This window comes from Malaclemys terrapin, chromosome 6 (assembly GCF_027887155.1).
Source record: "Malaclemys terrapin pileata isolate rMalTer1 chromosome 6, rMalTer1.hap1, whole genome shotgun sequence".
In the NCBI taxonomy this organism is placed as follows: domain Eukaryota; kingdom Metazoa; phylum Chordata; order Testudines; family Emydidae; genus Malaclemys; species Malaclemys terrapin.
In genome coordinates this window covers 107,794,946-108,371,661 of record NC_071510.1, presented here as the reverse complement: position 1 = coordinate 108,371,661, position 576,716 = coordinate 107,794,946, and the positions used below count along the sequence as shown (strand labels likewise).

Sequence of the window (576,716 nt, the reverse complement as noted above, 5' to 3'; positions counted from 1 at the left end):
CATTTCAAGGCACTTACTGCACTTTTCAGGTTGTTAAAGGACAGTCATTGGTAGAACATGTCAAAACATTTAAAAATTCAAAAATTTTCAGTAAAAAAAAAAGGGGGGGTTTTAGTCTTGAGTACTGTGCCATGTAAAAATACCACCTGAAATGTGCAACAATAATTCAGAAATGCAATAATTTTGTCTTATTGTTTAAATAGTTACTTACATGGGAGTTTTTTAGGTCTTTTAAAACACGGCACTATTAAACTTTTAGCTGAAAAGCACCATTTCCTTGTTCTGTATAGCTTACCTTGCCTAGAGTTAACAGGATAATGTCTTGCATTTCTAATCCTCCCTTTGGATATATTCTTCTGTAATACCACAGTGGCAGTTCCTAAAAAAACACATACAAACCAATTTTACTGCAAGCAGTTTTAGTATTGTGTGTAATACAGATGGGTTCTCAAAAAGGAAGAGAGAGAGTCAAGTAAGTGCCTGCTGGCTGAGTTCCACACTACCCTTTATTATGGGCTCTGGACAAATTGCACAATCAAGATCTTCACGAATACAGAAAGGAATGGTGAAGCAGTCAAATAACTGACATCCTATCTGAGAGGCTGAAGTCATCATAACAGTGACATTCTCATCTTCAAAGAACAATCCAGATCTTGCGGCTGGAGCCTGCATTATACCATAAGCTTGTTAGCTTCCATGTACAAATGGGAGGGAGGGAGGGTGGAAGCAGAATTACAATTCTTACCCCCAGATTGAGCTAAACCCTGAGGTGGAGTGGAATGGGATCTTGCTTGACCAAAGTCAGGTTTGGCAGCAGTTCTGCTTCTTTCAGCTTGACTTGCTGATAGACTTCGACTACCAGGACGACTTATAAAGCAAGAAGAAAAAAATACATATTTACCACTGCTAGCAACATACAATTATATTAATACAAATGTATTGCAATAAAAACAGACTATGTTTGAAACAATAATATTTAGGGGAGGATATTTAATAATTTGTAACATTAAATGAAATACCATTATTTCCTACAAGGCAATAAGCAGTGAAGTACAAAACAAAGAGGAGTTATCTCAGTGATGTAAGCCACTTCTGTGGAAGTATTTCTTTCTAGAAAAGGAAAAGGGGTATACATTCAGTTGGCTCTGCTGAAAACCAATACATGTGTAAGCAGGGTCTGCATGAGCTCTCCCCTGACAGCTACAGATGAGCTGGGGAAGAAAACTTCAGGAACCGACCTTGTTTGCATAGACACACCCACTCAGCCTATGTGCGCAGCATCATGGGGCTGCTTTGCCCAAAAGATCACTTTTGGCTGGTGTTGGATCACAAGTCATTCTATTATTGAGTGCAGTGGTAATAAAGTGGTATTATCCTTGTTGTGTGAATCAAGGGTAGCGGAACTGTGCTTGGCATACCCTGATTGAGGGACTCACCCTCAACTGAACTGCACTCGCTATGCAAGGGACTAGGGGGCCAAAGCCCAGTGGAGTTGAGAGATGGTGGGGGACAGGTGTTTGTACCTGGTGGTGTGGGTGCCATCTAAGAATTCTAGCCATCATTTGACTGGTCTCCCTCTCCACTGTGTATCAGTAGAGCTGAAAACACTAATAACCAGGCCTAAACATTTGACCTGTGATGAGACAGCATCTTTGGTGAAAGCAATTGCCTAGCCTGCACTGGCACTGAGGCTCCCCTACTGAGAACAGAAAGCTGTGTTAAGTGGTGGGACCTCAAGACATCCTAGAGGGAGCGGCGGAGCAATGAGCTGCTGGCAGCACCAGTGGAGCGGCCAGTGCAGCTAGTGGAGTGGCCAGCTGAGCAGCCAAGGAGCAAGCAAAATGCCTTCTCCCCCCACGCCCCTGGTGGGAGGTGAACTCATGTGAATGCAACTCTGAACTCTGGGTATTCATTGACCAAGGACAACAACTGTGAGTGGGGTGCAGTGGAGGGAGAAGTGAGGGGCATGTTAAAGGAATATTTAGTAGTTGGACTTAAGAACCTGAGGCAAAAGACACTGCCCAACCTACACAGGGGAAGGTGTTTTACTCATGTTTTTTTGCTTATGAATCCTGCTTGCAGCATTTTCCTAAGTTAATGCCGGGTTTCTTTTCCCCTTTTTATTAAAATTTTCTTTTCTAACTCAGACTCTGTGCTTGCAAGAGGGGAAGTATTGCCTCTTAGAGGCATCCAGGGGGTGATATGTAATTTTCCCAGATTACTGGATGGAGGCTCAAGCCAGTTCTGTGTTGTATTGCTGAAAAGGAACCCCTAGATATTGAATCTTGTTGCCGCCAATTCCACATGGCAGAAGTGTTACACATGCAACTACAAGTAGGATCAGGTAAGTTGTTCAGCTTTTACTAGTCTAGGACTTGTTTTTTAAAAAAAATTGGTGATTGTTACCAGATGTTACGGGGCTCATGGACTCTCATAAGCCACCAGATTCTCAGATGTGCTCAGTATCTCCTGGATGCAGGTAAGTGGGGTGGATTTGAAGGAGCTGATTGCAGTTCTGATTCTGGGACTGGTTATCTGGCTATGGTCTCCAAGCGGTAATCCACAAGCTGTGCCAGAACAACAGCATTCAATGCCCTGTTCGCTGGTGCTTGCCGGGGGATGGTGTAGGAGCTAGCTATACTAGCTGTGTGCTAGCTGGAGACTTCCACACACCAGGTGAAGCATCAGCTAGAGAGATCCAGCCCTTTTGCCCACTGCCATTATATTTAACTCATTTGAATTTAATCCATGTCACACAGGATTCAAGGTGGTCATCTCAGCTAGCAAATCTGATGTACATTTGGGAGTCCTGTACACCAAAGTATGTTTGAATTGTAAATATGTTACCCTCTCGCAGATGTGAGCTGCTGCTTTCTGAAATCTCGAGGGAATCTCATTGTTTTGGACAATGGTCTAAGTTCACTTGCAGGAAGCTGCACTGTCTCAGATAACATCTCGTTCATTAGGGAAAGCGCTTGTGAGACTCTAAGATTATGATGCTCAGACAACAGGGCTCTTTGGAAAAAAAGAGTAAGGCAAAAGTTACACATTAGTTCATTATATCATTCAGTGAAAGTTATTTATTTTAACTTGAGCTGTTTTATGGATTCCTCAGTCCACTTTTGTAACATCCTTTTACGATGGTTACTGAAAAACTTTCTGCAATCACTGAACTCAGTTGCACAATTCTAAGGTATTTGTTACAATAAACAGCTTCAATAGAATGAATCAAAACATTACATTAAAAATAGTTAATAGAATACAAAAATATAGACCAGAAAAAGTTAAATATTTAACTTTCTCTCAAAGACAATTTAATGAGAATTCTGACACAAACTATTGGTGATTTTTACATCAAAAGTTATTCATATCTGAAACTCCAGAGTTAAGACAGACATAATTAGCTAGGCACTGAGACTGGCAGAATGGTTAAATTTAAAAGTACATAAGAACTCCCAAAATGACACTCTCTGTAACTTACTTATCTTTTTCATCTTTCTTTTTCTGGCTCAATTTGATTTCCTTTGCAGAGAGACCAAATTGCTATAAAAGAAAATGAAAACAAGCATTTAACTTGCTATACATTTTAGTTCACCTCCTAAAAATCTTTGAATATACCTATGAACATAAGAGCCATACTGGGTGAGACCAATGATCCATCTAGCACAGAGGTTCCCAAAGGGGGCAATACCGCCCCCTGGGGGGCGCTGGAATGATCCAGGGGGGCAGTAGTAGCCTCGGGTGCAATTGGGGGGGCGTTGAATAAAAATAAGGGGGCGGAAGCATAAAGAAAGAAAAGAATATAAGAAAATTTTGAAAAACCGTTCGTACATGTTTCATCTGTTGTGTAACATAGAGTTAAAGTTGTAGTGATTACTTTATTTTCCAAATAAATTCATAAATTATAACAGATCAGGTGTCAAGTCCGCCAACAGCTCTTAACAAGCAAGTGTTGGCAGGCGAGCGTGTCGCGCATTGTCGGGAAGTCCAGCATACATCGGCAGGAATATGTACGTGTAATGACTTGCTTACAATACGATACTAGAAATAGGCGACATGTATGAAATCTAATTTAGATTGTTTCTGAATTGTGTAAAAAGCAGTTAACAATAGTGCAATAAGTATTTAAAAATTTTGATTCATGTTCGATACCTTCGATCTTTACGGATTACGGATCACATACAAAGCAAATTGTATTATTGTTGTTTCAATAAAACAGCAATTTACACGTGAGTATTTTTATACATTTTCTTACATATCTACCGTACGTTTGTGTCTCTAGTGCTTACTACTAATAAAATCGTAGCAGGCTTGTGTCGGTACAGTACTATTTGAAGTGTACAGTCAATATATTTGTCATATTTTTTATTACAATATTAACGAAAATGGGAATGAAATCGTAAAAAAACCTTAACTATTAACATTTATATCTATTGAATCATCTGTGTTAATTGGTAAATAAGGCATGTGTTAATAAGGAACAATTATTTAAATAAGGGCAAACTAAATTAAAACTATTAACTGATTTTAATTGCATATTGATTATTTTTTAAATTAATTATTTCTTGATAAATTTAGTTTGATATTTGACAATTTAATATCAAATACATATATCTAATGCTGAGCAAAGAACAAAACCCAGTTTATTAGATTCATTAGTATTTTAGTTTGGTTGTCTTTTGCCGTCTTACGCAAAAACCACTGTATACCTGCTGTTGTGGGCGATAATCTAATAACACATCTTTCTTTACTATATTGTAGTACGTAGGTAGAAATATAGATACATAAAAGAATGCAAATTTGTCACTGCATCTTTCTGTTTGTTCGCTTAAAGAAGGTAGATTTCCAGGGGGGCGCTGAGTAATTTTTTTTCTGAAAAGGGGGAGGTAGGCCAAATACGTTTGGGAACCTCTGATCTAGCACATGACAGTGGCCAATGCCAGAAGCTTCAGAGGGAATGAACGGGGCAATTTGGAGTGATCCATCCCCTGTTGTCCAGTCCCATTTTCTAGCAGTTGAAAGTTTACAGACACCTGGTGCATGGTGTTACATCTCTGACCATCTTGGCTAATAGCCATTGATGGACCTATCCTTCATGAACTTATCCAATTCTTTTTTGAACCTAGTTATATTTTTGACCTTCAGAACATGTGTTGTGTAAAGAAGTACTTCCTTTTGTTTGTTTTACACCTGCTGCCTATTAATAGCTAATAGCTTTTGTTTTAAAAATTATTTAATATTCCAAATATACCCACAAACATTGTGAACAGAATTAAATGTAAATCCTTCTTTGAGTATGTGCTCATGTCCATTCCATGCTGGTCTCTGATGTCGAGACTCCGGTCTCCATCTGCCCAGTACCGGTATCCTGGCGTCAGTCTCCAGTGAAAGGACGCCAGTCACCGTACCCTCGACGTTGTTCCCCAGCACCTCAGGACTGCTCCCCGGCCTTACCACAGCCAGCAGGAGAAAGAGACAATGGCTCCTCCTTGGCATTTGGACATGGAGTCATCTTCTTCGAGCTCTGGAGGTGAATTGACTCCCCCACAAAAGAGGCAACGTCATCCTGCTTATGCACCGGATTTCAGTGCAGGACTCTCTATGGGAGTTTGGCCTCCAGGGCAGTGGGCACTTCAATGGCAATATTGGAACCCGGGGCGGTGCGGGAGTTCACAGCATTACCCGGGCCATTCTCTCAGCCACTGTCTTCTGCGGTCTCCCAAAGATGGGCTGCAGCCCTACCTAAGCAGGTTCAATCAGGCTCCGACCATGACTCTGAATCCTCGGCAGTACCCCCGGTAGAGACCACCCCCAGAGAGGCGGAAGATCCAGTCCCTCCAGTAGTGGTGGCATTCTCCTCATCATCCCCAAATGAGGTGGTTATGGGCCCCACGATCCCACTGCCTCCAGGTGACTTTAGTGCTCATCAGGAGCTACTTAAAAGATTTGCTGCCATCCTGGGACTGGAGGCAGAGAAATTGAAGGAGCCCATGAACAGCCAATTTGATATTTTGAATGCAGTGGGCCCCTCCAAAGTGGCCTTGCCAGTACATGATGGGGTGGTAAGGCTGGTGAAGGCACTCTGGCAGACCCCATCGTATCTGCCCCCAATATCCAACAGAGCGGAGAAAAAGTACTATGTTCCCACCAAGGGATTTGAGTACATGTATTCTCACCCTCCCCTGAGGTCCTTGGTGGTTTCCGCAGCTAATGAGTGGCACATACAGGGCCAGACGAGCGCCACACCCAAAAATAAAGATGTTAAGCAGCTCGATGCTAAGCTGCTAGGGAGATATGAATTTAATATCTGGGACTCAATGACAAAATTTAAGAACTCCCTGTCTCAGGAGTCAAGGCAAGAATTTCTGGTCATCATAGACAAAGAGAAGGCGGGGGTCAGGACCTCTCTCCAGGCTGCCTTAGATGTGACAGACTCAGCAGCCAGGACAATGGTGTCAGCAGTGGCGATGAGACTCAGCTCATGGTTGCAATCTTTGGGGCTCTCTCATGAGATTCAACAGTTGGTACAAGATCTCCCTTTTGAGGGAGCTGCACTGTTTTCTGAGCAAACAGACCACAAACTGCATGACCTCAAGGACTCTAGGGCTATACTATGATTCTTAGGCCTTTATATACCATCAGCCTTCAGGAAACACTTCATACCAGAGCTGCTGCCCAGGTTCTCGGGGGGGCCCCCCAACATGAGCCCGACAGGAGGAAAGGAAAAGGTTATAGACACCGTCAGGGCCAACCTTCTTCCTCCACGTCCCAGCATGACACTAGCCAGTTCACAAGTGGGAACAGGCAGGCCTTCTGAAGGCATGGTCAGGGATGACTTATCAGTCATTATTCCAGATCCATTGTCCCTTTTATTTTCAGACCAGCTTTCGCCCTACCTTCCTGCATAGTCATCAATCACATCGGACCTGTGGGTACTCAGTACCATAGCAAAGGGGTATACCCTTTGGTTTCTGTCTATCCCTCCACCTCACCCCCACTCCCCGTCCCTTTTCAGGGACCCTTCTCACAAGCAACTTCTCATCCAAGAGGTGCAAACCCTCCTGCGGGCAGGGGCTGAGGGAAATAGTTCCTCCAGAACTGAGAGGGAAGGGGTTTTCCTTTAATTCCCAAAGCAAAGGGGGGCCTCTGGCCCATCTTAGACTTGCAACGCCTCAACAAATATCTCCAGAAGCTGAGGTTCCAAATGGTCTCCATGGTCTACATCAACCCCTCCCTGACCCAGGGAACTGGTACACCTTGCCCTTGATTTGAAGGATGCGTATTTCCACATCTTCATTTTCTGTGGAAACAGGAGATTACTCAGATTCGTGATGGGCCAGAGTCATTACCAATTTACAGTGCTTCCCTTGGGCCTGTTGAGTTTTCACGAAGTGCATGGTGGTAGTTGCAGCCTCTCTCAGATACTGAGGTATACAGATTTACCCGCACCTAGGTGATTGGTTGATAAAAGACCGATCGCGGGCTCAGGTTCAGCACAGTATCAACGTCATACAAGCCACCTGTCAGGCTTTGGGACTCTTAATAAAGGAACAAAAGTCAACGTTAGTCTGGGTGCAGAAAATAGAATTTATAGGCAGTATTCAATGCATCTCAGGCCCAGGCCTTCCTTCCGGAGACCAGGTTCACAGCTATGGCGGACATAATCACTCAGGTTTCAGCTAGCCCATTGACGACCGCCCATGTGTCTCTACAGCTTCTAGGTCAGTGGTCTCCAAAGTGGGGTGTGCGTAAGAGGATCCTTCGGGGTGCGCAGCAGGAGCAGCGCCACTTCAGCAGTTCGGGCAGGAGTCTGAGCGGCTTTTTTTCCCCCTTCTTCTTCTTCTTGCTTGGGGCGGCCCTGCGGCGCAGCAGGAGGTGCGTGCTCAAAATGTTTTTACTGATGGCATGCGCGATCAAAAAAGTTTGGAGACCACTGTTCTAGGTCACATGATGGCATGTACCTATGTCGTGCAGTACGCTTGACTACACCTCAGGTCACTTCAGATGTGGCTTACGTCGGTCTACTCCCTGAGCAGACATCATTTAGACTTGATTCTAACCATTCCATCACCAGTTCTGGCATCCCTGATGTGGTGGTTAGAGTCAGACTACGTGCTGAACCGGGTACTTTTTGCAACCTCACAGCTCACGATGAATTTGGCGTCGGATCAGGGGTGGGGTGCCCACATTGGCAACATCAAGATCCAAGGTCTCTGGTCACAGGGAGAGCTATCAAGGAATATAAATGTAAAAGAACTCAGGGCGATACGCTTGGCCTGTGAGGTGTTCCTTCCACAACTCTCAGGCAAGTCAGTGTAGATCTTGACAAACAACACAGTGGCAGTTTTTTATGTCAAAAAGCAAGGAGGCGCTCGCTCCAGGATCTTTTTCCAGGAAGCCCTCAGATTCTGGGAGTTTGGCATGAAGCAGTCCATTCACCTGGAAGCATCGCATCTCCTTGGGCTCTTAGAATGGGTTATCAGATCACCTCAGCAGGTCCTTTTCCTCTAACCACGAGTAGTCTCTTCACCTGGAGGTCGCTGGCCTTATCTTCCAGAGGTGGGTGACTCCCGAGGTGGACCTGTTCGCCACTGCAGAGAGCAGGAAATGCCATTGGTTTTGTTTGAGGCTCGGTCAAAGCAAGGGCTCCCTGTCTGATGCCTTCCTGCTATCACGGAACAACAACCTGCTATACTCCTTCCCTCTGAATCTCCTGATTCACAAGGTACTCCTGAAGATCAAAGGAGACAAGGCAAGAGTTATTGTAATTGCTCCAGCATGGCCACGTCAACATTGGTTCTGCATGCTTCTAGAACTTGCAGTTGAAGCCCCATGGATGCGTCCACTCAGGTTGGACCTAATCTCACAAGATTGTGGACAGCTTCTTTAGCCAAACCTCGCCTCCTTGCACCTGACAGCATGGTGCTGCATGGCTACATCTGGACAAGAGGGCCTGCTCGGAATAAATCCAACCTGTCTTGCTAGGTAGCAGGAAACCCTCTACCAGAGCTACGTACCTGGCCAAGTAGAAACGTTTCTCTTGCTGGGCAGCTGAGCGGAGCCTTTGCCTGACTCAAGCTTCTCTGCAGTCAATCTTAGACTATTTACTTGGTCTGAAGCACCAAAATCTATCATCATCATCACTCAAGGTCCACTTGGCAGCCACCTCAGCATTCCACGCTCCTATCCAAGGCAGATCAGTCTTCGCCCATTGGGTATCAAGAAAGTTCTTCAAAGGGTTGGAAAGGCTCTACCCATAAGTTCGCAACCCAATTCTTCCTTGGAACTTAAACCTGGTCTTATCCAGACTCACGGGCCTCCCTTTTGAATCCATGGCGTCTTGCTCCCTGCTGACCCTCTCATAGAAGGTCACCTTCCTAGTGGCAATTACTTCTGCCAGAAGGGTTTCAGAACTCCAAGCCTTGACTTCAGATCCTCCTTATCCTTCTCCCCACCCCGCAAAGATAAGGTTCAGCTGCGCCCTCACCAGCCTTCCTACCAAAGATGGCGTCGCAGTTTCATATCAACCAAGACATCTTTCTGCCCGTGTTCTTCCCGAAGCCACACAGTACGGAGGAAGAGAGTGTCTGCATTCTTTGGATGTTAGAAGGGCCCTGGTCTTTTATACTGACAGGACTAAGTCCTTCCACAAGTTGAACTTTTCAGGCTATAGCAGATAGAATGAAAGGGCTCCTTATGTCATCCCAGAGAATCTCATCCTGGATCACAGCCTGCATCCTGACTTGCTACAAGCAGGCGAAAGTACCACCCCCAGCCGCAGTAAAGGCCCATTCTACAAGAGCACAAGCATTCTCGGCAGCATTCCTTGCTCAGGTACTGACAAGACTGCAACGTGGTCGTCAATTCATACCTTCCTGACCCACTGTGCAATTACCCAACGGGCTTGGGACAATGCCAGTTTTGGAAGAGCTGTGTTGCAACTGGCACATCTGTGAACTCCTGGCCCACCTCCAAAGGCACTGGTTGTGAGTCACCAGACAAGTAATGGACATGAGCAAGCAGTCGAAGAAGAAAAAACAGTTACTAACCTTCTGTAACCGTTGTTCTTCAATAATGTGTTGCTCATGTCCATTCCATGACCTGCCCTCCTACTCCATTGTCGGAGATGATGATAAGAAGGAACTGGAAGGGCACGGGGCTGGCGGCATGATGGCGCATGAGCACAGGCCTCCAGAGGGCACTAGAACCGGCCCTACAGATACCATCGGGGGAAAAAAATCTCTGTCAACAATACACGTGCGGTGCACATGCCTGACATGAAATGGGTGAGCAACACATCTCGAAGAACAACAGTTATGGAAGGTTAGTAACTGTTTTCTTTTACTAAGCAATTGTGTTGTACTCTCTCTTTGAAGATGACTGGAATCTGTTACTACTATTTACATTCAGGTTTTTGCATTTAATAGTCATGGGTTTAACTCTGTGTAATGGTTTCCAAAAAGCCCTGAGAAGACAACTCTGGCCTGGTCTTCAGCAAAGAGTTAAACTGAGGTGCAGAAATGGAGAATTAATAGTAGTCATATGTAATCACTCACTATACCTGTTCACTAGTTTAATTGTTTTTCCACTCCTTTCTTCCTCTTGCTACCCACAGTGCTGGGCAGATGAAGTGAACATTAGGCCATAACTGTTCTAATAATTTAAAGATTAAAAATCTTGGGCCAGATTCTAAAATGGTAGAAAATAAAGTAAATGGAGCTATGACTATTTAAACCAGTTCACCTTTGTTTTTAGAAGAACAAGTTCCTCTTCCTATGTTAGAAGCCCCCTTAGATTATTAAAACTGAAAGAACTAACAATTTGTTTTATTTTTTATTATTTATGCTGTTTATTTGTTTGCTGCATTTCATTCAACTTAGACAAGGGCAGACTACTTAAGTCTCTATTTCTATTTCTCATGCAGCAGCACAATGCTGCAATGATTGAGTTATAAACTCCAGGAGAAAATATTTTAATTTTGAGTAAATTCTAGGTTTTGTTAAAAAATAAATGTTTTAAATATAAATCCTAAATCTGGGGCCTAATCTCATGAGTACTTCTAAAAGACATATTTTCTACCTCTTATAAGGAAAAAATACATGTGTAAATTGTTAGCCTAAAAAAAAAAAAAATCACTTAAGTATTGCCACCATAATCTCTTAGGACCTTACGCTCATGTTTTTAAATGACTGTGGATTTAATGGTACATATAATGCGCAGAAAGCAGATTATATAAATTATAAAAAGCTTAATAAAAAACTGACTTCATGGGCTTGATCACTGGGTTATAAATACCTATTAGGTGAGACAATGATGTTGTCCCCAAAGTCTGGTTGACTCTTAGTGAAAAATATATTTCAGAGGGAAAGAAAATAGATAAAAATTGACAAATTTGTAAGCTCTATATTGGTTTGTAAGCATAAGGGGATATTTACAATACCAGGTGCATCTATTTATTTTAAAACTGTGATTCTGAGTCAACAAGTTAGTACTAAACTGAAATGCATTAACTGGGAATACAGAAGCCTGCTGTGAGTAGCTGCATAAAATAAACAAAGACTAAGTGACAGCATGTGACATGGCAGATAGGGGATGGTGGGTCCTATGTCCTTTTAACACACTGTATCTTAAAATAGCACCCTGTAACCCCCATACTCATTTGTATACGATTATGATATTTCATACAAGGCATGGAAGGTCATGATCTGCTGAAACTCATTGTTCTTCCAAAATATATGTATCATAATTGTATATGGACTTATGATAGTCTGCCATTTGGTTATTATTGAAATATATTGTGTGTCCAGGAAACACCCACAGCTAGTTCTCCAGTGGCAACAAAGGGGTGGCTCACAACCAAATGGGTGTTAAGTGACGATCATGAACCATTGACCAGAAGGGGAATTATAAAAAAGATATTTACAATTCTGTAAGAAAGCAGTTCTCAACAGGGGCTCTGCGGCCCCCTGGCTAAAACCCAGAGCCTGAGCCCCAACACCCTCCCCTGGGGCTGAAACCAGTAGCCATGGGGTTGAAGCCCCAATCCCCAGCGCAGAGCCCCAGTGCTCGCCATGGGGTTGAAGCCCCAATCCCCAACGCAAAGCCACAGGGCTCTCCACAGGGGAGAAGTCCTGAGCTCATGGGCAGAGGTGGGAGGACATGGGAGTGCTGCCCCTCCCAAACTATAGTGCAAGAGCAGGGCAGTCCCGGGACAGCTCCACCACCACCCTGTTCCATCTCCTTCTCTCCTCGCCCCCCGGCCATGTCAGAGGTGGGAAGCCAGAGCAGTACAGGGCAGCTGGTGCCATGAAGTAGGAAGCCATGGCGTTCCCTGGTCTCCTGGTGCGGGGAGGGGTGTTGAAGTTGCTCCTCAGCTCCCAGCCCCCTTTACTCACACAGCCTGTAAGAGCTGCCTGGGTGGGGGCCCCGGCTCCGTGCCTGGCAGAGCCCTCAGGGAACAGGAACTGTAAGGAAGCCCTCCCGGCATGCAGCTCCTAGCTACCCCTCTGCCTGCACCCTGAGCTACTTCCTACCCACACACAGCTCCTAGCTATCCCCCTCCCTGCTCCTGAGCTACTTCCTACCCACACACAGCCCCTAGCTATCCCCCTCCCTGCTCCTGAGCTACTTCCTACCCACACACAGCCCCTAGCTACCCCCTCTGTGCACCCAGAGCTACCCTCTCCCTGCCCGCACACAGCCCCCGAGCTACCCACCCCTCCCTGAGCTACCACCCCACAGCCTGCACACAGCCCCTAGCTACCCACCCCTGCCTGCACCCTGAGCTGTTTTCAAAATTTTTGAGCTGAGCCCCCTACCTTTCAGCTATAATTTTTGGTTGTGCCCCCCCCCCCCCATAACCCAGACAGGCAGGTGGCCTGCTGAGGTGAGTCAGGAGTTAGAGGTGCTACTTCCGCACTGGACCCCGACGTGCGGAGCTGGCTTGAGCCCCACTGGCCCCTGCCCACCCAAAATAGAAGTCTAACTGCACCTATGCCTGAGCCCATCCCTGGAGTTTTTATAGCATGTTGTGTGGGGCCTCAGAAAGAAAAAGGTTGAGAACGCCTGCTGTAAGAGACAGTTGCACACTCACCACACAATGAGGACTGCTTAACTCTATGACTCAGTTGTGCAAGCACCATACAATGAGGGCTGCTCAACTCTGTATCTCAACAAGGCCCACGAGGACATGTTTGGGTCAGTATCTTCCATGGGACATGAATTGAGAGTACAAGGGACAGTGGCATCATGAGACCACCTCTCTCCTCCCCTACCTACGCTGAAGGAAAAAAGAATGCTGGGAAGATAAAGACTTTGAATTGAAGAAACTGGTCCCAAGCTGAGAAGGAAATTCAGCCTGTGTATTAACAACTGTAACCTACCTTCAACATCCAGTGGGATGAGAAAAGCTGTTTGATTCAAATCTTGCTTAGTCTGAAAGTTTAGGATTTAGAATGCGTTTACTTTTTATTTTCTTAGGTAACTATCTCTGACCTTTATGCCTACCACTTACAATTTATCCTTCTGTAGTTAATAAACTTACTGTGATGTTTTATCCTTACCAATGAGTTTGTCCAAAGTGCTGGGGGAATCTGCTCAGATTACAAGAGCTGCTGCGTGTCCACTATCCTTTGACGAAGTGGCGAACTAATTAAAATGAGCTTGCATTGTTCAAGAGAAGGTCTTGAGCAGTGTAAGACAGTACATTTCTGGGGTGCAAGGGTGGGGGGGAATTGCTGGTGTTTGGTTCCTAAGTGGCTTAGAGAGCATTCATGTATTTTTGCTGAGTGTGTCCTTGCATGCAGTGGACTGAGTGATCACGGCCCGTGGAGAGATTTACTGCTTGTCACTAGCAAAGCATCATGAAAGACAACCCAAGCTGGAGAGTTAAAGGGGCACAGCAGTCCTGCAGTTTCAGGTTGCACCCTGGGAATCCTGTTACAGTCTTCCAACAGTAAACAAATTCATATGAAAGTATCTTAGTAGTGGCTGTAATGCCAAAATTCTCCCTCTGCCTTACAAGATCAGAGGGTGCTGGCCAGACAGTGGTGGGGCTTGTAAAAGCCACTGAAACGGAGATTGGCGATCCAGAGAAAAGCCCTGATCCTAACTCTTAGATCCCCACCCAGCTGAGCTGAAGGACTCTCCCTCTTCTGTCGTCTCTGGCTACTAGTAGTTTCCAGGGTAATTTCTCTAAAGTGAATGCTGAAGCCCCTGTGAGTAATGCCTAATACCCTTGTATCTGACCCCTCTCTTGTAACCGGCCCTTATAACCAGGGGCCATAAGGGATACAGGCCTCATTTCCTTTTGATAGAAACGATCTTTGAAGCTAGCTCTTCATTCTGAAGTAAATTTTGTAGGTCTTATACTGCTTGTGGTTGGGGACTTGGAATCTTTAGGTTTCTGCCAGTAGGGAAGACAAGAACCTGGATTCTGAATGTACCGAGCACTTATGATTTCAAACTGAACAGTGAGTTGTCTGAGTCTAGGTTCCTTCTAACACATGCCAGTCATCCAGTTTCTATTGAACTTCTGTGTAAAACTGAAGGTAGCCATGCATGTCTGAATGCATCACTGTCAAGGACAGTTTCCATTATTGCCATATCACCACCATTTAAAGGATGTCAACATCTGACTGGCCTCACACATAAAAGCTCAGATTTTTAAATCAGTCTTGCTTCCCTTTGATGGCAGAATTAATAAAGGTTCAGGCCTTCTTAACAACAAACGTTTACTGCTCTTGAAAGACAGGTATCTTCTAATGAAAGATGAAAGAAACTTTTCATCTAAAGGTATCAGAGCCTCTTCCATTGTAGTCAGGGGGTGACATATCGTGAGAATAGCCCATTTGCCTCTGACCTTAGTCACCTCCAACAACAAGGAAGAGTGAGAGGAACAGTTACAAATATCCTATTATTTACTAGTTCCAACTACCTACCTACCTACCACCCTTGACACAACTAGGGTGGTATTCATCTTTCTCAAATCATCATCATCCTTCTCAAAATTCAACAGTCCAACAACCTAAATGTAGGAAATTTTGTAAACACACAGTTATCCAATGAGTTTTCCAAATAATCACTGATTATTAACCATCACTCCAGACTTACACTACCCAACTCAGACTTAGTTTATACCAATCCATGAAAAGAAATTCATATTTTTTTGCCACACTAACTCATATTAAAGCAACAGTGACTATTCCGGACACCCAGTAATCTTACCATATTATTTCTCAAATTAAATGGATTATATTCTCTCTCTCTTTGTTCATCCAGTTTTTTAAGATATTCTGCCAGTCTTTCCTTTCTTTTTCTTTTCATCCATGCTTGTATCTCTTTTCTCTCTCTTTCTGTTTTTGGAGACTGTCCAGCTGCAGTATCATGGATTCTAAGGACAGGTATAAGCGTGAAACAATTCAGTATGTGTCCTTTAAACTATAGTGATGAGGGTCACATGAAAACACCGATATATAGTGATATACTAAAATTCAGACACAAAAAGCCTAAATAATGATCAGCTAGAATAGTAATTTATTATATAAAAAGTGTAACTTACTAGAAATCCTGGCATGCAAATATTTTTCAAGGGGTTTTCTAAAGGTTTTTTTTTTTTTTTTGGTTGTGTGTTTAGGCTACATACAAATAATGCTCTGGAAGCAAAGCTTTAAATACAAATTGTTCTTGGCACAAAGGTGGAAAAAGATAAAAAGAAGAATTTTTAATTTTTCTTAAATATATAGTAATGGCATAGAGAACTAGATTAGATAGATATCATCATCTATCTTTTCACATGCCACTACATAGGGTCACATAAACAAGAACATTTGGCTAAGATTGAAAAGTTGTTTTAAATAGAGGAAAAGGTTTTTTATTTTTAACAATATAATCTTAATGGGACCCTTTGCAGAACAACTGGAAATGGTAATTTAAGATGCTCATCATAAAATTTAACCAAGACTCTCTTTAATAAGTCAATACCTTTTTGAGTCTTTTAACGATAGTGTAATAGCCAATAATAAATATTATTAACATTACTTAGGATTTATATAGAAGTTTGTCTTCCAAGTGCTTTAGAAATAGACGAAATAAATAATCCTTGAAGTACCTTTTTAAGGTAAGTAAGTAGATAAGTATTATCTCCATTTTATAAATGGAAAAACTGACAAAGAGAAACTAAGGGCTTGTCTACATGAGGACATCCAGGAAAATAAATCCAGATTAACTAAAGGTGTCAATTTGAAGTGGATTAGTTAAATAGCATTAAACCCCTGTGTGAAAACTGTTATTCTGAATTGAAGTGGCCTTAATTTGATTTAGGTTTATTCACTCTGGAAGTGAATAAATATAAACTGAGTTAAGGTCACTTTATTTCTGAATGGGGATGTACACACAATCTTTAATTAAAAATGAATCTTTAATTCCTAGAGACTCCAGGAGAATCTTGGGGGGGTTGGCAACCCTACTGGGTTTCCTGGCAGGGCCCATGAGTTGCGGCATCATAGCCCAGCTGGCACCACCGTCTCCAGGGAAACCAGAAAAGAGTTTGAATTAGGGCCCCAGAGCTGCCCTCTCTTGGCGGGGGGGCAGGGGGGGCGGGGGAGGAGAGACAATCAGCTGGCCGGGGATATCTGCAGCCCCACCACTCGCCCCTAAGCGGTTCCTGAAAGAACGGTTACTCACCTTCTTGTAACTATTCTTCGAGATGTGTTGTTCATGTCCATTCCAATCAGGGGTGTGTGCGCGCATACACAGTAGCCGGAAGATTTCTTCCCTAGCAGTATCTGTCAGGTCGGCCTGGGCACCCCCTGGAATCTCGCCTTCATGACGCTCAATATAGAGCCCTGCCGACCCACCACTCCCTCAGTTCCTTCTTGCCAGCTACTCCAACAGAGGAGTAAAAGGGTGGGTATCAGAATGGACATGAACAACACATCTCGAAGAACAACTGTTATGAGAAGGTGAGTAACCATTCTTTCTTCTTCAAGTGCTTGTTCATGTCAATTCCAATCAGGTGACTCCCACGCACAAGTTCCGGAAGCGGGGTCAGAGTTCAGATGTCCACTGACTGGAGCACCGCTCTACCAAAGGCCAGGTCGTCTCTGGCCTGCTGGGTGATAGCATAATGTGATCTAAAGGTATGTATTGAGGACCACATCACTGCTCTGCATATTTCCTGGATGGGAACCTGCGCCAGGAACGCTGCTGAAGAAGCTCGCACCCTCGTGGAATGCGCTGTGAGTGAAGGGGCAGGCACCTCTGCCAGGTTGTAGCATTCTCGGATGCAGGACGTGACCCATGATGAAATTCGTTGAGAGGAGAGTGGAAGCCCTTTCATCCTGTCTGCCACAGCCACGAACAGTTGGATTGACTTCTGGAACGGTTTAATTCCCTCAGTGTAAAAGGCTAGCATTCGGAGAATGTCCAATGAGTGAGGTCTCTGTTCCTTGCCGCTTGAGTGCAGCTTAGGATAGAACACTGGGAGGGAGATGTCCTGGTTGATGTGAAATTGGGAGACAGCCCTCGGAGGAAAGCTAGGTGTGGCGTGAGCTGAACCTTGTCCTTATAGAACACCCTTGTATGGGGGCTCTGATGTTTGCTTTGAGCTCAGACACCCTCCTGGCTGAGGTTATTGCTACCAGAAACACCACCTTGTATGAGAGACAGAGCAAAGAGCAAGTCGCCAGCAATTTGAAGGGTGGCCCGATCAGTTTGGAAAGGACCAGATTAAGGTCCCAGGCCAGGACCGGTTGTCAAACGTGTGAGTATAGCCTGTCAAGACCTTTCAAGAAATGGCTGACCATAGGGTTGGCAAAGACTGACCGGCCCTTCGCGCCTGGATGGAAGGCAGAAATGGCGGCCAAGTGAACCTTTATTTACAACACGAACAGCCCCGGCTGCTTAAGATGGAGAAGATAGTCCAGGATAAGTGGTATAGAGGCAAGCATCAGAAGCGGACAGTGTTGCTCCGACCAGACTGAAAATCTCTTCCATTTGGCCTGGTAGGTAGCCCTAGTGGGGAGTTTCCTACTGCCAAGGAGAACTTGTCTAACCGAGTCCAACCAGGAGAGCTCCATCGGGTTCAGCCATGGAGCTTCCATGCCATGCGGTGCAATAACTCGAGGCTCAGGTACTGGAGATGGCCATGATCCTGAGTTATTAAGTCCAGGAAGAGAGGCAAGGTGACTGGGGTTTCCACGGACATCTCCAGGAGAGATGTGTACTATCAATATCACTGAAGCTTCTTCCCTCCGTACCTTGAGGAGCACCTTGTGAACGTGAGGGATGGGTGGGAATGCATATAGGAGATAGCCTCCCCACGGAAGGAGGAATGCATCTACAATAGAGCCTGGGCTGTGATTCAGGAAAGAGCAAAACTACTGGCACTTCCTGTTGTGTCGTGTGGTGAGCAGGTCTATCTGGGGAAAACCCCACCAGTGGAAGATGAAGTTTGAATCATCCAGGCATAGGGACCACTCATGGCCGTAGAATGACCTGCTGAGATAGTCCGCCAACTCGTTCTGTACTCCAGGGAGGTACGATGCTTGCAGGTGTACTGAATGCTCTACACAAAAGTCCCAAAGCCTGATGGCTTCCTGGCACAGAGAAAAGGTGCATGCACTCCCGTTTGTGGATATAAAACATCGCCGTGGTGTTGTCTGTCATACCTGATACACATCTCACGGTCAAGTGGGCTCAGAAAGTCTGGCATGCTAGGCGGACCATGCTCAGCTCTCTGATGAGTTGGAGCGCGAGTTCCGCCTGAGACCAGAGGCCTTGAGTCCTGAGGTCTCCCAGATGTGCTCCCCAGCCTAAGGCCCCCACTAGTGAGAGGGATGGCTGAGGACTGTTGAAGGGGACCCCTGCACACACTACCTGCAGGTCGAGCAACCACAGGAGTGAGTCGAGGACCAGGAGAGGCAAAGTCACGCCGCTGTCCAAACTGTCCCAAACCGGCCGATACACTGAGGCTAGCCACGATTGAAGCGGCTGGAGTCTGAGCCTGGCATGTTGTTCCACATAGGTACAAGCGGCCATGTGTCCCACGAGTTTCAGACAATTCGTTTATGTGGTGATGGGGAACTGCCTGAGACTTTGAATGATATCACCCAGGGCCTGAAACATGGCTTCTCGGAGGTATGCTCTAGCCTGTGTCGAATCCAGTACCACCTCTATAAACTCTATCCGCTGAACCAAGCACAGCGTAGATTTCCCTATGTTCAGGAGAAGGCCCAGCTCATCAAACGTCGTTTTTATGAAGTTGACTTTTACCTCCACTTGGGCCAGGGAGCAGCCCTTGATCAGCCAGTCATCGAGGTACGGGAACATCTGTACCTGTTGCTGAGCAGGAACGCGACTACGATTGCCATGCACTTGGTAAATACTCGAGGCGCCGCTGACAGGCCAAATGGGAGGACTGTGAACTGGTAGTGGTTGTTGTTCACCACAAACCTGAGGTACCTTCTGTGGGACGGTGTAATTGCTATATGAAAATATGCGTCCTTCAAGTTGAGGTAGGGTGACCAGTTGTCCTGATTTTATAGGGACAGTCCCGATTTTTGGGTCTTTTTCTTATATAGGCTCCTATTACCCCCCACCTCCTGTCCTGACTTTTCACATTTGCTGTCTGGTCACTCTAAGTTGAGGGCAGCATACCAGTCCCCTGGATGCAGGGAAAGGATAATGGAGGCCAAAGAGACCATGCGGAACTTGAGTTTCTTCATGAACCTGTTGAGTTCTCGCAGGTCTAGGATGGACCTGAGCCCACCTTTGGCTTTCAGTACTAGGAAATACCAGGAGTAGAAGCCCTTGCCCTTCAACTCCTGAGGAACCTCTTTCACTGCTCCCAGTGATAGGAACGAGTGCACCTCCTGCATAAGGAATTGCTCGTGAGGAGGCTCTCTGAAGAGGGACAGAAAAGGGTGGTGGAAGGATGGGAGGGCCAAGAATTGGAGGGAGTATCCCCTTTCTACCATCGGTCCGATGTGATACGGGACCAAGTAGGGTAGAAAGGGGATAGTCGGGACAAGAAGGTAAGGCAGGTTGGATCCAGCCTATGTACTGGTGTGCTGTCCTCGAGCGTGCCTTCAAAAGGCCTGCTTCTGGCCTGAAGACGGCTTAGATTGGCCAGAGCCCTGGCCTGAGGACGGGTGCAGTCTCTTTCTGCCACTCCTGCTCCTCCTCTGGGAACTGTCCTGTCAGTTCTGCAGTTGGTAGAACCGCTGAGGAGGTTGCAGCCTGAAGTGCTTCCGCTGCATGGAAGGAGTGTGGAAGCCTAGCGACTTGAGGGTGGCTCTTGAGTCTTTTAGGCTACGCAGCCTTTTTTTTGTTTTCTCCTAAAAGAGAGCCGAGCCCTCAAAGGGGAGGTCTTGGATAGTCTGCTGGACTTCATATGACAGACCAGAGACCTGTAGCCAGGAGCTCCTGAGGCCCTAACCCGAGTAGCCGCAACCACCCGGCTGCAGTGAGGCTCGGGAAATAAGCTTGCTCTCCTTCACCAGAGCTGAAAACTCGGCGCGGGTGTCCTGCAACAGCTCCGCAAACGTAGTCATTGCTCTATAGGTATTAGAGGAGTATCTGCTTACAATGGCCTGCTGGTTCGAAATGCGGAGCTGCAAGCCACCAGTCAAGTAGACCTTTCTCCCGAAGAGGTCAAGTCTTTTTGCCTCCCAGTTCTTTGGGGAGGGTCCCTGGTAGCCCTGGCATTCACACTGTTTGGCAGCATCCACCACCAGGGAATCTGGTGGAGGATGGGTATATAAGTGCTTGTGGCCCGTCGATGGCACAAAATAGCATCTTTCATTTCGCTTAGCCGGCGGGGGGAGGGAGGGGGAAGGGGGAGGGAGGAATGAGGTTGGGGTCTGCCACAAAGTCTTTGTGGTGTCAGAAACGTTTTTTATGAGGGTCAGGGAAATGTGTGCAGGCCCAGAGGGGGCGAGAATATCCACTATGGGATCAACATCCTCCACAAGATCCTCAGCCTGGATGCCCAGGCCCTTGGAAACCTGCCGCAGCAATTGCTGCAGAACCCTGTTGTCCTCTAGGGCCGGGGCTATGGAAGTGCCCGGCACAGCCTCTTCTGGCGAGGAAGAGGAAGAAAGCCCTGGAAGGAGTGGCTGCTCCCTTCCCTCTGTGCCCAGGGAGTCTCGCAGTGCCTGGGGTTCCCGGGCATTGATGTCCAGCTGGACAGTGCCGTGATAGATATTGGGTGCTGTGACTGCAGAAGACTGTTGATGCCAGAAGAGTCGGTGCCGGTGTCAGGATCGCTGGTGCCAATGCCAATGTTGACGGAATCATTGTAATAGGCGGCGGTACAGGGAGAGCCGATATCAATGCCATGAGTGGTGGTAACCCGGCATCGAAAAGTGCTGGAGCCGCTCCTGATACAGCTGGCGCCAACAGAGCTGGAGGTGGTATAAAGTTAGCCAAAGCTATTGATGCCACTCTGGAATGGGACCTCTGGCTTTGCCCTTCGATTTGGTGGAAGGCCCAGGGCATCCAGAAGGCCATTGCGTCAGGTTTTGCCATTGCGCCAGCCACGGTGCTAAGTTTGCTTCTCCTGGTCCTGCCATGACCTCGATCTCCTACTCCTGTCAGAGTGAATGTAGTCAGACTCCGATGTCTCCAAGAAGGAGAACCACGGAGGTGCAGTACTGCGAGGCACCGACAGTTCATGGCGTGGGCTAGGGGACCCACATGGCTCCCACACCTTGGCCGGGGGTGTGTGCTCTGGGGTTGGTGAGCACCACGACATCATAGTTGGCTTTCCCCTTGACGGTACCAAGGGACAGGACAGTGCTGGTGATTCATCTCTCCTGGGAGCAGAAAATGGCACCGTAAGGCACAACAAGTCCTGGGCCGCCCAGAATGCCTCCAGAGTCTATGGGAGCTGCAGCTGTTGACTCCATGGGCCTGGCAAGGAGGCAGGGTCCGGACTTGACTGCACCGCCACTGGGGCAGGAGTCGATGCGACCCTAGCAGGTGAAGGGGCAGAAGTGGTGTGGCCCGACTGGGATCTCTCAGTGGCTGGCTCCTTGGTCTTGGATGAGGGAGAGCGGCCCTTCTCCGGCCTCCTTTTCTTTTGTGGCACTAGCGATTGTGACCAGTGCCTTCCCGCAGCCTGTACACGGAAGGAGCTGTGACGGTGCAGAGAGGCTCACGAGTCCCTTTTCAGCACCGGTTCCCCTGTAGATGGTGCTGGGGCACTCTGCACCAAGAAAGAGGAGGTGATAGGCATGGGATCCCCCCGATCTGGTGTCTGACTGGGGCCAGAGCGTGGACTCCATAAAAAGGACTTTAAGACATTGGTCTCTGTCTTTCAAAGTCCTAGGGCAAAACCCGTGACAGATCCTGCACTGGTCTTTCTGGTGACTCTCCCCTAAGCACCTTAAGCACAAGGAGTGCGCGTCATTTTTAGGCATGCACTTGCCACAGGCCTCACAAGTTTTAAAGCCCGGGGACCATGGCATTCCACGAGGGGAATCCCCAAATTAAACCTAACCGCTAAAAATAACTACACTACCAGTACTAATAACTAACGGTATGAAGAACTATATACAATGGACACTGTGAACGGCGCTTGCCAAGGCAAGAGCTATGAGATGTTCCAGCTAACCCTCACTGGCAATAAGGAGGAACTGAGGGGTGGCGGGTCAGCAGGGCTCTATATGGAGCGCCATGAAGGTGTGACTCCATGGGGCACCCTGGCCGACCCGACAGATGCTGCTATGGGAAAAATCTTCCGTCTGCCACGCACGTACGCACTTGATTGGAATGGACATGAACAAGCACCTGAAGAAGTCATCCTCCACCCCAGCCTCATTTCCCCTGAGTGGGCTCTGCAGTGGGGAGTGGGCATGACTCCAGTACTGGCTTGGGTTCAGCCCGTTTTTACCTTTGCGATCCATTGAAAAGCGTCTGCCTGTCTAGATTTGGCCCACAGTCTGCCTATTGACTACCCCTGGTTTAACTAATCCACTTCAAATTCACACTTCTGGTTAATTCAGATTAATTTTCCTGGAAGTCCCCTTACAGACAAGTCCTAAAGCTAATTTTTTTCAAACGTGTCCTCTAATTTGTGTACCTCATTTTTCAAGTCCCTCATTCTAAGACATTTAGGACCTGATTTTCAGAGGCATAAAGCACTTGCAACTCCAAATGCAGTCAACAGAAGCTATGGATATTCAGCTCCTGTAAAAATAAGGCCTCAAGTTGAGCACTTCCAAACTGAACCAAATAAAACTGATACCTTCAAATCAAGATTAGATTTCTTTCTAAAAGATTTGCTCTAGTTTAAACACAAATGATTGGATTTGATTACTGAATTATTGAAAAAAATGACGGGGTGAAGTTCTATGGCCTGTATTATGCAAGAGGTCAGACAAATAGATCATAATGGTCCCTTCTGGCCTGAGAATCTCTTAAAGAGTTAGTGGACACTTATGAAATTTTTCACCAAAATAATGTGTTCATATGGAAATTTATACCTCCCCTGTTAAACACACATTTTGTGGAAGCTAAGTAGATTGTATTCACTGTTCGAATACTAGTGCCACTGAAGTCAATGGAAGTGCACTCATGCTTAAAGTTAAGCATGTGTGGAAGCGTTTGTAGGATTATATTTAAGAGACAACGACATTTTATAAAGCATTTATTTAATCATGCTAGTTTTAACCAACAAGCTGCTTGTTTTATTAAAGTTTTAAACACTAGTGACTTTAAACAATTTAATTTACATTAATTAATATTATAGCTGCTGTAACTCAGTACAAAGCAGAAGTGAAGACGACTGCTATATTATTACCTGGAGATACTTCTAGCCTGTGTTTTTGTAATGCCCAGTTCTGTAGTGGAAATGCCACCCTCTGTTACAAGATCATCAATAACATCAGTAATACCACTTAGTCCAGTAATTTGCAGGGGATTGTCTATAAAACTCAAATTAAGGAAAAAACAATGTTGTTACTAAAACAGGAATATATTTCCAAGAAAAACTAAAATTAAAATATCTTAAAATCTTCACTTTTGAGCTCAGGTGGGCAAGAATATTCTCCTTATTCAAGAGCAAGTTACCCATACTCTTGTCTACCAAGTTGCCCATATTTCTACATGTGTATTGTTAGAGTTACACAGAACAATATTCTAGCTGTGACACACATGAATCCATTTTCATTCAATGGTTAAATACCTCTTCAATACAGAACTACAGCCTGCTGGGTTGCATTTTTATTCAATAACTTTATAATGGTTTCATTGTGTTAATTCTGCCTTTTTATATGAGTATTTCAATGGAAGCTGTGTGTGCTTGTCCAAAAGCAAAAATTAGCCCATAAAAATAACATAAAAAAACATGCATAAAAACTAGTAATGTCTTTCTTAAATACTCCAAATGTGCAAAAGAAACATAATTTTTAGTGGACTGCATGGTGTCTTATATAAAACATGTTTATTCATATCATATTAGTGCATGTTAAGGTTATTCTGATCCAGGTTACGTATATAAAACTGCCTGACTAGAAAAGCATGACATATATGCCTAGATTTCTGTATAGATAAGATTTCCAGTTTGATACTCCATTTTCCAGTAGGCTTTTTAGAAATACAATGTTGGCAATGCAGTTTAACAAAATCTGCGATTATTTCAAAACACTTACCTATCACCTAAATCTTCATTTATATGAATGTCTGAAATAGAAATAGCTTTAATCAATTAAAACACATGCATTAACATCTAATTTCTATGCAAATATAACAAGACATACAGATTTGTTAGATGAAATATAAACTTTCAAAATTGATATGTTTATATTATAATGAATATATGTACTATTGTATAGTCTTAACTACCTTGTGCTCATGGCAGGATTTTGGAATACACTATCTATAGAGCCCTACCAAATTCAGGGCCATGTAAAAATGCGTCATGGCCCATGAAATCTGGTCTTCTCCCATGAAATTTGGTCTTTTTTGTGCTTTTACCTATATTATACAGCTTTCATGGGGGAGACCAGCGTTTATCAAATTGGGGGTCCTCACCCAAAAGGGAGTTGCAGGGGGGGTCACAAGGTTATTTTAGGGGGGTCATGGTATTGCCACCCTTACTTCTGCGCTGCCTTCAGAGCTGAACAGCTGGGGAGCGGTGGCTGGTGGCCAGGCGCCCAGCTCTAAAGCCAGCGTCCCACCAGCAGCAGTGCAGAAGGAAGGACAAAAATACCATCCCATCCCACCTTCAGAGCTGGGCAGCAAGAGAGCGGCAGCTGCTGCCTGAGGGCCCAGTTCTGCAGGCAGCAGTGCAGACGTAAGGGTGGTAATACCATACCATGCCATCCTTAATTCTGCACTGTTGCTGGCAGCGGCTCTGTCTTCAGAGCTGCTGGCCAGGAGCCCAGCCTCTGTTCTCCAGTTGCCCAGCTCTGAAGGCAGTGCCTCTACCAGAACAGTACAGAAGTAAGGATAGCAGTACTGTGACCCCCCTACAATAACCTTGCGACCCCCGCACAACTGCTTTTGAATCAAGACCCCTACAATTACAATACAGTGACATTTCAGATTTAAATAGCTGAAATAATGAAATTTATTATTTTAAAAATCCTATGACCATGAATGTGGTAGGGCCCTAATCATCTAGCATCACTATTACTACTTAGTGGTCAGAGACATTCAGCGTAACAAAGATCAATCTTGGCCCTTAGTTTGGAAGGTACAGCTCTACTTTTAAATACAATTTAGTAACTGGTATAAAACCAGTCTGGCTTTTTATATCATTTGATGTTCACTGCTTATAAGCAAACCTCACTTGGGAGCTGAGATTTTAAAACAGTGGTGCCAACACTTTTCTCGTCGTGCCCCGCTTTATCAGTATTGGAATCTGTCCGCGCCTCCCTCCATTACTGAACAATTGGCTCAGCAGAGGAGCTTGGGCTGAAGGTAGGGCTCGGGGCAGAACTGGGGATGAGGGAGGAGCTGGGGCTCGAGGTGGAGCTGGCCCAGGGAGAGAGAGTGATAATGAGGGCAGAGCTGGGCTGGGGCTGGAGCCGGGAGTGGAGCCAGAACAGTAAGAGGAGCCGTGGCCAGGAGTGGAGCTGGGAGGGGAGGCAGGACTGGGGCCAGGAGCTGAGCTAGGGCCAAGAGCTGGGTCCAACCCGTGGCTGGGGTTGGAGCTGGGAGTGGAGCAGTGGCCGGAGGAAGAGCTGCAGCTGGGGCTATGGACGGAAGCAGAGCTGCAGTTGGGGCCAGAGAAGAGCTGGGGGCAGAGCAGTGCTGGGTGGCACTCCCTCCCCGCCCTCCATGGGGGCTGGCCAGGGCCCCATCGCACCCTTCCAGGGGGGCACGCCCCACAGTTTGGGGATCACTGTTTTAAAACCATTAGGTAGGCTGCTACAGCTTGAGAGCTAGATTCATAGTCACTCACCAAAAGTACACCTCTACCTCAATATAACGCTGTCCTCGGGAGCCAAAACATCTTACTGCGTTATAGGTGAAACTGTGTTATACTGAACTTGGTTTGATCCGCTGGAGTGCGCAGGCCTCCCTCCCCCCCCGGAGCGCTGCTTTACCACGTTATATCCGAATTCGTGTTATATCGGGGTAGAGGTGTGCATATAATAACTAAGAATGTGAAAGAAGAGAACGGCAAGAGAATTGTCATGTCAGTACAAATATTTACTTTGCACATTGAAATGAGGCTAGATGAAATAAAATGAGCATTCAGGCTAGGATACAGCTAAGGGAACTGGTAGTACTGACATATGGCAACACATTTCATCGCCATGTGGTGGACTGGAGTTAAATTCTCAACTCAAGTCACTGGGCAGATAAAAAGGAAGGGATACTGGCTTCAGAATCAGACCCAAAATTATTTACTTTCCTTCAACAACATTCTAATGGAGGCATCCTTGGACATAACACAGGATATAATACCCCTCTGGACTGTCATCAAACATTAACATACATCTGTACATTAAACGTGTGTGCATGGGTTACAAAAACAGTGCTTCTACACTCCTGAATGCATAAATCAAGTAACCGAGAAAACTTGCAAACTGATCTTTATGAACATATTACCACCATGATACTTCACATAATGCTAATGATCTCATCGCACACTAAGCCATGAGGACCTTTGTTGGGCTTGGCAGAGAGATTGTGTTGCTCCTTTAAGGGTGGTTAGAGAGCCAGAGAGTTATCTGCAATACGGAGGAAGCTCCATCCCAGGTTAGCATGGGGATGCTGACCTATTACCCCCTCCTTGAGGTGATTGGAAGAGAGGGGGACTGTTTATGCTCATATCTGAGCCGTGAAAGCCCTCTTTTTGCCTGGACAGGCAGAGCACCACCCACCTTTCCAACAATATAAGTAGCTGAAATACCAGGTTTTCGTTATGATCCACTTTGGGCATTATGCTAGTTTTTCCTTTTGGGGGTCTGGGAAGGAGTTTTTCCTCACTGCCAGTTTGGCAAAGGCAAGGTGTTTTTTTTTTTTTTTTTTTTGCATTTCCCACAGTGGACTGGAGTTTTGGGGAGGAGGGAAGAACGAAAGGGGGGATTAGGCTATGATGTCACAACTCATTATGTAAGTGCAGATACTCTGTAGGAAATGGATACAGTGATCAGATAAAATGGACTCGGGAAAGATTTAAAGGAGGTATTCATTGAAAGAGGGGAAACTGTGGGAGGGCAGGTTGCTGTGAGGTCGGGACTCCTATGACTGGGTATGGCAGGGAGTCAACCCCTCCGCCCTTTAGCCCCATTAACCCTTATTCAAGGGGGGTGGAGGAGGTCCCAGCAGCCTCCCTGGGTAAATGATTATGAAATTACCTGCACTGTACAATTTTATATGCTGGGTACTTCCAGACATTTAGTAATAAATTTGCAGCCTAATTAAACCACAAGCAGTGTCTCCTCTCCTCCTTCCAGCATAGCCAGACAATGAGAAAGATTGCAGCAACACAAAGAAATGTGTCTACTTGCTTTTTAACAAGTAAACGGGAAAAAGGGTATATTAAAGAATGATACCGGATGATGACTTTATACGACTCAGAAGGTTAGCAGATGAAGTTGCAGGGGAAAGAGAGTGAGCTTGCAAGGCTGTATAACTGGTTACAGAATATTCAGGTCTTGAACCCTCCTCTTCTTCATCCACAGAGCTCACATAACGTGCTGATGCAATGGAAGAATTAATAGACACAGTAAGTAAAACATAGTAAAAAAAATCCAGACAAAAACCAGAAAATGCAGTGAAATAATATATTTATGAATTTGTGTTATGGATTGATTAATATACCCTTCTAACCAAAATAAACCCCAAACCCAATGTATTCAGATCACTATGCTGCTGAAAGTTAACCAGTTGAAGTATGGAGCCATACTGCTCCAGTCTGAGCTCCAGAAGTCGTTGTGGCTCCTGGAGTTGCCATGTACATGGTAGCCTGCCCATGTGAAGGACTAAATTATGGCTCATCCGTGCAGTGGGTCGTGGATCAATTTTGTGTATCAATACAGAATGTAGCCATGATCTGGCCATATATCTGATATGAAATCATAATATGTTCCCTCTTGGCCTCAATTAATCAGTACAGTGCAGCAGAGATACCCATATAAGTATTTTCAATCCATTTTCTAGACAAAAATAATCAATTACATAATCAATACCTCACCACTAAGAAACCAATTTAACTGATGTGACCTTTTATTAAATCAGGCCAAAGGGTAGTAATATATCCTTTTAGCCACCAAAACGGCATGAATAATGAAATTTTATTACAACGTAGGGAAAACATTCAGAGGCCAAATTATCATGTCTTACAAAATTAGTGTGGAAGCCAATGCAAGCCCTGCAGTTAATTTTACAAAACAACTGCAATAAGAACCATTACCTCTAAAACCCAAGATCAGGTCCTGCATCTTAGTCATGGAAACAATTAGAAGTATATAAATAATTTCTAGTCCAATGTGGTTGAGTAAATTCCGCTTATATCAGTACTCTAATTTTCTACCTTTCATTTTACCTCTTCTTGATTGGTAATCTGATCTTTCCCCAATTTTATAATTGAGGTAACATTACTTTAAGTGGTAATAAATTTGCAAAATTCCATGATTCAGCACAGGGCCCATCACTCCCCATTTAGCAGGACACATACCTTCATCAATAACTCCCACACCTTCAGAGAACAAGGAAGCTACACCCAAGTTCGGACTGGCAGCCATTCCTAAATCTTCTATTGTTTTTACTATCTAAGAAAAGAACCCACATACTTGATAAAAGTATTTTTGATTAATGTTTTGTTTAAATGAAACAATTATATATGAAATATTCATGAAAGGATTGTTTTAAACAGAAATATCTATTTAATATATTTAATAAATATATTCTTATTCAAAACATTTTCAACTAAATAAATAATTTGGTTGTGAGAAGAGCCAAAGGAGCCCTAATTGAGTCTTGTTCAATCGGTTCATGTAAACAGCAAATCTTTAAAAACCTTACCCTGCTAATGTTTACAATACTATTCACATGAGAAGTCCCATTAAGCTAATGCTACTCATATGCCTAAGGGCTTGTCTACATGGTGAGTTAGTGCGTAGCAAGTCAGGGTGTGAAAAAAAAATGTAACTGTTGTTCTTTGAGATGTGTTGCTCATGTCCATTCCATTCTAGGTGCGTACGCGCCCATGTGCACAGTCGTTGGGGACTTTTCTCTTTACGTTATCCATAGAGTTGGCTGTGGTGCACCCTTGAGTGCCGCACTCATGCATCGGTATATCAGGTAACACTGATCTTACGTCTTCTCAGTTCCTTTTCGCCGGCAATTTTGACAGAGGGGCAGGAGGGCGGGTAATGGAATGGACATGAGCAACACATCTCGAAGAATAATAGTTACAGAAGGCAGGTAGCTGTTTTTTCTTCTTCGAGTGCTTGCTCATGTTGATTCCATTCTAGGTGACTCAGAAGCAGTATCCTCGGAGGTGGGCTCAGAGTTCACAGTCTACAGCTGTGGTCACCAACTGGTCGATTGTGATCTCCGCCAGCACAGCGGGGCTGCTGCTAAGACAGGCTCCCTGCCAGCTCCGGCCCCACACCGCTCCCGAAAGTGGCCAGCGCAGCCTCATGGCAAGGGAACAGGGATCTCCCTCCGCACGCTGCTCCTGCCTGCAAGCACTGCCCCTGCAGCTCCCATAGGCTGGGAACAAGGAGCTATGGCCAATGGGAGCTGCGGGGGCAGTGCTTGCAGAGAGGGACAGCGCGCAGAGCCACATGCCACCCGCCTGCCCCCAGGGGCACTTTGGCCCCTTTTGGAGCAGTGTAGGGCTGGCGTAGGCAGGGAGCCTGCCTTAGCGGCAGCCATGCTACACCACCAACCAGGAGCTGCCAGAGGTAAGTGCTGCCCGGCAGGAGGCCGCACTCCAACCCCCAGCCCTGAGCCCCCTCCCAGAGCCATCACCCCAAACCAGCCCTGAGCCTACTCCCGGAGCCACCACCCCGTGCCCCCTCCTGCACCCCAACCCCCTGCCCCAGCCCTGACCCCCCTCCCAGAGCCAGCATCCTGTACCCTCTCCTGCACCTGAGCCCGGAGCCCCCTCCTGCACCTTGGTTGTTGATATAGAACATAGCTGCTATACTGTCCATCAGGACTTGGACCACCCTGCTCTTTAGGTGAGGTAAGAAGGTGTGGCAGGTGAAGCGGACCTTCCTGATATTGATGTGTAGTGAACAACTGAGGTGGGACCAATGACCTTGTGTGCTGAGATTGCCTAGGTGGCTTTCCCACCCCAGGTCCAAAGCATCGGAGATGAGGGTAATCAACAGCGGGGGCAGGGGAAGAGGGGGCGCATGAACGGGGCTCCCTCCAGCAGTGATGCAGGGTTTTGCCACCATGCAAGTGACAACAGAACATTGTCCGGGACCTTGACTACACGGTCCATGCTGTGTCTGTTGGGGATGTAGACCAACACCAGCCACGCCTGCAGAGACCTGAAGTGGAATCACACATGCCGAACCACGTAAGTTATGGCTGCCACATGGCCCAACAGCCACAGGCTTGTATGAGCGGTGGTGAGAGGGTGAGCTTGTGTACACAAGATCAGGTCCACCACGGCCTGGAACTGGGTCTAGGGGAGGAAAACCCTGGCCCAGGTAGAGTAAAGGATCGCTCCAATGAACTCTATGCGCTGCGTCAGGACTAAGGTTGACTTTGTCTCATTTATTAACAGCCCCAGGTCGCAACACGTGGAGCAAACCAGGTCGAGATGATGATGTACCTGATCCCGGGATTGGCCTTTTATTAACCAGTCGTCGAGGTACAGGTAAATCTGTACACCTTTTTGCCTCAGGTAAGCGGCCACTGGCACTATACACTTTGTAAACACTGTCAGTGCCGACAACAGGCCAAAGGACAGTGCCGTGAATTGAAAATGGCAGTGGCCCAACAAAAACCGGAGGAAACACCTGTGCCCAGGGAAAATAGAAATAGGCGTCCTTTAAGTCGAGGGTGGCACACCAGTCTCCTGGATCCAGGGAGGGGATAATGGAGGCTAGAGAGACCATGCAGAACTTTAACTTTCTGAGAGACTTGTTGAGCTGTTGCAGGTCTAGAATCGGTCTGAGGCCTCCATTTGCTTTTGGGATTAGGAAATAACGGGAGTAGAACTCTTTCCTTCTCATGTCTGGAGACACCTCCTCCACTGCCCCCAGGAGCAGGAGGCTCTCGACCTCTTGCATGAGTAGTTACGCATGAGAAGGGTCTCTGAAGAGGGACTGGGAAGGGGGATGGGAGGGAGGGTCAGCCACAAATTGCAGGATGCAGCCCAAAGAAATTGTGTCGAACACCCAACGGTCCAAGGTCAGCCACGGCCAGGCCGAATGGAAGGAGCGTAGACAGTCGAGGAGAAAGCAGGGGGGGTAGATCCTGGGCAGTAGCTGGGCACCATCCTCAGGCACATACTCAAAATGCCCATTTCTGGCTGCCCTGGTCTTTCTAGCCTATTGAGTGGTGTGCAGGTCCAAGGACCAGAGGCTGGCATGGGAGTTTTTAATGCTGTGGAGCTGTGCGTCTGTCAGCTCCGAGAAGAGCCCTGCTCCCTCAAACAGGAAGTCCTGAAGGCTAGCCTGAATCTCCTGGGATAGCCTGGAGGACTGTAACCAGGAGCTGCGCCTTGTGACCACCACAGAGGTGACCACCCTGGCCGCTGAGTCCATAGCATCGCTGGCCATCTAGAGGGTGCCTCTCGCCACTGCTTTGCCCTCTTCCACCAAGGTGGCAAACCTGGGCTTGGTCCTGTGGAAAGCCCTCCTTGAACTTGCTGATGGAGTCCCACCCGTGAAGTTGTACCTGCCTAGCAGGGCCTGATGGTTAGACACCCGAAATTGCAGGCTGACTGTTGAATAAATTTTCCTGCCAAACAAGTCCAATCTCTTGGCATCTTTATTTTGGGGTATGCCACTGGCCTGACCCTGCCTGTGCCTTTTGTTGATGACAGACACTACCAGGGACCTTGCTGGAGGGTGGGTGTACAAATATTCAAATCCCTTTGCTGGAATATAATATTTCTTTTCCGCTTTTTTGGAGGCAGGCGGAATGGAAAAGGCAATTTTCAGGACTCCTGGGAGAACAGGCATCACAACCCGGGCCGGGATGGAGGAGGGTATGACGTTGAAGAGGTCGTTGGACTCTTCTGCTAGCTCCTTGACCTCCAAGTTCAGGTTAGCAGCCACCCTTTTGAGCAGGGCCTCATGCTCTTTGAAGTCATCGGGGGGGCTGCTTGCTTGTGAGGGATTCGCTACTGCCTCATCCAGAAACAACAAAGATGACGGTACCGCAGGGTGGCTTCCCTTTGCCTGCCCGAGGACGGCTCCTTGGGCGTTGGGGCCCATTGTGACACTCCTGTGACAGACTCGGCACCATGCACTGATACCGGTGCCTGCTGGTCCAGAGGCAGTTTGTCTGGTGTGGCCTGAGAGGAACGCTGGGAGTACGGGACCAGTATGATGGGTACACCCCATGGGCTCCAGTATTGCCACTGCGGGCCTCTGCCCCTGCTGCTGCCGGAGCTGTGCCTGTCTCGCGGGCCACTGGCGATTCGCCTCTCCTAGTTGAGGGGTTGAACTCTCCCACAGACTTGGATCACTGCCCTTCTGGTGACCAGGGCAGAACCACAGATGCCTGAGTCTGTCAGCTGACCCTCGTCGGCGACCGGTAAGGAAAGGGCAAGGAACGGTGCCTGCCCGAAGAGCGGTATCGGGGAGTCAGAGACGGTGACACGACCAGGAATGATCTCACACCGTGAGGGATCAATGCCGGAGGGACTGCTTAGGCAATGGGGATCTGTGCCATGGCAATCTCTGGTGGGAGGCATGGCAGTATCGTGGGTAAGGTGACTGCCATTGTGACTTGGCTGTCTCGTGCCTTGTAGGTGGCGACCTTGGTGTTAGGGACCTGGTTCTTCTAACCAGAGACTGAGGCTGTGGCACTGGGGTCCTAGGTCGCGATGACGGAGATTGACACCTGCGGTCCATTGCTTTAAAGAGAGGTCCGATAACCAGCTTCCCCTTAGAGGTCTGGGCCTTAACTGAGTACATCGCCTGGCTTGGTATCTGCAGTGCTGGCCAGCCTACTTGTTCCTTGGCCGGCAGGGGCACATCAGGCACAGGTGGCCCTACAAGGGACAAGGATCCCCTGCTGCCCCCAGAGTGGATATCCCAACTCCTTTTGAGTTCGAGGGCAAAAGTTTTTGTAGATCTTGCACTTGCCTTTTCTGTGTGATTTCCCCAGACACTTTAAACAGCTATCGTGGGGGTCATTAATGGGCATCGGCTGGGTACATGATGAATATGGCTTAAAGCCTGGGTAACAGGGCATGCCCCACTCCGCAGTGAAATCCCAGCCAGGGCTTTAACAACTAAAACTACTAGCTAACATTTAACTTAATGGCCAAACTAAGTACCTAACAATTAACTACAAAGGAGACAGAACAATGGGCTGAAAGAACTGCTAATGTTCCTGCGATGCAAGACAAGGCGCTCCAACCAACCGTCACAGGCGGCAAGAAGGAACAGAGTGCGTAGGGTTAGCGCATGAGTGCGGCACTCAAGGGGTTGCCACAGCCGACCCTACAGATACCACTAAGGCAAAAGTCTCCAACAATTGTTCATTTGGACATGTGCACACCTAGAATAGAATTGAAGAAGAACTATAGTGCACCCTGCTACCATACACTAGATGTTCACAATGCACTTAGACATACATCCATTTCAAACAGCAGGACTTCAAAGTACACTACAGAATTTTTAGAGTGTGATAGCCAAGTCCAAACAACCAATTAATGCACTGCAAGCTAGTGTGCAGGAGACTAATAACCTGGCTTGCTGCTCAACTAACACACTACATAGACAAGCCTTTGTGTTTTCAGGAATGCACCCTTATAACACGGTTGTTTTTATACATATTTTTATACAGCTGAACTATTCTCAGAATGTTAATTTAAAATAGGTAGCAAGGTGCACTACAGTTTCACACCCTGACTTGCTACGCACTAACTCTCCATGTAAACGTTCTAAGTCAGATATTTCAAAATCCTAGCAACGAATGAGTTTCCAGAAGGTGTGAAATGTACCTGTGCAAACCAAACCAAAATTGATAAAGCTAAAATTTGATCCATCATTTGTCACTGTCCCTAAAAAATATTTTTTAAATGCTTTCAACTTCTTCTCCTACTCCAGCTAGTTTATGCTTTACTGACTCATCTTTTTGGATGTGCTAACAGCTTGCATGATAATGTACAAAGTAGACAGCTGTGAAACATCACTTGAAGTGATTCCAGATTATATGCTGGGCCAGATTCTTAGTTGATATAAATCGGCATAGCTCTGTTGAAGTAAAGCTATGCTGATTAAACTCCAGTTGGGTATCCGGCCAGCTGAAAGCAGAATTCATTGGCTCAGGTTAATAAAGTTACTTCCATTTTGTAGTAAACTGCAGTTATACTTTTAAATTGACTGAAATAATAAATAAATACTTAGTAGTATTCATCAGATGTTCTAAAGCAGCATTTTCCACGTTTTATAGATGATTAAACTTGGACACATTTTAGATGGAAAATTCGTAAGAAAATTAAACTAGATGTACCATAAAGAGGCAAAACTCTGTTGCTGGTTTCTCAGTTCTAATGTTTTGTCATGGCATATAGAAAATTGCATTTCCTAGGATTTATACACTGCAATCCAAATATACTATATAATCAAATGGTATTTATTTTATTTATATATTTAGATTTATAAAAATGCTAAAATGGGCATCTCTAAGGTACCCTTGATAAAACATTTTTATTTATAAAAATAAACAAACGCTCAATAAATGACTCAATAAATGTCATGGTGAAAGGTTTCCAGAAATCCAGTCACTCAGTTAATCTGCAGAACTAAAACTGCAGTTATAATTTCCAAGAATTTTCTAAAACTTGCCAAAACGAGGTCTCCTTCCCAGTCTGTAGCAATTGGCCTTTAAAATTCACAGAATTTTAGGATACCTAAACATGCTGGGCCAGCTCCTTAGCTGACCTCAACAGAGCTCTGCCAATTTATACCAACTGAAGATTTGGTCCCCTGACAGTAACAATGGAAACCAAGAGATCCAGCACAAGAAAGAGAGAATAATGGACTGTCCATTCACCCTTAAAGTATACAAAAACATCATTCCAAAATATAAATTCCAATTTTAATTGAAAGAAGGAAAAAAATACAGAGCAATCTGAACATACCAATTTAGTATTGCTGAAATCCTTCTCCATATTTTCTGCTATGTTCTGTAATGCCTGCAGTTGTATATCCATTTCCTGCAGCTTTGTATTAAAGTGTTCTTTGCTAATGATTTTGGCTGATAGTCCTGTAGAGTGAATGATGCTGACATCCTCATGCAATAGGTTCCAGGTTAGATTGTCTCTAGCAGCATCTGATTTTACATCCCTTTCTTGCACTGGGAACAGACCATTTTGATGGTCATCTCAAAATAATAATAAAAAAGAACAAACATAATACAGTGAACTATAAATATTTAAATAATGGGTATGCATGTATCAGTTATGCTGATGTTTTTGGTGTGGGTTGGAGGAGTGCAGGCACCATCCCTATAGGAGTCATATTGTAAATGGTCCTTCTGTGAATAAATCTCCCCCATCCTACATGGAGAATGGGATCAGTCACCGCTTCCTGCATCCCAGGACCTGCAAAAGGTCTGGCGATTTGTGTTAGAAGGGAGGGCTGCGAGATGCACAGTGTACCCATCACCCTGGCAAGCAGTGGTAATTCTGCTAAAACATAATGCAGGTTGTAACTGCATGAACCTTCTGATAGAGTCCACCTTCCCCTCTATACTACTGAATACCATGGCAGTGTGGCTCTACTGCAGGAGGTTGGCATTAGGGAGAATGATGAAGAATCATAGAATCTCTCAGGAAGAGACATGACCTTGAAGAGAAAGAGAAAGCACAGGGGAATTCTGCAGAATTTCTTAGGCGGGATGGCCTCTAGGGTGGGGGAAGGACAGAAGGTCTCGTGTGTGGAAGTGCAACAGTGCTATAATGAAGGATTTTTGTGAGCAATTATTTTCAACTAAAAAAAATAAAAATAAAAGAGTAAATAAGTGATTGTTACCTTTTCCCTGAAATTCATTAGGTGGAATTGCATTGGTAACAGAAGCTGCCATGTGATGCAGCTTTGCAGAAGATGGAACTTCAAAGTTCTCATGTTGTTGTGTGGTAACCATCTCTTCTGTAGACTCGGCTATAGTAGGCAAATCCTTGAAGAGATCACTGTCTTCAATGTCAATCACATTGATATATTTGTGTCCAATCTGAACCATAGCAGGAAAAATTAAAAGGAATTATACAGTACGTATTTTGGGTAGTACTGTGACTAACTGTCCCCTTTTCTAATCCATTGTCTTTGGTTTTTGAGTTGAAATAGATACTTGTTTATTTCAAACACTGGATAACAGTCATTTTTCTATAAAGTTTCATGCAATCGACTCATGCTGATGAGACAAACCCAAAATAACACAACTGGTTACATACAGCATATTATAACTGTATTATCAGAAAATATTTCTGAGTACTAACCAAATCAGGTGCAGTATCAGACACAGAGGATGGTAAAAGGCTCTCCCCTACTTCTGTGTGGAACTTGAAGTTTAAGTACATGTCTGGTGGCAACATCTGAGGAACTCTTGAAGCCAGATGTTCTATGAGGATGAAATAATGGTTAGGAATACAACATACAGTAAACATCCCTGGTATATTAGAAAAACAATTTCACTAACTCAGAATAAAGGAAAGCTTGTGTATCAGAGCCCTTTGACCAGAATAAAGTGACATGCTATGCTATATTGTTGTTTAATACTTATTCACAATAAAGCTGATTATTACATGATTATTACCAAAACAAAAAATAAACAAAAAAATTAAAAAATTAAAAATCAATATAAAAATCAAAGAAACTGTGAACTTCTATTAGTTTCCAGAAACAGTTCTTCAATTAAATAGTTAAAAAACCCTGACACTTGCTCTAAAACACACTAGAACACATTGTTAGCAAAAACTGTAGCACACATCTTTGTAATGCATTGAACTATTACATGGTGGAATGGTCTTGCAAGAGAAGTGGCACCATCAAAATCTAAGCACTTGTGGGGAACTATCATGCACTGGAAGAGGGAAGTACCTAGGTGATTTAATGGATCTTTTCCACCTCTAATTTCTATGGGTGTAGGCTAGATTAATAAAATTATAGTAATAATCCTTTTGTTGTCTGTAAATTAAATTAAATACATATTTTTTTTAAATTAATGGAGATATCCTATCTCCTAGAACTGGAAGGGACCTTGAAAGGTCATTGAGTCCAGCCCCCTACCTTCACTAACAGGGCCAAGTACTGATTTTGCCCCAGATCCCTAAGTAGCCCCCTCAAGGACTGAACTCACAACCCTGGATTTAGCAGGCCAATACTCAAACCACTGAGCTATCCCCCCCAATTCTAACTGGAAGCTGTAGCACAGCTTTGGGGTTAAAAGGATATTCCCATTACAATCCACATTTTCAAGGTCTTATATTTGGCAAAAAAAGTCTCCTGCAGCGTCAATTTACACAAAAGAGAAGTGTTTTTATTACAAAGAACAAATCAGATTCTATTCTGCAAAAAAAACTCGATTGAAAAATCAAAGCCAGATCAGGGGGAAAATAGTTCCTGACAGTAAGTGGAAAAACTGAGTAAGGCAGCCTGCTCAGATATGGAGCGACTGGAAAATGACAGAGATGTATAAAAACACAAAAGTATCTGCTAATGCAGGAGAACAACAATGTGGACTATAGAGTCAGGAAATGCAGTCACAATCAACATTTTCATATTTCAAATCACTGTTATTTATTTAGATTTTAAAAACAATTGGACTAAAATTAATGTCTTCTTCATGATATTCTCCACTTAGCTACTGAAAACATCATATAATGCAAAAGTGTATACAGAAAACCCATGCAATCCACAGAATGACAAAGAAAGGCAGAAGGCACACCTGTTGAAGGAACAGAGGCGATAGGTTGGTGTTTACTTAGTTCAGAAACTGTCTTGTCTTCAGAGCCAGTTTCTATATCCTGATATGACTTGAGGACTTGATTGGTATGAAAAAATAAAATCAAAATGGATACAGTTGGGAGAGCAGAAACCCATAAAGAAAACATTTGCTTACTATCCATTAACAGAAATTATATAAGAAAAAGGAAGTAACCAGATTCTAATGCCTAAGATCTAAATCTTAGCTCTAAACTGCTAAATCTAAACCATAATGTGGACAAAATGCCAAGTGAAATCAACAGGAGTATTTCTAGAGAAAAGACTTCGGAATCTGGCCCTCAGGAAAAAACTGACAATCGCTTTATGTCAAGAAGAAATTTTGCATTTTTATTTGAATATCTGTTGGAACAAGAACAACTGTTTTATTATTTATTTGAAATAAGAAATACCAAAAAATATAACAAGTTAGTCAATATTTTTAAGCTTTTTCTATTATTTAAAAGAGCCAATACTGCAATACACAAAAGCAGATCTGGAAAACAAGTGGTTGCAAAGTGTAAAACCAATAGCGCAAACAGATTATAGGTGGCATTTTACCTGGATCTGTATTTGTGCTTGCATCTTGAGTTTCTGCGGGTTTTTTCCTTGTGGAAGCCATGCAGTGTAGACCTGCTGTAGTAGTAATAGTCTCTCCCACTGTGTCTAAAATGGGGAAACACATAATCATTGTCCACTATTAGAACAAGAATTATTTTATTTATCTGTTCTACAGTTTTTAAATTAGAAAATATTCAATTATTTCAGTAAGCATGCTTTATAAAAATATTGGTGGAAATATGTGCCCAACTTAAGACCTTCTGTAAGAGGATCCAACTCCACTGAAATCTATATGGTTGTGCCTACTTAAACCAACCCCGAATTTGGCCAAGTAACTTTTAAATGAGATATCTTTTTATATAATAAAATGTTGTACGTGTCTCATGTTTTAAAGAAAAAGAGTGTGTGTGTGTGTATATATATATTTGTTTTATTTTTCCTATTTTTGGCTTGTATTTTGACAAGGCAATCACCTATTTCTCTAATACCTAAAGTCAGGGAATGGATTTTCCTCTCTTTTTTCTCCTAGCAATGCTAAATCTGATATTGAATTAGTGAGTTGTAAGGAAGGATATCAGCCACATTTTCCCCACACATGGACTTTTGCTCCTGGACAGGTTGGAGAAGAGATCATTTTCAGAATAACCTGGGCAATTTGCTCCCAGAGTCACCTTATAATCCATGTAATCAAAATTTTCATTTAAATAAAAGTAGAGTAATATCTATTTTATTTAAACTACAGAAATTTGTTATAAACCTTGAAAAATATTTTTTCTAACTATTTTTACCCCAACAAGTCCAGGTTGTATAATCACTGCAATGAACACCTAACTTTCCATTGTTTTCTTTTTCTCTCTTTTGCAGTATTCTAGGACAGAAACAATATAGGGACATTATACAATTATAAACAATACAGTGATCTCGTTTACTCTCATGTAAACTTGGAGTAATTCCATTCACTTCAGTGGAGTTATTCTGAGTGCACATTTATGTGTAACTGAGGTCAGAATCCAGCCCACAGACCCTGAATCTGTGAGGCGTTTTTGGTTTGGTTGTTTTGGGAGTACCCTTCAAAATTTTAGTGCCATGAAAGACGACTAGCCTTACGTTTCGACTCATCATGCATTAATAGAGATCTTCATGATTTTATTGGGGAGATTTTGCAAGCCATGATGGATTTCCCTGCTCTACATTGCACGATTTGAGATGTTGCATTTTGATGTTGTTGTGTCTTCATTATGCTCAGCAAGGCAAACAGTTAAACATATCAACCTAGGAACTCAGAATTTAACCAAAGATTTAGGTCTTTCTGTGACATCAGACAACCATTTTGAAAAAAAAGATAGAGTTCATGACTTTAGACATGATTTTTTTTTAAAAAAACATGAATGTACATACCAAGTGAAATGACAAAATCATCTTCAAGATAACGGCTGGATTCTGCTTGCTGATCCTAATATGAGAAAAATGTAATCAAACCAGTGATACAGGATTTCTTGATGCTGTCAACTTTTAAATAAAGTTATGCTTCCTTTGAGCAATAATTTTAAAACTCATTAGAAAACATACTTTTCCCCACTTAGTGGCACAAACAGCTCCCTGGCAGAAGGATTTCCTATCTAGGTTGTACTGAGCATGCTCACCCAAACTGAGCAGGCTCAGTAGATGATTGCTATTGGTGGGAAAATGTGCCGTCTGCTGTTTGTGCCGTTACACTGGGCCGTGCGTGGCAGCTGCTGATCTTGTTGGTGCTATGGAGCAGGCAGTCACAGCGTTCCCTCCTCTCCTGCTGGTGCCCTGGGTTGAAGCTGCTCCTCAGCTCCCAGCCCCCTTTGCTCCCACAGAGGCAGAAGGTAAGAGCCGCCCGTGTGGGGAGACCTGGCTCTGTGGCTGGCAAACCCCTCCGGGAACAGGGACCACAGGGGAGCCCTCCCAGCACACAACCCCTAATACCCCTCTCCCTACACCCTGAGCTACCGCCCTCCCTGCACAAAGCCCCAGGTATGCCTCTCCCTGTACCTGAGCTACCCCCCCCTACCCGCACACAGACCCAGCTACCCCCTCTCTGCACCTTGAGCTACCCCATCTGCACACAGTCCCTAGCTACCCCCTTCCTGCACCCTGTGCTATCCCCATGCCGGCACAGATCTACCCCCTCTAAGCTGGTTTCAAACTTTTTTTTATAATTTTTGGTTGCACCTCTTGGCCCCCAACCCAGACAGGCGGGGTGGCCTGCTGAGGTGAGTCAGGAGTGGAGGTGGCACTCCCTCCCTGGATCCCGCCATGCGGACGTGCCTTGAGCCCTGCTGGCCCCTTCCCCCCCAAAATAAAAGTCAAACTATGCCTATGCCCAAGGCCTCTGCCCTGAGGGCCAACCCACTGCTGGGCCCTGGAGTTTTTATAGCTTGTTGGAGGGGGCCTCCAAGAGAAAAAGTTTGAGACCCCCTGCTCATGGACTAGATCGCTTTTTAAATAAATTGTGGAGAAGAGCCTTGCTATCCCCCATTCTTTGTGAGGAAGTGCTGAATTTCTAAATTATATAAAGGAAACACACACAGCAGTACAGTGGCGGGTGTCTTAAAAATGTGCATAATAAAATAGCAAATGGTACCACCACACTTAAGCAAGATCTACAGTTTGTACAGTTTTAAATAAAAATGACCTAGAAAACATTAGTGGATTTCTGGACAAATTATTATAAATGTCATAGAAATGCTATGGAATAAATAACCAGCTAAATCAGAATTATAATCACTATGGGGATTTTCATCAATACAAGCCAACAAAGAATTTTTTTATGGATTGCAACTCCCCTTGATCGTGCAAAAAAACCCTCATCCTCAGAAAGAAGAATAGCTCATGTCCCAATTTTATAGGATTGTTATGTCAACATGGCAGAACTTATTTCATGTGAGCACCTGACAGGAGTAATGAAAATACCCTGAAGAATTTCTTTTGGTAAAGGAGGGCTTTATCTCTGGCTTAAAGGAAAATGCAAGTGTGCAAGTAAAAAAGGTACATGAGATCACTACAGAGGTGCTGAAAAGAGTGGAGGAGGTATTTAGCAGGGTTTTGTTTATATTGTGATTACTTGTTGCTTCACTTGTATAATTATTTTAAAAATCAATAAGAAAGGAAGAAAATATTAATTATTTTCTTATACCTGTATTTCAGTTTCAAAAACTCTCTCTATATCATCAGTACTAATAATGAAGTCATCTGGGTGGAACGTCACACTTGGTTTTTTCTTGTCTTCCTTCTCTTTTATCTGTTTCTCAGCACGTCTCTTTTGCCTGTCAACATATCAATGAGAAATAACAATTTAACTTCACTCTGATATTAGAAAGAATGATTGATGTTTCTATTAAGCAAGAAATAACAACAATAACCTTCTTCTTAAGAAATATATTAGGTGTTTGAGTAAAGACAGAGTTAACTGCTGTTCCATTGAAACTAATTAAAAATCTATGTATCCAAGTTATTTAAGGTGTTCCTAAAATATTTAATAGTAACACTTAAATTTATTCACATATTCTAATCAAAATAATATACTGGTTATCTAAGACCCCATTTAACTAAATTATTGTAAACCTGATATTTTGTATCTTTTACAACATGATTACTACTGCTATCTTTTGTATACAATGAAAAATAAAATATTACACAAGTCAGAAGGGCCTACACAGAAATGTTGCAGCAAGAAATAAATCTGTGTTGCTATGAATGAAACTGTCTCCCTAACCGGTAACTTGTTTTCCTAAAAAGACTGCAGATTTCTTTTAAAAATATTTACCATCAGTTTAGTAAAACACTATGAATTGCCTTAAACATTACAATTTATAACATTTTAAAGCAAGATATCTGAAAATCAAATCAGTTACTCTTACTTGCCTGTCAAGAGCTAAGTTCAGGATTCTGTGTTTCTACCCACAAGTGAAAGCATCAGAATCACAAGTGGGGGTGCTCTACTTTAGGTGCTTTGATGTCATTAACTCTTTCAAGGGAAACACAGAACTATGAACTGTCATGACAGTAATCTACTGATGCTGCAGAAGAACTGCAGGGGCAAGGTAGGTGCAGGTCAAGGGCTAACCTAGGAATTGCTTTGGTTTGTACTGACCATGTAATGAAAATAATTCTAGATTAATGTGCAATAACAAAGATCAGTTTAAAAGTAATGAAATATACAGCCAGTAAAATAGAATTAGCTAAGTAAAGAACTCAGTCGTGTACTCATTCAGATCAGTGGGAGTTTTGCCATTCACTCCACTGGGTTCACAATCAGGCTCAATGACTTTACAAGGAAATGTTCATCATCCTGTCAATGAGCCTAGAACCCAGACTTAAATTAAACTCCTCCAGAGGTCAGAGAGCATGCTCTCTTGAGGAATACATGCACTAGCAATGTGACTATTTTGTGATGTGGACAGCTGATCACTAAGAACTAAACTGTGACTATCAAATCATTTCACAGAGTAGGCAATGAATACGATACATGGTAACAATTCACACCAGAGATTTAGAAGTGAAAGGCTCTGTATCCTATTATCAGCCTCCTCAAATTATTTGGCATCCAATCCTGTTTTCAATGAAGCTGGTACAAAAACTCCCATTGTAATCAGTCGGAGAAGGCTCAGGTTACTAGTAAGCCTCTCCAAATGAAGACCAATTTTGAAAATTTGTCCTTACCTTTTTGTATTGTTCTTTGTGTGTCTTGCGTCAAATGGCTCAGTGTTAACTTTTAACAACTCAATCTGACCAGAATGGTCTTGTCCAATGAAGTCGTGTGGTGCACTGGTACACTGGCGGCTTTGCTCAAATGCAATGAGATTTTGAATTGGGATGAGTTTTGGTGGTTGGAACTGTTTGAAAGAGAAGCAGAATGAGACATTTATAGAAGAGGAAACCAAACATTTTATAGACTCTATTAAACAGAGTAGGTCCAACTCTTACCTCAGTTACACAGGTATAACTCCTAATGCAGTCAATGCAGAAGGCAACTATCTAGTAGTAGAATCAGACCTAATTACTGAACACATTTATAAATTATCACCCAGAGACAACATAAGAGACACAAGAGCAGGTGGTTACACCGTAAAGAAAAGATGCAGTACAAAACAGAAGAGGATATAGAAATATTGTTGTTGGTTTATTACTAGAGCTCAACAAAACCACTTCATCAATTTATTTGTCCAAATCTTAAGAAAAATCCATTTTTTCTTGCAAAATCCTTTCCCATTTGTTATTCTCCAACATATTAAAATTCCTATAGCATGTTCCTGTGGATGAAGTTAGGAAATGGGCAACATGCATATGGGTCGGAGGACCTCCAGCTCCCAGGAATTATTTATCTTTTGATATACATTTGCCTTAACAAAGGGGAAATTTACAAAATTTTATATTCTAAAGTAAAATGTCATTTTCCTTTAAAAATAAGGTATTTAGCAAGGAATGAGAAATTTCTTACCTGATCATTTTCCTTGTTGTTAGCAGCTTCTCTCCCAATTCAACACTAATAAATTAATGCCTCACCCCAGCTTTGAAATTTCTGAGGCAGTCCATTATTACTGCTGGAGGCTGCACAACTAAGCCCCTTGCCCTTCAGCTCAGGCCACCAGGATTCTTCCAAAGCTACAGAAACACTCCAGCAACTGACTATTAGCATTAAGACCACTTGACATAATGTGGTAATTAGCCTTAACTCAGTTATATATTTAAGTCTCCCTTTAGAGGAAAACTTCCATTTGCATTCCAATCACTTACCAGACTACCAGGATGTGTTGAATGAGGAGAGAAGTTGCTAATAAAAAGAAAATTATCATGAAAGAAATCTCTTTCTGTTGCACAGCTTCTCTCCTCATTCATCTCTAATGGGAAATGGCAAGAAGTGAATCATAGAGGTAGGGCGGGGGAAGATAAGCAGAGTTTTAATTATTTTTATAGTAGAATAATAGGCAGGAATGGAAGTTCTTCCCATATAAAGCAAGGAATTGTGTGGAAACCAGCCCAGTTGCACCCTTCTATCAATGGATGACTGCAGAGAAATGGAAACTTACTTTGCAAATCTTCAATAGATGAGGCTCATACACTTGTCCCCAATACTCTAGGGCAGGGGTAGGCAACCTATGGCATGGGTGCTGAAGGCAGCACGCGAGCTGATTTTCAGTGGCACTCACACTGCCCGTGTCCTGGCCACCGGTCCAGGGGGCTCTGCATTTTAATTGAATTTTAAATGAAGCTTCTTAAACATTTTAAAAACCTTATTTACTTTACATACAACAATAGTTTCGTTATACATTATAGACTTATAGAAAAAGAGACCTTCTAAAAATGTTAAAATGTATTACTGGCACGTGAAACCTTAAATTAGAGTTAATAAACGAAGATTCGGCACACCACTTCTGAAAGGTTGCTGACCCCTGCCCTAGGGACTTCTGTTAATTGTTTCCCAAATCCTAGCATGATAACTGGTGCAGGATTTAACACCTTGCTTGCAGCAACTTTGAGGACCTATGGCCTTGACTTTTTGGATAGAATGAGATGGAGAGTATAATTAGTATATGTATTCAATATGCTTGAGACAGACCTTCAGACTGGTAGGAATGCCCATTTCTGCCACAATCTTCCAAAGGAGTGCTAGGGATTAGCACAAAATAACAGAACTATTTCCCAGGAATTGTGGAACGAGGAACTTACCTTGAACAGAAAGGTTTCCTGGAGCTATAAGAATAACCTTTTCCTCATGACAACAGCTGTGTGATTCTTGTCTATATAGGAGATATAATTCCAATTCCAAATAGTAACTAGAAAGGCCAGTCATAGGCTTGTGTAATCTGATTAATATTGCTGATGTGTCTACCTACAGGACACCAATAGGGAAGGTACATATGTTTCTATGGTGCTTGATTGTAGAACTCCTCCAATCTACCATTCTGGTGAAACTCTAATGTAGCGGAGATCACCAGACCTTTGTGACTACATCTGTATCACAACAGCATCCAGAGGTCAGGGACTCATTGCACTGGGCACCATACAAAGGGGCAGTCCCTGCCCCAAAGAGCTTTCTGTGTCCTCTTGCACCGGAAACATAAATTGATCAGATCAATGAATGAAATAGACTGACAGACTTTAAAGTCAGAAGGGACCATCATGATCACCTAGTCTGACCTCCTGCATATTGCAGCCCACAGAATCTCAACCTCCCATTCCTGTAGTAGACCCATAACCTCTGCCTGAGCTACTGAGGTCCTCAAATCAGTTTAAAGACTTCAAGTTACAGAGAATTCACCATTAATACCAATTTAAACCTGCGCATGAGGAAGGCGAAAAATCCCCAGGGTCTCTGCCAATCTGATCCAAGGGAAAAATCCTCCTGTTCCCAAATATGGCAATCAGTTAGACCATGAACATGTGAGCAAGACCCACCAGGCAGATACCTGGGAAAGAATTCTCTGTAATAACCCAGAGTCCTTCATCTAGTGTCCCATCTCCAGGTGTTGGGAATTTTTGCTACTGGCAGTTGCCAATGGACCATGTGCTACTGTAGGCAGTCCCATTAGACCATACCCTACATAAATGTAACAAGCTCAGTCTTGAAGCCAGTTAGGTTTTTTGCTCCCATTAGAAGGCTGTTCCAGAACGTCACCCCTCCGATGGTTAGAAACCTTCAAGCCTAAACTTGTTGATGGCCAGTTTGTATCCATTTGCTGTTCTGTCCACATTGGCACTTAACTTACTTCCTCTCTCTCCCTGATATTTATCCCTCTGATGTATTTATAGAGAGCAATCATATCTCCCCTCAGCCGTCTTTTGGTTAGGCTAAACAAGCCAAGCTCTTTGAGTCTCCTTTCATAAGGCAGGTTTTTCATCCCTTGGATCATCCTAGTAACCCTTCTCTGCACCTGTTCCAGTTTGAGTTCATCTTTCTTAAACATGGGGACCAGAACTGCACACAGAATTCCAGATGAGATTTCACCAGTGCCTTGTATAATGGTACTAACACTTCCCTGTGTCTACTGGAAATACCTCACCTGATGCATCCTAGGATTGCGCTAGCCTTTTTCATGGCTGCATCACACCGACAGCTCATAGTCATCCTGTGATCAACCAATACACCCAGGTCTTTCTGCTCCTGTCGCTTCCAACAGAGAAGTCCACAGCTTATAGCAAAAAATTCTTGCATGTAGGGACTAACAACATGATCTTGCACTTTGCACTATTGAATTTCATCCCATTTCTATTACTCCCATTTATAAGGTCATCCAGCTCTTCTTGTATGATATTCCGGTCCTTTTCTGTATTGGCAATACCTCCCAAGTTTGTGTCAGCCGCAAAGTTTATTAGCTCTCTCACTTTTTGTGCCAAAGTCAGTAATAAAAATGTTAAATAAGATTGGTCCCAAGACTCTTCCTGAGGAACTCGACTAGTAACCTCCCCTCCAGCCTGAGAGTTCACCTTTCAGTATGCTGTAGTCTCCCCTTTAACAAGTTCCTTATTTACTTTCAATTATCATATTAATCCCTATCTTCTTCAATATAACTAATAATTTCCCATGTGGAACTGTATCAAATGCCTTACTGAAATCCAGGTAGATGAGATCTACTGCATTTCCTTTGTCTACAAAATCAGTTATCTTCTCAAAGAAGGAAATCAGGTTGGTCTGGCATGATCCACCTTTTGTAAAATCTTGTTGCATTTTATTCCAATTACCATTCACCCCTATGTCCTTAACTACTTTTTCTTTCAGAATTTGTTCCAAGGAACAAGTATACTTGCATATACTTGAGAACAAACTAACAAGCCTGCAGTTTCCTGGATACCTTTTTTTCTCTTTCTTAAAAATAGGAATTATATTAGCAATTCTTCAATCATAGGGTATGACCCCTGAGTTTACAGATTCATTAAAAAACCTTGCTATTGGACTTGCGATTTCATGTGCCAGTTTCTTAAATATTCTTGAATGGAGATTCTCCTGGTCCCCTGATTTAGTCCCATTAAGCTGTTTGAGTTTGATTTGTACATCAGATATGGTAATTTCTACCTCCATATTCTCATTGCCATTAGCCCCCCTGCCACTGCCGCTAAGCTTTCCATTAGCCTTACTAAAAACGGAGGCAAAATATTTATTTAGGTGTTGGGTCATGCCTACATAATCTTTAATCTCCACCCCCTCATCCTCAGTGCTTATCAGTCCCACTTCTTCTTTCCTTGATTTCTGCTTATTTATATGGCTATAAAACCTTTTATTATTGGTTTTAATTCCCTTTCCAAGATCCAACTCTGTTTGGCTTTTGGCAGTTTGCACTTTATTACTACACTTTCTGACCTTCAGGAGGTAGCCTTTCTTGCTGATCCGTCCCATCTTCCATTCCTTGTAGGCTTTCTGCTTTCACTTAATCACCTGTTTGAGATGCTTACTGATCTAGGTTGGTCTGGAACCCTTCCCTACGAATTCACCGCCCCCCTCCCTTGGTGGGGATGCAGGGTTCAGATATCTTATGCAACTTTGACTTAAAGTAATTCCAAGCCTCCTCCACATTCAGATCCTTGAGTTCTTCAGCCCGGTCCACTTCCCTAACTAATTCCCTTAATTTGGTGGTTCTCAACCTATTTACCATTGTGGGCCGCATATGCAGCTATGAGTTATGTGCAGGGCCGACGGGAGGGGGGGAAGCCAGTACAAATTACCAGGGCCTGGCAGTCCGGAAGGGGGCCCAGGGCCTAGCTTCCCCCCGTCTCGTTGGCCCTGTTTAGCCAGTCCGCCCTGGCTGGGGGGCCCGAAAAAAAAATTTTCACCGGGGCCTGAACCCGCTCTCGTCGGCCCTGGTTATGTGGACCACATCCACACAATATATATATTGTACCTATATGGCCCTGAGGATGTCACATGTGCTGATTGGGCTGCAAGCGACCTGTGGACCACAGGTTGAAAATTACTGCCTTAATTTTTTGAAATTAGCGCTTTTGAAATCAAGGAAAGCAACTATTTGGTAAAGAAATCTGTCAGCTATCACATCCAGGAAAATCTGGGCCTTATTATTATTAGTAGCATGTGGCCTCCAATCTCTATTTGGGAAGTTAAAGTCTCCCATAAACATACAATTCTCCGCAGAATTTATTTCATTAAAAACATTAAAGAGGTCTCTATCCAAATCCAAATCAGATCCTTGTATTCTGTAGCACACCCCAAGCTCTATAAGGGAACTTCTAGTAGCTTTCTTCCTCAAAGTGATTTTGGCCCAAACAGACTTTTTCTTATCCATTCCATCACTTCTCATTTCTTTATAGTCTACCTCATCATTAATATACAATGCTGCTCTGCGCCTTTGCTTTTATTTCTGTCTTTCCTGAACAGCACATACCCTTCAATACCTATATTCCAGTCATGACTACTATTCCACTATGTTTCTGTTATCCCTATAATATCTGGTTTCACTTTCTGCATTAGTAGTTCTAGTTCCTCCATTTTGTTACCCAGGCTCCTTGCACTGGTGTGTAAACATCTTAATTGTTGCTGCTTGGCTTCACCCACATTCCTTGCCCAACTGGGTACAGGCATTCTACTGCCAGTATCACCTATCTGACTGGTATCAGCACAATCCTTCCTCTTAATATCCATTATGCTACCCATTGCTGTATCCTTTCTTACTTGATTTTCCTCCCTCTCAATGTTAAAATCAGGCATGGAGATTATATGAACATCTCCCAACCATCTCCCCCAAGTTCTTAGTTTAAAGATCTTTTAATGAGTTGCGCCAACCTCCATCCCAGAGGTCTATTTCCCTCCCTACTCAGGTGGAGTCCATCCCATGAGAACTATCCTCTGTCCATGAATGCCTCCCAGTGGTCAAACATCCCAAAGCCCGCCTTATAACACGACTGACTAAGCCATCTTTGATCATCATAATCTTGTCTCACCTTCGTTCTCCTCCTCTAGGAACAGGCAGAATCCCACTGAAGATCACCTGAGCCTCCATTTCCTTAAGCATCTTTCCCAGGCTGGCATAGTCTCCCGATATGTTCCATTGAGAATCTAGTTGTTTCATTTGTTCCCACATGAAGAACAATCAATGGATTCTTTCCTGCTCCCATTAGGATCCTCTTCAGCCTCAGGTCCACATCCCATTCTGAGCACCTGACAGAAAGCAAACCCTTCTATTTTGCTCAGGTGACAGGCCTGCTCTTCTTAGTAGGGAGTCCTCAATCACATACATCTGCCTTTTCCTGGTGATGGTGTTTCATGTTCATTTCGGCTGCAAGTCCTCTTGTCTTTTATTCTCCCTTGCAATCTTCTGCAAGTCATCCTGCATCTTCCTGGGGTTGTGAACTCTGGCTATCTCCATTGATTCTTCACCTCTTCTTACAGAATTAACTGCTCTTCTCTTCTTCCTTGCCCTCCCTCCTTCAGTTACAGCCTGCTGTGCCCCTTCTTCATTTTCCAATCCAGCAAACCTGTTCCTGGGCTCTATTTCTCCTTCATTAGCCAGTCTTCTTCTCTGCCTGGTTCTTGTAGTCACATGCTTTCACTGACCATTTTCCTCACTAGCAGTCTCCCCTATCAGTTCTTCAGTCCAGCTTGCATCTGTAAGTCTTGAATTTTCCCTTCAGCCTTCTCTTGCCTTTGCTCCATCATCTGCTTCAACCTCCTTCAAAACTCAACTATAGCTTCCACCTGCATCTCCAAGCCTCGGCTCTTCTCTTCCATCAGTTCTATCAGGCAGCACTTCATACAAATGAAACTCTTTTCAGGTACCCATGCTAGGATCATGTATATTCCGCAGCTTCCACATCCGATCATCTTCATTGTCTCTTCCATTGCTTGGGTCACTATCACTGGTGCCACTGTAGCTGTCATTTCCTTCCTGCCTAACCTCCTGTGAAGGAAAAAGAAACAAAACAAAAACCAAACAAAAAAACAAGAAGAAAATATCCAAAAACACAACCAAACATCACACTCCTTCCTCCAACGCCCCCTAACACTTCCGTTTACAGCTCTGTTTGCCGGCTCCTGTGCGCTGGATACCAAAATGTGTCAGAGGCTAATAGAGAATCCATGCTGAACTACACTTTTCTTTCAGTGCCTAGGTTAACTGAGAATATTCCCAATCCAGGTGAAGGAATCCCTGCTTCAAGAGATCTTGTCTTTTCTGCAGGTGCAATGTGGGTTCCTGGGCAATCTAGCAAAGCCAGAGGAGGACTTAAACTTTCCCTTTTCTTCTTTTCTAGAAATAATGGACCTATCATCCAGGAACTTATTCAATTCTTTTTTTGAACCCAGTTTATACTTTTGGCTATCACAACATCCTTTGGCAAGGTGTTCCACCGATAGACTGTGCATTGTGTGAAGAAGTACTTCCTTATATTGTTTTAAAAGTGCTGCCCATTAATTTCGTTGGGTGATCCCTGGTTCTAGTGTTACATGAAGGGGTGTGACGGGGTGGACTAGGTCCAGAGGCCACCTGCTTGACGCCTTGCAGCACTGCCTCACCCCGCCCCAGAAAATAGCAGAGGAGAAAGTCCTCCAGGCAACCTAGAGTGGCTGCAGAGGAGCAGCCAATCAGAGAGGCTGTTGGAACAATCAATCAGGGGCCAGGAGGGCCATATATAAAGGGACCAGCAGAGGAAATGCAGTCAGTTACTGTCTGGAACTTGAAGAGGAAGAATGAGGTGCCTGGCTGGCTGGAAGAGCAGTAGGACCATGGACAGGTCAGTGCAGGCAGGCTGAGCCCAGGATGGTAATGGGCCCAGCTGGTCTAATTGAAGGATGAGCCCAAGTGAGGGCTGGCAAAAGGACACCAACTGAGGGTACTGAGATGGGCCCCTGTTGGGCTGTTAAAGGAGGCAGTGTCTCCAGGAAGGAAGCCTTGGTGCTATGGCCCCATACCAAGGCCATGAGAGAGAAGTAGAAACTGTATACCCCAGAAGGGGGGGGGGACACTGTGTGTGTGAGACTCAGCCAGGGGGCCGAGTCACTGAAGACCCACTGAAAGAACTATCGGCTGGAGGGGAGGGGGGCACTCACGAGAAGTGGGTCCAACCCTGTTGTAAGAACTAGAGGGGAAAAAAAGCAGGCTCACACTCGACCAGAAAGGGAGCACCCATGAGAGGTGGGTGCCACCCCATTCAAAAATGAGTGATTGCAGGCACTATCAGCCAGAGTTGGGGGTGCTTGTGAGGGGCAGGTGCCAATGCCATTACAAGGGGTAAATAATACTTCCTTATTCACTTCCTCCACACCATTCATGATTTTATAGACGTCTATCATATCCCCTCTTAATTGTTTTTTTTGCCTAAAATGAACAATCCCAATCTTCTTAATCTCTCCTCCTATGCAAGCTGATTCATATCCCAATACATTAGTTTGCTTTTCTGCGTAGTTTTTCCAATTCTAATATCTTTTCTGAGATGGGGCCACCAGAACTGCATGTAGTATTCAAAGTGTGGGTGTACCCTGGATTTATATAGAAGGAATATTTTTTTTTCTCTTATTGTCTATCCCTTTCCTAATGGCTCCTAACAATGCTAGTGTTTTGGCTGCCGCTGCCGATTGAGCAGATATTTTTAAAGAACTATCCATGCTGACTCCAAAATCTCCTTCTTGGGGTCCAAATTGGCTGTTACCACTCATATATATATAGTTGGGATTATGTTTTCCAATGTGCATTGCTTTGCAGTTATCAAAACTGAATTTCATCTGCCATTTTGTTGCCCAGTTACACAGTCTTGTGAGATCCCTTTGTAACTCTTTGCAGTCAGCTTTGGACCTAACTGTCTGGAGTAATTTTGTATTGTCCCCAAACTTTACCACCTTGTGAGACTTGCATTCATAGTGAGTGTGCAAGGATCTGGGCTGAAAATTGGGTCAGTTTTCTGCATGTTATTTGTACTTAACTGCCAACAAAGGGACATTCAGATATGACCTGAGAATAATACCTCATTTTGCATTGTATCGGGTGCATGGTTCCATAGCCTCCGAAGAAATTTCTCCAGGTGCATTTTAATAAACCTATCCAGGGAATGAAGTCAATCATGGCATCAGCAATCCAATCATGGCACCAGCAAACCACTGGAGATAGTTACCTATAGCTGACCATTGCCAGGAAATTACTGATGCAATGAAGTTTTGGCTCTTGGCAAATCTTTACCATAATAGCAAAAGTGTGACCGGAGCCATGCTTGTTTTGGCCCTTGGGTGAGCAAGTCTGCGCATTAAGTTCAAAAGATATTATTGATTTTGAACAACTGGTGGATATGAGTCCTTTCCCACATATGAATAGGTCTGTTTCTCTGGATAGGGCACTGGACTGACTTTTTGTGTAGGTGCATAATATACATTCTGCACTTTGCTGTGACTACCACCAGCTGTATCTTAAGATTCTAGGTCTTAAGAAGGGTGGACCAGAAGGGAGAGTCTTTACAAGAATTGTGAACCCTGATACGTATATGCTTTTTTTGGTCTTTATCACACTGAGGATTCTGCTGATTTGGAGGAAAATGTATCTAGATTTTCTTGGCAACTTTTGTTCTAGATTTTTCCCTCTGCTAGGAAAAGAGTCTCTTTTTGGATATCTTGATTGCTGTCAATGGATTTTGATGCTGGCTTTGATAGTGAAGGTTGAGGCATTTCTGCTATCTCGTTTATTAATTTCTCTAATGTTTTACCAAACAGCTCCTTACCTGTAAGTTTGCATGCACAAGATAGCTACTTAGGATGACTGATATTCATAGGTATTACACAGCATCTGATATTCATGGCTGTAAAACAGCTTCTTTGTAGCCACTGTTAGAAGCCATTGCTTTTGTGGCAAATAACATCAAGAGTTAACCAGGACAGAACCCAAGACATCTCAGTCCAAGCAAGGATCATACCCATAGATGTTGAGCCATTTGCTTGTCACTGAGAAGGCTTTTTTATAAGGGTATGTCAATACAAAGAGTAAGTGTGCAGTAAACCGGGTTGTAAATCTACAGTGCTCTAGCCTGCTTTGGACTAATAGGTTATGTGGACCCTGCTACCACACACTAACATTCCGTAGTGTGCTGTAATCTATCTTTCCTCAGAGGTCATGTTTTCTAGATCTTTAATCATTTTTGTTGCTCTCTGGATTTTCTCCAATTTGTTCACATCTTTCCCAAACTGGAAAAAGTACTCTAGCTAAGGCTTTATCAGTGCTGAGTAGAGTGATTACTTCTCGTGTCTTGCTTACAGCACTCTGGTAATACATCCCCGAATGAGGTTCTTTTTTCTGCAACACTATTATACTGTTGACTCATATTTAGTTTTGTGATCCATTATAACCCTGAGATCCTTTTCTGCAATATTCCTTCCTAAGCAGACATTTCCCATTTTGTATTTGTGCAACTGAGTATTCCTTCCTAAGTACTTTGCATTTGTCCTTATTGAATTTTGTCCTATTTATTTCCGACCATTTCTCCAGTTTGTCAAGATCATTTTGAATTCTAATCCTGTTCTTCAAGCACTTGCAATCTCTCCCAGCTTGGTATCATTCATGGGGAGTGAATCCTCATGTGACTCTGATCTGGTCACAGACTGCCTGAAGTGCTCCTTATGCTTTAATATGGAGCCAGCCTGTGGAGCAAGAGTGGAGTGGAGAGAGACTCTCTCTTGTGCCTTTCAGACTCTGAGCCCTTTTCTTTGACAGACCAAGGGTTTGTTGCTGACATATAGAAGGCACAAATCACATTCCGTTGGTGCTTGAAATCGGAGCCCCTTTTCTTAGCAGAGTGAGGATCCTTGGGCTGTATACCACTGTATAATGGCACAATGTATAACGGCACAATTCCCATTAACTGCAGCCTGAGGGAGTGCTTCACAGAATAGATGGGTTCTCTACATGCCTGGAGTGACGTGCCATAGGGCAAGAAGGGACAGAGCACTGTGTACAGAGCACTGTGAGAGCCTCTGTATAAGAGAATGACCCCACCAAACACTCCCTTATAGTGGGGTGTTAGGAATTGCTGCCTTGCAAATATGATGTTTGCTTTTGCATTTTGGGACCGAGTCTTTGGGGTTTACCTAACTCACTCCTGAGCATCATGACAATCCCCAGATTTACAGTGAGAGGAAGGAGAGATGTTTAGAAGCCCTGCTTTTTTTCCCTAGGGAGCTGAGGACCCACTTCAATATCCAGGGAGTGATCTTTGGATCATTCAGGAAATTTTCCCCCTCCAGCCTGAGTCTGTTGTGGGTCTTACCCCAAGCTGGCTGGATAGGATCCTTCTCATCCTTAGACTTTCTCCCTGAAATGTTTAGATGCTCCTGAGCTTTTTTGTAATGGACTTATGGCTCTTCGGAGAAGAAGGGACCCAACATGCTGGTCCAATCCTCTGTCCTTTCACTGCGAGAGTTGACTGTAATTCGCCCTCTGTAGAGCCTGTAAATACTGCCTCACACAGGCAACACTTTATCCCAGTGTTTGCAGAACAGCTCTACCATCCCAGAGTGGGGGCAGAGAAATCCTGGAGGAGGCACTGCAGTGGCGGGTCCAAGTGGTTGAAACAAACATGCTGTCAAATACCTGATCCTGGGGGGGGGAGGGGTTGCAGTGAGGAGGAGGAAAGATTATAAGTCTTTACCATATGGAAATGAATAAAAATTAAAGTTAGAAAACAAAATGATGGGGAGAAACCAAACCACCAACTTGTTCCTCTGCTGGAGACAGAAAATCTGGTGGCCTGAGCTGAAGGCAGGGCTTAGTGCTGGAGCCTCAAGCAACAACTCTGGACCTCCTCCAAATTACACAGGTGAGGGCATTATCCCATTAGTGAGGACTGAAGCTATGCAACAGCAAATATGCTTATTTAATTGCAACATAGAAAAATATATTCCTAAAATCCATTACCTTGTTTTTTGGAGGTAAATTAGTGTGAAGAATTGATATTCCTGTGTGCTGTAATGTGTCTCTGGAGTTGGTCTCCTCAGTTATAGGTCTAACAGGTATTAAAGAAGCAGGGACTGATGGTCTTATAATTGGTGGAAATCTAGGTGCTGGGTCAAACTGCAGGTGCAGTAAAGGAATTCCAGTTGAATGCGGGTAAGTTCCATAGAAAGAAGCATTCTCAGCACTCAGTGGCTTCTCTGCACTCACATTTGTACGAAGGTGCTGCAGAGGTGCAAGATTTTGCTCTCCTTCATACTGATCCAGATTAAGTAGTTTAGGAGGCCTCTTGCTTTCAGCTTCTGCCCACCTCTTCTTTTCCTCATATACTTGCCTTATCATTTCAGGATCATATTTATTCAAATTCAAGTGTGTCGTTGAAATAGTCTTGTCTCCTAGCATACGTGACAGTGGAGGGTTCTGTAAAGAATTACATGGATCCCAAACTACTCTTGGTTGGGGGAGTGACCCGATGAAAGCTTGTGAAACTTTTAATGGATATAAATTGAGTGGTTTTAAATGATCAGATTCAAGTTTAAGCAAAGGAAAACCATTTTCATAATTTAAGGTTTTTGCAACTGGGATAAGTTTGGGTGTCTTCTGGATATCTAGGGAACGAGATAACAGATGAAGTGGTTTGGCTGGAGCTGAACGAAGCAAGTCTTGAGATGCTGGAATAAATCCTGTTCCATTGGACTGGCTCTCTGATAGGCTTAAAGAAATATTCACATCTGGATAATTCTAAATGAAAAAAGAACACACAATAGTACTTTAAACTATGTATAAGATTGCAATAAATCGTTACTAGATGTAGTCTCTATTACATGGTAATTCTGTCTAATGCAATTACTACAAGAAAGTTCTCTAATTTTTCAAATGGAATAACATCTGATATGCTTCTTCTTAAAAAGTAATGCTTGGTTTTACCTACATGTATACTTTCTTTGCTGCTTTGATCATTTAGGATATTTCTTTCCTGAGAATGAGAGCTGCTCTTTTTATTAGACTTTCCAGCATTTTCTTTAGTGGGCAACTGAGTCTCCGGAGAAATGTCTGCAGACTGTATAGGAAGGGATGTGTCAGCCCCACTGCCTCTTACAGTGTGTAAAGCCTGGCTTCCTCCCAACTGAATAGACTGAGACTGCTGCAGAAGATGCTGCATATTTGGCAGGCTGGCAAAGGATGACCCCACCATTTGCATTAAGTTCAGAAAGTTGATTTGCTGCAGCTAGAATATAAACAAAAATAAAGCTAACATTATAAAAGTCGCTAAAATGGGTCTTGGCCAAAATCCCTGGTTAAAACCTTTTAAAGATCTAAAAATTATCCTAAAATTTACAGATTATCCTATTAAAATAGATAGCAACAGAAATAACATCCCAATGTCTCCATGACAAGTGCATACTTATGCACTAAATCGATATTTCTTTCATGATACAATAAGCTATGTGGAATAATAAAGTTATGCTACAACAACGTATAGTCCTTTGCATTCCTTTATTTCAAAACAAAGAAATCTAAACCTGAATAATACCAGGATGGAATAGTTTCAAATGTACCAGCATTAACTCATTACCATTTTAACTATACAGTTACTGTTGGTTCATAATCTCTCCTAATTTATATGGATAGAAGACATTAAGAGAATGTTAACAGTTAGTCCTCCTAAAAATACAATTGTTCAAACTGTACTGCTCCTCAAATTCACAAACCTTCAGATGAAGAAGTCAAAAGGATACGAATTATGCCTAAAATAATTAGTTCTTCTTCGAGTGCTTGCTCATATCCATTCCATTAGGTGTGTGCGCGCCGCGTGCACGATCGTCGGAAGATTTTCTACCCTAGCAACACCGGCGGGTCGGCTGTGGAGCCCCCTAGAGTGGCGCCTTCATGGCGCTGAATATATACCCCAGCCGACCCGGCGCCCCCTCAGTTCCTTCTTACCGCCCCTGACGGTCGTTGGAACTGTGGAGCGCTGCTTAGCTGTTCTCCACTCTCCCTAGCTTTGTTGGTTATTAGTAGTTATAGTTATAGTGTTTATAGTTAAATAGTTAAATAGTTTTAAAAAAGTTGTTATAGTTGTTCTAAGTAGCTCAGGGGATTAAGGGGGTCGTCTCCCCCTTTCTTCCCCGGCCGCGGGGCCGGGCTCATGCCCAACGCTCCCGGCTTCAAGCAGTGCGCCTCCTGCGCGAAGCCTATGCCCACGAGCGACCCGCACGACTCCTGTCTGAAGTGCCTGGGAGAGTCCCACCAAACAGATAAGTGCAAGATCTGTAAGGCCTTCAGACCAAGGACCAAGAAGGAGCGGGACTTTCGACGCAGGCAACTCCTGATGGAGGCGGCACTTAGCCCGGACACTCCCTCTACGGGCCAGACCCCGGCGCCTAGCACCTCGGTGCGCAGTGCACCGGCAGCACCGGCTTTGACGACCACGCGAGTGGCGTCAGACAAGCCTCCCCGGCACCGGACCTCGTCGGCACCGCAAGCAGTGCCTCGGCGCCGATCATTATCCCCGGGGCATAAAAAAGCCCATAAGACGGGGACGTCCGTGCCGAAGACGCCGGCTCCCCCAGTGCCGGGGGTAGAGCCGTGTCCGCCGGTGGAGCAAAGGAAACAGGTGCCTCCAGCACCGTCGACTCCGGCACCGAAGCCGTTGAGTCCGGTGCAGATAGCGTCTCCACCGAGGCCGGCGGTGATACAGTGCCTACCGTCGACTCCAGAGACCTTCGCGGCGGCGAGAGACTTAATAGCTCTCACGGAGCCGGCACCGCCTCAACCACCGGCACCGACTGCACCGCTGACTCGCCCGGTCCAGTCGAGGGGGAAACCTGCCTTGATGCGCCCTCCACAAGGACTGGAACCTCGACACCGCTCCAGGTCCCGAAGCAGGTCCCCACGCCGCTCGCAGTCCCGGCACCGAATATCGTCTCGGCACCGGTCGTACTCGCGGCCAAGATCATCTTCGCGGCACCGCTCTACGTCTCGGCACCGATATGATCGTCGGCACCGATCAACGTCGAGACGTAGCTCTCGGCACCGCTACGGTCGACGCTCGACAGGCCGCTCCCGGCACCGGGCATACTCCAGGTCCTCGTCGAGGTCCAGATCCGACTCCCGGCACCGACGAGGTCATCGGCACCGGTCGCGGTCCCGGCACCGATCGCCGGCACCGCGTGGAGATAGAACATCCCCGGACCGGCACCGTGCGGCACCGCATCCCACGGGATTCGTCTCGACGCACTCGGCACCGCCATGGCCATCGAGATCGGTGTCCCGCTCCTCTGAGGAAGTATCGAGATCGGCATACCCCCCTCAGGGTCAAGCCGAGGAGCAGGACATAGGCCATTGGCAGGAGGTAGCAGAGGACCCTGCTCATGGCCCATCTCACTGGTCGTTCTGGACCCCGTGGGCGTACCATCAGGCGCAAGGGGCTCCAATTGCGTCGACCTCTCGCTCCGGTCACTCCGTCAGAGGGGCCCCGGAGTCCACCATCTCTCGGCCTCCGCCAGGGGGCATGGAGGCCTCTGGGTCCGCACCACCTGACACCCTGGACCCAGGCACAGGTGATGCTTCAGCCCAGGAACAGGGAGACCAGGACCAGCCCTTGGATCCTGTTCCACCGGAGGCATCTTCCTCTTCTTCTCCCGATGAGGCAGTGGCGGGCACATCGTGCACAGGCCCGCCTCCAATAGATCTTCGGGCTCACCAGGATCTTCTGCGCAGGATGGCCCGTAATATGGACCTGCAGGCGGAGGAGATAGTGGAGGTTCACGACCCGATCGTGAATATCCTTGGAGCGGATGCCCCATCGAGGGTAGCGTTACCCCTGATCCGCACGATTCAAATGAATGCGGATACGATATGGCAAACTCCTGCCTCTATCCCACCCACAGCGAGAGGGGTGGAAAGGAAATACTTTGTCCCGTCTAAGGACTATGGGTACTTGTATACCCACCCCCAACCGTGTTCACTGGTGGTGGAATCAGTGAACGCACGAGAGCGCCACGGCCAGCAGGCTGCAGCGCCTAAATCAAAAGAGGCTAAGCGGCTCGATTTGTTTGGCCGTAAGGTTTACTCAGCCGGAGGGCTACAACTTAGAGCAGCGAACCAACAGGCGCTGCTGAGCCGCTACAGTTTCAACTCCTGGAACTCTATGGGGAAGTTTAAGGAGCTGATTCCCCAAGAGTCCAGGGAAGAGTTTGGAGCCATGGTAGAGGAGGGCAAGAAGGTGGCTCGGACCTCCTTGCAGGCCTCCTTGGACATAGCAGACTCAGCTGCGAGGACCCTGGCTTCGGGTATCGCTATGCGTAGGATCTCCTGGCTTCAGGTCTCGGGTTTGCCTCCGGAGCTGCAGCAAACCCTACAGGATCTCCCCTTTGAGGGACACGGATTGTTCTCAGACAAAACGGACTCTCGCCTGCAGAGCCTAAAGGACTCGAGAACAATCATGCGCTCCCTGGGGATGCATGTTGTGGGACCTCAGCGCAGGCCATTTAGGCCGCAGCCTCAGCGCTTCTACCCCCCCCCCACCTCGTCAGAGACAGGACTCGGCCAGGAGGCGAGGGCGAGGTGGTAGAAGAAGGTGGACCGGCCCTCAACCCGGCCAGAACCAGGGGCCACCTAGACCACCTTCAGGCCCCAGGCAGAACTTTTGAAGGTGCGGTCGAGGACGGCGCCCCAGTCATCCCCCAGGATCCAACCCCCTCCTTTCGGGATCGCCTCTCCCACTTCCACCGTGCTTGGTCCCTTATAACTTCGGACCGTTGGGTCCTCCGCACGGTGGAGAGGGGATACGCTATCCAATTTTCTTCTATCCCCCCCTCCCACCCCCCTTCCCCGTCCCTCTTCAGGGACCCTTCTCACGAGCAACTTTTTATTCAGGAGGTTTCTACGCTCCTGGCCATGGGGGCCATAGAGGAGGTTCCGATAGAGTTAAGGGGCAGGGGATTTTATTCCCGTTATTTCCTGATCCCCAAGTCCAAGGGAGGTCTGCGGCCCATCTTGGACTTGCGCGGACTCAACAAATTCGTAGTAAAGTTGAAGTTCCGCATGGTCTCTTTGGGGGCCATTATCCCTTCCCTCGATCCTGGAGACTGGTTCGCCGCCCTCGACATGAAAGACGCATACTTTCACATCTCAATTTACCCACCTCACAGACGCTTCCTGCGATTCGTGGTAAACACAGTGCACTACCAATTTGCAGTCCTTCCCTTCGGCCTATCCTCGGCCCCAAGAGTGTTCACGAAATGTATGGCTGTCGTGGCAGCATACCTTCGTCGGCAAGGGATACAGGTGTTCCCGTACCTAGACGACTGGCTGGTACGCAGTCGCACCAAGGAGCAAGTTCAAGCTCACGTCCACATAATAGTGCACACATTCAACGAGTTGGGCATCCTACTCAACAAGGACAAATCCACTCTAGAACCTACCCAGAGAATAGAATTCATCGGCGCAGTTCTAGACTCCAGACGTGCACAAGCCATCCTGCCAGACAACAGATTCGGCACCATCACGAGCCTCATTCAAGGGCTCCAGGCCTTCCCAACGATCACGGTGAGGTCGTGCCTTACCCTGCTGGGTCACATGGCTTCCTGCACGTACGTAACCAGGCATGCCAGACTTCGGCTTCGCCCACTTCAAACCTGGGTGTCATCAATATACCGTCCACATCGGGACAGTCTGAACATGGTGGTCACGGTCCCGAACTCGGTCCTGGCCTCCCTCACCTGGTGGCTAGATCGCAATGTGGTCTGCGAGGGGATACCATTTCACGCCCCACAACCCTCTCTGCACCTGGTCACAGACGCTTCATCTCTGGGTTGGGGCGCCCATCTCAACGAACACCATACCCAGGGCCTGTGGACTGCATCCCAGCTAGCCCTGCACATCAATGTTCGGGAACTGATGGCGGTACGACTGGCGTGCCAGGCATTTCTCAACCTCCTACGTGGCCGATGTGTGTTAGTTCTCATCGACAACACCACGGCCATGTTTTACATCAACAAGCAAGGAGGAGCACGTTCGTCAATCCTATGCCAAGAGGCCATTCGCCTGTGGGACTTCTGCATCGCCCACTCAATCCACCTCACGGCATCGTTCCTCCCTGGAGTCCAGAACACTCTAGCGGACCGACTCAGCAGGTCCTTCCAGACGCACGAGTGGTCTATCCGTCCGGACATCATACATTCCATCTTCCAGAGGTGGGGGTTTCCCCAGATAGACCTGTTTGCATCCCGAGACAACAGGAAGTGCCACGTGTTCTGCTCCCTACAAGGTCGAGCTCCGGGCTCCCTCTCGGATGCGTTTCTCCTTCCCTGGAAAGACCACCTGTTTTACGCCTTCCCTCCGTTTCCTCTGGTCCACAAGGTACTGCTCAAATTGCGCAGAGACCAGGCACAGGTAATTCTGGTCGCTCCAGCGTGGCCGAGACAACATTGGTACACCACACTGTTGGAACTCTCGGTTCAGACACCGATCCCGCTTCCGTTGTATCCGGATCTCATCACGCAGGACCACGGCCGGCTGCGTCACCCCGACCTGCAATCACTCCACCTCACGGCGTGGCTGCTCCATGGTTCACCCAGGCAGAGCAGCAATGCTCGCACTCTGTCCAACAGATTCTGCTGAGCAGTAGGAAGCCCTCAACACGCACCACGTACCTGGCCAAGTGGAAGCGGTTCTCCTGTTGGTGCGAACAACGAGCCACGTCCCCGTTGCAGGCACCCATTCCTCTCATTTTGGAGTATCTCCTCTCCCTAAAACATCAGGGGTTGGCGATATCTTCAATTAGGGTTCACCTGGCCGCTATATCGGCCTTTCACCCAGGGGAACTCGCGTCCTCGGTATTCTCTAACCCGATGGTCGTTAGATTCCTCAAGGGCTTAGACCGGATGTACCCACAACAACGTCAGCCCGTCCCGACGTGGGACCTCAACCTGGTTCTCTCCAAGCTCACAGGTCCTCCATTCGAGCCACTGGCCACCTGTTCACTTCTGTACCTATCCTGGAAGACAGCCTTCCTCGTAGCCATCACCTCAGCAAGGCGCGTTTCTGAACTCAGGGCGCTGACATCTGAGCCCCCTTACACAGTTTTTCATAAGGATAAAGTGCAACTTCGTCCACATCCTGCCTTTCTCCCTAAGGTGGTTTCGCCATTTCATATCAACCAGGACATATTTCTCCCGGTCTTTTATCCCAAACCGCATGCCACTCGCCAGGACCAACGTCTGCATTCCCTGGACGTAAGAAGGGCCCTGGCCTCCTATATTGACCGCACAAAGCACTTTAGAAAGACGACGCAGCTCTTCGTTGCAGTGGCCGACCGAATGAAAGGCTCACCGGTCTCCTCACAGCGCCTATCCTCCTGGATTACGTCTTGCATCCGGACTTGCTATGACCTGGCAGGTGTCTCAGCACCGCACCTCACCGCTCACTCCACGAGGGCCCAAGCCTCCTCGACTGCTTTCCTGGCACATGTTCCGATACAGGACATTTGTAGAGCGGCGGTTTGGTCATCAGTCCACACGTTTACAGCTCACTATGCACTAGTGCAGCAGTCCAGGGACGATGCTGCCTTCGGATCAGCGGTTTTGCACACGGCAATGTCTCACTCCGACCCCACCACCTAAGTTGGGCTTGGGAGTCACCTAATGGAATGGATATGAGCAAGCACTCGAAGAAGAAAAGACGGTTACTCACCGTTGTAACTGTTGTTCTTCGAGATGTGTTGCTCATATCCATTCCAAACCCGCCCCCCGTCCCCACTGTCGGAGTAGCCGGCAAGAAGGAACTGAGTGGGCGCCGGGTCGGCTGGGGTATATATTCAGCGCCATGAAGGCGCCACTCTAGGGGGCTCCACAGCCGACCCGCCGGTGTTGCTAGGGTAGAAAATCTTCCGACGATCGTGCACGCGGCGCGCACACACCTAATGGAATGGATATGAGCAACACATCTCGAAGAACAACAGTTACAACGGTGAGTAACCGTCTTTTTCTACCTTTAGTTACCTTTAACCCAGACATTTGCATAAAAGCATCGAAAGCAATAATTTTTCATATTGCTTGTTTCTTAAAACTGAACAGTTTAATCTGTGTTTGATTATTTTTAATACTGAGATTATTCTTACCTGAACTAATTTAAACATTTCATCTTGGAGCATCTGTCTGACAGCTTCTGAAACGTTCAATGGCTCTGATATCTGCTCTCCTTCCTGGACCACTTGCTTCTTTGAACACACCGGACCATTATAGGGAACACTTGATACACCAGTGAAAGAAGATTGATCATCACATACACAACTTTCTATTATTACTTGAAGTATTGGGAATAAAAATAATAATTTTAGACACTTTCCAAAAGATATAGATTCTGAACACTGAACCTGATGATGACGATCTGAGTGAAGTAAATGTATCAACTTTACAACTGGTAAGTTAAAATGCTAAATGAAAAATGATACCCATTAGCAAAAATAAGAGATCCTTTGTTTTAGGTTTTCAGTATGCACTCACCCCCTCTGGAGATTTTTATTTTTATTTTATTTTTTTAAACAAAAACCATTTTCTAGGGGAAAAAAGTAAAAATACATTTTTAAAAATTAGAACCATTTTTTCCCCTCTCTAATGGGTAGCAGATATCTGGCCAGACCTGCTTAGTTTCTGTGATCTCACAGGATCGCAGCACAAAGTGGTGTGGCTGTAGGTCTTATACCACAATGTACAGTAAATGAAAACAGTATACATTTACTGCAAAGGAATACTGAACTTAATATTAAGACTGCAAATTTAATAGTAATAATCCATAATTTACTACATAATGCATTACAGTTTCTCTTACCTAGGAGCATCTGCATTCATTTCTAAACAGAATGAATGAGGAATGGTGCCGGAAACAGCCTCAGTCATACTGTAAAGAAAGACAAAAAGATAAGTTTATTATAAATGTTTCAACCTTTTATTATGTTTTTTTTTTAAGGAATAGAACATTTTTGAAAGATTTTGTATGTAAAATTCTGGCATACTGAATTGAGTACCTTCTATCACTGTATAACACTGCAGCTGAGTACATAATTGTTGATTGTTTATGCTTGGTCTCCATAGCAATCAGTAACTGACTCAAACAAAATGGTTGAATAGATTTTGATTATTCACACAAAAACTAGGCAACAGAAAGGCTGAGGACTGATTTGACTTGGCAAAACAAAAGGAAAATCCCACATTTAGGGGACACTGTGAACATGATTGAACTGTGCATTTCAAAAAGGAAAAGTTAATGTCATGCAGCAACTCCTGAGGATAGTTATATGCACTATTTTACAAAAAGGAAAAACCATACTACCCTAAAATGGTCATGAAATACTAATGAAGACTTTATAAAGCTATGTAGTTTTTACAGACTACAACAAACTGTATTCATATTGAGGACATTTTATCTATATGCATAATCCTAATATTATTATTATAATATAATTACATAGAATGATAGAACTGGAAGGGAATTCAAGAGGTCATCTAGTACCTGCATACATGGAGTCCCCTGCACTCAAGGCAGGATTAAGTATTATCTGTACCATCCCTGACAGGTGTTTGTCCAACCTGCTCTTAAAACTCCCCAATGATGGAGATTCCACAACCTCCCTAGGAAATTTATTCCAGTGCTTAACCACCCTAACAGTTAGGATGTTTTTCCTAATGCCCAACCTAAACCTCGCTTGCTGCAATTTAAACCCATTGCTTCTTGTCCTATCCTCAGAAGTTAAGAAGAACAATTCTTCTTCCTCCTCCTTGTAACAACCTTTTATGTACTTGAAAACTGTTATGTCCCCTCTTGTCTTCTCTTTTCCAGACTAAACAAACCCAATTTTTTCAACCTTCCCTCACAGGTCATGTTTTCTAGACCCTTAATCATTTTTGTTGCTCTTCTCTGGCCTTTTCTCCAATTTGTTCACATCTTTCCTGAAATGCGGCACCCAGAACTGAACACAATAGTCCAGTTGAGGCCTAATCAGCACCGAGAGTGGAAGAATTAAATTACTTCTCGTGTCTTGCTTACAATACTCCTGCTAATACATCACAGAATTAGGTTTGCCCTTTTTTTTTTTTTTTTTTTGCGCAACAGTGTGACACTGTTGACTCATATTTAGCTTGTGATCCACTATGACCTCCAGATCCCTTTCCGCAGTACTCCTTCCTAGGCAGTCATTTCCCATTTTATGTGTGTGCAACTGATTTTTCCTTCCTAAGTGGAGTATTTTGCATTTGCCTTATTGAATTTCATCCTATTTACTTCAGACCATTTCTCCAGTTTGTCCAGATCATTTTGAATTTTAATCCTATTCTATCCTCCAAAGCACTTGCAATCCCTCCCAGTTTGATATCACCCACAAACTTTATAAGTTTACTCTCTATGCCATTATCTAAATCATTGATGTAAGAGAGCAGTATACTGCTCAGAGCTCCAATATCAAACTGGAGAAAAGCCTGTTGAGAGTCTTTGGGTTAATTTTAGAAGAGACAGCAACAAGGGTGATGTCGTGGTGGGCATCTGCTATGGACCAGGAGGATGAGGTAGACGAGGCTTTCTTCAGACAATTAACTGAAGTTTCCAGAACACAGCCTGGTTCTAATGGGGGACTTCAATCACCCTGACATCTGCTGGGAGAGCAATACAGCAGTGCACAGACAATCCAGAAAGTTTTTGGAGAGTGTTGGGAACAACTTCCTGGTGCAACAACTGGAGGAACCAACCAGGGGCTGTTCTCCTCTAGACCTGCTGCATACAAACAGGGAATAATTGGTAGGGGAAGTAGAAGTGGTTGAGTTCAGGATCCTCACAAAAGGAGAAAGGAGAGTAGCAAAATATGGACCCTGGACTTCAAAAAGCAGACTGACTCCCTGAGGGAACTGATACGATTCCTTAAGGAGGCTAATATGAGGCGGAAAGAAGTCCAGGAAAGCTGGCTTATTTTAAAGAAGCCTTATTGAGGGCGCAGGAATAAATCCCATTGTACAGAAAGAATAGCAAATATGGCAGGCGACCAGCTTGGCTTAACAGTGAAATCTTCTGTGATCTTAAACACAAAAAGGAAGCTTACAAGAAGTGGAAACTTGGATCGATGACTAGGGAGGAGTATAAAAATATTTCTCAAACATGCAGGGGTGTAATCAGGAAGGCCAAAACACAACTAGAGTTGCAGCAAGCAAGGGATGTGAAGGGTAACAAGAAGGGTTTCTACAGGTTTGTTAGCAACAAGAAAAGGGTCAGGGAAACTGTGGGGCCCTTAATGAATGGGGGAGGCAACCTAGTGACAGATGATGTAGAAAAAGCTGAAGTACTCAATGCTTTTTTTTGCCTCGGTCTTCACAGACAAGGTCAGCTCCCACACTGCTGTCCTGGGCAACACAGTATGGGGAGGAGGTGAGCAGGCCTCAATGGTGAAAGAACAGGTTAAGGACTATTTGGAAAAGCTGGACATGCACAAGTCCATGGGTACAGATTTAATGCATCCAAGGGTGCTTCGGTAATTGGCTGATGTTATTGCAGAGCCATTGGCCATTATCTTCGAAAACTCGTGGCGCTTGGGGGAAGGTCCCGGATGATTGGAAAAAGGCAAATATAGTGCCCATATTTTAAAAAGGGAAGAAGGAGAACCTGAGGAACTACAGACCAGTCAGCCTCACCTCAGTCCCTGGAAAAATCATGGAGCAAGTCCTCAAGGAAACCATTTTGAAGCACTTGGAGGAGAGGAAGGTGATCAGGAACAGTCAACATGGAATCACCAAGGGCAAATCATGCCTGACCAACCTGATTGCCTTTTATGATGAGATAACTGGCTCTGTGGATATGGGGAAAGCAGTGGACATGATATATCTTGACTTTAGCAAAGCTTTTGATACGGTCTCCCACAGTATTCTTCACAGCAAGTTAAAAAAGTATGAATTGGATGAATGGACTATACAGTGGATAGAAAGCTGGCTAAATTGTTGGACTCAATGGGTAGTGATCAACAGCTCAATGTCTAGTTGGCAGCCGGAATCAAGCGGAGTACCCAGGGGTCGGTTTTGATCAACATCTTTATTAATGATCTGGATGATGGGATGGATTGCACCCCCAGCAAGTTCGCAGATGATACTAAACTGGGGGGAAAGGTAGATATGCTGGAGGGTAGGGACAGGGTCCAGAGTGACCTAGACAAATTGGAGAATACGGCCAAAACAAATCTGATGAGGTTTCTACAGGAAGGGGGTTTCCAAAGAGGATGGAACTCAGCTATTCTCAATGGTGGCAGATGACCGAATAAGGAGCAATGGTCTCAAGTTGCAGTGGGGGAGGTCTAGGCTCAAAGCAGGACCAATTCCCAACTAAATCATCCCAGCCAGGGCTTTGTCAAGCCGGGCCTTAAAAACCTCCAAGGAAGGAGACTCCACCACCTACCTAGGTAACGCATTCCAGTGCTTCACCACCCTCCTAGTGAAATAGTGTTTCCCAATATCCAACCTGGACCTCCCCCGCTGCAACTTGAGACCATTGCTCCTTGTTCTGTCATCTGCCACCACTGAGAACAGCCGAGCTCCATCCTCTTTGGAACCCCCCTCCAGGGAGTTGAAGGCTACTATCAAATCCCGCCTCATTCTTCTCTTCTGGAGACTAAACAATCCCAGTTCCCTCTGCCTCTCCTCATAAGTCATGTGCTCCAGACCCCTAATCATTTTTGTTGCCCTCCGCTGGACTCTTTCCAATTTTTCCACATCCTTCTTGTAGTGTGGGGCCCAAAACTGGACACAGTATTTCAGATGAGGCCTCACCAATGTCGAATAAAGGGGAACGATCACATTCCTCGATCTGCTGGCAATGCCCCTACTTATACAGCCCAAAATGCCGTTAGCCTTCTTGGCAACAAGAGCACACTGTTGACTCATATCCAGCTTCTCATCCACTGTGACCCCTAGGTCCTTTTCTGCAGAACTGCTACCTAGCTAGTCTGTAGCAGTACATGGGATTCTTCCGTCCTAAGTGCAGGACACTGCACTTGTCCTTGTTGAACCTCATCAGGTTTTTTTTTGGCCCAATCCTCTAATTTGTCTAGGTCCCTCTGTATCCGATCCGTACCCTCTAGTGTATCTACCACGCCTCCTAGTTTAGTGTCATCTGCAAACTTGATGAGAGTGCAGTCCACACCATCCTCCAGATCATTAATAAAGATATTAAACAAAACCGGCCCCAGGACCGACCCTTGGGGCACTCCGCTTGAAACCGGCTGCCAACTAGACATGGAGCCATTGATCACTACCCGTTGAGCCTGACGAACTAGCCAGCTTTCTCTCCACCTTACAGTCCATTCATCCAGCCCATACTTCTTTAACTTGGCGGCAAGAATACTGTGGGAGACCGTATCAAAAGCTTTGCTAAAGTCAAGGAATAACACATCCACTGCTTACACCTCATCCACAGAGCCAGTTATCTCATCATAGAAGGCAATTAGGTTAGTCAGGCATGACTTCCCCTTGGTGAATCCATGCTGACTGTTCCTGATCACTATCCTCTCCTCTAAGTGTTTCATAATTGTTTCCTTGAGGACCTCCTCCATGATTTTTCCAGGGACTGAGGTGAGGCTGACTGGCCTGTAGTTCCCTGGATCCTCCTTCTTCCCTTTTTTAAAGATGGGCACTACATTAGCCTTTTTCCAGTCATGTAATATCATGTAATAAAATCCTGAAATAATGTAATGAAGTGAGTTGGCTGTATTCTTCAAAAGAATACAGTCTGCTGTATTCTGCAGAACATATTTGTTTTGTTCTTAAAATAAGCATTCAGTTGTAGATACCTTGCTACTCAGGGCCAACCCTGCAATAATACATTAGCATGCACTAGAAATGGAAGGGTGGGGAGGGGGTGGAATTTAGCTTGAAACTGTAAGTTTGTTGTTACGAACAAGAACAAATCTTTTTTTAATTAAGAAAATACACTCTCTCTTTATAAATTTAACAAGGTAGTAATAAACTAATTCTTTTGAAATGCTAATGATATCTGTTTCTCTTACCCATTTTGTTTGGCTTTTTTTTCTTCTAACTTTTCCATCATGGGTTCTTCCCATGGAGATTCTACATCTAGAGTGGAGATATGCTGCAATTTAAAAAGATGCATATGAATATGTTTATATTTGCTTCAGCATACTTCTGCCTAAATAGATTATTATGAAAATCCTAGACTTTTGACACATTTCTGATTAATCATCCATGTGGTCAAATTCAGATTTTTTTTTTAATAATTAGAACATCCTAGTTTTTGCATAGCTATAGAACTATAGAAAATGCAAGGAGGTGTCCTAATGACTTCTTTAACTAAATTTAATAATATCTATCATGAGTTTTCAACATTTCCAAAATTCAGTTCACTAGATTGCCACAAAATCAGGCCTGTGCATCAGTATCACCTTGCTAATCAGACATCCACCTATTACTACTCCAGTTGGTAACATGGAAACAGAACAATTACAAACAAGCAAAAAAAACAAACAAAAAAATGATTACCAGTTAAAAGGACTAACCCTATGAATAATTATTTCTGGATTTTGCCCAAGATTTTGCACCAGAGTCCAACACTAGTAAGCCACATTGCAGAATTGAGGGCAATAGTACATTTTTAATATTTTTTAATTCTGTTCATTGCATTGGTTTTACAGTGTTATATGAAAATAAACCAGATTCTATTCTGATTCACACATCAGCAAAAGAATTCTTGACCAATTTCCTAGTACTGAATCTTTGAAACTGGTGGTGATCAGTGTTCCCTCTAATTTTTCCCACCCATGGGTGGAATGAATTTTGTTATGTGCACCAATATGGAGGTGATATGTGACACATCACCTTCATATTGGTGCACATAACAAAATTCATGTGGTGGGGGTGGGGCCGATGAGTTCGGAGTGTGGGAGGGGGCTCAGGGCTGGGGCAGAGATTTGGGGTGCAGAGGTGTGAGGGCCAGCTGGGGGTGTGGGCTCTGGGGTGGAGCTAGGGATGAGGAGTTTAGGGTGCAGGAGGGTGCTCCGGGGCTACGGTGAGAAAAGAGAGGACTTCCCCCCAGCTCTCTCTCCCCGCAGCAGCTCTGGGGCTGGGGCTGCAGGATAGGACCCAGCAGGTCCAGGCCGGGGCTGGTTTCGGCCAGGGGAGGAGCGCCCCAGCCGCGCCCAGGTCCGCGCAGCGCCACCCTGGGTGCACCTGCAACTGGGCTGGGCTGCACCTAGGGCTGGGTCGCGCTGCTCCGGCCGCGCCACTCTGCTCCGGCTGCGCCTGGAGCCACACCCGGCCTGGCCACCCCAGCCGCGGCTGGGTTTGGGCCGGGCCGCCACAGCAGAGCCAGGCTGCAGCAGAGTTGGGGCCAGCTGAGAGCTGCGCCACCCCAGCCACAGCAGGTTGGGGACTGGGCTAGCTTGGGGCTGAGGGAGGGGCGGGGTCCCTAAGAACCTGCGTGGCATGAAATAGGCTGCTGTGCGGCTGTGCAGCTTACAGTGAACTTAGGTGGTGATACATGAGCCAGAAAAAAATAGAGCTTATTTGCAGATTCCAAGTTAAGTTTTCAAAATGGAAGTAAGAGACATATCTGTGTACTTGTAAACTAAATAAAACTGATTTGGAGTCATTATATAATCACTTGTGCTACATAAAAGACAGAGAGCATAAACAGGTGGGTGTGTATATATATCTCCTCATTATATGTTCCATTCTATATGCATCCGAAGAAGTGGGCTGTAGTCCACGAAAGCTTATGCTCTAATAAATTTGTTAGTCTCTAAGGTGCCACAAGTACTCCTGTTCTTTTTGCGGATACAGACTAACACGGCTGTTACTCTGAAACTTGTCATAAAAGACAGCACCATGTATTATAAGAACGTAAGAATGGTCATACTGAATCAGACCAATGGTCCGTCTAACCCAGTAATCTGTCTTCCAACAGTGACTGGTGCCAGATGCTTCGAAGGGAATTAAAAGAACAGGGAAATTACTGAGTAATCCATCCTCTGTTGTCCAGTCCCAGTTTCTGGCAGTCAGAGGCTTAGGGACACTCAGAGCATGGGATTGTGTCCCTAGCCATCCTGACTAATAGCCATTGATGGACATATCCTCCATGAATTTAGCCAATTCTTTTTTGAACCCACTTACACCTTTGGCTTTCACAACATCTCCTGGAAACAAGTTTGAGGTGATTGTGCATTGACAGAAGTAGTAGTTATTTATGTTTGTTTTAAACCTGCTGCCTATTGATTTCATTGGGTGACGCCTGGTTCTCGTGTTATATGGAGGGATAAATAACACTTCCTTATTCACTTTCTCCACACCAGTCATGATTTTATAGGCCTCTACCATAGTCCCCTTTAGTCATCTCTCTTCTAAAATGAATAGTCCCAATTTTTTAAATCTCTTCTCATAAGGAAGCTATTCCATACCCCTAATCATTTTTGTTGCCTCTCTCTATACTTTTTTCCAATTCATCTTTTTTGAGATGGGACCATCAGAACTGTACGCAGTATTTAAAGTATGGGCATACCATGGATTTACAGTGGCATTATGATATTTTCTGTTTTATTATTTATCCCTTTCCTAATGATTCCTAATATTGTCAGCTTTTTTGACTGTCACTGCACTTGAGCAGATGTTTTCAGAGAATTACCATGATGACTCTAGGATCTCTTTCTTGAGTGGTAACAGCTACTTTAGACCCCATAATTTTGTATGTGTAGTTGGGTTTATGTTTTCCAATGTGCATTACTTTGCATTATAATGAAGATAAATACTAGATTACTGTTAGTCACAAAGAGCTAAATGTACTGAATACTGTGTATTTTTACGAGCAGCATGTTAAACTAGAATCCCCCCCCTGTAGTTCTTTTTATAAACATTGGGTAAGATTTTCAAAAGTGCACAGTGTTGGCCTAACTTTACTATTGTTAAAAATCAATGGGCATTGTACCATTGACTTAAATGGGAGCAGTTTGGCAAACACTGAGTGCTTTAAGCCTCCACCCATTATATATAACAAGGAATTATGCATTTTGAATATAATATTTAAAAGTAATTGTTTCATTCATCTGAGAGAGTAACTTGCCTCCTCTTTTTGTTGTTGTACAGGTTTAATGCTGACAGAAATACTGGGGCTTTTTGGAACTCCAAATGGTTCTTCAAAGAGCTCTATGAAATAAAGAGATGTAATTCATAAAGAAAATAAAGTGCATACAATCAGTAAACTACTTGGTTGACAACTTTATGAAGATAAAGGGATATGGTATACAAAACAGAAGATTTTTGCTAAAGGAGCAAACCTTCATTTTCTGAAGTTGCATCTACTTCCTCCTGCAGGAATGCTCCCACTTCTTCATCAAAACCTATTACTCCTTCCTCTGTACTGTGAGTTACAGAATGACTCTCATTCATTTCATTCTTTTCAGAATGTTTTGTTTTTGTAGGTATTCTGTAAAGTAGTACAACGGATCAAATTACAAAAAATAATGAATAATGCATTTATGTATGACATATAAGTATATAGGGAGGCTATATGCTGTGTGCATTCATTATTTAATAAGTTGTGCTTATTTTACCTATAACTATTGGTTTTTTTGTTAGTTTGACCAGTAAGTCTCATCCATTTTTTTCTATATTTGAGTTTCGACATTGAAGTGCACACAAATGATTAAAAATATCTGACATTTCCTATACATTGGTAAGATTTTTTACATGAACTAATCTTTTTATAATGTACTAAAAGTATGCAGTTTTGCTGTGATCATAAATGCCAAATTCCAGATTAGTGTATATTTACACAGTCAAGTTCTAAAGCTCTGAAAATCAAGGTTTATAACAAAACTACAAGACAACCTTGGCTACAGTCATGCAAACCAAGGGCGTGCACGGCGGGAGGGTGGGGGGGAGGAGGAGAGGGGAAGCATGGGCATGGGCCAACCCAATAATCAGCAGGATAACAGAGCTCCTCCGGGCCCAGATCTGCGGCGAGAGCTAACAGCTCCTTCGGCCCCGGGGCCACAGACTTGGGACAGGGGCACAGAACTCCTCTAGTCCCAGAGGAACTCTGTGCCCCCGCCAATCCCCAGGGGCTTGTTATAGTGAGGGTGTCCTGTATTTCCTCCTAATATGTTTTTAATGTGCCCCTCCAAAAGTGGTCAAATTTAAATTCCTGCCCATACCCCTGGTGCAAACAATGTTCAAGTCTAATATTTTTGTTGTTTGGATTTTTTTATAAACAAAAAATTAGGAATATTCATTGTACTTTATATTTTTCAATGTAGTTTTGAGCTTCCTCAAAATTAATTATATGGTACAGCCTGTCATATGGAATATGTCCAGGCAGAAGTACATCAACACAAAGAATAGATATAAATAACAAAAAGGAATGTGTAAACTGCACAATGGATCTGGTTACAAAACGGATACATATTAGCATAATATAGAAAAGAACAAGTTCAGTTATGCCTCAGTGGAATTATTTATTTATATATGCACAGAAATCTTTGCTGAGTAAAGACTATAATTAACAAATAAGGATCAAATTCTGCTCCCACTACACTCCCTTGCAACCTACCTACAACTCCAATTGCCTTAAACAACTTTGAATATATATATGAAAGCAGAATATGGCTGTAAATCAAGAAGATACGATTTATATGTAGTATGCCAATGTTTCCTGCTTAGCTGAGCAATTACATCAACTTGAGTGTTCTAATTAAAATATTACCCTAAAACATTTTCACAAAGTTCATCGTAAGCATTTACATCCTGGACAGCATGTGGCATTTCTGTTGCTGGAGAACGGCCTGTATCCATACTGCTTTCTTTCTGTATCTTGGGTCTAGTTTCTGGTAGGGATGCAGAGTTCATTAGGTACTGATAATCTGGACTCTAATAAAACAAAACCCAAAACACACATTCAAAAGTCTTTCTAGTTAAAAACACCACCTATTTCATATGTTGCATTTTTGCTTAACTACACATCCTTTTCTCCAGATGTAATTTTACAGGCTGAAGTTATTACAGATTTCATATAGTTAAAAAAAAATGCCAGATTTATGGTTGCCTCTGCCATCTGAGTTTTGCCTCCTTTCCCATCCAACCTGAGCACTGAATGAGGCAAGGACTCCTGTGCAAAACAGTATGTGACCAGTAAATAGTCAGTATATGGTCACTATAGTTATTATATAGTCACTATCATTAATACTATGTAATAATTAAAAATTGTTTCATACTACATGCACCTGAATGGGCAGAAAAAATACATTTGGTTTTGTGCATCAGCAATAAAATCTTGTGCTAAATTCAAACTGTTAGTTATTACTGGAAATAATGTCAGAAGTAGAAAAAACAGCTCCAACATTGTGTATAACCACAAGCATTCAGAAACATCTTTGGTGTCTGGAACATTTTGGTGATACTTTAGTCATCTGTGCATTTGTGTTAGAGGAAAAGAGATGACGCAAATAAAACAATCTACTTTATCTAGAAGGGGAAAGAATGCTAAACAAAAAGAAAAAAAACCCTGATTGAATCACATTTTGGATTTGTTACTCCTAACTTCAAAAATGACTAATACATCCTTAATCTAGTTATTTGATAAATTCCACAGACATTCAACTTTGCTTAAAAATGTTCATACTTGATTCAAACTATGAAAGAATTTGGGAACAAGAATTCACTATACCTATTTACCATTTATAATTACAGTAACTCCTCGCTTAAAGTCGTCCCGGTTAACGTTGGTACGTTGCTGATCAATTAGAGAACATGCTCGTTTAAAGTTGTGCAATGCTCCCTTATAACTTTGTTTGGTAGCCGACTGCTTTGTCCACTGCTTGCAGGAAAAGCAGCCCATTGGAGCTAGCTGGTGGGGGCTTGGAACCAGGATGGACCAGCAGCCCCCCATCAGCTCCCCGTTCCCCTAAGTTCCCTGTGCGGCAGCCGCCCAGCAGGCTATCAATTGCCAGCAGTTCAGCTGTCCCTCCCCCACTGCCATGTACTCAGGGCCGGCTCCAGGGTTTTGGCTGCCCCAAGCAGCCAAAAAAAAAAAAAGCCGCAATCGCGATCTGCAGCTGCAATTCGGCGGGAGGTCGTTCGCTCCGAGCCGGAGTGAGGGACCATCCACCGAATTGCCGCCGAATTGCTGGACGTGCCGCCCCTCTCTGGAGTGGCCGCCCCAAGCACCTGCTTGACAAGCTGGTGCCTGGAGCCGGCCCTGCATGTACTGCTCCTGCCCTCTGCCTTGGAGCTGCTCCCAGGAGCCTCCTGCTTGCTGTGTGTGTGTGTGGGGGGGGGGGGGGGGAGTGTTAATGTCAGGGTGTCCCCCTCCCCCGCACTTACCCCATCTCCATAGATCGGGGGGGCGGGGAGGGGAGACACACGACAGGGCTCAGGACAGAGGGAGCTTGCCGGCAGCAGCTGCTGTCTCAACTTGCTGATCTACTTAAAAAGGCAGTGTACTTAGAGTGAGGTCAGCATACTTAAAGGGGCAATGCGCATCTCTCTCTCTTACACATGGTGTGAGTGTCTGTCTCTGTCTTCCATGCTGTCTCCCCTCCCGTCATTCGTGCTGCCTTGTAGAATGTGAGGCTACATTAACAACAATGGGTTAACCCTTGAGGACTCAGCCGATTGCTAGTTCATCATTTAGCAGTAAGGCATTCCCTGGGAAATACCCCACCCTCTGACTTCACCACCTCAACCAAGCTTCACAATCATCATCGCTGTGTACCAGTATTAAATTGTTTGTTTAAAACTGAGAAAGAGTGAGTGAGTGTGTGTGTGTGTGTGTATATATATATATATATATATATATATATATATACACACACACACACACACACACACACATAGCGCGAGCGAGAGAGAGAGAGACTTTTGTCTGGTGAAAAAAGTTTCCCTGGAAGCTAAAACCCCACCATTTACATTAATTCTTGTGGGGAAATTGGATTTGCTTAACATCGTTTCGCTTAAAGTCGCATTTTTCAGGAAGATAACTACAACATTAAGCGAGGAGTTACTGTATATCAAATTATTCTTATATATATATTTCCTTTTATTTTAAACCTAGAATGTCTGGTTCTGACCTATCCAGTAACATCATGGAGAAATTCAAAATTAACTTTATAATAGCACTTAGCTAGTTTAAATATGTAAAATCTTAATAATCTCTTTCAAAGCTAAATAAGCCTCATATGAGCCTTTTCCCTTGATTATCCATCTAGTTGCTCTCTGCTGTACTCTTTTCAAACTTATTATCATAGAATCATAGAATATCAGGGTTGGAAGGGACCTCAGGAGATCATCTAGTCCAACCTCCTGCTCAAAGCAGGATCAATCCCCAATTAAATCATCCCAGCCAGTGCTTTGTCAAGCCAGACCTTAAAAACCTTTCAGGAAGAAAACATTATACATTTCTTCAAACAACATAACCAAAACTGGACACTAAAGCCAACATTTTCAAGTGTCTACTCAAATACAGTAATATCTAGATAAATTACATAGATCTCACAACAGACAATAGAGCTGTATCTACAACACAAGTCTTCTCACCCATAAAAATGCCTCACAGAAGGAACTCCAGCACTCTTGGAATGTTTATCTCTTCCTAGCAACTCTTTATAGAGAGGTTGATACTCAGTATTCTAATCTTTACCTGGAATGCAGCTAGAAGGTAAAAGTCTCAAGCATTCACATTGCGTTCAGTAAATCTGTTGGTTTAAAGACTATGTGATGCTGTTTTTTGCTATTACTAGTCATCACTTTGACATGGCAAATCTTTTCACTGAGATAAAATATAACCTGGTTGTCAACATTTATCTAAAATTTGTTCCTCAACAAGGTCAAATATATGGTATTTAATGCTTTCTGGTGAGTCAATTCACTATCCCCTAGGATTCTGGCCCCCTCAGTCTTGTTATGATTTTAGCAGGTAATATGTTTAAGTTACAGGCATTCCTGTTGTAATTTAGGAAATTACAGAAACATATATATGAAATCTTTTACATGGATTTCAGTTATCTAAAATTGCTGTCAATCTTCTCAAGTAATGGAAATTACTCACACTTCTTTCCTATTTGTTTTACCATATTCATAGCTCTGCTCATTGTGCACCCATTTTTGCAAGGTGCTGACTACTTATGTGACACTGAACATCAATTAACATCCTTAATATTTTGAGCATATTTAAAATACTCTTAAGCAAAACAGAACAAAACAAAACACCTGTGTTTAGGTGACAGAATGGGGTGCAATATTAGGAAAAAAGATTTAAAATATTCAATGTCAGTAGAGAATTATTTTTCAACGGCCAAAAAAATAAACAAATACCCAATCAAAATTAAGCGATGATCCTGCAAACCACTGCTGCTACTCAGAGCTCCTCTAATTTAAATAGGGTTTTGCACAGATGCATGGGATAACTTGCAGGATTAGTGTCTACATTAGATGAATATTTTTTTAAAAGGCATGGGAAAAAGTAAAATTATATACTGCATTTTAAAATCTCTACTTTTAAATTCATGCATGTAAAAAGGAATTAAAAATACACAAATGCATAATATTTTAAGTTTAATTACAATCCTAGCTCTCTCTGCTAAATACTTATTCAATCCCCTTACCTTAAAACTAGTGATCCTAGCTTGCGATTCATCACAGTAGGGTCGTCCTAAAAGCCATAATGATGTAAGTATAGCAGCTGCTGATGTTTTCACATGAATCATTGGGCGGCTCTCTTGAAATGGCTCTATTTTGTTGGTATCACATAGCAATCTCCTATCAGACCATCTGATCATCCATTCAAGCAGTCTTGCAATATTGCTAAATTTGTTCTTCAGTTCAAGAGCAAGTTCCTCTCTTGGTAGAACATCATTCACATGAATTGTTTTGTACACATATTTACAAGTCACTGAAGTTTGTATATTAGAACAAGCATGGTCAGACAAGGTCTGGGTTATGGGTGTAATAGTTATTTCTTGCTTTTTATCTTGTGCTCTGTAAACCGACAGGTGGTTTAGACCAAATAAACCTTCCTTTCCCATGTATTTCTTTACTCCATTCACTGAGTCACACACCGAGGAGTCTGCTGGTTGTAGAACTGAAACAGACATTTGGTTTTCCAAATGTTTTTGCTTTTCATTACACAAGGAAGCTGGTTTGGAATCACAAGATGCAAGAGTAACAGCATAGCAGCAACCAGCTCTAAACACATTCTGACTATTTGTTTTACCCTGTCGACGTTTCAGTGTTGTATGAACATCAAAAAGGAGAGAGTGTAGTTCATGTTCTCTAAGGAGTTCAGAAAAGCTGGTCAGAAAAGGAATCCCAGGATCACTGCAATTAACAAAGTCTCTTTCAAGCATGTAACTCAAAAAGAGATCTAAGAACTTAACATATTCATCATCATCACGTTCAAATTCCCATGCACCTACCACAGGCAAAGTATGTTGATTAGGCAAAACTTTACTGTGTTCTTTATGTTTTGCTTTCCAATTAAGATATTTTATCTTATGTGCAGTTTTCTTACTACCAGTTTGTTCTTCTGCGGGAGGCCGTGTCTCCCTACAATACAGCAAAACATGAAAATAGAAAAAATCAGAAGGCTAACTCTAATCCTTTTTTTAAAAAAAATCTTAAATTCAATAAAGTACGTTAATGCAACAGTTTTTCTCTTTTGTTAAATAAAAATAGGAAATTAATTGCAAAAACTTACATTAATGCAATGTTAAGATGACAAAATAGACATAAAATGTAGTAGTCATAATTCACAAACCAATATTGACTTAGAAGTATCACACAGTAAATTTTATTGCTAATAATAATTTACAATCTAAGAACAGAAAAAAATGAAAAAATAAATGGTAGGGTAGCAGGGTGGGCGTAGCTAAGATTGTATGGTTACTTTGGTAAATTATACAGGATAATGATTACATTTTTGGGGTGGGAGAATGGGAGTATAAGGGGAAAGAAGAAATTGTGCAGAGGGGATAAGGTCACGGGAACAACAAAGGGCATAATGGAGGATTAAAGAATTTATGGACGGAGGATAGAGCGGGGATGAGGGACTGATGAATGATGAACACTTAGGTAGTGGGGATCATGAATAGTGACAGAAACTGATGTGGGAGTCCAAAAAGCAGAGGTTGCATACCTGTACAGTAACTTGAGTTCTTCAAGATATTTTGTCACTATGGGTACTCCACTGTAGGACATGCCTGTGCCCGTGCACTCTTGATCAGAGACTAAAAAGCAGTATTTGCAGGCTCATGACTCCGCAAAGAAGCTCCTTATGCTCCTCTATGAGAGCATACAGGGAGACATGAATCCACCGCCATATAGAGGGGAAGGAGGACGGTAGATGAAGCACCCAGTGGCGGTGATCCCTCGGGGTCGAAGATGATCTCTTCCACAGGTTGTTTTTTTTTGTATGGGTCCTTTGGTAACTGAGGAGTCCAATCCTTGAGCCGCAAACACATTGGCAAACACTGGAAGTAGGTAAGATGGTGTAATGCTTGACGAACATGTGAACAGAGGACTAAGCTGCAGTCCTGCAGATTTCTGCGATGGGCACATTTTTCAGTAAAGTGTCCTGACCGGGTTGTGGGCAGTCTGACATAGTGGTTGGAGCGGGGTTCCGGAATCAGGAGGCAGGCCGGATGTGGGTATCAGGAGGCTGGCATCTGAGAGCCCATAGGGCGAACCAAGAGTCAGAAGTTAGGCAGAGTAAGATTACCAGGAGATCAGAGGGCAGAGAGTGGGAGTCAGGGTCAAGAAGCAGGCCAGGTCAGGATACCGGTAGGCAGTCAGAGTCAGGTAGAAGGTAGTGCAGCAAAGGCAGTCTTAAGCATATAAAAACCCAGCTGCAGAGACAACTTCCTGTTCCTCTGCTTGGTTTAAATAGAAACAGGGAACCAATTAGAACCCTTGGAGTTTTGCCAATCAGATCCCAGGACTGAAGTTAATCTTCAAGTTCTAGTGACTTAACAGGTCACTGAGTGGTGGGTTGGAATATACTGGCTCCTAAAAGCCAGCCCTCGATATACGGCTATCAATGTAGACTGAGCCCTAGTGGAGTGTGATGACACACTTTGAGGTGGTTGTATTCCCTCAATCTCATAGAACGTTAACATACAACCCGAAACCCACTTGGACAGTCTGCATGGAAATAGGGTGACCCGTCATCCTTTCAGTAAAGGATACAATCTGGGGAGGTCCTAAAGGTTTTGGTTCTGTCTAGGAAGAAGGCAAGAGCTCTTCAGACATCTAGTGTGTGTAGGCTAGCCTCCACTCTAGAAGTATGAAGCTTTCAGTAGAACAATGGTAGATGGATTTCCTGATTAATATGGTATTCCGAAGACACCTTAAGGAGGAAGCAAGGATGGGGACGTAGTGTGAGCTTGTCTCTACAGAAGGTCACGAATGATGGGTCTGCCGTGAGTGCACTTAGTTCTCTCATTTTCCTAGCCAAAGTGATCACTATAAGGAATGATGTCTTCAGGGAGAGGTGGAGAAGAGAACAAGTAGCTGTTGGTTCAAAGGGTGTTTCTTTAAGGCATTGGGCTCCAAATTAAAGTTCCACAGCAGAGCAGGATTCACAGTGGGGGAAACAAATTGTGTAAACCCCTTAAGGAATCTGACCACAGTAGAATGGGCAAAAAAAATGGAGAAGCTTTCAAAGGGTGAGTAGACCGCTGTGATAGCAGCCAATTGAACTCTGACTTAGCTTATTGACAGATCTTGTGTCTTTAAGTCCAACAGGTAATCTAGGATTTTGGTAAACAGAACTTCTGAGCATTGAGGGAGTGAAGAGAACACCAGGAATTCAAATGTTTCCACTTCTGCAGATAAGTTTTGCAAGTAATAGCTTTCCTGCTAAATAAGAGAGCTGACTGGACCCTATCTGAACAGGTCATTTGTATGCCTGAGAGCCACCTGGAAGCCATGACCTGAAGTTCAAAGGGGTTGAGATGGTTCAGGGTGCCTAAGTTCTGAGAAAGGAGATACTTCTTGAGAGGAAAGCAGACAGGTGTCAACACTGAGTGGTGAAGAAGGTTCAAATACCAAACGTGTCTCAGCCATGATGGTGCTACGAGAATGACCCTTGTTTTTTCCTGTCCCAATCTAAGTAAGGTCTTGAGAATGAGAGGTAGAGGTGGTTAAGCATACAGCAGGAGATGAGGTTGTGATGCTATCAGAGCATCTCCCAAGAAGTTGTGACCACATTGTCCCTTGGAGTAGAAATGGTGACAACTTCACATTTGTTGGTGGGTAGCAAAGAGGTCCACTGATGGCAGACATAAGCTTTGACAGATGTGAAAGAATTGTTTTGCTTGAATTCATGGTCCTGACAGAAGTTTCTGCTCATGGAGACCACAACTGTATTCTGGAGGCCTGGTAGATAAACCAACAAGATTTTTATCCGGTGGGAAATGAATCAGTTCCACAGTTTTGGTGATAGTACATATAAGGACTGGGATCTTGCTCCCATTTGGCAGCTTATATAACATTGCTGCCCTGTTATCCAGCATTACCCTGACAGAGCAGCCCTGCATTTTATGCAGAAAGTGTTGATAGACTGCTCTCAGCTCCAGGACATTAATGAAGAGCATAATCTCTTGTGGGAACTGCTTGCCTTCCAATCCGAGAGGCATCCATTGTTAGGATATTTGACCGTGCAGGATGTGAGAATGGGTTTCCCATGCAGACCTTCAATGGGTCTGTCCACCACCTTAGCAACTCTACAACTTCCAGAGGTAATATTTGTTTGGAGAGACTGTGTCTGTCTGGGACACTGAAGTGCAGTCTCGCACATAGTGCAATGCACACAGAGCCTGACTTATGGCTGAGGAGTTAGACAGGTCCTTTCAATTGTTTGCAGACTGTGCTGTATAGTAGATATGAGATTAGACATAGTAGAAAATTTTTAGTTATGGAGTCTACAATGGCCCCAATGAAGTTGGACAAAGGTTAACAGACTTTTTCAGGTTGACGCAAAGGACCAGAGACTGAAACAGGGCTAGCACTTCGGAGGTTGCTGACTGGACCTCTAGAGCCAAGTGACCTCTGAGGAGCCAGTCATCCAGGTATGGAACTATTGTAATGCCCAACTGATACATGTGGGCCACCACCACTGAAGACCTTTGTAAAGACCCTTGGAGCTATGTAAAGCCCAAAGGATAGGACTTGACATTGGTAATGATTTGAGCTTATTACAAAACATAGGAAATGCTTGTGGGAAGGATGGATACCTACATGATAGTAGTAGGCATCCCAGAGGTCAAGGGCGACGAACCACTCCCCCAGATTTAGGGCTGGTATTATGGTAGCTAGTGTAAAAATCCTGAAGTGTGGCAAAAGTACACAGAAGTTCAAGTCTGAGGATCGGTCTCCATCCTTTTGGGGACTAGAAAATAGTTGGAACAGAATCCCCTTCCAATGAACTCTTGGGGAACCAGTTCCATCTCCCCCAAGAGCAGGAGAGATTTAAAGCAAGAGGTCCAGAGCTCCTCATAAGAAGGGTCCCTGAAGAGGGATGGGAAAGGGAAGTGGGAATAAAGTGGAAGTGGATGGTGATCACCACCAAGTTCCATTTGTCTGAAGTAACATGTTCCCAGGACGGGAGGAAGTGAGACAGTGGTCTGCAAAGGGGTGAGGATGGTAGAATCGAGCAGCAAAGAATCTGGAGAAATAGGTTGCTTTAGGTCTTTGATCAAGATGTCAAAACTGTTTCTTAGAGGGTGAAGTGGTAAAAGGAGGCAATTCCATTTTCTGAAGTCTGCCTCTCCTCCATTTTCTGAAGGTCTGGGAAAAGTCTGTTGTGGATGGTAGTGGAATGATATGGAGTGCTGTGCCATTTGGGATCTGCTAAACCACCCCTTTGTTGCAGGGATGTAAATTCCCAATTACTTTAGCATTACCATAGGAGGAGAGACTCCAGTTATTCCGGTATGAGAAGTTCTCTGGGGAAAAAATCCGGATAGTGTTGGAAGACTCTAGATTTGTGTCCATTAATTCTTTTACGTAGAGACACAAATCTGTCATCAAGAATCATAACACTCAAAAACCAGTAGGAGAACACTTTAACCTGTCTGGTCATTCAATGAAGCTTCAAAAACAGACTCCAACGAGAAACTGCTGAGCTGGAATTGATATGCAAACTAGATACAATCAACTTAGGCTTGAATAAGGCCTGGAATGGCTGAGCCGTTACAAACATTGAATCTATCTCCCCTTGTAAGTATTCTCACACTTCTTATCAAGCTGTCTGTACTGGGCTAACTTGATTATCACTTCAAAAGTTTTTTTTTTTCCTCTTACTTAATTGGCCTCTCAGAGTTGGTAAGACAACTCCCACCTTTTCATGCTTTTTGTATGTGTTGTGACAGACCAAGACCAGTGGGGTACAGGAGTCTGGTAGAGGGCAAATATACTGGTCACTGGATGAGTAGTTTTCTGTTTCCTGAGTGACCAGAGAAGGGGCTGCACTAGAGTAATCAGGAACCTGCTAGAACCAGTTAAGGCAGGCAGGCTAATTAGGACACCTGGAGCCAATTAAGAAGAAGCTGCTAGAATCAGTTAAGGCAGGCTAATCAGGGCATCTGGGTTTTAAAAGGAGCTCACTTCAGTTTGTGGTGTGAGTGTGAGGAGCTGGGAGCAAGAGGCGCAAGGAGCTGAGAGTGAGAGGGTGTGCTGCTGGAGGACTTATAGACTCTGGGGAAGTAGCCCAGGGAGTTGCAGCTGTTACAGGAGGCACTATAGACAGCTGCAGTCCACAGGGCCCTGGGCTGGAACCTGGAGTAGAGGGCGTGCCTGGGTTCCCCCCAAAGCTCCCAATTGGCCTGGACTGTGGGTTCTTCCAGAGGGGAAGGTCTCTGGGCTGTTCCCCAACCCACATGGTGAATCTCTGAGGCAAGAAAATCCACCAATAAGCGCAGGCCCCACCAAGATAGAGGAGGAACTTTGTCACACTGTATATATATCTTCAATATATGTTCCATTCTATGCATCCGAAGAAGTGGGCTGTAGCCCACGAAAGCTTATGCTCAAATAAATTTGTTAGTCTCTAAGGTGCCACAAGTATTCCTGTTCTTTTTGCAGATACTAACACGACTAACACGGCTGCTACTCTGAAACCTGAAATTGACAATAGTCATCTGGGGGAGAGGAGGGTGTCGACAACACAGCCATGCCCAAGGATGAAAAGGGGAACCTCTCTGGATCCATCAGTAATGTCAGAGCCAGGCTGACCAGTGCATTGTCCAGCCCCAGTTCCGAACGTCTACTCTGTGAAGGACGGGACGATGAGACAGGGGATTCGTCCTGAGTTGACTGAGATGGTTCTCATGGCAACTATTAGTGCCATGAGCTCCAATATAGGCAACCTGGTCGATCCCACTGTTGCTGTAGTGGTGTCCATGGAGCCAGGTACCAGTAGCTTCTCGGCTTAGGCAAAGGAGGGTACTGCCACATTACTGCCAGAACCCTCTGGTAGTCATGCATAGTATCCAAATCCTCACAGGAACTGGAGTCCTATACGAACGGGGCCGTCGACAGAAAGGAGCGTGCTATAGGAACACAACCAGAGGGTGGCAGATCCGATGTAGAAGGAGCCATCTTAACAGGTGAATGTACCGGAACATGTGGAGACCTCATCCGTTCCAGAGCACACAGTTCATAAGGCCTAGGAGCACATCTGATTCTCCTCGGTGTCTATGGCACTGGTCCATGGACTGAACTGGGGATGGTAAGAGGGCCTGCCTTGGGATCGACTATTCATGCTGCGCCGGCAGAGCTGATGCAGGAGGAACAGGGACTGGCAGATCCAGTGAACAATGTGATTTCTCCTTGCTCTTGTGGGCCAGAACTAATGGATGGTGCAGCGTCTTTCTTGGATATGGAGGAAGACTCACTGCCATGCTTATGCGCATGCTCCCGTGCTAGGTGTGGTGAGGGGTACTCAGCCTTGGTACTGGCAGAACCAGACTGGAATTTCACGGTAGGAGGCGCACTCCTGGACTGCTCAGGATGACGTAAAGGGGGTTCCCCAGCTACGATTCAACCACAGTCCCATGGTGACCTCCAGGGGGTGCTGCTTAAGGCACAGGGCCCAGCCTTCCCAGGGATGGGCAGGGAAGAAGAGACAGACACTGCACCTGGACGCAATGTGGACTTCCCAAAGCAGTACAGACAGGGTTGGTGCTTGTTGCTGAGCAAAAACGAGTGAAGGCAGGAAGCACAGACCTTGAATACCAGCGTGGACCGATAGACACTACTACTTCGAAAAGCTCTGTCTCAGGCGGAATACCATAGGGACCATCACTCAAAGAGGGTGGCAATGGTACCGGAGACTGAGTAGAAGCCCTGTATGCTTCTCTGTGCTGTCTATTATTGGAGGACTTTTCCGCACACTGCTTCATGTGCAGTACTGATGGCTCAGAACTATGGGGAAAAGACCTGTGGCAGGTCAGGTGGGCTTTAAGCCTGGGGTCTTTGGCATAATTCAGAGTGCTAAAGGACCAAAATTCAGAGGGATGGCAGGAATCCTCTTTGAAGCACAACTGTCCCAGAAAATAAAATAAAAATAACCAAACAACTACATAAAGAAAAGGGCTAATAAAATTAGCTAGATCAGAAGAGTGGGAAGCTGAGAACAGTAAAGACACAAATGCTCAGATGTGAGCCACAGGAACTGAATGGCAATGGGTCCATGCCTCCCTATATGCCCTCGTTTGGGAGCACAAGGAGCTGCTCTGCACAGGTGTGGGCCCACGAACACTGCTTTTTGGTCTCTGGTTGAGTGTGCATGGGGATGCGCACATGCTACAGTGGAGCACCCATAGGGACATATACTTGAAAAGAAGTCCAATATTGTTGATTTTCACTGACATTAGGAAGACACAAGATCCTACATGGAGAAATCTCAGGGGACAGGGCAATATTTAGGCTACCTGGAATCTGCTATCAGTTGAGTTCTAAACCATGGGACTGGGAAGACAGTGGGAGCTACTGGGGCCTAGTGCCCTTGAGCAGCTGCCAGTAGGTCTGATGGATGAGCAAGAGAGGAGCTTATAAACCAATATTCATCTGTGATTCCCTGCTAACAATAAAACTGGCTGCTGACTGGAGTGGTATGCGTGCATGCATAAAATGGATTATGGATTAACAGCTTAATCTAATTATCACACAAAACAATTGTGTATGTGTCAGAGACAAGAAAGATTCAGGTTCAAAAGTAGTAGTCAGACAAATCCTCTTCACTTTTTAAAAAGTTCTCTCCCCTTCCAGAGTTCCTTGCACAGGCCCACCATCACTCCCTGCCAGCACACTGCCTGCCTGCCTCTGCCGTCTACATTTGTTGACTGTAACAAATGCATTAATAAAAAGAGACAATGAAAAGGAAAAAAAATAGTTTTAGTTGAGTATTAAGCAGCTGGGCGGCAGGTGAAAGGTGTGGTGAAACTGTACTGAAAAACAATCTGACAGTAGCTTTATGTTTTGTTTTACTGCGCTCCCAATTTGTTACTTTCTTAATACCTCTGAGGTGAAGGTGCTTGATTTCTTGTTTCTTCTGTAAGCAAAGCTTCAGAGAGTGTATCTGCTGTTTCAGCATCACTATATACTTGAGGATTTCCACAATCTGAGAGTGTACTTCTGCTTAGACTGGTCCCTAATGAGAACCTATCATAGCAATGTGCCTCATCATCTGGTGTCTCCTCTTCCGATGGCTCCCAGATGCTCATTTCAATGGGACCTATGTTCCTTATTACACGTTTCAGCACTTTCAGCCTCACTTTGTGGGTGGCTTGGATAACAACAGACATCATTTCTTCACTTTTGGATCCTAACCAAAGAAAAAAAGAGAGAGGAGAGAAAGAGATGGGATTTTGAGTGTATAGTCCATATATTTCACATTCTCTAAGATTAGCAGAACATAAATTAATCATATAAAGTATATTCCAATTTATATCCAGAAGAATAAAGATGAAATTATTTAGTATTTGGGACTCAATTTATGCAGTAAGTCTTTAGAATAATTTATACTTAATTTCAACTTGTAAGTTTATATTGCTATAAAGAAATTTTGACTGTTTTGATTCATGTAGTTACTATTTATTTTCTAACTGAAGAAACACTATCACTTTCAAAATTGCACATCTGCTAGAAAAACTTCTATCTACTATTGTTACAAGTCACAATTAAGATTACTAGAACCTTAAGAGATGAGAAGAAAAATCTCTGTTCTTCCCCATTCTCAAGTTTGCTTATGCTATGACAGCAGTCAGTTTAACTATTTCGTCTATAGAAGTAGTCCATCAGACAGTTTTCCTGGTCGTGTTTCATATATTTGAGACAAATACTGTAAATTACTGTTCAAAATACACTCTCAAGAACACAGAACCCAAAATTGTACATGCAGAAAATGAGTGACAGACACAAACAGGTAACTGTTTATGCAAAACAGGTAATATTCAAAATGATAAATGCATACAAAATATACAATGCATACCAAAAATGAGTAATTGCGTTTGAACTCCCTTTCATTCTTGATAAGCTTAGATTTTACAAAAATTGTAAATTCATTATGAATGTTAGCTATCAATGATGCAGTGAATTAGAGGTTAAGCATGCCACAAGGAACCAATTCTAGTCCCAATTCTGATGCTGACTCACTGTGCGGTTTTAAATGAGAAAGTCACTTAACATTTCTGAATTCCTGTAAAATAGAAACAAAATAAATAACAACAACAAACAACAACAGTTACCTACCATCTCTTAGGGACATTTTTAAATGTACAACCATTAACTAATGTAAAGCAACGGTTAAGTGCCATCAAAGGAATCTTTTATGGCTTTGTAATTAAATTTATTTAGTATGCTGCCCTAAAAATCACTGAATAATCAAATTTTAGGGATGGAATATGGCTCTGGAAGGCTCAGGGGACTGGTATTAGAATAGACACCAAAAGATATCATCACCTATTAACTTATACAAAATTAGCAGATGGTCTCAGTCCAGTTCCTAGTACACTGGATCCACATCAAAAACAAAAGGTTGAGTAGTCTCAACTATAGAGACCAAGACTCAAATAATCATATTTAATTAATCTTTCAGCCGTAGTGGGCATGCATGAGCACTATGCATGTGAGTTCGGAAATATTTAGTAAGCAATGTCCATTGGTCTGTGCATCCGCAGTTGTTCTCCTCATGCTCTGAAATGACGGTGTAAGGGGCATTGTGGACCAACGACTCTTCAGTTCCTTCTACTATGAATAAGTCATGATCCACAGCAATGGGAACAGAGGGTGGGTAGTGGCATGGGCAGCAGGTGAAGCTTCCCCTGGGGGAGACTAGCTCCCTGTCCTGCCTCTTCCGCCTGCAGCCCCGCCCACACCTTACCCCTGCTCCATGTCCCACGCCACCACTCTCCCCACCTTAGTCCTCTCCTCCACCCCCTGCCCTGCGAGGCCCCCACCACTCCCCACATCCCTCCTCTCCTCCACCCCCACACCCCACCACATGCGAGACCCGGGCGGGGGGGGGGGGGGCGTAGAGTGGAGGAAAGGAGGGACTCGCCAGGCAACGGCGAGAACCTCGGGGAAGGGGCAGAGTAGGGATGGGAAGACGCAAAGCACAGACAAGGCCACCACGACCTAGGTGTCCAGCGGTGGGGCGGCGGTTGTGCCAGGGGAGGCTTAACTTCCCCTGGCCTATTATACCTGCCACCTATGGGTAGTGGAATAAAGACAATGACCACACATCTCAAATAACCTCAAGATACAAAAAAGTAATCTTCATTTCTTCTTCGAGTGAGGGTCCTTCCCTATGTGTATTCCACACATGAGAGATTAGTAAGCAACAGTCAATCAGGAGGTGATGTGAGGGGATGGATGGTATGGATACAGGAATGCCTCACTTAAAGTCCTCCCGGTTAACATTGTTTCGATGTGAAGTTGCTGATCAATTAGGGAACATGCTCGTTTAAAGTTGTGCAATGCTCCCTTCTAATGTCGTTTGGCAGCTGCCTGTTTTGTCCACTGTTTGCAGAAAGAGCAGCCCGTTGCAGCTAGCTAGTGGGGGCTTGGAACCAGGTGGACCAGCAGCCCCTCTATCAGCTCCCCCTAAGTTCCCTATGCAGCAGCTGTCCCTCCCCCAACTGCCATGGCTGCTCCTGCCTTCTGCCTTGGAGCTGCTCCCAGAGACTCCTGCTTGCTGTACAGGGGGAGGGGGGAAGAGGGGGGCTAATGTCAGGGTGTCTCCCCCTCCCCCCTGCTCCTGCACCCCACTTACCCCATCTTCCATAGAGCAGGCGGGACACAGCTTCTAGGCAGTAGCTGCGGGTCTCAGGCCTCAGCAAGTTGATTTAATTAACAGGGCAGTGTACTTAAGCCTGGGGTCAGCTACTTAAAGGGGAAATGCACATTTTCTCTCTCACACACAGGGTGTGCGTCTCTGTCTGCCCTCCCTCCTTTCCTGCTGCCTTGTAGAGTGTTGTGAGAGTTAATCCTTGAGGGCTCAGTCAATTGCTAGTTCATTTAGCAGTAAGGTATTCCTTGGGAAATATCCCACCCTCTGACTCCTCCACTCAACCAAGTTTCACAATCATCATCACTGTGTGCCAGTATTATATTGTTTGTTTAAAACGTATACTGCATGTGTGTTCGCATGCGTGCGTGTGCATGGAATTATTTTCCGAGGTCCTCTATTTTAAGAAAAAATTGTTTGGGAACCAAAAGATGTGGATGGTCCTTTGATTTGGGGATACATTGGGAACAATGGGAAAAACTGACTGATGAAAGTGAAAAAAAAAAAATCAGGCAATATGCAAAAGATGTATCTAAGTCTGCTCAGCTGGGAAAAATAAACATTTTGATCCACAATGGTCAAATATTAAAATTGGGGAAAAGAGGAGAAAAACTGGCAATTTCTCATTGGTGTGATGTTTTTAAAGGATGGTCTCCCAGTGTCACAGCTCTTCTAAATGTAATGCTACATCCTATTGTTATATTATTTGCATTAATTATTTTGTTAACCTTTATTATGCTATGTTTATACTGCCAAATAAGAAAGCAAAAAAAAGTTTTGGAGCAAATGATATATGAAATTGAATTGCTTGCAGAATTATAAAGTGATACAATAATTAATGGCATTAATCATGAATCAAGAGGGAGGAATGTTATAGAGGCCTGGTATGAATGACGTGTGATTGACATGAATACATGCGTTGCAAGTTGGCAACCGAAGCAAGAACTTAAGATCAAGAACTATTAGAACTGTTTGTGCAAAAACCATCTTGTTATGTTCCAAGAAAAATACAGAGAATCAGCAGAAAAGGAAACACCCCCAGCCGGACTGACATAAAATTGTATAAGAATTGGAGGAAATGGCACGCCTTGGATCTTGGCAGCCCACCCAGGATTGTCTCTTTAGAATTGTGTGGGTAGAAGACCTAGTAAACAAAGGCAAAGAACTGATGATGCAACAGAATGGACTATGATTTCTGCAAATCAGAGTTGTTTATTTATCCAGAGTCCTGTTTGGATATAGATGTGGTTTTCGCCAGCTCCCTGCATCTTATGACCTGAAGGAATCTCGACTGGCCATTGAGACCATTCTGACCTTTGGACTCTGGTATAATATGTTTGGGGTGTAAATGTGGAGTGATTAAGGTTTGTTTTGTAATCAATAAAGAGCATTTAGAAGAGTATTATATACACCTCTACCCCGATATAAGGCGACCTGATATAACACGAATTATGATATAACACAGTAAAGCAGTGCTCCGGGGGGGAGGGGGAGGGGGCGGAAGGGAGGGAGGCTGTGCACTCCGGCGGATCAAAGCAAGTTCGATATAATGTGGTTTTCACCTATAATGCGGTAAGATTTTTTGACTCTGAGGACAGCGTTATATCGAGGTAGAGGTGTACCTACATTGTGTCTGGTATCTGCCTGCTCCCCATCCCGTAGGGAAACCTCTACTGCGAGTCTAACACTGGTAACAGCGCAGGGTCTGATCTGGATGTTGATGGTAACAGTAGGGGATGCCTGTTTTTTTGTTTATGTCAGAACCAAGATGGGAACCAACGGATCCTTACTCCTGCATGCCATACTCTCCTGCAGGGGCCTATGTTCTTAGCGCTCATGTGCTAGGACATACCTGACTTGGAAGGAGTCTGAGATGGATATTCTATCTTCAGGACAGATTTAGAGGATGATCCGTGTCTATGATTGTGAGAGTGCCCCTTATTCTCAGAAAAAAAACTTGAAAATTGTAGCTTCAGCTCCTGAGTTTGAGCATAGAGTTGCGCTGCCGTCTGATTGAGACCAATGTACAGGGGAGTCTCCCCAACCTGGATCTGACTGGAGTCTTATGGCTTTCTTCATTAGGTATTTTCTAAGTCTGAGTTCTCGACCCTTACATGTTCAGGGAGCGAAAGAGTGGCCGACGCTACATTTAGCAGAGACATAAGCTTCGCCAAGACAGTAAAGGCAACACTGGTGTGCGCTGCTCAATCAAAAGGAGCAGGGGCATGAAACACAATTCTTAATACCCAAGACTCTGAGCACAGTCCCTGTCCTCAGGAGAGAATTTCCCCAAGACGGGAAGAGAACTAACTAAGCTACACTATGCTAAGTTCTAAAGGCTATAAATCTAAGAGTGAAATACTAAAATACTAATAATTATTTAAAATTTATATATTTAAAGACTGAAGCAATGATAGAAGAAGTTGTGGACAGAAGATTCCAACTTAGGCCATGAGGCACCAAGAAGGAACTGGAGAGGCATCGGTCAGCACTGCTTATACTTGTGCTCTGAAATTAGAATATGAGCAACACAACTGCATATGTGCAGAGCAATGAACACTGCTTACTACAATTCTCTGAACTAAGGTGCATGCTTCACATGTGTACCCACGTGTGGAATACACATAGGGACCATCACTCAAAGAAAAACATTAAGTTTAAATTAGATACTTTTAAAGGATGGATATTGAACTTGAGTTCAAATATGAAATAAGGCAAGCATGTGGTCCTTCATCTGGAGTAATATCTTTTGCTGTTATTTGTAAGGATGATTCTTAAAAACAACCAACAAATACATTTGAAAGTGGTAGTGTTTATATGCAGTACTGTAAAAACTGATTTAACTATTCTGCCATCATACCAAAAAGGTTTTGTGTTGTTTTTTTTTAAACATCACAGAATAATGGAATAGTACTTTTCTTCTACTGTTCTTATGCAGCACTTTTCAATATCTGAAAGTGTTTATAAATATAAAACAAGGAGATGAAAACTGATAGCGTACACAAAACAAGCAACCATTAACTCAAACAACCTTGGTAGAATTTTCAAAAGAGTGCAGTGTTTGGCTAACACTGCTCCCACTGAAGTTGATAGGAGTTTTACTATTGACTTCAGTGGGAGAAAAGTTAAACCAACACTGAGCTCTTTTGAAAAATCCCACCCTTGAACTCGATTTGTTGGCAAGAACACTACAGTTCTCATTTCAAAAGCACCATATTGGTAGCTACTACCTAGACAAAAGGCAATAATTCAATGTCTCATCTAAAGGATAGAAATGTTACCAGTATTATTGTTCATAAGAAAAACCAAAAAGCAATGAAGTCATTAAGCCCATTTTATATTCCCTGAGGAAGAATGTGCATTACCTCTGACAATACAGTGTCTAAGTCGCTGCTGAAGAGCATGATATTTATCCCTTAATGGAACTCTTACATCTTCAGAATTAGGAAATGCTTTCACCAAAATTTCTGCCACCTGTACAAAATATATCAGTTTCAGGGTTAATTTTGATGGAAAAATAAGTTATAGCAAAACTCCCAACAAAACTTGTATTATTCAGAGTTCTACAAATAACATTTGCAAGGAAGCTAAAACCCTATCATTCTCAAATTTTTTTGCGGTTTTAGCTTCTTTTACCTTTCTGATTGGTGGTAATTCTCCAACAAGGCTCAGAATTATATCTTGAACAAGTTCTTCAACATTCATAAATCTAGCAAAAGGGAGCATTCGACAAGCCCATTCCACTGCATTGAGACAATGCTCAACTATACAGGCATCATACTCAGCCTTCTTGCAGTCCTAAAAAAGAAATGGTCAGATAAATATTGAGATATATATGAAAAATTCCAGCTAGACTGTATACTTATTGGAAATTTTCATGATGTACACTGAGAAGACTAGAAGCAGCTAGCTTAATGGCCTAAAGATAGCGGTTAGTGCTAGCAAGCTAAAAACCACTGTCTTGCATTCAAAATCCAAAAATCTGTTATAGCTTTAGAGATAACTTTTTGGCTGTCTGCTGGAGAGAGCCTTGAGTCACTGCAGCAAATCCTGCAGGATGAGTTGGATTGGTATTAACCAGTTCAAAAATATAGTATATGATTCATACACAATTGGTAGTACCAGAATAGAAAATACTTCGGCAAACTTTCCTAGGTGCTTGTAACTTCTACTTTCTGAGACAAGATATTATAGTAAATAACTGGAAGGCAACTAAAATGGATCAGTTTTGTTTTGAAGCAGCCAGTATCTTCTGCCTCACTAGGGCCCCTTGCACAAAGAGATATTCTGGTTATATTTACATTTTATATAAATTATCTTTTTAACTTTAACTTTTGTTTTCTTGTGCACAGAACATCTTGGCCTCATTTCTAATAAGGAAATGACCTACTCCTGCTAACAGTTGTCAGCAACAGGTCTCCCCACAACCTACTGCAACTGTTATTCAATACGGGTTAGTTGCTAGAGTAGACAGGATAAAAACAATCTCAACACTTTTACAGATGACATGATAAATGCCATGTCATCAGGTCTCTTTCTTCTTTCAACTTCTCTTGAATCATGATGCTGGTGGATGACGACAGAGGAAGAGGAAGTTACAAACCTTGATTTAAATTAAAGCAGTCTTTTATCCTAGTTCAGGGGTGGGCAAACCACGGTCCACAGGCCACACCCATCTCACCAGACCATTTAATCCGGCCCTCAGCTCTAGCCAGGGGGCTTACCCTGCTCCGCGCGACTCCCAGGAAGCAGCCAGCATGACCCCCCCTCCGGCTCCTACGTAGTAAGTGGAGGCGTGGCCAGGCAACTCTGTGCGCTGCCCCATCGACAGGCGACATCCCCGCAGCTACCATTGGCCACGATTCCCAGCCAATGGGAGCTGCAGGGGTGGTGCCTGCAGATAAGGCAGCACACAGAGCCGCCTGGCCATGCCTCCGAGCCAGAGGGGGGACATGCTTCCGGGAGCCAGAGGGGGGACATGCTTCCGGGACATGCTTCCGCCACCTGGAGCCTGCACCCTTGAGCCCCCCATCCCCCAATCCCCTGCCACAGCCCTTGTTCCCCTCCCACCCTTCAAACCCCTCGATCCCTGCCCAGAGCCCCCTCTTGTACCCCAAGCCTCTCATCCCCAGTCCCACCCCAGAGCTTGCACCCCTAGTCAGAGCTCTCACACCACTCCCCTGTACTCCAACCCCCTGCCCCAGCCCCGAACCCCCTCCCGCCCTCCGAACCCCTTGGTCCCTGCCTGGAGCCCCCTCCTGCATCCCAAGCCCCTCATTTCCTCATTTCTGGCCCCATTCCAGAACCCACACCCTCAGCCGAAGCACTCACCCTCACCCCCAATTTCGTGAGCATTCATGGCCCGCCATACAATTTCCATACCCCAATGTGGCCATCAGGCCAAACAGTTTGCCCACCCTGTCCTAGTTGCTTTGACCATTAAGACCTAACCTAATTTTTATGTACCAGATTAGCTTAATGGACTGGTAAAACAAGGAAGTTTGGATATTTTTTAACCCATCTGTGATATACAATGTTTAATGACTTCATTAAATATAGGTAATGAAAAAGCATGCAATATATTAATTATGGTAATTGCTACAAAAATGTAGAAAATGCTATATTTCTTGTGATTTATGTCTTTAATTTTCCAAATTAAAAATAAACTAAGGTCCCAGGAAAAATAGCATTACTAACATTTTTAAAGATGTACAACATAATAGACATGGACAGCATTATTCTTTGGTAACATATATTAATAGTGTAATTACAGCAAGATGTCTCATGAGATTACAGTATCTTAGAGTAACATAGTTTTGTACTACTGAGTGAAATGGAGTTCTTTCAAGAGGTCATAAAAGTGTACTACAAATCTCCATAGATCATTTTATGGGAGAAAGGTTACATATTTTAGAGTAACGGGAGTTTTTTCAGATGAGTGGGCCCTGTCTGTAGTCCACTGTGGATGCACCTGCACTTTATGAACCTGACACTGAAAGATTCTTGGTAGCAGGGTCTGTTGGTCCATGGTCCTCTCCTCCTCATGCTCCAAACAAAGGGCATAAGGGGTGGCATGAACCGATTGCTTCTCCAGTTACCTTTCTACCATGAACAGCTCTAGGACAAGGCTCCACCGCAGAGGGGAAGGAGGGAGGGTGGGTAGAAGAGCATAGTTTGGGACCACAGATCTCAAAGAACTCCAGTTACTGTAAGGTAAGTAACCTTCCTTTCTTTGAGTGATGGTCCCTGTGAGTATTCCACTGTGAGTGACTCGCAAGCAGGATTCATTGAAAAGGATGACGCAAGAACCCTGGCTAATCATTGACTAGAGGACTGCTCTGCCAAAGTATGCATCAGCTGAAGAAGCTTGCATCAGAGCATAATGGCTCACGAAAGTTTGAACAGAATCTACAGATTTACAGGAGAACATCTCATAGTGAGGCTACCAATGCTGACTGGGCTCTAGTCAATTGGACCCCAATATCTTATGTGATAGGAGTCACCATTAATTCATAACACAGCAAGATGCAGCCCAAAATTTGGAAAGTCGCTACTCCAGGAGGCGCCAAAGCCGGTCCCCTATGGATACTGCTGAGGGAAAAACTTCCAGAACCAGTTCATGTGGTGAGGACACGCACCTAATATGGAATGGACATGAGCAAGCACTTGAAGAATCTCCTGTGTGCAGGATGCACAGCTACATGCAAATAAGTGTGCTTCAAATGGAGAGATGTGTACCAATTGCCTTTGTTAAAAAAAAAAAAAAAAAAGAGGGAATTACGGAGGTCAGGGCAATCATCCTGAACATTAAGCTTAGGATGAAGATGTTCATCCATCTGAGATCCAGAATGGGTCTTCATCCTCCTTTTTGGGGAGCAGTGAGGAAGCTTTTCAAGTAAAGTCATTTTCCCTTCTATTGAGGAGGTATGGGTTCTATTGCCCGCAGATGCAACAATGAATCTACCTCTTGACAGAGCATTCTTTTGTGAGGGGATCCCTAAAGAGGGACGGGGGGGGGGGGTAGGGCACGGGTTGAAGGGGCAGGGAAAATAATTCCATGGTGTAACCACTAGTGATAATTTCCAGAACCTATTTGTCTGTTAAGATGTCAGGCTTGTGAAAAGTAGGCTAGGCAGCCACCAAATTGGGTATGTTGGATATGGCAGAGGAATTGATTCACAGTTCTCTAAGGTCCTATCAAATGTGTTTTCTGGTGGGATGCTGGGGTTGGAAGGATGATGGGATGGGGGAGAGGGGGGAGATGTTATGCTTGCTACTCTGCACCCTCTGTTGCTTCCTGGGTGGCTCATAACCCCTCTAATGATAAAAGGACTGAGGAGCTGATCATTGCTTGTGGGGCTGAGATCTGTGGTGTTTCATCATTGGCACTGGAGTGTAGATGCTCAGCAAGCAGAGGGTGGCCCTTGAGTCCTATAAGTAATGTAATGACTCTTTCGTCTTTTAAGTAAAAGAATTGTTTCCTTCAAAGCGCAGATCCTTCGCCATGGATTAGATTTCTCTGGGGAAATCCAGAGGACTGGAGCCAGAAGGCCAGACATACAATCATAGAAGTTGCCACCAAGTGGAAGGCTGTCCCCACTGCATTGACTAATGCCTAGAGGGACAATCTGGCTAGCAATTTACCCTCCTCAATTAGTGCTTTGAATTGGAGCCTATCCTCTTCTTAGAATTTTAGTGTGAATTCCACTAACTTAGTACAATGAATAAAATCATATTTTGACATTAATACCTGATAGTTTGCAATGCAGAATGGTTAGCTGTAACATTTTTTCTCTCCTGAAGAGATCTAAACATTTAGTTTCCTTATTGGAGGTGGTGGATCTAGGCTGTCGTCTGCTTCTTTCAGTGACAGTTTGAACTACTAATGAATTAAGAGCAAGATGTGTAAATAAACATTCTGTTCCTTTAGTTGGCATGAAATATTTCTTCTCCATTCTTTTCGGAATGGGGGCATAAGTGACTGGTGTCTGCCAGACAGTCTCGGCCAGTTTTAAGATGGCTTCATTAATGGGAAGTGCCACCTTACTGGGACCAATGCTCTGGAGAATGTCCATAGGTTTAATGAGGGGTGTCCTGTACCTCCTTCAGGGAGCGTGTCAGCAATCCTCCTGTGCGGGTCTTGAAACTGCCCAGAGCCACCAGAAAGTAAAGGTGAGGCTGGTATGACCACCTTATCTGCGGATAACGATGGACCATTGGAGCTGGTGGTTCTGCCTGATCTAGTTCTTCCTATTCCCTCATTAGTTCTTAAGGAAGTTCAGAATCCTCTTTGCAAGGGGAGGCTTGTCTGAATTACCCGTGGGACTGTGTAGATTCAGGATATTGTATGTATGGGTCCCCTGGACCCCCAGTAAGGCCCTAGTGGAAATTAAGGCAGGTCTCATGGAGTAATAAGGTACTATTGATCCCAAGTTGCATAATCTCTTTTAGGAGATTTGGACAGTGCCCAAGAGACTCTGCATGTTCTGTCTGGGGTGACCCCTTGTCTTGATGGGCGTGGTGACACTTTCCCACTAACATCTGACTCAGAAGAGGTGGCGGCTTCAAATTCCATGAACAGTGCTGTCTGTACATGGGGGCCTTGTTATTCCCTGGCTGATATATGATATCGGTGAGCAACTCTCCTTTTTTACAAGCTCTGGACCAATGGTGGGGGAGAGGGGAGAGAATATGTTTGGGTAGGAGGAGACCCCTCCCCGCCACTACTAAAAACTACATAAGTATAAAAATGGCCTAAAACAATTATCTAAAACCTATTTACATAAAATTACAGTTAAATCTAGAAGAAGCTAGATAATGTTGCAAATACTGAAGAGGCTCCATCTCAGACTATAGAGGCAGTTGGTCTGCACCACCCCTTATGCCCTCGGTTCAGATCATGATGAGGAAAGGGTTGCAGGTGTTGGCCAATGGACACTGCTATCAAGAACCTTCTGATCTCAGGGACATGGAGAAAAGACGGTTACTCACCGTTGTAACTGTTGTTCTTCGCGATGTGTTGCTCATATCCATTCCAATTAGGTGTGCGCGCGCCGCGTGCACGATCGTCGGAGAATTTTCTACCCTAGCAACACCGGCGGGTCGGCTGTGGAGCCCCCTAGAGTGGCGCCTTCATGGCGCTGAATATATACCCCAGCCGACCCGGCGCCCCCTCAGTTCCTTCTTGCCGGCTACTCCGACAGTGGGGAAGGGGGGCGGGTTTGGAATGGATATGAGCAACACATCTCGAAGAACAACAGTTACAACGGTGAGTAACCGTCTTTTCTTCTTCGAGTGCTTGCTCATATCGATTCCAATTAGGTGACTCCCAAGCCCAACTTAGGTGGTGGGGTCGGAGTGAGACATTGCTGTGTGCAAAACCGCTGATCCGAAAGCAGCATCGTCCCTGGACTGCTGCACTAGTGCATAGTGAGCTGTAAATGTGTGGACTGATGACCAAACTGCCGCTCTACAGATGTCCTGGATCGGCACTTGAGCCAGGAAAGCAGTCGAGGAAGCTTGGGCCCTCGTGGAGTGAGCGGTGAGGTGCGGTGTTGAGACACCTGCCAGGTCATAGTAAGTCCGGATGCAAGACGTAATCCAGGAGGATAGGCGTTGTGAGGAGACCGGTAAGCCTTTCATTCGGTCGGCCACTGCAACGAAGAGTTGCGTCGTCTTTCTAAAGTGCCTTGTGCGGTCAATATAGAAAGCCAGGGCCCTGCGTACGTCCAGAGAATGCAAACGTTGATCCTGGTGAGTAGCATGTGGTTTAGGATGAAAGACCGGGAGAAATATATCCTGATTGATATGAAATGGAGAAACCACCTTAGGGAGAAAGGCAGGATGTGGTCGAAGCTGCACTTTATCCTTGTGGAAAACTGTGTAAGGGGGCTCGGATGTAAGCGCCCTGAGTTCAGAAACGCGCCTTGCTGAGGTGATGGCTACGAGGAAGGCTGTCTTCCAGGATAGGTACAGAAGTGAACAGGTGGCCAGTGGCTCGAATGGAGGACCTGTGAGCTTGGAGAGAACCAGGTTGAGGTCCCACGTCGGAACGGGCTGACGTTGTTGTGGGTACATCCGGTCTAAGCCCTTGAGAAATCTAACGACCATCGGGTTAGAGAATACCGAGGACGCGAGTTCCCCTGGGTGAAAGGCTAATATAGCGGCCAGGTGAACTCTAATTGAAGATATCGCCAACCCCTGCTGTTTTAGGGAGAGGAGATATTCCAATATGAGAGGAATAGGTGCCTGTAACGGGGACGTGGCTCGTTGTTCGCACCAACAGGAGAACCGCTTCCACTTGGCCAAATACGTGGCTCGTGTTGAGGGCTTCCTACTGCTCAACAGAATCTGTTGGACCGAGAGTGAGCATTGTTGCTCTGCCTGGGTGAACCATGGAGCAGCCACGCCGTGAGGTGAAGAGATTGCAGGTCGGGGTGACGCATCCAGCCGTGGTCCTGGGAGATGAGATCTGGACATAATGGAAGCGGGATTGGTGTCTGAACCGAGAGTTCCAGCAGTGTGGTGTACCAATGTTGTCTCGGCCACGCTGGAGCGACCAGAATTACCTGTGCCTGGTCTCTGCGCAATTTGAGCAGTACCTTGTGGACCAGAGGAAACGGAGGGAAGGCATAAAACAGGTGGTCTTTCCAGGGAAGGAGAAACGCATCCGAGAGGGAGCCCGGAGCTCGACCTTGCAGGGAGCAGAACACGTGGCACTTCCTGTTGTCTCGAGATGCAAACAGGTCTATCTGGGGAAACCCCCACTTCTGGAAAACAGAATGTATGATGTCCGGACAGATAGACCACTCGTGCGTCTGAAAGGACCTGCTGAGTCGGTCCGCTAAAGTGTTCTGGACTCCAGGGAGGAACGATGCCGTGAGATGGATTGAGTGGGCAATGCAGAAGTCCCATAGGCGAATCGCCTCTTGGCATAGAGTCGACGAACGTGCTCCTCCTTGCCTGTTGATGTAAAACATGGCCGTGGTGTTGTCGATGAGAACTAACACACAGCGGCCACGTAGGAGATTGAGAAATGCCTGACACGCCAGGCGCACCGCCATCAGTTCCCGAACATTGATGTGCAGGGCTAGCTGGGGTGCAGTCCACAGGCCCTGGGTATGGTGTTCGTTGAGATGGGCGCCCCAACCCAGAGATGAAGCGTCTGTGACCAGGTGCAGAGAGGGTTGTGGGGTGTGAAACGGCATCCCCTCGCAAACCACACTGCGATCTAGCCACCAGGTGAGGGAGGTCAAGACCGAGTTCGGGACCGTGACCACCAAGTTCAGGCTGTCCCGATGTGGGCGGTATACCGATGACACCCAGGTCTGGAGTGGGCGAAGTCGAAGTCTGGCATGTCTGGTTACGTACGTGCAGGAAGCCATGTGACCCAGCAGGGTGAGGCACGACCTCACCGTGGTAGTTGGGAAGGCCCTGAGCCCTTGAATGAGGCTCGTGATGGTACAAAAGCGGTTGTCCGGTAGGATGGCTTGTGCACGTCTGGAGTCTAGGACTGCGCCGATGAATTCTATTCTCTGGGTAGGTTCTAGAGTGGATTTGTCCTTGTTGAGTAGAATGCCCAACTTGTTGAATGTGTGCACTATCATGTGGACGTGAGCTCGAACTTGCTCTTTGGTGCGGCTGCGTACCAGCTAGTCGTCTAAGTACGGAAACACCTGTATCCCTTGTCGCCGAAGGTATGCTGCCACGACAGCCATACATTTCGTGAACACTCTTGGGGCCGAGGATAGGCCGAAGGGAAGGACTGCAAATTGATAGTGCACCTTGCTTACCACGAATCACAGGAAGCGTCTGTGGGGCGGGTAAATTGCAATATGAAAGTATGCGTCTTTCATGTCGAGGGCGGCGAACCAGTCTCCAGGATCGAGGGAAGGGATAATGGCTCCTAAGGAGACCATGCGGAACTTCAACTTTACTATAAATTTGTTGAGTCCGCGCAAGTCCAAGATGGGTCTCAGACCCCCTTTGGACTTGGGGATCAGGAAGTAACGGGAATAAAATCCCCTGCCCCTTAACTCTACTGGAACCTCCTCTATGGCCCCCATAGCAAGGAGCGTGGAAACCTCCTGTATAAGAAGTTGCTCGTGAGAAGGGTCCCTGAAGAGGGACGGGGAAGGGGGATGGGAGGGAGGGATTGAAGAAAACTGGATAGCGTATCCCCTCTCCACCGTGCGAAGGACCCAACGGTCCGAAGTTATAAGGGACCAAGCACGGTGGAAGTGGGAGAGGCGATCCCGAAAGGAGGGGGCTGGATCCTGGGGGATGACTGGGGCGCCGTCCTCGACCGCACCTTCAAAAGTTCTGCCTGGGGCCTGCGGGTGGCCTTGGAGGCCCTTGGTTCTGACCAGGTTGAGGGCCGGTCCACCTTCTTCTACTACCTCGCCCCCGCCTCCGGGCAGAGTCCTGTCTCTGACGAGGTGGGGGGGGGGTAGAAGCGCTGAGGCTGAGGCCTAAATGGCCTGCGCTGAGGACCCACAACATGCATCCCCAGGGAGCGCATGATTGTCCTGGAGTCCTTGAGGCTCTGCAGGCAAGAGTCCGTCTTCTCCGAGAACAACCCCTGTCCTTCAAAGGGCAAATCCTGCAGGGTTTGTTGCAACTCCGGGGGCAAACCCGAAACTTGGAGCCAAGAGGTCCTTCGCATAGCGATACCTGACGCCAGGGTTCTCGCAGCCGAGTCCGCTATATCTAATGAGGCCTGTAAGGAAGTCCGAGCCACCTTCTTACCTTCCTCAACTAGGGCCCCGAACTCTTCCCTGGACTCTTGGGGAATCAACTCCTTGAACTTCCCCATAGAGTTCCAGGAGTTAAAACTATAATGGCTCAGTAGCGCCTGTTGGTTAGCCGCTCTGAGTTGTAGCCCTCCGGCTGAATAAACTTTACGGCCAAACAAATCGAGGCGCTTAGCCTCCTTAGATTTTGGCGCTGCGGCCTGTTGACCGTGGCGCTCCCTTGCATTCACCGATGACACCACCAGTGAACACGGCTGTGGATGAGTATACAGGTACTCATAGTCCTTTGAGGGGACAAAGTACTTTCTCTCCACCCCTCTGGCTGTGGGTGGAATAGAGGCAGGAGTTTGCCATATCGTAGTGGCGTTAGCCTGGATCGTGCGGATCAGGGGCAACGCCACTCTTGATGGGGCATCCGCCGAGAGGATATTTACAATGGGGTCCTGCACCTCCACTATCTCCTCCGCCTGTAGGTCCATATTACGGGACATCCTACGTAAGAGGTCCTGATGAGCCCGAAGATCTATCGGGGGTGGACCTGTGCACGACGTGCCCGCCACTGCCTCATCTGGAGAGGAAGAGGAAGATGCCTCAGGTGGTAAAGGATCCAATGGGGGGTCCTGGTCTCCCTGTTCCTGGGACGGAGCATCACCTGCCCTTGGGTCCCGGACGTCAGGTGGTGCAGGCACGGAAGCCTCCATGCCACCTGGAGGAGGGCGAGAGATGGTGGACTCTGGGGCCCTTCTATCAGAGTGTCCCGAGCGAGAGGCTGAAGTTAGTGGAGCCCCTTGCGCTTGATGGTACGCCCACGGGGTCCAGAAAGACCAGTGAGAAGGGCCGTGAGCAGGGTCCTCTGCTAACTCCTGCCAGTGGCCTATATCTTGCTCCTCGGCTTGCCCCTGAGGGGGGTATGCCGATCTCGATACGTCCTCAGAGGAGCGAGACACCGATCTCGATGGCCATGGCGGTGCCGACTGCGCCGAGACGATCCCCGTTGGATACGGTGCCGCACAGTGCCGGTCCGGAGATGTTCTATCTCTGTGCGGTGCCGGCGATCGGTGCCGAGATCGCGATCGGTGCCGATGACCGCGCCGGTGCCGGGAGTCGGACCTGGACCTGGACGGTGACCTGGAGTAGGCCCGGTGCCGGGAGCGACCCCTCGACGTTGAGCGTCGATCGTAGCGGTGCCGAGAACTACGTCTCGATGTTGACCGGTACCGACGATCATAGTGGTGCCGGGACGTAGAACGGTGCCACGACGATGATCTTAGCCGCGAGTACGACCGGTGCCGAGGTGATATCCGGCGCCGGGACTGCGAGCGGCATGGGGACCTGCTTCGGGACCTGGAACGGTGCCGTGGTTCCAGCCCCTGCGATGGAGGGCGCATCAAGGCAGGTTTCCCCCTGGACTGGACCGGACGAGTCAACGGTGCCGACGGTGCCGGTGGTTGGGGCGGTGCCGGCTCCGTGAGAGCGATCAAGTCTCTCGCCGTTGCGAAGGTCTCTGGGGTCGACAGGAGGCACTGTATCACCGCCGGTCGCGGTGGTGACCCTGTCTGCACCGGAGTCGACGGCCTCGGAGCCGGAGTCGACAGTGCTGGAGGCACCTGTTTTTGGTGCTCCACAGGCGGACGCGGCTCTACCCCCGGCACCGGGGGAGCCAGCGTCTTCAGTACGGCAGTCACCGTCTTATGGGATTTTTTATGTCCCGGGGATGATGAACGGCGCCGAGGCACTTGCTGTGAGTGCGGTGCCGATGGGGTCCGGTGCCGTGGAGGCTTGTTCGACGCGGTCGGAATGGTCGGTGCCGCCGGGGCACTGCGCACCGAGGCGCTAGGTGCCGGGGCTTGACGCGCCGATGGAGCGTCCGGGCTAAGTGCCGCCTCCATAAGGAGTTGCCGAAGCCGAAAGTCCCGCTCCTTCTTGGTCCTCGGTCTGAAGGCCTTACAGATCTTGCACTTATCTGTCTGATGGGACTCCCCCAGGCACTTCAGACACGAGTCGTGCGGGTCACTCGTTGGCATAGGCTTAGCGCAGGACGCGCACTGTTTGAAGCCGGGAGCCTTGGGCATGAGCCCGGCCACGCGCCGGGGAAAAAAGGGGGAGACAACCCCCTTAATCACCTTTAACTGTATAACAACTATTAACAAGTGAATAAACAACTATCTAACTATATACAACTATAACTATAACTATAACTATCAGTAAACGGAATAAGCTAGGGAGAGTGGAGAACAGCTACGCCGCGCTCCACAGTTCCAACGACCGTCAGGGGCGGTAAGAAGGAACTGAGGGGGCGCCGGGTCGGCTGGGGTATATATTCAGTGCCATGAAGGCGCCACTCTAGGGGGCTCCACAGCCGACCCGCCGGTGTTGCTAGGGTAGAAAATTCTCCGACGATCGTGCACGCGGCGCGCGCACACCTAATTGGAATCGATATGAGCAAGCACTCGAAGAAGAACATGTGCAGCCACCGTGGAATACACATAGGGACCATTACTCAAAGAACTGTACGCTGTTACAGTAAACCTTTACTGTAATGTCACTATAATTACCTTTTGATTACCCATACTTTCTCTTGCAGTTTGGTAGTGTCTGCAACTGTCAGACAACCTTTCACGAACATGAAGCATCCAACACAATGCACATAATTCTCTGAAGCAACCTACAAGAGAAACAACACAATACAAGTTACTTAAAGGTGAAATAAAGGAGCAACTTGTTAATTAAAATGTTCAACTACAGGTAGCAGTAACTTAGAAAAAAGGTTGTAATTCTTGATTTTTCAAAAATGATCAGTAGTCGGATTTCTGTAGTCCCTCTTTGTATCAATGAGTTTCAATATCTCAGTTAGAGCTATAAAAACATATGTTCAACATCTTGGAATAGGACTTTCGGACAGATTTCCTTCTGTACTTAGACAGATTCAGGACAGGGGAGCATGAGGAGGACCATCAGGGTGCAATTACATTTACCTGATCCTCAAGCTATTACAATCACACCCCTGACTCTGATTCAGGTTAAGGCAGCCTAGTGGATGCTCTAATTTAAAACTGCTGGTTATAGTCAGTCACTAATGGAAGACATTAGTTGTATATTATCACTCTGCTCCCCTTCCCCACCCTCTCCACTCCCCCTTAATGCCCCACAGGAGATTTATTTCTAGCATGAATGTGTCCCATGTGCTTGAGCTCAGACTTTTTTGACTGGCAGCATCTGTTGGGTACGTGCCTATGCCCTAAGTGTCCTCACAAACCCACAAATGAGGGTATAAAGGGCAGAACAGGCCCAAGTGTCCCTCAGTTCCTTTACCAATACAAATTGCAGGAGTTATAGTACTCCGCAGTACCAGGGAAGGAGGACGGGTTGTAGAATACATACAAACAATGCATTTCAAAGAACCACAGTTACTGCAGAGTAAATTACAGTTTGAGTGATTGTCCATATGTATTCCACTTCTGGTGACCTGGAGTACAAGAGGAGGGTGCTTGGTGTTTATTTGAACAGTGACTTTAGGACAGGTCTGCCAAATCAGACATCAGATCTTGATGCCTCTACAAGGGGGTAATGTTGTGTAAACTTATGTGCTGAACCCCACATAGTTGCCCTACAGATCCCAGAAATTGACACGTTTCTTAAAGAAGCCACAGTAGCTGGCTAGGTACTGATGGTGCTGGCTCTAATCTTTACCAGTGGATCTAAATTTGTTAATTCGTAGCATATTCTGATGCAATTGCAAATCAAGTTAGATAACTTCTCAGTTGATACTGCCTGACTCATCATAGTATCTGCAAAAGTTCCAAATAATCGTGGGAAATTCCTGAAAGTTTTAGTCCTCTCTAGATAGAATGATAGTGACCTGAGCATATCCAGGGTGTGCAGTCTGGCTTTCACTTCATTGGAGTTGGATTTAGGAAAAAGGAAAATTACTTGATTTAGATAGAAGTCAATATTATTTTTGTCAAGAATTTGGGGCAAGGCCTAAGGAGCACCTTGCCCTTACGAAATACAGCATGCAGTGGATCAGCCTTAATGGCCTGTATTTCTCTCCTCTCTCTTGGGCAGATGGGGTATAGTCTGTCACGTTCTGACAATTCTAAACTGTCAGTCCTCTCAGTATTGGAAGGAATCTCAGGTATGTCCTGTGAGACGGATGGATTGTTCTGTGAAAATTAAAAACTTGGAGATTGAGAGCCGTAAACTAGTTATGGGAAGCCAACGAGAGGATTAGAGAGGCCAGTGCTTTACCATCCTGAACTTGAAGTGGTAGATGAAGGCATTTAGCAGCCTCAAGTCTAAAACTGGTGCCAGCCCCCCCATATTCTTTAGATTTAGACAATGACAGCAGTAAGGAACCTTTGGATCTAAGAAAATCATGAGTACTAGAATCATTATCTAAAACATAAAGGATCATGAGATCGCGACCTTTGAGAGCAGCTAGGTGATGCTCCAAGGCTGAAGAAGAGAATGAGTATTTCTCTTCTATGGAACTATGTTAACTGGGGTTTCAGGAAGAGTCACAGTGAATGAAGTACTGAGTGTTATACATTACCTGCAATCAGTACCATGGAGAATAATTTCACCACACAGCACAGTGATGATTTGGGTTGAGTTGAAATCATAAGATTGCTCAGAACCATAGAAATTTTCAGTACTAGGAATGATGGTACTGTGGGAGGACTAATTGAGGCCATCATTACTGGTAATTAGAACTTTAGTACCAAGGGAATGGTATTGTGCAAGCACGATGACTGGTACTTCTGAGGGTGTCAGTGGGACCCATTCTGGGCCTTGAACTACCTTTTAAAGAGGCAGGATAAGATTTCTGCCTTTTCACAGTGGGACCCAGAAAGGGTGATTTAGGCTTATGCTCCTTAGAGTAGCAGTACTCTTTCTTCTTTCTAACCCTCTTGGTCTTACTAGTCTCAGTCTCTTAGGGTTATATCTACACAGCAGCTGGGAGATGTGATTCCCAGCTCAGGTAGATGTACAGGCGCTAGATCTGCTCAAGCCACTGCTCTAAAAATAGCAGTGTAGTTGCAGTGGCATAGATAGCAGCATGGGTTAGTCACCGGAGTATAATCCTGCCAAGTTCCTAGGTGTGTACTCAGGTGGCTACCCTGAGCTGCTGCAGCCACACTGCTATTTTTAGCATGCTAGTTCAAGCAGAGTTTGCGTGTGTACATTTACCAGAGCTGGGAATCACACCTTACATGCATAAACTGAGGGCTGTGCCTGAGTTCACATTCAATAAATGAATACCCTGCAAATGGCACCTTTATCAGGAATGTGCCATTAAACAGCATCACCACATCACAAGAAAGGCAGGTCTTGAAACTAGGAGATTTCAGTTCAGTCTTAAGGGCTAGAAAAAAACCCCCTAATTATTAACCAACACTAAACTAACACTAACTACCAACTAATATTTATATTCAAGGGAGAAATTTGATGCTCGGTGTGTAAGAGGTGTGGAAGCCGCTAGGGCTTACTTGCCCTTGGCAGTAAGAAGGAACTGAGGGATGGTTGGGCCTGCTCCATTTTTTTATGTCCTCAGGTTGGGAGCAGGTGGACATTTTGGGCACAGCGTGGCCCCAACAGACACTACTGGCCAAAAAAATTTGAACTTGAGTGCATGTGCACCAGAAGTGGAATACATATGGACAAGCACTTGCAGAAGAATTGGGGTTGAGAATTTAGCCTTTCCATTTTGCCAGAAGAATATGTCAAAAAGTATTCACAAGTTAATAAAGATTCTTCTTTATAGGATCAGATTCTCATTTCTCTTGTCTCATAGCAAAATGTAGAACAAGGAAAACAAAAATCTTGGCATCTTTGTATTCAAGTAGTAAAATTTCCTAATCTGTTAGAATCTTTGAGGAGAGATATTGTAAGCGTTAAAGAATTGGGAGAGCTCTAACATAGTTCAGCTTGCTTCGAAGGAATCAATATCACCACCAATTCTGATTATTTTCACATTAATTTGCCCCAATTTATTGTCTATGGATTTCTTTATACTATAGTACATTTGGTGTTCAGTAGCACAGATGGCTTTGACCAAATTTTCTCCCATCACATTTCTATACACTTAAAGAAGTCTCTAACATAAGATCTGTTCTAGTAATTTGACATTATGAATTTTTTTAATCTTCAAGTTAGTACATTCTCTGAATAATATGAGAAAAACGCCATCTCTCTGGTCCCCAAAATTAATCACAACGAAACACAGAAGTTGGAATAAGAGCTGCAAAGCAGTGTGGCCCAGTATATGCCTCAGTCTCTATAATTTTAGTTAAAAAATTGAAAATAAATGGACATTACTAATTAATTTTAGTCTATAAAAAACAAGGATGATTAACTCATTTTCTATTAAATTGGAAAAAATATATAGTTACAATTTATATTTTATTAATATACTAATATTTTAAAATTATAGCAAAATATAAATATCCTTCTGAGTTATCAAAAACTGCAAAAATTTTGAAAGATTTACAACAGACAGCACTGCAGAAGACACTGTATCATGACATATTTTCAACCAAATGCAAAAATCAATCAATCAATCAAGCCTAGAGTGTTCCCTTGCACATGCAGCTTCTCATCTCTTGTTCTATTTTCCAACCATAAGTTACTTATTCGATTTTATTATAAACAAACCTATTGTTTTACAAGAAACATCATCAAAGCGATGGTCTCCAGAAGATGCAGGTCTAAAGAATATTGTACTAAATTTAGAATAATGAAGCAAAGTTTCAGGAAATGAACTCAATGAAGGAAGAGTGCCTTTCATTCGAATCTATAGGCAGGAAAAGAAAAGAAAAGTGTTATGAACTTAGAACAATTTTATTTGTGACAATTTAGAAATTAGCAAATTACCTTTATAAGTGCTTACTAATTAAAATTTTTATTCTTCAGTTTGTCTGTATGTGAAAATCCTAATGAAATCAACTGAAGTGTTTCATATCAGGATTGAATGGCCCCTTTAACTTACTGACCGAATGTTGACATAATCAACTATATTTCCATAGGCCTGGCTTTCTATTTCCTGTAATGCAATGGATCTGAAACCCAGGTTATTTTTTTTTAAAGGAACACATTTTCATCTAATAAATGTATAAGCTATGACAACTACAATGCTTTATTTAATATGATGATAGAGTGAATTAGCAGGGTGATGGAACTTTAGTATAACTACTGAATAAAACAGCTAAGAAAAACCTGAGTTGTTCTGTTTCAAAACCTTTATCATTATATTATAAGGCTTAATTTTAAGTAAACTAAATTTAAATAGTTGACATTAAAAGTCTTATTACATGTGTACTTTGTGCTCTAGATAGCTAAAAATTTGCAGCCAGTTGCCAATCAATTATCATGGGAAACTTCTATGGCCTGTTATTCTGGAAATCAGATTAGAGGATCATAAAGGTCCTTTCTGGCCTTGAAATCTATCTGAATCCATAAGGTGTTAATAAATATTTCTAAAGCCCCAAGTGGTCTGGAACCCAATGGTCACTTCTTTCCCACCTCTAGTAATAGCACTAGTAATTTTTGAGGCAAAAACCTTGGAACCCCTATTTTTTAGGCTCCAATTTCCTCTGGAGATTAAACTAATATAGACAGTAGCTATCTGAGACTGAGACTCTTATCAGACTAGGAAGGCCGCAGAGTGGATGAGAGGATCTCCCTCAAAAGAGTCACCCTCTGTAATATTTACTACAGATAATGGAGTTAAAAGTAAACAAGTTTATATTTTACCTTTTGCATTACTTTTCTTGCCCATTTCAGTTGTACAATATACCACTGTGCTACAGGGCAGGAACAACGAGCAGCCCGGAAGAGCAGCAGAATTCGCTGAAGGACCCCAGACACCTTCTGACGATAATCTCTCTCAATTTTTAAAGGAGAGTCATTGTAGTCTTTCTGCGAAATGCAAAGTTTAAGTACATGACAATAAGGGCAATAGTTTGGAAATCATAGAATCATAGAATATCAGGGTTGGAAGGGACCTCAGGAGGTCATCTAATCCAACCCCCTGCTCAAAGCAGTGCCAATCCCCAACTAAATCATCCCAGCCAGGGCTTTGTCAAGCCGGGCCTTAAAAACCTCCAAGGAAGGAGACTCCACCACCTACCTAGGTAATGCATTCCAGTGCTTCACCACTCTCCTAGTGAAATAGTGTTTCCTAATATCCAACCTGGACCTCCCCCACTGCAACTTGAGACCATTGCTCCTTGTTCTGTCATCTGCCACCACTGAGAACAGCCGAGCTCCATCCTCTTTGGAACCCCCCTCCAGGGAGTTGAAGGCTGCTATCAAATCCCCCCTCATTCTTCTCTTCTGGAGACTAAACAATCCCAGTTCCCTCTGCCTCTCCTCAAAAGTCATGTGCTCCAGACCCCTAATCATTTTTGTTGCCCTCCGCTGGACTCTTTCCAATTTTTCCACATCCTTCTTCTAGTGTGGGGCCCAAAACTGGACACAGTATTCCAGATGAGGCCTCACCAATGTCGAATAAAGGGGAACGATCACATTCCTCGATCTGCTGGCAATGCCCCTACTTATACAGCCCAAAATGCCGTTAGCCTTTTTGGCAACAAGAGCACACTGTTGACTCATATCCAGCTTCTCGTCCACTGTGACCTCTAGGTCCTTTTCTGCAGAATTGCTAGCTAGCCATTCAGTCCCTAGTCTGTAGCAGTGCATGGGATTCTTCCGTCTTAAGTGCAGGACTCTGCACTTGTCCTTGTTGAACCTCATCAGGTTTTTTTTGGCCCAATCCTCTAATTTGTCTAGGTCCCTCTGTATCCGATCCCTACCCTCTAGTGTATCTACCACGCCTCCTAGTTTAGTGTCATCTGCAAACTTGCTGAGAGTACAGTCCACACCATCCTCCAGATCATTAATAAAGATATTAAACAAAACCGGCCCCAGGACGAACCCTTGGGGCACTCCGCTTGAAACCGGCTGCCAACTAGACATGGAGCCGTTGATCACTACCCGTTGAGCCCGACGATCTAGCCAGCTTTCTATCCACCTTACAGTCCATTCATCCAGCCCATACTTCTTTAACTTGGCGGCAAGAATACTGTGGGAGACTGTCTCAAAAGCTTTGCTAAAGTCAAGGAATAACACATCCACTGCTTTCCTCTCATCCACAGAGCCAGTTATCTCATCATAGACGGCAATTAGGTTAGTCAGGCACGACTTCCCCTTGGTGAATCCATGCTGACTGTTCCTGATCACTTTCCTCTCCTCTAAGTGTTTCATAATTGATTCCTTGACAACCTGCTCCATGATTTTTCCAGGGACTGAGGTGAGGCTGACTGGCCTGTAGTTCCCCGGATCCTCCTTCTTCCCTTTTTTAAAGGGAGGATATAAAGAATAAAGGAATTGAGCCACACATGGAATTTCTGCTCTTCAGAACATTTCTCTTCTTCATCTTAAGAGCAGAGATTCCACAAATTAGAAAGAAAAATTGAAAGGAGCTTTTCAAAGAGGCTTCTTGCTATTACGATGCCACACAAGTAATTGGTTGAAGTTTTTTTGAAAGAAAAACTGAATTAGAAAGTTCAAACTAACATTCATGCAACTTCTACTAAATATGCTTACTTCACTGAGAGAAGCTGGTTGTGGACAGTATAATGGTGGTGCAGGAAGATATAGACCATCAGGCACTAAACCACACAATTTTCTGGTGAGGTCCTTGGCAGAGTCTATCAAAAGTTGAAATGTCTCTGAGAGAATGTCTGCATCTGCCATAACAGCTGCTTTCAGTATTTCTTGCACTGAACCAAACAGGACATTTGCGTCTTCCTCTTCAATGGGATCTAAAAAATACCAAGAATTGAAACAGATACGGTAAATGCATCACTTGATGCAATGTTTTCTTCTGAAATTAATAAGCAGCATTACAGTATTTTACATTCATTTTTCCAGAATTTATGAATAACTCACATATTTACTTTCTTTAATATAAGATTTGAAAATGTGAATAAATGTAGAGTTAAAAAAACTGCTTCTAATGCTTAATTATTAACTCTGGTTGTTTTTTGCTACTCAACATCTCTCACAAATCTGGATGTCTGGACTGCAGTCCTTTTCTCTGCAGCTCATGGAGGTGGATCAGTGTTTTAGTGCTTAAATACTGCTAGACCAGGTGCCAGGTCTTGCCAAGGCTGTAGGCATCAGTTAAGCACTGAAATTCATAGCTGGAAACCAGACCAGCTCATCTGTATGCTAGTAGTGTTTAAGATAGATGTTAGACTTGTAAGGATGTGTTTAGACTCTATAAGATGCTTGTAAGTTGCTGCATGCATTAATCTTAACTTGGAATGGCTGTATCCCATGTTATAAGGTAACATGTAAGTTCTGCTTTACAATTATAAAAATGCATGGTCTGAACTTCTGAATTGGCAGGAAGAGTGGTATCCCTGCCCACTAAGGAGGACCATCAAAACTAAGTGAGCGATGGTGAAGCAACAAGATTTTAAAAAATGGGTTAATAGACCTCTCACACCCAGAAAGGTGCAAGGAAGCTTGTCCCATCAACTTGAGTTCTGGAAGAGGAAAATACAGATTACATGAAAATTTTTCATCTCTTTGCTGTTTGGACTCTCACAGGGCTGGAGCTAGGAAACAAAAGCAGAGATCCCTAGGGTCAACCTGGGTTAGCCCTAAAAGATATTCAGTGCTGACAATTTACTACAGCTCTGTCCCCTTTTCGAACAATAGACTAACTCGTGTGTGTGTATATGTTGCCTGTTTTAACCTTAATTTAACTCTCTCATTTCTTTTTCCTAGCTAACAAATACTTAGTTTACTACAGGATTGGCTACAAGTGTTGTCTTTGTTGTGAGATCTGGGGTACAAATTGACATGGGGTAAGTGACTGGTCTCTCGGGACTGGGAGCAATCTGAACATTTTGTGATCTTTGGTGTAAATAACCATTTATCATTAAGCTTGCCTGGGTGGCAAGAAAGACTAGAGTGTCCAAGAGAACAGTCTGTGACTTCATGTTAAGACTATATAGTACTTCAGGAGTTCACATTTGTTACTGAGTTGATGAAATCTAATGACAGAACATGACACCCGTTTGGGATGTCCGCCCTGCTTTTCAACAGTCTGCCCTAAGGTTGGCACTCACAGTCATGAACCACTCCAAACAGCGTGAAAATGGTTAAGACAAAGAATACCGTAAATCACATATGCAAACAAGGCCTTGAAATATGGACTTCACAAACCAGAGCAGAATAAGGGATATGGATAATTTTACTACAATGAGACTTTCTGGGACATTGAGTCAAGGGCAGTCTGATCTGGCTATGGGAGCCAACTTTTGGAGCAGTGCAGAAAGACGACATTTTTTGTCTTGCTATAGGCTTAAGTAATACTTCAGTGTTCTGTAACTTTAGTGCCAATGCAATGATGCTTTCCAAACTGTTCATACATCCACATTTATTTCAATGTGTCTTATTTTTATTATACTCTAAAAATGTACACTTGCCAATAAAGTATTTTATAGTCAAACAAAACTTAAGTGAATATCTGATATGTCTAGATCGTCCTCCCCAAACAAGAAGGAAGATACGAGCCATCTTGGGCATGGGAAAAGCCAAAAGACCAACGGGACACTATGCAGTGTTGTTGTAGCCTTGTTGGTCCCAGGATATTAGAGAGACAAGTGGGTGAGGCAGTATCTTTTATTGGACCATCTGTTGGAGAGAGAGAGAGAGAGAGAGAGAGAGAGAGAGAGAGAGAGAGACTGACTTTTGAGAGCTTACAGAGACCTGAAAAAGAACTCTGTGTAAGCTCAAAAGCTTGTCTCTCTCACCAACAGACCTTGGTCCAATAAAAGCTATTACCTCACACACCTTGTCTCTCTACAGGATTCTAGGCACTTACAGTAGCTATCTGCATATATGGTGATAATAACTGTATCTTCATAATGCTAAAGACAAAACACTTAAAGTGAATGCCTAGGATTTATGGAATCAATTAGAACAAAGTTGACAGTAAATAGGATGAAACTATATTTTTAATATACCTGTAAATTGTTTATATTTAGTTCTTTCTTCATTTGATGTTTCAAAACTGACTGGCTGGCCCAAGAAAGACTGTAGTTTTTCCTGAAAAATTTGTGTTGGAGTCAAGTTCAAAGGCAGATGTAATTCCGTTTTCTCTGACCTGAAAGCATATCAAGAAACTATTAATTAATGACAAAATAAAAAAATGTGTGGAGAAACCAAGGAAATTCTGTGGAAACATCTTTTCCTTTTTCTGGAAAAAAAAAAAAACAAAAAAAAACCAAAAAACCTTCCACAGATAAAATTATTCATCTGAGGCACTGGCTAAAATGCACATCTATTTAAATCTTGTATCTATTAACCTGGAAGTGTCTTAGAGGAAGGACACTACCTTCTCTGCTCAGTAAAATACTTGATAATACATAATCATGCATGATGATAATTCTGAGTTCCCTTATTTGAACAAGCATAACTCACCGTAAGTCACCACCACTTTGACAGTACAGATTATAGGCCACACCTATTGAAACAGACATTTTCCAGTCTCCAAGTTTGTGTGCTAGCCACACAGCCTCTGGAATCAGTCCACCCACAAAGAGCAAGTCAAGAGCATATTCAGCTGTCCATACAGAAGAAAGGTTCTGGTCTCTAACAGCACTGGTGACCACAGAGTGCTGTAGTGGAACAACTCGAGGAAACCGGTCTATGAAAGGAAAATATGTTTTTAATAACGTTAATTACATACCCTGCAGGTTAGTTAAAATAAACTCAGAGTTTATACTGTGGCATTTGATCACACCACCTTGTTGCATAACTGATTTTTTTTATTACCTTTATAACACTGTATATGATTTTTAAAGGATAATATGGGGCAGATACTCATCTGGGGAAAGTTGTCATAGCTCCATTAAACTCAGAACTATGACAATTTTCACAAGCTGAGGATCTGCCCCATAGGCTTTCCTCTACTATCAAGTATGTTCTCCCTGTCTAGCACTTACAGATGGACAGAACAAGTTGCCTCTTAACCTTCTCTTTGCTGAGCTAAATTCAATGCCCAAAATCATCATTAACATAGAGTTCAGGTTGACCAACAATGCCTTGTATCCTTCCAAAATGTCGAGTACACCTATACTTAAGCCTCTAAAAACAAGAAAATAACTTAAGATACACACCAGCCCTACCCCTGCAACTTTAACCCCTGAAGTAGACAAGAGCCATTGGGGACATACGGTAAGTACATTTCAGCCAGGGCTGCCCTATAATGAGCAGACATAAGGAATGACTATGTTAAAACATTTTATTTGGTGCAAAGTGTCCCATCGAAGTGTATTCTCTCATTCATTTCCATAGACTCAAACTGCCCAAAAGTGGCCGGAGGAGCGAGGGAGGGGTGGGGGCGCGCAGGCTGGCAGCCCACAGTGCGGCCAGCAGCCATGGGGGAGGCGGCGGGCATGGCCGGAGGAGCAGGGGGGGGCGGCATGGCGTCCGGCAGCCGCGGCCGGAGGAACAAGGGGAGGGAGCCACGGGGGTGGCACAGCAGGGCTGGAGGAGCCATGGGGGGGAGGGGCGGAGCGGCCGGAGGAGGAGCCAAGGGGGACGCCTTTTTTATGTTTGTTCCCCCTCCTCTTAGAAGCTGGCTACGCCACTGTTTGCCATAGCTTACTCTGTGACATGAAGAGAGCTACATCTGCACCCAAATAGACTGCTCATTTCTATGCTGAGTTAGGTAGGTTGTGCAAGCCACAAGTCTAGCCTTGCCATGGAGATTTGTAGCATAAGGGAAAGGGGCTCTGCACAACCTGCAGCAGCATGGAAAGATTGCAGAAGTAGAAAGTTGCCCATTAATCTTAATTGGGTGTTTTCAGTCGAGATGTTCAGAACACCATGTGGAGGTGAATACAGACTGACTCAACCTGACAGGTGTGAAGTGATCCCATTCACCTCGTGGGGGTGCTCTTCTCCCCACTCTCCCAAAGTCTACCCCAGCCTCTGTTGTGAAGTACCTATTTTTGAGACAAGGCATGTGAGCTTTACAGCAATGTGAATATAAACATCAGCTCCTTATTGTGAGGGATGTGTCTGAAGAACTAATCCCCTGACCAAATGACTCCAAAGTAGCACCAAGAAGCATACCCCTGCAAATGTCATGGCATACCAATACTCTAAATAATCTCACTATGCACATGACTTTTAGAGCATTTTTAAAATTACAAGCTCATAATATAAGGAGCACGTGGTATGATTACATTACCCTAATGTTGCTTACTAGAGCTTTTCATCTTCCCTTTAGTTAATTAAAACTATTTTCCTTGACAATACTTCCAAAGTAAAAACAGAGAATACGTGCGGATGTTAGGACACTTTGAAATATCAGCTCTTAAACCAGAAACTCTGCTCTCAGGGCAAAACTTCCAAAAGGAACCCTTGCAGAATGCAGGCAGAGAGCACCTAATGTGCAAACACACATTCCCAGAAAGCTGCCATGGGCAGGACCAAAACACACACTAGAAGATGCATTTTGGATTTAACAGCATGTCAGCTTGAGTCACCCAGTTACTCTAATGTCAGGCTGCTTGAAACATCACAGCTCACAACAGAGCCCCAGTCCTTTTGCACATGCACAAATGATTTTCTCAAGATACACTGCAGATTCAACTTATATCCTGAATAAATTTTAACATACTGCTTCTTTCCCCGAAAGGGTAGTGTGTATCAGACAATAGCTGAGATTTATCCTGAGTGGGTGATATCAATTTGAGGACGGGCAGCACCAAAGTTTGAGCCCCAGATGTGTGTAAAAAAAGGCATTGTAAGAACCGTACAATTTTGATGTCACATTATTATAGTTTTTAGGGAGAGCTGTATCTTGGGAATCCCTTGTTCAAACAACCTCAAATTTGGATCGCTAACTACTCTGGATCCTCATGAGGCACAGCAATTTGCAAAACAATCCAAGTAAGTATGTGGATTATAGAATAAACTGAGAACACTTTGTACTATACTTTTTAACTATGACATGAAAGCTTAAATATTTAAACATGAAAATATTCTCAGCAATTACCACAGCTACAAAATATTTGTTTTGCTGGCACAAAAAATATTTGCAAAAAATATAATAAAACCAAGTATAATTTTATCCTTAATACTATAATTATAAAAAATAAAAATCACACATCTAAAAACAGAGGACTTACCCCTTTAAGGTAAGGTAAGGCAACACTGACACACAAATCATAACACTGAATCAGAGCCAGTTAAAATATTTTTTGTTTAACAGAATACCTTGGTTGATGTGAAGTGGAGGCAGAATATCGACTTTATGTGGGGGAAGTATATAAAGCAGTTGATTAGTGAAGTAGGCAGCCATGAATCGTGCCATGGACTGTATTACTGCCATTGCAGCTTCAGGATGAACATCTCTTATCATCCACAATTCATATTGCGAATATTCAGCATCTAAGAGAGAGATATCTAATTAAAATGTTTTTGACAATAACAAAAAATTGCTATAAAAATTGGGCGCCAGAACTGTTTAATTATACCCAACACAACTGTTTGCACAGAACAAACAAACTGCGGCCCTACTCATTTCCCCTGACAACATTCCTGAGCCTTTTAAAACAGAAAACATAGAAACCTCTTTCTATTAATTACTAGTTAGTAACAATTCCCTTTGAAGATTTCTTACAACTATAAACTAGAGATGGGCCCAAACCACTAAGTTTAGATCCAGGACTGACTCTGAACTTTCCCAAAGTTTTGGTTATTCAGATCTAGGGCTTTGATTCAGCCCTTTATAAAGCAAGGGGCTCAGTCACAAAATGTGCATCCGTATAAGAATACAAATGTTTCCAAAGTTTGTGTGTTTGGATTTAGGATTGTGACCAACTGTGTCTCAACAGAAGTCTTTCCACAGACTTCAGTGATTTTGGACCAGGCTCTAAAAAAGGGTACTTAACTCACACACAAACTATAAACTATACAATTAAAGCTGTCTTCCAAACACTCACTCTAATTATTACAGACTAGAAAGAAGTTCTTCAGTCAAATTTTTTTGAGACACAGAAATACTGATGATTCAGAAGTGGGGCATTAAGGAATTACAGGCTGAAGAATGGAAATAATTAAGGAACTCTCAGCTTCTGTGTCAGAGTTACACAGAAAACCTATTTTCCATCCCTTAAGAAAAGGATGTATTCAGTCTGCAGGGAGCTCTAAGAATTTTTAGAAGGGAATCATGGAGTTAAGTTCTTACAGGGGCATAAAAGTTAGACACCAGGTTATCTAAAGAATAACAACATACATTAGTAAACGGAGTGGATTTTTATTTTTTTTTACAAGATAAACATACCAGAAAAATCTTCTATCTGCCTTACAGACAGCTGAGATCGTCTTAGTATCTCTCTCACAAGATGATCGCTCAGCCCCTGAGCCTCAGTTAAGTTGTAGTGATAGAGGTGGCAATATAATATAGCAAGGTAATACCTAGTTTGAAGAAACTGTGTCCTCTTTTCTCCTACATTACAAAAGGAAACAAATGCAGAATTGAATATTCAAAGCAAAGGAAGATAAACATAGGTTAAGAGGGACACACACACACACACACACAATCCAGGATGCAGAAAAACAAATGAGCATAAAAAAAGATTCAGAAAGGCTAAACATAGCAGATGCCCCTCACCTGAAATTGCCTCTATGTAACCATGATACCCCTAAGGATCCATAAGTTATAGAGGGAGCAGAACTGGAGAGCAGACATTCTAGAAGATGAGATCCTATTGCAAGCCAGTGCATTATCAGTCAGAAACCTGCATGGGAGTTAATTCTCCTCCTCCAAGTTCCACTTCTGCAGCTTATACACATTTCAAAAAGGGGGTTAGTGAGCAGTTGTGATGTTACAAAGGCAGCACAGCTCAAGTCAGACATGATGCCAGGAGAGGGTGCATAGAAAGCAGGAAGTAGAATGCAGCCACATTGTGCCTCAAGATCCACAAGGCTAAGGCCTGATTTGTCTAGGTATCCTTAAATACCAACAAGGTTTCAAACATATCTCTCTTAGTGAAGATACATTTAGATCCTGTACTCTCTGAAATAACTAGTGATACAATCAGGTGGCACCCTTTCTCCCTGAGCCTGTGTGGAAGGGCTAATGCAATAAAAATGAATATTCTGTGTCAGCTCCTCTATATTCTAAGCAGCCTACCTGTATGTATCCCTCCATCTTATTTCAGAAAATTTAACAACATTATTAGAGCCATTGTGTACAGTTTTGGTCAATGCCCGTGACTATCACTTAAAAAATTCCAGCTCCCTGTAGCCAAGGGAGGGTTTGGGCTCCCAGACCTACAAAATTACTTTTATGCTTTTAATATGTCACAGATGTTAAATTGGTTCCAGCATGATAAGGCCCTTATACGAACATGGGTGGAAACTGAATGAGTATTAATGTATCCAACTCCCTCTGTGGGCCTGCTTGGTTCCTCTTTCTTGTCCGATGGACAAAAATAAGGTGCCTACATTGGTGGCAGCATAAAGAGTATTGGTTATCCTAGCTAAGAGGTACCAACTTCATCCTTGCCATCACGTAAAAGCACATATCAGGGTAACCCAGACTTGCAAACTGGGGGGAAAAAAACACCTATAATTTGGAAGAACTGGCTGAGCATGGGTATCATATGTATTTCCCAATTGGTCAGTGATGAAGGCTTTTTCCCTTTTCTAACACTAAAACAACAATATGACCTGCCACACTCTGGTGAGTGGCAGTGCTTACACCTAAAACATTTGCAATGTATCAGTTTGGTCTGTATACCGTAAGACTGCCGATAGCTCAGTGGTTTGAGCATTGACCTGTTAAACCCAAGGTTGAGAGTTCAATCCTTGAGGGGGCCACTTAGGGATCTGGGGCAAAATCAGTACTTGGTGCTGCTAGTGAAGGCAGGGGGCTGGACTATATGACCTTTCGGGGTCCCTTCCACTTCTATGAGATAGGTATATCTCCATATTAAAGCTACTGGAAACCTTCGAAATACTTCATAAACTCCCCAGGCCCATGTCCTCTATGTATGCCTTACTAATGAAGAGGAATTTGATTGGTCTGGAGTTCTCTGCAAAATCATGGGGAGTTATCACAGCCTTTCAAAGAACCCCAATGGCAGAGCATATTATAGAATGTTAAAAGTGCTTCTGTGGATCTCAGGCTATGCCTGATAGAGCAAAAGATTCTATTCAAAACATATTGGACGCCATAAAGGTTGCGCAAAATGGGGGCCTTTTCTTTGATATTTGTTGGCACTGTAATAAAAAGAAAAAGGAATCCTGATGCATATACTGCGAGATTGTCCTATACAGAGCTATGGAAAAAGGTGGATATGTGAGTGAAAACAGTGCTTGGCTTCAGCAACCAAACCTCAGCTGAAAATTATATCCTAGGTTATGTACTGGGTTTAAGTCCACTACAAAGATTTTGGTTCTTGAGAGCTGCAATGACTACCAAGCTCATGATTTTACAAAAATAGAGGAGTAAACTTACGCTCAAAATAGAGCAGTGGAATTCAGACTGTCTGAGTTAGCAGAGAAAGAAAGAATGACTTATTGACACAAAGATCAATTATATGAATTAAAAGAAACGTGGGCACCATTTATTGATATATTTGGATAAAGAATGCTGAGATATTGAATTTTAACCCAAGGACAAACACAAATTGCTGCACTGGAGAGTTTAAAGCAGCACAGCTGCACTGGTGCAGCTGCACTGCTGTAGACTCTCTAGCATAGCCGCTCTAAGCCAACAGGAGAGAGTTCTCCTGTCTGCTTAATTACTCCAGCCCCAGCGAGTGGCAGAAGCTATGTCGGTGGGAGAAGCTCTCCTGCTCACATGGCCCTGTCCACACCGGTGCTTGTGTCAATATAACTTATGTCACTTAGGGTGGTGATTTATTCATGCCCCTGTGCAACATGGGTTATTTCAACATAAGCTGTAGTGTAGGCATAGCCTTAGAAAGGAATAATCAATTATACAAATACAAAATTGGAAATGACTGCCCAGGAAGGAGTACTGCAGAAAAGAATCTGGGGGGTTATAGTGGATCACAAACAAAATGTAATACTGTTGCAAAAAAAAAAAAAAAAAAAAAAAAAAAAAAAAAGTGAACATCATTCTGGGGTATATTAGGAGTGTTGTAAACAAGACATGAAAAGTAATTCTTCCACTCTACTCAGCACTGATAAGGCATTAGTTAGAGTAATGTATCCAGTTCTGGGCACCACACTTTGAGAAATATGTGGGCAAATTGGAGAAATCCCAGAAGAGAGCAACAAAAATGATTAAAGGTCTAGAAAACATGACCTACAAAGAAAGGGTGAGAAAAAAAAAAAAGTGGGGGGGGTTGTTTAGCCTGGAGAAGACAAGACGGAAGGGGAACATGATGATAGTCTTTATCAAGAAGAGGCTCATTACTCTCTTGATAAATTGGAGGAGTGAAATTGTTCTCCTTATTCAGCAAGGACGGGACATGAAGTAATGAGCTTAAATTGCAGCAAGGGAGATTTAGGTTAAACATCAAGGAAAAATTTTTAACTGTAGTTAAGCACTGGAACAAATTAGCTAGGCAAATTGAGGCATCTCTATCATTGGAGGTTTTTAAGAACAGGTTAGACAAATACCTGTCAGGGATGGTTTAGATAATACTTAGTGCTGCCTCAGTGCAGAGGACTGGACTAGTTGACCTACTGATGTCCCCTTCCAGTCCTAACTTTCTATGATTCTATCATAGCTCAAATCATGTCAGACTTCCATTCCACCTGACCTCTCTGCTTTTTTCCCTCCCTCATCCAACCCTGCCCTCTCCTTTCCATTTTTGCCTATTTGTGTATGTCTTTTTACTATTATTATTATTATTATTTTACTTTTATATTTACCCCCACTCTAACATGTTATATCTCTGTAATACTGTCTGCCTTTGTATTATCTGGTCTTGAAGCTTTGACAAGTTGTAAAGTTGTGTAGCTGCATAATTTTATCGGATATCCTGTGAAATGTGCAGTATTTGGTGACAAATACAAGCTGTAAGTAGTTTACCTTTTTGCATTTTTATTGTTTTTTTAGGAAAATTTAAAAAAATCATAAAACCTCCCATATAACCCCTGTCCACTCAGCATACCTGAGAACTACTCCTTCTCCTAAGACATGAGTGGCTGTCCTCAAAAGGTAGCCATGTAAAGATTCTGGAGTACTTCTTTCCTCCTTCCTAACTCTCTATAAATACACCAGGAGTGAACACCAGGGGAGGAGAAGAGCTATTTAATCTAGAGGATAGTGCTGTTACAAGAACAAGTGGGTATAAATGGGCCATACATAAGTTTAAGCTGGAAATTAGAAGGAGGTTTCCAACCATCCGAAGAATGTGTTTTGGAACAGCCTTCCAATAGGATTAGTAGGGGCAACCTAACTAGTTTTAAGCTGGAGCTTGATAAGTTTATGAATAGTATTATCCAAGAGGGTTATCTGCAATTCTGGGAACTGGACTCAATGAACCAGGAAGTCCATTCCAGATAGTCTACTTGCTCACCAAATGGATTTTCAGCTAGAATTTATTTAAAACAAAACAAATTCCTCCTTTAACTTTACAACTTCTGTAATAATTGTCCTTTGGTTTTTCAAATGTATTTAAAAAGTCTTCTGGACTCAATTTTTATTCCTGAGCAAATTTTGATTTCAAAATAGCAGCTCTGAAAAATAGGTGTCTTTTACAAATATGCTAACAGCATGTTAACTACAGCAGAGAAGTATGAACAGCCTTGCCAGAATATTGTGCAAACATCTGAAAACTGAAAAGATGAACACTGCACCATTTTTCCCTTGCCTTTTGCTTTGGTTTCTTGAAGAGCCCTCTTCCACAGATCCACAGATTCTTCGTATGAGCCTAAAAGAAACTGCTCCTCACCTTTAAAAAAAATACATCAACAAAATTACAAGGTATTCACATCTTTTCACACATACAAACACATAAATCTATATCTGTTTCTATTTCAGTTCAAATCTTTGCCTGTTATTAAATACATGATTTTTAAACACCATATCAGAGAAGCTGTCATAAATGGTAGCACAATTCCACAGCAGCTACTACATGTGCAAATTTCTCAATCTCTGGAAAATCACTCTTATTCCAGCCAAATGACACTTTGGTGGCAGGGGCGAAAATAATAATTCTGAACTACAGACTTTTCTGGGTAAACATTTTTGACTGCTAATTCACTATTAAAGTGGAATTAAAATTGGTTACAACCTCTTGCCACAAAGCTTTTATAAACTGTCACTTTTTAGCAGACTAACAGTAAATTCAGAAATACTAAGTGTAATCAAAAACTTTATGGTTCAAAAACATATCATTTTATTCATGGTGATAAGCATTTCCCGTTACTTTTTCAACTTTCACATCACCTTCTTTGTTGTTTTAGTAATAAATAATAATAGCTCAAATTTATATAATAGTCCCTTTCATTCCAAAAGGCAAATCTCCCAATGAAATCAACTGGATTTTGCCTGCATGAGAACGATAGCGCCCTATTTACACATCATTGAAATGTTGTGGGGTAATTGGTGGAAGCCAAGTGAACAACCAGCATAACAACAGGAGGATGGAACCTTTTTGCCAAAGACACCATCATCAGCAAACTCCTACTCTGGGGAAAAGCGGCATGGAACTTTGAAAACAAATCGATGTTTGTAAGGTCTCAGCTGAGAAACAAATATACAGTGAAGTGCCCAGAACTCCATTTATCTACCTCAGAAAAGACAAAGCTGTCTCAACCTTGTCAGGATTCAGATTTGTGATACCAGGATGCCTATATATTTCAAACTTGATTCAGCAAACTGAAGTCAATGGAGTTTTTCCATTGAGTTCAACGGGTTCTGGATGAAGCCTGTAATGTTTAAGCCACTAAACCATACGCAGAAATACGGTTAGCCATAAAATATTAAGATGCTTTAGTTGTGAGTCCTCAGAAGTTTGATGAATTCCTACTATAACTATCTCAGCAAATACATTACAGATCAAGTCAGTTATTAATTACAAATAAGTTGTACCTAATCTAATATTCAGTCCATACAACTGTCATCTGATTACAGTTCCTTCCAATGTACTAACCAATCACAGAATTGAGCTTCCGGGTTTGTTCCAAGGTCTCTCCTGAAGACTGCAGGACTGCCTGTATATGACCTAGAAGTTGTGCAACAATGGATTCTTCATGTGCAATCTTCATTTCAGTTAATGACTTGCCATCCTTAGATATTTTTCTGTTTAGCTGAGTCTGATACTGAAGCACTTGTTTATATAATAACCGCCACAATATCATCAACCTGCAGATCAAAAAGTAGTATACTATCACTGACCAAAAAATACAGGTTAGTTGAAACAGAGGGATAATTCTGTCTTATTCCTCAAACTTACTTGTTACTTTGTATATTATATTACAGCTAAAGTAATATTTTCTTCAATATTTCCACCATAATTTGATTTTCAGCTCTATATTTCACCAATTATATTTATAATTTTTTCATTAATATCTTCATCTATTTTCTTGGATAGTCTTAAGAACCATATTTTATGCTATTGTTTTCCTTTTGTCTACTAAATTTATTATTGTACAGAATGTTTATTAATAATTTACAGCTTTTAGTGTTTAGAAGAATCACCCTAACTCATGTACCCAGGTGTTGCTCCCACACTGTTATTTGTTTTATTGAACTTAGTACAAACATAACAGTACCTTTGTCAAATAAACAAATATGACACTGTATTTCACTCTAATAGCATGGAATTACTATGCCTGCTTCAATAAATTACCACAATTTTTTCAGAGTACAAAGTGGAGATGATATAAAATGCTGCTGTAATTCTTCTCTAACAAAACAATGAGAAAGTAATTAAATCCAGTTTTTAAAAAGTTTTTAATGCACATTAACAATCATACCTGTTTTCTGGCTTTTCACCAAGTTTTACTGCCTGAGGAGGTATCTTAACCAGAGAATTCAGTGAGCGAAATTTCTGAGCACTGCTCCCATCAAGAACTTGAAAAATAGGCACAATCAGGGAGTCAAGCTCTACAGCACTGTTAACATCAGAGGATGCAGACATTATTTCATAACAAGGTGTGAACTTCCCATTTAGACTATGTGCAACCATCTTCAGTAAACAGAAGCACCCCAAAAGGTATTCTGAGAACAACTGATCTTGGTGCTGAATAAGCATCAGTTTTACAGTCTGTGATGTCAGCTTTACCAAATGCCCAACTGTCTGTCTGTCTCTCACATCCCAGTACAGGACAGTTAAACACTGCTGAAAATGTTTTAAGATAGCATGCATCCATAGCTTATATTTTTCAGACTTGTTTAAAAATGCATCATGGGTTAGTAAAGGGCTTTTAATGAACTGGAGAATGTTGAAAAGGTGGGTAATGCAACCTATTGTGTAATTCAACAGCATATCTTTTTCTTGCACATTTTTTGAAATCCCTATCCCCCAGGCTGCAAGAAGGTTTTTCTGAATTGAATTTAGTTCCGTAGATAGATCATCTTTTGCATCAGTATCATCTTTTGCATGAACAGTGTCAAACATTGATGCAAATTCCAACCGGCCTTGATCAGCTTTACTGAAAAATGAATTTGGTCCCTGGCTGCAGAAAGTAGAAGAGTTATTTTGAAACTGCTTGTCATCATCAGATTTGTCTTCATAATCCTAAATCAAAGGGAAAAAACATATGTAATCTGATTTGTATCTATTTTCCTGAAAGCAAGTCTAGTGAAAGAGGCACAGTGAAGATTAACAGGCCTTATATATGAAACCTCTATCCATTCTAAATCATCTAACATTCAAAAAGCAATTAGCATAGAGTGTGTATCTGTGTCTGTGGACTCTACTCCCCACCCCATTTGCTGCCCCAAATAGTAAGGCTCAGAATGCGGGTAAAGGGGAATTTGCTTCTACAGAAGAGATCTTCAAAAGCAAAGTACACAGCAGATTTGAAAGGCTGCATGGCGAGTTTGACATACAGCCATTCTTCCTAAAAAGATGTTAAGATTTATGAGGTAGACAAATAGCAATACATGTCAAAGCTTAAAACTCAGGATTTTGAATAGCAACAGAAAGTGACTTAACAACCTGTATATTATTAGCATGCATTTTTGGAAAAGTAATTAATTTCTGAAAAAATCATTTATTTTAAGATGATGTTTGAAAACCATTAACATCCTGCTAAAATGACTGATAAGAAAATCAGTGCATTTTCTAGAACCTATAAGCCAAAATAAAATTAAAATTCTTCCTAAGAATGTAAAATCATTTAAGCAAATTTAGTAAGAGTATAATATTCAGAATATGACTTAAAATTAGAGCGCAGGATAATTAGATTTTTTTTTCCATATTCAGAATTGCCTAAATTAGATCAGATGCATTAATTATACAGTAAATAGAAAAGTGCTGTTAAATACCTGTAAATCTGCTGCTTTCTCACTCAGTTCTGCTGTTTCTTCTTCTTGCAGAAGAAGAAATTTTGGAATGGTAGAAAGGGTAGAATTTTGGTTTCGATGTTGTTTCAATAGGCTAGCTTTTAAAGAAGACAAGGATCGCAACTGCAGCCTTTTCCCTTTAGACTGTAAAACACAAAAGTAAGAAAAACTACTTTCATATTATTACGTATTTGTCTGTCTCTGGTAACACCCAAAACATGATAGATACTTTCCAAACATAAAAGAAATTATTCCTGACCTAACGAATTTACAATCCGAGAACCAAACAGGCAAATACACAAAGGACTAGGGGAAAGGGGCATATCCTAAATAGACTGGAGACGGTATCTGGTAACGTCTTCACAATGCAATGTTGTAACAACACCAGCCAATTGGTTTTTTCCCCTACATATCATGGCAGAAGTGGATCTTCAGGAGGGATTTGAATGCATGGAAGTAACAGACTATCCATTACTAAGTCTGTCAGTCTATGCATACAAGGCAGTGGGGAAGAAGGTGCAGAAATGATTGTGGGAGAAGTGGACCATCACAGATCATTGTGCGGGCTATGCCTTGTACCCCTCCACAATCCCTCATTCCTAGTGATAGAACTGTGGCTCCGCTTCACTCAAAGGAGACTCCTGCAATTCTGTCACTCAGACTGCATACCTAGGCTTCAGCAGGGCCTATTTTGCTTGGCTTCTTGTACAAGTCTTCTCTCAGGAGCTCTAACAAGAAAATATATGCAATGACTCAGCTCAAGCTCTTCAAAATGAAGTATTATTTATTAGCCAACAGGAACACAGTATTCAGAGAAATGGATTACAATAACCAAGAAGGCTTAAACATATGACTATTAACCAAACTTCATTCTTTCCTTGTAAGTTGTGGGTGAGATCCACTCAGCCTAGATGTTCCTACTCTTGGGCTGAGACAGATAGTCAGCCAGTGCAGCATTCTCTCAGTCAGAGACTAACCTCCACCGCTTCCTCTCTAGGCAGGGGTCTTTAATGGATTAGAGTCTCTTTGATCCTAAGTATCAGAGGGGTAGCAGTGTTAGTCTGAACCTGTAAAAAGCAACAGAGGGTCCTGTGGCACCTTTAAGACTAACAGAAGTATTGGGAGCATAAGCTTTCGTAGGTAAGAATTTGGTAATTCTACAGGCCACTTTCCTCAGATCCCACTGAGGAATACACTAAGAAACTGCACCATCTACTCAGGACACTCTCTACACTAACACAGGAACAAATCAACATACCCTTAGAGCCCTGACCGGGGTTATTCTATCTACTACCCAAGATCCACAAACCTGGAAATCCTGGACGCCCCATCATCTCGGGCATTGGCACTCTCACTGAAGGACTGTCTGGATATGTGGACTCCCTACTCAGACCCTACGACACCAGCACTCCCAGCTATCTCCGTGACACCACAGATTTCCTGAGAAAACTACAATGCATTGGTGACCTCCCAGAAAACACCATCCTAGCCACCATGGATGTAGAGGCTCTCTACACAAACATCCCACACACAGATGGAATACAAGCTGTCAGGAACAGTATCCCTGATGATGACACAACACAACTTGTTGCTGAGCTCTGTGACTTTATCCTCATGCACAATTATTTCAAATTTGGTGACAATATATACCTCCAGACCAGTGGCACCGCTATGGGCACCCACATGGCCCCACAATATGCCAACATTTTTATGGCTGACCTGGAACAACGCTTCCTCAGCTCTCGTCCACTCATGCCCCTTCTCTATCTACGCTCCATTGATGACATCTTCATCATCTGGACCAATGGGAAGGAGACCCTGGAAGAATTCCACCATGATTTCAACAGCTTCCACCTCACCATCAACCTCAGCCTGGACCAATCTACACGGGAGGTCCACTTCCTAGACACCACAGTACAAATAAGCGATGGCCACATTAACACCACCCTATACCGAAAACCCACCGACCGCTACGCCTACCTTCATGCCTCCAGCTTCCACCCTGGACACACCACACGATCCATCATCTACAGCCAAGCGCTGAGGTACAACCGCATCTGCTCCAACCCCTCAGGCAGAGGACTAACACCTACAAGATCTTCACCAAACATTCTCAAAACTATGATACCCACACAAGGAAATAAAGAAACAAATCAACAGAGCCAGACATGTACCCAGAAGCCTCCTGCAACAAGACAGGCCCAAAAAAGAAACCAACAGAACTCCACTGGCCATCACCTACAGTCCTCAGCTTAAACCTCTCCAACGCATCATCAGTGATCTACATCCCATCCTGGACAATGATCCCTCACTTTCACAGACCTTGGGAGGCAGGCCAGTCCTCGCCCACAGACAACCCGCCAACCTTACGCATATTCTCACCAGCAACCACCAACCGCACCATAACAACTCTAACTCAGGAACCAACCCATGCAACAAACCTCGATGCCAACTCTGCGCACATATCTACACCAGCAACACCATTACAGGACCTAACCAGATCAGCTACAACATCACCGGCTCATTCACCTGCACGTCCACCAATGTTATATATGCCGTTATGTGCCAGCAATACCCCTCTGCTATGTACATTGGCCAAACTGGACAGTCACTACGCAAGAGGATAAATGGACACAAGTCAGATATCAGGAATGGCAATATACAAAAACCTGTAAGAGAACACTTCAACCTCCCTGGCCACACAATAGCAGATGTAAAGGTAGCCATCTTACAGCAAAAAAAACTTCAGGACCAGACTCCAAAGAGAAACTGCTGAGCTCCAGTTCATTTGCAAATTTGACACCATCAGATCAGGATTAAACAAAGACTGTGAATGGCTATCCAACTACAGAAGCAGTTTCTCCTCCCTTGGTGTTCACACCTCAGCTGCTAGCAGAGCACCTCACCCTCCCTGACTGAACTAACCTCGTTATCTCCATACTGATTTATACCTGCCTCTGGAAATTTCCATTACTTGCATCTGAAGAAGTGAGATTCTTACCCACGAAAGCTTATGCTCCCAATACTTCTGTTAGTCTTAAAGATGCCACAGGACCCTCTGTTGCGTCTTTGATCCTAGACTCAAGCCTGGGAAAATAAACCCGCTCGTCTGCCTTGGGCCAGGCAGATGAGGATTTCCCATTTAATAGCTCCCCCCACAGTTCTGTTGAAGACCCTTGATATTCCCTCTGGAGGGATCCCATCTCTGTCATTGTTTCATTTCCTGTTTTGATTAAATCCATGCAGTCATACAGAATAATATCAAATAGATAAACTGAGACACATGTAATTCTCCTAGAAATAATACAGAAGTCTCCCGCATTCTCCACATAGACAAACACCTGTGGGAGAAGTAGTGTGTCAAGGCTGCCATCCCTGGCAGTGCGGATGAGACAGGGGGCAATGAAAAAAAAGAGACAAGGACTAGTATTCTGGGAAGGTCAAGGTTATGTAGGCACCTGGATGGCATGGGGGAAAAAAGTTTGAATTTCATGTAATATAGGAGGAGCTGCCAGTGGAGGAATTCAAAGAGATGGACAACATGGTTAGAATAACAAGTAAAGAAACCAATCTGGTAATTGTATTTTCTAAATACTGGAGGTATCACGAAGTCTGAGGGGAGGAAGATGTTACAATAATCAAGATGGAAGATCATCAGATAGCCTGAACAGATGTTTTAGTTGTAGGGATAGAAGGAAGAGATCAGATCACTGGAACAGCTCGCATAAGTGGGAAAATGGAGAATAAGTGGTCAAAGTTGATCTTTAGATTCCAGGCCTTACCCTGCATCTATGATGTAGGGTGTTTTTGATATATATATATTTTTTTTAAGTTTTTAAGATCTCAAATAAGGGCTCTACTTCTGATTCACTTCTTTTAATATGTGTTTTCCTATTCAACAAATGTAAACTGAAATACAAAAAAAAAAAAAAAGAAACTTGACAATTATAAGGTCACAGTAATGTAATACTTTTCTTTCTATGCCTCTATATGGTTTTGTGTGCGGTGTGTTAATAAATCTGGACATATCTATACCCTGACTGATATGTTCTTGCTCATTAGCACTGGGAAATTTTACATCCAGGCTGACTGCGCTTCCAACTAGCTTGCTTATAACTTCATCTCCCTGCTAGATATTCTCAGTTTATCAAACCACAATGAACCTATACCACCACATATTCAACCTAAATTTAATTTCAAACTCCTCTTCTCTTCCCACGCCCAAATCCGTCAGTAATCATTCTCTCATCCTATTTGATTTTGTTCTTCCTAAACTGGTAACAACTGTCCTCTTCATTCACTAACATACATGGTGCCCTTAGTCCTCTTTCAAATAATCTTTCTCCTCTTGATCTCTTAGTTGATCCCATACATAGTTTTACTGATACCTATAATTCCATCCCTTCTTAGGCTCTTAACAAAATTGCACCCCTAAATTCTCACATCCTCTCCCACTGTTCCAATTTATCCCAGTAAATAGATCATCTCCATAAACTCAAGTATACTTGCTGGCACCTGCAAACGGATTTCAGTTTCCATTGGGATATATGGAAATCCCATCTTACGCTTAACATCGAATGAGTCTTTGTGGGGGGCTGGAAATAGGGATGAAAGGTCTGTCAGTTCTAAGTTTTTCGTTCAAACTTAGCCCCAGTTGCTAGTGACTGAAAACTATTACCCTCCAATAGCTGTTGATCTATGTGAAATGAGTTGAGGGTTTCAATCCAGTTGCTATGGAGTTCGATGGAGTGATGATGTTCACAGTACAACTAGAAACTTCGTTGACTGTCTTGACAGAGACCAAAGACTGAAAATGATAAGGAAGCAAAATTACCTTTTTACTCACTAGAGATGGCCTATCCAGAACAGGGTTGAGGTATAACAACTCACTGTACTGCCATTTTTTGTTCTCCATGGGCACATAAGAAAATTCAGTTTCACTTAAATTCAGAGCCTGTTTTTCAAGTCACTGCCATTCTAAGTCTGTCTCAAAACCTTCCTCCACAGAGCACTGAAAGGAATATATCATGATTGTCCTTTCAAAGACTAAAAAGGCACATGACTCCACTGTTGCCTTTGAAAGCATTTTGTAATACTCTGTTTGAAAGAGATTATAGTGTTTACTATGTTCTCCTTTTGACTAAAAATTCATCATTTAAAAAAAATCTCTAATGTAAAAAAACAAAGAAAACAACAACCACCCAACCCAACAGTACCTTAGGTGTCATCAGACTCTGATGTATCTTTTCAAGCCTCTGGGCTGAATCAAGTAGAAGTGACCTCATAACTCCAGATGGTAAAAGATTATCAGAAAACCTAAGTACTGTAACCATATACCCATCAGAGACAATAAGGTAGGGTAATCTTGAGTGTGACGTTACAGAAAATCTCTGTCTCATTAGATCACTTTCAGAGGCGGATGAACCAAGAGAATGACTAGAATCTTGAGACACAGACTGTTGCAGTCTAGCAAATAAAATAAAAATATATCAGAAAAAATAAACAAGCAAATATCATATGCAAAATTATTAAATGAAAGTATCAAACATACATATTTGGTTTAAAAAATATTTTTTTTTTTGTAATTTATACAATTTTTCTCGAAGGGTAAAGTTTAAACAAGAAGTGCACAAATGCAAGATGACAAAATAATAATGTAAGCAATTTAACACCAAGTTGGAAGTTATAATAATATAACATGACATAATACAGAAGTTAAGCTTAACAGAAAAATGTGAAAATACGAACTGGTCTTTTTTAACCTTAATTAGCTACTATTACAGCAAAATATTGACATCTTGAATTTTGTTATGTAGACCTATCATATAGTAACATATCAATTTATGGTCCTCTATATGGTTCCAATTCTGCAAAGATTTATGCAAATACTTAACTTTATGCATTATCAGTAGACCCACTGAGACTAATCAGAAGTTAAGTCCATGATAAATCTTTGCAGGAGGGGGTTTTAAATGACTACTAATAAAATCATGTATGTTAAGTAATGAAGAACATTAGTATTTTGTATCTATTTTAAAAATAAACTCCTCAGCCATTCTACAACAATAATTTTTAAATACAGCACACAGGACCTAGTCCTGTAGAAAAGATTCCCATTGAAGTCCATGGACCCTGTACTTGCACATGCATTGTAAGATTGGATCCATAGCATTTCCAAATTATAAATGAAACATTTGGTTATTCCCAATTCTTGACAGTTAAAATGTTAGGAAGTCCTCTAAAATTTAAATAGCTAAATGTATGAATAAACAGTTGTATTGCAATTAAAAATAGTCTTTCACATATCATATCACCTAGCTCCTATATAGGTCTTCATCAGCTGATCTTAAAGTACTTCAACAAAGGAGACCAGTATCACTATTCCCATCCTAGAGATGGGAAACTGAGGCAGAGAGATGAAGTGACCTGTGCAAGGTCATCCAGTAGTCTAGTAGCAGAGTCTGGAATAGAACCCAGGTGTACTCTACTCAGTAGGCCACTCTGCCTCCCCTATATAAAAGGCAAAAATCTGATTTTTAAATCAGCCAACGAAAGTGTGCACTGCAATATCATTTGCAAGTATGGAACTTCAAATTCTTTTAAGTTATTGGCCAGCAATGTTTTTCCTACATCTATATGTAGAAAGTTACAAGATGTTTTTAAAGCCAGTAGCAAGATAGTAACGGACTTAGCATTAGGGAGCTTGGTAATGTGGTGGATTAATGTGCTATCTTTTCATCTGTAGAGATGTGGGTTCAAAGTTAAGGTCACAAGAGAAAAGAAGTTCCTTGGTTTCAAACAAATCACTAAAAATGCTTCACATCCTACCACAACAGACACACTGCTCAAACTACGACAAAACCTGGAATAACACAGTTGATCTGCCTTAGATATGACGATGGTAGGCATCTTAGAAACACTATATATAGATTAAAGTAGAAAAGGATTTAAATGCACCAGTACAGTAGTGTGCGACAATACCTGGCTATAATCCATCAGTGCTTACAGTCAGGATCTTTCATTAAATTAATCAGATTCACAGAAAAAGTATTTTAAAGATTCTTATATGCATTGATATTTTGTAACTACCTGTAACTTGTAATTAAGGTTAAATAAAATTTTATATTGCACGTGTGATTTCTTGTTATAACATGTTAGAAGTGCCTTTTGTTCATTTTCAAGAAGCAATTTTCAATAGCGATATACACTACTTAACATAAATGCATGCACAAGTGCACTTCTTATATGAGTGAGAAACTGCATGTGAAAAATAAGGTTCTGGGCTTGCAAAAGGCTGTTTAAATATAACTAGCTGCTTTGTTTAGATACCCTACTTCCACATACAATTGCTGTAATTTCATATTCAATCTTGGAACTCTCACAATTTGAAAGTTACAGTAAATTAAATTCTTGAGCCGCCAAAGTTATCCTTGAATTAAAAATTAATCCAAGTTTTTAACATTTACAAAAAGTGAATTTCTTCCATCACCATAAAACAACATGCAGGTTTTAGGTAATGTTAATCTCTGAAATATTTAAAAATTTAACCAGTCCTAAAAGTCACAAATAATTTATACTTACAGTGCCACATGCCAATTTTTTCAGCAGGACAAAGCCATTATAAGAAATAGAAGAGAACTATGAATGAGAAACAGATATTGAGAAAAAAAAGACAGAGAAACCAAAAGACTTAATTTGAAAGATGAAATTTATTTTAAATAGTAGAAAACATGTAAGAAAGGAAGATATGATAAAATGATAAAGAACAAAAAATCTAAACTTTCAGGTTGTCTCACCTGTATGTTATTAGTGGATGAAAGGGAATAAACTCTGCTGGTCCAAATTCTATAGAGCAACCAGAAGTAACCAAGGTCAGCAATTCACCCATACAAGTCAATAATATCAAGGAGCCACGTTTTAACATGCAAGCCAGAAAAAGACTATCAAGAGTCCAGCTCATGTCACCTACCCAGTATGACCTAACAAAGATAGAAAAAAATAATAGCTTTACAAGTCTATTTTCCTATCAAATCAAGGTATCAATGATGTTACTTCTTAGAATAACTTAAATTCTACTCTTCAGATACTGACCTGACAAATTTGGATGGAACCACATGATTCTTGCTACTACAACCTTTAAGGCTACCAGAAACAGTAACAAAATTCAATGTATTTATAAACAAAATCTGAGTTGCCTATGAAGAAAAAAATAAAGCACAAAAAAAATTAATTGACCATAATAAAGCCTTTTAATACCAAGTTACGCCTTAGATTTGTTGTACTGAAAACATTACTACATGCAGAAATCTTGTCTGCATTACTACATGCAGAAATAAGTCATGCTTATTGATACTCAAAGTACATTTTTACCTTTGAAACTTTACAAATCATAAATTGATTTAAATTATGTCTTTATATAGGCATATATCATCAATATTCATTAAACAGAGAAATTAATCATAGGCAGAGCTGGTAGTGCAGCCTATACTTAGGCTGCCTAAATTTTCCATTACAAGACCTTTTTTTCAGTTGCTTGTAAGTCTGGCAAACTTTAATCATTTGGGTTGAAATCGTCTGGTGTCTGCCTCAGACTGAATTTTTCTGGAAAGTTTCAGATAAAACAATATAGCCACATCCAGGAAAAATATTTGAGAATCTTTTGCTGACAATAAAAATATTCTCACATTCAAAAGCTTTAGCACCACCAACCTTTATAGCAAGGTTTTGAAATTTGGCAGCAGCTTGCCTGTGTGTCACGATGTGCCTTTTGCTAGTCTCATGAAAAAAGTACTTAAATTTGGCCAAATTAGAAGCCTTTAAAAAACTCATTCTCAGCATTGATTTGTTAGTTTGACAGCTAAGTTCTCCAAAGATTTCACCTGAATTGAGCATGTTCCGTCTCAGGGCTATAGGGGCTGAGCTGGACTTCCCTCTAATTGCTGCTCCCAGGTGCTGCCATTCTCTCTGGTTCCAGACACCAAAACTAAGAGCAGAGAGACAGTCTCTCCCTATTGGCTACCATGGGTCACGAAAAAGGAAGACTGACTTGAATAGAGAAGAATGGATGGTGGGAGGCTTGGACTTAAACAAGAGCCAAGGAGGGGGGAAAAAGACAGGACTGAAACAGGAACAGGCTGGAAGGGATAAAGGCACAATGGATGAGGCTTGGAAGGGAACAGGGACAGAAGAGTCTGTGACCAATACAGCACACTCCCCTCAAGAACTTGGAATGGAAGGAGTGGTTCCTTATCTCAGAATAATTCAGTTCTTCGAAATGGTTTGTCCCTTTCGGTGCTCCACTGTAGGATGTGTGCGCATGTGTGTGCTCTCAAATGGAGAATGCAAAGAGGTGTCCACGGGCTCATGGCTGCGCAGAACAGCAACTCATACTTCCAAACAAAGGCATGTAGGGAGCCACGGCCTTCCACCACTCAGTTCCTTCTCAAACATGGAGCAGAGTCTCCACAGCCAACGGGAAGGAGGGTAGAAGCACCCACAGAAACAAAACATCTCAAAGAACTCAAGTTACTGTAAAGTAAGTAATCTCAACTCCTTCTTCAAGTATAGTACAGACCTGTTTACGCGCGAATCCGCTTAACACGCAGTAGCACCATGCCTCCCAGTGCTACGTATTTAACACGCGAGACTCGTTAACACGTGGTACAGGAACTTGCTATGTAGCGCTACAGATTTGCTCACTAACTCAGAAATCGACAAAGTGCAGAGCTGAAATGTGTTGTACGTCTTTACCGCCGATGGGGGTGGGTGGGTAGCAACGTTAAAGCATTGCCACAGCAAAGGACCCTGCAGCGCTTTAAGGACCCTGCCCCTTTTGCCCTCCATTGGCTACCAACGGGCGGGGGGGGGGAGGGAGCAGCTGCCCCAGGGCCGGCGATTTAAAAGGTCCCAGAGCTCTGGACACCGCTGCTGCGGTAGCAGGGTGCGGAGCCCAGGGCCCTTTAAATCGCCACAGGAACCCTGGGCGGCGCGGACCAGGTGGCCTAGAAGGGATGGCTGGGGGATGCTGACCCCTAGCCCCGCCCCTTCCGCCCAAGGCCCCACCCCTTCCGGGGGCCAGAGCTGCCCCCGCCCCGTACCAGTAAGTGCCCTGAGTTACTGTCACCCCTGTGCTGTAATAATAATGTTTTTATTAAATTACACATTTGAATTTATATTCTTGCGAAGCACCATTAACAGATAGGCCTGCAGTATTTGGGACGCTGTGAATACGTATGAAATCCTAGATAATTATACATGTATATATAGATATCTTAAGATATTTCAGCATGGCCCTCTTAACCCGTTAACACGCATTCATGACGGCTTGACTCCCGACATCCGCGCGTAAATGGGTCTGTACTGGATGACTCTATGGATGCTCCACCACATGAGACTCCCAACCAGTACCTCAACGAGAGGGTAGCAGATTTTCCAGGCTTGTCCTGTCAATATAGGTGAGGGCCCTTCTGATGTCTAGTGTATGCAGGCTGGTCTCTCTGGAGACATGAGGTTTTGGGTAGAACACGGTCAGGCGAATCTCTTGATTAATGTGGTGTTCCAAATAGACCTTTTGGAGAAAGTGAGGATGAGGATGCAGTATAACCTTTATTTATAGAAGGTAGTATATGGCAGGTCAGCCATAAAAGCACCGAGTTCTCCCTCTGTCTAGCTGAAGTGATGGCTATGAGGAACGAAGTCTTGGGTGAGAAGTGGAAGAGAGAACAGGTGGCCATTGGTTCAAAGGGAGGTTTCCTCAGGGCATTGAGAACCGAATTTAGGTCCCATTAGGGTCCGGCTTCCATACGGGTGAAAACAAGATGTGCAAGTTCTTGAGGAATCTAACTATTGTTGGGTAGCCAAAGACTGAGAAAGCATTGATGGATGAATGGAAGGTTGTGATAGTGGTCAAATGTACTCTGAGTTCAACTGAAAGGCCTTGCATCTTTGAATCCAACAGATAATCCAAGATTTTGGAGACCAGAACCTCTAAGGCTTGGGAAGAGTGAATAGAACAGTAGGAGTGGAAGGATTTCCACTTTTGAAGGTAAGTTTTGCAAGTACTAAGTTTCCTGCTAAATAAGAGAACTGATTGGACCTTACCCAATCAGGTTAGTGCCATGCATGAGAACCATTTCAGAACCATGGTCTCAGGTTCAAGGAGGAAGGGTTGGGATGAATCAGGGTCCCAGAGTTCTGTAATAGGAGATGATTCCTGAGAGGAAGTCAGAGAGGTGTTGACATAGACAGGTAGAGGAGATTTAAGTATACACTTGTCTTGGCCAGGACGGTGCTATGAGAATAACCTTCACTCTTTCCTGATGAAGTTTGAGTAAGGTCTTGAGGTAGAGACAGATAAGCAAACAGAGTATGGAGCCATGGTATTATCAGGACAACTCACGAGTTGCGGCCATATCTTCCATTGGAACAGAAAAGGTGCCATGTTTGGACTGGCAGAGGTCTGCTTTTATGAGACCATAGATTTGACAAATGCTATGGAAGACAGAATTGTTGAGCTACTGTTTATGGTCCTAAAGAAAGCATGAGCTTAGGGAGTCTGCAACTGTATTCTGGAGGCCTGGGAGATAGAAATCTCAGCAGTCTATCTGATGGGAGATGCACCAGTCCCATACCCTTAGCAACTATGCGCATAAGACAGGGATCTTGCTCTGCCCTGTTGGTTGACAGAATATATTGCTGCCCTGTTGTAGAGCATTAACCTGATGGAGTGACCCTGTATGGGTGAAGGAAATGTTGGCAAGTATAATGAACTGCTCTCAGCTCTAGAATATGGATGTGATGTGGACTGTGATCTCTTGTACAGACCACTTGCTCTGGGCTGTGGCCCTTGGAGGCGAGTTTCCCATCCCAGAAGAGAAACATCTGTTATAAGGATCTCAGAGTGGGGGATGCGAGAATGGGGTTCCCACACATATCTTCCAACGCCACCACCTGAGAGAGTTCAGAACTTACTGAGGTACTGTGGAAAAACTGTATCTGTTTGGAGTGTATATAGACTTTAGCCATGTCTGAAAGCACCTAAGGTGCAGCCTCGCCTGAAGTGTGATGAACGTTGAGTCTGTCATGTGGCCCACAAGGTGTAGTCAGGTCCTTGCAGTTGTTTGCAGGCTGTGTTTCTGGAAGGGTGGATAGCTATATGAAATTGGGCATCCTTGAGGTCGAGGGTGACGAAGCAATCTCCCAGATCTAGAGATGGAATTATAGTGGCTAGTGTCACCATCCTGTAGTGCTGGAAAAGGATACAGGTGTTCAGGTTTCTTAGGTTGAGGATCAGTCTCCAACCTCCACCCCTTTTGGGAAGGTGGAAATAGTTGGAATAGAATTCCCTTCTGACGAACTCTGGGGGAAATGGCTTGATTGCCCCCAAAAGTACGAGAGACTGGACCTCTTGTTTCAAGAGATCTTCGTCAGTGGAAGAAGATGGAATACCCCACATTGATCACCTCCCAAATCCATCTAAGGTAATCTGTTCCAAGGCAGTGAGGAAGTGGGATGTCTGATCTCCAAAAGGGGGTGGATGGAATGATTCAGCACAGGATCTGGGAAGGTAAGTAGATTGAGGCCCTTGTCCAGGACATAAAAACAGTTTCTTAGAGGGAGGTGTAGATAAAGTTGCTGTAGAAGGGACTGGGGTCCCGTTTTCTGGGGTCTAGATCTCCTCTGAAAGCCCAAAAGGTCTGTGAAGGCTGTGGCTAGGGATCTAGAAGCCATGTCCGTAGAATCTAGGGTACCTTGGAGGGAGACTTTAGCTAGCAATTTCCCCTCCAAAGTGAGGGCATGAAATTGTTCCTTCTGGTCCTGTGGCAGATGTTCAACAAAATGAGTGAACTTAGAATATGGTTAGAGTCATACTTCACCAACAGGGCTTGGTAGTTTGCCACAAGGAACTTGAGGGCCATCAAGGAGTAGTTCTTCCTTCCCAAGAGGTCTAAAAACATTTGGACTCCTTTATCATAAGGTTTGGCATGGGATGCATCCACCACTAGGGAATTGGAAGAGGGGTGGGAAAATTCCATTCCTATGTCCGGAATATGGTACTTGTACCAGCCTGCTTACAGGTGAGCTCGATAGTGGCAAGTGTTTGCCAGACTGTGTGACCAGGCAATAACAGAGCCTTATTTATTGGGATGGCAATCTTTCCCCGAGAGGTAATATTTAAAATGTCCAGCAAGGAGTGTTGAGACTCCTGGACCTCTTCTAATGGGATCTGGAGGGATTCTGCCAGATGTTTCATGCAGTATTGATAGGTCCGAAAGTCATCTGAGTGAAAAGGGTGGTGGAGATATTACAGCCTCATCTGGGGATGAAGAGAACTTAGCTGATGTGGGTCAGATTCTCTCCATCTTGGGGTCCTACTGCTCTTGCGTGTCTCCTGCCACCAATGGGGCATATGGTACCAGACAGCAATAATGCGGTGCCAACTGGTGAGCCTGTGGTACTGAAGGTTGGTCAGTCGGTGCCTGTGACGGATGTGCTACCAGAGCCTTTCTGGTTGGAACCCTATAAAATTGTTCTTTAAGTCCAATAAGGGGACAGATAAGGAAAGGGTCCCCATGGAGAGTCATAATTAGCATCTAGGTCTTCTGGTGTGGTCTGAAAGAGCTTCTTCCAAATACTTGTTCAGCAGAGTGTGGTGGTAAAGTGGGGGAAGAGCCTGTAGTGAGAACTCAGAGTCTGAAGAAGAAACATTCCCTGGGCTGAATTGGGGAGCCTCAAAACAATCGCCGGTACCACAGACTGGCGGTTCGACCAAGGTTCAATCCACCTGGGCATTTCCAGGGAAGGGGCACTGGTAGAGGATCGTAGCAGGGGAGACTCTGGTATCTCTAGTATAAACAGGTCTTCCAGGGAAAGAAATCTGGAAGATGCTGGAGGACTATGGCATTGAGAAGACTGAGTCAGTACCAAGGTTTGAAGGTGCAGGGATGGTAAGCATGGTACCCACAAGGCTTGTGGAGGAATTTCTCTGACCTCAGAGCCCTGATGCAAGGGAGATGATGGTACTGAGGCAAGGGAGGGCTGTGCATCTCTCAGTGCCTGGATGTGTCAATTCGTAACGAGGTAGGCTGCTCCTTGTGTTGTCCGCCAGAAGACTTGTCTGCATGCTGTGATATTGGTGGCTTGCTACTGGATTCAGAAAGAGCCTCAGCAGTACCCCTAGAAGGATGTGAGATCTCCTTAGTGTGGAATTTATGGGGTGACCTACTCCTCTTCTTTGGCTTTCTGGAAGGAGAAAGGAGGCTTCTTCTTCTACTTAGAAGGTGCTGCTGCCACCAGGGTGGGCTGGGTTGAGGCTGATGTACTGCTGGGGCTAATGAATGCTCCATTAGATGGAGCTTCAGTCTAGCCTCTGTCTTCCAAGCCTTGCTTTTAGATCCCATACAGACCTTGCACTTAGACTGGATGTGGGTGTCTCTGTGGCCACGGAGACAATGCAAATGCCCATCACCATGGGGAAAAAGACCTGTAGCAGGTCTGGCAGGGCTTAAACTCCAGAGTCTTAAGCATAACCTGGAGTACTGGTGAACCAAAGAAGGAGAAAAAACAGTGGAGTAACCTCCCTTCTAAAACACAATTGTATAAAATTAAAGAAATAAAGAAAACCTTAAGAATAAATAGTATATTAAGAAAGGGGAAAGCTGTAAAAATCAATGAACATGCAATCACTCTGTCTCAAGCCGTAGGCTGTCAAGAAACTGAATGGTAACAGGCCTACACCTCCCTCTATGCCCTCACCTGGAGGCACAAGAGGCTGCTCTGTACAGGTGCAGGCCTGTGGACACCTGCATTCTCCAGTTGAGAGTGCACACGCATGCATGCATCCTATGGTGGAGTATTCATAGAAACATATACTCAAGATTCCGGAGTCTCACCATTCCTCTGCTGTCTACAAATATCTGTGAAACTCACTGGCATCTGATGAAATGGGCTTTAGCCCACGAAAGCTTATGCTCAAATAAATTTGTTAGTCTCTAAGGTGCCATAAGTACTCCTCGTTCTTTTTGCTGATACAGACTAACGTGGCTACCACTCTGAAACCTGTCACTGGCAGACTGTGTGTTTCCTTCCTCTCTAGTGGCTGCTCCACATAGAGAATGACAACATACTATTTGTATCAATTATTCTGTTAAGTGTCAGAGACTATGATTTGGATCTAAAAGGGTCCAACCCTACTGATGACCCATGCAGGTGTCAATATGTTTCCACATATTCTATGGTTTCAGGTTTGTTTGTTTTTTCCAAATATGTAGGACCTTACACACACACACACACACACACACACACATTTGAAGAATGTTAATATTAACAAAGTCAAGCAGACAATAATTAGGAAATGCCAAAATTAAGATTGCCTGTACAAACTTAATTAAGTCCCTTTGTGCATATTAATTACGACATTCTTTAACTGCATACTATTTATTTCTACATGATCCCTGCCTCATTCAGTCCAACCCATTGATCAAAGAGGATAAAACAAAATACTGAACAGCTGTTCATTCAGTGAGCTCTGTCCATCCTGTGCACTGAATGTGGCAGGGATTGTGTAGAAAAAAATAATATGTAATCATGTAATTACACTGTGATCATACACACAAGGAAAGAAAATTAAGTCTACGGGGCAACCTTAACACTGGCATTTTTTAATTTTTGAGTGCCTGACTTTTTTAAATGTAGTTTGTGTGCAGCACTATGAACATGCAGAAAAGAGGCCATTGTAAGTGACTGCTCTCTGGATCCTGTTTGTGAAGAGTGATTTGAACATTGCAGTGTTGCAAGGTGCACTCCAGCTATGCCACACGTGAGCTAGTCAACATTACTTATGGTCCAATGCACGGAAAGCTGCAGAGAGGTCAAGCAGAATTATCACGGAGATGTGTCCTCTATCCATTGGCATGAGGAGCTAATGAGAAGTTACTGAAGTGTAACGGGAGGCTCATCAAGTTGTATGGTCCCTATCTGTATTCCACTGGGGGGGGCTTATGCATACACACCATGCGCCCAGAGCTGAAAAATTTGAAAGCAGTGTCCACTGGTCCACACATGCACCCTGGCACATCTTATGGGTATGGCCTCTCTACTACACGGATGGAGGAACAGCCACGACCGCCCCCTTGTGGGCAGAGCCAGGACACCCATACCTGTCCCACTGGAAGAAGAGAGATGGAACCAGAACTGGAAATATAGAAGGCTGGCATCTGTCCTTGGGAAGATACGCTCTTTTGGGGACATAATTCAAGGTTGCCTCAATGAAGTCAAGATTATGTGGGGGTGAGAACAGATTTTTCAGAGTTTACTCTGACTCCCAGTGAAGAGAGAAGGTGCAACATCATAAAAGTTGATGCACAGGCTTCCTGGTGGCAAGGAGAAAGTCAGCAAGATAGGAGAAGACAATGAGACCATGACTTCTGATGTGAGCTGCTATTACTACTGAGAACATCTTGATCAAGACTCTGGGGACGACAGATATTCCAACATGACCATGAGAAAGGGGGAGGGATAGCTCAGTGGTTTGAGCATTGGCCTGCTAAACCCAGGGTTATGAGTTCAATCCTTGAGGGGGCCATTTAGGAATCTGGGGCAAAAAATCGGTACTTGGTCCTGCTAGTGAAGGCAGGTGGCTGGACTTGATCCAGTTCTATGAGATAGGTATATCTCCATATATTATATTATATTATGAAATCTGAATTTGTGAATGAAGCAGTTGAGATGGCGGAGGTTGAGGATAGGTCTCCAAACAGCCTTTCTTTTTGAGTAACAGGAAGTAAGGAGAGGAAAAACCCACTCCCTTGGTATTGAGTAGGGAAGAATTCTATCAATCCTCACTACAATAGGGAGTTCACCTTGTTTGAGAATATTCTCATGAAAGTGGTCCCTGAACAGGGGTAGAGAGGGTTTTTTGGAGAAGATAGGGATGCAAACTCTATCATTTAGCCAGACTGGATGATGTTCAGCACCCACTTGTCCATTGTTATTGCACTTCAGGTGTTGAAAAGAATGCTAAACAACCCCCAAACAGTGTGTGTGTGTGGGGGGGGGGGGGGTCAGGAAGTGTTGGGCTTAGTGTTTTGCGGCTCTCAAGCACCCATCAAAAATAACATCAAGGCAGAGGCTGAGATGTATGACTGTTAAAACTATTTACAAAACTAAAACTAATTCTTGCTTTGTAGGACAAAGCTGAAGCTATGGACACTGGTGGCTCCAAAAACGAGTACGTGGGGGGGAATTGAGAGGCGGTCTGCCCCGCCCTTTATCCTGTCAGATGGAGGCATGAGGTGAGCCAGGTCGCACACGCAGACCAACAGACACTAGCTGCGTGCACACGGTACACATGCATAACCTCCCACAGTGGAATACAATAGGGACCATTACTCAAAGAACCTTTCATGCCAGGGCTGTGTCTATTCTGTGCTTCAGGCTATAGCCTGACTTTGAAGCGTTCAGGATAATGGCAGATGCAATATGTTGCTTGAGCTTAGTTGTCACTACTTTCTCAATCACTTTTCCTAGTAATGGGAGGTCAGATATAGTGTGTTAGTGGGAGAGAATTTCTATATCAAGTTTTGATGTTTTGAGAATCAAGCAGATGATCCATCTTCCTGAGAGCCATGCTTTTCTGAAGAACTTCCTAGCTATAAATATGGTTATGATTAAATAGAAAGCCTATCTGAGAGGCAATTTTAAAACAATTTAATAAGGTCACTTTTAACAAACTGTATTCTATTTGCAAGATTAGCTTTAGTGATCTACTTTCTACAGTCATACCTTTGGATCATTTTGATTAATGGCTACTGCCAGTAAGAGTCCATCCCTTGAAAATGCAGTAAGCAAAGCTCCTCTCGACTTTACTGACACACACACTGGAACCAGAGTGGGCAGAGAACATGCTTGCTGTGCCCAATGGATATGATAAGGTAAAGAACTGTAAAAAAAAAAAAAAAAAAAAAAATTATATTAAATGAGAAATAATGGTGCATAAACAAACGAAGGAAATACAATCTAGATGGAGCTAATAAAAGATGGGTGCACAACTAGTTAGAAAACCGTTTCCAGAGAGTCATTATCAGTGGTTTGCACTCAAGCTGGAAGGGCATATCAAGTAGGGTCCCACAAGGGATCAGTTCTGGGTCCGGTTCTGTTCAATATCTTCATCAGTTATTTAGATAATGGCATAAAGAGTACACTTAAAAAGTTTGTGGATGTTACCAAGCTGAAAGGGGTTGCACGTGCTTTGGAGAATAAGATTAAAATTCAAAATGATCTGGACAAACTGGAGAAATGGTCTGAGGTAAACAGGTTGAAATTCAATAAGGGCAAATGCAAAGTACTCATTTAGGAAGGAACAATCAGTTGCACACCTACAAAATGGGCAATGACTGCTTAGGAAAGAGTTCTGTGGAAAGGGATTTGGGGGATCATAGTGGATCATAAGATAAATATGAATGAACAGTGTAACACTGTTGCAAAAAAAGCAAACATTCTGGGATGTATTAGCAGGAGAGTTGTAAGCAAGACACAAGAAGAAATTCTTCTCTACTCTGCACTGATTAGGCCTCGACTGGACTACTGTGTCCAGTTCTGGGTGGACTAACTGGAGAAAGTCCAGAGAAGATCAACAAAAAAAATAAAGGGTCCAGAAAACATAACCTATGGGAAGATTGAAAAAATTGGGTTTGTTTAGTCTGGAGAAGAGAAGACTGGGGGCGAGAAGGGGGGGGGTGAGAACAGTTTTCAAGTACATAAAAGGGTGTTACAAGGAAGAGGGAGAAAAATTGTTCTCCTTAACCTCTGAGGATAGGACAAGAAACAATGGGCTTAAATTGCAGCAAGGGTGGTTTAGGCTGAACATTAGGAAAAACTTCCTGACTGTCAGGATGGTTAAGCACTGAAATAAATTGCCTTGGGAGGTAGTAGAATCTCTATCATTGGAGATTTTTAAGAGCATGTTGGATGTGGAGCGGGATCTTGGACTGCAACCACCTGTCCTGAGTCTGTAGGTCTCCTAGCTGGGTCCCCCAATGCAGGTCTGACGTATCCATTACTAAGGTCATGGATGGTTTAGGGGTGCTGAATGGGACTCCTCCACAGACCATGCGAGGGGCCAACCACCAGCCTAGGGTAGCTAAAACTTGCACCGGTATTGTTACTACCAAGTCTAAACTATCTCGACTTAGGTAATAAGCTGAGGCGAGCCACGCCTCGGCTGGCCTGAGCTTCAGCCTGGCATGCCTGACCACCTAGGTGCATGCCACCATGTGTCCCAGGAGACTGAGGCATGTCCTTGCGGTCCTGGTGGGATATTGTCTGAGAGTCTGAATGACGTTTGACGGTATTTGGAATCTAGATTCTGGCAGAATGGCTCTTGCCTGAACCGAGTCCAGCACCACCCCCAATGAATTCTATTCGTTGGGTAGGTGACAACGTCGACTTGTCCACATTGAAGAGACCTAGTCTCTGGAAGGTCTCTCTGACTAACCAGACCTGGGAGTCCACCTGCTCCCTGGAGTGTCCCCGCAGCAGCCAGTCATCAAGGCAGGGATACACCTGCACCTACCTCTTGCAGAGAAAAGCTGCGACCACGGACATGCACTTGGTGAACACCTGGGGGGCTGCTAATAACCCGAATAGGAGCACTGTGAACTGATAATGTATGCAGTTGACGACAAACCTCAGGAAATGTCTGTGGGCCGGCCAAAATGGCTATATGAAAGTATGAGTTTCATATCAAGGGCGGCATACCAGTCCCCTAGATCCAAGGAAGGAATAATTGTGCTCAGGGAGACCAAGCGGAACTTCAATTTCACCATGAACTGATTGAGTCATCGCAGATCTAAGATGGGTCTGAGACCCCCTCTCCCCCCTTTGTTTTGGGGATTAGGAAATAACAGGAGTAGAATTCCTTGCCCCTTAGCTCCTGAGGAACCTCCTCCACTGCTGCTATATCAAGAGGCGATTGCACCTCCTGGATAAGGAGTTGCTCGTGAGAGGGGTCCCTGAAGAGGGACAGGGAAGGGGAGTGGGAGGGAGGAAAGGAGCAGAATTGGAGAGAATATCCCACTTCTACAGTGCGAAGAACCCAGTGGTCCAATGTTATATGGGACCACGCACAGTAGAAGTGGGGATAGATGGTTCAGAAGTGGGGGGAAGGATCCAGGATAGTGGCTGGTACGCTGTCCTCAGGCATCCCTTGAAAATCCTTGCTTGGACCCCGACGATGGCTTGGCTGAGAGAGGGTTGGAAGGTCTACGCCTATTATTCCTACCCCTACAGCGGTATGAATCCTGCCTCGGGAGGGGCTGGTATTGTTTCTGCTGCTGTTAGGGTTGAGACTTGAAGGGTTTTCTCTGGGTAGCAGGAGTGTTCATCCCCAGAGATTTCATAGCTGTCCTCAAGTCTTTTAGACTGTGAAGCTTCGAGTCTATCTGGTCTGAAAACAGCCCTGCACCCTCAAAGGGAAGGTCCTGCAGGGTCTGCTGAACTTCCAGGGGAAGCCTGGAGCCATGCGGTTCTCCTCATGACCATCCCAGAGGAGATGGTACGTGCCGCAGAGTCAGTGAAGTCGAGGGAGGCCTGCAGGGATGTCCTGGCCACTGCCTACTCTTCCTCGACCAGAGCCGAGAACTCAGCCTTCGACTCAGTGGGGAGCAACTCCTTCTTTTTGGACATAGAGTCCCACGAGTTAAAACTATACCTGCTGAGGATAGCTTGTTGGTTAGACATCCTCAGTTGTAAGCCCCCCACAGCATAAACTTTCCTGCCAAGAGGTCCATATGTTTGGCCTCTTTAGCCTTGGGAGCTGGCACCTGCTGCCCCAGACGCTCCTTCTCATTTACCGCCAAGATCACCAGGAGCAAGGGTGTGGGTGGGAGTATAAAAACTCATATCCCTTGGAGCGAACAAAGTGTTTTCTCTCTATACCCCGGCAGTGGGCGGAATGGAGACCGGAATCTGCCACAGGGTATCATAATTGTTGTAAATAGTTTTAATGACCAGCAACGACACTCTGAAAGGACCTTCCAGGGTGAGAATGTCCACCATCAGGTCCTCCGACTCAATGACTTCCTCCATCTGTAGGCTCATGTTATGGGCAATGCGGCGGAGCGGAGCCTGGTGCGCCCTGTAGTCAATGGGCAGAGAACCTGAAGCTGATGCTCCTGCCACCACCTCATCAGGTGAAGATGATGAGGAAGCCAGTGGGGGTACAGGGTCCTCATGACCCACTATGTGCCCAGGTTGCTCCTAGGTAGCATTGGTATCCAATGTTTCGGCATGGTCAGATGTGACCAGGCTATCAGTGGGTCTGGAGCCAGCTCTGCTGTCTCCTCTGTAGTATGACGGGGGAGGTCTGGATAGGGTCACCTCTGTAGCACGAAGGGCAGGAGGATGCCCCAATGCCACAGACCTAGAAACCCTAGAAGGGAGCCTGATGGTAAGCTCAGGGGGTCCAGAAGGGCCATTGCACAGCGGGTGGCAACTATGGCTGCCAGGTCAACTGCGCATCTCTCTGGCACTTATCCAACCTGTGCCTACTGCACCACAAGTAGTAGGAGTTGTCATCCTCGGGATCCTCGGATTCTGATGCCAACCAGGTACTCCACACCAAGCTCGGGCCCGGGACTTGAAGGTCAGGTGCCACCGGACGGACTGTAGCTTCCATTAATGGCTGCTTCAAACAGAAGTCGCATTCCTTCCTAGTTCTGGGCTTGAAAGCCTTACAAATCTTGCAGTGTTCAGACTGATGCACCTCCCCTAGACACTTGAGGCATGAGTCATGGGGGTCGCTGTTGGGTATAGGCTTCTTGCATACACCGCAAGATTTAAATCCTTGGGCTTGAGGCATGCCCCAAAGCTCAACGTGGGATGAGGGGAGAACGACCCACAAATGAAGTCTATCCTAACTACAAATAACAATAAACTAACTACAAAATAAAAACTGGGTAGGACTAAGTAATAGCTAAGGGAACACTTGCAAGCAAGCGAAATGCAGTTTCAACACCACCACGGATGGTAAGAAGGCACTGAAGGGGGATCGGGTTGGCAGGATCATATATTGAGCGCCATGAGGGCACCACTCCAGGGGGCTCCCTAGCCAACCCAACAGGAGCTGCTGAGGTAAAAAGCTTCCGATGACCGTGCATGTGGCACGCACACACCTGATTAGAATCAATGTGAACAATCATTTGAAGAACTAATATTAACAAATGGAATCGAAGTCAGAGAAAAGCAATACCCATGATTAGGTGGTGGGAGGGACTGATTTCTGAAGAAATATTAAAAGGGCTAAATAGGCAAAGCTTTGTCGATACATAAAAGTTGTACCACTTTAATTCCCATATAGTTAAAATGGTACAACCCTCATAGTGTGGATGCAGATATACCCCTGTTAATATGTTTCCCATATGGGAAGGGGAATAAGGTATACCAATATACAGCATCTTTATACCAGTTTAACTGCATCCACAAAGGGCTGTACCGCTATAACTAAATCAGTAAAAAGTCTCCATTCCAGCAACCAACACAGTTATTCTAATACACAACCTGTGTGTAGACCAGGCCTAGAAATGACAAACAGGGATACAGTAAAAACCCAATTTATAAATATTTGAAGGAAGTGAGAGAGGACGACAAGTTACCTAAGGTGTGTATGGAGGTGTATCACAGACTAACAGGAAGAAACTAAGAAAGGGAAAATATAGGAAAACTATCAGGAATACTTCCTGACAGTAAGCTACATTATATTCTAGGCTAATCTCCCAAAAAACTGATAGAACCTTCATTTCTTGAGATTTGGACAAAACACTAGCCAAACACTAGACACTATACTGTAGGAAACAATATAATTTTGGCTGGGAATGGACTGGACGATCTAATATGTCTAATATCTCTAACTTTTCTGATCTTCTGTACAGGGGCATGTTAACAGCATTCATTTCCAGGTCAGGAGATGAGTGAGTAAAAACTTATGGCCCGCATTCCAAATCATGAGGCCCTAAACAGAAATTCCCCTCTCTCTCTTCAGTTAAGTGTATGCAGTTGCTCTTTCACAAAATACAAGATTGGAGCAGAAAACCTCAGCTCAGAACTCCTATGCTTTATGCAAATTAGCTGACATAGCCTCTGAGCAGCTTCTTCCCAAAAAATCAACAGTAAAAACAGATTAATGTATCCAGTAATAATTCACTCTGAAATAAAATTGTTTGTTTTTTTCTTAAATTAAACATTATGAGCCCTGTATTCAAAGTTAGGGAGGTGCATTTGTTGTTTATATATCCGTGCATGACTAGCTTATGTGTATATATAAGTGCTGCAGGCTAGCCATGCACGCTTGCAAATATCTGATTTGTTCATGCACCCTAAGTATTGGTATTCATAAGCTAGTTTGGCATAAATGTCCATGGTTGTCCACTCATTACTCTGAAAACTTGACTTGAAAATGCTTTATCAAAAATAAATCAACTATTCCTTGTGAAACTGGCAAAATTTCAAATACTTTGAACTCACCTAATGTATTTAAAGCTGTTTTCATGCCACCGCAGGGCCAAAAATGTCAGCATCAAGCGTTCCCCAGAATAAAACACGAAAGAGCACAAGCAGCAGTCACCTAGTATCTGCAAAAGAAACATTTTTTTCTTTTTTATAAATTTACTTGATCAGTGCAATACCTATTACTACAATTAAAATTAAATTTAATACAATATTTTTCTCTTAGCTCTAGAAGTTAGGACAAACCAATAAAAGCAATTTGCCAACCATGCTGTAACCTTGCTTAAACTATCCCAGTATCTTACAAGATACAACATTTTGGTTGCCTAAGAACTGAATATGAGATGGACTAGCCTGAGTAGGTAATAGATTACATAATCAATCTAACTATGCAATTTATCTTGTCACACTGTATTAATATTCAGTTGTGGTAATAGTTCAAATTACTCATTTTTTGTTTGTACAATTAAACTAGAGCACTACAGACCTCTATAGGGTCCCACACTTCCCCCTCTTAGGTTTTCTGCTTTGAGAAACCAATTTCCACAGTAGACTTCTGAAACTTTCAAATATGCTTTTTTAATAGCTAAAAACCCTAGCTTTTTAGAGTTGCCTATACTCAAATCTTCATTTGCTACAAAAACTTTCCATACTTCTTGAAAAGGAATTGCAGGGGACTTTTTCTCAGAGAAGTGAACTAAAAATGGTGGCTGTGGGTAATGTGATAAAAGTCCATGAATCCGTACATACATATTCCTACATAGCAGCAAGTCCACCACACCTACATCTGAATTTACACCTCTATTCTGCTGGCTTACTAGAAAATAGTAAACAAATTAAAACAAAAAAAAAATTATTCAAATAATTCTGTGCATGTAGTGCAATATAACAAGAAGTATGTAAGCACTTTAGTTTTATTATTATTAATTTGACAGTAAATCCTACAGATTACATTTGTACAGACAAAAATGAATTGGTTGCAAAAATACATATGATGCATGAACTGAGAGGGGACAATTAAGACAGTTTTTCCACAGATTTTGGAATCCCATCTAGTCTTTCTTAGCCAGAAGGACCAATAATGCAGAGCCTTAAACTGATGCTTTTAAAAAATAGGAAGAAGGGTAGTGGGAGATCTTCAGAGCTTTTGGAGAGACACAGAAGTAATCACCCCTCCCAATTCAATCAAGAATAAATAAATACATGGCTGGATTCCACAAGGGGGGAGGGATAGCTCAGTGGTTTGCACATTGGCCTACTAAACCCAGGGTTGTGAGTTCAATCCTTGAGGGGTCCACTTAGGAATCTGGGGCAAAATCAGTATTTGGTCCTGCTAGTGAAGGCAGGGGGCTGGACTCAATGACCTTTCAAGGTCCCTTCCAGTTCCATGATATAGGTATATCTCCATATATTTAAAAAAAAAGGAAAGGCCTTCTCGGTTTCTGATCCTACAATCAGATCTGCCCAATCAGTTCCCCATGCCTGCACAGAGCCATATTGAAATAACTGGGGTTATCAGCAGGTACAAGAAACCACCAAATGCAGAGGAGATTGCAGGATTGAGGCCCAAAACTGGGTTTTTAACAAAAGTTGAGACAGTAAAACATTAACAGTATGTTGCAGCAACATCTTATTTTGATAATACTTTAAAATAAGGTCTCTCTTCTTGGTCTCTAGTTGAAAGGAAGGTTACTTACTTTATAGTAACTGGAGTTCTTCAATATATGTGGTTCCTATGGATATTACACTGTGAGTGTGCATGCACTCTATGTTCCTAAGACCAAAAGATTTTTCACTAGAGGGTGGGGAGGAGGTGTGAAGAGGAACTGGATGGCATAATCCAATCTGACCATGCTTATGACCCAGCTGTCAGTAATGATGGAGTCCCAAGCATTGTGAAAGCAGGCCAGCTTGTCCCCAAAGGGGAGAGATGGGGAGGGAGGAGCAGCAGCAACTGGAACAGTGCTCCGGACCAACGAGTCAAAATGGGCACTTGGAAGGCACTGGGGGAGAGGGTGTGGACTGGCCAAAACCCAACCACGACTACTTTCTCTGGTGGGACTTATCCCTCTTTCTGGGGTAGTCCCATTGCCTCAGAGGAGGGAAAGGCTGGCCCAACATACACTACGGAAGATACTGCTGCTGCTGGACTCTGTAGTGGAACCCCCAAGGAGCCCTGGAGTTCTTGAAGGAGTGCAGGGTCTTGTCAGCTGTGTTCGAGAACAGCTTTTGCCCTTGAAATGCAAATCTTCAGTGGCTTGCTGGACATTGGGCGCAATGCTCAAGTTCTACAGCCAGAAATCCCTTTTCATGGTGACTGCAAAAGCCATCGCCGTGGCCAAGGTGTCCACGACATCAAGTGTGGACTGCAAGGACATCCTAGCCACCAAGCAGCCCTCAGGGACAAATGCCAAAATTCCTCCCCAAGGCCTCAGGCAGCTGGTCTGCAAACTTACATCGCTGTCCAGTTAATAAAATCATACTTGGACAGCAAGGCTTGCTAGCTAGCAATTTGCATCTGTAAGGAGGAGATGTAAATCTTCTTGCACAGGAGGTCCAATCATTTAGAGTCCCTATTCTCAGGGGTAGACTGCCATTCACCACAGTTACAACTACGGAATCTGGAGCAGGGTGGGACTAAAACCCCTCAAATTCCTGCACAAGAACAAAACAGTGCTTTTCCAGGTGCTTAGCCACAGGCACTATTGAAGCCAGCGTGCTCCAGAGGGTCTTAGCCAATACACGGAGTGCATTGTTAATAGGGAGACATTCCCAGGGGAAGACAGCTATAAAATGTCCACCAATTTGTGGGTGTTCTCTTGTAAGAACTTCACTTGCATACCACTTGAGGCAGGGGAACCTCAAGATCCCAGAGATGAGGGCAGAATGAGAGTAGAGGGAGCAAATAGGAGGTCTGACTCATCCATCACCCAGAACCAGGCACCGTCACTGCAAACACTGTTGGTCCCAGAAGCAGTTATCAGTCCTGAAGTGAACAGCAGTACCAGAGTGTCTGATGGTACCAATGTTGAGGGCGGTGAAAGCTGCCACAGAAGCATTTGCAGTGCCAACTCCATCGGTGCCGAGAAGGTTCCCAGTACCGAGGTCCCCTATACCAATCACAGTATCGCACCTACTTCCACAACCTCTGGAACGGAAACATTGGGGTGTAGATCCCAGGATTCAGCAGCTTGTTCAATCAAAAGGGATTATAATTGACGCAGCCCTGGCAAAATCCTGGAAACAAAGGAGAGGTTGGGACCGAAAGGCAGATGAGGTCTGTAGCTGCATGGTATGCCACCGACACGGAAACAATTGGTAGCAGCATCTCCCCCATCAGTACCAGACTCCATGGACTCCTGGAGGTCAGAGCTGGCAACAACGGTACAGGGTTTCTAACCTCCCTACTGCGTACCAGTTATTAGGAAGAGACAGGTAATAGTTATGGGGGATTCGATCATTAGAAACATAGATAGCTGGATTTGCGATGACCGGGAGAACCACATGGTGACTTGCCTGCCTGGTGCGAAGGTTGCGGATCTCTCTAGACATCTAAATAGACTTATGTATCGTGCGGAGAGGAGCTGGTGGTCGTGGTACATGTAGGTGCCAATGACATAGGGAAAGATAGGAGAGAGGTCCTGGAGACCATATTTAGGCTCCTAGTTAATAGATTGAGGTCCAGGACCTCCATGATAGCATTCTCTGAAATGCTTTCAGTTCCATGTGCAGGGCCAGTTAGACAGGCAGAACTGCAGGGTCTCAATGCATAAATTAGATGATGGGAGGGAGGAAGGGTTTAGATTTATTAGAAACTGCAGAAACTTTTGGGAAAGGAGGAGCCTATACAAAAAAGATGGTGATAGTGACTGTGAAATGCTCAGGGAGATTAGAGGCTATAAAAAAAAATAATAATAATGGGGGATTTCAACTATCCCCATATTGACTGGGTACATGTCACCTCAGGATGGGATGCAGAGATAAAGTTTCTTGACACTTTCAATGACTACTTCTTGGAGCAGCTAGTCCTGGAACCCACAAAAGGAGAGGCACTTCTTGATTTACTCCTAAGTGAAGCACAGGATCTGGTCCAAGAGGTGAATATAGCTGGACCGCTTGGTAATAGTGATCATAATTAAATTTAACATTCCTGTGGCATGGAAAACACCACAGCAGCCCAACACTGTAGCATTTAATTTCAAAAAGAGGGACTACACAAAAATGAGGAATTTAAAAAGATATAGTGCCAAAAGTGAAATCCCTGCAAGCTGCATGGAACCTTTTTAAAGACACCATAATAGAGGCTAAACTGAAATGTATACCCCAAATTAAAAAAAAAAAAGTAAGAGGACCAAAAAAGTGCCACCATGGCTAAACAAAGTAAAAGAAACAGTGAACGACAAAAAGGCATCCTTTAAAAAGTGGACGCTAAATCCAAGTGAGGAAAATAGAAAAAAGCATAAACTCTGGCAAATGACATGTAAAAATATAATTAAGATCAAAAAAGAACAGCTAGCCAAAGACTCAATAAGTACTAGCCCCATCTCAAAAAACATATATTGGAATCGGAAAAGGTTCAGAAAGGAGCAACAAAAATGCTTAGGGGTATGGAATGGCTGCCATATGAGGAGAAATTAATAAGACTGGGACTTTTAAGCTTGGAAAAGAGATGACTAAGGGGGGATATGATACAGGTCTATAAAATCATGACTGGTGAGGAGAAAGTAAATAAGGAAGTGTTCTTTACTCCTTCTCATAATACAAGAACTAGGGAGCCCCAAATGAAATTAATAGGCAGCAGGTTTAAAATAAACAAAAGGAAGTATTTTTTCACACAACGCACAGTCATTCTGCGGAACTCCTTGCCAGAGGATGTTGTGAAGGCCAAGACTAACAGAGTTCAAAAAAGAATTACATAAATTCATGGGGATTGGTCCATCAATAGCTATTAGCCAGGATGGTGTTCCTCATCTCTGTTTGCCAGAAGCTGGGAATGGGTGAAAGGAGATGGATCACTTGATGATTACTTGTTCTTTTCATTCCCTCTGGAACCCTGGCATTGGCCACACTCAGAAGACAGGATACTGGGCTAGATGGACCTTTGATCTGACCCAGTATGGCCATTCTTATGTTACCAGGGAAATGTTAGAGATATCCACACCATCCTGCACACCAGCTCCATGCCAATCCATGTATTTCCTGGGAGAGGGAGAAGAGTCACCCCAAGACCTGGAGTGATCTCAATTGGATTTATCTGACCTTTTCCTTGGTGCAGTTGATGCGGAATGGCTCTTCTGTTTCTACAGAGAGGCGCCTGCTCCGGAATGTGAAGTGGCAGTGCTCTCAGAACCCAAGGGCAATCTCCGACCTGATAATGCCCTCAGTACCAAAGACAACCGCATGACCTGTTCGAGCAGGTGCTGCTTTGGACTAAGGTCCCAAGACACCGAGTCTGTTTCTTAAACAATCAGCAGATAGTGCAACACAGTGGGTCCTGCTTTTCAGCAGGGGACCCATGGGGCTCCACACGCTGCCCCCCACCCCGAGCACTGGCTCCACACTCCCACTGGCCGGTTCCCAAACAATGGGCGGTGCCTGTGGACAAGAGCCACGCGAAGCCGCTTGTACACCTCTGCCTAGGAGCCGGACCTGCCACTTCCAGGGTGTAGCGCAGTCCGCAGTGCTGGGACAGGTTAGAAGCCTGCCTCTGCACCCCAGCTGCGCCGCTGACCGGGAGCCACCGGAGGCAAGTCTGCGCCCCAACCCCACAAGCCCCTGCCCCAGCCCTGAGCCCCCCCCAACCTAGAACCCCTTCCTGCACCCCAAACCCTTCATCCCTAGCCCCACCCAAGCCTGCACCCCCAGAGGCCTGACCCCCCTCTTACACCCTAACCCCCTTCCCAAGCTCTGAGCCCCCCCCCAAAACCCAGAGCCCCTTCTGCACCCCAAACCCACCCCAACCCCCTGCCCCAAACCATCTCCTACAGCCTGAACCCCTCACCCCTGGCCCCACCCCACAGCCCTCACCCCAACACTGCCCCAGCCCTGAGCCCCTCCTCCCCCAAGCCCCTCATCACCAGCTCTGTTAGGTCACAGGCATCAATTTTCTTCAACTGGGTCCCCAGAAAAAAAAAGTTTGAAAACCACTGCTTTATGCCATTATCTAAATCACTGATGAAGATATTGAACAAAACTGGGCCCAGGACCAATCCCTGTGGGACCCCACTCGATATGCCCTTCCAGCTTCACTGTGAATCACTACTAACTACTTTCTGGAATGGTTTTCCAACCAGTTATGCACCCACCTTATAGTAGCTCCATCTAGGTTGGATTTCCCTACTTTGTTTATGAGAAGGTCGTGCGAGACAGTATCAAAAGCCTTACTAAAATCAAGATATACCCCATCTACTGCTTCCCCCGCTAACCACAAGGCTTGTTACTCTGCCACAGAAAGCTATTAGGTTGGTTTTGACACGATTTGTTCTTGACAAATCCATGTTGACTGTTACTTATCACCTTATCTTCAGGAAGTTTGCAAACGGATTACACTGCTCTACAGCCAAAATGCTTCTGAAATAAACGTAGTAGTCAAACTTTACTAATTCTGGGTCACCGAGAACGAAAATGATGCTTAAAATTGTTGATTGGCTCTAGTTTTCAAGATATGCTATCGGGTCAGTACATACGACCCTTGACTTGGGAATGGCGGAGGATAAGTGAGTTATAAAGGGAAGGGATCTCAATTTAAACCAGAAATGACTAAAATACATCTTTAACTGGATCTATGAATAAATCTATAACTGGGTTTGGACAGTACTTGCTTTTTAGGCAAAACTATGAATGATGCAATCTGAAGCTGGTATCGCGTCATACAGGATATGAATTGCATCATATTATTCCTAGAAGTCATGGATGATGCAATCATAACGAAGCTTACATCACTCTGCTGAACAAATTGCCCTATATCAGCTCTAGAAATCATAGTGTCGTGCTCTCTTATTTGTCAGTGTTTGATTTTGCAAAGCGACACATTTCTGTTTAGCCAAAGTGAGCAGAGATGCCTCGTACTTGTGTGAACAGTGCAGATAACTTCTGCTATGTTTGTGGTGAAGTGACTTTTGCATCACAAAAGCGCAATATAACCACTATGATTAAGAAAGCCTATCACCTTTATTTTGGCTGCAAAATTGGAGATCAGGACAAGAGCTGGGCCCCACACATATGCCGCAACACTTGTGCAACAAATCTTCGCCAGTGGTTGAACAGGAAAAGGAAATCAAATCATTGGCATTGCAAAATGCATGGGAGAGAGCCAACAGATCATACCAGCAGTTGTTACTTCTGCATGGTGCCTCCAGTTGGGAAAGGTGTGTCAAAGAAGAAAAAGTGGACTGTGCATTATCCAAACATTCCATCAGCTATACGCCCAGTACCCCACGGAGAAGGACTGCCGGTTCCGGAGGCACCAGAATTATTCTCACTTGAGTCAGACGAGGAAACTTCTTGTCCTGAACCATCAATGCCACAGGACCCACATTTTCTCCCATCCTCCTCCTCTGAACCACACCTCATAACACAAGGTGAACTGAATGACCTTGTCAGGGATTTGGAACTACCCAAGAGTAAGACAGAGCTGTTGGGCTCCAGACTACAGCAGTGGAATCTTCTGGCAGGTGATGTTAGGGTTTCCATGTTCTGTGACCGTCAAAAGGATCTTGTCCCATTCTTCTTCATGGAAGGTGATCTTGTAGCCTGCAACAACATGGATGGTGTGATGGCAGCCCTCAACATCGTTCACGATCCAGATGAGTGGAGACTGTTCATTGATTCATTGAAGACGAGTCTTAAAGCTGTTTTACTGCATAATGGCAATGTTTTGCCATCAATTCCAGTTGGTCATGCAGTCCATATGAAGGAAACCTATGACAACATGAAACGACTTTTGAGGTGCATAAACTATGACCAACATCAGTGGCAGCTTTGTGGTGATTTGAAGGTTGTTGCTGTCTTGCTTGGTCTGCAGACTGGATACACAAAGTACTGCTGTTTTCTCTGGGAATGGGATAGTCGTGCAAGAGATTCCCACTACATCAAGAAAGATTGGCCACTCCAACAGTCATTGGAGCCTGGGAGGAAAAGTGTTCAGCATCCACTACTTGTTGAATCAAGGAAGATTTTGTTACCACCCTTACACATCAAGCTGGGTCTGATGAAGAACTTTGTCAAGGCCATTGACAAAACACAAGCAGCTTTCAAGTACCTCTGTGGAAAATTTCCAAGGTTAAGTGAAGCTAAGATAAAGGACCTTTGTGGGTCCTCAGATTCGTGAACTTCTTCGAGATGATGCATTTGACCACGCACTGAGTGGCAAGGAAAAAGACGGCATGGAAAGCCTTCCAGTTAGTGGCAATAAATTTTCTCGGAAACAACAAGGCAGACAACTACAGGTTGTTGGTGGAAAACCTCCTCAAGGCATACAAAAGCCTTGGTTGCAATATGTCACTAAAGATACATTTTTTGCACTCATCTAGATTTTTTTCCAGCGAACTGCGGAGCAGTGAGCGACGAGCACGGCGAGCGATTTCACCAGGACATTGCAACAATGGAGAAACGCTATCAGGGCAAATGGAGCCCATCAATGCTTACAGAGTATTGCTGGACAGCGACAAGAGATGCTCCATTTAATGAATACAAGAGACAAGCCAAGAAGCACTGAGTAGACACTGAATAGGACTAAACTATGTACATAATAGTTTTTTGCCTTTTGTTTCATAATAAATTTTATTTATATAACCCTTTTGCTGATTTTTAAAGTGTTACATAAACAGGACAGGTGAAATGTTATCATGTAAGGCAACCATAAACACATGAAAAGTCTTAGGTTTACAATTTATGATTAAAACTCTACTATCTACACAATATACAGACATAAAATGTAAAAACTTAAATATCTTAGAAACAGTAGCCAATCAGTTGTTTTAATTGTCATATTTGAATTCAGCACATCAAAATACATAATAAATAGCACATTTTATCTCTGAAGCAAATGACTTCTCAAAAATTGTAGACCAGTGTTACTTGATTATTTGCTCCAATATCTTTCCAAGTACTGAAGTTAAGCTCACTGATCTAACTCCCCAGGTTGTCCTTATTTCCCCCTTTTTAATAGGCTGACACTACACTTGCCCTTTCCCAGTCTCTGGAATCTCTCTCATCTTCCTTTAGTTTTCAAAGATAGTCGCTAATGGCTCAGATATCTCCTCAGTCAGCTCCTTGAGTATTCTAGGATGCATTTCAACAGGTCCTGTTGACCTGAAGACATCTAACTTGCCGAAGTAATTTTTAAATCTTGTTTTCCCTATTTTAGATTCAGATCTTACTTCATTTTCACTGGCATTCACTACTTTAGACATCCAATCACTACTAACCTTTTTGGTGAAAACTGAAACAAATAAGGCATTTAGCACTTCCATTTTTACATTTTCTGTTATTGTTTTCCCCCACTCATTGAGTAATGGGCCTACCCCATCCTTGGTCTTCCTCTTGCTTCTAATGTATTTGCAGAATGTTTTCTTGTTACCCTTTAGGTCTCTAGCTAGTATGATCTTTTTATTGGCCTTGGCCTTTCTAATATTGTCCCTACATGCTTATGTTTGTTTATATTCATCCTTCATAATTTGACCAGTTTCCACTTTAGGGAGTCTACCTCCTGTCTGAGGATCCTCTCATGAGTCGAGTCCTTGAAGAGGGACAAGGAAGGGGGTTTTGTGGCAGGAATGAAAGGAAATTCTGCTGTGTAGCCTTGGCATGTCCGGGGGAGTCCCATCAAAATGATTTCTTGGCAAGAGGCTGGGATTGGGAAGAGGACAAGGATGAGGCAGTTTGTCTGCTGCGCTGCAACTTCTAGTACGGGGTGGGCAAACTACAGCCCGGGGACCGCATCCGGCCCTTCAGATGTTTTAATCCGGCCTTCGAGTTCCCACTGCGGCGCAAGGTCCGGGGCTTGCCCTGCTCCAGCCAGGGAGCAGGGTGAGGGGTTTCCCCCACTCTGTGCGTGCCGTGACACCGCGTGGCTCCCGGAAGTGGCAGCATGTTTCCCCTCCAGCCCCTGCACGTAGGGGCAGCCAGGGGGCTCCGCACACTGTTCCTGCCCCAAGCAACACCCCCGCAGCTCCCATTGGCTGGGAACCAACGTCAATTGGAGCTGCAGGGACAGTGCCTGTGGACAGTGCAGCGCACAGAGCCACTTGGCCGTACCTCCACATAGAAGCCAGAGGGGGGACATGCTGCTGCTTCCAGAAGCTGACTGAGGTAAGGGCCGCCCAGAACCTGCACCCCGACCCCCTCCCATGCCCCAACCCCCCTCACACCCTCCACACTTCTCGGTCCCAGCCTGGAGCAACCTCCTGCATCCCCAACCCCTCATATACAACCCCACCTCAGAGCCCGCACCCCCATCCATGCACCCCAAACCCAAAGTTGGTGAGCATTCATGGCCCATCATACAATTTCCATATCTAGATATGGCCCTCGGGCCAAAAAGTTTGCCCACCCCTGCTCTAGTACCTCCTGAGAAGCTCATAAGGTTTCTGACAGTAAAAAGGCTCAGGAGCAGAATGCCACTTATAAGGAGATGGTTTGGAGTACTTCCTCCAATATACTGGAGTATAAATACCCAAGGAGTGCAGAGGTTGCACATAAGTCCTTAAGGGGTGCAGGGTCATTTTTTTTTTCCCCATGAAAATTGTTGCCCTCACAGGGGAGGTCCTCCACAGTATCTTGAACCTCCTTGGGAAACTCAGAGGAGCAATGCCTTGAAGCCTGCCTGATGACAATCAGAGTTGACCTGGAGTAGAAAACAGTGTCACAAGTGTTAATTGAAGCTTGAAGGGATGACCTAGCTATCAATTTACTGTTGTCAGTGGTGGCTTGAAATTGTTGTTTGAGTCCCTGTAGAAGTTTGTTGATGAATGCAGACAAATGTGTTGTAGTTAATAAAATCATACTTAGAAATCAATGCATGATATTTACAATGCAAAACTGAAGGCTGGGAGAGGAAGAACACTTTATTCCAAAGAGATCTAATCTTTTGGTATACTTGTCAGAGGGAACAGACCTAGGCTGGTGCAGCCTGTTACATTCAGTGATGGCCTGAACCACCAGAGAATCTGGGGTTTGGTGTGAAAACAAGTATTCTTCCCCCTTACTTTTTCTCTGTCCTTTTGGGGGGGAGGGGGGGATGTCACAGATAGCTAGGGTATGCCAGACCATCCTGGCCGGCTCCAACATAGCTTTCCTGATTGGACATGCCAGCTTGATAGGGCCTGCAGCCTGGAGGATGTCAAAGAACTTGTGAGTAGAGTCTTTGTTGATCTTCCTCCTCAAACACTCCCAAAGGGGCTGAGAATCTTATCAATGTGGTATCCTCTGTCTGCCCTCACGCTCAGATCCTTTGACTCAGGAGGTCTGAAGTAAGGATCCCAAGAACTGTAACAGGGCCAATGAGTGAGATTGTAAGGATGAGGAGGATACCATTGGTCCCGAGCACAGTAGTGTGCCCTCCTGGAGTGCAAGTGTGGCCAGGAGACTCTGGAATCCCTGTTGGGACTAACCTCGTGCCTTAGGGATGCAAAGGAGTCGCTGTCTCAACCTCTAGTTCACCAGATAAGTAAAAATATTCAATTCTGCCAGCTGAGCCATTGGTACAGTATGGCTTGCAATACAGTAATGGAATATGGTGCACTGATGATGTGGATATCTCCCTAGAGACTACCAGTTCCAAGAGTATCAGCAACTCTGGGTCAGAGTACAGAGCCAGGCCATAAGAGATAATATGCCACGGTCTAACAGTGGGGGGCATGAAGGGCTTTTACCCCTTGATGAAGCAGACAGTGCCGATTTAGGTTGGGTGGTGAATGTTGGTGCCACCAAAACCTCCTTCCTCCTGCTGTAGCGTGGTACCTGTGGTGCAGCTGGCAATCACTCCTTTCTCTCTCTAGCAGTTCTAGGGCACTTTCGGACCTCAGTACTGGTGGTTGGGATCCATGCACCCCATGAATTCCTGACACATCCGTAATGGGGCACAGAAACTTATTACATTTGGAAAGAACAGGGGATGCAGTCCTCTTCATAGAGGCCTCAGGTGGGGTTTTCTCCCACTTCTTAGGAGGGTATTTGTCCTTACCCTCCTCCCATTGCAGGTTAGAGTATTTGGGCCTGGTTTCTGATGGTTCAGAGTTATGGAGAATCCAGCCAGGGGGGTGCTACTAAGTACGTCTGGCCAGCATACACGGGATGCAGATGACCCAGGTTTGGACTGGTCTCTCAACGACTGCTCCATCAGGTATCTTTGGAGCTGGAATTTTCAGTATTGCTGGGTTCAGAGTGGAAAAGAATTACAAATATTGCACATGGAGGGAATCCAAGCCAATATACAAACAAGTCGTGGGGGGAAATCGCTCATTGGGAAGACGGGGGGCAGACTAGGCAGGACTTGAACTGGGGATCTTAGGCATACTAAGCAGTTGAGAATGGAAGGGGAAACTCCAGGATTCCAAAATGCTAACTAACTACTAAAACTATCTAGAAGGTAAAACTATTTACAGAAAAACCTGATCTGAAGCAGAAATTCTAGTGAAGCTGCCAAAACTTCAGGGTTCTCTCTCAGGTCATGAAATGTAGAAAGGAATTGGAAAGGCAGTCAGTCTGTGCCTACCTTTATGCCCTTGGTTTGGCACAATGAGGTGGCACAGGCATGGACCAACGAATGCTGCTAGTGAAAAATCTTCTAGTTTTAGGCGCAAGGAGAGCATGCACACCCATAGTAGAATACTCACAGGGATTAAGAATTAAAATATCCCTCAGCACTTTCTTTTTTTGAAGAATCTCAGGGTCCATTCCAAAATCCCCTAAGTAAAAGTGGATTCTAAAGTTCATGGGTGTTAACAGCTGTTGTTCAATTCAAAATCATTGTCATGTTTGCTACGACTCTCCACAACCAGTATCTAACTCAGTTTGCTTTGTAAAGCACAAATAGGAAAGTTACTATTTCCTATTAATACGTATAAGTATTCTAATTGTTTTTACATTTTCAAAAAGCACACTGCATGCGGTGCTATTTTATACTTTTTTTACCTCATTTTTGATGAAATCAGCACTCATTCCAGTTTCTTTATCTTCAGAGGAAGGCAATAAAATTGATTCCTCAGGAACAATTTGTGTCCAACGCCCAGCCAGTGAAGGATTTTTAGGAGAGGATATATTTTTGCATTCTGTGCTCTCCCACAGAAAGATACACGCAGTAGGAGTAATGAGTAGCACCTTGTTCCCATCTCCTGAGACATACAGGTACAATCTCATGGAGCACTCTGAAAAAATAATGTGTCAGAAAAGTGACTGTTTTTCAGTGTCCACAGATTTGCATAAAGATTTTATTAAAAAAAAAAAAAAAAAAAAAGTTATGAGTGCTAACTGGCATCAAACCAGTTTTTAAAACATATTTTAAAGAGCATTTAGTGAGTTTCATATTAGGAAGACACATATGAACAGCAAGCAGTGTTGTCAAATGTATCAGGGTAACTGCATGGGTATCTCTCCCTCCACGGTCCACTTCGCCCAAGAGAGATGATGGCTGGGAGCCAGAAACCCTTGGTCGGTGCCCTCAAAGGACCACAGAGGGAGAATACAGACGCAATTGTCCTAAAACTGTGACAATATGTACCAAATGTAACCAAATGTGAGACACAAGTAAGAGTGGTGGTATAATTCAAACAAACTTTGTTGTTGAAGTAAGCCTCCAAATAGACAAAGGAGGCAGCATGCATTACATCTCAGTGTAAACTGCAGACACAGAAAGTTTTGCAGTAGCATCAATCCATACAGTGATATCCTATGTAAAGATGGGGCAAGAGAAAAACCTGTTTTAAAATTTTCTTTTGGGATTGCTTTATCATGATTGGGTAACATTACTCATCTTGATTAGTGTAATCTCCTCTTCTCCCTTCACTTATCACCCCTTCTAAAATCCAAGCAACACACAGCTTTTCAGATTATCTACTTTGCCTCAAATGACCATGTAAACCCGTCCACTGGCTCCCCTCTTCTCCACTATCACAAAGTCAACTTTATAGTGACTGTTCTAAAGACTCTACATTTCCATCTTCATAACTGTGGGTCCCTCCATTCTGCCACTGATGGCAGACTTGATGTCCCATTTATCTGCTACCCCTATGACCATCTCTGCATTAACCTTTGTCCCATAAGAACTGAAGAATGGCCATACTGGGTCAGACCAATTGCTATCTAGCACAGTATTGTGTTTTCCAATGTGCGGTACTTTGCATTTATCAACATTGAACTTCATCTGCCATTTTGTTGCCCAGTCATCCAGTTTAGTGAGATCCCTTTGTAACTCTTTGCATGCAGCTTTGGACTTAATTATCTTGAGTAATTTTGCATCATCTGCTTTGCCACCTTACTGTTCACCCCTTTTTCCAGACTGTTTATGAATATGTTGAACAGGACTGCTCTTGATACAGATCCTTGGGGGACCTCATTATTTACCACTCTCCACTGTGAAAACTGGCCATTTATTCTTATACGTTGTTTCCTATCTTTTCACCAGTTACTGGTCCATGAGAAAGCCGTCCCTCTTATCTCATGATGCCTTACTTTGCTTAAGAGCCTTTGGTGAGGAACCTTACCAAAGTCCAAATACACTATATTCACTGGATCATCTTTGTCCATCCCCTCAAAGAATTCTAACAGATTGGTGAGGCATGATTTCCCTTTATAAAAGCCAGGTTGACTCTTCCCCAATGAATCAGGTTCATCTATGCATCTGATCATTCTGTTCTTTACTATAGTTTCAAACAATTTTCCTGGTACTGACGTTAGGCTTATCAGCCCGTAATTAGCAGTATCACCTCTGGAGTCTTTCAAAAATCAGAGTTACATTAGTTATTCACCAGTCATTTCGTACAGAGGCTGATTTAAGTAATAGGTTAAGCACAGTTGTTAGTCTGGCAATTTCATATTTGAGTTCCTTCAGAACTAGGGTGACCACCACCTGGTCCTGGTGACTTATTACTGTTTAACTTATCTATTTCTTCCAGAACCTTCTCTACCAACACCTCAGTCTGGAATTTAAAAAGAACAGCTGGAACCTTCCTCATATCATCTGCAGTGAAGACCGAAACAAATAATTCATTTAGCTTCTCTGCCACAGCCTTGTCTTCCTTCAGTGATCCTTTTGCACCTCGATTGCCCACTGGCCCCATTGATTGTTTAGCTGGCTGCCTGCTTCCAATGTACTTTAAAAAAAATTGATGTTAGTTTGTCTCTTTTGCTAGTTGCTCTTCAAATTCTCTTTTGGCCTGCCTAATTATACTTTTACACTTGATTTGCCAGAGTTTATGCTGTTTTCCTCGGTAGGATTTGACTTCTAATTTTTAAGGATGCCTTTTTGCCTCTAACTACCTTTTTACTCTGTTTAGCCATGGTGGCATTTATTTTATTTTTTTTAATTGGGAATATACATTCAATTTGAGCCTCTATTATGATGATTTTAAAAAGTTTCTGTGCAGCTTGCAGGCCTTTCACCCTTGTGACTGTTCCTTTTAATTTCAATTTAACTAGTTTCCTCATTTTTGTGTAGTTCCCCTTTTTGAAGTTAAATACTATTGTGGTAGGCTTCTTTGGTATTTATCCCTCTACAAGAATGTGCTATGATCACTATTACCAAGCAGATCAGCTATATTTACCTGTTGGACCAGATCCTGCTCCAAGAATCAATCATTAATGGCGTTTAGAAATTTTATCTCTGCATCCCATCCTGAGTTTACGTATTCCCAGTCAATATGGGGATAGTTGAAATCCCTCATTACTGGGTTTTCTGTTTTTGTAGCCTCTCTAATCTCCTCACCATTTCACAATAGCCAACACCATCCTGATAAGGTGATTGGTTGTATGTTACTACTGCTATACTCTTATTATTCAAGCATGGAATTTATATCCATAAAGATTTTATGATACTGTTTGAGTCATTTAAGATTTTTACTATATTTGACCCTATGCTTTCTTTCACATATAGTGCCACGCCCCAGCCAGCACGACCTACTCTGTCATTCCTATATATTTTGTATTCTGGTATTACCATGTCCCATTGATTACCATCCTTCCATCAAATTTCTGAGATGCCTATTATATCAATATCCTCATTTAATACCAGGCATTCAAGTTCACCCATCTTTATATTTAGACTTCTTGGATTTGTAGACAAGCACTTATAAAAAATTGTCAATATTTAGTGGTCTACCTTCATGTGAAGTAATTGAATGGTTCTGTTTTTCCTTTGACTGTTTCTCTTCAACTCTTACTTGTACTTTATAGTAAAGAGGAGAGAATAGAAGTCGATAGAGTATCTCCTTTAAGAAATCTTTCCCTAAGGGATGTGTCTTTCCTAACCATGTGTTCCTCCACACCTGTCGGCTTTCCACCAATCCTTAGTTTAAAAACTCCTCTACAACCTTTTTAATTTTACATACCACCTCAATGCATGGAGTGCCCTACCTGAACTGGTTCCTATTTAAATTCCTCCTGAAAACCCACTTTTAGGAGGACAAGAAACTAGCTGAATAAGTCCTCTACTTACCTATTTCACTTATCTCATGAATGAATTGCTTCTTTATATGAAAGGACAGGCTTGAATGCTGGGAGAGAGATGTAAGGATACTAGAATTGAAGCTGAAAATTGGGATGGTGGAGGATGAGGTTGAACTGTGTACAGAGAATAGGGAATTTGGTGTGTTTAACTTTAAAAAAAATACAACAACAAAGAAACATAACTAACAATGCATGCTGTCAATTATCTACTCGATCATCTTGCCTGAATGATGGCTTCCTCAGTATTTGGAAAGCTCCTACCACATTTTGGGTGCTACCAAAATCAAAGTAAACAACTTTATTTGTAAGTGTTTTAGAAAAATAAATCCCAATGACAACAAGAAATCTTTAATTTTAATGGAAGAAAGAATATTTCACTTTCTCTCTTTTGCCTTTAAAGGAGAGAACTGTCTGAGAGAGGGGGTAGTGGTTGCTACAGAGAGATGAGAACTTCTTTAAAATCTAGATCTCTCTTTGAGGAAGATGTTGCATTTTGACAGAGAGTTGTTGGCTCAGGGACAGAGCTATCTGTGTAACTAAGCTATCTTCAGCAGCAATTCTGAGTCTTCTTGTCTGACCCCTGTTGTGAAAAGGCAGGGACAGCCAGAAAGCTGCTCCTTTTGCAGGCAGGCAAAGAGAGACAGTGGCCCCATCTCAGACTCAGATATGCCATCTTTCAAAGATCCTATTATCAGAAGAAGAGATACTGCACTGGCAGATCCCTTAAGTATATTGGCACAGCATTACTGCTGGAAAGGGGAACCCCTTCCTCATAGCCACCCATGGGATAGGGATGAATGGGGCAAGATTCTGAAGGGGCATTTGATGGGGAAAGGAGATCCAGTGGTGGGTTCAATGGAAGCACAGATGTCTCCCCTACTACCTTACCTTGACCTTTACCATTACCCCCATGGTTGCTTCTGAGTTCACTCACAATTCCTCAAAACGGGCGCTTTGCTTCAAGTTCACCCTTCAGGACGCAGTCCCCTGGAAACACTTATTACATTTGTCATGGTTACAGGGCTAGAGGCATCTTTGGCCCCTCTTCTGGTCTCACTGAACAAACAACCTTAGATGTTAAGGCTCATGTCTTCACCTCACCTAGGATGGAATCCCACAATTCTTCCACTCTTAGATCAGGCCTTGGGCTGTACATCAACCTTGATTATTCAGCAAGTCCTACTGGGCTGAGCACCTGCAAGTCTTCCCTTCTGGAGCATGTGACCAGTGGTTAATACTGGTGACCAGACAGCTGTCTCACAAAGTGCTTTTTAATTTTAACAGCAGGAACAAAGCACTTTAAAACATTAAAGGATCTATATGCATGTTTATCTTACCCTCATCCCCATCATCCAACCGTCAAAAAAAAAAACAAAACACAAATTTATTCTGTTTAAGACAGAATCTTAAGAGTTTGAAAATCCAAAATGTAATTAACATTTCTGTTAATAAAAAGATTAAGGTTTGCTAATGGTTAGCTTAGCTTACACAAAATACCAATTAGACTTACAACTCTCTCTTCTGCCAGATAAAAGTTAGTCATTATTTATTAAATAAAATTTAATCAAAGAAAGATCTTTCTTGTCGACGTTTTTTAATTTTAATAAAAAAGACAAATTGGCGAGTCCTACCTTGTGCTGCTGTAACCACCTTACTAGATTCTTCAACTGCTGGTACAATTTTCAGATAGTCCTGGTCTTTATTCCAAAGAAATAATTCTCCTGTTGTAACTATTCCTGCCAACCAAGCACCTGTTTTCATAGGGAAAAGACTTCTTAAATTGCTTTACTATAAAGTATTTAAAATGATCTTCCCCCATTTTGTCTCCAATCCTGCAAGTATCTCTGAACTAGCAGATCCTGTGCTTGTGTGGAGACAGCTACAGTATCACAGCCTTTTACAGTACTGTATGTTTCTAGATTGTTGCAATCTTAAATGAAAACAAAAATTTGAATTGGAACTTAAGAAAATACTTAACCATTTCTTGATGTTGCTAAGACGACAACATTTTTCAACAATGATTGTAGTCGAGGAATTTTCTTCTTTGTCTTTCCTGATAACAGGTTAATTTCACTTATACATTTATCATCTAAAAGAAAGATAGATTCTTTTTCCTGTTAAAAGGAAAAAGGAATATTTCAGTTTTCAAAAATGATACTTATTATTTTCTATTTTTGCCTGAAAATTGATGCAGATATAGATAACGGTGTTTAAGACCAATGGGGGGGGGGGGGGAGGAAAAAAACCTTTATCAATTAAATGCAAAAGGCTAACATGAAATTCACGGTTAAGCATTCAAAAAAATCATGCAATGCTGAAACAAACTTTAACTCTGCCTTTTTTAATGTATCCATTACAATACAGGGCCAAATTCAGCACTCACTTATGCCAGGGTTGAATCTGGCCCATCATTTTTAATTAGCCTGATCCCACAATCCTTATTCCCACTTACCTGATTAAAACTACTTGCCTAGAAGATGCAGGATTAGGCCCTAAAGATCTGATCCTATGTCTCTGAATTCAATGGGAGTTTTGCCATATAGTTCAATGGAAGAAGGATCAGACCCTAAACGGTTACATACTATCTCTCAAATGATACAATGAAAGAAAGAAAAATTCTACCATGTTAGGTAACATTTGAACATATGAGTAAAGATTCTATTGTAATGTATATATGCAAGAGAGGAGAGCTAAGGCTATATGTTCAACTTTGCCTACAACATTTCCTGGCTACTAAATGCGTAACCATGCAATATTGATATTGCTTTAAATTAGTTTTATACATAATTTCATAAGTTGTTTTAAAAGAAAAAAGGATACAGTAAACTCATGCCCATCAAAGTCATTAATAAACTGCGTATTTGTTGTACAGGTGCTAGCTAGCTAAAAGGCAGTAGTGTCTGTCACTATAGCAGGTTAAGTATACATTCCCATATCTGTGCATATATTTACCCTTATAAATGTATAACTAAATAAATCTTTAAAGTAAAATAAGCAACTTCCACTCCTGGCTCCAGGCCCTTGCTATCCCTCATAGCACATTATTACAAGAATGTCAGATACTGAACGTAGGTCAGAATAGTTGAGTTCTGTTATGGTTGTCCCAGGGGAGGAATACAATCCCAAACATTTTTTAGTGCATAACACCAAAGAACGCCAATAGGAATTATTATAATTAAAAAAAAACAACCCCTCTTGTGAAGCATACAGCTATCAAAAGATGTTTTCCATCAGGTATTGTGAGCAATACTGAACCTTTGGAATGAAGTCAAAATGGCAGCAATAAATCCAGTGATTTGTCTTGGTGCTTCTAACTTAATACCAGTATGGCACTTCTAAACCATTCCCTGAAGTTTTTGTAAACTGAGTTGCTAAATAACTGCCACATAATCAAAACTACGTTTAATGTACAGTTAGGTTTAAATAAAAATCTACAGACTCTCACCTGTCCCAGCCAGGAGATTCGAGGCCAAGGTTTCCTATGTTTGATACATGTTGAGACTAAAACATCTAACTTGATCTCCATGCTTATTAGCACTCCCGGTAATCACAACAGTTTAAAAAAAAAAGGAATGGAGGGTGGTCTGCCAACATACCTGTAAAAGATTGAAAAAAATATGTTGGTTTTCATTTTAGTTTTTGGAAGATACAAATTCAGAACACAATTTTTAGTCTCCACATACTACATAAACACAAACATAATTCCTAAGCATTTTTATTCTCAAAATAAACTGGACTTGTGGATTATTTGCATTTGTGAAATACATTTTACTTTTTGGGCCCATTTTATAGTATTAACAGGTGACATGGTTTCTGGTTGACAAAGTATATAACCAACGTAGGCTAAATATGCTTAGCTAAACCTTAGCTGTTCTAGCCCTATGCTTAAATACCAAGCAACATTAGTAGGTTTCAGCACAGAACTCATCTGTATCAGAATTACCATGATAGTACAATACGATTGCTTAAACTCTATGACATTTTATGGTTCCACCTAATACACACTGAACTGAAGTAATCTAACTAATGTAAATAAATGAAGGCAGCACATGTAAGTAAAGGTGGAAGCTGTGAAGAAAGGCATATAGATAGGAAAACAATATCTTGATAAGCAACAGTACTGTGTAAAACTAAACATCATAGGAGTGAATCCAAACAACTCAAAATCAAAGATGTACATTTGTATCGAGAAGCAGACGCTAGCACAGTTCATTATTAACAGGGCCCTACCAAATTCAAGGCCCATTTCGGTCAATTTCACAGTCACAGGATTTTTAAAATAGTCAATTTCATAGTTTTAAGTGTTTACATCTGAAATTTCAGTGTTGTAACCCTGGGGGTCCTGATCCAAAAGGGGGTTGGGAATTTTCACCCTTACTTCTGTGCTGCTGATGGCAGGGGTACTGCCTTCAGAGCTGGGCAGCCAGAGAGCAGCAGCTGCTGGCCAAGCACCAAGCTCTAAAGCCAGCGCCACCGCTAGCAGCAGCACAGAAGTGAGCGTCGGAGGGTCTGGGTGAGGGAAGGTGTTTACCATATCTGCAGGTTTTCCCAGCAGCCTCCCACCCGGGTCAGAAGCTGACAGCTGGAGGCGCAGCCTCCCGCCAGGTTGGGAGTGTCCTGGCCAGCATCTTTGCAGCTTCCTACAGCTGAGGGAGGTTCAGAGAAGTGGGTTTGACCCAGCTCTGGGAGCAGCCTCTGCATGGGAAGAGTAAAGTCCTGTCCCTCCCCAGCCTGGGCCAGGACTAATAGCTGGTACCCAGCCCATGGTAGGAGCCCCTGGCTGGGGCACCCCCAGCCCAGTCAGATTTCACGGTCTGTAGTGGGTCCTAGCCGGGGCTCGACCCTTCTGGACAGGAGGGGAGCCACACCGACTCACTGCTGTGGGAACAAGTAGTCAGTTAGTCCCGGAACTCCGGCTCTTTAGTGCAGAGTCGGAGCAGCCACAGTTAAAGCTCAGGCCCTTGACTGCAGGGGCTGAGCGAGCAAAGAGTTCAAAGCCCAGGCCCTGGATCAGGGCGGGGCGAACACGGTTGGCTCAGGCCCGGGTTTGCAGGGGCTGAGCGAGGAAACAGTTCAAAGCCCCGGCCCTGGATCAGGGCGGGGCCAACACAGTTAAGCTCAGGCCCTTGTTGGCAGGGGCTGAGCGAGTAAACAGTTCAGAGGCCAGGCCCTGGATCAGGGCGGGCCAACACAGGTAAGCTCAGGCCCTTGTTTGCAGGGGCTGAGCGAGCAAATAGTTCAGAGGCCAGGCCCTGGATCAGGGCGGGCCAACACAGGTAAGCTCAGGCCCTTGTTTGCAGGGGCTGAGCGAGCAAATAGTTCAGAGGCCAGGCCCTGGATCAGGGCGGGGCCAACACAGTTAAGCTCAGGCCCTTATTTGGAGGGGCTGAGCGAGCAAATAGTTCAGAGGCCAGGCCCTGGATCAGGGCGGGGCCAACACAGTTAAGCTCAGGCCCTTATTTGGAGGGGCTGAGCGAGCAAATAGTTCAGAGGCCAGGCCCTGGATCAGGGCGGGCCAACACAGGTAAGCTCAGGCCCTCGTTTGCAGGGGCTGAGCGAGCAAATAGTTCAAAGCCCACGCAAGGCACGCCTAGGCTTGCTGTAGCCGAGTGTCGGGTGAGGGGGATGCCTGCCACCCGTGAGTGGGGGTGGCAGGGGGGAACGCAGGCCCACCCACTCCACTGCGTTCCAGCCCGGGGCCCTAACAGCGGTTGCTGCCGCTGCTGGTCAGTGGGGTATCCAGACCGCAACACACTGACATAGGCTCACATTCAGTTGCAGCCGGACCGGGGTCGGCTATCCCCGGGCCACTTCCGTGATCCCCCTCAGATCCTACCTCGCTCGTCGCGCCGGGCTCAGGCCAATCCACCTGCATGGGCTCCTCTGGGCCGGGGCTCGGTGGCAGGTCCGGTAGCTCTGCCGGGAAGTCAGGCCAACGGTCCCCAGGCGGCTCCTCTGGGTAGCAGCAGGGGCGGAGGGGTTCGGGTCCAGTCTCACCCTCAGGGTTAGTGGGGTCCGGTTCCCAGGGGTTCTCCCAGTGGCGGGCGTGAGCGGGCTCCGGCGGCTCCTCTTCGTAGCGGGCCCGGGGTAGCTCAGGCCAGCCAGGGTCCAAGCCCCGGTCTTCAACGGTCTCCTGGGCAGGAGCTCCCGGCCGCACGTCTGCTCCCTGCGGTGGCTGGGCTCCAACTGAGCTCTGGCGGCCGGCCTTTATACTTCCTGTCCCGCCCCTTGACTTCCGGGGGGCGGGGACAGGCGGTGGTGGTCCCACCCACTCTGGTGCCGGCACGTGGGCTCCCTCTTCTGGACAGGAGGGGAGCCACACCGACTCACTACACGGTCCATGACGTTTTTCACAGCCGTTAATTTAGTAGTGCCCTAATTATTCATCTAGCACAGGATCCAGAGTGAGGCACACCACATTCCACAATGTAGCCTCATCTTTAATACAGTGACATGGCCCAATGAAACAACATATCCCACGATGTAATGCTTTGATCTGTATTACCAAGGGAGCTGCTCAGATGAAGTATTACATGTAGAAGCCTATCCTTTCAATAGGCTGCTCACATCAAGACAACATGACTATGTGGGGCCACATCCAATTAATAATTGGTTGTATCTTTATCCCCCTCTAATAGCTACAGCTAATGGAGTTATTCTTCTAGCTCAAACAGTACAGAATCATGGTTTGAGCATTAAAGGCCCCGTAATCAAACTCTGAGAATGACTCAAATGGAGAATTCAAATGATTCAAAAATCTGAGGATGATCCATTAAAACAGTGGCACATCAATATGGGGCTTGGATAAGCATCTTCAGACATAGGAACTAGGTAACCCAGGCCAACGGAGTGTAAGTCTTTGTTGATAATTTAACATAAGAGGATACATGTTTACTACAGTTGACAGCTAGCTGAATCAGTATTGGCTATAGTTTAAAACAATATATTGGATGCTGGGACCCCTTGTCTTTATTCTGTCATATTGAACGTGAGCGTTTATATGGTTTGAGGTGTCGCACACTGGGACCTATCATGTGTGCTGATGAACTGTATTTCTCTCCTGCCTTCAGTATAAGATAGCACACTATATACCAGAATGCAACAAGCAAGGGCCTCCTGCGTTAAAGACAGCACATCACACCAGAAAACTCAGTGTCTCTGCACTGCTATGTTGATACAGAAATTACTGGGTGAGGTTTTTTGGCCTCTGTTGCATAGGTCATACTAGATGATCAGCATTTTAATTTTAATTTAAAAACAAATTTAAGCATGGTCCCTTCTTGCTTTAAAATCTATGCACTGGAGAGCATGCACATGACTTAAATTAAGGCGGAGTAGAACAAATATGAAATTAAAGAATCAGAGTTAGTTTAAGTTTGGTTAAGGAAATACAAGTATTGTAAAGAAAGGCCCTGACTAGCAAGTAAAAGAAAGGCCTTCAGAATAATGAGTTACAAGCCCAGAAGGAACAAAGTAGGGAGGATGCCTGGTTCAAAGAGTAACTAATGACATAAAGGGAAGTTTCTAAAAAGAAGACCTGTGACTGCAGATGGTTTTAAATAAGACAAAGAGACTCTGTCTTAGAAGAAGCAATATGGACTTTCCCACCCCACATACCAGTGTTACCTCAAAATTAGGGCATACTCAACAGAAAAACTGTTGGTTAGCAAGAAGGATGGGAAGAGATAAGAGGAAAGACCTTGGTGAAAAAGGAAATGGTCAATTTTATCTGGATCAAGACCAGAAATAAAGGCAAACTGCCCAAATTGTTTTTTAGCTTGTTATTAATTGGCAATGTCATCATTTGTTGATGGGTACAAAAAAATCATCTATTTAGAGTTCTTTGCCAGACTCTATCTGATCATGCTTGAGCACACCAGGATCAGACAATTTGGCTAGGTTCGATCTATTTGTAATATGCTTATGAATATTTTGTTATTGTATTGCAGTGGTGGCCAAACTTTTCCTGTCACGCTCCTCCTTACGGTTAATGGAATTTGTCCATGCCCCCCTTACTGCACAGCTGACTGAGCAAAGAAGCTTGGGTTGAAGGCAGAGCTGGGGGCAGAACCAGGGATGGGGAAGGAGCTGAGGTTAAACATAGAGCTGGCCTGGGGGCAGAGAGGGAATGAGGGCAGAAAGGGGCTGGAGACGGGATAGAGCTGTGGCTGAGGCCAAAGCTGGGCTGGGCACAGATCAGGGGTTGAAGTGGAGCTGGGGCTGGGCTAAGGGCAGAGCTAGTCTGATTGGTGCGCCCTCCCCACCCCTCATGAGGGCTGTTCCAGGCCCTGCCACGTACCCCCCCCCATCCTTCTGCCACATCCCCCCCAAAGGGGGCATGCCCCACAGTTTGGGAACTACTGCAGTATTGGATATAGTAACTGCTTAGTTTTTTAGGATTTTAAAGCTATTGTATAAAATACATTTGGCCTTTGGAATGTATGGTTAAATTAAGGTTTGGTGGTCTCCAATATTAATAGTTATAATTCTAAATATTATGGATAATTTCAACAAATGGTGAATCATGTGCTAAGCCTCATTACCTCAATACTCTCCTACTGAAGGCAGAAGAGGATGCACTGTTCAAGGTAGCACCCCACATCCTACAGCAAAGATAAGGGCATAACACAATCTGGGTCAAGCTACCTTTGCACTGGTGCATATCACACCTACCTCCATGTTGAAGTAGAGAAACGGTATGTTACATGCCAGGCCCTATTGCCTCAACCTCAAAAGCATTGGGGAAAAGGGTGTATCGCATGCTGGCGCTGTTGCCTCCAGACTAAAGGGGGTGTTACGCTGTAGTGTTGAATATAAGGGGATACAATGTCCCATCCCCCCCGCATCGAGGGCCCCTCGCCCCAGCTCACTCGCCTCGCGAGCTGTCCTCACAGACGGGGGCGCAGCGCGCGGAGACGTCCTGTGGTCCCGGAGCGGTAACGGCCGCGGGGCCCGGGCGGGGGGTGGGGGCTGTCCGGGCGCTAGCAGCACAGAGCGAGCCGGCCACCCTCGACCCAAGTCCCCACCGCGGCCCGATCCCGCGGAACGAGCAGAGCGCTGCCCGTCCCACACTCACCGCGCTTCTGCCCCGCACAGCGGCTGCGCTACGGGCCCGGCTACAGCGGCGTCCGTCCCCGCCCAAGTGCCGGCTGAGTCCAGAGCGAGAACCGGGAGCTGAGGGGACTGGAGTGCGCAGCTGCGGGCGCGCGGGGAGGGGAGTGACTCCCTCCGAACTCCTGGTTTGGGTTTGGCGCCCGTTGGGTCCCGGCCGAGCCTGCTGCCCCCACGACCCCAAGCTGGATGCGCTCCCTCAGGGCCCTGTGCTGAGAAAGCGGGGCTCGCCGAGGACTGGTACGAGCGGCGCACGTCCGCGGGAGCAGGCCCGGACTGTTGCGGTGCACACGCCCCAGCGTCCTTCCCTTCAGCTGGACGTTAAACAGCCATGTAAACAAACGCGCCACACAAGCGGTAGCACCTCAGCTATAAACCTTGCAGCAACCCCTCCCCTGCTTTTCATCTATTGACATTGGCTGGTGTGTAGCTGCTGGAACAATGTGTACAGTGGGGGTGTTGATAGCTATTGTATTGAACAAAACTCTAAACCCGCTGTATGATGGAAACTACTTCAAATGAGGAGGTCCTGCTTCACCCCGAGCACCTCTAATTCCAGCATCTATGGGCTGGTATATTTGCAACAGCAGACTTGGTTCACCTTAGCCTATCTGCAAGCGTTTTGCTCTGAGTCTGAAGTAAAAGGTATGAAAGAAAAATCATTCAAGCAGTTGTTTTCCTATTTTAGTGCCAAGCTATATTTTTAAAGTTATAATCAATCGTATAATAGGATGAGAGCTACCACTGTAGAAAGCTACCCACAGTCTGCATTTTCCTTTTTGTATAATATCACATACAGATGATTAAATATTATGACATACTATACTTTAGATAAGAGAAGGAAGCTCAGATGCAGCATATTGGAGTTGCAGCTAGCAAGGGATGTGAAGGGTAACAAGAAGGATTTCTACGGGTATGTTAGCAACAAGGAGATGGTCAGAGAAAAATGGGGGAGGCAACCTAGTGACAGATGATGTAGAAAAAGTTGAAGTACTCAATGCTTTTTTTGCTTCCATCTTCACAGACAAGGTCAGCTCCCAGACTGAGCTGCCCTCAGTGGTGAAAGAACAGGTTAAGGACTCAGGGATTTCCCTACACCCCCCTGAATTTCCCCAACACCACTCCCCCAGTTTTGTGAAGTAGTTACATGCAGTGTTGCCAATTTAGTGATTGTTTGGACATTTAAATTGAAACATTAATGCACACTTTAAAAGCATATAAAGTGTATGATAAAATACCTGTATCTGAAAAAGTATATTAGATTTGAAAAGTATGAACATAGACTAGTTTCCTTATACAGGTTTTGTTTTTATGACAATGTCAGTGCATTCATTTTGGTGATGTTGGCCAACCTAATAATTTCAGATTATGATTTGTAAGCAAAGTCTAAATGAGCTCTCCCTGACAGCTAGTGATGAGCTGGGGGCTGGGAGGAAAGGCTTCAGGACCAGAGTGTATTTACATTCACACCTAATCTACCTAGATATCCAGCAAACAGAACTGTGTTACCCAAATGATAGATTTTGGCTGGGGTTGGGTTACAAATCACTTGAATGAGGAGGAATGAAATGTTGTTGTTCTTATTGTATGAGTAAAGGGCAGTAGAACTGTACTTCACCTGTGCTGATTGAGGGCATCAAGAGAGGGTAGGGGCAGGTGTTTTGCTTGATGGTCTGCTTGAGTCCCAAGTACTATTTGACTTGCCCCTCTCCACTGTTTAAAGACAGAGCTGATTAGGCTCCATAGATAGTCTTTTGTTTTGTTAGTGACCACTACCGCTGAAATCACTGATAATCAAGTTTAAGGCCTTGGCTACACTTGTGAGTTACAGCGCTGTAAAGCCTCCCCCAGTGCTGTAACTCACTCCCCGTCCACACTGGCAGGGTACTTACAGCGCTGCATCTCCCTGGGTACACCGCTGCAGGTACTCCACTTCCCCAAGAAGCATAAGAGATACAGCGGAGTGTGTACCAGGAATCAACCTGCAGCGCTGTACTGATCACCTTGTCAAGTGGCCAATCCTGTCCATTGTTGTGACCGGCTGCGGAAATGCCGGTTTCAAAGATCGTACCACAGAGAAAAAGCAAACAGTTTTGAAAAGCACGTTGCACCCACATGAATGTTGGGATAGCTGCCCATAATGCACCGCTCCCAACACAGCTGCAAATGTTGCAAGTGTGGCCATGCCACTACGCTGGCAGCTGTCAGTGTGGACAGACTGCAGCGCTTTCCCTACTTAGCTGTATGAAGACAGGTTTACCTTACAGTGCTGTACAGCTGCAAGTGTAGCCAAGGCCTAAGGGCTTAGACCTGCTGTGGGACAGTGTTTCTGTGGAAGAGACAGCCTAGTCTGCAGTAGCAGGGAGGTTCCCCCACTGAGAGCTCAGCTGAAATCACTGAGAGCTGGGTGGAACCTCAAGAGACCAACTCACAGAGGTCACACAGTGGCAGGTGGGAGCAGAAGGTGACAGCGCAGGGCCATTGGCAACAGAGCAATGGAGTGAACAGTGGCACAATGAACAACAGTGGCCAGAGTGAAAGGTGAGTAGCTGGAGGTAACGAGCAAGGTGCCTTCTTGACCCCCCACCTGGGAGGTGAACTCATGTGAAAGCATCTCTAAACTCTGAGTCTCCACTGACCAAGGACAATACCAGTGAGTGTTAACGAGGCGGTTAAGAATGCTGGAGACACAACACAGTTCACGTGAACAAACATGGCTGTGGCATCATACTTCCTATTTAAGCAAGAGATACCACACACTACAAACTGAAGGCCAATGTTAAGTGCATTGTTGTCATCTGTTCATCCTGAAGTTGAACACTGGTTCCAAACAAGACCAGCAAATGCTCACTATCTTTCTGCAAGAAACTCAACTGACTAGGTAGAAGCATGTGGTGCAACAGTGGAAGTCTCAACAGTTGAAAAAGTGAAGAACTCTCTCACCATATTCAAAAAAATTGCATACATGGCTGATGAATGCACCAATGCAAATGGGATCAAGTATTAAGTCATTGGATATGTTATCTTGATGTCAGTGGCAGGCCAGTAGATGCATTTCTAGATGTTCAAGTTATAGAAGATACAGATGCAGCCAAGGTAACAACCCACATCTTAGAGTTAAATGCTTGTCAACTGGACCCCAAACATGGCTGCTTGTGCATTTGATGGAGCTGCAAACTTCTCTGGAAGACATGGTGGAGTACAAGCTTTGCTCAGAGAAAAGTGTAACCATAATCTCTCCCATACACACTGCAGAGGCCATCTACTCCACCTACTGCTAGTACAAGCTGCAGACTCTTTAAATTTATAGCTTTTTTTAATATTCTTTTTTCAGCAAGAGTCCAAAAAGACTGAATATCTTGGAAAATGTAGAAGAGACACTGGGTCTGAAGTTCAAATTAGTGCAACCTGGGAAAACCCTCTGGCTTTCTCATGAGCGATCCTTGGCTGTTATCTTAAAATTACTCCGGCCGTTATTAACTGACTTTGGAAAGTATCTAGCAAGATGGGATGGATCTAAGTAGTGAGGCTTGAGGATTACGTTTGCTACTACATTCAGAGAAGACTATTGCCATTCTCTCTCTTGCAAGTCTACTGTTGAAACCACTTGGGTCATAAAACAATGCCATCCAGGCATCTGCTACCACAGTAGTAGATCTTTGTCCAGCAATAGAAGCTACATGGATCAGAGAGCTATTCATTGAAAAATTACTGGAAGAAGCAAAGACTTCAGTCTAGAAGTTGACTAAAGGATTCAATATAAATGCCTTCATAAGTGAAGAGGACAAGAAGTGTTTGTTAAGACAACTGAAAGTACACAGACTTGATTCTTAAAAATCGACAGTGACTTCTAGATTCTACTCAACCTCTACGTAGCTTTTACAGATCCCTGTTCTATAAAACACCGACAGTTGAGTGGAGTTAGGCACTACCAGCAATGGGACTGCCACATTCTCAGGACAGAATAGAGAATTTGAACACAGACTGGAATATCATATGACGAATGAATGAAAATTTGACTTCAACTTTTTTATCATCACTAGTGGCTTGACCCAATCTTTGCTATGTTTCCTGGGATGAAAGAAGTAGGAATTCATCTCTTGCTACTCCCAGTCACAACAGCTACAGTTAAGTGTTCTTTTTCCATCATTGAATAGAATTTTGGGTTCTGAAAGAAGTCACCTTCTGCCTGATCATGTGAATGAAATAATGAGCATATCAACTGAAGGAATGGAAGTACCGGACACACGAGAAGCCACCGAAGATGAACAGATTGCATTCAAGAAGTTCATTAACAGAGTTGTGCAAAATTATAACAAGAAACCAAGAAGGATATAGACGTAGTGCTTCATAGAAGGCTTAAGTAGCCAACTTTAATTTGTGGGATGATTTTAAAACATGAGTTAAATCTAATAAAATGGTCATGAAACATTTTCCATTTTTACTGTGGTGCCATACAGCCCCCCTTTCACCCTCACGGTCTTACCCCTCATCGGCCCTGACACACAAACACACCCCCATTTCAATTCCCCGGGGAAAAAGTTGGACATGCACAAGTCCATGGGTCTGGATCTAATGCATCCGAGGGTGCTGAGGGAATTGGCTGATGTGATTGCAGAACCATTGGCCATTATCTTTGAAAACTTGTGGCGATTGGTGGAGGTGCCGACGATTGGAAAAAGGCAAATATAGTGCCCATCTTTTAAAAAGGGAAGAAGGAGAATCCCGGGAACTATAGAGCGGTCAGCCTCACCTCAGTCCCTCGAAAAATCATGGAGCGGGTCCTCAAGGAATCCATTTTGAAGCACTTGTAGGAGAGGAAGGTGATCAGAACAGTCAACGTGGATTCACCAAGGACAATCTGACCAATCATGCCAGACGAACCTGATTGCCTTCGATGAGGAGATAACTGATGCTGTGAGTGATGGGTTCAGTCATAGAGACCCCCTTGGGACTGTCCCCTGATGTGCTGGAATTACCTCTGAGTCTGTTTTCCTTGCCAGCTTGGGACTCCAGAACCCTGCCTGGTTGAGCCAGACACGCTAGCCTGCTGCAACACAGAACCAGGTCCGGTTAACACCCCAAAAACTGCAGACTTTAACCAAAAACTGCTTTGGAGGTTACCTGACTCCAGCACGCAGACACCCAGTTTCCAATGGGATCCAAACCCCAAATACACCCATTTTACCCTGTATAAGCTTTATACAGAGTAAACTCATAAATTGTCCGCCGTGTATAAAACTGATAGAGATCTGCACAGCTGTTTGCTCCTCCAGGTATTAATCACTTACTCTGGGCTAATTAATAAACAAAAATGATTTTATTAAGTATAAAAAGTAGGATTTAAGTGGTTTCAAATAATAGACAGAACAAAGTAGGTTACCAAGAAAAATAGAACAAAACACACAAGCCTAAGCCTAATACATTAAGAAACTGTTTACAGGTAAATCTCACTCTCAGAGATGTTCCAGTAGCTTCTTTCACAGACTAGACTCCTTCCTAGTCTGGGCCCAATCCTTTCCCCTGGTACAGTCCTTGTTAGTTCCAACAGGCATCTTAAGTTAAAAGCAGGGGCTTTCTTATGACTAGGACCCTCTTTGTTACGTTCCACCCCCTTTTATAGCTTTGGTACAAGGTGGGAATCTTTTGTCTCTGAGTCCCCACTCTTCCTTCTAAAATGGAAAAGCACCAGGTTTAAGATGGATTCCAGTTCAGATGACCTGATCACATGTCGCTGTAAAACCTCCTTCTTCATTATCTAGGAGCCGGCCAGCATGTACACAGGAAGGCTTGCAGGTAAACAAACCCATTCATAATACATTGATTCTGAAGCACCCTTAATGGCTTCCACTTAATGTGTTTACATCAGTAATACAAGTTTATATCTTATTCTCCTAACTCCAGACATAGAAATAATCCATACAAACAAATGGGATGAACACACTCAGTAGATTATAACCTTTGTAATGATACTTTACAAGATATCTTTTGCATAAAGGTTACATTATATTCACATTCAAAGCACATTTTCATAAAACATTATGGAGTGCAACGTCACACTGTGGATATGGGGAAAGCAGCGGACGTGATATATCTTTACTTTAGCAAAGCTTTTGATATGGTCTCTCACAGTATTCTTCACAGCAAGTTAAAAAAGTATGGATTGGATGAATGGACTATAATGTGGATAGAAAGCTGCCTAGATCATCAGGCTCAACGGGTAGTGATCAATGGCTCGATGTCGAGTTGGCAGCCAGTATCAAGTGGAGTGCCCCAGGGATCGGTCCTGGGGCCGGTTTTGTTCAACATCTTCATTAATGATCTGGATGATGGGATGGATTGCACCCTCAGCAAGTTCGCGGATGACACTAAGCTGGGGGGTGGGAGAGGTAGATATGCTGGAGGGTAGGGATAGGGTCCAGAGTGACTTAGACAAATTGGAGAATAGGGCCAAAAGAAATCTGATGAGGTTCAACAAGGACAAGTGCAGAGTCCTGCAATTAGGACAGAAGAATCCCATGCACTGCTACAGGCTGGGGACCGACTGGCTAAGCAGCTGTTCTGCAGAAAAGGACCTGGAGATTACAGTGGATGAGAAGTTGGATATGAGTCAGCAGTGTGCCCTTGTTGCCAAGAAGGCTAACGACATATTAGGCTGCATTAGTAGGACCATTGCCAGCAGATCTAGGGAAGTGATTATTCCCCTCTATTTGGCACTGGTGAGGCCACATCTGAAGTATTGTGTCCAGTTTTGGGCCCCCCCACTACAGAAAGGATGTGGACAAATTGGAGAGAATCCAGCAGAGGGCAACAAAACTGATTAGGGGTTGAAACACATGACTTATGAGGAGAGGCTGAGGGAAGTGGGCTTATTTAGTCTGCAGAAGAGAAGATTGATGGGGGATTTGATAGCAGCCTTCAACTACCTGAAGGGGGGTTCCAAAGAGGATGGAGCTAGGCTGTTCTCAGTGGTGGAATATGACAGACCAAAGAGCAAAGGTCTCAAGTTGCAGTGGAGAGGTCTAGGTTGGATATTAGGAACAACTATTTCACTAGGAGGGTGGTGAAGCACTGGAATAGGTTACCTAGGGCAGTGGTGGAATCTCCATCTGTCAGGCTACACCCTACCCCCCCAAATCTGAACTTTGGAGTGCAGATGTGGGGACCTGCATGAGAGACCCCCTAAGCTTATCTTCTACCAGCTTAGGTTAAAACTCTTCCAAGGCACAGTCTTCTGCCTTGGACAGATATTGCTGCCACCACCAAGTGATATTCACAAATATTCAGGGAAGGGTCACTTGGAATCCCTATCCCCCCAAAATATCTCACCAAACCTCTTCACCTCCCTTTCCTGGGGAGGCTTGAGAATAAAATAGCAACCAGTTGCCTTAGCAATGTGAGCACAGACCAACCCCTTTTCTAAGGACTTTGGAATCAAAGGATTCTTTTAAAAAAAGGTAACTTTTATTTAAAAAGGAAGAAACATCTGAGAACTCAGGCTTTAAGGATTAAACAACAAAAATAACTTTCTTGGGGTTCAGCTTAAAGGTTACAAGCAAAACAAAAGCACCTGGGGTTAGCACAGAGGAATCCACAAACCAAAACAACCAAAAAGTTCCTAATTGCATCTGTCTTAACTTTTCCTGTGCTACTTACATATCTGGGGTTCCAAATGAGGAGTTTTTCCTGTGCTACTTACATATCTGGGGTTCCAAATGAGGTATGATGCTGATGATTTTTCCATACCTGGCTTAAAGCTTGTTGCTTCCTTCCCCTCTCTCCAGCCCAAGAGACAGAAAAAAAACAAAACAACCCCACACCCAGCAGTTTTTCCAGTTTGAAAGGGTACAGCCTCCCTATTGGTTTCCTGGTCAGGTGCCAACTCAGGTTACACGTCTCTTAACTCTTTACAGTTAAGGCAATTAGGGTACAGTTGCTAAGGAGGATTCTATAGCTACTGGCTGGGTGTCCATAAAAGGGAGCTACCCTCCTCCCCCTCATTTATCCTTAGAGGTTTTTAAGGACGACTTGACAAGGCCCTATCTGGGATGATTTATTTGGGGTTGGTCCTGCTTTGAGCAAGGGGTTGGACTAGATGACCTTCTAAGGTCTCTAACCCATATTGTCTAGGATTCTATGAATCCTAATCCTCACCCACCTCAGTGGTCTCTATGATTCCATCACCCTTCTGTGGGCTTCCCTCTTCCCCACTTTCCCCCGCCCATAGAAAATCTATATAGTCTATTGTAATCAATTGATTGACAGTGTGAGCCTAATAAGCAAGGTGACACTCCGCCAGCACTGTGTGTAATAAACACCTATGCTTGATCTCTACACAGTGTGGATTTATGTCCTTCAGTTTGGGGGCTCGTCGGGGATACAAGTTTGTGAACTGGCCGAGGATCTGAGACTGAAATCCAAAAGAGGTGAGTATGTTTACTTTACCACCTCATTAGGACAGGGATAGAAGTCTCTCATCCCCTTTCAGACACATCTTGTTTCCTTTTTTAATTTGTGTGAAGGAACCTAGACGTGTAGTCCAAGCAGAGGGGTTAAATAAGGGTACCACTTGGAAGGGAAGACTTGTGCAAGAGTACTGTTTAAACAACTAAGGGGTGTGTTACAGAGGACTTGGATAAATCACCAGAAAGCGATTGGCTGTGAGTTAAGCCCAGGATTGGCTGGGTACGCAAGCAGTAGGTAGTGCAAACTGGTGGTCTATTTCCTCATTGGACGTAACATTACAAGTCCTTAGGGGAGTGCCCCCCCCAAGGCATGTGACGTACATGCTTTCGAATAGCACAAAGTCTCCAACCAATAAGGCCGGCAATTGTGTGTAACTTAAAACCGCGCGGTATTCAAAACAAAGCGGGGAAGACGTCCTCATAAAACTCAAGGCTGTGGAGATTTAAGACCATAACATAAAAAAGGGGGGGGAAGTAACTCCTCAAGGCTGACAGGCTGTGGAAATTGAAACTAAGGCATTGCGGGGGGGGGGGGGGTAAGTTCCCCACAAGGTCAGTAGCCGGGGTGACTAAAAACCCATGGCATCAAAAGGAGAGGCGATAATTAGTGCTCGAGAGTACTTGGAATATAAACATGTCAAAACTCAGCAGGCAGCAGCTTAAAAAAAAAAAAAAAAAAAAAAAGCTAACTACTCTGCAGCCAGACCAGAGGCAGATCTGGTTACTTGGTGGACTAATCAGAAAAGTGACAAAACAGACAAAGCATTAATAGTTTTATTGGATATTCTCAACATAAAGGAAAAAAAATGTAACTTTAAGATTTGAAAACCAAGCTCTGAAAGATAAGAGCCTGTGCTCTAAAATATGTAACTGTCTGGAAATTGAAAAGATCCCCGAGCAAAAGAATCACCATTCCTGGGACACACACACAGATTGGGAGGGGGAGAGCACACTTCCGGCATTTGTCAGCCAACTGCTCCACCGATTAACTATCGGTGGGAAAACTCAGCAGCAGAAAGCAAAGGGGAGGAATCAGAACCCCCTCCATACATTTCTTCGCATGACAGGCCAAATTTGAGCACCCACAGAGATAATAAAGGAGCACCACAGGGATTAATTGCCCCAGGGGAGCAAGTACAGCGTATGGCTCCAATCAAAACACAGTTCAGAAACGTGAATGCGGAGGCTGAACCAGTAAGGGGACTTAGAACCAAAACAACTGAAATTTACCATTCCTTCACCACCACCAGCTCCCCCCCCCCGCAGGCAAAACAGGCAGTACTGTCTGATTTACCCAAACTCAAGCGTGATAACAAGAATACTGAGTTCTGGGACGAGCTGGATGGCCTGATTGAAATACATGGCCTCCATAGGAAGGACGTTCACATCCTTGTCAAGTGCCCCAGGGATATGTGGGAGAACCTAGATAATAAATGGAAGACAGGGCACTGGGCTGAAGATCATACCCCCAACCCAGCAGGAGGGGATCAGGCTGAAGAACCAGCAGGAATCCCAAGCCCAGAGGCAGGCACTGTAACAGAATTCAGGAATGCACTGTTAGTGGTCTGGACTCCTAGAACAACTGGGGGGCTCTGCAGTCTGTGGTTCAGCAGAAGGGGGAATCTGCCATGTCCTATGCTGAAAAGAAATGGAATGCATTCCACGTTTGTTCAGGTCTGGAGACTATAACATCCCGAGACCATGATGTATTCCTTCAAATCCTAAAGGAAGGGCTGTCTGCAGATCACCAAGCAGTCCTGGCATTAGGCATCTCAGTGGGAGAAACATACTCATTGGTAATGAAATGGGCCACAGAAGTAGAAAACAGAAAAAAGAGGAAGGTAGCAGCAACCACACCCTCTGAGGAGATTGTAGCGGTGCATGCAGTTAAAACCACTACCTGCTTCACGTGCAATAAGCCTGGACATCTAGCATGTGACTTGTGACAAAGTTCCTCCTCTATCTTGGTGGGTCCTGTGCTTATTGGTGGATTTTTTTGCCTCAGAGATTCACCATGTGGATTGGGGGAACAGCCCAGAGACCTTCCCCTCTGGAAGAACCCACAGTCCAGGTCAATTGGGAGGTTTGGGGGGAAGCCGGGCCCATCTCTATGCCAGGTTCCAGCCCAGGGCCCTGTGGACTGCAGCTGTCTATAGTGCCTCCTGTAACAGCTGCATGACAGCTACAACTCCCTGGGCTACTTCCCCATGGCCTTCTCCCAACACCTTCTTTATTCTTACCACAGGACCTTCCTCCTCGTGTCTGATAATGCTTGTGCACCTCAGTCCTCCAGCAACACACCATCTCAGCTCCTCACACTCACACCACAAACTGAACTGAGCTCCTTTTTAAAACCCAGGTGCCCTGATTAGCCTGCCTTAATTGATTCTAGCAGCTTCTTCTTAACAGGCTTCTAATTAGCCTGTCTGCCTTAACTGGTTCTAGCAGGTTCCTGATTCCTCTAGTGCAGCCCCTGCTCTGGTCACTCAGGGAACAGAAAACTACTCATCCAGTGACCAATATATTTGCCCTCTACCAGACTCCTGTACCCCACTGGTCTGGGTCTGTCACAGACTGTAAAAATAAAATAAAAACATGCAGTAATTATAAAAGGAGCTTGGGGGAGTAATCAACCCCAGAGCTAGCTGCATTGAATGTGCCAGACGGTCCAAACAGGAAAGATCATCTCAAAATATAGCCATGATTGCCAGTAATAGGGTAATAATACCAGGGGGGGGGGCGCGAACATCCAGTAGAAACACTGTGTTCCCTTCACCCTGAAATGTGGGCAACAGATAAACAAGATTTTGGGCTAGTAAACATGAAGCCTATATCTGTAGAAGACCAACTCACAAAGCCCACAGGCAGTACCCAATTAAACCGGAAGCCTTAGAGGCAGTTAAAGATATAGTCACTAATTTGGAATCTGGAGGGGTAATTAGAAAAACCACCTCCATGACTAACTCCCCAATTTGGCCCATCAGGAAGCCAGATGGGACCTGGAGATTAACTATAGACTACACCCACCTTAACTGGGTGACTCCAAAGGCACATCCTATTGTGGCAAGCCCTGCCACTATTCTTAATTTGCTAACACCAGGACCCTCCGTATTTTCAGTCCTTGATGTAGCTAGTGGATTTTGGAGTATTCCCCTTGCAAAAGAGAGTCAGGAGAAATTTGCATTTACAGTAGGAGACTAGCAGTACACTTGGACCCGAATACCTCAGGGGTTCCATAATTCTCCCTCCATATTCCACAGGGCAATGGCAGAAGTAATAGCACTAGTGCCTTTGGAAGGGGATATTGTGATACTGCAGTATGTAGATGATTTGCTAATTGCCAGTGCAAATGAAATGGACCATTTAAAAACCCTAAACAGACTGTTCATATATCTTCGCGAGGCAGGATTTAAATTAAACCGGAAGAAAGCTCAATTGCAACAGCAGCAGGTTTTATACCTAGGGCATAACATCTCCAAGGGAGAAAAAGCACTCACAGTAGACAGAAAGCAAGGATTAGAGAGTTAAAAAAGACCACGGCCAGTTAAGGAAGTCCGGAAGGTCCTGGGACTCCTTAATTTCTGTAGAACCTATATACCGGAGTACTCAGAGATGGTGGAACCAATTCAAACCTCACTAGAGGGGGAAAGCCTGCAAATGAGTTAGTAATGTGGGGCACAGAACAAGAGGAGGCATTTATAAAAATAAAACGGGCTTTAGCCTCCACCCCCAGCCTGGGCTTACCTGATATGGGCAGCCATAGGGGGACCCAGTACTCAGCTGTACTAACCCAGCTTCACGGAGACAGACAGCATCTGGTAGCATACCTATCTACCATAAGACCCCCTGTATCTCAGGAATTACCGGAGTGCGTAGCAGCTCTAGATTGTGTTACGTGGGCTGTGAAAGATTGTGAATCATACACTCTCATGGGGAAATTAGTGCTCCATACACCCCATACACTTATTGATCTCCTTAACACCGGGCAACTAAGATCTGTAACAGATGCCCGCAGGAGTCAGCGGGAATCAACATTGTGCTTGCAAAACCCTAACTTCTCCATAGTAAGAGACAAGGAAATAAATGTAGCCGAATGTCTGAACATAGAGGGAGAGGTACACGAATGTCTTATAGATAGAGAAGAGGAAGTGTTGGGAAGAATTAAAGAAGAGCCATTAGAGAATCCAGATATAGTTTTGTATGTACATGGATCAAGAAAGTATGAAAATGGAGTGCCACACACTGGATGGGCAGTGGTACTCAGTGATGGGACAGTGATAGCGTCAGGTCAGATGGAAGGATCAAAGTCAGCACAAGAAGTGGAGCTAACAGCCCTCACAGAAGCTTTGAGAGTGGGGGAAGGCTAGAAGCTCACTGTATACAGACAGCAAATATGCATTTAGAGTAGTGCATGACTACATGGACGGGTGATCACGCAGAGGTTTTATAACAACAACTGGCAAGCCAATTAATATGGAAGCAGTTCAAAGACTAACAAAAGATGCTAAACTACCATCAGAACTAATAGTAGTAAAGATAAAAGCACACAATAAGATCTCAAGTGAGGAAGAAAAAGGAAATTATTGGGCAGATAAACGTGCCAAAGAAATTGCACAAGTAAGCCCTATTGAGGTTTGTGCAGCTAGAGTGCCAGAAGAGGAAATGAATTTTAAAAAGCTATATGCAACCATAAGCCCAGAAAAGTAAATTGGAAAAACAAGGCTGTGTGTATAAAAAACACCTCTGGTATGGGCCAGGGGGGAGGAGCTGGTAGCCCTGGAGTGCATACAGGCTCTACTGCTCCATGCCATCCACTCTCCAGCTCATCTGGGGTGGAGACAAATGAGGGCTGCCCTGGAATACTGGTGGTGGCCAGCCATGAAAAAAGATGCTTTACAATTTTTCAAAAGATGTGTGACATGTGCACAAGTGAATGCGGGTAGAAGGAAAAAGGTGCCTCTGAATCACCAACCACGACCAGAGGGACCGTGGCAAAATTTGCAAATTGATTTTACTGGACGCTTGCCACAAAGCAGAGGGTACCCTTACATTTTGGTAATTATTGACACTTTTACCTGATGGGTAGAGGCATTCCCAACCAAGAACTGTACTGCTACAACAGTGACTCGAATCCTAGCAAAAGAAATAATACCCAGATGGGGTTTGCCACTGTCAATAGACTCTGACCAAGGAACTCCCTTTACAGGGCGAGTAATGAAGGAGGCATGCAAGGCACTGAGAATAAAGCAAAGATTCCATATACCATACCACCTTGAAAGCTCGGGAATGGTGGAAAGAATGAATAGAACAATGAAAACAGCCTTAACAAAAGCAGTACTGGATACAGGAGAAGGATGGGCTCGTATGCTTCCTGCTGTATTGTATCGAATCATAGGCAGCCCAAATAGGCTGACTCAACTGACACCCTTTGAGCTAATGACAGGAAGAGCAATGAGAATGCCTAGCACTGTGATCCTCCCTGCGGGGGTGTGTGTGTGTGTCAGGGCTTTTTGCAGACAGGCTGCAGAACTACATCAAGGCATTGGACAGAGAGTTAAAGGATTTATACAACCAAGTGAAGGAAAATCAAACCCAGCTGGATGATGATAGCAGTTTGAACAACCTTGCATTTAAAGTTGGGGATTTGGTAATGTGTCACATTTACCCAGAGGTTAAAGGAATTTTAAAGCCAAGATGGCAAGGTCCTATGAGGGTCCTTCTGACTATTAATACATGTGCAAAGATTGGGGGAACATTGGGAACGTTTTGGAGTCACCAAAGTGAGTTAAAATTGTTTGAATAAGCATCTGTCAATACTAACAATGTTTCCGCAGATGTCTCCACAGGTGAACAACAAGAGGTGAAGGAGGAAGGACTGAAGAGTGACCAGGACAACCAGAGCGACCATGGGGAGGCTCCTGCTGTCCCAGTGGTGCATGAGGAAGGATGCCAGTAGTGTGCCATGTGAAAAGGAGGACTGGGAATGGGTCACTAACCCCCCTCCTCCGGGTTTGCTTTGCTTTAATTGCCGCACTAAGGAAACACAGCTTTTGCAAAACACGTGCAGTGGCCAATAAACAAATCTGTCTAGAAGTAAAGGTGGCACTGTGGTTAGGATATGAGCACACAGTGGAATGCAAGAAGGTCCAAATAAAATCATACACTGATGCTCATAACAACAGGAAGGCTAGTAACATTACAATTTTGATAACAGCTGACTGCCCTGTTATCTGCTGGGGTCAGGTACCAGAGATTATGGAGTTTCATGGAGGCATTTGGAAGGAATCATGGAAGTGTATGAGCTACCCCTTTGAGCAGACAATGTTGTGGCCCTCTTTAGAGTGACAGTGTCTATACTTAATGCAATCCGTGTCCAAATTACCTTTAAAAGGGGACAGCTGCATACTACTTGTGAAGGGGACTACAAAGTCTTGAGCAATTGATTGATAGGCTTATTAAATGATGGTTCTGCATTTGAATTCTGTTGATTGATAGCTGTAAAGTACCTTTCCCTGGTCCCTCCCTGAAATCATGTCCATTTTAACTTCTCCAACTTTATGCCAAGTGAAGTCACATTTCTGTTAAGTTTAGTGTATTTCAATTTGGGCTGCCAAAACATAAGACAGAGGCACCTTCAAAAACTTATGAGTCTGCCTAGGGGAGCTGGGTTTAGATTTCATCTGTTGAATTTGCTAGAACGGTGCTTTTACTACAATTCAGTCTACTTTGAAAAAGGGGTTTGCCATACTCCATCTTCCTGTTTTTCTTTTCATCACAGAGGAGTTAACACCATATTACCTGTTAACTATTTTAAGACAAATTTTGGAACAATCACAACATACATGGAAAAAAAAAGCCTTTTCCTTTGTATTGTCTTCCAAGTCACAGAATATTTTAATGGCGTGTAGTCCAGTAGCCAGAAATAAAGGTCATGGGGCAGATTCTGAACTCAATTACACTGGTGTAAACCCAGGACAACTTGCTGGGTTCAATGGAATTTCTCCAGATTTATACCAATGTACCTAAAATAAGAATCTGATCCTTAGTATCTAAATCTCACCCCATTTTCTCTGTTAGCAATCTACTAAAGTCCTGTTCCCAGACATGCTATAGTAGTTAAGGCCAAGAATGTTTTTCATTCCATGGTAATTTTAGAGACAGAAGATATTTCCATGCTGAAGCTTTCAATAAAAAAATTAGCTAAATTTGGTAAAATATGGTTAAGTAATTAAAGAAACTGTCAATCTCTATTTTCAAAAATATTTTTAGACTTCAAACTCTGTTTTACCAATAGTCCTTACAGAGAAAAAAATCTGATTGTTAAGAAAAAACAATTTGGAGATATCCATATTAAAAAATTGCATATTGTGCATGTCCATCCATTGTCAATATAGTTCCAATAAGCCATGCAAATTTCAGTACCCAACATTCCATCAGTTATCAGGTTAACACAAATCTTTCATATTGAAAGAGAAGAAACATGTTCTACCACAATTTTAGACTAATATGAATAATGGTGAAAAGGTTTCCCATGGTATGTTTTGAAAGATTTTAAATGCATCTCAAGGCTATCCCATGGTCAGAGAGGGATAAAACCCTCAGGTATAAAGCACATTTATAATATCCATTGTAGAACCTGAACACTTAACTAGAGTTGAGCAGTGCTCAATATTTTTGGCCAGCCACATGAATTCTCAACTAACCACTGATCTGTACGATCATAAACTTAGTAGTATACCCAAAACCAAATAGATGCAGAAATGTATTCTAGAATAAAATTATGAATGCAGAGGTAACTCAATTTCAGGATTGGAGGAGAGGATTTAACTATTTCTTTCATAGTAGCTAGCAGCTTAGCAGCAGATGTTAGTGATATTGATTCCTCTGCTTTACTTTAGTAATTAGAGCTACCACTTGGGGAATTAAAGGTTCTAGGTTCAGGCTTCATCTGGAATGGATTCTTCATAAGAGGGAAGACATCAGATGACAGTAATTCTCAGACTTTCGTTTTACCTTCCTAAAACATGAAGTGGAACAATCCTGATTTTTCCACTCATCTAATTTGTTCTTGTCATAATGCACTTACCCATATTTTATGTTTATGAAACCTTTGTATTCTCCTTTACAGATTTACAGGCACATGTAAAAAAAGCACCATCAAAGATGGTTGAAAGGCTGAATGTATGGTCAAGATCATTTTTGCTTAAATGTGCAAGCTGGACAAATCTTGAAAAAGCAGAAACAATGCCCCAAAGGCAAGATGACCTTTTCTGAGAAAAATGTCATCCAAAGAAATTGAGTCTCTCATGTTAAAGCCAGCTTTCCCCTTGCTTTGCTCTCTAATTCCCAACTTCCTCAGACTTTAAATAGATTTTTTTTTGCTTTAAATTTCCTAAATTTAAGGCTGGGATATTACAGTTACGAAAGCCAGGAAAATAAGATTTAAGGTTTACACTGCTGTTTTAGCCATAACCATCTGCAGGTATGATATATTAATAATACTTAGCCCTTTACATTTTCAAAGTTCTGTACAAACTAAACCTCACAACACTCCCAGGAGGTTGGTAAGTTATCCCCATTGTACAGATGGGAAAACTGAGATAGATGAAGTGACTTCCCTAACGTTAAACAGCACGTCAGTGGCAGACCTGTGACTGGAACGCCATTCCTGACTCCCATCCCCGTGCTAATTCCTCTAACCTGATGCCTTGTGGTGTGAAAATTCCCTATCAAGATCACATAACGTGGCAATACAACATATTGATGAACAAATATTAAGTTTACAAATATGGGTTAAGTATGTGGAAGCAAAAAAATAAAAGGGGAGCGGGGAACATAACTTGGTGTGAGTGTATGGCCAGTTAGGAAGTGAGACTGGATTAACATAAAGGCTAACAATAATTACATTTTCTTGCAAAATTTAAAAAATATTGACAGCATGTTTATTGAAATAACGGGGACAAATATACAAAATGCCGGACCATAGAGAGCTGCAGAAAATTAACATTTCTGTCTCTTTTGCAGAAGGGAATTAAGATTAGCCTTAAATGAAACAGTGCTGTTGTTGGGCTGATGTATCTTTTTCCAATACTTCCCAGTTCACATAGTAACCCAACATATTTATAAGAGTTTGTGAGGTATTTCCACATTTATATGGTCTGGGAGGAAAACCAGGATTAAAACGTCCATTTTATTTTGGCCTACAGCTAAAGTTGGAGGCTAGACCTACCCAAGCTTACTTACTGGATGAAGAGCAGCATGTTTTGGTGGGACAGAGAAACTAGAATCCTGAGTGTACTCGGTGATTTGAGGGGGAAAAGGTCCAGAGGTCTTCTCTGAATAAATTAAGTTTTGGGGCATGCTAAATATCACCCAGTAATTAAGTATATTTAAGATCTAAAGGCTATACATTGGTATTTAGGAAGTGTTTTCCTTTGTATGGGTGACTGAACCAGTAATTCTTCTCTTCTAGAGTAGATAGAAGGTTGAGATTTGTGCCAACTGCAATACTTCTCCTGGATAATCCAGGCCTGGAAAAGTACAATACCAAGGAAAAGTCTTTTTGGTCAGCAAGTCATCAAAAAGTGAAATTCCTCAAGGAAGACTAAAAATGCAGATGGATCTGACAACATAGTGTGGGGACAGAGGTGATTTCCAGTGTATGGTTTATGCAAGATCTGTTACTGCAAGATCTGGGTATGTTTAATATGGATGCACATCTGTTTGTAGTTTGCACTGCTGCTGTAGCTGTGTTGGTCTCAGGATATTAGAGTGACAAGGTGGGTGAGATAATATCTTTTATTGGACCAACTTCTGTTGGTGAAAGAGAAAAGCTTTGAGCTATACTGAGCTGAAGAAGAGCTCTGTGCAGTTCAAATGCATGTCTCTCTCATCAACCGAAGTTGGTCCAATAAAAGATATTACCTCACCCACCTTGTCTCTCTGGTAACTGTTTATAGAACAAAAATGAAACATTTAAAAGTGGCCATAGGTCTCGATGACTGGAGCAAGCTAGGAGATATCTTACATACATTGATCCTAGGAAATAACTATGCAGGATTCTTCAATTTTGTCCTGTTTAGGAATGTAGGCAGACTGGCACTCAAAAGTATATGTGGTGGAAATGTTATGTTTTTCTAGAATGTAGCCCTTTTACACATTATGGGTTTTCCAGGTAAAAATTAAGAGTTGAACAAATCATAACTTATACTAAGGAAAAAGATGGGACACAATGTTTGCTGGGCTTCTAATGTATTTTTTTTTCCAAATCCAGATCAAGCAAATGTCGTTAGTTTCTGAAATATAGTCCTAATAATTCTATTATGGTGGCAATTTTTGTGCCAATAGTAGGCATGGAACATATTGTCTTTATCAAAAGGTTAGCCATTATACTTGATCATGTACAGAGATAGTTTTAAGATTGTGTTGCTAACCCTAGGTCTAACCAGGTCTGAGGCCAGCTAGACAACTTTTCTCCAATTTGTAATTCTCTTCTTCTTGCCGCGTGCCAGTACCTTCTCTTCATGTTTTTCATATTTGTCAATAAGCTACAAAGAACATACTGTATGATCACTTTTGATATTGCATCCCACTACTTCCTCCACTGCATTACGTACGTTATGTTTAGTAAAAGAAAAAAAAAGTTTTCCAAATACATTTAATCCTCAAGGGAGCAATTATACAAAGTATCTTATTTCAGCAGTATAAAAAGTTTTCCATTGTTAGAAAAATGGGGTGGTAGCAAAAGAAATTAATAATTTGGCAAATATACATTCTACTATTGGTAGATAACTGTAGATTAGTAAGAGCCTAGAACACACAAATAATCAATTGCAGCAGGAACTTTAATTTTTCCCTACTTCCTTCTGAGCATTTGTTCTTCCAGATTCCAGTGCAGACATCTGAGCTTCCATTTAACAATTCATTTTCTCTGGATTAACAGTTCTTTATCATATTAGTCAATGAAGCCGTTCTAATTTAGCCTGTAGGGATTTAAAATTCCCAATAGTGGTCTGCACTGTTAGTGTAGGGCTCATAGATTGAAGTTCAACAAGGTAGCAACTGACAGCATCCAAACATACATTTGTGAATCGTCGTCTGTAAAGAAGAAAAAAAGTTGTCAAGAAAACTCATTTTGGCTTTCATTTATTAAAATTCATGTAAGAAAAGGAAGTGGGATTCCTTCAGATAGTAATGGAATAATCTGTAAACAACAAAAACCCAAATCAGCTAACTTTAAATTTTCTAACATATAGTTAAATGAAAAGCAAATATTTTAAATCTAATGTTTGTGACTGAAGCATACAGGGGAACTTGTTAAATCATTTCTATTAACCTGAGTTTTAATAGTTGCAGCAATTCAAAAACCAAAGTTGTAGCTCTTGTCAGCTCAGGAGTGAAGTATTTGTTTGAATCATTTCTAGTGTTTTTATCTAATAGCAATAAATAAATTTAGAAGTACCCCTTCACCAGGGATGCCTCAGAAGGACTATGCTGACTCATTAGGAAACAATGTTATTTTGCAAAACAACTAGTTTTATTCAGTGAAATTTGTGAGCATGAATGTAAAATTTGTAAAGAAAAGCACGTTTACATATACAAAATGGAATAGAAAAACTGAAAATAATCAGATATAAACATGATTCAACAGCAGGAAGGAGAAGCCTAAAATTAAAAATATGCTTTTCTTATTTTATTCATTTAAGTGAAATTCTATGCTTGTAAAAGGCTGCTGGATTGTCAGTCCTGGAAAACAGTCCTCATTTCCCAGAATGGGCATTGCATGGACAGATTTACTGCAAGCTTCCCTCCACTGTCCTGCCGATGTTCCTGAACTCTGTTCCAAAGGAACTATTTATGTGCTAATAAAGTTTGTGGATGACACGAAGCTGGGAGGTACTGCCAATACAGAGAGGGACCGGGATATCCTACAGGAAGATCTGGATGACCTTGTAATCCGGAGTAATAGTAATAGGATGAAATTTTATAGTGAAAAGTGAAAGGTCATGCATTTAGGGATTAACAACAAGAATTTTTGTTATAAACTGGGGATGCATCACTTGGAAGTAACAGAGGAGGAGAAGGACCTCAGAGTATTGGTTGATCACAGGATGACTACGAGCCACCAATGTGATATGGCCATGAAAAAAGCTAATGTGGTCTTGGGATGCATCAGACGAGGTATTTCCAGTAGAGATAAGGAGGTGTTAGTACCGTTATACAAGGCACTGGTGAGACCTCATCTGGAATATTGTGTGCAGTTCTGGTCTCCCATGTTTAAGAAGGATGAATTCAAACTGGAACAGGTACAGAGAAGGGCTACTAGGATGATCCGAGGAATGGCAAACCTGTCTTATGAAAGGAGACTCAAAGAGCTTGGCTTGTTTAGCCTAGCCAAAAGAAGGCTGAGGGGAGATATGATTGCTCTCTATAAATATATTAGAGGGATAAATAACAGGGAGGGAGAGGAATTATTTAAGCTCAGTACCAATGTGGACACAAGAACAAATGGATATAAACTGGCCATCAGGAAGTTCAGACTCGAAATTAGAAGACAGTTTCTAACCATCAGAGGAGTGAAGTTCTGGAATAGTCTTCCAAGGGGAGCAGTGGAGGCAAAAGACATATCTGGCTTCAAGACTAAACTTGATAAGTTTATGGCGGGGATGGTATGATGGGATAGCCTAATTTTGGCAATTAATTGATCTTTGACTATTAGCGGTAAATATGCCCAATGGCCTGTGATGGGACACTAGATAGGGTGGGATCTGAGTTACTACAGAGAATTCTTTCTTGGGTGTCTGGCTGGTGAGTCTTGCCCACATGCTCAAGGTTTAGCTGATCGCCATATTTGGGGTCGGGAAGGAATTTTCCTCCAGGGCAGATTGGCAGAGGCCCTGGGGGTTTTTCACCTTCCTCTGCACCATGGGCACGGGTCACTTGCTGAAGGATTCTCTGCACCTTGAAGTCTTTAAACCACAAATTGAGGACTTCAATAGCTCAGACATAGGCCAGAGGTTTGTTACAGGAGGGAGTGGGCGAGATTCTGTGGCCTGCGTTGTACAGGAGGTCAGACTAGAAGATCATAATGGTCCCTTCTGATCTTAAAGTCTATGAGTCTATTTCCAAGGGTAAAAGAATTCATACTCCATGGGTAAAATCCTAACCCCAGTTAAGTCAATGTAAAACTTCCCATTACAGCAATGGGGCCAAGATTTCACCTCACGCCTAAGTAAATTCTTCACATACCTGGATTTTAGTTAAGCTCCATCAGTAGTTGACAAGTATAAAATTGAAAATACGTTTATAAAATATACACCAAAAATACCCTAAGTGTACCATATATGGTTGAAAGTTGTTTGCAGAGATGGCCAGTTGCCACTAAAGATTTACTACAATCACTGTGAATCTGATCCTTGAACATGAAGCTTCAAGAAGCAGCCAATTTTTGATGTAATTCGAGGGAGTCCACATTTTTAAAGAACTAAAAACATTTACTTAAAAGTAAGACACAATTTGTTTGAAAACAAGCACCATAATAATAATTAAAACCCCCATCACCTAAAACTGGAACACCTGCCCAATATATACCTCTGAACAACTGTAAGAGTAACAATAACTTTTGGTGACTCTACCTTGAGTTGGATTTTAAAATCATTGACCCAAAGGGCTTTGGAGCTTCCAAAACAAGTAACTTGAGAGTATATTTTTAAGTTTTGAAGAACACTTGTTTATAGTTCATAGTTACCTCTCAAAGTTAAGCACTTTGTTGGGGTCTTGTACGTATCCCGATAATAATACATGAATACATTCCAAAAGGTGTAAAGGCTTTTTCATTCTATTCCAGTATGGGTCCTAAAAGAAGATTACATCAAGTTAGGGAGGCCGTACTAAGTTAATTCTGATTCATCAATAGGGAAATGTAGAGGATGTCAGTACATAAAAATTGTGTTACTGCAATATTTAAAATGTTTGATTTATTACAGCAAAATAATGGAAAAAAAGTGAGAATTGGATGTTAGTTTAACTTGCACGGGTTTCCACTACTGAAACTATAAAACATGAAATTCATCAAACAGTATTGTAAATATTAGACTTTGTACAATTCCAAACACACTCTGAACTACTGAATAGTTTGGTAGGATATGGATATGTAATAGGGTCTACAAACACCATATTGAGCATAGACAGAAAGGTGAGGAGAGCCTCTCCTGTTTACAGGGAAGCAGCTTTACTACACCCCCATGCAGCTGCTGCAGCTCCCAATTATGGAGACAGGCACACACAGCTGCAGCCAATAGAGGAAACAAGGCCTGCTGCTATAAAAGAGAGATTACAGAGAAGGAAGAGGAGGCAGAAAGGCCTGGGACAGAGAAGGGATGACAGCTCTGCAGCAGGCTGCCTCCACGAACAGACTGCTAGATTCAATTAGAGGCGAGGGCCCAAGTGTGACACTACACCCCATATTCATCACAGTAATATGATGATGGTATGATTATGGCATAATTGTGATGCATTTTGTACAAGATGAGTAATGTGAGGTGTCATTAGAAAAGTTATAATTTGCTGAATATGATTATCTTATTTGTACGCATGTATCATTTTTGTATCTAAAGTTATGAATATTGACTATATCTATATTTCAGAATGTAGTCATTCCCCTCTATTCAGCATTGGGGAGGCCTCATCTGGAGTACTGTATCCAGTTTTGGGCTCCACACTACAAGAAGGATGTGGAAAAATTGGAAAGAGTCCAGCGGAGGGCAACAAAAATTATTAGGGCGCTGGAGCACATGACTTACGAGGAGAGGCTGAGGGAACTGGGATTATTTAGTCTGCAGAAGAGAAGATTGAGGGGGGATTTGATAGCTACTTTCAACTACTTGAAAGGGGGTTCCAGGGCTGGCTCTAGGCACCAGCAAACCAAGCACGTGCTTGGGGCAGCACAGTTCTAGGGATGGCATTCTGGGGGCGGCAGTTGTGCTCTCGGAGTTTTTTTTTTTTTGTTTGTTTGTTTTTTTTTTTGCTTGGGGTGGCAAAAAACCTAGAGCTGCCCCTGGGGGGTTCCACAGAGGATGGATCTAGACTATTCTCAGTGGTACCAGATGACAGAACAAGGAGTAATGGTCTCAAGTTGCAGTGGGAGAGGCTTAGGTTGGATATTAGGAAAAACTTTTTCACTAGGAGGGTGGTGAAGTACTGGAATAGGTTACCTAGGGAGGTGGTGGAATCTCCTTCCTTAGAGGTTTTTAAGGTCAGGCTTGACAAAGCCCTGGCTAGGATGATTTAGTGGGGGATTAGTCCTGCTTTGAGAAGGGGGTTGGACTAGATGACCTCCTGAGGTCCCTTCCAACCCTGAGATTCCATGATTCTATGATCACCCACTGGGCAAAACGCTTCTAGCCTAGACAGCTTATTGTGAAAGGCCCATTCAGGGTAATGTGCCATTAGGAAAAACAATATGCCTTAAGAGAAGGTTATCCCCCACCTGGTGAGCCTTCCTGAGTATGCTCCAGTAATGCTGCTATGATGCAGTAGGGCATGTGACCAGACCACATGACACTGATCTCCATTTGGGTACCTGTATTTTTCCACAAACGGGCTGAGAACTGTTTTTGGAATAAAGAGTTCCCGCCACATGTTAAAGCAGGGAGTGACATCATCTGTAGTTCTTCATTCCCCACTACTCAATACCTAGGAGAAGCTTCTAAGGAAAAGGACTTGGAACAGGGGTGGGGAGCCCACGCTAAAAAGCAAGTGCAGCTTGCGCTTTGAGAATCTGCAAGCCTGTTTGTATCATCAGTCAGGGTAAGAAATTGCTAATTCATACCCAATCTTTCTAGTATTTTAGGTTTAGCTTGCAGTTTTGTTTATTTGCTAGGTAATCTGCTTTTATTTGTTTGCTATCATTTATAATTGCTTAATATCTATCTTTTTGTAGTTAATAAACTTGTTTTAATGTTTTAACCTAAACCAGTGTGCCTTTAAGTGAAGTGTCTGGTGAAATATCTCAGCTTGGTTACCACGTGTGTGCATATTCCTTTCCACACTGAGGGAGGGGCGGACATATCAGGGGCTGGAGGGTGCATGCCTGGGGAGCTAGGAAACTGGCCGGTGTCTGCTGTTTGCACTCCGGTAGCCCAGTTTGGGTGAGTAGTACCACCTGCTGTTGTGTTGGGTGATTACAGGGCTTGGGTGAGGCTGACTGTGTCACCAACCAGCTGTGTTTCTTAGAGGCGCGCCGTGGTTCCCACAGCTCCCAGACTGCACGCCAGGGGTGACAACTGGTCACACCAAGAACTGCTCTGACTGGGGACAAACTGAGGAGGACCAATCAGGAGCAGCAGGGACCCCTCAATAGATTACACCTGGAGCCAGTGACAGGGCAAAATAAACCACAAAGATTACCTTTGTTCTTTAATCAGAAAAAAAACACACACTATGAACTAAAAAGGCATGAAGTGATTCTTATCCTTTGTGCCAGTCACAACCCAGGGAAATTAATAAGCTAAGAAAGATGAAATAGTTTGTTGTTTTCTGTTGACCTTACCATTATGAACTACCCCTAAGAAAGAAGAAAATCAGATTCAGGAATCCAAGACCTGTTGTCCATGCTGAAGTGCAGAAATTCTAATAATTTTAATCCTATTTATGATAGGAGGGAGATCATCTGTAGCGGAAGTAACAGGAATATCAGAGTTTAATAGCTTTCCTCACCTACTAGGATTAGAAACAGTGAGGTTTTTTGTTTTGTTTTTTTAAACTAGTAAGATATTCCAAAATCCCAAGGTCTATTAAAATGTCTGATACATCTCATTTAACTTTAATGTAAAATTTTAGCTCAAATATTATCCTTACCCGTGCTTTGAACAACTGGTCATACACTTCAAGTAGCCTAGATAGTGGCACTCCAATTTCCCGCATAGTGTATGTCACGAATCCCACATCCCAGTTCAAAGAACAAACTTGTTGCTCTAGAAACTGCACTAAGAAATCTGAAAAACAAAACTGCCTGTTCAGGTTCCACCTTGCTTTAACATTAATTTAACAAAGCTAATTAATGTTAGGTATCTACACAAGGTTTAGCTATGTCTACCCTTACACAGAACCTTTCAACTGTGGAGCTCAAAGCATTTTTAAAAGTGGGTAAGAGTTATCCCAGAATTTACAGATGGGAAAACTGAGGCCAAGAGGATATGCAAGATGTGGCTGCTTTCCAGAGTCAGATGCTGTTATAAGCATCACAAGAGGTATTATTCAGGAGCAACAACACTATGTTACTAAAGGCATAGCACATTGTGCTTGTGATACTTTCAGGCTATGCTGCTGGCCAGGGAAATTCAATAGCCCAACTCTGATTTTCCCTGTGACAGCACAACACACTGCTATTAGGCCTGGTCCACGCTAACCCACCCACTTCGAACTAAGATACGCAACTTCAGCTATGTGAATAATGTAGCTGAAGTCGAAGTACCTTAATTCCAACTTACCGCGGGACCAGACATGGCAGACAGGCTCCCCCGTCGATGCCGCGTACTCCTCTCGCCGAGCAGGAGTACCGGCGTCAACGGCGAGCACTTCCGGGATCCATCTCAGAAGATCAATTGCTTACCACTGAACCCGGAGGTAAGTATAGACCTACCTTTAGATTGCCAGACTAGTCTGTTTTATCTATAATACTAGCAGATCCATACCGTGTTTAACTCTTTAACATAAAACTGTAGTATTTGCAAAAGCTTAGAGTGACATATATCCATGCAGGTTTTTATACAAACATCTTCTTCACGATGGCATTTGAGCATCTCAAAGAAGAAAACACAGACCCCAATCTAATAAAGGACACAGAGTTCCCCTATATTATACTTTATGGAGTTGCCTCTGTAGATATATATAAAATATATAGAAATGGCAAGTAGATACATAAAGAATCTAACTGTACAAAATAAACACACACTTTGCATATACTTAGTATGTGAATAGAAACAGACCGCTCTACCCTTCAATGTCTAGTTTATGTAACTGTCCAAAAATAAATTCAGCTGCTGTTTGAATATAGTAAAATAAGACCATTTCAGAACTTAGATTAGCTTCAGTTTTGGGTGAAAAGTACTGATCATAGGTAAGTTCTAGGAACATAAGAATTGCCATATCATATCTGTATTAATATACATTTTTCCATTACAATCTTGTCTCTTCTCTTGTTCTAGCCACTCTCTCCAATCATCCACCAAAGTGACTGTGATAATAATCACCACAACCCCAGTGTCCAAATTCTTGCTCTTGGACAACAAAGCAACGACCAGCCATCTGCCCTAAAACCCATCATCAGGGATTCCATAATTTACTCAACAACCTCAATCGCTATCATCTTTGCAATAGTAAACCTCAATGAAAACTGATTTAATTTTACTGTTCCAGCCACAAGGGGAAATTTAACATATAAAAACAGCGATTAAAAATTCCAGACAGCGGAGGAAATATAGTTTTCTTTAGAAATGTAATCTTACAATTGTCTCTCTTTTCAGAAGAAAAAGAAATTTTCCAATAATCTCAAAAAAATACTTGATTCACCATGCTCTTTTGATTCTGTCTTGTATAAAAAGAGTACAGCATGTAAAGCTAACATTTATTTAACATATGCAAAAACAGCATTTATAAATACAGGTAAATTTAGCTGCTTTTTAATTAGCATCATACAAAGTTTAAACACTGAATAAAGCATGTATGTTTCAATGCTTATGGAGTACTTGAGGCCTTTGAACCCACTGCCATAATGCCTATTTTTCTTCCAAACACTCTGTTAAATTGCTTACCTAAAGGAAAATAACGAGGTGTCCCAGCATATATCTTTCCAAGCAATACCATCTTTAGACTAAGAGCTTGCATTCTGTCAGCTGGGCTCAGAGTCACACTGTCACTCAACTCTGAAAGAGAACAGTTAGGCATATAATCTACCTTTAAATCTAAAGTTTACCAAGGGTAATTAAATTAAATTTAAAAGACAAACAAACAGCTATTACTACAGTGTTGTACTTGCATTTACCACTGACACTCCAAGCAAGTATTTTCTAACCCTGACTTTTATATTCTTAGGGCATACACATAACTACACTTATTGTTGGTGGAAAGTCAGTATGTATGCATGTGGAAATGCAAATACACTTTCAGATTTCATATGAATGCATATATGTTATATGAATAGGTTTCGTATTCCCTTGAATTTCACATAAATCCACTAATATAGATGACCAAATGGCTTTAATATCTTAAAAAGTCTTGTCCAATAGCTTTTGGGAGACCTATGTGAAATGAACTGCAGTTTCAATCCAATACCCAAAGTGGAAAAGTGCATACATCGCAAAATCACCATCAGTGGGGACACAACTTTCCTAGCAATCTCCAGTACAAAAGCCAGGACTGAATGGGCAAGAAAAGTGAACTACTTGTTCACTATAGCGGTTAAGGCAAACTGGCAGAGCCAAGCTGGGAAGCCTGCACTGCTGGAACCAGTGCTCTACCTCTTCTTTGGATTAACAGAAGACTTCAGTTCCCGTGCTGTCAATTTGGCAACCTTTCATAAACACTAAATTCATTTGAGGCTGTAATCCTTCTCAGCATAGCTTTACTTAACATTTTGTTTAAGATTTCCTTTCCCTGAAACCTTCAGATGAAAGTCTGCAGGATTTCTGAAGCCATCTCTTTTAGAAATGCCCCTGTACAGTGGCAACCAAGAGGAGCATAAACAGAGCTCTGCTCTGCCAAGCAGGTGATCAGGGGTTTGGGGTTAGCAAGGGGTAAGAATGGGGTGGAGGAGGTAGCACACTCTGCCCTCTAGAAGGATCTTCTTTTGCCATTTGGCAACTCATTTCTGTTTCCAGAGAACACTATGTCCAGACTCTCCTTGAAGAGAGACATGGTTGCACATAATTGATACAGGATCTGGGGAGAGTTGCGGGAGGGGGTGTTCTAGTGGATCACAAACTAAATAGGAGTCAACAATGTAATACTGTTGCAAAGCAAAACAAAAAAGCAATCATCATCCCTGGATGTAGTAGAAAGAGTGTTGTAAGCAAGAAACAAGAAGTAATTCTTCTACTCAGCACTGATAAGGCCTCAACTAGAATATTGTGTCCAGTTCTGGGCATCACACTTCAGGAATGATGTGGACAAACTGGAGAAAGTTCATAGGAGAGCAACAAAAGGTCTAGAAAACATTATAGAAACATCTAGAAAACATATTAAAGGTCTAGAAAACATGAACTACTAGGAAAGACTGAAAAAATTGGGTTTGTTTAGTCTGGAGAAGAGAAGACTGAGGTGGGACATGATAACAGTCTTCAAGTAAGGCAAAAGGTTGTTATAAAGAGGAGGGTTATAAATTGTTCTTCTTATCCACCGAGAATCGGACAAGTAGTAAGCGGCTTAGATTGCAGAAAGGGAGATTTAGGCTAGAGATTAGGAAAAAATTCCTAACTGAGAAGGACAGTTAAGCACTGGAACAAACTACATATGGAGGTTGTGGAATGTTCATCATTGGAGGTTTTTAAGAACAGATTAGACAAAATATCTGTCCGGAATAGTCTAGATAATACTTTACTCCTGCCTCTGTCAGGGGACTGGACTAGATAACCTATCTTGGTCCCTTCCAATCCAACATTTCTATGATTCTATAAGGCAATGAAGGGGAGTAAGATGATTAATGGGATGGGAGGATGTACTGTAAAAAAAATGCCCATCTATAATGTGGGTTATTCAAGTCACATGTACAAGTAAATCATCCTAAGGTTTTTTTGTACAAATGTTTGATTTCTACCTTCCGTTAGGCACTGGAAACAATCCTGTTAACATTATTGAATTCACAGGCAGGCTCAAAAACCCAAGCAGAGTTCAATTTCAACATACCACTTAATAAACCAATTTTAAAAAAACCTGTGTAAACAGATAATGCTACTAACAAATGAACATATTTATGATTATAATGGAAAATAAGTGATTTTTTTCCTACTTATGTTATAACATGTCTGTGTTTAATTCACACAGCTGCATTCCACTCACTGTTAACACAGCTTCTAAATCTTTAGAATGATTGAAATGAGGAACGTTCAACTGCCATGTCCACAACTGGAAGAAAATGTACTTCTACTGCTGCAATACAAACAGACTCAAGCCCCAGTCTCAAAACAAGCTCCATGTGAGTGCACAGGATGAGGACCTCATCCTGTACTATTCTTTTGTTTAAATAATAAACCTTGGAATTTTTACAAAATTCCTAAGCTCCGAAGTTAATATTTAGGTTTCACATTCAATGATGTATACTGCAGAATATTCCTAAAAGATGTACTTAACATCTCAGGTGGATAGAATACTAACAGCAGCATAAGATCACTGGCACTAAATGCTTTCATTATCAGTTATTCTATATTTCTAATCTACTTCAGTCCCAGTCTGTCAAGACTTACCTTTCTCAATTATTTCTTGCCAAAGAGTCTGCACCAAAATAGGGTCTGAATGACCTGCACAATGTATAATTGCAAGCTTACATTCTGAGAGTTTGAAAGGGTCAGCGAATTCACCATACAGCTGCAATAAAAGAGACAGAGTTTGATATTTCAGTCAAGTCAAAACAACAGGATTTACTATCAGAGTGAAATTAAATAGAACAGTTATTCATTAACATGTAACATACACAAAGTGACACTAAGCCAAAATAGCAGACAGTGCATTTTAATAGCCATTGACAGATATTGTATGAAGAACATATGTATTGAATCAAGTCAGCTCCGTATCATCATACAATCTTAAAATTTTAAAGCAAGCTAGGAAAAAACTAGAGGGTTTGCCAATTCAACACCTCTAAAATCAAAGAAGCTATGCACTGTGTAAATAATATATGTTTCCTACAGCAGACAACACAAAGAGAAAGAGAGGAACTTATTGGAGGTAAAACATGAAAATATAAGATTAGACAGGCTAAACCTAAATATATATAAATTTTGAAAATAGGAAGCTGAATTCACTGAGACTTTTTTGGCTAATGGCTGATAAACAATTTGATGGAATATGTCATTCTCAGATATTAGAGAAGCTTATATTCAAGAGTGGGATAATTGCATCTTCTTTTGCATGAGTAGTTTGAGCAGTCAGGTGAACATCAACTTATTTCTAATCACCTTGGTGATGTCCATCAGCTCAGAATCCAACTGGGAAATTGCATCTTGTACTGAAGAATGATGGAAATATTGCCGCTGTAATGTTTCCTCTATTTGTAGCTGTATCCTAGCCACCTAGTTTTAAAAAATTAAGATAATTCAAGAGTCATTCATTTCATCCAAAGCTATGGAAACTTGGAAAAACCTAGAATTGGTTCTAACACATTTGAATACAGAAATTCCATGAGTATATGTTAGAGACATAGTCCTACTAAAGTGAGTGCATCTGGATCTGCTGATTTTTACTGGGACAATGCATTTCAGCCTAAACAGTTTGTTTTTGTATTTACATCAGTAGAAAAAAAAATAGTGTAATTGCCAATAATACAAAAGACCTATGCTAACACTGATACTAATAGAAACATTAACTTTTCATCATAGCTTCTCCCCTGTCCTGTCCCTCCTTCCCCCCTTGTCCCATCCATTCTCCTTCCCTCCAAGGCCCCTCCTCTTCTCACTTTTCTTTCCATTTCCTCCTAAATGAAGCCCACCTCCCAAAAAAAAATTACGGAACTAACATGATGTTTGCTGCCATTACACAATTCACTCTGTTTGTGTGCTATATCCTATTTCCGCAACCTGTCTGTCTTCTTTATTAGATTTTAATCTCTTCAGGGAAGGGACTGTGCTGCTCTGTGTTCGTACAGTGCCTAGTACAATCGGGCCCCCACTCTTGGTTGGTCCTTTTGCAGTACCATAAACAAACATGACTAATAATTAATAATAGCAACTAAGGAAAATGGTTTTTAATTTTTTCTTACTTCCATTTTCTCTTCTAGTTCATGTAGGAATTCACCATCTGAAGCTATCGATGAAATGGCAGTGGAACTCTTGGCACTCAAAATGGCACGTGCAATATATTCAAGACGCTGCTGAAGTGGAATTTCGGTGCTGTAAAAGAAACATTCAAATTGTAAGCCACATGCCTAGAACATAGAATTATAGAAATGTAGGGCAGGACGGGACATTGAGAAGTCTAGAACAGCCACTGTGCTGAGGAAGGACCAAGTAAATCTAGACCATGCTTGACAGGTGTTTGTCCAGCCTGTTTTCAAAAACCTCCAGTGATGGGGATTCCACAACTTTCCTTGGAAGCTTATTCCAGAGCTTACCTCCCCATAGAGTTAGAACGTTTTTCCAAAAACGTAATCTAAATTTCCCTTGCTGCAGATTAAGCCCATTACTTTTTGTTCTCCATGTTCACTAAAGAAAGGACAGTTCATCACCATCCTTTTTATAACAGCCATTAACATAGTTAAAGACCGTTTTCAGGTCCCCCCTCAATCTTCTTCTCTCCAGACTAACCATACACAGTTTTTTTTTTTTTTTTAACCTTTCCTCATAAATCAGGTTTTCTAAACCTTTTACCGTGCTTGTTGTTCTCTTCTAGATTCTCCCAATTTATTCACATCTTTTCTAAAGTGTGGAGACCAGAATTGGATACAGTACTCCAGCTGAGGACTCACCAGTGCCACGCGGAGTGTGACTATTACCTTCAGTGTCTTACGTATGAAATTTTTGTTATTACACTCCAGAACATTAGCCCTTTTTGCAACTGCATCACATTGTGGACGCATTCAGTTTGTGGTCCACTATAAACTCTAGATCCTTTTCAGCAGTACTAGCACCTACCCAGTTATTCTCAATTTTGTAGTTGCACATTTGATTCTTCCTTCCTAAGTGCAGTACTTTGCACTCGTCTTTATTGAATTTCATCTTGTTGATTTCAAACCAATTCTCTAAATTTGTCAAGGTTATTTTGAATTCTAATCCTGTCCTCCAGAGCACTTGCAATACCTCCCAACTTGATGTCATCTGCGAATTTAATAAGCATATTCTCCACTCCACTATCCAAGTCAAAATACTGGACTGACCCCTGCGGGACACCACTAGATATGGCTTACCATTTTGACACCAATAATTACTCCTTGAGTATGTCTTTCAACCATTTGTGGGTACTATAATACCCAGCTTTTAGTAATTGCATTTCCCTAGTTTGTTTATGAGAATGTCATGTGGAACTGCTGTATGCAGTGGTGTTGTAGCCATGTCAGTCCTGGGATATTAGAGTGACAAGGTGGGTGAGGTAATAATATCTTTTATTGATCAACATGTCTCATCACTCTCACTAGTAGAAGTTAGTCCAATAAAAGATATTACCTCACCCACCTTGCCTCTCTAATGTGGAGCTATGTCAAAAACTTTATTGAAGTCAAGAGATATCATGTGTACTGCTTCCCCTTATCCACTAGGCCAGTAATCCTGTCAAAAAAGCGCATTCCGAAAATAATTATACTAAAGGGAACATAGGAATCAGGACTTCTAAATTCTCCCGGCTCTGACACTGACTCAAAGTGTAACTAAATAACCACTTTGCACATCCGATCTGTAAGACATTCCTCCCTCTGCTACTCTACAATTATATAAAACTATATAATAAAATAGACAATGTAACTAAGTTACCGTTTAATATTCCACAACTACATTAATTCTGTAACTTGTTTATTTTTGTATAAAATATGCAACAATTTCCATTTTATCATTCTAATAGTGGCCAGGTTAAAAACTAACATTTATATAATAATATTTTAGGTTTTTGTTTATTGTTTAGTCTTTACACAAATTAACCTTTCTTTTATTATCTCAATACTAGGAATAATACATTGATTACAAAGTGCCCATACCTATGCATGTCTGCCAATTTAGCCAACACTCTGGCTGCATTACTGAAGTTCCTGTTCTTCTCAAAGTATCGCCACAGTAAATCCATATAACGGACTTTGTTTTGATCAACCTTGGCCATACGCACCAGATATGGCTCCAGAAATGGGGAGGTAATCTGCAGGAATCATATAAACCACAGTTAAATCGTTTTTTTTAAAGCATCCTTAAAAACTTCTCTGTTCCTAGTGTATGTGTTTTTAGCCAGTATTACAATCAACTCTTTTGACCTAATAGAAGTACCCTACAAAATATTTGTGTGAGTATGTTTGTTTTGCATGATCTTACCTGTAGCAGTTTATCTGCAAGGTCAGCTTGTATCAGCCAGTTGTAGAGAGCAATAGAGAAGAGTTCATCTGTTGAACGCTGAGCCAATTTTAGCATTTGTTCAAACTAAAGGAAGAAAAGCCTAAAGCTGTTACTCCAGAACTGTTCACATTTCATACATAGCTCAAAGTCTTTGTCACTGAGTTTAAACATTGCATATTTATGTGTGTCAACATCTATATTAACATTCAATAATTTTTATGAACACTGTATCATCTCACATACTGAAACAAGTTCATTTCAAGTCCTGACTTTATCTCTGTTAATTTACTTTGCAACAATATGTTGTACAAACTTTTTATAAGAAGTTTTATACCCCTCAGGAAACAAATTGGTAGCCTTTTAACTTAAACCTTTCCTAGTATTTAAAAAGCAAGATAGTTGTGACTATCTCTCTTTTGTAAATTTCTTACATGCTGTCCCGCTTCTTCATTACTCAGCATATTGGGATCAGATGACAACACTGGAGGACCTGGCTTTTTGGGTACACTGGGAGACTGAGGAGCAGCTTTACTTTGATTTACCAGCTCCTGAAGGGTGTCAGTGATGCATTTGTAACTGTTTAACCTGCAAGTAGGTGCAAGAGAAAGAACAGTTTAAGTTACAGATATCTGTGAGATCCTTTTTCCCCACAAGATAGGTTACTGTATACATTAGAAAAATATTTGCGAAACTAAAAAGAAAAGTTTTTGTAGGACCCTGTCAGCGGAATCAATGTAATTTACCACCAGTCTCTCTCTTCTGGAATGATCTTTCTCACAAATACTTTGTTGTGCAAATTCCCCACTTCCGTAGTAACTGCTGACATGCTATTTTCCTTTCAGTTAGGAGGGCAGGATGCAAAGGCCTTGTAGGCTGCTTATTCCCAATCAGAAATAATTTAAGGGTTATACACTATGAATACTACTCCTCACCCAGTCATATTTTTCATAACGGAACATCTTCCATTAAAAAAGTAACATGACTAAAGCTGGCCAACTTTTTACAGATATTCTTGAAGTCAATACTGCCCCAAACAATAGTGCTGCAAAGGGGGACAGTTAAAATCTTGAATATCATCCACAATAACTTTTGTTTGTTTGTTTTTTACAAGTTACGGGTTAATTCAATTATATAAAGGTTAGATCACAGACGACCTTTCCCAAACCATATCTTACAATCTACAATCAATTAACCTTTTGGCCCAAATAAAGATGGCACATTTTACCAATATCTAAGGAACATGCACTGAGAAAAATATGTTCTCACCCTGCTCTTAATTCTAAAAGGCTTATCTATCATCCCACCCAAATCAGCTGCCAAGTTCTTATGAGTAAATTGCCTTGAATAAAATTGCCCATATATCCTGAAAACTTGCCTCTCCTGGAAAGCCTGGAGTCCAACAATATCCTCATCAGGTTCTCCATTTTTGTAGAAATGAAGTCCAAGACCTTGAGGATCCTTCTTCTCAGCAGCAGTAAGAGACAGTTCCACCACACCCTCATAGAAACGCACTTGAGATAAGGAAGAACTGAGAGTTTGGTCCATCACAATATTAAACATACTGCAAACTGCTATACAATACTGAACTAATAAATTGCACACTTCCCATGTTAGAATGCAAGAATTCCCCTCACTCCCAATGGCCCTGATCCTACAAACACTTATGCACATGCTTAATTTGGGGGACTATTCACATGCTTAAAGTTATACATTTGAAGGATTGGGAGCCAAATAATTTTGAATGTTACAGCAGTTGTATGATTATCTACAAACAGCATTCATTTTCTCTGAATGCTACATTAACACAGATTCATCTTTCAACAACATGTACGGTATGAGACAACACCTGCAACAATAAACAGCCATTTAAATTCCACCCTAGGTGTTTTGTTAAAACAATTTTACCAAATGGTTAAGTGCCTTGGCAATATAATGTAGAAAATGCGGAACAGTGCACAGGAATATTTTTTAAATAGGAAAAATATGTCCGAGTTGCTCAAATCTAATCAAGAAAAGCCATAAACAAATAGAAGATTTTGATGTGTATAAAATGCAAGGGCTAACAACAAGCTATTTATGGGCGAAATTTGCTCAAAAACAAGAGGGAAATAAAAAAGACACTAATAGAAATCAGAATAATACGTTTATGGAATGGATAACAAAACGCTAAAATTAGAAATGAAAAAACCCAAACAAGTTCAATAAGTAGTGTCTGAAATAAATAGGATGAAATTCAATAAGGAGAAATGCAAAGTACTCCACTTAGGAAGGAACAATCAGTTGCACACAAAATGGGAAATGACTGCCTAGGAAGGAGTACTGCAGAAAGGGATCTAGGGATCATAAGCTAAATATGAGTCAGCAGTGTAACACTGTTGCAAAAAAAAAGGCAAACATCATTCCGGGATGTATTAGCAGGAGTGCTGTAAACAAGACACAAGAAGTAATTCTTCCGCTCTACTTTGCGCTGATTACACTGGTCTACAATTTTTGAGAAGTCGTCTGCTTCAGAGATAAAATGTGCTATTTATTATGTATTTTGATGTGCTGAATTCAAATATGACAATTAAAACAACTGATTGGCCACTGTTTCTAAGATATTTAAGTTTTTACATTTTATGTCTATGTATATTGTGTAGATAGTAGAGTTTTAATCATAAATTGTAAACCTACGTCTTTTCATGTGTTTATGGTTACTTTACATGATAATATTTCACCTGTCCTGTTTATGTAACACTTTAAAAATCAGCAAAAGGGTTATATAAATAAAATTTATTATGAAACAAAAGGCAAAAAACTATTATGTACATAGTTTAGTCCTATTCAGTGTCTACTAAGCGCTTCTTGGCTTGTCTCTTGTATTCATTAAATGGAGCATCTCTTGCCACTGTCCAGCAATAGTCTGCAATTTTGCCCTGATAGCATTTCTCCATTGTTGTAATGTCCTGGTGAAATCGCTCGCCGTGCTCGTCGCTCACTGCTCCGCTGTTCGGTGGAAAAAAATCTAGATGAGAGTGCAAAAAATGTATCTTTAGTGACATGTTGCAACCAAGGCTTTTGTATGCCTTGAGGAGGTTTTCCACAAACAACCTGTAGTTGTCTGCCTTGTTGTTTCCGAGAAAATTTATTGCCACTAACTGGAAGGCTTTCCATGCCGTCTTTTCCTTGCCACGCAGTGCATGGTCAAATGCATCATCTCGAAGAAGTTCACGAATCTGAGGACCAACAAAGATACCTTTCTTTATCTTAGCTTCACTTAACCTTGGAAATTTTCCACGGAGGAATTTGAAAGCTGCTTGTGTTTTGTCAATGGCCTTGACAAAGTTCTTCATCAGACCCAGCTTGATGTGTAAGGGTGGTAACAAAATCTTCCTTGATTCAACAAGTGGTGGATGCTGAACACTTTTCCTCCCAGGCTCCAATGACTGTCAGAGTGGCCAATCTTTCTTGATGTAGTGGGAATCTCTTGCACGGCTATCCCATTCACAGAGAAAACAGCAGTACTTTGTGTATCCAGTCTGCAGACCAAGCAAGAGAGTAACAACCTTCAAATCGCCACAAAGCTGCCACTGATGTTGGTCATAGTTTATGCACCTCAAAAGTCGTTTCATGTTGTCATAGTTTCCTTCATATGGACTGCATGACCAACTGGAATTGTGGGCAAAACATTGTCATTATGCAGTAAAACAGCTTCAAGACTTGTCTTCGATGAATCAATGAACAGTCTCCACTCATCTGGATCGTGAACGATGTTGAAGGCTGCCATCACATCATCGATGTTGTTGCAGGCTACAAGACCGTCTTCCATGAAGAAGAATGGGACAAGATCCTTTTGACGGTCACGGAACATGGAAACCCTAACATCACCTGCCAGGAGATTCCACTGCTGTAGTCTGGAGCCCAACAGCTCTGCCTTACTCTTGGGTAGTTCCAAATCCCTGACAAGGTCATTCAGTTCACCTTGTGTTATGAGGTGTGGTTCAGAGGAGGAGGATGGGAGAAAATGTGGGTCCTGTGACATTGATGGTTCAGGACAAGAAGTTTCATCCTCTTCCTATTCCTCGTCTGACTCAAGTGAGAATGATTCTGGTGCATCAGGAACCGGCAGTCCTCCTCCGTGGGGTACTGGGCGTATAGCTGATGGAATGTTTGGATAATGCACAGTCCACTTTTTCTTCTTTGACACACCTTTCCCAACTGGAGGCACCATGCAGAAGTAACAATTGCTGGTATGATCTGTTGGCTCTCTCCAAATCATTGGCACTGCAAAAGGCACAGATTTCCTTTTCCTGTTCAACCACTGGCGAAGATTTGTTGCACAAGTGTTGCGGCATATGTGTGGGGGCCAGCTCTTGTCCTGATCTCCAATTTTGCAGCCAAAATAAAGGTGATAGGCTTTCTTAACCATAGTGGTTATACTGCGCTTTTGTGATGCAAAAGTCACTTCACCACAAACATAGCAGAAGTTATCTGCACTGTTCACACAAGTAGGAGGCATCTCTGCTCACTTTGGCTAAACAGAAATGTGTCCCTTTGCAAAATCAAACACTGACAAATAAGAGAGCACGACACTGTATGATTTCTAGAGCTGATATAGGGCAATTTGTTCAGCAGAGTGATGTAAGCTTCGTTATGATTGCATCATCCATGACTTCTAGGAATAACATGATGCAATTCATATCATGTATGACGCGATGCCAGCTTCAGATTGCATCATTCATTGTTTTGCCTAAAAAGCAAGTACTGTCCAAACCCAGTCATAGATTTATTCATAGATCCAGTCAAAGGTGTATTTTAGTCATTTCTGGTTTAAATTGAGATCCCTTCCCTTTATAACTCACTTATCCTCCGCCATTCCCAAGTCAAGGGTCATATATACTGACCCAATAGCATATCTTGAAAACTAGAGCCAATTAACAATTTTAAGCATCATTTTCATTCTCAGTGACCCAGAATTAGTAAAGTTTGACTACATTTATTTCAGAAGCATTTTGGCTGTAGAGCAGTGTTAGAACTGGACACAATACTCCAGTTGACACCTGAGTGCCACATTTCAGCAAAGATTTGGAGAAAGTCCAGAGAGGGATAGCTCAGTGGTTTAAGCATTGGCTTGCTAAACCCAGGGTTGTGAGTTCAATCCTTGAGCAGGCCATTTAGGGATCGGGGCAAAAATCTGTCAGGGGATTGGTCCTGCTTTGAGCAGGAGGTTGGACTAGATGACCTCCTGAGGTCCCTTCCAACCCTGATATTCTATTCTATGATTCTAAGAGCAACAAAAATGATTAAAGGTCTAGAAAACATAACCTATGAGGAAAGATTGAAAAAACTGGGTTTGTTTAGTCTGGAGAAGAGAAGACTGAGAGGGGACATAACAGTCATGTATATAAAAGGTTGTTACAAGGAGGATGGAGAAAAACTGTTCTCCTTAATTTCTGAGAATAGGACAAGAAGCAGTGGACTTAAATGGCAGCAAGGGCGGTTTAGGTTGGACATTAGGAAAAGCTTCCTAATTGTCAGGATGGTTAAGCACTGGAATAAATTGCCCAGGGAGGTTGTGGAATACCCATCATTGGAGATTTTTAAGAGCAGGCTAGACAAACACCTTTCAGGGATAGTCTAGATAATACTTAGTTCTGCTATGCGTGCAGGGGACTAGACTAGATCCAGGATTTTCAACCTTTTTCTTTCTGAGGCCCTCCCAACATGTTATAAAAATTCCATGGCCCACCTGTGCCACCACAACTGTTTTTCAGCCGATTAAAAACCAGGCCGGCATTAGGGGATAGCAACCAGAACAACTGCCCAGGGTCCCACGTCACAAGGAACTCTGTGAAACTAAGTTGCTCTGGCTTCGGCTTCAGCCCCAAGCAGCAGGGCTTGGGATTTGGCCTTCTGCCCTGGGCCCCATTGAGAGTAATGCCGGCCCTGCTTACTAGTTTATTTTGGTAGATCCCCTGAAACCTGCTCACGCCTCCCAGGGGGCCCCAGATCCCTGGCTGGGAACCGTTAGACTAGATGACCTCTCGAGGTCCCTTCCAGTCCTATGATCCTATGGTGAAAAGAAGAATCATTACAGATTAAGCCTATTGATGGACAAATGTAAGTGAGCTGCTTAGATTCCTTTCATCCTGAAATGTGACTATCAATAATAGCATAAAATAAGGTAAAGAGTTAACATATTTAGAATGTGAATTAGTACATAAGCCCCTCTGTCTCCATGTGTTCATTTCCTCTTACCTATACGTATATTTTTCTGGATTATCTCTCGGATACTCCAAGAATACTATGCCTTGATCTGAAGTGCCAAAGAGGTAAAAATGGGATCTGAACCAAAGACTGAATTCAAAAGTTGTCAAGTTTCCAGTGCTGTTTGCCTCTCACCTTGTCTATATTGTACACAGACATTAGAAAGGTCCACTTGATTGCTGATCTTTTGGTACTCCTTCAATGATTCTCTTAGCATCTTCTCTTTTTCCAATTTGCTCTGAACCTGTCGGGACCGCTGAAGCAATTCATTTGCCTACAGTGAAACAATTGGAAATTTAAATCCTTACTAATTTAAGTTACACTGTCATAGAGATTTTCTTTGCAAAACTCACTCTTTCTGTTAACTCACGTTTCAAAGCCTGAAGTACTACAGACCTTATCACTTCAAGTTAAAAAAACAAAACAAAACCAAAAAAAAGTTCTCTGCCCAGAGACAACATGTCAAGTTTTAGGCAGAAAGATTCTGTATCCAAGATGAGGGATGAAAGGAGGTTTTTGTTTCTGGTTTACTGGCTGACTGAACTGAATGAATTGGTTCCTGTTTGAATGCTTGTTTTTAATGCTCCCAGGTGGGTTACAGTGTTGGAAGATTGCTTAAATGTTGGGGCAACAGAGGTTTTATATAGATGCCTTTTTAACTATTATATAAATCTAAAGGAAATAAAGTTGGAGATTGAATTAAAAGTATATTCATAATGGAAAATGGGCATTTAGCTATTGTATCACTACCAAATGACATGTCATTTAATGGCAAATAAATCTGACAGTCAAGAGCACAAACATTTTGTGCTCATCTGATCACACTACCTAATATTCTGCAAGTTTGGATGGAAGATTAGTAATGATAATCAGCACATTTAAAGTAATTTGAGGTTTACATTGAGCTCCAAGAGGATACAGTGGGATTAATATAAAATGCACAATAGCATTTTGCTAAGACAAAAGAACAATTATACAAAACAATTCTGTCTTCCTCTCACTTTCACCACAGAGAATCAAAAGTACATTATACCTTGGAACAGACAGCATCATCAGTACTGTACAGAAGTGGACATATGTCTTGTAAATGTGAACTGATGCCATCCACAGCAGCATTATCTCTGATGTAACAGTTAATGAGAGAGGCAATGAGTGCTCCAGTTAACTCTTTGTCTCTAATTACTAAGTCTTTGAAAGTAGTAATCTTCAAATGCTCTTGAAATTCCTATGGGAAGAAAAAAATACATTACATTTCCAAAAATGCAGCATTCTCACATTTCCAAACAGGACTATTATAATAGAAGCAAATTCAGCTGCTTTCCCAATAAACAAACAAACAAATTTCAATGACCAAAATTCACAGAATCAATGCACATTTTTTAATGCATGTTAAAGACTAAAATAGAAAATACTACATTAAAGAGGATGATCCAGCAGTTATGGCCCTCGCCTGGGACTCAGAAGAGCAGAGTGCAATTCCCTGCTCTGCCAAGGACTTCCTGTGTGACCTGAAGTATGTGTCACTTAAGTCTCTGTGCCTTGGTTCCCCAACTGTAAAACGGGCTGATAATACTGTGTCCCTACCTCAGAGGGCAGTTGTGAGGATGAATATGTTAAACACTGTGAGACATTCTAGGGCCCATATATCTATCTAAGAGAGATGGATAAATGAATACAGGTGACTCAAAGGACTTTGGACTCAAAGGAAATTATGCATGTTTGCACCCTTTTTTGCATAAAGTATTAAAGGTTATCATACTGTTTTAAAAAAAATATTATAAATATCATGTGAATCTTTTTGTGAGCTAGTGGTATTATATCTCAAGAGACTGAAAACTGCAAGAATGCAAGAGCAAGGGTTTTTTGTTTTTTAGTTTTAACATCTAGTTAACTAACTCTTGACAAACACTGGAGAAATGCGTCTTTTTAAAAACAATCACACCCAACCTCAAAAGTGAGGACTGAGAAAACTCCCATGTCGATTTTTTAATCAACAAATAAAACACAGATACTTTCCTTCAGAGAGCGCGCGCACACACACACACACACACACATTCTCTCTCTCACTCTCTCTCTCTCCTGCAAATCATATTTAAAATTATCCTCACTATCACCAGGACAGAATTACTTATGCTCATAAATTAACTGCTGATGCTAGATTGGTGCTAATGGTTCAGTGTTTTTCATTGCCAAAGAAAACAACTTTGATTAAAGCGGTTATTGATGGTCAACTTAGAACACGCCATGTTATTTACACAAGACGAATGTAGTTACTTTCTTTCCTTTATAAAGATGACCTCAGTTCTACTTTCCGTGTCACTGAAATCAACTGTGTTTCGAATAGGCTTTATATTCCAAAGGTGTCTGAGTTACTTGATGCAGCATTTGTTGACACATCTGCCAATTATCTTAATGGTAGCAGCAGCAGAAGTTCCTCCACAAATTTCCTGAATGGCCCTTTGCATTCCAAAACTGCTAGGACTTGAAGCCTCTGGTACCTGGGCCTTTCTTCCTCTGCTAGACCTTTGCAAGCCAGAAGGCAGGGAGTGAATTTTCTATGCAGGCTCATTTCAGTCCCATTGTCTTCACTCTGCACTTCCCAGACTTTGCTCAATGGCAAAGCGAGGACAGAGTGATTACAAAACAAACTCAATATTAACTTCTAAGCAGAGTTTTAAAACAGCAAATCCAGTATTACTTAATAGCATTTCAAATATGCCAATTAGTTTGGGGCGTGAGAGCGACACGTTAGATTTTATTTTAACTGAGTACTTGTAACACCAAGAAAACTGAACTCTGGAAATCTCTGTACATGCTGTATAGGTTGTGAAGTCCATTTAAATGGATTAGACTAACACTGTTTAGAATAAATACTTAAGAAGTCCAGACTTGTTAAATGCAATCAATTTAAAAAAAAAAAAAAAAAAAAAGACTGTTGTTCAGTAAATTTTATACCATACCTTCTGAAGCTCACCTACAACAACATTGAATTGGTGCTCACAGAGAAGTTTCCACAAAGCTAAAGCCTGGCAAGTTTTGTGAACAAGCTGCTGGATCCCTTGAAGCGAGGTCTTCTCTGTTAACTGTGCCTCTGCTGTAACATTGAATAGATCATGGGTAAATTTCTATTCCGGTACTACATGTGCTCTTCTTGAGTTACCATGCCAACTTTTGTTTTACAATGACATTTCCCCATATTTTTAAGGAGTTTTTTCCTCTCTCTTTGCTGTTTCATTTTCATTCCTGTTTGTGTGGATCTTTAAATCACAACGCTTCCCAAAACAGATACTAATTTGTCACCACTGATCTCCAACTACAAACACAACAGAAGACCTTTTTGAAAAATAAACATAGTTCTGTATGTGCACACTGATTTCATATATTGACCAGCTTCAAATAGAAGTCCAGATTAATAATTTATGATAAATTTTAAAAATAGTGTATTAAACTATACTAAATTATTCGAGAAACGGCAATTATAAATAATTTACTTAATTTCTTTCAACTTATAACTGCTATGGTAATACAAATAAATTATTGATAATAGTAATACATTAACTAATAGCATCTTCTATTTAACAGCATCCCTTAAATATGAAATCTAAGTAACAAAAATAAAAAGTAAAACACCCCAATCCATGGATTGGAGTTAAGAGTGTGTTATGATGAAATATGAATGTCTTTATATTGGATATAATATGTTGATTATGTAGGCAATGTAATAATTATGATGTCCTTAATTCACTTCTTTGGTTAAGTGCTTGCATGTTGTGAAGGATGCAACCGCTGCTGGTCACTTGGCAACCACAACTATGTTTTGAAAGGAAGTTTTTCAGTTTTGGCATGCACACAGAAAAATATAACAAAACATGAATAGGCAGAGATCATTTTAATTCTATCTAAAGGTTGTTTTTTTTTTTTTTTACACTATTGGCAATATTTGTTATAGAAATGAGAGAGAAAGCATGAGAGAATTAATAAACTGAAGAAACCTAAAGAACTTCGATCCTTGCTGCGTATGTGCACCAGACAGATCTCATACTGCATCTCTGTGAGTAACCCCTCATCCTCTCTGGTTTCTGAGTGCTGGCTGAGGTCTAATACCTATATTTAAGGAGGAAGCACAGTCTAATGGATTGGGATTTGGGGCAAAATCAGTACTTGGTCCTGCTAGTGAAGGCAGGGGGCTGGACTCGATGACCTTTCAAGGTCCCTTCCAGTTCTAGGAGATGGGATATCTCCATTAATGAATTAATTATTACATTATTTAGAAAAGCTAAATTGCTATGTACTATGATTAACAAATACAGACAATTTTATGAATTAGCATGGCACAGATATGATCTGTATTACTGTATCATCTAGAAGCCCTAGTCATGGATAGAGGACCCCATTATGTATAGAGACTTGTGACAAAAAGGGAGAAAGACCATAAGAATGGCCATAGTGGATCAGGCCAATGGTGCATCTATTCCAGTATCCTGTCTTCCAACAATGGCTGGTACCAGATACTTCAGAACAGAATAGGGCAATTACTCAATGATCCGTCCCCTGTCCCCCAGTCTCAACTTCTGGCAAGTCTTTGGTTTAGTCAGAGCATGGGGTTGCATCCCTGACCATCTTTGCTAACAGCCACTGATGGACCCATCCTCTGTGAACTTATCTAATTCTTTTTTGAACCCAATTAAGTTTTGGCCTGCACAATATCCCTTGGCAATGAGTTCCACAGGTTGACAGTGAGTTGTGTGAAGTATTTCCTTATGTTTGTTTAAAGCTGCTGCCTATTAAATTTCATTGGGTGACCCCTGGTTCTTGTGTTATGTGAAGGAATAAATAACACTTTTGTTATTCACTTTCTTCACACTATTCATGGTTTTATAGACCAGCATCAGATCCCCTCTTAGTCGTCTCTTTTCCAAGGTGAACAGTCTCCGATTTTTTAATCTTTCTGCATATGGAAACTGTTCCATGCCCCTAATCATTTTTGTTGCCCTTCTCTGTACCTTTTCCAATTCTAAAATATAATTTTTGAGATGGGGCCATCAGAACTACATGCAGTATTCAAGGTGTGGGCACAGCAGGGATTTATATAGTAGCATTGTGATACTTTCTATCTCATTGTCTATCCCTTTCCTAATTGTGCCTAACATTATTAGCTTTTTTGACTGTCTCTGCACATTGAGCAAATGTTTTCAGAGAACTATCCATAATGTCTCCAAGATCTTTCTTGAATGGTAACAGCTAATTTAGACCCCATAATCTTGTACGTATAGTTGATATTATGTTTTCCATTGTGCATTACTTTGCATTTATCAAAATTGAATTTCATCTGCCATTTTGTTGCCCAGTCACCTAGTTTTGTGAGATCCCTTTGCAACTCTTTGTAGTCAGCTTTGGACTTAACTGTCTAGAATAATTTTGTATTGTCTTCAAATTGCCACCTCACTGTTTACCCCTTTTTCTGGATTATTTATGAATACATTGAACAGAACTGGAACCATTACATATCCTTAGGGTACACTGATATTTAGTTCTCTCCACTGTGAAAACTGACCATTTATTCCTGACATTTGTTTCCGATCTTTTAACCAGTTAGTGATCCATGAGAGGGCCTTCCCTCTTATCTCATGACTCCTTACTTTGCTTAATAGCCTTTGATGTGGGACCTTGTTAAAGGCTTTCTGAAAGTCCAAGTACATTATATTGACTGGATCACGCTTGTCCACATGCCTGCTTACACCCTCGAAGAATTCTAATAGATGGGTGAGGCATGATTTCCCTTTGCAAAAGCTGTGTTGACTCTTTCCTAACATACTGTGTTTATCTACGTGTCTACCATTCTGTTCTTTACTATCGTTTCAACCAATTTGCCTGGTACTGAAGTTAAGCTAACGGGCCTGTAATTGCCAGGGTCACCTCTGGAGCGCCCCCCCCCCCCCCTTTTTTTTTTTTTAAAGACCAGAGTACAGACAACCGTCTAGCTTTTATTTTATTCCAGTGTTTCTGAGTGTAAGAAATAGGACTGAGAAAACATAAGTCAAAATCTTGTGTAGTTGCTTAATTCTTCATAGAGGAGAAAGCGCTTAAAAACTGCTTTAATTAGTTTAATTTATTGAAATGTCATGGGAAAATGTGACCTGTGGTTTTCCATACCTCTGACAGCTAGATGCTACTGTCCTTAATAATTTGATATTCATTTTACAGACAAAAGTTATGTTTGTGAATTGTTTTAAGGAGTCAGTTTGAATACTAAATCTTACAATATCCAATTGGAACTCATCCTAAACAGGATATACATTTGTACTCTGTGATGAGTGATGTCACCCATCAAATTCAAAGCAGAAAGACTAGCAAGTGTTGCTATGTCTACATTTGGGTTTTCATGTTGGGCACATGCTTCGTCCCCAAAGGAACCATACAGAAATGCCCACCCCAATTTCCCCATAGAAATAAATGCAGAAATGTTGGTACTGACAAAATATTATAATCTTGTCAGAAATGAAGAGCAAAATGTGAACAGTTGATGTCACCCAGACTACATTGTTCTTTGTACAGTTCTTATTTCCGAGTACAGTTTATTCACACAAGCCAATTCTGCATTTTTATTCAGGCTCTTAACTGGAACAGCTGTGAGAGATTAGCATTTGGATGCACCACCTTTTGCTACTCATCGTTCAAGAGTATTTCCCTTACCATGGAACTTCCTCTGGAGCTCTTGTTGCACTTGCTGAGAACTTCCACCATCAGGCCGCATGAACCCTAGTAACCTCTGCTGCAGGTTAGCGGGGGTGCTAAAACTGCAATTCCAAAATAAATTAAGAAGCTATTAGTACAAAACCTGAACATTTATTTTAAAAAGAAACTAAAAACTAAGTTTGAGAATTTGAGTAGATATGTTTTATTAGAGAGGAAATGAACACTTTGAGGCAAAATGAACAGCACTGTTGTATCTATATGGAATAATTTTTGAAGGGTAGCACTTCTAGGCCCTTTGTAAACCAAGCATATTCAATCCTACCTTGGGTTTCCAAGAGCTCCTACTGTTGCAAACTGTGAATTTCGGTCCAGAAATTCCTGTAAGCCTTTTAGTTCTTGTAACACGGATTCTAGCATGTGCGATGGAACACTGCTTTCAATCTGCAAAAGAAGGAGGGGGCTTCTTTACATTTCAAATCTCTGAACCTTTTAAATTTTCAGCTGAGAGATATGAAACGGTCATTAAAGAATAAAAACCACCAAGATAATATTATCAAAAGGACAACATATTGAAGGTGCTGTGTATTAAGACTATGATTTTGGCATGGGGGTCATGGTGTTCATAGAAATCATGAATCTGAATGAAATTTGTAAGGAGCCCATCCCACATTCACTGTGCAGCGACAGCTCCTGTTGCATGGTGCTAGGCCTGGCTCCATAGGTGCCAGAGACGGGGCGGGGAGGACCAGTATCTCCCTCCTGCTTTTCTTTTTAAATAGGGGCCTCACCACCTTTTCAAACCTCTCTGGAAAGGAGTGCACCACAGCCTGGCTAGCTGGCACCAGCTCCCACTCTGCATCGGGCAGCATGCTGGCCGTGTCCTGTTCTGTGTCGCATGCTGGCAGCTGGGTCTTCACATGCCAGAACTGCAGCGGCAGCTCCTCTTGGCGCTGGGGACTGGGTGAGTCTGGGATGGATCCATCACCTGAGGACCTTGGTCTCACCAGCAGGGAGGATAAGAAGTGAGGATGGGAGGGGGGAACCAGGTGGTGGAGGAAGGGACTCCAGGATGGTCATGCTAGACTTTTGCAGACCTTCCAGCACCCATACCTGGCTCCCCACTCAGCGATTGCAACGTGGAGCACATGGCCACCGTCCATTCAGGTCTGATGCATATGCCCCTCCGTAGATGGAGATAAGGGGTGGACATGCCAACCCGAGTGCCACTTCAACCATGTATGCCAGGCTGCAAAGCCTGGAATAGGGTAAGCTTGCTTTTAAAAGCCCATGTGCACACTGATGTAGCAAAACGATCTTTCCGTAATTTTTCTTCCCCTTCTCCTTCCCCCTCCCCACAACTTTGCCATGAAATTTACAAAAATTTCCATGCCAAAATCATAGCCTTAACTATCATGTTCCACCTGAAGACCACAGCCCAAACCTAGATTTGGCTGAATAAGAAGATGAGGCTGACATTAGCTTAGAAGTTTATCCACTCAGAAATCCTCCACACGTTTTGCCCCATGGGCTCAGTAGAAGCTCAGGACTAGAATATCTGAGATTATGCAGATTTTTGTTTATTAGAACATTTGCATGATTATATATAATTTTCTTTGCATTTTTAAAGAGACTATTACTGCCAGCTGACAGCACTGGGAAATGAAATTCTCTCTTGTTGGAAAAATAAAAGCAAAGGCAGCTTGCAAAGGTCTGTATGGACATGCAGAGCTCTTCTGTTAACTCAGTCTGTCACAAGCTAGGACGCTGCACAAAGGTTTAGAGCAATTTCTGCTCAGCCATTCTTCTGGGGCTGTCAGCAAAGGAAACAGGATGTACTAAACTACAGTTTGGGTTTTCTTTTGAAATAATGTGTATTAGGAGACTAAGACCAATGTATTTCACACAAATCGCCAAACATACCAGCTAGTAATTTTTAGGCACCAATTTGGGTAAAACTTAAAGCTAGTAACTTAGACATGAAAGATTTTACATCCCATTCCCAGTCCTCCTATAAAGAACAATTAAATACAACCAATAAATATTTATTGTTTCTGCTAAAATGCCATGAGTATCACAATGCAGCGTCACTGATAAGAGAGGAGATGTAAAAGTGCTAGAGAGAAATAAATAAAGTCTTTAAGAAAGATTTTAAAAGACCAAATAATCTTCCACTTACTGCAACAACTTCTCGGTTACCACTCTTGAAAACTTTCTCAACAACTATACTGCCATCCCAAATATTTCTGAAATACAAGACAATAGTATGTTAAACGCCAAATAAATTAACAAAAATGGCATTGGCCTTGAAAAATTGTTTCTTTTCTAAACCATTTCTTAATACAAATTGCCAATGTTTATGAATTAAAAAACCCTTCCCTTCCCTGAATCCAACCCAAAAAGTCAACCTGTAAAAATCACGGTCTTTATTCATAAAAAACATGAGCGTAAGCACTGTACCTTTCAGAATGAGGTAGGTAGAAATTACAATTAAAGAAACAAAACCTCTTTATGTGCTTTAACAACACTAGGTTTGATTTCCTCAAATTATTCTGCACATAAGCTAATAGTAGTCGCTGAAGATAAGAGAGTAGGTAGGCAAATATCATATATGCCAGAGGTTCTCAATTGGAGGTCCGCAGAGCCCTGCGGCTGAAACCGGGTGCCCTGAGCCCCAGCGCTGAAGCTGGGAGCGGCGCGGGGCTGAAGCTGGCGGTTGCCCCGCCCCAGCCGAGAGCAGCACGGGGCTGAAGCCAGCGGCCCCCCGCAAGGCCCTGAAGCCAGGAGCGACATGGGGCTGAAGCTGGCAAACCTCTCCCCCACCAAGCCAGGAGCAGCGGGGGGCTGAAGCTAGGAGCCCCAGCGCTCCCCCACCCCGCTGAAGCTGGGAGCTGCACTGGGAGCACCCCCCCACCCTTACACAGCGCCTAGCTACCCCCTGCCTGCACCGAGCTACTCCCCTGACCACACACAGCGCCTAGCTACCCCCTGCCTGCACCCTGAGCTACTTCCTGCCCACACTCAGCCCCTAGCTGTCCCCTGCCTGCACCCTGAGCGATTGTCAAACTTTTTGAACTGAGTCCCCTCTTTGAGTTATATTTTTGGTTGCATCCCTCCACAGCCCAGACAGGCTGAGTGGCCTACTGAGGGAGTCAGGGGGCGGAGGTGGCGCTCCCTCCCTGGACCCTGCTGTGCAGAGCTGGTTTGAGCCCCGCCAGTCCTTGCCCCCGCCCCCCAACAAAAGTAAAACTATGCCTATGCCCTGACCTGGAGCCCCCCATTTCCTCCCCTTCCCAGCCCTGGCATGTTGAGGGGGGCCTCAGCAAGAAAAAGGTTCAGAACCCCTGATATATGCCATAAAACAAATTTTTCTCTTAAAGGCAGTACTTTTCGAGTACTGAAGAGAGTTTTGTTCTTAAACAGGCCTCCAACTACCACATGGTTAGAGGGCAAGGTAAAACTTGCCAAAATTCCAATTTTTGCAGTGCTATCTTCTAGCATAGTAGAGATCAATAATACCATTATTTATTATTGGTAAGCACTAACAGCTTGCTCAAAATAGGACATGGTTTTAAAAATCCCTTAACCAGAAGGCTTCACTCTAGGGGCTCAACCCTGTGAGGTGATGAGCATTCTTGTTTCCTACAGACTTGAATAGGAGCTGAAAGCAAATAGCACCTTGCAGGACTGGACCTTAAGAAATGAGTTTGTGGGGGTGTGTGCTTATAGTCAGCCCATTGCAGGGCCAGGGCCTAAGTAGATCTGTTGCCCAGCTCATGCACAGAATGCAATATTAGCAGAGCTGTAAAGGGAATGAGATAACAGATACCATATGAACAGGAATGGAAGGAAACAAATGGAGCAGTAAGGGAGAAAGTAGAACAAAAAATTGCTGTGGCGTACTCCTTCTTTACCTGCTCTGTCTATTATGCGTGATGACATACTTTCTGTGTGATAACCTGGGTACTATTAGGTCTAAGAGAGGGAAGGGAACTAACAGATTGGTCATTTTGCACATGTTTCAATGGCTAACTACACACTTGTAGCAAGAAGCTAGCATGTAAGACTAATTTACCTAGATTAGTCACAAATATATTCTTTTTCACTATTATTAAACTTCAGTAAATACAGTATCAAAAGCAAATACTACTCTATTAGTGGACAGAAAGACTATTATGAACTGAGTGACAAAACATCTTTTACATGAACAACTCACCCTATAATTCGAGAGAAGTATATGCAGATGCCATTGTGTTTTCCGGAAAACACTATCTCTGGGCCCATCATACCACTCATGGATGCACCAGCCTGAGACACTGAACTGCCTGCAGCAAACATTGGGGTTGACATACTAGGAGGGTGCAAACCTAGGACAGGGTCACATATAGATTAATGCAATTATTTTTGATATAAATAAATCTATTTGAGAAAACAACAAAAAATGAAAAAATAAAATACCTTGTGCTGGTGTTGTCAAAAAGCTTGGATTAGGATAGGGACTGCCAATAGGCATAGGGGAACCTAAGGTAAATGAAAGTAATATATACATTTATTGCATCAAAAACAACAACAAAAACCCATGATATGAAAAGAATGTTAAGATTGCAAAGTCAAGCATTCAGAAGTTAAGAAACACGAGAAATAAGTTTACCTTATGCAACCTAGGTTTGGCCCCTTGTACGTATCCATTACCATATTGTCTTTAATTACATGATCACTAACTATTTTTAAACAGGCCCCTTGCCTCATTTGGTGCACAGAATGGTCTAGGCTCACTGAATAGGTAGCTATTTAATATTTCTTTTTATCCTAATCATGACTCATTTACTGCACACCATCCAAATTCAGCACCAAACACATGGGTTTTCCTATGGTGTTCTCATTGCTAAAAAAATATTGAATTTCTCTTCACAACACTCCTGTGAGGTGAGGTGGTATTATCCTCATTTTATACCTGGGAACTGAGGCCAGAGATTAAAGACAAAATCATCAAACGTGTCAACTATTTTTAGGTGTCCAATTTGCAAAGCCTAAGGCCTGACCTTTTCAGGATACACAAGCCTTATATAATGCTTTGTACATTCAGATTGGGGCTTTCACTGACCTCAGTTGCAGCTGTGAATTTTCATCACTTCTCCAAACCAGACAACAAGTGCCTCAAGTTGAGTACCCAGAAAATGGGGAACAAGCAATGACCACCTGGGAAAATTTTGGTTTACGTTCCTTACCCAGCAACACATAGAACACGTTTGCGGCAGGGGTAGAATTCAATTCTCCAGGGTGACATTCAACTGTCTTAACCATGAAACCATCCTCTCCTGCCACCTCCCAACTTCTGCAATAAATGAGGCAGAGTTCCTACAGACAACAGGCTCCCTTCACTACACAACCCTGATTCATTCCCAAAGCAGGTTCACCCTGTGCACTGAAAGAGACATGATACCACAGAGAAAACAGTAAGCGATCATGTAATTAAAGATTGTGTCATAAGGCATACCCATAAGGGGCCAAATTAAGGTTGTGCAAGCTTTAATTAAGGTGCTTGACTTGCAACCTTAACATTCTTTTAATATTTTTAAAATGGATTTTTCCTAATTGTTTTAAGCAACAAAGAGTGGAGAAGAAAAAACCCCCAATTTCGTCACATGAAACCATATTGCCCCCTCTTGTGTCATCAACAGGGTTGAGACTTTTAGATCCACAGCACAGTTCTCTACCACTTGAGCTATGGAGTAACTCACAGCAGGAGAAAGCTGTTATCTTCTGGGTCAATCTGCCACTAGAGGGGAATGGAGACACACACTTTGCCAGTGGGTCTGATAGCTGTATGCAAGACAGCAAAGGAATATTGAGAATTGGGAATGGGTCAAGTACAAGTTCTGAAGGGAGTCAATCTGATGGTTACAGGCCGTTATCCCCCATTTCCCCAGCCTCGCCCTGCCCTGACCCCTTCCGCTCCTATCTCCCAGTCACAGCTCTTGTCTCATCCCCTGTGGTTATCCTCTTTGGCTCCTGTCCATTTCCATCTTTTCCTACTCCTGCCCCTTCCTATTCCCCACCTCATCTCCTGCCCATAATCCACAGCTCTCAGCTCCTCTCCTCTCCTGCACTACAGGTCCAGCCCTACCTGCTAATTCTCAGCTCCTATCATCCCTTGCTCCAGGGATCCTCCTCCACCCTCCATCACCATCTTCCCCCTGCCTGCCTTTTCTCTCACCTGCTGCTTCTAACCTGCCCCCCGACTCTATCACCCCTTCCTGTTACTCATCTCTCTGCATTTGTCACGTTGCCTCCTCCTCCTCTGCACAGCCTAGAGCAGGGGTAGGCAAATTACGCCCCGCGGGCTGGATCCAGCCCTTTAGCTCCTGCTGGGGAGCGGGATCAGGGGCCACTCCACGCAGCTCGCGGCATCAGTGGCATGTCCCCCCTCTGGATGCTATGCGTAGGAGCAGCCAGGGACTCCGCTCCGCATGCTGCCCCCACCTTAAGTGCTGCCCCCACAGCTCCCATTGGTTGGGAACCATGGCCAATGGAAGTTGCAGGGGCAGCACCTACGGATGGGGCAGTGCCCAGCAGAGCTGCCTGGCTGCGCCTCCGCATAGGAGCCGGAGGGGGGACATGCCGCTGCTTCTGGGAGCTGCTTGAGGTAAGCGCCACCCGGAGCCTGCACCCCAACCCCCTGCCCCAGTCCTGATCCCCCACCTGTCCTCCGAACCCCTCGGTCCCAACCCAGAGCACCCTCTTACACCCCAAACAACTCATCCCCAGTCTCACCCCACAGCCCGCACGGCAAGCTGGAGCCCTCATCCACCCGCCCCTCTCCCCCCCCCCCCCCCCCCAGCCTGGAGTTCCCTCCCGCACTCTGAACTCCTCATTTCTGGCCCTACCCTGGAGCCCACACCCCCAGCCAGAACCCTCACACCCTCCCACACCCCAACCCCAATTTTGCTTGAAGTGGATTTCATTGTTTACAGTTTGGTTCAATCGATCTCAGCACCCCCACGATAAAAATTGTTCCAGCACCTCTGTTCCTAACTTGGATCTGAATAATACAGCGAGCCCTTCACTCTAATAAGCATTAAATTAAAAGATCAAAGGGGGTTAGGGCAGGCCAGGTAACAGAACTATTTCTCTTGTGGCACTGAAGACTGAACAAGAACTGTGTGTTGTGGCAGGAACCTGGGAAGGGGAAAACAGCTACAAAAATCCTAACAGTTAACTTATTTTACTTCTCATTTCCTTCCATCACCCACATATGGGTAGACCTGCAATGCCTGTGGAGGTATGAGAATGACACAAGTAAGAAGATACTCTGCAATATAGTGTCGATAAATTGCTTTCTGGCTGCCAAGGTGATTTTTGGCACTATGACAGGAGGTCTGTATTTCCTTTATATAATGACAGCATCTTTAGAACATCTGGACATGTTTTAGAATCACATCAGTTAACCCCTAAATCAAAAATAATTCAAAAGAAAAGTAATGGAAAAACCCAACCCTGATAATCAGCAGGTTTATTCCTTGGAATTGAGGCAGTGAAGGAAAATATTTCATATAAATAAGAAAGGGTAAAGGTACAAGATGTTGTGAAAATGCAACAAAATTCAGATGGAAAAAAAAAAATCAATGAAACATTTGCTACTCACTAGCAGGAACAGGAGAACCCAAAATTGGTCCTAGGTTGCTTGGAGGAGGCAAAGCTGATGGAAATCGCATCTGTGCTTCTCCGCCATACCTAAGGTATGCCAGACAAAGACTAACTTCCTTGCATATCACATACTTAGGTCATCTGATTTTCAAGCCTTATTTTGTTAAATGTGAGTTAAACAAACAGAAAATAATGCAATTTTTCATTTCTTGAGTTAAAAATACTGACCTAACATTTTCAGAAAAATGTATTTGTGACTGTATGACTGATTTGTGCACTCAAATTTGGAAACTGAATAATTACAAGTTAGATGAACAACAAGTTATTAGCATATTACAGACACAAATTAGATGGTCAATTCCACATGCTTTTTTCTGAACATTTAAGACATTTTTATTTGTTGATTTTTTTTGTGGGGTGGAGTATGAGTTTTATGCAGAAGTTACAACTTCTAAAAAACAAACACAAAAGTTTCATACTCACTTCTAACTAAGTAGACATTCATGATCAGTTGCATTTAAAATGCATGTTCCACATTACTTTGTTAAGAGTTTACACTAATTTTAAAACAATACTTATACAGAACTCAAACAGTTCCTGCCCACTGTAAACACAGCAAGAGCATTCCTTTGTGGCTGTAGGGGCATTAGATTTTAAACATAAAATTCAAGGCACAATCTACAAATTAATTGAAACTTACCTGAAAAATGCTCGGGTAGCCCAGGCAGACACTTCTCTATCACAAGCAGCAGGAGAGCAAGCAAGGATAAGACAAGTGGCACAGGCCTGGTCCTCCTGTAGGAAATCATGATTTCTATCAGAGTGACAACAATTTAGACCATAGTGTTAAAAAGTCTGAAGGAGTTATATTGACCCCTCACAAAATATTCAAGGCTCTGTTTGCCTCAACAGTGAGGAGACTAAGGGCTGGTTGATGCTACACAGTTAGGTCAGCTTAACTACATCAATCAGGCTGTGAAAAATTTCATGCCCTGTGTGATGTAGTTAAGCTGAACTAGGAAGAATTCTTCTGTCAACCTAGTTACCATTTCTTGGAGAGGGGGATTTACTACAGTGATGGAAGGGCCCCCTCCATCACTGTAGTAAGTGACACTGTAGTGTTTCCAGTGTAGACATAGCCTGAGTCTTGTCATTTAAACAGAAAGGAATAGTCAGTCACAGTAAGAGATCCTGTTGTGGCAGGTGAAGTAATCCATGAAAGCTTTCTATGAATGCTCTTGATTCTTGGCAGGTTAAATAAGCTAGCAGTAGATGAAATATATGGGAAAAAACTGTTTTTATAGGTATAGATAAGATGTATTATACTTGCATGGAAATGTGAGTTTATTAAGTTAGTTAAGAAGGGTAAACATCTATTTGATTTTAAATGATTGTATTTGCTATTAAAGGACTAAACATTTAAATAGGTCACTTAAAAAAAAACCTGTCTCACCCACTTCTCAAAGAAATAATAGCAGAGCTTATTGTGCGGTTCCATTACTATTATGCTGTGATGTATAAATTAAGAAAGAAATACACGTATCAAATAAAATCACATTCTGTGAAAAAGTTTCATTCTAGCTTGCTTGGTACCAGTTTTAGTTAAAAAAGGCAGGTGGATTCTAAGTATTTGCAGCCACCGAAGCACATACAAAACTTTTCTGAAAAGGACTAGGACTGTGACACTGTTTTTTCGAGATTAATAATTTTTCTAATAAGAGAACTACATTCCCAATTCTTGTCATAATTCTGTGTTTGTCACTTACATGAAACAGAGAGTTTTAAGGAAAAGAATATTACCCATATGTTTTTAGATCCCATAAAAATGGTTACCTTCTTCCTTATATATTATCTTGTTTGTCCAACTGACAAAGCAGCATTATCTTGACCTATACACTGTAGCTGCAGTTGTTGGCAAGATGGAATGTTTATAGATGCTTAGATAATATGATGAGGAAGCCTATGTAAGTACCTAGATATGATAGGTAAAATGAGAACTAATATTTTTGAAGCCAAAGAATGGCCACATTTATAACACAAACTAATCCAGGTATACGACTGTACACCGAGGGCGTGCCTAATGGAGAGTTAGTGTCTAACAAGCTGGGTTATAAATCCACAGCACTCTAACCCTGTCAAACTGCATCGTGGAACCTTTAGTGTATGGTAGCAGGGTTCACATGGCCAGTCAGTGTGCAGCATGCTAGAGTGCTGTGGATTTACAACCCAGCTTGTTATACACTAACTCTTCCTATAGACAAGCCCTAAGTCTATTCATAGAGGACTTTTTCCCCCCTGGCAAGTTAAAAATTCCCACCTGATGCAACTTGAAAAACCTTTCAATCTCCTCTCCATCACCTCCTACATTGCAAACTAGGAGATGTCGCAGTTGATCTACAGGTCTAAGTTTATGAAACATAAGGCTCCCCTAAAGGAAAATAAAGCAATACAAAGTTTTAAATAATGAGATCTGCATGTTTTGATTTGCAAACAAAAATTCAATACATTCATCTAACACCCTGAGGGCTTGTCTCACTTCAATGTTAGCTCAAGGTATAGTGAGTGTTTCTCCAACCCAACTCACGTGCACACAAAAATCTCTAGGTCAAGTAAAATGGTGTTTTAAACCTGAAATAGCTGGTCCATCAGGGGTTATCAGCTGAAGTTCTAGTACTCCTCAAGCTAGTAATGCGGTAAGGATGCAGCTACATGCTACAGCTTCGGTTAGCGGCTACATGCTACAGCTTGAGTTAGCATAAGTCATCACTCTGCTAATCCAATCATTCTGTGTGGCTCAAGTATTGTTTTCCAGTGTGGCCGCTCTCACTTGAGGGAGGCTTTTTTGAGTGTAGTAACTCGAGCTAACTGAAGCAGTGAAGACAAGCCCTGAGTTACAATAACCAAGTCCCCAATAAGCTGCAGCATTTCTAGATCACTTTCATAGCACGTATCCGTACATTCTGTGATGGGTCCTGCGGTGTGATCTAACCAGACTCACAAATAGCCTTATGATTACAAAACTACAACAGGACTGCAGCAAGCTGGCAATTAATTTTATTATATTTCCTAATTGCTAAATTATTAGAAGGTCGAATTATAGCTACATTTTCCTCCCTATTGTGAAGAATCATTAAATTTTGAGAATACTTAATCTCAGCTATTTTTAAACGTTAAGCCTTTTAAATAAAAAACAAATACTGAAGTTCTTGCGTCATGGATTTCTTTTGTGAGGTGGACAGAAATGGAATTCTTTGCTCAAAATTCCACTAACAACAATAAATCCCTGCTCTTATTTCAAACCTTAGGATTCATAGTTATCTCAGGAACCTGTGTTTGTTCCAATTTTACATATCCAAGGGTATATCTACACTCAGAGCTGGGGGTATGATTCTGAGACTGAGTAGAGATATTTGTGCTAGCTCTCATCAAGATGGCATGCTAAAAGCAATCGTGTAGCCACAGTAGCACGGGTAGTAGCAGCATGGGTTAGCTGCACCATGTACAAACCCACTCGGACCCCATGGGTACGTACTGGGGATGGCTAGCCCATGCTACTGCAGCTACACTGCTGTTTTTAGAATGCTCTGCCCGAGTATGTCTACTTGAGCTAGGAATCACACGCCCAGCTCCAAGTGTAGAAATTCCCTAAGAGTATTTTGAACTATTGGCCACTAGCTGATATAAACCCATGTAACTCCCCTGAACTCAACAGAGACACATCAGTTTATGTCACAAGATAATCTGGCCCTATAACCTTGAGTTGGTTTGCAGAATTTACAAATGGCTCCTTAACCTTCTTTCCCCTCCACTCCCCCACCTCACCTTCATCAAAGGTATTCTCTGCAAACTCCATGCACATGTGTAGCCCTTTGCAGCACTGGGTCAGTCATTAAGCTTTAAGTTTCTGCTTCTCCCTCTCCCAATCTCTAAACAACAGGAAAAAAAAATCTATGACACACCTGGGCTGAGAGCAGAACAAATTTCTTTGGTGGCAGCATGTGTTGTTGTACGACAACAGGAGAATCAGTTATTGGAATAAGGTCTTTATTCAGTGGTGTTATAATCTTTGGAACTTTCACCTCATCTATGGCAGAAAGAGCCCATGAATGTCCATCAACATGTGTGGTCATCTGAGTAAGAGATGAACATTATCAAAAGTTTGAAACAGGATGCACATTTTGCACACCTATGATGATATCTAAATAACCAGTATTTAACATTACACAGCATAAAAACAGAAGTACTCTCAAGACAACAAGCCCCTAAGAAAAGAAGACATTAAATACAGACACATGCATATGTACCTCACCAAATTAAAAATTGGCCAAACTACTTCCAGTTATAAACTGCAAGCTCTTTGGACAGATCATTACTGTATGTAAATTAGCATAATGAGGCCCTATGATGCTACTAACGATACAAATAGTAAAACCAAGCTGCAAATTGTACAAAACTCCAAATGCATAAAAACTGGTGCTTTTTTTTTTTTTTTTAAATACCCAAGAGCTGCAACTGAGGCATGAGATTTTTAAAAAACTTCCAGTGACAGACTGGCAACAATGATATATAATTCAGGCCAAAGCATTTGGTAGGACGGATGTAGCTTAAGGCTACCTACCACCTACTTGGTTTTAGTCCACAGTTCTAGATCCAGTTTCTAACTGTCTAGTCTCCAAAGTGCTCCTTCAGTGTATGGTTGTTTTGTTTTGAAAGGACTCCTCCAATATGTCGGGAATCCTGCCAAGCTGCTCAAGCAGCTCCTACACCCACTCAGATCATCAGTCCTCTCCCAGCTCTCCCCCTGTACTTCAGGAACAGATGGAGAGGCCCTTCTGAAGGACCAAACAGCAAACTGCCTACACAAGAGCTATTTACGCACACACAAGCATTTTAAAATATTGTGTGCAGAATTTTTTTGGCACAGAATGCCCTCTGGAGTAAATGTTGCTCCTCTTAGATTATAAACACTCTGTAGCAGGACCATGTCTTGCTGTGTTTATGGACAGTGCCTTGCACATTGCAGGCACCACCAAAACAAAAACAGTAGAAAATTACCAAGGATTTATAATGGCCAAGGTGTTTCTTTCAATCCTACTTTGCATCAAACTGGGTTCTCCAGCTGGAGAGTATTAAAGTGGCAGCTTCCACTGAAAGACACCAGCTCCATTCACAAAACAGAGATACCTAGTGAGAGACAGGTACTACAAAAAAACTACACTGAACTTTTTTTAAAAAAATACAGAGTTAGGTATCTTGATAAATATTTACCAAATAACTAGTCACAGGAGTTTTTGTGTAAGTTATTTTTTGTATACAGGAATGTTAAAAGTGATTCATGGAGCCTATAACATTTAAATAATATTCTCCATGCCTCCTCAAAAAAATTGATATTACTTAACAATATTGAAGAGCTTACTACCTGTGTTTCCATCATTGGTTTTTGGAAAGGGAAAGAATCATGATTGATACACCACAAGATATCGTTATCCTCATTTTCCGAAGCAGCCATCAGCAGGACACCTAACAAAAAAAGTAAAATTAATACTCTGTATTAGAAGCAAAAACTTACATCAAGCCCACTGTTGCTAAAGCTATATATAAATTCAGTACAAGTCTACTCTACACATTCTTAAATTAATCTTACAAGCAGCTCAACACCTACCCATCAGTTAAGTTTATAAACTTAAGTATCTAAGGGGTTTTAGTGCAGATGTATATTTAACTGCTCTTTTGGTTCAAGAGGCTGTATTTGAACAGTCTGTCGGATCCCATTTGAGTATAATCTAACATGCACTATATAGGCACACCATGTATTCCAAGATACTTTATACATGCACACAAACAAGGATGAAGGTTAAAATTAAGACAGAAATTATCTAACATTTTTCATTGATTTTTATGAACAATTATGAAATGTTTAAATATACCCTGAAAGTAAAAAATATCTGGATTTTAATAATAAATTCCATCCTATGAAAATTTTAAATAGCTCTTCCCTAAAGTAGATTCATCATTCTATTACTAGTGCAGTGACAAAAATGAAAATTGCTGCATTCAGAGTCGGAAACTCAAAGTTTATCCAGGAGAAAGATTTCAGTGCTAAAATAATACACAGACTCTCTGATGCACTTCAAGGATAGGAGCATGAATATCCAATCTTCACAACATAAGGGGCTTACTAATAACTTTCTGGAAATCAAGGAGCCACATCTAGTTTGCATATATTTATGCAAAATACACAGATTGTAATATGTGCTTACAGTTGTATCTTCCACAACAGAATAATAACAACTGCTTGTTACCAGGGTTCACCAGCAATAAAAGCTTCCAGTGGATCAGTTATGTCTTCACCCTACACTTCTAGAGGGTGACTGGATTATAACAGAATGATGCATGATGCTTTTGGCCCTTAAGCTGTATGCTATGTAGCACAGGTTTAAACAGAAAAAAGGTTAACTAAAAATATTAAAGAAAAAAACTAAAATAATTTTACTGAAGAAAGGTTGGGTACTGGTATGATCTGGACCAGTGGTTCTCAACCTGCAGCCCAATCAGCACACAGCTGCGGCCCATGTGACATCCTCAGGGCCATACAGGTAGTACATATATTGTGTAGATGTGGCCCACATAACACACCGAGAACTGCATATGTGGCCCACAATGGTAAATAGATTGAGAACCACTTTCTGGACCAAACGGGTCAACCACTGCCTTGCTGTATGCCCTTGCAAACATCTACCCTACAATCAGTAAAATGAGCATATCCATCTACCTCAGAGGAGACCTATAAGGATTTGTTAATACTAGTATAGTGTTCTGAACAGATAAAGCACAATGTAAGTCTTTATTATTATTATTATTGGTAAGGGCTATTTATTCCAGATATTTAGAAGGGGTTCAAAGTTCAGAGTGTGACAAAGTCAGATCTGACACCTACAAGAGAATGGTTCTATTGGGTTCCGGGGAGATGGGTGAGTGAAAGCCCGCCCACCGCTAAAGGACCCTCCCCCGGTTCATGGGGAGGATCCACAGAGCCCAGAAGCTCAAGTAATTACAGGGGACAACGGAAAAAATAACAAGGACAGGTGTGAAGGGTCAAAAATAGGAAACCTGAAGGGGACATCGGACAGCGCCCACTGCTCCTCAAAGGTGTCAAGGGAGCCAGCAGACGCTGCCCAGAGGAACTCTGCCAGGATGCGTGAATGGAGGGAGGATCGGAAATAGGCCCCACAGTCGCAGAGAACCACTTCAGCCAACCTCCTCTCCTGGCCGTTATAGATGGCCACCTTAGCCATCGCTAGGAGGAAGTTGACGAGGAGGTCCCATGACTTTGTGGGGCCATGGATAGGGTGTGAATATATAAGGAGGTGGAGGGAGAAGTGCAGCCAAACACGTAAAAGGAGGTCCAGGAGGACCTGGGAAAGGGGCTGTAACCTGGTGCACTCAAGGTAAATGTGTGCCAGGGTCTCCCTCACGCCATAGCAGGGACAGACTTCGGGATAGGAGTGAACTGCACCAAATACACGCCTGTGCTCACGGCTCTGTGGAGCCACCAGCTGATATCCCCAGTGGGCCGCAGGACTAGGGTGGAATATAAGAGAGTGGCGGAAGGAAGGTAAAGGCCCTTCTCCCTACGAGCTGAAAAGGTTACCTCAGGTTAACTAGATAACCTGAGGCCAATTAAGGGTTGCCTGTGATCTTCAAAAACCCCTCTTCTGGTAAGAGAGGAGGAGGAGAGATGAGAGAAGTTGCAGCAGGGAGAAAAGGTTTCTCCTGGGTGGAAGGCTGCTCTCCTCACTATATGGGATGCAATCAAGCCAACTGTGGTTTGGGGAAGGACAGGCACCCAGAAGCCAGTATAATAAGGCAACACCCCAGAGAGGGCTTAAGTTACTCTCCCTTTGTGTTATCAGTTTGTTTCTTTTGTTTGGCTGAAGAGTATTACTTGGGCCTACTTTGTAAATATTGAAAAATAAAGGGGTGAAGGACAGGGAGACCATCCAGAGCAAGACTAATTTACTCCAGGCCCCCACCACCAGATGGAGAAACGCTGAGGCTGACAAGGTGGAGGAGGTGCCTTGTCACATTATGACTAAACTCAGTTAATACACAGCAAATTTAGTTTGACATTGAAGCCTCAAAGATCTATGTTTTAATTAAAAACAGAAGAACAATAAACACGAAAGGGTAACATTTTGGTTAACACAACTGCAGTGTGGTTTGGTCATGTAGTGCTCTGGGACTTTAAAGTGCTTAGTTGCATGTCTCCCCTATGAGTCTTTGAAAATTTACCTGGAAGACAACAGAATGGCTGAAGAGGTCAATGACATGATACAGAGGTTTTTTTCCACTTCTAGGTCACAGATTTGAATTTAGCCTAGGTCAGAAGTGACCAAAAACTGAAGCCATCTGAAAGCTATTAGGCCGGCCTATACAAAATCAATTAGTAATTTAGACAAGATCACTAACACAACTGGCACATTTATTGGCAAACTAAGCAAAGAGACCAAGGACTTAATGGGCATAGAGCCTAACAATCACTATGTCAAGTCTAGAGAGTGTCTTTCAAGGACAAACTTGAGGTACAGTGAAAAGATAGTGTATCGTACCACTGCCTGTGTTAAACTCAAAGTTTCCTACACCAAGTTTCCTACTGTAAAAAGCAATCATGGTGGCGCTACTTGTTATAAAAGTCTTAAAGAATGGATCTTATTTAAGCTGCACTCCAAGGCTTACCTTTGCTATAAAGAGCTCTGTGCACCTTTGATGGCTTCTCCACATTAGAAGAAGCGGAAAATCCTGGAGGCAAGCGGATGTGAACCAACGTTAACATGGAGGGTCGAGCCATTGGATGCTTAAATGGGGATGTACTAAAATACATTCGTACACCTAGGCCAAAGGAAAAAGGAGATCACTCTTTGCAATGGATTTTGTGTAAATATTATAAATGGCTAACAGTCTCAGCATATTTGATGCAAGGCTTAATTCAGAAGCTTGTAAGTAATTCTATATAAATATTACTACATTCCTTTCTTGAAAATGATCCTTCTATCCAAGTCAAATGATTCTAATCCTGATCTGCCACTAGTTTTCTGTATAACCTTTGGCAAGCCACTCTCCCCCTATTTCCTCAACTGTAAAACAGAATAAATAGTTATATGGTACGATCAAGTATTTATCAGATGTCTGAAGGACTTTGAACATATGAAGCAATATACAAGAAACAGGTAACATTATTATAACGATTATTATATACATCTTCTAGTATGCATGGGGAATAGACAACCTTGAAAAGAAAAGTGTTTGTCAATTTTCCGAACCTAAGCAGGTCTTATTTACCAATAAGAGAAGGAGGTATATTGATTTCTTACCAGCATGTGTGACTGCCAGCAACTGACAATCTATAGATTCTGAATTTTCAATCACTGCTATCTGAACAATAGGCTTAAAAACAGAACGGTCTATAGTCCTAAAAGGACAGAAAAGAGTTTATGTAACTGACATCATGCAATAAACAAATCAGAGAATACACAACACTCTTCAAAAGTTTGGTAAAACAAAAAAATTAAACAGATCTCCCAACAGGAAGTATTTCATATCACACTCTTCATATTACCTGGCAATGTTTCCAGCAGCAGAAACAATAGCATTCTGAGAAACAGAAGCAACTCTGGTCATTCCTTGACCATCTTGGCCAAGATCATAAACCTGTAATTTAATAACAGTTTAGTAGTTTCACAATTAAATTAATGCACATAACTTTATCCCATCATGCAGTGAATCAGATTTCTCTCAATTCTTCTTTGGCCTCAAGCTTCCACGCACTAGAGAACTGAAGCAGTAGTCCTTCCTAGTTTTCAATAGAAAGGATCGTGGCCATAATATAGTGCAGAGGGGGAGGGAAATAAATGCAGGGAAAAAATCCTGGGGGAAATCCTTCATGTCTTGACTGGCATATAAAGAATCCTAATGTACAAACATAGTTTTTCAGATGGGGAGGGTAAAAATAATGTATGCACATAAGAAAATCCAAATAGGACATTGAAAGTATTCAGATACCTGTATCACTCCTTTTTCTGAACGGGTATATAGGATGTTTCGAGAATTGTCAATGGCAATTTGAACTATGGGATCTGCAAAAAAAAAAAAAAAAAGTATGTGAAAATCAAAACTGGATTTGGTGCGAACTAGTTAATACAGTAAAACTGATAGTACTGAAACTTTACAAGGGTAGATTTGACTGGCATTTGACTGAATCACTTATTAGAATGTACTCATACAGGGCATTCCATTTACAATGGGCTCCTGCCCAGGAACAGATTTAAAAGTGACATATTAATATCTTACTGAAGTACAGTAGGACAACAGACTATCACTGTCTAATCCATTACAAAACAAGCATTTTAAATATTTGTAGAACAATTTCAAGTAAAAGTTTTACTATACGGATTACAATATTATCACTCCAGTATGTAAACTTACCAAATTTATACCACAAAACAGGGACTGTAGCCACTACGGCCAACATTTTCAGACTTCAATACCTAAATCCATATCTAAATAAGTAACTTGATTTTCATAATTGCCAACCACTTGCTACTCCCACAGTCTTTAACTCAATGCACCCAAGTGTGAAAATGTTGGCCTAAGGTTTTTTTTATTTACATTAACTTATAAACATTTCAGTTATTGATACATTATCACCTACCATCCTCTGAGAATGTGAATTGCAGCAATGAAGGAACAAGGAAAGAAAGGGAGCTCTTTGAATGATTGATCTTTCTACACCGTTGAGTAAACCAGCCTGCCTCAGCCTACAATTGAAAACATATAAAGCATTAAAACTAGCTAGGTAATCATGTGAATTCCTGCATGACGATGCTATGCATTCAGTTTTCATGGACACAGTTTTAAAGGGACACTTTTCATCTGAAATGTAGATAATTAAAAAAAAAAAAAATAAAAAAAAAATAAAAGCAGCAAAAGTTGTTTCAGAAACTTAGAAGCCTCTGCATCTCAAAGCCATTGTTTGTGGTTTTCTAATCACATTTTCCATTTTTGGGGTGTGTGGGTGTGGTTGTAATATGTTTCTCTCTCCTGCAATGTGTCAAGGAGCCACACAAACAAAGGGAACTGATTAGCTAATTGTTACAGCCACCTGCTGAATAAATCTTAAAATTAAGATTTTAACTTCTTTGGGCAGGGATTGACTTTTACAGGACATACCACAATGGACCCATGACTTAGTTGGGGCTTCCAGGTGCTGATATAATGTAAATTAATAAAAATAATCAATACTTTCTTCTGTTTATTGTAATAAAAAAATAAACAGCCTATAAAGGACTTAACCTAACAGTGCTGCTTTAGAGACAAAGGACTGGGCTCATGTCTGCAGATTGAGTCAGTGAAGTAAAATTAAATTCATGACAGCAGATCAAACCTCATCCCAGTCAACTTCTGGGTTTTATCAGTCTCCAATAATCAGAACAGCTGCTCCCATTAAGGTGGTTTTGAAGGCAGAGATAAGATGGTTGGGGACAACAGTGTCTGTAGAAGCTGTCAGAAAGGAGATCTCATGATGCATGCCCTTTGCGGAACAAACTTTTTTGCTCATTCCTCAAATAAATTAGTTTATCTAGCCTACCACGACTGTAGGTTGATAGCATTTCTGTATTAAGAGCACAGCGCTATCACTCAAATAAATTAAGGCAGGCAACACAATTGTGGAAATGAGGTGACAAGATTGACACATTTTAAAATTCTCAAAACCCCAACCCCATAACCAAGAACAAAAATACGTATGCGTAAAGACTATATTTACCTGGTAAGCTACTTCATATAAACAGCCATCCTTTCCAGCCAAAAAGATACGGCCGTTTTCAGTGGAAGTTATGGTTAGAAGATAGGTATTATCAGTAGGGAGTGAATAGAGAGGATCTGGAAGCAGTTGCATTCCTCCAGACATGCTGTCATTGAGGGCTCCAGAACCTTAAATACATCAAGAAAAAAAACCCATCATATCCGTTGAGTTTGCTTGTTTAAATACTATGGTATTGTGATTTAGGACTATTTCAGAAAATCAGGAAACACTATAGTAAGACTGCACCTTAGCGGACTGACAGAGTTTCTCTCTCTCTCTCCTTAAGTCACAACAAGTTTTGTTTACGTTTTTCCTCTCTGGGAAGCTTTTAATCAGTACTGTATGTTAAAATATTTTAAGACAATTATGACCTCAAAATCCTGACAAATCTGAACATAAGATTTCCTAGTTTGTCTATCAGAGACATGACATAACAACCTATTGAAAAAATATTCTATTTTAGCCCCCTAATATTCTTACTCCCTTATAACTTTCTCAAAATCTCTCATTTATTTTTCCTACTTACACATTTCATGTGTAAAAATATACAGCACTGGGCTCGAGTTTTCTGTGGTTCTGAATCAAATGCCAAAGAGTGTGGAGTTTGCTAATAAGGGTACCTCTACACTGCATTTTGCACTAAGTGGGAACAAGCCTCCTAGCCTGGGTTGACAGATCTGGGCTAGTGGGGTCCCATTAGCATTCTAAAAATAGCTGTATAGACAGATCTTTGAAGTTGCAGCTCAGGCTTCAAACCATCACCTGCTTCAGAGCCCAAGCCACAACTTCAAAGTGCTGTCTAGACAGCTATTTTTGGAGAGCAAGTAAGAGCACCACTAGCTTGACTCCGTCTACTGGTCTGGAAGGCATGCTCCTGCTAGCTCCAAAATGCTGTGTAGATATACCCTAAGACACATTAAAAACTGATGCAGTTCACATGCTGCTCCTCTCCCAAAATAATACTTGATTACTGGGAAACAGTTAACAGTCATAGCATCTTTAAAAAGAACTAAAGGGTGGGTAACAGAGTAGAATACTTCTCTGAATTGCGGGTATAGAATACTGTATCCTATGTGAAAAGGATGTTATAGAGCTCTTTCACTCTTGATGCAGAAAGCCATAGAAACTTAGGAAGAGCCCCTTGGCATGCAGCTTAATATTTTTTAAATTACATGACTAGTAATAAATTAATGTGGTGTGGCAATTAACTCACAACTGAGAATATTATCCTAGAAACGTATATTTACTTGGAGTGCGAGAGAGAATTACCTGCTTGCAAATTAGCATAGCTAAGTCCTAGAATCACTATATCCACAGGAGTGGCCAGAACCAGTAGGTATCGTACATGAGGCTGGAAAATACCTAAGAAAAGAAGAAAAGTTAGAACTTAGTTCAAGGCCAGTACACCAGATTCATACTAAGATCAACATCTTCCCTGCATGAAGGGTAGAAATTTACAATGGTCTGAGGGCTAGTCATATTGAAGGTCTGACAGCCTGTGAAGCTCCAGAATTAGAAAACTATATACCACTCAGATGCCCAGCTTTCCAATGCTATATCTCATTCTATTCCAGCTCTGACAAGTCATGAAAGACTGGATCTTAAAATGATATTCTTATTACTATCTTCTTTTCACCTCCAACCCTACCCCCTCCCTCCAACTTTGTGTCCAATCTGATGTAAGCAGCTGCGACCAAAAGAACTACTACGGCTAGAAACCAATATTTCATGCCAGCTTAAAGCAAGTCAGAATTCCTAGTTTTCAAATAGTATAAAACATTCGATTCTAACTTAGCAGTAATTGTAAGATCGCTAACGTACATGACTACCTAACTACTTGTGACTTGTAAATCCTTCCATAATGCCTCTAGTTTAGTAAAGAAAATTAATCAGCTTTTCAATTTTTTTACAGTGTTCAGCAGCTACATAATTTTGGTCACTGTCATGCATTTTTTATTACCTGCCTTTGGCTTCACAAGACCCACAGCAAGAATAGTTTCACTAAGACCATCAAAATAAGCAAGGTCTCCCCTGTCAAAAAATGAGAAAAAAAATTACATCAAAGCACAACAGAAAAGACTTTCAATATCCAATAATTTCTAAATATACAGAATCTGAAACTTTTAAATTCTTCTGTTACTATATAACAATTGGAACCCATCTCCTGCATTCTTCTCTTAGGGTGGAAGCAAGACCATTATAATGGAACTGACAGAAAAAAGTCATCATAATACCTATGTAACCAATCCTCTGTTTGGAATGAAGTAGCCATTTATGGTTTAAGTTTCAAATTTGAAATCCAATTGTATTTTTAATTCTCCGTTCCTTGTCTATTCACACAGTCTATTTTTTAGTCTATATTACTCCAAAGTTAGTCCAGATATAGCTCAGCAGGAGAAAGGGATTCACTGCACTATTCACAACCAACTTTCTTTCTTTCTGATAAAATTAGCTAAAGCAAGTTTAATTTATTGTGGGGGAAAAAAATCTATATATAAAAAAAACCCCACCTGTAATACTGTGAAGTTAGTATTAACTAACCCCGTGTAAAGCACAAGTCTCATTTAAATCTCCCCTAGAAGTGTAATAATTCAGAAGAAATAACCTGCTGTTACAGAAAATAAGTTATACTATAGAGAACATAAGAATGGCCGTACTGGGTCAGACCAAAGGTCCATCTAGCCCAGTTTCCTGTCTACCAACAGTGGCCAACGCCAAGTGCCCCAGAGGGAGTGAACCTAACAGGTAATGATCAAGTGAGCTCTCTCCTGCCATCCATCTCCACCCTCTGACAAACAGAGGCTAGGGACACCATTCCTTACCCATCCTGACTAATAGCCATTAATGGACTTATGAGACACATAAAGAACACAAACTCATGCACTGAATGGATATCACAGGCATCTCTCCCTGAGCCATTCAAAAAGACTAGGAATTTATCATCATAGTTTTATGAATCTTTTAATCATAAGTCAGGTATGATATTTATATTCATAATAAATTTAAATCAGAAAGCTTTGGTATATCTTCATCATTCCAAAGCCACATTATAAACATAAAAATAGTTGATTGTGGGAACATGATTGCCTACTACATATATATTAATACACCATAATGCATGGATTAAACCTAGTCAGCCAAGTTAATTGTTGTATGAGCATACAGAGTCCAAAATAAAAACGTTCCTCTTAAAAATTTTGAACTCAAGCTCAATATAAATACAACAAATTTAGGAGAGTGGAGAAGCCTAATACTAAAAGTATGCATTTTCCTTACCCACCTCTTAACCCCCCTGCACAAAAAAAATCCAGAACCTGAAATGATCAAGGTACCTTAAAATGATAAGTACACTTCTGTGCTAAAACAAATCACTCCCTTATAACCATCACTTAATTCAGATTTAACACCATATATACCTGTAGAAATTTGTTTTCTACATACCCATCTTCATAATTCCACATAAAAATGTCACTGTCAATGGTCAACCATGCTCTGCTGATATCTGGAAATACTCCCATCATACAATTACATTGCATATCTGAAATACCACAGATGTAAGGAATAATGCACTTAGGCTACCCAAGACAAAATCCCCATCAAGCTATTTTAAAGTTGTAAGAATATGCACAGATACTTGTTAAAAAAGTTCTGTATGTGTGTATGAGAAGCTGACATGTTTTGACAAGTGTGAAAAAATAAATGAAAACTCCCTTTAAAAGAAATCAGATACAGATGTTAGGGGGAAATTTCCTTGGTATTAGCTGTGCACCTCCCAAAGCAACGACATCATACTGCAGCTTTCTCTGGCCCTGCTTTGTTTTGAAAATATTGCACATTAGACACATGGGGCATATTCACTATTTACTGCAAGTAAGTACCAGTAATACCAATAGACTATGCTCCATGCTGGGCAAATCAGTAACTACCACTGTTGATGCTTGGGCAAAATCAAATGTTCTCTCCTCAGACACTTTTTTATAGAGTTGGTTAAAAAAAAAAAAAAAAAGGTACCAATTTGTATCCCAAATGAGCATTACAATTGAACAATCCATTAAAAGCAATAATGACTGTTTTCACTGTCAAGGCCTTTCTCCATCCTACCTATCATCAATGATGCCAGCCTCCATTGCCACCTTGTGCTTACTCCCATGCTGCCCCTCAAGCTTGGGGGGAGTTCTACAAAAATGTCTGCGGGCGCACACGCACTCTCTCTCTCTCTCATGGTGCCCCGGTGAGCCAGGAGTGGCCACAGAGCTGTGGGATTGCCCTGGGCTCTGGCAAGACTTAGCCCCCGTGTGACAGCACGGAGCCAGCCTTGAGCCGCAGGCCAAGCGTCATGCCCCACGAGCTGCAGAAGTAAGCAACATCCAAAAATATTTAAATAAATGGTATTCTATTATTTTTACAGTGCAATTAAAACTGTGATTAATCACAACTATTTTTTAATCTAGCAATTAATTTTTTAATCGTTTGACAGCCCTAAAAAATATGCATCTCTTGCAAGCAACACTTAGTTATTCCACTTGATTTCGAAAGCATTTTATATTTACCTCTAACATATGCAGACCCCTTTAATTTAAGTGTAAGAAGATTGTTATGACAAACATACCCAACTGTCATTGAGCATCAAAATTACAACATGTAACTACCAACTGCTGAAGCAACTTCACATAGATGGACCCCTGTAACTTCTTGGGAGCCATACGGACTCCAGTGTGGGTGTGTCCAGGATAAGGGTCCATCCAGGGGAAGCTGCTTGAAGGATCAGGGCCAAAGTGATTATGAAATAACAAAAATTCATTTTTTAACATTATTATATACACAAAGTAACATGCTATTTTTATTAGGATACGTCCAAATTGTTCCACTAGCTCAGGGGGAAGCGGGACTCTGCGGATTGAACTGATCTCTGGAAGATTGGGTATTGAGAGCAAACCAGGTCCTTGCAAAGGATAATCCATATCTGACATTCCAGAAACTGTAGGACTACCTGCAATTAAAAATAAAAATACACTTTAAAGTTTCATATGAAAAACAAGTTGTCAGCCAAAAAATAATACCTAATTGGTACTTTTCTTCAATTATCCTTAAGAGATTTCCCCTGCCCCAATATTTGAATTAGCAAGCACTCATCTCTGTTAAACCTGATTTAGACTACTTTATTTCCTCTCTTAATTTTGGTTGATTATTTCAGATAAATGAACAAACTACAAAGTCCTCAAACCACAGGGAAGAACTAAACTAATATTTTAGGCCCTGATCCTTCAAAGACTTATACATATGTTTAATTTTAAGCATACGAGTAGTATTAAACATGAGTTAATCATGTGTATAAATGTTTGTAGGATCAGGACTTTACAATGTAAATCTAAATCCTAAATAAGACATGAGCAAAAGCAAAATTTACAATAAACAAATAATACACAAATGATACAAGTGCACTAAGAGTAACACAGCTCACTCAAAATATTTGTGAAGTATTTTTAAATGAGGGACTTTCACAATTTCAAGAGTATTTGTTTAAAGCCAAATCTGTAATATAAACTTTAAATAAAGAAAACAATAAAATATCCAGTGCCCCCCTAAAATTGGCTGATAGGCTCTCTCTCTCTCAAAAAAAGTATATATTTATATATGCTATAAGCACCTTCCACCCCAAAGGCTCTCATAACTGTTCACAAACTACATTGGTATAATACAAATGAAATGCAGTCCCCTCTGTTTATTATAAACTCCAAGGTTTATATTTGCAATGTTTTTCTCCTGCCACGAAACGCAAGTTAGACTTTCCTTGCATTTAGCTTCTTTTGTGGGAAGAGTCTTATCAGACCAAGAAAAGTGATGCTCTATAAAGCTTCCTAAGTACTGTCTTCCTTTCCCTTTTTCCCTTCCTTTTCACAGCTCACTAACTTTTGAGATATTTTTATTTTAGAATTGCTGTTTCATATTCTATATTAGTGAAATAAGTTTATAGAAGTGTACTCTTTAAGGAAAAAAGAGAACACGATGTGTAATCTGTCCATGCATAAAAAGTTGCAAGATCAGGGCCTTTTTTTGTTGACTTACCCTCTTTGGATGCATTTAAGCATCAATCCTTTTTTTACTAGAGTCAACCCCAATGCCATCGCTCACTATACGATCATTTAAAATGATAGGTGCTTTAACTTAAGTAACTGTTACGCATAAGCTAGGTGCTCCTGACAAGGAAGAAACATACATAACCCATCGAAGATGACTGAACTGAACCACATAAGGAAAGGAGGCAAATTCTCAACATGCATGAAATATGGGCAATAAACTTTAAGGCAAACTGTAGGAATTATTTGGCAATTTGTTAGTGTCAGCGCTAGCCTTAGTCACCTATGGACACTCACAGCTTGTCTACACTACCAGGCAGCTCATATTGATCCAGCGGGGGTCGATTTATCGGGTCTAGTATAGACATGATAAATTGACCGCCAATCGCTCTAGCGTCGACTCTGGTACTCCACCTCAACGGGTTGTGCAAGGGGAATCGACGGGAGAGCGTCAACACACTGCAGTGAGTACACACCATGGTAAGTCGACCTAAATACATCGACATCAACTATGTTATTCACAACAAAGAGTCCTGTGGCACGTTATAGACTAACAGACGTATTGGAGCATGAGCTTTCGTGGGTGAATACCCACTTCATTGGATGCAACATTGCTAAAGTTACGTAGCGCAAGTGTAGTCGCGCCGCCAGCGCTGCGAGAGCTCTCTCACAGCACTGTAAGTACTCCACCTCTCCGAGGGGAGTAGCTTGCAGTGCTGCGAGCGAGCGTGCAGCGCTGCAGGCGCTGATTACACTGGCGCTTTACAGCACTGCACTCGCTGCGCTCGGGAGGGGGGGGCGTTTTCACACCCCTGAGCGCAGCAAGTTGCAGCGCTTAGATCGATCCCCACCATAGACTAGCCCTAAAGCACCCCATAACTCAGGGTATATCTACAATGCAATAGAACGTCCTCAGCTGGCCTGGGTCAGCTGACTTGGGCTGTACACGTTCAGGCTCCAGCTCTGACACCACGCAAAAGGAAAGGGTCTCAGAGCCCAGTCCAAATATTTACACTGCAATTTCACCGTGCCCTGAAGCCCAAGTGCTGCAAGCCATGGGTGTTTCTTTGCAGTGTAGACATAACCTCACAGATGCCTCACTAGAACCGGGATTCTGGAGTGTAGTTTTCACTGGGGACTAGAGATGCCAGTGCCCCACGAGCTGCTGTTTTGGCTGGGACGTGACTGCCCGTGGGGCACCAGGCGCAGGAAGAGGGCAGCAGAGGCACAGTGCGGGGCGCTCTGGCTCTACTGCCCGCAGAGGGTGCCCCGAGCAGCCATCCCGGCAGGGAAGGTGGATGTAGCGCGCGGTCCCCGCGTGGCCACCAGGGCTCGAGGGGGATGAGGCGTGTGCGCCCGACCCGGCGGGGGTGAATCACAAGGGGCGGAGGAAGCGCTGAGCTGGGGACCAGAGCGGTGACCGGGCCCGTACGGATCCTCACCCGGCGCCGGCACAGCCAGCAGCTCGGACAGGTCCGGGTAGCAGCGATCATCCTGGATCTGCCGGTCGATGATGCGGCCCGCGTTCTCCAGCGCCTCCTGCAAGGCCGGGGCAGCCGGGCTCATCGCCACAGGCATAGCGATAGCGGCCGGAGAGAGACAGGACCGCGCCAAACCCCAGCAGCCACCGCGCCCGAGCGTCTGACGCACTTCCGCTTCACGGCCAGTCACTTCCGGCGAAGGACGCCCTGCAGGCGGAAAGGGTTAAGTTTAAATTGGTGGCCGCGGCGTGGAGTTGGCAAGGGGAGAAGATTCGGTGATGGATACAGAAGAGACCGTTGGGGCAGCGGCGTTGGCGGCTGAGGTGTCTCGTGAGTGAAAGGGGAAGGGAGGCTGGAGGATAGGACCGGGCTTCCGAGAACCTGGCGGGTGGGGGAGAGCGCCTCGCCGCAGCCGGTCCTGGGCGCTCGCATCTCGACTGCAGAGCTCGGTAACCCCTGGGCTCTTGGGCCGGGCCGGGCCGTGCGCCGAGGTGATGGAATAAAAGAGCTAGGCTGCTCCTCTGAGGCCGGGCTTAGCGAGTCAGCCTGCGCAGCGTCTCCGCCAGTGACCCCCTGTCAGCGCCGAAGTCACTAGCAGTACCCAGCTCTTACATGGGCGGTATCTTCTCCGCCAACCTGTGATCTAACTCCCGATGCTCAGCTGTGCCCAGTCTGTGTCTCCGCGACAAACTCTCCTGCTGTGTTAACATACAGCCCTGAGCCCCTCACTAGGCCTACATCCTTCCCTGTTCCTCACAAACAGATGCACAACCTGCTCTCAGGCAGAACATTAAGATATGTTCAATGAAGGCAGGTATAACATTAGTCTGTAATATGTTATTTGTACTTGATAAAATATGAGGCTAGACTGCAATGTGGGCCAACATCTCTATTATGTGTATTACTGGAGCACCTAGATTGGAACCCTGTTGTGCTAGGCACTGTGCATACACACAGTAAGAGAGCGTCTCTGCATTGAAGAGCAGTCTAAAGAGCCAAGACAAAGGGCACTGGAAAGGACATCTCATCCCCTGTGTTGTACGTGAACAAATTGTCTACGCTGGCACTTTACAGCGCTGCAACTTTCTTGCTCAGAGGTATGAAAAAACAGTTTCAGCACTGTAATGTGCCAGTATAGACAGTGCACCAGCTTTGGGATCTGTGCCCCTCGTGGGGGTGGGTTTTTTTCTTTCTTTCTTTTTTAAGAGAGCTGTCCCAGCACTGTGCTGTAACTACCCAAGCTATGTTAAAGTGATTGCCAGTGAAGACATGACTTAAGGCACTGAGAAATTAAGAGACTTGCCCAAGGTCATATGTGATGTCTGTGGCAGAACTGGGAAGTCCTAAATTAATGCCTTAACTGCAAGACTATCCTTTCCTTAAGTAGAAGATAAATGGGAAAAAGTTAACAATGAGTGATGAAGCTGCTGGACTGTTACCAAATGAAGTGCAATCCAATTAAATAAAGATGTTAATAATAAAGGCTAGGATTTTCAAACAAGCCTAAGGGAGCTAGGTGCTATCGTAATAATTGGGCCTACAAATTAATCCTAATTGTAAACAAAACTATAAAGTGACTGAAAGTTTTTTAAAAAACCACTAACTTATAATATCTTTTGATCAGAAAAAGAGCGAGAGAGAGACTAAATTAGTCCAAACAAAAAGGCTCACTGATATAATTGAAGGGCTGTTAAGTTATGAATGGTAAAGAAAAAAAGAGTGGGACAAGAAATGAATGGACCAAAACTGGTATGTTGGAAATTAGGTTTAATTGGTGGATAAAATTATGATGAGATGGGCTGTTCCCAGCATTTGCTTTTTGGGATCCTTAAAAAGAGCTCGGGGAAAAGCTGCCTTCCACAATGCTGTCTGAAAAAAGGGGATGGAGTGAGCTACCCCATCATCGCGGCTACCCATGCCATCTTCTGGGATCCTGCATAACAATATTGTACCTTCATCATCCTGATCCTGAGAGATGTCCTGACAAGATTATGCCACAGAGAGGGACCCGGCTGTTATTGCCACCTCTGCTGGCTCCAACTAAATTGCACTAGGGATGTGAGACTTTGCGTGTCTCTCTCTTTTTCCCGCCCCGCCCTGCTCCATGTTTCCTTTTTCTTATTCTGTCTTTCTCCTATCTTCTTTTTTTCTTAGCCAGCCACAACCATATATTTTGGAGCTCTGCTGTAAGCCGGTAACTAGAAAAGCAGCTAAAAGCAATACCCTCCACAATCTGATGGTGTTACAAGTTTGCCGGGTTTTTGAGTGGCTGATAAGACCATGTGCTTTGCCTGTGCTTCTCCAGCAATGAGGTGGCAAGTGAAAGTCAATACCAAAGGCAGAAGCTGCATTTTCTCTTTCCTGTTGTTTTTTCTTCCCTCTTGTTTGTCTTGTTTTGTCTAGGAAATGGGGTTAGACTTTAATGACATCAACAATTGCTCCAGCTCATTTCAACTAACTTCTTTTTTCACTGAAACTATTTATAATAATTTTTAATACCATTTAAGAGACTGTCAAACAGGGAGTTTTGCCTTTAAAGTCTCTTTACAGCTGAAGGAAAAGGGAACAAGGGATGTAGCTAGAATGAAAGCCTTACTTAATACTTTACATTTCAAATGTTTTAACTCTTCCTTCTTTCAGTATCTTTAGTAAAAGGTTAAAATGATTTTTAATGATGTTTGCCATGGTACTACTCAGGCTAAGTTCTCTGTATACCAAACCCCAAAATTTGTTTAACACTGTTTAATGTGGGATGGGGACAGGATCATGTTAATACCTTTGACCTCTTTATTCCATCTCAGTTAATACAACAGTGCCAAACTCCCATTGATTTAATTGGAGTTAGTCACCTACTCCATAGTTCTATAGATCATGGAGGTCCTTGGCCGTGCTAACAATTTGCCCCAACCTCTTTCTGTCAACACATATTTTTCTCATTGATGGTAATGCATGTTTAGGGCTTTTAGGTCTTGTACAGTGTTATCCCTCCATCTTCTCCCTGGCCAACCACAATGTTGGAAACTGTAAGGATGTCCTTCCAAGAGATGCTTAGTTTGTCTGTCTGTCTTCCAAACTGCATGTCTTGCTCACTGAAGTGCTTGGGCTTTCACATCATCTACTATACTTGGCACCTGACTCTGTTGAAAATCTCAACCATTACACTTTATAACCCTGTCCCATTGGACACTGAGGCCTGGTCTACACCTAAAATTTAGGTAGACCTAGCTACCTCACTCAGAGTTGTGAAAAATTTTATGCCCTGCACAATGTTGTTTTTTGATGACCTAATCCCCAGTTTATTCACAGCTAAGTGGATGGAAGAATTTGTCTGTTGAGCTAGTTGGCGCCTCTCAAATAATCATTGTAGTGTTTATGCTATAGTGGCAGATCGCTGAGCTTGAGCCTTTGATTGTCCCATGTTTAGATCGAGTTCTTTCCAACTAACCCTGCTGCTAAACCTGTTTAGGGACTTGCCAGGGACTTGCAGGTGTAATGTATTGGGGAAGGGGGACTATAAAGGGTAGTTGGGGGACATGGAGAGGGAAATGAGTTTGGCTGGGGAAACAGCAGCCTGCTTGGGTGCTGCCACAGAGGCGGGGACGAGAGTCCGTCCAGCACCATATCTGTGGCTATAATGTACTGTGTGTGCAGCTCTACCTATCCAGTAAGGCTGCTTCTCAGTAGCTGGGGGTTCAGAGAATCCTGAGCGGGTGCCTTTAGGAGTCTCTGTGAGTGGGCCAATCACCTTGTGGCAGGGCTCCTCTTGATCTGCTGCAATCTCCCGTGTGGTCACTTCCTCCTGCTGGTGGAGGTGCTCCTGTTGTGATTCCCGGTGCAGCTCCCTGGGGAGGTGCTGGAATGGTGGGCTCTGTGCACTAACCCCTGTGTTCCCTTCTAGATGTGGAGCTGGTGGGAGGACCCGATCCAGAGCTGGCAGCCACGATGGGCTTCTCGGGCTTCGGTGAGTTCAGGGCTCATGGGAAGGGCAAAGGAGAGCATCTGAGTTACCCTGGTCACTTACTCATTTTAATCTTCTGGAGTTCATGTTACTTGGTCTTAATCAAAATTTCTTTTTACCTCATCTTTTAGGAAAGAAAGCTCGAACATTTGACTTGGAAGCAATGTTTGAGCAAACTCGAAGAACTGCAGTGGAAAGAAGTAAAAAGATGCTGGGTAAGATAGGTGAATCTCCTGTGCTTGTTTTTGACAAAGAGATTATTGTGTTTTAGCCAACACATGTTTTTAACACTTGCCTTGTTTATATGTAGGTGTTAAAACATGTTGGAAAATACACCTTTTATCCTAGTGTAGACTGCTGTGATGGGGCTGGATCATGCTGGGACCACATACCGGGATTTTTGCTGCCTGGAGAATGCCATTTTGTTCTCAAAATAGCATCCTTCCTAGAGTGTGTGGTGCATGCACACTTTAGTAGAGCAAAATGGTGTCCTCTGCACAGCATGCGTGTATGCGAGGTCACGCTACCGCTGAATGTAGACAAGTCCTAAATGGTTTGGGGTCTGCTTACTTGAGAGAAACTTCTCTTCCCAGGCCACACCTTTGCAAAGTTGCTGAAGCTGGAGCCCCCTTATTATATACATAAGGAAGCTGCTTCCGAGCCATTATCCTGGACCATCTGTCAACCTTGGAATTTGTTCCCCACACTCTCTGGACAAAAATAACCAGAATTTGTTAACTTTCAGGCATAATGCAAGGCCTGTGTAATTACTGATCCATTCAAGGAGGTGATGGGCTGATGGGTGCAGGATTTGATTATCATGGTTCTGATTCTACGCTGAGAGCCTTGTGAACACACTTCTGTGCAGATGCCTGTTGGCTTTATGAGGCTCTGAGCATTTGCAGGAGTATACCTGCTTTGTTCTTTTTTTCAGGTTTGGGGCCTAAGTCTGCTGTAAATTGTATATTTGTTTGCTTGTGTGAGGAACGCTTTGATTATATTGTGAAAATCGGTTACATAAGGGGGCCAGTGTGTTGACTTAAGCACCTTTTTTAATGTTGAATACATCTAAATAAATACAATGTTTCTTCCACATTGAAATGTGTGGTGCTGGTAGACCATGTGCCAGCTCATGCCAAAGTCCCTCTGTGACATTCTCCAAGGTACAATCTGGACTGTTGAACAGCTGTCACTTCTCCAGCCTTTTACATGCTTTGCTGTGAGAGCAACCACTCCTGGCCTGCTCTCACACAGCCCCCAGCATGTAAATTAATCTGAGCTATACTGTAAGAATGTTTCTATCAGCCACCCTTGAATTACACAGTAGAGCAACACAGCAAATTCCAGGTCCCAGAAATATGAATCTTGTACAGCCCAGCACCCTCCTGGACAACAATACAGGCTCATATAAAGTCTGTCATTTCATTAACAGAAAATGTTATGCACAAACCTTGTTACCTCATATGGAGTTCCCAACCACTTCAATCCAAGCAAACGGATTTAGATAAAACAATAAAAAGTTTTTGACTACAGAAAGCAAGATTTTAAGTGATTACAAGTAATGATGCATAAAAGTCAGAATTGGTTATAAAGAAATAAAAGGTAAAACACACACTAAGTTCACTTAGCTTGTTAAGTTACATATTTAAAGCAAAAGGGCTCTTACCATATGTTCTAGCAGTCTTACTGGCTGAATTTTTCAGCCAGGATCCCTCACTAGTCCAATGATGCTTTCTTTGTCTTTCAAATGTTGTCGATGCTATGAATAGAGATGAAGGGAGAGATGATTTGTGTCCTCTGTTCTTATCTCTTGTAGTTATTTTCCTCTTTAAAAATCATTTCCATCTGAGGTTCAGAAGACACAAAGTCTCTTTGCATGGGAATCCTTAGCTGTTCCTTCATCCACATGTAAATTTTTCTTGGATCGTGTCTCAGCAATGTCATATAGTAGGCTTATATTTTACCAAGACAATAATGATCAGCAAATTATGAGTTTTCAAATGATACCTCATAAGGCATACTTTGTAAAAGTGGTGGACATAAGGCTACAGACTTATAAAACCCCATGTCTCAACTGAACACTGACAAATGCATAACTGGAATCAATCTGGCTCACCTGTGTGTTGGTAAATATTACCAATGCTTAAATATTACCTTACAATAGGGGATACAGATGTTACAAATGAAATTAATACATGCAGCAAGGCACAAGCACTTAATCTAAACATGAAACACACTCTTATAGAACCATATCACCTATTTTAAGTCTCTATGGTTGTGTAATCATCGGACAAAAGATAAACTAACTAGCATAAAGTGTTGGCCTCCAAGGAAAGGTATGTCATGTTCTGTCTAACGAGCAAAGCCCTTCCACACTAGAGAGATTATTGTGGAAAATGAAAGAGAACTCTGCTCTTTCCCACCCCTTCCCTCCCCCCTGAAGATGAGTCATGGAAGTGAATTCCTTCCATCAGCTGAGTTTGCAGCTCAGAGCAGAAGGGATTGGGGTAAGGGAATAAACCCCAAACAAGAAGGAGTTGTATTCTTTATGCTGGTTGGACTCTGGGGGACAGGATTACTAGGCATAAGCAAAAGATCCAAGTGTTTTGTCTGGGTTAGTCTAAAGGACCTATAGCACTTGCTTGTCATAGAAGCTTCTATTACTTCGAAAACTTAAGATTGTAGTTCATCTGTGTACATGTTTACCTGCTTTAACTTTGTAAATAACTCTTATTTTCTTATTAATAAATCTGTGTATAGTTTATTAGTGGATTGGCTACAAGTGTTGTCTTTGGTGTAAGATCTAAGGTGCAATTGACCTGGGGAAAGTGACTCATCCTTTGGGATTGGAAGTAACCTGAATATTGGTTTGATTTGTGGTGTAAATTAGGCTAACCTGAATGGGGACTGTCTGTAACTTTAAGGGTGTTTATAGTGCCTGAGGAGTTTCACTTGATAATTGGCGAAATCTAAGTCTAGAGCGCCAACCAAGTTGGGGTTTGTGCCCTGGACTTCTTAACAGTCTGCCCTGAGATTGGTACTAATGCCCTTGAGCCACAGGAAACTGACACTGGTGTCCTGACACTTGACAGCTTGACACGGGTGTAGTCATAGCAGAATTCACATACTTAGATTTAACAAACCAGCACAAAACAGCTTCTGTTATACCTCATTTGGTTACTCAGAAGTCAACAACACAGTTCCCTTAAAGTAACCGAGCCTCAGGCCTCCACCTAGTCACCCAAGTCAAATATGAGGAGGATTAATGAAAATCTTATTCATCATATAAAAGAAAAGGTTCTACCGATCCTAAAGGATCAGATACATTACCTCCCAGGTTAATGAATATTCCAGATGTTACCCAATTCAATGCTTACAGCCAATTTTTATTAACTAAACTAAAATTTATTAGGTGAGAGAGTGAGTATAGGTTAAAAGGTCGGTATATGTACAGACATAAGTACAATCTTGGGCTTCAGATTCATAGCAGAGATGTCAAGTATCAGGGGGTAGCCGTGTTAGTCTATATCAATAAAAACAACAAGGAGTCTGGTGACACCTTAAAGACTAACAGATTTATTGGGGCATAAGCTTTCGTGGGTAAGAAGTGAGGTTTTTACTCACGAAAGCTTATGCCCCAATAAATCTGTTAGTCTTTACGGTGCCACCAGACTCCTTGTTTTTATAGCAGAGATGGTGAGTTTTGTAGTTGCAAAGAGTTATTTTAGAATTTAGTCCATGGGTTATAGTCCAATGTCCAATATCATATTTAGGGTATTCCAGTTTAGGACTGGGATCTCAATCGTGTGACTCAAACTTCCCCTGATGAAGCTTAAGCAGATCTGACATGACAGGATCAGGACCCAAGGGTTTTTTATACAGTTTTCTAGCAGCCACTTGACCATACAGTCCTGGGTAAACAATAGGCTTTTGATGTAACCTTCTGTTTCCTAAGCACGACCGGTAATTAGTTACACAAGTTAACATAGGGCAATTTATCCATTACAGTCTAGCACAAACTTCAAAGAGACATCGACAATGACATTATTTCATGCAAGATTCATCTAAATGAATAAATCTCTGAATTAATAGTTATAGTAACAGACAGGGCCTGTCTGTTTACATGGCTACGCTTATGAGTATACACAGACAATTAGTATAACTTCTAACAGCATAGCTTTGCATTTCAAAGTTCTAGCCCATCTACCATGAATGGCCCTAATTACCATTTGCATACCTTTCTAACATAACTTTAAAGGTTGCCTCTTGGTCATTCAGCCTGCAAGCTGTTTAACCCTTTCTGGCCACGTATTATACTTTGTATAAGATTCATTGCAATTATATAACAGCGGTAGCAATAATGATTTGTATGATTATGTTCTAATTAGACAATGTCACAATCTCCTAAAAAGAAAACCCCAGTTCAGCAGCTGAGAGCTTTGCTCATAAGTTCTGACCAAGTAGAGTCTGAGGACTCTTCTTCTTTGAGCATTGCAGTGGAACTGGACCAGCTGCAGTATCTGAGAGCCCAGGAAGAAACAAGTACCAGAAACTGGTGGTGGAATCGTGGATCAGGGAGGCTGAGGCCACAGTCAAGACCAGTGAGGAGGTGGAGGAGAGAGCCCACCAAAGGCTTGGGGTCAACAAAGAAGTTGATGAATGAGCCCACCACCGATGTGTGGAATAAATTGTATCAGTCAACGCCAATGAGGAAGCTGAGGAGAGGGCACATAGGAGGCAGATGGAAGCTCAAATATTGCAGCTCTGGTTACTGGGGCAGCAAAAGCAGCTTCCCCATCCAGTGAGTCTAACCTCCCCCCCAAATAAAAGGGAGTGGGAGGAAGTCACTCAATGTATAAAGAAACTGACTGTATAGAACTGTCGACCTTTGAGAGACACTGGGATGCACAATATCCCAGTGCATACAGATGTCTGTCCTCTTGTGACATTAGCCTCGGTATAGTCTGGACTGCTGAATAGATGTCTCCTGAGTTCTCCAACCCAGGATGCCTTTTACACTGCTTTACTGGTGAACAGCCACTCCTGGCTAGTCAATGTGCAGCCTCCAGCATGTAACTTGCTCCCAGCTGCACAGTATTGAGCACATCTCTAGATGCGACAAACATGGTGGCACATTCCATGGCTTCTGCCATAGTTATGCATCTGGCTTCATGGCTTCACTTGTCCGGCTTCCTCAGGGAGGTACAATCGACAGTAGAGGATATCCACTTTGATGGGTTGAAGTTGTTTGCCACAAAGACCGACAAGTCCTTTCACATCTTGAAGGATGCTAGGGCAACCCTTCGTTCCCTTGGGATATACACATCTGCACAGAGAAGAATTAAAAAAGGGAAATACTATTCAACCCAGCATGCAATATCTGTCCCACGTGCTCAACAACAGAGACAATACGATACAAGTGCGGACAGAGACCTCTAAGGGGACGACCACTCCCTGCTCAATCATCGGCATACAAGCAACCCTCTAGAAATAATCAACACAGGTTATTTGATACCATTCACCTCCATCCCCCCTCTGTCTCCTACATTTGGCTCTGTGAAATCGGTACCATCACAACACAGAAGGAAGGGCTTTTATTCGCACTACTGCTTAACCTGGAAAAAGAACAGAGGATGGAGACCTATTCTCGACCTCAGGAAACTCAACAAATTCGTAAAGGTCCAATGGTTCAGGATGTCACATTAGCAACAATAATACCAGCACTGGAACGGGTGGATTGGTTCTCAGCCCTCAACATCCAAGATGCCTATTTTCATGTAACTATAAATCCTGCTCACAGGAGCTTCTGTAGATTTGTGTCTGTGTCCCCTGGAAACTTAAGTGATGTCAATTTTCTATAGGCTATGTAAATTCCCTTTATTCTCATTAGCATTGACGCACAACCTGTATCCTGTGGTTAAGACATGTCGGAGACAGTTGCGCCTTTACAGTATTTTTATGATCTAATATTAAACTTCCGGGTAATTTTGCACAATATTACCACTTGTTACCTCTCTTCCCATAATCTTAGGATATCAGGTTATTTTCCAATCACTTATGTCATAATTTCTTGTCTCCAAGGCCTAAAATAGCTAAGCTAAAAGTCTTGCAGGCCTTAGCCTTCAGGTACTTGCGTTTCAGCTTGTCTTACTTATATCTACTACATGGTTCCTCTAAATACTGATCAATCTTATAGTTTTATAATCCTACAAATTAACTAATATATAATGAATATATGATATAACATGTTGATTAATCATAACATCACACTGTAAATGAACAATAAACTAAAATCATTGGCTACAAAGGTAATATTTGTATTGTAAGTGCTCTGTGACTGTAAATCACCAGATAGGAGATAGACATTAACTAGTATAAAGTGTTGGTCTCCAACAGCAAGTGTTATGTCCTGGCCAGGGAGGAAGGTCCTTCGAACCCAGATGGACTATCCTTGAACATTAAAGAGCGTAATACTGTGTTGTTCTGCTCTTACTCCTCCTCCCCATGAAATGAAATTAGCCCTAAAGGATGTATAGAGCTTGCTTATCATAGAAGATTCTATGACTTGGAAAACGTAAGGTAGTAACTCATTTGTGTACACATGTTAACCTGTTTTAACCTTGTAAATAACTCTTCCTTGTCCTATTAATACATCTATCTATAGTTTATTATAGGATTGGATACAAGCTGTTGTCTTTGGTGTGAGATCTAGTGTGCAATTTGTGATGCTGACAGACCAGGTGCCAGTTTAGCCAAAGCCCCAGGCCTCATTGAACATTTACAAATGCATAGCTGGCAGCCAGGCCAATTCACTTGTGTATCAGTATAGATCAAAGTGGTTGTTAAATGTATAAGAATGTATTTCGTGTTTAAACTTCATGAAAATGAATGAGATGTTACATGAATTGTTTTCATTTTTCTGTATCCTGTTATAATGTAATAGACATTTACATCGTATATACCCGTATAATTAAATAATCCATCAAATGAGAAATAAGCCTAATTAAGAAGTACACCTCTACCCCGATATAACGTGACCTGATATAACACGAATTCGAATATAACGCGGTAAAGCAGTGCTCTGGGAGGCGGATGGGGGGCTGCACACTCTGGCGGATCAAAGCAAGTTCGATATAACGTGGTTTCACCTATAACGCGGTAAGATTTTTGGCCCCCGAGGACAGCGTTAAATTGGGGTAGAGGTGTACTAATTCTTATGCATTTGAAGGCAAATGGTCATTATGTGTGTATCCTCTCTGAGCATATTTTTCTGAATTACTATAGGCACCCCAGTTTCTTGTCTCCCTCTGATAATAAGACAGAGCTACATTTTTAAAAGAAACTTGGGCACTCAATTTTATCATGATGTAGGTGAGATGGTGTGAGGCTGGCAGTGTGTTAACATCTAATATATATTTTAATAATGCTAAGTTAATAAGAATGTGTTTTAGTGTTTTATAAAATGCTTGTAGGATGCTGCATGTATTGTTCTCGCTCAACTGTATTCCATGTTATATTGTATCAGCAAACATTTTTATTGTATATAACTTGTAACTAAGTAACCCATCAAATGAGAAAGAAGCCTTGTGTAATGTAAATAATAATCTCTTACAAAAAGGTGTTAAATCCTGTTCATTAAACGCAAATGAGCCATTATACGAGATCAAGGATCAAAGATATTAAGTGCATTCCTTCCCCACTGCCCTAACCCCATGAAGAAGAGATAGGTGTGGGAACTGTTACTCTCATCTTGGTTTATGAGAGAAGAAGCTATAAAATGGACACAAGAAAAATTCTTAATCTCTGGATTGTCTGGATTCTAATGGCAGAATAACTAAACAAGAAGACAGAGATTCTTAAATTAACTCTGGGTAGCCCTAAAGATTTTTGGGAAACTGGCAGATTATTACATCTCTGCTACCTTTCGAAATTATAGACCAATTCACCTGTTCATATATTTTTACCTGCTTTAACCTCTCAATAACTCTCATTCCTTTTTCTTAACTAATAAATATTTAGTTAGTTTAGAATTAGAGTTAGTTAGAATTGGCTACTAGCGTTTGTCTTTGGTGTGAGATCTAGGATGCAAATCAATCTGGGTGAGAGACTGTTCTCTTGGGACTCCGTGTATCCTGAATATTTTGTGATTTTGGGTGTAAGTGACCATTTATCACATAGTCCATCTTGCCTTGGTGGCAAGATAGACTGGATTATATAAGGAGAGAGTCTGTGACTGCCTTATAAATCTAGTGTAGTACTTAAGGAGTTCACATTTGTTACTGGGTTGGTGAAATCTAATTAGAGAATATACCACCAACTAGGATGTCTGCCCTGCTTTTTAAGTCTACCCTGAGGGAGACACTCATGGTTGTGAGTCACTCCGGACACTACAGTACTAATAAACAGTGGCCACATAAACACCACCCTATACTGGAAACCTACTGACCACTATACTTACCTACATGCCTCCAGCTTTCATCCAGACCACACCACTCGATCCACTGTCTACAGCCAAGCTCTACGATACAATCGCATTTCTTCCAATCCCTCAGACAGAGACAAACACCTACACAATGTCTATCAAGCATTCTTACACTTACAATATCCACCTGCTGAAGTGAAAAAACAGATAGACAGAGCCAGACAAGTACCCAGAAGTCACCTACTACAGGACAGGCCCAACAAAGGAAGTAACAGAATGCCATTAGCCATCACCTTCAGCCCCCAACTAAAACCTCTCCAGTGCATCATCAAGAATCTACAACCTATCCTGAAGGGCGATCCATCACTCTCACAGATCTTGGGAGACAGGCCAGTCCTTGCTTACAGACAGCCCCCAAACCTGAAGCAAATACTCACCAGCAACCACACAACAAAAACACTAACCCAGGAACCTATCCTTGCAACAAAGCCCGTTGCCAACTCTGTCCACATATCTATTCAGGGGATACCATTATAGGACCTAATCACATCAGCCACACTATCAGAGGCTCGATCACCTGCACATCTACCAATGTGATATATGCCATCATGTGCCAGCAATGCCCCTCTCCCATGTACATTGGCCAAACTGGACAGTCTCTACGTAAAAGAATAAATGGACACAAATCAGACATCAAGAATTATAACATTAAAAAACCAGTTGGAGAACACTTCAGTCTCCCTGGCCACTCAATTACAGACCTAAAAGTCGCAATATTACAACAAAAAAACTTCAGAAACAGACTCCAACGAGAGACTGCTGAATTGGAATTAATTTGCAAATCGGACACCATTAAATTAGGCTTGAACAAAGACCGGGAGTAGATGGGCCATTACACAAAATAAAACTATTTCCCCATGTTTTCCCCCCACCCCCACCGTTCCTCATATCTCCTTGTCAATTACTGGAAATGGGCCATTTTCATTACCACTACAGTTTTTTTTCTCTCCTGCTGATAAAAGCTCACCTTAACTGATCACTCTCCTTATAGTGTGTATAGTAACACCGATTGTTTCATGTTCTCTGTGTGTGTGTGTGTGTGTATATATATATATATATCTTCTTACTGTATTTTCCACTACATGCATCTGATGAAGCAGGCTGTAGCCCACGAAAGCTCAAATAAATTTATTAGTTTCTAAGGTGCCACAAGTACTTCTGTTCTTTTTGCGGATACAGACTAACATGGCTGCTACTCTGAAACTCCAGACAGTGTGACAGATGGTTCTATAGAGACTCCTCTATGGTGAGGAAAACGGAAGTAACTAGTGAGAGCTGTAACAAACTTAATGACACCCATGTGTACTAGACTTGCTTAAACTGATTTAATTTCCAATACCCTGTTCCAGAAAAAATTAAAGATCAGTATTGACTAATCATACCTCATTGACATTGAAAATGTTCAAATGTGAAACAGTGGTATTCGCTATAAAACATATATTTATTCTGTATGAGCTAACAGTTTTAGCATCTTAAGCTTGCCTTTTCCCGAGAGGTTTATTTCTTTGGGTAAGCATTTCGGTATCAAAATGACAGAAATGTAAAGGAAATTAGCATTTTTATTGTGTGGGTAAGTTAACCAATCAGTTTAAATTAAAATGCTCTACTTTCATCTCTTCATACTTCTGGAATATATGTCTCAAAATGAAGAATTTAGTAATACTGTCGTTAAAAAGAAGAACCAGGTTTTCAATAATTTACATGCTGAAAACATGGAGATCTAACAGTTGCATGTTCACTCCATATTTAGAAGCCCGTGCAAGAGAAGAGGAAGCCCAGAAAGAAAAAGAACTAAGAAGCCAACATGAAGATGTTGATTCAGCAGCTTCAGGCTCAAGTGTGATGGGAGCTTGCTCCGCATTAACTTGCAGGTACCCATATATAGTGGAAGCATCATACCATCTTACAACTGTTTTGTCTGAAGGATTGTCTGAACTCTTTTGAGAGAAGGACAGGGACCACTGAACTTGTGTCCACAAAACTATGTAAACTGACATTTGTTTCACTGTAATTTGCAATTATTAATCTACACTTTCTTAATATGGTCTGTCAATTTACAATAGTTTTATGGCTTATAAACACATTGAAGGGCTGTGTGCTATTTTGGTTGCCATCTTCTCACTGTTAAGGCTTTGTGCACTTGTTTTCTTTTTTATACATTAGATTCTGCCAATTTTTTGTACTTTAAAAAAAAATGAAGTCAAGTAAAAGTCATGGACAGCGGGTCAAAGTAATAAACAATCATAGCTATGTCAAATCAAGGAACAAACAGCTTCTGTTGCCACCTAAAATTGGATAAAACACATTTGTCCATATAGACTGGAAAACAAATCAATATATGTATGTAGCCTCTACATGCATGCTACATATAATTATAAAACTACATAGTTTTGTACTAGTTGCCTTATAGTGCTCACAATTTCTATTATAAAATTGTTTTCTCTCCTGTTGCTACGTGGAAAACTTCACATGAACTGTGGCCAGTGATTTAAGTAACTGACTATACACAAAGTGCTGTCAAATGCACAAAGTAAACTGAAAAAAATATATTTTCTCTACACTCTTACCATACTAAAATGCTAATCTTCAGTATTGATATCTTGTTAATGGAAGGCTGAGGGTTACAATTAAACTTGCTGTGATTGATATTAGGTCTGAGACTTGCACATTGTGTGTGAGGGGGATGTTTAAATATAAGGAGTAAAGTAGGATATAAGAGGAGGCAGAATAATAGAAAATTCTCAGAACACATTTCTTTTGGATAAGGGATTTGAGGAAGAATAGATTGGCTATGCAGGTTGGAAAGTGGGAGAAGGCAAGGGACCCTATTCAGCAATCTGATTCATGCAGATGGACCATTGTAACTAGGGGGAGTTCCATTGATGTTATTGGGGCTCTGGGATTGCCAGGGAGCATGAGATGAGAGTCTGATAGAAAAAGTCTGAGCTGTAGTCAGATTCCAGAGTTACACATTACCTTGAAAGTTATGCTAAGGGATTTGAACTTGATGCTGAAAGAGACAGGAAGCTGGGAAGAGAATGTGTCACTGTGCCCAGTGTTAATCTGGAGGTACAATACATAATAGTGAGAGGCTAGTTAAGGCCCATAATTCAGACCTTTGTCCTCTCTACTGAGACTACCAAAATTGCACCAAATATAGCAGTCTTTGTGATGCTTGTCATTAGGGAACTAATCCAAGGTAACCAACTTGTTCTGCTAGCCATCAGATGGTAACTTTTCTCTTCAATATTTAGTCTTTGTATTTCAAGTACATTGAATAATCTAGCCACACCCCATACTAAAATTAACCTAAGAAGTTCTTGACAGTTTTATATCTATATAATACACACACACACACACACAAAATATTACTCCTGGGGGAATTATGCGCCACTACGCATGTGCAGAATTTATATCCCCCACAGATATCTTTGCTTCCCCGTCAGAAAGTCATTTTTCTGCAGGGAAGCAAAGGGAAGCCACAAGAGTGGTCATGAGACCGCCCCCAGCAGTATGTTTTGCATGCCCCGGGCAGCTGGCAGAGAGGTAAATCACTATGGGACAGGGGGCAGGAATGGGGAAGACCCAGCTGGTGGCTCCTACCCTGCAGCAGGCTCAGCTGCTAGCCTCGCCTGGACTGGGGACCAGACTTCCTCTTCCCTTTCTCAGCATCTGAGGCTGCCAGACTCACCCCATGATTTCTCCCCTGGCTGTAGGAAGCTCTACATATTCCCCTCTTCCCCCCCAAGCTTCCTGCACCCATTGCTTCTCAGTTGCAGGGGGAGGGATTACTGTACCAGGAGCTGCTCCCCCATCCACCAAACCCCCATGCTTACAGACCCCCAGACCCTTCCGCTGAGCCTCACCCCCCCTCGCACCAAGAACCCCCCAACGAGCCCCACTCCCCCTGCACCTGGACCACCCCAACGAGCCACCCGCACCTGGATTCCCACCCTACTGAGCCCCAAACAGCTGCACCTGGATTCCTGCCCCACTCCCCCAGCATCTGGAACCTCCCCACACCAAGACCCTGTGCCGAGCTATACCTCCTCTCACACACTCTGACCCCCCATGCTGAGCCCCAACTACCTTCACCCCTCTGCAGAGTCCCATTACCATTGCACCCAGAATCCTACAAACTAGCCCCTGTTCATCCAGATCCTTCCTGCACCCGGATCCCCCACTCAGATTGCCCCACACAGAACCCTCTCAACCCACACCTGGATCCCCCCACACTAAACCCCTCTGCACTTGGATCCTGCCTTCCTTAGCCTGCCTGCCCACACCTGGTGCTCCTGGCCTGGAGGGACACGGCCCTGCCCTTGTGCTGTGTCAGGGTTGGGTGCAGCCTCATCACTGAGTCCATGTCCTAGGGGGGAGCTGCACAGTAATTTCCCACCTCTGTGCAGCCAGTGGCCTGTGCTCCCCAATGCCATGCTGGAACCTCCACATTTATTTGACAAATAAAATTTGCACAATTTTCAAATATTGTGCACATAATTTTTAATAGTTTGGCACAGAAGCCCTCAGGAGTGTGTGGAATATATATATACGAGAGAGAGAAAAACGAGACAGCTACAGTATGTTGATTCCTAAATTAGCTATGAGAAGGTTCTAATAGTTAAGCTATTGGTATATTCATATGCATGTATTAAGAATTATGATTGTTATAAGGGGTTACACCTGCTAACATCTAGAAAGCAAAAACCAGTAGATTGTAAATTTACAGGTTTCAGAGTAGCAACCGTGTTAGTCTGTATCTGCAAAAAGAAGAACAGGAGTACTTGTGGCACCTTAGAGACTAACAAATTTATTAGAGCATAAGCTTTCGTGGACTATTCCACGACTAAGACTATTCAAAACAAACAAGTTTGTTTACATTTACAGGAGATAATGCTGCCCACTTCTTGTTTACAATATCACCTGAAGTTAAAACAGGCGTTGCATGGCACTGTTGTAGCCGGCGTTGCAAGATATTTATGTGCCAGATGCAATAAAGATTCATATGTCCCTTCATGCTTCAGCCACCATTCATGCTTCAGCCACCATTCAAGAGGACATGCTGATAATGGGTTCTGCTCGATAACCATCCAAAGCAGTGCGGACCGACGCATGTTAATTTTCATCATTGGAGTCAGTCAGCTGCCACCAGCAGAAGGTTGATTTTCTTTTTTGGTGGTTTGGGTTCTGTAGTTTCCGCATCGGAGTGTTGCTCTTTTAAGACTTCTGAAAGCATGCTATACACCTCGTCCCTCTCAGATTTTGAAAGGCACTTCAGATTCTTAAATCTTGGGTCGAATGATGTAGCTATCTTTAGAAATCTCACATTGGTATCTTCTTTGTGTTTTGTCAAATCTGCCGTGAAAGTGTTCTTAAAATGAACAACATGTCCTGGATCATCATCGGAGACTGCTATAACATGAAATATATGTCAGAATGTGGGTAAAACAGAGTAGGAAACATACAATTCTCCCCCAAGGAGTTTAGTCACAAATTTAATTAATGCATTATTTTTTTAATGAGCATCATCAGCATGGAAGGATGCCCTCTAGAATGGTGGCCGAAGCATGAAGGGGTATATGAATGTTTAGCGATATCTGGCACATAAAGACCTTGCAATGCTGGCTACAAAAATGCCATGCGAATGCCTGTTCTCACTTTTCAGGTGACATTGTAAACAAGAAGCGGGCAGCATTATATCCCGTAAATGTAAACAAACTTGTTTGTCTTAGCAATTTGCTGAACAAGAAGTAGGACTGAGTGAACTTGTAGGTTCTAAAGTTTTACATTGTTTTGTTTCTGAGTGCAGTTATGTAACAAAAAAAATCTACATTTGTTGCGCTTTCACGATAAAGAGATTGCACTACAGTATTTGTATGAGGTGAATTGAAAAATACTATTTCTTGTGTTTGCCATTTTTACAGTGCAAATATTTGTAACAAAAAATAATATAAAGTGAACATTGTCTGCTTTGTATACTGTGTTGTAATTGAAATCAATATATTTGAAAATGTAGAAAAATATCCAAAATATTTAATAAATTTCAATTGGTATTTTATTAACAGTGCAATTAAAATTGTGATTAATCACGACTAATGTTTAGAGTTAATCACGTGAGTTAACTGCGATTAATCGACAGCCCTAGTTAAAATATTTGTATTTATTGCATTCTGCTCACAGTTTTTGTTCAAACAGACCTGTTAAGTTATAAGCTTTCTAGGGCAGGGGCTGTCTCTTCTGATGTGTTAGTATATTACCGAACATACAGTAGGACCTTGAACTTGATAGGGACTTCTAATTTTTTTTTTTTTTAAAAAGCACTTTATCTGTATTGGGAGCATTAATTTTACAATTAACACAATTTTTTATGCACAATGCTTAATTTATTTTATTGTTTTTGCAATGGTATAACAACTGCTGTTAGCACAACTGTGAAGTGGCTAACTGCTTTTGTAGAGCCAGCAGAGGGAGCACAAGAGCATTTATTTTTAGTCGCTTCTATGTGACCAGTAATTGTGGTGCAGTTTTACTTTTCAAAAATTTTAGTGATTAAATGATGTGTGTATGCACAATTCCTGTGGACTTCAATAGATATTCCCTGTGTGAAATGGTAATAGCACATGAGCTTTACACCAGAGGCTATACTAGGAGATGACAGCGGAGATTAAATATTTGGTCTAAAGTGCATGATCTCCTCTATTTAAGTTTTAAGGGTTGTAAAGCTTATACTGTATTTTGCATGTTCTCTGCCTTATTCTCTATTGCTTTCTCCCTTGTGTAGTCACTTTACACCTGTGCACAGTGAGTCTGAAACAATGCCATTTTGATTTACTCCTGCTTTCACGGGTGTCAAATGCCTGCACAAGGTGCAAGGCACTGGAGAATCAGACCCTAAAGTGATATATAATTAAGTACTGCTGTGACTGTGGACATTGAAAGCATATTAATATACCACCATTAATTAAAACAAAACCTAACCTTTTCTATTCTCCTGTGTAGTGATCCCTTGGTTGGCTGCTTTAGCACAGATTTCACCATACCTACCTATCTATCTACTTCACACCAGTATTCTGTTCTCCCTAGGTTCTTGCACTGTGCCTGTCACTACAGTATCTATTAGTTTTTTTAATTGCTTTGACGATTGTGGTGGACCTGTTTCTGCTCCCATTGAAGTTAGTAGTAGTTTTGCCATTGACTTCAATGAGAGCAAAGTTAGGCCAATGCTGAGTGCTTCTGAAAACCACTATAGAAATGCTGCATGTTACTTAAATAACCGTTTTTACAATTCTTCCATACAGAGAGGCAGAAAGTAGTGAAAGTGAAGATGGTTCAAATGAAGAATTAATTGGTCCTCCTTTGCCACACCAAACTTCCATTCAAGGACAAGCAGAGGATACTGATGATGATGATGAATTTATTGGGCCACCACTTCCGCCAGGGTATAAGGACAGTGATGATGATGATGACGACGACATGCAAGAGGAAGATAATGTAAGTACTATTTTTTTCCTAAAGAAGGTATAGATGTTTCAATATGCTGTGCAGATCTTCACATATAACTAACTATTCTTTCTGTACAGCTTAAATCAGTGGTTCTCAACCAGGGTACACAGAAGTCTTCCAGGGGATACATCAACTCATCTAGATATTTGCCTAGTTTTACAACAGGCTACATAAAAAGCACTAGCAAAGTCAGTTAAACAAACAGATTTCATATGGACAAAATGAGAAAGTAAGCAATTTTTCAGTAATAGTGTGCTGTGAAACTTTTGTATTTTTATGTCTGATTTTGTAAGTAAGTAGTTTTTAAGTGAGGTGAAACTTGGGGTGGTACACAAGACAAATCAGACTCCTGAAAGGAGTAGAGTACTCTGGAAAGGTTGAGAGCCACTGGCTTAAATGGTGCTGCTGCTGTTTGTAGGTACAAGATTTTTTGTTTTTCTAGTAGCTATTTACCAAATCTATGTTATCTTCTTTTTCTGTAGTAAAGAATGCTTTAAACATAAACACAGCAATGTCAGTATTCCAGAACAACCAGGCAGTATAATCCATAGTGTGTGTGTATGTAATAGATGGGGGGGAAATTAAGGATTGGATTTATGTTTCACGTCTCAAAAGGGCTATCATACACTTGTCAAGACTTAAAAGTTATTGAAAATTGTTTGCTTTCTGTTGTTAAATGTGCAGTTTTGTATTGCAGAATCCCTTCCACTGAGCACTCTTTTGAGAGATTTTTAATATCTCCCTCCCCCCACCATGGGATAAAATATTTTTCTGTTTTTTGAAGAGAGATCTTCTATAATGTCATTATTATAAAGGAACAAACTAGGACACTATTGCTGGAAAAAAATAATTTCACATGCTAAGTTCAATGGTTTTATTTCTAGTTGTTTCCATAATGTAAACGTGATTAGTAACACGCTAAAAGCAACTAGTAACTGCAAAATCACTTTTCAATCTATTTATCTTTAGTATTGTTTGCTTATTGAAGTAGTGAATATAATCCTTTCACAAATCCAGACAGAGTAAGTTTGCCAAAAATGTTTGGGGGGGGGGGGGGTAGGAAAAATACCAATGCAAATATGTCTGATTATTTTTTCTTTAAATCCAAATAAATAACAGAACAGCTTGTTCCAGTCTGGAAGGGAATGGTAAATTGGGGATAAGAGAATAACATAGCCTGTTTTTTGCTTGCTTTTAAATATCAAGAGAATGGATATTGCACATGTTTTGTTGACAGGGGCTTATTGCTGCATAATCAATTGGGGGTTTGTTCCACCTGCTTTTTCAAATCTCTTTGAACTGGAGATTTTGTGACGTTTCCAATATTCTTTGGTAGCTGCCATAACAGAAAATAGTTTCACTTGTAATGCTTTGGTTCTCTGTCTATATAAAACATAGTTGTGCAGAAAAATGAGAAAAATAAACAAACTGCCTTTCCCTCATAATTAAGTGGGGTTTATTTTGTTTGGTGGTTGGATTGTGTGTAGTAGTGCTGAAAGAATTTCTGATTATCTTCAAGTTTTGAGTAAAAGTTGTGGATGATTTTAATTTTATCTGTAGCTGTTTGCCTTATCCCAAGTGAACCATGATATATATACAAGATCAGAACTACTGGCTGAAATTGTGATAGAGAAGTGTCCATGGTAAATTTCAAATTTCATTTTATCAGGTCTGTCTATAACATGTTATGGCTTAGGAGATAAACCCAGTACAATTCAAGTGGATGCTTTTTAAGGTCTCAGAATTCTTATACAGTAGCTTAACTGTGTTGTGTATTCTGGATTGTGTTGCTTACAAGGGCTAAAGCATGCCCAGTGTTAGTTATTCTTATGTAAGTGGTGAAAAACTCAGCTAATTTGGATTTATGGAGTCATCCTGATTGTTTTCATGGGGTGTGATTTGCCTCTGTCTCCTTCCTCCTGCGCACTGCAGAACCAAACAGGATTTGGCTTCCTAAATTGTGGATCTCATGTTCTGAGGGCCAGATCTGTGTATTTTTATCCCCTCTGAACATCTTCCCTGTCCACACGGGAGCAGAAGAAATGCTTCCCTGGGTCCCCTGTTGGTGGCTGCCCCTAAAATCTCCTCTTGTTTTGGTGGCTCCATGCTGATACAGAACTGGCTTAAATTAACTTCAGGTTCAGTGTTGACCTATATTAGGAATCCCCTTGTCTTTGAGGTTGAATGATGTGGAGAGAGTCATCCCACTGGACATACTCATCCATCCCAGCAGATTTCAGTTGATACAGAAAGTGCTATGGAGTCATCTCCTTTTGCCATTTTCTTCTCGATTTGATGCTTTTTGCTTCTTTGAGCCCTTAGAAAACCTGAAAAATGTAGTCCTTTGACTAGGAATTTCATCTTTAAACACATGAGCCAAAAGATATGTAGAATTATATTTACTGTCTGTTAAACTATTAATTTTTTTTGACATTGAGGAAAAACAAGTTTACTTCTGTGCAGTCTTGTAATATGAACAACAAATGGTGAACTGCAAGGAACCCTAGCTGAGAACGAACACACATTATGGTATGTCTCAGGTTCTAATCATGTTAGGAAAATATAAATTGACAATTTCACAAAGAAGAAACCTGACAAAACATGCATATTGATAGCTGGTAACATTGTGCTGGTAACCACTGAAAAATGGTAAATTTCAAAAACTGTGCTTGTTCAGCACCTGTTCTGATCTTACTTTGGAGGGTTGTTGGATGTCTTCTAAATCATGGCTCTCGTGGGATTGTCCCCATCCTCTTCTCCAAAAAACAAAAACAAAAACCCAAAACCAAACAACCCCCACCCCTCCTCTAGGACAGAGCGAGAAAGCAGTTCCACACACCTAAACCTTTCAGCACTTCTGAAGCTTGCAACTACTTTGTAGCGCTGAATAGTTGAAGCCACACATAGCAAAACAGGTGGGCTTGGGAAATCAAGTCCTGCAAGAATATCTAATCCCAGGGGAATTAGAAGTTCTGCTGCTAGAAGCTCTAAAGATTTCAGTGTATACTAAATTAAATTAAAATAGTATAAACTTTAAATCATGTTTTTATACATGGCCAACTAAAACCAAATTTAAACCTCATGTCTCTGTATTTCACTAATTTATAACAGAAGAAATTTACCTTTATAAATACTCCTTTCCTTAATTATTTCACTTCCCCCATACGTGTCTGCATCTTTGTCTTTCTTTTCCATCACCCTCTTTATTTTTTTAAATCACAACAGAGGTGTGAATAACACAGAAAGTATAAACAATGAGGAGTCCTTCTGGCACCTTAGAGACTAACAAATTTATTTGGGCATAAGCTTTCGTGGGCTATAAGCTCAATATTTATCTCTTTGTTTTTTCAAATAAGTAGGAAACTGATACTTCTGTTGTGGTTGTGGTGCCATGCTGGGGGGATGTAACACAGATGTAACACAGTGGGTCTGCCTGAGAAGGAATTAAAAATAAATTTTGAATTTAAAATATCTGGAATGCTTCTTCTAGTTGATTTTGGGGGGCAGTTTGCATACACTGCTACAATGGAGGGAATCTTGCAAAAATTCTTACAGATCTGCTTCAAGGACAATACTCAACATTTCCATTTTCAAAACATTGCATAAGCTTTACCTAATTATCCCGCACTCTTATTTAAGAATTACTATTATAGTTATATGGAGATAGGTATATCTCATAGAACTGGAAGGGACCCCGAAAGGTCATCAAGTCCAGTCCCCTGCCTTCACTAGCAGGACCAAGTACTGATTTTGCCCCAGATTCCTAAGAGGCCCCCTCAAGGATTAAACTCACAACCTTGGGTTCAGCAGGCCAATGTTCAAACCACTGAGCTATCCCTTCCCCTGTATTTAGAGATGATCTGCCCAAGACCAAAGTAGTAAGCCAGTGCCAAAGTAGCAGTTGCAATTGAGAGATCCTGGTTTGTAGCCTCATATGTAGTCTGTTGGACCTAGCTTCTTATGTGATTAATGGCATGCTTAGCCTGCATATATAGAATTTTTTTTAAAGAGTTAAGTAAGATCTTGGTTTGAAAGATCTAGATAGTAGCTCTGCCAAGAGCAGATTGGATGACCCAAGTGCTGTAGTTTTGCACAGCTAGCTGATTATTGTGTGATGCAATACTTCATATAAATTGTTACCTTTATGGGGGAGAGGTGGGAGAAAACATACTGACAAGCAAGAGAAATATATTGGTGCACATTAGAGTGAAAACACTGGAAAGGTAAGGTCTCTTTCTCGTGAAATTCAGGCTAATTTCTAATTCAGGCTATAATATAAGCCACACCCTGAACAGGCCACCAAAGGCTCAACATTGATCTTAGCCTTTGTTATCACTGTGGTTGAAATTTTAACAGTGTTATGAAATAATGCTAAAGATGCAACAGTAACCATCTATATAATAGTTTTATAGATTATTATTGTCCACAGAAAACCCATCTCCCTGTTGGGCAAGAAAACTGTATTGGAAATGTATTAGGAACAACAATATAGTGTGGATAGGGTGCTAGGCATGAGTGCCTTGCCATTTATATTGTAAGTAGAATATTTCATTTTATTAACTACATGTGAATCAAGGGTCCCATTTACCCCACTTTTCCAATTTGTGATATAAACAGAACCCTCATTACAGTGGTGTAGAGAATATAAATAGTGAGGTAGAACAATGTTCCCATTACAGATTGGCATCATGTTGTAACAAGATTCCCTGACTTCCTACTGCTGTATGCCAGTTCTGTTGCCCTCCATTAAAGATGCTGTATTTCCTTAGTGCTTTACATATATACATTTAAATCTTTGGGGATGAAGCGTGCAATAAATATGTCATAAATATAAGCGTGCAATAAATAATATACATGTGGTAGCTGATACATAAACTGTTGCTGAGATATGTCGGAACTTGTGACAGACTTACATGCATAACTGCCTTGATATGTGGATTTTGAGCTCTGAATACAGAATCTTTTCACTTTCTGTCTCCATAGGGAAATGGGAAGCTTGCTTAGTTAAATTCTTGCTGAGGTACTGTAAATCCCTTAAGAATGCCAAAGGGGAAACAATGTGCTGAACCAGCTGACTTTACTTTTCAAATGTGACCTTTTTCAGTGGCTTTCTTGTTTTCTGGTTGACAGTATGACTTTCTAGAAATGCCCTTACATGGTTGCTCTGTATTGATTTTTATCTGTTTGGATGACTGTAAATGAAATAACTACATCTGATTGCGGGTGTGGGGGGGATGGGGGGGAGGGGAAAGGCAGCAACTGGGAACTCAGATTAAAAGACCCAGAATGAAAAGTTTCAGACCTAGAGGTAACAGCAGACGGATGTGATTTAAGTTTTTGTCTGAACTAAAGACAATAATTAAAAAAAAAAAAAGTCTAGATTAGATTTGTTTGAGAATAAGCAGAGGAGCAGAAATATGAGACTTGTGGGTTTTCAGTCTAAACAGTTAATTTGTAACTGGGAAAATTTTGTGTCAACATGGATGCCAGAGGCCTTTGGGGTCCAGAGCCTCCCATTACTGCTGCGCCTGAATTTAGCTATTTTCTTTCCTGTGAAGGGAATAAGGAAACATCTGCACTTTCCTGATTTCCTGTTGATCGATTGTTGATCACAGTAAGATCCTCTGAGCCGCAAGAAAAGCAGGTGTTGATGTTATGAGAACTCCCTGATCCCTCTTTCCTGATTATACCTCAGCCTGGAGGGAGTTGTAGGGGAAGTGCTATGAGACATTAAATGAAAGGATTGGTTCAGGAATATGCTCTTTGTTTCTAAACAGATTATGGGCCCAATTCTCTGTTCTGCTACAACATTTTTATGCTGATGTGATTCCGCTGAAGGACACTTTTCTACATTTTTGACCCTGTAGGAAGCTAATTGCTTCCTTGACAAAGTGTAAATTTCAGCCATGGAATCTCAAGTCTTCTAAATGTTCATAGACTTGATACAGCCCCTGCATCAATCATAGAAATGTAGGGCTTGAAACGTCATGTAGTCTATCCTCCATGCTGAGGAACAATTAAGTGTATACCTAGACCAGGAGTTGGCAACCTTTCAAAGAAGAGCCATCCTTTTGCTTTTGTCTTTGACCAAAATATTTCGAGAGCCACATCACATGCAAAGCTACTTGTAGAGTTAGAATGTTTTAAATAATAATAATTGAACATATTAAAGTTATTACTACTCACCACTACTTTTAATGCAACTTCTGCTGTTGGACATCTTTAGAGAGTTGCTCAATGTTCGGTGAATATGCCATGATTTTCATTTTCAAGCAGGAGTCAAGACTAATATCTTGCAGTTGCCTCCTCAGTTTGTTTTTGATGAAATTCATGTTGGAAAACACTTGTTCACAGAATTACATTGAACCAAAGATTGAGAGAGGCTTACATGCGTATTTCTTCAGCTGACTGTATGTATCCGGTAGACCGGGGCGGGCAACCTTTTTGGCCTGAGGGCTGCATAGAGTTTTGGAAATTGTTTGGAGGGCCGGTTAGGGGAGGCTGTGCCTCCCCAAACAGCCAGGCGTGGCCTGACCCCCACCCCCGATCCCCCCCTGCTTTTCACCCCCTGATGCCCCCCCTCGGACTCCTGCCCCATCCAACTCCCCCCCCGTTCCCTGACAGCCCCCCCCCGGGACCCCTGCCCCATCCACCCCCCTGCTCCCTTTCCCCTGACCGCCCCCAGAACCCCTGCCCCTGACTGCCGCCCATCACCCCATCCAACCCCCCCCCCTTCCTGACTGTCTCCCCGGGACCCCACCCCCATTCAACCCCCCTGTTCCCCACCCTCTGACCACCCTGACCCCTATCCACACCCCCGCTCCCTGTCCCCTTACCGCATTGCCTGGAGCACCGGTGGCTGGTGGTGCTAGAGCCACGCTGCCCAGAGCACCAGGACAGGCACCTGGCATGGAGCCATCCACGCCACCATGCAGCACAGAGCACCGGGTCAGGCCGGGCTCTGCAGCTGTGTTGCCCCAGGAGCTCGCAGCCCCGCCACCCAGAGCGTTGCGCCATCTGTGGCCATCTTAATACTTCTGTCTGTTACAGTCTTCTCAGATAATGGCATTTCTCTAATTTTCTTAACTATTTCATCTTTGTTTTTAAAATTGCCGAAGCGGTGCTCGGATGTTTTAATTAAACATTCTTTCACATATTCTCCATCTGTGAAGGGCTTCCCTCGTTTGACGATTCCTAGAGCTGCCACGAAACTAGCAGTAGTGGTTCCATCCATTTAGCAAACGTACATCTTGTTTGCTCTGCTTTGTGTCGGAGCTCCTCTACTGCTTTTTTCCTTGCATCACCAGCTGGATAGGTTTCAGCAAATGTCCAATGTTTCTTTTCAAAATGTCTTTCTAGGTTTGATTTCTTATTGTTGGATAGTTTCTTGTTGCAAATGAGGCACACCAGAAGTCCAGCTGAACTCGTTATAAAAGCGTAAGACTCAGTCCAATCATTTTGAAATTCTCGATGTTTGTCTTCTATCTTTCTCTTTTTGGTTGTCATTTTTATCTGATCTATTTTATTTCTGACTTTAGACTTTTTCAAACTGCTGGATGTTGGAACATACTAGTTCCACAGTACAGACAGAGCACATCCTTTTCACAAGAAATTCCACGAGTTTTATTGGTAGACAACAGTTGCCTTGGTAATGAACCATTTGAACGTAAACAGGAGGGGGCTCCGGGCTGGGGCAGGGAATTGGGGTGCAGGAGGGTGTGCGGGGTCTGGAAGGGAGTTTGGCTGCAGGATGGGATTCTGACCTGGGGCAGGGGTTGGGGTATGGGAAGGGGCGTGAGGTGCAGGCTCTGTCCAGGAGGCGTTTACCACTGGCGGCTCCCAGCTGGTAGCGTAGCAGGGCTCAGGCAGGCTGCCTGCCTGCCCTGGCCCCACGCCGCTCCCGGAAGCTGATGGCTGCTGGCACTTCTCTGCGCTCGCTGGGGGGGAGGCAGTGGCTCTGTGCACTGTCCCTGCCCTCAGCACCATCCTCACAGCTGAGGGGGCAGTGCTTGTGGGCACAAGCAGTGTATGGAGACCCGCTGCCTCCCTCCCTCCAAGGGGCGCACAGAGACATGCCAGCAGCCAGCCGCGTCCAGGAGCGTGGTGCCAGGGCAGGCAGGCAGCCTGCCTGAGCCCTCCTGCGCCACTGGCTGGGAGCTGCCTGTAGTGAGTGCCTCCTGGCCAGAGCCTGCACCTCACACTCCCTCAAAAAATGGCTGCCCTCAAGGGGGTAGCCAAAGAGCCACATACAGCTCTGGAGCCACCGGTTGCCAACCCCTGACCTAGACCATCTGTGACAGGTGTTTGTCTAATCTCCAATGTTGGGGTCTCCCCAACCTCCCTTGGAAGCCAATTCCAGAACTTTACTACCCTTGCAGTTAAAAAGTTTTTCTTAATATCCAAGCCAAGTGTCCCTTGCTGCATACTAAGACAATTATGTCTTGCGCTCCTCACAGTGGACATGGACAACAATTAATCACCATCCTCTTTATAACAATCTTCTACATATTTGAAGTGTGTTATCATTTTCCCCCCTCAGACTTCTCTTCTCTAAACTAACATGACCAATTCTAATGCTGGCGTCACCATAGTACCCTGCCAGTATGCCTCAAACCTGACCTGACTGGCCACCTGGAGCAGTGGGAGGGTCTTCAAATCGTATAAATCTTTTGCCTTTTACTAAAGATTTCTCCATGACAGATTAGTTTGTCAATGGAGACTGTCAATAGTAGTGTTTATTAGTATCCATTGTGGTGGGAGGTAGGCATCTGTCAAGTCAGAACTGCTCCAAGGCTACCCAACTGATTTGCATACACTATTGAACAGTTTTAGTAGATGGGAATACATTTTGGCCATTACTGACTTTGACTGGAAACTTTTCACTCCTCATTTGTATGGTAATTGGCTAGGAACATTGATCACTTATTATTACTGAGTGTTCTGCCTAAAAGTACCTTGAATCAGTGCTGTTGGTTTTGAATGTTTTGCAGATACTTTATTTTATGGACAGTGATCATATAATGCATGATGAATACATATCAGTGGTGTATGGTTTGTGATCTCTACCTTAACTAACTTTTTAATATTGTTTTTGGAAGTAAATTCCACGAGACAGCGTGTGATGGTACCATTATTGGGGATCTGTCTATGCTGATCCATGCTAATGGTGCTGGTTGGCTGTTTGGTTGTGGGGTTTTCTTGTGTGTGTTGTATTTGCCGTATACATTTTAGACCTCATGACTGCTCAATTTTGTATAATATATTATTTACATCTACTTCCCCCTGGATCCTGAAGACTCTTGGTACCGGATGTAGCTTTTGCAGCACCAGTGCAGATCCCTGCAGAGCTAAGTCACACTATGCCACCCTTACTTCTGCACTGGTGCTGAAGGCAAGGAAAAAGGACAAGCAAGGACCAAAAAAAAGGTCGTAGCTGGGAAAACCCAGACATATGGTAGCCCTATTTTTTGTGATCTCACAACCCCCCTACAAGAGCCTTGCAACCCACTTTTGGAGCGGGACCCCCAGTTTGAGAAACGGTGCTCTAGGTTATCAGTTATAGTAATCATGAGAGTTACGAGTAACAGTAGTAGGCTTTAAAAAAAGACTTTCAGACATAACTGTGGTTTAGGTTCCATGTCTCTTTAAAATATATTGGTGGTATTATGTGAACATGACACTTTTGAATGATGAGAAGGTATTTCATTTCACTAGCTGTATTTTAAATGGTTAAACAACTACTTATCTAGTGCATTATCTAGCTTGTCTATAGTCCTTTTCAGCCAAATGGAGCCCAAAGTTTGTTTGGGACTTTTGTTATAACACCTGTTTCCCACATTCTCATGTCTTTCTGAAAAAAGTCTCTTTGGCTGAATCTTTTCATGCTTGATCTAAGCCCAGAAGTAAATTTTTATGGAAAATATGAAGAAAATCTCAGCCATTTTTGAGATATTGGAGAATGGGAAAAGTATATTTTTTTAGTCTCTTCAGACTTTTTTCTTTCATTGATCACTAGGCCCGTTTGCTTAGCAAATTTTTTAAGACTTGTGTGCAAAATGATGAGTTTATGACCAAGGTTTTCAAAAATGACTAGTGATTTTTGGATTCCCATACTCAGATATCAGGATTTGTTTGTTAGAGAGGAGGCTCAATAGTTCATTTGTTAAATTTTGAGGAGTGGGGGGGTTAAAGGTAAATCACTTCTGAGCATCCTTAGCAGTATCTACTAAGATTCTAACAGAATTTAATGAAATCCTGTTTTCTTATGCCATCACATTGCATTTTCCCTACGTGGACTAGTAAGCCCACTGGTTGCTGCTAGCATAGTTTGCAATGGGTAGAGTTCATGGTCACATCTTCACTATAAAAATCAACTGTGTTGGGGGACCCAGTTACAGCCCAGTTGAAACATATGAGGAGATAACACTGTTTCTTCTTGCAGGATAGCAGGGGTTGTGCTGTAATTATGTCCCTGAAACATTCTGTAGCCTTGGATCTTTCCAAGGCTGTATGCTGAATTGGGCAATGTTTTCAAAGTGACAGCCCTATGCCAAGTTTTAGGATTGTTTTGAGCCATTTCAAAGTTGTAGCAAGAGTTTAACAGCACACAGCAATTGTACTCAACAGTTCAGGAATGGAAGAATACAATTTCCTGCTGATTTGGAGGGGGAATTTAAGTAGACTGTAAAACAGAACACACAATTCTGCTCTATGCAGATGATGCTCTTGTATTTGTATTAAGCCTGAGGTTACCATTCCTAATCTTCTAATCACTGTTAATAAGTTTAGAGACACCTCAGAACATAAGATTTCTGGTATATCCCAATTAATTTTAAGCATTAACAAATATGCTCACAAAGGCCTTTTCTAAAATTGGGATTTTCAGTGGCAGTCCTTTTACATTAAATATTTAAGACTACTGATTCCCAGTAATATTCAGGATATCCCTAATATATGTATAGAACCAATTACTGCCTGAGTGGCTAGCAATTTGAAAAGGTAGAATTTGTTAATCCTCAGTTTGTTGGGTAAAATTAATATACTGAAAATGAATGTCCTTTCCAGAATTTCGTATGTCCCGAGGAATCTCCCTATTTCTATTCCTCAAACTTATTTTAAGAAATTCAGTAATATTTTCAGAATGTTCCTTTGTGCTGCAGGTAAGAAACAGAGACTGTCTCTGAACACATTACAGCTCCCTCCTCTCTGGGAGGATTTTGTTTTCCCAAATTGGAAAAGTCACATCTTTTTTTTGTTAAGACAGGCATCTCTGTGGCTGTTAGATATGACCACACAGACCCCATGCTGGGTTCAGATTGAATGAGAAGTAGTATACCCTGTCTCCCTTTCAAGCATTGTAGGATTGAATTATTATAGATTTGATGGCTCTAGTGCTCCCACAATAACAGCTGTGAGGCAAATTGGTCAAACTTGGTTAGAAAGTTCTGCTTCCATCCATTCTTCCATGTAGAGGTGGTCCTGCTGAGCAATCCTATCCTTAAAATAGGTGGCAAAACCTTGATGTGAAGGGATTGGATGGAGAGAGGAATTATGACTGTTTCACAGCTAATGGACAATGTTAAATTTAAAACATTTGTGGATCTTCAGCAACAGTATGTCATGCCCTGCTACAGAGCATGGAAATACCTCCAATTAAAGCATTTATTTATTAATGTATTTGGATTGGATGCATTGGGAACTCCAGAACTTTTATTATATTGGAGGAAACTTCCGGGATTTACTCCGCCAGTGGTATCCTTTTATGATTTCTTGTCCCAAAAAACTTTACCCAAGACTGATAATTTTTCAGTTGCTTTGAATAGAGATTTGGATACACAGGTGTCTCCAACCTAGTGGAATACAATTGTATCTAATGTTAAAAAAGCAATTATAGACCTGATACTATGGCTTTTTCACCAAAAGACACTTTTTTGAATATAGGTTAATGGCAGTGGGCCTCATAAATTCTGATCACTGTTGTAAATGTAACTCCCTTGGTGCTACATTCGGTTGTATGTTTTGAGAGAGCCCATGTTTCACAAGTTTCTGGTATGAGCTAGGTCAAAGGACCAGTTTGATATTGGATGCTATATAGGAGCCTGTCCCCTTAAATTTTATTATTGGGTAAGAACCAAAGAATAGTTCTACTGGGCCAGACCAATGGTCCATTTAGTCCACTATCTTGTCTTCCAATAGTGGCCGGTACCACATGATTCAGAGGAAGTGAACAGAATAGGGTAATTAATTGAGCGATCCATCCCCTGTCATCCCATCTCAGCTTCTAGCAGTCACAGGTTTAGGGACACCCAGAGCATGGGTTGTGTCCCTAACTATCTTTGCAAATAGCCATTGACGGAACTATTCCTGATACCTGGAGGTTACCTGGTAACAAGACAGTGTGGGTTCCAACATGCAGTTTAGGTCACTAAAAATTAATCCTGCAAAAATTAAAAAGTCGTTTCCCACCAAACATTGATACCTGGCTCAATGGTACAGATGACCTTACAGCTAATAAATGATTGGCATTCCACAGAAGGGAATACCTGAAAAATGCAAAGTGATTTGGGCTGACTTTTTAGAAGTCTGTGATTTGTATAGGTCCTGAGGGATAGATATGTTACTTCCCCTCCCCTCCCTTTATCATAATCCTCTTTATTTACTTTGTGTATTTTGATGAATCTGGTATTTTGCTATATTTGTTGTATCTGGAAAAATAATAAAAAATTATAAATAAAAAATAAGTAGAGTGTAGTTACCTTGGTTAAAATTTGGCTAGGATACTAGGGTTAATAACCCTTCCTTGCCAAAAATGTCATGGGATTTTTAATTGGCACATTTAGTCCGAAAGATGGCACCTCCAGGTGCCCAGTGCACCTAATCTGACTATTTACCCTTTCATCTAACTAGACTAAAGAGAAAAATGGGAAGGAAGAGACTTGAAGAAATTGCACAAAATGTGCCTGCTTACCCATGAAAGCAGAGGGAATGTTCTTTAATTATGCTGAAAAAAATCAAAATGGTAACAATTATTATTGCTTTTAATGTTCTTTGTATCTTGTAGGTATGTCGTTTCCATTTGTCTAAGAGGAAAAACATTTCCCTTTATACGCATACCTTAATTCTCAGGTCTTGGCAATACTATAAAAAAATTTAACAGGCTATCTTTTCTTAACTTGATGTATGTGTGTTGATGTATGCATCCTCTTCAGAGTGCTTTCTAACAGTAGGCCAGTATTCTTCACAGCTCCCCTGTGAGATAAGTGGTATCTTCTTTCTACTTTGAGATTGAGATGTACAGATGAAATTTATCAAAAGCTACATAATGAGTCATTGTAAGAGTTGAGATTAGAATTTTGGACATCCTAACTTCTAATTCTGTGCTTGTTTCCCTGGGTTATACTGCCTTCCCTTTCTGTCCGATACAGAATGTAAGCCATGGAAATGAACAGTTTGGTAAGCTGGCTTGGATGTCGTCCTAGGCTGAAGCTGTCATTTTATGAACTAAAGCATATGGAATGTTTTAGTGTCTTTGAACCAAGACAAGTATTTCTCATGTACGTTAGATTGCATTGCTGCAGGGATCAGAAAGGCACATTTTCTTTTTGTTAAGCACTGAACAGTTCATAAGATGTATTATGGTATTATTTTTATGAAGAGTTAACAATGTGCTTGGTGTAGCAAAGAAAAAAAGTTAGTCCCAGCTCAGAGTCTGGAAGATTGGGTCACAAGACAGGGAGTAATAATTTGAAGGCTTTCAAAAATAAAAAATAAGAGAACTTCCTCTGAAATAAGGAATAGTGATGACAATAGGAGAGGATCAGCCTGGGATTGATGTTGGCATAGTTAACAGAGTGGAAGGATTAGGGCAATGCAATGTTCATAAAAACAGTAATGGGAAACAATGATCTGGGTTTACAGAAAGAGAGAGGATGGCATTTAGTGGAATTCTGCTGTTCTAGTCACTTGGTCATTACAAACATCCAACATCCTAGACATTTATACATGTGGAGGTCAACTGAGCATAACAAAGAATCAAATTGACTTTGTAATGATACAGCAATGCTGGAAATCAAGTGTCCAAAGGATGAAAACTTTTGCTAGTGTAGATTGTGGGTCAGAGCGTCAATTGTTAACCTCAAACATAAAATTAAAACTTAAAAAAATAAGCTGTTTGGCAGATTTACTGCATCTGGACTTGTCCGGAAGCAATGAAAACTACAGGACTTCTGTCCAGAATTGGTTTGAGGCATTGTCACAGGTGAAAGAGAACAACCGAAACAAATTTAAGAATATAATTAAAACTATTGTTCTTGAAGTTGGCAAAGTGCACATTCCAAACAGTCAGTGTCTGACCGCGCCATGGTTAACTTAGGTGTTTAACTTGTGGAAAAGATGAGTGAAAGAAAATGATTAGGAAAGTGAACAACATAGAAGAGAGTCCAAGGCACCAAATATACAGATCCAAAGGCAAACCATATGAGACAAGAGTGAATACATAAGGGCAAAATGTGTTGAATTTGAGAATCACAAAGAGAAATAATAGAAAGGGTATATTCACAGTGGTCAGATTCTTACCAAAAAGTATCCCTCGCGATCAAGCATAATTAAAGATCATGCTGGCAGCATCTTCACTGAAGGTGGTGATATGAAATGCTGATGGAGAGAACTGTGCCAATCTGTATGCTTCATTAGAGTCACTCACAGTATAGTGTGACAAAGTTCCTCCTCTACCTTGGTGGGTCCTGCGCTTATTGGTGGATTTGCTCGCTTCACAGATTCACCCTGTGGGTCAGGAGACAGTCTAGAGACCTTCCCCTCTGGTAGAAGCTATAGTCCAGGTCAATTCCTCCTGTGTTTGATCAGGAGTTGGGAGGTATGGGGGGAACCCGGGCCCGCCCTCTACTCCGGGATCCAGCCCAGGGCCCTGTGGACTGCAGCTGTTTAGAGTGCCTCCTGGTACAGTTGCACAACACCTAAAACTCCTTGGGCTACTTCCCCCTGGTCTCCTCCCAACACCTTCTTTGTCCTCACCACCGGACCTTCCTCCTGATGTCTGATAACACTTGTACTTCTCAGTCCTCCAGCAGTACGCCGACTCACTCTGTTTCTTGCACACCGCTTGCTCCTAGTTCCTCTCACACACTTCCACTCCCCCTGGCTTGACTGGAGTGAGCCCTTTTATAGCATCAGAGGGGCCTTAATTAGAGTCAGGTGCTTAACTGCCTCACCTGACTCTTAGCAGGTTAATTGGAGTCAGGTGGTCTATTAGCCTGGAGCAGCCCCTGCTCTGGTCACTCAGGGAACAGAAAACTACTTATCCAGTGGCCAGTATATCTCCCTTCTGCTACTCTGCTGTTCCCAACTGGTCTGGGTCTATCACAATAGGAAGACAGAACCAGTATGGAGCTGGAGCCATGGTATTGATCTTTTGTGGAAAATTTGTTATGAGATATGGATAACTAAAAATTGGCTGTATGACTGGACAAAAGGAATCTTTCTGCCCTTACCAAAGAAAGGAGACATAAAAGAGTGTAGTAACAATTGAATCATCTCCCTGATATCTTATGTGAGGAAAGTTCTGTTCTCAGGTAATCCAAGATCACATGAAGTGAGTGATAGAAGCAGAACTACCAGAAGAACAAGCTGGTTTCAGAGAGGGACAAAGCACATGTGATCAAATTGCAAATATCTTGATATTGTTGAAAAATGCAGGGCATACAATCACCCATTGATTATTATACTCAAAAGCGTTCAATGCTGTCTGATATGACTCTTCTTAGAGGATACTGGCAGTTGTGGGGATTCTAAAACATCTAATTGAAATCATTCCAAGTCTCTGTCATCATCAACAGACTATGGTGTGAACAGCAGCAAGCAACATAGTGTGGCTTTCCACTGGGCAGGGTGTGAGATAAGGGTATGTTCTGTCCCCAAGCTTTTTCAACATATACACAGAGTTTATTATGAGACAAGGCTGGAAAGGTTTTGACAAAGTAGAAGGAGCATTTCCTGTCCAAAACGAGTCTTTACAGAATTTTCAATTAACAAATAATTTATATTGAACCACTGGACCTGCAGACTTTTCCAGTTTTATCCCCGGAGAGCAATTTTGTTGACTGTCAGAATGTCTGCTGTTTGTTTAAAAGATGGCTTTTGATTTTTATGCATGTGATACTGTTACACTTAACATTTTACAACTGCTGCAATGGCATCTCCTATTTGCATGTGGGCATATGGGGACTACACATATTTGATGCTAACACTCTCCAGATCTAAAAATAATTATACAAAACTTTTCTTTATTTCTCAGTTTCCTTTCCTGAAGGTTAAATGTTTAGTTTCATCCCTTACAAATAATTAGGATCTTGAATAATATTTTACACGGTATCTTGTGTAGTGTTTGTAAATATTACTTGCTTCAGTTGCATTGTTACTGAAGATTGATAAATGTTCAAAATATTGTGGGTATAATAGTTATTTGATTTCCTTTCATAAATCATAAAGACTGCTCTTTTTCCAAAGGAACAGAAGAATCATAAAGTTATAAATTAACAATTCCCCCTTCCCCAAACTTATGATTTTTGAGATATGTGTAAAGGTTTCGCTTGTATCCCTTTAGGTACATTTGGTGCCATGTGTAAAATAATCTAGTTTTTTTGCTCCACCAGTTAGTATTTTCATAGAAACATAGAAATGTAGGTCTGGAGGGGTCATCAAGTCCAGCCTGCAGTGCTAAGGCAGTACCAAGTAAATCTAGACCATTCCTGACAGGTTATTTAAAAATCCACAAGTGATGTGGATTTCACAGCCTCCTTTGGAAGCCTATCCCAGAACTTAACTACCCTTATAGTTAGAAAGATTTCCCAAATTACTAACCTAAATCTCCCTTGCTGCAAACTAAATCCATTACTTCTTGTCCTATCTTCAGTGGACATTGGAGAGCAATTGATCACCGTCCTCTTTAGAACACCCCTTAATGTTTTTGAAGACTTATCAGGTCCCCCCTCAGTCATCTTTTTTCAAGACTAAACATACCCAGTTTTTTAACCTTTCCTCATAGGTCAAGTCTTCTAAATCTTTAATCATTTTTTGTTGCCTTGCCCAGATTCTCTACAACTTGTCCACATCTTTTCTTAAGTGTGTTGCCCAAAATTAGACACACTACTCCCTCTGAGGCTTCACCAGTGTTAAGCAGAGCAGGTCAATTCTTTCACAGGTCTTATGTTCTTAATTTTTTCTGTAACTGCATCACATTGTTGACTCATGTTTAATTTGTGATCCATTATAAACCTTCAGATCCTATTCAGCAGTACTACCACCTCCAGAGTTTCTCCCCATTTTGTAGTTCCTTTGATTTTTCCTTCCCAAATGCTGTACTTTTGCTTTGTTTTTATAGAATTTCATCTTGTTGAATTCAGACCAATTCTCTAATTGGTCAAGGCATTTTGAATTCTAATCTTTTCCTGCAAAATGCTTGCAGCCCCTCCCAACGTGGTGATGTCTGAAAATTATATAAGCGTACTCTCTACTTTATCAAAGTAATTAATGAAAATATTGAATAGTACTGTACCCTGGACTGACCCTTGTGGTACCTCTCTAGATAAACTCTCCCAGTTGGACAGCAAAACATTGAGAACTACTCAGAGTATAGTCAAGTTGTGCACCAACCTTAAAGTAATTTCACCTAGACTGCATTTCCCTAGTTTGCATGTGACTGTCAAAAGCCTTACAAAAGCCTCACACTGTCATGTGACTGTCAAAAGCCTTACTAAAATCAAGATAGATCACATCTGCTGCTTCCCCTTTATCCACTCAGCCAGTAACTTGTCAAAGAAGGTGACACACTGCACCCCATTTTCCTCACAGTGATATTATTATTATTATTATATGATTATGGCATAATTATGATGCATTTTATGCAAAATCGGTTATATGAGGTGTTCTTGAAAAGGTTATGATTTACTAAATACGATTATCCTATTTGTATACCTGTATCATTTTATGTATCTGAAGTTATTAATATTGACTATGCATCTGTATTTCAAATGTAGTTACACCTGGATAATGCCCACTAGACAAGATACTTTCAGTCTAGATCAGGCGTTCTCAAACTTCATTGCACCGTCACCCCCTTCTGACAACAAAAATTACTACATGACCCCAGGAAGGAGGACCAAAGCCTGAGCCCGCCCAAGTCCCACCACTCTGGGAGAGGGGCAAAGCCGAAGCCGCAGAGCTTCAGCCCAAGGCAGGGGGCCTGTAACCTGAGCCCCAGTGCCCCTGGTGGTGGGACTAGGGCTTCAGCTTTGGCCCCAGCAAGTCTAAGCCAGCCCTGGTGACCACATTAAAATGAAGTTGCAACCCACTTTGGGGTCCTGACCCACAATTTGAGAACTGCTGGTCTAGATAGCTGGTTGGGAAGGGCCTATTCAGGGCAATGAGCCATTAGGAAAAACAGTAGACCTTAGAAGAAGCTTATCTCCCACCTGGGGAGCCTTCCTGAGAACACTCCAGACAGCCTGTAAGTAATGGCTGCTATGACTACAATACATGTGAACAGGTAACTTGATTCTGGACTCCATCTTGGGATGTCAGTATTTTTCCACAAACTGGTCTGGGAACCAAGTTTTGAAACGAAGGGTTCCCGCCATATGCTAAAGATATATAAGGCAGGGAGTGACATCATCTGTGGTTCTTCACTCCCCACACAAGAAGACTCCTGGAAACATCTGAGGAACAAAGACTGAAAAGGGGAGGAAGTGCTGGACCCAGGCTAACGGGTTTTCTAGCCTGTGCATGAAATACCTGGTGATTCCAAGCTGCAAAGCAAGTGTCGCTTGTGCCTTAAGCATCTACAAATCTTCCTGTACCATCAGTTTGGATATGAATAGCAGATTTTTACCCTATCTATCTAGTATATTAAGCTTAGGTTGCGGTTTTGTTTATTTGCTAGGTAATCTGCTTTGATCTGTTTGCTATCACTTATAATTAAGGCTAAGATTTTATCATGGTTATTTTTAATAAAAGTCATGGACAGGTCACGGGCAATAAACAAAAATTTACGGAAGCCGTGACCTGTCTGTGACTTTTGCTGCTGTGGCTCCATGGTTTCCCCTGCCACTGTGGTGGCTGGGAGCTACAGGGTTCTCCGCCACCCCTCCCGCAAAGCTGTCCCCAGTTGCTGGAACCCCCCTGCAGGGAGACCCTGAAGAGGCTGTGACCTGTTGCTGGAAACCTGCAGGGGGACCCTGAGGAGGCTGTGACCTGTTGCTGGAAACCTGCAGGGGGACCTTGAGGGGGCTGTCGCCTGCTGCTGGAACCCTGCCAGGGCCCCACTGGCTGCCAGCTCCAGTCCCGCAGAGCCAGGAGCTGAAGCAGCAAATGTCACAGAGGTCTCTGGAAGTCATGGCTTCCATGACCTCTGTGATATAAACATAGCCTTACCTATAATCCTTATAGATATGACCATCTATCTTTTGTAGTTAATAAACTTGTTTTTGTTTTAATCTAAACCAGTGAGGTTTGACTGGAGTGCTTGGGGAAAACCTCTGCTTGATTACCACAAGTGTGCATTGCCCTCTTGACATTGAGGGAGAGGCGAACCGGGTATTAAACCCGTATACTGGCCAGATTTGACCAAGGCAGGATGGTACTACTCTGGGATCCTAGGCTGGGAACCTGGTGGTTAGAGAGCCTGTGTGTAACTGCAGCTGGGAGCGTCTCTACCTGTGTGAATGCTGGTGAAAGTGCAGGCTGGAGTGCTTTGCAGCTTGTCACAGCAGTACAGTGTGAAAGGAAGACCAGGTTGGTGGATCACAGAGCTCAGTGGTACCCCAGTTCCATGTTGCACTCTGGGGGGAACCCGTCACAGAAGGAAATTAGATTAGTTTAATATGATTTGTTCTTGACAAATCCATGTTGGCTATTCCCTGTTACCATTAGGTGCTTATGAATTGATTGATTAATCATTTGTTCCAGGTATCGAAGTTAGGCTGTCTGGTCTATAATCCCCTGGGTCCTTTTTGTTCTTCTTTTTAAAGATAGGTTCCCTGTTTGCCCTTCTCTAGTCCTTTAGGACATCATCCATCCTCCCTGAGTTCTCAAAGATCATTGCTAATGGTTCTTAAATTACTTCTGCTAGTTCCTTAAGTACCAGACGATGAATTTTATCAGGCCCTGCCAACTTGAATACATTTAACTTATCTAAATATTCTTTCCCTCTTTTGGTTTGCATTCCTTCCTCCTTGTTGCTAATATTAATTGTCACCATTAACCTTTCTAGTGAAGACTAAAGCAAAATAGGCGTTTTAAATTTTGTTGCTTCATTAACTTTGAGAATTTGAATATTTTGTATTCTAGACTTATTGTAGTTTTTAATGACTGTAACTGAAATTTCTCAAAGTGCAATCTACGTAATGAAGACTGACACAATAAAATAATGGAGAACAGGGCCGGCTCCAGGGTTTTGGCCGCCCTAAGCAGCCAAAAAAAAAAAAAAAAAAAAAAGCCGCGATTGCAATCTGCGGCGGCAATTCGGCGGGAGGTCCTTTCCTCCCAGCAGGAGTGAGGGACCGTCCACCGAATTGCTCCCGAATACCTGGACGTGCCGCCCCTCTCCGGAGCGGCCGCCCCAAGCACCTGCTTGCCAGGCTGGTGCCTGGAGCCGGCCCTGATGGAGAAAGATGCCTTTATGCTTTTTCATCTGTTTATGCTGAACTCTTATGTAAAACTGAGACATGTAATTACAGAATACAGGTGCTTTATTATAGCCAATCACTGCAGGGTGCTTCTATTGTTTTGTAGAGCAGAAAACATGTCCTTCAGTGCTTCAAGTAATCATACAAAAACAAAAATAATGACAGAAGCCTCTCCTCCCTATTTAAAAAATAAATAAAAAAGGCTATTCACATTTTGTCCTTGTTTATTAGGGTCAAGATTTCAAAAACCAGAAGATTGAAGTATGGTTCCTAAATACCTGGTTCAGTAGCTTCTCTTGACTTGCAGTTTAATGTTGGCTGCTTGACAAAGATAGATTATTAGGCCGTTTCCTTAATTTGAAGCATCTGAGTGGTCCCACTGATATCAGTGAGACTGCTCATTAGCTTAAAACTAAGTGTTGGCAGTATCGGTATGACTGGCGATACAGACTTGACATGCACAATAAGTTAATAAAATGAAGAAAATGATTTGTGGCCCTGGAAACCAGGGCTTTGGAGCTGTGCTCCGGCTCCGCTGCAGCTCCAGGCAAAAACCTGCAGCTCCACTGCTCCAGAGCTGCTCCGCGCTCCAGCTCCGGGCTCTGCTCCAAAGCCCTGCTGGAAACAACATTCAAAATATGTGGAATTCTGGCAGCAAAAGTTGTTAGATGCTCTGGTAAAAGCAAGTACCTACATAATCAAGCACATTAAGGGTAATTTTCCATTGCAGTTAGACACTCATGGCTGCCCCATGTCAGTTGACTTCAGCTCCTGGAGCTCAGGCTAAGGGGCTGTTTAATTGTGGTGTAGACATTTTGGCTTGGGCTGCAGCCTGTGCTCTGGATCCTTCCTAACTTGCAGGATCATAGAGCCTGGGTTCCAGCTGAATCCTGAATGTCTACACTGCAATGAAACATCCCTTTAGCCTGAGCCCTGTGAGCCCAAGTCAGCTGGCATGGACCAGCCATGGGTTTTTAATTGCATTGTAGACATACCCTAAAGTCAAAATGAGTGCTTACAAGTCGTGTCAGCATTCTGTTCTATGAAGTGTCTCTCTTAAAAGGAGACGCTAGGGGGCAGTAAAAGCATCTTTGTAGCTGCCGGACTGTCTTGCCTTAGCTTCTACAGTCCAATTAGAAAATAATATACAAGAACTTGAAGTGATCAGTTTGGAAACAGTTTTGATAGTAAATAGTCATGTATGAGGTTTGTTATATTTATATTTAGAAAATTATTTCATAATAACTGAAAACTATACAAACCATTGCAACTTTTACGATTGTTGCTTGTATTTTGATGGTGCTCAAAAACCCCACTGGGCTCTATTGTGCTAGGCTTTGTACAAGTATACAGGAAAACACAGTCTCTACCCCACTGCTTATCATGTGATAGCCAGGAATTTGAATTAATGAAATACATCCTGAAAAACTATCTGTGCCTCCCCCCCCCCCCCCCCCCCCACACACACAAATAGAAGACTTTGACTTGGAGAAACTGGAAGAAAAATAACTTTGAAAACCTGACATTCATATGTTAAAGAGCTTTGATCTGAAAGTTATCAAAAACAAATTCTCAGTTGATGTGTTAAGTGTAGAGCCATCACCCTGCACAAATAATTCAGTTACAGTGGATGAAGCTGCTGAACACTTAGCTCCCAGTCTTCTTTATTATGTTTAAATATAAACATTTTTCCTTTCCATACCTTGTTCACTGTGAGAATTTATTATTTTAAAGTTCTTTTAACGTTAAATCTGTTTTGACACCATTTATTCTACATTTAATTTTTAAAAATCTTAATGAGAAAGATGTAGCCCTCCCTACCACCACCACCAACCACCAATCTTCCTTGCTTTTGAGGTCTCCCTTCCACATTTCCCACACATGCCATTGGCTGTTGTCATTACACTTACTTTTTCCGTTCTGATTTAGATTTCAACTACCTCTCAGCAGGGACTTGAAATCTTGGCCACATTTAAGTCATTAGGAATTTTGCCACTGACTTCAGAATTTCACCCCTTATGTCTAAGGTTGTGATTTAGTCACAGATGTTTTTAGTAAAGGTCATGGAAAAGTCACGGGCAATAAACAAAAAGTCACGTCTGTGACCTGTCCATGACTTGTCCATGTGAAAGATAAAATAACAGGCCAAACCTCTTACCTCCTTCACTCCAAATATTAATTAAAACAAACAAACACTCCAAGTCTTTCAAATCGTCTTCATTCACCATAAAAAAAAAAAATTGAAGCTTATATTCTTCCCCATGTTGCAGGTCACCTTTAACAACTTAATTCCCTTGTATAAGAGGATGTTGCTAGTCAGTCTGCTGTTAGTCCTGTCTCCAGGAGCTGGATGACAAAACCTTGCTGTCTGCATCATCTGAATGTCATTGGGCCTATCCTTGGTCTCTGGACTCCCTGCCTGATATTTCCTCAGCCTCGAAGCCTGCCTTGGCATTTGCCACTGAGTTTTAGGATGTCCATGGTAAAGTGAAGAGCAAAGGCCTGCTACTCTTGTGTACTGCTGAACTGCTTCTTTGTTGCTCAGATCTGTGGACACAAAGTGAAGTTGTTTGTGAAAGCTGCTAGACTGATACCACTTGAAGACTGTAGCAACAGTACAAGTTCAGACTTCACTCAGAAGTAAATAGTATTTGTAATTGTGATGGCAGAAACAAATAAATTTAAAAGGCAAATCACGTCAATGTTAGACTTCACACTAAATTACAAATTCTTTGTTTGACGAACATGAATAAAGAGCTCAATATTCCTCAATATTCTAGTAATATTTTTATTGTACTAAGCAGAGAAAGAAGATAATATATTTTATCATCTTTTAAGCTATAGCTGAATTGTACCAATTAAGATATTTAAAGCAATTAATTTTGACCTTTTTGGAAAATGAGTGCAGATATTTCACATTTATCAGTAAAACAAAATATGCTATAGATTTACATATCTCAAGAACTATCTGGGTTTAACTTTAAAGATAAACTGGACTTTTTTATTTCTGGGATAAGTGCAGTCAAAACTGATATAATTAACTGTTTCTTTCTCAGGTTAATAAACTACCTCCTCAAGCTTCCATATGTGATTTGAGTTTATTAGGATATATCTGCCACTTGCAAGAGGTCTTGTGTAGAGCAGAACTAACAAGGGAATTCAGTGCAGACCGTTCTCTAGGAAGAAAGTTCATGTATGTCAAGCTAAGAATATTGTAGCTGTAATGATCAACTGATTTCAGTTTTAGTCAGTACTATCATTTCACATATAAATAATCACCTTGTGTTTCCTGCCAAATAAATGCCAGAATCATAAGCAGCCCTATTCTCTATGTTTTCTCAAGTAATATGAATATATTTTTCCCAGTGATAATACTACTTTAAATAGATTGTTTTATCTGAAAAGATAGATGTATAATTAGTCCATGTATCCCTGAGCATTCATCACTATGGGAAATTCCAAAAATAAATACTAATCAGGCTCTGAAAATCTAAAGTAAGAATAACTAACTTAATCATCCTCAATATCTACAAATTTTGTGTCCATCTTTAATGTGTGCCTCAATGTAATGATGAAAAAGTCCGCAGTGAGACTCGCCATTGCTGTTGATTTCTAATCTTGCTCCCTGAGAGAATTTGTTATTATTTTTAAGTTCTTTTAACGTTAAACTTTGACACCATTTATTCTACATTTAATTTTTTAAAATCTTAATAAGAAAGATGTAACCCTCCCTACCACCACCACCCACACTCCTTGCTTTTGGGGTCTCCCTTCCACATTTCCCACATGTGCCATTGGCTGTTGTCATTACACTTACTTTTTCCTTTCTGATTTAGATTTCCACTACCTCTCAGCAGGGACTTGAAATCCTGGCCACATTTAAGTCATTAGGAATTTTGCCACTGACTTCAGAATTTCACCCCTTATGTCTAAGACTACGATTTAGTCACGGGTATTTTTAGTAAAAATCATGGACCAATCACAGGCAATAAACAAAAAGTCTCACGGCCTTGACCTGTCCATGACTTGTACTATATAAATACCCTTGACTAAAACTTAGGTGCTGGGGAGGGGAGGCGTTCCTGCTCTGGTGGGGGGTGGAGGGGCCCCTCAGGCATGCCGCCGCTGCTGCTGCTTGTAGGGAGTGGAGGGGTGGAGGGCAGGTGGCCTGGGCCCTGCTGCTCACGGAGGGGGGGGGAGGGGGAGGGCAGGTGCCCCGGGGCCCCACTGCTGCTGCTGCTGCTTGGGCAGGGAGGGAGGGCGGATGGGTGGGCAGCCCAGGGCTCTGCCGCTGATGTTCCTGGACCGCTGCTCCGGGGTAGTGCCCAGGACCAGTTGTCTGGGTTTGCCTGAGCAGCAGCCGATGTGGCTGGCCCCAGGACTGCCTGAGAAGCAGACAGAAAGATGCATCCGAAGAAGTGGGCTGTAGTCCACGAAAGCTTATGCTCTAATAAATTTGTTAGTCTCTAAGGTGCCACAAGTACTCCTGTTCTTTTTGCGGATACAGACTAACACGGCTGCTACTCTGAGAAGCAGACAGTGTGGGTAGCCCCGGGGTCCCCCCAGCTGCTTGGTTGGCCCTGGGCTCAGCTGCACCAGCCACTGCAGAAGTCATGGAGGTCCCGGAAAGTCCCGGAATCCATAACTTCCGTGACCTTGATGAAAGAACCACAGCCTTTCTTATGTCATGTATACTTATGTCTTAGATCTGGTCTACACTTAAAACATATGTCAGTGTAACTAGAGCGCTCGGGGTTATGAAAAATCCACATGCCTGAGCACTGTAGCTATGCTGACCTAACCCCTGGTGTAGAGACAGCTAGATTGATGGAAGAATGCTTCAGTCAACCTAGCTTCCATTGCTCGGGGGTGCTGTTCCTTCAGCAACAGAAAACCTCCGGTGCCATGTCTATGCTACTGCAGCCCTGTAGGAAGCCATCAGAGCAAGATGGAAATATTGTTACCTTCAGAAAGTACCCTCACTGTGGGCTCTGCTGGTTGCCAATTGAAGTTGACTAGCAAAGGAATGTAGAAAAGTATTCTGATGGTTGGCCAGGTGAGTTTGCTAAAGGGCATTTACCACCAGGAGGTGCTTCATGACAGCAGCTTTCTTACTGTGTACTCGCATCATGATAATGACAGATGTCAGTTTAGTGACAGAATGTTGAATGATTGTAGTTAGGCAAATAAGAATCAGCAGAACAAGGAAACATTTAAGGACAATAGTAGGAAGTAATAGAGACAAATGAACAGTGTGTGCGTGGGGTGAGAAGTACAATGCTGCTCATGAGGGAAAAGCGAGTAGCCTAGGAGCAGATTTAAAGTACAGTTCTATTCTGAAAAGTAACTCGGGGGGGGGGGGGGGGGGAACAAACATGGCACAGTAACGGCACATGTTCATTATGTCAATCACATCTGTATCAACTATGCTTAGTTTACACGAACAGCAAAAAGATTTCTTTTCCTAACTGCTAGCCCTGCAATCTTGACTGGGTTATTTCCTTTTGAGCATCATTATGACAGACGATAGTTCCATAAGCAAATTATGCCCTCAGTTTATACTTCTGCAGTTCCAGTATCTGAAGTAACATTTTTCAGTAACACCCATGTAACCATTTCCATAGTTCACAACTATGTAGGGTTTTTTTGCTTCCTGACATCCATTTCTGTTCAAAACTGTATTTGCATCTTTTTAGCAGTTCCTGGTGATAAATATGAACTTGGGAGTAAACAGGAGACAGAGGAAGATTCTGTTGTTGGTTTTAGGGTGGGGATGTTTATTAGAAAGACTGTCCCTTAGGTTAATGACCTCTGGAAGTATCTTATGTTTTGTGTTCTTACTGTATGCGATGTGCCTGGAATTGAAGAAAGGTGTATATAGAATATAAATACATTTGTTAATCTTGCATCTGTGCCCACTCATCTCTCATCAAAGGAAACAACCCAGTTTTAGAGTTCAAAGCTTCCTGAAAACTCTGAAATCATGACAATACTGGATGATACACTGCCAGATGACTGACTTAATTGAGCCTATGCCATTGTTCTCATTGAAATGGCATTCACATAAAGGAAAAGGCTGAGGCGCACAGACAATGCCCTATCAACTTGGCACCTTTAAAATGAGGATGGTTTACCATCTAAGCATCAGGCTTGACATACGTAGACAACCTGGAAACAGTTTCAAATCCCATCAGGGTCAACTCAGTCCTTCATTCATCAGAGGGGGATAAATTGAATTCATACAGTTTACAGTGTCGGAGTCTTTTAGATGAGACTAAAAACAGAGGTCCTGTCTGCTTTGTGTGAACATCAAAGATTGCACTGGAACCTTCATAAGGTTAGATATTTGTCCCAATGTGCTGGCCAAAATTCCCCGACTCCTACTGTTGTGCTGCACTTTGGTTGCAGGCTGGGCAATGTATACATACCCATGTGTCTGTCAGTGTTAACAGATATTTCCAGACTATGGTTTGTGATGCACACAACCAGCTGAAAAAATCTATTTATATCCTTTTGCTCACTGTTAGCTTTTTTCTTCACCTATGTCCCACACCACTGGAGATCGTTAGATGCAGTTCCATAACGGCACTATCTATTGTGAGACTTCATTAATTTAGAACAGAGGTGGACAAACTACAGCCCAGGGGCCACATCCGGCCCTTCAGACGTTCTAATCTGGCCTTCGAGCTCCTGCCGGGGAGCAGGGTCCAGGGCTTGCCCTGCTCCGGTGCTCCAGCCGGGGAGCGGGATCAGGGGCTTGCTCAGCTCTGCACCTGCCGTGGCTCCCCGTGGTTACCGGAAGCAGCAGCGTGTCCCCTCTCTGCCTCCTATGCATAGAGGCAGCCAGGGGGCGCTGCACGCTGCCCCTACCCGAGTGCCACCCTCGCAGCTCCTGTTGGCCTGGAACTGTAGCTAATGGGAGCTGCAGGGGCGGCGCCTGCAGACGGGGCAGCGTGTAGAGTCGCCTAGTTGCTCCTCTGCAGGAGCTTGAAGGGGGACATGTTGCTGCTTCCGGGAGCTGCTTGAGGTAAGCACTGCCCAGAGCCTGCACCCCTGATCCCCTCGCGCACCCCAGCCCCCAGCCCTGATCCCCCCTCCTGCCCTCCAAACCCCTTGGTCCCAGCCCAGAGCACCCTCCTTCACCCCCAACCCCTCATCCCTAGCCCCACCCAAGAGCCCTCACCCACCCCCTGCACCTCAACCCCCTGCACCTCTGCCCCAGCCCGGAGCCCCCTCCCACATCCTGAACTCATTTTTGGCCCTACCCCAGAGCCAACACCCCCAGCTGGAGCCTTCTCCCCGTCCCACACCCCAACACTCAATTTTGTGAGCATTCATGGTCCGCCATACAATTTCCATACCCAGATGTGGCCCTCAGGCCAAAAAGGTTGCCCACCCCTGATTTAGAATGCATATAGACATGGTTTTCCTGTCCTTTAGGGCAGCTTCTTTTGTGAGCAGCCACAAGAATTCAACATGAGCTCCTTGTTTCTTTCTCCCTTTATTATTAACTTCTGTTTTTTTTTTTTTTTTTGCTTCATCTTTACATTCCATATCAGACCTTCTGATAAGGTAGTGAATGGTGCCAGTGTTTCAGCTTTGTAAAAGAGGAAGAATTCATTGACTAGACTCAGAATTTATAGTGTGAGCTTCTCCCCTCCCTTCCCCTCCTTTCCCCCGCCAAAGCCCTTGTTGGTTGGTTTTTTTCCTACAAATGCACAGTTCCAACCACAATAATATCGCAATCATGAACAGAAATCCTCCTGTTTGTTCCTCTCCCTCCCCCCAAAAGAAAAAACAGTAAGGTGCTTGTGTGACAATATGGGAATCTGTACAAACTTCTTATTTCTGTTTGATGCTGGAGGGCTCTTTGAACCTATGTGTATCAGACTGCAAATTCAATTTTTAATGTGGGGGTTAGTTGTCTTTCCTTGTGCTGTTGCCTACATAATGGACCAAACTTCTAGGGTATAGTGATACAGCCTCAAGGGCTGTCAGTAGGTGGGCTTTAAATGGGGAGGCCACATGGGTGAGGTAATATCTTTTATTGGACCGACTTCTGTTTGGTGAAAGAGACAAGCCTTCAAGCTTACACAAAGCTCTTCTTCAGGTTAGGAAAAACACTCAGGGCTTGTCTACACTTCAAACTCTACAGTTCTGCAGCTGCGCCACTATAGCGACAGGAGGAGTTCTCTCATCAACATAGTTAACCCACCCGTCTGAGGGCTTGTCTACACTACCGGCCGGATCGACGGGCAGCGATCGATCCAACGGGGTTGATTTATCTAGTATAAACACGATAAATCGACTGCCAATTGCTCTAGTGTCGACTCCGGTACTCCACCTCAACGAGAAGCGCAAAGGGAATTGACGAGAGAGCGTCTCCCTGAAGTGAAGTGAAGAGATCGCAGTAAGTAGATCTAAGTACATCGACTTCAGCTTCATTATTTACGTAGCTGAAGTTGGATAACTTAGATTGAGATTGCCCCCCCACCCTAACTCACTCCCCCCCCATGTAGACCAGCCCTGAGGGGCAATAGCTAGGTCAAAGGAAGAACTGCAAGGCTCTGGGGTGTGGATTTTTCACACCCCCTAAGCGAGGTAGCTGGGTCAACTTTACTTTTGAGTGTAGGTGTGACCTCAGAGCATCACAGCTAAATACAAGGTGGAACTGATCCTTTAGCACAGTGGTTCTCAAACTTTTGTACTGATGACCCCTTTCACATAGCTAGCCTCTGAGTGCGACCTCCCCCTTATAAATTAAAAACACTTTTTTATATATTTAACACCATTATAAATGCTGGATGCAAAACAGGGTTTGGGGTGTAGGCTGACAGCTCGCAACCCCCCATGTAATAACTTTGTAACTCCCTGAAGAGTCCCGACCCCCAGTTTGAGAACCCCTGTTTTAGCATAAGGAGTTAACGTGTTGTAAGAGACCATTCAAGATGAAGTGAGCCGTTAACACCTCTGCAGTTGTAGGACAAAGGAAGGTTAGTGGGTTGTAATGGATTGTTGTAATGAGCTATAAATCCAGTTTCTTTATTGAGTCCTTGATTTTTAGCGTCTAGCAAAGTTATGAATTTATCTCCCAAGCTCATCTTTTGAAGGTTTTGTGCAGGTTTCCTTTGAGAATGTGGATTGAGAGGTCAGATATGGAGTGATCATTTTGTAAAAAGTGTTCATCCACAGTGATATGGTGTTTTTGTCTTTTATATTGTTTTCCTCTGTGAGTTCATTTGATGGGTTTCATGCACATAGTTTTTATTGGGGCAGTTAATGCATGTAATGCATGTGTACCTGGATGAGGTATACCACATGTTGTAATAGGCATGTGTAGGACCCAGGGATCTTAAAAGATGTGTAGTGGGGGGTATTAATTACTCTAGTAGTGGAGATATGTCTTCAGGTTTTGCATCTGTCATCATGGCAGGGTCTGATTCTGCTTTTGAGTTGGTGTGTCCTGTTGAGCTTGGCAAATTGAGGGGGTGTTTGATGGCCAGAAGAGGGGGATTGGGAAAGATTTCTTTCAGGATGTGGCCCCCAGCAAGTATGGATTGTAATTGTTTAATGATACCCTGTATGGGCTCCAGTGTGGGATGGCAGGTGATGACTAGATGTGTGTGATTGGAGGGGGTTAATTGGGGAGATTAGCCTTCTGTGAAATGTAATTGCTGTAGACTAGGGGTAGGCAACCTATGGCATGCGTGCCAAAGGTGGCACGCGAGCTGATTTTCAGTGGCACTCACACTGCTTCTTAAACATTTTAAAGACCTTATTTACTTTACATACAATAATAGTTTAGTTATATATTATAGATTTATAGAAAGAGACCTTCTAAAAACGTTAAAATGTTTTACTGGCACGCGAAACCTTAAATTAGAGTGAATAAATGAAGACTCGGCACACCACTTCTGAAAGGTTGCCGACTCCTGCTGTAGACAATATACTAGTTCCTACCCAGGGGACCTTAGGGAGAGGTTGCCTTGGCAACAAAGTCACCTGGCAGGGGCATAGTGCTCAAGTGGGGCAGCTGGCGGGGTGTCACCTGACAGAGCTGATCTTTCTGGGTAGCTTCTCTCTCCTTTTGAGACAAAATCACTGAAGACTCCAGAGAGAAGCTACGCAGCATGTAAAGGACTGCATAAGGCAGGGGGTCCTGCCTGCTTTCCTGAGCCAAGGTGCACTATAAGGACTCTTAAGGGAAGGAGTCAGAGTGGTCCAGGGGAAAGAAGGCTCCGTGTTGCAGCCCACAAGCCATGCCCTGAAGCAGAAGAACTCCTGATAACCCAAGGGACTCCACCTCAGCCCAAAAACATCCTGTAGTGATCAGGAAACTGAGACAGGAAAATGCTTGTAGTGTTTTTTGTTTTGTAATCTGTACTCGTGCTTTATCTGATTAAGTAAAAGAACAAATACGTTAGATTCTGGACAGACTCTGAGTGTGTTAAATGCTTCACAACTACTGTGTGCCTCCAGAGAGAGTAACACTAACTCTGAAACTTTGCACCTTTGGAGTGGAGTTCTGGGAGAGGGTATATTTAACTGTGAGGGAGTCTGAAGGGTCACTTCAGGAGTGTGCCTAGGGAGTCAGGGACACCAAAATTGAGGCAATGGCTTGCTGGTTCCCATTCTGTCTCTGGAATATTAAAACATCTAGGTTCCCAGAGAGCCAGGGGCTTGGATTCCCCTTACAGCAGTCTGGTGTGTGGCTGGACGGGAGCACCCAGCTAGAGCTGTGACTGCTTGGATACCACAGAGTTGTGCACTGTAAATGCCAGATTAATAGGTTTTTCTATGCTTCAATCTCTGTAGCATCTGCTCAGCTCTAACATTAATAAATTATTGTTGCAACATACCTGTGACGTAGGGAAGTATTACTTTTCTTTGAGTGTCCTCTGCGTATTCCCACTCACGAGATGCACTGGCTGGTGTAGCCTGGATGGTGGAATCTTCTCTGAGCTATACTCATCTAAAAAGCTTCATAATCATAGTATATGAAAGATTATATGCAGAGACTGCATAAGTTGAATTTTGAATCAAGTTAAATGCCAGAAAGAGTGAAGAAATACAAATACATTAGGTGGGATCCAGGGACTTCATTAGGATATATCTGCAGCAGTTCCATGTGGAGTGCAATGGATCAAGCCTCTCTGCATAGCAGTTTTAAGGATGATCAGGCAATATATGACCCATGTTACATAGTCGTAAACATTTTCAGAATGAGAAGTATGTATGACAGTTTGGCCTAACGTGAACACATTATCTGAAATGCCTAGGAGAAGTTTGGATGCCATATCATATTTTTTGAGTTTGACATCTTTTTTCTTGATATACAACCATAAGTTTACTTGATTTCTAGACAATGTGTCATAACTCTGATTTGAAAGGACAAATTATAGGGGTGAGAAGGTTGTTTGTTTCTATACCTTTTCAATCCTTGGATTCTTTTTGGAACAGCTACAATGATGTTAATTTTGATGTAGACGTCTTCCCACTAGATAATCAACTGAGATCACTACCCTGTTTCACATAGATCACCATTGAACAATAATGAATGTTGGTTTTAATCAGTTAAATGGAAATGAGAAACTGTGTCCCATTCACCAGCCCTCTTAAAATATTTTTAGCGCAAAGTTTAGTTGCAGTCATTGAGTCGTCAAACTACTATATTTGATTTTGTAGTCATTAAAAATAGTGTTGTTTGGAGGAACATTTTCTCAGTAGTGTGCAGGAGAAATCTTGTTGTGCTTATATATCAAGGCAAGACAGGGTATAAATGTTTATCTAGATTAGCACACATCCTATATCTCTTGTGCACATCTTTGATAAGTTACTCCATACAATAAAATTTCAGGCTCTGGTGTTTAAAGGAGAAGCCAAACAATTCAAGATGGCTGCATCTTTAACTAGTGCTAATTCTTTGGAGTGAGAGTTGTCTAAATTATTGGTGGTATAACAGGTTTAACAGCATTTAATGTACAAGCTAGTCACACAATATTGGCTTCCTTTGGTGGCAATTACTGTTTTGAGACTTACTTTAAAGAAATATATCCAAGTGGGGTGTGTGTGTGTGTGAGAGAGAGAGTTAAACAGACCTCGTGTGTACAACAAAAACATATTTTTTCCTATTTCCAGATGCATTGTTAGTCGCGTAGCAATTTATTGTCATGTCATATTATTCAAAATTGTGCTGCTATATCACAGTTCATAACAAAGTTTAAATGGTAATGTTTTGAAGGTAATTTATGGGTGGCGTGGGAGAATTACTAATCGAAACAGTAATAGGATTGGAACCAGCTGTGTGAGCTAGATAGGAAATTGTCCTTCCTTCCTGCAGCAACTTAGACATGTTGTAATTTTTACTTTTTTTTTTTTTTTTTAATGCTTGCAATTCTTCCATGAATGGTTAGTTTATTTGCTGCCTGTAATTTTCAGTTTAATTTCATATCTTAATTGGGGAACATATTTCTAGACTGAAGATTTCTTTATTGTTAGTGATAGCTATGTATATAAATGTCTTTTTTTATGCCTTTTAGAATAAGTGTGTGGGTAAACACTTCTTTAAAATCAAAAGAACTGGTGAACACGAGGCTCTGTGGATAACTCTCTACCACAGGAGGTTAGATTGTGTACAGTTAAGCTGAATTTCGGTGCATCTTGCTAACAATATTGAGATCTCAGAGATCTACTAAACGTTCAAACCTTATTGGATTAAACCTTGTAGCAGCTCAGTATAGTAGGTAAATATTATCCTAATTTTAAAGATGGAGAAATTGAGGCCTAGAGAAGTGAAATAACTTGCACAAAGTCAAAGAGTAAGGTTTGGTCTACACACACTTTTTGTGGTGCTTTAACTATATCAGTTTAAAAACCGATATAAACCTTTTATTGTGGCTGCAGTTATATTGGCATTAAAAAACTTCAGTATAGCTTATTTCTGTGAATTTGATATTTATAAAATTTTATGCTAGGGTGAATGACCCTAACTCCTAAGATGCGTAACAGTCTCTTCCTGACTAGAAGGGTCCTTGCAGAAGAGAGCACGTCGTAACGACAGTGCCTCCAACCCTCCCTTCAATAATAACTACACTTGTAAGACATGCAACCGCATTTGGAAATCCAGGATTGGACTTGCTTCCCATATGAGAAGCCATAAAAACAAATAAATCCAGAACTTAAGTCATTACCAGCTGAACACTCATCGTTGAACTGATGGGAGAGTCCGTCAGTATCCATTAACAGTTTTATTGGTCTTTACTCCATTGTTTGTAAAACTTGTGGAAAAAAAGATAAAAACTACTTTTCTTACTATGTATACACAAGTCTATTAGCAACTATTTAATTTTAACCTACTGCTGGAGAAAACATAACTGTAGGTGTCTTTTGGTTTGTTGTTTGAACTACAAAGGCTTAATTTTTTCACTGATGTGAGTCAGTATAACAACTCTGAAAGGTTTGCATTTGTAAAGGCTGGTGTGATTTTATCTAGAGCTCTCACGAATGTGATAGACCCGCAGTTTGAATTTCATAATTTATTTGTTTTAAGTCAGGGGACAAACCTCAAGAACAGTAAAGCCACTTTCTCAAATTAAGAAAATATGGAGGTATTTTTATGATTAAATTGTAGAATTGTAGGACTGGAAAGGACCTCAAGAGGTCTTCTAGTGCAGTCCTCTGCACTCAGGGCAGGACTAAATATTATCTAGACCATTCCTATAGGTGTTTGTCTAACCTGCTCTTAAAAATTTCCAAGGATGGGAATTTCATAACACCGCACTTGTTCTGGAACTGCTAAAGAATTTTTGGCTTCCATTAGTTTCTGTTGGTAGATCAAATGAAAAAGCATAGATGGAGTGTGACGTATGTTTTTGTGTGTTTTATTACATCTTTCCTTAGCAAAGTATCTCTAGATTTTTTTTTTCTTTCTCCTGAGTTAAAAGTATGGTATAGAAATACAGATGTCTCCTTCAAAGTGGACTTCAAGGGGAAGGATGTGTGTGTTGAAAAGAAGCATTTGGCCCTTAGTTATGGGCTTTCTTTTCACTGAGGTTTATTTTCACTTCTAGTTTCAAAGGTCTATTCTCTCTCCCTCCCCCCCACCCCCTCACGAGGGGGAAAGTTTAGCAAATTCTTAAAGAAGAAATAGTGAAAGATGTATGGTGGTGTTTTTGTTTGGTTTCCCCTCACGAGCAAATAATGGAGAATGCTGATTTGTTCACTCCTATTGGGTAGAAACCAAGCATGGAAAGTTTCAGCCTAAAAGAATAATTTCTCTAAAAGTTATCAGTGAATGAAAACAGATTATAATTTTGAATTCTTAACTATACCTAGCACTACTCAGCCAAGCACTATAAAAGAATTGCATATCTTGCCACCAAAATTAAACCATATCTTTGCTAAAACATAGGTACTTTCTTATAATGCATAGTGAACAGTGCACAATAGTCTCTATGAAGTGAAAAGTATTGTATCCATTTGAAACTGAGGGGGTGGGGGATGTTAGGTAGGCAGAATGTAATTTATCTTGAGTATGGCCAGGAGTCCAACACTGGGGTTGAGGAAGATTCTCTTATGGAAACTGCAATGAGATTTTTAATGACCACATGCAATTTTACATTTAAAGCAGTTTTATCAGAGATTATAATTTGCCTTGGAAAAGGCTCAAGTGAATCTATCTTGTTCACGTACGTGAGAACAATTCCCAACTCATAAATATTAATGGCAACTATGACTTCATAGATTAAGGGCTCATTATGAATTTAGAAATCATCTGAGTGAGATTCCAGAATATGTGATGAAAAATAATCACACCTCACCTCCCAACTCTTAAAGCTAATTACCAGGAGGAGGAGGAGACAGGCTCTGTATACTTTAGGAGTGTAATATTTATGTATAAAGAGATATTTACAAACCATGCTGCAAATCTAATTGTATTACCTGTTGTTAGACACTGAACCAAAGGAGGTTTTTCAGGAAGGGAAACTGAGCAATAAGTGGCAAGTGAAGGAAGCAAAGATTCTGTGCAAGTTACTTACAAGTGTCTGGGAACAGTCTGAATGACGGTTGACCCATAGTTCAATAAAATATTTTCTAGCTGACCTATAATAACATTGTAGATTTGTGTTTTTAGGCATTCATAGAGATGAAAGTCAAATCTAAGGTATTTTCTCTTGCTAGTTAAAACTAGGAAGGCTCTTCAATGCGGATCTAAGAAAAAAATCATGAGGCTGTGGATTAGGAGATGTTGGGAGAAGTAAGACACGGTGCTATTTCTGCACTGGTTAAATTAAGTTTGCCTCCTGTACACATTAGAAAGGAAATTCATCTATTCAAACTTCCCCAGAATTTTTGACTGCATCCTTGGAGGGGTTTATCTTAGATCACAGAACAAACTAATAACTCAGAATGTGAGTCTGTGCTGTTACAGTATTATCTGCATTAGGAATGGAGACTGACAAGCATGACTCTACAGCATCCTCTTAATATTTTTCATTCCTTCGTGTCATGTGCATCCATCATGGAGCTGTGAAAATCCTCCTAATTTCTCTTGCAGTAATACATCCCTCCCTCCATTGTGGATATCTCATGTGGGGACATCATCCAAGATGCCTAATACACAAGATGGCTGTGTGTGTTTGCAGCCAACACATTGTTGCCCTGTATGCAAGTGTACAGGAGCCTGGGTAAAAGGAATTGTCATGGATGCTTCTAGACTGGGACTTGTTGTGAGCACTTTGGACTTAAACTCGCATATGTCCCAGGGGAAGGTGAAGGTTGAGAAGCCGAGGAGAAGCACACCCCACCAGCCTAGCGGCCCAGACTGAGCAGCACAGTCCTCCTTGCTTCCACAGAGTGGCCCTCCACTTTCTCCCCCTCACACACACTACAGTCAACATGGTGCTCAGCCTCCAGCTCCATTCCCAGTTATCATGACATCCTCCAGCTTCTTGGCCCGTTGATCCTCCAGAACTTGGTTGCTTTCACTTAGGTGCCATCTGCTGGCTTAATTACAAAATTTTCCTTTTTATATTTCTTTTTGAAGCCACACTTTAGAAAATACTACGTACAGTTCTCGTGTGTTTGAGAGTTAAGGTTTCATCAGGACCCACCCACCAACTCAAAACCCTAAAATCTAGGAAATGAAAAGTTAAGGGAGGAGTCTCCTGCACTCCTTTCCACTTTCAGTGTGGCTAAAACACTTGATAACACACTCCATAAAGCATTTTCTTCCATCTCCAATATATACGGAAAAACAATACATACCCCTGCTTTCTCAAACTTGCCCTCAAGCGCACATTCTTGACAGTGACTTCAGATGTTCCTGTACCAATAGATTGGGAAGTTTATTCTGCCTTAATTTTGTGCTAGAGTGCAAAAAGACATTCAGAACCCCTGCTCAGACCTCTACCACTTCAGCTACACGAGTAATTGCTAGCTTGTTTAGCCACTACAAAAGGACTTGACACACACTTTCCATGTGGGTTACACAACTGTTTGCTGGATAGCAGTAGCCTTCTGGTGATCACGAATACTGGTAGAAGAATATGGGTTAGAGATAGGCTAACGAAAGCACATTGACTCTGAAAGGCAGTCTGGCTGAGTATGTAAGATTTGGGTCTACCATGTTTGAATCTTGTGTTCCGTTCCTGACTCTGCTTGCTGTGATGTCATATAACCTCTCTGCTGACTTATTTGTAAAATGGGGTGGCAGCTCATACTTGAGTGCCTTCTGGGGTTAGGATTTATGGCTGTGGTTAATAAGATGGCTGGTGAGATTAATGGAAATCTCACCTCTACTGACTGTGGTGTATATTTGAGCTCATGATCTTCTCTTTTTCAGCCCACGGAACTTCCCCTAGGCTACAGGGTATTTAGAAGGGTGAGAGTGTGCATGCATGTGTTTAATGTGGGAGGGAGAGAATATGTGTGCACATGTATTTCTCTTTCATATATCCTCCTTCACCACCACCTCTCTCACAACATGGGTTTAATCTGAGTGGACATATTACATCTTCACTGCTAAATATGATAGATTCGTCTTGGTGCACGTTACTTTTCAGTTACGGAGAAAAAATTGAAAAATCACAACCTACTACACTACATATTTATAACTAATATTATGTTAATCAGCATATGAGGAGCAACATCTGTAGCAAAATAAAGATCCCAGAGTGTAAGATTTCTTGCAAAAGGTGTCCAAAAAATGTGAGAGAATTCATTTAAAAAAAACTTGCAAAAGTGGGGCGTGATTTTGAAGCTTATTATTGTCTGTGTATCAACCCAGTTTTCATCAAACCAAAATGAAAAATATTACTCAGAGTTTACTTTCTGTGTGTTGTTTTTTGCCATTTAAATGAGATTTTTACAAAATAAAGGTTTACAGCTCTTGTTCAACTGAAAACTTCTTACTCAGCCTGAGCTATGTGCTCATGACCTGTGCTTTCATAATAAGTTACCATTTGCTAGTGAAATACGTCAGATACCCAAAGGAAGATTTTAGCTCTGAAGTTTTCTCCTTTGTTGTCGATGTACAGTTGGTAAAGGGCTTAAAAGACAGTTCTACATTGAAAAGTGACTGTAAAAATGGCACATTTTATCACAAATCTGTAGAGTAAGACTTTTTCCCCTGTTTTTAATTCTCTGGATAGCATGCAGACTCCACAATGATAGAACTATGCATCATCAGCAAAATTGTTTACTAATTTCCATTCAGTTACACCTGTGGAAACCCATTGTAAGCAGGGGAGGGGTTTTTTCACAGGTATAATTGAAGGCATTGTTTAAAGACAATGAGGTTGCACAAGTGTCTCCTGAGCCTAATTTTCCCTATAGAACCTTTTTTACTGGTGATCTGTGAGAAGGAAAGAACCCAGGTTGAATGTGTAGTTGGCACTTAGAAAAGATATGCTTTTACATATAAACTGAGCACATTTTAAATGGAAATCAGCAAGTGATGATAAACATAGGACCTTAGCTGCTTCTTTGAGTAGATGCAGACATGTATTCCAAGTAGTTGTGTGCACATCCCATGTGCTGAAACTAGAGACTTTTGCCTATCAGTACCCAGAGGGGGCGGTGCTAACATCTGGTGATATCAGGCTGCACCACTCCACCCCCCCCCCCTCAATTCCTTCTTCCCGCCTATTGGCTGACATTGGTGCTCTGTGTGATTGTTGTTTCACAATCTTGAATTCATCCTCTTAACCTAGCACATTGTACATGGTTAATAGTTCAGTTAGTGTTTAAAAAAAAAAAAGTTATATAGCATTAGTGGTATTGCTCCCCAGTGATGCCCTCGCCAGGGTTCAAGCATTGCCCTTTGTGTGTAGTGGCAGTTCCCACCAGTGACCCCCACACGCGGTGCTTGCTCTGCCTTGGTGAAGCCCACCATAAAGAGCGCTATTTGATCTGAAGAGCATTAAAAAAAGAGGACTAAAGTGGCGTGGGATCTTCACCTCAACCAGTACCTGAATGAACAGGCCATGCAGCCCCACCCACTACCAAGGCTTTCCTTGTGCTTGAAAACTGCTCCTGCCTCTTGTTCCAGGGTAGGGGCCTCTCCGAAGAGGCACAGGAGCCATTCTAAGCCATCGGTGCCAAAGAAGAGGTCTCCCAAGACAAATTGTGAGCATTCCAGGTCCCAGGGTGACTCTTCTGCCTCCCCTAAGAAGAGTGTGGACAGGCCTGGGACTGGTTCTGGAGTACGGAGTGGCATCAGTACCTGTGACCCTCCCTCAGTACTGCTCAAATAAACTCGGGTTCTGCCAAGGTGTCCATTGAGTACAGTACCAACAAATGATGACGGTACTGATGGCGTCCATGTCGGCCTACTAGGCTGTGGCAGATTTCAGTCCTGTCTTCACTGCTTTTCCAGAACTTTGCAAGGCTGACGCCCACTGTGGAACCCCAGTTGAAGCGAGCCGCTGAACTTTCAGGCCCTTTGGCACCACAGGGGGAAGCACCCCTCCCAGTGGTTGGCATGGACACAGCACCGGATTTGGTACGTGGGTCTTCAGTACTAAGCCCTTCCTAATGCCTTGATGTTGAGGCACTCAGGCGTTCTGGTACCACTGTCTGCACTGAGATCGACCTTGCCTGTGGCACTGACACATTCAGCACCAGTAGTGCCGACTACTTCAGGAGTGCTGCTTCTGACCTTGGTCTGGGCCACGGATGAGTCTGCTCGCCTGTTGGTCCTCTCTGGAGTTCGCTCCTTCCCATGTCTCCGAGGTCCCAGGACACCTCCGTTTCAGAGTTGGGATCCTCGTCGTCCTGCTCCACTTCACTGGAGAAGATTTGAAGACCACCAGTAGACTGCCACCACTACCAGTGTAGGCATGTGCCCTGAATCCAGGACAGAGGCCCCTGGCCCACACCTACTCACCACCAATACCTTACCCATAACTATAGCCTCCTTGTGCTCAGCAGGAAGCTCCTTGTTCCTGGAGATCTTGCTCATTGCCCAAGTCAAAGGTGAGATTGTGTGCACATGGGGCATTAGTGGCTGTGGATTGGCTGCAAGCCCAGGCACTCATGTTTCCCCTTCCTGTGGAGCTACCAGAGTTTCCTCAGCTGGAGATGCTACCTCAGAAGCAGGACCCATCGATGGCTCAGCCAACAGCCTCGTCCTTATCCCCAGATGATGCGGTGCTACCTGGTTTGTCCTCCCCTTCCTTCCGGAGGACTTCAAGGAGCACTAAAACCTTTTACGGTAGGTGATTGCATCCCTTGGTATTCAAGCAGAGTTTCTCCAGGAGAATACCCATAAACTTGTGTACCTTCTTCAGCTTTCTCTCCCGGGAAGAGTGGCCCTCCCTGTTAATGAGGCACTCCTTGAACCTGCGAGAGCCCTTTGGGAATGCCAGCCTCGGTACCACTAGTGGCCAAGCACTTGGAGAAGCGCTGTTTTGTGCCTGTACAGAGATAGAAGGGTTCTATTCCCATCTGGCCCTAAACTCCTTGGTGGTCACAGCAGTGAATGAAAGAGCCTAGCAGGGCAGGTTCGAGTCCACCCCCCAAGGACAGAGACTCTAAGCATTTGGAGCTTTTGGGCAGAAAAATATACATCTGCTCATCATTACAGATGAAGATCATGAACCAGCAAGCTTTGTTGTCCAGATGCGACTTTCTCAATTATTTGGCTATGGCAAAATTTGAAGAGCACTTGCCCGAGGCTTCACGTGATTAATTTTGGGTATTTGTCACCGAGGGCTGCTTGGTGGCCAAGATGTCACTGCAATCCATCCTTGATCTTGCAGATACCTTGGCCAGGGCAATGGCCTCAGTAATTACTATGAGGAGGGCTTCCTGGCTCCAAAACTCGGGGATTGCGCTTGATGTCCAGTGAGCGATTGAGGGACTTGCCTTTCAGTGGCCAAACCTTGTGTTTGGACAAGACTGATGAAACCCTGCATTCCTTTAAGGATTTGAGGGCTATCTTAAGGTCTTTGAGGGTGTAGGCACAAATGCAGAGTCACAACTCTGGAGTGCAGCAACAATAGCCATACAGTCCTAAGCATCCTATTTTGCAGCCCTTCCCACAGAGATAGCGACACTACCTCAGGAAAAGGGACAGGTCTCACAAGAGGAAGCACTCGAGCTTGGTGCCCCGGCAGTCTGTTCACATTCCTTCAGCGCCTGCTAAAGGCCCATTTTGGCGCATTGATCCAGAGCACTGTTCCAGTTGGGGACAGACTGACACCATTCCTCTGTTCCTTTGGGGACAGACTGGCCCACTTTTACGGTGCCTGGGTCTCTATTATCTCTGTCAGCTGGGTCCTAGATATTGTCAGGTCGGGCTATGCCATCCAATTCCTCACCATGCCCTCTCCCCACCTCTGTCCCTCTTCAGGGACCTTTCCCACCAGACACTGCTCTTTGAGCAGGTAGCTCTATGCTACCTTTGGGAGCGGTGGAGGAAGTTTCGTGAGAACACCAGGGTCACAGGTTCTACTCCTGGTATTTCCTGATACCAAAATCCAAGGGTGAGATGAGGCCCATCCTCAACCTCTGCGGACTCATCAAATATGTGAGTTTCCTCATGATCACTCTCCAGCTGTCCTCCCAGCTTTGTCTCAGAGTGACTGGTTCGCTGTTCTGGACCTTCAGGATGCTTATTTTCATGTGGCAATTCTACCAAGTCACAGGAAGTTTCTTCACTTTGTAGTAGGAAAATGCCACTATGAGTACATGATTCTCCCATTTGGCCTCTCTTCTGCTCTCGCGCCCCCCCTTTCTCCCCCCACAAGTTTTCACCAAAAGCATGGCATGGTGTACAGCAGGAGGAAGGGAATCCACATCTTCACTTACCTCAACAACTGGTTGCTGAAGGGTGGCTCCAGAGAAGAGGTTCTCGCCCATGTCGACACCACGCTATGTTTACTTGATCGTTTAGGACTCATTCTAAACACCATGAAGCCAAGCTTGGTTGCCCCTCAACAAATAGAATTCATTGAGGCCCTTTCAGATTCTATGAAGTCAAGGGCGGTCCTGTCGACTTACCCCTTCCAGACGATTCAACAACTGTGTCTCAGTCTGCAAATGCAACCGTCCAGAACAATCCGCATGTGTTTGAGCCTGTTAAGCCACATTTTTGCCTGCACCCAGGTGGTCCATTTCTCCAGGTTGTGTCTTCAGATGTGGCTCAGGAGAGTTTACCGCCCTGCCTTGCATTTTCTGGACAGGTTGGTTTGCCTTCCTCCACCAGTCCTGGCATCGTTGCGCTGGTGAGACCCAGCACTATGTTTGCCAAGGAGTCCCCTTTGCTTGGCCCTGATCAAGTCAGTGGTTACTGACATATCCCTTCTAGGTTGGGGGATGCATCTGGACTGTTGAGGACGGACAGCCTATGGCTGGGACAGGAAGCTTTGCTCCACATCAACGTGTTGGAGCACTGGGCCATCCACAAAGCATGTTGTGTCTTTCAGAACCATATCGGGCATTGGGTGGTTCACATGCTCACCAACAATATCACCATGCTGTGCTATGTGAACAAACAAAGGGGGAGCACAGCTCATGAGCCCATAGTTCAGGCTGAGTAAGACATTTTCAGTTAAGCAAGAGCTTTAAACCTTTATTTTGTAAAAGATTGCTCTGCCTAGAGGTGATCAACCTGCGGTAGTTCTGCAATGAAGAAGACTACACCCCGGTTATTTGTCCACTTACCAGGAGTCCAGAACCCTCTTGTAGACCACCTCAGGAGGATTTTCTCCCCAAGTCACAAATGGTCCGTGAAGTCAAGTGTCCTTTGGACTTTTTTTGGCAGTGTAGGATATCCCCATGATCAACTTATTTACGATGAGGGAAAACAGGACGTGTGACCTATTCTGCTCTCATGGGGGTCTCAGCCTGGGCTCTTTCTCCTACACCTTCTGCTGCAGCTGGCAGTATGCCTTCCCTCCTATCCCAATCATTCCCTAAGTAATTGCCAATAAGGATTGAACCAGGCTCATCCTTATCATAGACATAGTGCTGGTTCTCGGACTTCCTTGCTGTGTCCCATGCCTCTTCGTCTCCTTCCTGATCTCCTCACACAGAGTCATGGCCACACCCTATATCTGGCGATCAGCTGTCTGCACCTTGCGTTGTGGTTGCTGCCTGGCTGAATGAGGAGGAAGAGCATTACTCAGAGACTGTCCAACAGGCCCAACTCAACAATAGGAAACCTTCCACTAGGATGGCCTACTTGGTGAAGTGGAAGAGGTTTTCATTGTGGTCCTTAGCCCACAAGGCTCATCTGATGGGGACTTTGATCCAAGAAATATTGGAGTAGCTGCTGTACCTTCAGAAATCGGGTGAGTGCACTTGGCAGCAATATCGGAGTTTCATTTCCTGATCCAAGAGAAATCAGTTTTTTCCAATCAGATTTCTGAAAGGACTTCTCTGCCTGCATCCTCTAGACTGAGAGCTGTCTTTGTGGGACCTGAACACGTTTTAGCAGCTCTAATGGGGTGTCCATTCAAGCCTCTTCCTTCCTGTCTGCTGCCCCTCCTGTCTCAGAAAACTGCGTTCTTGGTAGCTATTACCTTTGCTAGGAGGGTGGATGAGTTGCAGCCCTGATGTTGGGGCCTCCTTATATGCAGTTCTCTAGGGACAAGGTAACATTGCTGCCATACCTGAAGTTCACATCCAAGGTGGTCTCTCAGTTTCATTTGAACCAGTGTGTGTATTTGCATGTATTTTTCCCCAAGCCACATTCCTCCCTGGAGGAGCAATGCCTCCATACATTAGACAATAGATTTTATCTAGCCTTTTATCTGAACAGTTTCGTGTTTTGCCTCTCCTGTTTGTATCCTATGCAGACTGCATGAAAGGACAGGCTGTCTCTGTGCAGACCGTCTCTAGATTGATAACGTCTTGCATCAAGACTGCGTATGAGATCATTTATGTCTCAGCAGATGTGGGCTCATTCGATGAGAGCACATGCAATGTCACTAGTGTTCCTCAATGACATTTCCATATTGGACATATGCAGGGCCACCACATGATTGTCCATACATACATTTATGGACCATTATGTGATCACTGCTTCTTCCAGAGTGGACGCTAATGTTGGAAGAATGGTCCTGCGATCCTTACTCATATAGACTCTGAGCCCCACCTCCGGATGGGGGTACTGCTCGCAAGTCACCTACTTGGAATACATGTCTGCATCTACTTGAAGAAGAAATGGCTACTTCCTGTAACTATGGTTCTTCGAGATGTGAGGCAGACGTATTCCATGACCCATCCTCCATCCCCTCTGTATCAGAGTCTTCCCCAGGACATCGATGCGAAGGAACTGAGGGGGGTTCCAAGCCCATTCCCTTCCACCTTATATGATCCCTAGCCTCTGTTTGCTGGAAGTTGGGAATGGGCAATGGGGATGGATCATTTGATGATTACCTGTTCTGTTTATTCCCTCTAAAGCACCTGGCTTTGGCCAGTGTCGGAACTAGATGGACCTTTGGTTTGATGCAGTATGGCCATTCTTATGTTCTTATTCTGCTTTATTTAGCTTGCCCAGGCTTCACCTCAGGTTCAGTTAGGTTTAGTCCAAATTGTAGAATGACTGGTGTCCTCCTTGTATTTTGTCTTGTCTTTTAAACTGACTTTCTGGAAGGAGATCACCAATCTGAAGAAGCCCTGCGTTGGTATTAACCTATGGTTGCTTCGAGATAAGCAAAAGCTCCATCTGGGGCTGAGAAAGAAGAGGCTGGTGGGAGGAGACACCGAAAGCCCAGCAAACCGGTAGCAAACAGGTAGAGGTGGAGTTACCTGCAACAAAGAGGAGCAGTGGTCCAGATTTCGGACTTGTGATAGTCTCTGCAGAAATTCAGTGTGCAAGCTGAGACCAAATTCTCAACAATGAAGGGTCAATTTAAAGGAGCAGGGCTGCTGGCTAATTGAATAATATTTTACAGGTTTAAAAACTCATTAACATCTTAAAGCAATAAAAATGCAAAGTTTTGTAGAAATACAAGGGAAAATATTAATCAGGTCAATTCCTGTGATAAGTGGGAAGGAAACTAAAGTTGCCATACCAAAACTTTTGTTTTGTTACACTCAAGAATATCTGTTCAGATTTCTTGTTGCTTCTAGTCAGGGTATAAATTCTCAGTTCAAATTCAACATTATTTAGCATGGCAATAGACTAACATAGAATCCTAGAAATGTAGATTTGGACGGGACCGTGAGAGGTTATCCAGTCCAGCCCCCTACACGGAGGCAGGACAAACTGTTCCTAGAACTTCTCTGACAGGTGTTTGTCTAACATGTTCTTAAAGCCCTAATTATTTTCGATTTCGTAATTATGCATTTGATTTTTCCTCTCTAAGTGTAGTACTTTGTACTTGTCTTTATAGAATTTCATCTTGTTGATTTTAGGTAAATTCTCCTCCAATTTGTTACAGTCATTTTGAGTTCTTACTTTGTCCTCCAAAGTGCTTGGCGCCTTTCTCAGCTTGGTGTTGTCTGCAAATGTTATAAGCATACTCTCCACTCAGTTATCCAAGTCCTTAATGAAAACATGGACCGGTACCGGACCCAGCACAGACGCCTGCAGGATCCCACTAGATCTATCTCCCTAATTTGACAGAGATCCATTGTTAACTACTCTTTCCATATGGTCTTTCAACCAGTTTTGCACCCACCTTACAGTAAGTGCACCCCATATTTCATTGGGATTCCAAGTTAGTAATTCAAGGCTAATGTACAGTTTTATATTGAACAAACAATTTGTTTTAGTATTTAGTCAAGCTTATAGTTAAACTCCCAAGATGTGTGGGGTTCTTCCTAGCACAAAAATCAGCACTTGTCAGACTATACTACTTACATTTTTTTCTTTAGAGCATGAAAAATCCTCCTCTGGTGTTCCCTGTTCTTTGGAATTACATTACTGGAAAATCACTAGTTACATCAGTTCTTGTGTTCATATATAGACATTTGTTTTTGCAAGTTTGAGATATTTATAGTGTCTCCATAATTTAGGAAGTTTAGAATTACTAAAACAGAATGAGTCACATTGATTTTTTTTTTTTTTTGTGGTAAATATTTTAAAATATGCTTTGCCAAGATATGTCCCTGGAGGTTGTTATCTTAATTTGTTTTGAATAATCTAAACAGTTAGTTTAAATGTCAGGAATCCCTTGGACAGCACAGAGTATAGCACAATGACCCCTCTGACTGTGTCTGATTTTCAGGAACAAGCTGTTAGAATTCTAAGATTTATCAGGTGGTACTGTTTACACATATCTGTTACTCCGCCTTATTGTTAAGTAGCCAGAAATATGTTCAACATGAGTGCTTCACAACAAGAAACCTCTTTATGTGAACTTTGTGTTCATCTCAAAGAGAAGGAGACCTAATTATTACCACTTGGAGGTACTAGAGATTGAAATGAAATAAATGTTGGTCTGGGACATTTTATTTACCAATCTGAGGGAATTGTATGGAAAGCTTTTTTACTGGTGTTTCTTGGTAGCTTTGAGATAGTTAACTAAAGTCATCTTAATTTTTTTTGATAAGTGCTGTTACTCACCTAAAAGATGAAGCATAAACAGCTAATTGAAAATAGTCCAGTTCGTTACTACTTAATATGGTAGTGGCAAACCTCCTTTTTCATATTTGTAAGGGCTCCCTTGCCTGCTCTGCTGCTGTGTAACACATTGAAAGACCTCACAAGACAGGCAGGCTACCCCTTAAAACTACATTAAGTACTGAAATATAGACATAATTTTGAAAGTAAACTTGTTTTCTGTGAGTTGGCATATAACATTTTTCTTAACGCCCTTGCATCGAATATACTAATAGTGTTCAAATGCTCTGTTTTTGCTGCTGCTAACCAATGAAGATTTCAATCTGTGGTGATGGAGGTTGTGCTTGAAAGTTGGTGCTTCCTCTGCTGTGGCAGATGCATAAATCTCTAAAACTTGTCACTATCTACATAGACGATTTTCATTGCCTGCCTCCTATTTTATAAAATGTTCTAGAGCTCTTGGTGATATCAAGTACCATAAATTACTGATGGTCAGTTCTTGGTATCACCCAAACAGTAATTAAAGCACTTTAGAATATTAAAGAGGATCAGCCACTGGAGGCTTAATTAATAATACAAAAATAACTTTTTCTGGTGCTTTATAGAGGTGGGGCCTGAACTGTAAATAGGGCTCCAGATCCAAACTTCTTCCCTAGGATTGCAGGTATTTGGATCTGGAGTTGTGATCCGTTAGGGTACTTTATGCTGACATTCAACTAAGTGGGCCTGTGGGCTGTATATAGAATAATCCCCTTTTCTGAAAAATTGTCTGGAGTCTGAGAGTGAGAACAAGTATAGGCTGTTTTAACTAAGCACGTGTCTCTGATTTGAATCCTTCTCCTAAAGAGGCTATGTCAAACTCTGTATTATATTTACACCAATGACCATTTGGGGCTTATAGAATGTAAATGGAAAGAAATTAAAATAGGAATGATTTACCCTTATGCTACACCTATATCAAATAAATGTGCAACAATCTAGTGCAAGCAACTTGCATTGTGGAATCTGGTGTCCATGAGTTTTGATATCCCTTGTTAGGGCTCTACCCTACGGACAGTTTTACTAATTACACTGTAAACTATACTTTAAAAAGTAATTTTTAATCAAGTTCTTGTAGTAGAAAGTTATAACAACAGATCTGACATCAGAATGATGGATTGTAACTATTTTAGAACATTAAGTAATGTCAGTTAAATGAGTGTTTTGTGAATGGTTCAAGTGACCTTCATTAAAACTTTAACTTACACAGACTGAAATTCCTTCAACTTTACTATTTAGAGTAACTATTTACATATTTGTAACAGTTGTTAAATAGATGTTTTAGAGTTCTTATAAATCTTCTGGGGCTTGTAAATGGCTTTAGGTCTATATAATGGGTTAAAACAAACTGCTCTGAATTACATCAGATTGACTACATTGCATAGCCTGAGACAAAAACTGTCCTAGTGGCATGCTTGTGGTCACAGTAGAGCCTGAGATAAATCTTTAAAGCCTATCCTTTTTCCTATCTACATTGTATATAACATGAATTGTTATGATGTAGTTTTAGATTGTTGCATTAAATGTGTAATAAATAATACTTGACAAATTCCAATGATTTGAGAGGTAGTATGATTTATTAACATTTGTAATTCAAGATTTTAAGGTCTTTGGGATCAAAGGCCCCACAGAAGAAGTTTTATTTTTTCTAACGGACAAAATGGAAAAAGAAAAATATTTTAGATTATCATTAGTTTTTAATTGTTCCCCTACCCTTAGGTATATGTTCATTTAAAAAAAATCCCAAATTGTATGGTTTCTTCTCATTGAAGCTATAAGAACCCTACATGGAATTTTTCCCTAAATACTTAAAGCCTATCCATTATTCTGTTTATAGTACTGCTACCTTATTAATGGCATATACATATTCTATAACATTTTATGCTGAAATGATTTTACTCTCAAAAATATTATCACGAAAAAGTAGAAATTGGTTTTCATTTCCTGTTCAGGGTAAGCAGCTTATTTTATTGCGATGATTTTCTTGATGTAATGGCAATAGGCTACGTCCATAAAATTTTATTTTTTTAATTTGTTTCAGAACCCTGTCAAGAAAATTCCAGACTCTCATGAAATTACACTCCAGCACGGGACCAAAACTGTAAGTGATAACTCCTAGACTTTTTATATACTTATGGATTTCTCCAGAATTTTTGAACCACTTATGACAAATGAGATAAATATATATTTGGTTGCAACAGCCATAAAACTTAAAATGAAATACAGTAGGAAAAGGTGAGTAACCTCTGTCCAACTGGGCAGCCACCAGTGCCAATACAAAGTTCCTTTCTGGACTCTGCAGCTATGAAGATAAGTAACAAAAGGCCTGATATTTGGAGGTGAAGATGGAGGTCATAAAGATTGATGGGTGCGAAATACCTTTTTTTTTTTTTTTTTTTTTTAATAAAAAAAGAAAGTCCTCAAGTGTCTTGGAGTGGTAGCTGCTGATATTTGTAGCTTGGGGTGCGGGTAAATCCTTAACTGGAAAACTGGATCATAAGAGCAGAATCCTGTTGGGAAATAATTTAAGCTCCTCAGATCAACTGTTTTCTTTCCAAAAGGATTAGGAAAAAAGCAAATGACAGGAACTCCATGTCAGAACCCATTGAAGTCTTGATGTTCATGTGGGTCATTCAGGACTCCAGAAGAATTCAAATTTTCTGCCCTGAGAATAAAGCAAAAATTAGGGGTAGTATCAAAAATTTAATTGATGAGACAATCCAAGTCGCAATAATGATGTCCTTTTGCACATTTATCATATCATTCACAAGAGAACCCTCTTGAGTGAACCTTAGGACATGTGCAGTTTTTTACCTTTCAAGATGTGCAGTGAATGAAGCAAGGGGCTCGCTTTCTCCTGCAGACTTCCTACAGATTCTTTCCCTCAAGGAGGATGACTATTTTGCCAAATTTCATCTTTTTCCTCAGTTTAATACAGGAGCTGTAATACTAATGCTAATACAAATGTAACATTAGTGGCTAATAACCACTAAAGTGTGTGAATGCTGTCTCAAGAGAGAAAAATCCTTGAGCTAGAATAACTCCCCAACCAACATGGTTAGAGTGGTCCTGCTTGTAAGGCAGGCTGTCTTTCACTAGGTTTTCTTGGTGGAGCTGCATAAGCAGTTTGTGATTTCTTTGACTGTTCACAACAGGATGCTGTGGCACCAAACTTTCCAATTTCTAATACCCATGTAAACCTATAGCATTTCTTCCAGTTCTGACGTACCTCTGGTAGAGGAGCTGTTGAATACATGGGATTTGAGTGAAGTACCAGTAGGACTTCAATGAAAATAATAATCCCTGCTGTATACTTTTTCAGTATGTGTAAATGATAATGCTTAAACATTTTTGAATTTTTAAGTGTGTGTATGTATGAATTTATTGTATAAAAATATCAGGGTTTAACATGGGTTTTTACACACATCACTGAAATGATTTTTTTTCATACAGCAGCAGTTAAACATGGTATTTAAATTGCTGGTGCAATAAAACCTTCATGATACCAAATCAGGAATGTCTTTCTTGTCTGGGATAGCTCAGTTTCATCAATGATTTTAAACATGATAATATTCAGACTGTGTTATTTCAGTAATAAAGCATGTTCCTTTTTTATCCCCAATATTCATTTTTAGTGCATTCTTACTTTGTATTAAATACAAAAATATTACAGCATAATAAATCAGAGCAAATCAGATGGGCCCTACTCCGAAATTCAGGAAAGCATGATCCAACATCTTAAAAAAACCTAAGTTCTGATCCCGGCTCTGCCACTTATTTGGTATGTGACCTTGGAAAAGTCCCCTAATCAATCTATCTCTCTACCTATGTGTAAAATGTGAATAATTTACGCTTAGCCAAGATTTGTGAACATCTGCGGGTGGAAAGCTGTGTAGAAATGTTTCAGCTGCGAGCTCTTTGGGGTAGGGGCTGTGTTCTTGTTGTGTGGAAGGTACTTAGCATATTATAAATAACTCTTTTTTCCCTGTCACGGACACACATGTTTCTCATCTGCTTTCCTCCTGTAATCCCTTCATTTGCTCCAGTGACCCTATCCTATCTCATCTCCTGACCTCTATTATGCCCACTTTCATCCCCTTCCTCACTCTTCATCTAAACGCCTGACTTTGCTCTGGCTCCTCTCCTCACAATACAAGTGTACTTTAGCATCTTCCATTTTAAAGAAACCCATCCCTGACTCCACTTACCTTTCCAACTACTGCCTCGTCTTCCATCTCCTTTTCATTTCTAGGATTATAGAACATGCTGTCTACAAAAGTTGTCTGGGTTAGGGTTAGGCTCTCTAATGACCTTTTCCTAGCCAAATCTCAAAACCAGTATTCCATCCTCATCCTCCTTGACCAGTCAGCTGCCTTTGACCATACTCTTCTTGAAGTCTTGCCCTCCCTTTGCTCTGTCCTCTCCTGGTGGTACTCCTACCTCTCTAATTACTCCTGCAGCGTGTCCTTCAGAGGATCCTTCTCCCTCTCTCCCCCCAACTTTCTGTAGGGTCTCCATAGGTCTTTGTCTTTGGTCCCTATCTCTTCTCCCACACACCTAATCTCTGGGTAATCTCATCTGCAAACAGAAATTCAACTACCATCTCTGTGCTGATGACTCACAGATCTGCCTCTTTACTCCCAACCTATCTCCTTTTGTTCAAACTAAAATCTTGGCTGTCTCTCTGACATCCCCTCGTGGATGTCTAGCTATCAGCTCAAACTCAGCATGGTTTAAACCAGCATTTCCCAAATGCCGCCATCGTGGCTGCATGTGGCCACCAGGAGCTTTTCTTGCAGTCACAGCCTCCTGAGTGGTGATGGGTGGTGGTGGGGTGGGCAAAGTAGCAGCCCCTCCTCAGGGGCCACCAGCAGTGCTTGGAGCCTGCCCCCCTCGGAGAGAGACAAGCTGGAGGATCAGGTAGCCAGTGAGTTCCCCACCTTCCGAGGAGCAGTGGGGTTGGGCTTCAGCCCTGGAGTGGCTGGTGGCAGGCTCCAGCCATGGGGCTTCAATCTCCATCCCCAGGCCCTGTCCCCTGGGTGTGGGGCTTTGGGTTCCATTCCCTGATTGCATGGTGGTAGGCTCTGGTCCTGAGCTCACCCCTCACCCATCATCCCTGGCCTCCACTGCCTCTCCCAGTGACCCATCGCCACAGGCCACTGCTGCCTCTGTACCCACCTCCCCTCCAGGGCTTAATTTGTCCCCGGGCTGATTAAGTCTGCTATGAAAAGTGATATTTGTATGTTTGTTAGTATCACTTTTCACAGCACACTTAGTAGCCAGTTCTGGTGTCCCTGATGTGGTGGTTGGATCCAAACTCAGCGTTGACTGGGGTACCCTTCGCAACCCCATGGCCCACAGTGACTTTGCTATCAGAAGCATCGGATTTGGGGTGGGGTGCCCACATTGGCCACCTCAAGACCTAGGGTCTCCGGTCGCAGGCAGAGCTATCACTACATATAAATGTAACATAACTCAGGGCAATATGGTTGGCCTGCATGGTGTTCCTCCCACAACTCTCAGGCAAGTCAGTACAGGTCTTGATGGACAACACAGAGTCCATGTTCTATGTCAACAAGCAAGGAGGAGCTCGCTCCCCAGCCCTTTGCCAAGAAAACCTCAGGGAGTTCTGTGTGGAGCATTCCATTCACCTGGAAGCATCGTGTCTTCCTGGGGTCTGGAATGTATTAGTGGATCGCCTCAGTAGGTCCTTTTCCTCTCACCATGAGTGGTTTCTCCACCCTGAGGTTGCCAGCGTCATCTTCCAGAGGGCCAATTATTTCCGCCAGAAGAGTTTCAGAACTTCAAGCCTTGACTTCAGATCCTCCTTACATTGTCTTCTACAACTCCCCAGGTGGACCTGTTCACCTCTGCAAAGAACAGGAAATTCCATAGTTTTTGTTCAAGGCTTGGACAAGGCAAGGGTTCCCTGTCCGATGCCTCCCTGCTCTCATGGAAGAATGACCTGCTGTACACCTTCCCTCCGATTCCCCTGAAGATCAAAAAGAACAAGGCAAGTGTTATCATGATCACCCTACCATGGTTGCGTCAACATTGCGCTTCTAGATCTCGCAGTGGCAGCCCCATGAATGTTCTCTTAGGCCGGACCTAACCTTGCAAGATTGCAGACAGCTTCTTCACCCGAACCTCATCTCATGGCTGCTGCATGGTTAAATCCGGACGCACGGCCTTGTTCGGAAAAAGTCCAGTAGGTCTTGCTAGGTAGAAGGAAACCCTCTACTAGAGCTACCTAGCAGGCCAAGTGGAAGCGCTTGTCTTGCTGAGCAGCCAAGCCAAGCCTTTACCCAACTCAAGCTTCTCTGCAGTCCATCTTAGACTATTTACTTGGTCTGAAGCACTAAGACCTATCGTTATCATTGCTCCAGGTCCACTTGGCAGCAATCTCAGCATTCCACCCTCTGATCAAAGGCACATGGATCTTTGGAAAGTTCACAACCCAATTCCACCATGGGATTTAAACCTGGTCCTATCCAGACTCATTGGCTTCCCTTTTGAGCTCATGGCATGTTACTCCCTGCTTATCCTCTCATGGAAGGTTGCCTTCCTAGTGCCAATTATTTCCGCCAGAAGAGTTTCAGAACTTCAAGCCTTGACTTCAGATCCTCCTTACATTGTCTTCTACAAAGATAAGGACCAGCTGTGCTCTCACTCAACCTTCCAGCCCAAGGTGATGTCACAGTTTCATATCAACTGGGACATCTTTTGCCCATCAGCTTTCTGAAGCTGCACAGGATGGACAAAGAGAGCTGTCTGTATTCTTTGGATGGTAGAAGGGCCCTGGTCTTTTATATCGACAGAACTACACCCTTCTGCAAATCAATGCAGCTTTTTGTGGCTGTGGGGGATGGAATGAAAGGGCACACTGTGTTGTCCCAGAGGATATCGCCCTGTATCACAGCCTGCATCTGGGCTTGTTATGAGCAGGCAAAGGTGCCACCCTCAGCTGTCATAAAGGCCCATTCTGCAAGAGCGCAAGCATTCTCAGCAGCGTTCCTGAAGCAAATACCGATTCAGGACATCTGCAGGGCTGCAACATGGTCGTCAATTCATACCTTTGTGGCCCACTGTGCCATTACCCAACAGGTCCGAGATGATGCCAATTTCAGAAGAGCTATGTTGCAAGCAGCACATCTGTAACTCCTGGCCCACCTGCAAGGGCACTGCTTGTGAGTCACCTGACATGGAATGGACATGAGCAAGTGCTCAAAGAAGAAAAGACAGTTACCAGCTTTCCATAACTCTTGTCCTTCGAGATGTGTTGCTCATGTCCATTCCATGACCCACCTTCCTACCTTGCTGTTAGAGTTGACGGCAAGAAGGAACTGGAACGGCATGGGGCCGGCTGGCGCATGAATATGGGCCTCTAGGGGGCACTAGAGCCAGCCCTCCGGATATTACTGGGGAGAAAAATCTCTGGCAACTGTGCACACACCTTACATTGAATGGACATAAGCAACACATCTCGAAGAACAGTAGTTACGGAAAGTTAGTAACCATCTTTTGAAAACTTTTGAAAGAACAACCATAACTTATTGTTCAGAATTATGAACATTTCAGTGTTATAAAGAATCTCCATTTCCAAGATGTTTGTAACTCTGAGATTCCTACTCTAGTGTAATGGGGAACAAATATTTGATAAAGGGCTCCTCAATCTAGTTGAGAAAGGTATAGCATGATCCAATAGCTGGAAGTTGAAGCTAGACAAAGTCAGACTGGAAATAAGGCATACATTTTTAACAGTGAGAATAATTAACTATTGGAACAGTTTACCAAGGGCCATGTAGATTTTCCATCACTGGCAATTTTTAAAATCAAGATTTGATGTTTTTCCATAAAATATGCCCTAGGAATTATTTTGGGGAAATTCTTTGGGCTGTGTTATACAGGAGTCCAGACTGGATAATCACAATGGTCTCATGTTGGACTCTGAATCTGTGATTCTGTGATATGAATAATAATACTGAAAACCAAATAATTATTATTTTAAGTCCTTATGGAAAGTTCATAAACAACGTCATAGAGAGAATTCTAATGGAGTGCTATTGAAATTACTCTAAATCTATGTAATGTAATAGAGAATAGATTTTCCATGTCCTTTTTTAAACGTTCTGTAGAAGCTATAAAACCTATTAAATTCTACGTAAAACACTTAAAGGTTCATTTTCTTTCAGTTCTGTAGGACTCTTCCATACGTTTTAAATTAAACACTAGGTTACCAATCTTTCCATAAGTCGACTGTCATATTTATATACCACAGGAGCCTATTTCTTAACCTTAAATCCACTACCCTTGAGCTGTAATATATATGGTGGAGAGGAGATAAGGCCTGAACAAACAGTCTAATGTTTACCTGTTTGTTTCCTCCTTAGTGATCGTAGTAACATGGTATATAGAACTGGGAAATTTGGAAAATGTCTGTATTTTATATAAATATAATATGTACCTCAGTTAATATTATTCTCTGTGAATGCATAAAGTTTAATTCAAAGAAAACAAAACCATGGCAATGAATAGACACCTGAGGTAAACAGCTTGAAAGGAGCTAAGGTAACAGTGGTTGGGCTATCAGTGGGGAAGAAACTGTCTGGTTCCATCCAGGCTAGTTTGTATTACTCTTTCCGGTGCTAAAGCCTGGGATTAAAAGGGATTCCAAACCTAAAAGACCCTTGAAAAAAGGCGGGAGGAGGAGGGGTGCTGAGTAAGCTAGAAGGACTGCTACAGTGTATCCATGGAAAGCTGACCCGCTGGCAAACACATACAGAAAGAGACACATGTTGTGAGTATGACAGGCTGACTCTCTCAACTCGGAGCTGGAGTTAGCTGGTCTGGGGAACTTACCAAGGTGTAAGTATTACCTGTGAGTGTGGGCCTTTTATTGTGTTACCCTTTGCCCTACATGCTTTGTTCCTTTTGAGGAATAAATAAATAATGCTTTGTTTTGTTTTGAAGATTCTGTTTCTCTTTCACTGCAAATTTATAGTCTCAGGATCCCAGAGGGAAACTCATACAGATGCCAGAACAGTGTTGGACCTGTGTTGTTAATGCCTTGGGAGTTAGGGGACTGCAACCAAGAAATATGGTCTAAGTGTGGTTGGACCATGTGGTGCCACTTAGAGTGAGATGCAGGAAGCTAGGCTGTCACATGAGGGGTGTTCTTCAGAGCGACTAATTTGCTGTGGCACAGAGGTTTTTATAATTTCTCGTTAAGAGGAGGGGAGGTGAAAAAGGAATATCTGATTGTGTTGAAAGATATTTTGTATGTGGGGAATTTGCATAGTATGGACAGACATTTTAGAAAGTGTTTGCTTGGATTTTAAGTGCTAAAAAACTAGACATCACATTGCATTTTAAACAAAATCCTGGCAGAAAAGTTGAATGAATTAGATCTTATGCAGAATCATACATGTATAAAATGTGCCTTTCTTAATTGTTTATAACCTTTAGCAAAACTAGTTTCCTATTTTGTGTGCTATCTACTTTTGTAGTACATGTTAGATTAAATTACCTGAGAAATGAATTATGTGTTCTGTACAACTGTTTGTATATCAACTAATCTGCTGGAACATCTGTGATAATCTAAATTGGTTCAGATCACCACTGATAAATTTCCCATTGCATTGTGCTGCTACAGACCAACTGAATAATTGGAAAAGATTAAAAATGAAATAGACACATCTTTTTGAAAAATATTGTCAAGGCTTTAAGTAGTTTGAACAAATTCTCAAAATGTTAGAACAGAACATAAAATATACCTTGTGCGCATTTGGATGCTGCTTAAATATAGATGAAAGGTATATTTTATAAGCTTGATGGTTTGCCAGGCTTTCCTAAAAACCTTATATGATTTGCATTTTAAATGAATGGATTCTTGATCTTTCAACATCTCATCTTCTTAACAGTACTGTTTGGTGTCTGTTATAAGGTCCTTTGGAAGACGCATTATTTTTCAGACCTGAAGTGATTCAGTTATGGCCTGCGTAAACAGTCTGAGTGCACTTTGGGTAGTTGATTTGCTGTATATCAAAACATTTATGGAAATATTAAAATAGCTTATTTTCTGGTTTGCTTTCAGTCAATATTTTAAATATACTTTTAATTTGAACTAGGTTATATATGCTATAAAGTTTTAGTACGAATGTCTGGCATTATCAATGCTTGTCAAAAAAATAAAACAACAAAGGCACAACATTGTAGAGAACAGGTTGTATTATCCATGTCCAAAGTTGTGCAGTGCTTCTTCTTTAATTCAGTTTCTATATTTGTGTGGCATTTTAAAATGGAAGTTGTAATTTCTAATTAAAATGTTTATTGTTGGGAATTACAGTCTGGGAAGCCTCTTAGAAACATTTTGACTACCTAAGAATGCAGCTGTCATCACTTTGAGAAGAGGTGAGATGCAGATTAGGCATATACAGTACAAATAGATTGCATCGAATGAACAAAACAGATTACTGGAAAAAGCTGTTATCCCACAGAAGGACTATCCAGTTTATTTATAATGAAATTACTCATCTACACATTCATACAGTAAAATGACAATCCTTTAAAAATGAGTAGAACTCAATAGCTTTTTTCAGGACATAGTCAATAGAGTTTCATTTATTAAATGTATTTCATCTAAACTTAAATATCCCATCTGTATCTCTTCAATCTAATGATCTTAGGCTGATGATGACTGTATTCCTGTGCAGCTGAAATGAATCAGAAAAGATTTCCCAAGCTAAAGAGTCTTTCCAGAAACCTGATTAATTTTCCAGTTGCCTTGCTTGTATAGAGTAATAGGAGTTACTTTTTCCCAATGAAACTGCAGAGATAAATTTTCTCCTGACAGCTTTGACACTAGGTGAGCATGGGAAAAAGAACATAAAGAGATGTTCTGAACATCATGCTTTTTAACTTTTCAAATCACAGCTGGGACAGTATAGATAGTAATTGTAGCAGAGAAGCCCATTTTAGAATATTAACTGAATGCATGGTTAATATGGGGTTTGTCCACAGACTCTACAGTCTACAAATCCTAAACAAGGTGAATGGTGTACAAAGATATTTAAATTATTAAATAGTTAGCTTTTCCAGAAATGGGAAATCATTAAGTGATCACATTCTGTTTATCATTGTCCTAAATGTGAAATTCATCCTAGTGGACGGCCTGAGGATTACGTGGGGCCTGGGACCTTTTGATGGCCCCTTGTACAGTGATATATTTAAACAGTTTAGGATCGAAAATGAAGAAAAATGCTGTATTCAATTGAAACTCCATGGGGAATTTAGGTAAGCAGGATGTAATAGCCAAATTCCAGTTTGTGTAGAGACCCTGGGCATAAATATCTGCTCTTGTGAAAAATGTAATGGGTTATCAGGGGTTTTTTTTATATCTCACCTGAAAGATGGCACTTCCAGCAGCAATGCACTCCTAAAATGATGCCGGGTGATTGGTTTAGTACTGATTCAGAAGAAAGGAAGTTGCTTGATTAATCACTATCATCACTTCCTACACAACTTAGATTTTTCTGGTAGGTCTCAGGATGGAATCCTGGACATGTATAATGATAACCAAAGATGCTGGGGACTTTGACATATATCACGTTAGGAGACGACTGCTTTTACATTTAAAAAAATCTGGAAATCTCACCACAGGTTTCTATGCTTTTGCTACCAGAAGAAATATTTACAGCTCCATATACACACTTCCGTATGAACTCTCCACTACTCCCACAGAATTTACAGAAAAACATATACACCTCTACCCCGATATAACGCTGTCCTCGGGAGCCAAAAAATGTTACCGCGTTATAGGTGAAACCATGTTATACCGGAGTGCACAGCCCCGTCCCCCCGGAGCGCTGCTTTACCGCATTATATCCGAATTCGTGTTATATCGGGTCGCATTATATCGAGGTAGAGGTCTATGTAGTTAGAGCCTTCCACCACTGGAAGGGAATTCATGTATTACCTTTTCTTGATATCTTGTTAGCAAGGGGTTTATTGCTGCAGAAGGTCATGCTTCCTCTTGACCGTAAAGCTTCTAGTGCTTCTACTAAAATTTCCAGATCTTCTTCATTAAAGCCCTGTCCTTCATCCCATTCCTGAAACCTACTGCTTGGCTGCTGAACAGCAGGCATTACTAGAATATGTTGATCTCTACCCTTCTGTAAACATGTTTCCAATAGGCACTACTCTGCTGTATGAAAACAATATGGCCATTGACACTCTGTCTCACTTCTTCAGAGTTCACCCTTAAGCACTGGCAAGAGCTCTTGGATGCCAGAAAACAATCTAAATTAATCTCTCTCCTGCACTTAGATTTTCCTTAGGGTAGTTAAGTTACAGAATCTTCCCAAGGTCTTAGAGTGCTCTTTCTGAAGTCTAAAACTTGTTCTTCAAGCCCTCATGGCTCATCTCTTCAAGTCACTTTATTTCCTCTTGCTTAGGGTAGTCTTCCTTGTGGCAAAAAGGCTTCCGATCTGGGTGCTTTACTGATTATGTATTTGAGGATGAAAAGGTAATCCGTGGCATAGCCCAGAACTTTTCCCCCAATGCTAATACCATCTACGCTGGGTCGAAGTTCTTCCCTCATTCTGCCTTAACCTGAAGCACCTGAAAGAGATTAAATGGTGAACTTTGGACCTAACACATGAAATTTCACCTCTTACTTGCTAATTTCCATTCTTAGGGGAACCCTGTCCAACCCTAACCCCCTCAAATTGGATTTAATTTGCAGTAACCCAATTTTTTCATCATTTCTCCGATTTCTTGATTTCTTCTGTTTATTGAGTTAGCTGTTCATACCTTTATAGGAGACCTTATTCTGGAGAGTTGAGTTCAGGAGCGGCGCCAGAGTTTTTGGCACCCTAGGCGGGGGTCCTTCCGCGCTCCCGGTCGTCGTCGGCAATTCTGCGGTGGGGGTGGGGGGGTCCTTCCGCACTCCCGGTCTTCGGGGCACTTCGGCGGCGGGTCCCGGAGCGAGTGAAGGACCCACCTCAGAATTGCCGCCTAAGACCTGGAGCGCGGAAGGACCCCTGCTGCCAAATTGCCGTCGAGGGTGGCAAAATGCTGCCCCCCCAAATCCTGGTGTCCTAAGTGACCGCCTAGGTCGCCTAAATAGAAGCGCCAGCCCTGGTTGAGTTGTTGGACAAGGCTTAATGTCTTACTTGACTGACAGTTTTGCTTCTGTCACAATGTCAGTTCATTTCCTCTCTCTAAGGATTTTAGACAGACTTTCTGTGAGAATAAAAATTAGGGGTTCATAGGTAAAATTTTTCTGTTTTTTTTTCTTTGTTTGAAAACACAATTTATTGCATTGAAGACACTTAGAGGCAGAAAAATAAGTAGTCCTTTCCCATAGAAGCAATTTCTATAGTTGCTGCAAGGATGTTGCAATTCACTACTATTGATGCCATAATTTATGATAATAAAGGGAGGGAGTATGATCCATGTGATTGCCTGTGGAAGGGGAGATATCCATGAGACACTTTCTATTAATGTCCTCCATATTATGAAAAGTTTGACAACTCTTGGTGTGTAATTACTTAAATACACATTAATTGCACATTAATTGCAGTTTTAAACATCTGTCATAATTTTGTAGACTATTTCATTATAAAGAAATGCTGCATTTCACTGAAACTTGAGGGCAATAATTTATACTGAGGTGTTAGAAATGTTCATTTTGTAAGTGTTTTAATTATAGCAATGAACTATTGATTTTGCTACTAGCACGATACCTTTCCAGTAAATTTTCAAGTTTTTTGAGTTGTTACTTCTCCATGATGGCTTTCTTCTCTTGGTATATGCATCATCTAGTCTTAATAATGCTTTTTTAATTAGCTCTCTACAGTTTTCATTGTCATTTGCTGAGTATCTTACTAGAAATATTAGTATTCCTGGTATGGGTAATGGAAAAGGAAATTACATTTCTTCAGTAAGAGAAATTAAAACAACTACATTCAGAAATAAAATAATTTGCCCCAAACAAATGGAAATAAAATTAAATAATATTTTGTTAATTAACTTTTCTTCCTGAAATGATGCCATCAGAAGGGGTGATTTTTATTTCCCTGTACACAGTTCAGACTTCACACAGGAGGTGATAGAAATTCTCCAAAAAATGGAACTACATGGCTGACATGTGGAAGGAACAAATTAAAGCAATAACTGTGAAATATGGCTGTGTGAGACTAGTACCATTTTGTGCACTGGTTACAGTTTAAAAAAAGAGTACAAAGAGGAAGATCAGACTACCTCTGAATTATCTTCATTGAATTGTTTTTGGTTTGTCTGTCTGTAGGTATCTGCTTTGGGTTTGGATCCCTCAGGTGCCCGTTTGGTAACTGGAGGCTATGACTATGATGTTCGGCTTTGGGACTTTGCTGGAATGGATGCATCTCTTCAAGCTTTTCGATCACTTCAGCCTTGTGAATGGTATGTGTTGAGACCATCTTTCTGACTTAACTGCCCCTGTATTGACAAGGTCCCTCACCAAAGGCTCTTATGTAAATTAAGCTGCCATGGAATAAAAGGGAAGGTCCTTTCATGGATTGAGAACTGGTTAAAAGACAGGGAACAAAGGGTAGGAATTAATGGTAAATTCTCAGAATGGAGAGGGGTAACTAGTGGTGTTCCCCAAGGGTCAGTCCTCGGGCCGATCCTATTCAACTTATTCATAAATGATCTGGAGAAAGGGGTAAACAGTGAGGTGGCAAAGTTTGCAGGTGATACTAAACTGCTCAAGATAGTTAAGTCCAAAGCAGACTGTGAAGAACTTCAAAAAGATCTCACAAAACTAAATGATTGGGCAACAAAATGGCAAATGAAATTTAATGTGGATAAATGTAAAGTAATGCACACTGGAAACAATAACCCCAACTATACATACGATATGATGGGGGCTAATTTAGCTACAGCAAGTCAGGAAAAAGATCTTGGAGTCATCGTGGATAGTTCTCTGAAAATGTCCACGCAGTGTGCAGAGGTGGTCAAAAAAGCAAACAGGATGTTAGGAATCATTAAAAAGGGGATAGAAAATAAGACTGAGAATATATTATTGCCCTTATATAAATCGATGGTATGCCCTCATCTCTAATACTGTGTACAGATGTGGTCTCCTCATCTCAAAAAAGATATACTGGCACTAGAAAAGGTTCAGAAAAGGGCAACTAAAATGATTAAGGGTTTGGAACGGGTCCCATATGAGGAGAGATTAAAGAGGATAGGACTCTTCAGCTTGGAAAAGAGAAAACTAAGTGGGGGATATGATAGAGGTATATAAAATCATGAGTGATGTGGAGAAAAGTGGATAAGGAAAAGTTATTTACTTATTCCCATAATACAAGAACTAGGGGTCATCAAATGAAATTAATAGGCAGCAGGTTTAAAACAAATAAAAGGAAGTTCTTCTTCACGCAGTGCATAGTCAACTTGTGGAACTCCTTACCTGAGGAGTTTGGATGGATAAATTCATGGTGGTTAAGTCCATTAATGGCTATTAGCCAGGACGGGTAAGGAATGGTGTCCCTAGCCTCTGTCTGTCAGAGGGTGGAGATGGATGGCAGGAGAGAGATCACTTGATCATTGTCTGTTAGGTTCACTCCCTTTGGGGCACCTGGCATTGGCCACTGTCAGTAGACAGGATACTGGGCTAGATGGACCTTTGGTCTGACCCAGTACGGCCTTTCTTATGTTCTTATGTATTACAGCTTCTAGCTACAATAAACTGTAAGTTGCAAGACGATTCTGTTGGAAAGGTTTTACTATCCCCTAATATTTCTGCATTAGACAAAATGTGGATAGAGATAGTTACATGCTGCCTGTATTTCACACTTTGTTTGAAAGACATACATATTTTCTCTTGAGCTGGCTCAGCAAACTGTACTATTCAAATATTTAGCACAGCAAACATAGGTATCAGATAAGCTAATTATAGGATAAATCTCTCAAGACAAATGCAAATGTGGTTTCTTTATTATATGCAGCAGGTTGATAGAATGTGCCCTTTCCCCCACCCCTCCTACTCGTAGAAAGCTAGCTAATAAAGAAAGAAAATGATTGATGGTAGTCTCATGTAGGGGCTTTAGTAGGAATAGGGCTTCTATAATTACTAATATTTTTTTGAGGAGAGCATCATCAGAGCCTTCAGCCCCAAAACCTGAGTCCTGCAAGCGCAAGTCAGCTGCCCTGGGCCAGCCGTGGGTTCTTCTTCAAGTGCTTGTTCATGTCAATTCCAATCAGGTGTGTGTGTGTGCGCTGCGTGCATGACAGACGGAAGATTTTTCCCCTAGTTGTATCTGTAGGGTTGGCCTGGGCACCTTCTGGAGTTCTGCCTTCATGGCATCCAATACAGGGCCCAGCCGAACCCCCAACCCTCCCCTCCCCCCCGTAGTCCCTTCTTACCGCCAGTGATGGCTAGTTGGAACTTCCGTCGCTCTTGCTTCTGCAAGTGCCTTTAGCAGTGACCTATCATGATTTGTATATAGTTAGTTTTTCGTAATAGTAGTAGTAGTAGTTGTTTCTCTAAGTTTCCGTTACAGGGGTGCCCTCCCCTCCCCCCAGTTTCTCCCCCGACACCAGGGCATGCCTCGGTCCCTGTGGTTCAAATCTTGTGAAGACTGCGGCAAACTTATGCTGAAGAGTAACCCACACTTCTTGCTTGAAGTGCCTTGGCGAGAGTCACCAAAAGGACAAGTGCCGAATTTGTAAAGGGTTTCGGCTGAGGACCCTTAAGGATCGTGAGCAGAGACTCAGAATTATCCTCATGGAGGCATCCCTCCGCCTACAGTCCGACCTTGGGTCTGCGGAGCATGTGCTGAGCACCTCCTCTTCAATGCGCAGCGCACTGGCGCCAAGAAAGGAGGCCAAGGACTCCTGGCACCGACCTGGCACTGAACAGATTTAAAATTTTATTAGAAAATGTTTAAAAATAGATGATACAGAGTGTTGAAACTTCAGTTATTAGTCATCGGGGGTAACATTCAGAGTATAGGGGGATGTTAGTATTTTGATATTGGATAGTGCATAACACATACAGTCTGCAGTATCCCCAGTGGAGGGGTATAAGGTGGATGAATCAAGGTACAGTCAGCAAGCAGTGAGGGTACATCACTCATACAGGAATTACAGGCAATCATAGGTATAAATAAGCGGGCCGGGTAATGAGGATAAGATGACCCTCATATGGTGGTGTTCAGTTCGGTTCGGTGGGTTCAGGGGATAAGGTCCAACAGAGGAAGTCTTCAGATCCCTTCCTCATTGTGGGTGCACGAAGTCACTCCGGCTCACTCTCGGTATTGGCGGTGGCTGGTGATGTGCTCTGTATAAATGTCTCGGGACCATCGGATAGTGTCCGAGACCATTAGACATTGCATGAGCCGTGCATAACGACGGCCTACCCCACAGGTACTCAGTACACGCTCATTACAGGAGTCCCAGGTGCCCAGGCCCCCAACGATCAGAGCGTTGGTGTACACCTCATAGCTCTTTGTCCGCAGGGTGTTAGCCAGGGGGGCGTACTTTTCGAGTTTGCAGGCTCGGGCTTCGCGGAAGGCCGGGGTCCTATTCTCGAACGGGATTGTCACGTCCTCGAGGATGATCTTTTTTCAAACCTCATCCGCGACGATGATGTCCGGGCACAGCGGGCTGTTGGTGTCGGGGACGGCGTGGTTGACGGCGATCTCTTCCAGGCGCAGGTCGATGGCCTTCGCTAGGCGGTCCTGGACGGCGTTGTGGTGCAGCTGCCAGGTACGGGCGTGGGGCTTGCAGCTGTACAGAACGTGGGGCAAGGTCTCGGTGACGTACCCGCACTTCCTGCAGCGCTTGTCCTGGTTCCCGTGATGGACAGCTCCATTGAGAGGGACACAATTCAGCCGGGCGTGGTGTATGAACCGCCAGTCGGCGAATCGGGTGAAGCTGCCCGCGGGGAGAAAGTAGTTGCTGGAGTCCCACTTGCTGGTCACCTCGAAGGCCTTACCCTGGTCTGGCTTTTTCCGCAGGGTGTCCATGTAGCGCGCGTGAACGGCGGCCTTCAGAGACCTCTCCAGGGCTCCTCTGGCTCCGGGGGTGACGATCGTGTTGCTGTCTGTCCCGATCCATGGCACCAGGACTCCCAGCTCCTGCCGTTCCTCGCTCCACTCCCAGAGGCAGCCCAGTCGCTTCCCCAGTCAGCGCATGGTGTTGCGGGCGTGGGACCACAGGCAATGTCGCCCCCGTACTGGGCGAATTCGCCGTCAAGGGAGCCTCTCAAGAAGGTGACTATATCTCGGTCGGAGGGAGCTCTGCAGATTCGCTTCGCGATGACGGTGCGGAGGGCGGTCATCGCGACGTTCTTCATCTTGGCGTCCGGACACGTCAGGATGTGGAAGGCGTGCGTGATGACCGCAATGTCGCACAGGTCGCCCATGCAGGGGACGTTGGCGCCGCCGTGCCTGTGCGCGATGTACACGAGCTCGTTGCTGGCTCTCTGGGGCAGGGACAGCCACCTCTTGACCAGTTGCCGGATGGTGTTGTCCGCCTTATTGAGGGGCACCTTCGCCACAGTGGATCCTCTCAAGATGAAGGCGATGTGGGGGATCAGGAAGGTGTGAGGGCATTGATTTTCTGCCACGGAGCCAGCAGGGATGCGTCGATCTTGGCGGCGTCTTGCAGGATCTCCTGGATGGTGTCCTCGGGGGTCTGCTGGATGTGGAAGCCCATCGGCGTGCCGAGGTGCTGGTACGCCTGCCCCTCCGCCAGGGGAACGACGGACTCGCCTGGATAAGGAACTCCGTCGTTAGCACCGAGTCCTTCTTGCTCCTGTCGATGTGGAGGGACGCGCACTTCTTGGTGAACGGCTGGGGAGTTCCTGGGCAGCTGAAGCATCTGGTGACCGGCGGGCAGGTCTCTCGGCATCTGGAGTGGCTCACACGTGGCGGGGCAGTCCCCTGGCGGCTGGAGCTGCTGGTGAGCAGTGGGAGAATCCCTCTGCGGCTGGGGTGCAGCGGGGGCATCTCTCCGTATCTGGAGCAGCTGGCACGTGGTGGGGCAGTCTCCTGGCGGCTGGAGCTGCTGGTGAGCGGCAGGCTGGAGTTTTGCCCACTGAAGCGCAGCGGGAAGCTCCCCAGGCATCATGAACGGTGACGGCTTGGACGCGGGGCAGGAATCCCCAGCGTCTCGAGCAGCAGCGGCTGGGGCACGTGGCGGGGGTCCCCAGGCTGCATAAGCGGCGGCGCCTGGGGTGCGGGGCGCGGGGCAGGAATCCCCCAGCAGCTCGAGTAGCAGCGGCTGGGGCACGTGGCGGGGGTCCCCAGGCTGCATAAGCAGCGGTGGCTGGGGCGCAGGGCAGGAATCTCCCGGCGCCTCGGGTAGCAGCAGCTGGGGCTCGTGACAGGGACCCCCAGGCTGCATAATTAGCGGCGGCTGGGGTGCGTTGCAGGAATCTCCCGGTGGCATGGGCGGTGGCTGGGGCACGGGGGGGCAGCCCCCCGGCGGCATGAGTGGTGGCGGAGCTGCGGGAGAGTCTTTTCGTGGGGGTAGGTGTTGGGGATTAGAGGGGCAGTTACCTGGCGCCAGGAGCAACAACTGGGTAGCGGTGGGTTTCTCTGGTGGCTGGGACATGTGGAGGCAGACTCCCGGCGGTAGGAGCAGCAGCTGGGCGGCAGTAGGTTTCTCCAGCGGCAAGGGCGTGGGGGGGGCAATCTCTCAGCGGCTGCAGCTGCTGGCGATCAGCCAGCGATTCTTCCCACGGCAGGAGCGTGGTGGGGCAGACTCCCAGTAGCTGCAGCTGCTGGCCATCGGCGAGAGGTTTCTCCGGCGGCCGGAGCCCGGTGGGGCAGACTCTCGGTGGCTGCAGCTGCTGGTGATCAGCTGGAGATTCCTCCGGTGGCTGCAGCTGCTGGCGATCAGCTGGAGATTCCTCCGGTGGCAGGAGCACGGCGGGGCAACCCCTTGGCGGCTGGAGAGCGGGGTGTATGTTCCTCCTCTCGGTGATGTCTCGGCAGGCTGGTTTCAGGATGTGGGAGCTTTCTGCGTCAGCATCTCAGGGGGATCCTTCCTGTTCTCGCTCTTCCCTCTGGATCTGCTGGTTCGCCATGTCTCTGAGACCCCGGGGGTCTGTTTTGGGGTGGTGGTCCGAAGAGTTCTCCGGGGGGGGGGGACTAAGGGCAATGGCTGGGAGCCTGTGCAGAGCAGTAGGACATGGTGGGACAGCGGTTGGCATCTTGGGCTGTTTTAGGAGCAGCGGGATGCATCTCGGGGCATCATTAGCTCTTTTAGAATGGCAGATACAGCGTATCAGTGTAGCAGCTTATTAAAAAGATGATTAAACTGATAAGAACAGATACTACGCTTGATCTTAGCCTGGCTGCTGCAGAAGTCACAGAGGTCACAGAAAGTCACGGAATCCATGATTTCAGTGACCTCGGTAACAGACTCACAGCCTTAATTATACTTCACTAACATTAAACGTAATAATTTAATATGTAAGAGAATAAAATGTTAAACTTCCCAAAATAAACATAATTATTATTTTATATATAATTTTCATTTTCCCCAAAGACAGTAATTTATTGTGTTGGTTAAGAAAGGCTTTGTGAGACAAAAAGGTTTCTCCTATCTCCTTTTCACAATTGCTATCATGCATAGTTAACCTGCTTCTTCGGAGTCTACCATGTCATCCAGTAGCTGCTTGAAGTATTAAATATGAACATGGAGGCATGCTGAACCTTCTTTGTGGCCTGAAATTTGTACTTCTGACTATAAAGCAGTATTCTGGATATATTATTGTCCAATTTTTATTAAAACTCAAGGATTGTAATGAATTGGCATCAAGTCTAGATTATATAAGAGTGCCATTGAAGTTATTTTGGGCTTTTGCATCATAAAACAAATGTATATATTTTTTTTCCAGAGATTTTTTGTATACAAAACTTATGCTTATTTTAAGTTGCTGTTAGGAGAATTAAATACAGTTACTGTTAATAACTAACCCTGAGCTAGCGGATTTGCAATGGGGAAGAGGGTCAGATATGTGTTGCCACAGAAGGGCATTGCCCCATGAACCATAAAATGCTAAATTAGTAAGTGACAGATTGCTTTCATGAGTTTTCAGCAAAACCTGAATTATGCATTAATTTCAGTGATTTACTCAGCTTCTTTTAAAAATAGGAGAAAAAATTACATTGGAGTTGAACCAAAAGTATATTCTCCTTCATCTGAAGGAGGAAACCCCATAGAATATGAATACTTATTGCTTGAAAAATGTACCACAAGCTTAATAACCAGAGGAATATACCTAGTTCCCAAAGGCTGCAGTGAAAGATTTTTATAAGGGGAGGAGGCAAGAGCAGAGGGTAGGGGGACAGCTCCCTATTCAGAAACCCAGTCTGCAGTTGCTAGGGCGGGTGTTAGGAGTTTTGGAATCATAATCTATTTTTTGTCAAATGCTGAGCTAAGAAGATACTGAAACGTTAAGAATAGATATAGGCGTCTCCACGTGGCAACTAATTGTTGTCTCATTAATGGAGTCCTTCCCACCACCAACTTGCAGTTTATTCTGGCCACGCTCTTGGAATTGCTCTTTCTAAGTAGCAAGTATTCATGACTTGTTTTACAGATCAGCTTTATTCTGCCATGTAAATTTGATTCAGGATTTTGTATTGGGCACTGCAGGAATCTATGTACCTTAGGAAGAAATAGCCTTGCCAAAATAGAAAACCAAATAGAAAACTTCAAGCAATTTGGAGCTTATTTCTTAAGTCACATATCCTTGAACTTGCATTTTTGTCAGCAGTAAATTAATATAACAGTACAGATAATTTCTGTTTTACTTTAATGGTTAATATAACAAGATTATTCTTTACTCTCATCCTCTAATCACTTTGCTGATGTTATTGTGGTACTGTGCAGCAGAAAATATTGCAATCAGACAGAGCTCAGTATTGTTTCTATGTGCAATTGCTTAGTATTTATTAAAACAAACTCTACCTATACACACACATTTTGCCCATGAGGACCGATTTTAGCTTTGAATGTGTAAGCTGAAGGGAGGCGTATCAACTTCTACAAATAGCTGCAAGAACTTGTTCCTTAGATCAATGGCTCTCAACCTTTCCAGACTTTTGTAGCCCTTTCAGGAATCTGATTTGTCTTGCATACCCCAAGCTTCACCTCACTTAAAAACTACTTGCTTACAAAATCAGACATAAGAATACAAAAGTGTCACAGCACACTAGTACTGAACAATTTCTTAAAAAGAATAGGAGTACTTGTGGCACCTTAGAGACTAACAAATTTATTAGAGCATAAGCTTTCGTGGGCTACTGCCCACTTCTTCGGATGCATATAGAGTGGAACATATATTGAGGAGATATATATATGTTCCACTCTATATGCATCCGAAGAAGTGGGCAGTAGCCCATGAAAGCTTATGCTCTAATAAATTTGTTAGTCTCTAAGGTGCCACAAGTACTCCTGTTGTTTTTGCGGATACAGACTAACACGGCTGCTACTCTGAAACAATTTCTTACTTTCTCATTTTGTTTGTATGACATTTTAGTTTGTACTGACTTTGTTAGTGCTTTTTATGTAGCCTGTTGTAAAACTAGGCAAATATCTAGGTGAGTTGATGTACCCCTTGGAAGACCTCTGCATATCCCCAGGGGTACGTGTACCTCTGGTTGAGAACTACTGTCTTAGATGGAACAGTTCCAAAATGGTGACCACAAGTTTGTTTGAGAATTGATTCCCATCATACAGTATCCAGTGAATTCTTAGCTGTGTTCATCTGGCATGTGTTCCAGCTCTTTTATTAATCAGCCAGAGGGAGAAGGGTCCTTTTAGGGAGAAGGGTCCTTTTAGGGTTTTTTTTCTTTTTCCTGAAAGTTATGCAATGGCACCAGTCCATCTCCTTCTTCTCCACTTTGTATGCCAAGTTTTGTGCTTGGGTTAAAATCCACATTCACTTCCTTGTGAAACTTTGTTGCTTTTGATGTTTTGTTTTGTTGCACCTTATTATGGAGTTGCAATAGCAGCTTCATAGTTAAACTTTGTAACTAGTTTTTCATTCCAAGATTTTTTTTTTAACATCTTCTCTACTATTGCTCTTTGGGATTGTTATTGAAAACACAGGGAAAAAGGAATTAGAACAAAAAGAAAAAGGTTTGCTTAATGTATCTAAATTTACACTTACCGTGAGCTAACCTAGGTGGACTAGGTCAGTGGTTCTCAAAGCCGGTCCACCGCTTGTTCAGGGAAAGCCCCTGGTGGGCCAGGCCGGTTTGTTTACCAGCCGCATCCATGGGTTCGGCCGATCGCGGCTCCCACTGGCCGCGGTTCGTCACTTCAGGCCAATGGGGGCTGCGGGAAGCCGCGCAGGCCGAGGGATGTGCTGGCTGCCCTTCCCACAGCCCCCATTGGCCTGGAGCGGCAAACCGCAGCCAGTGGGAGCCACGATTGGCCGAACCTGCGGATGCAGCAGATAAACCGGCCCGGCCCACCAGGGGCTTTCCTGAACAAGCGGCGGACCGGCTTTGAGAACCACTGGACTAGGTAATCCTTCCTTCTCTGAACACTAGGTTCTGCTAGTTTGTATAGAGATGTCCAGAGAGATCTATCAAGCCCCTCTGGCTGGGTCAGCTTGCCTCCCTTGATTCAGGGATCATCTCTGCCCTGAAGAGACGTACCTCTTGTGACATCTATCTACTGTTATCTGGAGTTACAAAAGTACCCTTATGATAAATATGTTTGTCCAAAAGTAAAATGTATAATACCCCGTAAATGTTGTTACAATCAGGTAGGCACAACTTGTGCAAAAAATTTCTCTTGCTGCAGGTGTAACAACTAATATGCGGGGATTAGAGGCCTCATAGAAATACTATAGATATACTATATGCTTATTTTCAGAGCATTTATGTTTTTAAGGATTTTCTCACTACTGATGCATCTTCATTTTAAAATTGGCTTAAGGAAATTGTATTTAATGAAAACATATGTTGTGTTTTCTAATTTTTTTTCAGTCACCAAATCAAATCTTTACAGTATAGCAGCACAGGGGATGTCATTCTTGTTGTGTCTGGTAACTCTCAAGCTAAAGTTCTTGACAGAGATGGCTTTCCAGTAATGGAATGTGTTAAAGGAGACCAGTACATTGTGGACATGGCAAACACCAAGGTAAGTTAAGAAACTTTAAATTGTATTGTTCTATACTGGTATAGTTGTCTTGTACTTTTATTTAGGTTATTTATTGTTCTGGTGATGGTCCTTGATATAACAGCATTTTGTTCTCTTCCAAGCTTTCCATATAATGGGGTGGCCAAATTTGCTGACCCTCTGAGCCGCATATGACAATTTTTAGAAGTTCAAGAGCTGGGGCTCGGGGCTTCAGCCCCACTCCTGAAGCACGGAGCCTCGGCAGGCAAGCTCCACAGGGCTGAAACCCTGAGACCCTCCATTGGGCTGAAGCCAGAGGTGATGCATTGTGGGGCACATAGGGTTACTTGCCCCCCCAATTTTTGCTAAGGTTTGCTGGCCCTGCTCAGTCACCTGGTGCTGCTGGGCCCCCTCCCTGCATTGCAGTGTCTGGAGCTGACAAGCTGGGAGCTGTGGCCATGAGGAGAGGCAGCAGCAAACACCTGGGAACTGCAGGAATAGCCGTTGCGGGTAAGGCGGGGTGGATGCCTGAGGAGTGGACTCAAACTGTGGGATAGGATGAACCTTTAAATTGTGCTCCCCCACACCCCTCCACCAGGCACCATTTGTCTCTGGCAGAAGTCCTTAGCCCCACCACCCCACCGCAGAGCAGAAGCTCTGAGCTCTATCCTGCCCCCCAGTCTGGTAGACTGAGAATACTTCTTAATAATTGCTCCCTCTCCTTTACCTTTCCCATTAACAGACCACAAAACATACACACTTTCTTGGCACTTGAAGGATGAGCAAATAGACGAAAAAATGGAAAAAATCCCTATTAAATTAAGGACAAAGATAATTAAATCTAGTGCAAGTCCCAGAGAAAGGATTCACTGTGCACCATGTCTTCCTGTGTCTGTCATCTAGATTGTAAGCTGTTGAGGTTGGTATGATCAGGACACACAGGTGAATGAAAGCCTGACACAGAAATGGATTTAAGCATCAGGCTGCAACTTTATTACTTAATAATGGAGGAGGGGTGCTATGCACCCACCGTATCTCACATACTAGCCATTTAACTCTGTCCAGTCCAAGGTTATAGAGCCCCCACTGTATAACCAGGGTAGACCCTCTTCAGCCTGCCTCAAGGACTCAGCTCACTTTTGCCCAACGGGGACCTTGGTCTGCAAAGACTTCGGGTCTCCCCTTTCCCTTTGGAAGATGGCCATCCTGCTGAGAGGGGAGGGACAGCTGTCTTGTTTGTGTCTTGCTGAGTGCCAAGAACATCAATGAATAGTAAATAATAATAATAAGGTGCATTTTTGTTTGTTAGTGGTTAAAAGTGTACATGAAAAAGGGCTGACTCCTACTCTTGTCAGTATAATTTATTTTATAGTTTTGTGTTTTATGTAATTGGGAGAGAATGGAAACTTGTTTGTTATAAACACAATCATAATAAATTATATTTTAAAGTATTTTAACAAGTGTTCAGTGGGTTTTGACCACTCTTCCATCTTCTTTCCCCATATGTTACATGGGATAACAATTCTGTTTACATAGATGATTTAAATGCAGGTCAGTTTTGTGAATAGTTTAAAATTAATACATTAAGTGTAATGATAAAATCTACCTCTCAGATTTGTGATAAAATTGCCTTATTTAGTGCTTGTAGGGCTTACTGCCAAGTAACTAGCCTAAGTACTGCATTACTTGATGCTATTCATATCAGAACACTATTTCTTTTGGCTAACAGAATGTATACAAAGCCATATAACATTAACAGCTGTTTTGGTTCTTGTTTAATTAAAAATAATGCAGATTTTTTCTCTTGTAAACTTTTGAAATCTCACTATATGATGGTCCTACAATAGAAGTGCTGGAGTAGTTATGCTGTCATATTGACTTTTAGGTATTCATTCCCTGGTAATTTTTTTAAATAGTTGCTAAAACTGTCTCCATAATAACTCTTAAAAACAATCTGAAACAATTTCAATTTTAGTTTTACAGGTGTGGTTTTTAAATTTTATTGAATATTATAGGAGTCCTTTGTTCTCTTCAAACTTATTTAATAAGCTTGTGCCAACACTTCAAATATGTCAAACTAACTAAAATACACAAAGGAACTGGATAAAGACATTTTCCCTGAGAAAGATAGTTTGCTTTTTTTTTTTTTTTTTTTTTCCAGTTTTTTCCCGTAATCTTGTGAGTTGCTATAGAATATAAGTGGCTTAAATTCTGGTAAAATGTCCACCAGCAGATATTTCCATCTTGAAGAAATGGGTCTGTCCACTCTCATCTTACAAATTATTTTTTATGAAAATCCATTCTGATCCAGTTTCAGATCTGCTTCAAGGATCTGGTTATATTATTTAAAACTCTCCATTGATGGCTCAAGAGCACTTTATTCCCACAACTCACTCCAACAGGGAGTGGCTGATAGAGCTCAGGGTGAAAGTTGTAGACTATGGCATTTTTGGTGAAGGACACTTGGCTGTGGAAATCCCAAGCACTAGAGATCAGAATGAGCTAGAGTCTTGTCTCCGTGTCTGTGTAGATTGTTCCATATTTCCATGAATTAAGTGATGATACAGTCCAGAGAAACTATTAAGTCTTTAGGTGACTTGCCATCGTGAGAGAGAAAAAAGATAAATTGAAGAAGAGAGACAGGAATAATTGATTTCAAAGGCACAAGTAAACTAGTAAAAAAAAAGATGCAATGAATAATTGTGTTTTGGGGGGAAATGGTGAGGGAGTGAACTGTAGGGTATATATACTGAAGTTTTTCTAGCACTCTCAGTAACATTTAATGTAAGTTATACACTTAAAGGAAGAATACCCTCACTTCTTATTAGAAGCACCTAAACTTAAAACTGAGTCTGGTGTAAAACTGTTTGGTATTATAACAAAAAGAACAGGAGTACTTGTGGCACCTTAGGCTAGGTCTACACTACCCGCCTGAATCGGCGGGTAGAAATCAACCTCTCAGGGATCGATTTATCGCGTCCCGACGGGACGCGACAATCGATCCCCTAATCGACACACTTACTCCACCAGTGGAGGTGGGAGTAAGCGCCGTCGACAGGAAGCCGCGGAGGTCGATTTTGCCGTGGTCCTCACAGCGGGGTAAGTCGGATGCGATATGTCGAATTCAGCTACGCTATTCACGTAGCTGAATTTGCGTATCTTAAATCGACTCCCCCCCTGTAGTGTAGATGTAGCCTTAGAGACTAACAAATTTATACTCCTGTTCTTTTTGCGGATACAGACTAACACTGCTGCTACTCTGAAACCTGGTATTATAACGTTATTTTCAGTTTTACAAAAGTGACTAGAAAGATTTCTCCTTAATGAAAGTGTCATGTCATTTATTGTCCTCTAGATGTAAAAGGGTCGGGTTGTATTTTCAACTCTGCCCCTGACTCTTTGTGGCCATGGGAAGTCACTCAGCCTCTCTGTGTCTAGATTTTTCCATCTGTAAATTGGGCATACTGCTTGCAATATTATAGTTAATGGATTGTATTAATTAGTGTTTATAGAACAATTTTAAGATTCTTGAAAGAAAGGCACTATATAAGTACTGAGTATTATTTTTCACCCTCCATTAATTTTATATTTTCTTATTCCTTCCTAAGAGTCTCACATAACATCAGACAGTGTTATTTTACTTTTCATTTTGAAATCCTAGGTTACATCTGTCAGAGTTAAGGGTAACTGCATTTCCACTCAGTTGTTCAGCAAGGGCACCCAATCTCAGGCTTCCAGCTCCTCAGCTGTTGCCTCTCTTTGGTGGAGACCTGCATCTCAGTCTCTTCTGACCAGGGTATGTCAAGGCTGAACAGTTCCTTGCCTACCCTGTGTTCTCCCAGCAAAGACAGTCTGCCAAACTAAACTTGCTTGCTTTCTCTTCAGAGACTGAGGACAGAGTGATTGCTTCAGATATGTGTTACCACACAGTTCTTTCTAAGCAAGCCTACTTTATTCTTAAGGTAAAAGGCATTACAGAGAAATGAGGTCCCTTCCAACCCTGATATTCTATGATTCTAAATTTAGTCCACCCTTTTATACAGATATGGGGTCTTTGATCTGGAATTTCCAGAAGCAGGTAGTTAGTATACAATGAGTCTCTCTCCCCAGTTTGTGTCTTTAAAAGGCATGCCATGCCACCCTTACTTCTGCGCTGCTGCTGGCAATGGCTCTGCCTTCAGAGCTTGGCTCCCGGCCAACAGCCACCGCTTTCCAAGTGCCCAGCTCTGAAGGCAGCATCGCTGCCAGCAGCAGCACAGAAGTAAGGGTAACAGCACTGCACCCCACACACACAATAACCTTGTGAACCCCCACAACTCTTTTTTGGGTCAGGACCCCATCAATTACAACACCATGAAATTTCAGATTTAAATAGCCGAAATAATGAATTTTATGTTTTTTAAAATCCTATGACAGTGAAATTGACCAAAATGGACCGTGAATTTGGTAGGGCCGTAATCATAACTATTAAAGTTTGCAGGCAACACAAAGATTGGGTGAGTGGTAAACAATGAAGAGGACAGGTCACTAATACAGAGCCATCTGGATCGCTTGGAGAGCTGGACACAAACATACAATATGACTCAAAAAGGAGTTGTGTGTGTTGTGGTGGGGGGAGTGTCACAAATTTATTGTAGGAGGGGTTGCGGTACTACTACCCTTACTTCTGTGCTGCTGCTGGTGGTGGTACTGCCTTCGGAGCTGGGCAGTGGGAAAGTGGCAGCAGCTTGACTGGGAGTCAAGCTCTGAAGGCAGAGCCGTCGCAAGCAGCAGCGCAGAAGTAAGGATGGCATGGTATGATATTGCCACCCTTACTTCTGCACTACTGCTGGTGAGGCACCGCCTTCAGATTTGGGTGCCTGGCCAACTGCCGCTGCTCTCTGGCCACCCAGCTCTGAAGGCAGTGCAGAAGTAAGGCTGGCAATACCATGACCCCCCTAAAATAACCTTACAACTGCCATGCAACTCCCTTTTGGGTCAGGACCCTCAATTTGAGAAATTCTGGTCTCCCTCATAAAATCTGTATAATATAGGGTAAAAGCACACACAAGACCAGATTTGACGGTCTGTGACACGTTTTTCATAACCGTGAATTTGGTAGGGTCTTAGTTATGATCCTATGTTCTCTTCCAAGTCACTGATTTAGAAGGTTTAAACAGTGTAGGGTCAAAAACTGATCCCTTCTGGACCTGCAACAGGGGCTGTCTCTTCTCCTTAGCTCCAAAGCATGCGCTGCCATGTTGAAGCTTTTCAAGGAGGTTTATTTCTTTAAACAGAGGTTATCAAACAGAAAATAGTCTTAGCTCAGTCTTTGGCCCCACGCTTCAGGGACACCTCTCTCAGAGGTCTCTGGCACTCCAGTTCTCTGAGCCAGAGGTCTCTGAGCCTCCCAGCCTCAGTCAGCTCTGCTCCCTTCCTGGAGCAGCAGCCACGGGGCTGGCTTCCCTGAGCACCTGGCCCCTCACTCCAGAGACCCACCACAGGAGCCAGCTACAGTGGTGTTCCGTCCCTAGGGCTCAGCCTGTCTCAGTCCTTTCTTCTTCCACCTCTTTATATAGGCCCAGATATAGCCCAGCCCTCTTTAATTAGCTCAATTGGGTTCACCTGCTCCAGTACAGGGGACCTGAACTCAGCCTAGGCACAGATTCAGCTACCCTGTGACACCACTATGAGACCCATGCACTCCATGATGATTCTTTGTTTTATAATTACATTTTGAGACCTGCCATCCAGTTTTTAATCCATTTAATGTGTGTCATGTTAATTTTATATTGTTCTAGTGTATAATTAAAATGTTGTGCAGAGCTAGTCAAATGCCTTACAGAAATATGTCTATTACATCAACACTATTATTTTTATCAGTCAAACTTGTAATCGCAGTCCAAAAAAATCAAGTTAGTTTGATCAGACCATTTTTCCCCATAAACCCATGTTGATTGACGTTAATTATATTACCCTCATTTAATTCTTTATTGATGTTCCAGTATCATGCCTGAAATGAATGTCAGACTGAGGCCTGTAATACCCTGGTCGTGCCATTTACCCTTTTAAAATATTAACACATTAGTTTTCTCTGTCTTCTAGAACTTGCCAAGTGTTCCAAGACTCATTGAAAATCAGTATTTATGGTCCCGCAAGGTCCTCAGACTGCTCTTTTAAAAAATCTTTGCATACAAGTTATCTGGACCCTGCTGATTTAAAAATCTCTAACTCCCCCAATTTATTATTGGAATGGAAAAAGTATCATCATCGTATGTCATATGTCTACATGAACCGTTTTTCTCTAAATACAGAACAGAGTATTTATTGAATACTTCTGCCTTTTCTGCATTATGTTTGCCATTTCCATTTAGGAATGGATCAATACCATTGTTAGGATTTTTTTTGTTCTTAAATTTAAATATATTTATTGTTCTTTAACTCTGTTGGCCATAGATTTCTCCTTGTATATTGATATTTTGTATTTTAAAAAAAGCATCCAACTTGATGATTGTGTGTTACATTATTGGTTTGAAGGACTGATATTAAAAGACTGTCCAGTTTACGTATGAAATAATTGGCAGTAAGGAATATAGTTAATAGTGCAGGTTATTTTAGGTAGGGAGCCTGAAAAATGAGGGGAAAGTAAATGCCTACTTGAAAAAATTGTTTGCCATAGAATTAGGTTCTCATGTTTTTCTGTGTTTTTTCCAGGGTCATACAGCAATGCTTAATACAGGCTGTTGGCATCCCAAAATAAAAGAAGAATTTTTGACTTGTTCCAATGATGGGTGAGTATAGGTTCATGTCAGTGCCAGAATGTTTTTGGCGTTTGTCAGCTTTTGCATTTTAGGACCTCTATGTACCTTCCCCAATTATAACTTGGTTGCAAACAGTCAGTTGTGAACTTGTTTGTTGAGATCTGAAAGCCAGTGTAAGACTTGTCTATAATTTGGCTTCTAGAAGAGTTCATTGGTTTATCTACATTCTTTATGTTTTTGATATGGTGCTTTTGGTGATGACATAGCAGGAAAAATATATGGATGAATATACTGTAATATATTTCAAATTAGAAAAATGTAAAAATGAGCCCCCAAATGTAGTAATTTTCACCGAGTGAATGGATGTCTCAAAGGATTTGTAGGAGGGATGGCACAGCCTTTCACTTCACAGTCATAGGTTTGAATATGGCCCAGGTAGGTATTGATTAGTGTTACCATTTGACAGCTGTCCAGTAGACAATTGGAAATGAATTTGTAGTCTCAGTCTTGATCCTAGTGGACAAGTGTCCAAATCACAAAAATCACTGTGATGTTTGGTGCTAATTTACACCCTTCTTGGAACTTTAAGCAGTGAGGCCAAGTATTAAATGGGCATGGAGACTTAAATATGCTGGTACCATTGTGCTCAGGGCTGAGGGCAGTGAAGAAAGTTTGCATTGCTGCTTCCTTGGTTTGTTTATAATCTCCTTTGTAATTAAACAGAAGATTCTGGTAACCTGTGCCTTCAATATGGCACTTTTCAAAATGACAAAAGCATTGTATTAACAATCCCCACCCACTCACCTACACCCTCCCCTCCCCCAGTGAAACTAATGCTCCTTGTTGGAAAGTTCACACAGTTTGATGGAGAGAAAAGAAGGCATGTGTATCAAAAAATAACATTTTAAACTACTAGTGTTTTTTTAACGTAAAAAATAAACAAAACCATTGAAATCACATTTTTAGTTTTTAGACAAAAAAGTAAAGCAAAAATTTTACTGTTATATTCAGCTATATTTATGAAGTGATAGGATTTTAAAATATTTTGTTTCTCTTGTAAACACAAAGGATAGACAGTTTTACTGCTTTACCACTTTAAAATTCAGTATTTTTACTTAGCTGAACAGTTTGTAGATAGTGAAAAATAAATTAAGAAATTATATACTCTCAAGACTGTCTAATTTTGTCTGCATAAACATATGCCTAGCAATTATACCAAATATGGATTCAATGACTCTCTCGTGCTTAAATTGCTGTGAATTAAAAGGGTCTGGTCAAGTGAGTAAAATGCAGATAAACAATGCTATAAATGGATGTGTAATTATATTCTCAGAGAAACCAAATGGCTGACATTATAAGAAAAGTATTTGAAACCATCCAGTGTACTTCCCATTTCCTTTTACGCTAGCAGCAGTTTTCTCCAGTGTGTGGATGTACCACTTTTAAAGTAACAATTGGGAATTAATGTTAAATCTGAAACAAAACTTTTATAGACTAAAGAACATCTTTTGTCGGGAAAATTTCTTTTTCATGTTAACAAGCTCAACAAAGAATCCAAAACGTAAGCAAAAATTATTCTAAAAAATTATCCATGCTGTAGGAAAGAAGAGTCTATGGCAGTTTAGATAAAATGTGTGTGGAGGTCATCTGTTTCCGCAATATTATCTTCACTTGAAAGAAGTGAATATTTAGGAGATACAATTACTAGTTTAAAGAGGCTAATTCTTGTAAGTCTTGTTCATTACTTTCACTGCTTTAGTAAACAGGATTTTAAGCATATATTTCACTATGGTGTAATGGCATGTATTATGCTAATATATATTAGGTGAATTTCTGGCTTGATTGAAGTCAGTGGCAGTTTTGCCACTTCAGCAGGGCCAGGATTTCATCCATTGTGTTCAGGTGAGTCAGCTTCCTCATGATTACAGTTAGTGTCATAGAATGGACAAGCAGAAGAATGGTGCTGAAGAAGTAAGAAAGAGGTCACTGCAGTCTTCTCCAGAATTAAAAAAATAATTACTGTAAGGTTTTTCTTTAGTGATTTTAGAGAGTTTTTTTTATTTGGCAAAATAACTTCAGGATCGTTGAAAAGATTGTGGAGCAGACACTTAGCGCTAAGGAGAGAACTAGGTAGACTCAGGCAGAAGTAGTCAAAAACTGTGCTATTGCTTTGTGCATGCGAGAAACCATTTTTTCCTGAATTTTAAATGAAACCATTATGGGAAAAAAATATTCTAATTACTCCAGAAAGTGACAATACACCTCTACCTCGATATAATGCTGTCCTTGGGAGCCAAAAAAATCTTACCGCGTTATAGGTGAAACTGCGTTATATTGAATTTGCTTTGATCCACCAGAGTACGCAGCCCTGCACCCCCGGATCACTGCTTTACCGCATTATATTCGAATTCGTGTCATATCAGGTCATGTTATATCGAGGTAGCGGTGTATTTGTATTTTCTCTGATTATTTTGTATTTATTAGGGCTGTCAATTAACCACAGTTAACTCACGTGATTAAGTAAAAAAAAATTAACTGCGATTAAAAAAATTTATCGCGATTAACCGCAAGGTTAAACAATAGAATACCAATTGAAATGTATTAAATATTTTTGGATGTTTTTCTACATTTTCAATATTGATTTCAATTACAACACAGAATACAAAGTATATAGTGCACACTTTATATTACTTTTTATTACAAATATTTGCACTGTAAAAATGATAAACAAAAGAAAGTATTTTTCACCTCATACAAGTATACTTTAGTGCAATTTCTATTGTGAAAGTGTAACTTACAAATGTAGATTTTTTTTTGTTACATAATTGCACTCAAAAACAAAACAAAGTAAAACTTTAGAGCCTACAAGTCCACTCAGTTCTACTTCTTGTTCAGCCAATCGCTAAGACAAAAAAGTTTGTTTACATTTACGGGAGATACTGTTGCCTGCTTCTTATTTACAATGTCACCAGAAAGTAAGAACAGGCATTTGCATGGCACTTCTGTAGCTGGCATTGAAAGGTATTTACGTGTCAGATATGCTAAACATTTGTATTCCCCTTCATGCTTCGGCCACCATTCCAGAGGATATGCTTCCATGCTGATGATGCTCATTAAAAAAATAATGCATTAATTAAATTTGTGACTGAACTCCTTGGGGGAGAATTATATGTCCCTGTCATAACTATAAAGGGAAGGGTAACAGCTGTCCTGTGTACAGTACTATAAAATCCCTCCTGGCCAAAGACTCCAAAATCCTTTTCCCTGTAAAGGGTTAAGAAGCTCAGGTAACCTGGCTGGCATCTGACCTAAAGGACCAATAAGGGGACAAGATACTTTCAAATCTTGGGGGGGGGCGGGGGGAGGAAGGCTTTTGTTTGTGTTCTTTGTTTGGGAGTGCGTTCGCTCTCGGGACTGAGAGGGACCAGACATCAATCCAGGTTCTCCACATCTTTCTAAACAAGTCTCTCCTATTTCAAACTTGTAAGTAAATAGCCAGGCAAGGCGTCTTAGTTTTCCTTTGTTTTCTCAACTTGTAAATGTACCTTTTACTAGAGTGTTTATCTTTGTTTGCTGTACTTTGAACCTAACACTAGAGGGGAGTCCTCTGAGCTCTTTAAGTTTGATTACCCTGTAAGGTTAATTTCCATACTAATTTTACAGAGATGATTTTTACCTTTTTCTTTAATTAAAAGCCTTCTTTTTAAGAACCTGATTGATTTTTCCTTGTTTTAAGATCCAAGGGGTTTGGATCTGTATTCACCAGGGAATTGGTGAAGGTTTTTCAAGGCTTCCCAGGGAGGGAATGGTGGCAGCGGACCAGAGCTAAGCTGGTAGTTAAGCTTAAAAGTTTTCATGCAGGCCCCTACATTTGTACCCTAAAGTTCAAAGTGGGGATACAGCCTTGACAGTCCCCTACTCTGTTTTACCTGCATTCTGCCATGTATTTCATGTTACAGCAGTCTCGGATGAAGACCCCGCACATATTGCTCATTTTAAGAATACTTTCACTGCAGATTTCAGGAAATGCAAAGAAGGTACCAATGTGAGATTTCTAAAGATAGCTACAGCACCTCACCCAAGATTTAAGAATCTGAAGTGCCTTCCAAAATCCGAGAGGGACAAGGTATGGAGCATGCTTTCAGATGTCTTAAAAGAGCAACATTCTGATGCGTAAACTACAGAACCCGAACCACCAAAAAAGAAATCAACCTTCTGCTGGTGGCATCTGACTCAGATAATGAAAATTAACATGCAACAGTCCACTCTGCTTTGGATCATTATCGAGCAAAACCCATCATCAGCATGGACGCATGTCCTCTGGAATGGTGGTTGAAGCATGACGGGACATATGAATCTTTAGCGCATCTGGCATGTAAATATCTTGCGACGCCGGTTACAACAGTGCCATACGAATGCCTGTTCTCACTTTCTGGTGACATTGTAAATAAGAGGGCAATATTATCTCCCATAAATGTAAACAAACTTGTTTGTCTTAGTGATTGGCTGCACAAGAAGTAGGACTGAGTGGACTTGTAGGCTCTGAAGTTTTACGTTTTTTTGTTTTGGAATTTTTTGAACCCACCCTGCATTGCAGTGTCTAGAGCTGACAAGCTGGGAGCTGTGTCCATGAGGAGAGGCAGCAGCAAACACCTGGGAACTGCAGGGATAGCCGTTGCGGGTAAGGAGGGGGAGGGGGCATTGTTTTGTTTTTGAGTGCAGTTATGTAACAAAAAAAAATCTACATTTGTAAACTGCATTTTCATGGCAGAGATTGCACTACAGTACTTGTATGAGGTAAATTGAAAAATACTATTTCTTTTGTTTATCATTTTTACAGTGCAAATATTTGTAATAAAAAATAATATACACTTTGATTTCAGTTACCACCCAGAATACAATATATATGAAAATGTAGAAAAACATCCAAATTATTTAATAAATTTCACTTGGTATTCTCTTGTTTAACAGCGTGATTAAAACTGCGATTAATAGATGGAAAGAAATGGAACATTTCAAGATTGTCCACAGTTCATCAGCTACAAGCTGAAAAGGAGAATGCTCATTTCTATCTTGGACTGCAGAACATCGATTACACCAATAGTGATGAGAGACAATCTATAGTAGTAGGAACTGCACCACTGCCTAGTTTCATTCTTGCCTCTACAGGCATTAGGAGAAGTGTGAGACAAAGAAGACTCCCTAAAAGATTGGAAGACTGTGATGACTTGGAAGTTACTGTTTAGAGCAACCATTGTAAAAATTAAAGAGAAAGGGTGTGTCGTATCTAGCTCAGTACAGATAGCTATCCCACATTGTGTTTGTAAGTTTGTTCGTAGGTGGTTCCTGTAGCTTTGAGTCCAGGAACTGCAACTTCCAGGACACACTGGGGAAAAAGGGAGAGAAGAGAAAGAGGAGAAGGAAAGGAAGAACTTGAGCTCTGTGAAAGAGTATGGGGAATAAACCTTACTTTTACTGTTATGAAGCTTCCTGAAATTTCTTCAAAGGGGTTCAGGTACAAAAATGCTTTAATTTCAAAAGTGCTGAGCACCCAAAAGATACCATTAGCTTCACTTAAATATTTGTGTATTTATATGTGTATATTGTATATCTATGCTAAAACTCAGCATAACCAAAATTTAATGTTAATTATATAACTATACACAGAAAACTCATCAGCTGGATCACGTTTGTCAGTTACTTCAAGTTATGTTCCTATTCTATTGAGCTGAAAATTGCAGATTTCTATCATCTGCAAAGGACATGAATAGTTTGAACATCCTTTTTTGACTGTATCACAGCTTAATGTGAGCAAAATCTCCAGTTTGAAACTAGTGAGGTTTAGCACCTTTCTTACAGTCTATGTACTGTCTGTATTTCTCCTGTTTGTTCTTAACATGTTCACAAATAATTTCATTTGAAGGTTTAGTTGAAAAAGGAGAACATGTAAGCCCTTGATAGGTAGTAAAAAATTCTTTCTGTGATCTTGCTTCCAAACTGATAAGCTACAAACTTTTTTTCACTTGTCTTTTCATTCTTGACTAGACCATTAGTCTGGATGATATAAAGACACTGTTTTGTGTTTGATATCATTGCTGTTGAGATAGTATTGCATTTCTTCAGAGGTCAATTGTATTACATTGTCAGTTACCAATTCCTTGGGAAATCCTTCTCAGGCAAAGACTGATGACATGAACTCACTATTTCAGTGGTAGCCTTTCCAGTGGTGTAACTTCCAGCACTTTGAGTAATAGTCTACCGTTACTATGGCAAACCTTTGTGTAATAGGATGATCTTCAAAGGGTCCCATTATGTCGAGAGCTAGTTTCTCCTGTGAATAGTTGGGATAATCAACTGGTGTGAGGGATGTTAAAGGTTTTCTGTGACTTATCACTACTAACACAAGCTGTGCAATTCTTGATTATTTCCTCAAATTGCTTGTCCAGCCCTGGCTGCCAGAAGTCTTGTCACAGGCAGCTTTGAGATAGACTCATCTCCAGATGTCCTTCATGTTTCAGGTGAATCAGTTATTCTCTCAGAAATGTAGGCACAACAAGATGATCAATTCTTGAAATCCATTTATATACAAGAGACAGCTCATGTGATATATGTCTGTAGGATTGCAGGTGTTCTGGCGACATCATCCTGGAAAGCCATCCACTAACTATATACGTCTTTAGGTCCTGAAGTACTTTGTTTCTCCCATGTCTGTTGCCCACTCTGAGATTGTGATCACTCCTTGAATTGTAGCAGAGATTTGTGTAATGGCAATCTCTTTGTCTTTCTCTGGTGCACCCTCATGACAAGGTATGGGCAGGTGAAAGACAGGCTTCAGTGGTGTTCTTGGCACCTGGATGATACATTGCCAGGAAATCAAAGTTCATTAGTTTGGTGGCCCATTTGGCAATTCTTGGAGTTGCTTGTCCAGAATCTCACATGTTGATTAAAGCAGAGAGAGGTTAAGATAAATCTCCTATCTCAGAGTTAGGGTCTGAGGTGCCTTACTGCCAGAAACTTCTTTCTCAGTGACGGAATAGGATTTGCTGGATTGGTCAGGGCTCTGGAAGCAAATGCAATTGTTACTTCTTGTCCATTTCCTATCTGAGTCAAGACGGAACCAAGACCATGATCACAAGCATCTGTTGTGACAGTAGTTTGCTTCTCGGAATCACAAGGGCTAAGAACTGGGCTGGTGGAAACTGCATGTTTTGTCTCATTAAAGCTGTTCTTGAACACTTCATTTCATTCAAACCTCACATCCTTTTTTAGGAGATGATGCAAAGGAACTACTTTCACAGCAGTTTGCTATACAAACTTTTAATAGTATTCGCACAATCCCAACAATAATAGAAGTTTGTCCTTGTTGTTAGACTTTGGTGGATCACAAATGACTTTCACTAGTTCTGGTTTTGGAGAGATCATATTTCCTAAATATGTCACTGAGTTGGTATGGAAATGACATGTCTTCTTACTGATGGTAAAACCATGTCATCAAAGCTTTTCTAGAACCTATTTTAGCATGATGTTATGTTTGGATTCATCTTTGCCATACACTAAAATGTCATCTTGAAAGTAAGTAACACCTTGTCTCTCCAGTGATCCCATGCATAATCCTCTGGAATATGGATGCTGCACAAGCTAACTGAAACAGCATCTGTTTGATTTGGAACAAACCTTGAGTGATGAAAGCTGTGGACTTGCAGACTTCTTCCCTTAAGGGGATCTGATGGTAAGCTGAGGATAAATCAAGGGTCCTGAAGACTCTTGCCTCCTTCAAGGTGACAAGCATTTAATTGATGATGGATAGAGCATGACAATCTACAACAATGTTGGAGTTTAGATCTCTCAAGTCCACATGTGTAGATAGCACCATTAGGCTTCCTGGTGAGAACAACAGAAGAAACCCATTCTGATGAATCAACCGGTTCAATGATATCTGCTTTGCATAGTATCAGAATTTCCCCCTTGAGTGTTTGTCTCGGTTCAGCTGGTATATTTCACACTTTATGCTGTACAAGCGTTGCATTGTTCTTTAACTGGATCTTGTGCTTGATTTTTTTGGGGGGGGGGGGGAGAACAACTATGGTATCAGTGAAAACTTCTGGAAATTCAGAGATGATTCCTGGTTGTAGCCTATCTTCAGTTTTCAGGACAGGTTCTGTACTATTCATAACTAATGTCTGAAGATCCCTTTGTTGATTCCATCCTAAAATAGAAACTCCCTTTTCAGCTACATAGATTTTTCCCTTGGGCAGTATGGCCTTTGTACTCAAAGACAGCTGTAAAATAGCCATTGATGGGAATGGGAGATCCACCATACCCTCTGGAGTATATGTCTGAAGGATGCAACTCAGGTCAGGAGCTGTCAAACAGTAACACCCCAGGACAAACAGGGAGGCAGAGTGGGCCCCTTTAGTATTTAGTCCAGCAGCTACCATTTATCTACTTGGTTCCAGGGGCCAGGCCAGCTGCTCTTTTTTCCTCTTGCCACGTGTAGAGTGCTCTGCTGTATGGTAGTGGTGGAATCCACTAGAGGAGAGGATTTTTGAGTTAACATCTCATTGAGATGCATGGGGCAGTTCACTCTTCTCAGAGCTATCTTTTGAATGAAGTCAACTTATTTCAGAACGTAATCATCCCATAGTAACATCCACTCAGACCAAGAATTACGCACCCAGTTTGGGCCACATTTTAAATTTATTGGTTGATTTCTAGTCAAGATTCATAGATTCCAAGGCCACAAGGAACCATTGTGCTCACCTGATCTGACCTGCTTTATAACACAGACAATAGAACTTTCCCAAAATAATTCCTACAATGTAGCTTTTAGAAAACATCCCGTCTTGATTTTAAAATTGCCAATGATGTAGAATCCACCACATCCCTTGGTAAATTGTTCCAATGGCTAATTACCCTCACTGATAAAAATTTACACCTTATTTCCCATCTGAATTTGTCTAGCTTCAACTTCCAGCAATTGAATTGTGCTGTACCTTTCTCTGCTAGGTTGAAGAGCTCATTATCAAATATTTTTTCCTCATGTAGATACTGATAAATGGCAATTAAGTCATCCCTTTACCTTCTCTTTGTTAAACTAAATAGACTGAACTCCTTGAATCTATCACGGTAAGGCATATTTGTTAATCCTTTGATCATTCTTGTGGCTCTTCTCTGAATCCTCTCCAATTTATCAACACCCTTGTTGAATTGTGGACACCAGAACTGGACACAGTATTCCAGCACCAGTGCCAATGCAGAGGTAAAATAATCCCTGCTCCTACTTGAGATTCCCCCCCCCCCCTTTTTTTTTTATGCCCAAGGATTTTGTTAGTCCTATTGGCTGTCACATCACATTGGGAGCTCATGTTCGGCTGATTATCAGTCATGACCCCCAAATCTTTTTTATAAGATTGTGAGATCTGCAGTTGCATACCACCTGAGACATGGGTGCACATGCTTTTGATGTCAGTCTCTGTGGCGGAGGCAAGTTGCTAAATGCTGGCCCTGATGCAGCTTAATAGAATTATCAGAATAGTTGTGTATTTGTTTCTTGTACATCTATTAAGCAGCAACAGTCAGCTTTCTAAACAACTTATTTTCTCCCCAGGGACTAAAGCCAGAAGTATTTGCCCTTACCTTTCAGTTGCCTAAAATCCCAGATTTCACAATCTTGACTAGACATCAACAATAAATTTAAAATGTGGCCCAATGTGGGTGTGTGATTCCTGCTCTGAGTGGATGATTAAGATCTGCAATCAGTTGGCTTCGCTCAAGAGAACAAAGGTATAATGACATCTGAAAAACAATCATACAAGAATTAGCATCAACCTCTAACAATTTTCGGACAGATGCTGCCATCCTTTCACACGTTGAGTGGCACCTTACTCCACAATTAGTATTGCTGAAATCAGTGGGACCACTCCTAGAGTAAATATTCAATGTGAGCAAAGGGTGCAGACTCTGAACATATATAAGAATAAAGTATGAAAGGTTTGTCTCATCAGCCATAATATTAGAATGATTATAATATAATGCACACACCACATACAGGTTTAAAAATAAAGGAGGAAAAATTAGGTTTAATCTTTTAGTTGTTATGCTGAAATTATAATATAGTTCTCTAAATGTATAGGAGATTTTAAAACAAAAGATCTGGAAAATGCAATGAGCGAGAGTAGTATAAACAGTAAAAAAGGAAAAAGCAAAACTTCAAAAGTATTTTAATACAGCCCTGGAATATCTCAAATTCTAATCTGGTAGTAGACTTCTTACACATTTGAGTTTCCTTTCAGCTGATTAGAGTTATGGAGTCTACTTAGTGAGCTAAAATTAATTTAAATGAAGGACCTAAGAGATGCTGATGTAGATGAAGTATTTTGAAACGGGCTGGTTTGCTAGATTGGTTTATACTGACATCTAAAGCAAACTTAAATCATATGACAAATTTTTTGGATAAGTTTTGACCTTTGTATTTCCTAACCGGTGGTGGTTCTTCAAGTTATTGCCCCTCTGGGTGCTCCATCTGAGGAGGTGTGTGTATTGATATGCTCTTGATCAGAGATCCCTGTCAGCAATGCTCAGGTCTATGCCTGTGTCCAGCACCCCTTGTGGTTTATATCACCTGGGCATGAGGGCATATAGGTGGGGTGGAGCTGCCACTGCTCCAGTGCCTTCTCATTGATTTGAGACAGAATTTTCACTGTGTCTGACACTTAGCTGCTACAGCATATTATTGTTTATTTTTTTTTATTTTATCTAGTTTATTTTATTTTATTTTATTTAGCACAGGTTTGTGCTTGGGGGGGGGGGGCACTTAGTTTCCAGTATTTTACCCCAAGCCTCTCTCCTCAGTAGAGGAAGTCTGTTTTCACACCCTGGACATAAGAAGAGCTCTTGCCTTTTACCTAAATAGGTTGAAACCCTTCCAGGTTTCTCTCTGACTCTTTATCTCTTTTGTGAAGAGATTGAACCCAGTTTCCATCCAAAGACTATCAAAATGGGTTTCAGGGTAACTTTTGGCATGCTACAAAGCTTCTGAGGCGCATTCTCAGAGTTACTGCCTATTCCACCAGGCCCTACTTAAAAATAAACAAGAATGGCCATACTGGGTCACAACAATGGACCATCCAGCCCCATATTTTGTCTTCTGACAGTGGTCAATACCAGGTGCTTCAGAGGGAATGAACAGAGTAGGCAATCATCAAGTGATTCATCCCGTCGCCCACTCCCAGCTTCTGGCAAACAGAAGCTAGGTACACTTCAGAGCATGGTTTTGCATCCCTCCCAGTCCTGGCTAATAGCTATTGATGGACCTATACTCCATTAACTTATCTAGTTCTTTTTCTTAACTCCGTTATAGTCTTGGCCTTCACAACAACATCTGGCAAAGAGTTCCACAGGTTGATTGTGAGTTGCGTGAAGAAATACTTCCTTTTGTTTGTTTTAAACCTGCTGCCTATTAATTTCATTTGATGACCCCTAGTTCTTGTTATGAAAAGGAGTAAATAACACTTACTTACTTTCTCCACACCAGTCATGATTTTATAGACCTCTGTCATATCCCCCCTTAGTCATCTCTTTTCCAAGCTGAAATGTCCCAGTCTTACTAATCTCTCCTCATATGTAAGCTGTTCCATACCCCTAATAGTTTTTGTTGCCCTTTTCTGAACCTTTTCCAATTCCAATATATTTTTTTGAGATGGGGCAACCAGATCTGCATGCAGTATTCAAGATGTGGGCGTACCATGGATTAATGTAGAGGCAATATGGACATTTGTATGGCTGCCACCTGGCCATCTATACACACATTTTTCCAACACTATGCTTTAGTGTATGCTTCCAGACCATATGCAGCCTCCAGTCTGAACTGAACCCGCCTCATAGATTCCAAGGCCAGAAGGAACCCTTGTGATCATCTAGTCTGATCTCTCTGTATAGCCATGGAATGTCCCAAAAATAATTCCTAGAACATATCTTTTAGAAAAACATCCAATTCTTGATTTAAGAATTGTCAGTAATGAAGAATCCACCATGACCCTTCATAAATGGTTCCAATAGTTAATTACTCTGTGTTTAAAAATGTACACCTTATTTCCAGTCTGAATTTGTCTAGCTTCAATTTCCAGCTGTTGGATTGTGTTACACTTTTCTCTACTAAACTGAAGAGCCCATTATCAAATATTTGTTCCCTCTATAAGTACTTATAAACTGTAATCAAGTCCCCTTAACATTCCCCTTTTTTAAGCTAAATAGATTGTGCTCCTTGAGTTTGTTACTATAAGGCATGTTTTCTAATCCTTTAATCATTCTTGTGGCTCTTCTCTGCACCCTCTCCAATTTATCAACATTTTTCTTGAATTGTTGACACCATAACTGGGTACAGTATTCCAGCAATGAATGCACTAGTGCCAAACACAAAGGTAAAATAACCTCTCTACTCCTACACAAGATTCCCCTGATTCTGCATCCAAGGATTGTATTAGCCCTTTTGGCCACAGTGTCACATTGGGAATTCATGTTCACCCTGACCCCCAAGTCTTTTTCAGATTGTTGCTGCTTCTCAGAATAGAGTCACCTATCTTGTAAGCATGGCCTACATACTTTTACATTTAGCCATATTAAAACATACATTGGTTCCTTGCGCCTCTGTTGCCAGGTGAATCATAGAATACCAGGGTTGGAAGGGACCTCAGGAGGTCATCTAGTCCAATCCTCTGACATATTTTTGCCCCAGACCCCTAAATGGCCCCATCAAGGATTGAACTCACAACCCTGGGTTTAGCAGGCCAATGCTCAAACCACTGAGCTATCCCTCTACCCGCTCTAAATCAGTGACTTGTCTTCTTCATTATTTACCACACCCCCAATTTTTGTGTAACCTGCAAACTTATAGATTCATAGATTCATAGATTCTAGGACTGGAAGGGACCTCGAGAGGTCATCGAGTCCAGTCCCCTGCCCGCATGGCAGGACCAAATACTGCCTAGACCATCCCTAATAGACATTTATCTAACCTACTCTTAAATATCTCCAGAGACGGAGATTCCACAACCTCCCTAGGCAATTTGTTCCAGTGTTTAACCAACCTGACAGTTAGGAACTTTTTCCTAGACCTCCCTTGCTGCAGTTTAAACCCATTGTTTCTGGTTCTATCCTTAGAGGCTAAGGTGAACAAGTTCTCTCCCTCCTCCTTATGACACCCTTTTATATACCTGAAAACTGCTATCATGTCCCCTCTCAGTCTTCTCTTTTCCAAACTAAACAAACCCAATTCTTTCAGCCTTCCTTCATAGGTCATGTTCTCAAGACCTTTAATCATTCTTGTTGCTCTTCTTTGGACCCTTTCCAGTTTCTCCACATCTTTTTTAAAATGCGGCGCCCAGAACTGGACACAATACTCCAGCTGAGGCCTAACCAGAGCAGAGTAGAGCGGAAGAATGACTTCTCGTGTCTTGCTCACAACACACCTGTTAATGCATCCCAGAATCATGTTTGCTTTTTTTGCAACAGCATCACACTGTTGACTCATATTTAGCTTGTGGTCCACTATAACCCCTAGATCCCTTTCTGCCATACTCCTTCCTACACAGTCTTTTCCCATTCTGTATGTGTGAAATTGATTTTTCCTTCCTAAGTGGAGCACTTTGCATTTGTCTTTGTTAAACTTCATCCTGTTTAACTCAGACCATTTCTCCAATTTGTCCAGATCATTTTGAATTATGACCCTGTCCTCCAAAGTAGTTGCAATCCCTCCCAGTTTGGTATCATCCGCAAACTTAATAAGCGTACTTTCTATGCCAATATCTAAGTCGTTGATGAAGATATTGAACAGAGCCGGTCCCAAAACAGACCCCTGTGGTACCCCACTCGTTACGCCTTTCCAGCAGGATTGGGAACCATTAATAACAACTCTCTGAGTACGATTATCCAGCCAGTTATGCACCCACCTTATAGTAGCCCCATCTAATTTGTATTTGCCTAGTTTATCGATAAGAATATCATGCGAGACCATATCAAATGCCTTACTAAAGTCTAGGTATACCACATCCACCGCTTCACCCTTATCCACAAGGCTCGTTATCCTATCAAAGAAAGCTATCAGATTGGTTTGACATGATTTGTTCTTCACAAATCCATGCTGGCTGTTCCCTATCACCTTACCACCTTCCAAGTGCTTGCAGACGATTTCCTTAATTACTTGCTCCATTATCTTCCCTGGCACAGAAGTTAAACTAACTGGTCTGTAGTTACCTGGGTTGTTTTTATTTCCCTTTTTATAGATGGGCACTATATTTGCCCTTTTCCAGTCTTCTGGAATCTCTCCCGTCTCCCATGACTTTCCAAAGATAATAGCTAGAGGCTCAGATACCTCCTCTATTAGCTCCTTGAGTATTCTAGGATGCATTTCATCAGGCCCGGGTGACTTGCAGGCATCTAACTTTTCTAAGTGATGTTTAACTTGTTCTTTTTTTATTTTATCCGCTAAACCTACCCCCTTCCCATTAGCATTCACTATGTTAGGCATTCCTTCAGACTTCTCGGTGAAGACCGAAACAAAGAAGTCATTAAGCATCTCTGCCATTTCCAAGTTTCCTGTTACTGTTTCTCCCTCTTCACTAAGCAGTGGGCCTACCCTGTCTTTGGTCTTCCTCTTGCTTCTAATGTATTGATAAAAAGTCTTCTTGTTTCCTTTTATTCCCGTAGCTAGTTTGAGCTCATTTTGTGCCTTTGCCTTTCTAATCTTGCCCCTGCATTCCTGTGTTGTTTGCCTATATTCATCCTTTGTAATCTGTCCTAGTTTCCATTTTTTATATGACTCCTTTTTATTTTTTAGATCGTGCAAGATCTCGTGGTTAAGCCAAGGTGGTCTTTTGCCACATTTTCTATCTTTCCTAACCAGCGGAATAGCTTGCTTTTGGGCCCTTAATAGTGTCCCTTTGAAAAACTGCCAACTCTCCTCAGTTGTTTTTCCCCTCAGTCTTGATTCCCATGGGACCTTACCTATCAGCTCTCTGAGCTTCCCAAAATCTGCCTTCCTGAAATCCATTGTCTCTATTTTGCTGTTCTCCCTTCTACCCTTCCTTAGAATTGCAAAGTCTATGATTTCATGATCACTTTCACCCAGGCTGCCTTCTACTTTCACATTCTCAACGAGTTCCTCCCTATTTGTTAAAATCAAGTCTAGAACAGCTTCCCCCCTAGTAGCTTTTTCAACCTTCTGAAATAAAAAGTTGTCTCCAATGCAGTCCAAGAATTTGTTGGATAGTCTGTTCCCCGCTGTGTTATTTTCCCAACATATATCCGGATAGTTGAAGTCCCCCATCACCACCAAATCTTGGGCTTTGGATGATTTTGTTAGTTGCTTCATCAGTGATTTTATGTTTTCTTCTAGGTGATTGATAAAGACATTAAATAGCATATAGGGCCAACAACTGATTCCTGTAGAACCCCATGGGAAACATCCATTTGATGATGATTCCCCATTTACAATTACATTTTTGAATCCTATCAGTTAGGTGGTTTTTAATCTATTTTTTAATTTAAATTTTTCTGATTAAATTCTTCCTCATAGATGATTTGGCTCATAATTGTTTTCAGCTTTGTGAAATTGGCCCTATTAAAGCACCAAGTATATATATTACTGTTCTGGACTTTATTCTTCTTGCACATTATAAATATGATCAACTCATGATCACTTGTACCTAAGCTACCATTAATTTTTAGTCTTGTGATCAGTTCCTCTTTATCTGTTAGGACCACACCTAATATAGAGTTGTTCTGTAACACTTTTTGAGTTAGGAAATTTTCATCTACAATATTTAGAAATTCCAAGAAGTTTTTAGTACTAGCAGCATGTTACTGCCAGCGTATGCCACTCATATTGAAATCAAACAGGTTCCCCCCCCCCCCCCCCCCCCGGACATTATGAATGGGTGCATAAGGTGACAGTCATCCTGTTCCCAAGTATGATTTGGTGATTTGTACCAGACACCAACTAGTACCTCATCTTGTACTTTTATCTGTTAGGCTATTAATCCATTAGTATTCAAGATCATTTTCTTCTGAATTGTCAGTGACTCAGAAACAGTTGATGCCATTTTTGACATAGAGTGCCACTCTCCCCATCCCCTTTTGCCCACTCAGTCCTCCCTAAATAGGTTAACAAATTTATTAGAGCATAAGCTTTCGTGGACTACAGCCCACTTCTTCGGATGCATATATCATCCGAAGTGGGCTGTAGTCCACGAAAGCTTATGCTCTAATAAATTTGTTAGTCTCTAAGGTGCCACAAGTACTCCTGTTCTTTTTGCGGATACAGACTAACACGGCTGCTACTCTGAAACCTAAATAGGTTATAACCATTGATTTTAACATTCCAGTTGTGCGAATCATCCCACTAAGTTTCAGTAATACCAACTAGACTGAATTTATGCCCATAAATGTGCAATTCTTATTCGTTATCCAGGTTCCTACCATTAGTGTAGAGGCAATACAGGAATTTCTTCTCTTCATGTGCTTTGGTTCCTTAACTAATTTTGTTCTCAACATCTCGATTTTGTGCTAAGTGCTCATACCTTTCCTCTTTTTACCCTCTCCTTTTGCTGTTAGTTTAACCCCTCCTCACTACTCTAGCCAGCCTCCTCAGCAACTACTCAGGAATTTCCTCACGTGAAGCACCGATAGAGACAATAGCTCTAAGAAGGAGAGGTTACTTATCTGTATAGTAATTGGAGTTCTTTGAGATGTTTTGTCACTGTGGGTGTACACTATATACTCTCTTTTCTCCGCTGCTTCAGAGTCCTGCTAGGTTTTGAGGTTGAGAAGGAAGCGGAGCGGTGGCAGGTCCACCCCTCTATATATGCCCTTTTACTGGAACCTGATGGGATGTAGGGCTCAGGTGCTGGCCCATGAGTACTGCTTACAAGAATTTCTGATCATGTATAAGGCCATAACATCTTGAATAATTCCAGTTTCTCTACAGGTAAGTAACCTCTCCTTATTTAGCTATCCATGTACTTATTACACAGTGTAGATTGCAATTATCTGGGTTACCAGCAGAGAGTCTCAGAGTGTCATGTTTGACTGTTCAGGGACCCACATGTTTCCACTGAGAACAAAACTATAAGACTCAATTATTTTGGACTCCTCTATTAGATAAACAAAGATGGTCAGCTGACACATTACAAATTCCCTTGACCTGGGAATTATAGAATAAATCTGAAGTATACTCTTAGTAACCAGCTTTAGTTCATGGCTTCTTTACCCAATTGTTAGCAATAAAGATAATTCACTGCAGTGCACCTGACTACAACTATTTGTTTTCCTTGAAAACATTCCAAATGATGGTTTCATGTAAAAACCTAAGCCTTATAAGACCAAGCTAGAGTTTGTCTTTTGGGCTTAGGTGAATATAGGGCATAACAAAATGAGCAAATAAATGTTTCTTTATCCTTAAATTAAAGATAAATAGCATTCCATTGTTGTGCTTTGCAGATAGTTAGCTAGCATTGTAATAGCATAGAGAAACTTCCATAAACAGACCTGACATTTTTAGTAGGAATATATTAGGTGGTTATCCTTATTTATATACTTGAATAACACTAACAAATTAACATGGATCCTTTCTGAAGGAATTGTTTGTTTGCATGTACATATCTAACCAGAATAAAATCCAACATATGCTCTCTTGAAATGTAACAAATGACTTTGTTTGCTTTTCTGTGTCTTATAACATTTAAAGTAAAGTTGTATGCAAAGGATGTAAGTTACAAATATATGACCGCTATCCAGATAGTTGATTAAGGGTACATCTACGCGGGTAGTGATCGATCTATCGGGGATCGATTTATCGTGTGTAGTGTAGATGCGATAAATCAATCCCCGAACGCTCTCCCGTCGACTGCTGAACTCCAGCTCAGCGAGAGGCGGAAGCAAAGTCGATGGGGGAGCCGTGGCAATCGACCCTGTGCTGTGAGGATGCGAGGTAAGTCGAACTAAGATACGTCGACTTCAGCTACGCTATTCTCGTAGCTGAAGTTGCATATCTTAGGTCGATCCCGCTCCCCCTAGTGTAGACCAGGCCTATGTGAAGCACCAGTTCTCCCTTTAGAGTCTGACTGTCCTCTCTCTGGCAGTGAGGACATGTATTCTTGGTAATTCAGTTTTAGTTTGTTTGGCCATTTTTAATCCAGACAGCATTTCTAGTATTTTAACGTCAATATGTATTTACAATTGAAATGTTACTCTGATGTAGCCTTTTCATTTCTTATGTGAAAGAAAGGCTTCAGAAAAGGAGCTGTCCATACTCATTAAATTCCCTAACGCGGAAAAGTGCTGAGTACCCCAGTCATCTTAAAGTTAATGGAAATTGCAGGTACACGTCACCACTCAGCATGAGGCCCAGAATTAGTGTGTTAAAAGAAAAAATTGGTGGTGGTGGTAGTATTCTATTAATAGAAGAATATAAATGTACCATTTCAAGACATAAAGAACTTTGTTTATATCATTCAAAAAAATCTGTTGATTTTTTATGTTAAAATAGAGGACGAAGAGGAAATGGACCAGTTTGTTTTTCCTATCTGGATATTTTCTTATCACACATGTGATGGATATTTCTGTATGAGTAAGCAAGAGAGCTGGGTGATATTAAATTCTACAGCAGCAGGTGTTTTGTGTCCCTAGTCTTACTTCCTTTCTCCTTTTCAGAAATAGAATCAGAGTCAACCTTGAAATTTAGCAGTCCTGAGCTTTGTGATCTGTTGATGCAGCCAGGACTGGGGTTACTTTACAGCTGGTTTACTATTTAAAAAAATATCCTTTCCTAACTATTATCTCCCCCATCCTCTTAAAATCCAAGTTCATACTTATATGCTTTAAAATGTATCTTAGAGACTGATACTCACCAACCTCAAGGAACTTCCTTAATAAAACATTTAGGGCTTAATTCTGCTTAATTACGCCAGTGTAAATCTGGAATAACTCCATTTACTTCGTTGACATCAGTGAAGTTATTTCATATTCACAGCAGTGTTATAGAGTACAATGTGGTCCTTAGACTTGTTTTCATTCTTATATTGGTCAAATGTATGATTCATAATTGTGGCTAAATGCTTTACTGGGTAATGTGTTAATGTTGTCATTTTCATTATTCTTATTTTATTTACTTCAGGCCTATAGGTGTGTGCATAGCCCTTTTTCTGTAAATTACAGGACGGTTCCCTGCCCCAAGAAGCTTGCAATCTAAATTAGACTAAGTAGGGTGACAGATGACCAGAAAGGGAGCAGGGAAGGAAGAATGTAATTAAATTCATTCCTAAAACTTGTTTTCTTTTGAAATCTTTTATTAACTTGAAAACAAAGAAGATAACAATCATGTAACTAACTTGGAAGCTCTACTGCCATAATAGAACAATTACCAATAGGCTCAATTAAATTTGCAAATATGATTTGTTGCTTCAGATATGCACAGTGTGTAATTTGTATCCTACACTAGAGGGAGGAGTAATGGAGCTTCTGATACTGTATAGCGTCTATGTAATAATGCAGGGGTAGGCAACCTATGGCACGCGTGCCGAAGGCAGCACGCGAGCTGATTTTCAGTGGCACTCACACTGCCCGGGTCCTGGCCACCAGTCCGGGGGGCTCAGTATTTTAATTTAATTTTAAATGAAGCTTCTTAAACATTTTTAAAACCTTCTTTACTTTACATACAACAATAGTTGAGTTATATATTATAGACTTAGAGAAAGAGACTTTCTAAAAACGTTAAAATGTATTACTGGCACTCGAAACCTTAAATTAGAGTGAATAAATGAAGACTCGGCACACCACTTCTGACCCTGCTATTATTGGCATTGAGATGATGGTGGTTCTGTCTTTGAGTTATCTATAAAAAAACATTTTAAAGATTTACTCTCTCAAGCAGTGATACTGAGGCTCGTGAGCAGCAAGTGGCTCTTTAATGTGTCTCCTGTGGCTCTTTGCAGCATATGGTATTAAAGCACTATATGATTTAATTATAAACTGATCTAAGTTATTAACCAATAAGCATGCTTTTACTTTGTTGTTAACCAGTTGAAATTGATAAAATAATACTTGGTTAGTCATTTTGCTGTGAGTATAATATATATAAACTAAATATTTCCCTTGTCATACTGTTTAAATATAAATATCTAGTTCAATAATAAATGAAACAATGACTTCACACTACTGTGGCTTTTTTGGGTAATGTTGATCCTAATTTGGTTCTTGAACTACTGAGGTCTGAGTATAACTGCTCAGGTATTTGCACTGTTAGATTGTTTAATTTTTTTAACCTTTTTAGTGAAGACAGGTACATTAATCACTATTTTTTTTTTTAAACTCTAAGGGTGGGATTTTCAGAAGCACCTCAGAATATGTCTACACAGCAACTACACTGCCAGCTGAGGGTGTCTGTCTGCTGTGTAGACATAACCTAAGTGACTTTTGAAAATCCCACCTTAGATGCTTTAAATTAAGAAAACGTGGGTTGTGCATTTTCTTTAAAGATTTTAATCTTAAATTTGAACTTTTGGTAAATGTTTTGATTTTTTTTCTATTTAGGTTCATTTTCTTTCATATCTCTAGGTGGTATCGCTATATATTTATTTTATATCAAGACATGGCATGCTTCTGAAATTCTGAAGCATTTCTATGCTTGTTTTATTTAAAATTCTGTACATGTTCGGTACAGGTAAAGTTAACTTATTGCTATGTAACTATATCATCATAAGGTTTTTTTGACAGATAATTCACAGTGGTCCAGAGAAAATTAGTTAGTTGTCATGGAGGAGAGTCAGGCAGCATTGGTAGTTCTCAGAGTGTGTTGGTGGGGGAGATAGCTAGTACTTATTGAGCATGCTCAATATGCTATTTTAAAATATTTGTAACTTTAATTATGAACCTATTGTGTTCAAACTCACCAAAGGTACTTGTCTTCTTCAGTAAACAAGTACATGGCAAGTCTGAAGGATTTAAATCAAACCATGTATGAGTTATATGATAACAGCCTCACTAAAAACAGGAAAACCGTTTCCTCACCATCAGAGAATTTAAAAAATTGCTTAATTTTTCAAAATAGAAAGTTTGGGTGAAAACTACAGGTTAGAATATAATAACACAGCCTTTCTATGAAGTTGCACCTGTGACTATAATATCAGTCAAAGTGTGTGATAATAGTTAGGATTTTGATTGTACCCATAATGGGACAGTTTCTCAGCTGATATAAATCAGGGTGGCTCCATTGATTTCAATAGGGCTATGTCAGTCTACACCAGGTGATAATCTAGACCATAATATTCAAAATAGCATCCTAGCTTCCAAGTGGTCATAAAGAGTATGGCCTAATGGAGTGGGTTAATTCCTTGCTTTCTGTAAAATCCAATCACGGCTTCAGAGGAGTCCCCAATGCAGAGGTTGCTCAGGAAAGAATCAGACTCAATGTATTTCCTACCTTCCTGGCACTGACTCCCACAGAACAGCCCCTGTATTAATACATTTCCACTCTAGGTGTCCTAAACCACCACTCAAGTCCACAGCCTGCAGTCTGTGCACTTTCACTATCACATGGTAGTTCCCCAACCTGGTTAAAGCATATTTACATCTTGCAGTATTGACAGGACTTAACTGCATTTTAATCATCTCTCTGAATTGTGTTGAAGACTGACATGTTCTAACCATCCAACTGGGTTGCTGGAGTTATGGTCCAAGTGTTCCTAGAATTTTGTAAGATAAGCACTGATATTGGTGAGGTTATACCAGTATAGGCAAGAGCAGAATTTGTCCCAAGGAACCCTATTATAAGCATAGCTGTTGTATGACCTAACTTAAATTTTTATTTTTGTATGTAGTGAATTGTATGAATTTTTGTATATAATAATGGATTTGGAGAAATGTGAAAATTAAAACTCTTATTTACACATCCCATCTAGCAGAGCTTTTTGGATAACATTACTATCGTGAAGAAAGTCTTTGGATAAATATTAGTAGTCCGAACACCTTTTGCGTCATCACAGTGTTATACAAACACTTTGTGCTTAATATACACAGTTAATGCTGGCTATGCTGCAATTTTCAGAACTGTTCCGAGTAGTAGGGCAGCCATGCCAAGGCCAATACCAGACATTTGTATAAACACCACATATTATGACTTAGATTAGATACAATATTTATCTTTACAAATTTGAAGACTAGTTGTCAAAGTGCACTTGAAACTAATCCTCCATCTTTGCTTTAACATGCTTTCCATGGGTTACTACTATACCATAGGGTCTCTTTTAAGTAGGAGCTCAGGTAACAGAGAGAGTTGAAAGCTTCTTAGGTCTTTCTGTGGGATCAGTGCAAAGATAAATCCCACAAATGGAGCTGTAAGGTAGCCCCACCCCTTAATTTAATTCTGAACTAAGCTGAATTTGCCAGGGATTTGAATTCTAAAATTCAGAGGTAATGGTTAGGTCTGGGATTCCTCCCAAGAAAATATTTGAAAAGCGGAACTCAGGAAGCATGTTAATATCAGATGAAATTTGACTCTTCTGCTTTAATTTCCGCTTCCAAAGGATCTTTGTTTTCAGACAACACATGGTTGATTTAGTGCCTTTGAGTATATCTACACTGCAATAAAAGACCAACAGCTGGCCTACGTCCCAGAGCTGGGGCTCCAGTCTGAGCCCAAATGCCTCTACTGCAATTTTATAACCCCGTAGCCCAAGTCCTTTGAGCCTTAGTCTGCTGACCTGGGCCAGCTATGATTGTGCTGCAGTCTTTAATTGCAGTGTAGACATACCCTTTATGTCCTGTCTGCACTACAGGAGCCTGCATCCTGTATGCTACTACTCTAACTAGCACCAAGTTATACCTGGGTGAACTGGAAATAACAAAGTTCCTTTGGAGGAGGAATGGGACGGGTACGAGACTGGAGCATTGCACAGCTATGTCTCTATTTGAGCCCTCTTTTGACGTTGTTGAGTAAACTCTTTTCATTATTACATGTCATACGCCTATAGGCCCATTTCCATCTATATGTGAAGCTCCATTTCCTAAAATTAACTCTCCGGTGAATTTTAAACTATCACTTAATTTACATTGGTATTTTCTCATGAGATACACATCTTGTTTTAATGACCAAAATTTTCCATTTACTGTAGTAAGAATAGGAAGTATGGTAGACTTAATAAACCAAACTCAGATATTTGTGTTTGATAGTGAAAAAAAAATATGGGGTGGAACAGAATATTTATCTTGGCATGTTTGCTTACAAAGATGATAAATCTGTTCTCTTTAAGAAACTGAAAGTGGTTGATTAAATTGGAACCATGAACTTGAAAGTCAGTTTTCTGTCTAAAATTTCTACTGTAATTGTTAGTAACATTAACATTATTATACATAACCGTACGATACATACTATATACATACTAACATATACATATCCACTATACTATACATAACATTATGATAGCTAAAAGGAATTACCGTATATACTCGATCATAAGTCGGTTTGTTTATAAGCCAACCCCCCTTCCCCAAGATGGATAAATAAAAATGAAGGATTGGTTCTCAGCTCAAAACGCTTCAATATATTTATCAATGATTTCAAAGATAATATAAAATTCTTGCTGCTAAAATTTGAACATTATACAAAGATTGCTGGGGTCATAAATAACAAGTACAAGTCACTGAAAAAGAGCAATCAAGATTGCTTGGCAAGCTAGATGCTATCAAGGAACTGCATTATGCAAGATCATACATCTAGGAAAAAGAATGTAGGCTGTGATAAAAAGGGCTAACATGATCTTCGGATGTATAAATAGAGGAATATTGTGCAGGAGTAGGGAAGTGATATGAGCATTGTTTGTGATTGAGTGTATAAACCCCACACCCTCTAGGCAAGAGTTAATGGGCTGCTATGAGCTCAAGTAGCCCTGCCCCGCCACAGAGGAAAGATGTGAAAGGGAGAAACCCAGCTCAGTTGGTGGCAGATCTGGCACAAGAACAGAGCTTCAGTCCTCCGATCCTGGATTGGTCCTGGCTGAAGACAGGAGCCGCTCAGGAGACCACTGCGTGTTGCCTATGACTGAAACAAGGGCCCAGTGCTGAATCATTACTTGGAGACTATTACTAGAGGTTCACCTGTGGGCAACTGAACTGGGCTATGGCCCACCCAAAGAATCTCTGAAGGAAGAGAGTCCTACTACAACCTTGTGTTAGTTTATTTGTGTTTGGTTTTCCTTTCAGTCTTTGATAGCCCCAGAAGGGGTGGACTCCCATGGACTCTGTCAGACGGCTGAGTCTCCTATAACTAGCCCCTGTGAGAGATCATTACTGGAATACTGTGTCCAGGTTGGAAAGAGTTCAAAGAAGAGCTTTGCAGGATTGGCTCTTAAGCATCTATTAAGCTCGTTGTTTGACTCTCTAAGACTGTAATCCTGCAAACAGACCTCTAACCTCTCACGGAGTCCCAGAGAAGTTGATGGGCTCTATGTGGATAGAAGGGCCTGCCCATGTGGAGCTTCTGGCAGGATATGAGCCTAAACCTTATCTCTGAGGTGTGTTCATTGCAAGCGTGTGTTTGAGTAGTGGCTGATCCTTTCAAAGTCCCAGTCAGCCTCTGTAATACGACTAGCCATTTCATCACTGTTCTCCTTTCCCGCCTCTTGCGCACTCTCTTTGGTATCTGCAAATAGTTCTTCAATGGATGCTTTCCAGTAATTTTTCTATTGTTGAGGTAAAATCTTTTGATTTTATCCTGATTGTATCTTTCCAATATTTGCTAATAAAACTTTACACTGAACAGGTTTCTCTTGAGAGGGATTAGTTCAGTTTTGGCAACTTTTGTGCACCTTCTTGAAATGTTTCCAAACCTGTGATTTGAGAAATGTACAATGTGTTATAAAAAAAGAAAAAACATGGTCAATACTCTACATTTTAGCTCATGTAGTGGTGGTGGAAACTTACTGTTCAATAATCTGTCCTATTGAGATGTACATTCATTGGTGTCAGTATGATTTAGAATCTGTTGGCAAACTATTCACTCTCCAGTGGCTGAACTTTCAGTGAGATAAGTTGCAGATCTTCTTTTGTCATCATAAACCTACTAGACCATGTACATTCCTCTCTCCCAAAATAAATACCTTACTTATAGCCATATGTATGTTCCTTGTGTTATGTGAATTACAGTGCATTAAATGGATACTCATCAATATATAAAGTTACAGTATAGGAGTGCCAAAAGAGAGTTTTGTTGTTAAAGAATTTTTTTAAAAAACTATTTAAATTTAACATAATTGTTTATTTCAGTGGCACCCACGACTATAATTACTGTGTCAGCATTTCCATTATAAAGCCCTGCTAACAACTGAGCCATAAAAATTTCTTTGGGTTGAAACTAGGCATATAAAGTCTGTCAAGGGAGCAATTTTTGAAAATGAAATAGTTTTTATATTCAAGTTGCAAGAGTGGGAAAAAACAGAAGTTAGAAGTTGTGATTTCAGATTGGTTTTATGCCATTACTAAAAATGATTATTTTTTTTTGCCCTAAATGTGACCATCTGTAAATGTGAACTTGTGCCTTTAAATTTGTATTTTGGAAAAGGGTTTGAAAATTAATATAATGCTGGTGGTAATTGATATTCCTAAATATTTACATTTTCTATTGATTACAGAACACAACACCAACACTGCTGCTTTCCCACACAGCACTGGACATTTGTTGCCAGCTCTTTGACCTGGAGGGACCAAAGGGGAAAATATGGTTCCCTTTCAATATCAATACAATCCTTGGCCACTTTCCTGAGATGGCTAACAAGGGTGTCAGCGTCAGTTATTTGATGTGTAACTGAAATGAGGCCATGAAACTTATTTTGCATAAGTTACTGATTAGCCAATAATTCTTTTAATGACTCCATAGCTGGCCACCATTTGAACTGATTACCTAGATTTGAAAGGCTCCATATCATATTACCAATCCAGTGAGGCAATATACTTTGAAAATAATAGCAGTATTGTCAACTCCAACTGTTCTAAATGTTTGAGTCAGGTCCCAAATAAGCACGAGATTTAAAAATAATAATAATAAATTTTGGGGTTCTTCTTTGCACCCATGCCGCTCGGCCCCGCCCCCCAGAGCAGGCTGTGGATCCTGCAGCCGTGCCGCCTGGCCCAGCCCATTGCAACATGCTGCGGCCGCGCCGCCGGGTCTGGCCCACTGGAGCAGGCTGCAGCTGCGCTGCCCAGCCTGCTGGAGCAGCTCCACCCAGGCCAGAGACATCCTCCCCTGGCCCTCCCTAGATAAGATGGGATGGGGAGAGTGTGGGGGTCCCAGCCTAGGTGTGGGGTCACCCCCCCTCAGTTTCTCCCCCCAAAAAATTTCCCCACCAGTTGCTGTCCCAGCCCATCAGGGTAAGCAGTTGGCACGCCGGGACACTTTATTTACTTAGGTTTACCTCCATGCCTGCGGACGCTCTAGGTAAACAAACCAATTCGGCCCGCCAGCGGCTTATCTTGATGGCCTGGGAGCCAAAGTTTGCTGACCCCTGAATTATAGGGTCGGCTTATGAATGGGTCATAAACATTTTCCATTTTTACTTATCCATCTTGTGGGGGTGGGGGTCGGCTTATAAACGAACCAGGGTATGATACGGTAATGTTTGTGTAGCAATCAAATACTGTTATGATGAATACCATAAAAAAACGCATGAGAAAATTAACAATTCTGTCTTCTGGGCAGCATTTGAATAATGTACAGTAATTAAAACCTAGAACTACACATTAAACATCGAAGAGAAAACAGCTGCTCTTAAGTGACCTCCATCCGTTCTGGGCACTGAATGAGGAAAAAATATGTGATCAAGTAATTAAAGACAGTATTATAATGCATACTAACAAGGGGACCAAACTGAGGCATTTCTAACTCTTGAGTGCTTGATTTTGCAACCTTAATGTTTCTTTTAAGACAGTTTTTATTTCTGTGTAACTCTCTGTAGGTTCTTATGCTGCACTCATTGCAGTCATATCTGAGTGCCTTCCAGTGTAGTGCATTAAGCATGTAACTAATATCTATCTGATCCTGTAGTATATATAGTTTACTATGGCTGTGGGCTATAAGCAGCCTGTGAAAAAATGTTTCTCAAAATAATACCTTTTGTGTGAAAATTCAAGAGCTAAACATTCTTGCAGTCCGGACTCAATTATGAAGCTATAGTACCATAGCTACAGTATCACCAAGTTGACCCTCAGCATTGTCATCTATAATGATATAGTGAAAAAGTAGTTCTTTAAAACAAATGCTTCATGTAACACAGAATTCTTTTCATCCAGAAATTCCCCTTCTATAGCATCCTATTTTGTGTGTAGTGCACCATTGTGATAGGTGTGGCCCAGCATTGTGTGCATGAAGGTGTTAAATTCACTCCAGCTATGTGAGGATGGCTTTCCTAGCTGAACTTGTCTGTTTGTAAATATATACGATACAGAGCTGATTAAGAAAGCATAGCAAGTGAGCAGGCCTAGCACAGAGAAGTGTGAATAATTAATCTTTCTCTGTTCTGGCCCTTGCTGAATGCTGTATGTTTATAAAAGGGTTAGTAAAGCTATTTTTGTCTTTATAAACTATGTATGTTTATATTAATATTTTCTAAGGTTTTTCTTGGTGAAAATGTTAGCTGCTGGTTTAAAAAAATGTGGTCTTTTGAAACAGCTTGCATTTAAGAACTTTTTCAACTGACGTATACTTTTACTTCAGAATTTCTGCATTTCTTCAGACAGCATAAGAAAAGTGGGTTACATTAGGATTTATTTGAAAGATTAAAATTTAAAAAATCTTCTATGCCACTCCTGTCTGTGAACTATTTGTACTAAGTGCTATAAGACAGTACGATGGACAGTGCCAAAGCATGTTACTTCTTCTAATAATTTTTGCCAAATCCTGCTCTCATTAGTCACACAAGTAGTCTTATTAGGCTGTGGCACTACTAAAGTGAGAAAAGTTTGGCTCTATGCCTCTATAGTATGTTTTTTATTAAAATCCATTGTAAAAGAAGTCATATTTTCCAAAGTATGGTTAAAGTGAAGTAGGCTTAGTAAAGTGTTTTTGGCATTCCAGCATTTATAAACAGTAACTTTTTGCTGGATGTTAAGTTTTTAGCTAAGCATCACGGGTTAGTATTTTAATCTCTCGTCTTAACTTTTTAGAGACTCTGACCCTGATATCCTATGTGGCTAGATCAGCTTGAAATTGTAAACGTGGAATCGTTGTCTGTGAGTTGTCTGTGAGGCCCAAGTTTATAGCTTATTTAGTTGGGGAAGCTCCCTCTGTTTATCTGCATAAGATACAAAAACTCTCATTGGAAAAACTATGGAATCCACTGAGTCATGGTGAATCATAAATGAAGAGTCTGTAGCTCTTTCACTCTTTGTAGTTTGTAGCTCTTTTACTTCTAGAATATTAATCCTGAAAAGTTTGAGTTTCTGATTTTAGACAACAGTAAACGCTTGCTAAAATTAAATTACATGGGCTAAAAACTGCATAAATATTTCACTATGGATAACATAATCATTAAATGGCAGGATTATACCATAAGTCAATTTATGCAACCTACAAGGCAGATGAGTTTTGAAGTTTTAAAAAAAAATGTTAAACTTCACTTGTTTGATCACTAATAATGTGTTTGGTTCAATACAGAACAAAGAGATACATTATTCCTACTCTCATACAGTCTCAAAGACATACAGGCAAAAAGAAAAAAGCAGGTTGTCCCTTTCCTGATTCCCAGTTCTTTTGAGGCTGTAATTGAATATGTTGTAATTGAACTTTTACAGTAGTAAGCTATCATTTTGTAAAAAGAACAGGAGTACTTGTGGCACCTTAGAGACTAACAAATTTATTAGAGCATAAGCTTTCGTGGACTACAGCCCACTTCTTTGGATGCATATGCTGTGGGCTGTAGTCTACGAAAGCTTATGCTCTAATAAATTTGTTCGTCTCTAAGGTGCCACAAGTACTCCTGTTCTTTTTGCGGATACAGACTAACACGGCTGCTACTCTGAAACCTATCATTTTGTGTGTGTGCGTGTATATATATCAGCATTTCAGAGTGGTATAAAATTATACTTGTTTTAATCATATTTGAGACCACAACTGCAGTCATGAACCCATGTTTGTCAGCTTTAACAGAAAAATAACTGAGGGGGAGAATTTAGACCCCATGGGCAGGACCGTGGCCAAAGGCTGGGATAAATATCTGATGTTTTTCTCTCTCTGATCTCCACCTTTCTATGCCTACTGCCTATCTTTTAAAACATCTCTTCCCTTCTTTTTTTATTCTAATGAGTTTTGTCACTTAGCAAAACCACACCATGAGAATTTTAAACATATATGTAAGAGCATGCAAAACCCCCCATTTAATTTGGGGTTCGGATGTTCAGTTGAATACCTCCCTAGCCCCTTCTCTCTCCTCCTCTTCCCCCCCCCGCCCCGCTTACCCCCCCTCCCCGTTGTAATTTGGAGGAAGATACTAGAATTAAAGCCACTGGAATCTTCATTCTTTCCCAGCAGAGGGAGGTGAGCAGATAGGGGAAGTTCACTGCTTTCTCAAACAAAGGGAGGGGCGATAACTGGACCTCCAGCTCTCTTTATTTGAGGAGCAGCTGAACTTTTGAACACGTGGTTTGTAACTCCGCCTGAGGAAATCCTAACTGAGAGTTTGCCCATCATTCAGTCAAACCGTTCAAGTTCAGGATTCACATCCAGTTGAGCTAGGAAAGTTCTAAACCTGAAATTAGACAGTGTATCCAAGTAGGCACATAATAGAATCATAGATTACACTGGTCTACAATTTTTGAGACGTCGTGTGCTTCAGAGATAAAATGTGCTATTTATTATGTATTTTGATGTGCTGAATTCAAATATGACAATTAAAACAACTGATTGGCTACTGTTTCTAAGATATTTAAGTTTTTACATTTTATGTCTATGTATATTGTGTAGATAGTAGAGTTTTAATCATAAATTGTAAACCTAGGTCTTCTCATGTGTTTATGGTTGCTTTACATGATAATATTTCACCTGACCTGTTAATGTAACACTTTAAAAATCAGCAAAAGGGTTATATAAATAAAATTTATTTTGAAACAAAAGGCAAAAAACTATTATGTACATAGTTTAGTCCTATTCAGTGTCTACTCGGCGCTTCTTGGCTTGTCTCTTGTATTCATTAAATGGAGCATCTCTTGTCACTGTCCAGCAATAGTCTACAAGCATTGATGGGCTCCATTTGCCCTGATAGCGTTTCTCCATTGTTGCAATGTCCTGGTGAAATCGCTCGCCGTGCTCGTCGCTCACTGCTCTGCAGTTCGCTGGAAAAAAATCTAGATGAAAGTGCAAAAAATGTATCTTTAGTGACATGTTGCAACCAAGGCTTTTGTATGCCTTGAGGAGGTTTTCCACAAACAACCTATAGTTGTCTGCCTTGTTGTTTCCGAGAAAATTTATTGCCACTAACTGGAAGGCTTTCCATGCCGTCTTTTCCTTGCCACGCAGTGCATAGTCAAATGCATCATCTCGAAGAAGTTCATGAATCTGAGGACCAACTAAGACACCTTCCTTTATTTTAGCTTCACTTAACCTTGGAAATTTTCCACGAAGGTACTTGAAAGCTGCTTGTGTTTTGTCAATGGCCTTGACAAAGTTCTTCTTCAGACCCAGCTTGATGTGTAAGGGTGGTAACAAAATCTTCCTTGATTCAACAAGTGGTGGATGCTGGACACTTTTCCTCCCAGGCTTCAATGACTGTCTGAGTGGCCAATCTTTCTTGATGTAGTGGGAATCTCTTGCACAACTATCCCATTCGCAGAGAAAACAGCAGTACTTTGTGTATCCAGTCTGCAGACCAAGCAAGAGAGCAACAACCTTCAAATCGCCATAAAGCTGTCACTGATGTTGGTCATAGTTTATGCACCTCAAAAGTTGTTTCATGTTGTCATAGGTTTCCTTCATATGGACTGCATGACCAACTGGAATTGATGGCAAAACATTGCCATTATGCAGTAAAACAGCTTTAAGACTCGTCTTCGATGAATCAATGAACAATCTCCACTCATCTGGATCGTGAACGATGTTGATGCATCATACCATCAATGTGGTTGCAGGCTACAAGATCACCTTCCATGAAGAAGAATGGGACAAGATCCTTTTGACGGTCACGGAACATGGAAACCCTAACATCACCTGCCAGGAGATTCCACTGCTGTAGTCTGGAGCCCAACAGCTCTGCCTTACTCTTGGGTAGTTCCAAATCCCTGACAAGGTCATTCAGTTCACCTTGTGTTATGAGGTGTGGTTCAGAAGAGGAGGATGGGAGAAAATGTGGGTCTGTGACATTGATGGTTCAGGACCAGAAGTTTCATCCTCTTCCTCTTCCTCGTCTGACTCAAGTGAGAATGATTCTGGTGCATCAGGAACCGGCAGTCCTTCTCCGTGGGGTACTGGGCGTATAGCTGATGGAATGTTTGGATAATTCACAGTCCACTTTTTCTTCTTTGACACACCTTTCCCAACTGGAGGCACCATGCAGAAGTAACAATTGCTGGTATGGTCTGTTGGCTCTCTCCAAATCATTGGCACTGCAAAAGGCATAGATTTCCTTTTCCTGTTCAACCACTGGCGAAGATTTGTTGCACAAGTGTTGCAGCATATGTGTGGGGCCCACCTCTTGTCCTGATCTCCAGTTTTGCAGCCAAAATAAAGGTGATAGGCTTTCTTAACCATAGTGGTTGTACTGCTCTTTTGTGATGCAAAAGTCCCTTCACCACAAACATAGCAGAAGTTATCTGCACTGTTCACACAAGTACGAGGCATCTCTGCTCACTTTGGCTAAACAGAAATGTGTCCCTTTGCAAAATCAAACACTGACAAATAAGAGAGCGCGACACTGTATGATTTCTAGAGCTGATATAGGGCAATTTGTTCAGCAGAGTGATGTAAGCTTCGTTATGATTGCAACATCCATGCCTTCTAGGAATAACATGATGCAATTCATATCATGTATGACGCAATACCAGCTTCAGATTGCATCTTTCATTGTTTTGTCTAAAAAGCAAGTACTGTCCAAACCCAGTCATAGATTTATTCATAGATCCAGTCAAAGATGTATTTTAGTCATTTCTGGTTTAAATTGAGATCCCTTCCCTTTATAACTCACTTATCCTCCGCCATTCCCAAGTCAAGGGTCGTATATATTGACCCAATAGCATATCTTGAAAACTAGAGCCAATCAACAATTTTAAGCATCATTTTCGTTCTCAGTGACCCAGAATTAGTAAAGTTTGACTACATTTATTTCAGGAGCATTTTGGCTGTAGAGCAGTGTTATAAGGGACCGCAAGCTTCATCTAGTCTAACCCCCTGCCAAGATGCAGGATTTGTTGTGTCTAAACCATCCAAGACAGATGGCTATACAGCCTCCTTTTGAAAACCTCCAGTGAAGAAGCTTCCACAACCTCCCGAGGCAGTAAGAACATAAGAATGGCCATATTGGGTCAGACCAAAGGTCCATCCAGCCCAGTATCCTGTCTACCGACAGTGGCCAATGTCAGGTGCCCCAGAGGGAGTGAACCTAACAGGTAATGATCAAGTGATCTCTCTCCTGCCATTGATCTCCACCCTTTGACAAACAGAGGTTAGGGACACCATTCCTTACCCATCCTGGCTAATAGCCATTAATGGACTTAATCTCCATGAAGTTATCTAGTTCTCTTTTAAACCCTGTTACAGTCCTAGCCTTCACAACCTCCTCAGGCAAGGAGTTCTACAGGTTGACTGTGTGCTGTGTGAAGAAGAACTTCCATTTACTTGTTTTAAACCGGCTGCCCATTAATTTCATTTGGTGGTCCCTAGTTCTTATATTATGAGAACAAGTAAATAACTTTACCTTATTCACTTTCTCCACACCACTCATGATTTTATATACCTCTATCATATCCCCCCTCAGTCTCCTCTTTTCGAAGCTGAAAAGTCCTAGCCACTTTAATCTCTCCGCATATGGGACCTGTTCCAAACCCCTAATCATTTTAGTTGCCCTCTTCTGAACCTTTTCTAATGCCAGTATATCTTTTTTTTGAGATGGGGAGACCACATCTGTACGCAGTATTCAAGATGTGGGCGTACCATGGATTTATATAAGGGCAATAAGATATTCTCCATCTTCTTCTCTATCCCTTTTTGAATGATTCCTAACATCCTGTTTGCTTTTTTGACTGCCACTGCACACTGCGAGCACGTCTTCAGAAAACTATCCAGGGTGACTCCAAGATCTCTTTCCTGATTAGTTGTAGCTAAATTAGCCCCCATCATATTGTATGTATAGTTGGGGTTATTTTTTCCAATGTGGATTACTTTACATTAATCCACATTAAATTTCATTTGCCACTTTGTTGCCCAATCACTTAGTTTTGTGAAATCTTTTTGAAGTTCTTCACAGTCTGCTCTGGTCTTAACTATCTTGAGCAGTTTAGTATCCTCTGCAAACTTTGCCACCTCACTGTTTACCCCTTTCTCTAGATCATTTATGAATAAGTTGAATAGGATCGGTCCTAGGACTGACCCTTGGGGAACACCAGTAGTTACCCCTCTCCATTCTGAAAATTTACCATTTATTCCTACCCTTTGTTCCCTGTCTTTTAACCAGTTCTCAATCCATGAAAGGATCTTCCCTCTTATCCTATGACAACTTAATTTAGGTAAGAGCCTTTGGTGAGGGGCCTTGTCAAAGGCTTTCTGGAAATCTAAGTACACTATGTCCACTGGATCCCCCTTGTCCACGTGTTTGTTGACCCCTTCAAAGAACTCTAATAGATTAGTAAGACATGGTTTCCTTTTACAGAAACCATGTTGACTTTTGCCCAACAATTTATGTTGTTCTATGTGTCTGACAATTTTATTCTTTACTATTGTTGCAACTGATTTGCCCAGTACTGACGTTAGACTTACCAGTCTGTAATTGCCACGATCACCGCTAGAGCCCTTTTTAAATATTGGTTTTACATTAGCTATCTTCCAGTCTTTTGGTACAGAAGCTGATTTAAAGGACAGGTTACAAACCATAGTTAATAGTTCCGCAATTTCACATTTGAGTTCTTTCAGACCTCTTGGGTGAATGCCATCTGGTCCCGGTGACTTGTTACTGTTAAGTTTATCAATTAATTCCAAAACCTCCTCTAATGACACTTCAATCTGTGACAATTCCTCATATTTGTCACCTACAAAGGATGGCTCAGGTTTGGGATCAGAGGGGTAGCTGTGTTAGTCTGAATCTGTAAAAAGCAACACAGGGTCCTGTGGCACCTTTAAGACTAACAGAAGTATTGGAGCATAAGCTTTCGTGGGTGAATGCCCACTTCATCAGACGCAAGTGTATATCCCAAATTAAAAAATGTGTCTGATGAAGTGGGCATTCACCCACGAAAGCTTATGCTCCAATACTTCTGTTAGTCTTAAAGGTGTCACAGGACCCTCTGTTGCTTTTTTCAGGTTTGTGACTCTCCCTAACATCCTCAGTCTTGAAGACTGAAGCAAAGAATTCATTTAGTTTCTCTGCAATGACTTTATCGTCTTTAAGTGCTCCTTTTGTATCTCGATCGTCCAGGGGCCCCACTGGTTGTTTAGCAGGCTTCCTGCTTCTGATGTAGTTAAAAATCATTTTGTTATTACTTTTTGAGCTTTTAGCTAGCTGTTCTTCAAACTCCTTTTTGGCTTTTCTTATTACATTTTTACACTTATTTGGCAGTGTTTATGCTTCTTTCCATTTACCTCACTAGGATATGATTTCCACTTTTTAAAAGATGCCTTTTTATCTCTCACTGCTTCTTTTACATGGTTATTAAGCCATGGTGGCTCTTTTTTAGTTCTTTTACTGCGTTTTTTAATTTGGGATATACATTTAAGTTGAGCCTCTATTATGGTGTCTTTGAAAAGTGTCCGTGCAGTTTGCAGGGATTTCACTCTAGTCACTGTACCTTTTAATTTCTGTTTAACTAACCTCCTCATTTTTGCATAGTTCCCCTTTCTGAAATTAAATGTCACAGTGTTGGGCTGTTGAGGTGTTCTTCCCACCACAGGAATGTTAAATGTTATTATATTATGGTCACTATTTCCAAGCAGTCCTGTTATAGTTACCTCTTGGACCAGATCCTGCGTTCCACTCAGGACTAAATCGAGAATTGTGGGTTCCTGTACCAGCTGCTCCAAGAAGCAGTCATTTAAAGTATCGAGAAATTTTGTCTCTGCATTTCATCCAGTCTGTTCTATTGTTCTCTGTCCTTACAGTTAGGAAGTATTTCCTAAGATTTAATCTAAATCTGCTATCCAGTAGTTTGAACCCATTGCCTCTTGTCCTGCCTTCCCTGGGAAACTTTCTACATCTTTATTATGGCGGCCTTTCAAATATCTGAAGACAGCTTAATCTTCTCTTTTCCAAACTAAATATACCCAGCTCCTTCAGCCTTTGCTCATTATGCTTGCATTTCATCCCTTTGATCATCTTTGTCACTCACCTTTGGAACATTTTGAGTTTCTCTACATCCTTTCTATACTTTGGTGACCAAAACTGGATACTGTACTCCAGCTGAAAGCTAACCAATTCCCCAGTAGAGCGGTACTATCCCCTCCCATGACTTGCATGCTGTGCCTCTGTTAATAGAACCTAAAAGTGCATTTTCTTTTTTTGCAACAGCATCACATTGCTGACTCATGTTGAGGTTGTGATTCACCACAACTCCCAGATCCTTCTCAGCAGTGCTGCTGCCAAGCCAGTTTCCCACCATTCTGTATTTGTGCATTTGGTTTTTCTTCCCTAAGTGTAGCGCCTTGCATTTGTCTTCTTTGAATTTCATTTTGTTGTCCATAGTCCAGTTCTCCAATTTATCAAGATCCCTCTGAATTTTAGCTGTACCCTCCAAAGTACTGGCAACCACCGTGGCTTTGTGACATCTGCAAACCTGATCAGTATGCTCTCCATACTTATATGCAGCTTATTAATAAAAATATTAAAGAACACCGGACCCAGAACAGATCCCTGTGGAAACCCACTTGAGATCTTCCTCCAATCTGACATCATTCCATTAATAGTTATTCTTTGTTTGCAGTTGTTTAACCACAAAGGAACTTGTCATTTGAATGGATGAAATTGTGTGTTTTGGAGTCACTCACAAAATGTGTAGTCAGCTGATAAACCTGGAAAATGACTGAAGGGTCTATCATTTCTCAAATTCCACAGTTAATTTCAGCTTGCTTCTCAGTGCTGTAAAAAGTTGATATTCCTTTCATAAAGTTAACATAGTTGTATGCTTTTGAAGAATGTCCTTATTTTGGTTTCAGATTTAAAAATTATTTGTTAAGAAAACTGAAAAATCTGGTTGTCCTAGACTTATTAGCTTTTTTTAAAAAATGTTCATATTGGTTAATAGAAGTATAGACATGAAAAGAGACAGGATTTTGGGTAACATACTCTTAGATTCTAAATGCACTGAGAAATACTCTTGTCAGGCAGGTGACGGTAAGGTGACAGCAGGCTGTGCAGCAAATGAGATGAATCTATGATCAGACTGAAATTTTAGGGTGTAAGGCAAGCAGAACGTTGTGCATTAGAGAAATAACATGTTTGAGCCCCAGGAACAGTAGCAGTGGTATTGTGTAGGGCAATGAAAGGAGCCACTTCTCCAGTCCCTTTCATCAAAATAAGGCTTATAAGTATGGTGAAGAGTGAGAAAGTCTTATTTTAAATGGCCTGGCTCCTACCTTTATTAGTTTTGTTTATAAATGCCCAGTTCCTACACCACACACTTCCTAGAAAAATGGTATAGAGCCACATTGTCCCCTCTGTAAGGTGCCGAACAAATTAAATGCATATGAATAGTGACCCAAAATGTCTCGTAATAATGTGAGAAAGGGGCCTAAGAAGCATAATCTCCTCTTACCTGTGAACCCATTCTTGTGAACAACATAATGGAACCCAAGGGAGGGTCATTCCCTTAGTTGCATGGTGTTAAGTATCAGCAGGTAGCTCGTGTTAGTCTGTATCCACAAAAACAACAAGTAGTCCAGTGGCACCTTAAAGACTAACAGATTTATTTGGGCATAAGTTTTCGTGGGTAAAAAAACTCACTTCTTCAGATGCATGGAGTGAAAATTACAGATGCAGGCATTATATAATGACACATGAAGAGAAGGGAGTTACCTCACAAGTGGAAAACCAGTGTTGACAGGGCCAATTCGATCAGGGTGGATGTAGTCCACTCCCAATAATAGATGAGGTGGTGTCAATTCCAGGAGAGGCAAAGCTGCTTTTGTAATGAGCCAGCCACTCCCAGTCCCTATTCAAGCCCAAATTAATTACAAAGTGAGATGAACTAGGAGGGGGAATTCAAAAAAACACACAACCAACTCCCTCGGACTCTGATTCCCACTTCTGAATTTCCCAGGGTAGTTTGTCATATTTATATCTGCCCTTTAGAGTAGATTGTAAGCTCTCTGGGGCATGGACTGTCTTAATTTTTTGTGTTATAAAACATGCAGCATATTGCCTGTGTTAAGCAAATAGTCTAACATCTGAAACAGATATTTTATTTTTAAAGCCTACTACTGCACTTTTATCTCTCAATTCCTTTTGCTTTCATTTCAGTTGTTGTTATGCCAAAAATATCTTTTCCTAACAATAACAATTCTTGGCTAGTGATGATGATATTACCATAGTAACAGAAACTGATCCTAAGCAATCTAGATGGGAATTTAGAATGTCTTTTGTAAATTAATGTCTTCGGGACTGAATGTAAGGATCTGGCTTTATTAAAATTTGCAAATTAAAAAACAGTACCTTAATTCATATTTTTTGGTTTTGTTGAATGTGAAACCATTGTATCTTCATGATGATTTAACTTTTCAAGAGGTAGTCTGAAACTTTTATGAAAAAACGTATCGACTATGCAGCACATTTCATTTTCAGCCACAACTTTATTGCCCAAATGTTTTAAAGTCTGCTTGACTTTAGGGGAAAAAATTACCTTTGATATGTAACTTGTGTATATATATGCTTTTACCAAAAAAGAAAGTTTGTGGTAGTGATGGAGTGAAATAAGTCTAGATCAGGGGTCAGCAGCCCTTCAAAAGTGATGTGCCAAGTCTTCATTTATTCACACTAATTTAAGGTTTCACATGCCAGTAATACATCTTAACGTTTTTAGAAGGTCTCTTTCTATAAGTCTATAATATATAACTAAACTATTATATGCAAAGTAAATAAGGTTTTTAAAATGTTTAAGAAGCTTCATTTAAAATTAAAATGCAGACTGGTGGCCAGGACCCGGGCAGTGTGAGTGCCACTGAAAAACAGCTCGCATGCCGCCTTTGTCATGTGTGCCATAGGTTGCCTAGCCTACCCCTGGTCTAGATCTTGAATGCCTTTTCCAAATTGTTACAGTGACAGCAATATCACAAACTCTTGGTCAGTCCGCTATTCATATTTCTTAGGAACATTAAAGTGGGACTGTGGCCCAGAAAAGGGAATTATTTGATATGTCTGCTGCCTGTGGGATATGTTCAGAGTTATCTGTTGATTTTTAGTGACAAAAATAACTTTTTACTGCATTTTATTTCTCGTAGCCATGCAGATTCAATGCAGCTATGGGACAAGGGAGCTGGATTCTTTTCTGGGATGAAATCAGAATTGTTAACCATGTTCCATTTGATGACTGTTAGTTGAGGTCAGAACCAGAAAATGTAACTTGACTTTCAGATCTCAGACTGAGTTTGGGAAGGGAGTTAGGAAAGCCATCCTTTTACTTGTAAACTGGATAAACTGAATATAGAATCAACATAGAGTCCCATAATAACACTTTCACAGTCACTTTTGAGGAAATGGATTTTAAGGAGATTGTAATTGTTTCAAGTCCTATTAAGCTATATTGCTATAGTTACATAAAAACAGAAAATAATCTTTGTATTGTACCTTTTTCAAATCCACATAGGGCATTTAAAATACTTCTTTTGCCATTCACCATTAAATAATCAATTGTTTTCTTGTATTTATTAAAATAAACAATCTGAGTATTCTTTACTTATTTATACTCTGGGTAACCCAGTTGGCCTGGTCTCTGGGAATCTTTTATATAAATGGTGGGAGAAACAAGTGCTACAAGAAGAACTATAATTATAAAGTAAAACTGTTTTTTTCTAACTGTATTAATACAATTCCAGGGAGGAATGCCCTTTATACTTAAGCCAAAAACTTTGCGTCTTGTACACAGTAAGACGAATTGTCTAGTTTTAAAATCAAAATAATATACATTTTTGTTTCTGTTTTCTTAGAGTGGTTGGTCACTCTGTTCATTGTTAACATAGTTGCAGAAAATTGGCTGTTATGGTGAGATCTGAGATGGCAGCAAATGAGGCTGAGAAGACAAATTACTGAGGTGCCTGTAGTGTCAGCTGAGAAAGTTCCTCTAGAGAGCTTTCAATTATGGCAGAAGTTTTAATGGAGGGAGCTGTTTAAAGCTGGTTCCAATCACAGTTATTTATCTGAGTGGAGATAACTCTAAAACCAAATGAGCCACAACTATTTACAGCCTTGACTAATCAGAATCTTTCAGAACCATCCTGTTTTCCCAGATTCACTCTTCCTGCTTTTGCTACATCATGCAAGACTGCTTTTGAGTCATTTCAGTTCGTATTGATAACAGTAACTTGAACTGTGGAGATGTTCTTTCCCAGTAATCTTTCCTTTGATCCCTATACAGAGATTGATTATATCCCACTCTTATCTTTATCAAGGATGAGAGTTAGATTAAATCTAAACATATTGCCCATTTGCCTAATGTGGAAGATGGCATAAAATATCCATTTACTCTTACAGTTTTTTTTATAAGCCATTCACTGATTGTCTGTATCTGATCTAACATTTCTCGATAATAAAAATCAATACGCTTGCAGTCGTTAGATGATGCTGAAATGGTAAATTAAATAGAGGATTTACTTTTCACACATGTATGGGTTGAGATTTTCAGAAATGTTTGGGAATCCCTGTAAAGTGTATATGTTTGGCTTCTGACACAGAATTACACAAAATAGATTTTGTATTTTTTTATTATTGGGCTCTGTTCAGTGTAAAGGTAATTCTGCTATTATGCAGGCTGCTCCCTATTTTAAGGGATTCTTTCTATTCGCGTATGCAGCTGCCTAATGCCAGTTTTGGTTTTATGTAGCCACCTGGTTATGCTCCTTTCTTACGTGTATGATTTGTTCCTACCAGCTATTCTAGTTGCATGGTAATTGGTCTCTTGGGAATGCTGACAGCACTGAATGATACACCCCCAACTTTGAGGTAGGGGAAGAAGGTGGGGTGCAGTTTTTCTTGGCAGAGAGATAGCCTGTTAAATGAGGTGGGAGGTTCTTAAAATGCTGTGTAATCCAATGCCTGTCTCCCGGACTCAGAGATCTGTTAAGGATCAGTCAGGGAGAACATAGACCTATTGAGCTAAAGATTGTTTTGTCCATCCTCCTTACTTCCTTCTCAATCCCTGAACAATGATCATAATGGTGAAAGAGTAAGATGAGGCCAGGGGCTGGAGTTTCTCAGGTGAACAGGATTGTGAGAGGCCCCTTCATCTGCACTGCAAGTTTGATACTTAGAAATGCAAAATCAGAGTAAATATTAGCATGTATATCTTAGACTCTAGAGTTTTCTATAGTGTGTCCATTACTGTAGTATTTATGCACTGAACTAGTAATTACAGTCCACAAAGACCAGAGTAGTTTTCATATAAGCTTATGTTGATCTGTTCTCACAGGTTGTAGGTTTGTGTGGTTTCCTGGTGTTTTTGGTTTTCATACCCTTCCCATATTAATGGTCCCTTGTCTTCTGAAATAGTAAAAGGCTTTGGTAAATTGGCTTCGGTCCTGTAGTATTTTCTGAAAATGGTCTGGTTAGTCTTATCTCATCAGGAAACTCATTCTATTGTCATGTGTCCCTGCCTAATAATGCTTTATTCCTAGTTCTAATGCTCCATTCAAAGTTGGAATCTGAATATGTAACATGCAAGAATTTATCATTTGGGGGAGAGGATAGTAACTGAAATAGACAGTGGTAATTAAAAATTGTTATAAATGATTGTGGGACAGGGGATTTTATTTTGGAAAAAAAAAAAAGCAATGTAGAACCACTGAAGGAACTTGTGCCATTTTTTAAAGAATAATTTTACTAATCTTTTATCACATTGCTATTATATATATATTTTAATTATTATAAATTATAAAATAATTATAAAATAATTATTATAAAATAAATTATAAAATAATTATTATTTTAATTCAAATCTTTGCCAATCTCCAGTACAATATTATATTTATAATATAATATATTTATAATATAATATTGTACTGGAGATTGGCAAAGATTTGAATTAAAATAATAAACCAAGGTGGAAAAAAAATGGTCAGCAGACTGCCTACCAGCACTCATGTTATCTTCTTAAATAAAATTTTTGCTTTTGATGATTTTAATGTTCTTTGTATCTGATTTTTAGAATAAAATTCCAGTTGGGCTAAAAGAATGTCATGGATCAACTGACACTGACTCTGTTCATCTGTTTACTCAGGATATTTCACCAAAGAACATAGCTAAATATAAGCAAGAGGGATAGTCCAACGATGTATAGAAAAAACACACAGTATTTTTATTTTAAAAGAGGGGGAAGGATAATGCTACTGATACAGCTTGAAGGAAACTGAGGCACAGTGGTCTGATTCTCTTCTCATATATGCTGTTTTTAACTAGTATAAATCCACTATTTCCGTGGAATTATTCTGAATTGTGTGTGCATTAGACCTGTTTCACTTATAAAGGTGGGAGTAGGGTATTCAGAAGACACCTTAGATTTCTTCTCTAGGAATAGCACACACAGGCAGAGAGAACTGGCCTTGAGCTGGAATCACAAAAGTGTCAATAGTGTTCCCCTTCCAGATTTCCTCACTCTCAGTATGATTCACCGAATTAGTTGCTATTGCCTGGATCAAGGAGTTTAGGAAGATTGCTCTCTGAAAGACAAAAAAGCAAAATCCCTTCCGATTAAGTTATCTTTAGTAACCTCATTCGTGACAGGTTTCAGAGTAGCAGCCGTGTTAGTCTGTATCCGCAAAAAGAAGAACAGGAGTACTTGTGGCACCTTAGAGACTAACAAATTTATTAGAGCATAAGCTTTCGTGGACTACAGCCCACTGCATCCGAAGAAGTGGGCTGTAGTCCACGAAAGCTTATGCTCTAATAAATTTGTTAGTCTCTAAGGTGCCACAAGTACTCCTGTTCTTCTCATTCGTGAAAAACTTTCTTGTAGATTTGGTCAGGTACCTGCCCAGTTCAGTATCAAGTGATATACTGAAATGCAGGCATCCAGGGCTGTAAGCCCGGATGGCTGACACCAAGAAAAACAACTTCTTTCTTCAGCCAAACTTGAATGAAGACTTCATTAACAAGAAGCAAAACAAGTTACTGCTAGATGCCAGCTGGAAAGAAATGACAAGTGTTCTTTTTCATTCCTTACAAAAGTTTAGTTACCCAAAGATACTAACATTGCTACAGGAAAACGCTGAGATCAGTGTTGTTTTAGGAAAGTACTAGGACAAAGATAGAGGTGGAAAGGTTAAGCAAGAATTCAAGCACCATGATCACTTTCCATTTTAGAGCACCACAAATGACTTGAACATCCTATCTGCTAGACTTACCAAGCTAATCAGCTGCAAGGTCTTGCTGTTCCAGAAGCACTGACATCACTTATGATGAACAAATGGGTGCTTGAAATAGCCTTCTAGGGAAATGTGCTGAAGTTCATCTCGTATCCTCCAAGAGATCCCAGAAATATATTTATCATGCTTGGCTTTTTAGGGCCTGATTGAAAGCCCATTAAAGTCAATGGGATTCTGGTTACATAGACTTCAATGGGTTTTCAGTCAGGCCCATGTAGTGCTTTTCATCAATAGATCTCAAAGCATTTTACAAAGGTGAAAATTATTATTAAGCCATTTTACAGATTGGGAAACTGAGGCACAGAGACCTTAAAAAGACTTGTTCGAGGTTAATCAGCAAAGCAATGGTAAAGTTGGGAATAGAACAAAGTTTTCTGAGTCCAGTCCAATGCCCTATCCACTCGATTATACTGCCTCCCAATATGAAGACAATATTCTGTCATGCAACTTCTTCAGGAGGAAAGAACCCTTTTGCCTGTGCCCTCATTCAAGCATTTCTTTGGCTTTTACTCCATCTTTTTCATGGTTGTTTCAACAAATGGATGAAATAGCTCAGGTTCTGGATGGAAGCCCTCTCATCATTCCTTTAAAACTGTGTCCTGGGGGACATATCAGTTGTACTAAAGGAAACAGTCACATGCCAGTCAGATTTCAACACCTAAAATAATTACCATGTGATTATCATGGGAGTTGCACAAAATACTTTCTGGTATTAGAGCATTTACTTGATTTCAAGCTTTGATCATTTTCCTAAAGTCTGAAAAAAGGTCTATCTTTAGATCCTCATTATGATCCTTTTAAGGAATGTAAAACACTGCACTTCACTCATTTCAGTGGCCTTTTTGTCCTAGACGAATCCATGGAGTCTTTCCCAGTTGGTTTGGTTCAGTTGCCATACCTTCCAGTTCACTTTCTTCAGATTTTGAATGTCTTTAAGAATTTGTGCTCGATACTTCACATTCAGCTATTAACATAGACTTAAAAAAACCCATAGTTTTCCTGTCTTGTAATTTATTCTCCTTCTTATGCATCTTAGGAGCTTGTTGGCTTGCTCTTCTTTTTTTTTAACTTTTGCCAGACATTGACCCTATCATTAGTCATTGCTACCTGGAAGCCTTTTTCCATCTGCCCTCAATGTATCATATCATTCAATTTACCATATACTTTAAATTTGTAGTCCCTTTCTTTATATGCATAACATTTAATTTTGGATGCCAGTCTCTCCTTTCTTTCTGTCAGTTAGTTTTTTACCTTTAATTTTTTCCCCTTAACCTGAGTATTGGTATTCTAGTTTCCTTATGTCCCGTCTCTTTCTTTTCTCTCTCTCTCTCTCTCTCTCTCTCACTGTGTGTGGGTGTGTATATATATATATATATATATATATATATATATATATAATGTTCTCTTCATAATATTTCTTTTTTGTACTTAGTCATATAAATTGGCCAACAAAGCCCTTTCTTATACTGTTGTTTTTATTTGTTTTGACATGTGGCAAACTTCTATTAGGCATTAAGTAATGGTTTTGGAACTAGCCTCTCTTGCCAATAACTGTTAATGGAAAAGATATGTAATCATGCTTTTTATCAGTCATTTCAATCTATAATTCAGTGTTTTCAAACTCCTGTCTTCTTTGTACCTTTCTTTTTGTGATTTGAATACTTGTATATTATGCTGACTAACCCTGGCATGGAGGTTATGTTGAGAGTAAATTGTTATTTTCTATATGTATTGGCATGGCCCATTATGTATTATGTATTTTGAAGATTATATATAGTGTGTCTTCATTACATAAGAACACCTATAGTATGAATAACTATTTTGAAGTTTGTCTGTTTATTGGGATAAATAAATTATCCTAAATAATGAGAAAAATGTAATTTTCTTAAGCTGCAAAAGAAGCACAGTTTGGGTTTGGGGGGCTTTTCTGAGGGTAAGGAGGAGGTATAGCTCAAGGTCTTCCTGGAAAGTTATTGCTAAAATCTTGTAGATGCTTAAAGATGATAATCTGTTTGGAAGACAGTATTCATTAAAGGAAAATGAATAGAAACTGGAAATGGCAAAATATTTTGTATGATTTTGAAATACACAGAGTTCAGAGGAAGCTCATAGCAAACAGGCGCTCTTTGCAAAAACTTGGGATTCTTTCCACCCATCTACTCTGAAGTCTGCCCATCTATACTAACTGACTCAAAAGAGGGGTCCAATGTTCTCTCTAAAGCCTGTTTCTTAAATAATAATCTGAAACCTGATCTTTATTCTGGCTTCCCCACCTCCAAAAAAGTTGTGTGATGGATTTTTCCTTACTTTGTTAACGATCTAAATTATTTAAGTTTATAAATGGTTAATAAATGGTTAATGTTTTAATAGCTGATTAGAGTACAATAGATGAATACATTGCTTATAACCATGTATAATACCTTGTAATGATGATCTTATAATCATGTATATTGATCTTGTCTTTAACATGCTTATAATATAAAGAGTGACCAAAAATCATACCTAGTTGAGATGTAAAATATGCATAAGGCTTTCTAATATATAGGTAAAGAAAAAGAGCAGTGTGATCAGATTCTAATGGAGATTCTGACATGATTTCTCCTAACTCCATTTTGGCATGTGCTTTCAAAATAGACAAGAATACAGAAGATGGAGTGGTTGTGACATGGAAGTTGAATAAGAGAATTTAGTATGTCAGAGGATTTATATGTAAACACAAGGAGCAAGAACTACTCAAGTGTTACTAAAGGTAAGTCTACACTGCAGTTAGACACCCGCAAGTGGCCTGTGCCAGCTGACTCGGGCTTGCAGGGCTCAGGCTAAGGGGCTGTTTAACTGCAGTGTAGACGTTTGGGCTCGGGGTGCAGCCAAGGCTGGTGGAAGGATGTTTCGCGCCCTAGGCGAAACTTCCACCTTGCGCCCCGTCCCCGAGCCCCCGCCCTGAGGCGTTCCCCCCCCCTCCATCCTGAGGCGCCCCCATCCCCCGCGGCAGCTCCCCAGCCCCCCACCCCCGCCAATCAGCTTAGGCGCCGCAAGCCTGGGAGGCGGGAGAAGTGAAGCAGCCACGGCGTGCTCCGGGAGGAGGCGGGGCAGGGGTGAGCTGGGGCGGGGAGTTCCCCTGCGTGCCGCCCTCCCCCCTCCCTTGCTGCAGGCAGCCTGCCCCAGCTCCCTCCGCCTAAATGCCGTTGGCGACCAGGGCGGCCGAAGATCTGGCCGCTGCGATTGCTGCCGAAGAAAATGGCACCCCCCAAATCCTAGCACCCTAGGCGATCACTTAGGTTGCCTAAATGGTTGCACCAGTCCTGGGTGCAGCCCAGACTCTAGGACCCTGTGAGGTGGGCGGGTCTACACTGCAATTGAACGGCCCCTTAGCCCAAGCCCCGCAAGCCTGAGTCAGCTGGCATGGACCAGATGTGGTTTTTAATTGCAGTGTTTTAAGTGTAGACATACCCAAAATTACAGAGAGAAGGCACCCAAACCTAACCTCCTTCCTGACAATATCAGGTCTCCTGCAGAGCCGATGGCATTGCGAGTAGCTTGCATCTCTGTTTTCCCACCCTAGGAAGACCATAGCAGGCTCAGCATGTACAAGTCAGAAGAAATAATAATGTTCTGTGTAAAAATTAAATCTTTCTGAGAAAGAGGCTGGCATGTTTGCTGCCGCAACATAATGCCCAGCATTGTGTTCTCAACCTCAAACTTTCCTTACTTCAACTTCCCTAAATTCTATTTTCTATTCACACATCTCTTATTTAGCATATGAAGGGCCAGGCACAGATGTTTGTGCCACTTGTGGAGATGATGGCAGAGTGTGCGCATTCTGGTTACTTTTTTAAATATATGGGTTTTCTATATGATATTCTATTTTTCTTTCTCTTCTCAATAAGTCAGAATTGCCAAAAGTGGCTGCCATGGTAGTTTCATGTGGAACTTTGAATAGGGGAAATGATGAATTCTTGAGCCATTTGAGTGAGTTATCTGCAAAAAATTGAGGGAATTTTATGAAAATGGATATTTTGAGGATTTGAAATCCATGTAAAATGTGCTTAAAATTATTTGTGCAAAATTCCATGGGATAATTTTCAGCAAGTTTGGATAGGCCCTTGTAGAGGGGCATATATGGAACAAAAATGCATGTGCCCCATATGGAAATACAATATCAATAATGAAGAAGTTAGGGAATATATGAACACTTCTGAGCTCATGTGAAAGTAGCATTTTTTCATGTTAGTTCTCACCTCACCCATATATAAGCATTTTTTATCTATGGCAGCAGTCTGCAATGTATTATACACAGGTGGATCCCTGTATGCATGCAGAGCCTTTTGAAGTCAACAGGCTCCAGGGTCTTCCTGTCTCCAGTGCATTGCTGTGTCTGGAGTCTAATTCTGTATATGGATCAAATATGTCCTTTCCACCTAGTAACAGTTCTGCATTGGAAAGGGGATGGATTGAATGACTCTAGTAAGTCATTTCTATCTCTGAGTTCTGCAGAACTCAGCTTGTGTCTCTAGAGCTCCAGTGAGATTTGTATTTTGTTAATTAGTAGTTTATTTCTAGGCAGTCTCTTGATGTCGTATTGACTATTGCACTATATTTTCACAACCCCACTGAAGTTTGACTCCCTTTGGGATTGTTAGGTTAATTAGATTTGCTCAAGGAAAACATACAAATGGTTCTCAGTCCATAAAGCCTTTGAGCTTTGTATAAATAAGGTCCTTTTATTAAATAATTAGGAGGGTCTGTTGTGTTCTGTTTAGCTCAGATAAGTGTGAGTAATGGATTATTAAATTCTCTGCCTTCCCTCATTCATAATTGGGGATGTCAGAAAGGCTGTGAAGATCTGATTATGAACTTTTAGTGACGTTATTACACATCTACAACTCACTTTATTTTCTTCTGTAGTATGTTTCTCATCCATTGTTATATTTGCTGTATTTCTCTCTGTGCTTTTTTTGCACTTTGTGCTTATTTTACAGCATGTAATGCTTAAAATAGTTATGAAAAAGTACTCTCCCTGTGTATTTGAATGCATCTGATCGGCCAATTGCTCAGCTCAGAAGTGATTAAATGGGGGGCAAGTGTACTGCTATTTTCCCCCTTTTATGAACATATCACACTAATTCTTTTGAATATGCATGGCAGATCTTGTGTGACTTTATCACTCTCATACACTTGCTTGTATCTAAAGGGCAAAAATACTGACAGATGACTTTTTAAAAAAATGTATGCTTGAATGCATTTTATACTCTCATGCACTTAAGTGTGATTCTGGTGTCAGAGGCTTGGCAATAAATCAGAATTTGGGATAATGTAGGCATTAGGAAATAACATGGGAAAAACTACTTAACATCTTAATTCTCCATATTTTTATATATGAATAAAAGATTTAAAAGACTGAATAAAGGTTACAAAAAGGTTAAAAGTAGGTCTGCAGAATCCACAGGCTGTTATGTATAAAGAGAAAAAAAAATGCTCATTAAGTGAACATTGTCCATTCTGTGCACTAATTGAAGCAGGGGTCCTGCGCCAAAGGCTTTATTTATTGCACAATAATCAAAACCTACTCTGAAGACAGAATTATTTATTTCCTCATGGGCATTTATCTGACTATCATCACAATAGTATCTATGTTCTTCTTGGAGTCATGGTCCCTATATGGATTACAGACATGGGTGCGCATGCGCACCATGTGCCGGAGCCAGAACTGTTTGCAGCACTGTCTGTTTACCCACACATGCATTGTGTGTCGGTCACGTGGTGTGACCAAGGCTTTAAGAGGCTGTGCGGGTTGATGCTGCTCCAGTTTCCTCTTACCGCCCCAAGGCCAGAGTTGAAATCTCTGTTCCTCAGTTCTCTTAGCTTTCTAGAACTCTTTGTCCGTTCTTAACTTCTGTACATAGTTTTCTAGTTTGTTCTAGTTGTATATAGTTAGTTAGGGTTTGTTCTGCTGTTGAACGACTTCTCCTTGTGGGGTGACCCCTTGTAGCGATGTGACGACTCACCAGTGCGGCACCTCCTGCTGGTTGTCTGGGAATTAGCTCTTGTCCAGCTCAGAGCGCCCTCTGCAGGCCAGTGTCTCACCTGCCGTTGGCCCCGTGTCCCTCCTGGACCCTGGTGCCCCTTTTCCTGGGGGTTCTGCCCCAGCAGTACCCCCTTACTCTGGGTCTCCTCTCCCAGGGAACCCCCAACCCTCTAAACCCACCTTGCCTCAGTGGCTACTGCCAGTCATCGTCTAGCCCCCACTCACTGGGGCAGACTGCAGTGTAATGGCCACTCATCGTTGGCAAGGGGTTAGGACCAGCTACCTCTGCCTATTCCCAGGCTGTACCTTTGTAGCCCCAGTACCTTTGTAGGCCTTCACCAAGGCCTGCAGTCTGGGGGTTTTCCAGGCTGGAGCTCTTCAGCTCCCTTTGCCCTTTCTCAGCACTGCTCCAGGTACCTAGCTCCCAGGCAGCTAGCCCTTCCCACTCCAGGGCTAGAGTAAGACTCCTCTAGCTTCTGGCCACAGCCCTCTTATAAGGGCCAGTTGGGCCCTGATTAAGCCAGCCACACCTGTGGTCAGCTACATAGTGAGCTTCCCCCAGCTGTTCTCACTTCCTTTCCCTGCTGCAGCCTTCTCCAGGGCTGCTTTTAACCCCTTCAGAGCTGGAGTGGGGTGACCACCCCGCTACACCCCTCCAACCCTTCCAAAGACTATACCCCAGCAAGCCGGCTTTAAGAACTGTGCTTCTTGCCCACACTCCTTCTCTGAGCGATGAGGACCAAGGTTGCCTCTTTTGCCTCGGCAAAGTCCACGTCATCGCTTCTGCTCCATCTGCCACTCGTTCCCGCCTCGCACTTGGGAAGCCAGAGAACTCCTCCTCCACAAGTATCTGGTGCAGAAGGCTATTCACCCATGTGTACAATCAGACCCAGAACCGGCGGAACTGCCAGAGCAGCCCCCATCACCACCGGTGAGTGCCCCCCTTTCCCTCCCGTGCGCCGGTGCCATCGGCATAAGGGCAGATCCCCAATGGGAACCTCCCCTAAACTCAGTGTTGCTTCCCTGAGCCATGCCAGGTCGGGCAAGAAGTCACGTGCCTACTCAGCTGCTCCGCCTTCCAGGAAGCCCCACACGAAACATAAGTCGAGGCACCACCATAAGCACTCAGCACCATCTCCAGCCACAATGGCTGGTCCGCCACCTTCGCTGCCGGCACTGTCAATGCTATCAGGTCCCTCCGGACTCTCCCGCCTGGTTCCCCAAACGCCGGGTGCCTGTCTCCGCTGCTGCCTATGGCAGATCTGATGCTGGTGTACATTGGCTCCCCTTGGCGCCACATTTCCCTGGATGCCTTGAGGCTTTCCTCTCTGGCGGATGAACCTCTCCTGCTCCTTGAGCAGCTCCTTGCTCTGCCGTGTCTCACACCAACGGCACCACCTGTACCAATGGCCCTGCTTCTGCCGGACCCGTACTATGAGTCTGAGGGGTTTTCTGAGCCAGATTCCTCCTCTCTGGCACTCTCATACAGCCCAGATCCTCGGCACCCACTGCCCTGCCCACTCCCGTATGGATCTCCTGCTGACGGGTGGTTCTGCTACTCCCAGGGGCCACTGGTGCCCAGTGACCCATCCTCCTGGCCCTATTGGCTGCCTTGCGACCCTTACCGGGACTGCGGGGCGCTACTGCTGCCACCCTGCTGGCCATCCGCCACCTGCATCGTAACTGCCTCAGTTTATGACAAACCACAGGATGCTTCCGTGCCACCAGCACAATCCCCACTGTGGCCTCGTCGTCCCTGGACAATGCACTCATTCCACCCGCCCTATCCCCTCCGGAGGATCATGGACAGTACTATGACTTGCTCCACCAAGTGCACTGGCTCTCAACCTCCCAGTGGAGGAAATCCAGGATGCGCAAAACCAGTTCCTCGACATTTTACAACCGCCTGGGGCCCTCTCAGACTGCCCTCCCAATTCACGAGGCCATCCTCCAACCAGCCCAGGTGGTCTGGCACACCCCGGCTTCCTGTGCCCCAACCCTGAAGCACGCTGAATGCTGATACTTTGTCCCTTCTAAAGATATGCACTTCCTGTTCACCTATCCCCTTCCCAACTCACTCATGGTCTACGCAGCAACCAAGAGCACCCAACAGCAACATCTCAAGACCACTTCTATGGATCGGGCAGCAAAGAAGTTGGATCTTTTGGGGTGCAAGAATTAGATCTCCACGAGCTTCTAGTTTTGTATCACCAATTACCAGGTCATCTTGGCGAAAAAATAATTTTCTATCCTATTTTAGGTTAGTGGAGTTCCAGCCCTTCCTTCTGGTGGACAAACAGGACTTCCCAATGTTACTTGTCAAGGGCAAGATCATCATAAAGATGGCTCTTCGGGCTGCGGTTGCCACCGCCAACATTGCATCCCACGCACTGGCGACTACTGTCATGCTCCGTCGGGATTTCTGGCTTCGATCCTCCAGCTTTCTTAAGGAGGAGCCACTATAGCTATTAATTCAGAGATCAAAAGGGGAATATTAACATTTGGATGAATCTTGGGTGAAATAATGTCATTGTCTATATGTCTCTTTGTAGTTTGTGATAGACTGCCTAATGGATAAATTGCCCGATCTTAATTTGTGTAATTAATTACCGGTGAGGTTTAGGAAACAGAAGATTACATCAAAAGCCTATTGTTTACCCAGGATTGTGTGGTCAAGTGGATGCTGAAAAACTGTATAAAAGACTCTTGGGTCCCTATCCTTTTTTATCTCAGATCTGCTTAAACTTCATCAGAAGACGTTTGGGTCGCAAGATTGAGATCCCAGTCCTAAGCCGGAACACCCTGAGTACGATATTGGACATTGGACTATAATCTGTGGACTAAATTCTAAAAGAACTCTTTGCAACTACAAAGTTCACCATCTCTGCTTTGAATCTGAATTTCAAAATTTTAGTCATGTCTGTATGTATACTGATCTTTTAACCAACACACTCTCTCTTTTCTTTTTTAATACATTTTAGTTTAGTTAATAAGAATTAGCTGTAAGCGTGTATTTGGGAAAGGTCTGGAATATTCATTAACCTGGGAGGTAATGTGTCCGATCCTTTGGGATTGGTAGAACCTTTTTTATATGATCAATAAGATTTTCATTAATCCTCATCATATTTGATTTAGGTGCCTAGGTGGAGGCCTGAGGCTGGGTTACTTTAAGAGAGCTGTGTTGTTGACTTTTGAGTAACCAGTGAAGTATAATAGAAGCTGTTTTGTTCTGGTTTGGTAAATCTAAGAATTGGAATATCCACCAGCTTTGGGGATTGTCTGGGGATTGTTCACCCTTATTGAGTGACCTTAGCTGGCCCCCCTGGGATTCCAGTCACAGTAAGTATTGGAATATCCACCATCAGGCTTAGCTTAATTGGTTGTACTGTCCAGAACAAATTCTAACAGGGTTCAAAGACTATAGCCAGTTGCTGATTGGAAATCTCTGTTCTGTGACTTTAAAGTGTATTAAGGAAGAATTCGGTGGGACACTGTGTACCCCCTACATTGCCAACAGAACAAGACTGCAGTGTGAGCGGTATGTGTACTGTATGGTTCCACCCAGGATTTCCTTTACTTGACATGGATTTTGCACTTTTGTAAAGAGTCACGGAGCCCTGCTGTCCCATTGCATGTAATGCAGGGACCTCTCTATTTTAACAAGTTTCTATTTTTTTTTTAATATGGCTTCACCAGCTTTGGGGGTTGTCTACCCCATTCTTTGCAGTTCACCCTAACTGAGTAACCTCAGTGTGGCTCCCTGGGACCCCTGTCACGGGGCTTACAGAGAGCTTTCTGCTCTCTTCAGCTTTCCCAAGAGACTTTCTTCTGGCTCCGAGACAGATCTCACTGCCCTTTTCTCACTTACTCGCTCAGATTGCTCTTTCACTGGGTCTCCTCCCTCCCTGGAAGCACCTGTTCTGGCACAGGGAGCCTGGATCTGCTTCACTTGCAGGGGCTGACTGCCTTGTGACAGTTCACTTCTTGGCTTTATAGAAGAACATAGGCTTGGAAGGGGCGGTGGCTTAGTGAATCAGAATTGGGATAAATACTCTCTGTTTGGAGAGCAGGATCTGCATCCGTTTAAATCCCTTTAATATGTCATAATTTGTATACTACAATGCTATTATGAACAATTCATTTTATTATCTCTCACCTGGAAGTCACAATATAGAGGGAGTATTAAAACACAAATGAAAGAGAAGGGAAAAATAACGTTCAGGAAACTTAACATAGACCTTGATAATTAAATAAGCTGTTTAGTTCAACTTCTCAATCATGAAAATATCCTCATTACTTTTCCAAAAAAACATTCCTATCCCTCTCAAATTGCTTTGAATCACTCTTGGCAGTTATAAAAACGTAACAAATCTGTTTTGCAGATGTGGAATCTGCCATTTAAAAAAGTTAATTTTTAAAACTTGTATATATGATGTTTTTCACATACATTTTCTTTTAAAAGAAATTTGTTATTTAGCAGCTAAACATATTTATGTAGATTTTGATATCCTTCTCTATAAAAAAATTAATTGTGAGGGAAAGACAATATTGAACTTATAAGGTATAGTATTTAAAATATTATTATGTAGTTTTTACTGAAATCCAGTTAACTCAGGTTTGTTGCAAAGCAAGTGTGTGCTCAAAATAAGTGTTCTATGTATGGACACATTTATCTAAAAAGACCCCTGCCATTTGACAGAACAATGAAAGGTGTCCAGCTGTTACTTTTTTCCCTTTATTTCTACGGGAGCTTGGAAAAAACTGTGCTATTACTTGTTTGTGCATAGTCTTCACCTTAATAATGGTTGACGAGTTGAAGGAGGCCACTTCTGGAAACCTTGCAAGGGCCTAATATAGTTTAGTACAGTATTCCAGATAACTATTGTGGCACAACCAGTATTAAAATAGCACTACAGTAGTCTGTCATTTCAAATTTACAAAAAATACCTCCCCTGGTCTGAAACGAAGTGTGAGAATTTTCAGGCCAAAAGGAATCTCCCTGAACCTGATTTGTTTGAACTCCATAGCAAAAACTGTAACTGATTTTAATGCAAGTAAGATTAAATTGGACCCAGTGTGAGTTAGGGAATAACAATAGGGTTTTATTATGCAAGGCTACATGCAACCTCAGCTGCTGCTGCTACCCTTTTTTAAAGTTCCCAAAAATGTGCAGGCATCTTGCAAAACAAAGACACAGTTGCTACCCAGAAGAGATTACAGTCTAAATGTAACATGATATGAAACAAGTATTGATCAATAGGAGAAAAGAGTGGATGGGGTGAAGAAAGACAAAAGTGAGAATAATACTTGGTGTATGATCAGAATAAGTAATATGGTTAGTCATTGAAGACATACGTATGAGAGAAATTCATTCTCTCTCTGAGAAATTTGAATTTGGTGAGGGAAGTGGGCTGTTATGAACAAGTTCAGGGAGGTCATTCTAAGTGTAAGCAGCAGCATGGGAGAAAGCATGAATGTGCTGTGAAGGGTGGAGACTGCGTATGGACATGGTCATTGGCAGAGCAAGGGGGAGAGGAGCATGTCGAAGCATAGATAAACACTATGTGATGTGAAGGGCCTTGAAATGGGCCAGTTGGGATGTTTTTGCAGGGTCCTGCATGGAGCTCTTCCCAGCCCAGCTCTAGTCAATATTTTTATTGATGAGTTGGAAGAAAATATCAAATACCGAACATAGGTTGAATGGTAAATAAGCCAGTTCTACATAGTACCACTTGGTAAGATGGACTCTTTTAAACATGCATTTTAAGGAAAGGGGGACTGTATTATGGAAAGCACTGATGCTGAAAAAGACTTGAGGGTCATTATGGCTATTAGCCAACAGAACAAGAGTGATTGATTGGTGATCCCTCGATTTCGAGGATGATCTCTACCATGAGATGACTCAGGAGTCTGATCCTGGAACTGCAAATCCACCCGCAGTAGGTACAGACATTGTGTGGCAGACCAGTGGCCTGCTGGGAGAAAGTTATTTTGCTTTCCTTCCTCCTCTCTCTCTTTTCAGCTTCGAGGGCAAGGCGGTTCTCAAAGCGGGCCACTGCCTGATGGAGGATATGGCGCCAATCATAGAATCATAGAATATCAGAGTTGGAAGGGACCTCAAGAGGTCATCTAGTCCAACCCCCTGCTCAAAGCAGGACCAATTCCCAGCTAAATCATCCCAGCCAGGGCTTTGTCAAGCCGGGCCTTAAAAACCTCCAAGGAAGGAGACTCCACCACCTCCCTAGGTAACGCATTCCAGTGTTTCACCACCCTCCTAGTGAAATAGTTTTTCCTGATATCCAACCTGGACCTCCCCCACCGCAACTTGAGACCATTGCTCCTTGTTCTGTCATCTGCCACCACTGAGAACAGCCGAGCTCCATCCTCTTTGGAACTCCCCTTCAGGTAGTTGAAGGCTGCTATCAAATCCCCCCTCATTCTTCTCTTCTGGAGACTAAACAATCCCAGTTCCCTCAGCCTCTCCTCATAAGTCATGTGCTCCAGACCCCTAATCATTTTTGTTGCCCTCCGCTGGACTCTTTCCAATTTTTCCACATCCTTCTTGTAGTGTGGGGCCCAAAACTGGACACAGTATTCCAGATGAGGCCTCACCAATGTCGAATAAAGGGGAACGATCACGTTCCTCAATCTGCTGGCAATGCCCCTACTTATACAGCCCAAAATGCCGTTAGCCTTCTTGGCAACAAGGGCACACTGTTGACTCATATCAAGCTTCTCATCCACCGTAACACCTAGGTCCTTTTCTGCAGAACTGCTGCCTAGCCACTCGGTCCCTAGTCTGTAGCAGTGCATGGGATTCTTCCGTCCTAAGTGCAGGACTCTGCACTTGTCCTTGTTGAACCTCATCAGGTTTTTTTCTGCCCAATCCTCTAATTTGTCTAGGTCTCTCTGTATCCGATCCCTACCCTCTAGTGTATCTACCACGCCTCCTAGTTTAGTGTCATCTGCAAACTTGCTGAGAGTGCAGTCCACACCATCCTCCAGATCATTAATAAAGATATTAAACAAAACCGGCCCCAGGACCGACCCTTGGGGCACTCCACTTGAAACCGGCTGCCAACTAGACATGGAGCCATTGATCACTACCCGTTGAGCCCGACGATCTAGCCAGCTTTCTATCCACCTTACAGTCCATTCATCCAGCCCATACTTCTTTAACTTGGTGGCAAGAATACTGTGGGAGACAGTATCAAAAGCTTTGCTAAAGTCAAGAAATAACACATCCACTGCTTTCCCCTCATCCACAGAGCCAGTTATCTCATCATAGAAGGCAATTAGGTTAGTCAGGCACGACTTCCCCTTCGTGAATCCATGCTGACTGTTCCTGATCACTTTCCTTTCCTCTAAATGTTTCATAATTGATTCCTTGAGGACCTGCTCCATAATTTTTCCAGGGACTGAGGTGAGGCTGACTGGCCTGTAGTTCCCCGGGTCCTCCTTCTTCCCTTTTTTAAAGATGGGCACTACATTAGCCTTTTTCCAGTCATCTGGGACCTCCCCCGATCGCCATGAGTTTTCAAAAATAATGGCTAATGGCTCTGCAATCTCACCCGCCAACTCCTTTAGCACCCTCGGATGCAGCGCATCCGGCCCCATGGACTTGTGCACGTCCAGTTTTTCTAAATAGTCCCGAACCACTTCTTTCTCTACAGAGGGCTGGTCACCTTCTCCCCATGCTGTACTGCCCAGTGCAGCAATCTGGGAGCTGACCTTGTGCGTGAAGACAGAGGCAAAAAAATCATTGAGTACATTAGCTTTTTCCACATCCTCGGTCACTAGGTTGCCTCCCTCATTCAGTAAGGGGCCCAATGGGGTCGGTCGGTGGCTTGCTCTTCCCAGCTTGTGATGTCCATATCAGTTTTCTTAAGATACCCTTTCAGTGTGTCTTTGTAGTGTTTTCTCTGACCATCACAGGATCTCTGACCATGGGTGAGCTGAGAGTAGAGGACTTGTTTTGGGAGGCGAGAGTCTGACATCCGCACACTATGTCCAATCCAGCAAAGTTGGTACATGAGGATCATTGCTTCAGTGCTGGTGACAATGGCTTCAGCGAGAATGCTGGCATTAGTGCGGCAATCTTGCCACCTGACGCAAAGGATCTTCCGGAGGCATCATTGGTGATACCTCTCCAAATTCTTGAAGTTCTGTCGATAGGTCACCCAGGTTTCACATCCATAGAGGAGTGTAGGAACAACAATTGTCTTATAGACCTGGATCTTGGTGTCCTCCCATAGGTCCTGCCATAGGTCACGGTCCGTGAGCAATTTCCCAAAGGAAGCACTTGCACACTGGATCCTGTGCTGGATCTCACTGTTGATTTTTGCATTTTGAGAAAGTTGGATACCAAGGGAGCAAAAGTGCTCAGCTGTCTCCAAAGTCTGACCCTTGATGGTGATTTGTGGTGGGTCATGTGCAAGGCCTGAAGCAGGCTGATGCAGCAATTTAGTCTTCTGAATATTAAGTGAGAGTCCTAGGCTTTGGTAAGCTTATGCAAGAAAATCAAGTATGGACTGAAGGTCATTCTCAGTGTGAGCGAGGATGACACAATCATCAGCATACTGAAGATCAGTAATGGACACCCTGAAGACTTTAGACTTCAAACGGAGACATCAAAGATTAAAGAGACGCCCATCCATTCTATATTGAATGCCAACTCCATTGGGGCAGTGATCTTTAACAAGGACCAATGACTGCTAAATAGATGGAAAACAGAGTTGGGGCAATAATGCATCCTTGCTTAACCCCAGTTTTGATGATGAAAGGTTCCATCTCAAGGCCGTTACAGAGAACTGTGGTTGTCATCTGATCATGGAGAAGTCTTAGGACCTTAATAAATTTTGGAGGGCAGCCAAATCTGGCCAGCATCTTCCACAGGGCTTCGCGACTGACGGTCAGAGGCCTTTGTCAAATCGATGAAAGCCATGTACAGGTCCTGATTTTGCTACCAAGACTTTTCCTGGATTTGGCGGACAACGAAGATCATGTTGGTTGTCCTACGGGATGGTCTAAAACTGCACTGAGATTCTGGCAGTATTTCCTCAGCAAGGGGAAGTAATCAGTTTAGGAGAATACAGGCAAGAATTTTCCCTGTTGTAGCTAGCAAGGCAATGCCTTGATAGTTTCATATAGATGCAAGTATCACATTTGAACAAGAGGAGGATGGTGACAGAGAGCTAATGTGATACTTGCATCTATAAGCAGGGATGTATTGAGTAGGGATAATGAGCTGATATTTCTTCTATATGTGGCATTAGTGAAACAGGAATATTGTGTTCATTTCTGGTGTTCACACTTCAAAAATGTGGTTGAAAAATTGGAAAAAGGGTTCCGAAAAGAGCTATAAGAATATCTTGGAGACCGTGCCTTAAAATGAGAGACTAAAGAAGCTCTTGCAAGGCAAAGTTAAGAAGTTTATAGGTCTCTTCAGGGGGGAGATAGTGGACAAAGGCATAACAAGATCCAGTGACAGGAAGCTGAAGTTACACATTCAGACTAAAAATAAGGTGAACATTTTTGACAGTTTGGATAACTGGTTTGGGCGGCAGTGTGGCTTAGTGGGTATAGCACTAGACTGAGACACTGAAGATTTGGGTTCTATTCCTGGGTTTGCCACTGGCCTGAAGTTAGAGGCTTGATTTAGAAATCACTGGGTGGAAATTCTGTGATTTGTGTTATGCAAGAGGACAGACTAAGTAATCATAACTGTCCCTTCTGGACTCAAAAATATAAGCATCTGTGAAAGCAAAGACAAGATTGTTTTATGTAAGTTATGTCAGTAGCAGGACATAGGGCTTTTGTTAGAATGGATATTGTCAACAGTGAAGTGAGATATGACAAGATTCTGAAGCTATGATAGTTAAGTGAAAGTGTAGCTTGAGATGGTGTTCTATGAATAAGTGTAAGGGAATTGTAAGAGGTTGTGAAGTGATTGTTAAATTGTACCCATGTTGAATTCTTTCTGGGGACTTGGCTAAGTATAAGTGTGCACCTTTTTCCCTTTAACAGTGTTAGATAGAATCCTGTGGATAAGAATGAGTAGGTTGTAAAAAGAGGTGAACTCTAGGGTTGGCAAGTTAAAGGTATGTGTATTAATGGGGAATACTGAGGAGGGGAGAATTAAGGTTGCATAGGCAATCCTTAACTCTGCAGTCCCTGGTTTTCAGAAGTTTGAGTTTCAGAGTAGCAGCCGTGTTAGTCTGTATTCGCAAAAAGAACAGGAGTACTTGTGGCACCTTAGAGACTAACAAATTTATTTGAGCATAAGCTTTCGTGGGCTACAACCTACTTCATCGGATGCATGTAGTGGAAAATACAGTAGGAAGATACATTGATAGATATATATATATACACACACACACAGAGAACATGAAACAATGGGTGTTACTATACACACTATAAGGAGAGTGATCAGTTAAGGTGAGCTTATATCAGCAGGAGAGAAAAAAAACTGTTTGTAGTGGTAATGAAAATGGCCCATTTCCTGCAATTGACAAGGAGATATGAGGAACGGTGGGGGTGGGGGGGAAGCATGGGGAAATAGTTTTATGTTGTGTAATGGCCCATCCACTCCCAGTCTTTGTTCAGGCCTAATTTAATGGTGTCCAATTTGCAAATTAATTCCAATTCAGCAGTCTCTCATTGGAGTCTGTTTTTGAAGTTTTTTTGTTGTAATATTGCGACTTTTAGGTCTGTAATTGAGTGGCCAGGGAGATCGAAGTGTTCTCCAACTGGTTTTTGAATGTTATAATTCTTGACGTCTTATTTGTGTCCATTTATTCTTTTACGTAGAGACTGTCTGGTTTGGCCAATGTATATGGCAAAGGGGCATTGCTGGCACATGATGGCATATATCACATTGGTAGATGTGCAGGTGAACGAGCCACTGATAGTGTGGCTGATGTGAGTAGGTCCTATGATGGTATCCCCTAAATAGATATGTGGACAGAGTTGGCAACGGGCTTTGTTGCAAGGATAGGTTCCTGGGTTAGTGTTTTTGTTGTGTGGTATGTGGTTGCTGGTGAGTATTTGCTTCAGGTTTGGGGGCTGTCTGTAAGCAAGGCCTGGCCTGTCTCCCAAGATCTGTGAGAGTGATGGATCGTCCTTCAGGATAGGTTGTAGATCCTTGATGATGCGCTGGAGAGGTTTTAGTTGGGGGCTGAAGGTGATGGCTAGTGGCGTTCTGTTACTTTCTTTGTTGGGTCTGTCCTGTAGTAGGTGACTTCTGGGTACTCTTCTGGCTCTGTCAATCTGTTTTTACACTTCAGCAGGTGGGTATTGTAGTTGTAAGAATGCCTGATAGAGATCTTGTAGGTTTTTGTCTCTGTCTGAGGGGTTAGAGCAAATGTGATCGTATCGTAGAGCTTGGCTGTAGACAATGGATCGAGTGGTGTGGATGAAAGCTGGAGGCATGTAGGTAAGTATAGCGGTCAGTAGGTTTCCGGTGTAGGGTGGTGTTTATGTGGCCATCGTTTATTAGTACTGTAGTGTCCAGAAAGTGGATCTCTTGTGTGGACTGGTCCAGGCCGAGGTTGATGGTGGGGTGGAAATTGTTGAAATCATGATGGAATTCCTCAAGGGCTTCTTTTCCATGGGTTCAGATGATGAAGATGTCATCAATGTAGCGCAAGTAGAGTAGGGGCGTTAGGGGACGAGAGCTGAAGAAGCATTGTTCTAAGTCAGCCATAAAAATGTTGGCATACTGTGGGGCCATGCGGGTACCCATAGCAGTGCCGCTGATTTGAAGATACACATTGTCCCCAAATGTGAAATAGTTATGGGTGAGGACAAAGTTACAAAGTTCAGCCACCAGGTTTGCCATGACATTATCGGGGATACTGTTCCTGACGGCTTGTAGTCCATCTTTGTGTGGAATGTTGGTGTAGAGAAGTTTGAGTGTTGCTCATCTCAATGATATGCAAAGGGCTGACATACCACCAAGCAACCTTAACTCTGCATCATTGTTGTTTTTTGCCATTGAGTTACAAAACAATTTGCATTTTACTTTAGGAAGTGTATTGGGCCTCCTGACTCAACATTCCAAAACCCTGCTTCAGTTTATAAAGTGCCACTTTGCTATATAGCAGTTGACAGTAAAAAGTGAACATTTATCCTGTTGAAATAAGTTTCGAAATTTTACTATTTCTATAATCAAATATCCCTTTGAGTTTATTTTGGTGCTTTATGGTAAATGTTTACTTTTTAGTATAGCTGTTGTATGTGCAGCATAATCAGCTTTAAAAAAAATGAAAAAATGTGCATGAAACTTTAATGTCTGGAACTACTGACATTGCTTCTCAGGATACCATTTACACTGAATAGAACAATAACTTTACACTATACAGGAATATGTTATTTGGGGTGTACTTAAAATTGAACTAGGCTGGCCTGCATTATGGGCAGTTGGAGATTGTGTCTATTTGGTTTTACTAATTTCTCCCATGACACCCAATTATAAATGTCTTCCAGGAGCCATTGTTGTTTGCAGTGCAGATATGGCATTGCAGGAGCCAAATCATTCATATAAGTTGCTAGATGGATCTAACCTAGATTTATGTATGTAATGTACTTATACATCCCAATTTGGTTCTACAACCCCTGCTTATATACCTCAGTGTTGTGTCCTATTCTGGGGAAATGGCTGCTTTGATTCAGTAGCATTTATGTTTCCCATGAAAACCAATACATTACGTGCTCTTGTATCATAGGCATTGTTTGCCCTGAGAACTTAGTGATTTCTGTCTTTTTTTTAATTAATGATCTCCCCTCCCTTGCCAAATCCTGAAACACTTTTATGCATTAGATGCCAGAAGAGATTTGAATTTTTATCTGGAAAGAACTCAGCATTTTAAAAGGACAGAAAACATTTGTGTCTAAGACAGTTTAAAGAATCCACCTGTATCCCAGAGTCCTCTGTCCTTTGGTTGTTTATATGTATCTAAGAAACATAGAAGAGCTAGGCCAATATTCTTCTTTTAAAAAATGCACATATTCATGAAACAGATTATGTGGGGGAAACTCAGCTCTGAAAAAGAATGGTCTTTCATAAATGCATCATTGTAAAACGTTTGAGGAATTCCTTAACAGTATAACTCAAAACTTCTGAATTTGGCTCCACAGAATTACAGTATCACAATTAATAGTTATGAAATTTCTTGGTAAATAAATAAAAGCTTGAATTAATAAGCAGCCAGACAGTCTCCCAGGCTGCCATTTTAAATAAGTTTGCTGGTTGTTGTTGTATCAGAATAATTATGATAGAAAAATCTCATATCACTGTGACAGTTCTCGGGGTACTCAGGATTGTGCGTCACCTTGTTGCATGCTGCCTGCAGTGAGAAGAAGTCTTGCTGGTGGTACCTGGGTGTTAGCTCCCTAACATCACCAGCCTGCCAGTCACTCTAGCACTGTCCTGTGGGTTATGCCAGCCCTGTCTTCGCCTTGCAAGTTAACAAGAAGTGCACACCAGTGTCCAAGTGAAGTGTTCCCCTGTGATATCCAGCTACTCAGAAATCCCAGGTGCTCTGCTCCCAAAGGAACAGTGTACCCCAGTTTACTAGTTTTACCTTAAATCATTGCTCCTGTGTAATACACAGCACGTATGACCACTTACAATGAAACAAAAGGTTTATTTAAGAAGGAATAGAAGTGAATAATGATCCACTAGAAATGAATAATGATTGAAGCAAGAGGTTACAGTACAAAACAAAATCCTAAAAATGCAAACTAGGGCCTACATTCATTATTAGATACGAAAGCTAGCTATTAAAGTAGGTTTTCCCCTCAAAGTTCAGTCTGTTACAGATCTGGCTAGTTTCACAAGAACCAGGATCCAATCTTTCATGAAACTCCCCCTCTCAACAAGATGTCTCCTCTGTGAGTGGATGCAGAGTGTCTTTCTCCCCCTGTGTTATACCGAATCAGTCTTTTGTCTGTATTCACGGACGGGACAATCCCTTGTCTGTTATCATGTTCCTGTTTACCTCCAAGTGGTTATTATTCTTTGTAGTTGTCCTTTGATAGTTTTCCATTGACTGTTTTGGGATAGGGCAAGACATTTGAACCTTACATTACAATCTCCAGCTGACCAGGGATGGGTGAAAATTCCTGCCCACTTGAATGGGTCATCACCAAGATATATGATTTCTTGGTGATTAACTTTTACTTCAAGACCATAAGACATAGTTTTCAATATAGTTACATTATTCCTTACATGCTACTTGTACATCTCACAATGATTATAAGTTATAAGCTTTCAGTAGAAACCTCTTTCTACTGCTACCTTTCATGGATAAATACCATGAAAATGGTGTATTAGGTGTAGTGAGTTTGTGAGGTGTGAGTTAGGAGTAGCTATTACCAATGGGCCTCAGTGTCATGATCACCTATTAGTGCACAAGTTGTACAAGCATTTATGCTCTCAGGACTTTATCCTGGGAGAATCTTACTGGCTTCTGTTGAGAATGCTTAGCATCTTACAAGATCAGTCCCTTTATTTTGTGTCAGCCTCTGCTTATTTGGTGAATTTTTAATGAATGTATATGTTCATTAAGGAGGAATGGGAGTTTACACCTCTGAACAGTGAGGAAATGAAATATACAGCCCATTTTTATAAAGTGGTTTTGTACATTACTGACCTGACCAGCAGACCATAGTTTATGGATATTTTAGAGTCACTGTTATTAACTAAATAAAATTACATACCATGGTTTTTTTTAGTTCAGTTATACTGACTAAAGTGGTTGCCTCGTATCATTAGGGGAATTCTTTAATATGTGTTAACTGTTTGTAAAGCAATTATTTCTTTAAATCTCTTGACAGGACTGTGAGGACATGGGATGTTAACAATGACAAAAATCACAAAGGTGTGTTTAAACCACGGTCAGTTCAAGGTAAACGGGTGATTCCTACAACTTGCACGTATAGCAGAGATGGTAAACTTATTGCAGCTGGCTGCCAAGATGGCTCCATCCAGATCTGGGACAGGAATATGAATGTAAGTGAAGTATACTTTTTAACTTTAGCAAGACAACTGTTAATATATGAAATGCTAAATTTTTAAGTAGTTTTAGGATGTTTTATATTTTATACTTAAAAATATTTTTTTTCTGAAAGACAAGCATTTGGTAAATGAAGTTTACTATTTCCCCTGCTACCACACCTCTGCCATATCAGTGCCTGCTGCTACCCCACCCAAACAAATAATGGCAGGAAATTGACTAGCTAGCAACCTGATTTTTGTCTAGTTTTATATATATATAGTGACAGTTATAAATAAATAAAGTACTATCTGTCTAAAGATAACAAGGTGACTATGAAGAAGCTGTCACTTCCTATAGGCTCTTATGACATTAAAAAATACATGTCGGTGTTCTACTCCTGATGTTGAATAAATAATTTATCCACTTTGGAATGGGTGATACAGGTAATATACAGAGAAGAGTAAGGTCAAAACACACAAAGATGGGAATGCACCTCAAGTAAAAATCTTTTCCTGTATTGTCCAAAATGTGAAATTTAACACGGAGGTGATATTACTCTAAAAGACCATTGACTGGAAATCACAAAATTTCATGGCTATGCTACATCCTCAGACGGTATGGCGATGAGTTAGATCCTGAGCATGTGGGCAAGACCCACCAGTCAGACACCTGGGAAAGAATTCTCTATAGTCCGTCTCATCATACTATCCCCTACATAAAGTTAGCAAGCTGAGTCTTGAAACTGGTTAGATTTTTTGTCCCCACTGCTCCCATTGGAAGGCTGTTTCAGAATTTCACTCCTCTGATGGTTAGAAACCTTCATCTAATTTCAGGGCTAAACTTACTGATGGCCAGTTTATATACATTTGTTCTTGTGTCCACAGTGGCACTTAACTTAAATAACTCCTCTCCCTTCCTGGTATTTATCTCTCTGATGTATCTATAGACACAGTATCTCCCTTCAGCTTTCATTTGGCTAGGTTAAACAAGCCAGTTTCTTTGAGTCTCCTCTCATAAGGTAGGTTTTCCATTCCTCGGATCATCCTAGTAGCCCTTCTCTGCACCTGTTCCAGTTTGGATTCATCTTTCTTAAACATGGAAAACCAGAACTGCACATAGTATTCCAGATGAGGTGTCACCAATGCCTTGTATAATGGTACTAACACCTCCCTGTCTGTACGGCACTACCTTGCGTGATGCATCCTAGGACTGCATTAGCCTTTTTCATGGCTGCATCACATTGGTGTCTCATAGTCATCCTGTGGTCAACCAATACACCCAGGTCTTTCTCCTCCACTGTCACTTCCAACTGATAAATCCCCATTTTAGCAAAAATTCTTGTTGTTAATCCCTAAATGCATGATCTTGCACTATTAAATATCATCCCATTTCTATTACTCCATTTTACAAGGTCATCCAGATCTTGTATGATATTCTGTCCCTTGTCCATATTGGCAATATCTCCCAAGTTTGTGTCAGCCGCAGATTTTATTAACACATTCCCACTTTTTGTGCCAACATCATTAATAAAAATGTTAAATAAGATTGGTACCAAGACCGATCCCTGAGGAACTCCACTGTAACCTCCCTCCAGCCTGCCAGTTTAACTTTCAGTATGACATGTTGTATTCTCCCCTTTAACAAATTCCTTATTGACTTTCAGTTATTATATGAATCCTCATCTTCTCCAATATAACTAATAATTTCCCATGTGGAACTGTATCAAATGCCTTACTGAAATCTGTGTAGATGAGAGCTATTGCATTTCCTTGTCTACAAAATCAGTTATTTGCTCGAAGAAGGAAATCAGGCATGATCTTCCTTTTGTAAAAACATGTTGTATTTTATCCCGATTACAATTTACGTCTATTTCCTTAACTACTTCCTCTTTCAAAATTGTTTCAAGAATTTGCATACAATTGAAGTCAAACTAACAGGCCTGTAGTTTCCTGGATCATGTTTTTTCCCTTTTGTAAAAATAGGAGTTCTATTAGCAATTCTTCAGTCATAGTATACAACCCCCGAGTTTACAGATTGATTAACAATCCTTGCTATTGGACTTGTAATTTCATGTCCCAGTTCCTTTAATATTGTTGGATGGAAATTATCCAGTCCCCTGATTTAGTCCTGTTAAACAAGTTTGACTTCCACCTCAGATGTGGTAATTTCTACTTCCATATCCTGGTTCCCATTAGCCATCCTGCCACTACCCGTACCTGGCTGTTCGCAAAATATACAGAAAATTCAGCCATTTTGTCAGTTACCAATAACTTTTGTTATGTTCTTTTCTATTACATTTATTCTCAGGTAAATTGTTAAAGCAAATTGAAGTCTCTTGCAAATTGAGTGACAATGCACTTGATGCCTTTATTTAATAACCTCCTTCCTAGCTTCTTAAAGACACTGGCCCAGATCATTCCCTCCTGTAGTGAAATCAATGGAAAGGGATTGAATAGGCTTGGGCTCTATGACTATTCCCTTGGGTAGATCCTTCCACATTTTCCTCATGGCCATCCCCAGCACCCCACTGAAAAATGTTACAGGGCCTGACCCCAAACCTGACTACCTCTTGGGATTCGCAGGCAGCCAGGAGCATGTGTGCAGAGACATTGAACCTCTTACTCTGACTCTGCCTTCCTCAGCTCACTAGCTATTTGGCGCCAAAGGACTGTTCTTTCGCGTTGTTGCTCTAGGGAAAGGCTACGTGGAAAAGATCACACAGATTAGGATTGTATTATCTTCTTGAGTAAACTGTGCAGAACCAGGTCCATCTACTCCTCTCTGACTTCCCCAGTCTCTGTATCTTCCCCTCTTTCCCCCCACCCACCCCCCATTGATACTGGACATGCAGAGAAGCCCCTCTGGGGTTTGGAGATTCGACAGATGGTGCAGCAGAGATGGCAGTAAGGGGATAATCCACACGGGGAGGTACCTCTCACTGCCTGGATATTTGGGGCACACTGGCAATTCACTATGGTAAAAGAAAATATGCTAGAGACAAATTCATAATCCAGAGTGATCTCTTTATACCACAAAATGCTAATTATTAAGTAATTTAAAATATTATTTATCAATGTAAAATCTAATTATTCATTTGTTTAGTCAGTATGGATGCCCACTTTTGGAGTATGAGAGTCCTTGGCATATGGGCTCGGAACTTTATAGCTAGCAGGATCTGTTAGTACTTTGTGTGTACCCTCTCTGGGTAGGTTATTCCATAGATGCCAGTTACAATATTTCTTGCTTTTCTTCTGAAGCACCTAATACTGCTGTAGTCACGGATTGTTACTGCTTACTTAATTTCACAAGAATGTGCACCCACACAGGAAATACCCAAAGAAGAAAGGCAATTTGTCAGTAATTGGTTCCTGAGTACTACTGTTTATATGGATCTATATTCCCTGCATATTTTCCCCAGTTCTTCAAGACTATGGATTATTGATTCAGTGTCAGGAACTATGTCAATTAGAAACTCTGTCCATTTTATACTCTTTGAGTCAAGCATACAACCCAACAAACACTAGAAAGCTTTGAGCTCATAAGTTATGGCCACATGCATCCTTACTGGTAGTCACCCCAGAGAACCAAAATTATTTGGATATAACTTTCTATACATCACATATGTTTTCATGGTTGTAAAAGTTTAATAAAGAATTAAATGGAATTACATTGGGAGTAGCTAATATATTCTTGTCTGAATTTGCTAAATAAAACAATAATATGTTGTCTGTTGGAATGTATGTTCAATTTCCAATATTTGATATGGTGATGGTTAAGTATATGAAGTCATGGCCATTTAAACATTTGTGCAAATCCTGCTGTGTTGTTACATGACGCAGTGTTTCTGAGGAATACCATCCAGAAAACACTGTCAATAGAGCTCATTAGCAAATAACTGTGTCATAATCAATAGTACAAATTATCAGAATACGGCTCAATTATTTAGAAGCTGAAGTAATAATAAGAACTAGTAGGAAAAAAATGTTTAGAGCCAAGCTTATGTTGTAAATCATTGAAAACATGACAACTCTAATACAACATGATGACTTTATTGAACAAAAGGATATTGGTGAACAATTTTTAGCTTAAATAAAGTATCATTGTAATAGTAACCAGGTCAACTTCTCCTGTCAAAACTCTTAATTTGGAAAAGGGGAACAAGCAATTTCAGGACTTCACAAAGATTAAGCAAAGTTTGATTGCAGTGGGGAAATGGAAAATATGCAGATATAAAGGGAGAAAAAGCCCACTCTGATCATATTTAAAGTACACTCTATTTTTCGTTTGTCATCTATTTTTATTTCTGTTTTTATTTCCACTGTAAACCTAGTAAAACTTCCTAATGGCATGGAGTTTTTAGAACTCACTCTAAGTGTAAACTTGTTCTAACAGAATAATAAATTTTTCAGAGACTGGCTTTCATCACCTATGTATGCTGTTGATTTAAACATATACAGTATTGAAATATTAAACTTTCTGCTGTAGCTTTAACAATAATGCTCTTGGTCATCTGCTTATTCATGTGCTTTTCTTTATGAACCTTTGTGTGTCTTTATAAAATGACATATTACAATGCTGGTAGAGTGCACTTTAAGGTGATTATGAATAATTTAGAGATGTATTCCGTGCATCTTTATCTCTTTTTCCAACCAGTGACCTCTAGGTAACTAAGGATACTAAACTGGTTGTTAGAGAGAAATTAATCTTATAATCCTTCTTTTGAATTCGGATTTTTTTTAAAAAAGACTTAGATGATTTCCCTCGTCAGTGTTGTTGAAAGTCATTTGAAAATACACACATCTCTTTATTAAAACAGTCATTACAATTTTGTTTCAATGGCATTTGTATTTGAAGGTGTCTGGGTGCCTAACAGAAAAAATACTTGTGTATCCCTAAAACTAGGCATTTTGAAAAAGACAACATGGCCAAATAAAATCAATATCTAAAGCAGCATAAATAACTCATCAATAAATTACCACATCAACAATAAATAAATACAAAATAAAGGAACTCCTGGGGAAAATAGTGTTCTCAAATTTAAATTTGGAGATCTTTTCATTTGGCAAATAATCTCAATTTCTATTTTTTTCATTATAGCTATATATATGCTATATAAAGTGTCCTGAAGAGGAATTTGGAAGAGAGTGAGCCTGAATAGTGCACAGGATCTAGGAGGGCATTCCAAGCATGAGAAAAGGCACAGAGGTGTTTGTGGAAGAAGGAAAGCAGGGAAATGTCAAGACATGTCAAATTGACACAAAGCATTGGGTGTAAGCAGTAGGAGATGAGACAGAAGTAGGTAGGAGCAGAGCTATGAAGAACCAAGAGGTGGGGATAAGGAGTTTGAATTTGATTCAGAAATATATAGGAGCGATGCTTTTCTTTTGTTTTTAGAGAGATTTTTTTAGTATGTTCATCAAACCGTCATTTGACTTTGTTGGAGTGCATGCAGTGTTTCATGTATGACTCAGACTATGCTGTATCACAGTAAAACCCTTTCAGAATGGAAATTAAGGTATACAGATGTATCCCGAAAAACACTTACTGCTCTGTAACGACACATCACTATTGTATGAAGGGACAAGCATTCTAAATAACTGTTTACGTTAGACCAGTTGGTACCCATTCCCATGCCATTGTTGGGGACTGTGATTTGGCCCTTACAGAGCAGGAAGAAAGACAAGATATGGTAATATGGTTTAAATCAGCCGCCACATTATCAATTCCATTCTAATAGAACAATCAGGCAAAAAATGATCCAGTGCAGGTCTTGGAGGAGGTGATGGAGAAAGAATGGGGAGGGAGAGGGGGCAGGTGTCCTGATTCACTCTCCGCCAAAGAATTAAGAGGAGTTTCAACACCATTGCTAAAAACTCCCACAACCCTGCCTGCATAGGAGGATTGCTACAAACCAAATTGGGGGATGGGGAGAGAGTTTCTTGCTATACTGTACTAGACTTCAGGCCCACCCCTCTACCTATAGACAATATCATCCCATATACTTGGTCCCATGTTCCCAGGATCTGTGAACACCTTTAATCCCTCATACTGTTTAATCCCTCATACTGGACCCAAACATAGTTTTAACAAACAAGATAATTAACCCACGCCCAGCAGCCCACTGGGGAAGGTAGCGGAATCCACCTGGTAGGGCTCCATATCTTTTCCTTGTCATAACATCTAGAGCAGCTCCACTGGTGGCTGTGGGAGCATTACTCTTCTGCTCCAGATATGACCACCAAGTATCACACCTGAGCATAGGAATTATGTTGGTTTATCTCTTGAAGAAGCTATTGTGCTATAGTACTGTTAAACTATTTAATAACATCGTTAGGGTGAATAAAAGTTACATATAGTGAATGTTTACATGACACATTAAAGTTCAGTATTAAGCAGGGTTTTGATTTTATCTGTAGTCTGTGTACAAATAAGCACTATAATTAATATAGATTATAAAATATATATTTATAGCTTTCTGTGCATTACTCAAAATAATGTTATTTATAAAGTTTTTGTTCAAAGACTTATTGCAACAAACTGAACACTCTCCCCCCCACCCTTCTCACATCTCTTCTCTGCCTATTTCTCATTCCTAGTCCCTAGTCATTAGCTAAATCCATCAGATGTTAGTCCAAGCCACATGTCACTTTAGAAATGTATTCTTTTCCACATTGCATTGTGGTGTTAAGGCCATGAGTTTGGTTTTATGATCAGATTCACTTTTTCACTTTTTACTAGTAACATGGTCTTTGAATGTTTGATTCAGTTTTCTCTCTCCTTCTGCTTTTTGGTGAAATTCCAAATCTCCCATCTGTATGTCATGACAGTAAAAATGCTTTGGAGGAATACTTTTTGTCTTCATGAAACAGACATTGGTATCTTGCTTCCCAAGTTAATGCTGAAGTTAGCTAAATGTACTCCAGCTTTGTCTTGCTTTTCTCCAAACTCTCCAATATGATCATGATCAATTCTAATCACTTGCCTGGGAGAGTTTTTTCATAGTCTCATAAATCTGTACATTTTTCTCACATCCATATGTTGGCTATACATGGTTTTTCCTTAAGGTTCATGTGCATGTGCACAGACAGTACACATTAGGAGAACTACCTGTCAACTTCTCACAAGTATTTTAAACCACTGTCAGCTTGCCTGACAACTACAGATTCAAAGGGTAGGAAAGTAAATTCACTCATCTTTATAATAGAGTGAAAATAGTAGTATGAAATATTTAACCACATAATGACACAATGAAACAGTGCAAACTTGGGTACTCTGAGGGTGGAACAAGAGAAGTGAATGGCAAGTATAGGGAGGAGGAGGAGGAAATGAGAGAAGAGATGTAGTTTAAATAAAAATTTGCGGGACCTGCACAACCATATTCATTTGCAGATCAAAGCTGCCAAAATGTTAGATCTACCTGAAATATTAGTGGAGTTAAAATTATTGAATCCTTCTAAATATATTTTTAATACTGGAATGGAGAATTGTGTCTTTTCATTAGTTAACATGTCTCAGTTTTCACCATTTGGAAATTGGGAAAAATACCTGCCTCAAGATACGTTCTGAGGCTAAAGTCACATTTGTAAAGAATACTGAGATCCTTGAGGGGGTAGGTAAAAAATAGTGTGTTTTGTTAATTGAGTAACATTTCTGAAAGCTACCTTGTGGCATTTTACTAAACATTCTGTAGAGTCCGTAATCGACCGGTCCCTGGAAACTATTGAGATGATCTTCCCTGAGTATATGGAGAGACTTTTCTGTATAATACATACTGTATCTGAATCCTGTTTCTCAGTCTCAGGGACAGTTTTGGCTCATTTTGTAAGTTTGTGAGGTACGTCACTATCATTTAAACCATTGTAAACAAAATAGTAAATGATTAATTTACAGCGGATAGATAGTAGTAGTAGTAGTGCTATCTTTTGTATACAGCAAAATATTAACCAAAAATGTAAAATATTTTGCAAGTCTCAGCATAATTTTTTATTTGCTCTTAAGCTGATTGATTTTTTGCTGATGAAGAGGTGATATACCTAAAGGTGAATTTGTATTATTTTTTAATCTAATACTTTCATAGGAAGACTTACTATAAGTGATATGGTCAGTTCCTCATATTTTTAAGCTATTTTTTCAAATATTTCTTAAACAATGGCCAGGATATTAGTCTGCTACTGCTTGTCCTTGTATTAAGTTTATATTCATTTTTAAAGCCTGCTTTGATGTTAAAATGTGGTAATATTTTATTTTAATGAGTGTCAAATAGCCCAACCTCTGTTATATACGTACATTACAGAACTTAAAATACAATAATAATGAAGCCCCATGCTATCCAAATAGACTGCTCACAGTAAAATCACCAAAGTTGACAAAACGATAACCCCTAGAACCAGTTGCCGAACAACCCTTAAACCGCACTACCCTCAAAAACCTGATGGTAAAAGAAAAGAGATGGGCCTTGTAGTGTGCCCTAAAGATTAACAGATCTGAGCTCTGCACCTGGTAATTTACCAGTACTCAGCTTAAAAGTATTTTCCAAATATTTGTATGATTTATAGAACTAAGATAAATATATTTCTATATTTAGCAATTGTTTGCTTTTAAAGGGTTTTTGTAAGCTTTAGGTTTGAATTGTAAAATGTGACAGCAGGAAAAAAAAGTTGTGACGGACTGTGTTTTCAGATCTGAAAAGTTTTACAAATAATGGACCATTTGAAGATATACTACACAACCAACAACATGGCTCTAGATTAGATAATGCACACAGACTGTGTAAGATTGATTTTTTTGGCCTGAGAGGGGTGACCTTTTTGCTTTAGACTGGGAATCTAAGCCCAGAACTTACTTGGAAAGTAGTTTGTAAACTTTATCTTGCTGTCCTTATTAATGGACTTTACAGCTGATGTTGCCAGACAATGCAATGAAAGCAAATAGGATGATCTGAGACTTGCTGTTAATATTTTCTCCTTTAAATGAAAAGTCCTCTTCTGGAGAGAGAGAGAGAGAGAGAGAGAGAGAGAGAGAGTGTGTGTGTGTGTGTGTGTGTGTGTGTGTGTGTGTGTGTGTGTGTGTGAAAAGACTGATTTTTTTTGCATATGGAGTCTGCTCTTTCCATTTTGTTTATTTGTGCCAAAATGTAGCCTCTTAAAAAGGAGGTTTTGTTTGTTTGCCCACATCCACTCAAATGCAGCGTTCAGTACCAGAACATCATGCACACTTGTGCAATATTATAAGTTTTCATTTGTGGTAATATAAAGCTTTCCAATATTGCTAGCTTGGTGTATTCTCTTTACGCCAGGTAGACTGTACTCAGCACTTCAGCTATATGATACACATTTGTGCGTCTCTCTCTCTTTTTTTTTTTCTTTATGTAGAATTAGGCTTTTCTTAACATCATCATGTCTTAAAAATATGTTTTTTCAGTAAAACAAACCAATTTACTGATGGCTAAGTTTCTAAACCCTGTGGGTTCGGGGACAGAATAGGCCTACTGCTGCTCCTGCATGTCATAAGAGGTGACTAAAGGGGGGCTGCCTGGAGACTGATGGGCTCTGCCAGGTTAGAAATTTGCCCAAGATATACCATATGATGAGCAAGTCAATCATGTCCATACCAGATTGGTCGCATCCTTGATTAATAATGACTGCGCCAACCGTCTCCCACAAGGGTGGATGCGACAAGTATATTACTGGTGTAACCCCAACAAAGAGGATCTGTGGAAGAGATTACACCACATGGAATGTAAGGACACTGAGACAAATAGGGAAGTTGAAAAAACTCACGTACGAAATGGAACAATACTTCTGGCACCTCCTAGGTCAGATGGAAGAACTTTGGAAAGGCACTAACGGAAGACGGCCATGTACTCTATTACTGTGGAGAGGACAAACATGTCAACAGTGTAGGATTTCTTATGCATAAAGATATCAAGTATTAGGATGCCACCCAATATCAGCAGGCTTACTTCCATCCGTCTAAAGACAGTACCGTTCAGTATCACAGTGGTACAAGTCTGTGCCTCTATAACAGACTATGACGATGAGCAAATTGAAGATTTTTACAATCAGCTCCAAGACATCATCAATACGGTACACAAGAAAGATCTCCTGATTGTACAGGGAGATTGGAATGCTAAAGTGGGTACTGACGCACAGGCAGATTGGCGAGATTATTGTAGCCCTTTCTGTAATGCGGTAACCAATGAGAGGACTGAGACTTTTGGAGTTTGCCAGCTATAACAATCTGGTTCTTGCAAACACATTAAGAGCACATAAAGCATCCAGATGATCAATGTGGCATGCATTTGATGGTTTGCATCACAGTCAGATCGACTACATCATGGTGCAAAATTTTGTTCTGGGATCAGTAGAGCTAAAACAAGGAGCTTCACCGGTGCTGATATTGGAAGTGATCATGACCTTGCGATGCTAAACTTTTGGCTGCAGCTAAGGAAAATCATCAGGCCAAAGTTCACCAAAATCAAGTTTGACTTAGAAAGACTTAGAGACCGAAGCATTGCAGAGTCATTCCAAGCAACGATTGGCAGAAAATTTGCTCCGCTGCTTTGCTCTAGAGGAAGATGTAGAAACAATGACCAACAATTTCAACGCTGTAATGAATGAGGCAGCAATGGACATTCTTGGGAAACAACATAAGAAGACAAAACCTTGGGTCACAAATGAAATACTACAAATGTGTGACATTAGAAGAGAAATAAAGAAAGACAAGAACTGCGCTGAGGGAGCTGATAAATACAAAGCAATTGGCAGAAAGATCAAGAAAGGAATGAAGGTGGCCTAGGAGATATGGATCGAAAAACAGTGCTCTAAAATTGAAGAGTGTATCAATAATAAAAATAGCAAACGAGCCTTCCAGATTGTAAAAGATCTGACAAAGGAAAGATGGACCAAAGCTAACGCAATTCAAGACAAAGAAGGCAACAGTCTTACAGAAAAAAAGGACATCATCAATAGGTGGACAAATTATTGCTATGATCTATACAACCACCAGACAAATGGAGATCTTAGTGTCCTAGACAGCCCAGATTCAATGGAGGAGGATGACTTTCCAATACTGCGTGAAGAAGTGAAGACAGCTGTGAAATCACTCAAGAACAAAAAGGCTATAGGTATTGACAACATCCCAGCCAAACTGATAAAATTCAGAGGAGAAATAGTAATAGATGTACCCACCATGATGTGCAACAAGATCTGGCAGACCGATGAGTGGCTCTCCACATGGACACAGTCACTAATCATCACTCTGCCAAAGAAAGGCAACCTGCAATTGTGTCAAAATTACCAGACCATAAGCTTAATTAGCCATCCCAGCAAAGTGATGTTGAAAGTCATATTGAACAGATTGAAGCCACAAGGGGAGAATATCATCGCTGAAGAACAGGCTGGCTTTCATGCTGGAAGAAGTACCACAGAACAGATTTTCAATCTTCATGTTCTTCTTGTGCTCTTGTCCGTCACATACCAGACCAAGCCCAGCCATAGTCTGGCCTAACAGCTAATTAATTGTCACAACACCGTCTGAGATAAAATAGTTAATATTAGTTTTACAGATGAGAAACTGAGGTAAAAAGTGTCCGACTTACGAAGACCACCGAGGGAGTCATGGTCTGAGATGTGAGAGGTACTTGCAACAAGACATCTACCACATCTGTTGACTTCAAGAAGGCGTTTGACAGAGTATGGCACGAAGCTCTCTGGGCAACCATGAAGAACTACAATGTTGGCCGTAAGCTTATTCTTACCATTAAACAACTGTATGCCATGGCCAGCAGTGCAGTTCTCGTCAATGGTGTTATGCTCATACAAAGCACACGGGATCTTTATAGAGGAAGGTAAATACACAGCATTTATTGAGAATACCACAGTTAGCATATGCTTTTTAGACACACACACACACACACACACACACACACACACACACACACACACACACACACACACACACACACACACACACACACACACACACACACACACAGTCCTGCCAGTGATGTTCATAGTTACCAGTCTGTTGTAACTCAAGTCAATCTTATGGCCAGTTAGACTGAGCACGAGTGTGGAGTTGGGTTCTGTCGGTCGCGATCTGATGCTCCGAGGCTTTGCAGGACTGAACCCAGAGTTCCATGGCAAAACACCCCAGCTTTATAGTTGTACATTTCCATTTGAGTCCATGCATTTTGCAATGTCATCCTGTCATCATTAGTCCTTAAGTGGTGTTATCATTTGATAGTTATTGTCAGGCTTCCCATCGTTATCTCTTATTTGTTGTCTCGCCTTCGGGGGTGCCTGCCGCACCTCTGAGGTCGTCAATGTTGCTAACATGTTTAACATTGGATACAATGGATGTTTTCTGATTGTCTCCTGGTTTTTCCAAGTCTCTCACTTCTTCTTGACCATCTGGACATTTGTGATGGCTTTCACACCTTATCTTTTTCTGATGCATGCGTGCCTCATTCACACAAACAATCTCTTACAGAAACCTTCAAAGGTATACAGACAGCAGTATTGTATATTCAGCAGAATACATTGTAAATCAAGCCTTGCTAAATCTTATAACTAAAACAATTCACATTGGGGCTTCAGGCCCTCAACATTCCTCTAATCTTCTTAACATAGATACAATAGAGAATCCTGTCTCTTACTTCCTAATTTGTAATACATATAGGAAACCATAGTAGCTTTATAACTTATTCTAAAACAAAAGGGTGACCATAATCACTCATAAGGATTGTTCTGGTCTGTCATTCCTTTCTGCTATTCAAAAGGAGTGGCTGACAGGATGAAATTAAATCCTACATTAATTCTCATAGTACATTATAAAATCCAGCTCCTACAATGGCACAATAGAAGAGTGTTTTTGTACCAGTATTGGAGTCCAGCAAGGCTGCCTTCTTTCGCCCACACTGTTCAGCATCTACTTGGAGTGCATAATGACTGATGCCATAGAAGCTCACTTATGCACAGTCAGCATTGGAGGGCGAACAATCTCAAATCTTCAGTTTGCTGATGACATTGATGGCCTGGCACGTAGCGAAGATGAACTTGCCAACCTTGTGAAATGATTGGCTGAAACCTCCACAAAATATGGCATGGAAATCAGTGCAGAGAAAACCAAGCTGATGACAAACAAATGTGACAGGATCAGCTCACATATCACTGTCAGTGGACAAGAGCTGGAGACAGCGAAACAGTTCAAGTATTTGGGGGCAATCATTACTGATGAAGGATCAAAGGCAGAAATTCTGGCAAGAACTGTGCAAACAACAGCAACAGTGGCAAAGCTAAAACCAATTTGGAGGAACAAGTACATCTCCCTGGAATCCAAACTGAAACTGCTGCACACACTGGTCATATCCATTTTTCTGTATGCATGTGAGACATGGACCCTTACGGCAGAACTTGAATGGAAAATACAGGTAGTAGAAATGAGATACTTCCATAAAATCCTGGGCATCTCCTACTTCGACCATGTCACTAATGAAGAGGTCTGCAACATCATCATCCAACATGCTGGGTCATATGAAGACCTCCTGACGACCGTGAAGAAGCGCAAGGTGAAGTGGTACGGCCATGTAACAAGATCATCTGGCTTATCCAAGATCATCCTCCAAGGGACAGTACGGGGGAAGAGAAGAAGAGGTAGACAAAAGAAGAGATGGATTGACAACATAAAAGAGTGGGCAGGAATGGACTTCGCAGAGACTCAAGCACTGACACACAATCATCAGGGGTGGAGACAATTGGTTGATTGCACATCAATGATGGTCCCCAACGGCCAATGCAGTTATGATAGTGATGATGATGAAGTTTCTAAACAAACAGGTCAATATGCAGAATATAGATATAGATCAGTAGAAATACTGCAGCGTCTTACCCTAAGAGCATGCCTACGTGGGGATATTAATTTGAATTATTTGTTTGTTCTAAGTGCACCATGGAAAAAGGGGTAAACATTGAGGTGGCAAAATTTGGAGATGATAAAAAAACTACTCAAGATAGTTAAAAGATAGTTAAGTCCCAAGCAGACAGTGAAGAACTACAAAAGGATCTCACAAAACTGGGTGACTGGGCAACAAAATGGCAGATGCAATTCAGTGTTGATAAACGCAAAATAATGCACATTGGAAAACATAATCCCAACTATACATATAAAATGATGGAGTCTAAATTAGCTGTTACCACTCAAGAAAGAGATCTTGCAGTCATTGTGGATAGTTCTCTGAAAACATCAACTCAACGTGCAGCGGCAGTCAAAAAAGCAATCACAGTGTTGGGAATCATTAAGAAAGGGATAGCTAATGAGACAGAAAATATCATATTGCCTCTATATAAATCCATGGTATGCCCACATCTTGAATATTGCATGCAGATGTGGTCACCCCATCTCAAAAAAGATATATTGGAATTGGAAAAGGTTCAGAAAAGGGCAACAAAAATTATTAGGGGTATGGAATGGCTGCCATATCAGGAGAGATTAATAAGACTGGGACTTTTCAGTTTGGAAAAGAGACGACTCAGGGGGAATATGATAGAGGCCTATAAAATCATGACTGGTGTGGAGAAAGTAAATAAGGAAGTGTTATTTACTCCTTCTCATAACACATGAACTAGGGTTCACCAAATGAAATTAATAGGCAGCAGGTTTACAACAAGCAAAAGGAAGTATTTTTCACACAACTTACAGTCAACCTGTGGAACTCCTTGTCAGAGGATGTTGTGAAGGCCAAGACTATAAAGGGTTCAAAAAAGAACTAGATACATTTATGGAGGATAGGTCCATCAATGGCTATTAGCCAGTATGTTTGCCAGAAGCTGGTTGTGGGCAAGAGAGGTTGGATCACTTGAAGATTAGCTGTTCTGTTCATTCCCTCTGGGGCATCTGGCACTGGCCACTGTCAGAAGACTAGGCTAGATGGACCTTTAGTCTGACCCAGTATGGCCGTTCTTATGTTCAGAATATCACTGTTGCAAATAAACAAAAGGCTTCAATTTTGGCCCAAGCAAATAACAAACTAATGGATCCGTAGAGATTTTTAAGAGGGCAGTCTCACTACATCTGAAATTTCTTTGTTAAATATAAGATAAGACACCCAAATTTACCAGGGGTAGTCAATAGGTGGACCATGGGCCAAATCCGGACCACCAGACACTTCTGAATGGATCACAAAATCTTTTTATTTATTTATTATTGTTTTTGCTGTGTGAAAAATGCTTCTCTGGACCTTGATTATGTCTTGACCAAGAAATTTGGACCTTGACAAAAAATAATTGACTGCCCCTGAAATATACTGTATTTCTTTTTCACACTCTAGGTAAATTTTCCACAACCATACTAGCCTATACTTTCATTCCACAGGTGTACGTGCCAGACTTTGCTCTAGAAACTGGAAATCATACGCTAGCTTGCCAGGAGTAATATTAACACATTCATATATTATTTTTTTTTTATATGTCTGGTTCAGCCAGTACATCATAATCTGTACCCTGAAACTAACAGCATATGATTGTCAGATTTTTTTCTCCCTTTTGTTACAATAAAATGTGCACTGCTATATTTCTAAGTGCATTTCTGATTTATATAATAAACAATTTATAATAGGGAACTATCTGACTGTTTGCACTAGGTAGCATAGTGGTGTGAGGCAGTTCTAAATCTCAGTCTTTCACCCCTGATGGAAATACCAAAAGGATCCTTCTTTGAATTGGTGTATAGTCAAAGAAAGAAAGCTTATGCCATCATGAAATATGTTCTTTCTTTGGTTTACTATTGAGAGAGAGAATATATACTACAGAAATTGCTGAGAAACTACATAGTACTGGTAGAAAACAGTTGTTTGATATATTGGAAATGCTATAGTTACATAAGTAGAGCGATTAATATGATGGCATTTAAATATAGCATGTCAGATATTGAGACCCTTACTCAAGCAAATCCCCATTCACTTTAAGGACTTGGCCTATTAACAACAACAACATTAAATTTGCATTCTTTTTTTTTCCATAGCTTAGAAAATAATATGAAGAGTGACCTTTATGAGTGAGTCAGAAAATGAAAAAGTTCTAAATTTTGTTCTAACAAGATGATAGGTCACAGAGGTGAACTGAGTTTCCAAAGTGAAGATTTCTAGATACCGTAGTATATACACCACTGACACAAGCTAAGCACATTATTGGTTTAGAGCCAGATAGGATCTGTAATTTAGGGAAAGAATTTTATACTTAGTCTGTCTAATGGGAAGTTAGCATAGGGCATGAGTGTTTTCATTGTAGTTTTGTAGTATGTTGCTCTTTCTTGAGACAAGAGAGAAGGACAGCAGATTGGTACTGTATGTTTCACACAAACATGACTTTGTGCAGCTCCTAATCTTTATGTTTATATTATTACAAAGAATCCTAGAATTCATATCTCTTGCCATACTCAGGATAATAATTTTGATGACACTGATGTGGATTTGTAAAAGTCCCAACAAAAACATGTTATGTAAATTATTTTAGACTTTTGAGAGGCTAGACATAGATTGAATAAATGTAAGACTGTTGAGGGGAAAAAAGAAACCAAAAATATTTCCAAGAGAAGTTGATTTTGAATTAACATTAATTACAAGCAGGTTTTTGTTTTGTTTTGTTTTTGACCCTGTAGATGTTTGTTTTCTTGCATGATTGAGAAATGTCACCTTCTGGAAGTTGATTTTTAAATACCATACAACATATATGGTATCCAGTTTCTTGTCTCTCCCAGCCTCCCATTTGGGTTCAACTGTAGTGGGTGCTTGCTTCTGTTTCCTAATCAAGTTTTAGACAACTTTATGCTATGTTTTATTGGTTCGTCAGTGAAGAACAAGGTAAATGAAATGAATAAACAGTAGGGTAAAATAGAGCAGAACTTAAAAAATGGCATTGGCACAAATGAAATTTTTCAATTACAAATGTTTTTGATCAAATATTTCAATTTTTTCAGTGGGGAAATTTTGAAACAAATAATTGTTTCCTTTTTAAAACTGAATTTTTTTTTTGAAATGGTGAATTTAACTTTTCTCTTTTTCTCCATCTTTTTTCTTTTTTGCCATTGCTTTCTAATTTGATTTGATTTCCTTTTTCCACTGTAACTTGTCAAAATTTCATCAACTTTGTATAAGTTGTGGTATCAAAAGGAAAAATGTAACATAACTTGCCATTCTGAGACCTACTGTTGGAGGGCAGATTATCCCAGATCTACCAACTGTAGGGTTTTTACATCTTCCTTAGAGATATCTGGTACTGCCTACTTTAAGAAGCAGGAAACTGAACTAGATGGACTTCAGCTCTGATGCAGTTCCTTTGTTTCTATGTAATTTTTTCAAAAATGAAGTTTTGAAAAGTTGGAGTGGCAAAAGGAAACAAAGGAAGTGCTTATGGAAAAGTTATAAGATTGCACATTCAAAATACAGTGGATCAATTTTTATTGGATTAACTTTTTTACAATCAGTGGGGTTTACAGCAGGGATGAATTTGGCCCAATGTTTTAGATCCATAATTGCAATAACTGTGGCTATTAGAAGATACTGTTTTATATATTGATAATATCAAGCAGTTTTTGTCTTCAAAACTATTTAAAGACATCAGTTTATTAAAACTCGCAACACCCCTATAGCTAGGTAGGCAAATATTACTATTCCCATTTACAGATGCTGAGACATGGCCAGAAACGTTATTTGACTTCTCTATGATCACAGCTGTGGAGACATTATCACTGTTGGGATTGGAATTTAGGAGTTTCAAGCTTTTAAATCTATGCTTAGACCAGACAATGACACCTCTCACCAGCAGTTAGAGGTCTGTCAGAGAAAGCCAGCACAGACCTACAAAATGAAAATTACATATTCTAAAAAATCTTTCTAATTTTGGTAATCTTTATTGAGTGAGTTTCTGTGGATTCTAGTTAGAACATTCATAATTAAAACAGCTATTTTTCAGATAATCATATGTTAGCTTATTAAGCAAAATAAAATAATTCTTTTTCATGATGTTCCTATTACATAAAGCTTGTTTTCAGCAGATGTTGATACTAAACAGTTAGCAGAGAGGGTGGTGAAATAGGTGGAGCATTTTCCAGCTGTGTTTTATTTAATGTATGACTGTTGTGATACTACGCAGGCTGAAACCAGATATATCCATGGAACAGCTGCCTTCCTTGAACCACGTTAATTTTCTCATGAGATAGAGAACTCAGTTTGGTGTTGATTATGAATATTTACATTTCACACATTTTATATGTGTAAGTGTGTGTGTATGTGTAGATAATGAATGTATATGTATATAATAAATACGTATTTATATCTAGATACTAGTTTATTTAATCAGATCCTAATTTATCTCAATCTTTCTAATCTGTAGTTATCTAAAGAGTAAGAAAGTTCACAGCATATAATTTTTCATTCTGGCTAAATTATGTAACGTAGTTTTAAAATTAAGAAATTTTCTTGTAATGTGATTGCCATTTCACTTTTATCATGTATGTCTGTCTGAACTTGGTTTTCCACTTGTTGGTTCAAAGTAATTGGCTGCATTCAATGCTAAGTGATTATATTTAATTTTCTTTCCTGACTTTGATTGAACAGTCAAGATTTTAAAAAATAGGAGCCTAAAGTTAGGTTTGATTTTTCAAAAGCTGTGAGTGCCCAGGAACTCTCACTGAAGTCAATGGAAGATGGTGAGTCTCAGCACTTAAAAAAAAAAAAAAAAAAAAAAAAATCAGGCACATGAGCATTTGCTTGAGTACTTTTCCACATCTGGACTTTTAAGAACTATTTATTATAATAATTTAATTTATGTTGGTTTAGCCATAATGAACTAGAAGCTGTACAGAGAGATATGAAAACACAGTGTTCACCATGCGGAGCTCAATAATATTGTTTAAATTTTATATTGTGGTAACACCTACTGGCCAACCAGCAAAGGGCCCCTTGTGCTACACTCATATAGTAAATGACAGTCTGTGTCTCAGAAAGCTTGCAGTCTAAAAAGAAAGGACAGGTGGACGAGACAAACATTTGGGTCAGGGTGGGGAATGAAGCAACATGATGTGTGCAGTTCTAACCAATCAGGAGCAATAATCATAATTTCCTGCCTCTATAGCCATTATCAGGTTGCAGTGTACTATATGCACTACAGAGAAGAAGGTGGCTTTGTGGATTTTGATTGAGGGTTTTTTTTGTGTGTGTATGGGAAGAAGCACAGAAATGTTTGTGAGGGAGAAGTACATAAGTGGGGGATTGAAGCTGCCATTATTGGCAGAGCACAAGCTTGATTTCCTACAACTGTAAATCTGTTAAATAGGGCAGGGATAAGTGGTGGAGGGCCCTAAAATAAAGACTTGTGTTTGATGCAGTGGAAGGAGACAAAGTGGGCTCAGCAAGCCAAGAGGATGATCCTGGTTACAGAATATATAATGGACTTCTGAGGCTGCGGTGGTTGGCATCAAGGCTAGAGAGAGGAGATTACAGTAGTTGAGGCACATGGTGAGGAGAGGCAGAAGAAGAGAGGATGGAGATGGATTGGATGGAGAGTGACAGATTTGTGAATTGTTGAGATGAAGGTGATATTTGAAGTCATACCTGTGGATAAGAGCATGTAGAAATAAGGGCGTGGAGAAAGAAGAGCCAAGGGTCAAGGATGCCCCAAACCATGGTGGACACCCACTGAAATTGGGAGAGAGGAAGAGAAGAATGCACCGAAGGAGACAGTGAAGAAGTGATCAGATGGGTCAGAGGAGGACTCAGGAGAGGATGGTGCCTCAAAAAGCAAGTGAGGGCATGATTTCAAGAAGTATATAGTAGTTGTCTGTCTCAAAGGCTGCTGAAAGGTCAAAGAGAATGGGGATGAAGTAGAGGTGCTGGGATTTGGCCAGGAAGAGGTTCATTGAGACATCGAGAGCAGTTTCAGTGAGGTGGACAAGGTGGATACTAGATTGGAGAGGGGAAGGGATGACATTGGAGGAGAGGAACTCAAAACCGTGATTTGAAGGTGAAGGAGAGAGGGAGACAGGGCCGTAGTTGAAGAGTCAGGTAGGTAAAGAGTATTTTTCTGTAATGGAGAGGAGTCTGCGGAAAGTGAGAGGTTGAGGAGAAGGTAAAGGGGTGAGAGTGGAGGCAAGAAAGATAAGGAGGCAGGATGGGATGGAGTCAGTGGGGGGGCACATGGAGGAGTTAAAAGAGGAGAAAAGATACAAGAAGCCTCACTATTGGTGACAGGGGTGGGGGAAGGAGGAGAGTGATAGGAGGGACAGGAATGGAGATGGTGGGGTGAAAAATATGTCATGTTAGAATTTGTCAGTTTTCTCTTTGAAAAAGTCAGTGAGATCCTGAGAGGGGAATGGGTGCAGGAATGGGGGAGGGGTTAAGGAGGGAGTTGAAGGTGGCAAAGAAGTTGCTGGGATTACAGGTATGATAATCAGGGTGATAAAGCAGAATTGTTTGGCTAGGAGAATGGCAGAACTGAAGGAGGAGAGAACAGATCTGTAGAGTGGGAAGTCAGCTAAGTCACAGGATTTGCAATAAAGAAATGGTTTTTAGGGGTGATCCATGACTGGGTCAGTCAGGGAAACCTTGCAATGAGGGGTGAGGGAGGAGAGTGTAGAGTGAAGGGAATCATCAAATGTGTCAATAGAGCAGAAGAAGTGGTCTGGGAGTGGAAGAAAGTTCACGGCAGTCGTGGAAAGACCAGATGGTGGGGAAAGAGGTAGGGGCACAAATGGACAGTGTTGAAAGAGACCAGATGGTGGGCAAGAATGGGAAAACAGCAGTGGAGAGATCAGAGAGAGAAATGTTTGGTGAAGATCAAATCAAGTGAGTCACTATTTTGTTGAGTTTGAGAGTTGATCTAAGTCTGCAGTTCAAATGAGGGAAGTTGAAGTTACTGAACATGAGTGTGGAAAACTGAGAGGAAGATGCAAAGCTGGCATTCAAAATCAGAGGAAGGTAGATGGAGAGGAGCTGGGAGGGTGGTAGATGACGGGGAGTGGGAGGGAAGGAAGAAAGAGGAAGGGAGGGTTTGGAAGCAACAGTAGAGGAGAAACCCAACACCCCCATCACCTTCCTTTGGTGAAGGGTCTATGAAGATTCTATACTCTGCAGAGACAAGATAGATGAAGATTATACAATTTCTTGCTATGTATTTGGAGAATCCCTAACTCAGTGGGCCCTGGAGACTGATTTGGATACATTAGCATTACCACAGTATTATTAAAAATAAATAAAAAGATAATGATTTAAATGAAGTGAGAGAGAAAGAAGGACTAATAGATTTTGGGAAGTCATTCCAAGCATATGAGATAGCATGGAACAAGTCTAAAAAATTCAGGTTAAAAAAAGCAAATACACAGCAAAACCCAAATATTTTATGCAAATATTTTTAAAAAAATATAAATACTTATTCAGAAATTGTACTATAAAACACCAAAGCACATCTTTAAGAAGGCTTGTTTATTACAAGTTGTAATCTATCTTCCTCCTGTTTAGCTTAAATCTAGTGCTGATGCATCTTGTGATGAAATGCAGTAACATGCATTATTCTCTTCAAAGTATCTTGCCAGACCCTACTCTGGTGGCTGTGGCGGTTTTATTAATATCAACATTTGTTATACTTGTACCCAGAGACTTCAATCAGGATTAGGGCCCCATTATGCTGGGTACTGTGTAAATCTATTTAAAAGACAGTCTCTTCCTGGAAAAGCTTACAGTCTACAGCTGTAGTCTTGCAAGCTGCTCCAAGTGGGAAGTGCTCTGTACTGTGTGGTGGTCCATTGACTTCAGGGGGACACCAGATGGGTACAGTGGTCCACCTGCATGATGCTGAGACCTCCAGATTTAAGTTGATGCAGCAGGAGGGAAGACTCTAAATCCTTTATGTTTTCTTTAACTTTATAGAGAGCAGTGTCTTTAAGGAATGGTTTAAATTTACCCACTCACTCTCAAGCAGTTCTAAATTATGCCATTGGAAATTGAATTTTAGTGCACCAAAACAGCACCTTGCAGAGGCACTGAGATCTTGATTTGAAAGACGTTAATGTAACTGGAGGATGCTTTACAAAATATCTCTTACCCTGAAAGATCCCAAGGTCTGCTGGGTAGAAGTTGATATTGCCATGAAATGTTGATTGCCAAATTTATTTAGGACTCTGGGACTATTTCTAAAGTAAGTGCCAGATTAAAGCAAATTCAGTGCTTACTTCCTTACGTTTGAATGAAACCATATGTTTTGACAGAATATCTTTCCATTGCTTAACAATGTGCAGAAACATTTACTCTGATCTGAATGATTAAAATCCAATATTTTCATATTTTGGAAAAAACAACTCCACAATTTGCAACTGGTAACTGCAGATTCACAGTTTATGAAGGTGAAGTCGGAACTCACTTCTTTTTCTTATGTAAACTTCATGATAATTAATTAATAAAAATTATTTGCAGCAGATAACTTTGAAATTTAAAAGTTTTGCAGTTTTTACTAATGTATATGTATAACTTTCAAATTTGTATGTGTTAATGGTAACTGGTGAATCGTAAACTTTAAAGTTAACATGAAAGAGAAGGAGGGAAAAAATGCCAACATGTAAATAAATGGGACTGAAACTGCCAAAAAGAAGATGTTCAAGTAAAATACTAAACCCTCTTGACTTATGTCCCTTCTTCCTCCCTCATGCCCTATAAGTTAACAGGATTCTCACTCTCTTCTATTTGTGTTTCCATTGTTTGTGTACTTCACAAGAATCCGAGCTGCTTCCCTCGCCACTCAGTATTGAAACACAATATAAATAAAAATAGGATGTGATCCTGGAAGGTACTGAGCTTCTCATATGAGGTTCTAAGCACCATCTCAGGCCTGTTTAAGGCAATAGAAGTTGAGTGCACTTAGCAGCTCTACTCATTGTAGGACTGGGCCCAACATATTCTGAGTGGTAGAGCTTTGCTGACATGTAATCAGGGCAGTGGGGAAAGATGGGCCAAAATCTTACTTAATTTTTAAATAAATAAAACAACTCCCACCCTTCCTAGCAATTTACTTTCTAGCACCCTGATAGCCTAATTTGGTTTTCTAGGGATTTTTTGTTTCAAATTTGTATATTTAAAAATTGTAGTAAAATAACCTGAGTATGCTTCAGATAACTCAGTAATAATTGTACACCTGTAAACTGGGCTTATAAAAACCAACAGCCTCTGTTTGCCAGAAGCTGAGAATGGGCGACAGGGGGTGGATCTTGATAATTACCTATTCTGTTTATTCCTCTGGGACACCTGGAATTGGCCACTGTCAGAAGACAGGATACTGGGCTAGATCGACCTTTGGTCTGACCCAGTAGGGCTGTTCCTATGTTCCTTGTACAATATTTGTGATAAAACACTTGTTCTTTGAGTTTTAGCTGAGTGTACCATGATTACCTCATAAACAGGATGCACTCTCAACTTATTTAAATATTTCACAGTGTGTTGCAAAATACAAACCTTATCCCCTCCCTCATCCCCCTCACCCACACACCCTGTGCTGTTTCAATGGATTTAATGCTGATAAGGCAGGCTTGTTTACAGCAGACACCTTGTCTTGTGAAAATCAAATATATGAAACAATTAATAGATCACAATATCAACCAGTAGGATATACTGTGTACAATCACTGTTCCTTTCTTGGAGAAATGTGTTTCTCTTCGTAAGTTTTAAACATTTATCAGGAAATCATATTAATTTCTCTTGGCTATCTGATAAATCAATTAAAAGCTGTAATTTTTTGGTCATGATTAAGATCTTTTATTTAACCACAGACACTGTAGTTTAATGTAGATATCTGCTTATTATCGCTCAGACTCTACAGTATCTTTTAAACTTATTAAAATGGGGTGTCAGTTTTGTGTGTGGGCTTTGAAGTCTTACAAAGATTGTGAGAAATGGCATTTGAATGATTGTTGAAGTAATTTTGTGGCAGCTGCAGTATAGTTAGTTCTCTATATGGCCTCTGAAAACTTGCCCATGCTGTTGCTTGCTGAAAATAGTCAAAAGAATATTGTACATGATGCTATTCAGGGTTTTTGTAAGTGCTGTGTTTGCATGGGCAAATGTAGAGAGCCCTACAGACTGAAACAGTGGCGTTATAGTAATATTAATATTTTGTCAGACATACGGTTTTAACAAGATTTCATAAGAGAGAAACTCATCATAGTTCAGTTGGTTCTTTTTTGAAGGAAAAAAAACCAAAGCCCACAACCCCTTTGATGGTAGCTGGGCAAGTCCATTTGGAAGCAATCAATATTTTTAATGAGAGAGGCAAGAGAGTGTTTTCCAGCTTAGAATAAGAAATACGTTTTTAGCAGGTATTTAGAAAGGTTAAATATCATAAATGTTGACACAAAAGTGCTAGCAAGGCAAGTTATTTTAGTGGCATAGGTTAGATACTAGTTTATGAAAAAATGCATAGGGACATTGCTTTTCTATGGTTGAACATTTTCCACATGTAATGTAAAAACCAAAAGAGGATACTGTCCAGTAACTTTTCGTTTATTAGTGATCATTTATCATTGTTTGTTGGCCAACAAGGACTTTTGTCTCAGATATAAAGTTTGACAATACAGCCAAAGGTTCAGAGGAGACTTAATTTTTAAAATTGTTAAGAGAATATTTCGCAATACTATTGAGAACCCATGTTCCCAAACTAGGATTTTTGACGTTTCTCTTGATTGATTCATTTTAAATAGTTTGAAACTATTTGGTATAGTTAATACTGTCTGTGAGAAATCAGTAGATGGATGAGAAAGCAAAGACAAAAGGCATTCTTGTCCGTATGTCCTAGATCATATCCTTTTGTAACACTGGCCATCCGGTCGACTTGCCCTCTTTGTCTGCAACTCCATTTAATCAAGTGTTTCAGGTTTTTTAGCCCAATTGTCTTCCCTGAGACCTTTAAATAAAATAATTGAATTTATGTGAATCAGCTTCTTACATCACTTTCAATGGAGAAAATGGCAAGAGGTCTTTCACTTCCTGCTTGGTTATACCAGCCTCTGATTTATGTTAAAGTTAGTCTCTGTTGTTTTAAAAAAAAAGATTAACCGTCTCTCCCCTCAAAATTGAGAATTCATCAGATTAAGGTTTTCACATTTGGTTCTTAAATTTTTTAGCACTGAAATAAATCTTGGTGAAAAAGCTTCATAATATAGCAGCAGGGTTCCTCACCACAGGGCAATAAAAGATGCAATTATTGAAATTAAGGATGGTAAAAGATCTGTTACATCATCTATTCTTTTGCTCATGTAGGATTGTTTCCCACATTATATTTTTTCACTGCTGCTTGAAAAAGCTGTAGATAAAAAAAAATCTGTATTTAGTACTGTTCAGAAATGCTACTATACCATTGCAGTGTGGAAAATCACTACTGGAATGTCTATATAAAATGTATAAAAGACTGTTGCTGGGTATAGGAGGACACATGACTATGCAATCTTGGCAAAGAAGTTAGAAAAATGGAAACAGTGAAAAAATACACCGACATTTAGTACAGTTGGAAAAACAAAACTTATACACAGTGGATAAAAAAATGTCACAATGTTCATAACCAATGATCACAGAAGTAGGAAAAATTGTATAAAGAAATCTTAAGCATGCTAACAATGCTTGAAAACATGTTTGAGAGGGAAAATAAGATTGCAGAGAAGGGTGAAGTAATCATGGATAAACTCTAAGACCTAAAGTTTCATGAATCTTGTTTGCCATTGGTGAGACCACTTCTGGAATAATGTGTCTGCTTCTACCATTTAAAAAGGATGTTGAAAAATTAAAGTGTTCAGAAAAGGGCTAGAAGAATAATTCAAGATGTGGTAAGCACACACTACAGAGACTTAAGGAGTTCAGTCTATTTGCTTCCCTTCAGTAAATTAATGTGTAATGGTCTATAACTACTTACCTAGGAAGAAGATACCACATGGCTCTTTAATCTAACAGACATAACCATATCCAGTATTGGGATTGGAGTTAGAGGTAGATAATGCAATTAAATATCTTTCCCGGTGTTTGGCAGAGATTAGGGCATGGTTGAGAGCAAGATGAATATGTCTTCATCCAAATAAAACATAGGTGATATTGGAAGGTTTGAAAAAGAAATTGGAAGATATGGCAAAAACTATTGTCCCTCTCTGACTGAGGATATATCTTGGCTTTGTGTCAGTTGTGATCACAGTTCTGATTACATTGCCAAGTCTCTCTGGATGTGATCACCCTTCAGTGTGAACTGTGACAGTTTTTTTCAGTTGCCCCATTTTCTTTCTTTGCCCCCATAATTCACACCTTTGTCACCACAGAACGAGACTATTGTAATGTGCTGTACTTGGGGTGACATCTTGTATCTATTCAAAAGCTACAACTACTGCAGAATACAGCAGCACACTTATTAAATGAAACACATTGCTGTGAGTGTCTTGCTCTGGTGATTCATAATTTACACTGCCTGCCTGTGGATTTCACGGTGGGAGACCAGAATTCACTGTCCGTGACACGTTTTTCATGGCCGTGAATTTGGTAAGGCCCTACTCATAGCACACGCAGCCCCAGGGAGGACACAGAGTCTCAGGAGCAAGGGACAGAGAGCGGAGCGGGGACCAAGCAGCTGCCCTGTAAGGAAGGGGAATAGCAGAGCTCCTGCACAGCTGTGGGAGGGGGGAAGGACCCCCCAACATCCTGACAGCCAGGAGCTGCCTCCTGCCTGTCAGCTTTTGGTCCCTGCTCTGGGCAGGTTCCATGCAGCAAGGAGGAGCTGGAGCAAGAGCTGCTGCCACCACAAGAGGAGCAGGAACAAAAAGCGCACTTGGCCAGGCAATAATGGTGCTTCCAACTGCTTCGCTGGCTTCCTGCAGCACTGCTCCTCCACCATTGGGATACATCTAGAAGACTTCCGAGACCTGAGTCAAGCTGGGGCCATATGCACACAGGAAAGCAATAGGGTGGAGATCCTAGGTCCCAGTTTAACATGGTCTTGGATCCTCCAGCCCTGCGGGGTCCTGGGACCCAGCGTCTGAGCCCTGGGTTAGCACTATTGATGTATGGACGGAAGGGGGGTTAGGCTTGAGCCCGGGCTCAAGCCTGGGTTTATCTTACCGTGTAGGCATACTCAAAGAGAACATAAAGTTAGAAATGAGTGAACAATAAAGGGAAAAGTCAGCTTGGGTAAAGCAAAGGGTGTATAGGGAGAGAGGAGGTCAGATGTAGATAGGGGAATAACTGTGTATGGTTGTGCGTTTGCAGCTGGAATATAGTAGCAGAATATAGCAAAATATTAATAGGTAATCTCTTCTTGCTGCAGTTCTAGAATTCAATAAGAGATTAGCACAGTAGAAACTTCCTCAGTGTCTTACATGCCCCACTTTCTACACCATCCACCTCAAATTAATGCCTCTGTTTTAAAAATAGCTACAAAATGTTAGGGACAAAAAGAAAAAGGGAAAAAACCTTGGCTGGAACAAATCTGTTGTGTTAAAAAAGCATTAGAAACTTGGAAAATCATCAACTAACTGAAACATATCCTTGAAATGTGGTCAGAAGTTCACAAGTTTCATTTATTATATGTATCATTGTGTTACTCTGAAGGTGCCTTGAATTTCTGAGGTATAACATAACTGTATATGCATCACCATGTTGAGCTTCTTCCTGCTAGGATTGACAAACATGTTTTATTTGGGATAGTATTTTTTTTGCAATGTGAATTCCTCTTCCCTTACTTCTGGATAGAGACCACTTATTTGTGGGAAACAGCTTTTTCAATGCTTGGTCATCTCCTTTCTTCATTATACTGCAACAATCATCTCCTCCTCTCCGACTTCAGTACTTCCGATGTTGTTCCCCTTCAATCCATCCAAACTTTCTGCATAGAATATATTCCTTACTTGCTGCTCTGACCATGTTGCTTCCCTTTTTGAATCCTTCTCTTGCTTCCTCTTACCTTTTAATTCCATTGTCACCTTAGAACTCCGCAAAAGTGTGCCCCTGCCTATGTTGCTGCTCTCACTTTGCCCTCTTACCCCATCTCTCATTTTTTATGCCTCATTTGAACATCCTCCTTTTCTTATGTGCCAACTATGCTCCCTGTCTCCTTGCCAATTATTCCTTAATGCATATGTCCACCACAAGGCCAACTGACTCTAATTTGCTGAACAAGTGTGTTTTGTTGTGCTACAAAACACACATAGCTGCACAACTTGTTTCATTAAATACAGCCTCTAGTTATCTGGTGCATTACATGTCTGAATTATCATGGCTTTTTTAAATTGTAACCTCCCTCGGGTAGGGATCTGCGTCTTCCTCTCTGTTTTCTACAGTGCTGCAAACACTGTTGGCATTCAGTAAATTATCATAGCATATTTTGGTCTTATCCATAGATTTATTTACACCCAATCTGTTCATAAATTAGAGCAAGGCTTTCCTCGTATTCTGTGAATAGTTCGTTCATTCTGATCATGATATATGGTATAAAACCTTTAAAATGTCATGTGGAAGTCATAAAGACATCCCCTGTGGACCGCAGAATTCTTTTGCTGGGACTAATATTAAATACTTTGCGAAGGAAAGAATGTATTACTGTACATTTGCTGAAATGTGCTAAAACTATCACTATTGTCACATATTTGGGGACTTGACATGACATGAGCTGTCTACACAATGATGGGTAGATTTAGTATTAGGTAACTGAGATGGGTGTATATTTATGAAGCAATTTGGTGATACTTCTTAAAACTAAGGGCAGGGGGAAAGCCAACAGGTGTGGAGGAGCACGTGGTTCGGACATCCCTTAGGGAGAATCTATAAGTGGAGATTCCTTATGTCCTAATAAGGAGGAGAGGATGGAAGATGATAAAATACAGGTAGGATTTGATGAGAAAGAGTCAACAACAACAACAAAAAAGTCCCATTCAATTACATCATGTAATGGCAGACAGCTAAAAAGTGACAAGTTTTTAAAGTGCTTATATACCAATGCTAGAAGTCTAAATAATAAGATGGGCAAACTAGAGTGCCTCATATTAAATGAGGATATTGATATAATAGGAATCACAGAAACTTGGTGGAATGAGGATAATCAATTGGACACAGTAATACCAGGATACAAAATATATCGAAGGACAGAACAAGTTGTGCTGGTAGGGGAGTGGCACTATATATGAAAGAAAGCATAGAATCAAATGAAGTAAAAATCTTAATTGAACCAAACTGTACCATAGAATCTCTGTGGATAGTAATTCCATGCTTGAATAATAAGAATATAGCCGTAGGGATATATTACCGACCACCTGACCAGGATGGCGATAGTGACTTTGAAATGCTCAGGGAGATTAGAGAGGTTATTAAAATAAAACACTCAACAATAATGGGGGATTTCAACTATCCCCATATTGACTGGGTACATATCACCTCAGGAAAGGATGCAGAGTTAAAGTTTCTTAACGTCTTAAATGACTGCTTCTTGGAGAAGCTAATCTTGGAACCCACAAGAGGAGAGGCAATTCTTGATTTAGTCCTAAATGGAGCACAGGATCAGGTCCAAGAGGTGAATATAGCTGGACCGCCTGGTAATAGTGACCATCATATAATTAAATTTAACATCCCTGTGGTGGGGAAAACACCACAGTGGCCCAGCACTAGCATTTAATTTCAGAAAGGGGAACTACACAAAAATGAGATTAGTTAAACAGAAATTAAAAGATACAGCACCAAAAGTAAAATCCCTGCAAGCTGCATGGAAACTTTTTAAAGACACCATAATAGAGGCTCAACTTAAATGTTTTCCCCAAATTAAAAAATATAGTAAGAAAACCAAAAAAGAGCTAAACAACAAAGTAGAAGAAACAGTGAGAGGCAAAAAGGCATCCTTTAAAAAGTGGAAGTTAAATCCTAGTGAGGAAAATAGAAAGGAGCATAAACTCGGGCAAATTAAGTGTACCACTCAAGAAAGAGATCTTGGAGTCATTGTGGATAGTTCTCTGAAAACATCAACTCAATGTGCATTGGCAGTCAAAAAGCGAACAGAACGTTGGGAATCATTAGGAAAGGGATAGATAATAAGACAGAAAATATCATATTGCCTCTGTATAAATCCATGGTACGCCCACATCTTGAATACTGCGTGCAGATGTGGTCGCCCCATCTCAAAAAAGATGTATTGGAATTGGAAAAGGTTCAGAAAAGGGCAACAAAAATGATAGGGCTATGAACGGCTGCTGTATGAGGAGAGATAATAAGACTGGGACTTTTCAGCTTGGAAAAGAGATGACTAAGGGGGGATATGATAGAGGTCTATAAAATCATGACTGGTGTGGAGTAAGTAAATAAGGAAGTGTTATTTACTCTTTCTCATAACACAAGAACTAGGGGTCACCAAATGAAATGAATAGGAAGCAGGTTTACAAAACAAAAGGAAATATTTTTTCACACAACTCAGTCAGCCTGTGGAACTCCTTGCCAGAGGATGTTGTGAAGGCCAACATCTATAAAAGAACTAGATAAGTTCAAAAAAGAATTAGATAAGTTCATGGAGGATAGATCCATCAATGGCTATTAGCCAGGATGGGCAGGGATGGTGTCCCTAGTCTTTGTTTGCCAGAAGCTGGGTATGGGCAAGAGGGGATGGATCACTTGATGATTACCTGTTCTGTTCATATCCTCGGGGGCACCTGCCATTGGTCACTATTAGAAGACGGGATACTGAGCTAGATGGACCTTTGATCTCACCCAGTATGGCTGTTCTTGTGTTCTCAATTCACCTCCATTCAGTAATTGGCCACTAATTTGTTTGCTTAAAGGAAAGACATAAAACAAGAGTTAATGCACAATGTTCAGAAACTGATTCAGAGAGAGGGAGAGAACTGGAATTTTGGATGTAGATGCAAGAAGTAATGTTAATAAAAAAAAAACGTTTTGCCAATGATTAGTAAACAAGATTAGGCTATAGTTAAATATGTTAAGAGGCCAGAGGCCAAAAAGTTATTTTCCTTGAAAACTGCATCAACTGTTCCCAGTGTCTGCAAAAACTTTTTGTTCAACCTTCAATTACTTTTAGAGTACTTGATTTAGTATTACAATTCAGGGTTATTTTCTTCAGTAGAGTAATATATTGAGGGTGACTTTGCAGTTAGAAAAACAATTTTTTTACTAAGAAACTGAGAAAATTATTTTTGGAAGAGAAATGCAGAACCCCTTTGTAGTTTTTACATCATTTTCGGGGTACAACCTTATTTTAAGTGGGATCCTAAAATCTTTGGGCTGGGCAGGTTTTTGAAAATCGCTGCCTTTTTTTTCTTTTAATATTCAAACTTAAGATAACATATACCCTAACTTTTCCCCCCTTTCCATTTTCAACATTATGTTAGCTTGTAAGGGGAAAAACAGGCACAGAGGCTTTCTGTTTTCACTTCTGTGATTAAATACAAATAAATGTGTCTGAATCTGGGAGCCTTTGGTAGGTACCACCCTGCTAAATATCAAGGGTTGCTCTTCCAATGCAGAAAGATTCAGTTTAATTGACAGATTAAATTGGCAGTATTGTAAACATTTTACTCAGAAGAATCTAGATCCTACATTTATTGACTTTAGTGGAACTTTTGAGTGTGCAAGGGATGTAGGTCAGAGATCTAGGTTTGGCCAGTTTATTTAAAATGGTTAAATTCTATATCTTAATAATAGTTGTGACAGTTTGATGTGATGGTCATTTGGTTATGGTTAATTTATTTTAATTATTTGTGGTATTTTGCAAACACAAAATAAATCATTTTAAATTACATGGTAATATTTAATAAATATTGCAGGATATTTATTTACCAGAATAATTCACAGTGCGTCTCAAGTGTGTTATCACACATTCTGAAAACAACCTTTTTGTAGTTGATGTCATAAAATATGTTCTTGGGTGTTTAAGAATAACACCAACAAAAACTTCATTTAAAATCTGCTCAATGTGTAGTGTCCAGAATAAGTATATTCATTTAGAAATGACAATTTTAAACATGGTTCCTAAGTACATTGATTAAACCTAGGTTACTCTATTCAGTTTCCAAGTAGTGTAAGAAAAATGTACATGATTTCCCAAGCTTTCTTTATGTGTACATGTAAGAGTTAGTTGTATGTACATTTCCCCTACATTTTAGGCCATATTTAGGACTCAATCCTGCAAACAGCTGAACAAGTGAGCAACTTTACCTCTGTGAATATCTGGGCCCTTAATTTGTAAATATAATATATTACAGACAGAAAACTACATTAGAGAACATTATTATTAGTTTGCAAAGTCAACTCTCTAAAGTTCATAAATGTCAGAATCAAGGTTGCCTGTGGAACCTAATTTATCCTACTTGTGCATATGCATTATGATACAGTCTTTAATTGCATAATACCATACTATTTTTTCCACAGAACCCCTGCCTCATTCAATGCACAGGATGGATGGTGTTCATTTAATGAACAGTTCTTCAATTTTTCAATGTGTGGCCGTAGGCCTTATTTACTGCATACTGCTTAAACTTGGAAGACGGAATTATTGAATTTCCTCATGGGCTTTTCTATGTTGCTCATCATTAGTGTTTGTGTGCTTCGCAAAAATTAATTATCTTCTCCCCAGCCCTGTGAGGTGATAGAGGTGTTACTGTCCCCATTTTACAGATGGGGAGCTGAGGCACAGAGAACATTCTATAGACAACCTTAATGTTGACATTTCCTAACTTTTGAGTGCTTGACTTTAAAACTTTAATAATGTTTTTAATGTAGTTTTTTGTGTGTAATAACCTAGCTTTTTAAAAGCAAACTGATAAAACAGAAATTCCATCATGTGGCATCATATTGTCACCCACATGGGTCCTCAGGAGTGTTGGAAGCTTAGATCCACTGTACAGACCTCTGCCTCTTGAGGTAATGGATAACTGATAGCAATAGAAGATCGTCATACTCTATGTGGACTAGCACTAGAAGGGGATGAGACACACACGTTGCTGGTCAATTCCACAGATAATTGCTGACAGCAGAGAAATTGAGACACTGAGAAATATTGGGTTCTGCTATAGGCTGCAGAGGGGAGTGTTCCTTAGTGGGGAGAGACCCTTCTGCCCTGTCCCCTTCAATCTGTCTGTCCCAGGCCTGTCTCTTCCTCAACCCTGGCTCCTTTTCTCAGTCCCAATTTCCTTGCCAACCAGTCCCAGTCTCTACTCCTGAGGCTTCTCATCTCAGTCTCCTGCCCAGCCAGCCCTTTTTTCCCCTTTCTGTCGAACTCCTTCTGTCCAGCCTCCTATCCAGTGAGCCCCAGTTCTTCACTACCGGGTCTTTGTCCAGTGTGTCTCTTTCTTCTCCAACTGGCTCCTAGCCTCTCTCTCCAGGCTCCTCAACCAATCTCAGTCTCTCTCTTCTTCCCCATCCCCACCCTCCACAAATCCCTCCTGGCTCTTTGTCTCAGTCTCTTTGTCCAGTTGGTCCCATTTCTATTCACCTACTCCTCATCCCAGTCTCCTTGTCCAACTGATCCCAATCTTTCCCTTTTTCCCTCCAGCTCCTCATCCAACATCAGTGTCTCATTCCCCCAGCCAGCTGGATCTCAGTCTTTACCTCACAAACAGCTCCTAGTCTCATTGCCCAATCAGTCCCAATGTCCTTTCCCTTCAACTCCCAGTCACAGTTTCTCTCTCCACCTCCAATCCCAGTCTAACTAGATTCCTTTTCCCTCATCCTGGTCTTTTGTCCCCACTATATTCAAATCAGACAGCTTTCTCCTCCACACTAGCTGGGTGCCAGCAAGGGAGTGAAGGGATCATTGAGAGCACAGGAGAGAGCCTGCTGTCAAGTCCAGTGCCTTGCCTCACCTTGGCTCAGATCAGCCAGGAGTTGCAATTACAGGAATCTGAGCCCCCACAGTCATGGGTTGGATCATGGTCTCTCACTGTGTGGAATCTTAGATTTTAGCTGTTAAAATTGAAGTCTCTACTGAGCATATTGAAAAGTGTAGTTTTTCAAGGGCTTATAACTTGGCCAGATTTGAGCAGATTTTCACAAGGATGGCAAAAGGTTTAAACCTGACACATAGGCCACTGTCCGTCAAATTTCAAGCCCCTGCTCCAATGGGTAGGCACACTAAAGTATTTCAGAGAAAAGGTTTCAAGAATCTTTTATCATGCTCAAAACACTGTTTCTCACTAGCCGTGTTGTTGGCGACAACTAGATTAAATGGGTTCGAATTAAAAAAAAAAAAAAAATCAGTCTGAGGCAGACGTCCAACATGAAGAATTTTAACCCAAATGGTTAAAGTTTGGCAAAATTGTAAGCAAGAGAAAACACTTATAGTAGGAAGTGGCAGACAACCTTAATTCTAACTGCCTATGATTAAATTTATATATGGAATCTTCCATACTGAAGGATTTAAAAACATGCATATATGTACGAATTACTTTTGTCATTTTACACAAACTGTGTTCAAGGGCTTTTCTACGTGAACACTTAGTTTATGGCAAGTTTAGGTATGAATCTATCCCACACTAGCCTGCTTCACACTAACTGATCATGTAGACCTTGCTGACATCCACCAACAGTTTTTTAGTGCACTTTGATTTAGACCAGGGGTTCTCACAACAAAATGTTTGGTGGCCTCAGAACGTGGCCATCAGCTCTTGCTGGTGGCCGCTCTAACAATTTTTCCTAAAATACTTAATTAACTTTAGGAAAAACAAATGAATATGCACATATACATGTCCAAATCATTGTAATTTATTTATGTAGGATTTTTTTTTGGAGAATCAATAATAAAAATAATGTACAGTTGTCTCTATTCTTTACTGGACCTAAACAGAATAGAAACTCAAATAAGGTGCTTTGCACGTTCTTGTCTTTTGTCTTATTGTATTTTAGCTTTTTTTTGGTTGCTTTTTTTTAGACTTGCTAGTTACTAAGTCTGCTGTGAAAAGTGATATTAACAAACACACAAATATCACTTTTCACTGCAGACTTACTCAGCCCTGGCAATCACGGGGACAAATTGAGCCCTAGATGGGGAGGTGGGTATGGAGGCAGCGGTGCCAGGGGTAATGGGGCACTACGGGAGGCAGTGGAGGCCAGAGGTGATGGGAGGGGTAGTGAGCTCAGGGAACAGAGCCCAAAGCCCTGCGGCTGGAGCCTGCCATCCCAGGGCTGAAGCCCGACTCCCACCACCCTAGGACAGTGGGGAACTCACTGGCTGCCTGCTCCTCAGGCTTTTGTGTCTCCAGAGAGGGGCCACTGCTTTGCCCCCTACCAATAACGACCCAGAAGGCTGTGGCTGCAAGAAAAGCCTGTGGTGGCCACATTTGAGAAACGCTGATCTAGACCCATTTCAAAGCAGGTTAAATCAAAACACGCTAAGGACCTGTTAGTGTATATCAGTGTGGTCCACATGGACAATTAATGCCCGCATTCTAATACAAGGTAGATTTACATCCCAGTTTGCCGCAAACTACATGTTTGTGTAGACAAGCCCCAAGAATCACAGAAATGCAGATATATCTGGGTAGCAAATAATTTTTCTTTAACAGAGTACAGCTGTACACAGCATTTAAGGAGAGAAAATAAAGAAGGATGCATTTTCTAAATGAAATATCCGGGAATTTAATTAAGTGGAACGTAAGTTTGTGAAAAGTGCTTTGGTATCTTTAATAATTAGGACCTTTGTTTTAAGCAAGGAAGAGAGAAACCTGGGTTTTGTGAAACCTGTAAAACTTTTTGTAGTTAGAGATTTCACGGAACGTTTTTTGAGTTTCACAAAACATTTTTCCCTTTTTAATATAAGGGAATTTCAAGACAAAGGCGGATTGTCTTGGTTAAATAAAAGTCTGTTCTATGCAAGCAAAAGATTCATGTATAAAAGTAATTCCAGCCCTTTTTCTAGGACTAAAACAAAAAATATACAGCATTTCCAAATATGAGTTTTTCAGGTGCAAAATGGAACTCAAACCTCAGAATATTTGAGTTTTATTCTAAATCTATAACCCCTGATCTTAGGCAGATTCTAAATTTGGCAAAAGAAATTCTCCTAGTCCTTCTTTTAAGTCTTATCCAAAATATTTATAATGCATTTTGACATTTTTAAACTATAAACCTGCTATAGGAGTGATGAGAACTGAGTGTCTCGTAATAAAAATATTTTAATCTCAATCTTTTATTTCTCATTAATGGGAGTTACATGTGGGTATTGATTGTATGTAGATGTGCAATTGTTTTTCTGTACTATAAAATGAAATGTAGTAAAAAGTTAAAATTTGCCTTTAAAACCGCTTTAATAATAATAATAATCTATAATGCAAAAGGAACATTTTAAAAAGATTATAGAAATGTTTAACTGTTTTCCCCTCCTTGACTCAAAAATGATTTTCTATTAAAAAAAAAAAAGACAGGAAATGTAATAAAGAATGCTTAATGCTGTAAGGAAATAAGTATATTCAGTCTGGAAGTAACAACGTTTTTAAATATGTTATTTGCTTGACAAACAGGTTCATACAAAGTTCCACTGCAGGCAGGCACATGCTCCTGGCACTGAAACTTCATGCTTGACGTTTTCCTATGATGGTACTATCCTTGCTAGTCGAGGAGGTAGGTGAATAAAAAGCTCTTTGATGTATGTTGCTTAATGAAATAAGTTTAGATTTATGCTAACTATTAACTAACGTGGGAAAGAAATTCTGGCCATTTTAAATCATATCACCTAGAGGTAATTTTTCATGCTAGGAAAATAATGCATTGAAATCAGAAGTTAGCTTTTTTCTGGATTTTTTTTTTTTTTAATCTGAAATACTTCGCAAATCTTATCTTTCATTACCCTACCTTGCTCTAAAATTGTGCTTCATCAGCAGTTCTGAACATGGATGTGGGAAGTATGTCAAACTTTCTAAGGGAGTGCGGCAAGGCTTCCTGCTCATCGTGTCATAACTTCGCTGCTACCCCTCTGTCCTGAATAAATTTGAGTGAGTGTCTTTGTGACCTGTTGCACATGGATGCGGTGCCACTCAAATTTGGTCCAGCCATCCTTCCATCATGATGGAGGGGCACCTGAGCCAAATTTGAGTGAGTGGCTTTGCAGCCTGGCACACTGCGTCACAATGCCCACTAGCAGTCTTCAGTACTGAAATTAAGAAGTACTGCCCTGAAAACTTTGTGGATGTTAAAATATGTGCTTTTAAACATTTCCTAGTCTATGCACAGCAGGATCAAAGGGCTGGTTTATTTAAAGTAGAAGCTCCTTTATCGGAATCACTGTATTAATGGCTCCAGTTCCATATAGATTACAATAGAAAGTCCTGTTTTGTAAGGTGGGCTTGAATGTTGAGAACACCTGTGGTACATTTATGGAAGGACATTTATAAAAATAATTAAGGGAAATTGTTGAAAAAAAATATTTAATTTATTTTGCTATGTTTTTATTGTACAAATTCCAATCTTTTTTTAACCCGAGCAATAATAATCCACCAAAATCAGAAATTTTAAATTTGAATAAAACAAACAAAATTAACTATTAAGAAATTTTCAAAATTAATACAAAATGTTCAAAAGTAACAACTTTTTTCATTTGTTCTTTGTGGAAAAGCCTCCATCTCTCGAGCAGTATTCACTTTATATTGTTTATTATTTATTCTCTCCCCAATTCACTTGTCTATACACTGTAATTTTTTGTCATTTGTTTGTATTTTATCTAATTTGTATTGTAAACACCATGAAAAAGGGAGCTTCTTATTTGCCTGTAAAGTGTTGTCAACCTCTGTGCTCCTGTATAAATAATGAAACATTTATAAATGGTTCTCTGAGTCTCCTCCTGCTGTTATAGGGTGAGATTTTCAAAGCTGCCTATCATGCTCTAATCAGACTTTCTCTTTATGCTATTCGTTTTCTTCATTTGTCCTTCCACATGATAACCTTCCTTCGGAGGACATTTTCTTAAGCTCTGTATTTGTGAATTTATGGAACTTGTGTCTTTTTAGGTAGGCTTTTGTGTCTTTTTAGTGTTGTGTTGTTGCACTTCCTTCCCCCGTGTTCTTCCCATCCTTATTTGTCCCCAGAATGTGTATCCAGATGATCAGGCATCCAGATGACTGGTCACACTATGTCTAACTTTCTTAATCATTAGTCTATCACATTTCAGTTTAAATTGTATAAAAACTTGATTTATAGTATTGCAGGATTTAAGCATAAAAAATGGCTCCTTAGTGTGTTTAAAAATATTACCTTAATATACAGTATTTGCTTGGTTAGATGATTTTTTAAACTCTATATATCTGCTATACTAAAAAATGAGAAGGATTCATGCTTTATTTTAAATTCTTTGTTTGGTAAATGTTTTAATACAATTATTGCTTTGGATCTGTACCAATAAAAGCAGGTGTGGATCCAGCAGTCATAGATTAGCACACCTGCCAAGTGCTGAGGATCAAAGAGAGGATCATTGTTTGGGGGAATGGGGACTTTCACTGAAAGCCTGATTGCCTCCCCTGCATCTGATGTAGATTCTGATTCGGAGATGAGGGAGGTGAGGCAGAGCTCAGCTGCAGGCACAAGGGAAAAGGAACAGCAGAGGAGTTGCTTATGGGAGTTCCTGGCTTCGTTCTTGTCAATTATTAGCTATTAATCACCTGACAGAAATTTAAGAAAGTGATATTTACACATTTCGTTATTTTAAAAAAAGCATGTTTGACAATGTTTTCTTATCTTAACAATTAAGAGTGATTCAATAGTGTAGCTACTAATATATCATAAAAACAGGGCCGGCTCCAGGCACCATCGCAGGAAGCAGGTGCATGGGGCGGCCAATGGAAAGGGGTGGCACGTCTGGGTCTTCGGGGGCAATTTGGCGGCGGGTCTCTCGGTTGCAGAATTGCTGCCGAAGAATGAAGCGGCGTGGTAGAGCTGCTGCGGAAGTGCCGCCAATCGCGGCTTTATCTTTTTTTTTTTTTTTTCTTCGCTTGGAGCCGGCCCTGCATAAAAATAGAACTGAGTTTTATATTCTTGTATTATATAGAACTTACAGTGAACTTCTCTTGTTGTTTATAAGATAAAAATCTCTGAAAAATCATGTCGTGGCTCAATACATTTCTTGGTGTATCTTCTTAGAGGTGAACAACTCTTAAGTTGACTATTTAAGAGTCACCTATAAATGAAAACCAGTGGATCATGACTATATGTAGCTAAATTCAATGAAACCTATTCACCTCTGAGCTTTCAGATGGCATGTGCAAATATGTGCTACCTGTATGACTCAGAGATGAATATACTTCTTTTTTTTTTTTTTTCAGTTTTTAAACATCTCCCATTTAAAATATTTAGAAGGAAAAACTGTTTGGTTTAGAACTTCTTGATGAATGTGAAGCGATTCCAGATACAGTATTTCTGATTAATAGATTTAGAGAGTGTGTAACAATACATATTGGCCATGATTTTGAAAAATTTGATCTATACAGACTTCTGTTTTGATCAGGGTCGGCTCCAGGCACCAGTGGAGGAAGCACGTGCCTGGGGTGGCGCATGCTAAGGGGCGGCATTCTGTCTATTCTTGGGGCAGCACAGTCTGAGCGGCTTTTTTTGTTTTGTTTTGTTTTTGCTTCGGCAGTTCGGGCACTTCTTTTTTTTTTTGCTTGCGGCGGCAAAAATGGTAGAGCCCGCCCTGGTTTTGATAAACAGCAAGATGAATTGTTCCTTAAGGTAAATAATAACTTTGGATTTACTTCGATAAGTATTTGCTTAAGTAAATAAACTTGACATTCACCTAAATAAAACATTGATATTTATTGGCAAAAATGGATATTATATAGCTATGTTACCTGTTTTTAATATTTGATTTTTAAATCAAGATTGATGTTTTTCTAAAAAATATTATCTAGTTCAAACAGACATTAATTCAGGGTTAGTCTTACAGTCTGTGTTATACAGGAGGTCAGACTAGATGATCATAGTGGTTCCTTCTTGCCTTATAATCTATGAATTTATGGCGCTCAGAGGGTTTTTTGGAAGGTTTGGAGTTCTAGCAGCCATAATTTCTTCATGGATAGAGAAGCTAATATTCTTAAACACAATGCCAAGTGGGATGGTCTTTTGGAAGGGTGAAGTCTGGAGGACCCGGTCAACCTGAGAGACATAGAAGATGGTATAAGTGTAGAAATGCGAAATAATTTCTCTCCCAGGTCCATGTTCTGTCATTTAGCTTTTGGCCCATGTGGGGAGTGATGAGCAGCTTCTGTCTCCTGGGTAGCTCCTTAATTGTCTTTCTCCAGCCTCGTGTGCATGAGCCATTGCAGAAGTACAGGGCTGTGACCTTGCCTTCTTTGAGGTGATGTACATTTCAATGGTGCAACAGCATAGGAGTCCCTGCATTGCTCAGAGAAAACGGGGATGCTCATGCATACTCTCCTTCCATTTTTCTCACACATGTAAGGGCCAGAAAATATTTAGACAGTGTTAAAGATATGTTTTTGTTTTCATACATTTAATATTTTGATGTTCTCTTATGTTAACCTTTTTATGTAAATAGCTTTTCTGTGTGTTTTAAATAATTTTATCTTAATCTATAAACTTTGTTGTTAGTGCAGAGAAATGAATCTTTTCCAGTGATCTTTGTGATGATTCAATTATCATCCTTGGATCTGTGCATTCAGCATGAGACTTGAGGGAAACTGCCACAGCTCTAAAGTTTACAGCCTTTCAGGCACTAGCACGGGAGCCTTATGCAACACTCACTTGGTGACTTAGACTGGGCCACACATTTCCAGGTCAGTTGCTCTCCTGGCTGATGTCAACAGTGGAGCTCCCCGGAGATTATCATATGGTTCACTTTCCAATTTATGGCAGCACCCTTGCTTCACAGTATCTCCCTCACCTGCCTGTATACTTTACAGTCTTCCTGATCAGCATTTTCTCCTGTCCCATCAGCATGTTGGTTCTACCTTGACTGAAGGCTATTTGCAAAAGACCTATCTTGGGTCAGCAAAAATGAAGGCATTATTCGGTTAGCTCTCTGTTAACTGTAGCAAATTTGGATCTAAACCTTATTAGGAATGACTGTGGCTGATCCCATCATTCTAAGAGTCTGCCCACAAATAATCACATGGACCAGGGCACCTGCTTGTAAACCCACCCTGGGATCCTTGTGCTGCTTATTGGCATGGAGATAGTTAGAGGCATTGTGTTTCTCCGCAACTATATAAAATCATCCCAGCTTCTCAGGAGAAGTCTGCCATAAGGACTTAAAACTTGAAGTGGGGAAAAAACTGTGATGTGGTATGCTCAGGCCTAATGTGAATTCTTCTGAATGTCCCATTTAAAAAACTGCTTGACTGCCTTCTTTCTTTGTTTGAGGCTACATTTAAAAACTTATTCTGTGTGGATTTATCTGGCAGTTATTTTAGTCTGTCATGAACTAGTTGAAGGTAGACCAGTGTTGCTCCAGCCTCTATAGGGATTGATGCATTTAGAAATCATTATTAAATAAACCTTGGTGTTGTGGGATAATCATGTAGTAATTTTCCAGGTGGCGGTGACTTCACCTCCAAGTGTGAGTTTGGGGCACCAGTGTCTGATTTACATTCATATTAAATTTTCATTGATACGGTAGTTCTATGGATGCATCCTATATCTAAAGTGTTCTGCCTTAATGACCAAGTCATTCTAACAACATTTCTCCCACATCTGTCAGTGCCCATCCCAACAAGGCCTTTCTCCAGAAACTGAATGTGAAAATGACCTTGGACTTTTATCTGGAACCGACCAAAGCCCTGAAAAAGTCTTTCTAGCTTCTTCTTTTCACACAAATACAGTAGGGTTTGCTGTTAGCAAGAGAGCTATGTCTAAATAACTGTCTGATTGCATTTCTCCATGCTACAGCTTGGTGGGTCTGCAGCTTAAAGATCATGTCAAGGCTCATTCCATTAGGGACAGAGCAGCCTTGGATGCTAGCCTCAGATCTGTCCCTATCCAAGAAATTTGCAATTAGCCAAATGGTGTTCTTTGCACACATTAACAAAGCACTGGTGCTTTTGTTTTAGCATCTAGACAATAATTATTGTTTCTCATGTTACAGAAACAAACACTTGGGTACTACTGGGACGGGCACTATTAGAAAACCCTAAAAAAAATAGATATTCCCAAGACAGGGAGTTCAAAACCCTTGTTCTCTTTTCCCTCCCCTTGCATTCCCAACCAACATAGATTTACTCTGGTCAAAATAATTTTATTGAAATTTGCCACCTTTCAACAAGCTTTTATGTTGAAGAGGTATCTTAGTCCTTCATATTTTATTTACACACACACACACACACACACACACACACACACACATGCTGCTTTCATTCAAAGACATGCCACCTATCTTGATTTTCTGTTGTTACCATCTGTTACCCATTTTTCCATTACATTTTATTTTAGATACCCTCTTTAGGCTCCATGAGCGGGAATCCACAGCGATGAATATCTTTGGAGAAAAGAAAATGACTTCTCTCTAATTCTTGTGCTCTAGTTGTGTGCATTTCTGTGCATTATCGCTCACCCAACCCCTCCCATCAGAGTTCAAGGGAATTCTGTAACTTCTTATCTAGATTTAATCTAGTACCTGTTTAAATGACTTTTATTTGCAAGTTCCTCTTCTCACCTTTGTAAGGAACTGACCTGGAATGCAAGGAGGTCAGCTAGTTGCCTTAGTGAGGGTTCTGTAATATGCAGGACCCTGTTGGTGCCTCAGAAACTCAAAATTCTAGAACTATGAGAATTTCTGCCTCCTCTTATTCTGGAAATAAGTACCCCAGAGTGATAAGCCATAGATATGCACATCTCTCTACACACAAGAATTACAGGTAACTAGCCTTTTTTAACATGTAGTTAATATGACATAACTACCAAAAGGGAATAAATAGCATAACTTTGATTGACTTGCTGATTCATACCACATTTATCAAAGACACATGACAACTGCTATAAATGACTTATTGTGAAGTAGTTCTGGCTTTTACAGTCACAATTTTATTGGAGGGGCTGTCCTGCAGTGTGTCTCCCACAAGGAATTCTGGCTGATTCCCTCAGAATTTCAGTAGGAAGAGGAGCATACACAGGAATAAAAATGTGGCCCCTTTTGAAGGGACACTTTCTGTCCGCCCCTGCAGCCGGAGGAACTGCCTCCCTCGTCCTGCTCCACACGGCCGGAGGACCTGGTTCTCCCCACCACAGCCCTGGGGCCGGTGGTTCTGGCTCTCTCCCCCAACCCCATCCCCCATGGCTTCGGGGCCGATGGAGCTTGCTCTCCCCCTGCAGACGGAGGAAATGGATACCCCCTGCAGAGGAGGAGCTCGCTCTCCCCACCCTGGCCCTTGAGGAGTTCTGTGCCACTGCTGATTGGGGAGGGGAGTGTGCCCCTGCTTCCCCCCACCACCCGCCCAGTGCACACCCGTGAGTGGGAGAACACATGCAGCAATTTTGGTGCACTTGTAATGGGTGAAGTGTGTGCACCATCTGTAACTGCTCAGCTGGCTGGTGCAGAAAGTAGGCTGAGATTTGGGACTAATTTCTGTCTACCCTTCCTTTCCCCCTTTCAGGTAGCTAATGCCTGCACTCCATGCTTGGCTGCTGTGTGTCTTCTAAGGAAAAGGGGAGAGCTCCTTATGCTCTCTCCTCCTCCTTTGCACCCATATAGGACGAGCTGTAATCTGGCTCCATATATCTTATGTAACTTTTGAACTGCTCCTTCCATTTTAACCTTTGTGATTTAGCTTGTGAAAAGTAAATGAAAATTAAATTGACAACTCCCCACTCCCCCTGAAAAAAATCTCTTACAGCCCCAAAACCCCACAAGCACAGGAAGGATTACTGTTTAAGGAGTTTCCATTCTGCTAGAAACAGCTAAAAGTCATAAAGTAGATGTTGGTAGGACTTTGCCTCTGAGGAAAAGTCCATGACAGTCTCATTGAAGCATACAGCAAGGAACACTACAGGTGGTATTTCTCATTATTGAACTTGAAGCCATCATTTTAGGCACAAACAGCTCATTCTTTTCATGTAGCACTCCCGCCCTCTTAAACATACTGTTTTTTTTTCTGCTTTTGTTTTATTGATTTATTTAGCTTTTGGGTCCCTGGACAAAAATTAAGTTCCTACAAATATGTAATTCTTGACTCATATGTGCTAACTTTTGTCATTTATTTATTGTTTGTTTCATAGGCGATGATACATTAAAAACATGGGATATCAGGCAATTTAAAAAACCTCTTAACTCAGTTGAAGGTCTGTCCAGCTTCTTCCCAATGTAAGTACTTTATTTACTCCAGCCAGTAGAAGCAGCTGCAGAAACAGCCAAAGCAGGGACAGCTGTAGTGGGATATGAGGGTAAAAATGGGGGCCAGTTGGGGCCATCCCTGGACCCTGAACTGTTCCGGGGAGACCCCAACCTTCAAGCAGTCAGGAGGCACTAGGAGCCAGGTGGTGCCGCTTTCTCCCCAACCTCCCACCATCTGACCTTGGGGGAAAAACTTCAGAGGAACCAGCCACACACTCCAGTTGTAGAGCAGCTGCAGAAAGAAGCCAAAGCAGGGACCTTCGGATATTGAGACAAGTTTCTACAGTTTTAACTCTGACCTGTGCAGATTGGCTGTTTGCACCAACCCTCTTGCTCCACCTCCCTCACAGTCACTTCACCTCTGCTTCACTCTACACTTGCCCCTCTCACTTCCCACTCCCCTGCCCTGTCACCTTCCCTTCCCTTCAGTGTCCCCTTTCTCTTCACTTTTTTTTCATGTAGTTTATTGCCTCCTAACTAAGCCCACCCCCCCAAAAATGACAATAATTATGCAGCTAGCATGATTGCTGTCATCACATAGTTCACTCTGCTTGAGTATGCTGTCCCCTTCCGCACCCAGGAACCATCTGCTACTCTGTGTTTGTACAGTGCCAGGCACAATGGGGACCCACTCTTGGTTGGTCCCAAAGTATTACCCATAATAAATATGATTAATAATATTTAATAATTAGCAGCTGTAGTATGCAGGAGAGCGGAGTTGGAAAGTAGGTAACTAGACATTATATGTAGCATCTATATGTTGAAATTATTGTGTTCGAGCTCTTGGTGGGCAGGTATTGTATTTATTTTATTATTTTGATTTGTACTGAACACCTTGTTTTAAGCACAGCCAGTTACACCTCTCACTGAAGATTGGTAGTTTTCAAATGATACCTCAGAAATAAGTCAAAGACAGATTCAGTCTTAGACTTGGAACTCTTTCCGTGTTTCTAGCATTGAGAGAAAGGAAGGAGCATGTTGTAAAATAGTTTTGACCATCTACTTACAATTGCTGTAAGTGATCAGGGTGTATAGCCTTTGGCCTAGGGGCTCTAACTGAGTGGAGGTGTTCAGGGACGGGAGTCACCAGACAGGAGTGGGAGGCAGGCCTGTCCCTGTCCATGTGCAAAGTACACAGCTGTGTAGGGCACCAGGAAATTGTGCCCTATGCAGCTGCCTGCTGCTCCAGCCCCTGCTCCGCCTCTTCCCTATGGCCCCCGCCCCTGCTCTGCCCCAGCCCCGCCTCTTCCCACCCCTGCTCCACCCCAACCCCGCCCCCACTCCACCCTTCCCCAAAGCCCCTGCTCCGCCCCAGCCCCACCTCTTCCCACCCCTGCTCCGCCCCAACTCCACCCCTTCCCTAAAGCCCTCACCTCTGCTCCTCCTCTTCCCGCCCCTGCTCTGCCCCCACTCCACCCCTTCCCCTTAGGACTCCAGAAGTGGTCAGGCCTGCCCTCACCGGTAAGTAGAGCGACCCGGCTCCAGCCTGCTTCGCTCCCCTGGTTCCCAGCCACGCCGCCGAAAATAGCTAGGGACGGTCCTGGTTGGAGGAATTGCAAGCCAAAATCCCATAAACAAGAGTCAGGGTCAGTCAGGCCAGGGTTGGACATCGAAGATCAGAAATAGTGCCAGGTTAGAATCAAAAGGCAGAATCAGAGTCAAACTGAAGTAGACAACTGGACATCAGAGGGAGTACCAGGCTAGAATCGAGAGGCAAGAATCAGGGTCGAAGTCAAGCTGGAGTCAGAGACTGGAGATCAGGAGATGAGGCAAAGTCTGGCATTGCAGTAAGCCAAAGTCTGTGTGGGTGCCCAGACAACTTCCTGGGGCAACCCCGGGGTTAAGTAGGGGCACTTGGCCAATTAGACGGCCACAGGGAACTATCACTCTGGGTCTCTTGGATGGTACTTCCTGTGGCACCTACCTGCCACAGTGTTCCCTGATTGTGCCTCTGCATGGACTCCTGGTGACAGTGTGGGAATATCAGGTGCCCTATGCTCTACATAGGTGGGTTCTAGTTCCTCAGATTTATAATTGCAGCTTAAAATTAATTTGACAGATATTTCATTGGTGAAAACAGATTTCATGACCTACTCATTTGTTTGCTGATTTGGAAATTGCTGATTTTTTTTGTTTCCAGTGCTGAAATTTTGATAAGACTTCTGAAAAAGGGGTATTTTTGTTAGTTTTGCCAAATTTGGATATTTTGTGCACAGCTTTATTTGTACGTATGATTTTAGTTGTCAGACATAGTTAAGCCATTGACAATAGGTTTTAAAAACCTTTTGTATTAACTGTAACAGATAAAAGGGATTGTCTTGAAGATTCGTTTAACTGTATTTGTAATGATGTTCCCAAACATATTACAAGTGTGCCCATTATGATGATGATTTATTTTATCTACAGGACAGATTGCTGTTTCAGCCCAGATGATAAGTTAATTGTCACAGGCACCTCTATTAAGAAAGGAGGTGGCAATGGGAAGCTTATTTTCTTTGAACGGGAGATATTCCAGAAGGTGTATGAAATAGAAGTCACAGATGCTGTATGTATTTTATTTTTCTTCTAAAGTAGAATTCAAAATGTAAATTAAATCAAGTGATCCTTTTTTTTTTTTTTGCATTTCACACAAGAAAATTAAGATGGCACTTCTTATTTTTATGTGCATATAATTTCCATTAATACACATGTAATCTTCATTAACCTTAAATCTCATTTTCGAGGGGATCCCTGAATGAAGACAGTGTAGAATTCTCTGAAAAAATGCCACCTTTATTTATTCTACTAAACCCTGGGACGAGATGTCCTTGAAGCAGAAGGAAGGTCCCTACTTTTATAGCCACTCCTATATGAAATGTGTTCCCCTGGAGACTTCCTGGGTACCCTCTCCAGTTGTGAAGCCATGTATAAGTCCAAAAATTCTGACACACATGCCTGTGCCATTGAATCCACCAGTTCTCATGTTAAAAGATTCAGCTCTCTTCAGGGGAAAACTCATATTTGTCCCCAGTAGTTGGCGGAGTCAGTGCTATGGGATAGCCTGGGTAAATGCAGAACTCTTGGCATTCTTGTGTCAAAATGTAAGTCACCTATCTGAAACCCTTGGACAAGGAATATCCTTTGTCAGCAGTAATATGCAGTCCTAAAATACATGCACCTATAATACAAGAAGGCTTATATGTATGACTTGAACTACCCAGCTATTTCCTAATACAAAAGTGAAGACTATATCATATAAAACAAATTGCCATAGTGGTGTACACAGGCAAGAATGTAGATTGTAGTAGTTGGAGTGGAACAAAGTTGTGGACGTCTGCGCACCAAATATGAAACATCCACGATGGTTGATAAGAGAATATCAGGTGGCCAATTATATGCCCCACTGGGCCAAGTAAGCCAATTCATTGATTCCCCTTTCAATGACAGGCACCTCCCATTCACCCATTTTCTTGAGCCATATCAGTCTTCACTGGCACAGCCCAACAAGACTCTGGCAGGAGTCCATTTACATTGAGACTGATATTTGTACAAGAATTTTCTTCATTAGATCCCATTTTCTGATCTTTCTTGATCCTGCAGTGAAATCTGCCTGAGGCTGAATTTGTTATAGCAAATATTTCTATGTTGGAAGACTTGGAAATCAAAAACACAGAGAATTAAGGAAGAAATAAAGAAGAGTGAGTTTTGAGGGGTAAAACTTTTTTATTCTAACTCACATCTTATCTATAGTAGTTATACCACATTGCAGTTTTACTTTAGTATTAAAGAATTTCTCTAAAGAAAACATTGATAGGATTCCTACACTTTGGTATCACGTACCTGCTGTGAGACAGGCCAGAATTCACCCTAGCTTTCAAAAATTTTTGGCCTTTTTGTGGCACCAGTAGTACAGCCTCAAATATCAGTACATCAATACCCCCTCTAGAACATCATGACAAATCAAAGGCATATTCAGCTCTGTAAGTTAAAACATGGGAGACAGGTGCTGTGAGTAGCCTCTCTGGGGCATAGTGCAAATGACGAAAATGACACTAAAACTCCAGTAAAACTGAATTTGAAGTCCACAGGAGTGAGAATCTGGAACTGGTCATGATGGCTGCATCTCCTACTGGCAGGCGGAGAGAGCTCATTTTACAATAGCAGTCAGAAGAGATTTGTAGAGACTCCACTGGATCTTTTTGTTCCACAAGAGTGGGAATCTTGGTTGGTCTTTTATAGAAAAGTAGTTTCTTACCTGTTAATATGTTTCTCTGAAAATGTCATTTGACTGTATTTCTACTCACCCACCCAAGTTCTCTGAGTTTGGAAGGGAAATAACATTTTCAATGACTGACTTTTTTCCTGACAGTCTTGCCCTAGCATAACAGTTCTTTAGGATTATTGGAAATTCCTAAATGCTTGCAATTTGAGGAGCTATCTACTTCTTACTCATCTAGGCACTGAAACAGGATGTTCTAGACTGGGTATTGGGCCACTGACAGTTCTCGGAATTGAGAGGAGTTGAACTACTGTTGCCTCAAAGGGCCAAATATCTGAGAAGTGTGGAGAGGATTCCAGCCTGTCTCCTTTTTGGGAGCTGAGACCCAAGAGTATCTAAATAGTCCTTTTTAAAAACTGTAGTAAATGACTTTTATCCATAAACATTTAGTACTTCTACTTTTTCCTAATTTGTAGCTTTAAAATTTAAGATTGATATTCTCTTAATTTGAGTATAATCAATGGATAAAATGGAACACTGGAATTACTAAATGAAGAATTAAGATTTACAAAAGCTGATCTCATGACATAATTTTCTATAGGCCAGCACTAATAATGCCTCTGAAATTGGTCTGTCCAGAATCCAACTTCAACACTGCACATCTAAGAAAAACACAGTTAAACGTATTAGCATTCATCTTTAAAAAGGGGGGGGGGAAATTACTCTAAAACACCGTTTTAAAATAAAAGTAATCTGTTTTCTCAGTGCCTTTCAGTTGCTTGCACAATTCAGCTTTTTCATTAGTGTTTTCTTTTTCTTGTTTTTCTCAAATTGCAATGTAAGATGAAGTATAAACAAATTGAGGAATGTTGAAGAATGAATGGATTTTAAAGGCATACAGAGTTTCTGCAGCTTACAAGTTGTACGTGCTGCTTGTTAGAAAGATTACGGGCTTATAAAGAGATAGATGAATATCTTGTCTGTGGTTTACAGAAAGATTCTTTTAGCAGTTTGGTACAATTTACTTGCTTTCTACTGAAAGATTTCATAGTGTTTTTTTTTCTCTATAGTCACTTAAAAATGTAAATAGAACACTTATTGTAATTGAAGATGAATATGTTCTTCGAGATTGCACATGTCCATTACACTTTAGGTGTTTGTGCACTCCACTGGCACAGTTGTCAGAGAGTTTTCTCTTAGCGGTATCCATCAGGGCTACATGAGTGTCCTCTGCTGCCTCCCGCACCATGCTCAGGCATAAATGTTTGAGCCACCCCGATGTTCCTCAGTTCCTTCCTACCACCCGTGATGGTTTTTGGAGCTCCCTCTCTTTGCTTCTGCAAGTGTTTAGGCAAATCCTGTGAATAGTGGCCTTTCTATAGTTAGTTTATAAATAATTTTTTTTTAATTATTGTTTTGTGTGGTTCCGGCACCCGGTACCAAAGATATGCTGCACTCTCCAGGTTTCAAGCCCTGGCACTCTTGTGATAAGGCAATGCCTAATAGTGACCCTTATCCCAGCTGTGAGCAACAAGTGTAAGGACTTTAAGCCTCCATTCTAAAAGAGTAAAGTATCTGCTCCTCAAATAGGTGCTATGTCTTTCATCTGAGCTGTCTGCCTCACTCCAGGTACAAACGACTTGGCATTGACCACTAGCTCACTTCCAGCACTACTGGTGCTGAGAGGCAGATTGGCATCACCAGTACTGAGGAAGAGTCATGGAAATTGGATAAGGTGCTGGGACTGGCAAAAGAGGTCAAGCCTTTCTAAAGACGGGTGTGTTCAAGGAGAAGGCACTCCCTGGAGCACACCTCTAAACAGGGGAGTTCATTGACTCTGGAGCCCAGTACAGGCATGTCGAGACTGGTCCGTGAATCACCTTCATCAGCATCTCCTCACAGCATGGAACCGCAGAGTGTCTTCCTAGTGTGGTCTACTCCTGAGACATTTGAGGTTGCAAGAGAGTTGCTGAATCTCTCGGTCCTGCTGTTACCTGCAATTCAAGAGACTCACCTGTCATGCGTTTCCAAGGTACCATCGTAAGCGCCTTCACCTCTGCACTGGGCAGTTCCATCGATTCAGACGTCAGGATACTGATTAAATCAGTACTGTCAAGAGCAAAGCCACAGATGACCTACCTGACTCCCCTTTCTTCAGAGTCTGAACCTGCTTCACCAGTACCAATGGGTGTGGCATCACCATGGTCACAAAAGGAGGCAGCTGCTTCATCAAACTCTGAAGTAGGATCCTATGTGTCCCAGCCTAGCCAGTTCCAAAGTCACTAGTATGTTACCTGCCTGTCCTGGTTTCAGCCTCAGTTACATTAAGGAGCTTATAGAAGGAATCCTTGGGCATTGCCTGGTTAGAGCCCCTGGGTCTCCTCGTGTCATTCAGGAACATCCCCGCAGACACCTCAGCAAGCTCATCTACTGATCATCAAGAGCATAGGCAGCACAAGCACTCTAGCATTGGTAGCAAGCCTGGCACGGAACAGATTTGAGATCCCTCTCATGACCAGCTGCAAAAGGAGCAGGAACTGGACCATCCCCCAGTACTATTGGCATCCTCTTCCTCATCTCCTGATAAGGTAATTGTAGTGGAGCCTATTTCTCTGCTTCCTGATGATTTTAAGACCCATCAGAAATTGTTCAGGGGGGTGACTATGGCCCTAGACATCCAGTGGAGGAGGTCCAGGAAAAAAATCTCACAAGCTGGTGGACATATTGACATCTGCATCTCCAGCCAGAATAGCACACCCTATAAATGAGGCTAGCTTAGATCTTCTGGCAGAGACCAGCTTCCCTGCCTCCAACTGCAAAAAGAGTGGACAGGAGGTACTATTTCCTCTCAAAGGAGTTCAAGTACCTGTATATTATCCCCCTTCAAAAACTGTAGAGCAGCCCTGAAATCCCTGGATGGACAGGTTGAGAGCAGTCTAACAGTTCTAAAAGTGCCATCTTTTTTCTTTTCCAGTTTTTCCTTTTCTACTCTGTCATGCTTGGACTCACATCACAACAGATCGATGGTGTTCTAAGCACAGTAGGAGTGGGATATATGCTCTAGTTTATTTCTACCTCCATCCTGCTTCCCCATCCCTCTGCAGGGACCACCCTCTCACGAGACAGTGTTACTGCAAGAAATACAATAGCTCCTTGTAGGAGCTGTAGAGGATGTCCCTCCCTTTTTCAGAGAAAAGGGGTTTTACTCCCGATACTTCCTGATCCCAAAGCCGAAAGGGAGTGCCAGGCCTATTTTAGATCTAAGGCAGTTAAACAAGTTCTTTAAAAAATCAAAATTCCAGATGTTCACTCTAGCTTCCATAATCCCTTCTGTAGAGCTGGGGGACTGGTATGCCCCTCTCGATTTAAAGGATGCCTACTTTCATGTGACAATACATCAGTGCCGCAGAAAATTTCTGAGATTCACTGTCAGAATCATCAGTGCACAATGCTCCCCTTTGGTCTCTCGACTGCCCCGTGTTTTTACAAAGTGTATGGCAGTAGTATCAGCTTTCCTCCAGATGTCAGGGGTCCATGTTTTCCCTTACTTGTACAAATAGCTGATAAGAGGTCAATCCAGGTTGCAGATAGTGTCCAGCATAAGCATAATCCAATCCATCTTCGATGCACTCAGCCTGCTGATCAACTCAGACAAGTCAGTCCTGTCTCCATTACAGAAAATGGAATACATTGGAGCAATCTTGGACTTGACAGTAGCCAGGTTTTACTACCACTAGCAAGGTTTCAGACAGTGCAGAGCCTCTGGGGCACGTAGCAGCATACACGTAGCAGCATACGTGTCCAGTGGTCCAGTACACCAGACTGCATCTCAGTCTCGTTCAAGGCTGTATTCTCCAAAAAGGCACCAGATAGACATGTTACTGTACGTACCAAGTAACATTTTATCTTCACTAGATTGGGGATAGACCCGACCGATATCTGCAAGGGATTTCCTTTTGCCCACCTCAACAATCTCTGACCTTAGTCACAGATGCCTTGGACCTGGGTTCGGAGGCTCACCTGGGACACCTGAAGACACAAGGTCTCTGGTGTCCCCAAATCTCAGACTGCACATAAATATGAAGGAGTTGTAGGCTATCTGATTAGCTTGCATGATGTTCCTTCCTTGCATCAAGGGAAGAGACATATTGGTGCTGATAGATAATATGACCACCATGTTTTTATATAAACAAGTCAGGGGAAACCTGGTCCATGCTACTTTGCTGGGAAACAATACTAATCTGGGATTGCTGCATCGACAACTCTATATTTCTGATTACCTTACAGGGGTTCAGATTACGTTGCAGATCACCTGAGCATGTTGTTTATCTATCGCCACAAGTGGTCCTTTCATCCACACATAGCAAGGTCCATTTTCCAGCTCTCGGGAACTTCCCAAGTTGCTCTGTTTGCAACAAAGGACAACACAAAATGTAACCATTCTGCTCCAGAGCAGGACACAGCCCTGGTTCATTGGCAGATGCTTTTCTACTGCCGTTGTCAGAGGGTCTCCTGTATACTTTTCCCCCATCTGTCTTCTGGCCAAAGTGCAATGCTAGGTCTCCCTTATATTGATCACCCTGGCATGGCTCTGTCAACACTGGTTCTTCTTCGAGTAGTGTCCTTATGGGTGCTCCACTATAGGTGTGTCTGCGCCCCTGCGCTGCTGATTGGAAAACTTCGGTAGCAGTGTCCATTAGGCCCGCACATGTGCTGTCTCTCCTCGTGCTGTGCCACAAGTGCACAGGCGCTAACCCTCCTCTGTTCCTTGTCAACCACCCCTAGCTAGAGATGGCACCATTAGCAGTCCGTTAAGACTATTGTTCTCCTGTTTGCATTTGCAGTATTCCCCAGTATAGTTCCAGTTGTAGTTCTGATTGTTATTTTTCTGTTCTTTCTACCTTTAAATTTTTTTTTCTTCTTTTAGTCTTTTTTCCCATCGGGGACCCTTCCCCTTAGCAGGGTGTGCCCAGATACCTGGGCTTCAAGAAGTGCCGCACCTACAACGATGCAAACCCGGATGCACTCTCAGTGCATCCTCTGCCTCGGTGAGGGCCACATACAACAAAAGTGTAGCCTCTGCCAGCAGCTCTGGCCAAGATCCCACAAGGACAGAGAGCTTTGCCAGAAGATTGTCTTCATGGAGGTAGCTCTTTGACCTCAATCTCCCGGCGGATGTGAGTTTTGCCCACAACCTTGAACTTCTGGTCCAAGAATGTACCCACAGATGTCTCCTCCACCACCACCATCTTGGTACACTCACCCATGGGCAGCTGCACCAGATCCTATGCCACCACAGTGGCCATAATGGGCTCTTTGGGCAGCACACCGAAAGCCTGCCTCACAAGCTTCAAGCCTTGCCTGAGAATTCTCCAGGCACACTACCTCAGCAGCAGTATCTAGGGCCTCAGAACTGCCTCAGGAGATGGAGGAACAGGAAGCCAGTACTGAGGAGGACATAACACCAAATACCATATCCTCCCCCCTTCCAGACAAAGCTGTCATGCCTCTCCCACCAGCTCTGGCAGACGACTTCTGTCTTTTCCAGGAGCTGGTGAAGAGACTGGTGGACACCTTCCACATACCACTAGAAGAGGCCAAGGACACCCACCATCAGCTCCTTGGTATCTTCCATTCTTCGTCGTCCTGAAGGGTTGTCTTCATAATTAATTAATTCATTTTAGACCTGGCTAAAACAGTGTGCCAAAGCCCAGCATCAGTAGCTTGAACTTGTAAGCAAAAATTACTATGTCCCTGCAAAGGAATCAGAGTCCCTTTTTCACACCTGCCATCCAGTTCCATCATGATGGACACTGTCAATTCCCATGGCCAACAACACCAGTACAGGGCTGTGTCCTACGACAGGGATTGGAAGTGCTTTGATCTCTTTCATAGGCAGGCATATTCCTTGGCCACCTTACAGTTCCGTATTGCCATCTATCAGGCGCTCACGGCCAAATACGACTACACAAATTACAACAAACGTAATGATTTTATTGATAAACTGCCATCGTTCAGGAAGACCAACTAGTGGCAAAAACATTACTACAGGCGGCCATTGATGCCGCCGACATGGCAGCTGGGTCAATCTCCACGGTGGTGGTGATGCAACGGGCATTGTGGCTCCACTTGTCAGGATTCCTGAAAGAGGTGCAGTCTGTGGTGGAAGATCTTCCCTTTGAGAGTACGAGCTCTTTGCTGAAAAGACCAACGCCTTTAAACCCTGAAGGATTCCATGGCTACCCTCAGGTCGCTGGGAATCTATACACCGGGGTAAAAGAGACGATTTAGTCCCAATCCCAACATATGCTGTGTGCGGCTCAATACCAACCTCAGCTCCATTATGAACCACAAAGGAAGAAAGGAAAATTCCCAAAATGGAAGCCATCTGGTCTGCAGCCTTTGCGCAAGCCCCTGTATCTTGAGCATCACTTTTGACTGGCAGGTCGAAAAGAAACTGCATTCAAAAATAAAACAATGTAAAACTTTAGAGCCTACAAGTCCACTCAGGCCTACTTCTTGTTTAGCTTGTTGCTCAGACAAGCAAGTTTGTTTACATTTGCAGGAAATAATGCTGCCTGCTTCTTGTTTACAATGTCACCTGAAAGTGAGAACAGGCATTTGCATGGCACTGTTGTAGCCAGTGTTGCAAGATAATTATGTGCCAGATGTGCTAAATATTCATACATCCTTTCATCATCAACCACGATTCCAGAGGACAAGCATCCATGCTGATGACGAGTTCTGCTCGATAACGATCCAAAGCAGTGCAAACCAATGCATGTTCACTTTCATCAGATGCCACCAGCAGAACATTGATTTTCTTTTTTAGTGGTTTGGATTTTGTAGTTTCCGCATCAGAGTGTTGCTCTTTTAAGACTTGTGAAAGTATGCTCCATAACTCGTCCTTCTCAGATTTTGGAAGGCACTTCAGATTCTTAAACCTTGGATCGAGTGCTGTAGAGATCTTTAGAAATTTTACATTGGTACCTTCTTTGCATTTTGTCAAATCTGCGTGAAAGCGTTCTTAAAACAAACAACATGTGCTGGGTCATCATCCGAGACTGCTATAATATGAAATACATGGCAGAATTTGGGTAAAACAGAGCAATAGACATACTATTCTCCCCCAAGGAGTTCAGTCAAAATTTTATTTAACACATTTTTTTAAACAAGCGGGAAAGCATGTCTTCTGGAATGGTGGCCGAAGCATGAAGTGGTGTATGAATGTTTATCATATCTGGCACGTAAATACCTTGCAATGCCAGCTACAAAAGTCCCATGCGAACATCTGTTCTCACTTTCAGGTGACGTTGTAAATAAGCACGCAGCATTGTCTCCCATAAATGTAAACAAATTTGTTTGTCTTAGTGATTGGCTGAATAAGAAGTAGGACTGGGCAGACTTGTAGGCTCTAAAGTTTTACGTTGTTTTGTTTTTGAGTGCAGTTACATAACAAAAAAATCTACATTTCTAGTTGACTTTCACATTAAAGAGATTGCATTACAGTACTTGTATAAGGTGAATATACTATTTCTTTTGTTTATCATTTTTACAGTGCAAATATTTGTAATAAAAATACACCTCTAACGCGACCCGATATAACACGAATTCTGATATAACGCGGTAAAGCAGTGCTCCGGGGGGGGAGGAAGGGGTTGCACACTCCGGCAGATCAAAGCAAGTTCGATATAATGCGGTTTCACCTATAACACGGTAAGATTTTTTGGCTCCCGAGGACAGCGTTCTCTCGAGGTAGAGGTGTAACAATATAAAGTGAGCACTTTATAATTGTAATTTAAATCAATATATTTGAAGATGTAGAAAAACATCCAAAAATGTTTAATAAATTTCATTTGGTACTCTATTGGTATCCTGCTGTTAATTGATTTATCTTTTTAGACTGACCTCACACTTGGTAAAGCAACCCCCATCCTTTCATGTATTTATACCTGCTCCTGTATTTTTCACTTCATACATCTGATGAAGTGAGTTCTAGCCCACGAAAGCTTATGCCCAAATACATTTATTAGTCTCTAAGGTGCCACAAGGACTCCTCCTTTTTTTTTATTGTTTAACAGTCTGATTAAAACTGCTATTATTTTTTTGAGTTTTTAATCATGCAAGTTAACTGCGATTAATTGACACCCCTAGTTTAAATGTGTAATTTACAGTGCGTATATTTTGTTTATTAGTGCATATGTAATTGCATTTACAAACTGTGTGTGTGTGTGTGCGCGCGCCTATTAAAAGAGAGAGTGTGAGTACACAAATGTATATCAGTTGGTGACAAAGAACTGAATCTGTTCACCGGGCTCATGCAAGTAGTCTCAGTGACTTGAAGCAGGATTTAGTCCAAATTGTTAAGAAAAATTGCATCGTTAGCCCTTTATTTCAACAATGAAGTTAAAATAATAGGACTTATTAAGGGTAATTATAAACCAGCTCTGGTGGTACAGTATATGTATTGGGAAGAAAAAAATAACAAAGAACACTACTGTGTAGAAAGTTTAAACTATGCAGATAATACAGTTTTTATAGCTGTTTTGTATTGCTTCCATGTTTTTATGGCATTCCAACAATATAGATAATTCAAAAATGCTAATGGGCAGTAAACTTAATCTTAAACCTTCTTGATAAATAGCCAGTGCATTTGGCCTGTAAATGAACTTGGTGGGTAATGGGAATAAATTGAATGGGAATGTCTGACCAAAGTAGTGTCTGACATTCCTTTCCATCATACCAAGCAAACCTTTTTTCACCTCTTCTTTTAAGTTTTCATGGGAAAGTGCATTATTGCTTCAAAGCTGCTGGAATGAAACCTTTTGGTTTTACTAATGGACTAGCAGTGTGTTAGCCTCTACTGTTCTGACACATTAATTTAGTTTTCATGCACCTACAAGTTTTTTTAAGGGCTAGTCTGCACTAGAAGTGCTATAGTGGTGCAGCTGCACCAATACAGGTGCGCCACTGTAGTGCATTTGGTGAAGACATCCTATGCCGATGGGAAAGAGCTCTCTCGCCAGCATAATAAAACCACCTCCATGTCAGCTCTCCTGCTGACATAGCACTGTCCACACCAGCACTTAGGTCGGCGTAACTTACATCACTCAGGGAGGTGGCTTATTCAAACCCCTGAGCGACATAAGTTACACCAATGTAAGTGGTAGTGTGTACGAGCCCTAAGATACTTTCTAGGACTGTCTGCTGCTCCTACTCCTGAGCGTCATGCCCACCACAAAGAGACTGGGACTTTCTAGGAGTAAAGCTTATTGAACCTTGCTGAATTAGAACTAAGCATTTGTAAATATACCTGGTTCATATGCCTGCATTTCAGGATACTGGCAGAACATCCCCTCACCGCAGGCATCCGTACCTCCTGTTCAGAACCCTTAGTTCCCCCACCCACACATAGACTAAGTGGCTTGTGCACTATGTTACAATCCAGCTCTGGTCCAACATCTGCAAAATTGGGCCCTTTGTACACAAACTGCCCCATCACTAAGAAATGGTGAGGGCTTTATCTTGTGACTATTACTCATATTAAGCATCCAACTTGTGCACAGCTAAAAAGGATGGTCAGCCAAAGAATAGTCTTCGCTAGATGTTCTAGATTAGATTCTTCCTCTTTTGGCAATAATCACTCTCTCAGCTGTAGAAAAATAAGTTTTGTCTTGTCCAGCTCACACAGACGTTCCTCAGTTGTTGTCTCCCATTTCTGTCCTGATACAGTAATCCTAAAAAAAAGTTTTCCTTTTTTGCCCTAATTCCAAATCTCCAAAAGTAAAGCAGTTGCACTTGTTAAATGTGGTAGGGACTTTGATATTGTTTTCACAGAGCTAAGGCATTCAAGAACATTCTGAAGGCATGTGCTCTCTCTTTATGAGGCTAAAGAAAGGAATAAAGGGCTTTTTATACTCTAGGATAATTAATCAAGGCCTGATTGACAGAAATTTACCAAATGGCCCAAGTTGATATTTCCTTGTTGGTTGAGTCCCGTTCTACTAGAGGGATTTCTGTCTCCTAAGCAGCAAGTAGATCAGTATCTATCTTTATAGTTGGGGGGGGGGGGTGATTTTGGTGGCAACATTCCAGCAGCAGAGCAATCCTTTTACCGGTAATTGAAGTCAATGAAAGTTAAACTTGTGGCTAAGTTCAAATCTGACAATATGCTACATGCATGCATCAAAATATTTGCCATTTCCAAGATACAGCGTGCACACCCATGTATCTTAAAAATTGGAATCCTGCCCTCAATTATTGCTCTCTGCAACTGTTTTTTAGCCTATTTTCCATTAGTATATAGAAAATTGTAATTTGCTCTTACTCGTTTCCAGTCTAAATTCCTTTGAGCATTTCCACACATTTTCAAAGTCACAATTCACAAAGTCAAAAACATTAGTGTTGCTTCCTTTACTACTTTATCCTCCTGAGTATTCTAATAATTGTGTGAACACTACATTCTAGATGCTTCTTAATCTCCCACTTTATTTACTGCACTTGGCTCCTTTTCTCGGATGAGATCCAGAGGAGCCTCAGTTCAGATTTTTTTGGCTTTTTGGGTTTAAGGCAGACCCTTTGTATAATTTTAGCATAGTTTTTGTTGTGTAAACAGGCTCTTTCGGGCTGGAGTGGGAGAACTTTAGCATAATATCAATACATGAGGATGTCTTTTTCCACTTCAAAGGGCAATTAATATGAACTGTGTAAATAAAATTATGGCATTTGTTTTTCAGTTTTGCAAATATTTTTAAATGGATCAGTTTTAAATGAATTTTTGATCTTTTTCAGTTTTGCATACAATATAATTTGGAATAGTAACTGTCATAGGCCCATATGCCCCTGTCATGGAAGGAGGGAAGAAAGCTAATTAAAATACAGCTGTTCTCTAAGAGCCATGTCGTCTCTCCCTCCTTTGGTCTGTGGAAGAAGTCAGAGGGCAGACCACCCCTTCCTAGCCATAGTAGCTAGGCAGACCTACCATTGGCTAGCGGCTCACCACTGTGCTCTGAGACACCAATAAAGGGAGATTACAAAGTGTGCAGTTGGAATTAATATTGTCACAAGCAGCATTAACTTTCTATGATTTTTTAATGCAGATCTTCAGCTGTTCTTGGGGAGGGGAGCATGCCAATTAATGCAGCTAATGGACCATGCAGAGCTTTTGCAGTGGGAGGAAAGTGGCTAAGGGAGGGATGAAAAGGGCATTCACTGCCTGTATCTGCTTTTTCTCTTACTCCCATAACTGCACCATGATTTCTTTGTAGTTTTGCTCTCCTCCGTGCATATAGACCTTAATTATTACTCCCTAATAATACCTTACAACCTTGCACTTTATTTTATACCGCCAGTAGTTATTCCACAGTTAAGATTAAAGCTAGCTTCCCATTAGAAGTTTGACTTTCTGTCCACCCTCAGCTTCCCAAAAAATAAATGAATTCCCCCTGAAATTTCACAGCCACATCTCAGCCCAGGATACTTGGAAGTTTCTTGGAAGTTTGGGAAAATCAGAAAAAAAAATTTTAATGTGATATGCCCTAATTCTGAGCTTGGATCAGTACAGGCGGTAAGGAGTGATAAGGTGTCTTTACATCACCTTTTCAACCTGGAGGTAGCCAGGAATTATTCTTCTCCTCTATGAAAGTTGGAACAATCCCAATCATTGTAGCATCCCAGAGCAGCCAGTTTGGTGCACTCCTGCTCAGTTTTGTAATGAGTAATCTTGTGGTATATATTGGTATGTAGTGGAATTTTATAGTGTCCTAAAAAAATTGTTTTTAATGTTTGCGTGTGTGTGTGTATATATATATATATGTGGCATATATATATATGCCATGTAAATCAGGTGGGTTGAGAGTCAGGGATGAAGGACTTTCTGCCATTGAGGAACTGACTGAATGCCTTGGGCATTAATTTCCAAAGTTTAAAATGTATTATTTAAGGGTATAAAATTGTTCTTAAAGAAGTGTAATATTTTGGAGATGGGGAAGTGAGAGGAGAGACTCCACTAAAACATACTTTCAAAATGAACTCTTATTAATACAAACTAAGGGCCCAATCCTGGGAAGATTTAGTCCTGTCATCTAAGTCAGTTGAACTCTATGTAAAACTAAATACATCAGTCTTTCCAGAACTGGGCCCTTCTTGAATATACTTAACTTGAAGAATGGGGCTTTGCTTTTAATTTCCTGGTAATTGTCAGTTTATCTTTCAGGTTTTACATTCAGGAAAATTTTCCATTAAATCCCAGCAAACCAGATTCAAATATGGATATCCTTATCTTTAATTCATTGTGTTGTGAAAAATTAAAAAGCCAAGAAGTGTGAATTAGTTTTTTGTTTTTTTTTAACTTCCTACATTTTGATCATTGAAGTTTCACCCCAAACACCTGACTTCAAAGTGTTTCTCAGGGTTTTCATTGGTTTGACTCCCATTCTTTTTATTGGAATGTGTGTGGCAAATCCAAACTTGTTGCGTTGAAATTTTACTCATATTTTTCAGCATTTTTTGTATTGAATTTTTTTTGGACATGAGGTGCTATTCTGCCCTCTCTGAGTCTGTGCAATCCTACTGAAGCCACTGGAGTGGATAGGGCATAACTGAAGGTAGAAATTTTGTACCATTCTTTTTATTTTAATGTCTCTTGGTGAAACATGTCTGCAGTTTAACAGAACATAGCAATGCTATGTAATAATTTAAGACCGGAACAGGAAGTGGTGAATATTGTTTCTACTCGTTAAATTCAGGGGGAAATTAGGTGAGCAGAATGTATTTCCCAAAGTTACAATTTGTCCAGGACACTGAGATTAACATCCTTGCAATTAATTACAAAAATATCAAAAGATATGTAATGACAAATTGTCACTATTAGGTAAATAGACACAACATTTAGATGTTGTAAAACCAAACTTTTTCAAAACTTAATTTTTTATCTTCAGCTATTTGTAGCGTCATAGGTAAGGGTGTATGTTTTTAAATTTTATTAATATTGTAACTCCTGACTGTACCCCTTAAATGTAAATACAACTCCATATAACTACCAAATCTCTGTGTCAGACAAAGTTAATGTTAATTAATGTATTGTCTCTTTAAAAAATTATGCAAATAGGCAGCAAGAGGGACTTTCTTAAATAATATTGCTTAATTATATTTTAAATGCTTTTAAAGACAATAGATGTTACTGCATTAAAGTCAATAAAAAATAAACAGTTCTTCACCATGAAATTACAGTTTATTGAAAATCTAAAGATATAATTTATGTTAGACTACATAGGTGCGTTAAATAAATTTGCTACCTGGATACTTATCATGATGTTGACAGACCAGTGTTCCATCAGCAGTGCTGACATAAAAATTATAGTTTAGACAAACACTCTGTCAAGAGAGCCCACTTGGCTGCTGTTATGGTGGCCTGTAATTATGGAGCCTGACTACCACTGTCAAAATGTCTTTTTACGCATTTCAGTATCTCTTCTGCTGACAGGCCACTTATCTCACTGTACGGGTGGCCAAGAACAGCAAATCAAAATGACACAATTCAAACAGACCCCAGCACATATCGTCATGGCCACTGAGGCAGAAAGCAATTGGCACTTTTGAAAGAGAAGTTTTGCTTTTTTTAACGAAAAATATTTTTAATCAGCAACTCCTGCTGTCACTGTTTTATCTTATAGGTTCAAAACAGAACCTGAAACAGGATTATTGTGGGTTTTTTACCTCCAGTCAGTTTCAAGTACCTCTGGAGCTGAATATTTGACCTTTCAAATTGAGACCATGAAGATTAGCAGGAAGCTTTAATAAACTCTAAAGTTGTTGGTATTTTTATCTGCTGTACTTGTTGCATACTTTTATAGTTCAGTTTTATCTCCTAAATCACTAATCCTGTGCTCAGCCTTGGAGACTTTATCTATGAATTACGAACATCATGTTGTACTGTCAAATGGGTCCTGCTCAGAGTTTGTTTTATAACTGTTATTCCTCTAGCTTTTTGCTGTTTTCACTGACTGCTTTTAACATTTTAGACAACAAGTCCTCATTCTCCTCCAGTGGGGTTAACTTTCTTTGGTTGCTGGACCATTGGAAGATTTCACCTGTTTTGTTCTGCATCTAGCTGAAAGCAAAATGGGAGAGGGTAGGCTGATTTTGTACCCTTTTCCATTCAGTTAAGATTTTAAGGCCATTGGCAAGTTAAAGGAATATAGTGGAATAAGCCTGTTCCCTAAAAAATTAGGAAGTGTGATGGGGCAAGGCCAGATGGCTACAGTAAAATAGTGAGGAACAGGTATGTTAGCCCCAGGCTAAACAAATCCCTGGTACCACGGTAACCAAATGTCAGTTGCTCCAGGCTAATCAAGACACCTGGGGCCAATTAAGATCCTTCTAGAAGGCAGGAGAGACAGCTAGATTGATTGGGACACCTGAAGCCAATCAAGGACTGGCTGGAACTAGTTAAAAGCCTCCCAGTTAGTCAGTGTGGTGTGGGTGTCAGGAGCTATAGGAGGAAGCTGTGCTGTTGGAGGAACGAAGTAGTACGAATCCATATCAGGTGCAAGGAAGAAGTCCCTGAGGTAATTGTGAAGAAGATATTGAGTGGGGGCTGCTGTGGGGAAGTAGCCCAGGGAATTGTACACACCCTATTTCCAAAAAGTCAGCTTTCATAGCTGCTAAGTTTAGGGTCCCTGGGCAGGAGCCCGGAGTAGACGGCGGGCCTGGGCTTCTCCCTCCCCTCCCTGATTAATCACTGATACTGGGAGACAACAGAGACTGTGTGAGGGAGGGTTGTTTCTCCTCACCTCTCTTGCTGGCTTATGATGAAAATGGCTCAGTAGACTGTGACCCTTGCCTCTAGAGAGAGAAGGGCTATGTGGAGGGTCACAGTGAGCCTCTGAGGCTAGCAAAAATCCGTCAGGAAACGCTGGACCCACGGAGTCAAGGACAGAACTTTGTCACAGAAGCCACATATGAGCTCTCTGGCTCAGATCATCTGACTCCAAGTGTAACTGTCACATTACCTCATCAATAACTTTCAAATCATTTCATAAATGAAATAGCTAAGTTTTAATAGACATGTTTTGAAGCATCATAATAAAGAAACCTAAATGAAGGGAAACAACTCAAATATACTGTTGCTGCTGTAATAAGTAGAGCTGTGTGAAAATCCAGTGTTTTGCCTATTCCTTTTCAGTTACCAGTATTAACCCTCAATTACCAATTTTTTTCCAGTGGTTCATTATCAACACATGACAAAATGCAAAAGAAACATCTCTTACATACTCCAGTTTACCTTAATAGTGGGATGCTGGCTGCCATTTTTAATCTGATGTATCTAATGGAGCTATGTTCTTCCTATAGGCAGCCATTTCACTATATCTTATTGGTACACTGACTCATCTTAAATACAGCCTTGCACTCTTTGATGGTAGAGGTGGTTAGGGTTTAAGCTACCATTCAAGTACATTCAAATGCATTACGTACTCCTGAAACATGTCCCCCCGCGGATTCTCTTTGCTTTCCTGCCAAAAAATGGTTTATTTGGGAAGCAGAGAAGCTGCACCAGTGCTCACTCACCCCTCCCCGGGGGAAGGACAGGGTCTGGGGATGCCCAGCTGCCCGAGGACGTTAGTCCTGGCTGGGCTAGGTGGTGGGAGGGAAGAGGACGATGACGATGAGTTCCCCCTCCACCTTCCCTGCATGGAGCAGGGGTCAGATCAACCCAAAAACCTCCCCTGACTGCAGGAAGCTCTCCACTGTGGGCGTGGCAGGTCTTGGAAGCGGGGTCTGGGTGCAGGGGGTGAGGATCAGTGGGGTGGAGGTTCCAGGTGCGTGGGGGGAGGCTTGGCAGGGGGATTTGAGTGCAAGGGGGTGTGCAGATGCACAGGGGTTGGGCGGACAGGGGGAGCAGTTCAATGTTCCTTCCCTGTACAATGATCTCTCCCCCCACTTCCTGGCCCTATTGTTCCTCAACCACAGGGGGGAGGGGTCACTGTATGGGGAGCTGCTTCCCCTGTCCACCCAACTCCTGTACATCTGGGCTCCCCAGCTGAGTCTCACCCCTCTGCACCCGGAACCCCCCACTAAGCCCCTCCTATATTGGGAGCACCCCCACACCTGAGCCTTACTCCTGCGTCGGGAGCTCCCTACACCTGGACCCCCACCCCAGTGAGGCCCAACCAGCCGTATCCTGAATCCCCCTTCCCCAGCATACAGACCACTTGCTTGAGCTCTCCACACCCAGACCTCCCATCCCCCTGCTGAGCCCTAACCACCTTCACCTGGACTCACCTGCAGAGTCCCACTCCCCGTGCACCCAGAACGCCCCCACGAGTCCCTGTGCATCCAGATCCCCACACCACACTGCCCGCACCCAGATTTATTCACACAGAACCCTGGTACCCTTGAGGTAATTCTTCACCTAGAATTTTTTTAATTCTGCATATTTTATTTCTCAGGATTACAATAACAATATAAACACACCATTTTCAATTATTTTGGCAATTTATTTCAAAATACTTGTCATCAAATAATTAAAATGGTGTGATTATATTGTGTTATTTTGACAAATAAAATATTCTGACATTTTAAAATATTGTGCACAGAATTTTTTGGTTTTTTTGGCGCAGAATTTTTAATTTTTCTTGCAGAATTCCCTCAATAGTCATGACAATCCAGTCTGTTTCCCCTGTAAGAAGTGAACTGAGAACTTGGGGATCTAAAGGTGGAGGAGGCCTGGAATTACTTCAAGTCAAAGTTGCAGAAACTATCAGAAGCCTGCATCCCAAGAAAGGGGAAAAAATTCATAGGCAGGGGTTGTAGACCAAGCTGGATGAGCAAGCATCTCAGAGAGGTGATTAAGAAAAAGCAGAAAGCCTACAAGGAGTGGAAGATGGAAGTGATCACCAAGGAAAGCTACCTTATTGAGGTCAGAGCATGTAGGGATAAAGTGAGAAAGGCCAAAAGCCATGCAGAGTTGGACCTTGTAAAGGGAATTAAAACCAATAGTTAAAGGTTCTATAGCCATATAAATAAGAAGAAAACCAAAAAAGAAGAAGTGGGACCGCTAAATATTGAAGATGGAGTGGAGGTTAAGGATAATCTAGGCATGGCCCAATATCTAAACAAATACTTTGCCTCAGTCTTTAATGAGGCTAATGAGGAGTTTAGGGATAATGGTAGGATGATAAATGGGAATGAGGATATGGAGGTAGATATTACCACATCCGAGGTAGACGCCAAACTCAAACAGCTTAATGGGACTAAATCGGGTGACACAGATAATCTTCATGAAGAATATTAAAGGAACTGGCACATGAAATTGCAAGCCCATTAGCAAGAATTTTTATTGAATCTGTAAACTCAGGGGTTGTACCGTATGACTGGAGAATTGCTAACATAGTTCCTATCTTTAAGAAAGGGGAAAAAAGTGATCCGTGCAACTACAGGTCTCTTAGTTTGACATCTGTAGTATGCAAGCTCTTGGAAAAATTTTTGAAAGAGAAAGTAGTTAAGGACACTGAGGTCAGTGGTAATTGGGACAAAATACAACATGGTTTTACAAAAGGTAGATTGTGCCAAACCAACCTGATCTCCTTCTTTGAGAAGGTAACAGATTTTTTAGACAAAGGAAACGCAGTGGATCTAATTTGCCTCAATTTCAGTAAGGCATTTGATATGGTTCCACATGGGGAATTATTAGCTAAACTGGAAAAGATGAGGCTCAATATGAAAATTGAAAGGTGGATAAGGAACTGGTTAAAGGGGAGACTACAACAGGTTGTACTGAAAGGTGAACTGTCAGGCTGGAGGGAGGTTACTAGTGGAGTTCTTCAGGGATCAGTTTTGGGACCAAGCTTATTTAATCTTTTTATTACTGACCTTGGCACAAAAAGTGGGAGTGTGCTAATAAAGTTTGCAGATGACATGAAGCTGGGAGATATTGCCAATACAGGGAAGGGCCTGGATATCATACAGGAAGATCTGGATGACCTTGTAAACTGGAGTAATAGTAATAGTATGAAATTTAATAGTGAAAAGTGCAAGGTCATGCATTTAGGGATTAATAACAAGAATTTTTGTTATAAGCTGGGGATGCATCAGTTGGAAGTAACAGAGAAGGAGAAGGACCTCGGAGTATTGGTTGATCATAGGATGACTATGAACTGCCAATGTGATATGGCCATGAAAAAAGCTAATGCGGTCTTGGGATGTATCAGGTGAGGTATTTCCAGTAGAGATAAGGAGGTGTTAGTACTGATATACAAGACACTGGTGAGCCCTCATCTGGAATACTGTGTGCAGTTCTGGTCTCCCATGTTTAAGAAGGATGAATTCAAACTGGAACAGGTACAGAGAAGGACTACTAGAATGATCCGAGGAATGGCAAACCTGTCTTATGAAAAGAGATTCAAAGAGCTTGGCTTGTTTAGCCTAACCAAAAGAAGGCTGAGGGGAGATATGATTGCCCTCTATAAATATATCAGAGGAATAAATACTAGGGAGGGAGAGGAATTATTCAAGCTCAGTACCAATGTGGACACAAGAACAAATGGATATAAACTGACCATCAGGAAGTTTAGACTTGAAATTAGACGAAGGTTTCTAACCATCAGAGGAGTGAAGTTCTGGAACAGCCTTCCAAGGGGAGTAGTGGGGGCAAAAGACATATCTGGCTTCAAGACTAAGCTTGATAAGTTTATGGAGGGGATGGTATAATGGGATAGCCTAATTTTGGCAATTAATTGGTCTTTGACTATTAGTAAATATGCCCAATGGCTTGTGATGGGATGTTAGATGGGGTGGGATCTGAGTTATTACAGAGAATTCTTTCCTGGGTGTCTGGCTGGTGAGTCTTGCCCACATGCTCAGGGTTTAGCTGATTGCCATATTTGGGGTCGGGAAGGAATTTTTCTCCAGGGCAGATTGGCAGAGGCCCTGGAGGTTTTCGCCTTCCTCTGCAGTGTGGGGCATGGGTCATTTGCTGGAAGATTCTCTGCATCTTGAAGTCTTTAAACCATGATTTGAGGACTTCCATGTCTCAGACACAGGTTTGATACAGAAGTGGGTGGGTGAGATTCTGTGGCCTGCGTTGTGCAGGAGGTCAGACTAGATGATCATAATGGTCCCTTCTGACCTTAAAGTCTATGATTCTATGATTCTTTTTGTCCTTACTTTCTCTCAAAGGGTTTATAATAAAATGTTGCTTACTTCCTTGATGGGGTAGGCATGAGGTGAAGTCTGTTTGGTGAACTCCTGAGCATAAAAATCCAATAGGCTTGGTTAGAATAAGTTTTGAAGGTTTGTAGCAACTGTATGAGCCATACTTGAAGGACAAGAGGTTATGCCAAAGGTGAAGAAGAAAAAGGAGATTTGGAAGACTGACTCCAGCAGTGCATAGCTCAATGTGGTAGCCAACTTCCTTCCTTCTCCTGCTATCGAAAGCTTGTGAAGATGCTATGTATGAAAATAAATGGGCTTCGCACAAAATGTCATCTTTGGAAGACAAATATATGAGACTTTATCTACAAAACTTAAATCTCTGGGTGGATGTAGGATCAAGGGGAAGCAGTGGCTGATTAGAGTAGAAAGCAATGTGAGGAAATAACTCTGACCTTCTCAATGGGAGGAAATAATTTAAAATATTGTTTGTATAATATGGTATAATATTATTACTGACAGTAGTATTTTATTTATTTATTTACTGTTTATATTGCAGTACCACCCAGAAGTCCCAGTCAGGTTTGTGGTCCCATTGTGCTAAGGGCTGTACCTATACAAATAAAAATGTACTGAGAGCCCAATCTGGGCCAAAAATATCTAAATCTTTGGAGTTTCTGCAGGTAGTGAATAACTTGATCCCACAGCTGTCCTGGGACAAATTATTACCTCCATGTTAGATTAAATAATATTTCTGTTATCAGGATGATATATGCATGTAGTTAAATGCCATTGGATTCTTGCCAGAATATCAACTAGAATGAACAAAATAGGAATTACAATTATGTCTACAATTTCAGATCACAGGCAGAATTTTAGCAGCAACCAGAAATAAAGAAAATGACAATTGAAGGGAACATTTTTAATTTTCCCAGGTGTTAGCCTAGCCAAGCAGTCCAAAAGAAGAGAACAGGTCAAGGTGAGGAGAGTGTCTCAAAAATAAAACATTAAAGCTGAAGGATTCAAAATTGGTTAAGTAAATTAAATGATTGAATAAAATGAATTGGACTCTTCTAATAAGAAAAGTCTTGCAGGCATAAAAACTGCAGTTTGATTAAGAGTTCTGCATAGAAGACCGTAGAAATTAGGAGCTCATTTACTAAATATTTTTATCGTATTTGTTGTGTTTTGTTGATATGCTTGGCTAGAGTTTGCTTTGCTGCTTTTCTCCCTAGCCCCTCAAGTCAAAAACATAGACATTAAATATAATTGGGAACCGTAGAATGTGAATATCGATCAATGAATTAATATTTTTGTTTCTGAAAAACATAACGTAACATGAACGGCATCATAGCTTTAAATCTATAGGAATGCTTTAGTGCCGGATGATTTATTTATTGTGCATATTCATGCTTCGCTCCATATGTACTGAAGTACTGAAAAACAATAAAACTAAAATAAGCACTGTTTCTTCATGCTTCATGTCATACAGATGCCACCTTTTGAGCTTTTTCAAATTGTTGGTTCTGTCTAAACTGTCTCTGTACCATTTAAAATCTCAGAATAGATGAAGAATTTTATTTAGGTAATTTACTAATAACCTTCCTTTCCATACCTGGCTCTCATGAATATTATTTGGTAATAAGCTTTCTAATTGTTTCATCAGAACCTCAGCCAAAACTTTACAATCACAGTTTATTAAAGACAGGTCTATAATTAGCACACAACTCAAGACCTTTTTCAAAATCAAAGATATAAATATTTCATGCACTTGGTTGGAATGAGGAGCACAAGTGCCTAACGGGCTGAATCAAGAGTCTTTTTCATTCATGGGGTTAATATATCAACCATTGAGTAAAATTCATTGAATCCTTGACTTTTCCTGTAGTCTCTTCAGGGTTTGTAATTTAATGATCTTACAGATCTCTTGTACTTTAATCATAGGAATAAATTTTCAGTGCACTGTCCAAGAATTCAGCATGACACCCTTTTAATGTTAAACTTGTGAAATGCCTTCTCTGCCTCATTTATTTCAGGAGGGGCCAAGTTCCAGTTTGGGTAATTAGTTTTTAATTAGGGTAATTAGTAATTAGGGTTTTTGCTTGCCTAAATTCTCTGTTTCAGTTATTTGTCACTTTCTCTCTTAAACACAGAAGCAGCATATTTCTAGAGCAGAATAGATGCTGCATTCTGTCCCAGAGATGGCTGTATTTAAGTGATAAGTGATGTGATGATCTCAGTCAACCATCTTTATAATGCTTTGCTTTCTGGATGAAAAGTGCTATATAAACGGAAAGTATTATTAACACTCTCTTATTTAAGTAATTCCCAGATAAAATTTTGTAAAGCTGGAGGTTAATTTGAAAGAACCTATCATTAAAAATCTTAAGTGACTATTGTAATTTACTCAAAAAATGCAACCGCTAGTCTGAAAATTCAAAGATAAGTTTGTATTAAAAAATATACAAAATATGGAATTGCATAAAAAGTTTCAGGAATAAACATCAATCCATTTTTAGTTTATAGTAATTATTTCACAAGATCGACATTTTTATGTAAATTTCAGCAAAAGATCTCTTGAACGTCCTATAAATTAAAAAGAAATCAATTTACTGCCGTTTCCAAAATCAATCTATTATTATCTGAAAGTAATCATGATAATATTGAAGCCAAAAATATGTCTATCCTAAGTTTTTGTAGTGGCTGTTTTGAAGGAGTGGTTAGAGAGGAGGTATAGGACTCTTTCTATTCCTAATCTAAGCATTTCTAATATGCCCTTTGGCTAAAACCACAAATATATTTTTCCCAATCTGAAAATTAGATTTATGCAGTAGATTTCATCAAGGTCTTTTCAAATTAAGTTCATTTGAAGTTCCAAAAATTATTAAATAAGACATGGCCACAAAAGAAAAACATTATATGAATATTCAAAACATGACTAATACTTATCTTTTCTGAGCCCTGTGTCTTACAAATGGATTTTCCCAATCACCGCAAATTTTGGTTAAAAAAAAAATGCTGGCCAAATAGCTCTCATAAATTTGAAATGTTTTTTTAGGATTTTACAATGCGTGGGGAGAAACTGGAGGGAGGGTGAAATCTGTTTTATAATAGAAAGTAAGCCTTCACATTAACTGTGGATAGGGCTCCATGACTTCTGCAGCGGCCAGTGTGGTTGACCCTAGCTGACATCTGCAGCTGGTCCTGGGGGTGGCGGGAGCAACGGCTGGCCCTTGGGCAGGAATCCTCCATGGCAGTGGCCAGAGCAGCCGATGGCCCCATGAGGCTTCCCCCACAGCGGCAACTGGAGCAGCTACCGCCCTCCCGGGGCTTCCTCACAGCAGCTGGTGTTGCAGGCCCCCCAGGGCTCCTCTCCCCACACCCCTTCCCGCAGCTGCTGCCAAGGGCCCCATCGGGGCTCCCTCCCCGGCCGCTGGTGCTGTGGGCTCTCCCCTCCCCCCAGTAGAGGCATGCCCCCCCCCCCGCCCCCCAGATTCAATCAGGGGTATTTATGGTATAAGTCATGGACAGATCAAGGGCACTGATTTTTTGTTTCTTGCCCTTGACCTGTCCAAGACTTTTACTAAAAATAGCCATGATTAAATCATAGCCTTAACTGAATAAACTGCTGCTTCCCCATAATTAATCATCTGCTTCTCAGTAGCAACAGTCTTGATTAATGTAGCCTAATGCAGACTTACTAATTGTTCTTTGTTGGTAGTTTTTTCAGCTGTAGTGCACACACAGCATCATCTTCTGTAAATCTGGTTTCTTTAGTTTTGGATCTACTCTTGTTTGTTGAATGGAAAGGAGTTGGGAGATTATATGCATCCCTATGTCTTCCTTCTTCCCTCATTCACAGCTCTCCATGCAGATGGTGCTGAGACCTCTCCCCACCCACCCACCTCTGCAGAAAGGGAATGATCAGACTTGGGATTTGGTTTGGATATGTTCAGGATCGTTAAATGTAGTTTTGACTCAGTGTTCTAGATAAAAATTAGCAAAGGGTCTTGGGCCTGTATCCAGTACTTCAGCTTGTGATATCCTGTAGATGTATTTATCAGAGATTGCACTATTATAGGAATCCTTTTCTTATATAAAGGACTTCTGCACAAAGCAGCATTGTATGTTTCAGGATTATTGTTTGTCATCAATAAGCATTCTTTTCATGTACTATGCAAAGAGGAGTACTTTAAAGAAAGCAACACCAACTTTCACACTGCTGAGCTAGGAAATGGGTTTAAGAGACTTTGTAAAACTTCAGAATCCATGATGCTTTGAGGTTATTCAATTTTAATCATAGCAAGAAACAGTCAGTTAAATCTGGCTGTAAACAAATTTTTGTACTCAGTTGTTAATTATTAGTTTCAGAGTAACAGCCGTGTTAGTCTGTATCCGCAAAAAGAAGAACAGGAGTACTTGTGGCACCTTGAGACTAACAAATTTATTAGAGCATAAGCTTTCGTGGACTACAGCCCACTTCTTCGGATGCATATAGAATGGAACATATAATGAGGAGATATATATACACACATACAGAGAGCATAAACAGGTGGGAGTTGTCTTACTAACTCTGAGAGGCCAATTAATTAAGAGAAAAAAAACAAAAACAAAAAAAAACTTTTGAAGTGATAATCAAGCTAGCCGAGTACAGACAGTGTGATAAGAAGTGTGAGAGTACTTACAAGGGGAGATAGTCAACGTTTGTAATGGCTCAGCCATTCCCAGTCCTTATTCAAACCGGAGTTAATTGTGTCTAGTTTGCATATCAATTCTAGCTCTGCAGTCTCTCTTTGGAGTCTGTTTTTGAAGTTTTTCTGTTGTAATATAGCCACCCGCAGGTCTGTCACTGAATGACCAGACAGGTTAAAGTGTTCTCCCACTGGTTTTTGAGTATTTTGATTCCTGATGTCAGATTTGTGTCCATTAATTCTTTTGCGTAGAGACTGTCCGGTTTGGCCAATGTACATGGCAGAGGGGCATTGCTGGCACATGATGGCATAGATCACATTGGTAGATGTGCAGGTGAACGAGCCCCTGATGGTATGGCTGATGTGATTAGGTCCTATGATGATGTCACTTGAATAGATATGTGGACAGAGTTGGCATCGGGGTTTGTTACAAGGATAGGTTCCTGGGTTAGTGGTTTTGTTCAGTGATGTGTGGTTGCTGGTGAGTATTTGCTTTAGGTTGGGGGGTTGTCTGTAAGCGAGGACAGGTCTGTCTCCCAAGATCTGTGAGAGTAAAGGATCATCTTTCAGGATAGGTTGTAGATCTCTGATGATGCGCTGGAGAGGTTTTAGTTGGGGGCTGAAGGTGACAGCTAGTGGTGTTCTGTTATTTTCTTTGTTGGGCCTGTCTTGTAGGAGGTGACTTCTGGGTACTCGTCTGGCTCTGTCAATCTGTTTTTTCACTTCAGCAGGTGGGTATTGTAGTTTTAAGAATGCTTGATAGAGATCTTGTAGGTGCTTGTCTCTATCCGAGGGATTGGAGCAAATGCGGTTACATCTTAGAGCTTGGCTGTAGACAATGGATCGTGTGGTGTGTCCTGGATGGAAGCTGGAGGCATGTAGGTAAGTGTAGCGGTCAGTAGGTTTCCGGTATAGGGTGGTATTGATGTGACCATCGCTTATTAGCACAGTAGTGTCCAGGAAATGGACCGCTTGTGTGGATTGATCTAGGCTGAGGTTGATGGTGGGATGGAAATTATTGAAATCATGGTGAAATTCCTCAAGGGCTTCTTTTCCATGGGTCCAGATGATGAAGATGTCATCAATGTAACGCAAGTAGAGTAGGGGCGTTAGGGGACGAGAGCTAAGGAAGCGTTGTTCTAAGTCAGCCATAAAAATGTTGGCATATTGTGGGGCCATGCGGGTACCCATAGCAGTGCTGCTGACTTGAAGGTATATATTGTCCCCAAATGTGAAATAGTTGTGGGTGAGGACAAAATCACAAAGTTCAGCCACCAGGTTAGCTGTGACATTATCAGGGATACTGTTCCTGATAGCTTGTAGTCCATTGTCTACAGCCAAGCTCTAAGATGTAACCGCATTTGCTCCAATCCCTCGGATAGAGACAAGCACCTACAAGATCTCTATCAAGCATTCTTAAAACTACAATACCCACCTGCTGAAGTGAAAAAACAGATTGACAGAGCCAGACGAGTACCCAGAAGTCACCTCTTACAAGACAGGCCCAACAAAGAAAATAACAGAACACCACTAGCTGTCACCTTCAGCCCCCAACTAAAACCTCTCCAGCGCATCATCAGAGATCTACAACCTATCCTGAAAGATGATCCTTTACTCTCACAGATCTTGGGAGACAGACCTGTCCTCGCTTACAGACAACCCCCCAACCTAAAGCAAATACTCACCAGCAACCACACATCACTGAACAAAACCACTAACCCAGGAACCTATCCTTGTAACAAACCCCGATGCCAACTCTGTCCACATATCTATTCAAGTGACATCATCATAGGACCTAATCACATCAGCCATACCATCAGGGGCTCGTTCACCTGCACATCTACCAATGTGATCTATGCCATCATGTGCCAGCAATGCCCCTCTGCCATGTACATTGGCCAAACCGGACAGTCTCTACGCAAAAGAATTAATGGACACAAATCTGACATCAGGAATCAAAATACTCAAAAACCAGTGGGAGAACACTTTAACCTGTCTGGTCATTCAGTGACAGACCTGCGGGTGGCTATATTACAACAGAAAAACTTCAAAAACAGACTCCAAAGAGAGACTGCAGAGCTAGAATTGATATGCAAACTAGACACAATTAACTCCGGTTTGAATAAGGACTGGGAATGGCTGAGCCATTACAAACGTTGACTATCTCCCCTTGTAAGTACTCTCACACTTCTTATCACACTGTCTGTACTCGGCTAGCTTGATTATCACTTCAAAAGTTTTTTTTGTTTTTGTTTTTGTTTTTTTTTTTTTTTCTCTTAATTAATTGGCCTCTCAGAGTTAGTAAGACAACTCCCACCTGTTTATGCTCTCTGTATGTGTGTATATATATCTCCTCATTATATGTTCCATTCTATATGCATCCGAAGAAGTGGGCTGTAGTCCACGAAAGCTTATGCTCTAATAAATTTGTTAGTCTCAAGGTGCCACAAGTACTCCTGTTCTTCTTTTTGTTAATTATTGTATTTGTACCCATAGTTTCACTTTGAATCTAGAAAGCTGTTAATCTGTATCTCTATATAGCCCATACTAGTAGTGGTTAATCCAGTACTTTGTGCTTGTTTTTACAAAGCACTGTCAATCTAATTGCCTCCTTCTGTTTTACTTCTCTGCTAAGAAATAAAATCACCTAAGTGCAGTGAGATCTTGTAACTTGCTGCTAATTACTGTGGTTATGACTTCCAGCCTGAACTCAACTGTCTCTTGGGTGTAGTTGAAACTAAGCACCAGCTGCCGTGTTTGATGCCATTGCAAAGACTAAATGTTAAAATAAAGCAGGATTTTTTTAAAAAAATCATTGATTTTAAAATTAGATGGAATTTAGGGCAGGGCTGGATTAAAGCACACCAGGGCCCTACACACACCATGATGAGAGGCTCCTTATAGCCTTGCCCTGCCCCTGTGCCATGGCCTCCATTCTCTTCCAGCAAAGCAGGGGCAGTGGATTGGAGCCGGGGTTGTATCTGCATGGGTCAGGCCTCCTGTACTCTCCTCCTGCCACATACACACTTTTGGGATGGAGTGGCAGAGTTCCCAAGAACAGTGAGTTGTAGAGTTATCACACCATAGAGATTCATAGGGAAGTGCATACCTTTCAGAGCTATTGTTTCAGGCTGTCTGTGGACTCAGGCTCACATTCTCATGCTCGATACACATTTTCAATCTTTTCTTTGCAGGCATGAGGGCTAGAAAATTAGGGTGGGATTTTTTTTAAATGAAAGCTGAGATTCTGACTTCATCATATGACTTCAGGAGCGGGGTCCCTTGGTTTCAGGACTAAAGTGCCTGTGCTTTAATATATTCTTAATTTAGGTTGCTCACTAAACACCTACCTACTAAAATTCTAAATTAACTCTAAGAGTAAAAGGCAAGTTAACTCTGAGTCAGGATATATGCCGTGGTTACTAATTAAATTCTTTATAATGTGAGGATTTTCTCCTACTATCTTCACATATTTAGTGCTCAAGCCTGCAATGTTCCGTCATTTGAGTAGTCCGTATTTGCACAATTGACTTCAGTGGGACTACTTGTATGAAGACTTTTATAAAGATTTAGTCCCTAGGATTCAGTATTTTAGTCTTTCAGGGTAGTGTATACTTCTGGTATGATCCTAAAAATCACCAAGAGTATTTTTTGTCCGTGTTGTAAAGTAGATTTATACACCAGTGATATAGTAAAGTTACTTGACTGTTCAGAGCTTGTATCCGCTCAGTTTTGAATAAATTACATTCTGGAGACATTTTATTGTTTCAGAAGATTTATAATGCTGTGTTTTATGGCAGTTTCTTCTGCCTGCTCTGAAACACGTGCCACAGTGTTTTTAAGTGTGCTGTGCATGTTTGACAAACTAGAATTGTAGCAATTCCCATCAGTGCGTGAGCCACAATGTCTCAAGATTTGTTTTTGTTGGCTGGTATCCAGTACCATGCTATAAAATACATTTACTTGACAGAAGAAAGTGGTGAACTGCATTAACTACAAAGTTTTTAAAGGCTGGCTAAACACATGCAATAAATATTAATAAACGAAAAGGCCACTTACCTTTAACCTTGTATTCTGCTATTAGCTGTGTGTGTTTTAGAATTACTGTCGCATTTGAGTAATGACTGATATTGCAACAAATAAGAATTGTGTTTTTTTTAAATAAACAGCTTATTAACAGGCCTACATTGACTGCATTGGTAACTTGTTATAGCAAGTGACGGATTACGGCGATGCTGAACTTCAAGAAATTTAACTTTACATCCTTACTAGTTGCTACCTGTAAAATGAGCTTTGACCTTTAATATGGTTGTATATTTAACCTTGCATACATCTGGAAGCCTGGAGAGGTGTCATTTTTTTAAACTATTGTGTCTGTGTGATGTGTGGGATGAGATTTATATTAGGGATGTTTCAGGCTCTATTAACTGCCACTCCATTCAGGCTCGGCACTGTGAAACCTGTTTCTCAATAAATAATTGAGAAAAGCCTGTATTTATCTTATAGCCAAAAGAAGGTCCAACTGATTAGGGCTTAATAGATTTATGTTTTTTCAGGATCAGGCATTCCACTAGCATATTAGCACGTGGCTCATATTTAACATCCAAACAAAATTATATTAGGGCTAGGCCAGGTATGGGAAGGAAAATTGGGATTGGGACAGGGAAATATTGGGGGTGGTGGAAGGCTTATATTGGCAATGGGGGAATATATAGCCATTCACTTAAAGGTCACAGAAGTAATATAGTAACTCCCTAAAATGTCTCCAGTCTCCCAAGTTACAGTATTGTATTTCATTTACACTCCCTACTATAATTTAAATTGTTAGACTTCTCTTGTTAAAACTAAAGTGAACACCTGTTCTGTGGCTTGTATAAGCTATTTTATGCAAAAGCACTCTTTCTCACGGCCCCATCTCAGTAGATATATAAATATAATTTAATAAACAAATGATTAGTCCAGGTTGAAAGGTTCTCTTGGGCAAGGTGGAACAGTAGGCTTGGGAAGGAGGTTATGAAAGATGATTGAGCACATTTCAATGAAATAATAACATGAGCATGAATCCTTTTAGCTCTAGATACATTTATTAGATAGTTAATACAAGTCCTGTCAACACTATAACCCTCTGTCTTAGAGTTTATTTATCCCTTTATAAGGTAGTTATCTTTCAAACAACAAGCACACTCCAATTATCTAAATACATAAAGTCTGTTGTTTAGGTGAACATTAAGATTTGTTGTCCCTCATAGTAAATAGTGGTCTTTGCTTTATTTACCTCCTCAGTCAACCATCTTGACCTTTCAAAGAGATTTTTCATCTTGGTTTTGTAATTCAAACTGAAATCTAGTTTTCATAGTTTCATAGATTATAAAGCCAAAAGGAACTGTTGTGATTATTTATTCTGATCTCCTGTATAACATAGGCCATAGGACTTCCCTAAATTAATTTCTGTTAGAACTAGAGCATACCTGGTGATATGTCATGTGGATGAATATGTTGTATGTGTAAAACAACAAGCTACTAAGGCGCTGACAGTCTAAAATCAGTTTGTGTACTGATCAAAATAGGGGTGGAGGTATCATCCCAGGAGTATAGGCTGAGACATTCACTACAGGCAGAGACTGAAATTGGATTAGTTCTTTAGGACATCCTGGGGAACGAAGAAATCAGAATGAAAACTGACTGTTTTTAAGTTGTTGCAGAGTCAATGAGTGAGAGAGCAGCATTGCGTGTGAAAGTTTTAGTTCTATATGGAAGAAAGACTATATGAAGTAAGACTCAGGACAAGGGCTTAATTAATTACTTAAAAAAACCCTCGCAAAGTTGTATGCTATATCTAATTTCAAGAGCTAAATGGTTTGAGACACAAAAACACTGATTCAATATCAATATGTAATTTTATTTCAGAGTGTTGTGCGTTGTCTTTGGCATCCCAAGCTAAACCAGATCATGGTTGGTACAGGAAATGGATTGGCTAAAGTATACTATGATCCAGTCAAAAGCCAGAGGTATTTAATAATTACATTATTATCATTAAAACCATGTTTTTTTTCTCAACCTGAGACTGACCATATTAAAAGGTGAGGAAATTAGTTTATGATCATTTGTGAGGCAGTGAGTCAAAAATAGTAACATATGATTTTCAGAAGCAGTGCATTTTCCATTGAGCCTCTGATTCCATTGTATACTTGGATATTAAAATTTGGAACTTTATCTGAGGTTTTGAATACTTTCCATGAGGTTCCATCAGTGTACTATGTGGACACTGCATTAGGAATGCCCAGCTAGCATATCCCTCACAGTCCCCAAAGACTGTTGAAGTGGTGTTTGTAAAAAGACTGTTTAATGTAGTCATACTTGTTTTTCTGAAGTAGCATTTTGTTTAGGAGTCCAACTCTTAGTTTGAATTTCAGTGGTCTGTGCAGTTATGTTGAAAACCCAAACTTGAGAAGAGGTGAGGAATGGAATGAGAGAATTTCCCATCTGTTTCACTTTCTTTGCTGACCATGGCCGGTGACTGCATACTTAAAGGATGGAAAGGCAGAAGCAATTAATTAAAAGGGAAGCTAGCAGTTGAGAGTGGCAGGATGAATTTAAAGACACTCCCTTGTTTGGAATTTAACGTCATCATCTCATAGTTTTTCTGCCACTCCAGCACACTTTCCTGCTGGCAGATGGAGAGAGCGCAACTGATTTTCTGATTATCCTTTCCCTCCTGTACGTATAAAGATTTGTTCATCTGCATGCTCAGATGCTTCTCTCTCTAGCAGCCAAAGGAGTATTATACTCTACATTTCAAATTTAGTTCATATCGGATGCTGATTGTAACCTGAATGCTTGATTGTGGGGACAAGCTCAGGTTCCCAAGATTTCTGGGACCCAGGTTTAATTTTTTCTTTCTGTGTATATTTTTGAGGGCTTTGTAGTGATTTTACATCAGAGCCTGGGTTCCTGCTCCTACCTAAACAAATTCTTGTGTTTTCTCTTCTCTACATGCATGGGAGACATCCTGTAATGGAGGAACCTTGCCTCTAAATTCAAAAGATGCTCACAGTGCAAAGCTGTCTTAATGTTGTAACTAGGTGGTCATGTAAAATGCAGGACGATTCCAGCCCTGAAGTCTGAATGGAAGAGGTGCACTCTTGTCTGTGATAGTTTCCTGGTTTCATTTTTTCCTTTTCCTTCACAGATATATAGCTATATAAAGAGAGAGAGTGCACCAATTTGTCAGTTACGATTTAAGTTACTTCCAACAAGACCTATGCAAGCTTTGCCCCATAGTTCTGTCAGGGCATCTCCATTTAGACCACCAATACTCTGCTGCTTAATGAGGATAATTGGGCTAAATAGTTGCAAACTGTGTGGTGTTTTTTGGGCTGTGGACAAGCAAAGTATAAGATGAAACTATCACATTCATTTCCACCTCTGACTTTAAGCCACATTATAACAATTTAATCAACCTCTCGAGCCTCCCTTACATGCATACACACGAATGTAGTCATACATTTGTAAAAGTACTATTCAACCTGGCAGGAATTTTATCTTGAACAAACACTTTCTACTTCTATTATAATGAAAAAAATTAAGCCACTTTATTTTTTATCCTAGGGGAGCAAAATTATGTGTGGTTAAAACAAAACGAAAAGCCAGACAGGCAGAGACTCTTACACAGGATTACATTATAACACGTAAGTAATTTAAACATATATTTATAAGGTGACCCTTATTCATTTCTCAGGCTTTTACCTTTATATTTCCCCATCTCAAAAAGTCAAACTATCACCATATTGCGCATTGTTTTTACACTTCATAGGAGACTAGGTATAGCCCAGAAGCAGTCCATCATACTATACATCAAATGAAAATATTCTTGCATATACCCTGTATAGTTGTTAATATCATTATTTACAAGGTGCAAATACAGACTTGATCAGATGAAATTCTGGATGGGCTAAAGTTTTCCTTCAGAAAGCCAGGCTGGCCTTTTAAAGTTTATATATATTTCATACAAAAAACTCCATGAAAAATACTTTGAGATTGCAAAGATAAAAACTTAGAATTCAGGGAAAGACAGGATTAAGGTAGTCTGTGCAGGTTGATGCAGATCTCTGACACTTGGGAGCATACACAGTACCAATAGAATGTTCACAGACTTAAAGGACAAGTCTTGAAGACATTCTACTAAAAATGTGGAAGTGGTGATTTTCCAGGTCTTAGAACTCAGCCAAAGATATGTGGAATTTTTATCTGAACAGATAAAACACCACTCAGAACTACCCTCCTGCAAAATATCAAGTTTCTACCAAAAACTGTGAAGATGCTAGGACTGTTCAAAGAAATGGTCAAAAAAATCGTTAACATTGGCAAAATTACCTATTTTTCCGGAACCTCACTCTTGGAAGGAGCTAACCCATATTTACTGAAACTTTCCAAATTTCAGGAAGGAAAATTTCCCCCCTCAACAGTTAGTTTGGCAGAGTTATAAGCGCATGAAAAGAGGGGCTTTATAATGGGTAATTTTAGGCAACCTTAACTGTAACATCGAACAGCCTATAATAGAAATAGTGTCTATACTTTCATTCATCAATGTTTGCATTCGAAAGTGCTTCAATTATGCAAATTTTCAAAAATTGAAGCCTAAAAATCCAGAGGGACCACAGCCTCTGAATCACTTAGGAGCTTTTAAAAATCCCACCATTGGGTGCCAAAGTTTGGATTTCTCTAGTTTTTGAAAATATTAACTTTATCATGAGGATTTGTCTGGTTCTTTCTTGCACATAAATGTGGAAACCTAGTAAGAATAGATCCATACAAAGTAATGCATTGAAAATGTTTCTAAACTGATAGAATTTGAGAGTTTCACTTGACAGTTTTTTTGTAGGTTTGTTGCTTGTTTGGAATCTTTTCAGAAGCCCCTTCCTTACAGGGAACATAAAGCATTGTTTTACCAAGAAAGCACAACAAACCATATTTGAATTTCAGAATTGCATATACTGATTGCTTAAAATGCAGGAATGCCACTTTAGGGATTAGATGTTACTTTTAAAATACAGGCATATTATTACTCAGCTGGATTTTCCTCAAACAAGCTTGACTCCACATATGGCAAAATCTTGGGTCTGTACATTGGTCACCTCAAATGCCCTATGCAAACTGATCAAGCTCATTACTTGCCGACAAACTGTTCAGACACTTCATAGTTCATGAAGTCTGCAAAAATAAACTCTAAACATTTATTCCTAAAGATCCACAGCCATATCATCTGGGTTGTGATTTCATTAAGTCTAATAAATTAAGCAGACCTCCCAGAATAACTCAGAAAGAGATAATGATGATTCAGTGGATAGTTCTGATTCAGTATAGAGCCAGTGCCCCCACATTAGAGGCTACTGTGCTGCTGAAGATACTGTCTTTTTGTTGAGAGGTTAAGAACAACACACTGACAATTTGTGGCCATTAAAAATACCAGGGCAACTTTCTCAAGAGGTGTTAAATTCTGGTGTCCTGGCCAAATACTGACCGCAGTAATTAGGTCCTGCCAACCCACATTTACCTTGTTTCTTGGGGAAAATTGATTTTGGCAACATATGCAGAAGTGCATCACAACTTGGATCAGGGAGGTGATAATCCCCCGTCTGTCACTTTGCTGTAAGACTGTGCCTGGAATTTTGATGTCTCAGCACCCAATATTAGAAAGATGTAGAAAAATTGGAAGTTCAGAAAAGAACAAGTGGTTGATCAGGCAACTGGTGGGCCGACCCAACAGAGGAATGAGCTAAATAAGTGTAAATTGCGCAGGCGATTTATTAGACTAGGCAATAGTCCTTGGAGAAGTTGTGGAAATCTGGTTGCTTTAGACTTTTAAAAACAGACATGACAAAGCCCTATAAAATCTACTGTGATAAGCCAATGTGGAGGTATGTAAGAATGACATCCCTGGCGTTGCACAAGGGGTGGCATCCTCTCCGTGTAAGGGTCAAAAGCAATCTGGTCCATAGGGTTAGAGATGTCAATGTGGTTGCTAACATTTAGAATTGTTTTCCTAAACTGTGAATCTTCTCTTTAGCTCATGCCCTTCCAATGTTTCGTGAACCACGGCAACGAAGTACCAGGAAACAGTTGGAAAAGGATAGGCTGGATCCCCTGAAATCTCACAAACCAGAACCTCCAGTAGCAGGACCAGGTAACCCATATTTAGTCTTTTTAGATTGTTATAAGTAAATGGGAAACTTATTTCGGAGTTCTATAAGTAGTTTTGCTCATGAAATTATATTTACATTATAAGTTGTTTGGGACTGGGAATTCTGTCTTTATTATGTGTGTGTACAATGGCTGGGGTGCTGCTTCCATACAAATAAATAATAACAACGACTAACTTTTTGTTTAGGCCCATAAAGTATTCAATAGAACACTGTTGTGAATGCAACTCTAAATGCTATTTTCTTTTCTTTTCCACATCTCGTTTCTTTATAGTAATATGTAAGTTCAGTACACTACTAGATCAGTGTTACACACACAGTACTTCACATTTTGTCTATGTGTTCATTACTCTCACTCTCAAATATTCTTTTTTTTTTTTTAATTATAGGTCGTGGGGGCCGTGTTGGAACTCATGGAGGTACATTGTCATCATACATAGTCAAGAATATTGCACTGGATAAGACTGATGATAGCAACCCCCGAGAGGCCATTTTACGACATGCAAAGGAAGCTGAGGATAACCCCTACTGGGTTGCTCCAGCCTATTCTAAGTAAGGAAACAATTTTAAAAAATACAAGCAATATTTCTTAAAGCCATTGGGAGTTTGATATAAACAGAAAATATACATTTTTAACAGCATTCTCTGCCTTTTCTGGATTATTGCCAATAATATATAAACTAAGAGTATGTCAGAGCTCTGATATGAAGGCAGTGTGTATAACACATCAAATTGTTAAAAGTATGAAGTATAAATTTTTACAATTTTCATTTTTAAAAACTAACCTTTTAGCGCTAGAATACTATTTTAAAGCTTTCTAAACTTACTGTTTCTCATGATCCTAATTCTGTTACAGTTAAACTTCACGGTACTTAGTAATCCTGGCTTTATAGGTGAAGAATTACAAAAGTACCAATACATATTTTTAAAATCTCTAACACTTTCTAAAGTAGATGTTCTTCTAAAATGTGTGTCATAAATAGCATGGTGTGATGTGGATGTATTAATATTTTCAAGATTTTTAAAGATTCACATTACACAATCATGTAGGTATGTATACGTGCTAAAAGCCAGACCCATGTTACAAGACCTGTGCATCTACTTAACTTAGCTTGGCTTTATAGGAGGAAGGATACTAAAAATAGTTTTTGTCCCTAAAATAAGTGCTCCAAAATGGGGCATAAACAAAAACATGAGTGCTTGTAGTGGTATAATGATTTAACTGGCAGGAGTCAGGGTTGACCTGTAGAATATACTTTTTGCCACTTATGAGTTACATTGCCATGTCTAATTCTTGCCCATAAACTTTTACACCAGCAATGCATAATATGTGTGTGTCTGATGCATATACATTCCATATAAGGGCATTTAAACTATGGAATAAACTCCCTCAACTCTTTGCTTACTTGTAAGATTCTAAAACAATATCCCACATTTTCTGTTTATAATTTTTGTTTATAAAAAATTGCCACTGCAAATTTTTTTTTTTCAAATTATTATTTATTATTTAACTCTTAACTAGCACTTTTCATCTGTAGATGTACAAATGCGCCACAAAAGAAGGTAAGTATCAATAATCCAATTTCACAACTGGAGAAAATGAGGTATAGAAAGATTAAATGACTTGCTCAAGATTACATAGCACGCAGAGCCAAGGGCAGAAGCCATGTTTCTTGACTCCCAGTCCAATGCTTTTAGACAATGCTGCCACTATGTAAGTTTTATTTCTGTAATGAGAAGATGATTAAGAAAAGCCGAGTTTGAAAGTTACCCATAGTATGTTAACAGGGATGGGTATTTGTGATGTGGACACTGATCCTCTGAGCTGAGTACAACTTCACAGAGACCATTGAACAGCTATCATCAGGCAACAGTTCTTGGTCTCCATTGACCTAAGCTGACTTTGAACTGGGAAATATTAGCTTTTATAACATCTTTGCCAGTGTTACAAAATATATAAAATAAATGAATAATGCAATACTGCCTACATTTACCAGCCCCAAAGAAGTACTCTTTAAAAGGATAATTCTGTGAAGGTTACTGTAATGGAGATGCCAAGTACGGTGGTTGTTTTTTTCTTATTTGGAGATTCACATGTGCTTGAGATGAAATTTATTCCGAGTCTAAATTCAGATATTTTTACTTAAAATATATAAATATCCCTTCATAAAGAAGTAGATAGGACCACTCATACCATCAGATACGTAAGTACACCCGTGTATATTTGGCTAAGTAATTTCATTGATGAGACATTGGGTTTCATCCCTGACACCTGTAATGTAATAGACATGAAAGTTTTAAAATGTAGTAGTATTATAGAAGGCTCACTGTGTCAGGTGGGCAAATCTTGTTACGGTTTATTGTTTAAAAATGTAGCTGCAGGGGAAGAAAAGAGCTGGCAGAGAAGTGGGGAGGATGTAAGTCCAGAATGCTATTAGATTACACACCAGACAGTGATGTGGGGGGCGAGGGGAGAGCTTGGACAATAGCCAGCAGCATGCTGGCTTGATAGCTTGGTCAACGATAAATTTAATGCCAAAGAAACTACCATTATCCCTGCTTAAGAAACTTAATTTTTAAGACAGGTTTCAGAGTGGTAGCCATGTTAGTCTGTATCAGCAAAAGCAATGAGGAGTCCCTGTGGCACCTTAGAGACTAACAAATTTATTTGGGCATAAGCTTTCATAGGCTAAAACCCACTTCATCAAATGCATGGAGTGGAAAATACAGTAGAGAGGTATAAATACACAGCATATGAAAAGATGGGAGTTGCCTTACCAAGTAGGGGGTCAGTGCTAATAAGCCAAGAGGTAATGAACAGAACAGGTAATCATCAAGTGATCCATCCCCTGTTGCCCATTCCCAGCTTCTGGCAAACAGAGACTAGGACCAACATCCCTGCCCATGCTGGCTAATAGCCATTGATGGACCTATCCTCCATGAACTTATCTAGTTCTTTTTTGAACCCTGTTATAGTCTTGGCCTTTACAACATCCTCTTGCAAAGAGTTTCACAGACGGACTGTGCGTTGTGTGAAGAAATACTTCCTTTTGTTTGTTTTAAATCTGCTGCCTATTAATTTCATTTGGTGACCCTTAGTTCTTGTGTTATGAGGAGGAGTAAATAACACTTCCTTATTTACTTTCTCCAAACCAGTCATGATTTTATAGGCCTCTATCATATTCCCCCTTAGTCGTCTCTTTTCTAAGCTGAAAAGTCCCAGTCTTATTAATCTCTCCTCAGATAGCAGCCGTTCCATACCCCTAATAATTTTTGTTGCCCTTTTCTGAACCTTTTCCAATTCCAATATATCTGTTTGGAGATGGGGTGACCACATCTGCATGCAGTATTCAAGATGTGGGCATACCATGGATTTATAAAAAGGCAATGCGATATTTTCTGCCTTATTATCTATCCCTTTCTTAATGATTCCCAACATTCTGTTTACTTTTTTGACTGCCGCTGCACATTGAGTGGATGTTTTCAGAGAACTATCCAAAATGATTCTTAGTAACAGCTAATTCTTCTTCGAGTGATTGTTCACGTCCATTACACATTAGGTGTACGCGCGCCGCATGCACGGACGTCGGAAACTTTTTCCCTTAGCGGCTCCCGTCGGGCCGGCAGGGCCCCCTCCCTCCCGCCAGAGCGGCACCCCGCTCTAGGGTATATATATCCCTGCCGACCCGACCCCTCCAGTTCCTTCTTACCGTCCGTGGCACACATGGCAGCCTGCACACATGTAGTCAGACATGCCCGCCTAAGCCTCCGGCCTTTGCAGTTGTGGTTTACCCAAACGTACCGCCCCAACAGAGACCCCTTGGATCTGGTGGTGACGATCCCGGATCGGGTGTTGGGCTCGCTCCGCTGGTGGCTCGATCAACAGCAGGTCTGCGGAGCGATCCCCTTCGCTGCCCCACAGCCCACTCTGACGTTAGTAACAGATGCATCGGACCTGGGTTGGGGGGTGCATCTGGGGGAACTGCGGACCCAAGGGTTGTGGTCCAGAGAAGACAGGTTGCTTCACATCAATCTAAAGGAGCTAAGAGCGGTTCGCCTCACCTTCCATGCCACCATAGAAGGTCACAGCATGGCAGTCCTGACGGACAACACTACCGCCATGTTCTATATAAACAAGCAGGGCGGGTCCCGGTCCTCTCCCCTCTGTCGCGAGGCACTCCAATTATGGGACTTTTGTATAGCCCATGCGATCCATCTCATTGCAACGTATCTCCTGGGGATCCAAAACGGCTTAGCGGACCGCCTCAGCCGATCCTACCAAATGCACGAATGGGCGTTGAGGCGAGACGTCCTGCATTCAATCTTCCGGAGGTGGGGCTTTCCCCGGGTGGATCTTTTCGCCACCAAGGACAACAGTCAATGCCCTCAGTTCTGCTCATTTCAGAACCTCAGCCCGGGATCATTGGCAGATGCCTTCACGATTCCGTGGGGAGAGAGCCTGAGGTATGCCTTCCCTCTGTTCCCGCTCATACACAAGGTCCTCCTCAAGACCCGCAGGGACAGGGCGACAATTATACTCATCGCCCCGGCCTGGCCACGCCAGCATTGGTTCACGACCCTGCTGGAATTGTCCATAGCCGACCCGATCACCCTCCCCCTCCATCGCGACCTAGTCACACAAGACAAGGGTCGCCTGCTCCACCCGAACCTGTCATCGCTACATCTCACGGCGTGGTATCTCTCTGGCTGAACGATGCGGAACACAGGTGCTCTCACCAGATTCAACAAATCCTCCTTAGTAGTAGGAAGCCCTCCACAAGAGCAACCTACCTGGCCAAATGGAAAAGATTCTCCCACTGGTGCGAGCCTCAGCACATACAGCCTCTACAGGCCTCAGTTCCGTCGATCCTGGACTACTTACTGCACCTCAAGCATCAGGGGCTTGCGCCCGCCTCGATTAGAGTGCATTTAGCTGCCATTTCGGCATTCCATCCGGGAGAGTTGGGAGTGTCAGTGTTCTCCAACCCCACAGTGGCCCCATTCCTCAAGGGGCTGGAGAGGGTGTTTCCCTACTCGCGCCCGCCTGTCCCTGCGTGGAGTCTGAACCTAGTCCTAACTAAGCTCATTTGAACCTCTAGCCACTTGCTCCCTCATGCACCTCTCGTGGAAGGTGGCGTTTCTCGTGGCCATCGCATCGGCCAGAAGGGTATCGGAATTGAGGGCCCTCACTTCAGAACCCCCTTATACAGTTTTTCATAAGGATAAGGTGCAACTGAGGCCGCACCCCAAATTCCTCCCAAAAGTGGTATCGCAGTTTCACATGGGACAGGACATTTGTCTACCGGTGTTCTTCCCTAAACCCCATACGGACCCTCATCACCGCAGCCTACATACCCTCGATGTTCGAAGGGCATTGGCGTTCTACCTGGAACGGACCAGGTCGTTCCGCAGAACACCTCAGCTGTTCATTGCCATTGCGGAACGTATGAAAGGCTTGCCTATCTCGACACAGCGCTTATCGGCGTGGATTGTGCATTGTATACGCACATGTTATGAGCTCGCCAATGTTCCGGCCCCAGAGATCCGGGCCCACTCGACTAGGGCCCAAGCGTCCTCAACGGCCTTCTTGGCGCAGGTCCCTATCCAGGAGATCTGTAAAGCGGCCATCTGGTCGTCAGTACATACGTTCACAGCCCACTACGCGATCCACCATCAGACCAGAGAGGACGCGATGGTCGGACGGGCTGTGCTACAGTCAGTTGTACTTTGACTCCTACCCACCTCCAATGGTAAGCTTGGGAATCACCTAATGTGTAATGGACGTGAACAATCACTCGAAGAAGAAAGAACGGTTACTTACCTTCTGTAACTGTTGTTCTTCGAGATGTGTTGTTCACGTCCATTACACTTCCCACCCTCCTTCCCCTCTGTCGGAGTCTCCGGCAAGAAGGAACCGGAGGGGTCGGGTCGACAGGGATATATATACCCTAGAGCGGGGCGCTGCTCTGGCAGGAGGGAGGGGGCCCTGCCGGCCCGACGGGAGCCGCTAAGGGAAAAAGTTTCCGACGTCCGTGCACGCGGCGCGCGTACACCTAATGTGTAATGGACGTGAACAACACATCTCGAAGAACAACAGTTACAGAAGGTAAGTAACCGTTCTTTTAGAACCCCTTGATGTGCATTACTTTGCATTTATCAACATTGAATTTTATCTGCCATTTTGTTGCCCAGTCACCCAGTTTTGAGAGATCCTTTTGTAGCTCTTCGCAGTCTGCCTGGGGCTTAACTATCTTGAGTAGTATTGTATCATCTGCAAATTTTGCCACCTCCCTGCTTACTCCTTTTTCCAGATCATTTATGAATATGTTGAATAGGATTGGTCGCAGTACAGACCCCTGGGGGACACCACTATTTACCTCTCTCCATTCTGAAAACTGACCATTTATTCATATCCTTTGTTTCCTATCTTTTAACCAGTTACCAATCTATGAGAGGACCTTCCCTCTTATCCCATGACAGTTTACTTTGCTTCAGAGCCTTTGGTGAGGGACCTTGTCAAAGGCTTTCTGAAAATCTAAGTACACTACATCCACTGGATCCCCCTTGTCCACATGCTTGTTGACCTCCCCCCCCGCCCCCCAAAGAATTCTAGTAGATCGGTGAGGCATGATTTCCCTTTACAAAGACCATGTTTACTGTTCCCCAATAAATTATGTTCATCTAAGTGTCTGACGATTTTGTTCTTTACTATAGTTTCAACCAGTTTGCCCGGTACTGAAGTCAGGCTTACTGGCCTATAATTGCGGGACCACCTCTGGGGCCCTTTTAAAAAATTGGCGTCACATTAGCTATCCTCCAGTCATTCGGTAATTTACCAATTTAATCCGTTTAACAATTTAATCCATTTATCAATCTGTTATTTGACCAGGCTTTTTTATATATATATTTCCCCATGCGTGATTATTCACTTAATGAGAAAAATAGAAAATTCTTTACATAAGCTAAAAAATCCCTCACTACATATTTAATCTTTTGCCCCATTCCTGGTTTTTAAAATAATTTTAAACAGAGGAGACTACTAGGTCCAAGTTTTTTTGCTGATCCCTTCCTTTAATTTTCATAATTCTGTAATTGTGATGACTGGGTTTGAGTTCATCTGGTCCTGATTCATAGTGGTAGGGTTAACAAGTATGTCAGATTATCAAGTCATGGCTATAATTGACACTGCACTTTGAGGTTTTCCTTTACAATAAACAGTGGGCACAGAGCCAAGCAAGTTGTGGTTTACCCTCACATTCTTAGTCACAAATAATATAAGTGATGTCTCCTCACAGTCATACCATTTGCCTGAAGCCAGCTTTATTCTTTAGTGAATGAATCCTATCCAATAAGTAACAATAATTTAAAAGAATTTGATCTATGAACTTCAAATTGCAGTGAAAACATTTGGGATGATACACTCTGGTTTTAAGTACTAGAGGAAAATGATTGTGCTTTAACCTCTGACTTCTACAGTCAGAATCAGGGGAAGTCCTTTTTATAAGGCTTATCGGGACTGATCCTCTTGACATTTTAAACTTCTCTGAAAGAACAGCACGATGTCTTCTGGAAAGAGGAAAAGAAACCTTTATGTTAATTAGTTACTCTTTATGTAAAAGCCTCTGGATAGAAACACAATAGTTCTGGCTTGATCTGCTGTATTTGGTAGACTTTTTTCATTTTTATTTGAAAGTACAATAAGAAAAAGCCATACTTAAATAAATCAGATATGGGAGAATATTTTAAATTAGACTATTTTCCTCGTTTACTAGTTTTGAAATGCTTTATGAAACATACCTATTACACAGCTTATAGTCCACATTTATTTTTTGAAAGTCTCAAAACTAGAAGTGAAGATTAAATAAAATTACATTGCTGTAATAAAAGATTGACCTATTTTTTAAAAAATAAGAATGTTTTCATAGGAAAATTGCTGGTCTATATTATTTAACTATATTGCTTAGCTATGGTAATGAATTATTTAAAGGAAACAGTGAAGTTAAAACATTTTTTAAAGTTCTTTACTTACATTCTGACAGAACCATTTTTTTGAAAAACTGACAAAAATTGATTTATTAGGACTGGTTTAATTTTTTTTAAAGTTAGTTAAAATCAATTCGGCAATGAAAATAAGACTTACTAGACAGTTTCACTTTCCTTTATAGGACCTTAGGAGTTGCCATATTGGAACAAGACCAAGACAGGATTCCTATAAGAGAAAAGGGAAGGAGTATAAACATCACCAGCCCATGCCTTCTGCCCCTGCCTCCCAGTCAGGTTCGATAGATACCCCAGTGGGTCTAGACAGGCCTTTTGAGGGTATGCCCGAGGACAGCATACCAGACTCGAGACAGGATCCATCCTCTCATTTGTTTTTGGACCACTTGTTTCCCTTCTATGCTGCATGGTCCCACATAACATCAGACCTTTGGGTGCTCAGTACTGTGTCAGTTGGGTATACCCTGCAGTTTTCATCCACCCCTTCCTCCCACCCCTCTTCATGGACCCCTCTCATGAGCAACTTCTCATATAACAGGTAGAAGCCCTCCTACTTGTAGGGGCTGTAGAGGAAGTTCCTTGAGATTTGAGAGGGAAAGGGTTTTACTCCCGATATTTCCTAATCCTGAAGGCCAAAGGAGGCCTGGAGCCATTCCTGGACCTGCATCGCCTCAATATATATCTCAAGAAGTTGAGGTTCCGCATGATCTCCCTGGCCTCTATCATTTCCTCCCTGGATTCGGGAGTCTGGTACGCCACTCTCGACTTAAAGGATGCATATTTCCATATTTCTATCTTCCATGTACACAGGTGGTTCCTCCAGTTTGTGATGGGCCGACACCACTACCAGTTCACCGTGCTCCCCTTCAGTCTGTTGACAGCCCCAAGGCTTTTTACAAAGTGTATGGCAGTTCAAAGGCTGTTCGCAGGCTCAGGTTCAGCACAGCATTGGCATAGTACAGACCACCTGACAAGTGGTCCTGTTAATAAATTGCTCCTCTCATAAGAGGTTGCCTTCCTATGGCAATTACTTCAGCCAGGTGGGTTTCCAAAATCAGATCCTTAACTTCAGAACCCCTTATACAGCGTTCTTCAAGGACAAGGTCCAGCTGCATTCCTACCAAAGGTGATGTTGCAGTTCCATAACAACTAGGACATTTTTCTGTCCATCTTCGTTCCAAAGTCTCACAGAACTGAGGAGGAACGTCGGCTGCATACCTTAGACAGGACCTGGCCTTCTACAATGAAAGAACTAAGACCTTCTGCAGGTTGACACAGCTTTTTGTAGCAGTGGTGGATAGGATGAAAGGTCTGCCGGTGTCATCCCAGAGAATCTCATCCTGGATAATCATCTGCATCTGGGCTTGCTACAAGCAGGCAAAGGTTCTGCCTCCGGCCATCATGACAGCTCATTCTACAAGAGCCCAGACTTCAGCAGCAACGTTCCTCGTGCAGATACCAATCCAGGACATTGGCAAAGTCATGACTTGGTCATCAATTCACACCTTCGTGGCCCCCTCTGCCATCACCCAACAGGTCATGAGATTGCCAATTTCGGGAGAGCAGTGCTGCAATCAGCACATCTGTAAACTCCAAGCCCACCTCCTGGGATACTGCTTGTGAGTCACCTAGCATGGAATCAACATGAGCAAGCACTCGAAGAAGAAAAAACGGTTACTAACCTTTCATAACTAGCAACAGAGGGCTCTGTGGCACCTTCAAGACTAACAGAAGTATTGGGAGCATAAGCTTTCGTGGGTAAGAACCTCACTTCTTCAGATGCAAGAAGTGTGAGGTTCTTACATCTGAAGAAGTGAGGTTCTTACCCATGAAAGCTTATGCTCCCAATACTTCTGTTAGTCTTAAAGGTGCCAAAGGACCCTCTGTTGCCTTTTACAGATTCAGACTAACACGGCTACCCCTCTGATACTTTCATAACTGTTGTTCTTCAATATATGTTGCTCATGTCCATTCCATGACCTGCCCTCCTATTTTTCTGTCAGAATTTCTGGCAAGAAGGAACTGAGAGGGTGCAGAGCCAGCGACATCCCTGATACCAGTGCATAAGCCAGCCCTACAGATACCACTAAGGGAAAAAATATCTGGCAACTGTGCACGTAGAGTACACATACCTAGTATGGAATGGACATGAGCAACACAGCTTGAAGAACAACAGTTACAAAAGGTTAGTAACGTTTTTTTTTTTTTTCAACAGGAAGGTTTCTGAGTCCAAGGTAGTCTTTCCTGTGAAGTTGTGAAATGAAATTGTCATCCTCCAGCCATCTCTGCTAGAGAGAGATATGTGGAGCTTTTACACAAGCATTGTGGTAACACACACAACTATATTTTCCCTGTTGCGTTTTAAACTCTTTTTTGTATAAACTTTAAGTGGCATTTCAGGACCATTGTGGCACTTCTTTGGTAACTGGTGATGCTTGATTTTATGACAGTCGCTCAGTAAATGAAAATTGATGAGAGGGCTGAAGGAAGAAAGAGTGTCTTAGCTTTTCATATACCATGGAGCCCTTGGAAATGAAAACATGTTAAAGTAATAAGCCTGTTCTAATAATTTTTTCTATAAATGTTAGTCATGCAGCAAACTCCTACTACCACTGGCAACTTCTAGCTAGTGGTATGATTTTAAGTTTAAATTAAATGATTTCTGCTAATAATGGCTTAACAAAAACTGAATTTTTTCTTTGCTCATGTCTTTACAACGGTCAGATGAATGAATCCTCCTAGGTGTTCCAATTCACAGTTATATATTCTGTGGAGTTGGGAAGGTTTATACGCCAGTTGAACCAAGTCCAGTAAGTCATTTCATGCTAATTGTAAAAATGCGATAGCAAGCAGACTTGATTTCCTCTTCACATTTTCCCTAGATGTTGTTACTGCTAGATTGTGCTGCACTTCTTTGTTTTAGTAGACTCAGAACATCTTACAAGTTTCAGCAAACTTATCAATATTTCATATATCAATTTACAGTGACATTTTAAATCACACTATCCTGCTCCCTCAAATACACAGGATTTTTACCATATTGTGAATTAAATTATTCTTCCTTGGGGTTTAAATTAGCTGTTACCCTGCAAGAAAGAGATCGTGGATAGTCCTCTGAAAACATCTGCTCATTGTGCAATAACAGTCAAAAGGCTAACAGAATGTTAGGAACCACTAGGAAAAGGATAGATGATAAAAGAAAATATCATAGCATTGCTATACAAATCCATGTAACACCCACACCTTTAATACTGCTTGCCGTTCTTGTGGCCTCATCTCAAAAAAAGATATTTTGGAATTAGAAAAGCTGCAGAGAAGTGCAGTGAAAATGATTAGGGGTGTGGAATGGCTTCCATATGAGGAGAAATTTAAAAAGACTGGAACCATTCAGCTTAGAAAAGAGACAACTAAGGGGGGATATGATAGAGTTCTATAAAATCATGAATGGTGTGGAGAAAGTGAATACGGAAGTGACATTTACCCCTTCACATAAAATTAGGGGTTACTTGATGAAATTAATAGGCAGCAGAGTTGAAACAATCATAAAGAAATACTTCCACAGGTTGACTATGCATTGTGTGAAGAACTCATTGCCAGAGGCTGTTGTGAGGCCAAAAGTATAGCTGAGTTTAAAAAAAGAAATAGGTAAGTTCGTGGAGATTAGGTCCATCAATAACTATTAGCCAAACAGTAGAATTGAACATACGCAGAGTTTGGTGAAAAACTATTTGATACTGTTCTAGTTTAAAAAATAGTCAGTGAATATTTTGTAAAGTTTTTAAGTATGTTATTTAAATTACAAGCAAATAATGTCCAGATAGAAAGGCTCAAGATTACGTGTAGGATACAGTATGTTCTCCTATGAGTATCATTACTTTTAATATGTTACAGTAGTGCTGGATGGTCTCTGTGGAGAGGAGCTGTTTTTTCATGTGTAGACTTAGTCAGAAACTGTGCTATTCTTGTTTTCATTTGATGACAGCTGTCAAACTAAAATGTATGAAAGATTTATTTTAAAAAATACCATGAAATGTGAAAATATATAGCTCAGTTTTTGTAGCCTTAAATTAAACTCCCTTTATTCCCTTCTGATATCTTAATTTTATTAATTGAAAACACATATAACAGTGCCTGCTGAAGAGCAAACAGAACTTGCAAGATATGCATATTTATTCATTAATCTGCTCGTTCATTCATTTTTTGCCTTACAACAGCAAATTTATGTGATTTGATAGAAATTTAGTGAATATTTTTATTTCATGATTAAAATGAAATAATTAAGCCCATAACATTTTTTTCTCTTTTGGGAATAACAGAAGTGTTCACTTCTGCATAGAAGAGCTGTAGTTTAATCATTATTCTGCTTCTTAATATTTTCTAGGACTCAACCAAAAGCAGTTTTTGCAGAAGTGGAATCAGAGGAAGATGAAACAGACAACAAGCCAGAGTGGAAAAAACGTAAAATATGAAGAACTTGATTTGGGGGAGCGTGACTGTGGATTCAAAACAAAGTTGAGAGTTTTTTCATTATGCAATAAAAGGTTGAATTCTTTACAAACAGAAATTATTTTAATGCATTGCACAATTTCCAATAAGCCGACCGAAGATGATTGTTGTATTACAGTGGACTAGAATTGTTGATCTGCCTTTTGTAATAAGGAGTTAATTATATTATGCAAAAATCTTGTCATTTTCTTAACTTTTGATTTATAAAAAAAGTATTTGTGTTTGTAATTTTTAACCAGAATACATCGTCAGTGATTAACGAGAAAGCAGCATTTTACTGTAATATTCCATCTGAGGATTTTAAGTAAGAACATAAAAACTGGAGTTTTTCAGGCTTCTTTTATTTATTCCAATAACATCTATTAAACTGTGTAAAAAAGTTATGATTTCACATTTTTTAGGAATATCAATTTAGGATAATTCTTAGGCATCTGGTTTGTTTAGCTGGTGTGCTAAGTTTTGTAAAACATCCAATATTTTCTAGTATTTATGGCTTATCTGAAATATGTTTCTTTTGAATTGTACAGTATCTCACATTACTGGTAAAGATTTTATTTTATAAGCCATATGGAGTAAGAATGTACAATTCTGTATATTGTCTGAATTAAAACATTGTACACTTGTTACTTTTCTTTTTCTAATTTTGTATGGATTATTCAAAGTTAAATAGATTTTGTTCAATCCTCCTAACCCTATTGTTGTATATTCATAAGTAATAACACTTGATAATGCATGTTTGTTAGTCAATATACAGATAGACTTGGGCTTGCTGAGGTGTATAGCTGAACTGTGCATATATTGGCTGACAAAGTTACTTTCTAAAGTGTGGTATTACCTTTATAAAATGGTGGTATTTACCACCAAGTTACTATGGTAAATGTTACTAAGTGAAGGAGAGAGAGATTAAAAAAAACAAAAACAAACCAACTTCTTTAAGGCAAATAAAGAGGAAGCTAGATCACTTGTGGGCTTGTATATTTTGGTTATGATAATATTTGCTGGGCACTCAGATACCACAGTGATGACCCTGAAATGTACTAAGCACCCTCCATCCCCAGTGATATCATTGGGAGTGGAGGGTACTCAGCACCTTGTAGGATTGAGCTCTGTAAGTGATAACTGGAATGGGAGTAAGAGGGACTTTAATTTACCTGATTGAGGCCAAGATTCAGCAAATAAATTAAGCATGTTTAATTTTAAGAACATAGTTATGTCTTATTGAAATCAATGGTGATTAGACACTTGCTTAAGTGTTTTGCTGAATTAGAGCCTAATTTAAATGTGTTTTCCCCCTTCTGCTCTTTGCTATTTTCCTTCCATGTCTTGTCTTTCCCTTTCCCATCACCTGCACCTTTGGGGCCAGCAGGCCAGTTCCCAAAGGGTTTTCCAAATATTGGCTTGAGATGCTAACATCAGAACATCTCCACTGCTGCTGCCACAACTTAGCCCTTTGATACTGATATGGTTACACTATGGCATTAGTGAGGATAAACCACCACTTGCTGTTTGTACCAAAAAAGGGAAGCATAACTTATTTAAAATAACAAATTAATTGTTTACCATATTTTCTGCTGCCATGAAATAATGTCAGTATCAAAGGCACTAAGCTGCTAGTGCAATAGTGACTGCTTGCCCAAAAAGTATAGATGTGGAAAGGAGGGGAGGAAAGAGAAAGAAAGGAGCCGGTGAGAGTAGCAGAGAGTGGAGGGATGAACTCAAAGCAAACCTCACCCTTTATTAACAGGATCTATCAAAGTGCTCCCCACAGTGTCCACAGCTAACAATATCAATCTTTAAAAGTTAATGAAATATAAATTAAAACATTTTATTAATATGATTGTCATTCCTATTAATAGATGATCTAGGATTCAGCTAGTCCTCCTGATTTTATAACTTTGAACTCATGACAACCTGTTGCTTTTAAAAACACTGGAAGTTCTTCACTGCGCCAGCATGGATTAGTAGAATGCAGAGAGCTAGAAAGGAAAGACATGATAAAAAATGCTGCTACTGATGTTCTCTGATCATGCAGGAATAAGGAATAATTAAAGCAAAGTCTCCTCCTTTTACATTATTTCATCAGGTTAGTAGCCCATATAATACCTTAATAAATTAAGATTATGTTTATTTTTTTCAGATGTTGCTTGATATAAAGATTTTTAATTATTATTTTATTAAAATGTAAAAGTACCCTCCAGTAGTACAATCAGAATTTATTTCATTTTGTGTTTTAAGAACTCCAGTCATTTTTATCCACAGTCATTTACTTCCCAATCTTCTTGAGTGGCCTCAACGCACCAGATTATTCAGTAAATAATTCAAAAACTTTTTCCTTTTTTGCAAACACTGATTCAAATTTTTAAACAAATTAGCTTCCTCTGTATTTGCACCCAATTGGGTTTTTTTCACAAATTTACTGGCAGGTGCATTCACCAAAAGAGCAAATATTAACACATTGCAGCAAAATATTCTGAAAAAAGGAAGTTTTAATCTTGTAATCATGAATGCTGGCACTGGAAACTAAGAGGTGATCCAACTAGAGGAGAAAATTTGTGTGACCAATCAAAACAACTCAAATGTCTAATTGCAAGTATTCTCAGCCACCACTTTGAGTATTTCATAGGAAAAAGAGCTAAATTATTTCAATTATAATCTTACTGTGGAAGGTTCACCTGAGGTACAAAATGGAAAACAAAAGATACCACTTGTGTTAATTTTGACTGAATTAAAATGAGCAGTTTTCATTTAAATTTAATCTTGGGCCTGACTCTTACTTGGCTTTAATCTCTGCCAAAGTTGTTATCACATGTACTCACCGGTCACATAGTACATGCTGAATTATAACATGAGATGACTCCATGTTTCTAAAACTAAACTGGCTCTTTATTAAGAGAACTATTTACAGAACTGCTGCATCTCCAGCTAGCATTCTACCCAGGTAGGGTTGCCAACTTTCTAATCGCACCAAACCGAATACCCTGGCCCTGGCCCTTCCCCTGAGGCCCTGCCCCCCACTCACTACATTCCCCCTCCCTCACTGGCTCACTCTCCCACACCCTCAGTCACTTTCACTGGGCTGGGGCAAGGGGTTGGGGTGCAGGAGGGGGTGAGAGAACTAACTGGGGGTGCAGGCTCTGGGGTGGGACCAGAAAGGAGGGGTTCAGAATGTGTGAAGGGGCTCCAGGCAGGGGGTTGGGGTGTGGGCTCTGGGGTGGGGCCTGGGATAAGGGGTTTGGGTGCAGCAGGAGGCTCCAGGCTTGGGGGTGGGGCAAAGGGGTTCAGGGTGTGGGAGGGCTCTGGGCTGGGCCAGTGGGTTGGGGTGCAGGAGGGGATGAGAGCTCCGGGGTGGGGCTGGGAATGAGGGGTTCAGGTTGTGGGAGGGGGCTGCAAGTTGAGATGGGGTTGGAGTGCAGGGGGGGTGAGAACTCCATCTGGGGGTAGGGGCTCTGGGGGGCAGCTGGGGATGAGGGATTTTGGGTGCAGGAAGGGGCTCCAGGCTGGGGGGTGGGGCAGAGGGGTTCCTGGTGTGGGAGGGGGTGCTGGGCTGGGGCAGGGGATTGGGGTGCATGGGGGGGTTAGGGCTCCGTCTGGGAATGTGGGCTTTGGAGTGGGGCTGGGAATGTAGAGTTTGGGGTACAGGAGGGGGCTCCAGGTTTGGGGGGGCTCAGGGCTGGGGCAGGTGGTTGGGGCTCAAGGTTGGGGCACCGACTTACCTCTGGCGGCTCCCTGACAGCGGCACAGCAGGGGGGGGCTAAGGCAGGCTTCCTGCCTGTCCTGACTCCGCGCTGCGCCCCGAAAGTGGCCAGCAGGTCCAGCTCCTAGGCAGAGGGACAGCAGGCAGCTCTGCGAGGTGCTCTCGCCCAAAAGCACCGCCCCTGCAGCTCCCATTGGCCACAGTTCCCGGCCAATGGGAGTGTGAAGCCGGTGCTTGGGGCAGGGCAGCACGCGGAGCCCCCATGGACATCCCCACCGCGCCTAGGAGCCGGACCTGCTGGATGCTTCCGGGGCGCAGCACGGAGCCAGGACAGGTAGGGACTAGCCTGCCTCAGCTCTGCAGCACTGCCAACCGGACTTTTAATGGCCCGGTCAGCAGTGCTGACTGGAGACGCCAGCGTCCATTTTCAACCGGGTGTTCCGCTCGAAAACCGGACATCTGGTCACCCTACAGCCATGTGCTCACAGACTGGCTTCCTGGTGCCTCCTCCAAACTCTTCCCTCCTGCATCCTTTGCTCCTCCATCCAAGTTTCATGCAGGTTGCTACATTTTTCCTTTTAACAGTTCTTATTTTTGTGTCTTTTGTGCAAGCATTTGCTCACCTTCTGGGGCCAGAGGTTACTCGTACATAGCCCACCCTCCTAGCCTGGCCTTTACCACTAGCCCATTGCCGTCTGTTAGTTCTCATATTCCATCAAGTATGCCGGTTTCCAAACCAGTCTCCCACTACTTGTTGGTGTTGCTGATTTTAGTGCAGGACACTGTTCTGACCTTCATTCTGTTGGGTGGCATCCTGTTGGTCTTCGGTGTTACTCAGATACCTTGTTTTCTTCTGACTCTCCTACATCAGGCCAACTCATGGCTGAGGCTCTTTCTAAGTCCTTCTGGTCCTGTCATTGGCCTGTCTGTCCAGATGCGCCAGCTCTCCGCCGCTGTTCTACAGTTGTGTTTGGTTTTATCTTCACCACTGTCCTGAGTCTGTAGCTACTTCATGTGGCCTGTATTCCATTGCAGCTTGGACAGTTGCATTTTGCCATTGCTATTTATTTACTAGACCCAGACCTGCTCACCTGTGCATATTGGCCTCAGGTTCTTGGCTCCTTGCAGACTGCCTGATTATCTGGGCATTCTGTTAACCACTTCTTTGTCCTGTCCATTATCTCTCTGCTGGGCTGCAGCAGACTACCGCTCATGGAAAGCAGATGTCTTAGCCCTGGGAGGATATTTTGCAATAGTTCAGCATTGCCAGGGAGGGATTCCTTCCTGTCTACATTGCCTTTGCCATCAGTCTCTTGTCCACAACTTCACTGCTGACTCTGCCTTTCTGTTGGTTTGTGTGGATAATCAGGGGAAAATATTGCATTAAGCCTAATATTCTGCTCCTGGCACCAGTTTAGGAATGCCACAGTCTGGTATCATGATCCTAGAGTATCTCTCAACATCTCCTTCTGCTACAATAAGAACGTCATTAGCTACAATCTTGATGATTGGGAGGTTCCTCTCGTGCCTGGTTTAGTTTACATTGGAACACCTCTGGAGCTGGACCAATGCCCATAAACAATCATACCCAGCAGTACTTGCCAAAAGGTGCAGCAAAAGTTGTCAGGTGGCTGAATGGCTCATCTAGCTCAATATTCCAAAACTCATTCTTGGTATCACGAACAGTGAACACTTCTTCCCTGGATAACTTGGGTAATGTGTCCTCAGATATTGGTAATGGGTAGTGACACATCCTCACTTTAGCTGAAAGTTTTCTCACCCTTACTAGACTGCTGATCCACTCTGCTAATTTCAGTCGGATAATGATGCGTCGTCTTTGCAGGCTTTGCCAGGTCTTTCTTCTGTGGTTCCACCGCAGATAATGGAACTCTTTATTTAGGTAAACTCATGGGCTGCATGGAGAGGTATGAGAGGGGGTGTCTATTTCTAACTTCATTTTGCCCTGTATATGTCCGTCTCCTTGAAATATGTCCTTGTATTCTGTTAGAAGTTTGGATAGGGCCCACAATGAATGTTCTCCCTCCTCTCTCAAGTTGAGGATGTTCTGGTGTTGTATTGCAATCACATCCATGGCTTGCACTGCTCTGCTGTCCATAGTGGTGATGTTCCTCTGTATCAACTATTACAAATTCCAAGCAATAACACTTCTTATTTTGTGGGTTTCTTATTGACAGCCTACATTTGCACACTGGTTTTATTGTGTATCACCAGCACTTGGTAACTTTTCTCCAGTCTAATGTTGCTACTTATCATTGCAGCTGGCTCCACAATCCAGGTGGAATTGAATTGGTCTTTGATCTAATAGCATAGCTGCAAGTATGATAAAACTTCTTTTGCAGAGTGTCTATGCTCAGTGTCTTCGGATCTGCTAAAGTCACACTGCAGATAACACTGCAGATATCCTCCTCTTCATTAGAAGTCTCTGCTTTTTTTTTTTCTTCCTGGGTAGCTGCAGCATTGTGACAAATGAGTTCTCTTTCTCACACCCCTTGCACCATTGCCTTTAGGCTGCACATTTTTCTTTGTCATTTATGTACGTACATTGGGCCGTGATGTCCGTATTCTCTGTTAGTCAGTCCCAGCTTCCTGGGTTCCTTTAGCTTGAGCCTGTGTATTAGTTCTGTATTGTTTTGAACCTTTGCCTGCACAGTTCAGCTGACCTTGCAATTTGGAGGCATTTCTCTTGGGTTAGATCTGTTTCAACAATTGCTATTGTGAGCTGAATAACATGTTGCACAAACGATCCTGTCTTTAATTAGGGAAACTTTAATATCTCTAAAGGTACGTGTGGATGCTCTGTAATGTATATATTCTCTTTTCTGCTTCTTGGTGTTGGGTAAAAAACCCAGTATCTCTGTACAGTCTCATTTTGTCTGGGGTAACAATACTCATCAGACATTTTTATCAGCTATTCCAGTATTTTGGGCATTATTCCTGGCCATAGCATCTCACTCATTCATTTATCCTTTTCCCCCAGTAAGATAGTAAAAATCTTTATCTTAATTTTCTCATCTTTATCCCCTATGGTCAACTATGTATACAGAATCAGTTCTTGCATCCACTGTTTACATGATTGTGCCAAGCTTTATGTGTGGAAATCCAGCATTCCTGGTGGTTTGAGCTCCTTCATGCTTCCTGTTTGCTGTATTTCTAGGTGCTGTTCTGTTTGCTGTGTGTTTCCCTAGACTGATTGCTGTCACCATGTTTCACATACCTTGTGCTGGGTAACAACATTAGAGGACTCCATGTTTCTAAAACTGAACTAGTTCTTTATTAAGATAACTATTTACAGATGTGCTATAATTGCAGCTAGCATTCTAGCCATGTGCACAGACTGACTTCCTGGTGCCTCTTCCCTCCTGCATCCTGTGCTCCTCCCTTCAAGTTCTATGCAGGTTGCTACACTCTCACATACAGCTAGTAGTAGAGGGAATTTTGAATGGTATTTTTCATTTAAAATAATGAGGATTCCATTTCTTTTAGTGGGGGTTGGTCAAGACTTGGTCCAGTAGGCCCAGTCAGACACTTACACTGATTGTTCACCTACAGGCCAGGACTTCTGGCTACAATATCCAGCAGCTCTATAACAACAAATTTCTACTAATTGTACCTTCATATTACTGTAATAAAAGACAGGGGAAGAAATTGCATTGTTTTTCAAAAATAATGTAATGATCTTGACAATTACCTCAATCTATAAAAAAATAATAGTACAGCTAACAGAAAACTGTAAACATCTTGATCCCAAAATTGGAAGTAATAAGAACCACAGATTTATAAAAAAATGCCATTAGTAAATCACGTAGGTGCAATGAATCAGGACATTTTAGTTGAACAATTAAGTGAATATGAGTCTGGATTGAAAACTGGCTGAAGGACATTAAGAAATGGGTAATGGTAAATAGCAATGTATTGAGGTGAGTGGGAGCTGACTAGTGGGATGCTGCCGGAATAGGAGTTATGTCCGGTCTTATATAACATCATCTTAAACTCCCCCCTTCAAGATCATCAAACAGCATGTTAATGAAATTAACAGATGATACTAAATAGAGGACTGCTGCAAACACCATTGAAATGAGAGAGACAGGAAATAACAAAGGGAGTGAACCTTGACAAATGCAAGATAATACAGCTGGAGGAGAATGATTCAAAATGCAGATTTTTTTTCTTCATGGGAGGGGGACGTTTGGACTGTGGTAGTATCTGAGTAGACTAGAGCAATGTTTTTCAAAGTTTGGGTTGCGACCTAGTACTGGGTCGTGGCATGTCAGGTACTGAGTCGCTCTGGTCAGCACTGCCGCCCGAGACTTCAAAAGTCCCGTCAGTGGTGCTGCCTAGCTAAGGCAGGCTAGTGCCTACCTGTTCTGACTCCGTGCTGTGCTCCGGAAGCGGCCGGCAGCAGGTCCGGCATCTAGGCAGGGGGGCCACAGGGCTCCACACGCTGCCCCCGCCCCGAGCACCAGCTCCGCACTCCCATTGGCCGGTTCCCAGCCAGTGGGATGGGGCGGGGGCGTTCTTGCTTTCGCGCCTCTGCCTAGGAGCCGGACCTGCTGCTGGCTGCTTCAGGCACAGCATGGTCCACGGTGCCAGGACAGCCCCCTCCCACACCCCAAACCCCTGCCCCAGCCCTGAGCCCCCCTAAACCCAGAGCTCTTCCTGCACCCCTAACCCCTCATCCCCGGCCCCACCCCAGAGCCTGCACCCCCAGCTGAGAGTCCTGACCCCCTCCTGCACCCCAACCCCCTACCCCAGCCCAGAGCCCCCTCCCACACCCTGAAGCCCTCATTCCTGGCCCCGCACCCCAGCCCTCTGCCCCAGCCATGAGCCCCTCCCACACCTCAAACTCCTCATCCCCAGCTCCATTGGGTCACGGGCATCAACCATTTTCTTTAACTGGGTCCCCAGAAAGAAAGTTTGAAAACCACTGGACTAGAGCTTGTCAATGGCAACTTGAGATATGAGTTTGCATTCTGATGTGGCAGCAGCAAAAGCAAATGCAATTTTGGGCTGCCTTTGCAAAAGCATTGCTCCTGACTAGATGGGTTAAGTGAGACCTACTCTGGAATGTTGTATATTTTACACCTCAGTCCCAGAAAAGTGACAAAGTAATTATTGTGGCTCTAATCTGAAAAGTGGTGGTAAAAATGTCCCAGAGTGATCTCTTTTTATTAAGGCTGTTGATTAATAGCAATTAACTCGTGATCAACTCAAAAAAATTAATCATGATTAATCACAGTTTTAATCACACTGTTAAACAATAGAATACAAATTGTAATTTATTAAATATTTTGGATGTTTTTCTACATTTTCAAATATATGGATTTCAGTTACAATACAGAATACGAAGTGTACAGTACGCACATTATATTATTTTTATTACAAATATTTGCACTGTAAAAATGATAAAAGAAATAGTATTTTTCAATTCAACTCATACAAGTACCAAAGTGCAATCTCTTCATTGTGAAAGCGCAACTCACAAATGTAGATTTTTTTGTTTTGTTACATAACTGCACTCAAAAACAAAACAATGTAATACTTTGGAGCCTACAAGTCCACTCAGTCCTACTTCTTGTTCAGCCAATTGCTAAGAGAAACAAGTTTGTTTACATTTACGGAAGATAATGCTGCCCGCTTCTTATTTACGTCACCTGAAAGTGAGAACAGATGTTCACATGGCACTTTTGTAGCCGGCATTTCAAGGTTTTTACGTACCAGATATGCTAAACATTCGTATGCCACTTCATGCTTTGGCCACCATTCCAGAGGACTTGCTTCCATGTTGATGCTCGTTAAAAAAATAATGTGTTAATTAAATTTGTGAACTCCTTGTGGGGAGAATTGTATGTCTCCTGCTCTGTGTTTTACCCACATTCTGCCATATATTTCATGTTTTGGTGGTCTTGGATGATGACCCAGCACATGTTCGTTTTAAGAACACTTTCACAGCAGATTTGACAAAACACAAAGAAGGTTCCAATGTGAGATTCTAAAAATAGCTACAGCACTCAACCCAAGATTTAAGAATCTGAAGTGCCTTCCAGAATCTGATTGGGATGGGGTTTGGAGCATGCTTTCAGAAGTATTAAAAGAGCAACACTCCGATGCGGAAACTACAGAACCCGAACCACAAAAAAAGAAAATCAACCTTCTGTTGGTGGCATCTGACTAAGATGATGAAAATGAACATGCGTTGGTCTGCACTGCTTTGGGTCATTATCGAGTAGAACGCATCATTAGCATGGACGCATGTGCTCTGGAATGGTGGTTGAAGCATAAAGGTACATACAAATCTTTAGCGCATCTGGCACGTAAATATCTTGTAATGCCAGCTACAACAGTGCCATGCAAACGTCTGTTTTCACTTTCAGGTGACATTGTAAACAAGAAGCGGGCAGCATTATCTTCTGCAAATGTAAACAAACTTATTTGTCTGAGCAATTGGCTGAAGAAGAAGTAGGACTGAGTGGACTTGTAGGCTCCAAAGTATTATATTGTTTTATTTTTGAATGGTTATTTTTTTATAATTCTACATTTGTAAGTTCAACTTTCATGATAAAGAAATGGCACTACAATACTTGTATAAAGTGAATTGAAAAATACTATTTCTTTTATTTTAACAGTGCAAATATTTATAATAAAAAATAAATATAAAGTGAGCACTGGACACTTTGTATTCTGTGTTGTAATTGAAATCAATATGTTTGAAAATGTGGAAAACTTCCACAAATATTTATATAAAAGTATGCTATTATTGTTTAACAGTGCAATTAATCGTGATTAATTTTTTTAATCATGTGATTTATTGTGATTACTTTTTTAAATCTCTTGACAGCCCTAATATTTGTTAGCACTTAATGTTGATATCAAATGTACTCCATTTATAAATAAAAAAGTGTTCCTTTCTATTTCGCCATCTGCAAATTTAGCTGGACTCTGAAAGTCAAGCTGGGTTGTTTCCTTCTTGGGCATCATTACCAGTTATTTTAAAAAGTTCTGGCCACATTCTACTGTTACACCTATCTCAAAGTCTGCCCTTTATTAAACCTTGTTCAGCCTATTCTGTTCAAAGGGTTGATATAACAGACGTTAGTTTAGAATATCCACTTGAATTCTTCAAATTGAAAGCTTTCTTTCCCAAACTTCTCCCCACACTTAATATCAGACTTACGTATACTTGAATTGCCCAAAATGCTGGACTGCTAGAAATGACTTTTTCTTCTCTAAAATCAACCTTGAACCATTTGTTTTTGCAATATGTAAACAATTACATGTACTTTCAAAACAAATATGTGGTAATATAAAAAGGTAGATCTGATATTCGGCTTGCCAGCTGTCCACACTTAGCAAAACAAGACCAGGCCTCACTTAAATTGTGGACTCTATGATCTAAAATGCATTTATTTTTATATAACATTTTAATACATAATATCACAAACCACATTTCAGAGAATTTTTGAATGGTAAAGATGTGGTGTGAAATAAAAGGACATTCTACTGCATATCAATGACAAAAAGCATGACACACACAACAACCCACAACCACGCTTTTCCTTCAGATCAATTTTTACATGTTAAATTTTTCATGATCTAATTACTCTTGGATATGTGAGACAAGTGTTTGCATATGCTGTAGTGTTTTTATAATAAAAGTGAATTTTGTCCAAGAAGTAATTAATTACAAAATCTCAATCTGCTTCAATGCCCTGTGTCTGTCTGTAGTTGATTAGACTAAGTATTGTGTCTCCATTGTCTTACACAGTCCAGTTCTGCAAAACACGGAGCTCAGCATTTCACAGGATCTGGCCAACAGAATGAGATGCCAATCAGTTGTTACGGGCTTTTTTTCATTTGCATAAGTACGGCACTAGAGAGGTAGATAAAGAGATGGATTTAAATGGTGTAAAAGTATCTCTTCTCTTTTCTGTCCAGTGCAGATGGCCAACATTAGGTTGTCCTCAACTCTAAAGCCACAGTTTAAGAGCCAGAGCTGTGCTGAATTTTTCCATTAGTGAAAGTGGTAACATACATTACAGTAGCCTTTGGAGTCGGTGGGTACTGAGCTCTGACATGTGATGGTATAACCTTGAGCCATATCATCCAACAGGGACCAGGAAATAAAAATAAGTATTTTACCAACATGCCTGTGCGCCACACCTTTCTGACTCAGAGAAAGTTTAATGACCAGATCTAATGTTACAAGAGCCATAACAAATGCCTAAATGTAGTGTAGAGAAAATCCTCACATAATGCAAAAAAGATCTTGGATGAAAGATATTTTCATGAGTAAAATTGTCAAACAGGCTGCCACGTTCTCTCTCAAATGCAGTTTGAGATTTTGCCAATCACAAGCTGTATCTTTTTTAATAAGACTATAAAATGTCCATTTGTGGGGCTCTTTTATTAATTTTACTAGCTTTTAACTATTGTTTACACTAAAAGATATAAACATGAAATTTCAGTCCTTGTAATGAGATAAGCATAAAAAAGGTGCATACTCTTTCTTTGTCTCTTAACCGCTCAATCTAATCTTGTGTAAAAGTCACCCAGTATCAAACACCCAGCTTAGTGGTAATTAATTCTAGTATGAGAGACACTAAACAGTCCCCCTTTTCTTTTAAAAAAATAGTCTAATCTATACACACACGTATATATATATATTTTGCTGATGTACTTGAAGGCCCAAATTGAGATCAAGCCCCCATTGTGCTAGGCTCTGTACATATTGAGGAAATGATTCCTGCCCTAAAGACCTTACATCAAATGAACAAGACAGACAAAGGATGGGAAGGAGACTATAGGCACACAGAGACGAAGATATCCCAATATTAAACCATGCTGCATCCAGTCATTTGAAATGTTTCGATGTAATGTCTCAAAAGGGAAGGTCTCCGTTTTGCTTTCACAATGTAGCTTGCATTTTCCTGCCTGCAGCTGGGTTACAATCATAACTCTGTACTTGTACCGCAAGCCACCTGGTAGCGTCCTACTTTCAGCCAGCTAGCATCACTGTAGCCAACTTTCTCCCTAAGTTTCTCTTTTTTAAGGACCCCGAAAAGGAGTGATGGGTGGAATAACCCATCCCATCACACTGGTCTAAAATTTTTGAGAAGTCGTCTGCTTCAGAGATAAAATGTGCTATTTATTATGTATTTTGATGTGCTGAATTCAAATATGACAATTAAAACAACTGATTGGCTACTGTTTCTAAGATATTTAAGTTTTTACATTTTATGTCTATGTATATTGTGTAGATAGTAGAGTTTTAATCATAAATTGTAAACCTAGGTCTTTTCATGTGTTTATGGTTGCTTTACATGATAATATTTCACCTGTCCTGTTTATGTAACACTTTAAAAATCAGCAAAAGGGTTATATAAATAAAATTTATTATGAAACAAAAGGCAAAAAACTATTATGTACATAGTTTAGTCCTATTCAGTGTCTACTCGGCGCTTCTTGGCTTGTCTCTTGTATTCATTAAATGGAGCATCTCTTGTCACTGTCCAGCAATAGTCTGCAAGCATTGATGGGCTCCATTTGCCCTGATAGCGTTTCTCCATTGTTGCAATGTCCTGGTGAAATCGCTCGCCGTGCTCGTCGCTCACTGCTCCGCAGTTCGTTGGGAAAAAAATCTAGATGAGAGTGCAAAAAATATATCTTTAGTGACATGTTGCAACCAAGGCTTTTGTATGCCTTGAGGAGGTTTTCCACCAACAACCTGTAGTTGTCTGCCTTGTTGTTTCCGAGAAAATTTATTGCCACTAACTGGAAGGCTTTCCATGCCGTCTTTTCCTTGCCATGCAGTGCATGGTAAAATGCATCATCTCGAAGAAGTTCATGAATCTGAGGACCAACAAAGACACCTTCCTTTATCTTAGCTTCACTTAACCTTGGAAATTTTCCACGAAGGTACTTGAAAGCTGCTTGTGTTTTGTCAATGGCCTTGACAAAGTTCTTCATCAGACCCAGCTTGATGTATAAGGGTGGTAACAAAATCTTCCTTGATTCAACAAGTGGTGGATGCTGAACACTTTTCCTCCCAGGCTCCAATGACTGTCGGAGTGGCCAATCTTTCTTGATGTAGTGGGAATCTCTTGCACGACTATCCCATTCGCAGAGAAAACAGCAGTACTTTATGTATCCAGTCTGCAGACCAAGCAAGAGAGTAACAACCTTCAAATCGCCATAAAGCTGCCACTGATGTTGGTCATAGTTTATGCACCTCAAAAGTTGTTTCATGTTGTCATAGGTTTCATTCATATGGACTGCATGACCAACTGGAATTAATGGCAAAACATTGCCATTATGCAGTAAAACAGCTTTAAGACTCGTCTTCGATGAATCAATGAACAGTCTCCACTCATCTGGATCGTGAACGATGTTGAGGGCTGCCATCACACCATCCATGTTGTTGCAGCCTGCAACAAGATCACCTTCCATGAAGAAGAATGGGACAAGATCCTTTTGACGGTCACGGAACATGGAAACCCTAACATCACCTGCCAGGAGATTCCACTACTGTAGTCTGGAGCCCAACAGCTCTGCCTTACTCTTGGGTAATTCCAAATCCCTGACAAGGTCATTCAGTTCACCTTGTGTTATGAGGTGTGGTTCAGAGGAGGAGGATGGGAGAAAATGTGGGTCTGTGACATTGATGGTTCAGGACCAGAAGTTTCATCCTCTTCCTCTTCCTCGTCTGACTCAAGTGAGAATGACTCTGGTGCATCAGGAACCAGCAATCCTTCTCCGTGGGGTACTGGGCGTATAGCTGATGGAATGTTTGGATAATGCACAGTCCACTTTTTCTTCTTTGACACACTTTTCCCAACTGGAGGCACCATGCAGAAGTAACAATTGCTGGTATGATCTGTTGGCTCTCTCCAAATCATTGGCACTGCAAAAGCCATAGATTTCCTTTTCCTGTTCAACCACTGGCAAAGATTTGTTGCACAAGTGTTGCGGCATATGTGTGGGGCCCACCTCTTGTCCTGATCTCCAGTTTTGCATCCAAAATAAAGGTGATAGGCTTTCTTAACCATAGTGGTTATACAGCGCTTTTGTGATGCAAAAGTCCCTTCACCACAAACATAGCAGAAGTTATCTGCACTGTTCACACAAGTACGAGGCATCTCTGCTCACTTTGGCTAAACAGAAATGTGTCCCTTTGTAAAATCAAACACTGACAAATAAGAGAGCACGACACTGTATGATTTCTAGAGCTGATAGAGGGCAATTTGTTCAGCAGAGTGATGTAAGCTTCGTTATGATTGCATCATTCATGACTTCTAGGAATAACATGATGCAATTCATATCATGTATGACGCGATACCAGCTTCAGATTGCATCATTCATTGTTTTGCCTAAAAAGCAAGTACTGTCCAAACCCAGTCATAGATTTATTCATAGATCCGGTCAAAGGTGTATTTTAGTCATTTCTGGTTTAAATTGAGATCCCTTCCCTTTATAACTCACTTATCCTCCGCCATTCCCAAGTCCAGGGTCGTATATACTGACCCAATAGCATATCTTGAAAACTAGAGCCAATCAACAATTTTAAGCATCATTTTCGTTCTCAGTGACCCAGAATTAGTAAAGTTTGACTACATTTATTTCAGAAGCATTTTGGCTGTAGAGCAGTGTTATGTTGTCCACCAATTAGGCATTGATTCCAACACACCAAGATTGGTTCACTGATTTCGAGTTCCACACTTTTCTTGTTTACCAAGCGTGATCATAACACAGTCCTTTAGTTATATCTGTAGGTCTTTCTGTTTGGACTAATTATTTCTGTGTCACTTTTGCACCTTTTCCCATCAACACATATTATTAGAGGTTATTGTGATATCTTATGAATTTTCACACACTTTTTACAGGTGAGCTTACAATTGGAAAATTTGTAGGCCCGATAATCTCAATAGGACTGTCCTTTCAATATCTCCTTCAACCGTTTCATTCCATTAATTCTTGCCTTAAATGGTACCTACAATTAGAAATCATGTAATTTCAGTGGGGATGTATGGCAATTGCTATATTAGGATAATATTGGGTATTTGGCTTGCTGATGAATAGGCTTTGCAGAATTCAATTTTTTTATATAATTTCAATGGATAATATCGATGTTTATTTTTAAGCATTTTTTTCTATTTTTGTCCATTCAAATGCTCACAATTGAGCAAAAGTACGGGCTTTATGCATTTTTTCAGTTTTGATCAATTTAAAATTTCACAGTTACAGGCAATTAGGAGTGGGGATCAGAAAACAAGGGGATCAGATAATTTAATAACAAATGTTGAGATTCAAAGAAAGCTTTATAACCATTAAAATACAAATTGTCAACATTACATATCCAAATATATAAAGTAAGTATCCTTAAATCAGACTCTAAATTTAAAGCAGCATTTTTCTTACTTTGCCTGTCTGAAATATTTATTATCAATGGAAAAACATTTTTTGTCTGTTTGTATGAGTACAGTGAAATTGATATTTCCCGATAAAAATCTAATCTTTCCAAGCCGTCTGCTGATGCTACCACACATGGTAGAGAGTGAGTGGAGTTCAAGTGTGGCCTTTCAACCCGATAGACAATAAATTGAAAATATAGTCTTAGCCCACAGGAAGGGAATGTAGTGACATTTCCCACTGCATAGCATTCCTATCAAGGCTGACTAAAAGCAAAGAGTATAGCAATGCCTGGGTATAGTCATAGGAAAACTCTCGAAGGTGAGAGAAAGCTGAGGGGTGATAAAATCCCAGCAAAAAGGAGTGAATGAAAAAGGCTGTAAATTTATTTTCCCTTTCCTAGGGCCTGATGCTAGAAGGTGCTGATTTCCCACTGCCTTCATTGTGTTATTTGAACCTGTTCTTTCACCAGTGAGGGCTGCTCACCTCCTCCCCATACTGTGCTGCCCAGTGCTGTAGTCTGGGAACTGACCTTGTCTGTGAAGACGGAGGCAAAAAAAACATTGAGTACTTCAGCTTTTTCCACATCACCTGTCACTAGGTTGCCTCCCACATTCAGTAAGGGTCCCACATTTTCCCTGCCCTTCTTTTTTTTTTGCTAACATACCTGTAGAAACCCTTCTTGTTACCCTTCACATCCCTTGCTAGCTGCAACTCCAATTGTGCTTTGGCCTTCCTGATTACACCCCTTCATGCTCAAGCAATATTTTTATACACCTCCCTAGTCATCTCTCCAAGTTTCCGCTTCTTGTAGGCTTCCTTTTTGTGTTTAAGCTCACCGAAGATTTCACTGTTAAGCCAAGCTGATCACCAGCCATATTTGCTGTTCTTTCTGCACATCGGGATGGTTTGTTCCTGCGCCCTCAATAAGGCTTCTTTAAAATACAGCCAGCTCTCCTGGACTCCTTTCCCCTTCATATTAGCCTCCCAGGGGATCCTGCCCATCAGTTCCCTGAGGAAGTCAAAGTCTGCTTTTCTGAAGTCCAGGGTCCGTATTCTGCTGCTCTCCTTTCTTCCTTTTGTCAGGATCTTGAACTCAACCATCTCATGGTCACTGTTGCCCAGGTTGCCACCCACTTCTACTTCCCCTACCAATTCTTCCCTGTTTGTGAGAAGCAGGTCAAGAGGAGCATGGCCCCTAGTTGGTTCCTCCAGCACTTGCACCAGGAAGTTATTATCCCCAACACTCTCCAAAAACTTCCTGGATTGTCTGTGCACTGCTGTATTGCTCTCCCAGCAGATGTCAGGGTGATTGAAGAACCAGGGCCTGTTATCTGGAAACTTCTGTTGTCCAAAGAAAGCCTCGTGTACCTCCTCCTTCTGATCTGGCGGTCTATAGCAAATGCCCATCACAACATCAAACCTTGTTGATCTCGCCTCTAAACTTAACCCCAAGACTCTCAACAGGCTTTTCTCCAGTTTCATACTGGAGCTCTGAGCAATCATACTGCTCTCTTACATACAGTCCAACTGTTCCACCTTTTCTCCCCTGCGTGTCCTTCCTGAACAGTTTATACCCATCCATGACAATGCTCCAGACATGTGAGTTATCTCACTAAATCTCTGTTATTCCAATCACATCATAGTTCCTTGACTGTGCCAGGACTTCCAATTCTTCCTGCTTGTTTCCCAGGCTTCTTGCGTTCATGTACAGGCACCTAAGATAACTAGCCACTTGCCCTACTTTCTCAGTATGAATCAGGAGGCCTCCCCTGTTGCACCCTCCTCCTTGTGTTCCTCCCAGTATCCCACTTACCTCTGGGCTTAGGTCACCATCCCCGGCGAACCTAGTTTAAAGCCCTCCTCACTAGGTTAGCAAGCCTGCCTGCGAAGATGCTCTTCCCTCTCTTCATTAGGTGGATCCCATCTCTTCCTAGCAATCCTTCTTCCAGGAACAACATCCCATAGCTAAAGAATCCAAAGCCTTCTCTCCAACATCACCTGCATAACCACGCATTTACCTCCACAATTCGATGGTCCCTACCTGGGCCTTTTCCTTCAACAGGGAGGATGGACGAGAACACCACTTGCGCCTCAAACTCCTTCTTCCCAGAGCCACGTGGTCTGACCCGGGTATCATTGGTGCCCGTCTCCCGGTCTGGACGGCAGATGGATGACTCCGTCCCCCTTACGAGGGAGTCCCCGACCACCACCACCTGTCTCCTCCTCTTGGGAGTGGTGGTCGTGGAACCCCCATCCCTAGGACATTCATCCCATGCCTTCCGGTTGATGGGGTCTCCTTCTCCAGCTCCTACATGGAGGTGCGGCCAGGCAGCTCTGCACGCTGCCCCATCTGCAGGCACCACCCCTGCAGCTCCCACTGGCCGCAATTTCCCCCTGGCAGAGCCCCCTGGCTGCCGCTATGCGTAGGAGCTGGAGGGGGGCCATGCCACTTCTTCCGGGATCCATGTGGAGCAGCACCCGACCCATCTCCCCTGGCTGGAGCGCCGGAGCGGGGCAAGCCTCAGACCCCACTCCCCAACGGGAGTTTGAGGGCCGGATTAAAACAGCTGGCAGGCTGAATCTGGCCAACAGGCTATAGTTTGCCCACCCTTGGACTAGATAGACTGTACTCCCAAGTAAGACCACCAATCCTCCCATGGAATCTCAACCTGGTGCTCTCGAGGCTGATGGGCCCTCCTTTTGAGCCCCTAGCAATATGCTCTCTCCTCTACCTTTCCTGGAAAGTGGCGATCCTGGTGGCTATAACCTCAGCCAGGAGAGTGTCTGAGCTTAAGGCCTTGATGTCCGAGCCCCCTTATACTGTTTTTATAAGGACAAGGTACAGCTGCGGCCACACCCGGCTTTCCTCCCAAAAGTAATTTCGTAATTCCATGCAAATCAGGGCATATTCTTCCAGTGCTCTTTCCTAAGCCGCATGCTAGTAACCGGGAACGGATGTCAGACGAGTGTTAGCTTTTAAAATTGAGCGGACAAAGTCGTTTCAAAAATCAACACAGCTCTTCATTGCAATTGTTGAGTGCATGAGGGGGCTTCCGGTGTTGTCTAAAAGGATCTCTTCATGGATGACAGCCTTTATCAGGACATGCTACGACCTAGCAAAGATACCTGCCCCAGCCCTAACAGCGCACTCCACAAGAGCGCAGGCTTCCTCGGCAGCGTTCCTGGCACAGGTCCCCATTCAAGACATCTGCAGGGCAGCAACATGGTTGTCGATCCACTTTACATCACACTACGCCATTACACGGTAGGCCAGAGACAATGCCGCATTTGGCAGAGCGATGCTGCAGTCTGCGACTCTGTGAACTCCAGCCTCTTCTCCTAGGGACTGGTTGGGAGTCACCTATTTGGAATCGACATGAGCAAGCACTCAAAGAAGCAGATTACCTTAGTAATTGTTGTTCTTTGAGATGTGTTGCTCATGTCCATTCCAAGACCCACCAGCCTACCCCTCTGTCGGAATACTCCGGCAAGAAGGAACTGAAGAGGCAGTTGGTCGGCAGGGATCTATATACACTGCCATAAAGGCATGACTCCAGGGGGCTCCACAGCCGACCCAACAGGTACCATTAGGGGAAAAACCTTCTGACAACTGTGCACACGGCGCGCACACACCTATTTGTAATGGACATGAGCCACACATCTTGAAGAACAGTTACAAGAGGTAGGTAACTGGGTTTTTTGCACTGCAGGTGGACAATGTGAAGAAGTCTGATATAGCTGGTAAGTGGTATTTTAATTTAATATTATGCTTAGGAATCCTCTGAGTCAATCTATGTAGATATGATAGGTTAGAAGACAGTTTAAAACATAAAAAATGGACAAGACTCTGTGTGTGTGTGTGTGTGTGTGTGTGTGAAAGAGAAAGAGAGAGTTACATTTGTAATTTCTTCATTGACTGTAGATTGCTAAACAAGAGAAAATATAATTTGTGCATATTTTGAAGAGTTCCTTTTCTGTGCTGTTAATGCCTTAGATTAGATTATTAAACGTTAAAGAAATTTTAAAATCTAAGGCCCTGATCCTGCAGCGAGCTCCACATGGGTACAAAGACTGATGAATTTTCAGAATCAAGGTTTGTGATGCATATGATTGACTATTTACTATATTCTGTTTGTTAACTTTTCTCTTCAAAGGTGAGGATGAGGGGAATCTCCTTGCAAAGTTTCAGTCAGTCTTTGAGTTTGGATTTGTGTGTAATATAATCAGAATACTGCTTTACTGGAGGTACCGGATATCAGCCTAGTGTTAATATGTGAGTACTTGAGTTGGTTACATTTTTATTTTTAATTGGGGAATTTTACATATTATACAGGTAGACTAGAGAATCTTTACTGTTAAATGATATAATACCATCTTAAGTGTTTAGGAGGATGGCCATCATTAGAAACATATGAAAATAGGAATGAAGATATTGAACTCGGGTACAGTGATGGATGCCATAAAAATACTATAGATATATAGCTGCAATCTTTATAGCAGATTTTCAGGTCTCAGCATTTAAACAGATTTATTAGTGCTCCGCCCCCCCTTCCAGCAGCAAACTGAAAAATAATGAGACAAATTAATATCTGCAGGATTTTTTTTTAAGTATATAGTGAAATAGTTTCAAATCCTACTATGGAGTTATGTTGATTTACACCAGTTGAGGATGTGGCCTTGGATTTTTAGTTTGTTTATTTTTCAAGGAATTGTTGTGAGTGTTACACAGACACTAGTTTTGTTTTAACTAGAAACTGATGGAAATCTGGGCCAGTGTTCTGTCTGCAGATTTGCACTGCTATAAACTGGAAGAGTTGAGTGTGAGCCAACAGAATGTGAGCATATCTCTGAGGTGAGATAGTTGATTACACAAGGGAGTGGAACTGATTGCCAGTTCTCTCATCTGGAGAATAGTTCTGGGTGGCAGCAAGTAAGAGAGGCAGAAAGAAAGAAAATCAGATGTATTATATATAGGGGGAGGGTTGATAGAACTATGTAGTTTATAATAAAATGTAGTTACACTGTTGTTTGTTCTTAAATGTAATTAAAATTTTTACATGCTTTTTTTTTGTTTTAAATTCCTGGCACAGACAGTGTATGGACTTTGGTTTTTCTTTCTTGTAACTGTGCAGAAATCCACCAGCTCTTGTTCAATATGTCTTTGTGGGCTCAGGCAGTTTAGCTTAACATTCATATTTGGATGAAAAGTACTATACAAATGCAAAGTTTTATTTATAACCACAATGTACAGTTTTCAAACTGTACTGAAATAAAAAATCAAACAATAGGATTCACATGAATGATGTAAAATAAGATCATTTTAAGAATTTTGTGCATGTGATACACTATATAAAGTGTTTGTGGGTGTGCATTATATAATACAAATGCACAGTGCATCTGCAGTATTTTATATAACACTGTATAAAAATCACACATAAGATGCTCAAAACTAAGGGCCTAATTTTCAAAGGGGCCGCAACTTGGCCTTCTTTTAAAATGTATTAATGCCCATATGAGCACTTTTCAAGTATTAATACCTGAACGCACAGACGATAGAATTTACACATGCAAATTATTCATATAAATTGTTTATCCTTTTCATGCTGGTGTTGTTTATTATTTGTATTGCAATAGCGTCTACAGGCTCCAACTCCATTGTGATAGGAACTGGACAAACACACAACAAAAGGAAGTCCTTGTTGCAAAGAGCTTCTGATTGAAAAGTACACCTGCAAGTATTTATGCATGTACACAAGAAGGCTACTGTTAGCAAGCCAGGTTCTTTTTAACTGTGTATGTTATAGATAGATTTATATGACTCTTAATGTACTTTTTGCCTTGTTCTTGTTGACAGACATAATAAGGTCACGAAGTCATGTAGTGTGTGTGAATAGCGTGAGTGAAACATAATTGTGATAATCCAGGATTTCTGAAATGACTAATTATATGTGAAAATGATCAGAAGCAGAGGGGAAGAGATGGTGTGTGTATTGCATGTACTGTAGTAAAGATTTATGACATGGTTTAGTTCAAAATAAAATAATAACCTGAACCTTGCATGAATTATTTGAAACTAGGAAAATAAAGTAAAATAGAAGACAATTACTGACAGTTGGCAGAGCTTGTAATACAGAGTATTGTATAATGTTCACTCAGCGCCTATAATTAGGTGATTATGTAAGGAGACCACAGTGTACATTTGAATAGCTACTGTATTGGGTTAATGATGTCACTCATCTTTACTGAGCCCTAAATTATTATGGCTTAGCCAGAGGGACAGTGTGAATTTTAATAGGTATGAAATCATAGCTAAATTAAACTTTAGTGAAGTAAACAGAAGACAGAGCTATTACAAGGGTGAGCAATGACACTATGCCTTTGAACCAAAGGTCTCCCAACTTGACTGATCCCATGTGGAATTGCTGGTAATTGTCATTCTGTAGTTATGTAATGTTGCAGAAAACAGTGATTATATTTTTGAAATCACTGATAGTAGGATTCAGTGGTTAATTTTGTCAGTATTATAATTCAGTGGGAGCTATCAGATTTTCTGTTAGCTTTTGCATTTTGCATATTTGTATGTAAATCAAAACATCCAGATGCTATAGTTAAGGGTATTTATGAGTTTCCTTTCAATATATATGTAAACAAATATGATAAAAGGTTTAGAAAACCTGACCTATGAGGAAAGGTTAAGAAAATAGAGCCAGTTTAATCGTGAGAAAAGAAGACTGAGGTGGAGCTGATAACAGTCTTCAGATATGCTAAGGGCTGTTATAGAGAGGGTGATGCTGAGTTGTTCTCCCCATCCACTGAAGTATTTGGCTCCATCTACTGCAAGGAAGATTTAGGTTAGCTATTAGGAAAAGCTTTCCAACTATAAGGGTAGTTAAGCTCTGGAATAGGGTTCTAAGGGATGTTGTGTAATCCGTATCATTGGAGATTTTTAAAAACAGTTTAGATAAACACTTGTCAGGGATGATGTAGGTATACCTGGTCCTGCCTCAGCATAGAGGGCTGGACTAGATGACCTCTCAAGGTCCCTTCCAGCCTCACCATTTCTATGGTTCTATGCATACGTCAAAGATAAAATGGGAGTTCATGTATATATACACATGCGCAAAATAACCCTTGATTTTCACACCATATACAAACCCAAACAACAAGACACACCACGTGTTCTTGAAAAGGTTGTATTTGTTCCAGGAGTTTTTAAATTACACTACATCACATATGCTTTTCATAGGTAGCAATATACATTACGTTTCTCTGCCTATTTTCTTAGGTTTCTTGGGTGGCAGTAAGTTTTGTCTCAGAACTTTAAATTTTGTGAATCTCAAAGCAGGGATCAGGCACTCAGGCAACCATATACGTTTGCTCAAAATCGACATGACTAAATCACTTCAAGCTGTTCAACTGTTTTTGCATTCATAATTCTGATTCCTTGATTTGAAACATCATTGTTTAGATGAGCTTTCAGGACTCACATAGCAGGGATCACCACAGGGATACTGCTTTGGTCCAAACTTATTTCATGGGTTCACTCCTCAAATGGAATATCAGGGTATGTATAAACTGCAATTAAACACCTGCATTTGGCCTGGATCAGCTGACTCAGTTTCATGGGGCTTGGGATGTGGGGCCATAAAATTGCAGTGTAGCTATTTGGGCTCGGGCTGGAGCCCAAGCTCTGAGACCCTGTGATGGGGAGGGTTCCAGAGCCCAGGCTCCAGCCCCAGCCGAAACAGCTACACTCCGATTTTTGAGCCCCATGAGTCTGAATTAGCTAACATGAGCGAGCCATGGGTGTTTTATTGCAGTGTAGACATACTATAGTCTCTTCCTAGGTTCCAGCGGGATGATGTCAGTAGGATGATACTAAAATCTTTGGAGCAAAAGCATAAGATAGCCTATTTATTTTCTAGCAAGCATCTAAACATGAGGTAACTGGAGTGTCACCTGCACACAGCATCCTGAATCAGCTAGGTGTCAGCCAGGACTAAACTTGTTTGTATGCTGTTCAATATAGGCTATATCTATGTGGGGACACTCAGAAAAGTTAAGGCAAATCAGCTAAAGTTGTGAAGTTAAACCTTAATTTAAGAGTTTAGTTACAGAGAACTAAAGTCACTTTACTCCTGAATGAGAGCATTCACACAAGGTTTAATGTGCATTAACTGAGGGTATGTCTACATTACAAGTGCTACAGTGGAGCAGCTGCAGCTATGCTGCTGTAGCATTCTAGTGCAGACACTACAGCACAGAAAGGGTATGTCTGTCACAATAGTAAATCCATGCCCTCAAGTGGCAGTAGCTAGGTCAACAAAAGAATTCTTCCATTGACCTAGTTGCATCTACAATGGGGGTTAGATTGAACTATGTCACACAGGGTGTGAAATTTTTCACGGCCCTAAGCAATGTAACTAGGTTGACCTAAATTTTAGTTGTAGACAGGCCTTATGCATATGACTTCACACCTTTTGCTCATTCACCTTACCTTTCATGAGTGTCCCCATGCAGACAAGCCCTGAGAAACAGAAGTAGTAGTTCTGAAATGGTCAGCCAGCTTCTGACTGAGGGCATTCCGGTTAATAACTAAGGAATGTTTGAAGAGCATAGCTGGTGCAGAATTTCAGTGCATATGCAGCATCCCAAGCATGCATATTAGTCCCTGAGAAGCTCTATTATCTCAGAGCACCATGTAAATGCTATCTTTGGCTATCTGCCATTTCTCTAGCATGCCCAGACATGTCTTTGAAATGGCAGTTCCTGTGTGTTTTCTGTCAAAAGCTCCCCAATGATGCACATTTGTTTCTATCCAGAAGGCTGTTAGCCCTAGGAAAGATTGTGTGATGTTGCTCTGCATCCACTTTTTTCCAGTGAATAAGTAGCATTTTTAATTTTTATCAGAATCATAATGTGTACAGTTGCATAGGTATGTGAGACTGTCTGCAGAAAGGGAGTTGGCAATGAGGCCCCTGGAATTTGATGAGCTAGCCAAGGTGCACAACTTCAATCATTAAAATTGCCTCCTCATCTCACCCAAGCACACTGCTGGGCTCGACATCATCTATTGTGTTCTGCAATACTAAAGGCAACGTCTTCTAATATGGCTTCTGACTCCCCAATATTCACCACTGTCATGTAATTAGGATATGTCTTATACAAAGAATGCCTTGTGAGGTGTCATTGTAAAAGTCTTGATCTGCTAGACAGTAATATCTTATTGGATTGTATGTGCTATTGTTGTATGTGAAGTTATGAAGTTTGGCTATGTATGTGTTACTCAAACATGTCGTGAGGTTGAAAACACCCACAAGCAGCCTTTCAGGTATGACAGTGAAAAGGCCAAACAATGTTAATGGCTTATTGAGGAAATGCACACAAGCACAAGGATTACCTCAGGAACTGTGTACAATAGAAACCTCTCAGAGATAGCACTATACAATGGGAACTGTTTGACCCAGGTCACAGCAAAAGAGCTTTCCAGCAAATGGGGAGAAGATATAAAAGGGGGGAAATGACATCATGGGGGGACCTCGCTCTCCTTACAACAGCACGCCAGGAAACACCTGAAGAACAAAGACTGAACTGTGGGAAGTGAGTGGTCCCGGGCTAGAAGGATTTTTGTGCCTTAAGCATCTGCCAGCCTGTTTATCACTCAGGGTGAGATTTTGCTAATTTATATCCTACCTATCTAGTGTGTTAAGCTCAGTTTGCGTTTTTTGTTTATTTACTAAGGTAATCTGCTTTGATCTGTTTGCTATCACTTATAATCACTTAAAATCTATATTTTGTAGTTAGTAAATTCGTTTTGTTTTGTTAAAACCAGTGTGGAACTCAAACGTGGGGCAGAAAGCTGTTGCATATCTTTCTCCACATTGAGGGAGAGGGTGAATTTTATGAGTTTACGCTGTATAATTCTCTGTGCGGCGCAAGACGAGACAGTTTTGAGTTTATATTCCAGAGGGAGTGTGCACTTGTGTGCTGGGCAATTCCTTAGCTGAGCTCTCTCATGCAGAGCTGATCTCAGCATCTGTGTGAATATAGCTGCAGCTGGGTGTGTCTCTACCTGTGTGTGTGTGTGTGCTGGAAGGGAACTTGAGAGCCTGTCACAGCAGCACAGAGTAAGGGGAATCTAGGCTAGTGGCACAGGCGGGCTCAGTGGTATCCCAGTTCCAAGTGGCAACCCGGGGGAACCCGTCACATGGCTAAATGTAAATGTATCCATCTAGGAACAAAGAATGTAAGCTATAATTACAGGATGGAGGACTTTATCCTGGGAAGCAGTGACTCAGAAAAAATGTGGGGATCATGATAGATAATCAGCTGAACATGAGAACCCAGTGTGATGCTTTGGCCAAAAGGGCTAATGCAAGCCTTGGATGCGTAAACAGGAATCTTGAGTAGGAACAGAGAGGTTGTTTTACCTCTGTATTTGGCACTGGTGCAACCACTGCTACTATGTCCAGTTCTGGTGCCCACAATTCAAGAAGGATATTCATAAATTGGAGAGGGTTCACAGAAGAGCAACGAGAATGATTAAAGGGTTAGACAACATGCCTTATAGTGATAGACTCAAGGAGTTCAATTTATTTAGTTTAACAAAGAGAAAGTTAAGGGGTGGCTTGATTACCTTCTGTAAGTACCTACGTGGGGAACAAATATTTGATAATGGACTCTTCGGTCTAGCTGAGAAAGGTTTTGTATGATCTGATAGCTGGAAGTTGAAGCTGCACAAATTCAGACTGGAAATAAGGCATAAATATTTAACAATGAGGGTAATTAACCATTGGAACAATATGCCAAGGGTCATGGTGGATTCTCCATCACTGGCAATTTTTAAATTAAGATTGGATGTTCTTCTAAAAGATATGCTGCAGAACTTTTTAGGGGGAAGTTCTATAGGAAGTCAGGCTGGATGATCATAATGATACCTTCTGGTGTTGGAAGCTCTGAGTCTATGAAACAATAGTTTTATTTTTGGTTGGACTGCAATACTAACAACATACCACTCCCTAATAATCCTGGTTAGAGTATTTTAGTAAGTCTCTGAGTGCCTGATTCCGATATGGTTTCTCATTCCATGGTATTACATTGTGAGCAGTCAAGCTTTTGGTGGACTAGGATTACACATTAGGGTGACCAGATAGCAACTGTAAAAAATTGGGACAGGGGGTGGGGGCAATAGGTGCCTATATAAGAAAAAGCCCCCAAAATCGGGACTGTCCCTATAAAATCGGGACATCTGGTCACCCTATTACACATTCCTTATGAAAATCTCTTATAAAATGTGTTAGGAATTTAGACCAGTTTGGGGTTCTAGAGAAATTTCCCTAAAAACTATAAAACTATAGAACTAAATCCTTACTTATACAGGTTCATTTTATAGGTCCATAGAAAAGTTATACTCTACTAAAGTTTGTAGGACTGTTCCATAGGCGTTTGCAAGGAGAGAAACCCCAATTTTATATTCCATTTTGTTTAATTAATTTTGTTCCAAGCAAAGTGAAAATGTATGCCTGGTTGGTTGCTTTTTCATACTAATTAGCCTATCACAGACTTGTCAGAGTAGACATGGCCTAACAGAGAATCACATAATTGTAAAAGAGCCATCTTTATTTTCAAAGCACTAACTGAGCAATTCCAAATATCTTCACTATTAGAGGATTCCTACAAAAAATGAATCAGATTTTGTATTTGTTACATCCATCATATGCTCCCTAGCTGCATTTTAGAGCTGGGAACTATGCCAAAGAATGGACATCACTACCTAAAGAGACCTGCATTGTAAAGGCATCAGCATATATGCTATAATACAGGACAAAGGGTTTTATATAGGTATACAGGCAGTGGGCTGTACAAATAATAAATAATGATGTACATTATTGTTGGCAACATAATACCTAGCATTTCCATGTTGTTTATGTTCTGCTAAATGCTAGGTATTAAACACCAATAGAATGTATTAATGATTTAATTGGAATAAAAATCAATCATGAAATCAGGCATCTGATTTTAGTTATGCATGATGCTTTAGAGACATATAATGAAATGTGTGGGGTTTTTTAATTAAATGAAAAGATGAATCATAATTTGAACTGAACAGCTGTTCCGTGAGGCAAACAAGTATATCAATAATCTGTATTTTATAAGTGTTTTCTTACACAGCGGAAAGAGCAGAATATTATGTAATTGTAAAGGAGAAAAAAATGAGCTCTAACCTCAGAAGCAGAATAAGGATGGGATATTCAGAGGAGCCTAAGGGACTTAGGCACGTAAATCACATCAGGAGTTGGGCATCTAATTTCTATACACTCTTTTGAAAATCGCAGCCTGATAGCATAGTTTCAAAAAAGCAAGTTCTGGAATATATCAGCCAGCAGTTTTGCACTAGCAATGTGGGTGGTCTCCATGAAAAGATCTGGGAGACCAAGGTAAGTGATGCAATTAAAAGGCAAATATCAAAACACGTGTTAAAAAATAAGAGGCAAAGACCTGAAGAAGTTGCAAAATAACTTTCTGTTTTTAGAGCACCCACATTTGTTGGTCCCTTTGCTGGAATGTTGGCATCCTCTTCCCATCATATGGGCACTTTAGTGTCCTGGTCCATTTGTGTGCTGAGGAAGCAGGACTTTACCCTGCCTGCTGATTGGAATTGGTTGATTTAGACCCTAAATTTGTCAGGTCCTCTGGGAAGGGAGTAGTAAGGGGCTGGCCACTTTGCAGTTGGCCACCTAAGGGCTGTTTTAGCCACCCTGACAGCCATATTTCTAGTGTTGATCTTTGGTTGATGTTGACCACATCTCCCGTTTCTTCTCACCACCTAATGGTCTGAGTCAGAGCTTTTGCTGACCTCTCGTTCTTAGTGATGCATTTTCTAAAAATCATTAAAAAACAAAACTGTTCTTTTCGTTCCTGGTTAGGATTTTATTGTTGTTTTTGTTGTTGTACTTTGGTAATTCCTAGCAGTTTTTTGAATTAAGGACTTGGAATGCTTCTTTGGCAGTTTTTCCCACAAAACAATCCCTTCACCCCACCATCACCTCAGCTCCCAGGTCTGCGTATTGGATTATGCCGAAGACACCAGGATTCGAAGTCTATGCTTCCTGTCCTCGCTCATTTTCCATTAGCGACAAACACCAACACTGTACTGTTTGGGGGAAGCCCACATCACCTCCAGGTACAGTATCTGCCTTTCCTTCCTTGCCTGCACCCAGGAAATCCAAGCTCTCTGCCTCAAAAAGCACCTAATGGAGGTTGCCATGGGGTGGAAGTCGGATCCTGGCCGGAAAACCCCCCACTCCTTACATCAGCCTGAGCGATCCAAGAATGCTCCCCCTATTGCAGAGCCTCCATCCGGATCCACTGGTACCAGTACTACAGACCTCGCATCTGGGACTAGCCATGAGCCATGGAAGCATGTGCGTAAGCCTGGCAGTAAGTCTTCCTCTAAATCCAAGAAGGACACTGCACCGTCCATGAGTTCTGGCCACAGAGGAGCTATGCGCTTCAAGGCACAAGAGTGATAAGAGGCCACACCACTCGCTGGATCCACATACCCATCCTGCTTCGGCTCCACTGGTGTCCCGTGAATCGTTGGTTCTGACTAAGGCAACTCGTGGAAGGGACACAAAGGGGGGCACCAGCTAAAGGGGGGCATGTGACTCTGCCCCCAATCCAGCCCCCCCCCACGCTCTCCCTGTCCCCTCCCCATCCCGCGTTACCTGGGGGGGGTCTGTCCTTCCGCTGCGCAGTGGTGAAAGGAGCAGAATGTGCATCCGCCTGGCGCAGTTGTACCGCCCCCTGCCCCGCCCCCAGCCCTTCCACACAGCTACATCTCCTGTCTGGGGTCAGTACAGCCCTGCTGGAGAACAGGGCTGGGGGCTGGGCTAGGGGCAGTACAGCCACGCCAGAGGAGTTGCTGGCACGAGGCGCTGGCTGCTGAGAGCGGTGGCCCCATGTTCTGGTCCTTTCACTGCTGCGGTTCCTGGGAGAGCCCTGCAGTTCAGTTCAGTGATTAACTGAACTGCAGGGCTCTCCCGGGAACAGCAGTGGCGAAAGGAGCAGAACATGGGCCCGCTGGGCGGCCCCATCCTGGCAGCTCCTCCAGTGTGGCTATACCGCCCTCAGCCCTGTCCTCCAGCAGGGCTGTACAGACCCCAGACAGGAGACGTAGCTGTGTGGAAGGGCTGGGGGTGGTACAGCCATGCTGGAGGAGCTGCAGCCCCACATTCTGCTCCTTTCGCCGCTGTGGTTCCCTGCTGAATGTGCCAACCCACAGCATCTGGGGAGGGGCATGTGACCCTTCTTGCCCCTCCCAGGTGTCGCCTTTTGGTCCTGTCAATAGACCAGATACCATTGACTCCAGGGAGACTCAGAAGCACTCCTGGCCCTCACGAACTGTTAGGCTCAAAAAGCGCAAGGTCTCCATGTGTTTCAGTGTATTCACTTCTGCAGAGGGCTCCATCTCCTGCATTACATCTACCTCGTGCTGGCTGTACCTTTCTAACACATCCCTTTCCAATGGCTCCATTGGCACTACCATTAATGCAAGACTCCGACTCCTCTGAATTTGAGGATCCAGATATTCAGCACAGTACACCGCTTGTTCCGGAAACAGAGGATTCCGACGGCCCATGGCAATTTCCTTAATTGCCTTACTCAAGAAGCTGGTATCCAGCTGCTTGGGCACAACAACCGCAGGATCAACTGGGTTGGCCATATTGGAATTCTTGACCACAATATTTGCCTTCAGAATAGTCTTGTTCAGTTCAGGAGAACTCCCATTTCACTGCCCCACCTTTCATCCAGTAGATGTTTGGAAATGGAGTTAGACAATGCACTGATCAGCCCGGCTCCGACAGTACTGGCGGATATGTGAGGTGGCCATGTGGAGTTTGGTACACACCTTTTCCTCTCATTATGTTCTAGTACATGATACTGAGAGGGACACTTCATTTGGTGCAGCAGTTCTTCATTCTGTGAGTCCGCAATCTTCCTCACACCCTCCTCATTTCTAGGTACTGCTTGTCAATCACCCTCAGTGGAATACAATAGGGACCATCACTCGAAGAAGAAGAGGAGGTTACTTACCTGTAACTGGAGGTTCTTCAAGATGTATGGTCCCTATCTGTATTCCAGTCACACCCTCTTTCCCCTCTGCTGCAGCTCTGTAGGTCTGTGGTGGAGAAGGAACTGGAGTCGGGGTCAGGCTGCCCATCATTTATCGCCTTGGGCAAAACCACAAGTCAATACAAAGAGCGCATGTGCGAACCAGTGAGCAATTCTACTTTGAAAAGCTCCAGTTTTGGGCGCATGGCACATGCACATAACCCTCAGTGGAATGCAGAAAGGGACCACACATCTCAAAGAACCTCTTGTTACAGGTGTAAGTAACCTTCTCTTGCCATTACAATCCATACATGACTGTTGCACTGTATTCATGGTATTCCCCATGTTAAGCTTAACATGGACAGTACCTGGGGAATATTAGTAGCCTATAGGAAATCAAATGATGAAGGCAAATGATTAATGGAGGTGGTCAAAAAATGGAATTTCTGACCTACACAAAACTCTGAGAATTTTGTTTTGTCCTGAATTGGTACAAAAAGTTGAAATCTTGGAATTTTTCATGAAATTAAATATTCCAAAAATATTTTTGACCTTATCAAAAGGTTTTGTTTTGTTTCAATAAGGTATTTATTTTGACTTTAGTGTTTTGACATATTATATTATATTACATTCACTTGAAACAAAACATTTGATCTTATTGAAACAAAATGTTTTGATAATTTACCATTGAAAATTTTTACAAAATGGATATATTCTCACTAAATATTTTGAATCAGAATCTTCTGCTGGAAAACTGTTTCATTGGGAAATTTTCGATCTGCTCCAGTGATTGATATTAATTAATATGCAAAAAGCAGCTTGGAAATGATTGACAAATTCAGGGACATAAAATTGTCTACAACGCAAATTATCCTGTACTACTCGTGTTGAAAGTTTTGTATATGGAGATGGACAGGAAAAGTAGAATGTCGGTCTGGTTCCTGCTGCTAAGCAGCTTGAGAATTAGTGTCATTGTGTGAGGCTCATTAAGACTAATGAAGGCCTGTAATTGTTAAACCATTTCCTCTGCCTTCTGACAGACTCTTCCTCCCACTCCCCTTCTGCACAGATTCCTAGATGTTTCCTCCCTGGATAGATTGTTCCTCTTCTTGCCCCTGTATTCTTTGTGGCTGAGGCTTGGGAGAATACAAGTCCATATAAATAGTATGTGTCTATTACATGTGTACGTACAATGGAAGCCACCAAACATTAAATAATTGAGCAGCAAATTTACAGTATTAGTCTGTTACTGGCACCCTGTTAAGAGAGCCATTGAATGTGTGTGTGTAAATGTATACATAGTATTATACCACAGTATAAAGTAGGGTATTATTTACACTTGTACTATCCATGGTGATGGAGGGATGCCAGCAGCCTGCTGAGTCAAGTACAGACACGGGTACTCCTGTGAATGGCCTTCCATTGGTCTTGGCTGATCTGAGGTAGAGCCAGCAGCACACCAATGAATATGCTTGCTTTGTACTTCTGTACTACTGGGCAGAGCACAGAAAGTTTTCTGTGGAGCCCCATGAAGTAAGGGGAAATTTTGTGTCCAGGGAAAGATTCCATGGCTGTACAAGGCCCTTAGATATGGGTGGATATGAAGATCAACACATCATCTGGGCTTATTCCAGTATGTTGGAAATTTTTGAGCTAAAGCATTAAAAAGTGGGAAAGAGGCCCCATTTAAAAATATGTGATTTCTTGGAAAAGCAGCCATAAATATCATCAGCAGCCTGGAGGAAAAGAAATATATCAACGGTCCCAACTCATGAGAACGGGGGAAACTGTCTTGTTACAGAAAACAGGTCTCTATTTCCTAATGAACAACATTTGACAGTTTAAAGAACTGACAATAAAACACATGATTAAATGAGTGCCAGAAAGTGGCCTCGACCATAAAACCATACATTTAGTGGTCATTCTAGTTAATCCGTGGCAGTATTTATTGAGTTATAACATTGGAAGAGATGAATAAACATGACTGAGACCAAGTGGGCTCAGGGGATTTTGTTTTTAAGGTAAGCTTTACCATATTTCCTCAAAAATCTTCACATGCTATAATTTTAAAGTATACTTTTGAGTTCAAAGTTAAACAATGTCTGAGGAAGATATGGAAGATTTAGCACTTGAGGTGGGCAAATAAAAACTATGTATCTATTTTTAATTAACTTAATTGCCCTAAGTACTGCAGACATCACTCAGTTCTGCAATTCTGTACTCACTGAATTGTTTTTTGCCCTTCAAGTGGTTAAGGATGCTTAGATCCTAAATGTTTTTATGGGCTGTGCATTATTACCCCTTCCCCTAATCATGAAGCCAAGGAAAATCTAAGAGGCGTTGTTTATACAAAATGCAACAACTGTGATTTCTCTTCCAATTAAATGAACAACGATGCAGCAGAGTAGGTGTGAGGCCATGATAACATCGTCTCCCTTCAGTTACTGTTCTGGAAAGAGTGATCTGACACTGTCATTTTGTTCAATTGTATTAGCTCATAGTATATAATAACATCCTAGTCAGTGATAAATATAAAACAAAGCCTGTTACTGAAGTGCATGCAGGGACCTATATGTACTTTGTCCAGTATGTATTACCAGTATGTCTGAAACTAGACTAAAGTATTCCCAAGAAATTCTTAATATATTAACATAATAGATTCCAAGTTTCCTGAAATGAGCCTGTCTTTTCTTTATACACACTTGCCAATGGTCAGAATCAGGAGGTGTTTTCTGAATACACAGTATTCAGTGCAGGGCGGGCCAGCGGTGGGCGGGCAAGCAGCAGACACCCCCCCCCCCCCGAGCACAGGGCAGCATGCAGCTCCCCCAGACCTCCCCAAGCACAGGGTGGGAAGCTCCAGCGCCTCCAGCCCTCCAGACCACAGCATGCTTTCCTGAGAGGAGCAGCCTGCCTGGGCTGGGGCCAAAGGGGAAGGGCAAGCAGGAGGGGGCTTCAGGGAGGAGCATAGGCGGGGCCATGCTGGGCTGTTTGGGGAGGCACAGCCTTCCCCAGCCTATGTGACACGCTGCCCATGATCCCAAGCCATGAAGTGACATTGAGCAGCCTGTCCTGCAAGGCTTATATGCCCAGTTCCTGGCTTGTGGATTAGTTGGAGCCTAGCACAAGAATTGACACATCAATGTATGTGACTTAATCAGGACCTAGTTCAGGGATGAGTTATCACCTCACAGTACCAAGCCTATTAATGCTGTGTGTCAACCATTCCAATATTAACTAATGCAAAAAAAGTAAGTTCTCTATCAACCAAATGAACCCCCAAAACCAAACTCTCTGACATCCCCGTAGTAAAACCCAGAGCAAGCTAAAATAGCGAGAGCAAGCTAAAATAGTTAATTTATGTGGTTTATTTCCTTAAAAGTGATTTAACCTAGCTAAATATATTATGCCTTTTTATCTATTTCCAAAACTCACCATTGCTATTTTTTTCCTTCTATCTAAAAAGCTATTGGCCCTCCTGGTGTTGGTAGTAAGTAGTAGTGATTGTGTGTTTATTAAGCATTGTTTAAAATCCTTTGCACTTCTCCACAGCCTTTCATTCAAATATTTCAAAGGGCTTTATCTCACCCAACATGCAGCAAGGTAGGTAAACATTTTGATCCCCATTTTAACAATAAGCAAATGAGATGTTAAGTGACAGCAAGTCAGTGGCAAGGCCAAGAATAGAACTTAGGAATCTTGGCTTCTAATACTTTGTTCTGAACAGCTGTACAATTAATTTTTTATGTAGTTCTCTTATGCTTTCTATAGCTTTCAAGAATAGATTCTGGTTCTGGCCAGTGAGACCAGCCACGCAGGAGCAACACTGGCTCCAATACCTCCAAGTGGCTCATCTCTTCACTAGTAAGAGTGGGAAAAGTATACTGAACTGCCTTGTGCAATTTGAAAATCAACTAACTCCAGCCTCTTTAGTAATCAGCTGTTGACCCCTGCTAAGGCCAAACAGAACTACAGCATTGCCCTAATCATGCTTCCACATCCCTGGGAAGGCAGAGGTGAGGCTGATGAAGGTCAATGATTCATCTTTGTAACATCTAAGGGCTACATCGTACCCTGAACACTGCACTCCAGATCTTGGGAAAGTGCATGATCTCTGTTGAGTGTACAGCTGCCAACAGTCTCTGTGCCAAGCAGTTTATGTGAGCTACGTTCCACCATGCTGTAACCAGCATAGCTCTCACTTTCTGCATGGCTAATGTCCTGTGCTGTCAGATCTCTGGGAAGTTTACAAGGAATTTCATTTCAGATGTACAGTATATTTGAATACTATGCATTTAAAATGCAGATCTCTGACTGCTGCAACCCTACTTACAACTAATTTCACTTGTGTTCCTAGAGGCTGTACTGCTATATATTCACTAGAGACACACATTATGTCATTGCTGTTTGTGAAATGAAACCTAGACACCCGTATGTTGTGTATGAAGAGAATGCGTGTGTATTGTTTTGGTTAGGTCTTTTAAACTGATCTGTGCACTTTTCAAACAGTAGGACCCTCCTTCATCTTGTGGTTTCCACCAGTGCACAAAGCCTTATGTAAAATCCTTTAATTGTCCTATTATTATTATTTTATTGTATTAATTATGTTTATTATGGTAGTGCCTAAGGACCAACCAAGCATGGGGCCCCATTGTGCTATGCACTGTCCAAACAGAGAACAGTAGATGATTCCTGCCCCAAAGAGTTTATAATTTAAATAGACAAGATAGACACAGGGTGGGGGGAAAGGTCTAACACACAAGCAGAGTGAACAATGTAATGGCAGCAAATGTCATGTTAGTGCCACAATTTTAGGGGGAGGGTGTTTACTTAGGAGGGGATAAACTAAATAGAAAGAAAATGGAAGGGAGAGAAGACACTGAAGGGAAGGGGAGTGAGGGAGACAGGGCAGGTGGAGAGTGAAGCTGAGGCGAAGAGACAGAGGGAGGAAGAGTTGTGCAAACAGCCAGTCATCGCAGGGCATAGAAAGTCCAGTCAAAACTGTAGAAAGTTCTCTTTCCAAAGGGAATGAGGGTTGCCATAAACAATGCTCAAAACAACACTGGTCAAAAAAAAACAGCCCCCCAAAAGCGGGGAGGATGGGGGGAGGATTTGCATCCGTGCATCATAATGCTGGCTGAGATTTGAGACAAAATATCATTGTGCTGGGTGCGGGACATAGTCAAAGAAAAAAAAATGCGGCCACAGAGAAAAGCAGAAAAAAAACCCAGGCTACAACAGTATGAAAAATCCCACCCAACTTCAAAACAAAAAACTAAAAACAAATCCCAAGCCTAAAGTCACTTACTTACCGCTAGTTTGGCAACCTGCTCTCTGCAGTTTTCTCTCACGGCCACATATCGGTGAGGGGTGGAGAGGGAGGCACCAGCTAGTCTTAGTGCCCCAAGTGTAAGGTGATCTTCTCTGTACAGTTCTATATCCAGGTAGTATTGGGCAGGGGACAAAGGTGGTCTGAGATTGGCCCCATTTTACCCTTTCCTCCCAGAGCAGCAGTCCCTGCCTTGGCTGCGTCTGTTTACAGATGATGTTTGGAGCTGCAGCATTTAATGTGACCTAGGCAAACTGCTGTGAAAATTTACCAGCCCAGACACCAAATCTATCCCCACCCTTTATTTTTCCTCTGATGACTAAAGATCATGAAAAATCTTAATATTGTATTTTCCCATCAAGAAAAAAAAATTACTTGGACCTGGTGAATGGAGTCTTGCAATGCTGATTTAGTAGCACATCAGTAAAGCAAAAGACAAGTCACATATTAGTTGTTGGACTGTAGCAGATTGCATAGATGGACCATGCCACAGGCTAGGATTGGCTAGGAACTGTTGGAGTAACATGTTACAGCAAAAAAAGTGTGTGATATACATTTCCATTTCCTGCTAAAGTCTTTACACTCGCTTTTTGAAGTTATGGTGAGATTAGTTTACCTCAATATGTTTGACTAATGTGTATTTGGCATCCCCTACCAATGTCTGATCCACGGTGCAGAATGGGTACAATGGATGAGGAGATCTCCACATAGAAATTTGCCTTCATTTGGGATTTCCTGTCTGGATTGTAAAAAGGGCAAGATCATAGCTCTCTGAAAAGGATGGTTTTGCAAGAAGTATAAACAGCATCCATACAACAATAGAAATGAGTTTTATTTTGTAAAAAGTTATAAAATGAATATTGTACAAAAATAAAGTCTGTAGAGAACTTTGGTTGATTAACACTAATAACTGAGACATAAATTGTAGGTGAAGTAAAAACCTCCAGAGAATCATACTCCTGTTCTTGATAATAAGTTTTTTAAAAAATCACAAACTTTACCCTTTGTAATTTGAACATAGTGACCTGCTATAATTAAAGCCTATTTAGGCTGTTGCTTGAGGCAAGCTGTCAACCATCAATGAAGTACCATAGCAAGTGATAAAGTACTTATCATTTCTGTGCTCAAAGCTAGCCTAAACTAACCACCATGTTTCTGAGTTTTGACTCATCACACAGCCAGGATTGTACTATGCAAGTAATGCAGATGATGCTTTGACTGCTGTACGCTGCCCAACACAGTGGTTAATCCCCTGACCCAGCACAGCACTTAAACACGTGCTTAATGACTTCCATGGGACTATTCATGATCTTGAGTGCTTTGCTGGAGTCGGGCCTTAGACTCTAATCCTGCAATTGATTGCATGTGGTGGATTGCCATGCATTCAGAGCTCATGAAGATGACTGTGCTCACTTATCATCAATTGCAGGATTGGGACCTTAGTGAAGAAACTTGATTTAGGGCAAAATTCTCCTTTAAGCCACACGATGGTGGATCTTTGTGTGTTTTTTCCTTTCTTTCTTCCCCCGCAACCATGGGACCTTCCCCACTGGTATCAGTGCAGGTTCCATGTACTTAAAAGGAACAGAATAAGTATGGAGCCATTACATGGATTGGATAAATTATGATCCTAACTGCTGCTGTTGTTCAGTAGATTCTTGGTTGGATATTGTTTTTGTGGGAGTCAAGTCTTCACTTCAGTTGTCTATTATGTCTAGTATAAACATACTTCTGCTAATCTTTAATAAATAAACCTCCAGCTTCATAACTTGTGCTAATCCCTTTGATACATAACCTCCTTCACCTTAAAGCAGTATCTTAGATGAAAACTTAAAATGGTTTTTACTATGCCAGTTGAATCCTGTAATGTTTCAGAAAATTATACAAAACACTTTGGTTATTTAACAAAATAGTTTGTTTACCTTCAGTCTACATTAAATCCAGGACTAACTACAAAAAGGGATTTAACCTTTTCTATATGGAAATATGGAAAGAAAAAACAAATATAACATAAAATTAAAATGACAAAAGTGTGATTAATCTTCATTTGTCAATCATACTTGTGAGGTCAGTTGGCAGAAGAAGTGTTTGTGAGAAAAACTGCATCAACATTATAATATTAATATAATTACTTTTTCTAACAAATTGATAATAATGGCCCCCATTCTGCAACCTGCACTCATGTGGAGTGTCACTAACTCATTCGGGTAGTAATGGAGTTGCTCACATAAATGTTATTCAACATGAATATGGGTTGCAGACTTTGGCCCTCTATTTTGAGATTTTAAACAGGGTTTTGTTAAAAAAAGGTAAAGTAAGTGATTTTTTGCTTTCAAGTTAACTGTTAATACTTTTAAAAGCATGGCCCCTTGTTCCCAGCTTAACTGTCTTTGTATCTTGCGAGCACATTCCACTTTGGCACCTTTGAAAAAAACTTTAATAAATAAGGAACGGAAACTCATTAGTGAACTGTAATAAATAACAATAACTTAAATCTCAATAAATATCTTCTGTATATTTATGTCTTTGAATGGATGCATTGCATCAAGTAGTCTGTTCACTCACAATGACCAAATATTAAAGGAGTTATGTAAGTGACATTAGTCCTTTGTAAACCAAAAGAAACACATTTTGCATTTGTGTAGGCCAGGCTCATTGTTTCTATTATTCTACTAGGAGTGAGTGCTTAAAAACACAACATGTTTTCAGAGGTAATAGAAGAATTAAATCTGATACTTAACTGTTTTGAAGAAATGTGAGATGGAAATAGCCTAAATCAAACAATAAGTGAAACTGTTTTGTTTTGTGTTGATTTTCCCCGGATGAACTTTAGCTGATTAATTTTGACACTTGCCTGATTTAACCTTGCACATATACTATGTAATAAAAAAGTTATCTCCAGTGTTTTGGAATAATCTTTTAACAGGCAATATTAGGGTGTATATTGGAGTGAAGCTAATACCACTTAAGCTTACCATTATTAATGCTACCCCAGTTTTTATAACTAAACTTAATAAAAAATAAGAACAAGGCATGATATTTAATAGGTTGTGTTTTTAAGCACATTCCTAGCTGATTCAACTCTCGTTGATAGTGGACCATGTCAAATGAAATAGTGATAGCAACCTCCACCCATCCATTCTGAAACTCCACCCCTGAGCTTTGATGCCTTTTATTTGCTTTCCTGTAGAAATTAAAAGTTCCAACTTTTCTATCCTGTCCAGTTCTCTGTGCTGGATCTTGTCCTACCAGGCTCCCATGACATCTGTTTTCCTGCATCCTTGGTCCTCTTTCTCAGTTCTGAACAGACGTTTCCTTGGGAACCTTGGTCCTGTTCTTTGTATTGTAGTAGGAATGCAATATTGTATTAATCTCAACCAAAAAAAAAAAAAAAAAAAATCAGACACATCCACATCTTTTAGCGGAATGTTTTTTCAATATATGGTAAACCAAGTTATCGTCCAAAAATGAAAGGTCATCATCATAGGCAATGGGTCTGCAGCAAGCTTGCCTCACTTTATCATTGACCAGCTTTTTCTTTCTGGTTAAATTTTTTAAAATTTTGTCATATGTGGTCTCGGCTGCATCACAAGATCCACTGCAGTACCGGAAAATCAGCTCTTCTTTGGTTTCATATCCCAAATCCAAGTCAGTCACATTTAAATGTATTTCCGTTAAGACACAACCTCGATTTTTGCCCTTTTGACCTCGCCGTCCCTTTTTACTGGAATTCTCTGTATTAACAGCTGCATTTTGCCGACTTCTCTCCCGTTTAGAAAAAATTGGAGTTTGTTTATCTGGTGACCTTCTGAGTCTTTTTATAGTGGCTTGAATAAAGTCCACTACATTGTCAAACTGATCTGGATAATCCTCTGGCATGTTAGCTATTTGAAAAAGAAAGAGAGAACAGGTTTTGTTAGAAGTGGATGGCCATTTTTATTTGTCCTAGATGTTTTAATCAAAGTCCACTAGAACCTGACCAATATTATAATTCAACAAAATGTCAGGCCTATGGAAGCTATTCTATCAGTTGTGTATTTCAAAAAGTATACATAGCAGGGTCCAAAAACTGGGAAAGAAAAATGTGACAAGGTATAAATGTTAGATAAGCAGACCTACTGTAGAAGGGTCACCTAGACCTTCCTAGTCTACTGTAGATAAGGGTTCACTCTGATTATCATTCTGATTAGAAAGACTAACAGTGGGTAAAGGATATGCTCCTGGAATGATGGCAATGGTAGAAAGGAGCTGTCTGTAGCTAACTGACTGGTCAAGTTGAGTTATTGCCCCTGGCTAAATGCTTGCTTTTTGATGCAGCTGAGGATATTATTATTAGAGCTGGTTGAAAATTTTCACGTGGAACAGTTTCTGTCAGAGAATAATTTGCCAAAATTGAAACATTTCACAGGAATGTATCAATTTTGTTAAAATTTTCATGGGAAATTATTGAAACATTTCATTTTGACTTTTATGTTCTGATATGCTATAATACACCTCTACCTCGATATAACGCTGTCCTCGGGAGCCAAAAAATCTTACCGCATTATAGGTGAAACCTTCAATGAACTTGCCCCCCCAGAGCACTGCTTTACCGCGTTATATCCGAATTTGTGTTATATTGGGTCACGGTGTACAATATATCAAAATGAAACATTTTGATAGGCTGAAACTAAATATTTTAGGAATATTTTATTTCATGAAAAATTCTGAGATTTCAACTTTTCATATCAATTGGAAACAAAACCAATTTTGAAATTCTGGCATTTCCAGTGGGATAGAAATTCTGATTTTCAACAAGCTCAAGTTATTATGCTGTAAGCTTAACTAAGTCTACATCTATACTGCAGCCAGGATCAATGCTCTGAGATCGATCCATTGGCAGTCGATTTAGTGGGTTTAATGAAGACCTGCCAAATTGACAGCAGATCGCTCTCCAGTCGACCCCCATACTCTACCCCCGATGAGAGGAGTAAGGTAAATCGACGGGAGAGTTTCTCCCGTTCACCCCCCGCAGTAACTCGACCTAAGGTACGTCGACTCCAGCTACATTATTCACAAAACTGGAGTAGCATAGCATGGGTAGACATAGCCTAAGTGAAGGGGTGACTGGAGCCATTGTATGGGCATCATTTTATTATTTAATCTAAACACACAAATATAGCACAGGAGTGAGAACTTTCTTGCCTCATGCACAGTGCCAGAACTTTAGTCATTGAAGGCATGCATCCTTTGCAAGGATCAGAAGGAAGATATCTGTGGATTCGCCTCTCAACAGCTGGATGACATGCAGGATGATAGGGGATTGTGTTGACAAAATCTTCACAGATGCCAGTGCAGACTGCCACCTGTGAAGTTGCTTTCAGGGGGCAGATCCTTAAACACACACACAGCTGTACACTTCCTTCTCCAACACAGAACCACACCGTCACCACCAAGATGGTCCAGTGATTAGATGGGATCAGTTCATGGATGAAGACCAACTGGTTGAAGCTAAAGCTGAGCATGACAGAGGTGTTGCTGGTGGGCAGAGAAAAGCATTTTGAAGAGTTTGCAGCCACAGTGCAGTCTCCTTTGGTTGAAGATACACACCCACAACTGGTCAATTCAGTCCATAGTTTAAGCATGCTCCTGGGTGCCTCACTGACCCAAGCGCTCACATAACAGCATCTGTGAGTAATGCTTTCTACTGTCTCTGGTTGGCTAGGAGATTCCGTCCTGTCCTGGTGAATAATGCCTTGGCCTCAGTTATTCACACTTTATTCATCTCTTGGCTGGACTACAGCAATGCAATACATCTGGGCACAAAGACTTCAGCACTTAGGAAACTCCAACTAGTACAGAACGCTGCAGCACATCTCTTCCTCAACACAGGCTACCACAAACACACCAGACCTATCCTCCACTCTCCACACTGGCTCCCTACAGAATATGAATCAAGTTCACATTCTTAGTCCTTATCTTCAAGGTACTCATTGACCTGGGCCCCAGGATATCTAACAAACTGCCTAAAGTGCCCAGATGAAGACCGTAGTTGACAACTTCACTCCTGTGGCACAATGGAACTCACTACAATAAAGTAAAGCTCATCTGTGCAGGAGACAGAGCTGTCTCTGGGGCCAGTCCAAGTCTGTGGAATGAACTCCTCCAGGAACTGACGACCATCCAAATCTTACCACCTTTCTCTGTAAGTGCAAGGTGCATTTCTTTGACCTGCCTTCTCTAACAGAAATACTTAGCAACATGTATATTTATATATTTTTAACACTCCTACCAAACAAGAATTCCACTGCATACACTTCTCCCCCTGGAGAGAGAATGAGAGAATAAACATGTGACAGATGTTAGGATGAAATTCAATAAGGACAAACGCAAAGTATTCCACTTAGGAAGGAAAGGGATCTGGGGGTCATAGTGGACTACAAGCTAGATATGAGTCAACAATGTAACCCTGTTCACTTTTTTTGCAACATCATTCTGGGATGTATTAGCAGAAGTGTTGTAAGCAAGACATGAGAAGTAATTCTTCTGCTCTACTCTGCACTGATTAGGCCTCAACTGGAGTATTGTGTCCAGTTCTGGGCACCACATTTCAGGAAAGATGTGGACAAATTGGAGAAAGTCCAGAGAACAGCAAAAAAATGATTAAAAGTCTAGAAAACATGACCTATGAGGGAAGATTGAAAAAATTGGGTTTATTTAGTCTGGAAAAGAGAAGACAGAGGGACATAACAGTTTTCAAGTACATAAAAAGTTGTTACAAGGAGGAGGGAGAAAATCTGTTCTTCTTAACCGGTAAGGATAGAACAAGAAGCAATGGGCTTAAATTGCAGCAAGGGAAGTTTAGGTTAGACATCAGGAAAAACTTCCTAACTGTCAAGGTGGTTAAGCACTGGAATAAATTGTCTAGGGAGGTTGTGGAATCTCCATCATTGGAGATTTTTAAGAGCAGGTCACCTTTCAGGGATGGTCTAGATAATACTTAGTCCTGCCATGAGTGCAGGCAACTGGACTAGATGACTTCTTAAGCTCTCTTCCAGTCCTATGATTCTGTTAGTTATGTTGCTTAATGCACAACTGGAAGGTGCGCAGATATTATGGTGGTGAACGAGGTACAAGAATTTATATAGACTAGAACATACATACACAGAGCCTGAGTAAAAGGGCTATGCATGGGGGAAATATGTGGGCATTTATGCTCTTAAAAATCCTCCTTCCAAGCTCAAAGTATGGTGTAGGGCTTCTGTGTATCTGGTTTGCAGTCTCACCTACAGTCCATATGCAGGAGAAAGGACCATCCAATTCAACAGGCCTCTGTATGTGAGGCTTGTGGTAACAGAATCAGCAGTGTTGCGAACCCTGCAAGTTCAAAAATGATGACTCCAAAAATCATGAAACTTACTTAAAAATCATGAGATTTATTTTATCTTTACATCACATTTCTGAGGCCTGTTTTCTGATTTTTGAACTTATGGTGGGAATTACTTGTGTGTATGCATGTGCACAGCATGTACATTTTATCGAACTTACTCTGAAACACAAAAATAAACACAAGGGTGGGGGTGGTGTTGAACATATCCTGCTTCCCTTTACTGCTGGAGGGCCTCATGCCACCTCTCCCTGGGCAGACTCCCCTAAACCCTCCCTGCTCCTGCCCTGGGAACTTTCAGAAGCTCTTTACCCTGGACACTATCCCCTTCTCTCCACTCAGGTGCTGCCCCTGACCAGCTCCCTCCCACTCAGCTCCTTCCATCCAATGGGTTCAATCCCCTGCCTGCTCTGTCCCTCCTCTGGACATGTGCCCGCCCAGCTGCCCCCACCCTCACTACCATCCCAGGACAATGTCCCTTCCTCTCTCCTACCCCCATATAAGGAGCCCAATGCAGTGGATGGACTGCAACGTGCAGCATTTTATAGGGGAGTGAAAGGGGCAGGGAGCAGGTGCTGCCCCCGAGCACTCTCCCTGCAGCTTCTCCTGCCCACATGGGCTACTGCTTCTCAGCTCTGCCCAGGCAGAGCAGCCTCTGTTGGAGGCAGCTGGAACTGCAGTCCAACTCATACAGCTAGGGCTGCCAACAGCAGTATTAGTGGGTGACGCTAAAGCTGCAGCATCAGTTCTGAGTTGGATCCCCAAAAATCATAAGCGGTGGGTTCATTTTATTTGCCTTTTGTTTTTTGAGACTTTGAGGTACACTCAGGCAATGCTTTTACCACAACCATTAGGGTAAGTTTTAGAAATGTACTTATTTTTGTTTAAATGAAGCCTGAGATTTTCATCTAATCACTTGTCTTCAGGAGCTGGGGCTTTAACATATACATCAGATACCATGAGACTCATGATAAAGTTGTGAGAGTTGGCCACACTGATAGCCACACATTCCCTCAGCCAAACAACAATGGCCCCACTCATTTTCCTATATAGAGAGCCACCAAAGAGTTCTGCTCCATGGCTCTCAGAAGATCATCATGTTCTCTGGGCAAGTTCTCCACTACATTCCCCAAGTCTGCATTTCTAGTTGATTTGAGGCATCAAGTGCCAGAAAGGATTGTATTTGGCGATGAGCCCCTTTTAAGAAACAATTTATACTGCATACAAGAAGAATGTATAAATAAAGTAGGTCCAAATGTCATTTTGGAACAGCAGACTCCAACACGGCCATGTTCCAAAGAAGACAGAAACTAAATTGCCCCATCTGTCTTTAATGGGAAACTATCAGAGCAAATCTGGCACAAAATTTAGGTTTTATAAAGCTAATCTTTTAATTCCACTGTCAACAGATTTTTTTTTAAAACATTCTCCTGCAGTGGTGACAACCCAGACAAGAGTATTAGTACAAGAAACCCTCAAAGCAAACGTGACCAGAAATTGATTTCATTGGGAGAAGCTGGATCTCCAGCACTTTTGAAAATCTGATCACTTATTTATGTAGGAGCCTAACTTAGGTGCTCACTTTTGAAAATCTTGGCCATCAGGTTTTAGAGAAAAGGCTTAAATCCCACTTATTGCAAAACAGTTCTCTGTAAAAGATGCCTTTTCACTAACATGCAATTTTGAATGGAAACAATTTTTTCTGGTCCATGCAATTATTTTAGGAAAGAAATAATTTTGTATACTTATCTACAATAGAATCTCAGAGTTATGAACACCTTCGGAATGGAGGTTGTTCGTAGCTCTGAAATGTTTGTAATTCTGAACAAAACATGGTCCAAAAGTTCACAACTGAACATTGACTTAATACAGCTTTGAAACTTTACTATGCAGAAGAAAAACACTGCTTTCTCTTTATTTTTAGTAGTCTACATTTAACACCATACAGTACTGTATTTGTTTGGTTGGGGTTTTTTTGGTCTCTGGTGCTGCCTTATTGTGTACTTCCAGGTGTGTGATTGATTGGTCAGTTCGTAACGCTGGTGTTCGTAACTCTGTACATAATTTTTTACTTTCTATGTTAACTCGCATTTTGCATACAGGGCTGGTTTTAGCGGGGCCTGACTCGAATACCCAGCGGCAGTCCAGGTCTTCGGCGGCAGGGGGTCCTTTACTTGTCTCCAGATCTTCCGCGGCACTGAAGGACCCCCCCGTCGCCGAAGTGCTGCTGAAGACCCGGAGCGGACCGCCGCTGGGTGAGTAAAAAAAAAATTAAAAAATTAAAAAGGCGCCTAAGGCACGGGGCCCAATTCCAGGGAATGGCGGGAATTGGCCTAAAGCCGGCCCTGTTTGCATAGCTCTTTAACGTATCTTAAATGGTTGTTACGTTACCATCTCTAAACACCAAACACAATTTACATTATGACCCCCAAAGTTCAGGGGGTTTGATTCAGCCCATTATAATGATAGGGATTATTTGCAAATTTCAGATCCAGACCTGGGTTTGGCTCAAAGGCTCCTTCTACCAAAATAAGGTCCAAAGTTTTAGTTCAGGACCCTCTCAACTTAAACTCTACTTCTATTTTGACCGTGGTGAGTCCGAGAGGGTCCGGTTGTTCTCCCATTAGCCTCTCTAGCATTTTGATCATTCTGTTGCATACATTTATAAGCTAGAAAGAAATGGGTTGTGAAGTGGGAAAAAAGACTCATTTAGAAATATTTTTCAGTAATAAGCATATCAAGCAGAAATTAGAACCGAATCCCTGGAAATAACTTTTCAGCATAGATAGTTTATCAGGATTTAAACAATTAAAATAACACCAGTCTGAAGACTGACTTTGCTTTTATGCTTTGCATGAAAATTTGTGGGGCAAGGGATGAAACAGAAACATGTCAGTTGTATTCATTAAAAAATATAACATCAAAGATGCCAAGGTCAATTTGTCTTTAAATGATTAATACTGTTCTAGTTCATTACCTTATTCACTGACTTGCCAGCTCACAAAGAGACATTACATTCTTTCCTGTAACTTAGAATTCCCATAGAAACCGACACTGTCATTGGTGTCACCTGTCTCTCATCAAGGTGAAGTGTTAAGTATCCTGATGCATCTGACTCCTAGGCCTTTTAATGTCAGATACAATGAGCCAGTATTAGAAAAAGTACTGAATTAAAATAGCTTTTGTAATTTTTCCTTTTATGGTTACAAAGATTTTCTCTTTATAGCTCACGAGCTTGAAGGCCCATCATATGCCAGGGTATGATCAATAAATCAGTTGATAGTTATCGCTAATCTGCCTATTAATTCATATTTTTAAGTTTGTGTTCAGCCTTTTACAGGGCTTTCTTTTGTTTCCCGTAATCTTTCTACCTCCTCAACTGTGCTTCTCAGTTCACAGTACTTGCGAGAAAATCAGATTCCATCTGTTTCCAGTAAAAGAAGGAAACTAGGGCAGCAGTTCTCCAACTGTGGGTTGGGACCCCATTTTAATTGGGTCTCCAGGACCAGCATTAGACTTGCTGGAACCCAGGGCTGAAGCTGAAGCCCAAGCTCCACCCCCACCCAGGGCAGCAGGGCTCGGGCTCTGGCCCCCTCTCCCCCCGAGGAAGCAGGGCTTGGGCTCCGACCCCCTCTCCCCCCCATCTGGGGCAGCAGGGCTTGGGCTCCAGCCTCCTCTCCCCCCACCTGGGGCAGCAGGACTCGGGCTGTCCCCCCACCCGGGATCTTATAGTAACTTTGTTTTCAGAAGGGGGTCATGGTGCAATGAAGTTTGGGAACTCCTGAACTAGGGCCTTGTCTACTCTACCAGGGTAAGTTGACCTAAGTTACGCTACTCCAGCTTCATGAATAATATAGCTGGAATTGACGTAGTTTCGGTTGACTTATTACGGTGTTTATATTGCGCTGCGTTGATGAAGACATTCTCCCGTCGACTTACCTTATTCTTCTTCTTCTGGTGCAGTACCGGAGTTGACCGGAGAGCACTCTGTGGTTGATTTAGCGAGTCTTCACTAGACCCACTAAATCGATCCCCACTGCATCGATTGCAGCAGCATCTATCCCCAGTAAGTATAGACATGGCCAAAAAGAAGTGACAGAAAAATCCCATTTGCTAAACTTCACTTGCTGTCATCTGTGGCTGTGTTAGGGAAAAACATGCTCAGGAGAGTTGGGTAAAGTAGATACAAACTTGTTCAAGGTGAGAGGTCTACAGTAGAGGACTTCTCAGGCCTAATTTTGAGACCTGATGCAGACCCAAACTGGACCCAATCCCACACAACCCAACCCAAGCACAAGAGAGTAGAGTAGTTTTCCAACCCAACCATGAACCTGAATCAGTTCTGATGCCACTTCCTGCCCATGGGTTTGGTGCAGCAGCAGCCCCACACTGTGCTGTATGTGCACTACAGAGTGGTGCTGAGATTTCTCTGGCATGGTCACTCTGCAACACAGGAAGGCAGGAGTGAGGCAGGCAGGAAGTGGCGAGCCAACCTACCCCAACCTGAGCCTGAAAGAATCCAGTTGTTTTCCCACCCACGCTGACCCAAACCTGGGTCCCATCAGGTTTAGATGAGGTTTTAGGGCTCTAATCTTCGTGAGTTGGCTTACCAGTTGATCGCTAGTTGGCCAATCTGAATGACCAATAGTGTTCAAACTGAAGCCATTCATAAAATCTCCATTGACTTCAGTAAGAGCAAAATTGAGCCCTGTGGGAGGAGACCCTGTTTTGACAGCTGCAGATCCTAAATTTGATAGTGGTATGTGATATGATTAATCCAAGCAGCAAAAATACTTTTGTTGGATAGCTAGATTTTTCTTCTTCATCTCATCCCAGGACATCTTTGCGGACACAGGAAGCAGAACAATGTCACCATTCATTCCTGTTCAGGACTTGTTTCTTCATTAAGTCCAGCCTGGTCATATTCCTGCATAAAATGTTTCTCCATCTAGTTGGTGGTTGGCCTCTAGATCAGATTGTATTTGCATTATTTTCTTTGGCATCCTATCATCTGTTGGTCTTCTGCAGTATTCTCACCATCATAATCTTTCTCAATTGTCGCTAATCCCATTGTCACACACTGAGGTGTGGGTGGTGTGTCCTAGTGGTTGGAACAAAATCTGTTGGGCAGAACTGGACTTGTGGTCAGGAGACGAGCCAATGGTCAGAGCCAGGAGTTGGGAACCAGAACAGAGCCAAAGAGCACAACCAGAGTCATGGTCAGAAGACATTCTAGTGATCAGAGCCAGGAGTTCAGAAGTAGGCAGGGACTAGGGCTGGAAGCAGGTCTGGCGCAGCTGAAGGTATGGAACACATCGAAAAGCCATTGTGTTGCTGTTCCTACAAGGCTTAAATGGTGATCTGTTGGCTCTTTTGTCCAACCAGGGAGCACAGTCACATAGTGAGGGTTTATTGGGCAGCAGAGCTCATGTGGTTGCCAAGCAACCAAGCCCAGAGGCAGCTGCGTACCTGACATCCAGACCGATTTCACATCTTACTCTCCTTCTAACTTCTTCGTTGGTCTTAACATTATTTCACCTTACACTTGCCATCTTCCAAGTGGAAGGCCTTCACTTCCTTTTAATGCAACTGCCTCCATATGGTAAAGTAATATTATTAGTACACCAGTTTTATAAATTTTCACTTTTGATACTAAATGTAATGTTTTTATCAGTCCATAATTTCATCAATTTCTGTGCATCAGCTTCTATGCAGCACTTGTATCTAAAGCACATCTTCTTTTAACTTCATTCTTGATGGAACCATCAGCACTGATCAAGCTTCCTAAGTACACATAACATTTTACTTGTTCTGTCACTTCATTGGCTGCTGCATTTCAACAATTCTTCTGTTGTCCCTTGTCCAAGATACAATCACTTTGTCTTCTTGGCATATATTGTAAGTCTAAGTCAAAGTCAACTACACCAATTTTCCAAAGTAGAGGATCATCATTAATTCAAACGTTTCTGCCAATTGTACAATGTTATCTACATAAACTAAAGAGCTTAACTCTAGATTACCCAATGTCACACCGTCCAAATCACCTATCATTCTTAATGTTCAGTTTAAGAAATGATGAAAACAAAGGTGAATTCTTGTCCGCTTGCTTTGATTTGAACCAATTGCTTAATTTTCCACTAGTTCTTATGGCACTATAGGAATCTTTGTACATAACTTTTATAATTGCAGTTATCCTATCTGGAACGCTACATGATTTTACTACTTTCCATAATGCGTCCCTCCAAACTGAATCAAATGCCTTTGTGAAGTCAATGAAAACAACAAATGTCTTTAATCCCCATTCTCACTTTTTTCCATTAACTGTCAGACTGTGAATATCTGATCAATGCAACTGCAGTCTGGTCTGAACCCACATGGTGCTTACTGCTGCCCCTAAAACTGGTCATAATCTGTTGACAATTATTTACATCATGATTTTTCCCAATACTGATGATAAGCTTACAGCATTACATAAAGGATGAAGAAATCACAAAGATTGAATAAGCACAAGTTCTGGAAAGAAGACGCTCAGCAACTACAGGAAGCATGAAGAAAACAAGATATGAAAATGATATACAATAAGGTTAAGTTGTATTGAAACACAACCAGGCCAATGATGCTAGCAGGAAGAGAGGCTAATTTGTTGAACTGACAACAAATTCTGAAGTGGAGCTGAAAGTATGGACGGAGCATTTTTGACAAAGTGCTGAACCTTCTATTCATTCAAATGCAAGCATTCTGGACATCTAGATAAACAGGTAAACAGATAAACAGCATATAAGGCCATATGGATATCAACACCAAACCACCGTCAGATGAAGAAATAGAGCAGTGGAACAGTTAAAAAATGGGAAAGCTGCAGGAATAGACGATATAACATCTAAGCTGCTAAAAGTCAACAGGGCAAGTGCTATCAAAGCATTAGGAAAAATATACAAGAAGGTATGGGAGCAAGAGGCATTACCGAATGACTGTCTAATGGCAATAGTTGTACCAGTTTTGAAGAAAGTACATCCTGCCAATCCGAATAAGTATAGATACATAGATTTTTATTAAGGCTTATATTATGGAAAAGTGTTACTTTTAACTAATTATAATGTGATAGTTTTTTAGAAAAAGCATTATTATTTATTTTAATACATCTATTGTGGTAGCACCTGGAGGCCACATCTGAAATCAAGGCCCCACTGTGCTAGGTACTATACTAAGAGACCATCTCTTCCTTTCAGAGCTTACAATGTAAATAGACAAGACAGGTAAAGGGTGAGAGAAGAAATAGAGGTGAGGTGACCTGCCCTAAGTCACACAGCAGGTCAGTGATAGAGCTGGGAACAGAACCCCAGTCCATTGCCACAGTATACTGCGCTAGGTGGACCTTTGGTCTGGCCCAATGTGGCCATTCTTATTTCTTAACCTCTGGACCATTCCTCCTCTCTAAACCCTTGTATTGTTCTAAAACAAGTATGGGAATCTGTATCCCTGAAGTACATGTCCAGTGGCAGGTTCCCATGTCTGTGAGCTGAATATTCTGTTTTATCACAATTTTCTATATCAATCTTATCACTCTGGTATCTGAGAACCTTAAATAGGTGTTTATTACTCTAGCAGTACCTGAAACCTATGAGCCTCTTGCTGTTAGCCAGCACTCATAGCAATGAGCATGTAGCCAGCTAACAGACACAGTTCTGGAAGAGTAGTCTGTGATGGCCATACAAAGAAATTCCATCCTGGATTTCTGGTACAAAAATCCTCCAGCAGTTCAGCTCTCAAGTAATGTTATCAAAGCCCTCACTAGAGTGACCTGGCTGCTAATCTACTACTGTTCACATATTCAAGGTGAAAAATGTATTGGCGAAAAAAAATAGAATTATCTCACCAATTAAAATATATACTATCTAGTCAATATCAATCAAATGCATTCTGGCCCAGGAGTCTATGCTCTGGCTTTGAGTTCCCATATTCTTTTAGGATACATCCCCAAGGAACAGGCACAAGGGCCAGGAGGCAGATTGTGCCTCTTTCATAGTCTGCTTACCAGGCTGCTCCTGGAGCAGTACACCACCATACTCCCCCATGTACAGGGCTTGTGGCAAAGCCATGATTGAATCCTGACTCTGTGAATCTCAGCTGATTTCAGTGATGGTTTTGCATTATGAATAATACATGTTTTTCTATGATGCTCTTTTACTTTCCAAATTTCAGCATTTTTACAGTTTGTGTCTGGATAATGAACATACTGTTAGCATGAATGTTTCTCAGTATGAAAACTGTTAGCATACAAGCTGATAATGTTTTCATACTATTACAATAAATAGTGCATAGCACTAAAACAGGTGCCACATGTTCTGCTGCAGGGCATCCCAACCTGTGATCCATGGACCACTGGTAGCCCATGGAGCACTTGATAGTGATCTGCAGAGAGGTGTCTGTTCACAGGATGGTTCTTATCCTTTCCCAGATTCCACACAGTATTAAAATATGGCCAAACATACAGACCTAATATAACCTTTTTAGCTAGGCAATTGCTGTCATTAGAGAGTTGTTACATGATTGTGAATGGGAGCAGAGGTGGTCCTCACATTTATCAATGGGAGGGAATGTGGTATGTGCCATTTGTGAATCAGAGGGGATATGTCCACAAGAAAATCTCTCTGTTAAGATGTAATCTGCCTTATGAAAAGATTTCGGAATCCCTGCTGTTCTGCAGCTATGCCCAGATTCAGGAAAGCACTTAACAAGTGTTCATCTTTAAACACATGCTTAAATCCATCCCTACTCATCACAGCACTTATGCATGTTCTTAAATCCCATTGACTTCAAAGAAATGTAATTACAGTCTTAAAGTTAAGCACATGTTTAGGTGTTATGCTGAAAAGAGAGACAATTAAGCAAATGCTTAAGCTGAGTTGAGGTGGGACCTTATACCCTTCTAAAAAATCTTTACTGAAATTTATAACAAAATCGATCATTGCATAGTTCATTTTCATTCTTTTACCTTAAAACATGCTAAGTTTCCTGTAACATTTTTTGTGCAACTGAATATCCTGTATGAACCTGTCTCAAGTATCTAGCAGTTTGTTTACTTCTCTTTTCCATCTTTATAATTAGGGAATAGTTTCCATGTTTCATTGAAATCTTCCCTTTTATTCTGCTTGCCATATATCGCTTTTTCATTAGATGCATCTTTTATATCTAAGATGATCCATTCTAGTCCTGTTATATCTTTCCAGTGTCAAGGATTAACTGTTTTTGCTACCACTAAACATTTTGAAACCCACTCTATTTTAATTTCTGATAAAACTGAGGATTCATATAACTGCATTATTTAATATTACGATCTTACTGATTGCCATTATGATATTATCTCAGAATTATGAGATTCCTGTGCAACTCTACATCTTTTTTAAGCAGGTCCAGCAGAGATTATTATTTCTGAATTCTAGTCTCTGCAGTCCTAATGGAGATCAGAACAGTTTAGACAATATTTTAAACTGCATCCATTTGAGGATCACACTGTAGTAGCCATATAACTTCTTTCCCGTCTTTTGGTTCATGGTCATCTGAACATCTGAATTCCAAGAATTTCCCTTGAATATGCTTTAAGTAAATATATACTTTTAAAATATGAATAATGAGAAAAATATATACTTGTATATTTCCTCTTGAAGGACTCGGTCATTTTAATGTTAACTCTTTGAGCGCCTTCCATGGGAATGTATTTATTAGACACTGTATTTGACACAGAATGGAATGATGGTGTATTAGGTATTGTACGCGTCTAACAAGTGGCATATAGAATAAAGTATATTTAGATCAGAACATATCATTTTTTAGCACTAACAATGTGTTCATCTCTATATAGCATCAAAATATAAAGACAAGTCTTACCCTGAAGAGCTTGCATTCCAATATCATATCCTGGCTATTCTACATTTCCTCTGTATTTCTAATATAGAAAATAAAAACACTCCAGCTCACAGGCACTGACTTTTGTTTTTGCGAGTGGGTACTCCCCTCTTCCCCATGCAAATGGCAGGCAGGGCCTTGGGGGGGGGGGGGGGGAAGAGGCCAAGCGGGAGTGGGGCCTCAGGGCAGAGCGGGGGTGTGGAGTCACAGTCTGGCTGCCAGGGCGCACAAAAAGTAATCTAGCCCTGCAGGTGCTGAGCACCCCCTATCAAGTAGGTGCTTGAGTCCTGGAGCACCTACGGAGTCAGCGCCTATGCTCCAGCTAAAGATGTTAAATGGCCTAACACTAAATTATCTTTTAAAAAGAAACACACATGACAAACCCCTGAAATCAAATCACTATTCAACAATCTCACTATGCCTCAGGTACTGCAATTTATAAGAACATCTTCTGCCTCTTTACAGAGAGAAGCTTCTACACGGTTTCTTTTCTTCTTTTTCTTTTTTAAATATGCAGCTAGATCTTACACTGTGCTCCCCCTCTGCCAGTGATCACATTGTAGGTAATGGCCTATGTGACTTGGGATCCCATTCACCCTACAGTTACAGCATGTTGGGGTACCCAGTTACAAAATATATATGCCTAACACTAGGTTTTCTTTTCATAGATAGGCTTTCAAACATAACCCTTTGACCACATCTTGCATCCGCTTATTGGCATAGTTCTATTTATAATGTGTTTTGTGTTCACACATTACATAGTATCTATAGAAGCTAATTGTGTGCCACTCTTGCTCATACAGGACCCTTGATCATGCCTATATGACTAGGATAGCTTCCTCTCAGTTGCTATAACAAAATATCCCACACTGCATTGCCCTATGTATTGCGTGTGCCATATGCATATGTACTCCAGCAATCCTATCCCCCCATCACAAACTATCCCATATGGCTCTGCTGGTTACATGATCAAGAAGCAGGGGGCTGATTTAAAATGCTCTGCAATTAGTGCAGGCTACATTGAGCAAGCCGGTGTCTACTTTAATCATATAGCTGAAGCCTGTGACTGCTGGTGCACATTATTCTAGGACCACTGATATGAAACGGAGGGGTCATCACAGTACATCTGGTCAGATTGAGAGGTCAATACCTTGCTCATAATCTGGGGCAAGGGAAATTTTCAGGCCAATCTGAATTTGGTGCTACATAATCTTGTGATCTCAGAGCACTATCAGCACCTCAGAGCACCTCGTGGAGAAAATGATGCAGTGAATTGAGGAAAGACGAAAATATGAAAGTCCTGGTGTAACTGAGCTGACAACTCCAACTATGTATCAGGCCACTGCTGGACACTCCCTCCTTCTAGGGAGCTGAATCAGAACCAGACTAACCATTGCTCCTGGCAGCATATTGGAGAGCTATTTCAGAGAGGAGAGGGAAGATGAAGAACCACAAAGAGGAGGAGAAGCCATTGAGTCCCATTACAGGTAGTGTTCAACCCATTTTTTGTGTTGGGATGCGTGTGTGTGTGAGAGGGAGCACACACACACACACACACACACACACACACACTCTAAGTGATGTGTGGAAGAGAATGGGACCAAAGTCATGAGAACAGATTAAAGAAGATAACTGTGGAAGGGGAACCCATTAAAAAGAACCTGAGTCTTGGATCTCTCTCTCTCGATATTGTATTTGTATGAGCACCTTCCAAATAAAATCAATAGCGATTGGCAAAACCTCTAGTGAACTTTTTGTTGTTGTTATTGTAATGGTGAAAATAGCTTTCAGTGAAATGGAAATACACCAGCATGCCCTCTGCCTACACACTAATGGTGTTCATCCCATCATGATTCAGACTCCCTCAGGCCCTGCTATCAAAATTCAGACCCTGACTCAAATGCCAGTTATAGTACTTTGAGTTCTGCCTACACCCTTTCTTATTATGGTGGAACCCAAGCACCACTCTGGGCAGAAGTTCAGTGACACATCTTGGAAATCGTTAGCTTATTAAGCCCGGTGTTTTCAGAATGGCATCCAGATGCCACATGTTTTTAAAACAGAAACAGTAATAAAGTGAATCAAGGTATTTAACTATTAGGCTGGCATATCAGCACATAGCCAACCAGCTCAGCAAACCCCTGCTATCAGGTTCACCGCTGTAGCCAATACAGGAGTTTCTCTGAACATGGATATTTCACCAGTCTTGGGAAAAGAACACAAAAAATGGTTGAGAGACTCACTTATCCAGCTTTAACCGCAGGGTGAGTAGCAATGCTCATCTTCCCTTTTCACCCAGGCCCATCTATTTGGGATTTCCATTGTAGGTTTAAACAGTGCAAGAACATATTGCTCAGGTTTCTGCGGATAATTTCCCTAGTAGAAACATAGGAACTGATATACTGGAGCAGACCCTTCGTCCATCTCTGCTTGGCTCTACACTGGGCTCTACACTTCTGGAAGATGCTGCTCACTCATCGTGCCATGATCCACCTGAAACACAAGGTCCACATGATGGACATTTCACTCCTTAGTCTACAAGATACCCAAACAACAATGAGAAGTTTGGTTATTCTCATACTGGAAATAGACTAGACCTAGTGGGTAAGTGATTAATGCTTCTGCTGCCTGTCTGTCTCCTCTGCTTGCTGTGGAACGGACGGCATAGATGGAATAACATTTTTTTAAAATGTCTTAATAGAGGGGCTGGTGTTATACAAAATAGTTCTAGGCCCCATTTGTAGGACCCAGAACAATGGAACACTGATATTTCACCACCCTGAACTGACAAACTTGTCATCGTTGTAAAGTTACTAGTACAACTTTCTTCTTAATGCTTTTTTCTTCCTACAGAACTGAAACAGCTGCAGCTCAGAGTAGGGGAGACTGGCACAAATGCCAGCATCCTGAGGTTTTGTGGAATCTTCCACTGCACATACACCCTCCTTTCCATGTACCACAATGTAGAGGAAGATCACAGCATCATAAAGCCTCAGCAATCTGTGCAAGAAGAAGAAAACTGGGGAGGGAGTTCTTTTGGTCAACTTGCATCTGATGAGGGACTGAGACAGGATGCTGTCATTCATGGAACAGTAAGAGGGTCAGCTCAAAAGAGAGGAGAGTGAGGCCTGGGAAAGATTCCAATGGGAGGAAAATGAGAAAGAAGACAGAAGATTAGAGAAGGAAGAAGTGGAAAGCCAGCACGTCCCTCAGCCCACGCCACTTCCCGCAGCCCCCATTGGCCTGGAACAGTGAACTGTGGCCAGTGGGAGCTGCAATTGGCTGAACCTGCGGATGCTGCAAGTAAACAAAGCGTCCCGGCCCACCAGCGGATTTCCGCGATGGGCTGCGTGCCAAAGGTTGCCGATCCCTGAGCTATATCCTTGTACCATATAAATTACAGTATCTACACAGAGAAGAGAATTCGTTAAAGACAAAGTGGGCAGTCTCAATTCTGGGTCTTTGCTTTTATGGGTTTAAGACAAGGCCCTTCATGTTAATTGAATACTTCTATGATTAACTTGTGTATGTTGCCACTGCTTATTGAGTCATATTAATGCTAACTTTAAAGGAGCACCAGTGTGTATTTAAAAATCACACTGCTTTCTGAAAATGCTTTTCTTGGAGACCTTTTGTTATTTATTATTACCTAGAATTTAGATTGTAAATAGTCTCTTACTGGGGGCTGGTCTACAGCCAGGCTTACACGGATTTAACTACATCAGTTTCCGAAAACCCTTTTTTATTTCAGTGTAAGTCTGATGTGGACAATCTTATTTTGGAATAAATGGGGGGAATTAAATGAGGTCAGTAGCCGCCCTACTTGTTTGTACAGTGCTTTGTAGGATGGGCTCCCAATCTTGGCTGAGGGTTCTAGGTGCTACTGTCATACAAACAATACATAATGAGATTTTTTAGAACTGAAAAGGGATTAGCGGGGGCAAGACGTGTTTCCTGTTTGGGATCAGTTCAGCAATTCCCCCTCCTTTGCATGGATCTTTCACAGGGGAGCAACAAATAGAAAAACAGGTTTTAAACAAACGCTTCGGTACACCCACGCAAACGGGATGGGGGCAGGTGTAGCAACTGCCCCTCAGTTAAAATGCCCCAACCCCCACCCGCCCTCCAGTTGTAGTCACACAGCCATGGGGCGCTCCGCGCAGCGAGCTCCCCGCGCTCCGGGTCAGACACTGGAAAGCGGGTTTAGTAAGACAGACAGTGGTGACTATGAAGGGGAACGTTTCTTACAGTCACTTTGCACAGCATAGGGAGGCGGCAGGCTGATGGGGGAGTGATCGTCTTCAGGCCCCTCTACCACTGAAGGGGGCCCCTCGGGAGGCGTCTTACCGGCGGGCAGCGGGGATGTGGAGACCGTGCTGAGCAGCACCACGCAGACAGCCACAACATCCCATAACTTCATCTTAGATTTCCTTCCGACACCGGCCCCTGGCGAAGAGGAGACACAAGGTTAGCTCTGCGCTGCGCTCCGGGCTCCCCCAGTGCCAGAGCCTGCGCCTGGGCTCCCGAGCCCCGGGGGGGCTCTCAAAAGCCTTCGACCAAGCGCAGATGCTGGAGTGAAAATGATCAACTCCCCCGGGGGAAAGGTTCGCTCCAGCCCAGCCTGCTGCGTTAATCCCATAACCGAGCCGTGCACAGACCGGGGGGCTGCCAGGGCCCTAACCTCACCCCCAGCAGCCGGCCCTGCCAGCGGATCTAATTCTTATGGGGAGGGTCACACAAACCCAACCCTCTGCTCGCCCGTGTCGCTCTGGAGCTCAGCCGAGGGTCTGCCTAGAAAATACTGGGGCTGTTTGCGTCTCTTGGGGCCTTTTAATAAACCCAAAGGGTTTGGGGAGGGACCGGGGCTCGTTACGAAACGCAGCAGGTCCTGGAGAGACGCTGCCCCCATCCCACCGATTCCGGCTCACGAGCAGAGAAGGAACGTCTGACACGCTGCCTCCTTGCAATGGACAGGGCAGACACCCGCGGGCTCGCTAAATCCCTGTCCTTTGATCCGTCCCCAAAGCCAAACCCCCAGTACCTGGCGGTGTGCAGGAGATTAGAAAGCAGGGGAGCGGCGGGATTAAGTCTAGCAGACACTGAAACGTTCCGACTGATAATCGCGCACGAGAAGGGGAGTAGGTGGAGGCCAGGTCGAACTCTTTCGGAGATACAAATCGTCGTGGCTCGTAATGGGAATCCGGGTTGGATTTAAGCGTATGTTTTATAAAACCAGTCGCGTTGTAATTTAAATCCACCACATCGGCTTTTACATCAAAGAAGGGATTTGGCAACTTTCAGGCTTTTGATAGTAAAATGTTATGAGCACCAGGAGGGTGTCAGGGGGCTGCTCCCAGAGATGTGAGAGAAATATGTTGTTGCTTTATTTACATCCACTCCACTCCAACCAGTTCTCCGCTTTTCGCGAACACCTAGGTCTGGGCAGATGCGTGTATTTCCATCCTCCCTGTTTAGCAGATGTTAGCTTTCGCCTGTTTGTATTTTTGTCTTTGGAGAGGAAACTCGCTGAAACTGGTTTATTCGGATTTCGTTAACGTGGGGCCAGATCTGGCAAATCTTACTTTGACCCCTCTGCGGTCAGACTTTGCCTCAGTAAAGACAGTTGGATTTAGCCCTTACTAGCCAGGGATGTTGACTGTAATATAAATAAGAAATTAATGTAGCTCCCTGAAGCCCCTTTATAATTTGTCAGCTGTCATAAAAATATATTAAAACACAAACAACTTTAAAAAGCCTAAACAAGGCCCTTCCTCCCTTAATATTTGGGAGTAATTCAGAGGAGTAGGATGCAGATAGCGTGTCATGAGAGGATCACACTTTCTGTAATAAAGGACTATATTCGTTGTGTTAAATCTATCAGCTCCAGGGCCATGGTACATTTGAAAGCAAAGAACCACCTAAAACACCAGCGTCCCTAAAGCTTTCACCCCCCTCCCCCATGTAACTGCAACTGATTTCCCTTCTGACTCAATTAGAATGCTCCATTTGAGTGTTTTCCTTTCTGCGCGATGGGAGGGGTTTTAACAAATGGATTTGCATTCTGCCCTCCGAGGATTTGCACAGCAGGGTTTGGAATGGGGAATATTTAACAAAGAAAAATTCCAATTCGCTCTCCCCCCATTAGGTAGAATCCCTCTTTCTGCTTCCAATACCAGAGCTGCCATCTCTGGTCGTATGAACGCATTAGCCCCAATCTCCCGTTCAGAACTGGGCTACCTTATCTGAATCCTTCCTCCGCCTCAGACATCCTCAGGGCATGAGCAAGGCTCCCCAATCCCGGTCTGTCCTGGGCAGCTCTTTGCGTGTTCTCTAGAATGCGGGAGTTTTATAGAGACTTTTGCAGGCTTCTATCCTGGTCCCTTTGAAATATATGGTAAATTTACAGTGACTTCAGTGTGGGTCTAAAACGTCATCCTGAAGTTCAGTTGTTGCCCCGTCATTACTTGCATCTGAAGAAGTGAGGTTCTGACCCACGAAAGCTTATGCTCCCAATACTTCTGTTAGTCTCAAAGGTGCCACAGGACCCCTGTTGCTTTTCACAGATTCAGACTAACAGGGCTACCCCTCTGATACTTGCCCCTTCATTGTACATTAAAGAATTTCAATAAAGATAGCAAGCAACAGAGGGTCCTGTGGCACCTTTAAGATTAACAGAAGTATTGGAGCATAAGCTTTCGTGGGTGCATGCCCACGTCATCAGACGCAAGTAGGTGCAGCAGGACCCTCTGTTGCTTTTTACAGATTCAGACTAACAGATTCAGGCTACCCCCTGATAATAAAGATAGAGGCATCTGCATCAAACCGCATCTCCTGTCGAGCTTGCTTTATAGGACAGAGCCATTCTTGAAGGTTCAGACCTTCAACTCGCATTTTCTCTACCATTTGCAAAATCCGTGTCGTTTTCTTTGCATGCCTTTTTCAAAACAAATCCTTCAGTGCGCTATTCCTTGTCGGGTTGTTTTTAAAAGAGAGAAGAAAACAGAAATTCAAAGCAATCATCAGCTCCCTGAAATAATCCTAACGCGGAGAAGAAATTTCAGCAAGGAAAGCGATTCCAGGTTCCCTAAACCAGGAGTTCAAGTGATAAGGAATGTTTGAAGAGTTTCCCCAAATGGAAAGGCACAAATGGGGCTGGGGCCGGTGGTGGATTAGTAACCTGCTCATTGCTAGTGTGTGTTAGGACACACCTTTCCGGCGCTAGAGGGCAGTGTAAACCGGCCGCTTGAACTGCGATAGCTCGGTGTGCCCACCTAGTACGAGACTGAGACGTTACTATGTTTGTGTAGCCCAGCATGATGTTTGGAGTGGGAAATGTGTATTTTTAGGCTACTCTTTGGAAAGCAACAGGAGTGAACGTGATCCCGCATGGCTTGCTGGGGGAAAACTCTGCACCACGTTTCAGCCCTATCCAGCGGGTAGCAAAAATCATTTGTGAAGGACAACTAGGCATCCTGGGATGCAAACCGGCATAGGTGATACCTTTAGAAGACTTGCACGGTCTGTGCTAAACCATGTGGCCACTTCAACACCCCTCTTCACGTATACTGCGATTTCAAAAGTTGTGTTTTGCTTTTAAAAGTTCCGCTCCAGACTTAGTACATTGTCTGCAGAAAATGACCTCTGCAAATACGCTTTGGCGAAGTTCCGATGAGCAGGCTAGTGAATCATGTAACAAGCAGAGGTGGTAGCTGTCAGCTCCCTGGAAACATCCCTTCCAGTGTGGGATGAATCACAGCAAGGAAACTCTTCCCGTGCTATTTTCCCGCCTATGCACTATTTTAGACCCTGGCGGGGTGGGGAGCCTAACGATTGCTTTGGGAGGGCGTGAAACGATTCCTGTTTGAAGGGTTTATTTGCACACGTTTTAGTTCGACCTCAGCGGCCTTTAGCGAGGTGCTGCGGAGCCCCCCGGTTTGCTGCTGCTGTCCCGATAGCAGCATGGGAGGATGGGGAGTTTAGACGGCGTTGATTGCTGGGGCCCGGTCCGTGGCTGAGTCCCTCCAGGATCGCTTACTCCGGTGTAAACACGTAGCCTCCTGGCCACACCAGCCCCTCCAGCGGGGCGCACGGCTCTGGCAGGCTGGGAAGAGACGCTACAGGCTGGCGAGGATGACAAGGGCAGCAACGGGTTCGCCGGCTCCTGCCTTCGGGCCCTTGTGCCTCAACTTCCCGCCGCAGCTTCTGCGCCGCGCAGCCACCAGCAACCGCGTGCCCAGGCAGCGTGTCTGGCGGACCCTCGCCCGGCGGGGAACAAATGCCGGCGGCAGGAGGTGCTCGGAGCTGCAGCACGGGGCGTGGCTCGCGAGCGGCGCTGGGGAGACACCGAGTCTCCATCCCCCAGTATCAGTCCCAGCTCGGGGGTTCAGGAGAATCCTCACTGCTTGGAAAACGCCTGGAAGGGCAGAAATTCCTCCCCGAGGGCAAGGGGAGCTTTAAACTCCCGGTGCTGGCTGCGGGCCCGGGCAGGGCGCCCAGGTGCGAGGACTGCAGGGAGCGGCGCAGATGTTTGCATTGACCCAGGTGGCCTAGGCGGGCCTCTCTGGTTACTTCCCAGGATCCGAGGGGAAGAACATTAAACCTGTTTATTTCCCGTGGGTGCTCAGGATGCGTCCTGTGCCCTCAAGGGCAGCGATCCAGAGCCTTTGCCGCCCCCCCTTCCCTGCAGCCACCCCCAGCGCCTCGCCAAGGGCAGAAACGTCACCTTACCTTTCAGATGGGCTCGTCGGACCCAGCACGGACATTAACTCCAGGAAGCCCGGCCGGCCGCCAAGGGATGCATGTGGCTCAGCTCGGGGATCCTCCAAGAGGGGCAGGGGGAAAGTTCACAATTCCGGATCAGGGGAAGGGGCTGCTGCCGCCGGCACCGCTCCGTGCGCCCTCCCCCCGCCGCCGCAGGTGCGCGGTCCCTGCGGAGAGCAGAGGCAGCGCCCGGTTCTCGCCGCTCCTTGCCCTGCAGCCGAGTCCCAGCTCAGCGGCAGCCGCAGCCTGCACCGCACGAAGCGCCGCCTGGCAGCGAGAACTGGCTCTGGGTGCTGCGGTTGAGCTCCTGCCTGGAAATCTGAGCAAGACACCCCATCAACAACTGCGGGGAGTCCAATGAAGACATCAGGGCTCCCGGGACGCCAGCTGGGCCAGGGGGAACGGGGCACTCTCGCATGCACGCGAGAAACAGCTGAGACGGGGACAGAGCAGCCTGCGGGAGAAGCAGAGGCTGGAGCAGAGATGTGTAAGCTAGCCGCCGCCGCCGCCGCCGCAGGACTCCCTCCTCCAGAAAGGGATCGCGTCACGCTGAAAGATTAGATCCAAGAGGAACGTGCAGAGTTAGAGCGATCCCAACTTGGTGCGAGAGCATCCAGCGCCTCCCGACAGCAACCTGCGCGGGACCCTCCGTAATCCGCTGGGGTCAGAGCGCTTGGTGGGAGCGATCAGCTTTGGGGACCTGCCACTGGAGGCGTCTCACACGAGGGCAGATGTGGGCGCGCAGGCCAACATGCGAAGCAATCGATTTGCCAGGGCGAAGCAGCAATGGAGATGGATTTATAGGGCCCCTTCTGGTGACGTGCCCTCCGCTGCCTCCTCTGATTCGCTTTCGGATCTAAACACACGTTAGCTCCCAACACTGGATCCGACAGAGTTTCCAAATATCTCTTGGCTGAAGTCAGAGGCTCTACATATCATGTATTACATGGCAAGCAATGAAGAAGGCTTCTGAAGTTGGCCGGCATCTTAGGCTAAATTTTCAAGCGGATGTAACATAACACCACACTTTGGTAGAAAGGCACACACACTCCGAATCCCAATTCCAAAGCAGTAACATCATTTCTAAAGGAGCAGGTCAGAGAAGGCTGCGTTAAAACTGATTTCATCCAAAGTTCCCCAAACCCACAGCGTGTCCTTATTCCTAGCGAGGGCGGTTCGCAGGAGAGCAAAACGCTAGGAAAAAGGCGCTGGGTGAAAGCAGACCTGCTATTTCCTGATTTCTTGGTGATCCAGGTAACGAGACAGAGCTAAATCCAATTTCTGTATAGCCGTGCAAAGAACAGCACGGGTGTTAGGTAGTTCCTATAGCATAACGGCAAGCCTTGCTGGTGATTTCTAAGGCACTATTAGGCAAATTGTCATTATAAAAGGAAATACGATCTGTCTCATTCACTTAACATATTAGCTTCCTGTAAGATGTAGAATGCCTCTTAAATGTGTTGCTAACTCTTTAAAGTGCGTGACCTATACATTTCCTGAGATTTAAAAGCTGAACTGAAGCTTCACACGGATTCTGTGATACGGACGATCTCTACTATTTTAGTAGCTGGAGGCCTAAGAAAGTGTAAACAGCTTCAGTTTACACCCATACTTCTTGTATTCATGACTCATCCAGTTGTTCTGAGGCATGAAGTCTTCGAGAGCCTGGGAAACAGGATTGAAGAGCGCAGGAATTATGCTAATAAGCAACTTTTGCTAAAAAGCAAAGATCCACGGTTTAGGGGGAATGGCAGCAAAAGCATGCGAAAGACAGTGTCTTTCCTGACCGTACAAGGAAATGAAAACATAACGTTTTGTGCCGCACCTTGAATCAATATAGACCAGCCTCACTCGCTCTTTCTGGCCAATGCTATAGGTCCTGACTGCCCCCTATTTAACTGTAATTAGATCTACAGTGTATTCTTAGAAGTAATGTCTTTAGACGGAGGGCTCTGAAACATTCAAGTAGTGAGTGAACAATAACTAACTAATCGATCATAAAAAAAGTTGTAAGCTGGTAAAGAAATTCCTCCAGATTCTAAATATCATTTTTCATCCTTTCCTTCATAGAAAAATAGGAACAACCTCCTCTCAAACAAACTAAAAAAGCCTCTTTGCCTGAGACCCACTGAAACATTTGTGCTTTGCTTTTTTAATTTTTTCTTTACAGTAGCAGTTGATTAAGAAACTACCGATAGCACTGATGAGGAGGCAGGTGAAAAAAGGCGAAATCCCAGTTTCAGTCAACTCCGTTTAAAAAGAGAGTGAAAAAATCAAGGTTTTTTTAATGGAAAAGGACACAGCTAAGAGGATATTACCAACAATTCTCAGCTCTTGAAAACCCCTTACTTGCGCTCCTGCAGTGTTTATAATGGAGACTTGGTTCTATGCTACGCAGTAGCTGGAAAGGGAGCTACAAAATCGCTTTAGAAAACTGAAAATGAGGAGCTAGCATTCAAGGGAGTACACTGGGCTACCAAAAAGGGTTTTGTAAAACCACCATGCCAGGCTCAGACAACGAGATAAGCCAACTACTAGCAGCACAAATGACCTAGTGACTTCCTTACCCGACACATTAAAGGAGAAACCATAGAAATAGAACTTTATAGTATCATCAACTTAGAAAAGGAAGATTTCTGCTTTCAGCAAGGGTGAAATTTAAGTGTTGGGGGAGGAGAGACTTCATTATAAGCGAACTCTGAGTACATTCTAGGTAAAAGGATACTTAAAATACTATCCGTCTGTCTGTCTTCCATTAGGTATTTATAATAACATCTCAGGGGGAAATGTGTTTTCTATCAGTTTGTTCCTTTTCCATTTACTAGACATTGGGGCTTTAATTTTTAGCCAATTTCCCCATAAAAAGAAACGGGGCTTTTGGTTTGGAAAACAATATCAATATGCCATTGTTTCCCACTGGCATTAGCAGGTGGTTTTGTTTCTTTCCTTGTGCAAACCAATAATCTGAGATGTCAGCACAGCCCTAGTAATAGTAATGTTGTTAAGTATTGTTGGGGAGGCAGAGGTGGGAAGGTTTTATTGGCAGAAGTTTGGAATGGCTGCATTATTCATGAGCAATGTTGAAAAGCAGGGCTGTCAAACATTAAAAAATAATTGCAATTAATCATGAGATTTAAAAAAAAGTTGTGATTAATCACAGTTCTAATCGCACTGTTACACAATAATAGAATACCTATTTATTTAAATCCAATATTTTTGGATTTTTTTCTACATTTTCAAGTACATTGATTTGGATTACAACACAATACAAAGTGTAGAGTGCTTACTTTATATTATTGTTTTGATTACAAATATTTGCACTGTCAAAAGATAAACAAAATAAATAGTATTTTTCAGTTCACCTCATTCAAGTACTGTCGTGCAATCTCTTTATCGTGAAAGTACAGTTTACAAATGTAGAATTATTTTTTTTAAATAACTGCACTCAAAACCAAAACAATGTAAAACTTTAGAGCCTACAAAGTCAAAGCATGAAGGGGCATAGGAATGTCTAGCACATCTGGCACCTAAATACCTTGCAACCTGGGCTACAACAGTTCGATGTAAATGCCTGTTCTCACTTTCAGGTGACATTCTAAAAAAGTAGGCAGCATTATATCCCACAAATGTAAACAAACTTGTTTGTCTTAGCAATTGGCAGAACAAGAAGTAGGACTGAGTGGACTTGTATGAACTGAACTGAAAAATACTATTTATTTTGTTTATCTTTTTTACAGTGCAAATATTTGTAATAAAAATAATAATATAAAGAAAACACTGTATACTTTGTATTCTGCGTTGCAATTGAAATCAATATATTTGAAAATGTATTAAACATTCAAAATATGTATAATACATGTAAATGGATATTCTATTGTTATTTTACAGTGTGATTAAAACTGCAATTAATCGTGACTATTTTTTAATGTAAGTGGTCAAAGGTGCCTGATACATGCAATTATGCAATTTACCATGTGGTTATCATCCCCCACATATGTACTGTGCGTGTGTAGAATATGTGTATATAATATACTGCATGAGGCTGTATTAATTTTTGTGCACTTCCTTTCTGCACTGTGGGATCCCCCTTCTATGATTATGAGATGGGGCAGTGTGTAAACTGCCTCCTCTCCTGACAGCACAATGGACACTGGCATTTCTGAAAAATGTCCCCATTTTCCAACCACCTCTAACTGTATGCTCATTGGGGCACAGATTGTCATTGACTATATATTTTTACAGGGCTTAGCATAATGGAGCCCTTACCTGACTGAGGCCTCAAGCTGTGATCACAATAAAATGTTGAATGGTAAATGTTACTTTGCAGTAAAATAGTGAAACTCAATTTGTCATGGTGATATGGCTGGAGGTTGAGCAGGCTCAATATGGTGTCAGTGGAAGCCCCTTGCTTGGTGTATGAATTTTAATATTTCCACTGGTGCATCTCAGTGTGAAGGAAGGAAAGAGCCACCTGCCTGATATGATGTTACTGGAATGTGTCTTTCTACTCCCCCCCCGCCCCCATGATAACCCATGCGTCTTATAAACATAAAATGTTGTTTAGCTGTATCCACATATCCATTTACAGAAGATCCATGAGGCCAGAGGTGATAGGTCCATAAAAGCAACCAGGACCAACCTGCTAGATGCAATGGGACTTTGAGGTCATATTTTCAGACCAGGCCAGCTCGTCCCACTATAGTGAGGCTAGTGCATAGAATAAGGCTGCTATGCTGTTTTTTTCTTCAACCAAAATTAATTTTGTGATGTGTTAGATTAATCCTGATGAATTTTCCTAGGAAATATATTTTGAAACAAAAAGATCATAAATGTTTGTCAGACTAACCCGTCCTCCCCAGTACATACCGGTTACCAATTCTGCAATTGTAAATATGTTAGGATGAAATGTTTCAAATCCATCTTCAACTAAAGTAACTGATTTATAATGTAACTAGCTACATGCCATAGCAACAATCTTCCCATTCAATGGGAACAACAGTTAGCTAATCAGAAATAATGTTCAGATAATTAACTCTATTAGAATTTTTTTAAATTTCAGACTACTTATTACCATAGCTGTTCCACTTGGTTAGAGATGAATTTGCACAATACAAATTTAACATGGGAACATCAAAGTAAATTATTTTAGTAATATGTTACCTCTACTGTAAATTCTCAAAAATGTGCAGGAATATTCACTTAAAAAAATTTAACTTTTTCAAGTAAAGACATTTCACTAATGGGCAGCTGGAATAAAATTCTCCGAAGTACAGCTTTTTATGGACAGCAGCAAATCAATGGAAGAGTGACAGTGTGATCTGTTTGAATTAAATTATGTATATGGCATCTGTAAACCACAGTGATGGACACCTAATAATTACATCTACCTACCTATCTATGTGCTTTAAGACAGAAAGAAGGTGCTTACAGGATAAAGACACAAGACGAAGGGTGGAACAAAGGAAGTATTGTCCCCATTTTATAGATGAGGAACTGAGACACATAGGAAATAAGTGACTTGCCCAGGGCGACAAAGGGTACGTCTTAACTACCCGCCATATCAGCGGGTAGCAATCGATTTATCTGGGATCGATATATCAGGTCTCGTTAAGACGCGATATATCGATCCCCGAACACGCTCACTGTCGACTCCAGAACTCCACCAGAGCGAGCGGCGGTAGCACAGTCGACAGGGGAGCCGTGGCCGTCGATCCTGCGCCGTGTGGACCCCAGGTAATTCGATCCAAGATACTTCGACTTCAGCTATGTTATTCGCGTAGCTGAAGTTGCGTATCTTGGATCGATTCCCCCCCCCCCAGTGTAGACCAGCCCAAAGTAAGTGTATGGTAGAGCTAGGAGTTGAAGCCTGATCTCCTGGATCCTAGTTGAGTGCCTTAACCACAAGACCATCCTTACTAACTAAATCTGTACTGTAAATATTGGATACAGTGGGCCTAATTCTCCACTCAGTTGTACTGCTTTTATGTTGGTGCAACTCCATGGAATTTACACCAGTGTAACGAAGTGGAATCTGAGGCCCCATATTTGCAACACTATTGGAATTTACTCTTCTTAATTATTAAAAGCCATGAGAGAGCTCTCCCCTTAGCATATGCATTGCTTACACTGTTAGAAATAATAACAAAAGGAAAGCATTATAGATGTCCTACCCACATTGTCAGTGTGTTACTCTCTGAATGTATCTAATTTAATTAGTTGATTCTGTCTTTCAGACTCTGTCTGGCCTTTGACAACAGGCTGAACCAAAGAGGAGAGCAAATCTAGTGTGCTGGTTCTGTCACTTCTATATCCCCAAATGAACACAGAACCCAGCATGGAAAGTCTCATGACAAGGACCTCGCCTTAATGGAATAGTACAGAAGGTGCCACAGCCTAACAGATTATCTCCACAATGTGGAAATAAAGTTAGTACTGGTTGAAAATTTCAAGACTAACTCCCACCCCCTAAAGAAAACCTAAAAACTTTTTTTTGTTTGTTTTTAGCAACCCAAACCCCCACATTTTTGTTTTTTAAATGAAAAATAGTTCAGTCTTTGACAAAAAAAATTGTTGGGAAAACATGAAAACTTTTGATGAAAATATTCAAATTTGTCAATTCCTATGCAGAACAAAAATATTTCCTGCCCATATTTAAATAAGGTGCACCTTTCCATTGAAAATGTTGTCTCTATAAAAACAAATTAAAGAGCTGTTTGGTATAACACAGCATGGTCTCACTTCTCAGTTCATTTGTGTAATCCTCCAAGGCCAACATGATGTATATAAATCATTGATGATGTCAAACTCTTCACAGTGAAGTTTCCAAGTTACCTTTGAAATATAACACATTATTTCCTATCCTGCATGTGCTCATCCATTTTACAATCAGTTCTTTATTTAGTACTAGAAAATAAACAAATCTAGGGCTGTCAAGCAATTAAAAAAATAATCATGATTAATCGCACGATTAATCGTGTTGTTAAAGCAATAATAGAAAATCATTTTTTATGTTTTCTACATTTTCAAATATTTTGATTTCAAT

General features: G+C 41.9%; 4 protein-coding genes across 13 annotated transcripts in view; 1 reads left to right on the top strand and 3 right to left on the bottom strand.

Moving 5' to 3' along the window:
* The window catches only part of CPLANE1 (ciliogenesis and planar polarity effector complex subunit 1), a 183,073-nt gene extending 6,101 nt beyond the window's left edge, over nt 1-176,972 (bottom strand). Inside the window, exons 1-51 of one of the 8 annotated variants that reach the window (XM_054032044.1) lie at nt 176,886-176,972; nt 171,255-171,405; nt 169,788-169,923; nt 169,441-169,560; nt 164,282-164,514; nt 151,166-151,272; nt 145,430-145,586; nt 135,740-135,843; nt 135,445-135,627; nt 132,865-133,114; nt 127,631-127,792; nt 126,115-126,878; nt 125,289-125,500; nt 124,005-124,085; nt 119,492-119,656; nt 118,423-118,596; nt 115,615-115,840; nt 115,158-115,297; nt 112,723-112,940; nt 110,869-111,033; nt 109,771-109,909; nt 105,672-105,781; nt 94,001-94,162; nt 93,730-93,838; nt 87,595-87,901; nt 78,684-79,623; nt 74,789-74,952; nt 73,362-73,510; nt 73,148-73,230; nt 70,086-70,168; nt 64,883-64,951; nt 64,173-64,302; nt 56,979-57,275; nt 56,012-56,788; nt 43,839-44,011; nt 42,313-42,442; nt 40,548-40,602; nt 39,150-39,254; nt 38,554-38,649; nt 37,106-37,227; nt 36,642-36,840; nt 35,750-35,991; nt 29,138-29,231; nt 28,014-28,157; nt 24,654-24,684; nt 23,804-23,935; nt 15,226-15,391; nt 3,482-3,543; nt 2,848-3,015; nt 746-867; nt 296-379 (exon numbers count right to left, since the gene is read on the bottom strand). In XM_054032044.1, the coding sequence (XP_053888019.1) occupies nt 296-379; nt 746-867; nt 2,848-3,015; nt 3,482-3,543; nt 15,226-15,391; nt 23,804-23,935; nt 24,654-24,684; nt 28,014-28,157; nt 29,138-29,231; nt 35,750-35,991; nt 36,642-36,840; nt 37,106-37,227; nt 38,554-38,649; nt 39,150-39,254; nt 40,548-40,602; nt 42,313-42,442; nt 43,839-44,011; nt 56,012-56,788; nt 56,979-57,275; nt 64,173-64,302; nt 64,883-64,951; nt 70,086-70,168; nt 73,148-73,230; nt 73,362-73,510; nt 74,789-74,952; nt 78,684-79,623; nt 87,595-87,901; nt 93,730-93,838; nt 94,001-94,162; nt 105,672-105,781; nt 109,771-109,909; nt 110,869-111,033; nt 112,723-112,940; nt 115,158-115,297; nt 115,615-115,840; nt 118,423-118,596; nt 119,492-119,656; nt 124,005-124,085; nt 125,289-125,500; nt 126,115-126,878; nt 127,631-127,792; nt 132,865-133,114; nt 135,445-135,627; nt 135,740-135,843; nt 145,430-145,586; nt 151,166-151,272; nt 164,282-164,514; nt 169,441-169,560; nt 169,788-169,923; nt 171,255-171,335 (9,322 nt within the window). In that variant the 5' untranslated portion in view covers nt 171,336-171,405; nt 176,886-176,972. The other 7 variants (XM_054032045.1, XM_054032046.1, XM_054032049.1 and 4 more) reach the window with 7 other exon arrangements.
* Nucleotides 176,973-194,304: 17,332 nt separating this feature from the next.
* Nucleotides 194,305-250,796, bottom strand: NUP155 (nucleoporin 155). The gene is made up of 35 exons (XM_054032052.1): nt 250,589-250,796; nt 247,922-248,059; nt 246,511-246,607; nt 245,030-245,100; nt 244,339-244,431; nt 243,031-243,197; nt 241,918-242,023; nt 241,269-241,342; nt 240,826-240,917; nt 240,581-240,678; nt 239,946-240,098; nt 236,629-236,729; nt 235,169-235,339; nt 233,527-233,637; nt 231,910-232,004; nt 231,208-231,296; nt 228,021-228,083; nt 227,779-227,929; nt 225,742-225,808; nt 223,888-224,006; nt 223,563-223,666; nt 219,830-219,963; nt 217,903-218,094; nt 217,005-217,143; nt 211,999-212,134; nt 211,055-211,208; nt 210,603-210,707; nt 210,278-210,432; nt 208,355-208,484; nt 207,555-207,668; nt 206,844-206,964; nt 204,198-204,308; nt 202,243-202,379; nt 199,133-199,239; nt 194,305-196,482 (listed from the first exon to the last, which is right to left on the bottom strand). Exons 1-35 carry the CDS (start codon nt 250,722-250,724, stop codon nt 196,344-196,346), a joined length of 4,170 nt encoding a protein of 1,389 aa, XP_053888027.1. The 5' UTR covers nt 250,725-250,796; the 3' UTR covers nt 194,305-196,343.
* A 16-nt stretch (nt 250,797-250,812) lies between these two features.
* Nucleotides 250,813-508,037, top strand: WDR70 (WD repeat domain 70). Of its 2 annotated transcripts, none has more exons than XM_054032053.1 (18): nt 250,813-250,957; nt 254,526-254,588; nt 254,717-254,800; nt 264,818-264,938; nt 270,366-270,558; nt 319,364-319,423; nt 331,631-331,764; nt 341,325-341,478; nt 348,151-348,227; nt 411,857-412,031; nt 448,531-448,630; nt 456,224-456,308; nt 458,745-458,883; nt 490,284-490,384; nt 491,985-492,064; nt 494,443-494,559; nt 494,965-495,127; nt 506,955-508,037. In XM_054032053.1, exons 1-18 carry the CDS (start codon nt 250,906-250,908, stop codon nt 507,040-507,042), a joined length of 1,986 nt encoding a protein of 661 aa, XP_053888028.1. In that variant the 5' UTR covers nt 250,813-250,905; the 3' UTR covers nt 507,043-508,037. The 2 variants fall into 2 exon arrangements, with proteins under 2 accessions (XP_053888028.1, XP_053888029.1); XM_054032054.1 differs by having other exon boundaries at nt 250,932-250,950.
* A 38,986-nt stretch (nt 508,038-547,023) lies between these two features.
* Nucleotides 547,024-570,459, bottom strand: GDNF (glial cell derived neurotrophic factor). 2 transcript variants are annotated; one of them, XM_054031418.1, is made up of 3 exons: nt 569,642-570,459; nt 565,163-565,360; nt 547,024-547,526 (listed from the first exon to the last, which is right to left on the bottom strand). In XM_054031418.1, the coding sequence occupies exons 2-3, from the start codon at nt 565,332-565,334 to the stop codon at nt 547,042-547,044; spliced, it is 657 nt and encodes a 218-aa protein (XP_053887393.1). In that variant the 5' UTR covers nt 565,335-565,360; nt 569,642-570,459; the 3' UTR covers nt 547,024-547,041. The 2 variants fall into 2 exon arrangements, with proteins under 2 accessions (XP_053887393.1, XP_053887391.1); XM_054031416.1 differs by having other exon boundaries at nt 565,262-565,360.
* Nucleotides 570,460-576,716: the final 6,257 nt, after the last annotated feature.

Coding starts and splice junctions, on each gene's coding strand:
- NUP155 (XM_054032052.1), bottom strand. CDS start 250,724: ATGCCTGTGGCGATGAGCCCGGCTGCCCCGGCCTTGCAGGAGGCGCTG. Junction 207,669..208,354: donor AACTAGAAGAGAAAATGGAA/GTAAGAAAAAAT, acceptor TTTTAAAACTAG/GTGGCTAGGATACAGCTACA. Junction 202,380..204,197: donor ACCTCGTTATTTTCCTTTAG/GTAAGCAATTTA, acceptor TTTGTTTTTCAG/ATTTCTTAGTGCAGTTTCTA.
- WDR70 (XM_054032053.1), top strand. CDS start 250,906: ATGGATACAGAAGAGACCGTTGGGGCAGCGGCGTTGGCGGCTGAGGTG. Junction 254,589..254,716: donor GATGGGCTTCTCGGGCTTCG/GTGAGTTCAGGG, acceptor CTCATCTTTTAG/GAAAGAAAGCTCGAACATTT. Junction 331,765..341,324: donor TCACTTCAGCCTTGTGAATG/GTATGTGTTGAG, acceptor ATTTTTTTTCAG/TCACCAAATCAAATCTTTAC.
- GDNF (XM_054031418.1), bottom strand. CDS start 565,334: ATGAAGTTATGGGATGTTGTGGCTGTCTGCGTGGTGCTGCTCAGCACG. Junction 547,527..565,162: donor CTATGCTGTGCAAAGTGACT/GTAAGAAACGTT, acceptor TTTTTCAAATAG/CTAACATGCCAGAGGATTAT.